Here is a 576,716-nt window from a genome sequence, read left to right as displayed (position 1 = left end):
ACTAATGAATAAAGTCGACTACATTCAGGAAATTAACATACAATTGAATGACACAGTGTGCTATGAATGCATTACTGAGAATCCAATGAAATCGCTTGGCGATTTCATTAATATGGAATTGGATGACTGGCGAGAGAGTGGCCTTATTTCAGACGGGAAATATAAATATTTGAAAGTACATGAACCACGTTTCCCATGTATCTATGTATTGCCCAAGATACATAAAGGAGATAGGTTTCCTCCTGGTAGACCCATTATCTCGGGGAATTCTTCCCCCACAGAAAGACTATCTGAATATGTGGACATATTTTTACAACCATTTGTACACAATTTACCTGCATACAGTATATACAAGATAGTAAAGACATATTAAATAAATTTGAGGATTTTGAGTGGTCTGATGACCTGATGTTTGTAACCATGGATGTTACTAGTCTTTACACTTGTATATATAAACAGTTCGGGATTAGAGCAGTTGAAGCTTTTCTATGTACTAGGACGGCAGACCATTAGCAAAATAATAACATGGTGATGGAAATGATTGATATCATTCTTTCAAATAATTTTTTCTTATATGATGGTCAGTGGTTCCATCAAATACAGGGGTCTGCGATGGGTTCCAGGTTTGCTCCTTCTTATGCCTGCCTTTTCATGGGTTGGTATGAGAGGGAGCATGCTTGGGGTAATCACCATCGTCCCAATGGACTGATATATTGTTTTTTTGGGGTAGATACATAGACGATATTATACTCATATGGAAAGGCTCTGTTGAGCAACTTGTGATGTATCATATGTTTCTTAATGATAACCCCTTTAATGTCAAACTCAGTCTACAATACAGCAAGGAACAGATTGACTTTCTTGACATTACATTCTATGTTGAAGTGAATAAGATACAGAGCACTCTCTTTAGAAAGCCTACCTCATGTAACAGTGTCCTACATGCCAGCAGTGCCCATCCTAAGTCTGTGATCAACAATATCCCCTTCGGAGAAATGGTCCGCATAAGACGCAATTGTAGCACCAATAAGACATTCACTGCACCTGTTGATAAAGTCAAACAAAGATTCAGAAATCGAGGCTATGGAGAACATATCCTGACAAAAGCGGAAAAGCGAGTAGGACAACTAATGAGACGCAATACGCTTGTAATGAATAATAGTAATAGTGACAAAAGAAGAAAGGAGCAGACCCTTGTGAGATTTGTTACCCAATTCTCTACATCAAGTAATGACAAATTTAAGATCATTATGAAGCATTGGCATTTACTATTGGAAATACCTAATATTCGTAACTGTATCTCCGAAAAACCTCAGATAATCTATCGAAGGGGTAGAACCCTTAGGGATCACTTGTGCCCTAGTTATATTGCTACAAATAAATCATACCTACGGGCCCACTAGGTTTCCTTATATGTCATAAGTGCAACATCTGTAGCTTGGGTATTGATAAGATCAAAAAGTTCTGCTACAATTCTCGTAAAAGCTATGAAATCAAACAGTTCATCAACTGTAAAACTAGATATGCTGTTTACATTGTAGGATGTGGATGTGGTAAAATCTATGTTGGCAGCACTATAAGGCCTCTCAAACTCCGTATACAAGAACATGTCTGTGCAATTAAGAATAAAGACATTAGATATCCTCTGTCACTGCATATGTTGGAACAACATACAGATGACAATAAGATCTGGTTTCATGGGATTAATACGGTACCACCAAACAAAAGAGGGGGTGACAGAAAATTGACCCTGCGGCGCAGAGAGGCAGCATGGATATGCCGCCTACGCACCGTACGTATGGGCCACAATACAGATGAAGAATTCCATTATTTCTTTTAAATAGGCATCGCTTGTTAGGTCTCTGTTCTCTCTTTTCTCCCCTGTTGGCTAATTTCTTTTTAGAATTTCACAATTTTAGGGTTTTCTGAATTGGATACTCACCCCCAATAGATGATGGGCCATAATTGTCATATAATCTATATACATTTAGTATAATTGACACAAGTTCAAAATGGCCGACGCCTTTATCCATTATGGCAACTATTTCAATGGTACTATGGTCGCTATAGCGACGGGTATGTTTCCTGTGTGTTATTCATCACAGATTATCAGTCTCTTCTTATCTTGTAGGGCTTTATTAAAATCGTTTTCAAGCCCCAACAATGTCTTATCTATATTCCTCCTTGTTTTGCCACCATCTACGTTATTGATTACATCCTTCCAAGATGGCTGACACTCCATTTTAAAACGATCAGTTTTTTTGTGGCTCTTCCTATGTCATGTCAATATAACATGGCATAGTCTGTAAGCTTTATACTTTAGGGCTTTATTATAAGAATGTCTTAGGCTCCGTTGGTTCTCAGTATAGTTGACACCAGTTCAAAATGGCCGACGTATTTATGCAATATGAAGAGTAATTTTATCGTATAATTGTCGCTATAGCAACTTAAATGCATCTTGGTTCCTGTTTAGTATAGAGTATCAGTTTCTTTTTACTTTTTAGGGCTTTATCAAAATTCCTGTTAAGCCCGTATAATGCTAGATGGATCCTATACATCTGTTTATAGAATGGATAACACCATTAAAAAATGGCCGATCTGTTTACCTAAGACTATTCTTATTCCAGAACGGTCACCATAGCAATGCGTATGCCACCTGTGTCAAATAATCTTGTTATCTAGATTGCCCAGGGTTTAAAAGCGGATGTCAAGCTGGGCTCAGTTTACTTTCTTTGCTGACCGGGATGGCTGATCCCTTATGTTATGGGGTAAGCGGTTACTAATTGATTGCAATTTCACATGCTTCACGGACCTTTCAGGCAGTATTATCGATGACTAGGCATTTAAATTTATATATCCCGCAAATGCCTTTTCTTTGTAAATGTCATCCTGTGGAACGCTGTTTTGTAGTATGTCTATTAATTTCCTCTCCCATTGGGATTGTTTTGTAGTAATAACACGAATTAATAGCATATTAGTACATGTGTGGTGTTAGAATTTATAAATGTATGTTTTTGTCTAAGCACTTGTAGGTTTGTGGGGTTATGGTTTATGAGCTGTGGTTTTTGTAAAATAGAAATAGCTATATTTATATATTTATTCTTAAAAGCTTTGGTTATTATCTTTAGAGTGCAATTTCTCGTGTTTTTTTAAAATTATATTATGGGCTCTTTTGGTGGTCTTTCTTTGTGGCATTTTTGGCCATTTATGTAGGGCTATTTGTTTATGGAGTTTGCTGACCTCTTTTTAAATTCTCCATCTTTTGAAAATTTTGAAAATATTAAATTTATGTGTGGGTAGTCGATAAATTTGGTTGTTACTCGTTTCTCAATCCGTGGGATATTACATAGTGTTGTCATTCTTTTTAGTAATAATAGGTTGGACATTTAATTCCAATAATATGGAAAAACAATCAATTTAAAGACCATGCAAATATAAGGTATGATGTGTTTGATATCATATTTATTTCTCTATATATAAAAAAATGTATTATTATTATTTTTTCTTTTCAATAAATATATTTTTAAAAATTACAGAATGATGGCGATATTATAAAAACCTTTAGAACTATGTAGATTATATCCTTTTTTTAAAACTGGTTTTATATTTTGTGTTTTGTATTTTGTCTTTGTAAATATTAGTAATATGTGTCATGTGATATACTACTAAATATGTCTTCATCGACTATATGTGTGAATAACATTCCTGGTAGCATGTGGCCCTTGTCTCTTATGATTATGAGTTCTTTATGACCATAAGTATGTGTATTAGAAGTAATTTTTTGTATATATTTTTTGTATGTTTTTGTACATTTTCTTTTTGTTGTTAAATTATTTTTATATTTATTGTGTCTTACCTGTCCTGGTGTGATACATACATTCTTTTTGTGTTACATTTCAGCCCTGAAGAAGTCCTTTTGTGTAGGACGAAACGCGTTGGCTGATTGGTCGTTTGTTCAAGAAAAAAGCAATAATAATAAATGAAGATTTTTAAAAGACAACGTTGTGTTACTGGACTTTACTGACTTTGCGCAGTGGTACACTATCCATATCTTTTTACTTATGATAGTACCTTTGCAAAACATGCATCATGAAAAGATCCCTGAGCTAATTACGCTGCAACAGATATCACCAAGCCTAAAAAGGAGCTCCTAAAGTGCATATAACATAAAGTACTATTTAAAAATGCAGTGCGCTGATACACTGACAAAGTGCATTTGTTATTGTTTCACAATGGTAGATCTGTCACCACCAAATGGTCGTCACGAAGTACCATAAAAGATCATGCTAAGAGAGTGCTTTCTTTTCCATGTGATACGATGTTCATCTTTTCATGCTGTCAAAATACTTCTAATATCTCAAAGCTGAATTGAGATGCAATACACGGATAAGTTGCTCGATAGCAGTCCATAAAGTGCATGTGCTCATAGGCCATCATTACAACATTGGCGGTTTCTCCCACTTACTGCCGTGCAGAATACCGCCAACACACCACTGCGGCGGCGGAATTCTGCTACAGCTATTACGACCCACAGCCCGGAATCTGCCAAAATCCAGACACCCACACAAGTCCGCCACACAAAAGGTCAGTGATAAACTGACGATAACAAAACCGACACCGTCAAGCCAACAAGATATGCCCACACTATCACGACCCACGAATACACGCGGCGGTCTTTCAACTGCGGTATTCCATTGGCGGTACACACCGCCGAGCTCAAAATACACACACATTTACAAAACACAACCACATTGGACAATTCGAAATACACACACCTGATACACATACACACACCACTCCCACACACCCAATCCAATATAAAACACACACCCACATCACCCACAAACCCTTACTACCAAAACTGAGAAAGAAGCCCAGAGAGAGACACCACCAGAAACAACACAAGCATCCACAGGCACATAACACCATCACACACACAACATCCACGCACCTCAGAACACACACACAAACACATCCCCACACACATCACAACCGACACCACCTCACACATCACCCACACCACATCATGGCACCTCAACGACACCCCAGGTTCTCTGAGGAGAAGCTCAGGGTCATGGTGGAGGAAATCGTCCGGGTAGAGCCACGGCTATTCAGATCACAGGTGCAGCACACCTCCATTGCAAGGAAGATGGAGCCAAGGCGCAGAATCGTAGACAGGGTCAACGCAGTGGGACAGCATCCAAGAACACTGGATGGCATCAGGAAGAGGTGGAACGACCTACAGGGGAAGGTGCGTTCCGTGGTCTCAAGACACCAGATTGTAGTAGAGAGGACTGGCGGCAGACCCCCACCTCCTCCCCCACAACTAACAACATGGGAGGAGTAAGTCTTGGCTATACTGCATACTGAGGGCCTCGCAGGAGTAGCAGGAGGAATGGACTCTGGTAAGTCAAATCTTAACTATTACATCCCCCACCCTACCTGCATGCTATCACATACCCCACCCTCACCGTCACCCCTATCCCTCCAACACCTCACAAATGTCCCACTATCACAACCCACACATCCCAACACCAAGCCCTGCCGACAACTCCAAAGCATGGACACCCATCACCAAAGCATGTCCACTACAGCTACCCACACAGACACCAAACCAAATATCACACAAGGTCCTAGACAAGAATGCAAGCACTGGAGTACAAGGTCACCCACCCATTGCACACGATGGCACACACAGATGCAATAATCATGCCTTTACACCCCTGCAGGACCCCTACCCAATGTCACCGGACAGGAGGTTCCAGACATGTCCACTCCCCCCACAGAAGAGGCCCACAGTGATGACAGCAGCTCTGTCCAACTGGATCAAGATGACCAGCCCAGCCCATCTGGGACCTTGGGACAGTCGGTTCCCCTAACACTAGCACATGCCACCACAGAGCCTCCCCCCTCAGGAAACACCAGCACAGCACCCACCCACCGGGCCCATCCCTATGTCCCCAGGACACGTCAAGCAGCAGTATGTCCACCACTACAGGGAACCCAGACAAACCCACCACCCCAAGAAAATCATGGACCTGGGGGCAGTGGCAGTGGGCACATGGTTCAGGGGACAGAGGCACAAGAAAACCGGGGAACTGGGAGGACTGCAGTGCGACAGGGGGAGGACAGGCCCAGGAAACCCCCTCTCCACGAGGCCCTCTCCAACATCATGGGAGAGTACCATCATTCCCAGGAGACGATGGCAACGGTACTGGCCGACTTTCAGGAGACCCAGCGGCTGCAGGAGGAACACTATCTGGGGATCAGGGAGGAACCTAAGTCCATCAACACCACCCTGGTCACCATTGTAGGGGTGGTGAAGGACCCTGTGAACACCAGGAGGGACACTGTGGCACAACAAGGGGCATCTGACACTAGCCTGGATGATGAACATCCCACCCCCTCCACCGGCGCTAGTGGACAGGAGGCACCGCCACAGGACCACAACACCAACACCCCAACCCCTGCAGATGGAGAACCACCCCGCAACCGGTCCCTGAGATCCAGGACAAAGACAGAGAACAATGCCAAGACCCCCGCCAGGAAATGAGACCCCCCTGAATGTCATCCTTCTGTCCCACTTTGTCACCCTGTCTACCCTTAAACTGCCATTGCTCCACTTCCTATGCGCCTTTGGACAATGCACCTGTGAAACAAATAGACTGGACTCTGCCATGGACATTCCTCCACCATCACCCCTGCCCATTTTACAACCCCCTCCACTAATTAGCACTGAAATAAACACCCTTGAATCACAAAACAATCTGAAGTCAGTCTGTGCTTTCACAAATGTGTATTTGCAATAACTATGGCATATAGGAATGTCAATTGTATTGTCAACATACCGATGTAACACAGCTGTAGTCCATGAGGTAATATAGAAGAGGTCACACAGTGGGACCCACATCTGTGAAATGGAAAGGCAAAGTGACAAGTCAGGGTCCATACACTGGGTGAAAGTGACAAACTTATGCTAGCTCCAACAATAGTATGAGATGTGGAAGGCAGTGACATCTTCTTACCTGTGTCTCACTGGAAGTATTTCTGGATAACGTTGTTTCTGTTGTCCATATCCTCTTCTTCTGCCTCCTTCACTGTCCACAGGCTCCACAGCTGCCACAAGACCTCCTTCTGGACCATCCTCCTGCAGAAAAGGCACCTGTCGTCGCAAAGCCAGGTTGTGCAGCATACAGCAGGCCACAATGGTCTGGTACACCTTCTTTGGTGAGTATTAGAGAGAACCACCTGTCATATGGAGGCACCGGAACCTGGCCTTCAGGAGGCCGAAGGTCCTTTCAATCACCCTCCTAGTTCGCTCATGTGCCTCATTGTAGCATTCCTCTGCCCTTGTCCTGGGATTTCTCACTGGGGTCAGTAGCCATGACAGGTTGGGAGAATATACGACGAAACAACGACTGCAAAAACAACTACTGCCTTAACAACGAGGTCGGAACACCGACCTCGTTGCTACTACTAATGATTTTACCACGAATGCCTTAACAACGATATTTCGTTGTAAAGGCATTCCTGATAAAATCATTAGCAATAGGCACCATTCACCCTACATCTCTCACCCCATCCCCCCAACCCCACCCCAAAACCTAAAACCCCCTGACCCCCCACCCACTCCCCAAAACGAAAAACGCCCCACCCCCCAAACCCACCCCAAAACCGAAAACCCCGTGACCCCCCACCCACTCCCCAAAACCAAAAACGCCCCACCCCCCAACCCCACCCTAAAACCTAAAACCCCCTGACCCCCCACCCACTCCCCAAAACCAAAAACGCCCCACCCCCTCAACCCCACACCAAAACCTAAAACCCCCTGACCCCCCACCCACTCCCCAAAACCAAAAACGCCCCACCCCCCAACCCCACCCTAAAACCTAAAACCCCCTGACCCCCCACCCACTCCCCAAAACCAAAAACGCCCCACCCCCCCAACCCCACCCCAAAACCTAAAACCCCCTGACCCCCCACCCCCTCCCCAAAACCTAAACCCACCACTTACCTTCGCCAAGTCCCTTCTTTGTACCTTAACCACGCATGTTCGTTGTTCAGAACATACGTAGTTAAGGCACAAAAAAACGAAGTCGTGGTTAAAAAAAGCGTTGTTGCGCTTTCGTTAACCACAACCTTCGTAAAAAATAAGTCATAAAAAAGGATGTTTCCCAGGTTGGGATACCCAGAGTCTCCTGCAAATGCCGAGGGACACCTGTTAGACACACACTAACCCTTAAGGACAACCCCAGAGCCAGACAATTATTCACAGGGTATGGGCTCCTTGTCCTCACCTATTGGCCACATACGGTGCCTCTGGAATTGCCCAATCACATAAGGGATGCTGCCATTACCCAGAATGTAAGTGTCATGCACTGATCCAGGAAACTTGGCATTCACATGGGAGATGTACTGGTCGGCCAAACACACCATCTGCACATTCATAGAATGGTAGCTCTCCCGGTTTCTGTACACCTGTTCACTCCTGCGGGGGGTACCAAGGCCACATGTGTCCCATCAATGGCAGCAATGATGTTGGGGATTTGTCCCAGGGCATAGAAGTCACCTTTCACTGTAGGCAAATCCTCCACCTGAGGGAACACAATGTAGCTGCGCATGTGTTTCCGCAGGGCAGACAACACTCTGGACAACACGTTTGAGAACATAGGCTGGGACATCCCTGATGCAATGGCCACTGTAGTTTGAAAAGACCCACTTGCCAGGAAATGGAGTACTGACAGGACCTGCATTAGAGGGGGGATCCCTGTGGGATGGCGGATTGCTGACATCAGGTCTGGCTCCAACTGGGCACACAGTTCCAGGATTGTTGCACAATCAAGTCTGTAGGTGACTCTTCCATTGTCGACAGGTCCACCATCGGTCTGTACACCGGAGGATGCCGCCATCTCATCACCTGCCCCAGCAGACGTGCACTATGGACAAGAACAGCGAGCAGAGAGTCAGCCAACACTGAGGTATTCAAAAAGCCTTTAGCACACATTTGTCATTCAGCAATGTGCCTGTTACTGTGTGTATGCAAGGCCTAGATAGGTGTGACGCATTTATTATTAATGCCATGTGGCACCCTGAAATGGCGGCTGACTGACCTGTAAAGTGGGACAAGGGGATATGATGTAACTGCGCTGGCGTTCTACACCGTCGCGGTAGGCGGTCGAAGACCGCAGCGCAATACTGCATTGGTTAACATTGGACCCTATGGGTCTGAGGAGCCAATGACGATGTACGCCGGCGGTGACGGTACGCACCGCCGCGGACGTGACCACCATTTTCTGTCTGTTCACTCACTTGATACCTGACCTTCGACAGGAGAGGACCTACACTGAAAGTGCTTCTATGACCTCAGTCTGGAAGCGACAATGGCTCATGTGTCTGGGGAAGGGGCCCCTACCTTCACTTCGGAGGAGTTGGAGAAGTTAGGGGATGGGGTCCTCCCCCAGTACACGCTACTCTACGGTCCTCCAGACAAACAGGTGAGTACACTGTGAGCATGCTGCATGGGCAATGTCTGTTTGGAGTAGTGTGGATGGAAGATACATGGGAGGGGTGGGGACTGAGCCCTGCATGAGCGGACGGTGAGTGTATGTGCATCAGGGCAACAGTGGGAACGTGGGCCAATGACTGTGACGATCCAGACGGTTAAAGTTTTTCCTTTTCCCTTGTACTATTCCTCTAGGTCAGCGCCCACCAGAAGAAGGATATTTGGCGTGCCCTCGCCAAGGGCGTCCGGACCCTGGGGGTCCACCACAGAGGGAGCACTCACCACCGGAAAAGATGGGAGGACCTTCGCCGCTGGAGCAAGAAGACGGAGGTGGCCCAGCTGGGGATGGCCTCCCAATGTGGGTGTGGTGCCCGTCACGCCATGACCCCCCTGATGTTCCGGATCCTGGCGGTGGCGTATAAGGAGTTGGATGGGTGCTTGAGGGCATCACAGCAGCCACAAGGGGGTGGGTACTGTCACATTCATCTGACTCTGCGCGTATTACGAGGTGTCTGGGTGGGGGAGGTGGGCAGTGGGTTCCCCTAGGACAGGGTGAGCTTTGTAGGCAAAGTCGCTTTGTGAGGCAGGCTATGTGGCACCCCAACCCCACCAGTGGTAAGAGCCATCTACACCTAGTCAGGCTCCTTTGACTTCCATGTGTGCAGCTATTGGGCATAGGCCTTGTACCCCATGGCCCTGTGAATAATCTAGGAACTATAAGTGCATGGCGTAGTGCAGAGGGCTGCTGTGTCTGTAGTGTCCGCCAACGGTAGTGGTATTGCATGCACTGAACATGTCTTTCTTTTGCCTCCCTCCCCTTTTTGTGACCAGCACCGCCCTCCCAGCAGCCCCTCAGCGTATGTCCGTGGCCGCTCACACAGGAGGGTGGGCATCTCCTTCGCCCCAGGCACCTCAGGCCCTGCCCCAGTCAGCCCTGCTGCCCTAAGTGAGGAGGCTATTGACCTCATTAGATCCCTCACTGTTGGGCAATCAACCATTGTGAATGCCATCCAGGGTGTCGAGAGGCATTTGCAACAAATGCATACCTGGAGGGCATTCAGTCTGGCGTGGCAGCCCAACAGAGAGCATTTCAGGCTCTGGCCTCAGCACTGATGGCAGCCATTGTCCCTGTGTCCAGCCTCTCCCTCCAACTTCCTCCACCCAGACCCAATCCCCTGTACCTCAGCCTATCCCAAGCACACCATCAGACCAGCATGCACACACGTCAACACACAAGGGTGGCTCAGGCAAACATAAGCACCACACATCCCACAGGCACTCACAGAAGCATCAGACCCATGCAGACATACCAACATCCACTGCCTCCACTGTGACCCCCTCCTCCACGTCCTCCTCCTCCCTCCCTGTCTCATCTCCACTCACACCTGCATGCACTACATCTTCAGTCACTACCTCATCACCAGCACGCCCATCACCACACAGCGCTCATGTGCACTCACCACCCCCACTACCATTCACACATCCCCTGTGTCCTCTCCCAGTGTGTCAGTGAGCCCTCCTCCCAAAGTACACAAACGCAGGCACACACCCACCCAACAGCCATCCACCTCACAACAGCCTCCAGCCCATACACCTTCACCCAAATTCAGCAAACGTACACCTCCTACAACCACTACATCTTCCTCCACTCCCAAACCCCCTCCATCTACCTGTCCCAGTGTGTCTAAAAAAAGTTTCCTGGCTATTACTGACCTCTTCCCTACACCTCCCCTCCCGTCCGTCCCCTAGGGCCAGGCTATCCAGGTCCCAACCCAGCACCTCAGCCACCACATCACCAGGCACAGTGGTGCCAGCAATTGCGGGCTATTTCAGTGTGCCAACCAACAGGGCTGCCAGTGTGCCACGGAGCGAGGGCAAGGACATTACACCACCTGCAAAAGTTAAGAAGTTGCCCACATCCCGGAGAGAGAAGCCGAAAACACCTGCCACCAAGGGCTCAGGGAAAACGAAAGGGGATGGTGGCAAGACAGCAGCGCCACCATCCAAGGTGGGGAAGGGCCAGAAAATAAAGGGCAGGTCAGGAGAGGGCATGGAGGCACCGACAATTGGACCAGTGTCACACCTTCAGTCCACGCCGATGCCAACCTGTACGGCGGAGAAGACCGCCACCAGCACCGCTGTCATTGAGCCCGCAACCCACCAGCACCAGTGTCACTGAGCCCACCACCAGCACCGCAGCCACTGAGGCCGCCACCAGCACCGCCGCCACAGAGCCCGCCACCAGCACCGCCGCCACAGAGCCCGCCGCCCTCAGTCCTTGGCAGGATGAAGCACTCTGGGCACAAAGCCTCCTCCAGAACCAGTGGAGTATCTCATCCACTACCTTAGTCCTTGGCAGGATGAAGCACTCTGGGCACAAAGCCGCCTCCAGAACCAGTGGAGTATCTCATCCACTACCTCAGTCCTTGGCAGAATTTAGCACTCTAGGCACAATGCCCCCTCCAGAACCAGTGGAGACTGTTATCCACTTGAGAGACTGTGGCTTTGCACTCCCCAGGATGCAGCAGTGGGCAAACCACCCACTGGAGAGACTTGAGAGACTGTGGCTTTGCACTCCCCAGGATAAAGCAGTGGGCAAACCACCCAATGGAGAGACTTGAGAGACTGTGGCTTTGCACTCCCCAGGATACAGCAGTGGGCATGGAGCCCCCTCGTGGAGCAGTGGCGTCGTGCATTCATCAGGCTGAGGTACCCCCCCGTCCCTCCCCCTGAGGTGCCGGTTTCATTTCGATCTAATGCCCCTGCAGTGTTCTCTCCGTTTGAAGTCTGGTGTCATGTGTGGGCCTCACCCATGCCTTTTGGGACTCTAATCCACGGACGATGTTTGAGTAATATCCGGACTTGTGTGCTTGGTGTACGTGTTTGTATTTACTGAATTTTGAAATTTCACTATCTGATTTTTATTGATTACATTTGTTCACATCAATTCCTTTTGTCCTTGCGTTAATGAAGGGGGGGTGGTGGTGATATGTAATGTTGCTGCATGTATTTGTGAGTATGGTGTTGTGGGTGAGGGTGGGGGTGTTGCATGTGTGTGTCACTCTCTTTTCCCTCCCCTCTCCCCTGTGTTGTAGATGCAGTACTCACCGTGGTTGTCGCCGCCGTCTTTGGTGCTCCTAATAGAGGAGCAGGAATACCATCGCAGGGAGTATCTGGAGTTCTGGCTCCATGGCGTCCTGGTTCCTCGTGGGGTGTGGAGAGGTGAGTTTTTTCCCTTCCAAGTCCTGTTTCCGCCGTGTTTTTGTTCGTGTTGGTTTCGCCCCGGAAAAGGTGGCGGATTGCCAGGTTGTGATAGGGTGGGCGGTACTTTGTCTTCCGCCTGTCTGTTGGCGGTGACCACCGCGCTGTTTGTTTGTACCGCCGTGGCAGTCGAGTATTAAAGTGGCTGTCTATGTTGGCGGTTTCCGCCATGGTCGTGAATCCATTTTTTTTCCGCCGGCCTGTTGGCGGTATTACTGCCACTTTAACACCGACCGCACGGGTTGTAATGAGGGCCATAGTCCTAACTCTCCTGTGTCTCATATTGCACTTTTCCACATTCTTTAATGCTATAATGTAGAAACATATCATGATATAGACCAGTCTATTAAGTGCATGTGCTCATAGCCCTAACTCCCCTGTGTATCATATTGCACTTTTGCCCATCATTGAATGCTATAACGCAGAAACATAGCATGATTTATACTCCTCCAACGTATTGTACAGAATACTCTAGTAAAGTGCATGTGCATAAGATATTGTTTCACAATGGTGTAAGTGGTATATGATACTTCTTATATCTTCAAGCGGAATTTAGATACCGTACACAGATAGTTCTATGCCAATTCATAAAGTGCATGTGCTCATAGTGCTAAATACCCTATGTGTAATGTTGCACTTTTCTGAATTTTAAATTTATTAACATGGCATGATTTATAAGAGGAAGCCAGCAATGCATCAGATTTACAAACCATAAAGTCCTAGTAATTATTCCGGTGCATGAGATAGCATCCTACAATCAGAGAGTCAATACTGATAAGCATGGAGCAAAACAACTGGTCACTATTGTCATCTAACAACAGTCTCTAAACTGTGTGTACTTTATAAGGAACAACCCCATGAATGCATTTAGTTAATAAGTCCCAGTAGTTGTTCCTGTGCATGGCATAGCTTCCTGCGACCAAAAAACCCCATAACTGGTGAGACTGGAGTAGATATTCAGGTCATTGTTACCGTTTTAACAGCAGATCCTAAAGTGCATGTGCTCTAGTCCAAAAATATGTCAAAGATGCACATGCAATTTTGCATCTATATTCAAACCCAATGGCTGCTCTGTTTCTAACAGTATTGTCCATCTAGATTCCATTCTCCGTAGCTCCTGTTCCCTGTCTCCACTGCGGGGTCTCCTCCTTAAATTCTGGATACCAAAAAAGTGCAAATGCTTTAAAACCCCATCATGGCCACTGAGTTTGTAAACTTCTTATTTTTGACTGCTCTGATATTTTGTAGGATTCATGCCTTCAGCTTATTCACTGTACTCCCAACATACCTTAGTCTGCAGGAGCACTCCAACACATAAATTACAAATGGTGTATCTCAAGTCATCCATTCTTTGATTTTCTATATTTCTCATTTTGTGCCTCAAACTGCATCTTGTTACAAGCAAAGGAACAGGCCTTGCGTTTTTTACATTTACGGAACCCCTTCTTTTCTTTGATAAGCCAGTCTGTAATGCTTGGCCCCGCCCTATTTTTCTCTGGCTGCATATAACTGCTGGTTAGTCTGTCGCCTAGGGAGGGAGTTTTTTTGTATGTAATGCTAGGATGTTCTGTTATTGCACCTCTCTCAGTCTCATCCGTCTTAAGGATCTGCCAGTTCTCTCTCAGAAGATCCCTTATTTCTCAATGGGATGTATTAAATTTCATGATGTATCTCACAGCTCCTTCTGCCTCCTGTTCACCCACGTTTTTTTGATTCTTTGATTTCGCTACCAATAGTTCCTCTCTTTTCCTATTCCTGGCTCTCAGCAATCCTTCATCCAGGACCTTTTCTGGGTACTCACTTACTTGGAAGCACTGATACATTTCTCTTGCTTTTACCTCAAAATCTTTTCACTCTGATCAGTTTCTCCAGAGAAGTTCCCCAAAGGGTATGCTCCACTTATGTGCACGTGGGTGCCCACTTTTGGCATTCAGAATTCTATTAGTACTGGTGGTTCACCAGCCACTTAGGCACCAGGGACAATTTCTAAGTTCTTGGTGGCGGGGTGTTTGTCAACTGGCGAAGTATTTGTATTTGTGATCATAACTGTTTATTTCTTCTTTTTGTTCTAGTTCAAAGCTTTTGCTTCCTTTGCTGTGGATCCTTGCGGTTTTGGCAGTAGTTGTCCTGCGGTTTTCATAGTTGCATGTTTTAGGTAAGTGAAAGCAATTTACTCCAAAGGAGTACTGTTGACATGCATGAATGACATGTTTGTAGGTGGTGTACTAAATGCAGTATTGTGTGTGAAATTGTCCTTAGATTTGAGCACAATGATATTTGTGTTGTCATATGTCTAATTTTCTTTTTTCTTTTTTCTTTTTAGTGGGATATCATTGGTGATTGCTGTGTCTGTGCAGAGTAGTTGCTGGTGAGTAGCTTGTTCAGGCAAGTGAGTGGTATAGTTTTTTAGTAGTACATAACTCTTTGTGATAAAGCTACACTTTGTTTATTACTTATTTTAGTGCTAGTTGTTGTTGGCAATCCATTTGTTGTTAGTAAGGATCATGGCTAGCCGCAGAGTGACTGCTCAGCAGGTTGTTGGCATGCTCTTTGAGTCGTCTTCAGACCATGATTACAAGACTGACTCTGCATCTGAGGCAGAGGATGAAGTGAGAGATTCTGGCATTGAGTTTTCTGTCCGAGAGTATTCTTTTGATGACGAAGTTACTCTCAGTGCAGATGAAGGGCCTGTATTAGAGGAGGACATTGATGTGCCAAGAGTGCAGCATCCTGGGGCTGAAGGGTTTCCCATTAGAAGACCTGACACCTGGATTTCCCCAAACATGGAGCAGCCACAGTTACCTGCATTTACTGGTCTCCCAGGGTATACAGTCAATATGGAAAACTTTTTGCCTGTCCATTTCTTTCATTTGTTTATGGACGATGTATTTTTGGAAGAGATTGTGGAGCAGACTAATTTGTATGCAGAGCAATATTTGAGGGACAACGCTGCCAGACCTAGGCCTCAGTCTAGAGCTACTCAGTGGGTTCCCACATATCTGGAAGAGATGAAAAAGTTTTTAGGTTTGACTTTTTTGATGGGGTTGATCAGGAAGCCGTCACTGGCTTCTTATTGGTCTACTAGTCCCTTGATGGCAACGGCTATATTTCCTGCAACTATGACACGTAATCGCTAATTGCTTCTTCTTCGTATGCTGCATTTTGTAGACAATGCTTTAGCCTTGCCACTAGATCACCTTGATTGTGACCGTCTTTTTAAGATTAGGCCTGTCCTTGATCATTTTGTAGATCGTCTATGTTCCAGGCAAAGAGATACGTGTGGACGAGTCTTTGGTCCTTTTCAAGGGGCGTTTAGTTTTTAAGCAGTACATTCCTAGTAAGAGGGCACGGTATGGGATAAAATTGTTTATGCTGTCAGAAAGCAGTACAGGATATGTGTATAATTTCCGGTCTCTACACTGTTAGGGATTCTAGTATTGACCCTCCTGGTTGTCCGGCCACTTTTGGAGTTAGCGAAAAAATTGTGTGGGAACTTGGTAGACGACTGTTTAACAAAGGTCACCATTTGTACGTAGATCATTTCTATACTGGAGTGCAGTTGTTCAAGGAGTTGTTTAGAGTGGACACTGTTGCTTGTGGCACAATCCGTTCTAACCGGAAAAGCTATCATAGGGAGCTTGTCTGTAAAAAACTTGAGAGGGGACAGTGCAGTGCCTATCGGAAATTTTCAGACAGGAGGGATGTGTACATGCTATCTACCATCCATGATGAGAGTACTTCCCCTGTGACTGTTTGGGGTCAGGTTGAGGAAGTGTGCAAACCTGCGTGCATTTTGGACTGCAATAGGCACATGGGTGGTGTTGATAGAGTAGATCAGAGGTTGGAACCTTACACTGCTCTTCGTAAGTCTTACGTGTGGTATAAAAAGTTAGCCCTACATTTATTTAATTTGGAAACTTTTAATGCTTTTATTGTGTTCAAGGATTGTTCACCTGAGTCAAGGATGACATTTGTTAAATTTCAGGAGTCAGTGATAGAGAGCCTTATTGTGGTGGAACGGGCAAGAGTTCCTAGAGCAGAAGTGGTGGAGGAAGTGGCTAGATTGAAAGATCGCCACTTTCCAGATCACATTCCTCCCACTCCCAGTATGTGCCCAGAGATCAATCAGGAGGGAGAGTCAGATGTACTGCCCCGAATGCCCTTCGAAGCGTGGGCTGTGTGTGCCCGGCTGTTTTAGAAGTTACCACACTAGGACAATTTTTTGGGAAATACCATGAGCGTAAACTACCTGTTTTATATTTTCATATGTTCAGTTTCACGGTTGGCATTACTGTCATGTATTTAGTTAGAGCTTTTGTGTTTGTAGTTTTGTACTTATTTTATAATTAGTTAGTGGTTTCTTTGTTGTTTATAAACAAAAAAAAGTGATGGCGGTGTGCGTGGGGTGGCGCTTGGCTGGCAGTGTGCGTGTGGTGGCGCTTGGCTGATGGTGTGCGGGGGTGGCGCTTGGCTGGCGGGTGTGCGTGGTTTAGCGCTTGGCTGGCAGTGTGCTTGGGGTGGAGGTATGCGTGGTGTGGCGCTGTGCTTGGGGTGGTGCTTGGCTGGCGGTGTGCATGTGGTGGCGCTTGGCTGGCAGTATGGTTGGTGTGGCGCTTGGCTGGCGGTGTGCTTGGGGTGGCGCTTGGCTGGCGGTGTGCTTGGGGTGGTGCTTGGCTGGCGGTATGGGTGGTGTGGCGCTTGGCTGGCGTTGTGCTTGGGGTGGTGCTTGGCTGGCAGTGTGCGTGGGGTGGCGCTTGGCTGGCGGTATGGGTGGTGTGGTGCTTGGCTGGCGGTGTGCTTGGGGTGGCGCTTGGCTGACGGTGTGCTCGGGGTGGCGCTTGACTGGCGGTATGGGTGGGGTGGCGCTTGGCTAGCGGTGCCAGCCAAACGCCAGTCCACACACTCATCAGCTGGTGTGATTGCTGTATCAGGCATGTGGGCGTATGAAAGTGATGGGCCCTTGACTGGCGCTGTCTGTCGATGCGAGTGTTGTAATGTGCTGGGCCCGTGGTTGGCGGCGTGAATGGTCTTGTGCATGTCATGTATGAAAGGTGTGTGAATGGACTGTAAAGCGGTTGGTGCCTTGCCCTGGCTTTACAGCTCACGAGCTGTGAGTCATTGGTTCAGTTTTTTGGCCTTTCAGTTATTACCAGTGCATTTCACTTTTGTGAAATCTCTTGTTAATAAAATTTGATCTACTGAACCATCACTCACCCTTGTGCCAAATCCAACCAGTATGTGTGATAAAAATTAAAAAACCTGCTCCACTGTAATTAGGCGTTGCAGCACACTTGTGACACACTAGGTGTCTCAGGTGGGACCCCGATGATGAAGCGTGCCACCAACTTGGTTGGTGGGTGAGGGGTCTTTTTCATATAACCTAAGTGCGTTTCTTTTCACAATTTTAGTGTTTGGCACATCACAGACGTATGTGGACACATCAAAATGATATATTACAAAACTACCTATGTTTGGGGGGAAGGAGCACCTATGTTTTTGGTCCTGGGTGCGGCCTTCATCTAGGGAAACCTACCAAGCCCAGACATTTTGTAAAACTAGACACCCCAAGGAGTCCAGGGAGGTGTGACTTGCGTGGATCCCCCAACATTTTCTTAGCCAGACTCCTCTGCAAACCTCAACATTTGCTTAAAAAAGCATGTTTTCCTGACTTTCTGTTGTACGATCACCGCTCCAGCACAAAATTCCTCCTCCCCAGCGTTCCCCTCAGTCTCCCAAGTAAAATAACACCTCACTTGTGTGGGTCCCCAAAGCAGAGTTAGCCTAAAGATGTATAAAAGAAGAATATGTGCTTATCAACTCGCTGTGGTATCCCCATAATCTCTACAAGTTTGTGGCCTTTATCTGTTGCAGGCACCTGGCCCACCCACACAAGTGAGGTATCATTTTTATCGGGAGACTTGGGGGAATGCTGGGTGGAAGGAAATTTGTGGCTCCTCTCAGATTCTAGAACTTTCTGTCACCAAAATGTGAGGAAAATGTGTTTTTTTAGCCAAATTTTGAGGTTTGCAAAGGATTCTAGGTAACAGAAGCTGGTCAGAGCCCCACAAGTCACCCCGTCTTGGATTCCCCTAGGTCGCTAGTTTTAAAAAATGCACAGGTTTGGTAGGTTTCCCTAGGTGCCGGCTGAGCTAGAGGCCAAAATCTACAGGTGGGCACTTTGCAAAAAACACCTCTGTTTTCTGTCAAAAAATGGGATGTGTCCACGTTGTGTTTTGGGGCATTTCCTGTTGCGGGCGCTAGGCCTACCCACACAAGTGAGGTATCATTTTTATCGGGAGACTTGGGGGAACGCTGGGTGGAAGGAAATTTGTGGCTCCTCTCAGATTCCAGAACTTTCTGTCACCGAAATGTGAGGAAAACGTGTTTTTTTTTGCCAAATTTTGAGGTTTGCAAAGGATTCTGGGTAACAGAACCTGGTCAGAGCCCCACAAGTCACTCCATCTTGGATTCCCCTTGGTCTCTAGTTTAAAAAAATGCACAAGTTTGGTAGGTTTCCCTAGGTGTCGGCTGAGCTAGAGGCCAAAATCTACAGGTAGGCACTTTGCAAAAAACACCTCTGTTTTCTGGCAAAAAATGGGATGTGTCTACGTTGTGTATTGGGGCATTTCATGTCGGGGCGCTAGTCCTACCCACACAAGTGAGGTATCATTTTTATCGGGAGACTTTGGGGAACATAGAATAGCAAAACAAGTGTTATTGCCCCTTGTCTTTCTCTACACTTTTTCCTTCCAAATAGAAGAGAGTGTGTAAAAAAGACGTCTATTTGAGAAATGCCCTGTAATTCACATGCTAGTATGGGCTCCCCCGAATTCAGAGATGTGCAAAGAACCACTGCTCCTCAACACCTTATCTTGTGCCCATTTTGGAAATACAAAGGTTTTCTTGATAGCTATTTTTCACTCTTCATATTTCAGCAAATGAATTGCTGTATACCCAGTATAGAATGAAAACCCACTGCAGGGTGCAGCTCATTTATTGGTTCTGGGTATCTAGGGTTCTTGATGAACCTACGAGCCCTATTTACCCCTGCAACCAGAAGAGTCCAGCAGACGTAACGGTATATTGCTTGCAAAAATCTGACATTGCAGGAAAAAGTTACAGAGTAAAACGTAGAGAAAAATTGCTGTTTTTTTACCTCAATTTCATTTTTTTTTTTTTTAGTTGTTATTTTCTGTAGGAAACCCTTTAAGGATCTACACAAATTACCCCTTGCTGAAATCAGACTTCTGTCTACTTTTCAGAAATGTTTAGGTTTCTGGGATCCAGCATTGGTTTCAGACCCATTTCTGTCACTGACTGGAAGGGGGCGGAAAGCACAAAAAATCGTAAAAATGGGGTATGTCCCAGTAAAATGCCAAAATTGTGTTGCAAATGTGGTTTTCTGATTCAAGTCTGCCTGTTCCTGAAAGCTGGGAAGCTGGTGATTTTAGCACCGCAAACCATTTGTTGATGCCATTTTCAGGGAAAAAAACCACAAGCCTTCTTCTGCATCCCCTTTTTCCCCCTTTTTTTTTTTAAAACAACGAAATCTTCACTGTATTTTGGCTAATTTCTTGGCCTCCTTCAGGGGAACCCACAAAGTCTGGGTACCTCAAGAATTCCTAGGATGTTGGAAAAAAAGGACTCATATTTGGCGTGGGTAGCTTATGTGGACAAAAAGTTATGAGGGCCTAAGCGAGAACTATTCCAAATAGGCAAAAAAAGGCCTTGCACAGGAGGGGGAAAAGGCCTGGCAGCGAAGGGGTTAATAGGGCTGTTGTTGCCACTTTACCCCTGGTAAAGTGGGCTTCAGGTTTGGCAGGTAAGTGTTTATTGGTAGGAAAACAGTATAAATGAACCTATCCACCTAGAGATGGTTGTTTGGAAGAAGCTATGCCTGTTCTCTTTGGATCATAGTTGACAAAGAGGTAGTCTGACTTTCTTCCATCTTCCATCTTACCTAAGTAAAACTTTAGTACACTTTTAATATCTAAAGAATTTAAGGCCCTTTCCGCTGGGGTGGAGGGATATTGGAAAAAAACAGTTGTGAAATTCTTTAATTAATGTGAAAATCAGTGACCACCTTGGGGAGAAAGCCAGGATGAGTTCCCATGACCACCCTACTAAAATGAAAAACCATGTATGGTTCTTGTGCACACAGAGACTGAATTTCAGTGACCATACGTGCTGCAGTAATGGCTACTAGAAAAGGGGCTTTCCATGTAAGATGTTGCAAAGATGCTTTGTGTATTGGTTCAAAAGGAGGGCCCATCAGTATTCAAAGGACAACATTAACTTCCCACAGAGGAGAGGGAGACCTAACCGGAAGTAATACCTTTTTGAGCCCTTCTGAGAAATCTTTGATCACTGGCATTTCAAAGAAAGAGATCTACGACAGAGACTTTCTGTAAGATCTAATGGCTGAAAAGTGTGCCTTTATGGAAGAGAACTGCACACCAGGTTTTGCTAAATGGAGAGAATAAGGTAGAATTACATTTTCTTTACCCAAAAGCTGACCGCTGACAACTTACTACCGCGCTGGCGGATACCCGTTCACCATATTATGACACACACACACTTAATCCGACAGAATACAGCCACATACACATATCAGCCAGAACAGAGGTCAGCGCTAAAGTGGCGGTCCTAAAACCCGCACCGTTACGCCAACAGAACAATGCCCATCACATTATGACCCATGAATCACCACGGCGGACATTCAACGGCGGTAAACCATTGGCAGTACATACCGTCACGCTCACAATGGACACCCACATACAAAACAACACCACATTGGACAATTCAAACAACACACACCTGACACCCATACACACACCACACCCACACCACTTTAAAACTCCCACCCACATTACCCACAACCCCGTATGAATACAAATCATTGGCACAAGACTGACACCAAGACCACTGCTACAACTAGAGCTACACACCACTCACACCCATACACCCCTCACGCACTCCACAATACAAACACCAACACATTACCCAACACACCCTCACCAACACACTTCACATAACAGTCATGGCACCACAAAGGTACCCCTTTTTCACTGAGGAGGAGTTAAGGGTCATGGTGGAGGAAATCATCAATGTAGAGCCACAGCTATTTGGAGCACAGATACAGCAAATATCAATAGCAAGGAAGATGGAGCTATGGCAGAGAATCGTGGACAGGGTCAACGCCATGGGACAGCACCCCAGAACAAGGGACGACATCAGGAAGAGGTGGAACGACCTACGGGGAAGGTACATTCCATTGCAGCAAGACACCAGCTCGCTATATAGAGGACTGGCGGTGGATCCCCACCTCCTCCCCCACAACTCACAGCATGGGAGGAGCAGGTACTGGCAATACTGCATCCTGAGGGCCTGGCCGGAGTTGGAGGAGGACTGGACTCTAATAAGTCAACTTTCAACAATTATCAACCCCATACCTGCATCCCATCACATACTCTCACCCTCAATCCTATCACTCCACTACATCCCACACACTCCACCATCACATCGCACTAATCCCAATGCCAAGCCCTGCAAGCTGTACCAATGCATGGACACCCCTCACATCACTAAAGCATGCACAGCATAGGGAAACTAACATAACCACTATACACCAACAAACACAAGTAAAAACTGGCAGGGCAACACCAACCATAGAGGGAAAGCCAGGGATGTACAATATGTCATACACATGAAGCATAATACATCATCTACATCCCCACAGGTACCCCTGCCAATGTTGCTGGAGAGGAGGTGCCATCACTATCCAATTCCCCAACAGGAGAAGCCCACAGTGATGACAGTAACTCTGGTCTTCAGTATCTGGACAATCTACCTGGCTCATCAGGGACCACTGGATAGCCGGTCCCCCAAGCCCAGTCACAGCCTCCCCCATCAGAAACCAAAATCACAGCACCCACCCAGCGTCCCCAAACCTCTGTTCCCAGGACACGTCAATCAGCAGTGTGCCAACCTGTACTGGGACCCCAGGCTACACCTCACACACAAGACAATCAGGGACCTGGGGTCAGTGGCAGTGGGCACACGGTTCAGGGGACAGAGGCACAGGCCAACAGGGACACTGGGAGGACTGCTGTGCGCCAGGAGGAGGACAGGTGAAGGGAATCGACTCTCCAAGAGGCACTCTTCGAGATCCTGGGAGCCTATCAACATTCCCAGGACATGATGGGCCAGATCCTAGACAACATACAGGAGAACAGGCGGCTGCAGGAGGGACAGTATCAGGGGATCAGGGGAGACTTGCAGGCCATCAACAACACCCTGATCTCCATAGCAGGGGTGCTGGCAGACATGACCAACATTATGAGGGAGGCAGTGTCAAACAAGTGGGTCCCTACCACTAGCCAGTCATATGAACAGCCCTCCACTTCTGCTGCTGCGATGGGCCAGGAGACCCGCCACAGGACCAACAGGCCACCAGCACCCCTGCAGAAGGTGAACCACCCCGCAAATGTTCCCTGCGAACCAGACAGAAGTCAAGACCACCGCCAGGAAATGAGACTCTCCTGACTGTCCCCCTTGTATCCCACTCAGTCACCTTGAACTGCCATTGCTCCCCTTCCTATGTCCCCATGGACAATGCACCTGTGCTACAAACAGACTGGAACAATACCCTGGACTTTCCTCCATCATCATCCCATCCCATTGCACTTTCACCTCTATATATTAGCACTACAGTAAACACCCCATTGATAAAAGTTGACTTCGAGTATGTCATATATTTCAAATATGTATTGATTGAAACAGCTACAACCATTGCAAATGAACTGTACATAGAATGAGCATAGAATTAATGACCTGCAGCTAGCTGTTGTGATCACACCAGGAGTATTTTTCAAATCACTAACATCTGCAAAATGAATATCCAGAGGTAACAGTAAGTGGGCAAAGAAGTGGGAAATACCAGCATGCCAATGCCACACAGAATACAACTAAAGTCATTGAAAATTGATACTGCAGTGTCTCACCTGTGTGTCACGGGAAGTACTGACGGATCACAGATGTTCTGTTGTCCACATCCTCATCCTCTGGCTCCTCATCCTCACTGTCCACAGGGTCCACTGCTGCCACAGGGGCATCTCCAGTCTCCTCCTCCTGCAGAAAAGGTACATGGCGTCTGGGGGCCAGGTTGTGCAACATGCAGCATGTCACTACTATCTGGCAGACGTTCTTAGGTGAGTAGCACAGGGATCCACCTGTCAGATGGAGGCACCGGAACCTGGCCTTCAGGAGGCCAAAGGTCCTTTTAATGATCCTTCTAGTTTGCCCATGTGCCTCATTATAACATTCTTCTGCTCTTGTCCGGGCATTCCTCACAGAGGTCGGCAGCCATGATAGGTTTGGATAACCAGAGTCACCTGCAAATATTGAGGGACAACATTTAACCACACACTATCCTATATGGCAACACCAGAGGCATACACCAACATATACTGGGTGGGAACCAGGGCTCACCTATTCGCCACACACTGTGCCTCTGTAGTTGGGCCATCACATTTGGGATGCTGCTCTTCCTCAGGACAAAGGCATCATGCACCGACCCAGGATACTTAGCATTAACGTGGGAGATGTACTGGTCCGCCAAGCACACCATCTGTACATTCATGGAGTGGAAACTCTTACGATTCTTCAACACCTGTTCATTCTGGTGGAGGGGTACAAATGCAATATGCGTTCCATCAATCGCACCAATTATATTGGGGATATGTCCCATTTCATAGAATCCGGCCTTCACAGTGGCCAAATCCTCAACCTGGGGAAATGCAGTGTAGCTGCACATGTATTTTATCAGGGCAGACAACACTCTTGTCAGCGCATTTGAGAACATTGGCTGTGACATTCCTGCTGCCAAGCCCACTGTCACTTGGAAAGAACCACTTGCCAGTAAATGGAGAACTGATAGCACTCGCACAAGAGGGGGGATCCCAGTGGGGTGACGGAGAGCAGATATCAGGTCAGGCTCCAATTGGGCACAACGCTCTGAGATTGTGGCCCTGTCCAGTCTCTAGGTGAGGATAATATGCCTGTCCTCTAGTGTAGCCAAGTCCACCAGGTGTCTGTACACGGGGGTATGTCTCCATCTCATATTCATACGCAATGGTAGGTATCTAAGGGACAAAAAAAGGAGGAACCTGTCACAAACTGAACAATGGAGCCACAACAGCAGTCCGCAATCTGCAAACATGTTATGGGACAGTGCCATTTGTGAAGTATGTGCCTATTTATCCTGAGACGCAGCATTAATCCATAGGCCTGTTTCCCCACCCCTGAAATGGCATCCACCTGTCCTGTGTGGAGGGACAGGTGGAAGTGAGGTAATGCTGCTGACGTTGTGCGCCATGGTGGTAGGCGGTCGGGAACTGCCATGCAATTCCTCACTGGCTGAAATTGGGCCCTATGGGGTACAATGGTGATGTACGCCGGCGGTGACGGTATACACCGCCGCAGACGTAACAGCCATTTTCTATCATATTCATCACTTGTTTCCTGACCTTCAATAGGAGAGGACCTACACTGCATGTGCTGCTGAGACCTGTGACTGGAATCTACCATGGCCCGTATGACCGGGGAAAGGGCCCCAGCCTTCACTTCGGAGGAGCTGGAGCGACTGGTGGATGGGGGTCCTACCCCAGTACGGACTGCTGTATGGGCCTCCAGACCAACAGGTGAGTACACTGTGTGCGAGATGCATGTGGCATGAATGCATGGAGTTTTGTGTGTGAAGGCCTCGTGTAAGGGGGTGGGTGGATGTCCTCTTTGTGGTGTACACGTATGCTGGGCTATGTGTGTCCCAATGGTGATGGAAACGGGTATGATGGGCCATTTGTGTTACTGGTTGGACTGTTTGTCTAATGGTGTTCTCCTGTCTGTATTGCCTCTGCAGGTCAGCGCCCATCAAAAGGATGGTATATGGCATGCCATTGTCAAGGACGTGCGAACCCTGAGGGGGTCTATGGCAGGTGGAGCACCCACTGTCACAAACGGTGAGAGGACCTGAGACGCTGGGCATAGAAGACCGTGGAGGCCCAGCTGGGGATGGCCTCCCAACGAGGAAGGGGTGCCCGTCTGACCCTGACCCCCCAATGGCTTGCAGTACAGTGGCCATCATTGAAGCTCATGGCTGGAGGGGTGGTATCTGGGTGGTGGTTGTGTGCCAGTGGGTGCCCCTAGGCCAGACAAGACATAGCAGTAGGTCCTCTGGGGGCTAAGGGTCTAAAGGGGAAATACTGCTTACTTAGCTTGTTAGTATTCACTACTGGTCAGGACTGCGTGGGTCCCAGGTGTGCTGCAGTTGGCGGTGTGTACCCCTCCTCATTCCTTGTTGAGTAGCCATTTCACTGGTAGTGCAATGCAGAGTGCGTAGGCCTGTTCCCTGTGTGTAAGGGTGCTGTGTACGCCAACAGTGGTGTTGGTGCATTCATTGACCCTGTGTATCCTTTGTCTCTCTCCACCCTCTCTTGTTATGTCATCCTATCCGTATGTGCACTAGTATCATCTGGTGGAGGAGCAGAGGCACCAGTGACAGAGGGAGCTGCACCCCACAGGACCATGAAGGAAGAGTCCACCGACGCTGAGGGCACCAGTGGGATGGAGGGTGAGGGGAGCACCATGGCGGAGACTGGAGGGGACAACACTGACTTTGATACCTCCTCCGATGGGAGCTCTCTGGCTGTGGGGGACACCTCTGTGACCACCCCAGCAGCCGCTACAGCCGCCATCCCCATACCAGCACCGCCCCCCTAGTAGCCCCTCAGCAAGTTGCTCATGCCTGCTCACCCAGGAGGGTGGGCATCTCCTTCGTCCCAGGCAGCTCAGGCCCTGCCCCAGTTAGCCCTGCTGCTCTGAGTGAGGAGGGTATTGACCTCTTGAGATCCACCTCGGTAGGGCAGTCAACCATTGTGAATGCCATCCAGTGGCTGGCAGCCCAGATGCAGCAATCTAATGCATTCCTGGAGGGCATTCACAGTGGATTGGTGGCCCAACAGAGATCGATTCATGTTCTGGCCTCCTCTCTGATGGCAGCCATTGTCCCTGTTTCTACAGTCCCCCCTCCAACTTCCACTTCCCAGTCCCATTCTCCTCAACCCCAACTCATCCCAAGCACCCAGCCAGAAGAGCATGCACACAAGACAACACCCAAGAGTGTCACAGGCAAACACAAGCACCACACTTCATCCCACAGGCACTCACACAAACAATGTTCATTTGCAAACACAACAACATCCACTATTTCCACTGTCTCCCCCTCCTCCTCCTCCACCTCACACCCAGTTGGGTCCACACTCACACCTGCATGCACTACATCAATATCCACTACCAGTATCATCACCACACCAAGCAGAACACACACCTCACTGGTAGACACCTCCACTACATCCATGCACATGTCCTCTGTGTCCTCCACCTCCGTGTCTGTCCACCCTCCTAAAGTACACAAACACAAGCACTCAGACACCCAACAGCCATCCATCTCACAACAGCATACAGCCCATGTACCTGCACCCAAATCCAGAAGACAAACACCTCCAACAACCACTCCCTCATCCTGCCCCAACGTCCCTAAACAGATTTTCCTTTCCCAGATTGACCTCTTCCCTGTCCCTCCACCCCCCCGTCCTGCACGTATGGGCAGGGTAGCAAGGATCCAGCCAAGCACCTCAGACAACCAGTGTACGGGCCCAGTGTTAGCAACACCTGCTCGTGGTGGAAAGGATTCCAGGCAAACAACACTGAAGGGGAAGGAGCCTGCACCAGCTGCAATGAAGGGGAAGGAGCCTGCACCAGCAGCTGTCACAGATCCCTCACTGTCAGCTGTGGTTGTGCAGCCATCAAAGAGTACAGTGGCTGAGCAGGAGCCTCCCACAACCACCACCAGAGTGCAGCCATCAGAGGGTGCAGGGGCTGAGCAGGAGCCTCCCACAACCACCACCACAGGGCAGCCATTGTAGGGTGCAGGGGATGAGCAGGAGCCTCCCACAACCACCAACACAGTGCAGCCATCAGAGGGTGGAGGGCCTGAGCAGGAGCCTCCCACAACCACTGCCACAGTGCAGCCGTCACCGCCGGCAGATGCCATATAGTCCAGCCTCCAAGGGCTGCTTTGCAGCCTGCCCCCTCCAGGACCAGTGGGCAAGCCACCCACAGCAGAGACTGTAGCCTTGCACTCCCCAGGACCAAGCACAGGGCATGTTGCCCCCTCCAGAACCAGTGGGCTTGTGTCCGCATCTGGCTGAGGTGACTCCCCCTCCCCCTGAGGTGCCTGCCTATTTGCCAACTGATGCCCCTGCAGTGTTCTTTCCAGATTGGGGCAGAATTCGAGTGGGGCCTTGAACTTTGCCCTGTGGCCATGTGGGCCCTGTGAACTATGGACTGGGCAGTGTCCCTTTTTTATACATGTGTACAGATCTGTTTAGTGTGTAAGTCGGATTGTTGGATTTATTGTTGGACTGATTACATTCATTTTTGTTAATTCCTCTTGCCTTTGCATTATTTTGCAGATTTTCGTGATCAAATTGGTTTTGTAATGCATATGGTTGTGTGTATGATGTGTGTGTCACTCTCATTTCCTCCGACCCTCCCTTGTGTGCTAGGCAGCTGTACTCACTTTCTTCGCCTTTGCCGGCGTTGGTGTTCCAGGTGGAGCATAACATAGAAGATCATTGGGAAAACTTACAGGTCTGGTTCCATTTCGGTGTGGTTCTGCCCTGTGTCTCCAATGGTGAGTCCTTTGACTTTTGTGCTGTTTCCGCCAGGCTTTTGATGGTGTTGGTACCACCCTGGAAAAGATGGCGGATTGCAGGGTCACAATATGGTGGGCGGTACTTTGTTTTCCGCTTGGCTGTAGGCGGCTACCGCCGTGGTGCCTGTTGTTTCTGCCCTGGCGGTCGAAGTGGTACATTGGCTGACTATCAGAGATATCACCACCATGGTCGTAATTTGGCAGTAGTTACCGCCAGCCTGTTGGCGGTATTACCACCACTTTATCACTGACTGCCAGGGTCGTAATAAGGGCCTAAATGTCCATAGTAAAGCAATTCAGGAGTCATGCTGTCAAGTTCAGTGAGGGAAGGTTGGGATGTAGAATCTGTCCTCTGAAATTGTACAGGAGATCCTGTCTGCACAGCAGCCTCTTGTGTGGCCTCTCTGAGAGGTGAAGAAGGTCCATCAACCACTACTGGTGAGTCCATTCCAGTGCTATGAGGATCATTCTGTTCCTGGACTTGCACAATTTGTTGATCACTGTTGGAATTAGTAGAGTTGGTGGAAATGATTAGAGAAATTTCTTGTATCAACTTATCGAACTGCCATTCCCCATCGACCCTGGTTGGCAAAACTTGGACGTGTAGTCACAGCATTTTTTGTTGTTTGCGTCTGCGAACAGGTGTATTTGTGGATGACTCCATTCTTGAAAGATGTCTTGCACAATGTAGCTGCTTGAATGTTCTGGGCTTCAGGTAGGTGAATGGCTGTTATTGTTAAGTTCCCAGCTATCAGCCATTTCCAAATAGCCTGAGTTTCCAGAGACAGAGGGCAAGAATGACTTCCTCCTTGTTTGTTCAGGTAGTACATGGTGGTCGTGTTGACAGTTTGGAAAAGGAGGGAGCATGTTGTTTTCAATGGAAAGAAGGACTTTAGCACTAGATGAACTGCTCTGAATCCTAGCATGTTGATGTGATAGTTGTTTTCCTTGTCAGACCATACTCCTTGAGTCTGAAGGGAACCAATGTGAGCGTTCCATCCCTGTAGAGAGGCATCTGTGATCAGTGTCTGTGTTGGAGTGTCCTGGTGAAAAGGAACCCTACCAGTAAGTTCTGCCATTGAAACCACCATGATAGTGATTGGATTGCAGCCTGTGATAGGATTAGTTTGTCTTAACAATGATTTGAAAACTGATTCCATTGATCCTCTGGACATTGTTGTAGAGGTCTCATGTGTTGTTTGTGTAGAGAACTATGAAAATGCAAGAGACCATTGATCCCAGTAGAGAGGTGGTCTGTCTCGCAGATGAATGTCAAGTGTACAGGAGACTGCAACACTTCAGACTGATGAGGATAGTCTGAACTCCTAAGGATTCACTCTTGCAGCTATTCTATCTAGTGTAGCATGCAGGTAGTGAAGATGGTGTACTGGACATTGTATAGAGTTCTTGAAGTTGATCTGCAGACCTAAATTTTACAGTGTCTCGATGCAAGTTTGATAATCATTTTTTGCTTGTGAATGGGGGGAACTCTTTATGAGCCAATCGTCTAAGTAGGGGTAGACACATATTGTTTTTCTCCTTAAGGATGCTGCTACCATGGCCATACATTTTGAGAATGTTTGAGGAGCCAATTTCAGGCCAAAGGGCAGTACTTTGTATTGATAGTATTGTGATCCCACCTTGAAGTGTAGAAGCTTGTGGTGTTTTGTTGTGATCGGGATGTGGAAGTAATGCATCCTGCAGGACTTTAGAGCACATTTGGTTCCCTTGATATAGTTGTGGGTAGATCTAGTGAAGAGCCAGCATTCTGAATTTCTCCATGCAGATGAAATTGTTAAATGCTCTCAGATCCAGAATGGGTCTCAATTCTTGCTTTGGAACTTTTTCCTCATCAGGAAATAGAGAGAGTAGATTCCAAATCCCCTTTGATGACGTGGAACTTCCTCTATGGCTTCTTTTTGCAGTAGGATGTTGACTTCTTTTTGTAAAAGGTCTTGTTGATAGTCTGATGTTTCTGCCAGTAGAACAGCAGGAGGAGGGGATTTGAAACAAAGCGAGTAACCATTCAGAACAATATTTGTCTCGTAACTGAATGCCACTCTTCCAGGTGCCTGGTAATATTTACCCCCACATGAGTGGGTAAAGGAGAAGGGAGAAGTGAGGACTCTGCTTGGCAGGAGGTTTGTTAGAGGTTTGCTAGAGGATGCTACAGGATACCAGTGGTTGTTGAGATCCTCTGCCTTTGGCTGGTCTTGGAGGATGATAGTGTGACCGGGCTTGTTGTTGGCAGTGTTGAGCCCAATGAGGGGTTTGAAATCTCTGCTGATAAAAACACCTGCTCTAAGGTATCTATCTACTCTGAAATTATTTTCTTTTCTCCAGACCTGCAGCCTTCAAAGTGTCCAGTTCAGATTTAATCTTGGACATGTCCTTCTCTCTGGGAGTACCAGATATTGCATTTCCAGTAGATTCATAATTCTGTATTGGGTCTCTGGTTTCAGACCTCTGAGAGGAAGCCAAGAAGATCTTCTCATGCAGAAGCCATGCAAGTTTCCATGCGCAGCAAGGTCTGCTGTATCCATGGCTGCACTTATTATTTGGTTGGATACTATTCCACCTACATTCAAAACTTCCTGAAAATCTTGCCTGTCTTCCTGGGGCAGTTTTTCTGTGATGCTACTGAGAGAGTCCCACATTGGCCTATCATATCTACCCAGTAAGGCAGAAGCACTCGCCTCTTTCATGAAAGAAGCAGATTTTCCACATATCATCTTTCTTATGGAATCTACCTGCTTGCTGTCCTTATTTGGAGGGACTGATGGGGAAGAGGCCAAAGAATGCGTCTTGTGTGCAGCAGCTATAATGACTGAATCTGGCATAGGATTAGTCCTGAGGAACAAAGGGTCCTGGTCTGGAGCCTTATATTATTTCAGAATGTGCAATAGAGGTGCCCTTAGCAATGCCACGAGACAAGAAAAGTTTCATTGCTGGCTCCAAAAATCCTGGAACATGAGGCAATAGAGGTATTGACACAGTTCTTTGATGTAAAGTTTCGAAGATGACTTACAATGAGGTTGTTGGTGTAAAAATATCACTATTCAGTTATTTTCAACATCAACTGGAGGTCTTATAACTGTTTTGATGTTGACCCTTGTGTTCTCAATGTCGATGAACGCCATGAATTCTTTGACGCTGATACATGCTTTGAAGTCGATAGATGCTTCTGCCTACCGGTGAGGCACTCAACATGTATGTATGTTTTAACATCAATATCTCTTCAACAAGGTCTTTGAGGGTGAAGTGTGCTTCAACGTCACTTGGCGAGTGTGTTGCGACACCACTCTCGACATTGACTTCGACGCCAACGGTATTTGCTCCACTGCCAACGTCCTACCTCTCAATGTCGACCGGGAGCATTGTTTCTGGTGTCTTTCATGAGGTCGCCCTCTGTAGAATGTTTTAGGATGAGAGCTCTTTGGAGGTCGATTGATACTCCCCAGGGCCTCTTGAAGATCCTGCAGTTCATCCCTCTTAGAGTCCACGTGGTCTTATTTTCTCTCTGTCCTTTAGGGTCTGTCTGGACAGCTTCTGGCAATAAGGAGAGGAGTCTGGAAGATGGGACTCTGGAAGACACACTATATAGACTGAGTGAGGATCAGTCTGAGACTTCTTCTTTCCACAAACGGGACAATTCACAAAGAGTGAAGGCAGAATTGACAGAAAAAATTCAGATTTTCTGTCACAAAACCAGCAATCTGTACTTTAGGTACTAAAATCTTTCAAAAGAATATGGTAGATGAAAAGATTGAAAAGATTTTTCTGACAAAAATGTCAAAAAAACAGAGCTCAGTGCTCCTGGATCCTAACAGTAGGAACCGGAAAAAACAGACCTAACTGCTACCTGTGAAGCATGATCGGATACATGAGGTTCCGTGACGTGTTAAAGGCATGATGCCAACTTTCTCTGTTATGTTTTGAATGGCAGCTTATTGGCTAAACAATTTTCATATTCCCTTTCATTTTGCTTTTAAATAAAGGCTGTTAAACAGTTCTATGGTCTTATTTCTGTTTATTACAGAAATAATTTGGTAATTGTTTACTGGTTTAAAATTAAAACTCAATGTAATTTGGACATTTTTAGTTTTTTTAAAGGTTATAGTTAGGCTCACATTTAAAAAATGTACAACCATAGAAATTCACCTGTTATACTTGGAGTAAACTCACACCCCCGCCATGCACAGTTTTTTCATAAAAAATTTGACTGCAAATGTTGCATTGATATCATCAATGATGTTATCAAAGATGTCATGAGTGCTGTAATTTGTGGGGTAATTAGTAGTGCATGACGAGGTCGCGAGTTATAGTTACCTTAGGAAACGAATTATAGTTACTTGAGATAACTCTAATTATAACAGGTGAATTTCTATGGTTTTGTACGTTAACAATTTGAGCCTAACTATAACAGCCCTGTAACCTTTGTTTTTTTCAGTAAATTGTATTTTTTTTAATGTAAAGTAATTCTAATTATTATACGTAAATCCAACTACCAAGATGCCTGGGTTTTGGCCGTGTGTGGCGGGGGTTAAACGCAGAATCTGGCCTGTGGCCAGGTCCTGCAATCAAGCCCCTATAACCATCCAACCCTGCGCCACGCACAGCCTTCATTTGTGTATGGCAGGGGTTGGCCACGGGGCCTGGCCTGTGGCTAGTCCCTGCAGTCAACCCCCTATAAGTACCAAACCCATCACCTTCAGCCATGTGCACAGGGCTTGGTCACAGGGACTGGCTGCCTATAATCACAAAAGCAGACATTGTGAACATGCACTGGCCATTCCCTGCGGCCAACCCAACCCCTGTCATGCACAGCTTTCAGCCTGGCACAGTGGGGATTGGCCACAGAGCCTGACCTGTGCACAGGCTCTGCGGCCAATCGCCTTTTACCAACCAGAGAGTTTTTCTAGACTTTGATGAATGGTATACTTAGAATGAGACAGTTTAGGACAAATTGAAAAGAACAATTTAATTGTCATGTAAAAAGAGTATGATTACATTTCGGTATATATCTTAAATATTTGAATGTGAAAAATGAATAAAGTAAGAATGTGACTACTGACACACTGAGACTGGAACCCTCAAGGTGAGGACCTGATAGCTTAACCTCTAGGCCATAGATAACTCTTTGCTATGTAGTTTTCAGACATACATATGACATTCAACCCAAAGATTTTGATGGAAAAAAAGACGTAAATGTTCGATCACTAGAAATATTTAATAGTCACAACCCTAGTAAATAAACAGACACACTGCATGAGATACCAGGATTTGAGCCTTCAACCTACTGAGTGACAGTCCAATAGCTTTACCTGGAGGCCAAAAGTGACTATTTTTTTAAAATTTCGTAAATGTAACTATAACATTTGAACCAAACATCTTGCTACTGTGACACTTTGAAGGTATTATACGGAGAGACCATTGCAATAACAATCTGGGGTGGAAGAGAGGGAGAGAGAGTGACAGGACTGCTCGGGGAGCCTGAAGGCTTCCACAGTCCTAGCCAGCTCCCCACGTCCTGGAAGCAAGCAAGCTTGAAATAGAAGCTCCCCTGCTTGAGGGAGCAATGTTTTCATCTGTTTCCCTGCATGCATTTTTGCATGCAGAGAAACAGATGAAAACTCTGTTTGTTTTCTGCAAGCAGGAGGTGTCTGACAGCTCCTGCTTGCAAAAAGTGGAGTTATGTTTGATTTTGGTTGGTGGGAGCTGTCAGCTACCGCCAAGCTAAAGCAAACAGCTTCCTCCTGAGGGTGGGCCCCTTGGGAGGAAGCAGGAGCTGGTCCTAGGGTGTGGAGGTCCCCAGTTCCATCTCTAGCTCCACGAAGGACGCCCCCCTCCATTGTTTAATTTTGCCTTAGAGAGGTGATGATCTTGCCATGGACCCCCCTTCAATATTTTATTTCAGCTCATCGCAGGCACCCCATAAATGGTTTGAATTGCCCCGAGTGGTGGTGGTCCCTGAGGCGTGGTGGGCCATGTTGGACCCCTGTATTCTTTTAAGATCCTTTACCCTGGGGAGGTGATGATCACTGGGGTGCGGGCGGGTCTGTTCGGCCCACCCGCATACATATTTGTCAGTGCCTTGGGGAGGTGGCAGTCTCTGGAGCTGTGAGCGGTGCACAGGCCCCCACAACAATTTAATAACTTTCCCCTCTCAGTGCCCCTGGGACGTGGCCCACCAGGGGGCAAATATAAAAAAAATGCTTTGCATCCCTGGCGGGTCTGTGGGTAACTCTGCACCTCAGCTGGGGGCTCAGGGTGCCCCTACACTGACCCTTTTGTTTTATTTATCTTTTTTTGGGAGACTTGTTTGAAGCTGAGTCCCAAAATAGCTGCCAATACTTCCTTGTTGAAGTGTTGGCAGCCAATCAGATATCAACAAAGGGACAGTTGGATCCGGGAGGATCCATGTCCCTAGATATCTCTATTTCTTTTTCCTTTAACATCTCTAAAACTACTGAACAGATTTACACCAAATCACAAGAAACACGCTTTCTGAATCAAGAGCTAGCTTTCTGCCCAATTTGGTGGAATTTAATCCAGCGGTTTGGGCTGTAGTGGTGTTCAAAATCCCTATGAGAAAATGCAAGGGGAAAATGTGTGTTTGGGACCCCTCTTTTTCTCTGTCTCGCTTGGCAGTTCACCCCGAAGCATTCAACACAGCAGCTGAACTGACTGAAGTATAAGTTTTGAAAATTTCATGAAGGTTTGTCAAGCAGCGCCAAAGTTATTGGCAAAACAAAAAATGTTTTTTTTTTCAGTGAATATATATATATACATACATATATATATATATATACACACATATATATATATATATATATATATAGAGAGAGAGAGAGAGAGAGAGATAGATAGATAGATAGATAGATAGATAGATAGATAGATAGATAGATAGATAGATAGATAGATCTTTATTCGGTTGTAAAACCATAAAAGCACACAATAGAGTACTTTAGATCCAAAATAAAATCACCATCAACAAAATAATATAAAAACAGATATGTATATGTAAAAACAGAACAAAAGAAAAGAAAAAGAAAAAAAAGAACAGTTTGCCAACTCTAAGATCAAGGTCCAAACATATTAGGGCTATACATGTGGAGGGCATACCACAATTGTGGACGACAGAGAAATAGTAGCAAAATATAAAGTACAGAAATACTGTTACAATTGATGCTGACAACCACTATGCACGACTGCGAGATAGCATCTAACCTGAGGGCTGTGTCATACAGATTCTATCAGTACAGTGGGCTTGTTCAACCTCCATACCGTACAGCCGCTTATGGCTTCAAAAATGGGTGACAAGATAAGAAAAAGCATTAAGTGCAGTTTAAAGAGACAATGCAAAACACAGTATAAAGCTGCAGTACGGCCAATGTTTAGATCATATACTTCAGATTCCACTATCGTTAAGGACAGATATGGGCCACAAACAGGACATTCTCAAGTAAAAGACAGTGACAAAAGCCTGACTCATCCAGGTAACACAGTGACAACAATAGGATGCAATGCAGCAGTCATCAGTTCATAATCAGGTTCACAGCATTCGCAATCAGTGAGAGGCAAGCACTCTTTTAAAGCACTACTAGAATACCCTTCATGATGGAAAGTCATAGGCTATAGTTATTATTATTATTATTACAGAGACTCTGATCAGCCTATATATTGTATGAGATACTAGTTCAGTTTATACTAGTTTTGAATCACAAGGGCAAACTGTGAGGCCTTTGTTGCAGTAAGTCTGTGATGGATAGGAGACCAGCAAGTATGCCATATTAAGGAGAAATCTTACTAAGTAATATTTCTGTGAGCTAGGAATGTGAAGCAAATATGGCTGTATGCAGATGGTGGTTTACAATGTGACATATGCCCCACCATCCTTTTGCACGTTCCAGCTCCTCTCTATTATTTGCCATAAGGGCCAGTAGTTCATTTTTGACAAGTGCTTTAGTGTGTTTTTCTATGGAATGAGAAAGTCCTCCTTTTGGCCCTGATCACCCACAGAATCTTTGACTGATGCTGGTGCCCTGGGCACTGCGAACCAGTCCTAGGGTCAGTGCTCTGTGTAAAATGGCATATGCAAATTAGGCCTAATTATAATTGGCTCTGACAACCTACCTATAAGTCCCTAGTAGATGATAAGCCATGAAGGTTCAGGGACCCGAGTATAATTAGGGCACCCCTGGGTGCATTGCTGAGGTCTCCGTTATCATTGTAAAAGCAGGCCTGCCTTGCTACCTGCTTTTAAATTAAAGTTAACCCCAAATTCGACTTTGAAATTTGGGGCCAGATGTAGGAAACTAGGAAACAAATGTGTCGCAGCGCTATTTGCGACCTCGCAAAAAACGAAATGGGATGTACAAATCCCAGTTCGGAGTACCAAATAGCGATGCAACCCATTACCGACTCACAAAAATTGTGACCTGATTTTGTGACTCGCAATTACGAAGTCACAAATTGCGAGTCGCAAACTGAATGCACAAGCCAGTCACAAATTGTGACTAGTCGCAAAAAGCCCGTTTTGCACACCCAGATTAGCACTGATTCCGAACAGGTGGTAACCAGAACCAAAGTATAAAAGGAGACCCAGAAGGCATCTGGGTTTCTCAAAAGGGCTGCACTATACATGATTGCATGGAGGAGGAGAGTCCAAGCTGCCCAGCAGAGGAGGAGGAGGCAGAGACAGGAGAGGATATACCGAACCAGGCAGACACTATTTCAACAAACTGAGGATGAGATTTATGATAAATACAGACTGAGCAGCGCAGTTATCCTAGAGATCATTGAACTGCTGAAACCTCAGCTAGAACGCCAGACAATGCACAGCTGCACCATCCCCACACATGTGCAACTGCTATGCTCACTGCACCTCTTGGCCTCGGGTAGCTATCAGGGGGTGATTGCAGTGGCAGGTGGGGTATCTCAAAGTGCCCTCTGAAGACGTTTCCTAGATGCCATACTGGCACACATGTCCAGATATATATACCTTCCCAGGAACAAGGCAGAAATTAATAGCACCGAGTTGGACTTCTACAGAATTGCCAACTTCCCCCATGTAATAGGGTGTGTGTAAGGAACACATATACCAATTTGCCCACCTGCAAATCTGGAATATGTGTTCCGCAGTAGGAAATGTACCTACTCACTAAACATCCAGGTGGTATGTGACGCCCATAATGTTATAACTGACATTGTGGCTAAATATCCAGGCAGTACACATGATGCATACATATTCAAGCACAGTGGGATACACCAATGCCTAGAACGTGGGGAGTCTGACGAAGGATATTCATTAGGTACTGGCGAGTACACTCTGATGCCTAAAATACATGTTACAGCGTAACCCTTTGATGCCCTGCTAATTTTGCCTCTTTTGTCACACAGGTGACAGTGCATATGCCCTGAGACCATGGATACTCACCCCATACCTAACACCTGGCAATCAGAATGAGAGGCGATACAACATTGGACATCGGCGGACCACTGGAGATCTCCTCGCTATTCTGCGGCGTATCGCCAATGTCCCTTGCTGCCTGGCTGGTCTCTGACAGGTCCACTGCATGGCTGATGCGCCCATGTCCTCTTGCCACATCACCTGCAAAATGGCCAAGCTCAACCTGCAGCTTCACTGTGCGCCTTGACAGTCAGGTTGCTGTGCTAGCAAGGCACCCAATTGAAACACTAGGTGGTCATTATGAACACGGCAGAAACAACCGCTGTGTTCATGCTGGCGGTCAAAACACTGACCGCCAGTGACCCCGGAACCCCGCCAGCCACATTATGAACTTTTCTGTGAGCCGGCGGGCGGAAACAAGGTTTCCGCCCGCCGGCTCACAGAAAGGCTCGGCCGGGACATTGACGGCGGCTCCACATGGAGCCGCTGTCAATGCCTCTGTGCAGCAGGTGCAGTTGCACCCGTCGCGCAGATCACTGCCTGCAAATCGGGCAGTGACCTGTGCGACGGGGCTCTGCACCGGGGCCCCTGCACTGCCCATGCAAAGTGCATGGGCAGTGCAGGGGCCCTCAGGGGTGCCCTGGTGCACCCCCCCCGCCAGCATCCTGCCAGAAAAGGCTGGCGGAAAATGAAACATAATCCGCAGGGTAGTGCAGGTACCCTGGTGGATGATGTTGCAACCCGCCGCCAGGCTGTCTGATGGTGGGAGCCTGGCGGTGGGTGACGGCTGCCGCTGGCGGCTGTCACCATGTGTATTATATGGCAGTTCGGCCCGCCATGCCGGCTGGCGGCTTGTTCATAATGAGGGCCTTAGTCTGTCCAAACGGGCTGCAGTGTTGTGCTCCCTGCGCCTTGCATGTGCCCTGTCTGCCACCATTTCCCTGACCAAGTTGTCTATTGAAGAGGTAAGGTTTTCCATGTTTGCGTTCATAGCAGTGAACTAGTTGTCCACATTAGCAAAACCCTGGGAGAGTGTGTTCTGCAGTCTGGTCAGGTTACGATTCATCAACCGGATGTGTCTGTTTTGCAGCCGGTGACTTTGCAGTAAGGATGCCTCCAGTCCCAACAATTGTTCGTCGGTAAAATCCTCCTCACTCGCTGACTGCATTGGGTGCTGCCATCCACGCACAGAGCCAGCTGACCTATGTGGTCGACTCTCCCTCATTATTGGCCCCGGTGTCACGTTGGCTGCCTCTAAACCCAGATCAGGATCATCCATGTCCTCTGGTGCATGTTGGACGGGTGGTGTTGTCATGCACTCCCCAGCAGTTTCTATGGTAGCCTCCACTTGTGTGTTTGTGGCTGGTTCCTCTCCCTGCCCAGTGGCACTGTTGGTGGGTCCTTGTGGGAGACCTGTGGGACACGGGAAACACTGTCAGTGCCTCACATATGTTTGATGCCTCAGAATAAAAATGTCTCTATATTTGGACTACTGTACTACATTGCCCATAATGCACTGTTCTATAGGTTGCAAAATGAGAATGGAGCTAATCTGGAGGTGCATGCATTTGTGTACTGTGGTTGTGTGCACGGTGCATAGAGTGGTGTAAATACGTTAATGTTGGTACTTACTTTTGGATGTTCCTTGAGCTGAACTGTCAAGGTCTCCAATGCCAAGTACTGCCTCCGGCTCCAAAGTGGTCTCCACCATGGTTTCGATGGCTGTAGGGGGTGGTACTGTAGATGGGCCTCCTCCAGTGCCATGCAAGGGGAGGGGGGAGGGGGTCACATCCCTAATCCTATTGGGGGAATCCTCCATCTGCAAGATGGAGGATTTCTAAAAGTTAGAGTCACTTCAGCTCAGGACACCTTAGGGGCTGTCCTGACTGGCCAGTGACTCCTCCTTGTTGTTTTCTTTGTTTCCTCCAGCCTTCCTGCCAAAAGTGGGGGCCGTGGCCGGAGGGGGCGGGCAACTCCACTAAGCTGGAGGGTCCTGCGGTGCTGTGACAAAGGGGTGAGCCTTTGAGGCTCACCGCCAGGTGTTACAGCTCCTGCCTGGGGGAGGTGTTAGCATCTCCACCCAGTGCAGGCTTTGTTACTGGCCTCAGAGTGACAAAGGCACTCTCCCCATGGGGCCAGCAACATGTCTCTAGTGTGGCAGGCTGCTGGAACCAGTCAGCCTACACAGATAGTCGGTTAAGTTTCAGGGGGCACCTCTAAGGTGCCCTCTGTGGTGTATTTTACAATAAAATGTACACTGGCATCAGTGTGCATTTATTGTGCTGAGAAGTTTGATACCAAACTTCCCAGTTTTCAGTGTAGCCATTATGGTGCTGTGGAGTTCGTGTAAAACAGACTCCCAGCCCATATACTCTTATAGCTACCCTACACTTACAATGTCTAAGGTTTTGCTTAGACACTGTAGGGGCACAGTGCTCGTGCACTGGTACCCTCACCTATGGTATAGTGCACCCTGCCTTAGGGCTGTAAGGCCAGCTAGAGGGGTGTCTTACCTATACTGCATAGGCAGTGAGAGGCTGGCATGGCACCCTGAGGGGAGTGCCATGTCGACTTACTCATTTTGTTCTCACTAGCACACACAAGCTGGTAAGCAGTGTGTCTGTGCTGAGTGAGGGGTCTCCAGGGTGGCATAAAACATGCTGCAGCCCTTAGAGACCTTCCCTGGCATCAGGTCCCTTGGTACCAGAGGTACCAGTTACAAGGGACTTATCTGGATGCCAGGGTGTGCCAATTGTGGAATCAAAAGTACAGGTTAGGGAAAGAACACTGGTGTTGGGGCCTGGTTAGCAGGCCTCAGCACACTTTCAATTCAAAACATAGCATCAGCAAAGGCAAAAAGTCAGGGGGTAACCATGCCAAGGAGGCATTTCCTTACACAACCCCCCCCCCAAACGAAAGAGGATGAGACTAACCTTTCCCAAGAGAGTCTTCATTTTCTAAGTGGAAGAACCTGGAAAGGCCATCTGCATTGGCATGGGCAGTCCCAGGTCTGTGTTCCACTACAAAGTCCATTCCCTGTAGGGAGATGGACCACCTCAACAGTTTTGGATTTTCACCTTTCATTTGCATCAGCCATCTGAGAGGTCTGTGGTCAGTTTGAACTAGGAAGTGAGTACCAAAGAGGTATGGTCTCAGCTTCTTCAGGGACCAAACCACAGCAAAGGCCTCCCTCTCAATGGCACTCCAACGCTGCTCCCTGGGGAGTAACCTCCTGCTAATGAAAGCAACAGGCTGGTCAAGGCCATCATCATTTGTTTGGGACAAAACTGCCCCTATCCCATGTTCAGAGGCATCTATTTGCACAATGAATTGCTTGGAGTAATCTGGAGCTTTTAGAACTGGTGCTGTGCACATAACTTGCTTCAGGGTGTCAAAGGCCTGTTGGCATTCTACAGTCTAGTTTACCTTCTTGGGCATTTTCTTGGAGGTCAATTCTGTGAGGGCTGTCACAATGGATCCATATCCCTTCACAAACCTCCTATAGTACCCAGTCAAGCCAAGGAATGCCCTGACTTGAGTCTGGGTTTTTGGAGCTACCCAGTCCAGAATAGTCTGGATCTTGGGTTGGAGTGGCTGAACTTGGCCTCCACCTACAAGGTGTCCCAAGTAAACCACAGTTCCCTGCCCTATCTGGCATTTGGATGCCTTGATAGAGAGGCCTGCAGATTGCAGAGCCTTCAAAACCTTCTTCAGGTGGACCAGGTGATCCTGCCAGGTGGAGCTGAAGACAGCAATATCATCAAGATAAGCTGCACTACAGGATTCCAACCCAGCAAGGACTTGATTCACCAACCTTTGGAAGGTGGCAGGGGCATTCTTTAAACCAAAGGGCATAACAGTGAACTGATAATGCCCATCAGGTGTGGAGAATGCTGTCTTTTCTTTTGCTCCAGGGGCCATTTTGATTTGCCAGTACCCTGCTGTTAAGTCAAAGGTACTTAAGAATTTGGCAGCCCCTAATTTGTCTATGAGCTCATCAGCTCTGGGAATGGGATGGGCATCTGTCTTAGTGACAGAGTTGAGACCTCTGTAGTCCACACAAAACCTCATCTCTCTCTTTCCATCTTTGGTGTGAGGTTTGGGGACTAAGACCACTGGGCTAGCCCAGGGGCTGTCAGAGTGCTCTATTACTCCCAATTCCAGCATCTTGTGGACTTCCAACTTGATGCTTTCCTTAACTTGGTCAGACTGTCTAAATATTTTGTTTTTGACAGGCATGCTGTCTCCTGTGTCCACATCATGGGTACACAGGTGTGTCTGACCAGGGGTTAGGGAAAAGAGTTCAGCAAACTGCTGCAGGACCTTCCTACAGTCAGACTGCTGTTGGATAGAGAGGGTGTCTGAGTAGATCACTCCGTCCACTGAGCCATCTTTAGGGTCTGATGAGAGGAGATCAGGGAGAGGTTCACTCTCAGCTTCCTGGTCCTCATCTGTCACCATCAACAGATTTACATCAGCCCTGTCATGGAAGAGCTTAAGGCGGTTTACATGGATCACCCTCTTGGGGCTCCAGCTTGTGCCCAGGTCTACCAGGTAGGTGACCTGACTCTTCCTTTCTAGTACTGGGTAAGGGCCACTCCATTTGTCCTGGAGTGCCCTGGGAGCCACAGGCTCCAGAACCCAGACTTTCTGCCCTGGTTGAAATTCAACCAGTGCAGCCTTTTGGTCATACCACAACTTCTGGAGTTGTTGGCTGGCCTCAAGGTTTTTACTTGCCTTTTCCATGTACTCTGCCATTCTTGAGCGAAGGCCAAGTACATAGTCCACTATGTCTTGTTTAGGCTCATGAAGAGGTCTCTCCCAGCCTTCTTTAACAAGAGCAAGTGGTCCCCTTACAGGGTGGCCAAACAGAAGTTCAAAGGGTGAGAATCCTACTCCCTTCTGAGGCACCTCTCTGTAAGCGAAAAGCAGACATGGCAGGAGGACATCCCATCTCCTTTTGAGTTTCTCTGGGAGCCCCATGATCATGCCCTTTAATGTCTTGTTGAATCTCTCAACAAGGCCATTAGTTTGTGGATGATATGGTGTAGTGAATTTATAAGTCACCCCACATTCATTCCACATGTGTTTTAGGTATGCTGACATGAAGTTGGTACCTCTGTCAGACACCACCTCCTTATGGAAGCCCACTCTGGTAAAGATACCAATGAGGGCCTTGGCTACTGCAGGGGCAGTAGTTGACCTAAGGGGAATAGCTTCAGGATACCTAGTAGCATGATCCACTACTACTAGGATGTACATATTTCCTGAGGCTGTGGGAGGTTCTAGTGGACCAACTATGTCCACACCCACTCTTTCAAAGGGGACCCCCACCACTGGAAGTGGAATGAGGGGGGCCTTTGGATGCCCACCTGTCTTACCACTGGCTTGACAGGTGGGGCAGGAGAGGCAAAACTCCTTAACCTTCTGGGACATATTGGGCCAGTAGAAGTGGTTGGCTACCCTCTCCCACGTCTTGGTTTGTCCCAAATGCCCAGCAAGGGGAATATCATGGGCTAAGGTCAGGATAAACTCTCTGAAACTCTGAGGCACTACCACTCTCCTAGTGGCACCAGGTTTGGGATCTCTTGCCTCAGTGTACAGGAGTCCATCTTCCCAATAGACCCTATGTGTTCCATTTTTCTTGCCTTTGGACTCTTCAGCAGCTTGCTGCCTAAGGCCTTCAAGAGAGGGACAGGTTTCTTGTCCCTTACACAACTCTTCCCTTGAGGGTCCCCCTGGGCCTAAGAGCTCAACCTGATAAGGTTCCAGTTCCATAGGCTCAGTTCCCTCAGAGGGCAGAACTTCTTCCTGAGAAGAGAGGTTCTCTTTTTGGTGTTGTGTTGCAGCTGGTTTCCCAGCTGACTTTCCTTTCCTCTTGGTAGGCTGGGCCATTTTTCCAGACTCCAGCTCTACTTTTTCACCCTGTGCCTTGCACTGTGCCCTAGTCTTGACACACACCAGTTCAGGGATACCCAGCATGGCTGCATGGGTTTTTAGTTCTACCTCAGCCCATTCTGAGGACTCCAGGTTGTTTCCAAGCAAACAGTCTACTGGGATATTTGAGGAGACCACCACCTGTTTCAGGCCATTGACCCCTCCCCACTCTAAAGTTACCATTGCCATGGGATGTACTTTAGTTTGATTGTCAGCATTGGTGACTGGATAAGTTTGTCCAGTCAGGTATTGGCCAGGGGAAACCAGTTTCTCTGTCACCATGGTGACACTGGCACCTGTATCCCTCAGGCCCTCTACACTTGTCCCATTAATTAAGAGCTGCTGCCTGTATTTTTGCATGTTAGGGGGCCAGGCAGCCAGTGTGGCTAAATCCACCCCACCCTCAGAGACTAATGTAGCTTCAGTGTGACACCTGATTTGCTCTGGGCACACTGTTGATCCCACTTGGAGACTGGCCATTCCAGTTTTATCTGGATTGGAGTTAGAAGTGGTATCTTTCTTGGGACAGGCCTTGTCTCCAGTTTGGTGTCCAGACTGACTACAGCTACGACACCAGGCCTTTTTGGGATCAAAGTTTTTACCCTTGTACCCAGAATTGTTTTGTGAAGAGGCTCTGGGCCCACCCTCCTGTGCAGGTTTTTGGGGGCCTGTAGAAGACTCTTTACTATTTTTGTTTTTGGCTGTCTCACCACCCTTCCCCTGGGGAGGTTTTGTGACCCCTTTCTTTTGGTCACCCCCTGTGGAAGTTTTGGACACCCTAGTCTTGACCCAATGGTCCGCCTTCTTTCCCAATTCTTGGGGAGAAATTGGTCCTAGGTCTACCAGATGCTGATGCAGTTTATCATTGAAACAATTACTTAATAGTTGTTCTTTCACAAATAAATTGTACAGCCCATCATAATTACTTACACCACTGCCTTGAATCCAACCATCTAGTGTTTTTACTGAGTAGTCTACAAAGTCAACCCAGGTCTGGCTCGAGGATTTTTGAGCCCCCCTGAATCTAATCCTATACTCCTCAGTGGAGACTCCAAAGCCCTCAATCAGGGTACCCTTCATGAGGTCATAAGATTCTGCATCTTTTCCAGAGAGTGTGAGGAGTCTATCCCTACACTTTCCTGTGAACATTTCCCAAAGGAGAGCACCCCAGTGAGATTTGTTCACTTTTCTGGTTACACAAGCCCTCTCAAAAGCTGTGAACCATTTGGTGATGTCATCACCATCTTCATATTTAGTTACAATCCCTTTAGGGATTTTCAACATGTCAGGAGAATCTCTGACCCTATTTACAGTATGTTGCTGCCACCATTGATGGGTCCTAGGCCCATCTCTTGTCTTTCCCTTTCTATGGCTAGGATCTGTTTTTCCAAAGCCAATCTTTTGGCCATCCTGGCTAACTGGATGTCCTCTTCACTGGAGTTATCCTCAGTGATTTCAGAGAGGCTGGACCCTCCTGTGAGGGAGCCAGCATCTCTGACTATTATTTTTGGAGTCAGGGCTTGAGAAGCCCTGTTCTCCCTAGATAGGACTGGTGGGGGGGAATCACCCTCCAAGTCACTATCATCATCCTCTGTGTTGCCATCTACAGAGGGGTTGGCTCTATCATACTCTGCCAACAGCTCCTGGAGCTGTAGTTTGGTAGGTCTGGAGCCCATTGTTATTTTTCTTATTGTACAGAGTGACCTTAGCTCTTTCATCTGTAGATGGAGGTAAGGTGTGGTGTCGAGTTCCACCACATTCATATCTGTACTAGACATTATGGGGGTCATTCTGACCCTGGCGGTAATTACCGCCATGGCGGAGGTCGGCGGTAGCACCGCCAACAGGCTGGCGGTGCACCGCTGGGCATTCTGACCGCGGCGGTTCAGCCGCGGCCAGAAACGGAAAGTCGGCGGTGTCCCGCCGACTTTCCGCTGCCCTTGAGAATCCTCCATGGCGGCGGAGCGCGCTCCGCCACCATGGGGATTTTGACACCCCCTACCGCCATCCAGTTACTGGCGGTTCTCCCGCCGGGAACAGGATGGCGGTAGGGGGTGCCGCAGGGGCCCCCGTAAGAGGGCCCCAAAAAGAATTTCAGTGTCTGCCTAGCAGACACTGAAATTCGCGACGGGTGCAACTGCACCCGTCGCACCTTCCCACACCGCCGGCTCAATTCTGAGCCGGCGTCCTCGTGGGAAGGGTGTTTCCCGCTGGGCTGGCGGGCGGACTTTCGGCGGTCGCCCGCCAGCCCAGTGGGAAAGCCAGAATGACCGCCGCGGTCTTTTGACCGCGGAGCGGTCTTTCGGCGGGAACCGCGTGGCGGGCGGCGACCGCCGTCCGCCGCGGTCAGAATGACCCCCTTTGTTTCTAAAAGTTGGAATACTTTTTAAGAAACTAACACTATTTCTAGAATCTAATTCAAACTTTTAACAAACTTTTAAACTCTAAAAGAAATGCTAACAGGGACTAACACAAGGCCCTAGCAGGACTTTAAAGAATTTAGAAAAATTTCAAATTGCAAAAATCAATTTCTAATGACAATTTTTGGAATTTGTCGTGTGATCAGGTATTGGCTGAGTAGTCCAGCAAATGCAAAGTCTTGTACCCCACCGCTGATCCACCAATGTAGGAAGTTGGCTCTGTATGTGCTATTTCAAAGTAAGGAATAGCATGCACAGAGTCCAAGGGTTCCCCTTAGAGGTAAAATAGTGATAAGAAGAGATAATACTAATGCTCTATTTTGTGGTAGTGTGGTCGAGCAGTAGGCTTATCCAAGGAGTAGTGTTAAGCATTTGTTGTACATACACATAGACAATAAATGAGGTACACACACTCAGAGACAAATCCAGCCAATAGGTTTTGTTATAGAAAAATATCTTTTCTTAGTTTATTTTAAGAACCACAGGTTCAAATTTTACATGTAATAGCTCTTTTGAAAGGTATTGCAGGTAAGTACTCTAGGAACTTTGAATCATTACTTTAGCATGTATACTTTTTACATAAAACACAATAAGCTGTTTTAAAAGTGGACACAGTGCAATTTTCACAGTTCCTGGGGGAGGTAAGTTATTGTTAGTTTCAACAGGTAAGTAAGGCACTTACAGGTTTCAGTTTTTGGTCCAAGGTAGCCCACCGTTGGGGGTTCAGAGCAACCCCAAAGTTATCACACCAGCAGCTCAGGGCCGGTCAGGTGCAAAGGTCAAAGAGGTGCCCAAAACACGTAGGCTATAATGGAGAGAAGGGGGTGCCCCGGTTCCAGTCTGCCAGCAGGTAAGTACCCGCGTCTTCGGAGGGCAGACCAGGGGGGTTTTGTAGGGCACCGGGGGGGACACAAAGTAGCACAGAAAGTACACCCTCAGCAGCGCGGGGGCGGCCGGGTGCAGTGTGCAAACACGCGTCGGGTTTCCTTCAGTTTTCAATGGGAGACCAAGGGGTCTCTTCAGCGATGCAGGCAGGCAAGGGGGGGGGGCTCCTCGGGGTAGCCACCACCTGGGCAAGGGAGAGGGCCTCCTGGGGGTCACTCCTGCACAGAAGTTCCGTTTCTTTAGGGGCTGGGGGCTGCGGGTGCAGGGTCTTTTCCAGCCGTCGGGAAATGGAGTTCAGACAGTCGCGGTCAGGGGGAGCCTGGGGATTCCCTCTGCAGGCGTCGCTGTGGGGGGTCAGGGGGGACAACTTTGGTTACTCACAGTCGCAGAGTCGCCGGAGGGTCCTCCCTGAGTTGGTTGTTCTCCAACAGTCGAGTCGGGGTCGCCGGGTGCAGTGTTGCAAGTCTCACGCTTCTTGCGGGGAGTTGCAGGGTTCTTTAAATCTGCTCCTTGTAACAAAGTTGCAGTTCTTTTGGAGCAGTGCCGCTGTCCTCGGGAGTTTCTTGTCTTTTTCGAAGCAGGGCAGTCCTCAGAGGATTCAGAGGTCGCTGGTCCCTTGGAAAGCGTCGCTGGAGCAGGTTTCTTTGGAAGGCAGGAGACAGGCCGGTAAGTCTGGGGCCAAGGCAGTTGGTGTCTTCTGTTCTTCCTCTGCAGGGGTTTGTCAGCTCAGCAGTCCTTCTTCTTGTAGTTGCAGGAATCTGATTTCTAGGTTCAGGGAAAGCCCTTAAATACTAAATTTAAGGGCGTGTTTAGGTCTGGGGGGTTAGTAGCCAATGGCTACTAGCCCTGAGGGTGAGTACACCCTCTTTGTGCCTCCTCCCAAGGGGAGGGGGTCACATCCCTAATCCTATTGGGGGAATCCTCCATCTGCAAGATGGAGGATTTCTAAAAGTTAGAGTCACTTCAGCTCAGGACACCTTAGGGGCTGTCCTGACTGGCCAGTGACTCCTCCTTGTTGTTTTCTTTGTTTCCTCCAGCCTTCCTGCCAAAAGTGGGGGCCGTGGCCGGAGGGGGCGGGCAACTCCACTAAGCTGGAGTGTCCTGCGGTGCTGTGACAAAGGGGTGAGCCTTTGAGGCTCACCGCCAGGTGTTACAGCTCCTGCCTCGGGAGGTGTTAGCATCTCCACCCAGTGCAGGCTTTGTTAGTGGCCTCAGAGTGACAAAGGCACTCTCCCCATGGGGCCAGCAACATGTCTCTAGTGTGGCAGGCTGCTGGAACCAGTCAGCCTACACAGATAGTCGGTTAAGTTTCAGGGGGCACCTCTAAGGTGCCCTCTCTGGTGTATTTTACAATAAAATGTACACTGGCATCAGTGTGCATTTATTGTGCTGAGAAGTTTGATACCAAACTTCCCAGTTTTCAGTGTAGCCATTATGGTGCTGTGGAGTTCGTGTAAAACAGACACCCAGACCATATACTCTTATGGCTACCCTGCACTTACAATGTCTAAGGTTTTGCTTAGACACTGTAGGGGCACAGTGCTCGTGCACTGGTACCCTCACCTATGGTATAGTGCACCCTGCCTTAGGGCTGTAAGGCCTGCTAGAGGGGTGTCTTACCTATACTGCATAGGCAGTGAGAGGCTGGCATGGCACCCTGAGGGGAGTGCCATGTCGACTTACTCATTTTGTTCTCACTAGCACACACAAGCTGGTAAGCAGTGTGTCTGTGCTGAGTGAGGGGTCTCCAGGGTGGCATAAAACATGCTGCAGCCCTTAGAGACCATCCCTGGCATCAGGGCCCTTGGTACCAGAGGTACCAGTTACAAGGGACTTATCTGGATGCCAGGGTGTGCCAATTGTGGAATCAAAAGTACAGGTTAGGGAAAGAACACTGGTGCTGGGGCCTGGTTAGCAGGCCTCAGCACACTTTCAATTCAAAACATAGCATCAGCAAAGGCAAACAGTCAGGGGGTAACCATGCCAAGGAGGCATTTCCTTACACAACCCCCCCCCCCAAACGAAAGAGGATGAGACTAACCTTTCCCAAGAGAGTCTTCATTTTCTAAGTGGAAGAACCTGGAAAGGCCATCTGCATTGGCATGGGCAGTCCCAGGTCTGTGTTCCACTACAAAGTCCATTCCCTGTAGGGAGATGGACCACCTCAACAGTTTTGGATTTTCACCTTTCATTTGCATCAGCCATCTGAGAGGTCTGTGGTCAGTTTGAACTAGGAAGTGAGTACCAAAGAGGTATGGTCTCAGCTTCTTCAGGGACCAAACCACAGCAAAGGCCTCCCTCTCAATTGCACTCCAACGCTGCTCCCTGGGGAGTAACCTCCTGCTAATGAAAGCAACAGGCTGGTCAAGGCCATCATCATTTGTTTGGGACAAAACTGCCCCTATCCCATGTTCAGAGGCATCTATTTGCACAATGAATTGCTTGGAGTAATCTGGAGCTTTTAGAACTGGTGCTGTGCACATAGCTTGCTTCAGGGTGTCAAAGGCCTGTTGGCATTCTACAGTCCAGTTTACCTTCTTGGGCATTTTCTTGGAGGTCAATTCTGTGAGGGCTGTCACAATGGATCCATATCCCTTCACAAACCTCCTATAGTACCCAGTCAAGCCAAGGAATGCCCTGACTTGAGTCTGGGTTTTTGGAGCTACCCAGTCCAGAATAGTCTGGATCTTGGGTTGGAGTGGCTGAACTTGGCCTCCACCTACAAGGTGTCCCAAGTAAACCACAGTTCCCTGCCCTATCTGGCATTTGGATGCCTTGATAGAGAGGCCTGCAGATTGCAGAGCCTTCAAAACCTTCTTCAGGTGGACCAGGTGATCCTGCCAGGTGGAGCTGAAGACAGCAATATCATCAAGATAAGCTGCACTACAGGATTCCAACCCAGCAAGGACTTGATTCACCAACCTTTGGAAGGTGGCAGGGGCATTCTTTAAACCAAAGGGCATAACAGTGAACTGATAATGCCCATCAGGTGTGGAGAATGCTGTCTTTTCTTTTGCTCCAGGGGCCATTTTGATTTGCCAGTACCCTGCTGTTAAGTCAAAGGTACTTAAGAATTTGGCAGCCCCTAATTTGTCTATGAGCTCATCAGCTCTGGGAATGGGATGGGCATCTTTCTTAGTGACAGAGTTGAGACCTCTGTAGTCCACACAAAACCTAATCTCTCTCTTTCCATCTTTGGTGTGAGGTTTGGGGACTAAGACCACTGGGCTAGCCCAGGGGCTGTCAGAGTGCTCTATTACTCCCAATTCCAGCATCTTGTGGACTTCCACCTTGATGCTTTCCTTAACTTGGTCAGACTGTCTAAATATTTTGTTTTTGACAGGCATGCTGTCTCCTGTGTCCACATCATGGGTACACAGGTGTGTCTGACCAGGGGTTAGGGAAAAGAGTTCAGCAAACTGCTGCAGGACCTTCCTACAGTCAGACTGCTGTTGGCTAGAGAGGGTGTCTGAGTAGATCACTCCGTCCACTGAGCCATCTTTAGGGTCTGATGAGAGGAGATCAGGGAGAGGTTCACTCTCAGCTTCCTGGTCCTCATCTGTCACCATCAACAGATTTACATCAGCCCTGTCATGGAAGAGCTTAAGGCGGTTTACATGGATCACCCTCTTGGGGCTCCTGCTTGTGCCCAGGTCTACCAGGTAGGTGTCCTGACTCTTCCTTTCTAGTACTGGGTAAGGGCCACTCCATTTGTCCTGGAGTGCCCTGGGAGCCACAGGCTCCAGAACCCAGACTTTCTGCCCTGGTTGAAATTCAACCAGTGCAGCCTTTTGGTCATACCACAACTTCTGGAGTTGTTGGCTGGCCTCAAGGTTTTTACCTGCCTTTTCCATGTACTCTGCCATTCTTGAGCGAAGGCCAAGTACATAGTCCACTATGTCTTGTTTAGGCTCATGAAGAGGTCTCTCCCAGCCTTCTTTAACAAGAGCAAGTGGTCCCCTTACAGGGTGGCCAAACAGAAGTTCAAAGGGTGAGAATCCTACTCCCTTCTGAGGCACCTCTCTGTAAGCGAAAAGCAGACATGGCAGGAGGACATCCCATCTCCTTTTGAGTTTCTCTGGGAGCCCCATGATCATGCCCTTTAATGTCTTGTTGAATCTCTCAACAAGGCCATTAGTTTGTGGATGATATGGTGTAGTGAATTTATAAGTCACCCCACATTCATTCCACATGTGTTTTAGGTATGCTGACATGAAGTTGGTACCTCTGTCAGACACCACCTCCTTATGGAAGCCCACTCTGGTAAAGATACCAATGAGGGCCTTGGCTACTGCAGGGGCAGTAGTTGACCTAAGGGGAATAGCTTCAGGATACCTAGTAGCATGATCCACTACTACTAGGATGTACATATTTCCTGAGGCTGTGGGAGGTTCTAGTGGACCAACTATGTCCACACCCACTCTTTCAAAGGGGACCCCCACCACTGGAAGTGGAATGAGGGGGGCCTTTGGATGCCCACCTGTCTTACCACTGGCTTGACAGGTGGGGCAGGAGAGGCAAAACTCCTTAACCTTCTGGGACATATTGGGCCAGTAGAAGTGGTTGACTACCCTCTCCCACGTCTTGGTTTGTCCCAAATGCCCAGCAAGGGGAATATCATGGGCTAAGGTCAGGATAAACTCTCTGAAACTCTGAGGCACTACCACTCTCCTAGTGGCACCAGGTTTGGGATCTCTTGCCTCTGTGTACAGGAGTCCATCTTCCCAATAGACCCTATGTGTTCCATTTTTCTTGCCTTTGGACTCTTCAGCAGCTTGCTGCCTAAGGCCTTCAAGAGAGGGACAGGTTTCTTGTCCCTTACACAACTCTTCCCTTGAGGGTCCCCCTGGGCCTAAGAGCTCAACCTGATAAGGTTCCAGTTCCATAGGCTCAGTTCCCTCAGAGGGCAGAACTTCTTCCTGAGAAGAGAGGTTCTCTTTTTGGTGTTGTGTTGCAGCTGGTTTCCCAGCTGACTTTCCTTTCCTCTTGGTAGGCTGGGCCATTTTTCCAGACTCCAGCTCTACTTTTTCACCCTGTGCCTTGCACTGTGCCCTAGTCTTGACACACACCAGTTCAGGGATACCCAGCATGGCTGCATGGGTTTTTAGTTCTACCTCAGCCCATGCTGAGGACTCCAGGTCGTTTCCAAGCAAACAGTCTACTGGGATATTTGAGGAGACCACCACCTGTTTCAGGCCATTGACCCCTCCCCACTCTAAAGTTACCATTGCCATGGGATGTACTTTAGTTTGATTGTCAGCATTGGTGACTGGATAAGTTTGTCCAGTCAGGTATTGGCCAGGGGAAACCAGTTTCTCTGTCACCATGGTGACACTGGCACCTGTATCCCTCAGGCCCTCTACACTTGTCCCATTAATTAAGAGCTGCTGCCTGTATTTTTGCATGTTAGGGGGCCAGGCAGCCAGTGTGGCTAAATCCACCCCACCCTCAGAGACTAATGTAGCTTTAGTGTGACACCTGATTTGCTCTGGGCACACTGTTGATCCCACTTGGAGACTGGCCATTCCAGTTTTAGCTGGATTGGAGTTAGAAGTGGTATCTTTCTTGGGACAGGCCTTGTCTCCAGTTTGGTGTCCAGACTGACTACAGCTACGACACCAGGCCTTTTTGGGATCAAAGTTTTTACCCTTGTACCCAGAATTGTTTTGTGAAGAGGCTCTGGGCCCACCCTCCTGTGCAGGTTTTTGGGGGCCTGTAGAAGACTCTTTACTATTTTTGTTTTTGGCTGTCTCACCACCCTTCCCCTGGGGAGGTTTTGTGACCCCTTTCTTTTGGTCACCCCCTGTGGAAGTTTTGGACACCCTAGTCTTGACCCAATGGTCCGCCTTCTTTCCCAATTCTTGGGGAGAAATTGGTCCTAGGTCTACCAGATGCTGATGCAGTTTATCATTGAAACAATTACTTAATAGTTGTTCTTTCACAAATAAATTGTACAGCCCATCATAATTACTTACACCACTGCCTTGAATCCAACCATCTAGTGTTTTTACTGAGTAGTCTACAAAGTCAACCCAGGTCTGGCTCGAGGATTTTTGAGCCCCCCTGAATCTAATCCTATACTCCTCAGTGGAGACTCCAAAGCCCTCAATCAGGGTACCCTTCATGAGGTCATAAGATTCTGCATCTTTTCCAGAGAGTGTGAGGAGTCTATCCCTACACTTTCCTGTGAACATTTCCCAAAGGAGAGCACCCCAGTGAGATTTGTTCACTTTTCTGGTTACACAAGCCCTCTCAAAAGCTGTGAACCATTTGGTGATGTCATCACCATCTTCATATTTAGTTACAATCCCTTTAGGGATTTTCAACATGTCAGGAGAATCTCTGACCCTATTTACAGTATGTTGCTGCCACCATTGATGGGTCCTAGGCCCATCTCTTGTCTTTCCCTTTCTATGGCTAGGATCTGTTTTTCCAAAGCCAATCTTTTGGCCATCCTGGCTAACTGGATGTCCTCTTCACTGGAGTTATCCTCAGTGATTTCAGAGAGGCTGGACCCTCCTGTGAGGGAGCCAGCATCTCTGACTATTATTTTTGGAGTCAGGGCTTGAGAAGCCCTGTTCTCCCTAGATAGGACTGGTGGGGGGGAATCACCCTCCAAGTCACTATCATCATCCTCTGTGTTGCCATCTACAGAGGGGTTGGCTCTATCATACTCTGCCAACAGCTCCTGGAGCTGTAGTTTGGTAGGTCTGGAGCCCATTGTTATTTTTCTTATTGTACAGAGTGACCTTAGCTCTTTCATCTGTAGATGGAGGTAAGGTGTGGTGTCGAGTTCCACCACATTCATATCTGTACTAGACATTATGTTTCTAAAAGTTGGAATACTTTTTAAGAAACTAACACTATTTCTAGAATCTAATTCAACCTTTTAACAAACTTTTAAACTCTAAAAGAAATGCTAACAGGGACTAACACAAGGCCCTAGCAAGACTTTAAAGAATTTAGAAAAATTTCAAATTGCAAAAATCAATTTCTAATGACAATTTTTGGAATTTGTCGTGTGATCAGGTATTGGCTGAGTAGTCCAGCAAATGCAAAGTCTTGTACCCCACCGCTGATCCACCAATGTAGGAAGTTGGCTCTGTATGTGCTATTTCAAAGTAAGGAATAGCATGCACAGAGTCCAAGGGTTCCCCTTAGAGGTAAAATAGTGATAAGAAGAGATAATACTAATGCTCTATTTTGTGGTAGTGTGGTCGAGCAGTAGGCTTATCCAAGGAGTTGTGTTAAGCATTTGTTGTACATACACATAGACAATAAATGAGGTACACACACTCAGAGACAAATCCAGCCAATAGGTTTTGTTATAGAAAAATATCTTTTCTTAGTTTATTTTAAGAACCACAGGTTCAAATTTTACATGTAATAGCTCTTTTGAAAGGTATTGCAGGTAAGTACTCTAGGAACTTTGAATCATTACTTTAGCATGTATACTTTTTACATAAAACACAATAAGCTGTTTTAAAAGTGGAAACAGTGCAATTTTCACAGTTCCTGGGGGAGGTAAGTTATTGTTAGTTTCAACAGGTAAGTAAGGCACTTACAGGTTTCAGGTTTTGGTCCAAGGTAGCCCACCGTTGGGGGTTCAGAGCAACCCCAAAGTTATCACACCAGCAGCTCAGGGCCGGTCAGGTGCAAAGGTCAAAGAGGTGCCCAAAACACATAGGCTATAATGGAGAGAAGGGGGTGCCCCGGTTCCAGTCTGCCAGCAGGTAAGTACCCGCGTCTTCGGAGGGCAGACCAGGGGGGTTTTGTAGGGCACCGGGGGGGACACAAAGTAGCACAGAAAGTACACCCTCAGCAGCGCGGGGGCGGCCGGGTGCAGTGTGCAAACACGCGTCGGGTTTCCTTCAGTTTTCAATGGGAGACCAAGGGGTCTCTTCAGCGATGCAGGCAGGCAAGGGGGGGGGCTCCTCGGGGTAGCCACCACCTGGGCAAGGGAGAGGGCCTCCTGGGGGTCACTCCTGCACAGAAGATCCGTTTCTTTAGGGGCTGGGGGCTGCGGGTGCAGGGTCTTTTCCAGCCGTCGGGAAATGGAGTTCAGACAGTCGCGGTCAGGGGGAGCCTGGGGATTCCCTCTGCAGGCGTCGCTGTGGGGGCTCAGGGGGGACAACTTTGGTTACTCACAGTCGCAGAGTCGCCGGAGGGTCCTCCCTGAGTTGGTTGTTCTCCACCAGTCGAGTCGGGGTCGCCGGGTGCAGTGTTGCAAGTCTCACGCTTCTTGCGGGGAGTTGCAGGGGTCTTTAAATCTGCTCCTTGTAACAAAGTTGCAGTTCTTTTGGAGCAGTGCCGCTGTCCTCGGGAGTTTCTTGTCTTTTTCGAAGCAGGGCAGTCCTCAGAGGATTCAGAGGTCGCTGGTCCCTTGGAAAGCGTCGCTGGAGCAGGTTTCTTTGGAAGGCAGGAGACAGGCCGGTAAGTCTGGGGCCAAGGCAGTTGGTGTCTTCTGTTCTTCCTCTGCAGGGGTTTGTCAGCTCAGCAGTCCTTCTTCTTGTAGTTGCAGGAATCTGATTTCTAGGTTCAGGGAAAGCCCTTAAATACTAAATTTAAGGGCGTGTTTAGGTCTGGGGGGTTAGTAGCCAATGGCTACTAGCCCTGAGGGTGAGTACACCCTCTTTGTGCCTCCTCCCAAGGGGAGGGGGTCACATCCCTAATCCTATTGGGGGAATCCTCCATCTGCAAGATGGAGGATTTCTAAAAGTTAGAGTCACTTCAGCTCAGGACACCTTAGGGGCTGTCCTGACTGGCCAGTGACTCCTCCTTGTTGTTTTCTTTGTTTCCTCCAGCCTTCCTGCCAAAAGTGGGGGCCGTGGCCGGAGGGGGCGGGCAACTCCACTAAGCTGGAGTGTCCTGCGGTGCTGTGACAAAGGGGTGAGCCTTTGAGGCTCACCGCCAGGTGTTACAGCTCCTGCCTGGGGGAGGTGTTAGCATCTCCACCCAGTGCAGGCTTTGTTAGTGGCCTCAGAGTGACAAAGGCACTCTCCCCATGGGGCCAGCAACATGTCTCTAGTGTGGCAGGCTGCTGGAACCAGTCAGCCTACACAGATAGTCGGTTAAGTTTCAGGGGGCACCTCTAAGGTGCCCTCTCTGGTGTATTTTACAATAAAATGTACACTGGCATCAGTGTGCATTTATTGTGCTGAGAAGTTTGATACCAAACTTCCCAGTTTTCAGTGTAGCCATTATGGTGCTGTGGAGTTCGTGTAAAACAGACTCCCAGACCATATACTCTTATGGCTACCCTGCACTTACAATGTCTAAGGTTTTGCTTAGACACTGTAGGGGCACAGTGCTCGTGCACTGGTACCCTCACCTATGGTATAGTGCACCCTGCCTTAGGGCTGTAAGGCCTGCTAGAGGGGTGTCTTACCTATACTGCATAGGCAGTGAGAGGCTGGCATGGCACCCTGAGGGGAGTGCCATGTCGACTTACTCATTTTGTTCTCACTAGCACACACAAGCTGGTAAGCAGTGTGTCTGTGCTGAGTGAGGGGTCTCCAGGGTGGCATAATACATGCTGCAGCCCTTAGAGACCTTCCCTGGCATCAGGGCCCTTGGTACCAGAGGTACCAGTTACAAGGGACTTATCTGGATGCCAGGGTGTGCCAATTGTGGAATCAAAAGTACAGGTTAGGGAAAGAACACTGGTGCTGGGGCCTGGTTAGCAGGCCTCAGCACACTTTCAATTCAAAACATAGCATCAGCAAAGGCAAAAAGTCAGGGGGTAACCATGCCAAGGAGGCATTTCCTTACACGTCTTAACTCTCAATTGAAGTGAACTCACCTGAGAGGATACTGTTTGTAAAGTGTGGGAAATAGAGGGAATGATCTGAATGCTAAGGCCAGGATGCCCTGTTCCTGTAACTCCAACTACCAGCACAGTGTTCACTTGCCCAATTACCCATGTATATTAACTGTCAATTGAAGTCTACTCACCTGTGAGTGAGCAATATACAGATCAAGCTCAACTCAGAGATGTGTCAGTCTACCTAGCTCCATTATGACTTGATACCCAAGACTACACTATTGAGGACAGGAATGGCTTCTTAATAGTTGTGTACACTATGGGGCATATTTATACTCCGTGTGCGCCGAATTTGCGTCGTTTTTTTCGACGCAAATTTGACGCAAAACTAACTCCATATTTATACTTTAGCGTTAGATGCGTCTAGCGCCAAGGTTCATGGAGTTAGCGTAATTTTTTTGCGTGAACACCTTCCTTGCGTTAATGATATGCAAGGTAGGCGTTCCCGTCTTAAAAAATGACTCCGATGCATATGCGTCGTATTTATACTCCCGGGCAAAAATGACGCCCGGGAGTGGGCGGGTCTAAAAAACCCGCATTAGCGCCGGATTTTAACGCCTGGGTCAGGGCAGGTGTTAAGGGACCTGTGGGCTCAGAATGAGCCCAGAGGTGCCCTCCCCTGCCCCCAGGGACACCCCCTGCCACCCTTGCCCACCCCAGGAGGACACCCAAGGATGGAGGGACCCACCCCAGGGACATTAAGGTAAGTTCAGGTAAGTATTATTATTTTTTTTTTTTTGTGGCATAGGGGGGCCTGATTTGTGCCCCCCTACATGCCACTATGCCCAATGACCATGCCCAGGGGACAGAAGTCCCCTGGGCATGGCCATTGGGCAAGAGGGCATGACTCCTGTCTTTGCTAAGACAGGAGTCATTTCAATGGGGGTTGGGCGTCGTAAAAAAATGGCGCAAATCGGGTTGAGGCGATTTTTTTGCCTCAGCCTGACTTGCACCATTTGTGGACGCCCATACTCCATTTTCCCCCTACGCCGGCGCTGCCTGGTGTACGTCGTTTTTTTTACGCACACCAGACAGCGCCGCCGGCTAACGCCGGCTAACGTCATTGAATAAATACGGCGCCCGCATGGTGCTTCAGAATGGCGTTAGCCGGCGCTAATTTTTTTGGCGCAAAACTGCGTTAGCGCAGTTTTGCGTCAAAAAGTAAAAATATGGCCCTAAGTGTTCCTAAGGCCTTAAACTGCATCACTAGATTGGTAGCGGCAGAAAACACATTGACACAGCACTGCACACATAATGACTGCAGTCACGCATACAAGTTCTGTGTGTGCCTATATCTCACTAAACTATGCCTCTAAATGGTCAAAGGCACATGTTGATTCTACACTGTGTTAGCTTCACTGTTGATAAGATGTCATTTACAGTCCATCATCCAAAGTGCAACTGATCTGCATATCTTATGAGATGCTTGAGTCTAATAGTTTAGGCAAGCTTTGCATATGTCATGTCAAATACTACAATACCATGGTACCATGGCACAAAAGCTTAACCTACAACTTATGAATGTTCAATGTCTCTGCTTACTGTAACACAAAAGCTGTGGAAGTGTTTGTCACACTTCAACCAGTAACAATGTACTTCCTTCATCAAAAGGTTTAGCTGCCACTGGGCAAACAGAGGCCACTCAACAGACTCCCACTCCCCCCTGGAAGAAGCTCTCAGAGATGACACTCCTGGACTTGTGGACATGGAGGAGGGTCCTGGCCATCGGAACCTGGTCAGGCGGCAACAGTGGGTCTCACTGTGCCCACAATGTCACCTCCCAGACCTGTTGCATCAACGTTCAAGGCAATTATGTGCCCCCCTACATCTGTACCTAGCACAGTTTCCACCATCTTGTGCCCCCTAGTCCTGCATCTTGAGGTTGAACTTGACACTCCTGACATTGAGGGTCCAGGAACCAGTTGGAGAGGGCACCCTGTGTCTAAGGCACAGATGTGTATGGTGCGTAGGAGGGATGTTGTGGGGTAGCGTAGTGAGCCCCTGGGGCTGCTGTCAGCCAGGACACCATCAGCCACGTCTTGGGGTTCTATCAGGAGTCCCAAGGTGTGATGGGCTAGGTGTTGACTGAACTCCGGGACATTAAGCAGCTTCAGAGAGTCATGATAGACAAAATGGATGTCTACAATGACATGAACATCCTAACAGGGTTGCTGAGGAAAATCAACACCACCCTGAGCAGGGCTTTCTTCCCACCATCTACCCCTTCCTGTGTGGTAACTACATCACAGCCAAATACATCTGTGGCACCCACAGTAAGGGAGGCCCTGCCAGAGGCACAACCATACTCAGACACCTCTGCCTCTGCAGCAGCTGCTCCCCCCTCACAAACGGGGACATCAGCAAATAATCCAGGAGGTGCAGATGGCAAGACACCACTGCCAGCAGTTTTCCTCTTCCTTAATGTCCTCCTTTATGTGCCACACATTCACTCTGTTAACTCATCCTGACCCACTTTCCATTTCCAGTGGGGGAGTACTCTGGAATTTCGACTTTCAATGGTGTTACATCTACTGCAATGATTTCATCCACCATGGCTGACCCCTTCGCTTCACTTTGATTTTCATTTATGTCCCAATTTTAGTTTGTTTGTGCACTGAAATAAATACACACATCATAAACTCATTGTCTGCTGTCTTTAATTTCACATTTAGCCATTGAGATATGTCAGACCATGTCAACCATACGATGATGACCCAAGGTACTTGTGCAAGCAGGGATATGTTGCATGTACACAGTGCCCATCTCTCAATTACAACCATTCCACATAAACACATATACGCAAGTGTCTTGTCAAAGAAGACATTTTATCACTTTGTTCAGGGCATAGGCTGTCAATATGTCTGAAACATAGCAAAGCATACATGATTGAATCATGCTGGGTAAATGTTCAAATTTACAGGTTCAGACCACCAGACCTTGAAAGGAAGGGATTTATCAGACACTGTCCTGTAGAATAGAACAAAATTAAAGTAGTTGATGTAATCACCTGGAGTCATATCGCCCATCACAGAAAAGTAATCCAACACAATATAATGCAAGACAAACAGATGGCAGTACAACAGTTTCTGATCACAGGGTTATTACAATCCAGGGTTCAGCATCTGGTGGTATGACACAAACAAATGTCAGTGATGTGGCACAGGCACTTTGGCCTACAATGATGAAACACATCAACAGCTACATACAATTCATACAAAAAGAGTGTTTAGCCAATGTGAAGGGAAACTAACATGAATTTGGTCTAGGACTACATATTTTCTGACCACATGATAATACACGTGATGCATCAGGGCCACAACACGACGAGGACCAAGTCCAATGGAGTCTTCTAAACTTCCATCCTATCACTGAACAAGCTATCTTGGCACAGATCTTATACACCCAAAGTCTGTGCCATACATTCTCTGGAACAATCCATGTCCAAATTGTATGTCTGAACAGCATCACATACCTGTCAATGTCACTACTCTGAAATGCCCACATGAAGATGTCACGGGAAGGTACCTGAACAAAGAACAAAACAACCCAGTGGCCCAGAGGGTAAGGACTGTGCCACGGAGAATATAGGATTGACCTTGTCATCTTCTGATTCTATCTCCAGTGGCCACTACCTAGTGGTGGTGGACCCATCAGGACCTGCTCTTGTCTGTTCCATCCTTGTCCACCACACCCAGTTCCATTGCCACGCTCCCTGTTGCTCCTCACCTAGTTGGCCATGCCCGCTCACCCAAAAGGGGGGTATCTCTATTGGTCAGACTGCCATTCTGAATGCCTTCCAGGTGCAGGGCAGCCAGCTCCAGCAGATTGTTGCATTAATAGTGCAATGTCTGGCTTACAAAATCTTTTCAGGCTCTGGCCTCCTCATTGACGGCAACCATCCCCCCCTACAATCCTCCCCCAACCACCTTCCTCTTCCCAATCTAAATACCCTATTCATGCTACCTGTCAAAAGCACCCAGACACAACCGCATACACACACCTCAACATACACAAGCAGAACACATAAACACAAGCACCGCATGACATACCGGCACGCAAGCACTCAACAGTCACTCATAGACACAACAACAACCACCATTCCCACAGACACCGCCACCACACCACCAACCCACACTCAAAAACCACCATACCCACAGACACCACCACAACGCCCAGTGATACAACTACCACACCCACCATACATCCAGATAATACCTCACAACCCACAGACCCACACCCCTCAGACACCATACCCCCGGAGACCACCCCAGGACACACAAACACAGCCATCACGTCCACCATACCCCCAGACACCACCCCGACACCCACAAACACAGACATCACATACACCATACCCCAGACACCCCCCCAACACCCACCCACACATCCACCACTCCAACATCACCCAGCACCTCCACCTCATAGCCCTCAAAGACATGCAAACACTCACACTCACACATGCAACAGACACCACCCAAATCCAAGCGTACCTCACACATGCACACACCAAAAGTATCAACACCCACAGGCAAGATGACCACTCCCTCAACCTCCCAAACCCCAATCCCATCTGAAGACTCTACCCGTTTTTCCCAAGAAAAGCTTCCTTTTTGAGCCAGCCCTTTCCCCTGTGACCTCCACACCCTCCTCCCAAGCCCAAGAAGACCCCACCCACATCACAACCATCCCTTCAACATCCAGGTCCTTTGCTGTCACACCTGCCCCTCCTGAAAGCAACCATACCCCTCCCCGCAAAGAAGAAGCACACCCCTCCTAAGAAAAAGCCCACCCTGCCCAAACCCAAACCCACCGTCCCAAATCCAACTCGACCCAAGCACGATCCCTGTGGTGCATGCATGCCCTCTTGATGCCCCATTCTGTGGAAGTTCTACGGCATTAATTGGAGTCAAGCTGGAGCACAATACTGTACATGGACTAACACTTGAACTGGCCAATGGCCTTTGCTCTTCAGCATTTACTATTAATAAACCAAAGTTGTTTTTCGGGTACACATTTGTCCTGCCATTGCGCTTCTCCCTTTTTGTTGTTCCACAGTTGTGTGTGTTTTGACTTTGTGGACAGTGCTGTTGTCACCCAGGACAAGGGTAGATGTACACTGTATGGATATGCGGGTGGTAATCCCATTGGGGTGTCAGTGCATTGTGTTTTGTTTGATACAGTAATTGTTTTCATAATGGCTTGGCCAATGTCAGCATGTGCTAGATTTGTCCCAATAATGTGGATTGGACATTGGTATCATGTGTGAAAGCTAGAGTTTTGTTTGTCCACACATGGGGGGTGTTCAATTGTGCTACCTTCCTTTACATTTGACTGACCATGTGTCTATTTTGATGTGTGTACCTTCCAGCTACTTCATCTAAATTTATGGCCAATGCTGTTGCTGTTGTATTTGCTTTCTTGACTTGCACTTACACATTTGGCAGATAGGCATGTAACTTGGCTCTACTATTTGTTGTCCCTGAGAAACATGAATAGCCAGTTCCTATGCAAATGGTGTTTTAGGGGTATGTGCATAATGAAATGTGTCCCAGGCAGTAGCCTTCCAGGAGTGCTCCTGGTGCCCCATCCCTATTGTGCAGGTGTTGTTTCCATTGTAAGCTTTGGATATTTGTCTCACAAAATATTGTGCATCCCATTGGCCTTCCATTGTGATGCAATGTGGATGATATGTGTGGGTCCATTACAGGGATGTTGCATGGAACGGGTGTTTGTGTTAAATGACGCATACATACATGTGTCTTTAATCTCACAACAGTCCATGGCATGTGAGTAATGTTAGGGTGTCAGTTTAATTATGTGTGGTGTTGCTGTTGTGTGACACAATGCTCTGTACCTGAAACTGTAATGAGCAGATGTGCGTTTTTGTGGAGTGTGGTGGTGCAGTGTCAGTGACTTGCCCAAAGGGGGTGTCATGTGGCTGTGAATGGGTCCCTTGTTGTGAACAGCCCCGACCCGGAAAAGTGTAGTTGGCCCACATAGAGTAACCTACATACCAGGTGGATGGTGGCGCGTCGGTCTTTTGGTGAGTTTCGGTACACAAGCAGGTGTGTGTGTTCTTACCGTTGGTTGCGTCCACGGAAGCGTGGATTTTGTGCTCCATCTATGAGCAGCAGGAGGACGTGTATGATCAGCTTCATTGTGGCACACGATGTGTTATGCTGCCTGCAGGTGAGTTCCTTCCTTTAATGTCTCCATTTCTACCAGGTGGGAGGTGGTTTGAACTGCCACAGTCACATCGGCGTAAAGCAACATCATAATGTGTTCGGCAGAAACACTGGTTCCAGTGGCCTCATTGGCCTATCTCATCACCGTTGCAGTCTGCGCTGCCTGGCGGCGCCAGTGGGACTGCAATGGTCTTTCCTCTAAGGAACCACATGCATCGTAATATGATGGTCTGACCACCAACCCAGCAGTGGTAGGACCTCTGCTGCTGCCATGGTGGTCCATGGCCCACCAAACTTGTAACTAAGCCTTAAATCATAAGGTAAAATTTTGACCGAGGCCTACCGCTCAGTGTATCAGACTTGGGCTCCATCATGGTTGGCCTAAAATTTTGACTTTGCCCCAGTCAAGCATGACCAGATGCCCCTGCTTGGTCCTTTTTGTTTTTAGGAGCTAGAAAGCACATTCTTACACTTAATCTTTAATAATGCATATCGTCGGTTCCCTACATTATATTTTTGTTGTTTTGGTGTCATTTTTAGGATAAAAATATTTCCTATTGTTATAAATTGGTCCTGGATTTTTATTGTGTGTTGTGTTTTACTTATTTACTGTTTTGTTGATAAAAAATGCTTTACACACTTGTCTCCTATGCCTAAGTGATCGTGGGCCAAGCTACTAAGGGTTGAGCAAGGATTAATTTATTGAGACCTTAACTGGACCTAGTGTAAGATTGTGGCCTGTTACTAAGCAGCAGTACCTACCTGCCCTTACTGATAATACACCTTTCAACATATGGTCTGTGGGTTGTCATAAAAAACATGACGACTAATTAAATACAGTTGTCATGCTGCATTGTATCTGAATATACCTGTAGACTATTAGGGAATGTAAGCCACTTGGGGGCAGTGGTATATATGTCTGAACTGGGTATTTGGTTTAATGCAGTACATGGAGTGTATTTGCATGAATACTTTTAGCATATATTTCTTGTGAGCAGTAGTTTATAAAATATGCTATGTCTTAATTTGTGGTTTGTTATAGAGGGCATGGCATACATTCCTCCCCCATATTCAAAATGCCAGAAACATACTACAAAATGGTCAGCTTGTATAGGATGAGGAAGAGGGTTTCAAATCTGCCCTTTATTTCACTCACCCTGAGGTATTTTTTAAAAAGGTGCAGGGAAAATTGCTGGCTCACCTGTGATCAAGGAGTTGTTACGCCAAAACACATTTGGTTGTTTTCTATTGCATGGATGCACTGGAATAAAACAAAATTTGTTGAAGTTATATGCACCGGAGTTCCTGTCTCCCTTATTGTTGGAGAGAGAGTGTGTGTGTATCACATTAAGGGTTCCTCACCCGAACATGCACTAATACCATTGGGTCTAGCTCAGAGGAACTGTGACCATTGAAAATATATGTATACTTGTACCCTGGGTAAGCGCATCATTGTGAGGTTGAATTTTGTGGTATTATGCCTGCGTGCTCGGCCGGTATTGTGCTCCATCCCCAAGGGTTCTTCGATCCATGCTGTTTAAGCAGAGTTGCATATCTGTGTGTGTGTGTGTATATGTGTATATATATATATATATATGTATATATATATATATATGTAAATAAAACCTAGTGGCGGGCACCACTTGGTAGTTATAGTTACAACCTAGTTTCTGTATAAAAAGCATTTCTTTACATGTCTATATCTTTGGCACCGCCTGGGAAATCTTCACAAAACTTTCCAAAACAAACTGCCACTTCTGTCACCTGTTACCTGGAAAGGGTGATCTATCCTGGGGGGACAAGAAAAAAGGGGGGTCCCAAAACACGTTTTCCCCATTCATTTTTCCATAGGGATTTGGAACAGCGATAGCACAAAAACTACTGGACGGAATTACACCAAATTTGGCAGGAAGGTAGGTCCTGGTCCAGAAAGAATGTTTTTCTTTTGTTTTGGTGTAATTCCATTCAGTATTTTTTGAGAAATTAAGGGGAAAACAAATTTGTATATCTAGGGACGCAAAGGATTTGTGACCCCTAACGATCTTGTGCTGAAATCTGATTGGCTGGTCCGCAAATTCGCCAATCCGCTCGTAAAAGAAAAATAAAAAAGCATGAGTTTGCCAAGTCCTGGGTGGGACTAGTCCCAGGGGCATTTTTGAAAAAAACAAAGCAGGGGACCGCCACCTCCTAGGGGCTTATTTTTTTAGATGTTGGGGGGCCTGTGCCCTCTCTGCTGCTCTAGGGACCCCCACTTCCCCAGAGCTTTTGTAGTATGGGGGGGGGCTTCTTTGGCCCCTTCCCATTTCCCCCGGGGCCCACCACCTCTCCAGGGCGATATCATAATTAATGCAGAGGGCCCACCACCCCCCGGAGCAACACGTTATTTGGAGTGGTGGGAGCGTGGCACCCCGCTGCTCCAGGGACCACCACCCCTGGGGCAAATGTTTACAAAGAGAAAGGAGGTCCCTATGGGACCCTCGCAGCCTGAGGACCACCACCCCCCGGGGCTAAGTTTTCGTGGGTGAGGGGCCACCAGTACCCACCCCCAGATATAGCTGTTTGCTGTGGCTTGACTGCAGCCAAGCCACAACAAACACTTCGAGTTTTGACAGCGGGTCCTTTAAAGCAAGCCCTGCTGTCAAAATCTGAAGCTTATGAAATGCTTCAGCAGCATTGATCTGCTGTCCAAGCAGCTCTGTGCTTGCTGAAGCATTGGCACTGCAAGGGAAGCCTTAAGGCTTCCCCCACAGTGCCAGGTAGCCCATAAGGGCTTTGTAGTAAAAACAAAAAAAGGGCTCCCCCGCGGTCCCACATAGCCCATAAAGGAATTGTAATAGAAATTTCAATTAAAATCAATAAATAAATAAATTACAAAAAGTAAGGACGCGGGGTAGCCCTTGAGGGCTCCCTTGCGGTCCAATATAGCCCACAAAGGGCTAAAAAAAAGGAAAAAAAAGAAAATCCCCATAGCTCAGTCTGAAGGGGGGTTCAAGTCCAGCTGGACCCATTTGCTTTTTTTTTTTTTTTTTATAATCTAAAATAATACTTTCCATATACATTTTTTGGTTAAGTCCAACAAAAATATCTCATTCTAAGTATATGAGATATTAAAGCCTAAAAAAACTCTTTCTCTCTCACTTTCTTTCTCTCTTTCAATCAATTTCCCCCACTCCCAGACCTTCGTAGACAGTCATGCACCCACTCACAGACCTACTCAGACACTCACGCATCCACTCACAGACCCACTCAAACACTCACACACCCATTTACAGACCCACTGACACCCTCATGCAGCCACTCACAGACCTGCGCACACACTGACGCTCCCACTAAACACTGATGTACGCACTCTCACACCCAGACAAACTGACTGCCATTCTCACCCCAGATACACTCTCTCACACCTTTTCCCGCCACCCCAAGAAGTGGTGGTTAACTACTGCCACGCATGGCGAAAGAGATGTCCACAGCGTGGGTTTGGGTGGTTAGGGGGTACTGGCTGCAGGCCAGGTCTTGCAGGTAACCTCCTCTGTGCATGGGTGAAGGAGATGCATGGTTGGGTGCTCATAGGGGTTGGCCTCACCGCCAAAGGCCATGCACACCGTTGGTTGGATTAACGTATAGTAATTAAAATTAGTATATCTTAAAAAAATCATAGAAACTCACTGAAAAAAACAAAGGTTACAGGGAAGTTATAGTTAGTAAAACAGAATTAAAAAAAAAAACATAGAAATACACTTAAAAAAAACAAAGATTACATGGAGGTTGTAGTTAGGCTTACATTTTAAATGTACAAAACCATCAAAATTTACCAGGTATGGTTAGAGTTACCTCAAGTAATTATAACTCGAGCCCTAAGGTAACTATAACTCGCGCCCTCGCCATGCACTACAACTTACCCCACAAATTGTGACAATCATGCAATGTTTCATAACATCATTGATTATATCAATGTAATATTTGTAGTAAGCTTTTTGATGAAAAAACTGTGAATGGCAGGGGTGTAAGTTATAGTTACCTTAAGGCACAAGTATATATACATTCAATTAAAAAAGCAAGGGCTACAGGGACGTTATAGTAGAATTTACTTGCACAAAACCAGAGAAATTCAATAGTTAGAGTTAGAGTTATTTCAAGTAGCTATAACTCGCGGCCTTAAGTAACTATAACCCGCACCCCTGCCATGCACATTTTTTCTTCAATAATTTGACTTATAATGTTTTATTGCCATTTTTATTGACATTATAAAAGTTGCCAAGAGTGTTATAATATCTGGGCTAATTAGCAGCGCATGGCGAGGGGCGTGAGTTACTGTCACCTTAGGCCATTTGTTATAGTTACATGAAACTACTCTAACTGCTCAATTTCTCTGGTTTTGTGCAAGTAAATTCAGAACCTAACTATAACGTCCCTGTAACCTTTGTTTTTTTTCAGTCAATTTCTATGATTTTTTTAACGTAAGATCATTTTCATTACTATACGTTAGTCCTTCGGTTGTGTGCAGAGAGGGCTGGCCGCAGGGCTTGGCCTGTAGCCAGTCCCTGTGGCCAACCCCCTAGCCACCCAACCCCACACAGTCTCTGGCCGTGTGCAGCAGGAGTGGGCCTGTCTCTCTTTGTGTGAGATTAGGTGTGAGAGGGTGTCTTTGGGTATGTGAGTGTCTGTCTGGGTGCGAGAGGGTCTATGTGGATGTGAGAGTGAGTGTGAGGATGTCTGTCTGGGTGGTTAGGTCTGGGTGGGTAGGTTTTAGGGTGTGATAGTGGGTGTTAGAGTGTCTGTGAGTGGGTGTGTGAGTGACTGTGTGGGTCTTTGAGTGTATGTGTGAGTCTGAGTGGGTCTGTGAGTGGGTGCATGCATGAGTTGATCTCTGAGAGGGTGCATGAGTATCTACGTGGGTCTGTGAGTGAGTCTGAGTGGGTCTGTGTGTGGCTGCGTGAGTGTCTGAGTGGGTCTGTGAATGGGTGCATAAGTCTCTGAGTGGGTCTGTGAGTGGGTGCATGAGCCTCTGAGCGGGTCTGTGAGTCGATGTGAGAGTCTTTGAGTGGGTCTCTGAGTGGGTGCATGAGTCTCTCAGTCGGTCTGTGAGTGGGTGCATGGGTGTGTTAATGGGTCTCTCAGTGGCTGCATGAGTGTCTCAGTGGGTCTGAGTGGGTGCATGAGCCTCTGAATGGGTCTGTGAGTGGGTGCATGAGTGTCTGAGTCTGTCTGTGTTGGTGTGTCAGTAGTGTAGTGTGTCAGTAGTGACTCTGCCGCAAAGCTTTGCGTGAAATATCTAACTAAGCGGAGTTCTTTCTGCCTCCTTGCATAAATGTCTAGTACATATTCTACACTAGAGCTGTGTAATGGAGCACAAGAAAATGTCACCAGTGACCTTGTTTGCATTTGGCAATGTGCTTGTTGTGCAAATTTTTACAGAATTCTGTGATAACATGAATCCTCATATAGAGAGGACAATGAGACTACAAAGACATAAACCTCCACCAAACCAGGGTCCTTCCCCTTATCTATATGAAGTCAGTGCTTCTATGTTTTGTGGAGATGTCCTCATATTCCTCTGCATCAAGAACGCACCATCAAAATTGATGGCAAACGCACTGGGGTCCCTTTGGGAACTTGTCCATCATCCTGGCAAAAGGTGACAATATATATGCATACTACTAAGGGAGTTGGTGTGGGGCCAAGAGGGTGCAGCTTCCATGTGATTTGCGGGTGAACCATGATGGAAGGGGGCTGCACCCCCTTCCTGGCTGATTTTGGCACTGGGGACCCCATCCCCCAGGGCCCACCTCTAATAAAATAGGGCAGGATGGCCCCACTCTCCAGGCCAATATTGGCCCCCATCTCCCGCTGCCTGGCCATCTGTCCTGAGTCCCACACAGGGCACCCAGTGTGCAATGGGATGTGGGGGAGCCTGCACTGCTTTTGCACTCAGGGAGCAACTGTCAGCTTCAGTTTTGAATATATGAGTCTCAGGAGCAGAATTGCTGCTAGCTCCCAATGCCCAACTCTGAACTCTCCAAGCCAGAAGAAAAGGTTACTCTGGGTTTTGAAGGTTTGAAAGGGGGGAAAGGGAATAGGATAAGAAGAGACTACCAAGTATTTGTTCTTCTAATAATTCTTCTTCTATCGTTCAGGAAACTGCAATAAATAAGGTCTCATAAATACATTCTTATCTTTTTGACTCATGGAAACAAGTAAATGTTTACATACATAGCATGCTACTACATACTCATATTTGACTTAGCTTGTGCCACTCTTCTTGACTGTTCTTTTGTAAAAATTCTTCAACCACCAATTTATAGTAAAATTAGAGAACAAGCATTTAAACCTTAAACTCTTGTTTTAGATTTTAAAACATTAAAGCCTTTTTTCTTTCTCTAGATACATGTGTGGACTGCTGCGGTTGAAGAGGAGCTGTTGGGCTGGAGATGACAGGAAGAATGAACTCTTACCTGTATTTGTGAAGCTACTATTCTTTGCATTGCTGGTTGTACTGCCATTGAATTCTTCTTTTTCTTTCTAAAGAAGTTTCTAATTATTCTCAATGACTATTTGATAACATTCCTAACGGTATGCTGTGCCCATCAACTACCCGGGGGGAAAAACTAATAAATACAACCATTATTTATAACTTGGTATCTTCTGAAAATGGATTTCCTCTCTATCCGAATGTTGTACAGAGATTACTCTCTCCTAAAAGTGCCCAAAACCGACTAATCTGCAATGTGCTTGAACTTGTGCTGAACTCTTCCACAAACTGCCTGAAGAACAAGTTACTTACCTTCGGTAATGCTTTTTCTGGTGGATACACTAGCTACCTGTGGATTCCTCACCTTATAAATTCGTCCTTGCGCCAGCATCCGGCGGAAAGTCTTCTTCCTAGCTGTCCACGTCGACGAGGACGTCATAATGGCACGGCTCCACGTGACTCTGTCTGACGTCACCGTGCCAATAAGAGGTCCTCGTCGGCGTGCTGACGTCAGTTTCACCCCATTTTTTACGTGCCTTTGAGGCGAACAGGTGAGAACTGACAAATAAAAAACGTAAAGAAAAATACATATACACAAGAACACTTCAAATAATTGCATATATTCACATGAAATATAAGTATCAGATTACACACATATATACATATATATACATAAATATATATAAACTATTGCAAGATATCTGTGCAATCAGGCACGCAACGGGGAGGCCGGAGGGACTGTGAGGAATCCACAGGTAGCTAGTGTATCCACCAGAAAACGTTACCGAAGGTAAGTAACTTGTTCTTCTGATGGATACAACTACCTGTGGATTTCTCACCTTATGAATAGAGTCCCAAAGCTGTACCGCACTCGGTGGTGGGTGCCCGTCTGATGACACCAAGAAATCCTGTAATACCGAGCGTGCAAAATGGCAGTCCCTCCTCACCTCAGAATCCGAACAGTAATGTTTTGCGAATCTGCAGGAATCCACAAAGTTCTACCACACAGCATTGTCGCATCTATACTGATAAAAAATCTGCGCACTTGTCAGCCTAAAAACTTTTTTTTCAAATTGCCGTTTTGGACCCGCTTTGGTTCCCACTAATTTTTAACAGATTTTTGGCTCTTCCCTGTCACAGGCACTTGGCACACCTATCAAGTGAGGTATCATTTTTACCGGGAGACTAAGGGGAACGATGGGTGGTAGGAAATTTGTGCCGGTCTGGTGATCCCACATAGAAATGTGGGGAAAATGTCATTTTTTTTGCCAAATTTGAGGTTTGCTGAGGATTCTGGGTAAGAAAACACTAGGTGATCCACGCAAGTCACACCTCCCTGGATTTCCTCGGGTGTCTAGTTTTCAGAAATGTTTGGGTTTTGTAGGTTTCCCTAGGTGGCTGCTGAGTCCAGGACCAAAAATGCAAGTGTCCCCTCCCCACAAAAACAGGTAGTTTTGTATTTGATCATTTTGATGTGTCCACATAATGTTTTGAGGCATTTCCTGTTGCAGGCACTAGGCCTGCCCACACAAGTAAGGTACTATTTTTATCAAGAGACTAGGGGGAACACTGGGTAGAAAGACGTTTTTGGCTCCCCTCAGATTCCAGAACTTTGTAGCATCGAAATGTGAGGAAAAAGTGTTTTGTTTGCCGAATTTTGAGGTTTGCTAAGGATTCTGGGTAACAGAACATGGCGAGAGCACAACATGTTACCCCATCCTGGGTTCCTCTAGGTGTCTAGTTTTCAGAAATGTCAAGGTTTGCTAGGTTTTCTTAAGTGCCGGCTGAGCTAGAGGCCAAAATCCACAGCTAGGCACTTTGCAAAAAACTGCTTTGGGAAAATGTGATGTGTCCACCTTGTGTTTTGGGGCATTTCCTGTCGTGGCCACTAGGCCTACCAACACAAGCAAGGTACCATTGTTCTTGGGAGACTTGGGGAAACACTGGGTGGAAGGTAGTTTGTGGCTCTTCTCAGATTCCAGAACTTTCTGTCACCAAAATGTGAGGAAAGAGTGTTTTTTTGCCATATTTTGAGGTTTGCAAAGGATTCTGGGCAACAGAACCTGGTGAAACCCCCACAAGTCACCCCATCCTGGATTCCCCTAGGTGTCTAGTTTTCAGAAATGCACAGGTTTGGTAGGTTTCCCTAGGTGCCGGCTGAGTTAGAGGCCGAAATCCACAGCTAGGCACTTTGCAAAAAGCACGTCAGATTTCAATGTAAAAATGTGATGTGTCCATGTTGCGTTTCCTGTCACAGGCACTACGCCTACCCACTCAAGTGAGGTACCATTTTTATTGAGAGACTTGGGGAAAAACAGAATAGAAGAACAAGTGTTATTGCCCCTTGTCTTTCTCAACATTTTTTCCTTCCAAATGTAAAACAGTGTATAAAAAAGACTACTATTTGAGAAATGCACTGTAACTCACATGCTAAAATGGGGACCCCGGAATCCAGAGATGTTCAAATAACAACTGCTTCTCAACACCCTATTCTGTGCCCATTTTGTATATGCAAAGGTTTTCTTGATATCTTTTTTTCTCTCTTTATATTTCAGCAAAGGAATTGCTGTATACCCGGTATAGAATGAAAACCCATTGCAAGGTGCAGCTCATTTATTGGCTCTGGGTACCTCGGGTTCTTGATGAACCTACAAGCCCTATATATCCCCACAACCAGAAGAGTTCAGCAGATGTCACGGTATATTGCTTTCAACAATCTGACATAGCAGAAAAAGTTACAGAGTAAAACGCATGAAAAATGGCTGTTTTTTTCACCTCAATTTCAATACTTTTTTAAAATATCAGCTGTTATTTTCTGTAGGAAAACCTTGTAGGATCTACACAAATGACCCCTTGGTAAAGTCATAATTTTTGCTACTTTTTGGAAATGTTTGGCTTTCCGGGAACCAGCATTGGTTTCACACCCATTTCTGTCACTAACTGGAAGGAGGATAAGAGCACACAAAATAGTAAAAATTGAGTATGCCCCAGTAAAATGCCATTTTTTTTTTAAAAATGTGGTTTTCTGATTCAAATCTGCCTGTTCATGAAGTCTGGGAAGGTGGTGACTTTAGCTTAGCAAACCCTTTGTTGATGCCATTTTCAGGGGAAAAAACACAAGCCTTCTTCTGCAGCCTTTTTTTTCCCAATTTCTGTTGTATTTTGGCTAATTTCTTGGTCTCCTTCAGGGGAACCCACAAACTCCGGGTACCCCTTGAATCCCTAAAATGATGGAAAAAAGGACGCACATTTGGCGTGGGTAGCTTATGTGGACAAAAAGTTATGAGGGCCTAAGCGTAAACTGCCCCAAATAGCCCAAAATAGGCTTGGCACCTGAGGGGGGAAAGGCCTAGCAGCAAAGGGGTTAAGTAGTGTCTCCATTCTCCAAAAGTGTCCTTCATAGCTAATGGCTCCTTATCTGTTATGGTGTAATTCAGTTCCGCCAGGGTTAATCGTCTGGAATGATAAGCTACTTGGTGAAGCTGTCTAGTATCGCAGTGCCTTTGAGAAAGCACTCCTCCAATGGCTTGATCTGAAGCATGTTTCCAGAAAAAATGGTTCAGAAGGGTCTGGATGGAACAAAATTGGTGCAGTAGTAAATTCCTTTTTCAAAGCCTTAAAGGCATCTTCTGCCTCAATTAACTAATCAAAAGACACTCCTTTTTTAAGTAACTTGGTAAGGGGAATTATTCTGTGAGAGGAAATCTTGATGAACCTTCAGTCGTCAAATCCTAAGAAGCTCTGGATCTCTTTCGCTAAGGAGGGTGATGGCCATTTGAAGGCTACATTTATTTTTTGCTTATCCATGATATCTCTTGCAGGGGGCAGAGTGAACCCAAGAATTCCAATGAGTGACCATTAAAGTTGCATTCCTCCAATTTGACATAAAGACTATTCTACTTGAGCTTCTGTAACACCTCTCTTACATTATCTCCATATTCATCTTCTGAGGTTGAACAGATTAGTATGTCGTCAATGTAGACAATAACACACTTATCTATGAATTTTCCTAGAACGCCTTTTATAAAATACTAAAAGGCTGCGGGTGCATTGCAGAGTCCATAGTGTATGACTTGATATTCAAACAGTCCATATCTGGTTCTATAGGCTGTCTTTCACTCATCAGCTTGTCTGACTCTGATTAAATGATAGGCCCCTTTTAGATCGAGTTTTGTATAGACCTTGCACCCTTAAGGTGGTCCAGCAACACTGAGATAAAAGGAAGTGGATACCAGTTCCTGATGGTACCTCGATTGATGGCCCTATAATCGATACAGACTCTTAATTCAATATTCTTCTTTGCGACAAAGAAAAGGGGGATGATACCTGAGACGACGATGGCCTAATGAAACCATTAGCCAAATACTTATGTAAATATTCTTTTGGATGTTGGTTTTCTCTTTTAGTCAAGTTGTAAATTCGACTACAGGGTAAATTGGCTTCTGCCTCTAGTTCTATCTTACAGTCATACGGACCATGTGAGGGAAGTTTCTCTGCCTTGGTCTCACTGAAGACCTCTTTGTGGTCTTTATATTCTGAAGGAATTTCAGTGGTTTGCATGGCACATACGACCAAAGCACTCCCATCACAAGATAAGGTTGCTGGTCCAAGTTCTGAGTTTGCAGGTCTCTTACCTAATCAGTTCTCCTTACAATAATCTGAGTTCAGGCTCACAGCCTTTTTTTCCCAATCTATAGTAGGTTTGTGTTCAGTAAGCAGTGGTAATCCCAATATATTTTGAAACTGGGGGGCATCAATAAGATTAAACTGAATCTACTCCTGATGACACTCTGAAATGATAATTTCCACCAATTCCGTGTGGCTAATGATGGGTCCAGAGGACAGATTAGTTCCATCGACCGCTCTCACAGCTTCACTCTTCTCCTTTTTGATAGACTTCAATCCAATCCTGGCTGCAAACTTTAGGTCACAGAAATTCCCGGTTGCTCCAGAATCAACCATTACTGATATCTCAGTCAGGGTTACATGTTGAAAATTGAGATCCCCGGATAAAGATAAATGTGGGGCTGATGACTGTAAGGTATTCGCCAATAGATGGGCTCTTGGAGTTGTGTCTTGTTTCGCACTCACCAGTCCATCTCCTCCTACTGGTGGTGCTGCAAGTTTTCCTTTGTCAAACCTTCCTCGGGAAAGCTCTTAGTTTTCTTGGGACACATCTTCACGAAATGACCACTGACCCTACAGTACATGCACAGGTTACTATGTCTTATTTTTTCTTTTTCTTCCTTTGATAAAGGCCTCTGATGGTTCTAATCTGCATGGGTTCCACCCGTTGGAGGTTAGGAGTCTTTAAAGCTTCAGTCTTAATACGATCAAATCTAGGAATATTTTGGCAAAATGCTCTATGCTTCTCTACTCTTCTCTTGGTCTGTCGGTAATCAATTTCTAAATATATTCATTCCGAGACGTCAGTAGGAGGATTGGGAATTTTGGACACTGCATCTTTTAGTTCATCCTTCAACCCACAATAAAAGAGTGCTTCTCTCTTGCTCTCCGGCCATTCTGTTTGTATGATTAATTTATTGAATTGCACCAAGTAGGCAACCAGGGCTCGGTTTCCCTGTCTTTATTCAAGTAACTCATTATCTGTAGCTTGTATACTTTTCTTTGATTAAAAATTCTAAGGAACTGCTTTATAAAACCTTCGTAGTTATAGAGGATAGGGTTGTCATGAGATACCAGTGGCATTGACAATACTGCAGCATCCCCACTAACATATGAGAAAATAAAGGCCACTCTAGATGCACTGGGGAATATCAATGCTCGGCACATAAAATGAAGGGAACACTGTCAGGAACATTTGGGCCTTTTGAGGATCACCACTGAATTGTTCTGGAGGAGCCAGGGGAATCACAGGAGATAAAGAGTGAACTACTTGGGTGGTGATCCTTTGTGAGGAATCTGGTGAGGAAGCTAAGGGGTCGTTACTTGAAAATGGTGGCCCTGGATTTTGTCCCATGATTAACCTTCCCATCTTGACTGTCAATTCTGAAGTTTCTCTCCTGAAAGCAATGATATTTTCCTTGAGACTATGATTTTCCTCCTACACGGCTACTAATTCATTTTGAATGGTGTCCAATATTTCTCATAGACTTTTAAACTAGACCCTCTGCTATTCTGCTCAGGAGCGTTTGTGAACTTGGGCACTTCAGTCTCAGGAGCAGAATTGCGGCTAACTCCCAATGCCCAACTCTGAACTCTCCAAACCAAAAGAAAAGGTTACTCTGGGTTTTGAGGGCTCAAAAGTGGGGAAAGGGGAATGGGATAAGAAGAGACTACCAAGTGTTTGTTCTTCTAAGAATTCTTCTTTTTCTATCGTTTAGGAAACTGCCATAAATAAGGTCTCATAAATACACTCTTTTATCTTTTAGACTCCTGGAAACAAGTACATATTTACATACATAGCATGCTACTACATACTCTTATTTGACTTGGCTTGTGCCACTCTTATTGACTATTCTTTTGTGAGACAAATTCAAACACCAATCTATAGTTAAATTAGAGGACAAGCATTTAAACCTTAATCTCTTGTTCTAGATTTTAAAACACTAAAGCCTTTTTTCTTTCTCTAGATACTTGTGTGGACTGCTGCAGTCGAAGAGGAGCTATTGGGCTGGAGATGACAGTAAGAATGAACTCTTACCTGTATTTGTGAAGCTATTTTTCTTTAAATTACTAGTTGTACTTCCATTGAATTCTTCTTTCCCTTTCTAAAGATTTTTGTAATTATTCATGGTGACTATTTGATAAGCTGCCTAGCAGTACACCATGCCCCATCAACTGCCCAGGTAAAACAAACCTAATAAATACACCTATTATTTATAACTTGGTACCTCATGAAAATGGATTTTCTCTCTCTACGAATGTTGTACGGAAATTACTCTCCTAAAAATGCCAAAAAACGACTAATCTGCAATGCGCTTGAATGTGTGCTGAACTCTTCCACAAACTGTCTGAACTGAGATGCTATGAAATTCCCTGCACATGGGCGAATGGATGAACGCTACCCACCTTTGACTGAAAACTGAATCTCTCTCTCACTCCCTCACTCTAAAATGCATTCGTGCATGTGCAAACAATGGATAGTCCTCAAGGAAGCTTCTCAGGGAATGAGACACTACCCAAGGAAAACGTGCATGTGCAAGCCTTCTGCTGCCCATGCTATGCGTCTAAATACCAACTAATTTTGGAGAAATTCCTGACTATGCCCTAAAGTGAGAGCGAGAGAAACCAGGTATGTATTCAGGAAAAGTCTAAGGGGAAATACGCTGTTTAGAATGCAATGCATTCTCAGAATTCTACAGTAAGCACCTACAGGAGACTCTAAAGAAAATAAAAAACAACTAGACTGCGAACCCTGCATATCTTCAATGGCAAAAAGAAGACCAACTAAATGCACATATACTGGCTAATCGTGTGGGACTTTTCATGACAGCAGCTCCCTGTCTGCAAAAGCAATTGTTTCCTCTGTTTCCCTGCTTGCTTCTCTGCAGGCAGGGAAACAGACAAAACCTCTGCTTCCAATGGGCGAGAACACTTTGACAGCCTTCGACTGCTGGAAGCGAAGTGTTTGCTCTGGCTATGTGGAAGCTGTCAAAGCTCCCGCCAAGTTAGAGCAAACAGCTATGTCCAGGGGTGGGGACCCCGGTACATAGCAGGAGCTGGCCACTAGTGACTCTAGGAGAGGGGCTGCTTGGACCCCCTTCCAATGTTAAACAGCCCCGGAGAAGTGGTAGTCCCGGGGGCTGTGGTTCAGCGACAGTCCCCTTTCATTATTGTTTTTTCAGTCCTGGGGAGGTGGCGGTCTCTGGGGCTGCAGGGGGCCACGTGCCCCCCCCCCCCCATATTAGTGCAAATTGCCCCAGGGAGGTGGCAGTCCACCGCCCGGCGGTGGAGGGGCGCTTAGGCCCCCACATTTATATCACATTTAGTACCAGGGAGGTGGTGCTCCCTGGGGCTCTGAAGGAGGCTATAAGGGCCTCTCCCCTATATCAAATTATTGCTTTCCCCCAGGGAGGTGGTGGTCCCCGGTGTGCAGGGGGGCATCCGGCCCTGCATATTTGCCAGTGATCGCCCCAGGGAGGTGGCGGTCCCCAGGCCTAACATAAGCACTAGGAGGGGAACCCTGTGCAAGTCCTCCTTTTTAAAGCCCCTAATGCCCTTGGGACCTTGCCCATCCGGGGGCACAATAAAAGAGAAGTGTGGGAGATTGCCATTCTTTAAAAAGAAAATGCTTTTTAGTCCTGGCAGGGTGTGTGGGAGAACCCTAGACCTAGGCTAGGGACTCAGTGTGACCCTACCCTCTTTTAAAAAAAAAATCTTTTTGAGTAAGACACAGCTGAAGCTGAGTCCCAAGATGGCTGCTAACACTTCCTTGTTGAGGTGTTGGCAGCCAATCAGCTATCAACACGGGACAGTTGGATCCACGGATTATCTGCGTGCCTAGATATCTATATTTTTGGAACTCTAATATCTCAAAAACTACTAAACGGATTCACACCAAATCATAAAAAGCACACTTTCTGGGCCAAGAGCTAGCTTTCTGTCAAGTTTAATTCTGTTAAATGGTTCAATCTGTAGTTGTGTTAAAAAATTTGAAAAATCCCATTAACATAGAATGGGGAAAAAGTGTTTTGGTACTCCCTTTTTACCCACCCACCCTGAAACTTTCAGCACAGCAACTGAACTGACAGAAGTATATGTTTTGAATTTTTTTTGAAAATTCATCAAATGGCGCTAAGTAATGGCAAAACAAAAAATGGTCTGTCTATAGAAAAAATTGTCATAACTATAACTATCTACTGGCGACTGCCATCGGACTGGTTATGATGGTACTATTAGTTACCAAAAATTCTTTTAAATGAATTAAACATTGAATGATGAAGTGCAAAGTGGCCAGATATCTTATATAAATACAAATACAATTATTTCAATTATTTAGCCCTAACCATAGCACAGAAATATATTTTATATTCAATTATGAATTTCTAAAATACATAGCAAATGTTGACAAAGACACATTGGTGTAGACAAACTTTGATCATAAATATAAAATGCAAAATATTCCAACCATAATTGGTATATATAAAATATAAAAAACGATAAAAATGATTGACAACACCAGTGTGTCCATAACTATATATACATTCCAATAACAGTTTATATCTGTTAAATAACAGGTACAATCGACCTAATATGTATCAAGATGTTGTAAAAAAAATGCCAATTCCTGTAAAGTGCCGGGTGCAAAAGTGCAAACCTACCTAAACATGAAATATCATGGACCAGTGTGTAAAAGACAAAAATATACAAATGGATATCTGGCTATTGTATTTTCAGCACCCTTGTATACAAGATTAACAAGTTTAAAATGATCATCAGCATAATGGTATACCTATGAAGACTGATAAGGACCAATTCTAATTAAAAATCATGATGAAGAGAAATATATAAATAAGTGAATAAATAACAAAACCCTTGGAGATCATTATTTCTATGCATGCCTAGAATCAACTGCATCGTGAGGGGTGTCACAAATGGACATATAATTCAGCATCTAAATTGTGTCCCCATGGGCTCTCTGAACCGAGCAATAATATCATTTTAGATTCCATCTGTCTTAACTCTGCCGTTCTATCACCTCCCCACAAACGTATTTTAATGGTTTTGATTCCATAAAATATTAAAGAACTACAGTCTCCTGCATGAACATCCCAAAAGTGTTTAGCTAAAGGATAGGATCTGTCATGATTTTTTACCGCTCTAAGATGTAGTAGTAATCTAACTTTAGGTTTGTAAAAGGTGCTGCCTATATATTTTTTTGGGCAGCCACATTCAATCACATAAATAGCATACTCTTTATCACGTGGTATGCGATTAATGATTTCACAATTTTTGCCCTCAAATGTGCTATAATTATGTGTATTCCAAGCAAACTTGCATGCTTTACATCAACCACATTTCCAAAAGCCTAAGCTTTTCTTCCATAACCATGACATATTTTCTTTAGATGAGAAAAAAACCCTAGTTGGTGGCCTCCTAAGGAGTGTGTCTTCCGATATGTGATTTGAGGGTGTTGTCCAATGCTATCCTTAATATGGGGATCTTGTTGTAAAATATGCCAATTTTTTAATGATATTTCTAAGTTCTGTATGTTGTTGCTTAAATTAAAAAAATAATCTCAGTGGGGATCTGTTTTCTTTTGAATTGTTCTCCCTAAATGCAGTCTTGAAGAGTAGTTCTTCTCGAGATATATTGATCACTCTATTCTGAGCATCAATCAAGATCTTCAAGGGATACCCTCTATTTAAGAATCTTTGAGTCATGATAGAAATTACAGTTTTGAATCCTGCATTGTCTGAGCATATCCTGCAAGCCCGCAGGAATTGACTGTATGGTATGCTCCATTTCAAAGCCTTAGGGTGACCACTATTACCATGCAATATAGAGTTGCATGCAGTTGGTTTACGATATATTGTGGTCTCCAATCTGTCATTTTTAACTGACAACAGAACATCTAAAAATTCAATAGTATGTCTACTGTAATTCAAATCTAAATGAATATTGAACTTGTTGTTATTGAGTGCATAGTGTATTCCAAAAGGGACAGATCATGACCATCCCATATAAGGAAAGGTTCATCAATATATCGCACCCATAATACAACTTTGTCCATATAACTTTTGTATGTCTCAGACAAAGCTATTTCTTTCTCCCACCAACCCATATAAAGAGTGGCATAAGTGGGAGCAAATGAAGCTCCCATAGCTGTCCCTTGTTTCTGAAGATAATTATTATTATTAAAGAGAAAGACATTATGTGTGAGACAAAACTGTAACATGGATAAGAGCATATTGGTGTGCTGTAAAAATTCAATCTGGCGTGTCCCTAAAAAATATCTGCAGGCTTGCATCCCATAATCATACATGATGGATGTATATAGGGAAGCTACATCCATGGTAACCAACAAATAATTATCCTGCCAAGGAATATTGTGTATTTTAGATAGAACATCATTAGTGTCTCTTAAATACGAAAGCAATTCAGTGACATAAGGGCATAAAAAAAAATCTAAATATCTCAAACTATTTTCCAATAGCGATTGATTCATGCTCACAATAGGTCGGCCAGGGGGATTGTGTCTATTTTTAGGTAGAAAATAAATACATGGGATTTTTGGAAACTCAATTTTCAAATAAGAATAATCTTCTTGATCAATAAGATGTTCAATAAGCCAACCATCTAACATCCCCCAATAGCTCTGTTGATACTGAGTAGTCGGATTCATATTTCATTTTTCATAGCGATCAGTGCTGGATAATTGGCGATAAGCTTCTTTGGTGTAATTCTGTGCATCCATGATCACAATATTACCGCCTTTATCAGAGGGCTTGATCACAATTGTGGTGTTAGATTTTAGGGAATTGAGGTCTTTCCAATCGGAGGCTGCAAAATTGGTGGGTCTGAACCTCTTGGATCGCCAATTCGTACAAAATGTATCAATATCCCCAACTGCCAGCTCATGAAATGTATCAATTAAATTGCCACTGGGTAGCTGGGGATTAAACCTGCTAGAGGGTTTCAAGGAGCTAGTTATAGCATAATTAGTTGTAAAACCCATGTTGGTTAAAGTGCCTGTGTCAATGCATGTATTCTCAATAGCTACAACATCCTCATTTGCTAAGTCACCAATCATATCCAAGTCTTGAATGTCATCAATATTGAACCCAAAAAGTTTGACCACATTTGTTGTACTGGATTGATATTTAACCCGGGATTTGCTAGAAAAATGTTTCATTAGATGTAATTTACTAACAAATTTGTATAGTTCAGTATGTGTATTCACATAATCCCAGTAAACTGTTGGACAAAAACTGAGTCCTAAATTTAGACTACATTCTTGGTTATGAGTCAAACTGATTTTAGAAATGTTGACAATAATGTTAGCATTGTTGGAGACAGACCCAACAACTATTCCTTGTGTTTGTTGTCTCTTCCTCTTCCCCCTCCTCATGTTGTGCATGGAAAGTTGTGGGATGATCCGTCAAGCGGGCGCCGAGAAAAGGGGGGGGGTAAAAAAGTTACCCATGTTAATTCCCGTAGGACCTTTGGACAAGTCTACATCCTAAATTGGAATAACACCAAATGCGGCAGAAAGCTAGCTTTCGGCACGCCGATTACGCTTCCGCTTATTTGGTGTAAATCCGTTCAGTAGTTTTGGAGATATTAAGGAAACATAAATTTCTAGGGCTGCGGATCCTTCACGATGAATTCGTGAAAAAAGACAAGTTCATGTGAGAAATGCTCAGCTCTGATTGGCTGCCAACACTTGAAACCAGGAAGTGTTGACAGCCATTTTGGGCCTCGGGTTCAGCCGAGTCCCAGAAAAAAAACAAAATGAAAAGGAAAAGAGGCCAGGGTCGAGACACCCTGATCCCTTAGCTCAGGTGCTGGGGTCCCAGAGGGACCACCCAGGCTAAAAAGCATTTTAATTTTTTTTACTGTGAATTTGTCAAATTCACTGCAACATTTTAAAAAGAAAAACAAGCACGGGCTCCCACACTTTTTTTTGTTAAGCCCCGGAGTGGGCCAGCTCCGGGTGGCAGTGTAAAAAATAAGGAGGGGGCACAAAGGGCCCCCTCCTGGGGGTTGCAGTGCCCCAGGGACCTCCACAGACATATTAGCACTTTTTCTCAGAAGGTAATTTGGTATCTTGGCTCCTTAAATGTGCCTCCTCATCATACGCAGTCTTGCACACAGTTACCCATGTCTCTCTGCAGGCATCTAGCTCATGCGTCACGTCGCTTCCGCTGAGTAAACACTTGCGACATTTTGCTGGAAGTTTTATAATAAATGAGGCCCCAGGACGGTGGGCGCAGAGTGTGAACTGTAATTTGGCCTTCCCACGGGTCTTGCAAGGGCCGTGTGTGTTGCACTGTGGTGCTGCCTGCAGGGGTGCATTTGAAAGCAGGCCCCCTTGCTGAGATCTGAACCCTTCCTCCTGTCCTGTGTAATGGGATTGGTGTGGTGGGGTAGGTACGAGGGAGGGGCAGAAACGCGGTGTCTCATTCCTACACTTTACGGATGAGGCCCAGTAAGGGATGCTTGTCTGGAGTTGTCTTCCCCTCTAGAGAAGAGCTGGCCCGGCATTTAGACCTAATTTGCATAAGACTGGCCTCTGCATGGAGTGGCACAGCAGGCAGCAGTGACACAGTGATAATGAGATGCAACCTTGAGCTCTTGCCAGTGGGCATGACCTTTGCATGAATTCCACCCATTGGCTTTGTGCTTGAGCATGGTGTGCTACAACCTGTCAAGAGGGCAGAGAACAGGGGTACAGAAGACGGTGGGGATGCCCTTGGCACTCCAGCTGTCCCTGGAGGCTGCAGCATTGTGGGCATTACATTGGAAGTAGTGTTACCTACACAGGCTAAGCTGTGGTGAGAGAAGGGGCCGTTAGATTGATGCTAGGGCCTCTCCACCTGTCCTTGGGATTACAGGGGAAGGACTTGTAAAAAGATATTACCATTCTTGCCATGGTGGGGTGAGGGAGAAGGCATGGTTTGCTGGGACTCTCCCAAGACCTACTGGATGAGGGGGCAGGGTCGGAGCGCTGCGAAGCCCTAATCAATTGTTGTGCACACATTGGTACTGCTGCCCCCACAAGATGTGGTAGAGGAGAGAGTAGGTGGCTGTGAAGAGAGCACTGCTGGGGCCTGTCTTTCTGACCTCCTGTTTTGCAGTGGATGCCTACATATTTTGATATTGGCAGCAGTGCTGCCGAGACTGCTGATGAGAGAAAAAAGGGCAGGACATAATGGTAGAGGGGCAGAGGCCTGCCATTCAGTCTTTTAGATGGATATTAGTGTGCCCAGACGTTTTGTGATGGAGTTCAGGACAGGGGAAGGTGGGAGCTGGCTGGGACCCAACACCTGAATCCCCCACTACCAACAACCTTCGGTTCCAGGTGTGGAGCTGCCATTGTTGCAACCAATGTGGATTGTGTTGAGCTATAGAGACAGCTTTCAGGTTTCTTGTAGTGCCATTTCAATTTCACTGAGACTTACATGCACTGCAGTAATGTGTGTATTTTATATCATGACAGGCGCTAAGCTTGTGCTCATTGTAGATTAAAGCAGGTTGGGTCATCTCTTCTTTAAGTAAGAATCATGATTCATTGGACCCCAAAAGTAAATCGTCTTCACTTCCCTAGAGAACTAGCTGTTCACTGTTTGCCATTATCTTCACATGGGTATCTCAGATTCCCTCTAAACTTGTAAACAACAGTGACAGAGAACACTTGCTGGATGGAGAGGCAGAGACAGGGAGACAGTGGGGCAGGCAATCCCCCATTCAGTAGCACACCCTTTGCGTCTTAATAGAAGGGTCTGCCTGGTCCACATGTCTGTCAGGCAGTGCCCAATAGGTTGTCTGACAGGCCATGGCGGGGGCGCGAGTTATAGTTACCTTAGGATGTGAGTTATAGTTACTTGAAGGAACTAACTGCTGAATTTTTTATGGTTATGTATGAGTAAATTCAGAACGTACCAATAATGTCCCTGTAACCTTTGTTTTTTTCAGTGAATATATATATATATATATATATATATATATATATATATATATATATATATATATATATATATATATAACCTACTGGCAGTCACCAGTAGGTAGCTATAGTTAGGACCATGTTTCCATAGAAAACACATTTTTTGACTTGCCTATATCTTTATCGCCATTTGACGAACCTTCACGAAATTTAGCAAAAAATGTGTTCCTGCGAATCTTGTTATGCACAGAATGTTTTGGGGTGATCCGTCAAGCGGAGGCTGAGAAAAAAGAGTGTTGGGGGGTAAAAAAAAAGGGGGATTTCCCATGTTAATGCCCATAGGGATTCAAGACACGACTGCAGCCCAAATCGCTGAATGGAAATACCCCAAATTTGGCACAAAGGTAGCTTTTGGTCCAGGAAGCACCCTTTTGTTATTTGATGTAAATCTGTTGAGTAGTTTTGGAAGTATTTAAAGAAAAACTAATTTGTATATCTGGGTGGAGCCTAAACACAGATTTTATGGTGAGATCTGATTGGCTGTCAGCAGTTTAACTAGAAAGCGAAGCTCAACAGAACACTCAGACTAGATAGGAGGGGCTGTGGCAGGTCCTTGGAACATGGTGTGCAAAAAGGAGAGAGCAGGGGAAAGCACACTGACATCCAAGGGCAAAGGGGAGGTGCAGCAAGCTAAGCACTGAGTCTAAGCAGGGGGTGTGAGAAAACAGGGCTGATTGCAGAGGCCCCATAACTTTTTGCCCCCATTTTCCACTTTATGCTGGTGTTTTCCTGACTCTGATGGTGCCCTGGGTACTGCTAACCAGTCCCAGGGCCTGTGCTCTGTATAAAATGGATATGCAAATTAGGCTAATTATAATTGGCTAAGTTAACCTACCTATAAGTCCCTAGTATATGGTAGGGCATGTAGGTTTAGGGACCACAGCATAGGTGGTGCACACCTAGGTGCATTGCTGAGGTGCCCAGTGTCATTTTAAAAGCAAGCCTGCCTTGCTGGCTGCTTTTAAATTAAAGTTATATGCAAATTCGACTTTGGAATTAAAGGTACTTCCAAAGTCTTAAACTACCTTATTTTTACATATAAGTCACCCCTAAGGTGTGCCCTATGTGCCCCTAGGGCTGGGTGCCATGTAACTATAAGCAGGGACTTTATAAAAATAGATTTATAAGCCCTGGTGAGGTAAAAACAGCCAAATTCGTTTTTCCCTCATTGAAGTAAATGGCCTTCATAGGCTAGAATGGGCAGACTTTATTTTACATTTTAAAGTCTCCTTAAATGTTACATACCAAGAATTTGGTATCAAATTGATTGTTGTAATAAATCCCACAACTTCCAGTTGTTGGATTTAATATAACTTGTCCAGGTAAAAAGTTTAGACTTTACCTAAAAAGTTGCCAATTTCAGCTCTGCATTGTTTTTGCTGCTGTGCTCTGATTGGCCAGCCTGCAGCAGCTTCTGCCAGGCTGCCTTGATTAGGTGTGAAGTGGCCTGACTTCACACAAAGGAATGTGCTTGGGGGAGAGAATCTCCCCTCAGCAGATGGTGAGGCAGGAAGGGGGAGGGCGGCCAAACTGGTCTTCAAAGGCAGAGAAGGACATTTGGAGCACCCAGCAACACCCCCACATCCTGCAACCCCAGACAACTAGGTGCCCCCTTGATTAGATTAGGAGAGGGCAGGAGAGGGGTGTGTTTATGATTTTTAGCCACTCCAGTGGGTGGGCTCAGCCAGATGTAACCTCCAAAAATCAGATTCAGCCATGTTGGATTTTTAGAGACTGTTGCCTTTTGGGATGGATTTTTGCCACACTTCCCAGGAAGTGGTCATCACAGGGGGACGACCCTGTACCTGATTGGAGGATCAGGACCCCCCTGCTTTTCACCCAGGAGCAAGGATAAAACTGGCAGACCTGACCCCACACCTCAGATCCCCTCCAGAATTCAACAAGAAAGGAACTAAGGAAGAAGAAGGACTGCCCTGCTGGACCCCTGGCCTGCACCTGGACCCTGCACTCAGAAGGACTGCACCAGCTGCACACTTGGGCTTCACCACAAGAAGGACTTTGCCTGGCTTCAACTGGTTCAAGGAGGGACTCCCTGTTTGCTACAGGTGAAAAATTGCTAACCAGAGTCCCCTGCACCAACTCCTGAAAGAAGCGACCAGCTGACCACTGTCCAGTGGCCAAAAAGGAGTTTGCGCCAGGTGCATTCTGGGAGTTGAAGTCCGCACCCCCCAAGGACCATCACAGAACTTCTGGACCCTTGGGGTGAGCTGTGGACCCCAAAAGAACCTTAAAAGAACATCTGGGTGAAGCCCCAGAAGTTTGGAAAAGATTGGAGAATTTTTGAAAAAAAGCTCCATAAAGTGACCGACCCGACGCGGAAATTCTACCCGGCTTGCCTCAACCGCGACCCGGCCTGACTTCGTGGTTCGTCCCGGTAAAGAAAAACATCCAAAAAAGAGACTAAGTCCGAAGGTAAAAAGTTGACCGGGACCTCCCAGCCATCGAATCCGAGAAGGGCTCCACGGACGTCGGATCAAGATCCAGGTTTACCCCGGTCGAAGGATTTTCATCTCGAAAAAACGACTAAGTCCGAAGGTAAAAATCACCACCGAGGAAACCGACTTCGCGTATCCGGACAAGGGCTCCAGGAGGTCGGATTCAACTGGCAGGTTCGTCCCGGGGAAGAAAAACATCAAAAAAGAGACTAAGTCAGAAGGTAACTTTTTAACCGAGGCCTCCCGCGACTTGTAGCCGAGCAGGGCTCCATCGCGGTCGGCCTGAAAGTTTGACTTTGCCCCGGTCCTGGTGCAACCAGATGACCCGATTGGCGCTTTTTGTTTCTAAGCGCTAGAAAATAATAATACTTTAAAAATTCATATCTCCGGTTCCCCTGAACCGATTTTAATCGTTTTTGTGTCATTTTAAAGATAAAAATATAAGCTATTTTTATAAATTGGTTTTGGATTTTTAAACTGTTTCCTGTGTTTTATTTAATTACTGTTTTGTGATATTTGAATGCTTTACACTTTGTCTCCTAAGTTAAGCCTTGACGCTCGATGCCAAGCTACCAAGGGTAGAGCTGGGATTAATTTACTGAGACCTAACTGTACCTATGTGGAGGTTAGTGGCTTGTTGCTAGGTGTAGGTACCTACCTGCCCTACTAATAACCCATTTTCCAACATAATTGGAAGCAGCGACGGGATCCTGTACTTGTGTTCAATATCACGTTACAGTTTTGGGTAAAACAAATTAAAAATCCTTTAAATTGTCCTAGTGCAAAAATTGTTTTTAATTTTTAATTTGGATTAATTTCAATTATTGAATTTTTGTAATTTTTCTAAATTCTTGTTTCCAATTTTTGCAAAAAGTTTTTGTTGACACAAAACTAGGGAACCATGGAGCTTGATCTGGCTAGCCTACCCACACTGACAGTAGTCCAGCTTAGGGGGTTGTGTATTGAAAGAGGGTTGCCTGCAACCACTGATCTCAGGAAGCAAATCCTGATCACATCCCTGACAGCATGGGCTGAGGCCCAAGAGGTAGAGTCAGAAGAAGCTCCAGAGGAGGGAGAAAGAAGGGAGGATGCAAGCTCTAACCACTCAGGGGAGGGAAGGCATCTGAGCCCAAGTGAGGATGAGGAAGAACGGTCCTCAGTAAACACAGTCACTAGGGGCAGATCCAAAGCTAGTGGTGGGAAGGGGGTCCTTTCAGGAGGAGAGAACCCATCCATCAGAGAAAGAGAGCTGGAGGCTCAGCTAGCATACATAGCTTTGGAAGCAGAGAAGCTGGCCCTAGAAAAGAAAAAGTGGGCATACAAAGAGAAAAGAGATGGAAGCAGCGATAAAGAAGCTGAGGTGTCCATGGGTGGGGGAGTTTGCCCCAGATTACCCAAGGGGGTAGTTCCTGCTTATGTAGAGGGGGATGACATAGATAAGTGGCTAGGGGCCTTTGAGAGGGCACTCCAAATGAGAAGGGTTAGGCCTCAATACTGGGGTTCCCTTTTGTGGGAGTTGGTCCCCAACTCAGGGAGGGATAGGCTTCTGACCTTAAGGGGGGAGGAGGCAGATTCATACCCTAGTATGAAGAGGTGCTTAGCCAAGAAGTTTGGTCTGACCCCAGAGCAATATAGAATGAAGTTCAGGGACACCCAGAAGGTCAGTACCCAGTCTTGGGTTGACTTTGTGGACATTTCACTAAAGGCACTAGAGGGCTGGATTATTGGCAACAAAGTAGATACTTATGAGGGGTTATACAATCTGATCATGAGAGAGCACATCTTGACCAATTGTATCCAAGAAAGGTTACGCCAGCATCTAGTGGACTCTAAGCAGACCAACCCTAGAGAGCTAGGGGAGGCAGCTGATGAGTGGTTGAGAACCAGGGTGGTTGTCAAGTCCCAGGGGGGAGACTCCAAGAAGGGGGGGACAGGTCCCCAAAAACCTAAGGAGGGAGGTGGTAAGCCCACCACAGAGACTCCCTCTGTACCCCAGAACCCTAAGAAGGAGGAGAGTAAATCCCACTCCCACTCTGACAAGCAGAGACAGGGAGACCCAGGGTTAAAAAAGCTCTTGGACAGTAGGGCTTGCTTTGACTGTCAGCAGACAGGTCACTTCAGAGGAGATGCAGCCTGTCCAAAGAAGGTGGTTAGCACTGGGCTGTCCAGTGTAGCCATAGAGGAGGATTCCTCAGATGATGAAGTCCTCCTAGCATTGTGCTGGGAGACAGGACCAGATGGTAAGCTGGTGATCCCTGAAGGTGGGAGTAGGCACTTCCACCACATTCAAGTGAATGGGATCCCTACCACTGGCCTGAGAGACACCTGTGCCAGTCACACTATAGTGAGTGACCGGTTAGTGACCCCAGACATGTATGTCCCAGGAAAGACAAAGAAAGTCAGGATAGCCACAGGGGAGGTCACCTCCAAACCTGTAGCCATAGTGCCCCTAGAGAGGGAGGGTATCCTTGACTGGATTAGGGTGGTAGTCAGTGCTGACCTTCCCCTAGATTGTATCCTGGGCAATGACCTCCCAGAGGTGAGTCTGGTCACAGATGGGGTGGTCGCCCAGGGCGCCCCCCCAATCCAAAGTCCTGGGGAGTCAGTCCCTACAGTTAGGAGACAGGGGTCCCCAAGAAAAGGAAAGAAGAAAAGGAAGGGTAGGCCACTCTTAAAGAGAGTTCCAGGGAGCCAAGGGCCCTCTGCCCCAGTAAGGGGGGAGCCCAGAGTTGGCACTGGTGAGGCCTCACCTGACCCCAAGGAAGTCCTGAGTAGTCAGGCAACTGTCCAGATGCAAGGTGTTGCCCCTGCACTGACAGAAGGGAGAGTGGAAGGAGGGTGTCTGCCACAGGAGGTGGTAGCCCCCACTCTAGACAGCAAGAGGGGTGCCAGGACCCCAAAGATGCCCCTAAAGCAGCTCAGCTACCTGTCAGTGGAGAGCTTAGGGTGTGGTTCTGGGTACTGACAGCTGTCAGTAGCCTCTGCTGGGTGCTAGCCTTCCTGCAGCACTGTACTTGGCCTGGGAGGCAGACCCCAGGGCCAATAGCAAAGTAGGCCCCCTGACCCTGTTGGTCATGGTGGGGTTGCTCAAGTGTTGGGTGACCTCTTTGGGTAAGCTAGGTGTTGCCCTAGCAAAGTTAGGAGTAGGGGAGGTGGGCACCTCACTACCCAAGTTGGCAGAGAGAGAGGAGGAAGACCCCCCTAGAGGGAAGTTTCAGTTTGAGTTGGGTCCTTTTACTGTTGGGATGGCTTCACTACCCAGAGGGAGTGACCCTGACAGGAGGATATAAGGCAGAGTAGGCCCTGCAAAGGGACAGCCAGTTTTCTTCACTGTCTTCCTCGCCTAACAAGCCAGGAAGACTCTCCCAGGGTTGGGCTGAGTCTCCTGGGCGTGTGGGCTGGGGGGGGGGGTTTGTGTGAGAAAACAGGGCTGATTGCAGAGGCCCCATAACTTTTTGCCCCCATTTTTCACTTTATGCTGGTGTTTTCCTGACTCTGATGGTGCCCTGGGTACTGCTAACCAGTCCCAGGGCCTGTGTTCTGTGTAAAATGGATATGCAAATTAGGCTAATTATAATTGGCTAAGTTAACCTACCTATAAGTCCCTAGTATATGGTAGGGCATGTAGGTTTAGGGACCACGGCATAGGTGGTGCACACCTAGGTGCATTGCTGAGGTGCCCAGTGTCATTTTAAAAGCAAACCTGCCTTGCTGGCTGCTTTTAAATTAAAGTTATATGCAAATTCGACTTTGGAATTAAAGGTACTTCCAAAGTCTTAAACTACCTTATTTTTACATATAAGTCACCCCTAAGGTGTGCCCTATGTGTCCCTAGGGCTGGGTGCCATGTAACTATAAGCAGGGACTTTATAAAAATAGATTTATAAGCCCTGGTGAGGTAAAAACAGCCAAATTTGTTTTTCCCTCATTGAAGTAAATGGCCTTCATAGGCTAGAATGGGCAGACTTTATTTTAAATTTTAAAGTCTCCTTAAATGTTACATACCAAGAATTTGGTATCAAATTGATTGTTGTAATAAATCCCACAACTTCCAGTTGTTGGATTTAATATAACTTGTCCAGGTAAAAAGTTTAGACTTTACCTAAAAAGTTGCCAATTTCAGCTCTGCATTGTTTTTGCTGCTGTGCTCTGATTGGCCAGCCTGCAGCAGCTTCTGCCAGGCTGCCTTGATTAGGTGTGAAGTGGCCTGACTTCACACAAAGGAATGTGCTTGGGGGAGAGAATCTCCCCTCAGCAGATGGTGAGGCAGGAAGGGGGAGGGCAGCCAAACTGGTCTTCAAAGGCATAGAAGGACATTTGGAGCACCCAGCAACACCCCCACATCCTGCAACCCCAGACAACTAGGTGCCCCCTTGATTAGATTAGGAGAGGGCAGGAGAGGGGTGTGTTTATGATTTTTAGCCACACCAGTGGGTGGGCTCAGCCAGATGTAACCTCCAAAAATCAGATTCAGCCATGTTGGATTTTTAGAGACTGTTGCCTTTTGGGATGGATTTTTGCCACACTTCCCAGGAAGTGGTCATCACAGGGGGACGACCCTGTACCTGATTGGAGGATCAGGACCCCCCTGCTTTTCACCCAGGAGCAAGGATAAAACTGGCAGACCTGACCCCACACCTCAGATCCCCTCCAGAATTCAACAAGAAAGGAACTAAGGAAGAAGAAGGACTGCCCTGCTGGACCCCTGGCCTGCACCTGGACCCTGCACTCAGAAGGACTGCACCAGCTGCACACTTGGGCTTCACCACAAGAAGGACTTTGCCTGGCTTCAACTGGTTCAAGGAGGGACTCCCTGTTTGCTACAGGTGAAAAATTGCTAACCAGAGTCCCCTGCACCAACTCCTGAAAGAAGCGACCAGCTGACCACTGTCCAGTGGCCAAAAAGGAGTTTGCGCCAGGTGCATTCTGGGAGTTGAAGTCCGCACCCCCCAAGGACCATCACAGAACTTCTGGACCCTCGGGGTGAGCTGTGGACCCCAAAAGAACCTTAAAAGAACATCTGGGTGAAGCCCCAGAAGTTTGGAAAAGATTGGAGAATTTTTGAAAAAAAAGCTCCATAAAGTGACCGACCCGACGCGGAAATTCTAGCGGGAGAGCCGCCATGAACAGGATGGCGGTAGGGGGTGTCTGAATCCCCATGGCGGCGGAGCGCGCTCCGCCGCCATGGAGGATTCAGACGGGCAGTGGAAAGTCGGCGGTAGCCCGCCGGCTTTCCGCTTCTGGCCGCGGCTGTACCGCCGCGGTCAGAATGCCCGGCGGAGCACCGCCAGCCTGTTGGCGGTGCTACTGCCGACCTCTGCCCTGGCAGTAATTACCGCCAGGGTGAGAATGAGGCCCTAAGTCCGAAGGTAAAAAGTTGACCGGGACCTCCCAGCCATCGAATCCGAGAAGGGCTCCACGGACGTCGGATCAAGATCCAGGTTTACCCCGGTCGAAGGATTTTCATCTCGAAAAAACGACTAAGTCCGAAGGTAAAAATCACCACCGAGGAAACCGACTTCGCGTATCCGGCCAAGGGCTCCAGGAGGTCGGATTCAACTGGCAGGTTCGTCCCGGGGAAGAAAAACATCAAAAAAGAGACTAAGTCAGAAGGTAACTTTTTAACCGAGGCCTCCCGCGACTTGTAGCCGAGCAGGGCTCCATCGCGGTCGGCCTGAAAGTTTGACTTTGCCCCGGTCCTGGTGCAACCAGATGACCCGATTGGCGCTTTTTGTTTCTAAGCGCTAGAAAATAATAATACTTTAAAAATTCATATCTCCGGTTCCCCTGAACCGATTTTAATCGTTTTTGTGTCATTTTAAAGATAAAAATATAAGCTATTTTTATAAATTGGTTTTGGATTTTTAAACTGTTTCCTGTGTTTTATTTAATTACTGTTTTGTGATATTTGAATGCTTTACACTTTGTCTCCTAAGTTAAGCCTTGACGCTCGATGCCAAGCTACCAAGGGTAGAGCTGGGATTAATTTACTGAGACCTAACTGTACCTATGTGGAGGTTAGTGGCTTGTTGCTAGGTGTAGGTACCTACCTGCCCTACCAATAACCCATTTTCCAACAGGGGGGAAATAGGATTGGGGCATAGAATTGGGCAACAGAGGGCAGGAGGAGTGGGCAGGGACATCAAACTAAATGGAGGGTAGTAGCAGCACATCAGACCATGCAGGGCAGGAGGGAGGGGGCTGGTGCTTTTACTCGGAGAACAGAGGGTAGGGAGGAGGTGGATGTGGCAGCAAGCTAACTGTTCAGGGTAGGTGGGGGGTGGCAGAACAACGGCCACACAGGGCTGTAATGAGGTAGCAGGCACATGGACTTGGACAATGGATGGCAAGGAGGAGGTGGAAAGGAGCAGCAAGCTGGGGTGGGGGCAGCACAATACCAAGATCATACTTTTGCTTCCAGCTAATCAACACAATTTACTGGTGAATGGCTTTGTTTTGTGCAGGCGTAACTATGTAAATGCCTAGCAGCACAGAAAAGCAAGCTGCAGATGATTCTGAATTACTTTGTCCCTCATCTATCAAAGCATCTACTAATTGTCTCATACTAAGGCCCTCATTACAACCCTGGCGGTCAGTGTTAAAGCAGTGGTAATACCGCAAACAGGCCTGCGGAAAAAAAAATGGGATTGCAACCGTGGCGGAAACAGCCTACATAGACAGCCACTTTAACACTCCGACCGCCATGGCGGTACAAACAAACAGCGCAGCAGACCCTATCACAACACGGCTATCCACCACCTTTTCCGGGGCGGAACCAACGCAAATAAAAACATGGCGGGAACAGTACACAGAAGGGAAAGCACTCACCTCTCCACACCCCACGAGGAACCAGGACGCCATGGAGCCAGAACTGCAGATCCTGCCGGCGACGGTCTTCCTGCTCCTCTTTCAGGAGCTCCAACGACGGCAGCGATGACCACGGTGAGTACTGCACCTACAACACAGGGGAGGGGCGGAGGGGGGAGGGAAAGAGAGTGACACACACACACGCAACACCCCCACCCTCACCCACAACACCATACACACAAATACATACTGCAACATTACATATACAATCCACCCCCCCATGAATAATGCAAGGACAAAAGGAAATTATTTGAACGATTGTAATAAAAAAAAATCCATCACTCAAAATCCAGTGTATACAATTATGTACACCAACTACACAAGTCCGGATAGTGCACCAATCATTGTCCGTGGACTACTGGGTCCAAAATGCATGGGCGAGGCCCACACTAGATACCTGACGGAGAAAACACTGGAGGGGCATCACATAGAAAATATACAGGCACCTAAGGGGGAGGGGGAGGTGGGTCACCTCAGCCTGATTAACGCCCAATGCCACTGCTCCACGAGGGGGCTCCATGCCCATTGATGTATCCTGGGGAGTGCAAAGCCACAGTCTCTCACGTCTCTCCAGTGGGTAGTTTGCCCACTGCATTATCGTGGGGAGTGCAAAGCCACAGTCTCTCAAGTCTCTCCAGTGGGTGGTCTGCCCACTGCGTTACCCTGGGGAGTGCAAAGCCACAGTTTCTCAAGTATCTCCAGTGGGTGGTTTGCCCACTGCTGCATCCTGGGGAGTGCAAAGCCACAGTCTTTCAAGTCTCTCCAGTGGGTGGTTTGCCCACTGCTTTATCCTGGGGAGTGCAAAGCCACAGTCTCTCAAGTCTCTCCAGTGGGTGGTTTGCCAACTGCATTATCCTGGGGAGTGCAAAGCCACAGTCTCTCAAGTCTCTCCAGTGGGTGGTTTGCCCACTGCATTATCCTAGGGAGTGCAACGCCACAGTCTCTCAAGACTCTCCAGTGGGTGGTTTGCCCACTGCTGCATCCTGGGGAGTGCAAAGCCACACTCTCTCAAGTGGATAACAGTCTCCACTGGTTCTGGAGGGGGCTTTGTGCACAGAGTGCTTCATACTGCCAAGGACTGAGGTAGTGGATGCATCTCTCCACTGGTTCTGGAGGGGGCTTGGTGCCCAGAGTGCTTCATCCTGCCAAGGACTGAGGTAGTGGATGCCTTTCTCCACTGAAAGTTATGATTCATGGAAGCTGCCCAGGCTCCTGGAACTTACCACCAGCCTCGGACGACTGACCACTGGGGATGGCAGCCATGTCTGAGGTGGTGCCACTGGCTCAGGATGTTGCGGGGCCGCTGGCGGTGCTGGCGGCGGTGTCAGTTGTGGCGGTGCTTGCAGCAGGCTCTGTGGTGGCGGTACTGGCGGCAGGCTCTGTGGAGTCGGTGCTTGCGGCATGCTCTGTGACGGCAGTTCTGGTGGCGGGCTCTGTCGCGGCGGTGCTTGTGGCGGCCTCTGTTGGGGCAGTGCTTGTGGCGGGCTCTGTGGCAGCGGTGCTTGCGGTGACCTCTGTGGCGGCGGTGCTTGCGGCGGGCTCTGTGGCAGCGGTGGTTGCAGCGGCCTCTGTGGCAGCGGTGCTTGCGGCAGGCTCTGTGGTGGCGGTGCTGGTTGCGTGCTCTGTGGCAGCGGTGCTGGCGGCGGGCTCTGTGGTGGCGGTGTCTGTGACAGCGGTGCTGGCGGCAGGCTCTGTGGTGGCGGTGCTGGTGGCGGGCTCTGTGGCAGCGGTGCTTGCGGCGGCCTCTGTGGCAGCGGTGCTTGCTGCGGGCTCTGTGGCAGCGGTGCTTACGGCGGGCTCTGTGGCGGCGGTGCTGGTTGCGGGCTCTGTGACAGCAGTGCTGGCGGCGGGCTCTGTGGCGGCGGTGCTGGCGGCGGGGTCTGTGGCAGCGGTGCTGGCGGCGGGCTCTGTGACAGTGGTGCTGGCAGCGGGCTCTGTGGCGGCGGTGCTGGCGGCGGGGTCGGTGGCAGTGCAGGTGGCGGTCTACTCTAGCGTACAGGTTGGCGAGGACGTGGAAAGAAGGTGTGACACGGGTCCCTCAGGCGGTGCCAACATGCCCTCTCCTGACCTGCCCTTCAGTTTCTGGCCCTTCCCCACCTTTGATGGTGGCTCAGCTGTCTTGCCACTATCTCCTTTAGTTTTCCCTGACCCCTTGGTGGCAGGTGTTTTCTGCTTCTCCCTTCGGGATGTGGGCAACTTTTTTAGCTTGGCAGGTGGCGGAATGTCCTTGCCCTCGCTCCGTGGCACACTGGCAGCCCTGATGGTTGGCGCACTCCAATAGCCCACAGTTGCTGGCACCACTGTGGCTGGGGATGTGGTTGCTGAGGTGCTGGGTTGGGACCTGGAAAGCCTGGCCCTGGGGGACGGATTGGGGGGAGGTGTAGGGAAGAGGTCAATATTAGCCAGGAAACGTTTTTTAGACACACTGGGACGGGTAGATGGAGGGGGTTTGGGAGTGGAGGAAGAGGTAGTGGTTGTAGGAGGTGTACGTCTGCTGAATTTGGGTGAAGGTGCATGGGCCAGAGGCTTTTGTGAGGTGGATGGCTGTTGGGTGGGTGGGTGCCTGCGTTTGTGTACTTTGGGAGGAGGGCTCACTGACACACTGGGAGAGGACACAGGGGATGTGTGAATGGTAGTGGGGTGGTGAGTGCACGTGAGTGGTGTGTGGTGATGGGCTTCCTGGTGATGGAGGTAGTGGCTGAAGATGTAGTGCATGCAGGTGTGAGTGGAGACGAGACTGGGAGGGAGGAGGGAGACCTGGATGAGGGAGACACAGTGGAGGCAGTGGATGTTGGTATGTCTGCATGGGTATGATGCTTGTGTGAGTGCCTGTGGGATGTGTGGTGCTTATGTTTGCCTGAGCCACTTTTGTATGTTGAGGTGTGTGCATGCTGGTCTGATGGTGTGCTTGGGATAGGCTGAGGTATAGGGGATTGGGTCTGGATGGAGGAAGTTGGAGGGGGAGGCTGGATACAGGGACAATGGCTGCCATCAGTGCTGAGGCCAGAGCCTGAAATGCTCTCTGTGGGCTGCCTGGCCAGAATGCATGCCCTCCAGGTATGCATTTGTTTGTTGCAAATGCCTCTCAACACCCTGGATGGCATTCACAATGGGAGACTGCCCAACAGTGAGGGATCTCAGGAGGTCAATAGCCTCCTCACTGAGGGCAGCAGGGCAGACTGGGGCAGGGCCTGAGGTGCTTGGGGTGAAGGAGATGCCCACCCTCCTGGGTGAGCGGGCACGGAACACACGCTGAGGGGCTGCTGGGAGGGCGGTGCTGGTGGGGGGGTGGCGGCTGTACCTGTTGATGCGAGGGGCACAGAGGTGCCCTCCACCACAAGGGAGCTCCCATCAGAGGAGGAGTCGCTGTCACTGCTGTCACCTCCTGTCCCCCCCGTGGAGCTCCCCTCACCCTCTGTTCCACTGGTGGCTTTAGACTCTGTTGTTTCGCCCTCCAGGGCCAAGTGGGATACAGCTCCCTCCTGCTCCGGTGCCACTGGTCCTCCGCCTGATGATGCTATTGCACACAAGAACAGGGAGACCACAAAAAGGGGGGGGGAGTCAGAAGAAAGACATGTTCAGTGCATGCAACACCACTACCGTTGGCGGACACTACAGACACAGCAGCCCTCTGCACTATACCATGCACTTATAGTTCCTAGATTATTCACATGCCCATGGGGTACAAGGCCTAAGCCCGATTGCTGCACACATGGAAGTCACAGGAGCCTGACTATGGGGGTTATTCCAACTTTGGAGGAAGTGGTAATCCGTCCCAAAAGTGACTGTAAAGTGACGGATATACCACCAGCCGTACTACGAGTCCATTATATCCTATGGAACTCGTAATACGGCTGGTGGTAAATCCGTCACATTTGGGATGGATTACCACCTCCTCCAAAGTTGGAATAACCCCCTATGTGTAGATGGCACTAATCACTAGTGGGGTTCCACTGAACCTGCCTCACAAGGGACCTTGCCTACCAACCTCGCCCTTGCCTAGGGGAACCCACTGCCCACCTCCCCCACCCAGACACCTCGTAATGCGTGCAGAGTCAGATGAATGTGACTGTACTCACCCCCTTGTGGCTGCTGTGATGCCCTCAAGCAAACATCCAACTCCGGATACAGTACCGCCAGGATTCGGAACATCAGGGGGGCCATGGTGCGACGGGCACCCCTCCCACATTGGGAGGCCATCCCCAGCTGGGCCTCCGCCATCTTCTTGCTCCAGCGGCGAAGGTCCTCCCATCTTTTCAAGGCAGTGGGTGCACCGTCTGTGGTGGACCCCCAGGGTCCGGACGTCCTTGGCAATGGCACGCCAAATATCCTTCTTCTGGTGGGAGCTGACCTAGAGGAATAATACAGGGGAAAAGGAAAATCTTTACCCGTCCGGACGATCATACTCATTGGCCCACGTTCCCACCCTTGCCCTGACGCACATACACTCACCGTCCGCACATGCAGGCCTCAGTCCCACCCCTATGTATCTTACATCCACACCACTCCAAACAGGCATTGCCCATGCAGCATGCTCACAGTGTACTCACCTGTTTGTCTGGAGGAACGTACAGTTGTGTGTACTGGGGAGGACCCCATCGACTAGTTTCGCCAACTCCTCCGAAGTGAAGGCAGGGGCTCTTTCCATAGACACATGAGCCATTGTTGCTTCCAGACTGAGGTCACAGCAGCACTTGCATTGTAGGTCCTCTCCTGTTGAAGGTCAGATATCAAGTGAGTGAACAGACAGAAAATGGCGGTCACTTCCGCGGCAGTGCGTACCGTCACCACCAGCGTACATCGTCATTGGCTCCTGGGACCCATAGGGTCCAATGTTAAACAATGCAGGATTGCGCTGCGGTCTTTGACCGCCTAGCGCGACAGTGTAGAACGGCAGCGCAGTTACCTCATATCCCCTTGTCCCTCCTTACAGGTGAGGCAGCCGCCATTTCAGGGGGCCACATGGCATTAATAATAACTGCAGCACACCTATCTAGGCCTTGCATACACACAGTAACAGGCACATTGCGGATTTAAAAATTTGTGCAAATGATATTTTGTGATACCTCAGTTTTGGCTGTCTCTCTGCTCGCTGTTCTCCTCCATAGGGCACGTCTGCTGGGGCAGGTGATCAGATGGCGGCATCCTCCGGTGTACAGACTGCTGGTGGACCTGTCGACAATGAAAAAGAGGCACGCAATAGACACCTACAGACGTGATCGTGCAACAATCCATGAACTGGGTGCCCAGTTGGAGCCAGACCTGATGTCAGCTATCCGCCATCCCGCGGGGATACCCCGTCTAGTGCAGGTCCTGTCAGTATTCCATTTCCTGGCAAGTGGGTCTTTTCAAACAACAGTGGCCATTGCATCAGGGATGTCCCAGCCAATGTTCTCTAGTGTGCTGTCCAGAGTGTTGTCTGCCCTGCTGAAACACATGCACAGCTACATTGTTTTCCTTCAGGTGGAGGATTTGCCTACAGTGAAAGGTGACGACTTCTATGCCCTGGGACATATCCCCAACATCATAGGTGCCATTGATGGGACACCTGTGGCCTTGGTACCCCCACGCAGGAGTGAACAGGTGTACAGAAACCGGAAGAGCTACCATTCGATGAATGTGCAGATGGTGTGTTTGGCCGACCAGTACATCTCCCATGTGAATGCCAAATTTCCTGGCTCAGTGCATGACGCTTACATTCTGAGGAATAGCAGCATCCCTTATGTGATGGGGCAACTCCAGAGGCACCGTGCGTGGCTAATAGGTGAGGACAAGGACCCTATACAGTGTGAATAGTTGTCTGGGTATGGGGTTGTCCCCACGGGTTAGTGTGTGTCTAACAGTTGTCCCTCGATATTTGCAGGTGACTCTGGGTACCCCAACCTGTCATGGCTACTGACCCCAGTGAGAAATCCCAGGACAAGGGCAGAGGAACATTACAATGAGGCACATGGGTGAACTAGGAGGGTGATTGAACTGACCTTCGGCCTCATGAAGGCCAGGTTCCGGTGCCTCCATATGACAGGTGGTTCTCTCTCCTACTCACCAAAGAAGGTGTTCCAGATCATCGTGGCCTGCTGTATGCTGCACAACCTGGCTTTGCGACGACAGGTGCCTTTTCTGCAGGAGGATGGTCCAGCTGGAGGTTTTGTGGCAGCTGTGGAGCCTGTGGACAGTGAAGAAGAGGATATCAACAACAGAAACAATGTTATCTAGCAATACTTCCAGTGAGACGCAGGTAAGAAGATGTCACTGCCTCACACATCTCATACTATTGTTTGAGCTATCATAAGTCTGTCATTTTCACTCAGTGTATGGACCCTGACTTGTCACTTTGCCTTTCCATTTAACAGATGTGGGTCCCACTTTGTGCCCTCTGCTATATTTCCTCCAGCCCTACAGCTGTGTTTCATCGGTATGTGGACAATTAAATTGACATTGCTATATTCCATAGTTATTGAAATTACACATTAGTGAAAGCACAGACTGACTCCAGATTGTTTTTTGATTGATGTGTGTTTATTTCTGTGCAAATAAGTGGAGGGGGTTGTAAAATGGGCAGTGGTGATGGTGGAGGAATGCCCATGGCAGAGTCCAGTCTATTTGTTTCACAGGTGCATTGTCCAAAGGGGCATCGGAAGTGGAGCAAGGGCAGTTGAAGGATGGACAGGGTCACAAAGTGGGACAGAAGGGTGACATTCAGGGGGGTCTCATTTCCTGGTGGGGTTCTGGGCAATGTTCTCTGTCTTGTTCCTGGTTCTCAGGGATTGTTTGCGGGGTGGCTCTCCATCTGCAGGGGGTGGGGTGCTGGTGTCGTGGTCCTGTTGCGGTGCCTCCTGTCCACTAGCGCCGGCAGAGGTGGAGGGCTGTTCATCATCCAGGCTAGTGTCAGGGGCCCCTTATTGTGCCACAGTGTTCTTCCTGGTGTTGACAAGGTCCTGCAGCACCCCTACAATGGTGACCAGGGTGGTGTTAATGGTCTTCAGTGCCTCCCTGATCCCCAGATAGTGTTCCTCCTGCAGCCATTGGGTGTCCTGAAAGATGGCCAGTACCGTTGCCATTGTCTCCTGGGAATGATGGTACGCTCCCATGATGTTGGAGAGGGCCTCGTGGAGAGTGGGTTACCTGGGCCTTTCCTCCCCCTGTCGCACAGCAGTCCTCCCAGTCCTCCCAGTTCCTCTGTTTTCCTGTTCCTCTGTACCCTGAACCGTGTGCCCACTGACACTGTCCCCAGGTCCCAGATTATCTTGGGTTTGTGGGTTTGGCTGTGTTCCCTGTAGTAGTGGACACACTGCTGCTTGACGTGTCCTGGGTACAGAGGGATGAGCCCACTGGGTGGGTGCTGTGCTGATGTTTCCTGAGGGGGGAGGCTCTGTGGTGGCTTGTGCCAGTGTCAGGGGAACTGACTGTCAAGAGGTCCCAGATAGGCCGGGCTGGTCTTATCGATCCAGTTGTGCAGTGCTGCTGTCATCACTTTGGGCCTCTTCTGTGGGGGACTGGATATGTCTGCTACCTCCTGTCCAGTGACGTTTGGTAGGGGTCCTGCAGGGGTGTAAAGGCATGATTATTGCATCTGTGAGTGCCATTGTGTGCAATGGGTGAGTGACCCTGTACTTCAGTGCTTGCATTCTTGTCTAGGTCCTTGTGTGATATTTGGTTTGGGGTCTGTGTGGGTATCTGTAGTGGACATGCTTTGGTGATGGGTGTCTATGCTTTGTGTTGCATGCAGGGCTTGGTGTTCGGATGGGTGGGTTGTGATAGTGGGACTTATGTGAGGTGTTGGAGTGATGGGGGTGAGGGTGGGGGTATGTGATGGCATGCAGGTAGGGTGGGAATATAATAGTTAAGAGTTAACTTACCAGAGTCCATTCCTCCTGCTGCTCCTGCAAGGCCCTCAGGATGCAGTATTGCCAAGACTTGTTCCTCCCATGTTGTTAGTTGTGGGGAAGGAGGTGGGGGTCTTCTGTACTGCAATCTGGTGTCTGGGGACCACGTAACGAACCTTCCCCCATAGGTCGTTCCACCTCTTTCAGATGTCATCCCTAGTTCTTGGATGCTGTCCCACTGCGTTGACCCTGTCGACGATTCTGCGCCATAGCTCCATCTTCCTAGCAATGGAGGTGTGCTGCACCTGTGATCCGAATAGCTGTGGCTCTACCCAGATGATTTTCTCCACCATGACCCTTAGCTCCTCCTCTGAGAACCTGGGGTGTCTTGGTGGTGCCATAGGTGTAGTGTGAGTGCTATGTGTGAGGGTGTGTGGGGTGATGTGTTGAGGTGTGTGCTGTGAGGTGCGTGGATGGTGTATGGGTGATGGTGTTTTGTGGCTCAGATTCAGTTGGTGCACCTGGCTTGTCTCTCTCACTTGCCAAATTCTTTGGGTTGTAAAGGGTTGTTGTTATTGTGAGTGTGTGTTTTATAATGTTGTGGGTGTGTGGGTGTGGTGTGTGTATGTGTATCAGGTGTGTGTATTTTGAATTGTCCAATGTGGTGTTGTTTTGTTAGTGTGTGTGTATTTTGAGTGTGGCGGTGTGTACCGCCAATGGATTACCACAGTTGAATGACCGCCACTGTGATTTGTGGGTCATGATGCTGTGGGAGTAATGGTGTGGGTTTTGGTACCGCCCGTTTATCACTGACCTTTCGGCTGGCGGACTTGTGTGTGTGTGTGTCTGTATGGTGGTGGATTTCTATGTGTGGGTCATAATACGGGTAGCGGTATACCGCTGCAGTATGTTGGCAGCAGTCAGCATGGCGGTAAACAGCACTTACCGCAAATGTTGTAATGAGGGCCTATATGTCTACGTCAGATCTTACCAAGGGTTACTGGCAGATTCCCCTATGCCCTTCTGATAAAAAAAAAAACAGCTTTTTCTACTCTGTCCGGGTTGTACTATTTTACAGTCCTTCCTTTCGGGTTGCACGGGCCCCTGCAACATTTCAGAGATTGATGGACAGACTGTTGCGAACACATTCAGAATATGCAGCCGCATGTCTTGATGACATCGTGATCTATAGTGAGTCCTGGAATGAACATGTACACCATTTAGGTAAAAACAAAATTGCACTAAGAGAGGCGGGACTCACCGCTAATCAAGAGAAGTGTAAGCAGGTGATACTATAGCTTATCTTAGGTATCACATAGGGAAAGGCCAGATCAGACCTCAGTTAAATAAAGTGGAAGCTATCCTCAAGGTACCAACCCCGACTTCAAACAAAGAAGTATGGCCTTTTTTGGGATTAGTGGGCTACTACAGACGATTTATCCCAAACTATTCCACATTAGCCGCCCCCTTAACAGACTTGTTAAAAAAGAAAAACCCTCAAAGATATCAGAGTTAAGTCCCATACAACACCATAATTAGGAAGCCCTCAAAAGAAGCCTAACCACCGAACCTGTATTATGTTGTCCTGATATCGCCCAAAAATTGTATTTACAGACAGACGCCTCCGACGTGGGGATAGGAGCCGTCTTATTTCAAAAGGATGAACAAAATACTAACCACCCCATTGTGTTCATCAGCAGGAAACTCTTACCTTGAGAACAACGATATCCTGTCATAGAAAGGGAATGTCTGGCAATCAAGTGGGCGATAGAAAGCCTCCAATACTATCTTCTGTGTCACCCTTTTGTGTTACATACTGATCATGCACCTCTTACTTGGCTGTCACGGCATAAGGATACGAATCCAAGAATATTGTGGTGGTTTATAGAACTCCAACCAGTTATCGTCCAGGTACAACATCTACCGAAGAACCAGTTGTTTACTGCTGACTACCTTTCCAGACATCCTATGGGCCAAGGTCTCGAACAGCCCTCTCCAAGGGGGAGTGTGTGTAACAGGGTCTGCACAACCCTGTTTTCTGACGATGCCTCGGGACCCTTAAAACGGTACCCCATGGCACCATCGAGAGCCCGGAAGTAGCACCGCCTTTCGGAGACATGGACATTTGGGTTAAAGGGGCGGGATAGTGACGACGGCACGTTACAGGAAGAAGAGGAGGAAGGGAGGAGAGGCGACGAAGGGACGGATGCCAGTAGCGAGACGCCGGAGACACGAGGAGTAGGATCAAGGAAACCCGAGAACTTGCTCCTGGAAACATCACCATAGAAGGTTGGGATGGAAAGCAACAGAGCCAGCCACATCACTGGAGGGGCGTGGCTTATGCAGGAACGTGCCTGCTTCACTTATCCATCAAGATACTGGTGGTAGGAGGGGGAAGAAAGGAAGGAAGGTAGAAGCGGGCAGAGAATTCACCTCCCTCTGCAAGAGGACAGAGGTTGCAAAGCATTTTTTTTTTTTTCTTTCTTTCTCTCTCTTAAATAATACATACTCTGGGCTCCACCTCAGTTTGTCGAAGTTACGGAGGGAAGATACAACTGTAGAACATTATTTGTTGTGCACAAGAAAGTCTTCCTACTTACTGTTTCAGCTCCCATATTCTTTCACAGGGACCTATCCTCACTCGCTTGGTGTTCCTTCCCCACACACCCTACCCCTTTTGTTATATGTGGAAAGAAAAGACCACTTACCTTTGTCTTTGGTTCTGTTCTTGTTTCCCTGGGCGCTACGATGGTGAATGGCTCCATGGAAAGACAACCCTAAAACAGAGAAGGAAAGGAAACAAAGGAAAGAAGTTCAATATACCTTAAGACAGAGAAACACAACAAGATAAGAAAGAAGAGAATGGAAAATGATGAAAAAACTGCTAAAGAGACTGAAAACATTATGGGGGTCATTACGACCCTGGCAGAAGGTGGAGAACCGGCGGTAAGACCGCCAACAGGCTGGTGGTCTTACTGCATGGAATTATGACCATGGCGGTTACCGTCATGGTCATCCGCCGGTTCTCCATTCCGCCCGCCGGGCTGGAGACCTGGGTCTCCAGCCCGGCGGCCGTCACTATACCGCCAGCGGTATTTTGACCCGGCTTACCGCCGTGGATTTCCAGCGGTTTGAACCGCCATGAAATCCATGGCGGTAAGCACTATCAGTGCCAGGGAATTCCTTCCCTGGCACTGATAGGGGTCTCCCCCACCCCTCACCCCCACCCTGACTCCCTCCCCTACCCCCCACCACCCCTGCCACCCCCCAAAGGTGGCAGGGCCCCCCTCCCCATCCCAACTCCAACTCCAACATCACATCACTCACTCACACACGACACGCACGCAGGCACCAACAAAACACATACACGCACACGCACACATACCGACATACATGCCAACATCCACACACACAGTCAGACACGCACACCCACATTCAAACATACACGCACACATCCATACAGACATACCCACAGACATACACGCACTCATTCCCATACACACAACACCCCCGCAAGTATACACGCACTCACACACACCCTCTACATACACAGACGCACACCCCCATGCACCCACACAACACACAACACCTCTCCACCCCCCTCCCCTCACGGACGATCGACTTACCTGGTCCGACGATCCTCCGGGAGGGGACGGGAGCCATGGGGGCAGCTCCACCGACACCACACCGCCAACAGAACACCGCCACGGCGAATCACAGGATGTGATTCGCTGGGTGGTGTTCTGTTGGCGTGGCGGTGGAGGTGGAGCAACCTCCACTGCCCCGCCGCCCGCCAGTATGGCTGTTGGCAGCTCCCCGTCCTAAAAAGGACGGAGAGCAGCCAACAGTCGTAATAGGCCGAGTGGCAAACCGCCTGCACTGGCGGTCTTCCGCACGGCGGTTCCTCAGCAGTCTTTTTTAAATGACCCCTTATATTTGGAAAAGAAACCCAATATATATAGAATCTTCAATAAAACCATATGAAAACATTGCAGTGACCCAGTTGCTATCTTTGTTTTCAGCCACCCGCCAAGGTTGTAATGACCCCCTATATGATTGAGAGCAACTAGCAAATAAAGGCCTTTGTTTATCAGCATCACAATTAAGAGAGGTTGGATTTCTTTATTACAATATGTACAGATGATAAGCTTTTAGGTTTTCTAAAGAGAACCAAAGTAAGATGATCACTCTTCTTTCAAAATGTAATTATATGATAGCCTATCATCCAGGCACCAGCCAAAACAAGGCAGATGTGTTATCAAGAGAAGGAGATGAAGATTAAAATATAATGAGCCCACCTCCAGCAATTCTGACAATCTATGCTCATTCAGAATAAACAGACCAAGTACTGTTAGATCAGATAAAAAGTGTCATGCAGAGAATCGATTGGGTAGAATAGATTCAGGAATATGTCACCAAGAGACAAGGGAATAAGAACTTTAATGCATGAAAGTAAGATATGTGTACTACATACGAATTACAGGAAACTATTTTGAAAGATTTGCAATGACACTCCATAGGCAGGACATTCAGGAATCAAAAAGTGTTACAAGATTGTAAATCAAATCTTTAGGAGTCCTAGGCTAAATGAGAGTGTAGCAGGTTATGTAGATAGATGTGCATTATATGTTCAAAATAAGAAAGTTCATGGAAAACAGAGGGATTGTTCCAACCTCTTCCCACACCAACTAAGATTTGACCTCAAATAGCAATAGGTTTCATTGTACGGTACCTCCTTCCGAGAGATGTACAGCGTTATGGGTGGTGGTGAATAATTTGACAAATTTTGTTCCTTTGCAAATACTACACATAGCCAAAGAAGTAGTAAAACATTATTGAAAGGAATAACTCACCTCCGTGGTCTCCTAGATGTTATGATACCTGAAATAGGGTTCCAGTTCATGGCTAATATCTGTAATACACTCTTAAAATCCTGGATATTATTTCTTTCAAAACCAAAAGTTACATCCCAAAAACAGATTGTCAGATAGAGGGAATCAATCTGAGTCTACAACAATATCATATGAATTTAATTTCAGAACAACAAAATAAATTAAAAGAGTGGATACAGCCAAATTTGAACACAGTTAGTTGCAGTTTTTTAGAATCTTCATCTTTGTATTTCACTTATGGTTATAACCCAAGAGTCTGAACTTCAATATTTCAATCCACAAATGTTCTTTCAGTAAATCCTTATTACAATCTCTGGAAGACATACACAAGATAAGAGTACAGAATCTATTAGTGGCCAAATCTGCATACAATAGATATGCAGACCGACAGAGGTCCAGCTCCAGATTAAACAGATTACAAGATAAAAGTTAAGGTCTGACTATTTACGGCTCACTCAAACATCCCAGGTTCACATCCCAAGCACAAGCCTTTGTGTGTGGGCTCTTCCTCCTTCCAAGAGCTAATCTCTGGAGGTTCATTATGACAACAGTTACTTGATAAATAGAAGCCACCCTCAGTTTTTCTTGTATCCAGGATCAAACTGGCAGTAGTATAACAAGGAACAACGCCTTCTACAGTAGTACAGGTGCAGGGACATCCAGAGTTTGAGCTGAACATGATTTTGGACTCCCATTACAGAAGGAATGTATTGCAGTATCTTAACTATTAAAAAGGTATTATGTCCCAGGCAGGTGCTGGGAGCTTGTGTCATTTGTACATGTGCCAAAATTAGTGAAGGTGGTCGGGGTCATACTGTCAATTGCACTGTTTGGAGTGGAAATAGTACATTTCACTTCTCCAAAATCCAACGCTTTCCCTACTGTTGCACAGACTGAAGTGGGACCAGTATATTTTACCCCTTCAAAGTCCAACACGTTTCCTACTGTTACGCTGTTTGGGGTGGGAATGCTACATTTTATCCCTCAGAAATCTAATGCTTTCTCTCATGTTGCCCCATTTGGGGTAAGAATAGTAAATGTAATCCCTCCAAAGCCAAACACATTCCCTACTGTTGTTGTGTTTGGAGTGGGAATAGTAAATTTAACCCCACCAATGTCCAAAGTTTTCCCGACTGTTGCACAGATTGTATTTAAGTTTAAATTGATTGGTTGGGTGTAGGCAACTTTGATTTTTTTTGTGCACAATTTAACGTAAACGCAAATTTGAATGTATATTTATTTTATTTTTACATTTTTATATGTGTGTATATATGTAATGCAATATTGTGTAGTTAGTGTCTTATTTAGAAATATGTAAATTTTCCATTGTTCTTTACTTTGGATTTTGTGATTGTTGTCATGTTTCTTTAGTTTGATGTGTGGGTTATATTTGGTCTTCCTTTACTTTTGTTCATGATAATGTTATATTTTACATAGTTTTTCAGTAATATTTTGTCATTGATATTTTTCTGTTCACTGTTTAAGTATAGTGTCACAATATTTGTATTTTTTTGTGGAGCTATTTGTGTATGCTAAAATCGTGTTTCTCAATGTAGTGTCATACATCCATGGTTAGACATGGTTACCTGGGGATCAGGGAGGACTTGAGGGACATCCACACCACCTTGGTCACCATTGCAGGGGTGCTGGCAGACATGGCCAACACCATGAGGGAGGCAGTGGCACACCAACGGGCCCCTGACACTAGCCACACAGAAGAACAGCCCTCCACTTCCGCTGATGCTAGTGGACAGGAAGCCCCATCACAGGACCAACAGGCCACCAGCACCCCACCCCCTGCAGAAGGAGGACCACCCCACAAACAGTCCCTGCGATCCAGGCAGAAGCCAGAGAACATTGCCAAGACCCCTGCCAGGAAATGAGACCCTCCTGATTGTCACCCTTCTGTCCCACTCTGTCACCCTGTCCACCTTCAACTGCCATTTCTTCCCTTCCTCTGCCCCCTTGGACAATGCCCCTGTGATACAAATGGACTGGACTCTACCCTGGACTTTCCTCCATCGGCAACCCAGCGCATTGCAATACCCACTCCACTTATTAGCATAAAAATAAACAAAATCAAATATGGAGTCTGTCAATTGTTTGACAAATGTATTAGTTTCACAAACTGTAAACATTGCAATTCAAATGCACTGTAATATTTACATAGGTATGACCTGTAGTGGGCAGCGGTAAATACACCAGGAGCCAGAGTGGGCACATAGATCTGAAAATAGAGATGCCAAAGGGTACAGTAAGTGGCCATTGAAAAAGGGAATTTAGGCTGCCATGTTCAATGTCAAACACAAAACTGCAATTGAAGGTGAAGTTACAGTGTTCTAACTGTGTGTCACTGGAAGTACTGTTGAATTAGTGTAGTTCTGTTGTCTGCATCTTCTTCCTCTGCCTCTTCTTCGTCACTATCCACAGGCTCCATACAACCATCCCCAGGCTCATCCTCCTGCAGAAAAGGCACCTGGCATCTCAAGGCCAGGTTGTGCAACATGCAACAATGATCTGGCACACCTTCTAGGGTGAGTAGTATAGGGATCCACGTGTCAGATGGAGGCACCGGAATCTGGCCTTCAGGAGGCCAAGGGTTCGCTCAATGATCCTCCTTGTTCGCCCATGTGCCTCATTGTAACGTTCCTCTGCCCTTGTCCTGGCGTTCCTCACTGGGGTCAGTAGCCATGAGAGGTTGGGGTAACCAGAGTCACCTGCAAATATCGAGGGATACCTGTTAGCCACAAAATCACCCTTAGGCCCAAACCCACACACCTACATCAACTGGGTGGCGACCATGGGCTCACCTATTAGCCACAGCCGGTGCCTCTGGAGTGGAGACATCACATATGGGATGCTGCAATTCCTCAGGATATATCCTCCAACTGGGGGAATACGATGTAGCTGCACATGTGTTTCAGCAGGGAAGATAACACTCTGGTCAGCACATTTGAGAACATAGGCTGTGACATCCCTGATGCCATGGCCACTGTCGCTTGGAAGGAACCACTTGCCAGGAAATGGAGCACTGAGAGCACCTACACTAAAGGGGGGATACCTGTGGGGTGAGATAGCTGAAATCAGGTCTGGCTCCAATTGGGCACACAGTTCTTGGCTTGTGGTCCTATCAAGTCTGTAGGTCAGGATAATGTGCCTGTCCTCCATTGTTGCCAGGTCCACCACGGGTCTGTACACAGGGGGATGTCTCAATTTCCTATTCATCCTCAGTGGTTGAACTCTAGGATCAAAAACGGTGAGCAATAAACACACATATTCCAACATTAATTTGCAATTTTTTCTTTACAGAAACAGTATGTGAAGTCGTAAGTCAGTTGATGTGCCAATGTCTGCTGTGACGCAGTTAGGTGCCATGGCTTGTGCCCCCCTGAAATGCCAGCTGCCTGACCTGTGAGGAGGGACAAGTGGAAATGAGGTAATTCCGCTGGCGTTGTGCGCCGTTGCGGTCGGCGGTCGACTACCGCCACGCACCACCGCATTGGTTATCATTGGGCCCTATGGGTTCCAGGAGCCAATGGCGATGTACACTGGCGGTGACGGTAGCACCGCCGCGGACGTGACCGTCATTTTCTATCTGTTTACTCACTTGCTACCTGACCTTCAACAGGAGAGGACCTACACTGCAAGTGATGCTGTGACCTGTGTCTGTAAGCGACAATGGCTCGAGTGTCTGGGGAAAGGGCCCCTGTCTTCACTTCGGAGGAGTTGGAGAGACTGGTGGATGGGGCCCTCCCTAAGTACACTTTACTCTATGGTCCTCCAGACAAACAGGTGAGTACACTGTGAGCATGATGCGTGGGCCATGAATGTATGAATTGCTGTGTGTGTAAGCCTCGTGTAGGGGGGGTCTGAGGGGCCCTGGGCAGAATGCTGCGTGTAAGGTGGGCAATATATGTACATAAGGGGATGGGGGGATATTTTGGGCCATTAGTATAACAATCCAGACGGTATGACTAATACCTTTTCTGCTGTTTTTTTCCTGCAGGTCAGCGCCCATCAGAAAAGGGGTATTTGGCGTGCCATTGCCAAGGCAGTGCGGGCCCTGGGGGTCTTTGACAGGCGGAGCACCCACTGCCATAAATGGTGGGATGACCTGTGCCGCTGGTCAAGGAAGATGGCAGAGGCCCAGCAGGGGCTGGCCTCCCACGAGGAAGGGGTGCCTGTCGTACCCTGATCCCCTGATGTTCGGCATCCTGGCGGTGGCCTGTCTGGAGTTGGATGGGCGTTTGAAGGCATCACAGCAGCCACAAGGGGGTGAGTACAGATTAGAATCATAACTTTGTGCGCATCAAGGTGGGGGATGTGGGCTGTGGGTGGGGGATGTGGGTGCCCCTAGGCCAGGGTGAACATGGCAGGGTATGTTCAATGATGGGCAAGCTCCCACCCCAATATTATTAGTGGGCATCTACTACTGGGCAGGGTCCTGTGGGTTTCAGGAGTGCATATAATGGCATTAGGCATTGTACCCCATGGGCTGGTGACTAGCATTGTAACAGGTAGTACATGGCCTAGTGCATAGGGCAGTTCCCTGTGAGTTGTGTACACAAATGGTAGTGTTGTTGCTGGCATTGACAAAGTGTATTCTCTGTCTCTCCCCCCCTTTTTGTTTTGTCACCCTGTCCTTGTGTGCATTAGCACCATCTGGCGGAGGAGCAGGGGTACCAGCGATGGAGGGAGCTGCATCCCACATGGGCCTGGAGTCTGAATCCACATACGGTGAGGGTACCAGTGGGACAGAGGGCGAGGGGAGCACCACGACGGAGACAGGAGGGGACACTACTGACAGCGACACTTCCTCCGATGGCAGCTCCCTGCCGGTGTCGGACACCTCTGTGGCCACCCCAACTACAGGTACATCCACCACCCCCGTACCAGCACCGCCTTCCCAGCAGCCCCTCAGCGAGTTTCCTGTGCCCGCTCACCCAGGAGGGTGGGCATCTCCTTTGCCCCAGGCACCTCAGGCCCTGCCCCTGTCAGCCCTGCTTCCCTGAGTGAGGAGGCTATTGACCTCCTGAGATCCCTATCCGCTGGGCAGTCAACCATACTGAATGCCATCCAAGGGGTAGCAGGGCATTTGCAACAAACAAATTCATACCTGGAGGGCATTCACTCTGGCATGGCGGCCCAACAGAGAGCATTCCAGGCTCTGGCCAATGCACTGATGGCAGCCATTGTCCCTGTCTCCAGCCTCCCCCCTCCAGCTTCCTCTATCCAGTCCCAATCCCCTCAACCCCTTCCTATCCCACTCCCACCTTCAGAACAGCAATCACCCAAATCAACACACAGAAGTGGCTCAGGCAAACACAGGCACCACACATCATCTCACAAGCACCATCCACATGCAGACACACCAACATACACTGCCTCCACTGTGTCCCCCTCCTCTTCCTTGTCCACCTCCCTCCCACTAGCATCTCCACTCACACCTGCATGCACTACATCCTCATCCACTACCTCCATCACCAGCACACCTATCACTACACGCCCCTCACTGGCAGTCAGTACCCCCACATCCATGCACACATCCCCTGTGCCCTCTCCCACTGTGTCTGTGACCCCTCCTCCCAAAGTACACAAACGCAAGCACTCAGACACCCAACTGCCATCCACCTCACGACAGCTTCCAGCCCATGCACCTGCACCCAAAGCAGACCGACACCTCCTACAACCATTCCCTCTTCCTCCACACCCAAACCTTCACCCTCTTCCTGCCCCAGTATCCCTAAGAAGCTTTTCCTTGCCACCCATGACCTATTCCCTACCCCTTGCCCCTTCCTTCACCTCTAGCCAGGGTGGCCAGAACCAGCCCAGCACCTCAGCCACCCAGTCCACGATCACTGTGGTTTCTGCAGCAACTGCAGGTGTGAGAGGCTCCAAGGAGTCACCCGTCAGCCCAGCTAGTGTGCTAGCACCACCTGCCAAGACCAAGAAGGGTCCACCCCCTAGCAAGGGCAAGAAGGGGACACCAGCCAGCAAGGGGAAGGAGGCATCACCATCCAGCAAGAAGAAGACACCAGCTGGCAGAGGCAAGGAGGCTCCACCATCTGCCAGGGACAGGAAGGGGCACACAACACCAGCCATGGCACTTCAGCCATCTGAGGCTGCAGGTGAAGGCCTGGAGGCTACCACCACCATTGTCAGCACCGTCACCTGCACCGCAGCCAGCACTGCCACATGCATCGCTGGCAGCAGCACCACTGCCAGCAGCAGCAGCCCCAGTGGGCAGCCATCCGAGGCTGCAGGTGAAGGCCTGGAGGCTTCTACCACCACTGCCAGCACCACCACCTGCACCACGGCCAGCACCGCCACCTGCATTGCATCCAGCACTGCCACATGCAACGCCGCCAGCAGCGCCACTGCTAGCAGCAGCAGCCCCAGTGTGAAGCTGTCCGAGGCTGCTGGTGAAGGCCTGGAGGCTTCCATCACCACTTGCAGCACCACCACCTGCAGCGCAACTGGCATCCACTGAGCACACGTCACCGACGGACAGCAGTGTGCAGTGGTGACTACATGGGCTGCAGTGCGTCCTGGCCCCTGCAACACATGTCGGTGTGACACACAGGTGAGAGACTGTGACCTTGCACCATCCAGGATGAAGCACACTTGGGACAAGGCCCCCTCCAGAACCAGTGGAAGAAGCCATCCACTCAGCCCCTCCTTGCCAGCATGAACCACACTGGGGGCAAGGCCCCCTCCAGAACCAGTGGAAGAAGCCATCCACTCAGCCCCTCCTTGCCAGGAAGAAGCACACTGGGCACGAGGCCCCCTCCAGAATCAGTGGAAGATAACATCCACTAGAGAGACTGTGGCTTTGCACTCCCTAGGACCAAGCAGTGGTCAAACCACCCACTAGAGGGACTGTGACTTTGCACTCCCCAGGACAAAGCAGTGGGCAACCCACCTACTTGAGAGACTTGAGAGACTGTGGCTTTGCACTCCCTAGGACCAGGCAGTCGGCAAACCACCCACTTGAGGGACTGTGGCTTTGCACTCCCAGGACAAAGCAGTGAGCAAACCACCCACTTGAGAGACTATGGCTTTGCACTCCCCAGGACCAAGCAGGGCAAACCAACCACTAGAGAGAATGTGGCTTTGCACTCCCCAGGACAAAGCAGTGGGCATGGAGCCCCCTCCAGGCCAGTGGTGTTGTACCATCTTCCGGCTGAGGTGCCCCCCCATTTCCCGTCCCCCTGAGGTGCCTATGTGTTTTCGACCGGATGCCCCTGCAGTGTTCTTTCCGTTTTGAGGCAAGAGTCAAGTGTGGCCTTTGCCTCTGTGTTTTGGCCCAGTGGGCGACGGACAATTTGGAGTGGGCATTGTCCCTCCTTTTGTACATATTGTACATACTGTTTGTTGCTTAAAGAATGTATTTTTCTATATTTATAATATTACACTCAATTTAATCCATTCCTTTTGTCCTTGCATTATTCCTGAGGGTTACAGGGTGTATATGTAATGTTGTTAGATCTGTTTGCGTGTATGTTGTTGGGGGTGGGGGTGTTGGTGTGTGTGTCACTCTCTTTTTCCTCCCCCCTCCTTTGTGTGCTAGGTGCAGTACTCACCGTGGTTGTCTTCGCCGGCGTTCATGCTCCTGGTGTATGAGAAGGTACACCAGCATTGGGAAAAAGTGAAGCTCGGGCTCCCTGGCATTGTGTTTCTTCCTTGGTTGTCGAGAGGTGAGTCGTTTCCCTTCAGAGTACTGTTTCCGTCGTGCTTTTGATGGCATTGGTACTGCCCTGGAAGAGCTGGCAGATATGCGTGTTGCTACCGCCGTGGCAGTCAGTGTGTTAAAGTAGCTGTTTGTGTTGGCAGTTTCCGCCGGGGTCATGATTCCAAATTTTTTACCGCCGGCCTGTTGGCGGTGTTAATGCCGCTTTATCACCGACCGACAGGGTTGTAATGAGGGCCATATTGTGCTTTGCCAAGTCTTTCAAGCAATTCGTTGACCCGTGGAATGGGATAAGTATCGAATTGAGATATATTGTTTAATTGTCTAAAGTTGATATAGAATCTGATGGACCAATTGGGTTTGGGTACCAAGACAACTGGGAAGCACCAAGGTCTAACTGAGGGTTCTCTAATTCCCAGTTGTAACAAAGTTTGGACTTCTTGTTCTAACAATCTTTTTCGTGCTTCCAGAATTCTGTAAGGACGGAGGCGAACTATTTTCCCTTCTTGAGTTCTGATATGGTGTTGGATCAATGGGGTTTTCCCAGGGGTTGCAGAAAAAAATTGTCTATGTTTATTCACCACATCTTGCAACTGTCTTTGTTGTTCACGAAGAAGAGAAGAATTTATGGAGGGAATATCATTTGTTTGTTCACTGGGTTGTGGACATAGGTTAATTTCTAAGGTTTTCAAATTGTTTATGAGGAATCCTGTTCGCGATGTATCAGGAAGGCCATCGGCTTCTTCCCATTTTTTAAATAAATTAATGTGATACATTTGTGTTTTTTTAATTTTCGGATAATTCAATTTCATATGTAACAGGACTTACTGCCTTTAGCACCTTTAATGGACCTTGCCATTTGGCTAGCAGTTTATTTTCAGAACTAGGTTATAGAATGAGTACTTTTTTGCCAGTTTGGAGCTGTCTAAGGGCAGTGTTTTTGTTGTAATATTTTTTTTTTCTTGGTCCCTCTTGAGATGGATCCTGATGTCTTCCTATACTGAATGTACTTGATCTTTTAATTGCTGAGTATATTCAATGAGGTCTTTATCATCACTTTCCTCTTCCTCCCACCTCTCTGCAGCCATGTCTAATAGTGTTCTAGGCTGGCGCCCAAAAACCACCTCAAATGGGCTATGACCAGTAGAGAACTGTACATGCGTTCTTATGGCTTAGAGGACTAAGGGCTTTAGCGGAATCAGTAAAGTATTTTTCAACAGCGTTTTTAGAGTGCGGTTGTACCTCTCTACAAATCCATCTATTTGGGGACGATAGACGGAAGTACGTATTTGGGTCACCCCTAATATCTGACATATTTGGGACATTAGATGAGACACAAACGGGGGGGGCGTGAAAAAAATCCTATCATAGCATGTGCCATGCTTTTGGTGGTCATGCTAGCTAGTGGGATGGCTTCCAGGTACCTCATTACCTAGTCAACCAAAATGAGAATGTACATATATCCTCTTGAGGAGGAAATGAGAAGTCCCACCAAATCCATATCCACCCTGGAGAAAGGAATATCAATAACGGGTAAGGGAAACAGAGGTGCTTTCTTTTGTGGGCCTGGATTCCCCAATTGCCACTTTGAACACTCTTGACAGAACCAGTGTATTTCAGAGAAGACCCCTGGCCAACAAAAGCGGCGTAAAAGGTATTCCTCCGTCTTCTTTCTTCCGAAAAGCCCCCCCCCCCAAACGGCTATGTGCCAGATGCAATGTCTGAGTTCGATAGGGTTGGGGCACCACTAACTGAGTTCTCTCTTGATTGTTATGTTTGGTCACTCTATATAATAACACTTTCTGGACCAGAAAATACGGACCCACCTATCCTGTTTTCTCTGTCACAGCGGTCTCCCACGCATGTAGTAGGGTAGGGTCTTCTCTTTGGCTGGTGCGAAACGGGGGTAGTGAAGCCAACACTACTTTATCAGGGACGACCACAGTAGTGGATATCTTCTGCGTTTGGTACAGTTTATTTTCTTCTCGTGTCAATTTCTTACTTAGTTTATGTTTTTACTTTCCTGGAGTAATGTGTACTTGGGAAAACGGAGCCTCCGCCCACCATAAGTCTACCTTCTCTCTATTCGGGACACTGTCCAACAGTTTGGGGAAATTAATGTAATTGGTGCCTATGATGCCTTCCTCAACTAGATGTGCAATAACCCCCATCATAATAGTCTCTGACTGACCATTCCATTCGATAGACACTGGGACTAACAGGTATTGCTTCATATCCCTGTGAATGCAACAAATAGATAAAAGCTCAACTGGTGATGATGCCCTTCTGTCTACTAGACTTGCTCTAATGACCGATTGGCTACACCCAGAGTCAATTAATACGCTGGTGGATTGTCCATTAATTTGCATTTCTTTCATATACAGGGAAGTGTCTTTCCCTGTATAAAACACTGTTCCGTGTATTACCCCAATTTCCAGGGGTTCTGGTTTTTCTACTTTATGGGACAATTGCTGGCAATGTGTCCCCATTCGGTGCAATTTTAACACTGGGGTAGCTGGTTAGGAGTTTTCTCAGTGGTCTGAGGGATAATTATCTCTTCGGGCCCTTTAAACAGTTTTGAACTATAGGATGGACCTGAGGGGCGGTTTCCCATAGACTGTCCCTTTTGCATTCCTAATTTAAATTCAGGTGCCCGATGATAAGCACAAGCCAAGTCTATTGCAGTGGTAGTGTCTATGTTGGGATGTTGTTTAATCCAATTCCGGGTTGCTGAGGGAAAGGCCTCCAGGAATTGTTTGAGTAGAATAATTCTGATTACTTCGTCCCGATCTGTGCCGGTGGGACTTAGCCATTTTAATCCAAAGTCTTTTATCCGAAAATAGAGGGCGTGATGATTTTCCATGCAATTCCATTTGGTCTTCCTGAACTTGATTCCATAGTATTCTGTAACGACCTCAACCCGCTCTAGTATACCTTTCTTTATTTCCAGATAAGGTGTGGTACCTCTGGGGTTTATAGCCTGGTATGCTGCCTGTAAAGTTCCTGTCAGGAGGGGAGCTATGTATTGGCCTCAGGCCAAGTAGTGGAAGCGGCTACACGCTCAAAGTTTGTAAAGAACGCAACTGGGTCCTCCCCTTCTTGGAATTTTTGTAGGACCGAACTAGGCATGTTGGGGTGTAGTCGGGTTGCAGCAATAGTATCCGTTAATTTTTGTAGGGCAAATTCGTGCACTAATTGGTTTTTGGCTATTATTGTAGCCTGACTTTTTAGAGCATTTTGAAGTGTCTCTCTGTCATTCTGAGCCTCTTTCTGTTGTTCTTTGCATACGACCTGTTAGTGACGCTGTCCTTCGGGCAACCTCTGAATCATATCTTCTAATGTGGGTTTATTTTCCATTCTCCTTATGTACTGATTGGTCTTCCCCGCAGTTTTAGTCACACGATCCCACTTCTGACACCACTGTAGGGGTTTTCTGTGGCTGGTTGAGGAAGACAAAGATACCAACTGGGTCACTGCAATGTTTTAAAATGGTTTTATTGAGGATTCTATATATTTTTGGGTTTCTTTTCCGAATATAATGTTTTCATTGAGGATAGGTCCCTGTGAAAGAATATGGGAGCTGAAACAGTAAGTAGGTAGACTTTGTTATGCACAAAAAAAACATTCTAAAGTTGTATCTTCCCTCCGTAACTTCGACAAACTGAGGTGAAGCCCAGCATGTGTATTATTTAAGAGAGAGAGAGAAAGTTTTAAAAAAAGTAAACGCCTCGCAACCTCCGTCCTCTTGCAGAGGGAGGTGAATTCTCTGCCTGCTTCTACCTTCCTTCCTTCCCCCTCCTACCACCAGTATCCTGATGGATTAGTGAAGCAGGCACGTACCTGCATAAGCCACGACCCTATTGCTTTCTGTCCCAACCTTCTGCGTTGATGTTTCCAGGAGCAGGGTCTTGGGTTTCCTTGATCAGACTCCTCGTGTCTCCGGTGTCCCGCTACTGACGTCTGTCCCATCGCCGCCTCGCCTCTTTTCCTCCTCTTCTTCCTGGCACACGCTGTCATCACTGTTCACCACCCCCTTAATCTGGATGTCGTTACTTCTGGGCTCTCGATGGTGCCCCCGGGATACCGTTTTACGGGTCCTGAGGCATCGTCACATAACAGGGTTGTGCAGACCCTGTTCCAGTTCCGTAATTGATTCGACAATACTAGAGAAGTCTTAAATAAAAAGTCGATAGAAAACTGGCAAATTTCCCAAAATGTTTTAACTGCTTGATCAACGTAGGTTGAGGCCATTCCAAAACTGTTTTTTAAGGCATCCACTTCTATTCCCTGATCTGATATAATGAACCCAAGAAAGACAAGTACAGTGCATAAAGTCTAAGCCTCCTCAGAACTTCTTTGACCTGTTGCTGCTGTTGTTTCAAAATATATAACAATATCAAAATATCATCCAAATAAATCCCTACAAATGTATCCAAAAGGTCTTCTGAGACATTATTTACAAAGTACGGACAGGGGTTGTGGCACTGCAAAATTTGAAAGTCATGACCAATTACTTGTAATGCCCATACTTAGGACCTGATTAGCATTTGACAGGCAGAGTAGTGTCCACTGGATTGACAAAGGACATTACCTCTGCCACCTTGATGGTACTCCGCACACCAAATTTATAGATGACACATTGGACATCTCTGCACATTGGAGAAAACCACAATAATGCTTTCAATATGATAACATTTTGGTGGACAGCCTGTGTTGGTTTTGACAGTCAGTCGTCCACCAAACTTTTAACATTTTTATATTTTTCAGAAACAAACTCTCAAAGTGGGAGCTTGCTTCTGAAAACTAATGTTATTTTTTTCTAGTCCTCAGCACTGGACTTTTCCTGGTGATAACGGACAGGAAAAAATGTATTAGCGCTATGTCCTCATACCTGTCATTAGTTAGAAGGTTGCTAACTCCTCCAGAAAGGAAACACTAACCAGGAAATGCTACAAAACCAAGCCCTGTCCATTCTCCCCTGGGTACCATATTTTGCTTGCACCTAGCAACCATGTGTTTTGTTTTTCCTGTCTCTTACGTTGTACAGAAAACACTATGAAATGTATGTAAAAGGCCCTAGCTGGCCTTGGGTCTCTTACAGAAATTATTTTCAGTTTGGAAGAGATTTACAGATCTGCTCCTGTTGGGCTTGGGTGTGTGTGGATCAAGTCTTTAATGCATACGTGATTGCAATCTCCCAAAAATAAATCCCCACTGGGCCTAGATTTATGGGGATTAAGAGTTTTTATAGCTTTTTGCACGACCTGAAGTGACTTAAAATGGGTGCAACTTCAAGCAAGAGGAAAGATCTTGGTATCTGTGAGAATTGTAATTGCTTTATTGTGTATTCCCTCATTTAAGAAAGTAGGGGCAAACAAAACCGAAAGGCTATTTTGTGGAGTCAGACTCCTCATCTTCAACATCTTCTTGTGTCTCCTCTCCTGTCAGGAACAGGGAAACAGAGAAAGAAAGGATTAAAGACTTTCCCCTCTTGTGAAACAGTGCTGAGGTAGTGGTTAAATTGGCAGACCTTGACAAAGGGAATGCCTCTTCAGCAAGGGCATCCTTGTATCATTACATCAGAGGCAAGGTTTTTAGGCTGGGGAGCAACATTGATGAGCTATTCAATTCAGGGCCATTTTGGTCCTTAGTTCGGTCTTTAGTCCTCCAACTGGAGGGAATTGAAGGTAGTGGAGAAAGCATTAAGGCATTTCCAAAATGCCTGGCTATGAAAATGTGGTAATACAATCACACAAATTAGTGAGTGTACTTTATGTGAATCACCAGGGCAATACATGGATGAGGTCTCTGGGGAAAATTGCTCAGAGCATTCAGTAATGGGCAGAAAGTATGCACCATCATTGAGTGCATTCGACACGGGGATGGACAATGTGGAGCCACGTTCATTTAGCTGCAAGTTTCCTTCCCAGGAAATGACCGCTTGCTTCAGTCTTTCAGGAGATACGGAGGAGGTTCGGTGTTCCATACCTAGATCTTGTTGCATCCAACAAGAACAAAAAAGTAGAGAAATTGGACTCCAGGTCAGATGGCCACATGAACTTCTATATTCCTTTCTTCATTTACTGTGATTCTGAAAGTGTTACAGAATATAAAAGATCAACCTCAGGAGGCGATTCTAGTTGTGCCATTCTGACTGAGGAGGTCAACGTTCTCAGTTTTTAAATCAATGGCAATAACATCTCCATGGATTCTACTTTATTGATGGTTTCTATTGGCAGTGAAGAACAGTTCTTGTCAATTTACAGACTGTCTACATCTGCTGGTTTAGAAATTCAATGGCAGTGGTCATGGAGGTATGAATCCAAGCTCATCAGGCAGAAATCACAAAAACATTCCACTTTAAAATATTATGCAAGACATTGGAAGAGTTTTCAGATCTGGTATGACAAACATTCAGTTTCAGCTCTTGAGAGTGTCAACTTTCTTCTATAATTCATTTTCTGTAGGAAGGTTTCAATAACAATATTTCACTGTTAACTTTGAGAGCTCATTGGGCAACTATTAAAGCTTTTATACGCCCATGGAGGAAATTGGGTTTCTTTAAAACACCCAAATAAAAGTTGAAAGCCTTGCAGGAACACCCCTTTGAGCCACCAGAAATCGTTGATATTCAATTTCTAACAATGGAGGTTCTATTTCTGGTAGCTATAATCTTTGCAAAAAGAACGATGAATTGGGGACTTGTGCTGTTCTCCGTTTTTGTCGATTTTGGAAGACAGAGTAATTTTGAGATGACATTTAGGTTTTCTCCCTAAAGTACTGTCAGCTGTAAACAAAGACCGTGAAGAAATTCCGAGTTTGCCTGTCTTCTTCCTTTCTTAAGGAAGAAAGATTGCCCTTACTGAATATAAAAGAGCACTGACTATCTACATCTGTAGATCGTCTTCATTCCTTATTAGTGATTCGTTTTACTTTTGGGGCCAGCGGTCAGGAAAAACAGTCTTCTTTATGGACTGTCAGTAGCTCGAATACATCTAGCTTTCCTTGGCTTATTAAACTGCTGATCAACCTCTCTCAGAAATTATTCAGGGGAGATCAACAAGGAGTGTTGCTGCTTCTCTGGGGGAGGGCAATAGGATAACAGTTGCAGAAATTCGAAGGATAGCAACTTGGGACATTCCTAATACCTTTGTTCATCACTGCAGACTATAGGGAATTAATGCTGATGATAATAATTGTACTGTAGGGTGTAATTCAGGTTTCTTGTAAGCTGTCAAGGAGTAATTTATTAGAGTTCTTTATTTAATGAAGACCTAACATGTCTTTAGTATTCCTCATAAGTTAGGACGAGGATGAGGACACATGATGCAAAGGTAATGTTCAGGATTACTTACCTGCAGTGCTTTAACTGGAAACAAATAAGTGCAGGCACTCACTAAATTCAGTTGTGGGTTAGGGGTGGAGCTTGGGGGGTCAAGGCTATGGGTGGTGCTAAGGGGCATGACCGGAAGTACACATTTAATTTGATTGAGATTTGCTTGGTGTGCAGATGTGCATAATTATACAGAAGCAATTTTTGTATCTCTTGAGAATTCCTTTTGCATACAAAACGGTGCATTCAATATTATCTTTCAAATTTTACATGTGGATAGATTGCTTCTGTGCTAGGCATATGAAGGATATTTTGAATTTTTACATTATGTAGAGTAATGTATAGTGTGGTCACTTTCAGGAGAGACACCTCCATGTGAGCGGAGGAATGTCACCCCGCTGTAAAAATGCACCAGAGCAGCTGAAAAATAAAATGTTAATGAAGATTATTTATTACCATTTTATTCTTCAGCAACCCATCCTGAACTGAGTTTCAGGGCGGGGCAGGGCAATCGCTACTGAGTGGCAGCAGGGAGCTCTGCACTTATGTTAAGTGTGTATGTCCCTTTGGCCGGCCGTCTTGCAACAGCCAGCTTGACATGGGCATTTTAAACTTCTCTAACCTAGCTGTCTTAAGATGCTGAGTTAGAGAAAGCACATGCATCTCAGTACTCTTAAGAGCGCCGAAAGAGGCCACTCCCTCCAATCCTGACACTTCTCTCATGCTGGTTAACAGCATGAAAGCAGCACCAGGACTGAGTAGTGCAGTTTCCTGGGTCCAGAGCTTCGAGGAGAGAAGACACCAGAGCGAGAAGAACGCTTGGCAAGTGAGGAAGGTAAGTGCCATTTCTTTTTTTAATTATTATTATTTGAATGCCACATGTATTTTGTCTGTCCCAACACTTTGAATACATGGCAGCTGCCACTAGTCACTTTTAAGAAAGAAGTCTTGAAAATTAGACTCCATAATCTCATTCTATTTAAAAACAGCCTTATCTGTTTAATAGCATTATAATAGATCTATAGTACTCAGTGCTCAAAAACCTCAAACCACCTTACACCAACCACGTTGTCATTAAGCATGTTAATCCACTCTATAACCCTAATATTAGCCAGTGGCATTGTATCTCTTTTGGCATTAAGATGAAATGTAATTTCATTATTGCACAACCACCAGCATCACACCCTTGACAAAGTATGGGAATGTATGTTTTTTCATAGAAGATGTAGATTCCAGTAAAGAGACCTTGGTTATAGTCAAACTTCTAGGGGACATTAAACAACAAAATGGACACTTAAAGGGATGCTTGATGAAAACTCCTATTACATTACTTCTAAATTGCAGATTGAAAAAGAAAACATGTTTGTGACTGAATTCACGCCTGACCTTCACTCTTGCGGGTTCCAGATCCCATGAGCCAACGTGTAGCCTTCAAAGATATGCCTACTCAGGACACTGTATGAATATAATCACATCCTAGCTTTGAAAGCTTGGCATAACCCAATGCTGGCATTCTTCATTTTGTTATTGAGGGAAAAAACCTTTAACGATATTCGCTGGGCAGGAAAATGAGGGCTACAATGAAAAGAAGCACGATCATCTTTTAAAAAAAGCCAAGCATACATGTTGGGAAATACATCCGCAACTCTGCAGGCAACAGAGGCTCTTAATATGGATCCTCCTTTGGATTTTCCAGATATTTTTCTTTCCTATGGCTGCATAGCAAATAGAAGTTGGCTTCCCATGGTACAACACTTACATTACATATGACTTTCACAAGTTATTTTCCATAACATTTTTTGGAAATGTTTATCTATGGTAAAACCTTTTGTTTTATTGCCACCTAGCAGACATCCCCGAGTTGCTCCTAGATGGTGCTGCTTTGCTTCAAAGGTCCTTACTTACTGTATAATCTGCCTGACACTCAAACTCAAATCTTACCTGTAAACTATAATAAAGACAAAACAGTGACCTTTGTTGTAAACCATGAGAGAAATTAAAATATAGCCATCTGGTTGCGGAGTTGCACAAAGTTAAACCAGAAATTCTGGGATCAATCCTACCTTCCGCACTTGACCAATTTGTGTTATCCTAGGTGTAGGAGGTTGGCTCTGTATATACTATTTCAAAGTAAGAAATAGTGTGAACAGAGTCAAAAGGTTCCCCTTAGAGGTAAGATAGTGGCAAAAATAGATAATTCTAATGCTCTATTTGGTGGTAGTGTGGTCGAGCAGTAGGCTTATCAGAGGGTAGTGTTAAGCATTTGTTGTACACACACAGGCAATAAATGAGGAACACACACTCAAAGACTTACTCCAGGCCAATAGGTTTTTATATTGAAACATATATTTTATTAGTTTATTTTAAGAACCACAGGTTCAAGATTTACAGTTAATACTTTAAATGTAAGGTAATTCACTTAGATACTTTAGGAACTTTGAATGAACACAATATCATGTACAGTCTTTGTAAAAATGGCAATAAGCTATTTAAAAAATGGACACTGCAAAAATCAGCAGTTCTTGGGGGAGGTAAGTAAAGGTTAGTTTTGAAGGTAAGTAAAACACTTACAAGTCTCAAAGTTGGGGCATAGGTAGCACACCGTTGGGGGTTCAAGGCAACCCCAAAGTTACTACACCAGCAGCTCATGGCCGGTCAGATGCAGAGGTCAAAGAGGTGCCCAAAACACATAAGCTTCTAGGGAGAACAGGGGGGCACCGGTTCCAGTCTGCTAGCAGGTAAGTACCTGCGTCCTCGAGGGGCAGACCAGGGGGATTTTGTAGGGCAACCGGGGGGACACAAGAAGGCACAGAAAGTACACCCTAAGCAGCACAGGGGCGGCCGGGTGCAGTGTGCAAATAGGTGTCGGATTTTGCATAGAAAGTAATGGAGAGACCCTGGGGTCACTTCAACGATGCAGGCAGGTAACGGGGGGGGCTCCTTGGGGCAGCCACCACCTGGGCTAGGCAGAGGGTCACCTGGGGGTCGCTCTTGCACTGGAGTTCGGTTCCTTCAGGTCCTGGGGGCTGCGGGTGCAGTGTTGGTTCCAGGCATCGGGTCACTTGTTACAGGCAGTCGCAGTCTGGGGGAGCCTATGGATTCTCTCTGCAGGCATCGCTGTGGGGGCTCAGGGGGGTCGTCTCTGGTTACTCACGGGCTCGCAGTCGTGGGGGAGTCCTCCCTGAGGTGTTGGTTTTCTGCAGGTCGAGCCGGAGGAGTTGGTGCACAGGGTGAAGTCTCATGCTTCCGGCGGAAAACGTGAAGTCTTTGGAAGTTGCTTTGTGTTGCCAAGAAGTAGCTGGTTTTGAACAGAGCCGCTGTTCATGGGAGTTTCTTGGTCCTTGGTGCAGGGCAGTCCTCTGAGGCTTCAGTGGTCGCTGGTCCCTGTTGGATGCATCGCTGTTTTCTTCGAAGTTGGGAGACAGGCTGGTAGGGCTGGGGCCAAGGCAGTTGTCGTCTTCGTCTTCTCTGCAGGGCTTCAGGTCAGCAGTCCTTCTTTGTTAAGGGTGCAGTAATCTAGCTTCCTAGGTTCTGGGGTGCCCCTAAATACTAGATTTAGGGGGGTGTTTAGGCCTGGGAGGGCAGTAGCCAATGGCTACACCCTCTTTGTGCCTCCTCCCTGTGGGGAGGGGGGCACATCCCTAATCCTATTGGGGGAATCCTCCACTCTCAAGATGGAGGATTTCTAAAAGCAGGAGTCACCTCAGCTCAGGACACCTTAGGGGGCTGTCCTGACTGGTGGGTGGCTCCTCCTTGTTTTTCTAATTATCTCCTCCAGCCTTGCCGCCAAAAGTGGGGGCAGTGGCCGGAGGGGCGGGCATCTCCACTAGCTGGGATGCTCTGTGGTGCTATAACAAAAGGGGTGAGCCTTTGAGGCTCACGCCAGGTGTTACAGTTCCTGCAGGGGGAGGTGAGAAGCACCTCCACCCAGTACAGGCTTTGTTCCTGGCCACAGAGTGACAAAGGCACTCTCCCCATGTGGCCAGCAACATGTCTGGTGTGTGGCCGGCTGGCAGAAACTAGTCAGCCTACACTGGAAGTCGGGTTGGTATTCAGGGGGCACCTCTAAGGTGCCCTCTGGGTGTATGTTACAATAAATTGCACACTGGCAAAAGTGATTCCAAACTTCCCAATTTTCAGTGTAGCCATCATGGAACTGTGGAGTTCGTGTTTGACAAACTCCCAGACCATATACTCTTATGGCTACCCTGCACTTACATTGTCTAAGGTTTTGCTTAGACACAGTAGGGGAATAGTGCTCACGCATATATATGCCCTCACCTGTGGTATAGTGCACCCTGCCTTAGGGCTGTAAGGCCTGCTTGAGCGGTGACTTACCTATGCCACAGGCATAGCACTCTGAGGGGAGTGCCATGTCGACTTAGTCATTTTCTCCCCACCGGCACACACAAGCTGTGAGGCAGTGTGCATGTGCTGAGTGAGGGGTCCCCAGGGTGGCATAAGACATGCTGCAGCCCTTAGAGACCTTCCCTGGCATCAGGGCCCTTGGTACTTGAGGTACCAGTTACAAGGGACTCACCTGAGTGCCAGGGTTGTGCCAATTGTGGAGACAAAGATACAGTTTAGAGAACACTGGTGCTTGGTTAGCAGGGTCCCAGCACACATTCAAATCATAACTTAGCATCAGCAAAGGCAAAATGTCAGGGGGTAACCATGCCAAGGAGGCATTTCCTTACACTAGGCAAATATTTTATGTCACCAAACTTTATTTTTCTTCATTATCACACATGCTAGTAGATTCAAATACGCGAACTCACGATGTATGCTGTACAATCACAATTTTTGTTAGATTTACAACACTATAATGTTGTTTCATTCATGAAAATAAAATAGGCCATATATAATGTACACATGAAAATTGAATTGCTTCTTATTTTAATAGTGGGATTGACATCATGATGGGAGCACAACCGTTTCTAACTTCACTATCACTTTTAATAAACTCCTGTCAATGGTACGATATAAGCTTATGTACCAAGATGAAATGCTCCCACAAGTTTAAAAATACAACTGTATTTCAAATTTTAATGTTTTCAAGGCTCGACTTCTGCACTGCTCTTAAAGTCTAACCAGACTGATTCGGCTCTGACCGGCTTTCCTTGTTGATTTGTTGGTTGCACACCTCTGCCTCTCCCAGCTACTCCATTAACCCAAGAGAAAACAGACTATTAAAAATAAAGTACAGTGGTGTTGAGACACGGCAGAAAAAAACATATTTGCATTGGAGAAAGAGAGAGAGTGACGTTGCACTTGCTACAATCAAACACTTTTACGTTCATTTCACAGCCAAACTGTGTTAATGCAGGGCTTGTCGGGCTGGCAGCTATAGAGTTGCTGTGCTGGACACTGCAGACAACACTCATGCATGCACAAAGGGCATTCAATAAGTGTGTTTTAAGAAATGCTTACATAAGCTGATGTCTGTCCACATTACTTAACCGTTATTCCCACACGCTCTGCCACAGAGTTACTATCACCTCCTCCTTCCTCACCATGGCACCAAACAAGTGCTGGCTTACTCTGCTGTATAGCAGGAAGCCTTCACTTACATTTCCCTCCTTCATGCTGTATGGCTGTTAGATGGCTCTGCTCACACACCAACAGTGCTATTGATCCCATGGAGCCTGACTGGACAGTGTGTTAATAGTCACAATGTGTCTTGGGCCCCTTCCAAGCTCCCTGGTAGCTCTGAATCCATGCATGGGGCCACTGCTTGATTACCACAGTCTAAGAGTAGATTAGCACTCAATTATCAGAGTGCTGCACGAAAAAGGGCTGACGTTGTCTGCTGTTTTATGCTTCTTTCTGAGACACCCATTTGATTGAGCTTGCCTTGTTGCCCCGTGAGTACCGGTACTCTCTTTGGCCACGGAGAAGTTCCGCTACTCAAGTGCAGAAAATTCAGAAGTGCACATACCTGGTACCGGTGAGTACCGGACCATTTAAAGCACTGTTTACCTGTAATCTTCATTGCTCCTAGTCCTAGAGACTTCATGCCAATCTTTGTGACCTTCCCTTCCCTCCCATTCTCAGGCCTTCGTTTTGTTCGGAGGAACAAGAGGATGTTGGGTAAACCAATGAAAATATGGTGCCCACGGATCATGGTTTTGCTGCGTTTGCTGGTTTGATTTTCCTGTCTGGAGGAGGTTATAACCACATAAGTAATGACTGGTATGAAAACACTAAACTAAGAGTAATTAAGAAAACTGGTAAGTAATGCTGAACATTACATAGTCCATGTTCTTTCTCCAATAGCCCCTACTCTGTTGGACATATAAGGAAGTATTCTGTCAATGGAGCTAATGAAGGAGGGGCAGTGTTCAATTGTCAGAATACTGAAGGTAGGCCAATATCTAAATGAGGCGGCGGGATTTAGAGATTGGAGAACAGGGTATTCCATCAGATTTGTGACAGAGTACCCTCTCTGTCAAACTCCAAATCAGGCACTTGGGCCCTCATTACAACCCTGGCGGTAAAGTCCGCTGACCGCCGTGCTGACGGCTGCCAACATACCGTGTCCCCCGCGGAAATCCGCTACGGGTATTATGACCTACACTTAGAAATCCTCCACAATACAGACACCCACACAAGTTCACACAAGTTCACCAAAGGTCAGTGATAAATTGGCGGTACCAAAACCCACACTGTTACACCAACAGGAATACGTCCACACTATCACGACCCACGAATCAATGCGACGGTCATTCAACCTCGGTAAACCATTGGCGGTACACACCGCCGCGCTCAAAATACACACACACCTACAAAACAAAACCACATTGGACAATTCAAAATACACACACCTGATACACATACACACACCACACCCACACACCCAATCCAATATAAAACACACACCGCATTATCCACAACCCCTTAGAACAAAAATTTTGGAAGAAGCAGAGAAAAGCAAAGACCACACCAGCATCCAGAGGCACACAACTCCATCACTCATACACCATCCACGCACAAAACACCACACACCCCAAAACATCACCCCACACATCACCTCACACATCACTCACACCACATCATGGCACCTCAAAGACACCCCAGGTTTTCTGAGGAGGAGCTCAGGGTCATGGTGGAGGAAATCATCCAGGTAGAGCCACAGCTATTCGGATCACAGGTGCAACAGACATTCATTGCTAGGAAGATGGAGCTATGGCGGAGAATTGTCGACAGGGTCAACGCAGTGGGACAGCACCCCAGAACATGGGATGACATCAGGAAGAGGTGGAATGACCTACAGGGGAAAGTACATTTCGTGGTATCCAGACACCAGGTAGCCATACAGAAGACTAGCAGTGGACCCCGACCTCCTCCCCCACAACTAACAACATGGGAGGAGCAAGTCTCGGCGATCATGCATCCTGAAGGCCTCACAGGAGTAGCAGGAGGACTGGACTCTGGTAAGGCAAATCTTTACTACTATATCCCCCACTCTACCTGCATGCCACCACAAACACCTACCCCTACCCTCACACCCATCACTCCACCACCTCACATAAACCCCACTATCACAACCCACCCATCCCAATACCAAGCCCTGCATGCAACAACAATCAGGGATGTGGAATTCCCATCGCCCGACGCCCGGGACATCTGGTTTGGGGTCAAGGGCAACAAGTTTTTATGTTTACTTTGTCCTTGGGGCAAGTAGGCCCAACCCTCTGCAGCACAAACCTTTTGGCTGCCTGTTTACAGAGACTGCAGTTGAGGTAATGTGTTTCCAAAAGATAATGCTGTTCGAACTTGTATTTATGGTTCATTATTTGAAATCCTTCATTATTAGGGTGAGTGCTGTAAATAAATGTTTTAAGGTCACACTTCACTACTGATGTTGGTTCCAGTACAAAAAAGAAAAACGTGTATACACGTTTGAAAAGTTTAGGCTATGAGGCTAAGTATAATGCTCCCAGAATGCTCTCTGATTAGATGCAAATGAAGTGTCATTTAGTAAAATGTGTTGGTGCATGCTAGTATTTCCCAAAAATATTTCTAATGGAAAATCAGTGTAACCATTTTCAACACGATTATGGCAAGCATGAAAATAAACAAACACTGACAAAGCCAACTAATCTGACATATTTTTATAAGTCTTTTTGTTTCATCAATTCGTGTCTTGTTTTGACATGGCTTTTGTAACACTTTATTGTTGTGGGAGCTATCAGGCCCTCAACACTGTAACAAACACTGGAAAAAAAAAAAAAAAAAACGTTTTTGAACTCTAAAAGCACACATTGCCACCAGTGGCATAACAAAGGCCCCGCAGCCGCCCTCCTGGGGGCCCCTTCAGCACAGCACCTGGCCTGAGTGAGTCTGGAGACGGGGCTCCTCCATGTTCTTTGCAAAGGGGCACCCTCCAGTTTCGTTACGTCAATGATTGCCACTGTAGTTCCTGACACTGAACAAAACTACTTTGTGTGCCAATTTGCTCCTTGTGGAAGAGCAGAATACGATCGCTCACAGTAAAGCCAGCCGAAAGAGAGAGAAATAGAAGTTTAATAAAAACAAAATGTTTTGTTAACACCACACCTAATTAGGGACCAAGACCCACATGTAGGTAGCTTTTTGCATAAATTCCACACCCCTGCCAATGCATGGACACCCATCACCAAAGCATGTCCAAGTGAGAGACTCACCCAGGGCACACAATCACCACTCACACAAGGACCAAGGCGATATTGCAAGCACAGTAGTAGAGGGAAACACACCCCTTGCACAAGATGGCACACACAGATACAACAACAATGCATTTACACCCCAACAGGACCTCTAAACAACCTCACCGGACAGGAGGTGGCAGCCATATCCAGTCCCCCCCACAGAAGAGGCCCACAGTGACAACAGCAGCTCTGCACGCCTGGATCAAGATGACCAGCCTGGCCCATCAGGGAGCTCTGGACAGTAAGTTCCCCTACCACATTCCCAAACCATCACAGAACCTAACCCCTCAGGAAACACCACCACAGCACCCACCCAGCGGGCTCATGCCACTGTCCCCAGGACACGTCAATCAGCAGTGTGTCCACCACTACAGGGACCCCAGGCAACCCCACAAACACAAGATAATCAGGGACCTGGGGTCAGTAGCAGTGGGCACACGGTTCAGGGGACAGAGGCAGAGGATAACAGGGAAGCTGGGAGGGTTGCTGTGCGACAGGGGGAGAACAGGCCCAGGGAACCGACCCTCCACGAGGCACTCTCCAACATCATGAGAGCTTACCATCATTCCCAGGAGACCAAGGGCACGGTACTGGCCAAGTTTCAGGAGACCCAGAGGCTACAGGAGGGACAGTACCTGGGGACCAGGGAGGACTTGAAGTCCATTAACACCACCCTGGTCACCATTGCAGGGGTGCTGGCAGACACGGTCAACACAATGAGGGAGACAGTGGCATACCACCGGGCCCCTGACACCAGCCGGAACGATGAACAGTGTTCCACGTCCGCCTGCGCTAGTGGACAGGAGGTCCCGCAACAGGACCAACAGGCCACCGGTACCCCACCCCCTGCAGAAGGAGAACCACCCCGCAAACGGTCCGTCCGGTCTAGGCAGAAGACAGAGAACATTGCCAAGACCCAAGCCAGGAAATAAGACTCTCCTGATTGTCACCCTTCTGTCCCACTCTGTCACCCTGTCCACCTTTAACTGACATTGCTCCACTTCCTATGCCCCATTGGACAATGCACCTGTGATACTGAGAGACTGGACTCTACTATGGACCTTCCTCCACCATCACCCCAGCCCCTTCCACATACCCCTATCCACATTAGCCCATAAATAAACACCCTTGAATCACAAACCAATCTGGAGTCAGTCTGTACTTTCACAAATGTATAATTTCAACTTCTTCCACAAATATCAATGTAAATGTTCATTTGCACATACCAATGTATGACAGATGTTGGGCAGCAGTAAATATAGCTGAAGGCAGAATGAGGTACCCAGATCTGTGAAATGGAAAGCAAAAGTGAACTGTCAGTGTCCATACACAGAGGTTAAGAGGCTGACTTATACAATGTCCTACAGTAGTCAGATATGAGATGAGCAGTGCCAGTCTCTTACCTGTGTCTCACTGGAAGTACTGCATGATTATGTTGTTTCTGTTGTCAATATCTCACTGTCCACAGGCTCCACAGCTGCCACAATACCATCATCAGGCCCATCCTCCTGCAGAAAAGGCACCTGGCATTGGAAAGCCAGGTTGTGCAACATGCAGCATGCCACAATTATCTGGCACACCTTCTTCGTTGAGTAGTATAGGGAGCCACCTGTTAGATGGAGGCACCGGAATCTGGCCTTCAGGAGGCCAAAAGTCCGCTCAGTACTACGCCTAGTTCGCCCATGTGCCTCATTTTAGCATTCCTCTGCCCTTGTCCTGGCATTCCTCACTGGGGACAGTAGCCATAAGAGGCTGGGGTAACCAACCTCACCTGCAAATGTTGAGGGAAATCTGTTAGACACACACTAACCCTTAGTGACTACCCCATACTCAGACACCTATTCATACTGTGTGGGGACCTTTGGCTCACCTATTAGCCACACCCGGTGCCTCTGGAGTTGGCCCATCACATAAGGGATGCTGCTATTCCTCAAAATGTAAGCGTCATGCACAGAGCCAGGATACTTGGTGTTCACATGAGATGTACTGGATGTACTGGTCTGCCAAACACACCATCTGCACATTCATAGAATGGTAGCTTTTTCGATTTCTGTACACCTGTTCATTTCTGCGGGGGGTGACAAATGCCACATGTGTACCATCAATAGCACCAATTATGTTGGGGATATGTCCCAGGGCATAGAAGTCAGCTTTCACTGTGGGCAAATCCTTCACCTGGGGAAATACGATGTAGCTGTTCATGTGTTTCAGCAGGGCAGACAACACTCTGGTCAACATGTTGGAGAACATTGGCTGAGACATCCCTGATGCCATGCCCACTGTAGTTTGAAAGGAGCCACTTGCCAGGAAATGGAGCACTGCACTAGAGGTGGTATTCCTGTGGGATGGCGGCTAGCTGACATCAGTTCTGGCTCCAATTGGGCACACAGTTCTTGGCTTGTGGCACGATCAAGTCTGTAGATGATAATGATGTGTCTGTCTTCCATTGTTCACAGGTCCATCAGGGGTCTGGACACCAGAGGATGACGGCATCTCATCATGTGCCCCAGCGGATGTGCCCTATGGAGTAGAATGGTGTGCAGAGGGTCATGTACCACATAGGTTGCACAAGTGTTTTTGCTGTAATGTGAGTAAATCCGTGTGTGGCGTTGTTTGTCCGTATTTCTGCCAAAATGTGCTATGGCGCAGTTAGATGGCATGCCATGTGCCCCCCTAAAACGGCGGCTACCTGACCTGTAAGGAGGGATAAGGGGAAATGAGGTAACTGCGCTGACGTTGTGCAGCATCGCGGTAGGTGGTCGAAGACCGCCGCGCAATTTAGCATTGGTTATCATTGGGCACTATGGGTTCCAGGAGCCAATGACAATGTACGTCGGCGGTGACGGTACGCACCGCCGCGGACGTGACCGCCATTTTCTATCTGTTCACTCACTTGATACCTGACCTTCAACAGGAGAGGACCTACACTACAAGTGCTGCTGTGACTTGTGTCTGGAAGCGACAATGGCTCATGTGTCTGCAGAAAGGGCCCCTGCCTTCACCGCGCAGGAGTTGGACAAACTGGTGGATGCGGTCCTCCCCCAGTACACGCTACTCTACGGTCCTCCAGACAAACAGGTGAGTACACTGTGAGCACGATGCGTGGGCAAAGAATGTATGGAGTGGTGTGGATGGAAGATACATGTGGGGGGGCTGAGGCCTGCATGTGAGAATGGTGAGTGTATGTGCGTCAGGGCATGGCTGGGAATTGGTGGGCAATGAGTATGATGGTCCGGATGGGAGAGTAATTTCCTTTCATCCTGTACCTTTTCTCTAGGTCAGCGCCCACCAGAAGAAGGGTATTTGGTGTGCCATCGCCAAGGAAGTGCGGACCCTGGGGGTCTATCATAGACTGAGCACCCACTGCCGCAAGAGATGGGCGGGCCTGCGCCGCTGGAGCAAGAAGATGTCAGAGGCCCAGCTGGGGATGGCCTCCCAACGTGGAAGGGGTGCCCGTCGCACCATGACCCCCCTGATGTTCTGGATCCTAGTGGTGGCATATCCGGAGTTTGATGGTTGCTTGAGGGCATCACAGCAGCCACAAGAGGTTGAGTACAGTCTCATTCAGCTGACTCTGCGCGCTTTACGAGGTGTCTGGGTGGGGGATGTGGGTTGTGGCTTCCCCTAGGCCAGGGTGAACTTGGTAGGGTAGGTCCCTTGTTAGGCAGGCTCTGAGGCACTCCAACCCCAATAGTGGTAGTGGGCATCTACAACTAGTCAGGCTCCTGTGGGTTCCAGGTGTGCAGCAAATGGTGTTAGGCATAGTCCCCCATGGGCAGGTGATTTTACTACTAACTGCTAGTGCATGGCCTAGTGAATGGGGCTGCTCCCTGTGTGTTCTGTCGGCCAACGGCAGTGGTGTTGCTGGCATTGCACCCTGTCCTTGTGTGCATTAGCATCATCTGGTGGAGGAGCAGAGGCACCAGAGACGCAGAGGGCTGCATCCCACATGGCCCAGGAGGGTGAATCCACGGAGGGTGAAGGCACCAGTGGGATGGAGGGTGAGGGGAGCTCCACGACGGGGACAGGAGGGGACACCAGCGACAGTGACTCCTTCTCTGATGGGAGCTCCCTTGCGGTGGCGGGCACCTCTGTGCCCCCGCAACAGGTACAGCTGCCACCCCCCTACCAGCACTGCCCTCCCAGCAGCCCCTCAGGGTGTTTCCCGTGCCCGCTAACCCAGGAGGGTGGGCATCTCCTTTGCCCCAGGCACCTCAGGCCCTGCCCCAGTCAGCCCTGCTGCCCTCAGTGAGGAGGCTACAGACCTCCTGAGATCCTTCACTGTTGGACAGTCAACAATTCTGGATGCCATCCAGAGTGTCGAGAGGCATTTGCAGCAAACAAATGCATACCTGGAGGGCATTCATTCTGGTGTGGCGGCTCAACAGAGAGCATTTCAGGCTCTGGCCTCTGCACTGATGGCAGCCATTGTCCCTTTGTCCAGCCATCCCCCTCCAACTTCCCCTACCCAGACCCTATCCCCTCTACCTCAGCCTATCCCAAGCACACCATCAGACCAGCATGCACACACATCAACATACAAAAGTGGCTCAGGCAAACATAAGCACCACACATCCCACAGGCACTCTCACAAGCACCATACCCATGCAGAAACACCAACATCCACTGCCTCCACTGTGTTCCCATTCTCCACGTCCTCCACCTCCCTCCCAGTCTCGTCTCCACTCACACCTGCATGCACTACATCCTCAGCCACTACCTCCATCACCAGCACGCCCATCATTACACACCGCTCACATGCAAACACCACCTGCACTACCATTCACACGTCCCCTGTGTCCTCTCCCAGTGTGTCTGTGAGCCCTCCTCCCAAAGTACACAAATGCAGGCACACACCCACTCAACAGCCATCCACCTCACAACCGCCTCCAACCCATGCACCTTCACTCAAACTCAGCAGACGTACACCTCCAACCACTACCTCTTCCTCCATCTTCCCGTCCCAGTGTGTCCAAAAAAAATTACCTACCTAACCTGGAGCTCTTCCCTACACCTCCCCCTGTCTTTCCCCTAGGGCCAGAATGTCTAGATCCCAGCCCAGCACCTAAGCCACCAAATCTGCATCCCCTGTGGTCCCTGCTACTCCAGCACGGTGAAAGGGGGCACCCGTTAGAGCTGCCAGTGTGCCACCGACAGAAAAGAATGACCACCCTATTCCACCACCTGCAAAGCTCAAAAAGGGACCGGCTTCAAGCAGGGGACAGTCACACCACCCACCCAGCAAGGCCTCGCACAAACACAGAGTGGACAGTGCCAAGGTCCCTGTAGCGGCTGTCAAGATGGGGAAGGGCCACAAGCCAAAGGGCACATCACCTCTGGGCACGATTTCACCTGAGGACGGGCTGGTGACCACCAAATCATCAGGGATGGCAGCCACATGCACCCCAGTCAACACTGCCACCTGCACCGCTGCTGCCACAAAGTCAGGCTGCAGCATCCTCCTCAAGGATCAGCCATCCGAGGCTGCTAGAGATGGTATGGTGTCTCCATCCACCCCAACAGTCACTTGCACCACAGCCAGCACTAGCAGCATCTCCATCGAGCACCGCCACGTGCACAGCTGATGCCACTCAGTCGAACGTCAGCCCCATCACCAGTGTGCAGCTGTCAAAGTCTGCAGGTGACGTCCTGGACCCTGGACACGCCACTTGAGACTCCACCTCCAGCACTGACACGAACCAGCAATTGGCAGCCTAAGTCGCCGCACGATGGCGTGTGGGTCTGAATCCATGGAGTATCATGCTACCTGTTCCGGGTACATCGCGTGGCTGTGACACCCATTTGAGACGAAGTCAACATGCCACACCCCAGGTGCAGCATCACTAGGCACAAAGCCCCCTCCAGAAACAGTGGAGAAAAACATCCACTCACTCTATCCTTGGCTAGATGAAGCACTCTGGGCAGAAAGCCCCCTCCAGAACCAGTGGAGAAAAACATCCACTCACCCTATCTTTGGCAGGATGAAGCACTCTGGGCACAAAGCCCCCTCCAGAACCAGTGGAGAAAAACATCCCAGTGGAGAAAAACATCTACTCAGCCTATCCTTGGCAGAATGAAGCACTCTGGGCACAAAGCCCACTCCAGAGCCAGTGGAGAAAAACATCCACTCACCCTATCCTTGGCAGGATGAAGCACTCTGGGCACAAAGCCCCCTCCAGAACCAGTGGAACATGTCACCAACTTGAGAGACTGTGGCTTTGCACTCCCCAGGACCAAGCAGTGGGCAACCACCCACTTGAGAGACATGAGAGACTGTGGCTTTGCACTCCCCAGGACCAAGCAGTGGGCAACCCACCCACTTGAGAGACTTGAGAAACTGTGGATTTGCACTCCCCAGGACCAGGCAGTGGGCAAACCACCCACTTGAGAGACTGTGGCTTTGCACTCCCCAGGACCAAGCAGTGGGCAACCCACCCACTTGAGAGACTGTGGCTTTGCACTCCCCAGGACCAAGCAGTGGGCAAACCACCCACTTGAGAGACTTGAGAGACTGTGGCTTTGCACTCCCCAGGAGCAAGCAGTGGGCATGGAGCCCCCTCAAGGAGCAGTGGTGTTGTACCATCATCCAGCTGATGTGACCCCCCCCCCTTCCCTCTGAGGTGCCTGTTTTTTTTCCGACCTGATGCCCCTACAGTGTTCTCTCCATTTTGAGGCAGGTGTCATGCGTGGGCTTCAACCATGCTTTTTGGGACCACTGGTCCAGGGACATTTCATGGGACAGTGTACGGACTTGTGTACTTGCTGAAAACATTTCTGTATAATGATTATTTGCTGTTCTCTTGGGCTATCTGATTGTTCGAATATTACACTAGTTAAACTCATTTAGTTTGCTCCCTGTGTTCTTCCAGGGGGTGACGGGGTGTATCTGTGATGTTATTGGATATGTGTGTGTGTGGTTGTGGGTGGGGGTGTTGCGTTTTGCGTGTGTGTGTCACTCTCTTTTCCCTCCTCCCCTCCCCTGTGTGCTAGGTGCAGTACTGACTGTGGTCGTCGCCGCTGCTGCCTTCTTTCCCCTTAGTGGTGTATTAAGAGATACAGCAACATGGGCAGGACCTGTAGTTCGGGCTCCATGGCGTCCTGGTTCTTTGTTGAGTGTTGTGAGGTGAGTGGTTTCCTTTCCAAAGACTGTTTCCGCTGTGCTTTTGATGCCGTTGGTACTGCCCCGGAAAAGCTGGCGGAGTGGGGCCTTGTAATAGTGTGGGCGGTAAACTGTGTTCCACCTGTCTGTTGGCGGTTACTGCTGTGATGTTTGTTGCTACTGCCGTGGCGGTCAGAGTGTTAAAGTGGCTGTCTGTGTTGGCGGTTTCCGCCATGGACGTGATTCCATTTTTTTGACCGACGGCCTGTTAGCGGTATTACCGCCGCTTTATCACCGACCGCCAGGGTTGTAATGAGGGCCTTAGTCTTAAAAGCTGTCTTCCATTTGTCATCTTCTTTTTTACAGACTAGTATGTATGCCCCACTTGGGTGCAATTTCAAAAAGATATTTTCCATCTTGATTCGATCCAACAGAACTGATAATAATGGTGGCTGATGACTGTTGCAGAGTGTTATAGTTTTTAATTCTTCATAGTCCACATAAGGCGTGCACCCCTCAACTGGTGCTGTAATGAAAAATATGTGTATCTGCCAGAGATACTAATAAAACCTTTAGCTACATTTTTCTCCAGATAACGTTTCATCTACAGGTCTTCCTTGAACATAACAAGTTATATTCTGCCATGTGGAATCTCTGCAATAATATTGATTGGACACTCATAAATCCTGATGGGGGGGGGGGATTTGTAGCTCCTCTTTTGCTGAGTGCTTTTTGGAAGGATTTGTGAGTCTCTGTGCTCAGACGTGATCCTGCTTATTCTGTGTGACAAAACACAGTAAACGTTGCTTGAGCTTCAAGTTGTTTTTTGGTAAACAATGATGTCTTTGACGATATTTGGATTAGGAAGTCATTATTTCTTCCAGCCAATTGCTCTTGAGATTGTAAAAACATAGCCAATTAATACCTAAACTATGAGAAACATCGGTGATGCAATGATAATGAAAGCTAATTAATCCACATGTTCATTGTCAAATGATAAAATGACAAGCTGGGTTTCCCAACACATATCTCCAGAAGTTAAGTAGTTCTAGTAAGAAGTAGTGATATATGAAAATGACTTCTCTTTGTGGCAAACAAGAAATGCAAGTGAATGCTTGTTGGGGTTGCCCAAGCAGAGGTAAGCTTTCTAGTTATCTATAACGAAAGGCATTGATGAACAAAATGTCATTTTTTTCACAGTACTGGTAAAACTCTTTTTTTCTTTGTCGTTCTGTTTCTTGTTGTTAATGTCTTTCTTAATATACCTATCAGCATTGGTCTCCTATGATAGTTTTCGTTTTACTTGTTTCTGCACTAAATGCAGATAGGAAGGGTCTATTCTTTCTTTGTAAAACGAGACCAGCTAGCAGGTCACGAGCTGTGGGCCAGTTGACTACTAGACATTTTGCATTTTTACTTTCCTCCTTTAAATCATTATAAAAGGCTGTGGTTGCTGATTTGTCAGTCCACCATACTTCTGATCGAAGCTATTGGCACCAGCTAATATATCGGGCTGATTGTAACCTCTGACTCAAAACACAACGGAGAAGCTCTTTAAAAACATCCCCCAATTTGCCAAAACCGGATTTTCATTGTTAAAGGTGTGGCCTTTAGAACAGTGTCCTTGATGTGGCAGGATAATAGAAACGCTATTGTCTTCATAATGGTTGAAAATACTTGCAGGCTATTTATAAACGGGAGTGTTACTCATTTTTCCTGCCGCCACCGGAAAGGATTGGTACACCAACCTCCATATCATCTTTGGTATTTTCTAACTCTGTTATCCTATTTAACAAAAGAATATGCTCTTGTCAAGCGATTTCTAAATACTCTCTTATTTTAGCAATTGCCTGGGCCCTGGATAGTGATAACGCATCTCTGGGACTCGTTTTAGGCCGATGAATCTTTTGACCCTGACTGAAGACACCTTAGGGCAAGATAACTTATCCACATGTCAATCAATGGATCAATAACCTCATCAATATTCACAATAGCAAATCAATCGAATTAATCAATAACATCGATAAGAATTTAAACACACCATGACCTTTCAGTCATGAATAACCACTCAGAATTTAGTAAGGTTTATGATATTTATTCCCTATTGATTACACTTCTACTAGTAAGTTTATTAGTCTCAATACCAGAAAACACATCAGCAATGTCACAATATGGCAATTCAAATAAGATTTCATCAAAGCAAAGATCATAAACATTAGAACAAAGCACGACGTCAACATGAGTTAATCATAGCAGAGTATCATTAGCGCCTTATTCAACAAAACATTGATTCAGTCATTTGTCTATTTGCGTCCGTTTAATTAATTCCTTAACTAACAGCGAATCAGCATTAGCATGTTGGGCTTCATGCAAAACAATTTAGCAACACCAATTTAGAAAAACATCAACTGGTCTCTGTCAAAAGAAGCAGTTGGTACCTAGAAAGGAAAGGCAAACAGACAATTACAATTTCATCATCATATAGTTACCCTCTGTAATGGGTCAGCATACAGAGTCAGTCTTCGTCCTCAGGACATCAGTTGATTCGCCATCAGCCAGGAAGTTCAGCAAAGTTCAGCAAGACTGGTAATAGGGGACACTTCCCTCATAAGGAGGAAAAGTATGAATCAGGCATGGCAAAGCAAGGATGGTTCAAAGATATAAACCACAAAGTCTTAAGACAGAGTGACAAAGTGTCCAGGCAATATCAAAGGCACGTAATGGCTAAGTCAAAAAGGGCAGCATAGAACGGCAAGGATAACGGCAAGAAATGGTTTCTAGTCACTGATTTCTCCCTGTATCATACGGTTATATCAAAGCTTGTTGTACAGTCCCCTACTTTCCAATTGGGCAAGTTTTGGCACACCATTATCGTCATCCAATAGTCCAACGGTCACCCCATTAGAGCTTTCCACTTTTGACAGTTCTCACGCAGATCATTGGTTCCTGGGTTTGACGCCTCCAACGGGTAGAATGTCAGGTGAGGAATAAGTGACATTTGTTACTCAAGTCAGTAGTCCCATTGTCTTCCCCAGTCTAAATGACCTTGTACCTGTTGCGAATGACACTGTTGCGCTCCACAAGAATGTCTCCTTGAGCAAGTCGGGTTCTCACGAGAAAGAATTTACTACAGTTACACACATCTTCTAGCTTCTGGAAAAGTATGACTACGTGTCCTTCAGCAAGTCAGCACATTGCACGTAAGAAAAACACATTTAATATGAAACTGGGCAGCTAGGCCCGACTCATGCTAAGGCCTAGTGATTAATTTTGCACAACTTTAACATATGACCCTTAATACCAATACAAATCATACATTAGTACATTAATAATTCATTATTAGTCAACTTCATTAATCATCGTATACATTGGTGGCCACTCCCCGTGGTCACATTTCAAACACACGTTTAGTAAAAGCACATTAATACATTTTCTATGCGGCATCATTATGCATTAATTCGTAAACATTTCATGTTAATTTTCATTATAAAACTACACTCCAACAATAGTATAAGGTTAACCTTGGAATACATGCCACAATAACTGCTGGGCCTCGTAATCCATCACGAGTTGACGCTTGGATTGACTTGTGATACCAATCCACCACTCCTCTGACTAAAGGCATAGAGTGTGCACACATAGATGAATGCTGCGTTTGCTCTCGCCTTAGATGACGATGGGGTTAAGGAGGACATGTTTCCATCGTTCTGGTCTTCTATAGGCAGACATCCCCCCCTAGGGCTTTACTGTGGCTTCTCATGAGTGCGAGTCTTAATAAAAAACACAGAATATATGTATGACAATATCGTCACAAATATTCAAGCTTACTGGAAATCACTCAGTAAAAATGCATGCTTACCTGATGCTCCAATTACCAGACGATTGAGGACATCGAAGAGTTCCAGGAAAACTCACCAGACTCCGAACCACCAGAGCACAAATGCAGAACACCAACGGAAAATACCAGGTAGATTATTATGAATGGGAACTTTGGATAACAGTGAAAAGGGACCTTAATGGTGAATGAACATTTTGGCAAAGGAAAGATCAACAATGAGAGAAATTGTGAGGCAACTTCTTCCATCCAACTGGCTATACTTAGCCTAACCTGGAAGTGCTGACCCTGCTCCTCCTGCACTCTTACTGGTCAGTCACCCACTAATGAACTGACCCCTCCTCCTGCTTTGCCTCCTCAACCCTCTTAGGTTCAATATCAACCTTTTCTATATGCTCCATTCTGGAATTCGTTGCCCTGCTGCCTGGTGCTGTTTGGTTAGCCTTGTCTTTTTTACCAGCCTCAAGGCTTGATTACATTTTTGACAGACGGCCTGCAGTTCCGCCATGGGATCGGGGTAAATTACTCTGTCACCATGGCGGAGGGACTACCGTCAAATTTATAAATGACCGCCAAGGAGGCAGTCATTATAATTCATTGACAGAAACCGCAGTCACAGTGGTTTCTCTCAGTGCATATCACTGTCTGTTGCATGGCTGCATCAGCATTACGCAACCCTACACCAAACAGTTCTTTTTTTATTCCAAAGAAAGTCCTGAAACTGGATTTTCTTTTTGAAAATTAAAAAAGTAATGCTCCCTCACCATGGGAGTCAGTGCCCACGATGGGGGAAGCATTATTTGCTTTCTACTGTCCCTCACCACCAGGGCTAGCTTCGCAGTGGCAGACGGAAAACAAATAGCTACTCGGCCGCCCAGCCTGCTTAGATGAGCGCACATGTAGCCATTTCTCTGACAACCATTACTCTGTTGGGCCGTCAGAAAGGTTTTTGCTGTGGCAGTGACAAAGTAGTCACTGCCGTAGCCAAAACTAAGGTCCGCCTTTAATTAAATTAAGCGGCCATATTGTTATGTTGGCAGTGTCTATACTCACCGTCGTTCCCAAAACATGTGCATTCTGCCAACATATAAATCAGGTCTTTAGCCTCAGGTTCTGGAAACAGATAGGATGTGCCCTACATATATCTCATCACTTACCTGGAGATAATTCATATCAGGTAACAATCAATCCTGTGAGAAACTAAAAGGGATGTATTTTATTTAGATGTGAGTTACTGAAATACCTTTTCCAGAAGGATGCAAACACAAGAAATCCACTCTTATTTTAAAAGGCTTTATTAATATGTTACAGCTCACTTTTAGTACACCTTGTATGAATAAGTGTAATTGTAAATTTAAACATTATGGTAAGAAAAATAAAGTATATATATTAGTAACACATTAGTATATTAGATGGCAATCTCTGGATTTAGGTTTGGACTTAGATTTTAGACTTTCTCAAAACTCTATAGGACAGCATAACCAAGGACATTAATAACTGTCAGTTTCATTAAGCTGGATAACTTCTTAAAATTTAATCCAACCAAAGCCAAGGTCCTTCTTGCTTGCAGAACCACTGTAAGCAGGGTTAAGAGTGCATGACTCAGGAGTGTGGAATCCCTATTGCCCCTTGCCCAGGATATGGTGTTGGGGGACAATATCAACAGGTTTTCAGGTTTATTTTGTCCTTGCGATAAGGAGGCCCAATACCCTGCACCACAAACCCCTTGGATGCCAATTTATAGTACTACATTACAGAACAGGGAAAGGAATTGTTTCAGTTGAGGTAATATTTATCTCTATATCTTAATTCTGTTCAAACATGGATTTATGGTTCAATAATGCAAAACCTTTACTATTAGGCTGAGTTTTCTAAATAAATGTTGTAAGCTTAGACTGCAGTACTGATAGTGCTTCCAGTAAAAAAAGTTTTGAAATGTAAGGCGACCTATTATGCTCCCAGAATGCTCTCAGATCAAATGCAGATATTTCCAGAAGCTTGAAAGCAAGATTGGTGATTTGTTTGCTTTCAAAATAAAATGTTCACAAAAATGCAACTAGGAAAAAAACTTTTTTGCTTAACTACTGTGAACTTTTAGGTACAATTTCTTTGAAGCATCATTTAATCAAAATGTGTTGATGCATGCTAGCATTTCCAAATAAATTTATAATGGAAAGCCAGTGTAACCAGTTTCAACAAGATTATGGGAAACATGAATATAAACAAGCATTGGCAAAGCCAATAAGTCTGACATTGGTGGTCAGTCTTTCGGTTTTGTTTTGACATGACTTTTGTAAACCTTTATTGTTGTGGGAGCTGCTGGGCCCTCACCATTGTAACAAATATTGGCAAAAATATGTTTGGTCACAAAAAGCACACAAATTGCCACACTAGTTCCTGGCACTGAACACAACTACTTTGTGTGCGAATATGCTGCTTGTGAAAGAGCAGAATGCGTTCATTGTAATGTAATGTAACATGGATTTGTAGAACAAGCTCCTGGCGAGGGTATCCAGGCGCTGAGTAGGAGGGGGTTCTGTCAGCAGGATTAGTCAGTTAAAGCCAAAGGATATATTGGTAGAGAGAGATAGAGAATTTTAATGAAACAAAAGGTCTTTGTTAATGCCAGACGTAATTATGGGTCCAATTCTTAAAGAAAGTCACAAAAATGCACCCTTGGTAAATGTCGTTCTAATCATGCAGATCTGCGTATTTCATGAATTCACAAGATATCACAGAAGCAGACAAAGAGATTGTACTCCTAGAAAATATTTGTGAACTGTATTTTAGCAAGAGCAAACAAGCAGGTGTAGAGTTGTTCATTCGAAAATCAGTTTAGCATTTTCAAGTTCACTTTTCCTATAACTACTTTTTGCCCAAACCTGGAAGAAGTTTTACTTCTGACTCTTGTCAGGAGTACATTTCCAACCGTTTCAGTAGGGGAAATGATTAGAGAAGAGCTGTTGAAAACCCTTAAAACATGCAAGTTAGAAAGTTTGCACAGATTCAAACGGCATTTCAGCTGTGAAACTATTGCTTACTGCTACTTCCCTCCCCAGTATGTATATCTGTGGAAAGGTGGAAAAGTAAGGACATTTCTAGTATCCTACCTCTACTATAGTAATAGCCCTGGCATAATCACAGAGGCTATAATCAGAGCTCTTATATAATAGTATTGCTGCCATGCTTTGTCGCTGCACTTCTTGGCACCAAAGGGACAAGTAGATTTATTTACAGGACAATTAGATTTATGAAGCAACCTGTCCCATGGACAAAAAGACATTTTAACAAATTTCACACCTCTGCTGCATGGGCAATTGTATGTGTCAATTCATATCTCCTACCAACTCAGTCCCTTACTTGGGCATCTACATTGACCAACATCTATCTTTGTTTTATTGCTGCACAAGCATCACCAGGAGTAGTAGTGGTACTGTTTCTTTTAACTGAAATTGAGAGAAGTGTACTGTAAGCAGAGCAATATTAACACATCACAGGAGTCCATTCTCTTGTTAAATCTCACTTCAACTTTGGCAATTTGGTCTACATGGTACTTTAGGAAAACGTTTTATATCAACAACAAATGGGGCAAAAATGTCGATGCCTGCCTGATAGCCAATCTTTCAAGAAAGTAGCATACTTCCTCCACTCTTCAACCACTTCCCTAGCTACCATAATCAGGTAACTTTAAAATTTCAGACAATTATTGCATAAACTGTGTACAGAATTCTCCGGACGACATAGCATTCAAGTTCATCTGGTACACTCATTCTGTCTGTTAATCTAGCCCATCTCTCCACGATATAAATTTAATATATGAGATGGTGAGAAGGCACTCTTGATGTCTGAAGCTAAAATCTGGAGCTCCGTTCCAGTCCAAAGACACAGCAAGATTTAGAAAACTCTTCAAAAGACTGGCTATTCACTCTCCGCTTTTGCCATTCACAAAATGTTTCACTTTGCTTTTCAAAGATATGTTTCTTTACTCTAGAGCATCAAGAACCCTAGACAAATGATGCGCTAAAAAAATAAGTTATAACATAGCATAACACAATACCAACATTTCAGTCTCTCCTCAGCCTACTATTAGCTGGGCATAGCCTCCCTAGGCTAGGGGTTCAGAATCACTCTGAGTGTACTCCTCAATCAGTAAAGCTTCTTTCTCTTTCTTTGCCTTTGAGCACTAGCAATATCATGAAGCACCTTCTGTGGAGGTTTTCAAATCTATCTGGAAGGAAACACTGCAAACCAGAAAAAGATGAAGCTGGGAAGCAGGAGTTATAGCTGTTAGTACCATTTACAAAAATAGCATTATGTGTGCCAATTAAGTTCAACCAGAAAACGACATAGAAGCTCCAATGTTCCATAAGCACTTAAGTAGACCTGAGCATCCATTTACTGTACACTGAGGAGCAAACCATCTCAGTGCTCAGGTCATACCATATTTGAGTGTGAGAAGCAGCAGGAGGAATGTAAAAGGTCTGGTCTGTGGACCCCTGGAAGACATTAGCTAAGGAAAAGTGCCTAATTTGAGTTAGCAGGGAAGAAAGTTTCTGAGTACATGTTCACTTGTGACCTGACTCATCACTCACTTTGCAAAGCATATATATTCTTTGTCTATTTAGTCACGCACCGTAGCTAATTCAGGGGAGGTTGCATACAACAGCTGCATCATTAGATTTTAAGTTTGCTGTTATATTGTGTCTAGATTTTTGTGAACTTCATCCATTATACTATTAGTCATCTTTTCACTGTTAGATAAGTGTGTGGTGTGCAAAATCATATACACGTCATATTGTTTAACCATCTGTTTATATTTTTTTTTGTATGCAGCTGCATGCCCCTGCACGCCATCCATACAGCTCAAGTGTACTTGATTCCGTGGAGCACTGGGTTATAGGAATCGCAGGAGGCAGCTCATGACTGCTTCTTGGCACAGATCAGCACCCTAAAGCTTGTTACCATTCTCAGTGACCTGGTCATTGTAACGTTCATCTAAATACGGGTAAAGAGCTACAGATATCCTGACAGACTTACACAACCCTCCAAGTGTGGGAAACACGACTATTTGCACGTATATTGCTTGGGGTTACAGCACCATCTAATGGATGGATAATGTCATGGATGTCCGTGTCTAAGAGCAGTGACTGTGTCATATTGAGGAGAATTTGTATTTCGGAGTTGCAAGATTGCTTTACTGTTAAATGCACTGTGCACTTCAGGACTCGATTCCATTTATGCACCTTTGGTGCACATCTGTTGGTGTGTTCCACAGACAAGAATAGAGATTAGATCCACCCAGTATGTGTTCCACTTGAGCTCAGTATGCTTTTAAGGTCTTGTCTCCAGTTTCGTTGCAAATTCTTACAGGCATGCTCTATAATCTAGAAAAAGTACAATTTGTGTATTCTACAAGTACAGAAAAAAAACTCTTAACACACTGTTTGCGTGAGAGCATTCAATGAGAAAGAGCACTGCCATTGTCTGCAATAATTATTCCACATTTTGCTTCATAAATTAGGGAGCACAATGCCTAGTTTGTGAATACTCATATGTGTCAATTCCCAAGGCCACGAGCAGTTCCTGTTGTTGAGTGCTCTGTGGTAGAGAGATTCAGGGCATTCTAAACTAGTTTGGTGTGATGTGCGGTAGGCCAGATCTTAATGCCCATTAGGAATTTGGTTGTTGAGTGCAGGTACAATATGCAAGCCATTACTCAACCACAGCCAGTTCTGGCTTTTGGTAGCCATTGATAGTTTAAGGCACAGGGTTAACAGAAAGAGTTTGTGAAAAATGGGGTTGTTAGTTGAAGGGGGTGAATCCCTACTCAAGCAACAGCCACAATCCTTGGGAGGGTGAACCACAAAAGTTACTAAATTAACCTGTGCTTAATCCGCTGGGAGCTTAGCACAAAAGCAGTCAGGCTTAACTTAGAGGCAATGTGTAAAGTATTCATGCAGCACTTGAACAGTAATAAGGTGAAAACACACCACAAGAGAAATCTAACACCAATTTAGAAAAAGAGTAAACTTTAATAAATCTTTTGACACCAAAACAACAATAATTCAGTCAGTAGAATCGGAGTTATCAGTACTGCCTAAAAGATCGAAGTGCCAAACGCAGAGTATCGAGTTGCGTGAGACCAGGGCCAACTAAGTTATGGCCAAACACAATGGATCGCAGTCTGGAAACACAAATTAGATTGGGCTTGGTCTCAACATAACACAAAAAAGTCCCACACCAATTTGGAAAAATAAAATAGCTATTAATAAACTATTTGACACCAAAATGACAAAAATTAAATCAGTAGGAGTTATTAATTTTGAAAGTTTAAAGTGAAAAATAGCACCTAAAAGATCAAAGTGGCAACTGTGGATATGTAGTCACTCAAGACTGGGGCACGTTGAAAGTTCTGGCCGACCGTGATGGGATGCGGTTCAGGTACACAAAATGGATTGAGTTAATTCGCCATGCCTTAGAAGAAATTTTGCAAAAGTGTCTGAGAAGGTACAGTTCAGCAGGGCAAGTGTCCGAGGAGGAAGCGTCGTTAGGAGCCACTGGACAAAGTCAAGGTGAAGATTTCTACATTTGCACCTAGTTACGTTTTTGGAAGTGAAAAGTCTCCAGCAGGACAATGCTGCCACTGGAGCCAATAAGGGTGCCACAAGACCAAATACCCCTTCTGCAAGAAGCTTCTGAACAGGATTTGCTGCTGCGGAGAACGTAGTGGAATATTCTGTGAAGTCAGGCCGACCGACAATGTACTTTGGGCAGATCGTTGAGCCCGAAGGTCCCAGTTTCCTCTCTGTTCTCAGGGCACTTTCAGGCTGAACATTTTCCAAGTCCCAAGTTTTGGATCTGGGCCCTTTTATCACCACTCCAAGGGTCCAGGAATGGAGGGGCATCACTTAGAGGGTTATGCCTCACGCAGGCTGAGTCCAGGTAGGGGTTAGAGATGGTTGAAGCCTTTTCTGTCCTTAAGGATCTGATAAGAAGGCCAGACAGCTAGCCCACAGAGTCACTCAGGAAGTCTTGGCTTCAAGCTGAAAAGAAGGTATAAAACAGCAAAGCAGTCGTCTGAGGGCACACAGCAGACCTCAAGTGGCAGGGCAGTCCTCTGAGGTACACAGCAGACCGCAGGCAGCAGGGCAGTGCTCTGACAGTCCTCCACAGGTCCAGGAGTGAACTGAAGAGTAGGTCTCAATGTCCTAATTATATACCTTGTGCCAGCTTTGAAGTGGAAGAAACATCTAGAGCTTCCTCACCACAGAAGTGTCTGGAATTGTCTGACTCCCTGCCCTGGTCCCAGGATGTCTGGAACCAGCGTGAAGTTCTTTGTGCGTGATCTGAGGCAGTTGCTTTGAAGTGCAAGTGGAGCTGTCCACAGCTCTGTCTATCCATCCTGACTGGATGACCCATCTTGCCAACACCCAGTCCCCCTATTGTATGGCTGTCTGGGAGGAATACACAAAGGCCAGCTGCCAGCTACAACTAGTCATGTGACCCAGGAAACACACTGCATACACCATGTGGAAGAAAATGCCAACTTTTTAAAAGGAGTAAGCCCAGTATTCCCCTAGGAACTTGGTACAGACAATGTCTCACTTAAAAATGCTCATAAAGGAACTGTTTAGATATAATTTGTGTATGTAAGATCTTCAAATAATAAATAAGACAACTCTGTACTGTTCAATTCCAATATATTATTCAATTGGATTCAGGAAGTTCAAAAATATGTACAACAAATACAAAGCATGCCCGTCCCATGGACAACAACACTGGATCTTATATACACACATTATATCTAGGCAATTCCTTTAGGAGCATTTTTAAGTGAAACATTTTATATGTAGCATTTTCAGAATTGTGACTTAAAATCCGTTTTGCCATTAATAATGATTGTAAATTACAATTTCTTAGATACCAAATGTGCCAAAGTTATCACTTGTTCCATCTAATAAGGTAACCCAATGTTTTCCTATGGGAGAGGTAGGCTGCACTGTAATGAAAAACAAATCATGTAAAACCTATAGTACATGTCCAAACTTTAAGGTACAATGCATGCTGACCTTGAGGCAGTTTAGGTCCAACCTCTGGGATGTCTTAGGCGTGGTAAGTAGCTTTTTTTGCCAGGTTGAATTGGAAGTTTAAAACTGCATTCAGGCTGCAAAGGCAGGCTGAGACATGTTTTACAGGGCTACTTAAGTGGATGGCACAAGTGCTGCAAGCCTAGTAGTAGCATGTATTTTAAAGACTGTGTGCAACCACTGTACTAGGGACTTGTAAGTAAATTAAATATGTCAATCAGGTGTAAAAAATATTACCATGTTTTAGGGAATGAGCAGAAGCACTTCGGCACTGGTTAACAATGGTAAAGTGCATGGAGTCCTACAGCCAACAAAACAAAGTCAGCAAAACAGAAGGGGAGAAGGCAAACGAGTTTGGGGATGACCTTGCAGAGGACCAAGTTTAACAGACATATTCACTTACACAGAATATAGGCTTACAGGGTCGGAATCTTTATCAACATTTACCTTTTCTATTGTGCAAGGTTGGAGTAATAAAGACAGTGCTTACTTTGTTTCAGTGGTTGCAGGTGGGGTCCACCAACACTCATTTTTGGGGACTAGCATTTATTTTTCTTCATCAGACTTTCAGCCAGAGCAAAAGAGAAACAAGGATTGGCAATGCCAATAGGTCTGGTATTAAAAGAATGCTATATAGTAAAGTGAAGCTTTACAAGTAGGTGGCATAGGAAAGGATATGTATTTGTGTGCAAGCAAAGATCAGACTAATATTGGTGTCGGTTTAAAGGTCAGATGACAGTTGCACTGAATAGCCACACCTTAACACCCATGTAGGCTAATGTCTACCCATCTCCCATCTGTGCTTCTGCCAGAGGAAAAACACCCTGAGTTATCTAGTGCACTTAAATAGCATTAGAAAGTCGTGTGTGCCCCAGAAAGTGTAAACAAAAATATCGGAGCTATGTGGAGAATAAGTACTTTTTGTGGAAGCACACAGTTCCTGGCCAATCAAAGCATGTATTACTGGCTCCCACCATGTGAACTGAACCAACCCTCCTCTCCTGGTGATTCTTACACAATTGTCTGGCTACAGCTGCCCTGTGAAGTGAGACCATAAAAACACACACATGAGAAAGAAGGAGGAAGAGAAAGTCTGAAAAACAGTGATGTGGAAGAAAGCAGGGATGAAAAGGAACCCGAGTGAGATAAAGCACAAGAGAGTGCCTGGTGGTGGATTAAAATGTCTTGGGGTATAATCAAGACTGCAGTCTTGGTATTCGGCACCCTGACCTTTGATAACAATGGCCTTGGGCTTCTAAACAAAGCTTTGGTCAACATCACTTATTGTATTACAAATTAAACACTGAATAAATAGTGATAAACATTTTATCGCACAACCTAGCATTTTGGTCAAGCGCTACAAGTTCATCACACAGGAATGGCAATCATGTGAACACCTTGATGAGCAAGTGTTCGTGCTTAGAATATTAGCATCCCCTTGCAAATTTGAAAAATTCACAGTGCAATTAAGAAGACCAAACTGTGACGCTTAGAAAGGTGCAAAAATACCTTGTGATTTATATCAACTCTCCACTTTATGAAACAGTAAACATAGCAAAAAGTACAGAACAGGCGTGCACGCCCATAAAGGAGTTACAATTCAAGTTTGAGTCTTGTATGTATGGTGACAAAAATGTGTCAGAAAAATGGCACATTATGAGTGACAAGTGGTGCTATTAACAAAACAGTGTATACACGAGTGACCAAACTTTTAAAAGTGCAAGTTATAAATGTGAGCTGGTTTCATCCAGTCAAAATAAAGCAATACCTGGTAACACAAACAATAAATAACAGGTATAGATTGGGCATTTGCTCACATTAAATTGCCCCAAGGGTTAATGCTGTTTGTGAAGAGGCACAGAAAGTAGAAAAATCAATACGTTGCACCAATGAGTGTGTAGATCTATATGTTTTTGATATGTAAGAGAGCAAAGTGGTTATATTATGAATACTTTTCAGGCTGACGAATGCAATAATTTCTTAAACAAAACAAAATGATGTATGGTGTCCTAGAAAAATGGATATGCCAGATTCTATAGTAGGAGCAATAAAGTCATGTTAAGTTATTTTTATAACTTTGCTTGAGTGCAAATATTGTTCTAGACAACAGATAGCACACGTGGCCAAGAACGTCATAAGTATTGTACAACAGTTATACCAAGGTGATTTTAAAATGGCCTGGTGCCAAGTCACAAATATTCTCCAACAAGATGGAGGGACATATTGAGTCAGTTATACAGGCACACAGGTGGGTTGTTCCCATTTTAGGAATTCCGATGGGTTTTCCCCAGACACATACAAAATTGCTATTCCTGGCAAGAACTGCTTTCATCACTTACCCTTCAGTCACACAGAAACAAGGTTCTTAAGTAAATGTGTGCGTACAGAATCTTTGGAACAATTATTTCCAATAATGATACCTCAAAGAACAATAGTGAGATCAGTTTGTGTGTTAACATACGTATTATCACTGGAGCATTATGTTTTGATTGCCAACTACTGGCTCTTACCACTTTAGATAAAGGGTGAGCCAAGTGTTTTTCAAAACGTGATCTGCTTGAAGAACTGGACACTATCAAGTGCAGCTTGCATTACAACCCCACCATGTTACTGTGACCCCTACATGGGACATAATGATTTCACAGAATGTCGTTCGCTTTGACTTAGAATGTGTTCCACTGTTGATGCCTCAATTAAGAAATACGTTGGAGTAATAGATTGGCAGGATTAAACTTCAGTGTTCTGGCTGAGAGAAAGGCAACATATAGTCATCCTGAATAAAGATTTGCCCATTTTGAATGAGGAAAGATACATAAGCGTTTCATAAGAATGAAGCAGAATACTTCTCAAGCAAGGGGGTGAAGTTGAAGCTAAGTTTGGAGAGAGCTATTGATGATGCACCTCCACCAAGGAACAGAGATCAATTGTTATAATTTTGAGACAGAGGGACTGATTTAGAATTATTATTATTTAGAATGATTTAGAAGCAAAATAGCAATCTCCCCACCAAACTGAAGGTCCACCTGCCTGATTTACCTTGAGTCGGACATGAGTCTAGTCCTACTCCGTAGCTGACAAACTCCTCAAATGGTTGGCCGAGTAAGGGCTGTTGGAGGATCCAAATAGAGTCCATTGTACGCACTTCTGGTTAAAGGGCATGATAGGAATGCCTTTCCTTTTTTGGAGCCACCGCACTCTGTTGTGATTATCCTGGTTGAGGTTTGGCCATTCGATCATCCACCAATATGGAGTGCCCGGCTGACTAGTCAGTTTTCAATATCTCTTACCACTGTGAAAAACCTGGCAGTAAAGGAGAGTAAAAAAGTTTAAATTACCCCAAACCATACGTGAAAACTCTCATAATGTGGGGGTCTTTAGTTTTTTTTTTTTTCCAAAAAGAACATCTACATTGGGAGGCAGATCAAGGCCCTATGTTTTCCACAGGAATTTATTTTCAATCTAATCAGCAGACTGGGAGAATTTTGTGCCGGGAGGAAAGGGGCTTGATAAAATAATCTCTCAGCCATACGTATAAAAAATTCAGTGTTCTCACCCAACTAGGCATTTGATCAAAATTACAGAAGTGCGCAGAATATTCTGTCTTTGCCAACGCCAACTAGTGAAAAATGTGACATTTATTCCTAAGCAGACTTAGCACTTTCGTGTTGATTCGGACATTATTCAGCAAGGACCTATGGGTTCCAAGGAACTTCCCAGGTTTGACCTAGCTAATGCGCAAGTAAGCTTCTCTGTATGCCAGAAACAGTTTCTTTTGACAAATAGTTGCTGCCTGAATGCTTTTAAGGTCACAAATGGGGATTGAAGGTCACACTGCTATCCACACTTGACGTCTGCTTTTATGTCACTGGTGGATTTTCTGTGGTTAACTCCAGACGCCATAATAAGCAGTAAGATTTGCACATTGGTATTACCCCTTTTGTATCATCTTTAGTGGTCAGAGGTCATGCAGTGGTGGCTGCTGAGCAACATCCCAGTCCTCAGGGTCACATTAGGCCAGTAAATCCAGTTATGTCAGAAGAGGGGTGATTAATCTTTGAGGGGGGCAACTCTACCAACTCAATTAACCCACTCTGGTTAAATGAGTTTTGGTTAAAACAGTTATATGAGAATCTCTGCTCAACCCCTTTTGCTCTGGCACAAGCAGCAGGCAATGTACTGAGAACTGCATGCTACGTTCAAGTAGTACCAACAATTTCAAAGTAAAGAACACAATACAATGACATTCGCAAACAAACTTAGAACACATACAAAATAATGAATAGGCAAAGACACCAAGATCATCAAAATAGTTTAGGTGGAACCAGAGTTATGGATTTTTTAAGTTTCAAGACAAAAGTGCTTAGAAAAAAAGGCAAGCACTGTGGAAAAACAACCATTCACCATAGACCTGGACATAGCAGTAATTTCAGGTCAACAGTGATTGTGCAGAGGTCAGATCAGCCTAGTGGGTTGTCCTTTAGACTGACGGCCTGATTCATAATTTGGAGTAAATTACATCACCTTGACTGAGTCCCCACCTGCCAAATTATAAAATGTCAGTCGACTGGGCAGACATTTTAAGTATTGACAAGAACTACTGTCACAGTGGTTCCTCCTAATGCATTGTAACGTTGTCAGGCGGCTTCAGTCAAACATGATAGAGTAGTACGGCAAGTTACATTATTTTTCTCATGTATAAAAAGAAAATCCCAAAGTGGATGCCCCCCCCACCCTTGCCATGGGAGTTACCTCCCATAGCAAGGGGAATTGAGATCTTTTCAGGGCCTATTATTAGCAGGGTTTTCCTGGCAATGATGGGCCCATCTAAATTAGGTGGACAGGCATATAGTCAAATCCCCAATGGCCTTTATGCTGCTGGGCCGTCAAAGGGTTTTGACCATGCCGGAGATGGCATTCACGCGTCGATCGAATCTGAATCAGGCGGGCAGACCATTATGATGAGGGGAAGGGCACTCTGCCACCATTGTGACAAAGTTCCCTCTCTACCAAAACAGAAATAAGGTTTTTACTCTTCAGCTGCTGGGAAAATTTCTTACCTTAAGTCCTGTAGTTACTAGCTCCTTAGGACAGGTTTCTGCGCACCGGGTCTCTCTCCAGCCAGTTCTCCTGCGAGATCTAAACCTATTTTCTCAGTTGGGCCTTCTTGGAATCAGGAGTCCTTCTGCTGCTTGTGTCCCTGAAGCAGGTAAACAAAAGGCCAACAACTTGTCACTTGGAATGCAGTTCCAGGCCCTAGCTGCTAGCAAGATTCAGGGGTTCTTGAGTGCTTGTGTAAGTCCTCTTCTTCTGACAGGAGTGAGGAGTCTTTTAGCAGAATCGTTTTTCAGACGGAGTCTTTCCAGGTGCAGGACTATTATGAGACGGTAGTTGTGGGGGTGCCAGATTTATCCTGTACACTAGCCAGTGATGCAGACATTCTACTGCCAAATCATTACAATCGTTTCATAGCCCCTACCTCCTTTTGAAGCACTTCCTCTTTGCTTTACTGAAAAATTACCCAGGAGCCTGTTTCGAGACATTGGGGCTCAGCTGCCACCATGTAGTCCTGTCTTCTACTTCTTGACCATTCCCCTACCTGGCATAGTCAAAACTGGTTTTCCCTCCTACTGTGATGATAGCCCTACTGTCTAATGGGGTCATGGGGATGAACTAGGGAATCCCTAGCTACAATATACAAGTAAAAAAAGGTAGTGCTAAAGCTGCCCTTTGTTTTGCCAATTGTTTGTCATCTCTCAGACAGCTAATTCCCGCTAACTGGTTAGCAGTTAATATTCATTTGACTTTCCTGAGTCCAGATGAGAATCACTGTCCTCTGAGCCTGAATGAAAATTAGTTACTTACCTGTAACTGTAGTTCTCCAGTATTGGAATCTGTCATAGATTCACATGCTTGAATCATTCCCCGTCGTCAAGATGGGAGCCCCCGGTACATCAAAACAGCAATATAGAAGCAACTGCAATGAAAAAAAGACCCAAAGGCTTTCAGTTTAGTAGCCTATCCTTCAATCTATGAGTAAAAAGGACCAAAGCAAGTCCCAGCCAATTAGGCTTCCCCTCCCTCTAGAACCCTCCTGTGAGAAGCTCCATTCCCTCATATTTTCCAAAGCACGAGTTCCAGTGTATCTGAAGAAGACAGGTAACAGTGAGCTTCCCAGGGGAGGAGGGAGGGTCGCATGTGAATCTATGAAAGATTCCAATACTGGAGAACTACAGTTACAGATAACAAATTTTCTTATTCCATTATTGGAACTTTCATAGATTCTGATGCGTGAATTAGAGTAGCAAGCAGAAATGAAGCACACTGTATAGTATATATCCACACATATACATATATATATGTATATATATATCCATATATATATATATATATATATATATATATATATGGAAAATATCACTTACCCAGTGTACATCTGTTGGTGGCATGTTCCGCTGCAGATTCACATGCTGTGCACTGTTCCTGCCATCTAGTGTTGGGCTCGGAGTGTTACAAGTTGTTTTTCTTCTAAGAAGTCTTTTCGAGTCACGGGACCGAGTGACTCCTCCCTTTTGGCTCCATTGCGCATGGGCATCGACTCCATCTTAGATTGTTTTCCCGCAGAGGGTAAGGTAGGAGTGGTAGAGTGAGAATAGTAAAGATGTCCATGCAATGGAATAGATATTTATGTACAAAGTTTGAGGTAAAGGAATGTTTATTTACATATATACAATTTCTAATTGCAACTTAAACGGCTATAGGCTCCCGGGGAGGTGGGAGGGCGTATGTGAATCTGCAGCGGAACATGCCACGAACAGATGTACACTGGGTAAGTGACATTTTCCGTTCGGTGGCATGTGTAGCTGCAGATACACGTGCTGTGAATACACTACAAAGCAGTAATCCTTCCAAAAGCAGTGGTCAGCCTGTAGGAGTTGAAGTTGTTTGAAATAATGTTCTAAGTACAGCCTGTCCTATTGTGGCTTGTTGTGTTGCCAACACATCTACACAGTAGTGTTTGGTAAAAGTATGAGGTGTGTACCAAGTGGCTGCCTTACAATTCTCTGTCATTGGTATGTTACCAAGAAAGGCCATTGTTGCTCCTTTCTTTCTAGTGGAGCGTGCCTTTGGTGTAATGGGTAGCTCTCTTTTAGCTTTTAGGTAACAAGTTTGGATACATTTAACTATCCATCTGGCTATGCCTTGTTTGGATATAGGGTTACCAGCATGTGGTTTCTGGAATGCGACAAACAACTGTTTAGTTTTACGAAATGTTTTTGTTCTGTCTATATAGTACATTAAAGCTGTTTTTATATCTAATGTATGAAGTGCTCCTTCTGCCACAGAGTCTGGCTGTGGGAAGAAGACTGGGAGTTCCACTGTTTGGTTTAAATGAAACGATGAGATGACTTTTGGTAGAAATTTTGGGTTTGTGCGGAGAACAACTTTATGTTTGTGTACCTGTATAAAGGGTTCCTCAATAGTGAAAGCCTGTATTTCACTAACTCTTCGCAATGCAGTCATAGCTACTAGAAATGCCACTTTCCAAGATAAGAATTGGATCTGACAAGAATGCATGGGTTCAAAAGGTGGACCCATGAGTCATGTAAGTACAATATTAAGATTCCACAAGGGTACCGGTGGAGTTCTTGGAGGTATGATCCGCCTTAGTTCTTCCATGAAGGCTTTAATGACTGGTATTCTAAATAGGAATTTTGTGTGTTTAATTTGCAAATAAGCCGAAATTGCCGTGAGGTGTATTTTGATGGATGAAAAGGCAAGATTTGCTTTTTGTAGGTGTAGTAAATAACCTACGATGTCCTGTATGGACGCATCCAACGGTGTGATGTGTTTTGCTTGGCAGTAGAAGACAAATCTTTTCCATTTGCTAGCATAACAATGTCTGGTGGTAGGTTTTCTTGCCTGTTTAATGACTTCCATACACTTGTTTGGAAGATTTAAATAGCCAAACTCTAAGACTTCAGGAGCCAGATTGCTAGATTGAGCATTGCTGGACTGGGGTGTCTGATTTGTTGTTTGTGTTGCGTTAACAGGTCTGGTCTGTTTGGAAGTTTGATGTGAGGTACTACTGAGAGGCCCAACAGTGTGGTGTACCACGGTTGGCGTGCCCACGTTGGTGCTATAAGTATTAGTTTGAGTTTGTTTTGACGCAGTTTGTTGACTAGAAAAGGAATGAGTGGGAGGGGGGAAAAGCGTAAGCAAATATCCCTGACCAATTGATCCATAGAGCATTGCCCTTGGACTAAAGGTGTGGGTACCTGGACGCGAAGTTTTGGCATTTTGCGTTTTGATTTGTGGCAAACAGATCTATGTCTGGTGTCCCCCACTGCCGAAAGTATTTTTGTAGTACCTGGGGATGTATTTCCCACTCGTGAGTTTGCTGGTGATCCCGACTGAGATTGTCCGCTAATTGATTCTGAATGCTTAGGATGTATTGCGCTATTAGCCGAATACTGTTGTGAATTGGCCAATGCCAATTTTTTTGTGCTAGGAGGCAAAGTTGTGATGAATGTGTTCCCCCCTGTTTGTTTAAGTAGTACATTGTTATCATATTGTCTGTTTTGACAAGAATGTGTTTGTGAACTAGAAGAGGTTGAAAAGCTTTTAGTGCTAGAAAGACTGCTAGCAGCTCTAAGTGATTTATGTGTAGCTGTTTTTACTCATTGTCCCACTGTCCTTGTATACTGTGATTGTTGAGTTGTGCTCCCCACCCAATCATTGATGCATCTGTTGTGAGAATGGCGTGAGGCACAGGGTCTTGAAAAGGCCGCCCTTTGTCTCAATATACAGGATCCCACCACTGAAGCGAATAGTGTGTTTGGAGGTCTATCAACACTAGATCTTGGAGGTGACCCTGTGCCTGCCACCATTGTTTTGCAAGGCACTGCTGTAAGGGCCGCATGTGTAGCCGTGCGTTTGGGACAATTGCGATGCATGATGCCAGCATGCCTAGGAGTTTCATCACAAATCTGACTCTGTAATGCTGATTTGGTTGTATTTTTGGTACCATGGTGTGGAATGATTGTACCCCTTGTGGGCTTGGACTTGCAATTGCTTTTTGAGTGTTGAGTGTAGCTCCAAAGTATTGCTGAATTTGGGATGGTTGCAAGTGTGATTTTTGGTAATTTATAGAAAACCCTAGTGTGTGTAGGGTATCTATTATGTAACGTGTGTGATTTTGACACTGCTGTTGAGTGTTGGCCTTTATTAGCCAATCGTCGAGATATGGGAATACATGCATGTGTTGTCTCCTAATGTATGCCGCTACCACGGCAAGACATTTTGTAAATACTCTGGGGGCTGTTGTTATCCCGAAGGGTAATAATTTGAATTGGTAATGTTTTCCTTGAATAACAAACATGAGGTATTTTCTGTGAGATGGATGGATGGTGTAGGAAGTTGGCTCTGTATGCACTATTTCAAAGTAAGAAATAGCATGCACAGAGTCCAAGGGTTCCCCTTAGAGGTAAGATAGTGGCAAAAAGAGATAATTCTAATGCTCTATTTTTTGGTAGTGTGGTCGAGCAGTAGGCTTATCAGAGGGTAGTGTTAAGCATTTGTTGTACACATACAGGCAATTAATGAGGAACACACAATCAAAGACAATTCCAGGCCAATAGGGTTTTATATAGAAACATATCTTTTCTTAGTTTATTTTAAGAACCACAGGTTCAAGATTTACAAACAATACTTTAAATGAAAGGTATTTCACTTAGGTACTTTAGGAACTTTGAATTATTACAATAGCATGTACAGATTTTGGCAAAAATGGCAATAAGCTATTTTAAAAGTGGACACAGTTCAAAAATCCTCAGTTCCTGGCGGAGGTAAGTAAATGTTAAGTTCACAGGTAAGTAAAACACTTACAGTGTTCAAAGTTGGGTCCAAGGTAGCCCACCGTTGGGGGTTCAAGGCAACCCCAAAGTTACCACACAGGGCCGGTCAGGTGCAGAGGTCAAAGTGGTGCCCAAAACACATAGGCCCTCATTCTGACCTTGGCGGTCTTTTCGCGAGACCGCCGAGTTACCGCCGCGGTGAAGACCGCCGACCGCGGCGGTATGCCGCTGTGCGCATTCTGACCGCTGGGAGCGTTCCGCCGGAAAACCGCCAGCAGCCACACTGGCGGTCGGCGGGAAAGTGGAGACTGGTCAACCTCCACCGCCACGCCAGCAGAACACCGCCCACAGAATTACGACCCACATTTCTGTGTGGCGGTCTTCTGTTGGCGGTCTTCTGTTGGCGGTCACCTCCCCATGGCTCCTGTCACCTCCCGGAGGACCAACGCACAAGGTAAGTTGTTTGTCCGTGAGGGGAGGGGGTGGGGGGGTGTTGTGTGATGTGTGCGTGCATGGGGGTGTGCGTGTGAGTGTGTAGAGGGGGTGTGTGAGTGCGTGCATGCGGGCGGGGAGTGCTGCTGTGCCTATGGGCAATGTGTGTAGTTCGGCGGGTGCGCATGTCGGCATGTATGTGTGCGGGTATGTGTCCCCGTTGTGTATGTGTGTGTGTAGGGGGTGTGTATATGTGCATGTTGGGGGTGTGTGCATGTCGGGGTGCGTGTATGTGCATGTCGGGGTGGGGTGGGGAGGGGGTTCGTACCACCTCTGGGGGGTGGCAGGGGGGTGGAGGGTGTGGGGGGAGGACTCGGGGGGGCAGTGGGGGGTGGGGGAGACCCCTATCAGTGCCAGGGAAGGAATTCCCTGGCCCCGATAGTGCCTACCGCCATGGTTCGCATGGCGGGTCCCGAACGCCAGAAACCGCGGCGGTAAGCAGGGTCATGATACCGTTGGCGGTCTTGGGTCGACCGCCGGACCGGAGTGCGCAGACTCCAGCCCCTCGGTCATGACCGCCGTGGCTGTCGGAGTGGGGAAGTGGCGGTCGGTCGCGGCGGTGACCGCCGCGGTCAGAATGCCATTTTTAATACCGCCGGTCTGTTCGCGGTCCGACCGCCGCCTCTCCGCCGACCGCCAAGGTCAGAATGAGGGCCATAGTCTTCAATGGAAATAGGGGTGCCCCGGGTCCAGTCTGCCAGCAGGTAAGTACCGCGACTTCGGAGGGCAGACCAGGGGGGTTTTGTAGGGCACTGGGGGGACACAAGCAGGCACAGAAAGTACACCCTCAGCGGCACAGGGGCGGCCGGGTGCAGAGTGCAAACAGGCGTCGGGTTTTAAATAGGAATCAATAGGGAGACCTAGGGGTCTCTTCAATGATGCAGGCAGGCACGGGGGGGCTCCTTGGGGTAGCCACCACCTGGGCTAGGCAGAGGGTCCCCTGGGGGTCGCTCCTGCACTGGAGTTCGGTTCCTTCAGGTCCTGGGGGCTGCGGGCGCAGTGTGGTTTCCAGGCGTCAGGTTCCTTGAAGCAGGCAGTCGCGGTCAGGGTGAGCCTCTGGATTTCCTCTGCAGGCGTCGCTGTGTGGCTCAGGGGGGTCAACTCTGGCTACTCATGGGCTTGCAGTCACCGGGGAGTCCTCCCTGTAGTGTTAGTTTTCCGCAGGTCTAGCTGGGGGTGTCGGGTGCAGAGTGGAAAGTCTCACGCTTCCAGCTGGAAACGTGTGGTCTTTAAAGTTGCTTCTTTGTTGCAAAGAGTTGCAGTTTCTTGAACAGGGCCACTGCTCTCAGGAGTTTCTTGGTCCTTTAGATGCAGGGTAGTCCTCTGAGGCTTCAGAGGTCGCTGAACCCTGTTGGATGCGTCGCTGTTGCAGTTTTCTTCGAAGTAGGGAGACAGGCCGGTGGGGCTGGGGCCAAATCAGTTGTCGTCTCCGTCTTCACTGTGGGGCTTCAGGTCAGCAGTCCTTCTTCTTCTTTAGGTTGCAGGAATCAATCTTCCTCGGTTCTGGGAGCCCCTAAATACTCAATTTAGGGGTGTCTTTAGGTCTGGGAGGGCAGTAGCTAATGGCTACTGGCCCTGAGGGTGGCTAAACCCTCTTTGTGCCTCCTCCCTGTGGGGAGGGGGGCACATCCCTAATCCTATTGGGGGAATCCTCCATCTGCAAGATGGAGGATTTCTAAAAGTAAGAGTCACTTCAGCTCAGGACACCTTAGGGGCCGTCCTGACTGGGGAGTGACTCCTCCGTATTTTCTCAATATCTCCCCCAAAAGTGGGGGCAGTGGCTAGAGGGGCGGGCATCTCCACTAGCTGGGATGCCCTGTGGTGCTGTAACAAAGGGGGTGAGCCTTTGATGCTCACCGCCAGGTGTTACAGTTCCTGCAGGGGGAGGTGAGAAGCACCTCCACCCAGTACAGGCTTTGTTCCTGGCCACAGAGTGACAAAGGCACTCTCCCCATGTAGCCAGCAACATGTCTGGTGTGTGGCAGGCTGGCAAAAAACGGTCAGCCCACACAGGATTCAGGTATGTTTTCAGGGGGCATCTCCAAGATGCCCTCTGGGTGTATTTTTACAATAAAGTGCACACTGGCATAATTTATTGTGCTGAGAATTTTGATACCAAACTTCACAGTTTTCAGTGTAGCCATTATGGTGCTGTGGAGTTCGTGTTTGACAGACTCCCAGACCGTATACTCTTATGGCTACCATGCTCTTACAATGTCTAAGGTTTTGCTTAGACACTGTAGGGGCATAGTGCTCATGCGACTATGCCCTCACCTGTGGTATAGTGCACCCTGCCTTAGGGCTGTAAGGCCTGCTAGGGGGTGACTTATCTATGCCATATGCAGTGTGAGGTTGGCATGGCACTCTGAGGGGAGTGCCATGTCGACTTAGTCATTTTCTCCCCACCAGCACACACAAGCTGGCAGGCAGTGTGCATGTGCTGAGTGAGGGGTCCACAGGGTGGCATAAGATATGCTGCAGCCCTTAGAGACCTTCCCTGGCATCAGGGCCCTTGGTACCAGGGGTACCAGTTACAAGGGACTTACCTGGGTGCCAGGGTTGTGCCCGTTGTGGAGACAAGGGTACAGTTTAGGGAAAGACACTGGTGCTGGGGCCTGGTTATCAGGTTCCCAGCACACTTTCAACTCATAACTTGGCATCAGCAAAGGCAAAAAGTCAGGGGGTAACCATGCCAAGGAGGCATTTCCTTACACAACACCCCCCCCCCCCCCCCAAATGAAAGAGGATGAGACTAACCTTTCCCAAGAGAGTCTTCATTTTCTAAGTGGAAGAACCTGGAAAGGGCATCAGCATTGGCATGGGCAGTCCCAGGGCTGTGTTCCACTATAAAGTCCATTCCCTGTAGGGAGATGGACCACCTCAACAGTTTTGGATTTTCACCTTTCATTTGCATAAGCCATCTAGGAGGTCTGTGGTCAGTTTGAACTACAAAGTGAGTACCAAAGAGGTATGGTCTCAGCTTCTTCAGGGACCAAACCACACCAAAGGCCTCCCTCTCAATGGCACTCCAACGCTGCTCCCTGGGGAGTAACCTCTTGCTAATGAAAGCAACAGGCTGGTCAAGGCCATCATCCATTGTTTGGGACAGAACTGCCCTTATCCCATGTTCGGAGGCATCAGTCTGCACAATGAACTGCTTGGACTAATCTGGAGCTTTGAGAACTGGTGCTGTGCACATAGCTTGTTTCAGGGTGTCAAAGGCCTGTTGGCATTCTATAGTCCAGTTTACCTTTGTGGGCATTTTCTTAGAGGTTCTGTGAGGGGTGTCACTATGGATCCATATCCCTTCACAAACCTCCTGTAGTAACCAGTCAAGCCAAGGAATGCCCTGACTTGAGTCTGGGTTTTTCGAGCTACCCAGTCCAGAATAGTCTGGATCTTGGGTTGGAATGGCTGAACTTGGCCTCCACCTACAAGGTGTCCCAAGTAAACCACAGTACCCTGCCCTATCTGACATTTGGATGCCTTGATAGAGAAGCCTGCTGCTTGCAGGGCCTCCAAAACCATCTTCAGGTGGACCAGGTGATCCTGCCAGCTGGAGCTAAAGACAGCAATTTCATCAAGATAAGCTGCACTAAAGGACTCCAAGCCAGCAAGGGCTTGATTCACCAACCGTTGGAAGGTGGCAGGGGCATTCTTTAAGCCAAAGGGCATCACAATAAACTGATAGTGCCCATCAGGTGTAGAGAATGCTATCTTTTCTTTTGCTCCTGGTGTCATTTTTATTTGCCAGTACCCTGCTGTCAAGTCAAACGTACTCAAGTATTTGGCAGCACCCAATTTATCAATGAACTAATCTGCCCTTGGAATGGGATGGGCATCTGTCTTGGTGACAGAATTAAGTCCTCTGTAGTCCACACAAAACCTCATCTCTCTCTTGCCATCTTTGGTGTGAGGTTTGGGGACTAAGACCACTGGGCTAGCACAGGGGCTGTCAGAGTGCTCAATGACTCCCAATTCCAGCATCTTGTGGACTTCCACTTTGATGCTTTCCTTAACTTGGTCAGACTGTCTAAAAATGTTGTTTTTGACAGACATTCTGTCTCCTGTGTCCACATCATGGGTACACAGGTGTGTCTGACCAGGGGTTAGGGAAAAGAGCTCAGAAAACTGTTGTAAGACTTTCCTACAGTCAGCTTGCTGTTGGCCAGAGAGGGTGTCTGAATAGATCACTCCATCTACTGAGCCATCTTTAGGGTCAGTGGAGAGGAGATCAGGGAGAGGTTCACTCTCAGCTTCCTGGTCCTCATCTGTAGCCATTAACATGTTTACATCTGCCCTGTCATGAAAGAGTTTGAGGCGGTTCACATGGATCACCCTTTTGGGGGTCCTGCTAGTGCCTAGGTCTACCAGGTAGGTGACCTGAATCTTTTTCTCTAGCACTGGGTAAGGCCCACTCCATCTGTCCTGAAGTGCCCTGGGAGCCACAGGGTCCAAAACCCAGACTTCCTGCCCTGGCTGAAACTCAACCATAGCAGCCTTTTGGTCATACCACATCTTCTGGAGTTGTTGGCTGGCCTCAAGGTTTTTACTTGCCTTTTCCATGTACTCTGCCATCCTGGAACGTAGGCCTAGTACATAGTCCACTATATCTTGCTTAGGCTCATGAAGAGGTCTCTCCCAGCCTTCTTTTACAAGAGCTAGTGGTCCCCTTACAGGATGGCCAAACAGAAGTTCAAAGGGGGAAAACCCTACTCCCTTCTGAGGCACCTCTCTGTAGGCGAAAAGCAGACATGGCAAGAGGACATCCCATCTTCTTTTGAGCTTTTCAGGGAGCCCCATGATCATGCCCTTCAATGTCTTGTTGAATCTTTCCACAAGGCCATTGGTTTGTGGATGGTATGGTGTGGTGAATTTGTAAGTCACCAAACACTCATTCCACATGTGTTTCAGGTATGCTGACATGAAGTTGGTACCTGTCAGAAACCACCTCCTTAGGAAATCCCACTCTGGTAAAGATACCAATGAGTGCTTTGGCTACTGCAGGGGCAGTAGTAGACCTAAGGGGAATTGCTTCAGGGTACGTAGTAGATAGATCCACTACTACTAGGATATACTGATTCCCTGAGGCTGTGGGAGGTTCAAGTGGACCCACTATGTCCACTCCCACTCTTTCAACGGGGAACCCCACCACTGGAAGTGGAATGAGGGGGGCCTTTGGGTGGCCACCCGTCTTACCACTGGCTTGACAGGTGGCACAAAACTCCTTTACTTTCTGGGACATGTTGGGCCAATAGAAATGGTTGACTAACCTCTCCCAAGTCTTGTTTGTCCCAAATGGCCAGCAAGTGGAATATCATGGGTTAAGGTCAGGATGAACTCTTTAAACTCCTGAGGCACTACCACTCTCCTAGTGGCACCAGGTTTGGGATCTCTTGCCTCAGTGTAAAGGAGTCCACTTTCCCAATAGACCCTATGTGTTCCACTGATTTTTCCTTTGGTCTCTTCAGCAGCTTGCTGCCTAAGGCCTTCAAGAGAGGGACAGGTTTCTTGCCCCTTACACAGCTGTTGCCTTGTGGGTCCCCCTGGGCCTAAGAGTTCAACCTGATAAGGTTCCAACTCCATGGGCTCAATTCCCTCAGAGGGCAGAACTTCTTCCTGGGAAGAGAGGTTCTTTTTCTTTTGCTGTGTTGAAGCTGGTTCCCCAGTCTTCTTTCCTTTTCTCTTGGAGGGTTGGGCCATTATTCCAGGCTCCAACACCTCTTTTTCACCCTGAGCCTTGCACTGTGCCCTTGTCTTAACACACACCAGTTCAGGGATACCCAGCATGGCTGCATGGGTTTTGAGTTCTACCTCAGCCCATGCTGAGGACTCCAGGTCGTTTCCAAGCAAACAGTCTACTGGGATAGCAGAGGAGACTACCACCTGTTTCAGGCCAGTGACCCCTCCCCATTTTAAAGTTACTATAGCCATGGGATGTACTTTAGTCTGATTGTCAGCGTTGGTGACTGTATACGTTTGTCCAGTCAGGTATTGTCCTGGGGAAACCAGTTTGTCTGTCACCATTGTGACATTGGCACCGGTATCCCTCAGGGCTTCTACACTAGTCCCATTAATTAAGAGTTGCTGCCTGTATTTTTGCATATTAGGGGGCCAGGCAGCCAGTGTGGCTAAGTCCACCCCACCCTCAGAAACTAATGTAGCATCAGTGTGAACCCTGATTTGCTCTGGGCACACTGTTGATCCCACCTGGAGACTGGCTATTCCAGTGCTAACTGGAGTAGTAGTGGAAGTGGAACATTTCTTGGGACAGGACTTGTCTCCAGTTTGGTGTCCCTGCTAATTACAGCTACGACACCAGGCCTTTTTAAGCATCAAAGTTTTTACCCTTGTACCCAAAATTGGATTGTGAAGAGGCTTTGGCCCCTCCCTCCTGAGCAGGTTTTTGGGGCCCTGTAGAAGACTCTTTACTTTTACCCTTGGATGTCTCAACACTCTTCCCCTGGGGAGTCTTTGTGACCCCTTTCTTTTGGTCACCCCCTGTGGAAGTCTTGGTCACCCTAGTCTTGACCCAATGGTCTGCCTTCTTTCCCAATTCTTGGGGAGAAATTGGACCTAGGTCTACCAGATGCTGATGCAGTTTATCATTGAAACAATTACTTAAAATGTGTTCTTTCATAAACAGATTGTACAGCCCATTATAATCATTTACACCACTGCCATTAATCCAACCATCAAGTGTTTTGACTAAGAAGTCAACAAAATCTATCCAGGTCTGGCTTGAGGATTTTTGAGCCCCCCCTTAACCTAATCCTGCACTCCTCAGTTGAGAATCCAAAGCCCTCAGTCAGGGTAGCCTTCATGAGGTCATAGGATTCTGCATCTTTTCCAGAGAGTGTGAGGAGTCTATCCCTACATTTTTCAGTGGACATTTCCCAAAGGAGAGCACCCCAGTGAGATTTGTTTACTTTTCTGATTGCACAAGCCTTCTCAAAAGCTGTGAACCATTTGGTGATGTCATCACCATCTTCATATTTTGTTACAATCCCTTTGGGGATTTTTAGCATGTCAGGAGTATCTCTGACCCTATTTAAGTTGCTGCCACCATTGATGGGAGCTAAGCCTATCTCTTGTCTTTCCCTTTCTATGGCTAGGAGCTGTCTCTCCAAAGCCAATCTTTTGGCCATCCTGGCTAGCAGGAGGTCATCTTCATTGAGGCTGCCCTCAATGCTTCTAGAGTTGCTGGACTCCCCTGCGGGAGAAGCAGCATCTCTGACTATCACTTGTGGAGTCAGGGTTGGAGGAACCCTGTTCTCCCTTACTAGGAGTGGAGGGGGGAAATTCTCCTCCACATCACTAGCTTCCCCCTCTGTAAGGGTATCTTTAGAGGGGTTGTCTCTAGCAAACTCTACCAAGAGCTCCTGAGCTGTACTTTAGTAGGGTTTGATCCAGTTTTTTTCTTTTTGATTTTACAGAGAGTCCTTAACTCTGACATCCTAAGATGCAGGTAAGGGGTGAGGTTGAGCTCCACCACCATCTCTTCTGCCGTACACATTATTTCTCTAAAAGTTGGGATACTTTTTAAGACTCTAAAACTATCTCTGGAACTAAATCCAAACTTTTACAAAACTTTTAAACTCAAAGAAATGCTAACAGGGACTAACACAAGGCCATAGCAGGACTTTTAAAAAATTTGAAAAATAGCTCAAATTAAAAAAATCAGTTTCTAATGACAATTTTTGGAATTTAGTTGTGTCATCAGGTATTGGCTGAGTAGTCCAGCAAATGCAAAGTCCTGTACCCCACCACTGACCCATTTCACTTCTTTAGTTGATCAACCAATTTTACATGCTTTACAACTATTGCACTTAATAAATCCAGATTGTTGTTCTGTCAACCAATTTTGTTGATTTTTTATAGTGAAGTAACTACTTATAAGATAGTCTTTTAATGATGGTGCTTTCCTATACGTTATCAATGGAGCTAAACCAATTTTAGGACCCAAATTTTGATCTTTACGTATAACATGCTAATGTTTACAAAAAATTCTTCTAATTAAACCACTTTCCTTTGTATAATCCAATATCATTCTGACTTTACTTTCACCAGAATTATCCTGTGTTGTCCTCACTTGTTTAGGAACTAATGTTTCATCCCGAGGGATAGTTCGTACTCTTTCTAAATTCTTTTGTAGAATTCTCTGATTATACCCTCTTTGTCTGAATCTTTGTATAGTATCTTGATATTTTAACTCAACTTCCCGATCATTAGAACAATTTCTGCGCATTCTAAGTAACTCCCCATACGGGATACTCTTTATAACAGGTTTGGGGTGAAAGCTTTTGCCATACAGAATACTGTTTGTTGAAGTTTTCTTACGGTATACTGTGGTTTCTAATTTATTATTTTCCACATAGATGTTAATATCCCAAAAATTAATTGATGACTTGCTCATTTCACATGTGAATTGTAAACCTAAATCATTGTTGTTCAATTTGTTAAAATACGATTGAAAATCCTCCTGTGATCCCTGCCAAATTATAAATAAGTCATCAATAAAACGAACCCAAAGTGCAATTTTATCCATAAATAAATCATTATCCTTGCCCCAAGCAATTTCCCTTTCCCACCAACCCATTGGAAGATTGGCTTAATTCGGAGAAAGGGAAATGCCCATTGCCGTTCCGCACATTTGTTGGTAAATTTCATGATTGAAAATAAAGATAGTATTTTTAAGACATAATTCTATCATAGATAGTAACATTTTTGAATGCTCATACTCCACAATACTTCTCTACCTTAAAAAATATTCACATGCTCTCAAGCCAATTTCATGATTAATAGAGGTATATAACGACACAACATCAATTGTGACCAATAAATATTCATCTGACCAATTTATATCCGATAAAATTCGCAATAAATCTCCTGAATCTTTAATATATGAACTTAAGGTCATCACGATGGGTGCTAAATAATAATCCACATAATCTAAAATTCTTTCATATAATGAATCACAAGCCAAAATATTGGCCTCCCTGGTAGTGTTGTTAAAGATTTGTGTCGCGGTTCTCAATGGTCTTACCCTCGCAGCGGAGAGGTGTAGGGGAACGGTCCTTGATCCGACGGGTTCTGCTCTGGCCGAGGTAGGGGCGACCCCTTCCGGTAGCCACGGTGCTGTTTGGTATGAGCGAACCACTACAGTCCGTGCCCTCCAGAAGGAGTCCCAGAGGAAAAACCCCAGTAGGGTAAAAAACCTCCACGGGAACTCCCTGAAACGAAAAGGAGGACACCAGGGTATTAGGACCGCAGTTCAGGAAGGCAGGAAAACAAGGCAAATCAGGAACAGACAGGATTCGCAGAAGGATATCAAATAGGAGCGTGACTATCACCAAGGAGTGTTGCAACGCAATGAACAGGCAGTTGAAATCCCCTTATATACCCCTAGACAGGAAGTAAAAAACAGGAAGTAGAAATGCCACCATCTTGAATTGGGGAAAAGAAAACAATAGTGAATCAGAAACATGCGTCTGACAATGCATGCTGGGCAGAGAGGAAGAGGTCAGCATGCTGGGAAGAAAAAGGGGAAGTATAAAGTGCTCCTTTTGTAATGGTTCGGGTTTGTTCCCAGGATATCGGTAAGTGAACATGCAGTAAATAAATGGTTAAGCGCATAAAGCGCTGTACGTTGCCAAGTAGCATCTGCCTTTATGGCAGAGCTTAAAATAAGGTAGGCGGCGAGTGCCGCAACCCGTAAACCGGCTCCTAGGAGCCTCCACGGCTCCTGCCTGAGCCTCAGTATCCCCCGCGACCCAGGCATCAGCCGCGGTGTCCCCTGTGGACCGAGCGCCGGTCGCGGCGCTCTCCGTGACCCGGGTGTCGGCCGCAGAGATATTGAGGCGCCGCGCCGCGCACCCTGAGCCCGCGGCCTCGGTGAGCGCCGCGGCGAGAGCCGCGGCGTAACAGTATGCCCCCTCCCCGAGGCCCCGGGTTTGTGAGGGAAAAGCCGAAAAAAGCGGCGGATCAAAAGAGGAGCATGAACTGAGGAGGCATCCTCCCAGGAACATTCACTCATAGGGTAGCCCTTCCAATGAATAAGATACTGGAGGTGCCCATGGAAAAACCGAGAGTCACAGATCTCTTGAACTTCGTACTCAGGCACGTTATCAACCAACAGAGGAGGGGGACAGGGCAACTGCCTATGAAAAAGATCAGGACGGTAAGGTTTCAGTTGCGAGACATGGAATACAGGGTGGATCTTCCACGTCCGAGGTAGGCGAAGACGCATAGATACTGGGTTGATTTTCCTGAGAATGAGAAAGGGACCATAAAAGCGGGGTTTGAATTTGTTTTGGGTGAGTCGGAGAGGTAGGAATCTAGAGGAGAGCCAGACTTTATCATGGACCTGATATAGAGGAGCTGCACAGCGTCTCCTATCTGCCATCTTCTTCATACGGGGCTTGGTGGACACAAGGTTGGAATGGATAATTCGCTGTATGCCCCGTAGCTGTCGAACGAAAGAGGAGATGGCGGGAAGATTGGAGATGTCCCTCAGGGGAGTTGGGAAGGCCCTGGGATGGAAACCATAAGAGCCATAGAAAGGAGAGTGTTTAGAGGCACTGTGTAGAGAGTTATTATAGGAGAATTCTGCAAGCGGTAAGTAGGGAGCCCAATTACTTTGTGTAGCGTTACAGAAGCTACGTAAGTACTGTTCGAGACCCTGATTAAGTCGTTCCGTTTGTCCATTGGTTTGAGGGTGGAACCCGGATGATAAGGCTACCTGGATCCCCAAGATCTTGCAGAATTGATTCCAGAAACGGGAGATATATTGAGGACCCCTGTCCGATATAATAACTTGGGGTAGCCCATGTAGCCTGAATATTTCTTGAGTAAAGACCTGACTTAATTCCTTTGCCGTAGGTAACTTTCTCAAGGCTGTGAAGTGGGCCATCTTGGTGAAGGAGTCCACAGTTACCATTATGACGTGGTTTCCCATTGAGGAAGGTAAAGCGCACATAAAATCGGTGGATATGGTATGCCATGGGCCTGGGGGAACAGGTAATGGGCGGAGTAACCCCACAGGTCTGGTTCGGGGTGTCTTGGCTTGAGCACATGTAGGACAGGATAACACATATGCCTCAGCGTCAGCCTTGAGAGTCGGCCACCAGAAAGAGCGAAGCAAAAGATCTTGAGTCGCTTTCATTCCTCGATGACCTGCAATGGGGGAATCATGGCACATGCGTAAAGCTTCGATTTGCACTGTTTTAGTGGGTAAAAACAGGGCCTTATCATGATAATAGTAGTCACGATCTATGTGCAACTGTGGACGTACCCTTTTTAGTTCTGTTTCGTGTAGACGGGCATATTCAGACTTGACTTGATCTAAAAAGGTCTGTGTTACCCCTATGATTTTATTGTTGTCAAATAAGTTTTGAACCGCAGAATCACCGCACCCAGGATAACGTCGGGACAGGGCATCCGCCAGAATGTTCTGAGAACCAGGGATGTAGGTGATATAGAAATCATATTGGCGGAAGAAGAAGGCCCATCGAGCCTGCCGGCTGTTTTGGCACTGGAAATTTCTTAAACACTGTAGATTTCTGTGATCGCTCCGGGCTTCGAAGGGCTCTTTGGATCCCATCAAAAAGTGTCTCCATTCGGTGCACGCGACCTTTAAGGCGAGTAATTCACGTTCTAGCACGGAATAGTTTCGCTCGGAATCAGATAGTATGTGTGACAGATAAAATACAGGGTGTTCTAGGTCATCATCGTCTTGTTTTTGTAACAAGGCAGCCCCAATGGCTCTTTCTGAGGCATCTGTGACAACAATGAATTGTTTGCTGGTGTCTGGGTGTCGAAGAATAGGGGCTTGAATAAAGGCTTTCTTTAAGTCCTGAAAAGCTGACTCAGCGCCTGGTGTCCAACAAAAACCTTTCTTTAGGTGTTCTTTTTTGAGGGTTTGGGTAATGAAGCTGGTTCTCTGGGCAAAGTCTGCTATGAACTGTCGGTAGAAGTTGGCTAGTCCCAGAAAACATTGAGTCTCCTTAATGGAAGAAGGAGATGGCCAATCCAATATTGCCTGTACTTTGTCTGAGTCCATGGCAACTCCGGTTTGGTCTATACAGTATCCCAAATATTTTACTTCTATCTGATCAAATTCACATTTTTCAGGCTTACAGAACAAATGATGTTGTCGGAGTCTCTCTAAGACTTGGCGGACGTGCTTGGAATGTTCCTCTGGATGGACCGAATAAATTAGAATATCGTCAAGATACACTACCACTGTTTGTTGCAAAAGATCAGAAAAGATAGAATCCATGAATCTTTGAAAGATGGACGGGGCATTAGTGAGTCCGAAGGGCATTACTCTATATTCAAAGTGACCAAAAGGTGTTCTAAAGGCGGTCTTCCATTCATCACCTTCTCTGATTCTTAGTAGATAATAGGCTCCTCGGAGATCCAGCTTAGTGAATCTCTTGGCTCCTCTGACTGCTTCTAAGATGTCTTTGATGAGGGGTAACGGATACCGGTCTTTGATAGTGATCCTGTTTAACCCTCTGAAATCGATACATGGACGCAGATCTTTGGTTTTCTTTGGTACAAAGAAAAGAGGAGCCCCGGCGGGTGAAGAGGAGGGAGTTATTAACCCACTTTGTAGATTCTCATCTAGGTACTCCTTCAAAATTTGTTTCTCTGGTTCGGTGAGGGAGTACATCCGCCCAAAAGGAACTACAGTGTCTGGCTCTAAAGAAATGGCACAGTCGTATTCTCTGTGGGGTGGCAATTCAGGTCTTTCTGGCTTCTGGAATACATTGATATATTCCTGATACTGTCTGGGAACTCCCTGTAGGACATTAATGGATCCTCCCACCTGAGAAGGTGTTGTTGAGAGATTTTTTGGGGACCAATAATCCCCGGCCGGATAGCAGTGGTGTTGACAAAAATGGGAGGATAACAAAATGGTTTTTGTTTCCCAGTTGATGTAAGGATTATGCCGGGTAAGCCATGGAATTCCCAGGATCATGACATGGTGTGGTGACGAGATTAAGTCAAACGAGAGAATCTCCTGATGTTTACCGAACTGTAAACAGAAGGTAGGGGTGGTGTATTGTACAGGCCCAGAGGCCAAGAGCGATCCATCAATGGTATGTACCTGTTCTGGTATTTCTTTGGGTATTTGCGCTATCTGTCGTTCTTTGGCCCAGGTTTCATCTAAATAAAGGCCACTGGCTCCGCAGTCCAATAAAGCCAAAGTTCTTGCTTCACGTCCATCAGTTAAATGGAGGGTAACTGGTAAGAGAAAAAGAGCAGTTCCTCCCTCCCTGGAAGAGCAAATAGAAGGTATATCACGATATCCCGTCCTCGCCCTTCTTACCGGGGACGGGAGTTGGCGTTTCCCAAGGGCTTGGTTGGACGAATGGGGCAGGCGCGAATTAAGTGACCAGCTGCACCACAATATAGGCAAAGCCCCTTCCTTCGTCGATGTTCCCTTTCACTGGCGGATAACGGTCCGCGAGCTGTGTCAATCTGCATGGGCTCTTCCTCGGTATTCCCTTTGGATTCAGGGTGGACTTCCTCGGAACGGTGGGTGAAGGGACGAGATGGTACTGAGTGAGAAGGCAACCGATTCTTCTTTTTCTCCATTCTTCGTTCACTCAACCGATACTCTATCGTTAGTGCCTGGTCCATCAACCCTTTGAGGTTTTCTATCCTGGCAGAATGTACTAGTTCATCTTTGATGTCCTCTCTTAGACCTCTACGGAAGAGTGTCACCAAGGTACGTTCACCCAAGGTTGATTCTGCAGCTAATTGTCTGAAATGGGTGATGTATTGTAATACATCTTGACTCCCTTGTTGGACTTCGCAAAGAGCCTCTTCTGCTGACGCCTCGAGTCCAGGGAGTTCGAACATCTGTTTAAAAGTAGTGATAAAGGTGGAATAATTAGATAGACAGGGATCGTTTCTGGTTACTAGAGGTGTGGCCCAGGCCAAGGCTGGTCCTGATAAGGCGCTAATCAAATACCCCACCTTGGTCTTATCTTGTACAAATTGCGAGGGACGAAAGGCAAAGTACACCGTTAAGGCATCCAGGAATTCTTTTAATGTGGTGGGATCCCCGGAAAATCGAGGTGTAGAGGCGGCTACTGCAGGGACATCTGTGGTCCGGGAGGCAAAGGCTTGCCGATAAACAGTATTCTCAGTACGTAGTTGCTGGAGTTCTTGAGCCTGTTGTTGTATCGTCGCCAGTAGGTCCTGGTTAGCAGGTTCTGTGCTTGCCACTGGGTTATCCATAGTTCCGGACTGCAACTGGAATTGTGGGCATTGCAATCTGTCGCGGTTCTCAATGGTCTTACCCTCGCAGCGGAGAGGTGTAGGGGAACGGTCCTTGTTCCGACGGGTTCTGCTCTGGCCGAGGTAGGGGCGACCCCTTCCGGTAGCCACGGTGCTGTTTGGTATGAGCGAACCACTACAGTCCGTGCCCTCCAGAAGGAGTCCCAGAGGAAAAACCCCAGTAGGGTAAAAAACCTCCACGGGAACTCCCTGAAACGAAAAGGAGGACACCAGGGTATTAGGACCGCAGTTCAGGAAGGCAGGAAAACAAGGCAAATCAGGAACAGACAGGATTCGCAGAAGGATATCAAATAGGAGCGTGACTATCACCAAGGAGTGTTGCAACGCAATGAACAGGCAGTTGAAATCCCCTTATACACCCCTAGACAGGAAGTAAAAAACAGGAAGTAGAAATGCCACCATCTTGAATTGGGGAAAAGAAAACAATAGTGAATCAGAAACATGCGTCTGACAATGCATGCTGGGCAGAGAGGAAGAGGTCAGCATGCTGGGAAGAAAAAGGGGAAGTATAAAGTGCTCCTTGTGTAATGGTTCGGGTTTGTTCCCAGGATATCGGTAAGTGAACATGCAGTAAATAAATGGTTAAGCGCATAAAGCGCTGTACGTTGCCAAGTAGCGTCTGCCTTTATGGCAGAGCTTAAAATAAGGTAGGCGGCGAGTGCCGCAACCCGTAAACCGGCTCCTAGGAGCCTCCACGGCTCCTGCCTGAGCCTCGGTATCCCCCGCGACCCAGGCATCAGCCGCGGTGTCCCCTGTGGACCGAGCACCGGTCGCGGCGCTCTCCGTGACCCGGGTGTCTGCCGCGGAGATATTGAGGCGCCGCGCTGTGGCACCCTGAGCCCGCGGCCTCGGTGAGCGCCGCGGCGTAACAATTTGTGTATGTTGGGTAAGAAGTAAATTGTGGGTATGGTTGGATTTTCTTTTTTCAAAAATTGATGTTCTTCCTTATTCAAAAGTGATTGTTCGTACCAATCATCAAGTCTTGAATGTAATTGATGGATCATTCGATTGATGGGATTATGATTACATTTTTTATAATTGGATTAATCATTCAACTGTCTGTATGCCTCAAACATATAACTCTGTGCATTAAGAATCACAATATTTCCACCTTTGTCCGCAGGTTTTATTATGATGTTATTATTATTAGTCAATCACTTTTGGATAAGGAAGAACATCAATTTTTGAAAAAAGAAAATCCAACCATACCCACAATTTACTTCTTACCTAAAATACACAAATCTTTAACAGCACCACCAGGGAGGCCAATAGTTTCGGCTTGTGATTCATTATATGAAAGAATTTCAGATTATGTGGATTATTATTTAGCACCCATCGTGATGACCTTAAATTCATATATTAAAGATTCAGGAGGTTTATTGCGAATTGTATCGGATATAAATTGGTCAGATGAATATTTATTGGTCACAATTGACGTTGTGTCGTTATATACATCTATTGATCATGAAATTGGCTTGAGAGCATGTGAATATGTTTTAAGGTAGAGAAGTATTGTGGAGTATGAGCATTCAAAAATGTTACTATCTATGATAGAATTATGTCTTAAAAATAATATCTTTATTTTCAATCATGAAATTTACCAACAAATGTGCGGAACGGCAATGGGCATTTCCCTTTCTCCGAATTATGCCAACCTTACAATGGGTTGGTGGGAAAGGGAAATTGCTTGGGGCAATGATAATGATTTATTTATGGATAAAATTGCACTTTGGGTTCGTTTTATTGATGACTTATTTATAATTTGGCAGGGATCACAGGAGGATTTTCAATCGTATTTTAACAAATTGAACAACAATGATTTAGGTTTACAATTCACATGTCAAATGAGCAAATCATCAATTAATTTTTTGGATATTAACATCTATGTGAAAAATAATAAATTAGAAACCACAGTATACCGTAAGAAAACTTCAACAAACAGTATTCTGCATGGCAAAAGCTTTCACCCCAAACCTCTTATAAAGAGTATCCTGTATGGGGAGTTACTTAGAATGCGCAGAAATTGTTCCAATGATCTGGAAGTTGAGTTAAAATATCAAGATACTATACAAAGATTCAGACAAAGAGGGTATAATCAGAGGATTTTACAAAAGAATTTAGAAAGAGTACGAACTATCTCTCGGGATGAAACATTAGTTCCTAAACAAGTGAGGACAACACAGAATAATTCTGGTGAAAATAAAGTCAGAATGATATTGGATTATACAAAGGAAAGTGGTTTAATTAGAAGAATTTTATGTAAACATTGGCATGTTGTACGTAAAGATCAAGATTTGGGTCCTAAAATTGGTTTAGCTCCATTGATAACGTATAGGAAAGCACCATCATTAAAAGATTATCTTATAAGTAGTTCACTTCAACAAAATTGGTTGACAGAACAACAATCTGGATTTATTAAGTGCAATAGTTGTAAAGCATGTAAAATCGGTAGATCAACTAAAGAAGTGAAATTATGGAATGACATGAAATTGAAGATAAAACATCGAATTACTTGTAATACAAAATTCACAGTTTATGTAATTGAGTGTCATTGTGGTTTAAAATACATAGGCAGCACAATTTGCATGCTAAAGAAAAGAATTTTAGAACACATCAGAGCGGTTTTGCACAAGGATTTATCATATGCTATTGCTAAACATTTTCAACAACATGAAGTGAATAGTTGGAAACTCTTACAGTATTATGGAATTGACCATACTCCTGAACACGAGAGGGGTGGAGATAGAGTAAAAAAACTGATGATGAGGAACTTTATGTTCATCTTTAAATATTTACATTTTTGAATACTGGTAATCACAATGTTAATGATGTCCTTATGGAATTTGAATACTTCAATTTAAGATAAATGTCAAAATGTGAATCAAAATTTTCCTTTGTGGGTAAAACATTCTTTGTGTAACAATGATTGTGGCTAATACTCAAAAGTATTTATAATTAGTCACGTATATATGCAGTTCATTATTTCTTGCAAAGCTTAAAAAATGACATAATGTGATAATTATTAATTTATGCAAGTGATTATTTGTTAATCCCAATGCATTCCTTAATTATAAAAAATGTCTTTTCAGGTTAATTATATGATAATATATATTTATAAAAAAAACTACTTAGACCATAATGCATTGTAATGACTTTGGGAATGAAGCACTATAAATAGTGAGAATGAAGAAAGGACTGTAAAACCAGGAAGAAGACTGTAAAGTCGAAACGCGTTGTTTTTTCCTTTTTCTGCATCGAATAAACCTGATTTATTTTTGGGGGGAGCTGAACGGAGTGCGTGGCATTTATTTTTTGTTTACAAAATCGAGGGTTCGGCCACCTTCTTTGCCTCGCACCAGCTAAGTGCGCGTCGTTTTCTCTTGGCGTGCTTTGTTTTGAACCATATATATATATATATATATATATATATATATATATATATATATATAAAAACACAAGAAACACTGAAGAAACATGATCATGCAGGAGACAAAATATTAGATAAGCAATAAATAGGATAAAAGAACAGCACCTTGACCAGAAAAATCACAACCTCAAAAGAAGAAACAATGCTATACAATGTGCACAAAGTATACTGTGCTGGCAGGAAGAAAGAATGAAGAAATACAACAGCTCACTGTTACTGGAATGGATGTTGTAACACCGCTTGTCCTACCACCACATCACCCTGATGTGTTTCTTCTAAACAGTAATGTTTCCCAAATGTATGCTTTGACTTCCAATTGCCCGCCCTGCAGATGTCCTGGATGGGCACTCCTGTAAAAAGCGCTGTGGATGCGGCCACCTTCCTTGCTGAATGTGCATGAGTTGGATTCTGTACAGGTTTCCAGCTGCTGTTTGAAAATAGTTAATCGCAGAGGCTATCCACCTTGCAATCCCCTGCTTGGACAACGATCGGCCTTTACGAGGAGCACTAAATGCTACAAAAAGTTGGTTTGATTTTCTAAATTGCTTAGTTCTATCGAGATAAAACTTCAGGCACCTCTGAGCGTCCAATAAATGCAGCGCTTGTTCCGCCAGTGTTGATTGATTTGGGAAATACGTCTTTAGTACCACCGGCTGGTTAATATGGAAATCTGAAGGGACTTTAGGTATAAACTTTGGGTCCGTTTGTAAGATTACCCTGTCTCTCTCGAACTGCAAGAAAGCGTCTCGGATGGTGAATGCTTGAATCTCACTCACTCTTCTGGCTGAGGTAAGAGCGAGAAGGAGAGTGACCTTACAGGGCAGAAATTTGAAATCTGCCTTATGAATTGGCTCAAACGGAGGCTTCATTAATTGGGAGAAGACCAAGTTAAGTTGCCACAATGGAGGATGAGGTCTGACTGGAGGGAAAGACCGGAACAGCCCCTTAAGAAATAGCTTTATGACTCTTGTGGACCACAAAGGAGCTACGTTATCTGTATGCCTATAGTGGGAAATTGCTGCTAAGTGGACTCTAATCGTAGAGATAGCCAAACTCGATCTGGCCAGATGGGGAAGATAAGGCAGTATTTTCTCCGGCGATCAATGGAAAGGATGTACCTAGCTTGTGTACACCGTGAGCAAAACCTTTTCCACTTCAGACGATACCATTTGCTGATACTCTCAACTGCAGCTCTGGCGAGGATGATTCTACAATCCGAAGGAATATTTAGGTGCGCAAACTCATGGTGTTCAGGAGCTAGGCTGTCAAGTGAAGGGAAGCCTTATCCGTGTGGAGAATTTGACCCTCACTCATTGTTAGCAAGGACAGCATCACTGGTAGAGGATGCTGCGGCTTTCTGAGAGGAGGAGGAGCTCTGTATACCAATACTGGCGAGGTCATGCCGGAACAATCAGAAGAAGCTTGCAGCGTTCGTTCTTGATCTTTGCCAGAACTCTCGGTATTAGGGGAATGGGAGGAAAAATGTAAGCATAAATTCCTGACCGTGCCATGGAAAACGCATTCCCCCAAGAGCCCGGGTGGTGATCCAGACTTGAAAAGAACCAGCATTTTGCATTCTGCGGGGTGGCGAAGAGATCCAGGCTTGGTGTTCCCCATAGGGAGAAGACTCGATTCAACACTCCTTGATCCAGCTTCCATTCGTGGTTGGATGATTGAGACCTGCTCAGAGAATCTGCTATAAGTTCTGCATGCACGGAACATGTTCTGCTCGAAGGTTTATCTTCTGTCTGATAGACCATTCCCAAATTCGCTGAGATTCTCTCGATAAGAGCAGAGATCTGGTCCCTTCCTGTTTGTTGATATAATGCATTGTTGTAGTGTTGTCCATCCGAATAAGTACTGATGAGCCTTTTATCTTTGGAAGAAAAGCGTGAAGCGCTAATCGAACTGCCTTCAATTCGAGGTAATTGATATGAAAAAACCTCTGATGTGGCTTCCATTTGCCCCTGACTCGTAAGTGCTGGAGGAAGGCTCCCCAACCTTCGAGAAAAGCATCGGTAGTGATCACCCACTGAGCTGGTTGGAGGAGAAAAGAAAGTCCCTTCGATAATTTAGACTCCTGAGTCCACCAAGTCAGAGGAGATATCATGGGTTTGGTTATTCTGATGACATCATCAAAAGATCCGTTTGACTGTGTCCAATGAAGGTCCAGCTGTTCCTGGAGGGTTCTCATTTTGAGTATACAGAATGTAACCAGTGGAATGCAGGAGGACATCATTCCCAACAGGGACTTGAAGAGGAGAACTGAAACATACTTTCTTTTTTTGCAGGCGCCCTGCAAGGGATACAAGCTTTTTCCGTCTCTGCTGTGTAGGAGTTGCCTTGTTGGTGGAAGTGTCCAATATTGCCCCTAGAAATGTTCTCCTTCTTAAGGGCTGGAAGGCTGACTTATCATGACTGACTGTTAGGCCGAGATTTGTGAACGGCTCCACACAGGCGCATGTGGACCTCAGTGCCTGAGATCTGGACCTGGCCTTGACCAACCAATCGTCCAAATACAGGAAGGCTTGATGGTTGTGACTTCTGAGGAAAGCTGCGACTGGTGCTAGACATTTGGGTAAAATTCTCGGGCTGATTTTAGACCGAAAGGTAGCACTCTGAACTGAAAATGGTCTCCGGCTACAACAAATCTGAGACATTTCCTGTGGGAAGGATGTATAGGGATATGGAAATATGCGTCCTGCAAATCAAGGGTGGACATGTAATCTCCTGGGTTGAGAAGGGACAGGATGTCTGTTAAGGTGATCATACAAAATGACTGTTTCTTGAGATAAGTATTGAGATACCTGACATCTAGGATTGGGCGTCATCTCTTCCATTTCTTTTGAACCAGGAACAACAGAGAGCAGAAACCCCTTCTCTTGTCTTGATGTGGAACTCTCTCTATAGCTCCCTTGAGGAGCATCGAGTCGACTTCCTGTTTGAGCAAATGTAAGTGCTTCACCCTCCAAGGGAGGGGGGGGGGTTCTTGAAGGAGGCCACTGTAAGAATTCCAAAGTATGGCCAAACTGAATCAGATTTAAGACCCATTGGTCTGATGTTATCTTTTGATAATTGCAAAAGTAGTCGGAAATCCTTCTCCCTAGTTTTGTATCCAAGGAAAGGTTTGTAGCTGGAGTCACCAGAAAGTCATTGTCTGCGTCCTGTGTCCTTCGCTTGTCTTCCTGCTTTTCCTCTTTGCGATGGTCTTGAATATGCCACTTGCGGAGGCATTCTCTGCTGGTACTGGGAACGAAAGGACTGAGAAGCCACGGAGACAGAGGGGTATCTATATTGTTGGAATCCTCCTCTATAAGATGAATACCCCCCACCTCTAGGCCCTGAAAGGGCTGTCTTCTAAACTGCAGCGTGCCAAGGGACCTGGCTGTGTCGGTGTCTGTCTTTATGGACTGAAGTGCATCATCAATGTGCTTTCCGAATAGGGCTTCTCCATCAAAATGTAGGTACAGAATCTTGTTTTGAACTTCAGGCCTAAACGAAGTTGAATGGAGCCAACCCTGCCTTCTTAGAACAGCCGCCCCTGCAATCTGCCGAAAAGACGCGGTAGTGATATCCATCGCACAGTCTATAACTTCCGCAGAAGACCTCTCACCCTACTGCAAGACTTTCTTCGCCTCTATCTTTGATTCCTCTGGCAGCTGATCCAGGTAGGGAGCAATGTCTGCCCATAGCTGCCTGTCATATTTGCCTATGATAGCTGAAGAATTATACACCCTGATCATAAGCAAAGCTATCAAAGAGAAACGCTTCCCAATATTATCGAACCTTCTACCCTCCTTGTCTGGTGGAGCATATACTGGCGCTGAAGGGTTTCTGGACCTACGTTGCACAACCTGGGCAATGACTGAGTCCGGTTTGGGGTCCCCGTGGGGCAATCCTGAGTCTTCCGGAGCCTTATACTTCTAGTCTAGACGAGGAAAACAGGGGTAACGGTCCCCGGGATCTTTATTACCTTGATGCCTTCATCCTATATATAGTCTAGTATTAGCATCGATTTTATACTTTTTTGGAAAGGTTCTTTAAAATAATAAAGGAAACAGTCCATTTGCTTTGTTGGCATGGGTAGCTCAAACTTCTTTGCAGCTCTTTCTAACAAATTGTGAAAACCCCAATGTCATCCAGGGGTGGAATCTATCGGAACCGGGGAGGGTGAGGACGGGGTAGGAATCTGATAATCATCCCATTCTGTTATAGCATCCGGCAATTCTCCCTCCTCTCTGTCATCCTCAGAAGAAGACAGATCTTGTGTTGGAACTGAAATTGGTGTCAGTGGTGGTACATGTAACGGCGGGGCCCCCAGATGAACCGAGTAGAAGGAAGAGGCACAGAAGGTGGTAAAGATGGTTGCTGCACTTCCGAGCCAGCTGGGGGAAACCGCCTTCTGTAGTCGTCCAACATCAGTTGTAAGTCAGCTATGAGTGATCCCGGCAAAGAGACTGTAGGAAGTTGGCTCTGTATATACTATTTCAAAGTAAGAAACAGTGTGCACAGAGTCCAAGGGTTCCCCTTAGAGGTAAGATAGTGGCAAAAAGAGATAATTCCAATGCTCTATTTTGTGGTAGTGTGGTCAAGCAGTAGGCTTATCAGAGGGTAGTGTTAAGCATTTGTTGTGCACACACAGGCAATAAATGAGGAACACACACTCAAAGACTTCCTCCAGGCCAATAGGTTTTTATATTGAAAAATATATTTTCTTAGTTTATTTTAAGAACCACAGGTTCAAGATTTACAGGTAATACTTTAAATGAAAGGTATTTCACTTAGGTACTCTAGGAACTTTGAATAATCACAATAGCATGTACAGTGTTGGTAAAAATGGCAATAAGCTATTTTAAAAGTGGACACTGAGCAAAAATCAACAGTTCCTTGGGGAGGTAAGTAAAGGTTAAGTTCACAGGTAAGTAAAACACTTACAAGTCTCAAAGTTGTGTCCAAGGTAACCCACTGATGGGGGTTCAAGGCAACCACAAAGTTACCACACCAGCAGCTCAGGGCCGGTCAAGTGCAGAGGTCAAAGAGGTGCCCAAAACACATAGGCTTCAATGGAGAACAGGGGTGCCCCGGTTCCAGTCTGCCAGCAGGTATGCACCCGCGTCCTCGGGGGGCAGACCAGGAGGGTTTTGTAAGGCACCGGGGGGGACACAAGCAGGCATAGAAAGTACAACCTCAGCGGCACAGGGGCGGTCGGGTGCAGAGTGCAAACAGGCATTGGGTTTCAGATAGGAAGTAATGGGGAGACCCGGGGGTCTCTTCAACGATGCAGGAAGGCACAGGGGGGGGCTCCTCGGGGAAGCCTGGTGGTCACTCCTGCACTGGAGTTCGGTTCCTTCAGGTCCTGGGGGATGCGGTTGCAGTGTTGGTTCCAGGCGTCGGCTCCTTTGTTACAGGCAGTCGCGGTCAGGGGGAGCCTCTGGATTTCCTCTGCAAGCGTCGCTGTGGGGTTCAGGGGGGTCGTCTCTGGCTACTCACGGGCTCGCAGTCGCTGGGGAGTCCTCCCTGTAGTGTTGGTTTTCCGCAGGTCGAGCTGGGGGGCGTCGGGTGCAGAGTGGAAAGTCTCATGCTTCCGGCGGGAAACGTGGAGTCTTTAAAGTTGTTTCTTTGTTGCAAGAAAGTTGCAGATTTTTTAACAGGGCCACTGTTCACAGGAGTTTCTTGGTCATTGGTTGCAGGGCAGTCCTCTGAGGCTTCAGAGGTCGCTGGTCCTTGTTGGATGCGGTGCTGTTGCAGTTTTCTTTGAAGTTGGGAGACAGGCCGGTAGGGCTGGGGCCAAACAGTTGTCGTCTCCTTCTTCACTGCAGGGCTTCAGGTCAGCAGTCCTTCTTCTGGTTAAGGTTGCAGGAATCTAGTTTCCTAGGTTCTGGGGAGCCCCTAAATACTGAATTTAGGGGTGTGTTTAGGTCTGGGAGGGCAGTAGCCAATGGCTACTGTCCTTGAGGGTGGCTACACCCTCTTTGTGCCTCCTCCCTGTGGGGAGGGGGACACATCCCTAATCCTATTGGGGGAATCCTCCAAACTCAAGATGGAGGATTTCTCAAGGCAGGGGTCACCTCAGCTCAGGACACCTTAGGGGCTGTCCTGACTGGTGTGTGACTCCTCCTTGTTTTTCTCATTATCTCCTCTGGACTTGCTGCCAAAAGTGGGGGCTGTGTCTAGAGGGGAGGGCATCTCCACTAGCTGGAGTGCCCTGGGGCATTGTAACACGAAGCCTTAGCCTTTGAAGCTCACTGCTAGGTGTTACAGTTCCTGCAGGGGGGAGGTGTGAAGCACCTCCACCCAGAGCAGGCTTTGTTTCTGGCCTCAGAGGGCACCAAGGACCTCACCCCAGGAGGTCAGAAACTCATCTCTCAGGAGCAAGCTAGCACAGACCAGTCAGTCCTGCATTGAAGGATTGGGTAAAATACAGGGGGCATCCCTAAGATGCCCTCTGTGTGCATTTTTTTAATAAATCCAACACTGGCATCAGTGTGGGTTTATTATTCTGAAGTTTTATACCAAACTTCCCAGTATTCAGTGTACCCATTATGGAGCTGTGGAGTTCGCTTTTGACAAACTCCCAGACCATATACTTAATATGGCCAAACTGTACTTACAATGTCTAAGAATAAACTTAGACACTGTAGGGGCATACTGCTCATGCAGCTATGCCCTCACCTGTGGTATAGTGCACCCTGCCTTGGGGCTGTAAGGCCTGCTAGAGGGGTGACTTACCTATGCCACATGCAGCATTTTGTGTGCCTGGCATCCTGAGGGGGATGCCATGTCGACTTTGCCTTTTTCTCCCCACCAACACACACAATCTGCAATGGCAGTGTGCATGTGTTAGGTGAGGGGTCCCTTAGGGTGGCACAACATATGCTGCAGCCCTTAGGGACCTTCCCTGGTCACAGGGCCCTTGGCACCACTGGTACCTTTTACAAGGGACCAGGGGTGTGCCAATTGTGGAAACAATGGTACATTTTAGGTGAAAGAACACTGGTGCTGGGGTCTGGTTAGCAGGGTCCCAGCACACTTCTCAGTCAAGTCAGCATCAGTATCAGGCAATAAAGTGGGGAGTAACCGCAACAGGGAGCCATTTCCTTACACATCTATTCCTGACAGGGATACTGCTGTGGTTGCGAATAAAATGAGTGGGGATCATGCTGAATGTCCTCCTCTAGATCCTGGCTCTTCACATGCAGTTCTGAAGGACTAAGCGTAATCCCAAGCAGACCCTCGTCCTCAGAATCCTCTTCTTCCAAAAGATGTGTAGGTACCAATGCTGATATCCTACTTGGTGATGTAACCAATGGCGAGAGCAAATTAGACTTCCCATGTCTTTTAACCATTTTTGTCGGCATCGTCGACGGCAGGATCATCGACGGAACCAGCACTGACGAAGGAGAAAGTCTTGTCGATGCGGCGGCTGATAACGGCAACACCATCGTCAACGGTCTCACTGACAGTTTCGTCGATGGAGGAGAAGCGATGGGCACACTAATTGTCGACGAAGTGACCGCAAAACCCGTCGACGAGGACGTCGTCGAGATGACCATCATTGAAGAAGCAGACGTCGTAGAGACAGTGGACATTGTTGTAGTCAACGACGAGGCTGTAAACACTCCTTTCGACGCTGCTGTAGACGATGCGGTCGTCATCATAGATTTCTCAGATGGTCTTTTGAAGACATGTTTTACCACATGAGGTGGTGTTGGAGGCTCGGAAAAGACTCTTTTGCTGCGTTCTGAGGAAACAGAACGCTCTTTAGAGTGTCTTTTAGAAGAAGCAGAACTCCTGTGTGGAGAACTGGAAGGGCTGCAAGCTTTAGAAGACACCCATTTTGTCTTTTAGTGAGCTTTTTAGGTGGATCCTCAGAATGCAGAGCCTGAGGAGATCTGCCTCTTTTTTGGTACTTTCTTCATGAGGAGGAGGATTCCTCATTGCCAGAACCAGACACAGGGTTTGATCTGGATTTCAATTTCTGCAGCCAAATCAGTAGCCTACCCTCCATATCCTTGAGGATTTTGTTAGAAAAAGTTCTGCATACCTTGCAGTCTTTGGCTACATGGTCAGGATAGAGGCAATAAATGCAGCCCTTTTGCGGATCTTCAAAATGAAGTCTCTTTTTTTTCCACAGGTTTTGCAGGGTCTAAAAAGGCTTTTCTTCTCCTTGTCTGACATGTCAAATTTTGATAAAATCTAACTCACTTAGGCCAGGGAAAAGATGACAGCTTACTTGCTGAAGAAATCTTCCTTCTTTTGAAGAAAAACTGTAGGGATAGACTTCTCTGGAGATTTGACAGAGCAGAGCTCGATGGAGACTCACTAGCACAACGTGCAATAGAAAATCTGAGGGAATGGAGCTTCTCACAGGGGGGTTCTAGAGGGAGGGGAAGCCTGATTGCCTGGGACTTGCTTTGGTCCTCTTTACTCATAGAGACAAGGATAGGCTACTAAAGTGAAAGCCTTTGGGTCTTTTTCCATTGCAGTGGCTTCTATATAGCTATTTTGGTGTACCGGGGGCTCTCATCTCGATGACGGGGAATGATTCAAGAATGTGAATCTATGAAAGTTATAATTCTGGAGTAATGTTAACTCTCCCAGTGAATGATGTGTATTCCAGCTCTGGAGGTTTGGCAGGTAGCAGATCTAGTTTTCTCTCCTGTGACTCTTTGTGAGGTTCCTGGAAATAAACTGCGGAAACCCTACTGGGCATTTCAAAGTCAAAAGAGGTAGTGCTACAGCTGCCCTTTGTTCTCACAATTGCTCCTGCCCACTCCCATGTAAATAACCCCTGCTAAATGGTCAGCAGTTAACAGCCATTAGCCTTTCCTGAGGTCAGAGTCAAGTTATTGCCCTTGAGTTGTTCACTATCAGAGCCAAGGATGTTCCAGATCTTGAGGTGTGTTAAATGGTAGAACTGGTTTTAAGATAACTCTGACTCGGACAGCCTAAAAAACATTTTACAAAGTTACTTTTGTGCTTCAGTTATCAAAAATTTGATTTCACCATTAAATCTGATTTTAAATACTACACAGGAAATAATGTTGAAGTACTTTTCAAATTCTTTCTTAAAAGGAGATGGAAAACAAAGATTTTAATCCCAAGACTTATTAGAGAAAAGTCAGAGAGAAATACCTTTTGGCTTCTAGTTTGCTGTGGGGGCACACTAACCCCGGAATACGTAGTGAAGCACCTTTTTATATATTAGTACCCCACCCTCTTAGCTGAAAAGGTGCACTTTAGGGCTGACATATTTATTAAAAACAAATGCTTTTTCTAATGGCAAAGGCAGTTTCACCTGCCATATGTCACTAAAGTTCATTTTAGCTCCAGTCTAGTCAGGCAACAGTGGTGCTCATGGCTGAAAAAAGTTTTTGTCACATGTATGTGGTACAAATATACATTGCAACCCACATCTGACATTTAACTTTCCATGACCTTTTATGTTATGAATATTCAACCACAAAGGTATCCTGGGACTTAGTAGACATGTATGCCTAGCCCTGCCTATGGAAGGTTGGTTAGTTAAAAAACCAGGTCTTCAGGTTCCTGTGGAATTCAAGAACAGAGGAGGAGATGCTAGTGTGGAGTTGGAGGCAGTTCCACACTTTAGGAGCAATGTAGGACAACACCTGTCTTCTGACCTGGTTCTTTGTATGCGTATAATATGTGCAAGTTGGAGTCCTGCGGAGCACAGGTGTCTGGGTGGTTGGTGGAAGGAAATGTGACTATTCAGGTAGGTGGGGCCTAGGTTCTGCAGTGCCTCATGTGAGGAGTTTGAGATGAGCACATTTGTACATCAGAAGTCAGCGGAGCTCCTTAAGGTGTGATGTGATGTGAGTTCTGTTTGGCAGGATAAGGATAAGTCTGGCGAAAAAGTAAACATAAGGGGTGGGGACATGGCGGGTGACAGCCAGGTCACGTGCTGAGGGCCTTACATGAGCTTCCTGGTGAGGCCTTGGAAACGCTGAGCGCAGTCTTCTTTCTTCTCCGGCGAAGTGGTAGCAATGAAGCCTTTTGCATAAGGCTGATGTGCAGGGGTATCAACCCCCCGAAGACGGATGGTGGCTCGACAGGAGTTGCGGTGTGGAAACGTGTCGCGCTGGAGCTCCAAAGGAGCTGCCAGGCAACAGCGCGCGTGCCCCTCCGGGGGAACGAGGGAAGAGCCAGCACTAGTTGGATTGTTGGGATGGTAGTTTCCTGCAAAGGAAATGAAGATTACGGCAAGAAAGTGATTGGGACAATACCAGGCATCATTCCTCCTCCAAAATGGTAAGAGGCTCCATTCTGGGCAAGGAAGGAGGCCAAAGGAAAAACGCTTCCATCAAAAATACAGTAAAACAAGGGTTAAATTGGGTGTTAGATGGGGAGGAGTACAGTTCACAGATTAAAGGCTGTGGCGATGAGGAGTTTGGATATAATTTGAGGAAAGCCAATTGGAGACAGGAAACAAGCATTGGTAAAGTTAAGGTGACCACCTCGGTGAGGGCATATTTTAAGGCTCCCCAATCGGTAACCTCTGATTCTAGTGCTCAGATGGAGCAGGCGGAGCAGATGGCTCAGGAGGGTCCAACCTTACGAGTTGAGGGGATGTTGAAGGAGGATGCTACGCCCCCTGGGTTTGAGATGATTCCTCAGCTTGAGCTTGCTTGTAATAGCCAGGGGGGAAGTATGGGGGTCACGGAAGATTCAGAGTTGGTTAACAGCCTTAGCCCTGGGAGACCTGGGGGGGGAGGGACCTCCCCCATCCCAGGGTAATCTGGAGCTAGCTGTGCGATTTGAGTCTGACAAACTGGAAAATGTGCTCCTGGCACTCACAGGAAACATAACCAAAGGGTTTGCAGTCTCAGAGGCAAACCAGTGACAAATTAGATCAGCTTGTGAGTCCTTAGAAAAGAAGGTTGATCTTCTGGAGCTCAGAACTCAAACCCTCGAAGAGTCAATGGAGTCGGTCAAAGGAGAAGTGAGTAAGAATAAGGAGGAAATTTAACTTTTAATGGAAAGTAAGCTTAATTTGCAGGATAAACTGGAACATTTGGAGAACTCTTCAAGGAGAAACAATTTTAGGATTTTGAAGGTGCCGGAGGGCGCGGAAGGAGAAGATCTAAAAAAAATACGTGGCTTCTCTTATAAAAAAATCAGTGCCTGTGGAGGAAAGTGAAGCAGAGATTATAAAAGATATTCAGAGGATCCATAGGGATCTGTTTAGGAGAGACTCTAATAGGAAGAAGCAACAGAAGATTTTGGTTAATTTTCACTCATCAGTTGAATGAAAAAGTATTGGTAAAGGCACTGGGGATGGGATCTTTGAAAGTTGAGGAGTTCTCATTCGAGACTAGGTTCGATTTATCTAGTAAAACATTGAATAGACAGTGGGAGCTGGGAAAACGATTGAAAGAATTTAAGAGGGTGGGTGCAACTGCTCAACTTAAATTCCCAGCAACTTTGCGAGTGATGTATAATAACAAAATTTATAATATTAGAGACCCAATCTCAGCAGATGAAATATTAGATGATAAAAAAAAGGGTGATACTGCTCGGGCTACACCGGGGAGCTCAAAGGAGCTCTAAATGAGACCTAAGGGTCTGCCAATAAGATGGAGGGTTCCCCTGGGTCGGGAGGGGGAGGAAGGTATGGGGCAGGGCATGGCAAGGGCTCGGTGGGAGGCGGTGTGTTGAGGGTGGGGTGGTTGGGAGGAAGTTACAAAAATGTCCTTATGCATCCTGGGTCACTTATGGTTAATTGTACAGGAGAATAGAGAGCCGGAGGGAGGGGGTGAATTGAATTCAAATAATGTCTTGGAATGTTAATGGGTTAAGGGTGAGGGCTAGGGCGAGGAAAATTCTGTTGCTGCTTAAGGAATGCCAAGCACATATAGGCCCTCATTACAACCCTGGTGGTCGGTGTTAAAGGGGCGGTAATACCGCCAACAGGCCGGTGGAAAAAAAAATGGGATTACGACAGCCACTTTAACACTTCGACTGCCACGGCGGTACAAACAAACAGCGCGGCGGACACCGCCAACAGACAGGCGGGAGCCAAAGTACCGCCCACCCTATCACAACACGGCTATCCGCCACCTTTTCCGGGGCGGATCCAACGTGAATAAAAACACGGCAGAAACAGTACACAGAAGGAAAAACACTCACCTCTCCACACCCCACGAGGAACCAGGACGCCATGGAGCCCGAATTGCAGATCCTGCCGGTGATGGTCTTCCTGCTCCTCTATCAGGAGCTCCAACGACGGTGGCGACCACCACGGTGAGTACTGCACCTACGAAACAGGGGAGGGGGGAGGGAAAAGAGAGTGACACACACACACACACGCAAAACCCCCACCCGACCCTCACCCACAACACCATGCACACAAATACATGCTGCAACATTACATATATACCCTCCCACCCCCCCCGGAAGAACGCATGGACAAAAGGAAATGATTGTAACAAGTGTAATCAATAAAAATCCATTAGTCAAAAGTAAAAATCAAGTATATACAAATTTGTACACCAACTACACAAGTCCGGATAGTGCACCAATCATTGTCCGTGGACCACTGGGCCCAAAATGCATGGGCGAGGCCCACACATGATACCTGACTCCAAATGGAGAGAACACTGGAGGGGCATCACATAGAAAATACACAGGCACCTCAGGGGGAGGGGGAGCACCTCAGTCTGATGAACGCGCAACACCACTGCTCCACGAGGGGGCTCCATGCCCATTGACATATCCTGGGGAGTGCAAAGCGACAGTCTCTCAAGTCTCTCAAGTGGGTGGTTTGCCCACTGCTTTATCCTGGGGACTGCCAAGCCACAGTCTCTCAAGTCTTTTCAGTGAGTGGGTTGCCCACTGCTTTATCCTGTGGAGTGAAAAGCCACAGTCTCTCAAGTGGGTGGTTTGCCCACTGCTTTATCCTGGGGAGTGCAAAGCCACAGTCTCTCAAGTCTTTTCAGTGGGTGGTTTACCCACTGCTTTATCCTGGGAAGTGCAAAGCCACAGTCTCTAAAGTGGATAACAGTCTCCACTGATTCCGGAGGGGGCTTGGTGCCCAGAGTGCTTCATCCTGCCAAGGACTGAGGTAGTGGATGTAATTCTCCACTGGTTCTAGAGGGGGCTTTGTGCCCAGAGTGCTTCATCCTGCCTAGGACTGAGGTAGTGGATGTCATTCTTCACTGGTTCTGGTGGATGCTTTGTGCCCAGAGTGCTTCATCCTGTCATGGAATGAGGTAGTGGATGCCTTTCTACACTGGATCTGGAGGGGGCTTTGTGCCCAGAGTGCTTCATCCTGCCAAGGACTGAGGTAGTGGATGTCATTCTCCACTGGTTCTGGAGGGGGCCTGGTGCCCAGAGTGCTCCAAGTGCAGTGTGGCCGGTACAATTCTCTCACATGGGTGTGTGTGCCACGAGATTGCCGAGGTAAAGGTAGCATGATACGCAATGGAGACAGCGACATACCCCACACTGCTGCGGCTTTGCATTCCATATGCAGATGACAACTGTGATGAGAGTGATGCCTCAAGGAAGCTGCCCAGGGTCCTGGAACTCACCACCAGCCTCGGACGACTGACCACTGGGGATGGTAGCCATGTCTGCGGTGGTGCCACTGGCTGATGATGTTGGGGGGCTGCTGGCAGTGCTTGCAGCGGTGGCAGTCACGGCGGTGCTTACGGCGATGGCATTCGCGGCGGTGCTGGCTGCGGGCTCTGTGACGGCGGTGCTGGCTGCAGGCTCTGTGGCAGCGGCCCTGGCTGCGGGCTCTGTGGCGGCAGTCCTGGCCGCAGGGTCTGTGGCGGCGGTGCTGGCTGCGGGCTCTGTGGCGGCGGGGTCTGTGGCGGTGCAGGTGCCAGTGTTCCCTGCCGTACAGGTTGGCATCGACGTGGACAGAAGGTGTAACACTGGTCCCTCAGTCAGTGCCACCATGCCCTCTCCTGACCTGCCCTTCAGTTTTTGGCCCTTCCCCACCTTTGATGGTGGCGCAGCTGTCTTGCCACTATCCCCTTTCGTTTTCCCTGACCCCTTGGTGGCAGGTGTTTTCAGCTTCTCCCTCCGGGATGTGGGCACCTTTTTCACCTTGGCAGGTGGCGGAATATTCTTGCCCTCACTCCGTGGCACACTGGCAGCCCTGATGGTTGGCACACTCCATGACCCCGCAGTTGCTGGCACCACTGTGCCTGGGGATGTGGTGGCTGAGGTGCTGGGCTGGGACCTGGGAAGCCTGGTCCTAGGGGAAGGACAGGGGGGGAGGAGGTGTAGGGAAGAGGTCAATATTAGCCAGGAAAAGTTTCACGCTGGGACGGGTAGATGGAGGGGGTTTGGGAGTGGAGGTAGAGGTAGTGGTTGTAGGAGGTGTACGTCTGCTGAATTTGGGTGAAGGTGCATGGGCTGGAGGCTGTTGCGAGGTGGATGGCTGTTGGGTGGATGTGTGCCTGCGTTTGTGTACTTTGGGAGGAGGGCTCACAGACACACTGGGAGAGGACACTGGGGATGTGTGAATGGTAGTGGGAGGGGTGAGTGCACGTGAGCGTGTGTAGTGATGGGCTTGCTGGTGATGGAGGTAGTGGCTGAGGATGTAGTGCATGCAGGTGTGAGTGGAGACGAGACAGGGAGGGAGGAGGGAGACGTGGAGGAGGGGGACACAGTGGATGTTGGTATGTGTGCATGGGTATGATGCTTGTGTGAGTGCCTGTGGGATGTGTGGCGCTTATGTTTGCCTGAGCCACCCTTGTGTGTTGAAGTGTGTGCATGCTGGTCTGATGGTGTGCCTGGGATAGGCTGAGGTACAAGGGATTGGGTCTGGGTGGAGGAAGTTGGAGGGGGGAGGCTGGACACAGGGACAACGGCTGCCATCAGTGCTGAGGCCAGAGCCTGAAATGCTCTGTGTTGGGCTGCCTGGCCAGAATGAATGCCCTCCAGGTATGCATTTCTTTGTTGCAAATGCCTCTCAACACCCTGGATGGAATTCAGAATGGTAGACTGCCCAACAGTGAGGGATCTCAGGAGGTCAATAGCCTCCTCACTGAGGGCAGCAGGGCTAACTGGGGTAGGGCCTGAGGTGCCTGGGGCGAAGGAGAGGCCCACCCTCCTGGGTGAGCGGGCACGGGACACACGCTGAAGGGTTGCTGGGAGGGCGGTGCTGTTAGGGTGGATGGTGGCTGTACCTGTTGATGCGGGGGGCACAGAGGGGCCTGCCACCGCAAGGCAGCTCCCATCAGAAGAGGAGTTGCTGTCACTGCTGTCACCTCCTGTCCCCGCCGTGGAGCTCCCCTCACCCTCCGTCCCACTGGTGGCTTCAGACTCTGTTGTTTCGCCCTCCAGGGCCAAGTGGGATGCAGCTCCCTCCTGCTCCGGTGCCAATGCTCCTCGGCCTGATGATGCTATTGCACACAAGAACAGGGAAACCACAAAAAGGGGGGAGGAGACAGAAGAAAGACATGTTCAGTGCATGCAACACCACTACCGTTGGCGGACACTCCAGACACAGCAGCCCTCTGCACTACGCCATGCACTTATAGTTCCTAGAATAATCAAATACCCATGGGGTACAACGCCTAAGCCCGATTGCTGCACACAAGGAAGTCACAGGAGCCTGACTAGGTGTAGAAGGCACTAACCACTAGTGGGGTTGGGGTGCCACTGAGTCTGCCTCACAAGGGATCTTGCCTACCAAGCTCGGCCTGGCCTATGGGAACCCACTGCCCAACTCCCCCACCCAGACACCTCGTAATGCGCGCAGTCAGCTGAATGAGAGTGTACTCATCCCCTTGTGGCTGCTGTGATGCCCTCAAGCGCCCATCCAACTCCGGTTACACCACCGCCAGGATCCGTAACATCAGGGGGGTCATGATGTGACAGGCACCCCTCCCACATTGGAGGCCATCCCCAGCTGGGACTCCGCCGTCTTCTTGCTCCAGTGGCGAAGGTCCTCCCATCTTTTCCAGCATTGAGTGCTCTGTCTGTGGTGGACCCCCAGGGTCAGGTCATCCTTGGTGATGGCACACCAAATAGCCTTCTTCTGGTGGGCGCTGACCTAGAAGAATAGTACAGGGGAAAAGGAAAATCTTGACCTGTCCAGACCGTCATACTCATTGGCCCACGTTCCCATCCTTGCCCTGATGCACATACACTCACTGTCCGCACATGCATGCCTCACTCCCCCCCCCCATTTATCTTCCATCCACACCACTCCAAACAGGCATTGCCCATGCACACAGTGTACTCAGCTGTTTGTCTGGAGGACCGTACAGTTGTGTGTACTGGGGGAGGAGCCCCATCCACTAGATTCTCCAACTTCTCCGAAGTGAAGGCAGGGGCCCTTTCCCCAGACACATGAGCCTTCGTTGCTTCCAGACTGAGGTCACAGCAGCATTTGCAGTGTAGGTCCTCTCCTATTGAAGGTCAGGTATCAAGTGAGGGAACAGATAGAAAATGGCGGTCACGTCCGCGGCGGTGCGTACCGTCACCGCCGGCGTACATCCTCATTGGATCCTCGGACCCATATGGTCCAATGTTAACCAATGCAGGATTGTCCCGCGGTCTTTGACCGCCTACCGCGACAGTGTACAACGCCAGTTCAGTTACCTCATATCCCCTTGTCCCACCTTACAGGTCAGGCAGCTGCCATTTCAGGGGGCCACATGGAATTAATCTAACTGCGTCACACCAATGTAGGCCTTGAATGCACACAGTAACTGGCACATTGCGGATTAATAAATGTGTGCAAATGACATTTGTGATACCTCAGTGTTGGCTGACTCTCTGCTCGCTGTTCTCCTTCATAGGGCATGTCCGCTGGGGCAGGTGATGAGATGGTGGCATCCTCCGGTGTACAGACAGCTGGTGGACCTGTCGACAATGGAAAAAAGACACGTAATAGTCACCTACAGACTTGATCGTGCAACAATCCATGAACTGTGTGCCCAGCTGGAGCCAGACCTGATGTCAGCTATCCGCCATCCCACAGGAATCCCCCCTCTAGTGCAGGTCCTGTCAGTATTCCATTTCCTGGCAAGTGGTTCCTTTCAAACTACAGTGGCCACTGCATCAGGGATGTCCCAGCCAATGTTCTCTAACGTGTTGTCCAGAGTGTTGTCTGCCATGCTGAAACACATGTGCAGCTACATCATGTTCCCTCAGGTGCAGGATTTGCCCACAGTGAAAGGTGACTTCTATGCCCTGGGACATATCCCCAACATCAGAGGTGCCATTGATGGGACACATGTGGCCCTGGTACCCCCCGCAGGAGTGAACAGGTGTACAGAAACCGGAAGAGCTACCATTCAATGACTGTGCAGATGACGTGTTTGGCCGACACACCATCTCCCATGTGAATGCCAAATTTCCTGATTAAGTGCATGACGCTTACATTCTGAGGAATAACAGCATCCCTTATGTGATGGGACAACTCCAGAGGCACTGTGTGTGGCTAATAGGTGAGGACAAGGACCCTATACAGTGTGAATAGTTTTCTGGGTATGGGGTTGTCCCTACGAGTTAGTATGTGTCTAACAGTTGTCCCTCGATATTTGCAGGTGACTCTGGTTACCCCAACCTGTCATGGCTACTGACCCCAGTGAGAAATCCCAGGACAAGGGCAGACGAACGCTACAATGAGGCACATGGGCGAACTAGGAGAGTGATTGAACGCACCTTAGGCCTCCTGAAGGCCAGGTTCTGGTGCCACCATATGACAGGTGGTTCTCTCTACTACTCACCAAAGAAGGTGTGCCAGATCATCGTTGCCTGCTGTATGCTGCACAACCTGGCTTTGCGACGGCAGGTGCCTTTTCTGTAGGAGGATGGTCCAGCTGGTGGTCTTGTGGCAGCTGTGGAGCCTGTGGACAGTAAGAAGAGGAGGCAGAAGAAGAGGAAATTGACAACAGAAGCAACATAATCATGCAATACTTCCAGTGAGTCACAGGTAAGAATATGTCACTGCCTCCCACATCTCATACTATTGTTGGAGCTAGCATAAGTCTCTTATTTTCACTCAGTGTATGGACCCTGACTTGTCACTTTGGCTTTCCATTTCACAGATGTGGGTCCCATTTTGTGCCCTATGCTATATTTCCTCCAGGCCTACAGCTGTGTTACATCGTTATGTGAACAATTAAATTGACATTGCTATATTCCATGGTTATTGCAATTACACATTTGTGAAAGCACAGACTAACTCCAGATTGTTTTGTGATTTAAATGTGTTTATTTCTGTGCAAATAAGTGGAGGGGGTTGTAAAATGGGCAGGGAGGATGGTAGAGGAATGTCCATGGCAGAGTCCAGGTTATTTGTTTCACAGGTGCATTGTCTAAAGGGACATAGGAAGTGGAGCAATGGCAGTTGAAGGAAGGACATGGTGACAAAGTGGGACAGAAGGGTGACATTCAGGGGGGTCTCATTTCCTGGCGGGGGTCTTGGCAATGTTCTCTGTCTTGTTCCTGGATCTCAGGGACCGTTTGCGGGGTGGTTCTCCATCTGCAGGGGATGGGGTGCTGGTGTCGTGTTCCTGTGGTGGTGGCTCCTGTCCACTAGCATCGGCGGAGGGCTGTTCATCGTCCAGGCTAGTGTCAGGGGCCCTTTGTTGGGCCACAGTGTCCCTCCTGGTGTTGACAAGGTCTTGCAGCACCCCTACAATGGTGACGGAGGTGAGGGTCCACTGCCAGTCCTCTGTACAGCAATCTGGTGTCAGGAGACCACGGAACGCACCTTCCCCCGTAGGTCATTCCACCTCTTCCTGATGCCATCCCGTGTTCTTGGATGCTGTCCCACTGCATTGACCCTGTTGACGATTCTGCGCCATAGCTCCATCTTCCTTGCAATGGAGGTGTGCTGCACCTGTGATCCGAATAGCTGTGGCTCTACCCAGACGATTTCCTCCACCATGACCCTGAGTTCCTCCTCAGAGAACCTGGGGGGTCGTTGAGGTGCCATGATGTGTTGTGTGTTGTTTGAGGTGCGTGGATGTTGTGTAAGTGTTGGTGTTGTGTGTCTGTGGATGCTGGTGTTGTTGATGGTGGTGTCTCTCTCGGGCGTGGTATCAGAATTCTGGTAGTAAGGGCTTGTGGGTGATGTGGGTGTGTGTTTTATATTGCATTGGGTGTGTGGGTGTGGTGTGTGTATGTGTATCAGGTGTGTGTATTTCGAATTGTCCAATGTGGTTGTGTTTTGTAAATGTGTGTGTATTTTGAGCGCAGCGGCGTGTACCGCCAATGGAATACCGCGGTTGAAAGACCGCCGCGTGGATTCATGGGTAGTGATAGTGTGGGCGTATTGCTGTTGGCATGACAGTGTTGGTTTTGTTATCGCCAGTTTATCACTGACCTTTGGTGTGGGGGACTTGTGTGGGTGTCTGTATTATGGCGATTCCGAGCTGTGGGTTGTAATAGCTGTAGCGGAATTCCACGGGCACATCGGTATGTTGGCGGTCTTCTGCACGGCGGTAAGCAGCATTTACCGCCAGGGTTGTAATGAGGGCCATAGTCTTGCAGGAGACACATCTAACCAAAGAAGAAGCATCTAGTCTGTTCTCTAGTCATAAATGGATTCGCAATTATAGTTGTACGGATCATAATTTTAATACCAGGCGGGTGGCGATCCTAATTAGGCGACACGTGAACGCACTATTGATAGCAGCTAAAACAGATAAGTTAGGTAGATGGCTTTTGGTCACTCTCCAATTGGAAGGCAGGAAATTTACATTGGTAGGTTTCTATGGTCCCAATTGTGATGATATAGAACCCTTGCAGAAAGTGTTTGAGAATCTTTTGGACTGTATCGATCCGGTCATTATGTTTGGGGATTTCAATGTAGTCTTAGACAATGAGTTAGATAGGTCAGTTAGCTCAAAATCAGCAGGAACACCAAAATCTCAATATCTTAAATTGACGATGAAAGAGTATCAATTATGTGACTTGTGGAGGTTAAGAGTAGGCAAGGTCAGGGAGTTTTCTTTTTATAGTGGAAAGTATGGGCTTGCATCACAAATTGATTACTTCTTAGTGGATAAATCCTTATGTGATTTAGTAAAGGATATCATCTATTCCCCTGCCCACTTGTCTGATCATGCTGCAGTGACTCTAAGTATTTATTGCTCTCAGGAGACGAGCCGGAGAAAGTGGACTTTGGATCAGACTTTATTAGTGGAAGAGGATGTATAGGTTGGCTTCGGAAAGTTACTGAGGAGTTTTTTAGAATTAATTATGGTTCAGCTTCCATGGGGATAGTGTGGGATACTTATAAGGCGGTAATGAGGGGGAGGATTATAAGTATTGCTAGTTATAAAATGAGACAGTATAGGGACCAGTTGGTGGATATTGAGAATCAGATAAGATTATGTGAGGTTGAGATGGTGAAGGGCAGCGACAAGGAATATTGGAATAATAAGAGAAGGAACCTGAGGCAGCAGTTGGAGGCAGCTCTACAAGCTAGAATAGAGAAGAGATGGGAGGTGAATAAGAAGATTCAGATTGAGATTGGAGACAACATGGGAAAGCTACTGGCCTGGAAAGTGAAGAAAGACCATGCTCAGAATAATATAGATGAGCTGGTGGATGGACATACAGGGGTTAGATTGATATCCCCAGAGGCTGTAAAAGAGGCCTTTCTGAAGGTTTTTGCAGCTTTATATAAGGAGGACGGGGAAGTGGGGGTTAATGTTGTTGAGATTTTGCTAGATATGGATGTTTTCCCCGTCTCACACAGGATAAGCAGGCATATTTAAGCAGACCGATTACGGAGGGAGAAATATGGGAAACACTTAAAAAGATTAGCAAGGGGAAGGCAGCGGGCCAGATGGTATACCAGTGGAATTTTATCAGATTTTAGGGGATTCTATAATCCCCTCGATGGCTCAATTGTTTTCAGAAGTTTTTGAGAAGGGCATATCCCCACCAGCTTCACGGCGGGAAGCCACTATTTCTCTCATTTTAAAACCAGGTAAATCCCCGGTAAGGTGTGAACCATATAGGCCAATATAATTGCAAAATCTATGCTAAGGTGTTAGCAAATAGATTGAGTGGGGTTATTGGTGATTTAATCCATCCAGACCAGAAGGGCCTTATACGGAATAGGTTTATGCAGAGCAAACATTCAACTTAATCAGTGCCATTGACTTAGCTATTACGTATCAGGATCCATTGGCAATTATAGCATTGGATGCTATGAAAGCATTTGATAGGGTCAATTGGAAGGATTTGAACCTGGTTCTAGAACGGAACAATTTAGGCAGCAAATTTTGTCGAGCAATTAATTTGATCTACCAGGCTCCAGAGGCAAGGGTTTTGGTGAATGGAGTACTTACAGATTCATTTAAGATCACTAGGGGTACAAGACAGGGCTGTCCTCTTTCCCCCCTACTGTTTGATCTGTACATAGAACCTTTTGCAAGAATAATTAGGCAAGAACCAAAAATCTCCGCTTTTAGTAGCAAAGGGTGGGTAAAGAAGGTTGCTTTATTTGCTGACGATCTTTTAGTTTATACCTCAAATTTAGTTGATTCTTATCCGGTATTAGTGAGTTTGGCAGAAGGTTTTGGGAGGGTTTCGGGCTATCATATTAATCCGGATAAGACAGAAATAATGGTATGGAACGTGGAGGCCAATAACTGGCATACAACAAAATCTATGAGGTATTTAGGCCTATTAATAGACCAGGAGGTTTAGCAAATTGCAGAAGTCAATGTCAGGTCTGTAGTGGCAGAATTTAGTAAGTTAATGTTAAGATGGACACACTTACCTCTTACATTGATTGGGAGGGTAAACTTGGTCAAGATGGTGATCCTGCCTAAGTTGAACTTTCTTTTTAATTCTATTCCTCTTTTAATGGATGGTGAACTCTTGAGCAAGTTTCAACAAAAGCTCAACTAGTTTATTTGGGCACAAAAAGGTCCTAGGATTGCATGGAAGAAATCGCGAAGGAGGAAGGAGAAAGGAGGCCTCTCTCTTCTGGATTTACAATACTATGCATGGGCATTTCATCTCATGAATGTCAGAATGCTATTTTCTAACTCAGATTGTTCAGCGGTGGGAGAAATGTTCCATTGTATGGTAACAACAGTGAAGGGTGCAGCAACACATTTTTTGTATAAATTTGGAGACCCCAAGTTCTTTAAGAAAGTGAGGTTGAAGATATTGCAAGATGCAGTTCAAGTATGGTTTAATGTATGGCGAGTGGCGGGAATTGATTATTACACCTTTTGGGCTCTGGTTTGGGATTCTCCAGGGACGCCTGAATGTCTTATGGATGTGCTAGCGTTACCTATTAAAAGAGCTGGGTTCCAACATTGGGGGAACTTAGTTGGTAATGGTGTATTACTTCCTTGGGAAGATCTTATAGAACAGACTGATGGGAAGTTGTCTAGATTGAAGCATATACAATTGAGGAACTGGTCCCAGAAGCTTTCAGCATGGTTGGGGACCAAAAATAAGTTTGTGGACAATATAATAAATAATCAGATGAGCGTAAGGAAGGTTTCTAGCTGGTACTGGGATTTGGTGGAGACGCAGGATGGGGATTTTAAGTTGCTATACTCTCTTTGGTGGGAGGATATGCCTGCGGATCAAATTCAAAGTTGGTGGGGTAACTCCATGTGTATGGTATATAAGGAAGTTAAGTTAGCATCTTTATTAAGGAATCACCTCTTTACTGTTCATAGGGTCTTTGTTACTCCAGCAAAGCTCTCAAAGATGAGCGGAGGGGACTTGGTCAAATGTGCAAAATGTGGGTTATCAAAAGCCACAGATGTTCATATGTTTTGGTAGTGCCTATTGGAACAAGGGTTTTGGGTTAAAATTTGCAAAGTTGTTACAAAAGCGGTGGAACAGCAGATTTTGCTGAGTCTTCCCTTGGTAGTTTTTGTCGTACCGAAAGAAGGGGAGGTTAGGGGTAGGGTCAACAATAGATTAATATGTTATGAAACAATTTTGGCTAGGAGGGAAATATGTTGCAAATGTGTATCTGTCACCCCCCCCTTCATTTAGGGATTGGATTGAAGCACTTAATGGGATCTCTAGGAGGGAGGTAATGGCTAAAGATTCAAATAGGCTAAGCAAGAGGGAGGTATGGTCACGACTATGGGACAATGATGTATAATATGGTATGTTAAAATCGTATTATGAATTTGAGTTTTTGTCTGATGATTAAGGTCAGGCCAATACAACTCTCAAATGGTCTAGTTTTGAGACCAGGGAGAGAGATACGCCCCCCCCAACCCGGACGATATATATATCTCCATATATGAAAATGACCATCTGCATGGTTGAATGATATGGAGTTGATTTAATCGGGGATGTATGAGGACAAAAAAAAAAACTAACAAAAAAAAGGATAAGTCTGGCTGTAGAGTTCTGGGTGGTTTGTAGTCCTCTCCTGTGCTTCTTGACGATCCCGGCATAGAGGGTGTTCCTGTAGTTCAACTTGCTGGTGACTATGCTACGAGTGATAGTTTTTCTAGAGTTGCCTGAGCGCCATTTGAAGATCTTGCTCAGAATCTTTAGGGTTTGGAAGCAGGATGCAGTGGCAGCATTTACTTGCGCGGTTATATCCAGTTTGCTGTTGATTATTATTCCAAGGTTCCTAGCGTGGGAGCTGGTTGTAGGTCAGAGTTTGGACGACTACCAGTTGGAGTCCCATTGTGAGTTGTTCTTGCTAAAGACCACTACTTCTGTCTTGGTGGCGTAGAGCTTGAGCTAGTTGTATTTCATCCAGGTATCAACTTTAGTCATGCAGTCTGTGAACTTGCTTCTTCTGTTAGGAGTCTTGTCTAAGAGGGAGAGTGTGAGTTGCGTGTTGTCTGCGTAGGAGAGGATTTTGATCTCTTGTGCACAGATGATGTAGGCGAGATGGATCTAAGTGATAAACCTGGAGGCACTCAGCAGATGAGTTTCGGTTTCCAAGGAGTAAGGTACCAGGCTGACAGGTTGTGTTCTATCCATTAAGAAGGAGCACATTAAGCAGAGATTGGGGCCTTGGATGCCAATCTTGTTAGGCGCCTGATGAGGATGGAGTGTGAGACCTCCTCGAATGCTGCAGAGAGGTTCAGTAGAATGAGTGCTGCTGTGTCTCCTCTGCCAATGGTCATGTGGATGTCATCTGTGGAAGCGGTGAGATTTGTTTCTGTACTATTGGTGGGCCAGAATCTGAACTACATAGCATTGAGGAGCTGGTGGCTGCTGAGGTGGTCTATGATGCATCAATTGATTAGTTCCTCTAAGACCTTTGCAGGGTTTTACTGGAGGAGACAGATCTGTCATTTGAAAGCACTGCTAGGTCAGTGGATGGTTTCTTTAGCAGGGGCATGACAGTGACATGTTTCCAGGTTTCCACAAATATGGCTGAGTCAATGGAAGCTTTGAGGACAAGTGTTAGTGCTTTGCTCATCGGCAGGAGTCCTTTGGTAAAGGCATAGTGGGGGCAAGGGTAAGATGCCTCTCCCTAACCATGAGGCAAGTTGGCTGCTGATTCTTTAGATCTGTATCATACTTTGTTTTAATAAGAGGTTTAGAATGGATTTAGTTGATTAGTACTCCAGGTGATGTGATGTATGCTTTGTGAGTTCGCTGGACATTAGCTATGTGGTGAAGTTTTTGATCGGTGTAATTAAGTGGAATCTGGTAATTGTGTGAAGTTTTTGTCTAAGGAAATGCAGTGTTTTTGAGGGAATTTGGCATTGAACACAAAAGTATGGCATTGTATCATTCACAAGTCAATGCCATGGCAGTGTCAAACAAATGGATTGTATGCAAGTGTTTGTAACAGTAAATTAAACTTTTTCCAGATCCCTCTGGTGGAAGCAGCCCGGTGTGATGATGTGGAAACATTATATCACTTCCCATTCTACCATGCAGAGAACATCTTCTCAGTGTTATAGGATGGAAGGGCCACCACTTTGTTATTATCTGTAGAGCTGACAAAGTGGATGAAAAAAGTTGTGGAACCTGTCACTTCTGATGGGGAGGTGAGAAATAACTGAGCAAGGGAAATGTAAGCTGTATTACAACAGAAATGTGAGTGAAATGGGGGTGAAAATAGTGGGCATTAAAGTGGATGATCTGGCTCACATCCAGTTTCGATGAAATAGTTCTAGGTTTGATGGTCCAAAATGAATCAAGGAGGTAAAAAAATGGTGTTTGACAGGATGGAAAGCGATAGTAGAAAAACATTCCAAAATTGTCATAAGATGATAATCAATTATTCACAAAACATAATACAGCAAAGTGATGATGGTATTTGAACGGCCCACTAAGATTTAGCCACAGGATCAGGAAGAAATCCTGGTTGCACCGATAAGTATAGAATCAAGAGGCAGATTTACTAACAATTTGTGCCAGGTTTGTGCAAACTGCTGATCTGTTATTTACTTTCCAACACAGAACTTTACTTGCAATGGAGAACAGCCCATATATGTAAGGAGGTGTCCCATGGGTGTTACATGTGTGTTCCAGGCAAGAACCCATGGCTTTTGATGCAAACTCCTATCAACTGAAAATAGCAGACAGGGCATTATGCCAAACAAATAACACTTCTTCGAAGCACGTTTTAAAAAGCATACTATTTTGAACTGTAATGGTACCCTTAGTGCAAGCATGTGTGCATGGCGCAAGGCAGGCTTGAAGAGTGCCGGGTTGGAGGGAGAGAGAAACAGCAGCATATCTTAGATGATATGGCACAAAACAGTTGTCTTACTCTCATGCAAAACAGACCAGCAACATTGGTTGCTACACGGTGATGGCTGAAATGTTAGTAAATCTACCGTCATGTGAGTATGAATGATCTCAGTGTGACACACTGGCACAACGGCATGTCTGATTTAAATTTTGTTCTTTCATTTCAATGCTGGTTTCCGGTGTAGCTTTGAATTGTATATGTTTTGGTTGGCTGAGCAAGGGCAAACTGACTCTCCAAGAAATAGATCTGGGTGACTGTAGGTTTTTAGATACAATTCAATGGATATTTTTTATTTGTCTATTTAAAAACGGTAGATATGCAATGTTTACCTACATAAATGCCTACGCTGTTTTCATGGGGCTAACATGTTTTATTTTTCATAGAATGTTGGGGTTTGAATCAGTGGTTTCACTTTATGTTTGTTCTTCTTCATGGATGTTTGCAGCCACCTGAAATGAATCTACACAAATGTATTTATGCTCTTGCGTTCCTCCCCACCCTACTGGGCATTACAATTGTTGTCTCAAAAGCTGTAGCTACTATGACATTTGTCGAACTCAAGTTTAAGTTTGCTTGGTTCTCATTTATTTTCTTATCCCTAAAAAACAAACACTGAAATGTTTCCGAATTTCCGAGGGAAGAAACATCAAAATACTCTCAGGTGCAAAAACACTTCAATATTAAGGCACAATGTAAATCAGAAATGCTTTATTGGTTAATGGATGGTATTATTTAACAATGTAGGTATACTAAAATGAGCTCAAGGGATTTGTTTTCTAAAACATTAAATGTAGACAGCACTATTTTAAATAGTATATCTGTTGCAATAAAAATGCAAAGACTTTGTAAACCAATACTACAGGTAAGACTTTTGAAAAACATGAACGTGTATCTTTTTAAAAGGACATTAAACAAGTCCAAAAGGCAAACATAACAACTGGTGAATCCCCTAAAAATGATGTGCAAAATTTCAACAAAGTAAACTGTTATCCATCTTTATAAATATAAAATAAAATAATAAAACTTTTGAAGCCGACAACCCTGTACTATATATTGCAAGACTGGCTAAACACATCTGAAGGGTATCAAGCAGTCAAGGTTTAATGGAAACCATCTGTGTACAGTGCCAGTAGAGTCGAAAAGGGAATGTGCGCACTGAAACAAGGTTATTTGAGCCAGCTCTAAGCCCCATGAATGAGTTACATTGTTTTTTTTTTTACCTCTTCTGTTATGGGGTTTTTTCATATTCTTTTTTTAGACTTGTGACTTTAACTTGTGATATATTTTTATGCGTTTTTAACAAGTATGGTAAAGAGAACAATGCTAACAAAAACGGTGATTAACAGTATTAATCTAGAACTGGAGTTCAGAACTTACTTCATGTATGTGGAGTGAATTGCCTCACAATATGGACCCTACTCTTACATGTTCTGTTCCAGCAAGTCTTTTCATGTTTTGTATCTATGGCATCGACATAACTGCCTATGTCCCTCATACCTCTGAGTCACAAAGCTCAGAGCATCCAACAGGAACGTTCTTGTCAGAGGATGAAGAAAACAACTGCATTTTTCAAAGGCCACAAGTGTTTTTTTTTCTTTTAATATAGTCACCCTTCGCTGTCTTGCCATCTGTCCAGCCACTCTAGAGAAAAATTTACTTGGACAGCTGCTGTGCTTTAAAACCTCACCAACCTCTGCACAGGCACTGAAATGCAACCAAAATGGCACAATGACAGATCTTCACAAATGTAAAAAGAAAAAGGAAGTTGCTTTAGTGACAAGAAGGAGGTACCTGTTTTTTGTCTCATGCCTAGGAAAATAATTAGGGCATGTTCTCGGACTCCCAGCAGCTATTTGGAATGCAATACTTGTCCTCCCACCCCCCACGCCACTTCGAAGAATAAGAACCAGAGCGTAATTCAAAATGGTAAACGATAAATGTGAAAACACGTAGTTGTTGTGTACTTGACTACGAGCTTTCATCAATATCAATGTTATCTAATCAGTACCTTCCCTAGAAAAGTGGTCCATTGTCTGAAAATACATCCAACAAACAAGGCTTAAGTGAAAACATCACCCTCACCTCAACACCCAATTTCACGTCTTTCATGATTTGTTAGACGAGTTTCACTTTCAGGAGTTCGCATTTTCTTTACTTCATACCAGGCACGTTTGAAACACATTTAATACATTATTTTGTCAGTGCAGAATTACAAAAAAAAGGTTCAAAAGCTACTTTACCTCTGAAGACAGATTAAAGTTGAAACCTGCCCTTGCATTTCGCTGCTACTTGAAGTCCTGGGTATGGTATGACTGTGATTATATATACACACCAACTTATCAGGCGCTTCAATGCTACAGCAACATTCTTCCATTGGAACCTGTCTTGTAGGTCACATAAGGTTCTTTAGTGTATGCCCCCACACTCAAGTATTAAACATACAGAAATGAGCATACACATGAAGAACTGCCCACACACTTGCTGCACGCTAATATTACATATTAGTTGCAGGCACATATTAAAGAGCTATAATAAAAAGATAAGTAAGTGCATCTTCAGGACAGTGACAACACATCTGTCTTCTCTTAAATTAAATGGTTTGGCTATCAATTACAGCTTAGTATGAGGCAGTCACTCCCCAATGTCTTCCACAGATGTATAGATATTTTCCAAATATTTTTTATACTCAGGATAATGAATCAACTAAAAAGCTGAAGCATTCTCTATTCTTCATTCTCTGGACTATATTGCAAGGACCTTTGTGACTGGCATGTAAAAAAAGGTGTTTAAGGCATGTGTGTCTAGCTACTGAGACTGTATCCTGCAAGTTACAGCTAAGTTACAAGAACAATGGCAAGTACGTACATATGAATTTTGGATTACAGTGTTTTCAAATCATTAATTACTATTAAGCACCAATCGGAATTACTAATAAGGCAACAGCAGTGTATTTTACTACAATAATACTTTCTTCCACAGTCTAAGGAGCGGGCTTCTATCATCCCATTGTTACAAAACATGAAATCTATTATTTGTGTAGCCTCAATTTTTAAACTTGTGTGCACTGGTTAAATCCTACATAAATCACGTTATTCTAGCTAGGGATAGTGACTGTAGCTGTAAAAGTATTGCGCACAACTTTATTGTGCTTACAATCGAATGTTTTTAATCATACAAGATAGCAAAATTGCATCTGTTCGGTTTTCAATCCCTTCTTTGTTTTCTTTGCTTCACATTGTTGTCCAGGGAAGAGAAAGGTTTGGTGTACCCATTCACAGAACTTGTGGACCCATTCTGGTAGTCTTTACTTTTCGAGGATGCCTTTTTCATGTATGTCTGGAACAGATAAAGGTACATGGAACTTTAAATAACATGTATCAGCATGATTTGCAAAGCGATGCAAATACATTAAGGATATTCGTCCAATCGTTTTCTCCATTCATATAGTGATATTTTGAGTGTGGCTAGAAACATTCTGCATTAAATTAATAATAATACAGTAGAGCCTGCAATGCCTGTACAAAACGCGTCCATACTTTTTTTTTATAATTACAGACTTCTAGTAGCCGTAATAAAGTAACTTTGCAGCTGAAAACTGTAATGAGTTATTCCATTTAAGTTCTGACGTCACAGTGCCTGCTGCCAGTCTGTTGCCATAATAAAAGGCAGATAATAGAGCATAATTATAGCCACAGTTTACACAAAGAAAAGGGGAACTACATTTTCCCCAGTTACAGTACGTTTTTGTAAAACAAAAATCGTTCAAGGGGAAAGTAGATATTTGTAGCAAAAATGCTCCCACACCCCCAAAAAAGCTATAGGTCATTACAGGAAAGATAAGATCTATGCATGCTTCAACATAGCATTTTTTTAAATTTGATATACATGAAACTAACTTCAATATCCTTTGGTAAAAAATTGCTAACTTCTTTTTAGTGTGTTTGATATGCAGCAAAGATTATGCCTTTATTCTTTGTGTTTACAATGAAAACGTAATAGCAAGACAATAAGGATTTAAGCAGTTTGTGGGAAGGGTGATCCATGTACTATAAGGAACAAAATACCCTCTATTGTACATTAAAAGGATACTGCAAGTCACCGTCAAGTTCCATGACCTAATAAAGGAATTTGGCCTTCAGTCGTGTTCCTCTTTACAGTCATGGAACTCTTCTGTGACTTCCAATAAATAGCCTTATAATGTACGGCAGAGCCTGTGACAACACTCACGGGGAGTTATTGACTGGAGTCAGAACTAATAGTTTTAAACTGTAGGTACACAACTACCCTATCCTCTAAACTAACTGCCATAGACAGTCTTATTCATGACCACAGACAGAAAGCAAGTAACAAAGTAATGTAGTTTGAGAGCAACTGCAGTTGATTAAAACATTTTTGCCCATGTTGCTGCCTGACAGATGTCCAAGACTAGAACTCTGCCTGCTTATGCAGTGGTAGCAGCTGTCGCTCTGGTAGAGTAAGCGTGCAAACCCACCAGGTGTTGCTTTTTAGCCAATGCGTAGCCCATTTTAATGCAGAGAATGACCCATCTGAAGATGGATCTCGTCTGCACTGCCCGACCTTTCTTCGCAAGCACATAACCAATAAATACTTGATCATCCACCCAAAACTCTTCGGTACAATCAAGGTTAAAGCTTTTTATGGATTCAGGCAGTGGAGTCTCTCCTCTTCCTTAGAAGGATGTGGGGGTGCGTGAAAAGTAGACAAGATGATGGATTGGCCTACATGAAAGAGCATGACCACTCTTGGCAAAAAGGAAGCCCTAGTGCAAAGCACCACTTTGTCAAGATAGATGGAAAGGTAGAACGGCTTAGATGATGATGATGCATGTAGCTCACTCACCGTGTGGCCAAAGGTAATGGTCATAAGGAAGCCTGTTTTGAATGTTAGAAGCTTGAGGGGACAAATGTGGAGAGGCTCAAAAGGAGCGCACATTAGGAATGTAAGAACCAAATTGAAATCCCACTGGGGCATGATGAATGGGGATGGGGGAAACATAAGGGTAACACCATTAAGGAACCTACTAACAATAGGAGACTTAAACAAAGAAGGTTGGTCAGGCAATCTCAGAAATGCAGAGGTGACACACAAATAACCTTTCAGGTTATGCTGGGCCAAAGAAACTATGAACAAGAGGACCTCAGAAAGAGGGAAAGAGGGGGTTAACAGACTTGTCTGTGCACCATGCCACAAATTTGTTCAAACTACAGGTGTATACTGTTTTGGTGGAGGGACACCCGGCTGCTAAGATAACGTTACAGAATTTAGGCAGAAGGTAGAAAGCTGTCAAATGCTGCCGCTCAATCTTCACACAAGAAGGTGGAGACTGGACATGTTTGGATGGAGTACCCTCCCCTGCTGCTGCGACAGAAGATCCTCCTGAAGGAGCAGTCTGGTTGGAGGATCGATGGCCATGCTGAACAGTTAGGAATACTAAACTGTTCATGCCCATTTCAGAGTCACAAGTATTACTTGGGCCCAGTCGTTCTTGATCTTCTTGAGAACTCTGGGAAGAAGTGGTATGGGCCCAAAGCCGTACAGGGGGTCTAAGCACCACTCTTGACGAAAAGTTCTGCAGAGCGAGTGCCACCTTGGAAACTCGTACACACAAAACTGCTGACATTGTGCATTCTCTGCTGAGGTGAACAGATCTAACCAAGGCTCCCCCCACTGCTGAAAGAGACCTTGCACCACCTCCGGATGGAGACACCATTCATGAACAACCAGGCATTGTCGGCTGAGTTTGTCAGCTTTGGCGTTCAGAGAGCCCGCCAAGTGTTGCACCACCAGGGAAATTCCCTGATGACAAAGGGTCCACAACCCCACCCCACCCTGCTTGTTGCAGTACCGCATGGCGGTGGGGTTGTACATGAGAACCTGCGCTACTTTGCCTTTTAGAGCGGGAAGAAATGTATTCAATGCCAGTCTGATCACCAGGAGCTCCAAAAGTTTGATGTGGAGTCTGAACTCTGCCAGAAATCAGATGCCTCTGATCTCTGCCTCTCCCAGGTGGCTGTCCCATCCCAGGAGTGACGCACCTGTCACTACTGTCAGATCTGGTTGATAAAGGGAGAGGGATCTGCCTCTTACCCAATTGCAATTTGTTAACTACCACTACATATCTTGCGAAATTCCATCCAAGATCTAGACCATGTCGGAGAGATTCTCCTGATGCTGCGCCCACTGGAACTTCAGGTCCCACTGCAGATCCCGCATATGCCATCTGACATGATTCACTAACAGGACGCAGGAGGCCATGAGGCCCAGCAGCCTCAGTGTCATTCTCACCAAAATCCAGGAAAGAGGGCGAAATATCGGTATCATAGCCTGAATATCCTGGACTCGCCGCTCAGGATAAGCCCGGAACTGCACTGTGTCCTGAATAACTCAGATGAATGAAGCGTCTGAGAGGGAGTCAGGTATGACTATGGCACATTTAAAGTGAACCTCAGCAAATGCAGGTGTTCCATAGTCTGAAGGTGAGAGATGACAGCATGGGGCAAGCCTCCCTTCAACACCCAGTCGTCAAGGTAGAGGAAAACTGAAACCCCTGACCTGCGCAGATGAGCTGTGACCACCGCCATCGCTTTGGTGAACACCTGAGAGCATTGATAAAGCCATAGGGGAGCACAGTGAACTGAAAGTGCTCGTGACCCACTGTAAACCGAAAGTAACGTCTGCGGGCAGGCAGGACTGGGATATGAAAATATGTGTCCTGCAAGTTCAATGCTACCATCCAGTCTCCTGGGGCAAGGGCAGATAAAACCTGAACCAGAGTGAGCATTTTGAGCTTCTCTTTTTTGAGGAAGAGATTGAGAGACCGAAGGTCTGGGGGGGTGCAGACCTTTGTCCTTTTTGGGAATCAGAACGTAGCAGGAATAACAGTCATGATCTACTGCTGGCACAGGGACCCTTTCTATGGCTCCTTTGGCAAAGACAGCCATAACCTCCTCGTGGAGAAGTGCCAAGTGATTTTCCACCATCTGATAGTAGGATGGTGGCTTGGATGGAGGGGTAGTCTTGAAAGGGAGGGAGTAGCCCGGACTAACTGCAAAACCCCCCTATCTGATGTGATAGACTGCCAGTGGAGCAGGCGATGGCGAATCTTGTCTCACCCTGGTGGGGAATCATCAGACTAGGAAGCTTTGGAGGCAGCAGCAGAGGGGGTGTGGGTAGGAGCGGTGGACTGGCCAGACCCCTGGCTCTCTAATTCACAACAACAGTGGATCCCACATTCCCGACAACACAGAGGCTGGACCGCATGAACGGCACAGTGGCTGGAGGGGAACGGACATGGTGGGGCACCCCTTCCGTAGCCACGAAAGGGGTCAAAGGCAGATTGAAGGGGGTGAGGAGCAGCTGCGAGGTGCATGGACCTGGTCGTAGCACGAGAACCCTTAAAGCACTTGACTGCTGAGTCTGCTTTGTCTCCGAAGAGACGAGTGCCATCAAAGGGCATGTCCATAAGGCTAGATTGGACATCCCCCGAAAAGCCAGACATCCTCAACCAGACGTGGCGCCTCAAGGCCACTGTCGATGCAAACGGGCTGCCCAGTGAGTCGGTAGTGTCCAGCCCACATCTGATTGTGAACTTCCCTGCGTCTCTCCCATCAGAAACCGCTTGGGAGAGAATGGTCTGGGACTCCTCTGGGACCTGTGGCAGCACTTGCGCAACTGTGTCCCATAGAGTATGGGTATAACAGACCAATAGGCATGTGGTGTTCACAGACCGCAATCCCAGCCTGGAGGAAGAAAACATCTTCTTCCCAAGCTGGTCCAGCTTTTTGGAATCCCTATCTGGGGGTGAGGAAGGAAGTGCACCCTGGGACGTAAAGGCTTGGATAACCAAGCTCTCAGGGGTTGAATAATGCATCAGTGCATTGTGCAACGGGTCATTCAGAGCATGTCTACGGCGCCAGACAATTTTCCAGTTCACAGGAGCCCCCTGTGCTGGGTTTGGACCAGGTATTCTGCAGGACATCATTAAGGGCTTCATTAAAGGGCAAAAGAGGTTCACAGAATGAAGCCCCAGGCTGAAGCCCCTCTGTCAGGAGGCTAGTCCTGACTGCCACCAAAGGTAGTGTGAGGTCCAGGTCCCCTTACGCTCTTCGCACCACCATTGAATAGGACGCTCCCTCCTCCATAGCCACAGTAGGGGAAGAAAGCTTGCCAGTGTCAGGGAGAAGTGTCCAAACGACTGGCCTCACCCAGATACGCCCGCCAGTCCATTGGGTCTTTGAAGTAGTATTCTAAAGGGTCCAGCGACCCCTCCCATAAGTCACCATACCCCAACCCGGGTCAAGATCCATCAAAGGAGGCAAGGCCCCTGGCAAAGTGGGAGTCTGTGCTGAGGGACGCCAATCCGGCTCTGTGTCAGAGTCGGCAACAAGGATGGGGTCTACGCCACTTGGGAGGCACAGGCGTCGTCGGGAGCGCTGACGTCAGAACTGGCATCGGGGAAGGTTGATGTGGTACGACTGATGACGGTTCAGATCTAAGAACGGATCCCTGGGTGCCCCCTGGGGCTGAGGACAACAGCACAGAACCCAAGGGAGCCCCTGACAACATAATGGGGCTTGAAGGCACTCCAGCAGAGTCGGACTGCCCAAAGATGAGGGACATGGCCTCATAAAACTCTCCCAGTTAGGCAGGGTCACTCTGGCTCCCGGAAACTCAGGGAGGTGCAGAGCTAACCCAGACGCAGGATCCCAAGATGGAGGCCTAGTGCGACAACACTCTCTTTCCCTCACCTCGTCAGCCAACGAATGGAGTGAAGTCAAAGAAAGCTTGTTCTTCTTTGACTTCTTCTTGTACCTCAACTTACTCAACCGTCCTGAGGACTTGGAGTGGAATGAAGGTGAAGGGGGGCTCCGCAACCCTTCTCAGGACCTTCCTCTCAACCGAGATCGGGATCGACGCAGAGCTGAGAGCCGGGCCGCATGGAGCTTTAAGGACCTCTCTCTCAAAGCTTTTGGATTTATGACTCAGCACTCAGAGGACGACTTCGACTTCAAGTCATGGTTGAGCTCCAGACACTACAAGCACACAATGTGCGGATCCGTCATGGACATCACTCGATGACAAGATCTGCAGGGCTTGGACCTGGTCTTACATGAAGACATCCTCGACGCACCAGGAGTGTAGACACTCAAAAACTTTGACAAAAAGTCAAAAAAGACCAGTTAAAAAGTGACTGAGGAGTAGCTCTTTCTCGGATCAGCGCTGACAGGCACGGAAAGAAAAGAACAGATGTCACTGTGCCGGGGTCGTGCCTATATAGAATTTGTGACGTCATGTCCATTGCGCTGACCCGAAGATGACCGATGCCACCTGATGGTATGCTGGGGTACTGTTCGAGAAAAATCTCTGGATTCAGACTGACGCCTGGGGGGAATTCTAAGGTAAGGAATCTGCAACTAGAAGTCTATATCAGATTGTCAATACACCATGAAAGCTTCTTTCCTTCCCACAATAAATCAGCTGTGGGATAATAGAAACAATGGCTATCCCAGCAGATCTCTACCTTCAACCATGCCAGTTCAGGAACACAACTATAAACAGAATTTTATAGTGGACAACCCAGTGCAATAACCAGGTAAGCAGCTTATAATCATAGGAAGTACCATAAATGGACCTATAGAACGGTTCAAAGCCCCCAGCGTACTGAAAACCATACACTGCATATCTGTCTCTCACACCTCATCATTCACCACACTGCTACACACTGGGCCCATAACACTATAACCGCACCTCAGTGGTCACCACACACAATATGGAAAGACTGCTGAAACAGGATCACAAAACAAAGACAACACCCTTCCAACCACACACCTTACAAGGCATAGGTTGCTTCCCATTTACCCAGGTGCTTCTATGTCTGACATAGGAGTAGTAAGTGATATATAAATGTCACAGTACAATACAAAGTAGTTTGTTCCACATCGCTAAAGCACAAATGTTCAGTTTACCAAGCCACCAACTGAAAATGGTGAAAGACTGGAACAACAGAGTGAAATTGGATGTCCCTCAATCCTCAGAAGTCACGGCTGCCAAAGACATTCATGAAATACACCACATCATAACTCTCTTCTACACACCAAAATCTATTAGTGTAACACCCACCAACTCTCAAATTAGCGCTTGCAACACACACACTAAACCAGAGAATATTGATAAAGCACACAATTATAAAACCAGACCAGTAAGTTGTGGACTCTATAACAACCACACCTTCTGTCTATTGTTCGGACCATCTCCTATCAACAGCTCTAAATATTCAACAGTAAACACTCTACTCAAGTCATCCTCCTTCTTCAATGCTCATTTCACAGCACTCCTTCATTTCTTCCAATCAATATTATCCTTTCTTTCATTCACAGCTACCCTCCCATTGTTACACTTTAGTCTATAAGATAATGTCACACAATGGAATCTTGAATGCCTTCTCTAACAACAGATCAAGATATTTGGATACAACATCCTTTCTCCAGCCCAGTCTGAGGTTGGGCATTCACAAGATTTCATATGTGAAACCTTTATTCATCTTCTGCCTCACACCAGCCAAAACGTTAGGTCTTTGTTTCAACCCGCTTGACACCATTCTGGACTAGCCTCAACAAACTCATTGCCTGAAACAATGCAACACCCGTGATGGTAAACGTAGTGAATTGGTGAGCTGAAATGGCAGCCATTGGCACTTTGAGCACTTTTGTCTTTATTACTGCTGTGTCTTCAACCTTCCATGGAGTGTGATGACAGACATGACAGGGTAAAATGTGAGGGCTCAGGAATTCCTGATGTGACAATTGGAGGAAGAAGGTAAGTGAGGACAGGCTGTGTTAATAAAGAAATCTTGCCTTTACAACCACGTTGGGTTTTCTCCCCTTACAATTTGGGGGAAAGCTGCAGCACAGCCAACAAACCCACAACCTTAATTCTGCCTGTAGGCATCTTTTGCGCCAGGTTGTGTGCATCCCTGTTACTGACTCACGTATCTCGACACCTACCAACATTTTGTGTTGGGTGGCCACAGTGCAAGTGTTAGAACGTTATCACACTGTGTGCCACCATTTTGAATCAGGAAAATCTCAATGCAGGGCTGACACACTGCATGCAGTGTTAATATGTCATCACGCTGCATGCCACTAAATTGGAACAGGCAATGATCGTAGCCTGAGGAATACTATACAGTGATTATAGATCATCACGCTGTGAGCTGCCATTTTGGATCAGGCGGTTTCAAGCATGACAGGTAAGCAACGTTAGTATGCTTCTGCGCTGATCTTCAATGAGAGTGTGCTGAACTGCTGTTTTTGTAAACAAAGAACATTCAATTAGAGGATGGAAATGAAGAAGGATTTACACCACCAAGGGACAAAAATACTGCTGCACACATTAGATCTCACAGATGTAGACATTTTTAATCAAATGGAAAAAAAGTTAGGTTAAGTGAGAAATCAGATGTGCAAGAGAATGCATTGGAGGATTTGGATGCTTATTTTTCTTCCATCATTTGTGTGGCAATAGATCGCTATCATTTTTTTCTACAGAGGAAGCAAAACAAAAAAGAATCCTTGAGGACACTGGCCAAAACATGCAAATTTGGCAACCTTCATGATCATCTTATTAGAGATCAAATAATAATACACAAACAATTTAAGCATTCAATAGAATTTGTGGGTTTATGGAGCTTCTCCTTTAAAAGATGTAATTGCTTTTGTCAAAAAAGCAGATTTACCTAAAAGGTGCACTCATGCAGCCAATATTAATCCTATGGAGCACGAACAAGTGTGTGAAGTGACAAACAAAAAAGTACAACCATATAAAAAAGACATGAAAAGTACCACCAGTTGTAGGAAGCTGGCCTGATGTGTGGTGGACACCTCTATGGTGTTGGCACCTTATACACGATCCAGGCAATCTCTATTAGTGAAGGAAGACAGTGTCTAGGAGGCCAGAGCTCTCTAGTGGTAGCTGTGGAGAGCAAACAAGACTTATCTAGGAGAGGTGTAAAGCACTTGTAATAACACAGCAGTCACACAGCAACTTATCACACCTACACACTATGGCCCTCATTATGACCTTGGTGGTCAGGTGACCGATACGCCAGCGATGGTACCGTCGCCAAGCGGGCATTAATGACCGCTGAAATGACCATGGTGATGATCCCTCCCATTGACAGCCAATGTACCACACTAACCGCCAGTGCAATATGAACACTAAACACGGCGGTAGCAATGTCCAGGCAGGTGGAAGACAAGGCTCTGCCCACCATATTATGATATAGCACACCGCCAGCATTAATGGGGCAGTAGCAAAGCCACCACAAGCTTGGCAGAAACACATCATATAAAAGGAGACACTCACCTCCAGGGACACAGAGGAGTCAGCGGCCGCCATGGAACCTGAACTGCAAGTCTTCCCGATGCTGCACCTGGCCATGGCTGTCCTGGAGCACGAACGCCAACGAAGACGATGACGGTGAGTACAGCCACCTAGAACACAAGGGAGGGAGGGAGACAGGAAGAGTAGAGTGACACACACACGCACAATACACACCATAAACACACACCCAGAACTATCTGCAGAGTAAATCAACAGTAACAGAGCCCAGGAGCAAAGAAAGCCAAGAGACATATCATTGTTCCAACCACTGTAATCCAGTAGGATGAACAGCCCAAATCCAAACAAAATAGAGAAAAAAATACGTACAGGCAGGGCCATTGGCCAGTCCAAAGTCTGTAATGTCCATAGGGCAAAGTCCAAGCCCCAACTTGACTCCTGACAACATCGTGACTCCACTGAGCAGGGGCATCATGTTCGAAATAGGCAGGCACCTCAGGGGGTGGGAGGAATAGGAGGGCTTCTTTTTGGGAGGGGGCTCTTGGGTTTTGGTTTGGGAGGGGGCTCTTTGGGTTTGGCTTTGGGAGGAGTCTCCTTGGTTTTGGCTTTTGGTTTGGGAGGGGGCGGAACTGTAGCCTTCTGCTTTGGGGCGGAGAGTGGGCTTGGGGCGGAGGGCCTGGAATCGCACTCATGTGCCCCTTAGTGGCAGCTGAAGTCTTTGGGGGTGGCACAGGGTCAGACTGGGTGCTGGAGGTACTGGGCTGTGGCGGGTGGGGAGGACCTTTCTCTCACAAGCAGGACGGGGGTGGAGGAGGGAAGAGGTCAAGGTGGGAAAGGAAAACATTCTTAGGGCCAATGGGGTGGGTTGTGGGAGGAGGGATGGGAGTGGAGTTAGAGGGAGTGGTTGTAGGAGGAGGTGTGCTGGACTTGGGTGCAGGTGCATGGACAGTGTGCGTCTGTGCGGTGGATGGCTGTTAGGGGTCTGAGTGCGAGCATTTGTGTGTTTTTGGAAGGGCGGGCAGACAGGGTGGGGGAGGTCAAAAAGGACATGTGGATGGATGTTGTTGTGGTGTCTGCAAGTGAGGTGTGTATGCTGCATGAGGTGGTGATGGTGGTGGTGGTCACTGCACATGTGGTGTGTGGGGTGCATGTCTGCAGGGTTGCTGTTGTGGTGACTGTGGGCAAGGCTGTGCAGGTTGCAGGTTTAGGGACTACTGATGCAGTGCATGAAGGTGTGAATGCGGATTCGACTGTGAGGGAGGAGGAGGAGGAGACACTGGAGGCAGTGAATGATGTTGTGTGTGCATCTGTTTGTTTGCTGTGTGAGTGCTTGTGGACTGAAGTGTGCTGCCTGTGTTTGTCTGTGCGAGTGTTGCCTGTTGTTTTGTGCGTATGCTTGTCAGCATGTGTGTGTGGGATAGGCTTAGGGCGAGGAGACTGGGACTCGGAAGTGGTAGTTGGAGGGGGATTGGAAGAAACAAGGACACTGGCGGCCGTCAGGGAGGAGGCCAGAGCCTGAAACAATCTCTGTAGGGCTGCTAAGCAACCGTGTATGGCCTCCAGGAAGGCACTGCATTGCTGCATCTGGGATGCCAACCCATAGATGGCATTCATTATGGTTGACTGACCTGCAGAGACGGATCTCATTAGGTCAATAGCCTCCTTAATGAAGGCAGCAGGGCTGACTGGGGCAGGGACTGAGGTGCCTGGGGCGAAGGAGACAACCACCCTCCTGGGAGAGCGGGCACAGGAAAATTGTGCGGGCTACTGGGAGGGCGGTGCTGGTACGGGGGTGGCGGCTGAACCTGTAGTTAGGGTGGTCCCAACATAGATGGTTGTCAAACACACTGTACTCACCCCCTTGTGGCTGCTGTGATGCCCTCAAGTGCCCATCCAGCTCTGGGTAGGCCACCGCCAGTATACGGGCCATCAAGGGGGGAGGGGTCAGGTTCCGACGGGCACCCCTCCCTCTTTGGGAGGCCATCTCCAGCTGGGCCTCTGTAGTCTTCTGGGCCCAGCATCTCGGGTCCTCCCACTGTTTCCTGCAGTGGGTGCTCTGACGGCTATGGACACCCAGGGTCCTCACGTCCTTGACGATGGCACGCCACAACCCCTTCTTCTGATGGGCGCTGACTTGCAGAGGAAACACAGACAGAAGGACACCATTGACCATACCATCCAGCCTGTCAAAGAAATGGCTCACATACTGTTTTTTCCCCTCATCAAGCACATACATGGCCCGTACCACTGCACAGGCACTGCCACCAGCCATACCCCACCAAATGACACACTGCCAGCACACACATCTCCATGCAGTCATGTTGTATGCAATGTACCCATGGTGTACTCACCTGTTGGTCTGGAGACCCATACAACTTCCCATACAGGGTAGGACCCCATCCACGAGCCTCTCCAACTCCTCTGACAGGAAAGCTGGGGCCCTTTCTCTTGTTGCAAGGGCCATGGAAGGTTCCAGACACAGGTCACAGCAGCACACGAGGTAGAGATGTTGTCCTGTGGAAAGTCAGGAATCAAGTGAAGTGATAGAAAGAAAATGGCGGTTACAGCCGCGGCAGTGAACACCGTCACCACTGGCGTTGATCATCATTGGTTCCTATACTCCACAGAGGCCCATGTTAGCTAGTGAGGTGTTGCACTGTGGTGCAGACTGCCTCCCGCCATGACACCTAACCCCAGCGGAGTAAGGTCACTTCAACCTGTCCCTGCATAGAGGACAGGCAGTTGCAATTTTCTACTGCTAATACACATGTACTGATTTAAAAGTGTGTCACTGTTGTCGAATGTACACAACTAGACAATTTCAGTGTCCAACATAAAAATATGCTCTGTGTACACTGATGTAGTGTGCCCATAGTTCCTGATGTCACTCCCTTCTTACTTTTGGGTCCCTTAGGTACCAACCACTGCAGAGGAACAGGAGGAGGCAAGCACCCGTGTACAGACCCCTTGTAGACTTGGCTACACTGGAGGATAGGCACATCATACTCACCTATCATCTGGACAGGGCCACAATCACAGAGCTGTGTGCACAATTGGAGCCTGATCTGCTACCTGCTAACCGTTGCACGACACTAATGCCACCTCTTTGTGCAGGTACTATCAATGCTCCATTTTCTGGCAACTGGCTCTTTCCAGGTGACAATGGGCTCAAACACATGTGCAGCTACATTGCATTCCCCCAGGTAGAAGAACTGCCCACTGTTAAGGCTGGATTCTATGCAATGGCACATATACCACATTTTATTGGGGCCATTGACTGGACCCATATTGCCTTAGTTTCCCCTCCTCTGCCCCCGGGCCAATGAACAAGTGTACAGGAATAGGAGAATTTCCACTCACTCAATGTCCAGATGGTGTGCCTTGCTGACCAGTACATCTCCCACGTCACTGCCAAGTATCCTGGGTCAGTGCATGACTGTGCATTTCCATATGACCTTATATGTATATAAGTCTTGCTTCTATAATTGTACCACCTTCTTTTAGCCCCTGCGTGGGTATAAAAGGACCATGCTCTCTTACTTCAGTGTGCTACTTCAAACATTACGGAAGGGTGCTGTTTGAACTGTGGTACCACCTCATGAGGTTTAATAAACTTTGTCTTTTATTTCAGTTTCTGTGCCAACTTCTTCCTATATGGTCTGAGGACTTTGTGCAGGGAAGGGCGAACCCCTTGCACTAGTAGGCCTTGCTGAGGCTTACCTCGACAGCACAGGGTCTTAAAAAGGCCGCCCTTTGTTTACATTTACAGGGTTCCACCACTGAAGCGAATAGTGTGTTTGGCGGTCTACCAACACTAGATCTTGGAGTTGACCCTGTGCCTGCGTCCATTGTTTTGCAAGGCACTGCTGTAAGAGCTGCATGTGTAGCCGAGCGTTTGGGACAATTGCGATGCATGATGCCATCATGCCTAGGAGTTTCATGACAAATCTGACTGTGTAGAGCTGATTTGGTTGTATGTTTAATACCATGGTTTGGAATGATGGAACTCTTTGTGGACTTGGAGTGGCAATTGCTCTTTGGGTGTTGAGTGTTGCTCCCAAGTATTGTTGTAGTTGGGATGGTTGTAAGTGAGATTTTTGGTACTTTTTAGAGAACCCTAGTTTGTGTAGGGTATCTATTACGTACTGTGTGTGATTTTGACACCGATGTTGAGGGTTGGCTTTTATTAGCCAATCGTCGAGATATGGGAATACGTGCATGTGATGTCTCCTTATATGAGCTGCTACTACAGCGAGGAATTTTGTAAATACTCTGGGTGCTGTTGTTATCCCAAAAGGCAATACCTTGAATTGGTAATGTTTGCCCTGTATGACAAACCTGAGGTATTTTCTGTGAGATGGATGGATGGGTATATGGAAATATGCATCTTTTAGATTCAGTGTTGACATGTATTCTCCGTGTTTTAGTAAGGGGACTACATCATGTAGTGTGACCATGTGGAAGTGTTCTGATTTGATGAACAGGTTTAGAGTTCTGAGATCTAAAATTGGTCTTAATGTTTTGTCCTTTTTGGGAATAAGGAAATATAGGGAATAAACCCCTGTTCCTTTTTGTTGGTGAGGTACTAGTTCTATGGCTTGTTTTGTTAATAGTGCTTGCACCTCTATTTGTAACATGTCTAGATGTTGCACCAACAGTTTGTGCACTCTTGGGGGAATATCGGGAGGGCAATGTGTGAATTCTATACAGTAACCATGTTGGATAATTGATAGGACCCATGTGTCCGTGGTTATGTCAGACCAATGTTTGTGGTAAAATGTTAGTCTTCCCCCCCACTGGTGATGTGTGTTGGGGAAGGGTGACAGTCAAGTCACTGTTTGTTATTAGTGGGCTGCTTGGTGGGCTGACACTTTCCCCTTGATCTTGAGAATTGTCCCCTGAAGGAGTCGCAAAACCCCCCTCTCTGATATTGGGATTGGTAGGTGGGTTTTGCTTGAGAGCTGGATGCCTCTGAAGGCTGTTGTCTGAAACCTCTCCTAAATTGCAGTTTCCTGAATGTCCCTCTATATTGGGAGGAGTAGAGCGCATCCATGGCTTTGGCCATGTCAGTGTCTTTATTCATCTTTTTGATGGCTGTGTCAACTTGTGGCCCAAACAGTTGTTGCTGGTTAAATGGCATGTTCAGTACTGCCTGTTGTATCTCAGGTTTGAACCCTGAGGACCTTAGCCAAGCGTGCAGTCTAATTGTGACTGCTGTGTTCACAGTTCTTGCGGCAGTATCAGCGGAATCCAATGGCGAAAAAATTTGATTGTTGGATATCGCTTGCCATTCCTCTACTACCTGTTGAGCCCGTTTTTGATATTCCTTGGGGAGATGCTGGATGATATCACTCATCTTGTTCCAGTGAGCTCGGTCATAACGTGCGAGAAGGGCTTGTGAATTTGCGATACGCCACTGGTTGGCAGCCTGTGACGCCACTCTCTTTCCCGCAGCGTCATATTTGCGACTCTCTTTATCTGGATGTAGTGCATCTCCCGATGATTGTGAGGTGGCTCTTTTTCTTCCAGCACCAACCACTACAGAGTCCGGTGGCAGCTGTTGCGTGATGAACACTGGCTCCGACGGGGGTGGTTTGTACTTTTTCTCCACCCACGGTGTGATGGCTCTTCCCTTTACCGTCTCTTGAAAAACTTGCTGAGCATGTTTAAGCATGTCTGGGAGCATAGGCCAGCTCTGGTATGAGGCATGCGTGGAGGCCAGGGTATTAAAGAGGAAGTCATCCTCCAATGGCTCTGAATGCATGTTAATATTATGGAATGCAGCAGCCCGGGCCAAGACTTGGGTGTACGAGGTGCTATCCTCTGGTGGAGACGGTTTTGAAGGGTAGCACTCAGGGCTACTGTCCGAGACAGGGGGATCGTAGAGGTCCCAGGGGTCTACATCATCTTGCTATTGCACAGTGTGTGTTGGTGACTGTGCAGTGGGTGTGGCAATAGGTGACCCTGTCCTTTGTGGCGAATGTGGGGGAGAAGGTTCTGGCGAAAAATGGCGAGTTGGTGATTTTTCCATGGCCACTTTAGCTCTTGGCTGATCAGTTTCGGATTGTGATTGGAAAGCCAGCTTTCTCTTGAATTTGAGAGGGGGGGCAGTTTGGATCTTTCCAGTATCTTTATGGATCTGAATCCGTGCCTGCGTTTGGTCAAACTCTTCAATTTGAAGCTTCTCTTCAAATCTGTGCCTCCCTTTGAGCTGTTTAGAGAGCCCATGTTCCTCGGTGTACGAGGTCTTTTTCGGCTCCGAAGCCGGTTTTCTCGGCACCGAAATGCCCATGCTGATGGAAGGCCTCAGCTCTGAAAGGCTCTTTCGAGGCTTAGTCGATTCGACAAGGCGATGTCGAGATTTTTCGACGCCGGATTCTTGGCTCGAATCCGAAGACTTTGGCACGATTTTGGCCTTTTTCGGTGCCGAAGGTGTTGCTTGGTCACCGCTTTATTTTTATGGGTCGAGCCATGGCCTTCAGGCAGTGGCGTCCCCGCGGCCTTATGTTTTTTTCGATTGACTGTGGGGTTGGGTCGGGGCAGGCGTACTCACTTCTTGGCCTGCTGTAGGCGGTCGGTCTCCGTCGGAGTCGTCAGAGTCCGATCCCTGGATGGAGATAGCAATCTCCTTCTCTTCGACGTCGAGGTGTTCCGAAGTTTTCGACGCCATCTGCATCTGCCTCGCCCTCCGATCCCTCAAGGCCTTTTTTGATCGAAAGGACTTGCAGGCCTCACAAGTATCTTCTCTGTGCTCTGGTGACAGACACAGACAACAGACCCGATGCTGGTCTGTATAGGGATACTTAGCGTGGCACTTCGGGCAGAAACGGAAAGGGGTCCCGTCCATTAGGCTTCGACGACGTCTGTGTTCGGGCCGACCAGGCCTTGGCTGGGCATGGAAGCCCCGAAGGGCCACCGAAACGGTTGTCTCGTCGGTGTCGATGGAAGATGTTTCCCGATCGCAAACAATACCGACGCTTTCGAGGATTTATAGTCTTTTTTCTGATCCAAATAACGGAGCGAAGAGGAACACGATCGAACCGGATGGCGGAAAGAAAACAATCTAAGATGGAGTCGATGCCCATGCGCAATGGAGCTGAAAGGGAGGAGTCACTCGGTCCCGTGACTCGAAAAGACTTCTCTGAAGAAAAACAACTTGTAACACTCCGAGCGCCACACAAGATGTATGGGGCGTAGACCAGGTGGCTGCTTTACAAATTTCTGTCATTGGTATATTCCCAAGAAAAGCCATTGTGGCGCCTTTCTTTCTAGTGGAGTGTGCCCTTGGAGTAATCGGTAATTCTCTTTTAGCTTTAAGGTAGCAAGTCTGAATGCATTTAACTATCCATCTGGCGATGCCTTATTTAGATATAGGGTTAGCTGCATGTGGTTTTTGAAAAGCTACAAACAATTGTTTTGTTTTACGAAATTGTTTTGTTCTGTCAATGCAATACATTAGTGCTCTTTTTATGTCTAATGTATGCAATGCCCTTTCTGCTACTGGTTCTGGCTGCGGAAAAAGACTGGGAGTTCTACCATTTTGTTTAGATGAAACGGTGATATGACTTTTGGTAAGAATTGTGGATTTGTCCTGAGAACCACTTTATGTTTATATATTTGTATAAATGGTTCTTGAATAGTAAACACCTGTATTTCGCTAACTCTTCGAAGTGAAGTGATAGCTATTAGAAAAGCTACTTTCCAAGTCAAAAATTGTATTTGACAAGAATGCATGTGTTCAAATGGTGGGCCCATGAGTTGTGTTAATACAATATTAAGATTCCATGAAGGTACTGGTGGTGTCCTTGGGGGTATGATTCTTTTTAGTCCTTCCATAAAGGCTTTAATAACTGGGATTCTAAAAAGTGATTTTCAATGTTTAATCTGCAAATAAGCAGATATTGCAGTGAGATGTATTTTAATGGAAGAGAAGGCCAAATTGGACTTTTGTAAGTGCAGTAAATAACTTACAATGTTTTGTGTGGAGGCGTTTAATGGCATAATTTGATTAGCCTGGCAATAGCAGACAAACCTTTTCCATTTGTTAGCGTAACAATGTCTTGTTGTGGGTTTTCTTGCTTGTTTAATGACTTCCATACACTCTTTGGAAAGGTTTAGGTATCCAAATTCTAAGACTTCAGCAGCCAGATTGCTAGGTTGAGCGATGCTGGATTCGGGTGTCTGATCTGTTGGTTGTGTTGAGGTAACAGATCTGGTCTGTTTTTTAGTTTGATGTGGGGTACCACAGATAGGTCCAACAGTGTTGTGTACCAAGGTTGGCGTGCCCAAGTTGGTGCTACAATTATTAGTTTGAGTTTGTTTTGACTCAGTTTGTTGACCAGATAAGGAATGAGCGGGAGAGGGGGATAAGCGTAAGCAAATATCCCTGACCAGCTGATCCATAGAGCATTGCCCTTAGACTGAGGGTGTGGGTATCTGGACGCGAAGTTTCGGCATTTTGCGTTTTCTTTTGTGGCAAACAGATCTATGTTTGTTGTCCCCCGGTGGTGGAAGTGATATTGTAGGATCTGGGGATGTATTTCCCACTCGTGAGCTTGTTGGTGATCTCAACTGAGATTGTCGGCTAACTGATTGTGAATGCCTGGTATATTTTGTGCTATTAGGCAAATGTTGTAAATTGCCCAATGCCAAATTTTTTGGGCTAAGAGACACAGCTGTGACAAGTGTGTCCCCCCCTGTTTGTTTAGATAATACATTGTTGTCATATTGTCTGTTTTGACAAGAATGTGTTTGTGGGCTAGAAGGTTGCTAGAAAGACTGCTAACAGTTCTAAGTGATTTATGTGCATTTGTTTTTGCTGATTGTCCCACTGACCTTGTATGCTCTGATTGTTGAGGTATGCTCCCCACCCAATCATGGATGCGTCTGTTGTGAGAATGACTTGAGGCACTGGGTTTTGGAAAGGCCGCCCTTTGTTTAAATTTACCTAGTTCCACCATTGAAGCGAAGAGTGTGTTTGGCGGTCTATCAACATTAGATCTTGGAGTTGACCCTGTGCCTGCGTCCCTTGTTTTGCTAGGCACTGTTGTAAGGGCCGCATGTGTAGCCTTGCGTTTGGGACAATAGATATGCATGAGGACATCATGCCTAATAGTTTCATCACAAACCTGACCGTGTATTGTTGGTTTGGTTTAATGTTTGATTTTATATTTTGAAACGACTGTACCCTTTGTGGACTTGGAGTGGAAGTTGTTCTTTGTGTGTTGAGTGTTGCTCCCAAATTTTGTTGTATTTGAGATGTCTGTAAAGGAGATTTTTGGTAATTGATAGTAAACCCTAGTTTGTGTAGAGTACCTATTACGTATTGCGTGTGAACCTGACGTTGTTGAGTGTTGGCTTTTATTAGCCAATCGTCCAGATATGGGAATACGTGCATGTGATGTCTTCTTATATGAGGTGCTACTACAGCTAGGCATTTTCTAAATACCCTGGGGGCTGTTGTTATTCCGAATGGCAACACTTTGAATTGGTAATGTTTGCCTTGTATTACAAACCTGAGGTATTTCCTGTGAGATGGATGGATGGGTATGTGAAAATATGCATCCTTGAGATCCAGTGTTGTCATGTATTCCCCTTGTTTTAGTAAGGGAACTACGTCCTGTAGTGTTACCACGTGGAAATGATCTGATGAAGAGATTCAGTGTTCTGAGATCTAAGATAGGCCGTAACGTTTTGTCTTTTTTTGGGATAAGGAAATACAGGGAGTAAACGCCTGTCCCTTTTTGGTGATAGGGTACTAGCTATATGGCTTGTTTTTGTAGCAGTGCCTGGACCTCTATTTGTAATAGGTCTAAGTTTTGTGGAGAAAATCTGTGCAGTTTTGGTGGAACATCTGGAGGGAATATTGTGAACTCTATGTAATAACCATGTTGGATAATTGATAGGACCCACATGTCTGTGGTAATGTGTGTCCAATTGTGGTTGTATTTGGTTAGCCTCCCGCCCACCGGTGATAAGTGTTGGGGAAGTGTGACACTGAAGTCACTGTTAGCTAGGGCTTGGTTTGGAGGGCTGGAATTTCCCTCTTCCTCTTGGGAATTGTCCTCTGTAGGAACCACAAATCCCCCCTGTCTGGTACTGAGATTGGTGGGTGGGTTTTGTTTGGGAGGTGGATGGTTCTGATGGCTGTTGTCTAAACCCCCCTCTAAACTGTGGTTTCCAAAATGTTCCCCTGTATTGTGAGGAGTAGAGCGCGCCCATGGCTTTGGCCATGTCCGTATCTTTTTTCGTTTTCTCGATCGCGGTATCCACTTCCGGCCCAAAGAACTGCTGTTGATTAAACGGCATATTCAATACCGCCTGTTGTATTTCTGGCTTGAATCCAGAACTTTGCAGCCATGCATGCCTTCGAATAGTCACTGCTGTGTTGACAGTCGGTGCTGCTGTATCAGCAGAGTCTAGGGCAGACCAGATTTGGTTATTTGATATGGCCTATCCCTCCTCAACCACTTATTGGGCACATTTTTGGTGTTCTTTGGGCAAATGCTGGATGATGTCTTGCATTTCGTCCCAGCGCGCCCTGTCATAGCGGGCAAGTAGGGCTTGTGAGTTTGCAATTCGCCACTGATTGGCTGCTTGCGATGCCACTCTTTTCCCGGCCGCGTCGAATTTTCGACTCTCCTTATCAGGGGGTGGCGCATCCCCTGATGTTTGTGAATTAGCCCTTTTTCTTGCACACAACCACTGAGTCCGGAGGGAGCTGCTGAGTAATAAACTCGGAGTGTTACAAGTTGTTTTTCTTCGAAGGAGTCTTTTCAGAGTCACGGGATCGAGTGACTCCTCCTCTCGGTTCCATTGCGCATGGGCATTGGCGCCATTGTTAGATTGTTTTACCGCAGAGGGTGAAGAAAGGAGTGACAGAGTATATAAGAGAAAATAGCTGTCCATGCAAATGTAAATGTATATACATATGTATAAATGTTAGTAACCTAAACGACTACAGGCTTCTGGGGAGGAGGGAGGGTTCATGTGACTCTGCAGCACTACATGCCATGAACAGATGTACACTGGGTAAGTGACATTTTCCGTTCAATGGCATGTGTAGCTGAAGATAAACATGCTATGCCTAGACTACAAAGCAGTTAGTCCTCCCAAAATGCGGTGGCTAACCTGTAGGAGTTGAAGTTGTATGAAATAATGTACTTAAGACAGCTTGTCCTACAGTGGCTTGTTGTTGTGAGAAAACATCAACACAGTAGTGTTTAGTAAATGTATGAGGGGTTGACCATGTTGCTGCTTTACATATATCAACCATTGGTATGTGTCCTAAAAAGCTATTGTTGCACCTTTCTTTCTTGTAGAATGTGCTTTAGGAGTGATTAAAAGTTGTATTTTTGCTTTGACATAACATGTTTGTATACATCTAACAATCCATCTTGCTAAACCTTGTTTTGATATAGGATTGCCTGTATGCGGTTGTTGGAAAGCAACAAAATGTTGCCTTGTTTTCCTAAACTGTTTAGTTTTGTCTATTTAGTACATAAGAGCTCTTTGTAGATCTAGGGTATGAAGAGCTCTTTCTGCCACGGAATCTGGCTGTGGAAAGAAGGCTGGCAATTCCAATGTTTGATTGATGTGAAAAGGAGATACTACTTTTGGTAGAAATGTTGGATTTGTTCTTAGTACAACCTTATGTTTGTGTACTTGGAAAAAAGGTTCTTCAAGAGTGAATGCTTGTATTTCACTAACTCTTCTTAAAGAAGTAATAATAGCCACAAGGAAGGCAACCTTCCATGTTAAAATTTGAATGCAAGCAAGAGTGCATGGGTTCAAAAGGTGGTCCCATGAGTCTCGTAAATACAATATTTAAATTCCATGATGGAACTGGTGGTGATCTGGGTGGAATGATGCGTTTTAATCCTTCCATGAAGGCTTTGATAACAGGAACTCTGAATAAAGAAGTATGTTGAATAGTTTGTAAGTATGCAGATATTGCAGTAAGGTGTATTTTTATGGACGAAAAAGCCAAATTTGATTTTTGTAAATGAAGTAAATAACATACAATATCTTGTATAGATGCTGTAAATGGATCTATGGTCTTAGATTGACAATAGTAGACAAATATTTTCCATTTGTTTCCGTAGCATTGTCTAGTAGTGGGTTTCCGTGCTTGATTAATGACTTCTATACATTCTGATGGAAGATTTAAGTATCCAAATTCTATGACTTTAGATTGACGCTTTGTTTTGTGTTAACAAATCTGGTCTGTTTGGGAGTCTGGAGTGAGGTACTACAGATAGGTCTACTAGTGTCGTGTGCCAAGGCTGACGTGCCCATGTTGGTGCTAAGAGTATCATGTTGAGTGACTTTTGACACAACTTGTTGACCAGAAATGGAAGGAGTGGGAGAGGGGGAAAAGTGTAAGCAAATATCCCTGACCAATTGATCCATAGAGCATTGCCCTTGGGTAGGGGATGTGGGTGTCTGGATGCAAAGTTTTGGCATTTTGGGGGTCATTCCTACCCTGGCGGTCCGAGACCGCCAGGGTAGGGGACCGCGGATGCACCGCCAACAGGCTGGCGGTGCATCCAGGCCCATTCTGACTGCGGCGGTAAAGCCGCGGTCAGAAAAGGGAAACCGGCGGTTTCCCGCCGGTTTTCCCCTGGGCTGCAGAATCCTTCATGGCGGCGCTGCAGGCAGCGCAGCCATGGGGATTCTGACCCCCTTCCCGCCAGCCTGGTTCTGGCGGTTTTGACCGCCAGAACCAGGCTGGCGGGAACGGGTGTCGTGGGGCCCCTGGGGGCCCCTGCAGTGCCCATGCCCCTAACAGGGCCCCACATTGATTTCCAGTGTCTGCATAGCAGACACTGGAAATCGCGACGGGTGCAACTGCACCCGTCGCACAAAAGCAACTCCGCCGGCTCCATTCGGAGCCGGCTTCATTGTTGCTGTGGCTTTCCCGCTGGGCGGGCGGGTGGCCTTTTGGCGGTCGCCCGCCCGCCCAGCGGGAAAGCCAGAATGACCGCCGCGGTCTTTTGACCGCGGTACGGTCTTCTGGCGGTTAATAGATCTAAGGCTGGTGTTCCCCACCTTTGAAAGTATTTTTGAAGTACTTTGGGTGAATCTCCCATTCGTGTGTTTGTTGGTGATTTCTGCTGAAGACATCTGCAAATTGATTGTCTATTCCTGGAATGTATTGTGCTATTAGGTGAATTTGATTGTGAATTGCCCATTTCCAAATTGTTTGGGCTAGAAGGGACAGTCGAGATGAATGTGTCCGTTCCTGTTTGTTGAGATAATACATGGTTGTCATGTTGTCTGTCTTTATAAGAACATTCTTCTGTTTGAGAAGAGTTTGAAATGCTTTTATGGCAAGGAATACAGCTAATAATTCCAAGTGGTTTATGTGTAGCTGTTTCTGATGGATGTCCCATTGCCCTTGAATGGTGTGATTGTTTAGGTGAGCTCCCCAACCAATCATTGATGCATCTGTTGTAATCATGGTCTGAGGCACAGGGTCTTGAAACGACCGCCCCTTCATTAAATTGCTGCGATTCCGCCACTGAAGGGACAGATGTGTTTGGCGGTCCATCACCACTAGATCTTGAAGTTGACTGTGTGCCTGTGACCATTGATGTGCAAGGCACTGTTGTAAAGGGCTCATGTTTAACCTTGCATGTGGGACTATTGCTATGCAAGATGCCATAATTCCTAAGATCTTCATGATAAATCTTACAGTGTATTGTTGATTTGGATGTATGAGTGGAATTAGATTTTGGAAAGTGTGTATCCTTTGGGTATTTGAACACGCTAGAGATAGTTGAGAATTTAGGATAGCACCTAGATACGGTTGTACATGTGCTGGTTGAAGGTGTGACTTTTGGTAGTTTATAGAAAATCCTAGTGTGTGCAGAGTTTCTATCACATAACTTGTATGTTTTTGGCATTCTGTACGATTGTTTGATTTTATTAGCTAATCGTCTAGATATGGAAAGACATGTATGTTTTATCTTCTTAAGTATGCTGCCACTACCGCTAGACACTTGGGGGGTCATTCTGACCCCGGCGGTCGGCGGGAGCACCGCCGACAGACCGGCGGTGCCCCGCAGGGCATTCTGACCGCGGCGGTTCGGCCGCGGTCAGACAAGGAAAACCGGCGGTCTCCCGACGGTTTTCCGCTGCCACTGTGAATCTTCCATGGCGGCGGAGCGTGCTCCGCCGCCATGGGGATTCTGACACCCCCTACCGCCATCCTGCTCCTGGCGGGTCTCCCGCCAGGAACAGGATGGCGGTAGGGGGTGCCGCGGGGCCCCTGGGGGCCCCTGCAGTGCCCATGCCAATGGCATGGGCACTGCAGGGGCCCCCGTAAGAGGGCCCCACTTTGTATTTCAGTGTCTGCTTTGCAGACACTGAAATACGCGACGGGTGCCACTGCACCCGTCGCACCTTCCCACTACGCCGGCTCAATTCTGAGCTGGCGTCATCGTGGGAAGGTTGATTTGCCCTGGGCTGGCTGGCGGCCTTTTGGCGGTCGCCCGCCAGCCCAGGGCAAATCCCAAAATACCCTCAGCGGTCTTTCGACCGCGGAGCGGTATTTTGGTGGGGGAAGTCTGGCGGGCGGCCTCTGCCGCCCGCCAGACTTAGAATCACCCCCTTTGTGAACACCCTTGGAGCTGTTGTTATGTCAAAAGGTAACACTTTGAACTGGTAGTGGTTTTCTTGTATGGCAAACCTGAGGTATTTTCTGTGAGCTGGGTGAATGGGTATGTGGAAATACGCATCTTTGAGGTCTAGAGCTGTCATAAAATCTTGTTTTTGTAGCAGTGGAATAACATCTTGCAGAATTACCATGTGAAAATGTTCTGACAAGATGTAAAAATTGAGAGGCCTGAGGTCTAATATTGGCCTGAGGGTGCCATCATTTTGGGGAATTAGGAAGTATACTGAGTATACCCCTGTTCCTTGTTGGGACTGTGGAACTAATTCTATTGCTTGTTTGAGTAGAGATTGAACCTCTTGTTGTAACACAACTGTATATTCTGGGGATAACTTGTGATATCTTGGTGGAATATTTGGAGGGGTGTTTATCAATTCTAGGCACTAGCCATTGCGGATAATTGACAATACACAGTTGTCTGTGGTGATATTTTGCTAATGAGAGTGGAACTGCTGAAATCCTTCTCCCACAGGAGATGTGCCGAGTGGAAGGGAGAGAAGGAAGTCACTGCTTTGGTTGTGTTGTTGGTTGTTCAGAGGTTTGGAATTTACCTCTATTTCTAGAGTATTGACCTCCGTATATGTTCCTCTAAACCCACCTCGTTGGTACTGGGTTTGATGTAGTTGCTTTGTTTGTGAGGTAGAAGCCTCGGAGGATTGTGCTCTAAAACCTCTTCAAAACTGAGGCCTACGAAATGACCCCCTATATGGTGTGGTGTACAAAGCACCCATTGCTTTTGCTGTATCAGAGTATTTACCTAATTTCTCAATTATAGTGTTCACTTCTGGGCCAAAGAGGTGCTTTTTATCAAAAGGCATGTTAAGCACAGCCTGTTGAATTTCTGCTTTAAAACCAGAGAAGTGTAGCCATTCATGATGATTGATAATGATGACTGTGATGGCTGTGTTAACACTCCTTCCAGCTGTATCAGCAGCATCAAGGGCAGATCTTATTTGATTGTTACTAGTGGCTTGCCATTCCTCTACTACTTGTTGTGCCCGCTTTTGGTGTACTTTTGAGAGATGATGTATAATATCCTGCATCTCATCCCAATGTGCTCTATCATAGCGGGCTAGCAGTGCTTGTGAATTAGCTATTCTCCATTAATTTGCTGCCTGGGAAGCAACTCTTTTTCCAGCAGTATCAAATTTTCAGCTCTCTTTATCCTCTTTTGTGCTGCACTAACCACCACTGAATCTGAAGGCACCTGATGAATAATATAATCTGGGTCAGAGGGTGCAGGCTTATATTTCTTTTCTATTCTAGGTGAGATGAGTCTAGATTTCACAGGCTCACTAAAAATTTGGTCTGCATGTTTTACCATGCCTGGTAACATTGGGAGGCACTGGTACCTAGAATGTGTTGAAGATAATGTATTAAATAAAAAATCTTCTTCCAATGGCACTGAATGCATTGTTACCCCATGATAAGCTGCAGCCCTGGCTATGAGCTGGTTGTATACTGTGGTATCCTCAGGTGGAGATGGTTTGGATGGGTAAGTATCTAGGTCATTATCTTGGATGGGATCAGGGTCATAAAGATCCCAGGGGTCTACTATGTCTTCTTGTGAATAAAAAGAGTGTGTTGGAGCAGGCACTGGTGGAGGGCTGGTGTGGGGGGAGACAGATAGTTGTGGAGAATGAGGAGAAGAATGAGGAGGTATTGGCTTCTCCTTTTGCACCTTTGATGGTGGCTGTACAGTATCCAGTTCCTCTTGGAAAGCCAGCTTTCTTTTTGTTTTTAAAGGCGGTGCAGTAACAATCCTTCCTGTCTCTTTATGGATGTGTATTCTAGATTGTCTCTCATGCATAATTTGTAGAATGGGCACAATGTCCGACTCTTCCTCAGAGGTTTTATGGCTTTCTCTTAATTTTTTGGGAAGTCCTTGCTCCTCTGTATATGATGTCTTTTTCGGTTCCGAAGTTTGTTGTTTTTTTGGTACCAAAAATGTTGTGGAAGGTCTCGGCTCCGAAGCTGACTTTTGAATTTTCGACTCTGAAACTTGGGGTTTCCTGCTGGAGTCCGAAATGGAGCCCTTCATAGTTTTACTTGACTCCGAAGTGGATGGAGGAGTGGCCTTTTTCGGCGCCGATCCCGAAAGTCGGTCGCCGACAGTCTTTTTTCAGGCCGAATCATGGCCTTCCAGCAGTGGTGTACCCAAGGCCTTAGGATGTTTTTTGTGTAGGGGTGCAGAAGGAGACATACTCACATGCTGGCCAGCTGTGATTGGTCTGTCGTCTTCGGATTCCTGTTCGGAGTCTGTGTCTCGGATGGAGACTACTGTCTGCGCCTGCTTTTCTTCAGTGACGTTGAGATGTTCACTGCTTTTCGTCATCATTTCAAGTCTTCAGGCTCTTCAATTTCTGAGAGTCTTTTTTGAACGAAACGATCGACAGGCCTCACAGTTTTCCCCCCGATGGTCTGGAGAAAGGCACAAGTTGCAAACCAAGTGCTGGTCTGTATAGGGGTACTTAGCGTGGCACCGAGGGCCGAATCGGAATGGAGTCAATCCATCATACTTTTCAAACGGTCGGCCCGAATAGGCCTGAGTTGGGCGCGCCCGTCCCCGAACGGCAAGCAAAAGTAATTTTCCGACGGTACTACCGGTTCGATGCTAGATGGAGAACGCGATCGAAACAATACCGACGAAAAGGAAGGTTTTCTGAAGTTTTCCGAAACTAAATCTCAGAGTGAGAGGAAACACGTCCGAACGGCGGAAAGAAAACAATCTAACAATGGAGTTGATGCCCATGCGCAATGGAACCGAGAGGAGGAGTCACTCGATCCCGTGACTCCGAAAAGACTTCTTCGAAGAAAAACAACTTGTAACACTCCGAGCCCAACACTAGATGTCAGAATGGATATGCATAGCATGTGTATCTGCAGCTACACATGCCATCGAACATATATATATATATATATATATACACACACACACAGACACACACAGTAATAGTTAGGAATTAGCATAAGAAACAACAAGCAATGGTAAAAATTTGTGAAAAATAGTTAGGGCCCTAGGGGAGGGCCAAACCATGTACTAAAATAGTGGAATGTGAAGTGAGGTCACCCACCCAACGACATGGAATAGTTAGAGGGGAGTTGAGAGAACTCGGGACCCCAAGAGGTGAGTACCTAGGTGATCCCCAGCGACCAGGAGAGCAGAGGTAAGTTACCTGGTCTTCCCAAAGACTGACAAGAGGACTTGGAAAGAGGAAGACTGCAAGACCAGGACCAGTTCGGTGGAACCCAACGGTGGATTCCCAAAGAGGAGGACCTGCAAAAGAAGGGGATAGAGTCCAGTCCCCACAGGAGTGTTCAGGTGGGGCAGGAGCCACTACCCACCCTTCTGTGGATGAAAATCTGGGTCGACGGGGGAAGATCAGCTGTGGAGCCCAGGAGCTGCAGGGAGGGGCTTGGAGTCGTGCAGATGATGTCACACATCGGTCGCTGGGTCGCAGATGAAAAGTGTTCAGGAGGACCACCAACAAGCCTTGGCAAATGCAAGTTGGAGCAAAAGATGATTTGCACTGAAAAAGAGGACCAGCAAAGTCCAGAGGACTTGACCTTTGGAGGGGAGTCCACTCTGACCCTCAGCAATCAGGAGAGCCAGCAGCAGCAGTCACAGCTCCCACAGGCAACCCACTGGCAGTAGGCACAGTAAGTTGCAATGAGGCCCAATCAGCACACTTGGAGAGCACATTGATGGAGCAGCAGAGGAGAGACTGTCCTTGCAAGGATGAAGTACTGGAGGCCGGGGCTACTTGGAGCCTGTAAATCCCTTAGAGCAAGAGTCAACAATCCTTGGTTGTTGTAAGAGTTGTGGTGTACAGGAATACTGTCCTGCAAGGAGAGGCAAGGACTCACTGTCTCCCAAGTCGGATAGAAGGTAAAGAGGACCAAGGGGACCACTCAGACCCACCACTCTTCCTTGAGCTGGATGGCAGAAGATCCCAGCAGCCATTGTTGTCTTAGGTGCCTGTGATTGCAGGGGAGTGACTCCTTCACTCCAAGGGAAATTCCATCTTGCTTCTTTGGTGCAGCTTTAGTCTTGCTGACCCCAAATGATGCACAGCCGTAGAAATGTTGCAAATGCTGAAGGAGCTGGTCAAACAATGTTGCAAGGAGAGGTCGTCTAGGCAGTTGCAAGCTTGTTTGGTTCCTGTGAAGTCCAGCAGCGGTTCCGGTGGCCAGGAGCAGAAGAGGTCGTTGCAGAGGATTCCTGGTGGTCTCTTGCACACCAAATCTGGAGACCCACCTGCAAAGGATTCCCTAAATAACCCCAACAGGGGACTTGGTCACTCTGTAGGGTGACCACCTACCAGAGGGGGTCACTGTCATCAGTCACCTGTCGTGGTCAACCAGATGCTCCCAGGTGCCTCTGCACATCTTGTTTTCACGATGGCAGAATCAAGTGGCCATCTGGAGGAGCTCTAGGTGCCGACCCTGGGTTGGTGCTTTCACACTAGAGCAGGGCCTGGAAAGGTGCAAACTGGATTATGCAAGAAGGGCACCAAATGTGCCTTCAAAGCAAGCCAGTGGTGCGGGGAGGCTACCCATCACCAGCCTTGTAATACCTATTTCCGAGAGAGAGGGTGTTGCCTCCCTCTCCCACAGGAAATCCTTTGTTCTGCCTTCCCCTGCTTGAGCTGGTTAAGCGGCAGGAGGGCAGAAACATGTCTGGGGGGGTGCAGCAGTGTGGGCTGCCCTCAAACCCTGGAAGACTGGTAGGAGCAATACTGGGAGCCCTCTAAGGAGCCCCCAGAGTGCAAGGAATCATGCCACCAATACTGGCATAAGTATTGGGGTATGATTCTGACATGTTTGACACCAAACATGCCTAGGTTCTGAGTTACCACTGTATAGATGGACCACAAGTAGTGGGTGATCTGTGGCCAGTACACGGGTAAAATGGCTTTACCCGCACTTCGAGTACATTGGAACTGGAGTTCGTAGAGGCACCTCTGCTAATGCAGGGGTGGCCTCACACAAAGGGATATGCACCCTGCCCTCTGGGCTAGGAGGATGTGCCATAGTGGTGACCTACAGTGACCTAGTGCAGTGACCAGCAGTGAAAGAGTGCATGCACCTTTTCACACAGGCTGCAGACACAGTTTGCATGGGCTCAAATGGGTGGCATAACACATCCTACAGCCCATGGGGCACCCCTGGTGTACCAATGCCCTGGGTACCTAAGTACCATATACTACGGACTTACAAAGGTACACCAGTATGCCAATTGTGGGATATAAAGTGTACCAAAGCAACCAAATTTGGAGGAGAGAGCACAATCACTGGGGTCCTGGCCAGCAGGATCCCAGTAAAACAGTATAAGCACATAAACAGGCGAGAAGTGGGGGTAACGTGCCAAAAAGTGATTTTCCTACAACCAGTAGGGACCTAACTCCAATTGTGTATGAAAAAGTACACAGAAGTCAACTTTATGAAGATTAATGTTTCCAAAAGCAAAGTCCTGATCTTTCACAAGAATGGGTCACGACTAAAGAGGAATTTTAACTGCCAGCTGGGTACCGCCAAACTTGAAATTGTGGACTGGTCTTCTCCAAAAATGGGTGGAACATTGATCACATGAAGCTTTGTGTGAGCAGGGCCCTTTCTCAGGACAATGCCTTGTACAGATTTTACAAAATTTGTGGGAGATGCCATCTTAGGCATGTTTTGTCAGTTTATAGGGCCAAAACCTTTCCTTCCTTGTGTTATGCATGTGAAGTGTTAGGCATGAGTTGCTGGCACTCTTTCAAGGGGATTGAAGGTAAAAATTTTCATCAGATGTACAATTTGAACACACTTGCAGCCCCTCATGCTTTGAGTCTGGAGTTTGGCTTTGTACCCTCTTTTTCCTTTTCTCTGGCTGCTGTTTTTAGGTGGGGAAACTCACTTCTATGTGTAGAGGAGGGAACACAATGGTCAGCCTTGAAGATTGAAATGTTCTCCCTGCATTTTTTTAGGTGTTTCGAACGGGCTAATGAAACTTTTGGGACTGATCTGTTAAATCCACGTAATCAAGCGGTGCAGGAGAGCAATCTAGGGCATAAACCTCAGCCCTTTTTAGTATGGAATCTGCCCCATGGTATCAGAAGGGTGATCTTACTGCTGAGACAGGACCTTCTCCATTTATGTGGATTAATGGCATTTGGGATAAAATCCCGAAAAAGGATAGAAGATGCGAGTTGCGCCAGTTACATATTCAGGATCTTAACCACATATTATTTGTGTGTCCTGTGTTACAGAATGTTTGTCACTTTTTAAGGCCTCTGTTTATAAAACATAATATACATTATGCCTTAAAGGCTCATAAATGTGTATTGTTTTCCATGAATGAAATTATATCTAATAAAATGTACCATTTTTTTAGATGCTTTTTGAATATCTATCAGGTCCCTGGGAAGGACTCGTGGACATTTAAAAAACATTCCAGATCCTCTTAGAACATCCATTTGGGTCCTTGTGTATTATTGGTCGGTGTTTAAAATGAATGTAATGTTTCTACCGAATGACTTGATTGGTAACAAAATCTATTAAATTTTTTTGATTCTTTTTGTACCATGATTAGGGCCGCGGCTCCTCATAGGTCAGTGTTTTTAATTAATGTCAATGTTCGCTTAGAATGCCTTGATGGAATGTACTGAAAGGTGTATTTTTGGTTATGTTTCTTACTAATTTTATGTATGTACGCTGCTTTTCTTCAAGGTTGTTCTTATAAGTATGTATTAGGCATTATTTATAGAATATTCCATGCTTCAAAGTTACATTTATAAGACTGTATTATGCATTATTAGCACTATGCATATTGCACTACGCATGTTGCACTTTATAAAGGCCTAAAAGTGATTTTTAACATGCTCTTTATATGTTATACCTGCATTTCTTATTTCCCTTGGTGTTCATTACCTCCTTAGTGAGGTTGGGAATAAGTCAAGCGCTTAAGGTGGCCTAGTGTATAGAGTGCTTTTATAGTTTTGTAAATTGTTATGTGGTGTTTATACATTTTTTATTACACTATGCATGATGATATCTTCTAAGCATTTGTACCCACAGAACTGCAGTTATATTATAAACTTTTTGTTGTGCTATGCATGTCGTCACTTTATAAAGGACAGATGTTGTTCCTAAATGATGAATGTATCAGAATGGAGGTTTTACACTTTTCATCTGTTGATTTTAGTATGGACTACGTATCGATGTTTTATTACTGGTTTATGTTATGTGTTCCTCCGTAGGAGTTCCCTGTCATAATTAAACTGAAACAGGAAACAAAACTCCACCCACTCCAAAACATAGTTTATCATAATCATCACAAATCTATTCTTGGTTTTCAGATAATTCATGAGAACAAGGTAATCAGAACCAATGAAATCAAAACCTACTGTCGCCCAAACAGTCCCTTGTGCATGCACTAATTCTAAAATGCAGATGTACCCCATCACTCAACAAACCATATATTTTATTACTTTGTTTCCCAGACGCACCACCTCTCCCAGAATATAATCTTGATGGAATGCTACTTTTATAATAGTTCACTTGTAAGTTCTCCACATCACACTTAATATTTTCATCACAATCGCTCTTGTCATCCAAGACTCAATGCCTCCTCGACCACCGACATCGCCACCGCAACGCCAAATGGCTACAAGACGATACACTGAGACTGCACAAAAAAACACGGGGAGGCATCGCCATCATCCACAAGGAAACTACCCAAAGTATTGCCAAAGAAGCCGACTCCACCCCAGCCCACCTTCTGCAACGCCATCTCCAACTTCATCACATGTCTAGCTATTGACTCTAAGCACTACATACTACTCCGCGACCTCAACTTCTACCTTGAGGACCCAGATGACACCAACTCCACCAATCTCCTGGAAAGCATGAGCAACAATGGCCTCACCCAAATGGTCACCGAACCCACACAGCGCAGTACACACACTTGACCCGATCTTCACATCCAGTGTCAGAGTCAAGTACAGCCACATCACCAAACTCATTTGGACCGACCACGCCATGGTCCACTTCAACGTCACAGGCTCCCACGGCACCTCCACCAAGCCCAGCAGCTTCTTTCACCGCAGCTTGAAGAAGGTGACAGAGACCCAGTGGACACAAGCCCTCAACACCATCCAACCCAAAGACGCATCAGATGTGGCACAGGCAGTCCAGAACGTTACCGAATGGATCACCAAATGCACCAACATAGTCGCCCCCATGAAGCCAGCCAAAACAAACAATGCCTCAAGACAATCCAGCTGCTATATAGCCCTGAACTCAGAACCACCAAGCACTCGTGCAAACGACTAGAAATGCAATGCCGCACCACCAAAAACCCCTCTAATGAACTGCCTACAAAGCAGTCCTCAAATAATACCACCAATGCTTCAAAGAAACCAAAAGAACAGCCCTCATAAACCTCACTGAATCAAGCCCCAACCACACAAAGGAACACTTCAACATACTCAGGGAATACTCCTGCCCATCAGCCACTGAGAACACTATTTGTCCTTTACAAGAGCTATGCAACACCCTGCCGAGCTGTTTCCACAGGAAGACATCGACCATCTACAAGAACTTTGACCCCAATCCCGGCTTCAATGTCAAAGCCTCTGACCCACCCACACACACCAGCCAGGTCATCACCACATGGAATTCATGCACCACACAGACCACATCAGGCATCATGTCCTTCACCCACTCTGAAGCACCCACTGCTCCCTGCTCCCACCAATTCTTCAACCTCGGATCCAAGGAAATCAACGTGAAACCCACAAACATCTTCAAAGTCTATATCACCTCGGGGCCTTCTCTGACAGATGGAAACACACCAAGGTCAGACCCCTCCTGAAGAAACCCTCCGCCAAACCTGGCAAACTCAAAACTTACCACCCCATCTCACTGCTCCTGTAACCCAACAAAGTCATTGAGAAGGCCATCAATCACCAGCTGACTGAACACCTGAAGAAAAACAACCTGCTTGACTCCTCACAAACAGGCTTCCGCTCCAACCACAGCACGGACACAGCCTTGATTGCAGCCTCTGATGACATCAGATCCCTCCTCAACCGCGGTGAAACCGCAGCCTTGATCCTTTTGGACTTTTCAGTTGTTTTTGACACCGTATCACACCACACCCTGATCAGCAGACTAAACAGCATCGGCATCCAGGGCAACACCCTCAAGTGGATTGCATCCTTCCTCATGGGATGGAAACAGAGAATCCACCTGCCACACTTCACTTCCGAACCAAAGAGCATTATCTGCAGTGTACCCCAAGAATCATCCCTCAGCCTCATCGTATTCAACATGTACATGATTTACCTCGTAGACATCTCCAGAACCCAAGGACTCAGCATCATATTGTTTGCAGATAACACAAAACTCATCCTCGCTCACTGAAGGCCCCTCCACCACCAGAACAAACTTCCACAACGCCATTACCTGTGTCGCCGATTGGATGAGAACCAACTGCCTCAGGCTCAACTCTGGCAAGATGGAAGTACTGATCTTCAGGAAGAACAACTCCCCCTGGGACAACAGTTGGTGGCTGTCCAAGCTCGGATAAACACACACACACCTACAGAACACAACCACAAACTCAGCATCATCCTTGAAGGCAGACTTACCACAGATCGCCATATCAACGCAGTCACCTCCTCTTGCTTCCACACCTTCTGCATGCTCCGCAGAATCTTCAGATGGTTCCTCATCAACACCAGAAAAATCATCACCTAGGCCCTCGTCACTAGCCGGCTAGACTACGGCAACATTATCTACGCTGGCATCTCCACCCAGCTCCTCAAAAGACCGCAGACCATACAGCACTCAGCAGCCAGACTCAAACTCAACAATCCCAAATGATCCCACATCATACCCCCCTCAACCTCAGGAACATCCACTGATTTCAAATTCAGATAAAATGGCAGTTTAATGCCTTCAAAGCCTTCCATGGCCAAGGACCGGCCTATTTTAACCACCACTTAAACTTCCATCAATCTACCAGACACCTCCGCTCCTCCGCCCTGAGCTCACCCCCACCCCCGGCATCGGCCGCACCCACAGTGAGGGTCGGTCTTTCTCCTACATTGCCACCAAGACCTGGAACAAATTACCCCTCCACCTGCAAACAACTCTCCCCCAGGTGGACTTCAGACGCAGACTCAAGACCTGGCCTTTTGACTGAGACCTGAGAATTCACCAGCGCCCTGATACCCTCAGGGGTGGGAGAGCGGCACTATACAAATAATGTTTGATTTGACTTATTTGATCAATTCTTTTGATACAAACATGCCACCTCAGTGGCAACCTCAGCAGGCAGTCATCCTGCTTGTTCTCCCCCCCAGGTAATTATTTCACTATATACTGCAAGCCCTCATTAAGTGATTGAGATCAGTACTTAAAAGGAATGAATGTCCCCATACATATAGTCTGAAATACTCAGTAACTCATGCTGCAGCACGTGACTGTCACGCTATACAGAATAATTCTGTACTGCCACATTTAATGACCAGAGGCTGCTGCCCGGAAAACACTTGCATGTTTCTGGGACAAAATAAACGCAACTCCTATAGTAATGGCATCAGGCATAATTTAAATCTTTTTAATGGCTTTACAGTCCGATACCTTCAACGCCATCATTTGAGCTCCGTACACACAAACCCCTTTCCTTTGGGTAACTGAAACAAGTTTTTTTCAAACATTTTTGCATAATACCCGGCTACAACCTTAAAGTACTAGAAGTGACCTCTATTAACAAGACAAGCTGTCATTTTGAACATCCTCACCAGATTTTTTTTCAGTTTGATCCCTTTCACTGTCAAAGTCGAGCTAAAAAAAAACGCTACTTCCTATAGCATAAAAGACTAGGAAGATAAGAAAGCCTCTCTCAAATTCTACAACACACAGGGGGTCATTACAACATTGGCGGGCGGCGGTAGTAACCACCGTGCGGCCCGCAATGCGGCTGCACTCCCGCAGTGCCCATTTGGACATCCCCGCTGGGCCGGTGGGCGGAAACCAAGTTTCTGCCCGCCGGCCCAGCGGGGATGTGGGCCGCAACATGGGAGCCGGCTCCAAATGGAGCCGGCGGTGTTGCGGCCGTGCGACGCGTGCAGTTGCACCCGTCGCGCTTTTCACTGTCTGCATAGCAGACAGTGAAAAGCCGCATGGGGCCTTGTCAGGGGGCCCCACGACTCCCCGTACCGCCAGCCTTTTCCTGGCGGTTCAGACCGCCAGAAAAAGGCTGGCGGTCGGGGACTCGTAATCCCCTGGGCAGCGCTGCCCTGGCGGATTACAACGGCTAGGGCCATTGTGGCGGAAAACCGCCAGTCCCGGCGGTGCGACCGCGGCGCTACTGCCGCGGTCGTAATATGCCAGGAAGCACCGCCAGCCTGTTGGCGGTGCTTCCGTCGAAACAGCCCTGGCGGTCTTGGACCGCCAGGGTTGTAATGACCCCCACAGTGTTCAGGAATATGTTCTTACTCTGAGGCTTCGAAGGAATGATGTTACTTACCCTGTAAGCATCTTTTCTTGGCATGTGGTACTGTAGATTCACATACTCTGAATAATCCTTTCATCTAGTGTTGAGTTCGGAGTTGTGCGAGTTGTTTTTCTTCGAAGAAGTCTTTCGAATCACAAGGTCAAGTGACTCATCCTCTGGGTTATATTGAGCATGGGCATCGACTCCATTGTCAAGATTTTTTCCCGCAGGCAGATGACAAAGGAGTGTAAAGGATGTGCAAGAAATGTGATGGTCATGCTAAATGTAGATGTACAATCTAACTGCAATGGTCACAGGCATCTGGGGAGGAGGGTGGGAGCATGTGAATCTGCAGCTCTAAATGCCAGAAACATATACTTACAGGGTAAGTAACATATTACATTTGATGCATGTGTCGCTGTAGATATGCATGCTCTGCACAGACTGTAAAGCAGTCCCTCCTTAGAAGCAGTGGCTAGTCTGTGGGGTTTGCAGTAGTTTGAAAAAGGATACGTAGCACTGCCTGTCCTACACTGGCTTGTTGGCATTCTAGAACATACACACGGCAGTGCTTGGTGAAGGCATGTGCTGTGGACCATGTAGCTGCCTTAAAAACAGGTAAAGATCTTTTGGCCGTAAGGTAGCAAGTTTGAATACATTTGGGTATCCATCTGGCTATGTCTGATTTGTTTATGGGGTTGCCTATATGAGGTGGTAAAAAGGTGACAAAGAGTTGTTTAGATTTTCAAAACGTTTTTGTTATATCTATGTGGAACATGAGTGCTCTTTTGACATCTAGTGTATGAAGAGCTCTTACTGCAATTGGTTGAGGGAAAAACTGGCAACTGAATGGATTGGTTGAGGAGAAATTGAGAGACTACTTTAGGTAGGAATTTGGATTTTGTAGGAAGAACCAATTTGTATCTACATATTTGGAAGAAGATTAAAGCATGGAGCTCACTATCACGTGTGAGTGAAGTAATGGCAACTAAGAATGCCACTTTCCCCGAAAGAAATTGAAGGGGGCATGAGTGTGGGGGCTCAAATGGGGGGTCCATGATTCTGGTGAGAATGATATTAAGGTTCCAGGAGAAGCTGGAGGAACCCTTGGTGGAATAAGTTGTTTGAGTCCTTCTATGAAGGCTTTGATTACTGGAATTTTGAAAAGTGAGAGGTAATGTCTATTTCGGAGGTAGGCAGCCACTGCACCTAGGTGTAACCATATGGAAGTGTATGCTAAACTTGCCTTTTGTAAGTTATTTAGGTAGCAGACAATATCTTGCACTGTGGCTTTAAGAGGTTAACTTTGTTTGGATTTACAATAGCATAGTGCTTCTATTTTGCTGCAAAACAGGCTCTAGTGGTGGGTCTGTGTTCTTCCTTGAGAATAGCTACACATTCTGGTGGTAAGCCAAGGTAGTCAAACTCTATGACCTAAGGAATCAAATTATTAGGTTCAGAGTTTTTTCTTCGTGGATGTGTTGCTGCATCCTGCTGAGGAGGTCTGCAAATTTGTTGCCTGTTCTCAGAAGGTATCCTGCCAGCAGATGAATGTTGTGGGGAAGAGCCCACTTTTATATGGTCTGAGACAGGTGTGATAGTTGTGAAGACCGTACCACCCTCCAACTGTTTTAGCAGATAATACATGGGTGTCATATAGTCCATCTAGACTAGGACAACCTTGTGAGCCAGGTGAGGAAGGAAAGCTTTCAGTGCTAGGTAGCTAATGTGTACAGAATGATGCCTGGCATCCCAAAGACCTTGTACTTTTAGGTCTTGTAGGTGAACACCTCAACACGCCTGTGAAGCGTTCGTGGTGAAAGAGATGAGGGGAACAGGATTCAAAAAAGGCTGCCCTTTTAACGGGTTGTTAGTGTTCCACCATTGCAGAGAACAGTAGTGAGTGTGAGTGTAGCGGTCTATCAACACTAGAACCGTCAATTGACACTGTGACTGAGACCACTGACGAGCTACGCATTGCTGCAGGGGACGCATGTGTAACCTTGCATGAGGAACAATGGCAATGTAGGATGCCATCATTTGTAACAGAGGCACAATAGCCTATACTGTGAGAGGTCGATTTATCTGGAATTGGGGCAAGGGTGCCAGAAAATTCTGAATTTGAGCAGGATTGGAGTAGGCAAATCTTAACTATGTGTTTTAGGATTGCTCCCAAGTTAGGTTGAACCTGTAGAGGTTGGAGGTGAGATTTGGGGATGTTGATAGTAAACCACAGGCTGTGAACGAGACCTATTGTAATTTAAGTGCATTGTTAACACTGGTGATGTGTACTGGCTTTATAAGCCAATTGTCTAGGTAGAGGAATTCGCAGATGTGCTGAGACGGACCACCAGGTTTTTTGTGAACACTCAAGGTGCAGTAGTCACTCCAAAGGGAAGAACTCTGAACTGATAGTGTTTGACTGCTATGACAAATCTTAGATATTGCGGTGAACAGGGTGTATTGGTATGTAGATCCACAGTTACCATAAAGTGGCCTTGCTGAAGAGGTGGAATGAAATCCTGTAAGGTGACCATGTGGAAGTGTTCTCATAGGATGTACTTGTTTAGAGGTCTCTGAGATCTAAGATTGGTCTAGGAGACCTGTCCTTTTTGGGAATTAGGAAGTATAGGGAGTATACTCTTGTGCCCTGCTGCTGAAGTGGAACAGGTTCTATGACCCCTTTGAGGAGAAGGGCTTGGACTTCCTACTAAGTAGTGTCTGATGTTCCTTTGATAACCTGTGAGTGCGAGGTGGAACATTGGTCAGTGTAGTAATGAGCTCCAGACAATAGCCATGCTGGATAATGACTAATACTCATGTGTTTTTGGTAATGATATCCCAGACTGTGTGAAAAAAAGTTGTAGTCTGCCCCTGACGGGTATTGTGTTGATGGGGCAGTGGCTACAGTGTAGTCACTGTTTTGCAGTGGGTGTTGTCCCATGAGCTGAGGCACCCTTGCCCCTACCCTTGTTATTATTTCTTCTGAAGGAGTCTCTATAATAGCCCTTGGTGTAGGAAGTCTGGGGAAGCCTCTGTTGTGATGTGGAAGCCTCTGTAAAAGAGGATTTATATGTACCCCTGTGGCTTGGGCAATGAAAGGAGTCTCTAGGAGTGGAAATTAGTAGGCCTCCCATTGTTTTGGCTGTGTCCATGTCTTTCTTAATTTTTTCCAAGGTAGTGTCTACTTATGGGCCATAGAGGTTTTCTTTATCAAAGGGCATGTTTATGACTGCCTGTTAGACCTCCTGTTTAAACCCTGAGCACCTCAACCAGACGTGTCGCTTAAGAAGATTACTAGTATGATCCTTCTTACTGCAGTATCCGCAGTATTGAGGTGCAGTAAATGGAATTATAAGTAATTGCCTTCCCCTGTGTGACAATGTCTTGGCCCCTATTACTATGTTCTTCTGGGAGGTACTGTAAAAGGTCCTCCATTTTGTGTCAATGGACTCTGTTATAACAGGCCAACAGGGCCTGTGATTAGGCAATGCACCAAAGGTTGGCAGCATGCACAGCAACCCTCTTCCAAGCAGCCTCTACATGCTTACTTTCTTCTTCTGGAGCTTGTCCCCAGTGGCCTGACTATTAGCACTTCTGCCTGCAGTGGTTGTCACAATGGATTCTGGTGATACTGGACTCTGAATCAATAAAGGATTTGATGGCGCTGCTTTATATTTTTGTCCACCCTAGAGATGAGAACTTGGACTATAACAGGGTACTTGAAGATGTCATCTGAATGCATCATCATGCCAAGTAACATTGGCAGATATTGTGTGTCGTTGTGTCTAGAGCCTACGGTGTCGAAAAGAAAGTCCTGTTCAAGGGATTTTTTTAATGTAATTCATCATTGTGAAAAGCTGTCGGTATCACAATTACCTCTTAGCAGGAGGCTGGATCTTCAGGAGGGGAGGGACAAGCTGGGTTCAAATCTGGGTCCTTTAGTGTAGTGGAGTCTGTATCATACACATCTCATGGGTCAGGATCTCCTAATGGCCCACCTAGCCCACCGGTGTTCGATTGTGGTGGCCCCTGAGGTTAGATATCCAGTGTATCATGTGCTGGTGATAATGGATGAGGAGAATGATGTGGGAATGGAGGTGGTGGTGTTGTTGTAGGAGGAGGATGACAGGCAGGGCTAGTAGCCTTGTTCTTTGTTTTCTTCCTGGGAGGAAGGGGTAGATTAAGTGCCTCCCCAAAAGTCAATTTCCTCTTTCGAGGTGGAGGAGAGGAAGGGGTAGCAATAATGCAGCAATCCCCATTTGTATCTGTATCTTTCACTAGTGAATGTCCAATTTCTTGCAAATGGGCTCTACAGGGGATGTGGAAGCCGAAGATGTTCTTGAGTCTTTTGGCTCTGAAGGTTTTAGCTCGGTGTTTTTTTTCGATTTCGTAAGTTGGGGCTTTGTTGGCACAGAGGGAGATGGAGTCAGCTGTCGGGTCAGCACCAAAGGTCTTGTCGGTGCCGAAACATGTTCTTGGTCCGAGGAACTCGTGGTCGATGCCGAAGGCTTGGCTTTGGTGGCAATCGCCAGTGCCAGACCTGAGGGCAGGAGTGTCCGAAGCAGCTTTTCGGATCTGACCACGGCCAGAAGGGTGTGGTGGTCCGACAATCTCTACTAGTGTAAGTGAGGAGACCACAGATTTCTTGGTCGGCTCGGGTGTCAGAGCAGGGGCAGAGGCAACAGTACTCACACACTGGGCAGAAGGAACTCCCTGCATCTCTATGTCTACCGCAACATCAGAGCCTGAGCTATCCTCGATCGAGAAGGCCTCTTCTTCCTCCACTGTTGGCTCTTCCTTGGCTTGTTCTTTGCCAAAGAGGTCGGGAGTGCAATCTGTGGCCTTCTGTGACATTTAGAGAAAACAAGCCTTGCGATCCTGAAGGGTCTTTTTCGATCCGAAAGATTTACAGGCATCGAAGTCAGCCTCTTTGTGGTCAGGTGAAAGGCACAAATTGCACACAAGGTGTAAGTCAGTGCATGAATATTTCGCATGACACAAGTAGAATCTGAAAGGTGTGCGTTCCATCACCAGAAATGCATTTTCAACAAAGCTGGTAATACGAAGAAGGGGAGGCCTGAATGGGCAGTGCCCAGAGGGGCAGTCAGTGGAAGGGACTCGAACCAACACATTTTCTGAAAAGCGCAAGTATGGAAAGGCACAATCAAAAACATTACTGTTGAGGACAGTAAAGAATTGAAGAAGCGTACCAAACGGAGTGGAAGCACGGAGCTAAGGCACACACGTCTGAACCCAAGGGCGAAGCACAAACAATCTAACAATGGAGTCGATGCCTATGCGCAATATCACCAGGAGGGAGGAGTCACTCAACCTTGTGACTTGAAAGACTTCTTGGAAGAAAAACAACTTGCACAACTCTGGACCCAACACTAGATGTCAGGAGTATGCAGACCATGTTTATCTATGCCACATATGCCATTGAACACTAATATTCTCATCCTGAAAGAAAAGGTTGCTGCTGAGAAAACAGAAAAACTCTGTCATCATTGGGTGAAAAAGTGAAGTGGCAAAAACTAATCAGAAAGGAAAATAGCCTCCATTGTGATGAAGGCATTTCAGTTTCTTTAAAATTGCATAACAATGGATCTGATGGTAATCAGGCTTCAAATACAGTTTAGAAAAAACTCTTTACTCCGTTGATTAACAGTAAAATGTTATTACTGTTAAGCAATGGGAGGCTGCCTACAAGCATCCACTCTTTTAAAAACCACAACACATAATTGAAATTTAACAAAGATCCTTCGTGATATTAACTACTGACAACAGCCACTCTGCGAACCCTCATCTGCTGCAGTATTCGTAGGCATAGCAGACATGTCTCAACCTACTGGAACTGAAACCTCTCTTCAGCAAACTCTTCCACAATTTCTGAGTACCTCGCCTGGGCCCCACAAAAAAATGATAATTCTTCCGCGGATGTAAAGAACAAGTTACTTAACTTTGGTAACCCATTATCTGGTACAGACTCTATCTAGCTGCAGATTCCTTACCTTTAGAATTTCCAGGCGTCAACTTGGAATCCAGAACTTTTGCTGAACAATACCCCTGCGCGCGCTGTTGGGTGGCATTGTTCTGATGTGCATGGCATTGTCTGCATCATTGGAGCCGCCTGTGATGTCACAGCTGCCTATAAAGCCACCACCCAGGCGTGCGCACGTCAGTACTTTTCCACAAACTTCCAAGCCAGAAAAGCAGAGCCATGGAACGAATGAACAATTTTGTCTGTGCGAAAAACGTGGGCCCTGAAAGGGACAATCCATAACTCTAGTAAATGAGTCTGCAGAGCGGGGAGGCATGGGTGTAAGAAATCTGCAGCTAGAGTCTCTACCAGAAAATGTGTTACTGAAGGTAAGTAACTTGGTTCTTCTGATAGAGACTGCTAGCTGCAAATTTCTTACCCTTAGAATTGATACCCAAGCCATAACCCCCTGGCGGTGGGCTGCGGACACACTCACCTCAAATTCACCGGCAGGACTGAGCGGGCAGAGTGCCCATCTCTGCAGACCTGACTGTCCAGGAAGAAGTGCTTGGCAAACGTGCAGAGACGCCCACTCTGCAGCCTGACAGATGTCCAGAACTGGTACACCTCTTGCTAACGAAGCAGTAGCAATTATCCCCTGGTGGAATGAGCTCTCAGGAGGCTGCTACTTGGCCACAGTGTAGAAGTCTTTATGTTGGTTTGTTTCTGCACTGCCCAACCCATCTTTGCTCCTACGTACCCCACAAAGAGTTGGTCATCCACCTGGAGCTCTTCAATGTGGTCAAGATGGAACGACAATGCTCTTTTTGGGTCTAGTAGTTAGAGTCGCTCCTCTTTCTTAGAGGGATGCGGGGAAGCAAAGGTGGGCAGGGTGATGTTCTGATCCAGGAGAACTGGGGTCACCACCTTAGGGAGAAAAGAGGCACGAGTGCGAAGCACTACTTTGTCCGAAAACATGGTGAGATACAGAGGTTTTGACGAGAGAGCCTCCATCTCACTCACCCTCCTGGCAGATGTTATTGGTACTAAGAAGGCTGTCTTGATGGTGAGCAGCTGGATTGGACAATTGTGCAAAGGCTCAAAGGGAGCACACATGAGAAAAGTGAGAACCAGATTTAAGTCTCACTGAGGCATGATAAAGGGCTTAGGAGGAAACATATGTACAAGCCCTTTAAGGAATCTATTTACAATAGGAGATTTGAATAAAGAAGGCTGATCGGGCAGCCGGAGAAAAGCCGACAAGGCAGAAAGATAACCCTTGAGTGTGCCCACAGCTGGGCAAGGGACAAAATAAAGAGAAGGATATCAGAGAGAGTAGCAAAAAGAGAATCAATAGATCTTTCTGTACAGTAATACACAAAGCTTTTCCAACGTCAGATGTATTCTGCCTGGCTGCCAGAATAACTTTACAGACTTTGGGAGAAAGGTTGAAGGGTGTCAACTGCCGCCACTTAATCTCCATGCATGAAGGTGCAGAGTTGACAGGTTTGGATGGACAGCCTTCCCCTGCTGCTGTGACAGAAGATCTTCCCGAATGGGCAGCCTGATTAGAGGATCAATGCCCATTTTCAGAAGCACAGGATACAAGACTCTCCGTGTCCAGTCCAGAGCCACCCGGATCACTTAGGCCCAGTCGTTCCTGATCTTCCTGTGAACTCTGGGCAGAAGTGGTATGGGCGGAGGCCTGAGCTCCACTCGCAATGAGAAGCATTGTTGAGCGAGTGCCGCCTTGAAAACTCCAACGTGCAATACCACTGACACTGAGTGTTCTCTTTGGATGCAAACAGATCCAACCATGGCTCTCCCCACTGCTGAAAGAGTACTTGTGCCACCTTTGGCTGGAGACGCCACTTGTGAACCGCTAGACATCGACAGCTGAGTTTGTCCGCTCTGGAATTCAGGTAACCTGACAGGTGTTAAACCTGCAGGGTTATGCCCTGCAGTTCCAGCCATGTCCAGAGTCGCAACGCCTCTAGATAAAGGGTCAACGACCCCACACTGCCCTGCTTGTTGCAGTACCACATTCCGGTGGTGTTGTCCTTGAACACCTGCACTATATTCCCTTTGACAACAGGAAGAAATGCCTCCAATGTTAGCCAAATCGCCCGGCGCTTCAGTAAGTTGATGAGGAGTCCGGATTCTGCTGGAGACCAGAGACCTCTGATCTCCACATCTCCCAGATGGCCACCCCAATTCAGAAGTGACACATCTGTCACTACTATGAAATCTGGTATAGGAAGGGAGAGTAGTCTGCCTATGACCCAATCACCACTGCAGGTCTTTTGCAGTTACCTCCGAGATCTGAACCGTGTCGGAGAGATTTTCCAGATGCTGCGCCCACTGGATCTTCAGGTCCCACTGTAGAGCCCTCATATGCCATCTGGCATGTTTCACTAATAGGATGCAGGAAACCATGAGGCCCAGCAGACTCAGGGGGTCATTCTGACTCACGCCGCCCGCGGTATCCGCAGGGCCGGCGGGAGCCGCCAGAATACCGCTGCGCGGTCACAAGACCGCCGCGGGTATTCTGGGTTTCCCGCTGGACTGGCGGGCGACCGCCAGAAGGCCGCCCGCCAGCCCAGCGGGAAACACCCTTCCACAAGGATGCCGGCTCCGAATGGAGCCGGCGGAGTGGAAGGGGTGCGACGGGTGCAGTTGCACCCGTCGCGATTTTCAGCAGACACTGAAAATCATGGTGGGGCCCTGTTATGGGGGCCCCTGCAGTGCCCATGCCATTGGCATGGGCACTGCAGGGGCCCCACGACACCCCATACCGCCATCCTTTTCCTGGCGGCCAAAGCCGCCAGGAACAGGATGGCGGTATGGGGGCGGTATGGGGGTCGGAATCGAGGATTCCCCAGGGCAGCGGAAAACCGGCGGTTTCCGTTTCTGACCGCGGCTGTACCGCCGCAGTCAGAATGCCCTTGGGAGCACCGCCAGCCTGTTGGCCGTGCTCCCGCGGTCCATGACCGCCAGGGTCGGAATGACCGCCTCAGTCTGTCTCACCGAAATCCAGGATAGAGGCCGAAACATTGGAATCATAACCTGAATATCCTAGAGCCGCTCCTTAAATTGCACTGTGTCCAGAACAACTCAGATGAAAGGGAATGTCTGAGAGGGACTCATGTGTGACTTCAGCACGTTTATAGTGGACCCCAGCGAATGCAGGTCTGCCGTACTCTGGAGTTGGGAGATGACAGCCGGGGGCAAATGCGCCTTCAACAGCCAGTCGTCGAGGTAGGGGAAGATGGAAACCCCTGACCTGTGCCGATGAGCTGCCACCACTGCCATCGCTTTGGTGAACACCCGAGGGTGCTGGTGAGGCCAAAGGCGAGCTCGTGGCCCACCCTGAACAGCAGGTAACTCCTGTGGGCAGGCAGGATGGGGATATGGAAATACGCATCCTGCAAGTCCAACTTTACCATCCAGACTCCTTGGTGTAGAGTAGACAAGACCTGAGCTAGAGTAAGCATTTTGAATTTCTACTTTTTGAGGAAGAGATTAACGTCCTGTAAATCCAGAAAAGGGCAAAGTCCCTTGTTCTTTTTGGGTATCAAAAAGTAGCGGGAATACCAACAGCAGGAATGCCTGCTCCTGATATTGGGACCCTTCTATAGCTCCCTTGGCCAAGAGAGACATGAACCAAGTGATCCTCCATCAGCCGTTCTTTTGTGGGAGTCATTGTGTGTGGTGGGGGGAGGTGGGTGGGGGGGGAGAATGGAAGTGGAGGGAATAGCTCTTCTGTTTGAACTGCAAGACCAATTTTTCCAATGTTATGGACAGCCAGTGAAGGAGATGATACTGAATCCTCCCTCCAACTGGACGTATGTGGTCTTGCAGAATCACACTAGGAGGGCTTGGACGCTGAAGAGGCAAGGGCTGGGTGGCGTACGACTTCTGGCCAGACCCTCGAGGTCTGAAGGCACCACAATTGCCTCCGCACAAAGGTTGTGGGCCTGGCGCCGGACGGTGACTAACTTGTGAATATCATGGCACCGTGCCCCTCCTAAAGCCACGAAGGAACAAAAAGCAGACCTTGGGCAAGGGCTGCTGAAAGGTCTAAGGACTTGGCTGTAGCCCGAAAGTCCTTAAAGCGCTCCAGTGCCGAGTCTGCCTTTTTTCGCCATTGAAGGGCATGCCCATATAGTGTGCCCGGGCATCCTCCGAAAAGTCAGATTTATGTAGCCAGGCGTGGCGTCAAAGGGCCACTGTCGATGAAATCACGCTACCCAGCAAGTCAGTCGTGTCCAAACCACACCTGATAGTAAACTTTGCACCTCTCCCGTCCTTAACTACTTGAGATAGAATGGCCTGCGCATCCTCCGGGACCTGAGGCAGAACCTTCGCCACCGTATCCCACAAAGTGGGGGAATAACGGACCAATAAGCATGAGATGTTTAACAACCTCAATGCCAGGCTGTTGGAAGATAACATTTTCTTCTCAAGCTGGTCCAGAGTTTTGGATTTCCAATCTGGAGGTGCAGAAGGAAAGACACCCTGGGAAGTGGATGCTTGGACTACTAAGCTCTCTGAGGTGGGATGTTGGGTGAGGAAACTAAGGTTGCACAGCGGCTAATTATCCTATTTACAGGATCCCCTGTGCTGGGTTTGGACCACGTCCCCAGCAGGACATCAGTGAGGGGTTCATTACAGGGCAACATCGGTTTAGGTGTGGAAGCCCCTGGCTGGAGCACCTGTGTCAAGAGGTTAGTCCTGACCTGCAATGAGGGCAGATCGAGGTCAAGGACCTCCGCTGCCCTATGCACCACCATTGAATATGATGCACCCTCCTCCACGGCCACAGTAGGAGGGGAGAGCAAACCAGTATCTGGAGACATGTCCAGCCCACTGGCCTCTCCCACTTTCTCATACCATTCCAAAGGTTCCTTATGAGTTTCTAGAGGGCCCAAAGACCCCTCCCATTCCTCACCAGTGCCTGGCTGATCACACAAATGCTCAATGATCTGGCACCGGAGGACGCCATAATAGGCATTGTGCGATGCAGTTCCGGCCCCAGAACATTGGTGATGAGAATGGGACTCACTCCACTAGTGGGCACAGGTGGCACCAAGATCGTCGATTTCAGGAGCAGCGCTGGAGAAGGTCGACTGTGTAAAGCTGGTGCCTTTTCGGATCAGGTATCAGATCCACGAAACCCCACTGAAGCCGGGGCCGAAGCCACTAGTGCGGAACCTGATGGGGTCTCTGCCGACTCCACGGGACTGAAGGCGCTCTGGCGGGTCCGGCCCGCTCAAATACAAGGTGCATGACCTCCTAAAACTCCTTTAATTGAGCAGGGGTCACTCCAGCTTCTAGAAAGGGGGAAGGCGCAGAGTCAGCCTTGGCAATGATTCCATGGAACTGTGCCTGGAACGTCGACGTTTGTGAGGAGGCTTGTCGGCCGATGGCCCAGCCAAAGTATGCTTCGACTTCTTCTTGTGCCTCTTCCCTGAATGCCCAGAGGACCTCAAGTGGGATGAAGAGGATTTGGGGCTCCTGGGGCAGTCCCCCAACGTTCTCCTCGACCGGGACCGGGACCTCCGAGGAGTCGCGGCCGCCGATGTTGGCTGCCGGGCCACCATTAGCTTTAGGAACCAATCCCACAAAGCTTTCGGAGACATGGCCCTGCAGTCCGGGCACAATTTCGAGTCATGCTTGCGATCAAGACTCCAAAGGCATACCTGATGGGGATCCGTCACCGACTAGGCGCGATGGCAGGTGCCACACAACTTAAATCCTGTCTTCCTCTAAATCATCCTTCGCACAGACGAAAATACTGGCCTAAAAGGTCAAAAAAGACATGTAAAAAAAGACAGAGGGGTAGCTCTATTCTGGATCTGCGCTTAACCAGCACAGAAGAAAAAGAACTGACGTATGCACGCCTGTGTCATGCCTTTATAGGTGACTGTGACGTCACAGACGGCTCCAACGACACCACGCGAATCCAAGCGATACCACCCAAAGGCGTGCACAGGGATATTGCTCTGCAAAAGTTCCGGATTCCAAGCTGAGGCCTGGAAATTCGAAAGGTAAGTAATCTGCAGCTAGAAGTCTCTATCAGATATAATGTATAAATTATGGAAGTGTACAATAATTGGTGGACTATCCCTGGCTTCATAGATTTTTCATCCAAAACTTCTCCCTTTAAATTCAGTTGCTGCCCACATTTAACCCAAAATATCTACATTATCTATTTCATACCGACTAGGATAAAACTATTGGGCTTCAATTTGCTCTGTAGCAAATTTTCCACATAATACGTTTGTCAGCATGAAGACCTCAAATCCACAACTCAATCAACATTCACCACATTCAGCCAAAAACTCCCCATTAGACTCACTTTAAACTCACCATTACCAGCTGGTTCACACACTACAAATATTGCCCTTTCCTTTGTTGTTTCCCTCAGCACTCCTATTCCATGTGCCCTTTTCTGCCTTCCATCATCACTCAGCACTCTAGCAAAGTGACATCTCCTTCAGCATCATCTACAAACCTGCCCTACAGCGAGTACGATTTACTATTAGCTACATAGAAATTAATGCCACACCTCTTGAACCACTTTTTTCGTTGCATCTTTTTCCCTTCCACTACAGTGACGTCACCCCCTGCTTTCACCTCCTTTCTTTTTGTTTCTTTCCAGCACCTATTGAAATACTTTGGCATTACCAATAAAATAGCCTTGTGTAAAAGTGATTTCTACTTGGCCAGTGTTCCTGAGATTTTTACTGAAACAATGCATGATAAGCTGATCTTAGATTAGACGATCTGCCATTTTCTTAAACTTACTCTTAAAGAGTCTAACTTTTAGGGCCTGATTTAGAGTTTGGTGGGTGGGTTACTCCGCCCCAAACATGCTGGATACCCCATCAGTTGTATTATGATCTCCATAGGCTATTATCGGATCGTAATATGACGGACAGGATATGCCTCACATTTGTGACGGAGTAACCCCCCGCTGAATAACTCTAAATCAGGCCCTTAGTCTTGTTAGGGTAACACTCTTTGTCTTGTTACAAATGTGCAATGGTTTATGTTGCTGTTTGACTCCGGGCGTGGAATTTGTGACATAAAAATGTGCATAAGCTTGACATAATGTATGTCTATTCTCTTCACTGCATCTCAATACATACCCCTATATGCACTGTCAGGATCATCCACAGTTACCAGTAAAAAGTTAAACACATGCTGTCCTTCTGACCCTAAGAGCTTTCTTGCAGCTGGTGTAGAAACAATGGCTGATCAAGGCTACAATGTCTTTATTAAGAATTTCTAACTGCTCATCTCTAGGTGGGGAAAACAAATAAGGACATGTTATTACACACTGTATGTTAAATGGAGCAGAGCACATCAAGAACAGTAGAAAATAATATAAAATCAGAAGAATGCAAACTACAAACACTGCCAAGAAATCCATAGGTTTGTATGCAGAGGACACTAAGATTACACAGAATAAACTTAGGTAGTGTGATTCTCCGCTAGAATTATGTGCCTTTAATGAGCAGAATAGTTGGCAAAGCAAGTTTCAATGCAAAGTAGACTTTGCTGTTGAGAGAACCTGAACATTCTGGTTGTCATTTATGTGATTCAGTGTGGGAACAGTCAAATGTCTGAGGAGCCAATAGGTTTCTGCTCTTTTGCAAACTGTGATGCAAGTTTCTTCAATGAGTGGCCCAGCAGTAGATTTGGGAAAAGCCTGCTTATATAACTACGCCTAACACTTTGTGGCCTGGCTCGAAAGTAGGAGCTGCCTGCTTCAACCAGTGTACTGCTTACAGGACTGGTGTTACTAGGCGTAGAAAGGTCTGGTTTAAACAAAGTTACCTGGCAGAATCAGCACAAACTAGCAGTCATACTGATTGATCTACGAGGTTCAAGGCTGGCTCAACATTGTACCAATCAGGAATGATTTGCATGTGTGTATTCAGAGGAGCACATTATGGGCCTGATTACAACTTTGGAGGAGGTTTTAATCCGTCCCAAATGTGACGGATATACCACCAGCCGTATTACGAGTTCCATAGGATATAATGGACTCGTAATAATTCTGGTGGTATATCCGTCACTTTACCGTCACTTTTGGGACGGATTAACACCTTCTCCAAAGTTGTAATCAGGCCCTATGTATTTTAAACTATGTAGAAGTAATCATCCATGTTCGACTCTGCAGAATCTACTAATAGAGAGAAAGATCTGAGAGCACGCCTAAGCCAATGTGGTGCCTAACTAAACGAGGCTGTCTGGATAAAAAGGGCACTTGCAAACAATGCTCAACTTTTCATTGCCATTCACTCTCCTTGCCCCACACCACTGAACGTGCACTCACTGACTGGTTGGCTCAGTACATGCCTGCTTCCATATATTTCCTAATGGATATCTGTGGCTTTTAGCACTTCACAAAGTGTAAAGGCTATCTTTGGTTTCTTCCTCTCTCATCCTCCATGGACAGACATTTGACTGCATTCAGTATACATTCAATTCTCTGTGCCTGATAATTTCCCACTTAGCCCATCCCTTCTTCTCATCTCCTATTCTTTAAATTACCAAATGGTCAACAGACATCTCCATTCACATTGGTGACTATCAGATAAGGTAAGACTTTCTTTTTTCTTCTTCCACGTTGACATGCATTATTGAAGGAAGGAATGGGTGTGACTATGACTATCTCTGCTAGTCTTAACTTTGTGGTGACAGTGAAGAAAACCACGATGTAGTACTAATTAGGACACCTCAGTATGTATGTATTCAAGGTGCATATATGTATTTGCAATTTCATTAAGTAATCTTTTTAGTTCAACTGTGCACAATGTGGTAATACATATTCAGAAATGGAATAAAATTCCTAAGCATGAGTTTGTTAGTTATGGAAATACACATTTTGCTAGGAAATAAGCTGTTGTTTTGAAAACACAAATTCAATTCTCAAAAAGTCTCAAAAACAAAATCTTATGATCTAATAACACTATTTTTGTATTTAAATGCATTTTATTTTGCAGTCATTACTTTTAGAGCTCAAACACCTGTTTGCCATTTTCATCAAGAACGTATGTGTCCTGCTGCTACACATAGCTAGGCTCTGACTTGCATGCAGGTGTATCGCCATCTTATGACAGTTATGCCAATCACTGCTAAGAAAATAAGTTACCGACCTTTAACTGTAGTTCTCCAGTATTGGTATCTTTCACAAATTCACATGCTTGAATCATTCTCCATCATCGAAGTAGGAGTCCCACGGTACCATAGAAGGCAGTAGAGAAAAACCTACAGAGAAGTCAATGTTACAGACATTCACCTTAATAGCATAATAACATAATTTAAAAAGCCCCAAAGTTCAGCCAGTCAGGTGATAGCATTCTTTAGAACCCACACCAGAGGCTCCAGTCCATCAGATTTTCCAGCACAAGTGAGACATCCTACTATACAAAAATAAGGGGATCCTCTAGGGGAAGAAGGATGGGTTGCACGTGAATCTATGAAAGATACCAATACTGAAGAACGACAGCTACAGGTAAGTAATGTACTTTCTTCTCCAGTATTGGATCTTTCATAGATTCAGATGCTTGAATCAGAATAGCTAGCAGTTAAAATCTGCAAATAATAACGTTATAATTACATTGCGGAGTGTGGGAAAGATAGGAGTGGCTTACCTTATTATAGGAGGTGGTGCAATACTGTATGTTCCACAGGTACATCTCTTTTGTCAGCAGAATCCAGGCAGTAATGCTGTGTAAAGGGTTGTCTGCTGGATCATGTTGCTGCTCAGCATGTCTGCTGAATAGGCACACCAGCAAAGATAGCCGTGGTTGTAGAGACTGCTTTAGCGGAATGAGCTTCAACTTTTCACGTTTAAAGGTTTTCCTGCTTGCCTGTGGACAAATTGGGTGGCGGTTGCGATCATCTTGCTATGCTTTATTTGGACACTGGGAACCCTTTCAGTAAACTTCCACAGGCCACAAATAACTCATCCGTTCGCGAAACTGTTTTGTTCTGTTTAAGCAAAATTTGATACACCTTTTAATGTCTAAGGCATGTAGAGATTTATCTGCCATTGTCTGAGTATTGGGAAAGAATGTCCTTAATACTATCGGTTCATAAAGGTGGAAATCTGAGGGGATATTTGGTATGAACTTGGGAATCATTCTTAATATGACACTGTCCTATTTAAACTAAATAAATGGCTCTTTTATGGTAAACGCTTGTATGTAACTCTTCTGGTTCTGCAGAGTCCACTTCCAAATTGTGTGCACCTTCTTCAATAGGGCTGATGATCTTTTTCCTCCCTGTTTGTTGATATAGAGAATGCTGCTGGTGGTGTTGTCCATGCTGATTAATACGGACAAGACTAAAACTCTGGGTAGGAATGATAAAGCAGGCGCTATGGCCTTGAGTCCCAGTAGATTTATGTGCATCTTCTTGCCAGATGTGTCCATTTTCCACTGACAGACAGAACCTGGAAATGAGTGCCCCATTCTTCTAAGGATGCGCCTGTCGTTATGACAGAGTCTGAAACCTGGGAGAGGAATTCTAGCCTCTTGGAAATGTTCCCATTCTGAGCCCACCAATGCATGGAGTTTACCATGTTCAGGGTGATCCGAATGATGTTGTCGAATAACCCTTGAACTTGTAGCCGCTGCTTGTCTAGTTCTTCCTGCAATGGGCGCATATGCAGTCTGCAATTAGGGATTAGTGGAAACCAAGTGGATAGTATTCTCAAGCGTCATTTTTACAGTTCAACTGAAACAGACTTTCTTTTGCAGAGCTTTTGGGATAGTTGTTGAATGCTGGATTGCCGTTCGGGTGAGGCAAATACTTTGTCTTAGTTGGTGTCTAAGACTGCACCTACAAAGGTTAGTTTTGTTGTTGGAATGAGAGATGGATTTCTGTGTGCTTATTGTGAGTGCCAGCTTTCTGAAGAGCATGAGATAGGTTGTTGTATCTGTTGAGTCTTGCCGAGACTTTGGAGCTTTTATTAACCAATTGTCCAAGTATGGGAATACCTGCAGTCTGTCCTGTCGTAGATGAACTGCCACTGGAGCCAGACTCTTGGTGAATACACATGGAGATGATTTTAGTAAAAAAGGGAGGACTTTGAATTGGGAGTGGTTGTCAGCTACCTTGAACCTGAGGTACTTTCAATGTTTGGGTGAATCAGGACAAGGACATTTTCATCCTGGTGGTCTAGAGCAGTCATGAGGTCGCCAAAACTGAGAAGATGTAAAATATCTTGGAGGGTGACCATGCTGAAGGACTGTTTTTTCAAGTATTTGTTGAGCTTCCAAAGGTCTAAGATAAGGAAAAAGTCAGGAGACTGGCACCCTATCAGGAAGTGTGGGAAAGTGGCACTGTTAGCATGGTTACCCCCCACTTTTTGCCTGATGTTGATGCCAACTTTGATTGAATGTGTGCTGAGATCCTGATAACCAGGCCCCAGCACCAGTGGGCTTTCCCAAAATCTGTACCTTTGTTTCTACAATTGGCACACCCCTGGCGTCCCATTTAAAAGACTACCAATGGTACAAAGGGCCCTGTGGCCACAGAAGGTCCCCCATGGTTGCAGCATGTATTATGCCACCCTGTGGGGACTCCTCACCAAGCACATGTGCACTGCCTTTGCAGTGTATGTGTGCTGGTGGGGACAAAAAGGCAAAGTCATCATGAACCCCCCCCCCCTCAGGTTGCCATGCTCATAAACCACTGCCTGTGGCACAGGTAAGTCACCCCCCTGTAGCAGGCCTTACAGCCCTAAGCCAGTGTGCACTATTCCACAGGTGAGGGCATAGCTGCATGAGCAATATGCCCCTACAGTGTCTAAGTCCATTTCTGGACATTGTAAGTGCAGTGTAGACATATTGAGTATATGGTCTGGGAGTTTGTCATTATGAACTCCACAGCTCCATAATGGCTTCACTGAATTCTGGGAAGTTTGGTATCAAACTTCTCCGAACAATAAACCCACATTGACGCCAGTGTGGGATTTATTGAAAAATACATCCAGAGGGCATCTTAGAGATGCCCCCTGTATGTTAGCCAAACTGCTAGTGCAGGACTGACTGGTCTGTGCCAACATACCACTTTCAACCACGTTTCTGACCACAAGGGGTGAGAGCCTTTGTGCTCTCTGTGGTCAGAAACAAAGCCTTTACTGGGTGAGGTGCTTTCCACCTCTCCCCTGCAGGATCTGTAACACCTGGTGGTGAGCCTCAATGGCTCAAGCTTCAGGTTACAGTGCCCCGGGGCACTCCAGCTAGTGAACCTGCCCGCCCCCCCGGACAAAGCCACACTTTTGGCAGCAAGGCTGGTGTGAAAATTAGGGAAAACAAGGAGGAGTGACCACCCCAGCTAGGACCACCCCTTAGGTGCCCAGAGCTGAGGCGAACCCTTCCCTGCAGAATCCTCCATCTTAGTTTGGAGGACAGGGACCAATAGGGTTAGGTTTGAGTCTTCTTCCCCGAAGGGAGTGGACACAAGGGTGTAGCCACCCTCAGGGACAGTAACCATTGGCTACTGCCCTCTGACCCCTGAAACGCCCCTAAATCCAGGATTTATGGGCCTCCCTGAACCCATCTCACCAGATTTCTGGCAGCATGACAAAAAAGAAGAAGGACTGCTTAGCTGAACCCCCAGCAGAGAAGATGACAACTGACTTATCCCCAGCCCTACCAGCCTGCATCCAGCTTCAAAGAACCTGCACAAGAACAGTGACGCATCCAGCGGGACCAGTGACCTCTGCCAAGCTCCGGAGGACTGCCTTGTACCCAAAAGGACCAAGAATTCCCGTGGACAGCCGCCCTGTCCAAGAAGAAACAACACCCAGGGATTCCAGCACCACTCCGAATGCATGGGTCCTGACCATGTCCAGGTGGTCCAACCGACTAGAGAGGTTCCCCAGGCGACTGCGAGCAAGTGCCCCCCCCTAAGCTGACCTCTCCACAACGACGCCTACAGAGGGAATCCTGAAGACCCCCCGACCACAAAATCTACTGACGCAAATATCCGATGCCTAAAGGCCACTGCAACCACAGCCCCCATCCTTGGAGAACCAGACCTATGGTGCAGCTACGTTCAGCAGGCAACCCTCCACCCTGTCCAGTCTGTGGTTTGCACAAGTCGACCCCCTGGACCTCGTCTCCAGCATCTGAATGACCTCTAGGGTCCCCTCATAGAGAATCATTGGAAAACCAACGCCTTGTTTGCACCCTGCACCCAGCCGCCCCAGTGCATCTGAGGGTGTATGTTTGGTGCCTACATGTCCCCCTCCCCCGGTGCTCCTCTGAACACTCCCCAGGTCTGCCCTCCGAAGTCGTGGGTACTTACCTGCAGGCAGGTCTGATTTCGAGAGCCCCCAGTCTCCATAGGAGCCCGAGATAATTTTGCCTCAACTTTGACCTTTGCACCCGGCCGGCCCCGTGTTGCTGGTGGTGGGTGTTTGGGATTAACTTGAACCCCGACCCGTGGATTTCCTAACCCATGGAGACTGGAACTGTAAGTCAAGTACTAACCTGTAAATCATATTAACTTTTCTTCCCCTAGGAACTGTTTCGGAAAAATGCAGTGTCAACTTTTAAAACAGGTAACTGTCGATATTTCAAAAACTGTATAACTTATTGACTTCAAACAAAGTACTATTGATATATGTGTGAAATCAAATTTAAAGAAGTACTTACCTGCAACTTGAATCTTGTGGTTCTAGAAATAAACTAAGAAAATATATTTTTGCTATAAAAATAAATTGGTCAGGAGTTAAGTCATCGAGTGTGTGCTTTTTCTATTGTCTGTGTGTGTACAACAAATGCTTTTTACTACCCTCTGATAAGCCTAACTCATCAACCACACTACCACAAAAGAGAGCGTTAGTATTATCTAATTAAACATCTGTTAAGCCTCTGGGGAACCCCTGGACTCTGTGCACACTATATCTCATTTTGATATAGTATAAACAGCTGGCTTCCTACAGGAAGAAACAGAAGTAGAAACAGTTTCCATTCTGAGTCTTTGGGACCTCTTCTATTGCACCCTTTGTCAGCATGATGGATATCTTCAGCAAATGTTGTTTTACATGGGGAGGTGGTGCCCTTCTTGAGGGAACATTCGGTGGTTTGCTCGTGATTTTGAGTGTTTGACCCTGAGCAATGATGTCCAGGACCCATTTGTCCATTGTTACAAGGGACCATTGATGAAGGTAGTGGGATATATGGCTCCCAAGTTGTTGTCGCAGAGTGTGTGGGGGCAACCAGCACCGATGAAAGATCACTGCTTTCTGACAGAGTCTGTCTCCCTCTGGGAGGTTGTATCCCTCTTGCAGGTTGCTTGTATGCCGCTGAAGGTGGTTATCGGTATTATTTGGGCATATTGGGAGTGATACTGACCCTGACAGGGCTGTAACTGTTGTTTATAGGATAGGACTGAAATCCTCCTCAATAAGAATATGAACTTCTGCCCTTAGCTCCCCAAAAGGGCTGTCTTCTCATTCGTAGAGGTCCTATGGACTTGGCCGTGTCTGTATCAGCCGTGACAGTCTGAAGAGCCTCATCAATATGCTTGTCAAACAATGCTTCACCGTTGTACGGCATATCGAAGAACTTGTTTTGGATTTCTGGTCTGAAAGATGTTGCTTTCAGCTAGTCTTGTCTTCTGAGTACTGCTACTCCGGCTAACTGCCTGAATCCCACTGAAGAGGTATCTCATGCACAGTCAATTATCGCCACAGAGAGGCCCTTTCTTCCTCTCTTAGAATTTTCTTAGCGTCCACCCTTGCATCTTCTGGCAGAAGGTCTATATATTATGTCAAAAAATTATGATACATTACTAGCCAAATACTGCGCAACCCTTTAAAGTTCCTGAGCAAGCATTTGCCACTGCCTAAGGCAACAAAACTGTGTTGCTCGAGCTCTTCAACTATTTAAGAAACCAGTCAGCCAAAAGGGGTAGAAAATACTTTTCTTAAATTAGCTTTTCGGTGCTCACTTGTATGATACAGCTATCCTCTCCAACTAATGCACAAGCACTCTAAACAACAGAAATTGTGCATCTGTGATGACTGAGCATGGACTGGTAGCCCTTCACAATACACAATTTCTCACACCTTCCAAGGGCTTGGTAGTTTAAGGAGCTGCAAACCGTAAAACCTTCAAAGTACCAAAGAATAAAACAAGACTGAAATATGAGGGCTGAGTATGGTTCAAGAAGAGGAGTGCAACCTTCAACCAGGATCGGCAGTCACAGTCAGTACTGATTCACTTGGCTTTTCAAAATCCAGGTCCATCTTGAGAGCTCTCATTTACTCAGTGTTAACCTCCAGGTGTCTGTCTGAGGGTTTAGCTCTTGAAGAGTTAGCATTAAAATCTAAAGGATTCTTAAATTGCCCTTGTCGTCCAGCAATCTTGTAGATCTGAAACTCTCAAAGTTTACTGTAGGCATAGGTGTTTTTTGTTTCCTGGTGTTAGAGGAACACTCTGCAACCTGCCTCTTGTACCCCTGTATAGTGTATACATTTCCTTCTGGATGGCTTTTTGACGGAGTAATCTGTTTTCACACTTTAAAGTCAGTGAGCAGAAATTAAAACTTTCAGAAGAATGGACGTCCTGTCCATCTCTGACCGAGCTTCTACGATGCTTCAAAAACGTCTTTCTGAAGAGGCCTTTTTTCTATTCTCCTGTCATTCAAGCACCTACTCCTAACTTTACAAGCCCTCCAGATGCCACCTTCAAGCCCCTTCAATATGTTTCGCTGAAATTTCTATCAGAAAAAGCACTTTTCTTAGTGGATATTTGCTTTGGGAATAGAGTTGGAGAACCAGGAGTGTATATGTGTTAAGGACCACACTTTTAATTTCTTACAGGTATGGTGTTTTTCCCCCATCCCCTTCTTTTTTCCTTTGTTGCACACAGGACCACGTTTTTTCCTGATTTTTGTTCTTTTGTTTCCTTGGAGGAGAAGGAAAAACTGCACACTTGGAATGTACACGGAGCTCTTTCTGTATATTCAGGAGGTCTACCTCTTTTTGGAAAACACTTTTATCTTTTTGTTGCATGTGGTATTTCAGTTCAGGGTAAATGGCCTTCCATGGCATCCTTAAGCAAATTGACATGGTTTACCATTACATCACCTTATTCAGCTAAAGATATTCATTTACGAGGCACTGTACAAGGACGTAAAACCAGGGGCATGGCCACTTCTTCGGTTGTTTTCGAAGGTGACTGCTTGAAAGACATTTGAATGGCAGCCACCTGGGCAATTCCTCACGCATTCACTTCTCATGATTATCAATTAAACGTAAATTGAGTTTTTCATCTAACTTTGCTTCACGTGTTAAGTGGAGCTATTTGTTCTTTTCATTTTCACTTGAATATGAGAGAAATCTGAATGTTTGTTGAAAATTAAGATTTTGTTTTTTCAAATACATCTGCAGCAGCAAAACAATATATTTTTGTGTTTTCTTCCTATATTATTTACCTATGACTAAATATGTTCCTAGCTTTCTAATTGGATATTGCTCACTGGATCACAACTGCGATGAGGAGTACGGACGAAGAGGTAATGTCTCGGCTAATTACAGGTAATCTTCATCACTCTGACATGTGCAAAATGGTTGGTAAAGCAACTGGTGGATAGCCCTAAGAAGATAAAAACCATAGTATTACTTTCATGACGGACCCAAGCGGCACAGACCAATTCAAGTCACCATTATAGCAACAGTCTGCGCTATCGCTGCCACAGTGTAGCGTGGGTGATGTACAGAGTACAGAAAGACGGAAAAGACGCCATACATCCAAATTGTAAATTCTTCTTTATTCTGGGATAAAGATCCACGACAGCAAGAAGAGTCCTGACAGGTCCAGAGCCAGAGTCAAACTGACCTTGGTTCTGGAATCTCGCCAGCACTCTCATGCAATGTGGAATAGAGAACATAGAATATGGAACACAGAACAAAGTACATGAGACACAAACCAAGTAACATATTACATCATTTCCCCCCTTTAAACTAAAACAAAACTGATAACAAAAATAATACTATTATCCTTTTCCTAAACAACACAATGTAACACAAAATCATTAAACTTGGATGGTATTTTGACAACTCTGTTGCTACGGGTACACTTCACATTAGAACAGTCACGTACAATAGCATTGCCTGTATTATTAGTAGAAACATTCATCTCACTAGAGAGTGAGATAGGTAAAGTGTCAGATTCAGCAGGATCAACTGCTTCATTAGTTTGCACTGTAATTTCCTTACCTCTTGAACAAGATGATGTAATTGGGTAAGCAGAACCAACATGATGAAACAGAACTCCTGAATCATCACTGTTTCTTTCTGAGTAAACAGCCTTAAAGATTTGAGCCTGCCTGTCTGTGATGGGGACAACACTATTTCTATTCCACCATCCATTACCCTCTAACAAAACAGAGGCTTTGGTCACCTTTAATACTTTAACTGGAAGAGAATATCTGGATTCTCCTTTAGCAACTCTTTGAGGTTTCTTGATAAGAACCCAATCGTGTACATTCAACTCTGTGACCTTGACATTGTTCCTCTTGTCATAATTATTTTTTTGAATTAATTGTTTTCCTATGACACGATCTCTCATCACACTCATGGCAAGATCAGACCCATCTGACTTTTCGCTAATAGAATTGGCTAACCATGCCGGCACAAGCTTGGACCTTGATTCCCTACCTCTTAGTAGTGTAAAAGGGGAAATGCGCGTAGTAGAATGTGTCATGTTTAAATAAGCCCATATTTTCTCTCTTAGAAAATCTCTAACATTACAATTACTAGCTAAAGCTGTCTGAATTCCTTCTTTCAATATTCTATTGGCCCTCTCTACCAATCTATTAGAAGCAGGACTATAAAAAGCAACTTGTAAATGTTGAATATAGAACCTTTCACAGAAAACAGACATTTTCCTTGAGGTAAAATGTACTCCATTATCAGAGACGATCACTGATGGACACCCTTCCAAAACAAATAAATCTGTCAAAAATCGAATCGCAGAATCTGTATCTGTACTATCTACGAAAGAATAATATATCCACTTAGAATAATAATCAATAGCAACAATCATATACTTCATATCTTTAGGTAATAGATCAAAAGGACCGGAGAAATCCAAAGCAATCTTCTCCCATGGTTTGTTTGGTAGAGCAACAGTATGCAAGGGCTTCACATTGTTTCTCCAATGTTTATCAGACACAATACACGATGGGCATTGATTGATGAATTCTGTAACCTGTTTATCCATGTTGGGCCACCAATATTTTCTCTTCAAAATTTTGCATGTGGCAGAGATACCCATATGACCCTGATGTGCTACTTCAACTAATCTAGGTCTTAATCCTTTAGGAGGCACGCACACAGATCCCCTCATGCAAAAAACATTCTCGCAAGACAGCTCCATCTCAAGTTGTTTAAAAGTACTTAACTCCCCAGAATATGACTTTTTGTTGGGCCAACCATGCTTGATATAATATAGTACTTGTGAAAGTAAAGTATCATTGACCATGGCCGACTCCCACTCTTCTTGTGAAAAAATGCCATCAGATGAAGAAATTAAATCTAAAACTCCTATTACACATTCTGTATCTTGATCATCTCCAACCTCTGTAGTGTAAGGCAGTGGTAGTCTGGATAAACAGTCCGTTCTCACATTTTTACCTCCATTAATATATTTGACCTCAAGATTGTACTCTTGCAGTTTAGATAAAAGTCGCACCAGCCGGGCAGATGCTTTACCTAGACCATTGCCGTTCAATAAAAATACCAAGGGTTTATGGTCCGTGAAAATTTCAAAATGAGTTCCCCAAATGTAAGTTTTAAACTTTTGAACAGCCCAAACACACGCTAAGGCCTCCCTTTCAATAGTGCTGTAATTACATTCAGCACTTGAAAGAGCTCTAGATGCAAACGCGACAGTATGTTCCTGCCCTTCTTGCCACTGTCCAAAAACTGCTCCCAGCCCCTTAAGACTGGCATCCACTGTTATGAAAGACTTGGCCGAAGGAATTATAGATTTCAAAGTAGGAGCAGATAAAACAACATGTTTGACATGCTCAAACGCATCATTAGTTTGCCTATCCCAAACAAATTTACAACCTTTTTTAAGTAGAGAGCGGAGGGGTTGTACAATCATTGCAAAGCCATTAACAAACCTAGAATAATACTCGCACAGCCATAAAAAAGAACGCAATTCATCTTTGTTAGACGGAACCAGAGCTTTTCTCACAGCCTCCAGATTGCACATTTTGGGTTCAATGCCCTCAGCAGATATGGAGTGACCGAGATATTCCACACTCCCAACTAAGAAATTACATTTTTAAGTTTTAATGGTTAACCCACACTTTTGAAGAATGGTAAAAACTTTACCCAACACTTGTTCATGTTCCTCTAAAGTCGCTGTATGGATTAAAATATCATCTTGGAAAGCGCAAACTTCCTTAAGATGCCCAAACAAAGTATCCATCATTTTCTGAAAAACACTCGCCGCTGAGGCAAGCCCAAAAGGTAGTCTGAGAAATTTGAAAGCACCAAAGGGTGTAATAAAGGTTGTTAGATCCTGAGAGTCTTCGCTAAGAGGAATCTGGTGATAAGCTGAATGTAAATCTATAGTAGAGAACATTTTTGAATTTCCCACTGTGGTGATCAATTCTTGTATGTGTGGCAGAGGGTGACAATCTACTAAGATATTTTTATTAAGGGATCTTAAATCAACACACAATCTGAGGTCCCCATTTTTTTTTTTTTTAATAACTATCCGAGAAACCCATTCTGATGCATTTGTCGCAGTGATAATTTTGTCCAACACTAATTTGTCAAGCAACACTTTAAGTTGATCTCTGATGGAGAGTGGAACTGGTCTGACTTTATGAGCAACAGGGACAGCTCTTTTTTTGAGTCTGATAGTGTGCTCGAACCCCTTCACATATCCAACTTTATCCACAAAAATATCAGGAAACTTTAGTGTATATTGCTCAGGAACTAAACTATTGGGTACGATTTGTAAACCAGATTCCCTGTCAACAATGTGTGGTCTCTCACCTAATCTAATGGGATTCTCCTGCCCTGGGTATAGTACAATACCCAAACGTGCTAAATCTTTCCACCCAACTATGTTCCTCCCTTTGAAAGCCACATAAATTTTAGTGACAATAGATCTGCTTAGTATTTCCAAAGTAGCATAGAAGAAACCCAAAAGATCAATGTCCTGATCTCCAAAAGCTTTCGGAGCAACATCAGCTTCAATTAGTTTTTTAGAGTTAGGCCATAATTGATAATAAGTATTGTCTGCCAATATAGTGATGGGAGCACCAGAGTCTGCCATAACGAATACTTTTCGAGAGTCTATAGTCGCCTCACATACAGGACCCTTAAATTGAACTTTAGGACACCCCCCTACTTTGATTAACCATATCCACAGTGAGGACTAGATTAGATACTCTTCCAGAACACCGATCCAGCTCCTCTACCTCTTCAGCATTCACATTGCTGATTCTCATTTTGGATCCAGAGTTTGTTTGTCTGCAAACTACCTGGAAATGGCCAAACTTGCGACATTTCAAGCACCTTTTCCCTGCAGCAGGACAACTTGGATTGTTACCTAAGTGATTGTTGGAACCACAACGGTAACAGGCCTTGCCCGTTTGGTTTTGCGCCTTCCTCGGTTTAATAGATTTCTCCCTTACAAAATTCACTTCGGTTCCCTCAGCTACATGATTGACACTACGCTCGCTATGATCGCATAACGCATGTGCAACACCTTGTCCACATACAACTCTAGATGTGACAATCAACCTCTCAATTGCCTTGGCTAAATCAATAACCTCATCCAAGGAGGGATTGCGACAAGCTAAGAGACGTTCTTGAACCTTCTTGGAGTAGCAATGAAAAACAAATTGGTCTCTAATATACGTATCAACCATGTTGCCAAAGTCACATTTAGATGCAAGCACACGCAAATTAGCCAAGTATTCATCTACAGATTCATCAGAAGACTGCTTGCACATAGCAAAGTTGAATCTTTCTAATGAAACATTTGAGTCATCTGAATACTGTTTTTTAATCCTCTCCTTTCCTTCGATGTAAACATCCCAAGTTGCATTGTCTCCTTGTGGCGGTTGGATCACGGGTAAATTGTCGAAAACACGCTGTCCAGCTATTCCTAGGTGGTTGAAAAGAAGGGCCAATTTCCTGGATGGTGAATAACCAATAGCATCTATTGCCGATAAATAATTTTCACAAATTCTCAGCCATTCATTCCATCTTATCTCCGGCTTACCTCCTTTTTGCAAAAAAGGAGGAGGCTGCATGACCAGTTGATTTGACGCCATGTCAACCCAGTGATTTGAGTCCCAGAAACACACAAAAAGAGATTGTCCTAAATTGGAAAACTAGCAAACGTAAGTCCCAAAAAAAAAAAAATAATATATATATATATATATATATATATATATATATATATATATATATATATATATATATATATATATATATATATATATATATATTGAAAATGTCACTTACCCAGTGTACATCTGTTCGTGGCATTAGTCGCTGCAGATTCACATGTTAAGCACAGTCCGCTGCCTGGTGTTGGGCTCGGAGTATTACAAGTTGTTTTTCTTCGAAGAAGTCTTTTTTTGGTCACGGGACCGAAGGACTCCTCCCTCTTCGGCTCCATTGCGCATGGGCGTCGACTCCATCTTAGATTGTTTTCCCCGCAGAGGGTGAGGCTGGAGTTGTTTGCTATAAATAGTGCCCATGCAATGGAGTGAATACGTATGTACATAAAAAGTTTATAATAATTATTTACAAATGTACAAATGTTTAAGATTTAAGATTTACTTCTAAACGGCTACAGGCTTCCCGGGGAGGCGGGAGGGCACATGTGAATCTGCAGCGACTAATGCCACAAACAGATGTACACTGGGTAAGTGACATTTTCAGTTCGATGGCATATGTTGCTGCAGATACACATGTTGAGCATAGACTATAAAGCAGTTACCTCCCCTAAAAGCGGTGGTTTAGCCTGTAGGAGTTGAAGTAGTTTGGAATAATGTTCTTAGTACAGCTTGGCCCACTGTAGCTTGTTGTGCATTTAGTACATCTACACAGTAGTGTTTAGTAAATGTATGAGGCGTAGACCAGGTTGCAGCCTTACATATTTCGCTCATAGGAATGTTTCCTAGAAAGGCCATTGTAGCACCTTTTTTTCTGGTTGAGTGTGCCTTTGGTGTAATAGGCAATTCTCTCTTGGCTTTAAGATAGCATGTTTGAATACATCTGACTATCCATCTAGCAATGCCTTGTTTAGAGATTGGATTTCCTATGTGTGGTTTTTGAAAAGCTATGAACAGTTGTTTTGTTTTCCTGATTAACTTTGTTCTGTCAATGTAGTACATTAGTGCTCTTTTGATGTCTAATGTATGTAGTGCCCTTTCAGCCACGGAATCTGGCTGTGGGAAGAACACTGGTAATTCTACTGTTTCATTTAAATGGAATGGTGAGATTACTTTTGGTAGAAATTTTGGATTTGTTCTTAGAACTATTTTATTTTTGTGTATTTGAATAAATGGTTCTTGTATGGTAAATGCCTGTATTTCACTTACTCTTCTGAGGGATGTGATTGCAATGAGAAATGCGACTTTCCACGTTAAATATTGCATTTCACAGGAATGCATGGGTTCAAAAGGTGGACCCATGAGTCTTGTTAAGACGATGTTAAGGTTCCATGAAGGAACTGGTGGTGTTCTTGGTGGTATAATTCTTTTTAGCCCTTCCATGAATGCTTTAATAACTGGTATTCTAAATAGAGACGATGAATGAGTAGTTTGTAGGTAAGCAGATATTGCTGCGAGGTGTATTTTTATAGATGAAAAAGCGAGGGTTGCTTTTTGCAAATGTAGTAAGTATCCCACTATGTCCTTTGTAGAGGCATGTAATGGTTGGATTTGATTGGTATGGCAGTAGCAAACAAATCTTTTCCACTTAGATGCATAGCAGTGTCTAGTGGAAGCTTTTCTAGCTTGTTTTATGACCTCCATACATTCTTGTGTGAGGTCTAAGTGTCCGAATTCTAGGATTTCAGGAGCCAAATTGCTAGATTCAATGATGCTGGGTTTGGATGCCTGATCTGTTGTTTGTGTTGTGTTAACAGATCTGGTCTGTTGGGTAGTCTGACATGCGGTACTAGTGAAAGGTCTAGTAGAGTTGTATACCAAGGTTGTCTTGCCCATGTGGGTGCTATCAGTATGAGTTTGAGTTGGTTTTGACTCAATTTGTTTACTAGATATGGAAGGAGAGGGAGAGGGGGAAAAGCGTATGCAAGTATCCCTGACCAACTCATCCATAGAGCATTGCCTTGTGATTCGCGATGTGGGTACCTGGATGCGAAGTTTTGGCATTTTGCATTTTCTTTTGTTGCGAACAAATCTATCTGGGGTGTTCCCCAAATTTGAAAGTAATTGTTCAGAACTTGTGGGTGAATTTCCCATTCGTGGACTTGTTGGTGATCTCGCGAAAGGTTGTCTGCTAGTTGGTTTTGTATCCCTGGAATAAATTGTGCTATTAGGCGAATGTGGTTGTGAATCGCCCACTGCCATATTTTTTGTGTTAGGAGACACAATTGTGTTGAGTGTGTTCCTCCTTGTTTGTTTAAATAATACATTGTTGTCATGTTGTCTGTTTTGACAAGAATGTATTTGTGTGTTATTATGGGTTGAAAGGCTTTTAACGCTAGAAATACTGCTAACAGTTCTAGGTAATTTATATGAAATTTTGTTTGGTGTACGTCCCATTGTCCTTGAATGCTGTGGTGATTGAGGTGTGCTCCCCACCCTGTCATGGAAGCATCTGTTGTTATAACGTATTGAGGCACTGGGTCCTGAAATGTCCGCCCTTTGTTTAAATTGTTGCTGTTCCACCATAGAAGCGAGAGGTATGTTTGGCGGTCTACCAACACCAGATCTAGAAGTTGACCCTGTGCTTGTGACCATTGTGATGCTAGGCACTGTTGTAAGGGTCGCATGTGTAGTCTTGCGTTTGGGACAATGGCTATGCATGATGACATCATGCCTAGAAGTTTTAGCACAAATTTTGCTTGTATCTTTTGGTTTGGAAACATAGCACTTATTACCTTGTGGAATGCTTGAACTCTTTGTGGACTTGGAGTGGCAATTCCTTTTGATGTGTTGATGGTTGCCCCTAGATATTGTTGTGTCTGACACGGTTCGAGGTGTGACTTTGTATAGTTGATGGAGAAACCCAGTTTGTGAAGGGTTTGTATGACATATGTGGTGTTGTTTGTGCACTTTCTTACTGTGTTGGTCTTGATTAGCCAATCGTCTAGGTAAGGAAACACATGTATTTGTTGTCTCCTGATATGTGCTGCTACTACTGCTAGACATTTTGTGAATACTCTTGGTGCAGTTGTTATTCCGAATGGCAACACCTTGAATTGGTAATGTATTCCTTTGAATACGAACCTTAGGTACTTTCTGTGAGAAGGATGTATCGGTATATGAAAGTACGCATCTTTTAGGTCTAATGTGGTCATGTAATCTTGCTGTTTGAGCAGTGGAATGATGTCTTGTAGTGTGACCATGTGAAAGTGGTCCGATATGATGTAGGTATTTAGTGTCCTGAGATCTAATATTGGTCTTAATGTTTTGTCTTTTTTTGGAATTAGAAAGTACAGGGAGTAAACTCCTGTGTTTTTTTGTTGTACTGGTACTAATTCTATTGCATCCTTTTGCAGTAGTGCTTGAACTTCTAGTCCTAAAAGTTCTAAATGTTGTAGTGACATTTTGCGTGTTTTTGGAGGGATGTTTGGTGGGAATTTGTGGAATTCTATGCAATAGCCATGTTGGATTATTGCTAGTACCCAATTGTCTGTTGTAATCTGCTGCCAAGATTGGTAGAATTGGCTTAGTCTTCCCCCCACTGGTGTTGAGTGAAGGGGTTGTGTGACTTGAAAGTCACTGTTTAGGTGGAGGTGTTTTTGGAGTTTGGAATTTTCCCCTACTCCTTGGGAATTGACCCCCTCTATATCCCCTGAAACCTCCCCTTTGGAATGAACCCTGATAGGGTGTGGTTCTTGTTTGTTGGCTGATGGTGTCTGTGGGTTGGCCACGAAACCCCCCTCTAAATGGAGTTTTTCTAAAAGAGCCTCTGCTCTGCGGGGAGTAGAGTGCGCCCATGGCTTTGGCCGTGTCTGTGTCCTTTTTAAGTTTTTCAATGGCTGTGTCCACTTCAAGGCCAAAAAGTTGTTTTTCGTTGAAGGGCATATTAAGGACAGCCTGCTGGATTTCAGGTTTGAACCCTGAAGTGCGGAGCCATGCGTGTCTCCTTATGGTGACAGCAGTGTTGACTGTTCTTGCTGCAGTATCGGCTGCGTCCATTGAAGAGCGGATTTGATTGTTCGAGATCGTTTGTCCCTCTTCAACTATTTTCTGCGCCCTTTTTTGGTATTCCTGGGGAAGATGGTCTATGAGAAGTTGCATCTCATCCCAGTGTGCGCGGTCATATCGGGCTAGCAGCGCTTGAGAATTTGCGATGCGCCATTGGTTGGCTGCCTGTGATGCGACTCTTTTTCCTGCCACATCAAATTTTCGGCTTTCTTTGTCCGTAGGTGGGGCGTCGCCAGATGTATGGGAATTTGCTCTTTTGCGAGCTGCCCCTACTACTACGGAGTCAGGTGGTAACTGCGAAGTAATAAACACTGGGTCTGTGGGTGGTGGTTTATATTTCTTATCCACCCTTGGGGTGATGGCTCTTGATTTTACGGGCTCTTCAAAAATTAGTTTTGCGTGCCGTAACATCCCTGGTAGCATTGGGAGACATTGATATTGGCTATGTGTAGCCGAGAGGGTGTTAAATAGAAAATCATCCTCTATAGGATCGGAATGCAGTTGGACATTGTGGAATTCTGCTGCCCTAGCCACCAGTTGCGAGTATGAGGTACTGTCCTCTGGCGGTGACGGCTTTGTGGGGTATGAATCGGGATCATTGTCCGGCACTGGGGTGTCGTATAAGTCCCAAGCGTCTTGATCCTGATTATCTTGACTTATAGTAGTTTGCGCTGGTGAGTGCATTTGTGGCGGAGTTTGTGCCGGCGATGCCTGTTGTGGTGGAGAGGGCGGAGGCGTGACTTTTTTAACCACTTTGGCTTGTGGTTGTGCGTCATCCTTGAGAAATCCGATCCTTCTTTTTCTCATTATTGGGGGAAGGGTTGATATCTTCCCTGTGTCTTGTTGGATGTACAGTCTCTTTTGTGTGTAGTCTGATTCTACACTTTGGAGCTCTTGTCCAAATCTGTGCATCTGGCCACTTATTCCTTGTTCCTCTGTGTAGGAAGGAGGTGTGGAACTTTTCGGCGCCGAGAGAGAATCTTTTTTCGGCTTCGGTACCGACTGAATTTTTGTGGCTTTCGGCAGTGTGTCTCGGTGCCGATGTTTTTCGGTGCCGGCATCTTGTTTTTGCTTCTCGGAGCCGCTATCTCGGCTCCGAGGTTGCTCCATGGCGGCCCCTCGACCGGAGTCGGGTGTCTTCGCTATGGGCGTGCCCTTTTTCGGCGCCTTCGACGGGTCGCCGGTTTTATGGGTCGAGCCATGGCCTGTTGGCAGTGGCGTCCCCTGGGCTTTTGTTTTTTCGATGGTCTTTATTTTCGACGTCTTACTCACTGTTTGTTGTTGTTGTTCGACGTCGGAGTCTCCGGATTCTGAGTCCGGAACCGAGAATGTTTCCTCTTCGTCGTCGAAACGTTGTTTTGTCGGCGTGGACGCCATTTGTAGACGCCTGGCTCTTCGGTCCCGGAGTGTTTTTCTGGACCGGAAGGCTCGACAGGCCTCACAGGTATCCTCCTTGTGCTCGGGGGACAAGCACAAGTTACAGACCAAGTGCTGATCTGTATAAGGATACTTAATGTGACATTTTGGGCAGAAACGGAACGGGGTCCGTTCCATCGGCTTCGGCGTCACACGCGGTCGGGCCGACCAGGCCCCGATGGGGGATCGAAGCTACCCCAAAGTCTTCCGATGATCGGTGTCGATGTACCTAACTATCCCGATACCGAACGGAACAATACCGACGCTTTCTTCCGAGATTCTGACTAACTTTCCGAACCGAAACACGGAGCGAAAAGGAACACGTCCGAACCCGACAGCGGAAAAAAACAATCTAAGATGGAGTCGACGCCCATGCACAATGGAGCCGAAGAGGGAGGAGTCCTTCGGTCCCGTGACCAAAAAAGACTTCTTCGAAGAAAAACAACTTGTAATACTCCGAGCCCAACACCAGGCAGCGGACTGTGCTCAACATGTGTATCTGCAGCAACATATGCCATCGAACACACATATATATATATATATATATATATTTTTTATAATTTATAAATCCGAAATTAGAATATTTCCATGAAGATGACAGAATTCACACTTCAATAATGTCTAAAATGAAGTGTATTACTGTGTTTCCCAGTTGTTTGAAGCATTAAGTTATTTTATGAAATGTAGCAAAGAGCGGTGGCGTTAGCGCGTCGTCCTAGCAACTAACGCGTGAAACAGGAAGTAGAAGAGGAGACGCGCGTTGCCCGGCAACCGTCAGCGTGCAGGACGTGCGTGAACACGCCCACGCATGCGCGCAGGACAGCTATGTGCGCGAGTCCACACGCAGCACTGTGCTCTCGAGTCCACACGCAGCACTGTGCGCTCGAGTGCTTAACAGCAAAAGTGGCTCGGGAGCTCTGGTGCCTTCAGGCAAGCTTCACCAGGGCTTACCTGGCCGTAGGAAAATCGCAGTAAGAAGGCGTTCCTTGTTTTTTTTTTTCTCTGGGAAAACAGCACCATTGAATATCCGCTTGTGGTCAGGCCGCGCAGTTTCACATCAAATAGCGGTCGGTGGATCACGAACAGTTTACCCCACTCCTGGTACCAAATTGTAGCGTGGGTGATGTATAGAGTACAGAAAGACGGGAAAGACGGAAAAGACGCCGTACATCCAAATTGTAAATTCTTCTTTATTCTGGGATAAAGACCACGACAGCAAGAAGAGTCCTGACAGGTCCAGAGCCAGAGTCAAACTGACCTTGGTTCTGGAACCTCACCAGCACTCTGATGCAATGTGGAATAGAGAACATAGAATATGGAACACAGAACAAAGTACATGAGACACAAGCCAAGTAACATATTACACACAGCCAGCATCTACTCTCACTACTGCAATATTAAAAGAGGCTCCGAAGTGAGGAATCAAGTCATTGCTTTAGCCCTCTGTGACATGTCTTATCCTAATTTTCTGCACATGTATTATTGTTTTTCAACATACATAAAGCGGAAACAATCACACATCATATTGTCGTGTATACATTACATTTCTGATACATGTTCTGGTGTTTTATAATAACTACCCACTAAGAATTTCGAATCGCTGATCAATGGCATATTCTAAAGAAATGATAAGGTGTTGGGGGATAGGGAAAATATGAGGGGTGTGCGTATGTGCTTGTTCTCGCAAGGGTAACAGTGACAGGCTGTATCACTTGGCAGGACAAAAATCTCTTGCTGGAAATCTCACGTTTCTTCACTACACCCTTGCACCATCTACCGGCCAGTCAGTTAAATATCAACTTGTTGCCTATATACCCCTTCTGTTTCAATTCTTAACTGGATTTAAGCGTAAATTACCTCCATCATAACAAAAAAAATCTCACCTACAAATTAAGTCAGTTTGGTTGTTTACGATTACTAATGAACAGAAAAGAAGATAATCCTAAAGACGGCACTACTGCTGCTTCTCTTTGAACAAAGTACGACTAGATAAAGCAAGTTTATATCCTCAAAAGACAAGACGCATGTTAAAACAAGACAGATTTTTATACAAGAAATCTATTATTGCCCAACCGCCTTTGGTCTCCCGAAAAAGAATGGCGCTTAACTAAGTTTGGTGCAAATGTATGAAAAGTACATAACATCAGTTTTAGGCTACTTATGGCACGAGATGATGAGTTCAGTGCCAAAAGTAGGCCCCCGGGGAACAAGTGCATTTGGTTAACTCGTGTCTTTTTATCTCTCAGTGCTGCTCTCTGCGCTCCAGCTCCTGGATAAGCTCAGTCGTCTTCTTTCTTTACAAGGTACTCCTGCGTTCTACATGAATTCTCTCTATTCACAGAGACCTACTGTAAATCTCCTACAAAGCTACAGCTCCTTACTATCCACTTCACCATCACATCAACCCAACTAGGTTCCGATTACGAGTACTGCGGAACGGAATTACCATGTGGAACTCTGCTTAGCACAATTATATGTTGGCCGGTGTTCCTTCGAATGTGTTTCATGGGTATGAAAACATTGAGCTTCATTTTTACTGGTCGGAAATTCCAACCGGCGAAATCGCTTTCGGACAGGACTGCATTGCAGACAGGACCCATTTCCTGGTCCCTGCCTGACCCTTAGCTACAGTTTCTCTCTCCTAAGCTCTTTTTCCCTTACCCCTCAGGCACGTAAGTCCTCACAGGCAGATCCTAACAGGTGGTAAATGTCTGCATTTAGCCTCCAAATCAGGCATTCTGTGGGGAATACCAGTCAGTACAAACGTGTATGCAGTTATTCGCCATTCAGGCGAGCTGAAACTCTTATTTGAAGTAATTTCACGGGGAGATTCTTACCAGAATCATAGATTCTTGCCATCCAAAATCTAGGCATTGAACTTTTTTGTTTCTTTACGTATGGCATTTTTGGGAATATTCTTCCACCTTCTCCTCACCGATCTTCTTATTCTGCTCAACAAAACAGATGGGGACTTTGTACTCCATACAACATACAGAGAAGTCCTTAATATGTAGGTTCACCTTCTCACTCTGACGGGCCACCTTCTTTTCCATCACGCTTGGTACAGTGTCTCTGTTCTTCACCTTAGCTTTGGACTGATCCTGCTGGCTCACCATGTGCTCTCTCTTGACCTTTGGTGTCTGCATGCTCTATGTCCCGGAGGAGTACCGTCCTCTGTGACGCCAGCCGGGCTTCTGTTCAGAGCCTGCAGATCTCCATCCAGGCATTCAGCTGTTTTTCACCTGGAGGACGGCTAAAGAACTCCCAAATTACGGAGTCCTTTAATGACTTCTACTGCTCCACTGTCCACCTGGTGCAGACCACCTCTTTATCTGTAAAAGCTGCTGCTTTAGATGGTCCTGCCTAGTCTTGTTGGGTGTCTGCCATTCTTAGTCATTGAAATGAGCACGCCCCAAACACAACAGCTCAGATCGCCTTCTCCTTCCTAAATAGTGGATTTCCTGTTGCCAAGAAGAATTTTATTTTGATAGGGTGTTAAGATACTTGAGCTATAAGTCAATAATAGGCTCAGCATGGCCTTTAAAATGTAATACAGTCCGCAATACAGACTGCAAAAGAAGTTTAGCACTCGTTGCAAGGTGAGCAGGGTCTGTTGTCTCTAAACAGACTTTGGGCCTGATTACAACTTTGGAGGAGGTGTTAATCCGTCCCAAATGTGACGGATATACCACCAGCCGTATTACGAGTTCCATAGGATATAATGGACTCGTAATACGGCTGGTGGTAAATCCGTCACTTTACCGTCACTTTTGGGACGGATTAACACCTCCTCCAAAGTTGTAATCAGGCCCTTTGTGTGCTAACAAAAAATTAATAAAGGTTGACTTCAGTATAAAAGACACCCTAAAATTCTAACACCCTCCAAATGTATTGGTAGTCAATGGGCTAGTTTTCGTGTGGTGGATTCGACATAACCAAGACAGAACTGGTACTCTCTAGACTCAACAGCTAAGCCATGACTTCGAAACACTGAAGATGGTGCCCAAGGTCTATGGTCTAGTTGTCAAAGCCATAGACTGTAGGCACTATATTAGGTGTATCGATACCACAGCCTAGTTGCAAGACTGCAACCCTCCCCCCACACAATTTCTCACTGGGGGTGGGGCAGACTTAATGACCCTCCCCTCCAGCCCCCATCAAGGCCTGTGTGTCCAGGAGTGCTTAACCTGCCGCCTTATGTGGCCTTTATTTTTTTCCTTTGGGATTCAAGGTTGTTCCCCACGTACAGTAACAGCGGCTGCAAGAGGGATTTTACTTTTGGGATCATCCAATCAGGACACAATAAAATCAAGTCGCAGACATATATGAACTGCCAATGAATGTGCATTTGGAGTCCAGATTCTGTTCCATACAAATCAGTGGGGTGCCCACTTGTGTTCTCAAGAAGGGTAAGTTACATACCTTCGGAGATGTTATTTTTTTCCTTCCGACATCTACATAATGTTCCTGCAGCGGATTCCTCATCTTAAGATATCTCATGCATAACTGCACCCAGAATATTTTCAGCAGTGCTCCTCAATAGTGCCCAGTAGTACAACAGATGCTTATGTTTTGAGACATAGCAAAAACCTCAACCTGCAGCTTAGCTGTCTCCTGCCTGATCCTCGCATTCAGTTTCAACTCTTGATTTGCTGAGGACAGTTTGCTCTCTGATATTCTCAATCTCTGCCACGTGAGCTATGGAAAGCTTCTCTTCTTTCTCTATCATCTAAATTCACAGAGCTATTGTTCCAATGCAGAGCAGTCTTGGATCCAACCCATCCCTCCTTAAAGATGTAGTGAACAGCTGATGTGTCAGCACGGATCTGTACACGTTAGTCTTGCATAAAACAGCCAGCCAGTAAGCCAACTTACTGTATAATTCTTACAACTATTAATTCCATTTTGTAAGCAACTTCCTGTTTGTGCTCGAAACAGTATTCCAAGTCGGTGGTAGCTGCCCATGAGCTAACACCACATGTGCTATTTGCCCATGCAAAAACCACATATTCCATAGTGCTTGGTCACAAGTAAAGCCTGAAGAGAATCGCAAGAATTTCTGATTTGCGTACACTCAAACATGTTCCAGGATAAGCATACTGGAATGTTAACCTCTGTAATGTTGCAGTGTGAGCAAATCCCATTTTCATGCTTTTTGTCATGAGATAGTTGTGAGGTTTTACCTGCTGTAAACTTGTGAACAAAGGCACATAATCTGTACACAGGCAAATAGAACATGTAAATACCATTTAACCTGGAATAAACCTTTGGTGCAAATGACAGTTTGTGCCAGTAACAGATTTAGCTCTACAGTTGTTGCCAGAAAAGGATTTAGCCCTATTATTGTTATTAGGGCCAGAAGTGTTCCATGAGATCCAATGTGGGATGTAAGGCCTAAGCTCGCTGGCAGACCAATTCATCAGCTGAGTGAAAGTAAACCAAGTTGAAAAAGCAGGATTCATTATAAGTTATTTTCAGTCAAAATGTAAGTTTTATTTACTTCAGGAATTTAATATCGGTTTATATCATTACATAGAAACCTGCAGAAAGGAAGGGTGAATAATTAAAGTACTTTATAGAAACGTGGATACTATAAATGGACTGTTTTGGACTGTTTTGTTATTAATAAAAAACAAATGTAACATATACCACATCTGAAATCCCACAAACAGTCACGGCAAACACTCTTAATCACTTCTTCATCAGGAAGATCACGAAGGCCAAACACCCCATCAACACGAAACACATCTACTCAGCCTCCGATCAACATTGTTTCATCCCTAAATGAGCAATCCTCAACTTCTTTTCAATTGACAAACTTATGTACCCTCTTCTTTTTGAAGGCCAAGTGCTAAAAAGAAGACACTCTACATTCATCCATACATCAACACCTCGACAACATTTTGCCTGGACAATCTATGACAGGAAAATCGCAGTTTCAAGCCAACTACAATAGCAAATCAACAATAAGAACGTGATATAACTTTCAATCCTGATTCAAACCTCTCTGTAGCATGGAGACAGATATGCTTTAAGTAGTCAATGACGTCTGCCTAATTAACAACAGGAATTGGCCTTGCCTCCTGATCCTGTTCAACCTCTATGTAGCTTCAAAAAAGTCGACCACCAAGCATTGATCCATACCCTAGAAACGGGTACTGGGCTTCTCTGTCGCAATCATGCATTGGTTCTAACTTTACCTCACCAACTGCCACCAGCTCATCCAGATGGGAATCTCAAGAATCTAGAAACTCACCGGCCCTTGAACATTACCTCAGTGTTCCATCCGCACCCACACTTCAGTTCCTACTAACTCTCTAACTCATAACTGACAAAAAGTGAATATGCACCAATAAGCTGAAAATGCACAACTCTATTACAAAATCTCTAGGACTCCCAAAAACAAAGACAGAATGAATCTGCTTTTCTAACAGCACCAAGCAACCACAGATCTCTGCTACATGACATGAACATAGACATCATCTCACCTCAGCTAACAATACAAAATCATTTGGGTTTACCTTTGACACAGACCCCTCCTTGAAGGAACATGTTGGCAGTAACCCAAGCGGCATGGTATCCGGCAACCCTCTGCAAATAAGTAAATAAACTCTTCCTACCTGACACTCTCATGTTGCGATTCATCCCCAACACATCAACGGCAGCCCTGGAATATATGTTCCACAGCATAGCACACATCTTCTTTAAGTGCTTAAGAAGTTTAACCACATCACACAACTATTAAGGAATTACGGGCCAGAAGCAGGAAAAACCCGCACTGCGACTCGCAAATTGCGAGTCTGAGCGACTCACAATTTGCGACTTGCAATGCCGGATGCAGGATGGTGTCCCTAACACCATCTGCGAGTCACTAGGGGGTCGCAAAGGCCCACCTCATTAATATTAATGAGGTGGGTCGCAATTTGTGACCCCCTTGCGAGTCGCAGCACTCACAGGGATGGTGGCCTGCTGGAGACAGCAGACCTCCATGTCTGACTGCTTTTAAATAAAGCAGGTTTTTTTTTTTGGTTTTTTTTTGTAATGCAGCCCGTTTTCCTTAAAGGAAAACGAGATGCATTACAAAATGAAAAAAATGAAACGTGTCAGTTTCATTTTTTTCAGAGCAGGCACTGCTCTGCCTGCTCTGAAAAAATGTTTTCAAGGCCATTCACAAAGGGGAAGGGCCCATCCCTTTTGCGAATGGGTTACCATCAGTGTGACACTGATGGTAACTGTGATTGCTTTGCGACCACGTTCGCGGTCACAAAGCAATCCTACATCGCGCTGCGGCTCGCAAATAGGAAGGGGAACACCCCTTCCTATTTGCGACTTCCAGTCCCATTTTGCAAATCTGTAACCAGGTTCCCATCTCGCAAAATGGGAATGGGCATCGCGATGTCGGTTTTGCGCCTCGCAAACAGCGATTTTCGCTGTTTGCGACGCGTTAAAGTCTTTCTACATCTGGCCCTATGTTTGCTCCCCTCCAAACTTGCATACTTTTCAAAACTAGCTGCATCACTTACACAACCATCATCCATGGCTCCTCTGCATGGCTGGGATCTAGGAACTAATCACCTCTTGCAGACAATGTCACACTAGGAGCCAGGACATTGTCAGATTGGAGCCAAAGAGTGTAAGCCTATGAAGGCCAGAAGACAGGCTTTCTCTAACCACACACCTAGGATGTGCAACAACATCCCCATCAACATCATGAATGCTCCAATTTTTGCATCCAAAAGTAAAATAAGATATACCCTTTCAAGGCGCATTATCAACCTACAGGTTAGGAGCCTATGGGGCCTGCCTCAATGCAGATAGTCTGAAATTGTCCCCTTGGTCTTTTGTCCTTGTTAATTTTTACCGTCGCTGCACAGATTACTTTTTGTTTCATACAATTACCATCACTAGCATACATCAGGTTTGGACGACGTTTGAGTTACAGCAAGGTAATGACATAGGATGAAGGTTAGAGACAAGGTACAGATAATAGTTATGGTTAGTATAGGGAAGGAATGTTTAACAGCATTTTCACCATGAATGTATTTGTTGCTGAGTTTTCATTACCGCTGAGCTTTTAGTGTTAATTTTAATTATTTAGGTTTCTTTGTAATGGTATTTCATCATTCCATTATTATTCATTTTCACAGATTCTTTTAAAAGCTGGTATATCTATAGCAAAATAGTCAGTCTCTAAACAGATTGCATGTGTATGGCCGGCCACTGTTAACTCCCTATCGCACATGTGTTCAGTGGGCAGTAGCTCAAGCAGTTTTATCACCATCACAAATGGAAAACACAGGGCGTTTATTTCTCTAGTGCAAAATTAATTTGAAAGGGGCTGGAATCTAAACGAGCCTAACCAGGCTTTTAAAATGTAATATTACCAAGTTAGTCACATTTTAACCAAAGTTTGGTTTACAAAGTGCCTAAAAATAAATACATAAATACATTTAGTTCCTGTGCATCCAATTAAATGCTTCTCTGTGTCAAAACTGACCATTTCTTCTTCAAGTCCCACATTTAGCCTGTAATATTAAATAACTAGTGTTTTTTCTCGCTACCTAGATCAGGCAGACCTTATCGTAATGGTATTCATTTTGCTGCGCATGAACTTCAGAATCTGCTTTTTGGGAATTGAAATATTTCAGATGCAGAATAAGCACGCATTTCTCCAGGGTGTGTTCTGATCACTGAACTAATCCTACACAGCTCAACTTTCTCACATGAAACAGCGAATAACTAACAATATCTCTACTTTTCAACAGTAGGCTGTACAGGCAAAAGGTTTAGCTGTGCTGCCTTATTAATAATGTAGAGCATGAGTCACACAATACTCAAATCACTCACTGAAAATAAACGACACGTTTTTCAAAACATACTTTTTTGCACAAGACAGATAAAGATTATCTACTAATTCATGGACTCTGGTACATAAGCGGGTCGGATGCCTCGCCACACACCTTCTCCTCCATGTCTGATGCCACCTGCGTCCCTGGCTTATTTCAGGCAATCGTCTGCATGTTGCCTGTTCCCTTGGAATCAGCTGACCTTGTTTTTCTTTAAAGTAAGCAATTTACACTGCGTGTGCTGTGTTCCCTGGACAGGAGATTAATGGCCCTTGTTTGTTTGTTTGGAGAAATGAACAAGGACATTAAAATGATCTGTCCATCCTGCACCACCACAGGAAGGCTTACTACAGCAATGCCTGATTGCTTACTCTAGGTTTTTTCAGTAAACATCAAACTTAAAGATGGAAAACTACACTACGTCCATACAGGACGCACTGGCAGGCATGACAGAGTCAAAAGTCAAGGCGAACTATGCTTGAACAGAAAAAAGCATGACCGAGGTTTCGAAAAGGTACTTACACCGTACAAAAGAAACCTCGGCACTCTGAACATCCTGGGCCGCACGGCAGCCACGTCAGGTCAATGAAGGAGAAACACAACCTAAAGTGACCACTGCTATCCGGAGACCAAGGATCCGACTCACTGCGCTTTTTCTGTGAGTAGGGTTGTTACTCACACCTAAGTCTGTAGTAAGAGACACGTATTCAATGAAAAAGCTTTGTGAATCAGGCCCTGTGACTGCTAGACACAAGCAACTTCTTCCACGCTCTCCAAAGGATATGGAAGAAATCCAAGTAGGAGGAGGCATACAGCATTCACAAAAGGGAATGCTGAGTGCTGAATGAACTCTAATCATCTGGTAGATATGATCACTGGATGGCCTTTGTTTGCTGGGCACATGAAAACGATTTTTCTCCTACCTAGTAATTCAGGCATTACAATCACGAAATATAGGAAATGTAAAGATTCTTTTTTGGTATTCTTTTGCGTGTATGTTCAATTTGAAGAAAATAGACACTGTTAATATGTTTCAAAAAACATTTTTTACCTGAATGTAGAAGTTTCCGAAGAGGATAATTAAGGTAATCATGTAGCAGTTCTGGAAATACAACCAGCCCATAGGGAATTTACAAGGCCACCACACCGCACAGCTTGTTTGAGTCATTGTCAGCACGAACTGAGTCTGAAAAATAAGTTGCAGAAGATCGTTAAAATGTAATTTAGCTGCCATTGGGCACGTGCAAGCTAACGTGCTAGCAGGCCATAGCTGCGAACCTTCTCCACCTGTGGTGTGTGTACTGTTTAGCACCCAGTACAGACTCACAATTTACTAAATCACAAGCGTTAAAGTCACTGCATCTGAATCGAATACTACACAAACGGAGGAGAGAAAAACATTTCAGCACCTGGGGCATTCACAAAATGGCTATGGTTCGGCACACTGCAGGTAAGAAAATACTGTTGTAGGTACACAATGCGTTAAAGAGCTGGAATTAGACCTAACCCCCTGCAGAAGAACTTTAAGCACTAGACAGAGTCATGAAACCTAATATGGATCTGGTATTGGGAATAAATAAGACAAATAGTGCTCAGTGGCATAATATCTATCATAAAACAGCTTAAATTAATTATTACCAACTCTGTTACAGGGTGGATATGAACATCGATATTGGTTTCGTGCTCAAGGAAGAGAGTTGAGTTTATATTGTACAAGGCTAGATTTACTCCCAGTGCAGAAGTACACTAAAGCACAATACGATCAAAAACAGATGCCCTGCAACCTATTGTTGGGGTGGCCTTTTGCTGCAAGCATCTGCTGGCTGTGTGGAGCAGTGATACAAACAAAAAGCTTTATGATTCGGTTTTATGGGTAGAACTGGCCATGTTCTTCAGGTCCTTATGTCCACCATCTGCAAAAACTTACACGAGATTATCAATGCTTTTATCTCCTTTGCTGATTGCAAAGATTTGTGTTAATTGTGCAATAAACATGTTGGTCTACAAGAGATTATTTTTTTCTTGTGGCTGGCAGCCTCCAGGGTCTCAATAAACTTAACAGAATCGAGCCTGCGATCTGTGATGCACATGAAAGGGTAACAAGAACTCCCTAATCTACACCTTATGCCGCAGAGATAGCAAAACAACTTGCATCACTACAGGTCTAGCAACTGGCTAATGTGCAGCTCCACTACTACTCTCACAATGCAGATCTGCCCAATCGGATGCCTTCTAGCTACTGCTACTGAAAAATGAAAACAGGGTCATTACTTGATTTGAGCTTAAGATGGTCCATGGACATGAGTCAGGAGTGGACCGTTACCTGGATTTGTATTAGTTCTGTAAACCTTCATAATATATTGAATCATTTAAATGATTGCTCCCCATAGTACCATTTCTTTGTTAAATAACTATTTACCCTTTCATTCGCTAAACAAAAACTTTGCATTTCAATGTTAATTATTTTTTCTCATAGTGGGCCTCACTTTTTATCGCTGAGCTTTTTTGTGTAGAAACCATTACTCCAGTATTGCATTTCTGTATTATTTGACTTGCCATCACGCCGATTTAGTTATCTTTTTACCTGATCTTGCAACCTTATCCTAATCACTCTGTTGAGGAAATAACTACAGAACACATACCTGCCCGGATATGATTCTAAGTCCAAGTCTAATCCTCACGCTTGCTTTTTATTATTTTCCCCTGTACATGCGAAATTGCTTCATACCCAAGGTGTGCTTTGTCTGCCTTATCCGCATTGCCTTTACAACCACTCCAGTGTGTGTTCTTGCCATGCTTGTGGTTTATAAGCTGCTAATAGCCTCATTCTGTTCACAGAGATCCGAGTGGCACCATTTATCGTGCTGCTTTCTAAGGCAGACTTTGAACTTTCTGGAGAAGGGATTCCTTGTTCTCTTCAGGTGGCCTTTCTTTTAACCCTTTGCTTGTATTACATTTAAAATTTCAGTAAGCCAAAATTCTCTCTCTGCTTGTATTCATTTCATTTCCCAGATCACCCCCTTTCCAGGATATTTCAAGAGTTGTGAATTGTGCATTTTCACTGACATTAGATTATTATATCATTATAGCAGACATGCAAATAGGATGTATCATTTTAAAGAGCCACAATGATTGAGGGACAAAAGGGAACACAAAATATGACACCAGAGCGTCTAAAAAAATATCTCTCTATGGTTATGTCTGAACAATTTTTACTCAAGAATTCCCTTTATCAAAGAGCTGCCTGTCAGGAGCAAGGCATATCTGCATAGGGCATTGCAAAGGAATAACTCACCAGTTGGCACAGAGTGATGTACTTCTTCCACCAGAGATATGGGCGAAGTGCAGGAATAGCAGACAGTCCATAGTACGAGTACATGAGGACATGAATAAAGCTATTAAGAGTGGAACCAAAGTAGGCTAAAAAAGAAGTGGGAAAATAAAAATTTAGTAAAGATAGCAGAATCAACATTAAAGTTAGGATATAATCAGATTATTTTCACACTAAACTCGCCTGGTATCCACATTTTAAATAAATGTATCATAAATTTGGCAGCCAAGGTAGTCATACATGAAATGACTGCCTACATTTTATTTACATATTTTCGTTTTGCCCATTATTTTTTTGTACTGGAGATCAGAAAACATGAAAACCGACACCTCTGCAAAGGCTTTTTTTAAACAGCTTTATTGGTACTTTATCGTTCACAAAAATCAAGCGTTTTTACTATGGTCTGCAGTTTTAGTTCGTATACTTAAAAGGAGATGCAAAAAAAAAACATCTACATCCTTCATATCCCTAAGAGGTGTGTTTTATTGGGTTAAAGTAGGAAGTTGGCTCTGTATGTACTATTTCAAAGTAAGAAATAGCATGCACATGGAATCCAAGGGTTCCCCTTAGAGGTAAGATAGTGGCAAAAAGAGATAATTCTAATGTTCTATTTTGTGGTAGTGTGGTCGAGCAGTAGGCTTATCAGAGGGTAGTGTTAACCATCTGTTGTACACACACAGGCAATAAATGAGGAACACACACTCAAAGACAATTCCAGGCCAATAGGTTTTTATATAGAAAAATATCTTTTCTTAGTTTATTTTAAGAACCACAGGTTCAAGATTTACAAACAATACTTTAAATGAAAGGTATTTCACTGAGGTATCTTAGGAACTTTGAATCATCACAATAGCATGTACAGTTTTGGCAAAAATGGCAATAAGCTATTTTAAAAATGGACACAGTGCAAAAATCAACAGTTCCTGGGGGAGGTAAGTATTTGTTAGGTTCACAGGTAAGTAAAGCACTTACACGGTTCAAAGTTGGGTCCAAGGTAGCCCACCGTTGGGGGTTCAAGGCAACCCCAAAGTTACCACACCAGCAGCTCAGGGCCGGTCAGGTGCAGAGGTCAAAGTGGTGCCCAAAAACACATAGGCGGTCATTATAACATTGGCAGTAAAAGCCGCTTACCGCCGTGCAGAAGACCGCCAACACACCGCCGCGGCCGCGGAATTCCACCACAGCTATTATGACCCACAGCACGGAATCCGCCAATATTCAGACACCCACACAAGTCCGCCACACCAAAGGTCAGTGATAAACTGGCGAAAACAAAACCGACACCGTCACGCCAACAGAAATACGCCAACACTATCACGACCCACGAATCCATGCGGCGATCTTTCAACCACGGTATTCCATTGGCGGTACACACCACCGCGCCCAAAATACACACACATATACAAAACACTACCACATTGGACAATTCGAAATACACACACCTGATACACATACACACACCACTCCCACACACCCAATACAATATATAACACACACCCACATCACCCACAAACCCCTACGACCACAATTGAGAAAGAAGCACAGAGAGGGACACCACCATCAACAATACTAGCATCCACAGGCACACAACACCATCACCCACATAACGTCCACGCACCTCACACAACACCCCACTACATATCAGCATACTTATCACCACACACACCACCCCACACATCACCCACACCACCCCATAGCACGGCAAAGGCACCCCAGGTTCTCGGAGGATGAGCTCAGGGTCATGGTGGAGGAAATCGTCCGGGTAGAGCCACAGCTATTCGGATCACAGGTGCAGCAGACCTCCATTGCAAGGAAGATGGAGCTATTGCGCAGAATAGTGGAAATCGGAATGGCATCAGGAAGAGGTGTAACAACCTATGGGGGAAGGTGCGTTCCGTGGTCTCAGGACACAAGCTTGCGGTTCATCGGACTGGAGTCGGACCCCCACCTCCTCCCCCACAACTAACAACATGGGAGGAGCAGGTCTTGGCAATTCTGCATCCTGAGGGCCTCGCAGGAGTAGCTGGAGGAATGGACTCTGGTAAGTCAAATCTTAACTATTACATCCCTCACCCTACCTGCATGCCATCACATAACCCCACCCTCACCCTCACCCCCATCACTCCAATTCCTCACAAATGTCCCAACATAACAAACCACACATCCCAACACCAAGCCCTCAATGCAACAACAAGGCATGGACACCCATCACTAAAGCATGCCCACTGCACATATCCATACACCCCCCTAAACCATCATCACACAAGGTCCCACACAGGAATGCATGCACTGGGGTACACGGTCACCCATCCATTGCACACCATGGCACACACAGATGTAATAAACATCCTTTTATACCCCTGCAGGACCCCTACCCAATGTCACCGGACAGGAGGGTCCACACATGTCCACACCACCAACAGAAGAGGCCCACAGTGATGACAGCACCTCTGTCCAACTGGATCTAGATGACCAGCCCGGCCTATCGGGGACCTCAGGACAGTCGGTTCCCATCACAGTCACAGGCCACTACAGAGCTTCCCCCCTTTGGAAACACCAGCACAGCACACACCCAGCGGGCCCATACCTCTGTCCCCAGGACATGTCAATCAGCAGTGTGTCCACCACTACAGGGAACCCAGGATAACCCACCACCCCAACAACAACAGGGACCTGGGGGCAGTGGCAGTGGGCACACAGTCCAGGGGATGGAGGCCCAGGAACACAGGGGAACTGGGAGGGCTGCTGAGCGACAGGGGGAGGACAGGCCAAGGGAACCCACTCTCCACGAGGCCCTCTCCAACATCAAGAGAGCCTACCACCACTCCCAGGAGACGATGGCAACGGTACTGACCAAGTTTCAGGAGACCCAGCACCTGCAGGAGGAACAGTATTTGGGCTTCAGGGAGGAACTCAGAGCCATCAATTCCACCCTGGGCACCATCGTAGGGGTGCTGAAGGAAGTACTCAACACCAGGAGGGACACTGTGGCACTACAAGGGGCCCCTGACACTAGCCTGGACGATGAACTGCCCACCACCTCCGCCGGCGCTGGTGGACAGGAGGCACTGCCACAGGACCACCACACCAGCACCCCACTCCCTGCAGAGGGAGAACCACCCCGCAAACGGTCCCTGAGATACTGGACAAAGACAGAGAACGATGCCAAGACCCCCGCAAGAAATGAGTCCACCCTGAATGTCATCCTTCTGTTCCACTTTGTCACCCTGTCCATCCTTAAACTGCCCCAGCTCCACTTCCTATGCCCATTTGGGCAATGCACCTGTGAGACTAATAGACTGGACTCTGCCATGGACATTCCTCCACCATCATCCCTCACTATTTTGCTACCCCCTCCAATATTGAGCACTAAAATAAACACCCTTAAAGCACAAAACAATCTGGAGTCAGTCTGTGATTTCAGAATAGTGTATTAGCAATTACAGTGTCAAAAAGCTCTTTCATTTGTAATGTCAACATACCTATGTCACACAGGTCTAGTCCATGAGGAATCAAAGCAGATGTCACACAGTGGGACCCACATCTGAGAAATCGTAAGGGAAAGTGACAACTCAATGACCATACACTGGGTGAAAACGACAGACAGTAGAGAGGTAGTAGTGTTAAAATACATGTAGTAGGCAGGTTTGTATTCTTACCTGTGTTTCACTGGAAATATTGCTGGATCACTGAGTCCCTGTTGTCCATGTCTTCTTCTTCTGCTTCCTTGTCTTCAATGTCCACAGGCTCCACAGCTGCAACAACACCGCCATCTGGACCATCCTCCTGCAGAAAGGGCACCTGGCGTCGCAAAGCTAAGTTGTGAAGCATACAGCAGGCCACGATGATCTGGCACTCCTTCTTTGGTGAGTAGAATAGGGATCCACCTGTCATATGGAGGCACCTGAACCTGGCCTTCAGGAGGCCAAAGGTGCGCTAGATTATCCGACCTGTTCGCCCATGGGCCTCATTGTAGCATTCCTCTGCCCTTGTCCTGGGATTCCTCACTGGGGTCAGTAGCCATGACAGGTTGGGGTAACCAGAGTCACCTGCAAATGGTGATGGGCAACTGTTAGACACACACTAACCTGTAGGGATATCCCCAGACCCAGACAACCATTCCCACTGTCTTGCTTCCAGGTACTCACCTAATAGCCACACATGGTGCCTCTGGAGTTGACCCATCACATAAGGGATGCAGCTATTCCGCAGGATGTAGGCGTCATGCACTGAGCCAGGGAACTTGGCATTAACATGGCAGATGTACTGGTCTGCCAAACATACCATCTGTACATTCATGGAATGGTAACTCTTCCGGTTTCTGTACACCTGTTCACTCTTGCTGGGGGGTTGGGGGGGATTGGGGGGGGGTTTGGGGGGGGACCAAAGCCACATGTGTCCCATCAGTGGCACCTATGATGTTGGGGATATGTCCCAGGGCATAGAAATCACCTTTCACTGTAGGCAAATCCTCCACCTTAGGGAAAACAATGTAGCTCCGCATGTATTTCAGCAGGGCAGACAACACTCTGGACAACACGTTGGAAAATATGGGCTAGGACATCCCTGATGCAATGGCCACAATTGTTTGAAATGACCCACTTGCAAGGAAATGGAGCACTGACAGCACCTGCACTTGAGGGGGGATTCCTGTGGGATGGCGGAGAGCTGACATCAGGTCTGGCTCCAGCTGGGTACTCAGTTCCTGGATTGTGGCACGGTCAAGCCTGTAGGTTATGATCACATGTCTTTCCTCCATTGTCGACGGGTCCACCAGCGGTTGGTACACCGGAGGATGCCGCCATCTCCTCACATGTCCCAGCGGATGGTGCCTATGAAGGACAACAGCTAACACAGAGTCAACCAACTCAGAGGTACGTACCCACAGCTTACACAGAACACGAATCATAATCCAAAAAGTGGCCTGTATGTGTGTTGAGTCTAGGCCTAGGTATGTGTGACGCAGTTAAAAATGAAGCCATGTGGGCCCCTGAAATGGCGGCTGCCTGACCTCTAAAGTGGGACAATGGGATGTGAGGTAACTGCGCTGGTGTTGTACACCGTTGCGGTAAGCGGGCGAAGACCGTGGCGCAATGCTGCATTAGTTAACATTGGACCCTATGGGTCCCATGAGCCAATGACGATGTACGCCGGCGGTGACGGTACGCACCGCCGCGGACGTGACCGCCATTTTCTATCTGTTCAATCACTCAATACCTGATCTTCGACAGGAGAGGACCTACACTGCAAGTGCTGCTGTGACCTCGGTCTGGAAGAGACAATGGCTCGAGTGTCTGGGGAAAGGGCCCCTGCCTTACACATCGGAGGAGTTGTAGAAACTCGTGGACGGGGTCCTCTCCCAATACACGCTACTCTGTGGTGGGGGGGAGATTGCGGTGTGCATGAAACAATGGTGAATAGATGTGCCACATGGCAATAGTAGGGATGGGGGCCAATGACTGTGACGGTGCAGTTGATAATAAGTTTCTGTTCCCCCGGTACAATTCATGTAGGTCAGCGCCCACCAGAAAAAAGATATTTGGCGTGCCATCGCCAAGGACGTCCAGACCCTGGGGGTCTACTACAGACGGAGCACCCACTGCCGGAAAAGATGGGAGGACATTCGCCGCTGGAGCAAGAAGACTGCGGAGGCTCAGCTGGGGATGGCCTCCCAACGTGGGAGGGGTGCCCGACGCACCATGACCCCCCTAATGTTCAGGATCCTGGCGGTGGCGTACCCGGAGTTGGATGGGTGCTTGAGGGCATCACAGCAGCCACAAGGGGGTGAGTAAACTCTCATCCTGCTGATTTTGCGCGCAGTGGAGGGGTCTGGGTGGGGAAGGTGGGCTGTGGGTTTCCCTGGGCCAGGGCGAGTTTCGTAGGCAAAGTCCCTCCGTAAGGCAGGCCATGTGGCACCCCACCCCACCTCTGTAGAGTGCCAAGTACACCTAGTCATTCCCCTGTGTCATCCATGTGTGCAGATGTCGTCCATAGCCTAGTAGGCCATTTCCCAGGGATTGAACAGTGGAGCCCAAGAGCGCGGCGTAGTGCAGGGGGCTTCTGTGTCTGTCGTGTCGGCCAACGGTAGCGGTAATGCATGCACTCAACATGTTTTTTTTCTGTCGTCCCCCCCCCTTTTGTGGTCTCCCTGTTCTTGTGTGCATTAGCATCATCAGGCGGAGGAGCAGTGGCACCGGAGCACGAGGGGGCTGCATCCCTAACGGCCATGGAGGGCCACACTACGGACTCGGACTTCACCAGTGGGACGGAGGCCGAGGGGAGCTCCACGGCGGGGACAGGAGCTGAGACCAGCGACACAGACTCGTCCTCTGATGGGAGCTCCCTTGTGGTGGAGGCAACATCTGTGCCCCCCCCCCCATCTACAGGAACAGCCGCCACCCCCCCTACCAGCACCGCCCTCCCAGCAGCCCCTCAGCCTTTGCCCCGTGCCCGCTCACACGTGAGGGTGGGCATCACCTTCGCCCCAGTCACCCCTGTTGCCCTCAGTGAGGAGGCCATTGACCTCCTCAGGTCCCTCACTGTTGGGCAGTCTACCATTTTGAATGCCATCCAGGGTGTAGAAAGGCAGTTGCAACAAACAAATGCATTCCTGGAGGGCATTCATTCTGGTCAGGCGGCCCTTCAGCGAGCTTTTCAGACTCTGGCCTCAGCACTGATGGCAGCCATTGTCCCCATCTCTAGCCTCCCCCCTCCAACTTCCTCTACCCAGACCCAGTCCCCTGTACCTATCCCAAGCACACCTTCAGACCAGCATGCACACACGTCAACACACAAGGGAAGCTCAGGCAAACATAAGCACCACACATCCCACAGGCAATCACGCAAGCATCACACACACGCAGACACACCAACATCCACTGCTTCCACTGTGTCCCCCTCCTCCTCGTCTCCCTCCTCCCTCCAAGTCTTGTCTACACTCACACCTGCATGCACTACATCTACAGCCACTACTGCCATCACCAGCACACCCACCACCACACCCCGCTCACGTGCAGTCACCACCCCCACTACCATTCACACATCCCGTGTCCTCTCCCAGTGTGTCTGTGACGCCACCTCCCAAGATACACAAACGCAGGCACACACCCACCCAACAGCCATCCACCTCACAACAGCCTCCAGCCCATGCACCTTCACCCAAAGTCAGCAAACGAACACCTCCTACAACCACAACCTCTTCCTCCACTCCCAAACCCACTCCAGCTACCCGTCCCAGTGTCTCCAAAAATCTTTTCCTGTCCAACCCTGACCTCTTTCCCACACCTCCCCCACCCCGTCCATCTCCTAGGTCCCGAACTTGCACCTCAGCCACAACATCTCCGGGACCAGTGGTCCCTGTAGTCACCGGAATCAGGAGTGCACTGGCCACCAGGGCAGCCAGTGTGGCACGAAGCCACAGCACAGACAGTCCCACACCTATGAAGCATCAAAAGTTGGACAGTGCCCGGCGGGAGAGGGGGAAGACTCCAGCCACCAAAGCCGCTCCCAGGGGTCCCGGTGGGAGTGTGGAGTCAGCTGCGACACCTTCTAAGGTGGGGAAGGGCCACAAGAAACCAGGAAAGTCTGGGAAGAGCGCTGCCCAGGAGGCCACCGCCATCATCCCCGCTGGGACAGAGAGGACCGCCAGCACAAGCCCCGCTGGGCTAGAGAGGACCGCCAGCACAAGCCCCGCTGGGACAGAGAGGACCGCCAGCACAAGTCCCGTTGGGCTAGAGAGGACCGCCAGCACAAGCCCCACTGGGCTAGAGAGGACCGCCAGCACAAGCCCCGCTGGGACAGAGAGGACCGCCAGCAGCTGAGTCACTGCAAAGGAGAACGCCGCCTCATGCACTGCTAAACAGGGCACCGCCGCCTCAAGCACCGCTGAACAGGGCACCGCCGCTCCAAGCACCGCTGAACAGGGCACCGCCGCCTCATGCACCACTGAACAGGGCACTGCCGCCTCAAGCACCGCTGAGCAGGGCACCGTCGCTCCAAGCACCGCTGAACAGGGCACCGCCGCCTCAAGCACCGCTGAACAGGGCACCGCCGCCTCAAGCACCGCTGAACAGGGCACCGCCGCCCCAAGCACCGCTGAAAAGGGCACCGCCGCTCCAAGCACCGTTGAACAGGGCACCGCCGCTTCAAGCACCGCTGAACAGGGCACCGCCGAACAGGGTACCGCCACCTCAAGCACCGCTGAACAGGATACCGCCGCCTCAAGCACCGCTGAACAGGGCACAGCCGCTCCAAACACCGCTGAACAGGGCACCGCCGCCACAAGCACCGCTGAACAGGGCACCGCCGCCTCAAGCACCGCTGAACTGGGCACCGCCGCTCCAAGTACCGCTGAACAGGGCACCTCCGCTCCAAGCACCGCTGAACAGGGCACCGCCCCCTCAAGCACCGCTGAACAGGGCACCGCCGCTCCAAGCACCGCTGGCGCATGAACACCAAGGGCACTGACGCTACTGAGTCCGTAACGAGCAGGATGAAGCACTCTGGGCACAGGGCCCCCTCCAGAATCAGTGGAGAGATACATCCACTACCTCTGTCCTTAGCAGGATGAAGCACTCTGGGCACAAGGCCCCCTCCAGAACCAGTGAAGAGATACATCCACTACCTCTGTCCTTAGCAGGATGAATCACTCTGGGCAGAATGCCCCCTCCAGAACCAGTGGAGAGATACATCCACTACCTCTGTCCTTAGCAGGATGAAGCACTCTGGGCACAAAGCCTCCTCCAGAACCAGTGGAGACTGTCATCCACTACCTCTGTCCTTAGCAGGATGAAGCACTCTGGGCACAAGGCCCCCTCCAGAACCAGTGGAGAGATACATCCACTACCTCTGTCCTTAGCAGGATGAAGCACTCTGGGCACAAAGCCCCCTCCAGAACCAGTGGAGACTGTCTTCCACTACCTCTGTCCTTAGCAGGATGAAGCACTCTGGGCACAAGGCCCCCTCTAGAACCAGTGGAGAGATACATCCACTACCTCTGTTTTTAGCAGGATGAAGCACTCTGGGCACAAGGCCCCCTCCAGAACCAGTGGAGAGATACATCCACTATCTCTGTTCTTAGCAGGATGAAGCACTCTAGGCACAAGGCCCCCTCCAGAACCAGTGGAGAGATACATCCACTACCTCTGTCCTTAACAGGATGAAGCACTCTGGGCACAGAGCCCCCTCCAGAACCAGTGGAGACTGTCATCCACTACCTGTGTCCGTAGCAGGATGAAGCACTCTGGGCACAAGGCCCCCTCCAGAACCAGTGGAGAGATACATCCACTACCTCTGTCCTTAGCAGGATGAAGCTCTCTGGGCACAGATCCCCCTCCAGAACCAGTGGAGACTGTCATCCACTTGAGAGACTGTAGCTTTGCACTCCCCAGGATGGAACAGTGGGCAAACCACCCACTGTAGAGACATGAGAGACAGTGGCTATGCACTCCCCAGGATGGAACAGTGGGCAACCCACCTACTGTAGAGACTTGAGAGATTGTGGCTTTGCACTCCCTAGGATGGAACAGTGGGCAAACTACCCACTGTAGAGACTTGAGAGACTGTGGCTTTGCGCTCCCCAGTATTGAACAGTGGGCATGTGGCCCCCTTGTGGATTTGGCGTTGTGCACTCAACCTGCTGAGGTGCCCCCTTTCCCTCCCCTGAGGTGCCTGTTTTCTTGCTCTCTGATGCCACTGCAGTGTTCTCTCCATCATGATTGGTTGAGGATCTTGTGTGGGCCTCAGAAAGTACACCCTCAGCGGCACAGGGGAGGCCGGGTGCAGAGTGCAAACAGGCGTCAGGTTTACAATAGGATTCAATGGGGAGACCCAGGGGTCTCTTCAGCGATGCAGGCAGGAAAAGGGGGGGCTCCTCGGGGTAGCCACCACCTGGGATAGGAAGAGGGCCGCCTGGGGGTCGCTCCTGCACTGGAATTCAGTTCCTTCAGGTCCTGGGGTCTGCAGGTGCAGTGTGTTTTCCAGGCGTCGGGTTCCTTGAAGCAGGCAGTCGCGGTCAGGGGGAGCCTCTGGATTTCCTCTGCAGGCGTCGCTGCAGGGCTTAGGGGGGGCTACTCACGGGCTTGCAGTCGCCGGGGAGTCCTTGCTGTAGAGTTAGTTTTCCGCAGGTCGAGCCGGAGGCGTCGGGTGCAGAGTGGAAAGTCTCACGCTTCCGGCGGGAAACGTGTGGTCTTTAAAAGTTGCTTCTTTGTTGCAAAGTTGTTGAACAGGGTTGCTGTCCTCGGGAGTTTCTTGGTCCTTTTAGATGCAGGGTAGTCCTCTGAGGCTTCAGAGGTCGCTGGACCCTGTAGGATGCGTCGCTGTTGCAGTATTTTTCGAAGTGGGGAGACAGGCCGGTAGGGCTGGGGCCAAAGCAGTTGGTGTCTCCGTCTTCTCTGCAGGGCTTCAGGTCAGCAGTCCTTCTTCGTCTTCAGGTTGCAGGAATCTGCTTTCCTAGGTTCTGGGGTGCCCCTAAATACTGAATTTAGGGGTGTGTTTAGGTCTGGGAGGGCAGTAGCCAATGGCTACTGTCCTTGAGGGTGGCTACACCCTCTTTGTGCCTCCTCCCTGAGGAGGGGGGCACATCCCTATTCCTATTGTGGGAATCCTTTCTAAAGGCAGGGGTCACCTCATCTCAGGACACCTTAGAGGCTGTCCTTACTGGTGGGTGACTCCTCCTTGTTTTTCTCATTATCTCCCCTGGACTTGACGCCAAAAGTGGGGGCTGTGTCCAGGGGGCGGGCATCTCCACTAGCTGGAGTGCCCTGGGGCATTGTAACACGAAGCCTGAGCCTTTGAAGCTCACTGCTGGGTGTTACAGTTCCTGCAGGGGGGAGGTGTGAAGCATCTCCACCCAGAGTAGGCTTTTGTTTCTGTCCTCAGAGAGCACAAAGGAACTCACCACATGGGGTCAGAAACTCGTCTCTCAGCAGCAGGCTGGCACAGACCAGTCAGTCCTGCACTGAACAATTGGGTAAAATACAGGGGGCATCTCTAAGATGCCCTCTGTGTGCATTTTGTAATAAATCCAACACTGGCATCAGTGTGGGTTTATTATTCTGAGAAGTTTGATACCAAACTTCCCAGTATTTAGTGTTGCCATTATGGAGCTGTGGAGTTCGTTTTTGACAAACTCCCAGACCATATACTTAGTATGGCCACACTGTACTTACAATGTCTAAGAATAGACTTAGACACAGTAGGGGCATATTGCTCTACAGCTATGCCCTCACCTGTGGTATAGTGCACCCTGCCTTAGGGCTGTAAGGCCTGCTAGAGGGGTGACTTACCTATGCCACAGGCAGCATTTTGCGCGCATGGCATCCTGAGGGGGATGCCATGTCGACTTTGCCTTTTTCTCCCTACCGGCACACATAATCTGCAATGGCAGTGTGCATGCGTTAGGTGAGGGGTCCCTTAGGGTGGCAAAACATATGCTGCAGCCCTTAGGGACCTTCCCTTGTCACAGGGCCCTTGGTACCACTGGTACCTTTTACAAGGGACTTATCTGTGTGCCAGGGGTGTGCCAACTGTGGAAACAATGGTACATTTTAGGTGAAAGAAAACTGGTGCTGGGGCCTGGTTAGCAGGGTCCCAGCACACTTCTCAAGTCAAGTCAGCATCAGTATCAGGCAAAAAGTGTGGGGGGGGGGGGGGGGGGGTAACAGCAACAGGGAGCCATTTCCTTACAGTTAACATCAAAGTTAATTACCGTAAGATCATGACAGGTTTCGCATATGCGTCACAGTTTAAAACGGCGTCTGTATTTCTCAGGATAAATCAACATATGACACAAACACCTTCATTGTTTTTTAGTATGCAGCCGAATATTACACAAAAAAGAAACCCATAATTCTGAGACAGACCAGGGCTCAAACGTCCACATGATCAGTGGCAGCTATCAGATTTACATGTTCTGCGCCACTTGTTAGCTCTCAACTAGTTTCAACTTATTCACCTTTGTTGGGAGGCTAGGGCTCAAGTTGCGAAAGGTATAAGGAGTGTAAATGACACACAGTAATGTAGCAGGACTGGTCTGACAGGAATGAGGGCAGCACCTCCTCCCACAAATGTGCTGTTGTTCTTTTACATACTTCCCTACTTTCCTCTCATTGTACGGCTATGTTTTTGGCCTCTGCCCATTTCCGTACACATGGATTCCATCAACCAGGAGGTGGAAATATTCTTGCCTGTACGGACCATTGTTCTGGGACTGGAATATAACAAGGCTCAACCTCCTCAATAGTCATGATAATAGGTGGTTCTGTGGGGGATTACCACGGCATTGACCTTTCTAGAAACATGGTCAGAATTTTAAATTTGGTGCCACTTTTCTTATGTTTCGATCGAGGGAAGAGCCCAAGCAGACAACTCAGTTAAGTACACAACCCCAATTTCTCCATGGATACCCTCAGGTTTTCGGTGACACCTTTCCAGAATAGGGTTAGCTCTGCACACTCCCACACCATATTGTAATACTCTGCTGAGCTTAGGGAACACCTCGGGCAAGAGGAAAAGACCAAGAGATTTTGAGAGCATCTTTGGCACAGACAAGTGTACCTTCTGCCATTCGGTGTGCCACAGATTCCTCCCCAGGTCTGTCTATCATTCTAGCTTCAATCAGACTGTTTTTCACAGAATTAAGTAAGGCAAGTTATCAGTTGTCTGTCACCCATTATTGTAAGAAGCAACCACAGGCCATTGCAGACTTAGGGTTCGTCCTCCTATTTACCCTATATCATATAGAAAGTACCCTTTAGCACCTCATACTGTAGGAACCCCCCTCTTTGGACACCATTTTCCTCCATCAACTCATGTACAGACGTAAAGGAGTGAGAAGAGTAACAGTGCCCCATGGTTTATATGCCCATTTCAATCCAGTCACTCCAATGTCTTGCTGTAAATTTTCAAGATGGCCCGGTCAGCCCTACCAGGGCTATGGCTGACATGAGGGTATCAGTGGGTAACTTCTGAAAACATGTCTTCCAGTATTTCAAATTCACCAGCAGCAAATGGGGCGGCATTGCTCAGGTTGTCCCTTCAATTACAAGGTTGTTCAGAATACCTCACCTCTGTGGAGTCCTGTTGGAATAGAGTCAACCAAGAGACACTTTTCAGCCACCTTGCTAACCACTGAAGCTGTGCAGCCAGGAAATGCAATTCGAAGTTCAGTGCAAAATGAATTCTCCTGACTATCCAGAGTTTCAACATAGTCAGCACTAACTAATGGCTTTCTGTGACCTCAGTTCTTAATTTGTAAATAAAAACTTTCATATGCTCAGAGCTATCCTCTGAAACACGCAGATGCTGCAATTAAATGTTGCAAGCACGGAATACTGAGGCAGCGTAATCCTGAAGCCATCTCGGGCCTCTTCAATACATTTAAAGCCACTACCTGCCCCTTCAGCTCACTCCTGCAGGTTTCTGCTCTCTCCCATTGTGACGCTTTTTCGTTTTTCCTCTTCCTCCGTCTTTCCCAAATGTGTCTTTAGCTCACAGCAAATGCTTGAGGCAGAAGAAAAAGCGCCGGTCCTCAAAAATGAGTGCCGGTGCTCAGCACTGGATACAACAAGCACAAATTAAGCACTGTGTGACCCAGATCAAAATGGACAGCAGTTTGCCTGAAACGCTAAAACAGGATCTCAGTATCCAATATGGTGAATTAATGAAGTAATTTAGTAAGTGAGGGAGAATTACATGTGTGGCAAGGATATGCAGGCCATGGCCAACAGATACAATTTTTTTCCAAATTTCTATATAGTCCTTCAGAGGTGTTAAGTAACGTGCCCAGATTCACTTCTAGTAAGTTGGAGTCTACGGGCTAAGCCTGGATTCCCTAAATACCTGAACAACTAGGGATCCCAAGTATTGTCTGATGCTCGTACTCCAGTGGGTGCTTTCCTTCTACTTGGGGCCATAGGAAACACACCGGCATGGACCCAGTTTACCTTGAGGTCTTACACCAGGCCAGAGCCATTGAGGATTTACACCATGTAATCGACTCTAGTGCATCCAATAATCAGGAATAAAAGATCATCTGCATATAATAAGACATGTATACCATCCGCAAGCACAATGCCCATGTCCCTACCTTCTGTCCTTATAATGAAGACCAAGGGTTCCATAGCTAGTTCAAACGTCAAAGAGGATTAAGGACACCACTGTTGAGTGACCTGTGTACACCAAACAACGTGTAAGTAATTGTTACCTGTGTGGATCTTCGTTCTGGAAGTGTAATACAAGGCCCACTCTCCTTAATACTAACAATAAATATTGGCAGCTAAGCATGCTGAATGCCTTCTCAAGGTCAATCCACAGGATTATTGAGGACTTCAAAGTTCTGAGCACCACCTCCAGAATACTAAATAGGTATCTTCAATTTGGCACTGTGTTATGTTTAGGATTAACCCCATTTTGAGCTGGATTAACCAACACTGGCAATAAGGGGTACAGTCTCACTGCTCGGAGTTTAGTTCAGTATCTTGGAATCTTGAAGTTTAACATGGAGAAGGGCTATATGAGAACCTGTTCAAGGGATTTCGTCCAGGTTTAGGGAGGCAAACAAGTAAAGTCATTTTACTTGTATAGGGAAGGGTTTCTTTCGCTAGGAAGACTATGGTAAGCAAAATTAAACACCTGCCTGGAAGAAGAACATTGGTAATTTATTTTAAAGGTACAACTGTCCCTGCATAGGTTTTGCAAAACATTGCAACTAGGAAATTAGGAACCAAAAAAGTCACCATAGGACAGGCTTCTGATAAAAAAAGAAAGAAAAACATCTATTACTCCCTTCAGTGGTTTGCCCAGGGGGCGGCATCCTTGGTGATCTGTAAGCCTTGAACATGCATAAGGCTCCCCTCCAGCCCTCACAGAGAATATAACATTTCCTAGGTCGTGAAGGTAAGTTTCAGGTCTGTTAAGGATTTGCAGGTGAGGATTATCCCACCCAGTTCTTTATCTTTACCACCTGAAAAGGTTAAACGTTAAGTCACTGGTTTGGTATATGTTCTTTAATTTGACAATAAACAGGATAAAGGGAATGGATAAAGTGATACAACATTAGATAATTGTTCTTCACTAGCTATGCTAAAAAGTTATGCTTATGAGTGTGCCTCAATTTGGTGCACGTATACAGGGGGGCTGGAACATCAGACCTTGACCTTGACCACATCAACAGCGGCGGTCATTGCAAATCCCAAGGGGAGGGGCGGGCAGGGTGAAGGGGTGAATAAAATAATATTATTTAAAAAAACATACATTTGCAGTTGCTGCCACCTCGCTCCTCTTCACTCGATTGTGCAGGTGCCCAGCAGTCCCTTGGACACCAGCACAGGCTCCCCCCTATGCAATCCTGGTGCTGCTCTCATGCTATAACTAGCATGAGAGCTGCACCAGGATTGGTCTGAGCGGCTTGGTCTGCTGCTCAGACAGGGAATAGGGTCTGTGCAGTTTTTTCCAACACAGCTGTGCAACACAGCCAGGTTGGAGAAACTTAAGTGCACATGTCAGCTTGGCCGGCCTAAAATGGCCAGCCAAACTAACATGCGCGCTTAGGTGCACTCCACTCCCCCTCCTCTCTGCCCCCTCCCATGGCCCAGCCCCGCCCTGCACATGCTGGCTGAGCTGAGTGTCCGAGCGCGGGCCATCCTTGAATCATACATGTCCTACTTGTATTAGCCGAGGGGAGGGGTTGAGTACTGATTTGACAGGTATTGGTCTGCTTGGGGCCTTCTAGAGAGGTCCATGTGTCCGTATCTGATATGGAACCATGGCTGACGGTTCTGTGTCCCCTTGTTTTTGTCTCCCCAGAGAAAGTTATACCGGTTTTGAATCATCTGGGGAAGGAGCCTGTGTCAGGAATTCTGCATCTCCACTATGTTTTCTTAGGGCTATGAATGACCCTTATATTTCTGCCTGAATATTGAAATAGAAGGTATTTGATACTGCCTATGACATTGTAAATGTAGAATAGTAGATTATCTTGACATTGAGTTGCATGTTGGTACAGTTTGATCTGGTTGTGCTGGTTCTTTGTTGGTTTTGATCTCTGCTTAGTATTGGACGTTGTGAAGGTGGTTGCATGTGTGTCTTTGGGACACAGCCTATGGGTCTACACTGAGTATTATCTATTTTACTTTCTTTTGGATGTTCTTTCTGTGCTTGCAAAATGTATACGCATCTGATTCTGGTGCACGTGCTCACTTTTCAGTGATGGTGGATGCTGAAACCATCTACCTGTGAAACCATTTTGTTTTTAATTACATGGTTTTATTTGAGCCCTGTTTTTTATTGATTTCGAAAGAGAATTTAAAACTTTTTTCTTTAAAACATTTTGAGTACTGGAATAACAACCCCCTCTTTTATGCAGTGAGCTGTGTTTCATCCAGATGCGCCCTGATGAAGGTGGTTTTTATGTCAGAGAGACACGAAACGTGCGTTGGCACTACTATTTTTTGTCATTATAGGTTCTTTATCAAGAAGAATGAGTATTCGATTTTTGAGGGGCAATTAATATCATTATGGAAAGACAATTCAATACACCGTTGTTATAGAAGGGGATGGATTTAAAGCGGATGGATGGTATGCTTGGTTGAATGAGCGTGAGTGACAGCTGAGTCTAATTATGGATGTGAGGTGTGATTGACTGATGTAGGGGGTACTTCTCTCTCTGTACTTCTCTTCCTCATTTGGTTTAATGTGTATTATGGGTTGTATATTATTGTAATTCTGAGAAAGGAATATCAATGTTTAGGATTATTTTGATGTAAATCTATATATAATAAAGAGCAATAGTCAAGTCTATTTATTGGCTCTATGTATATCATGTATATATTATGCAATGGTACAGATAATACACTAGGGTGGCCTCACTGTTTACTTATATTTTCATTTCCCTGGAGGGGCTGCCCTATACTCTATTCGGGGGCCATCCTTTTGCACTTGCATGTATTCCTGACATGTTGCTGTGAGGTTGGCTTTCTCAGACTTACAAGTACAGATTCCAGACAACACACCTGGGGTAAGGAAGGTCTTGTTGCACAATTTAATGGTATGTTGTGTCACATATGCATGGGAGTTAATGTGCTCTTTTGTTTGAATTGTCTACACGTGCTTTGTGACAATACCTAGTGTGTGAGAGGAACTGTATTCTGTATAGGGTATTCTACTCAGTGGTGTCCACAGGCATTGGGATAGTGTAGGGGATAGAGCTGTCAGACACATGGATAGTATTAAAACATTTGGTTTCAATGATGAGGACCTATCAAAGTTATTGGGTCAAACAAGGAAAGGGGATAGGAGGATAACAGTATCTGAGCGACACGTCATTTCCGGCTTCATGCCAGTGTGTGGCCCATTTTCTCCTTCTATCATGGTAGCAGGACACGCGCTGAGAAGAATCCTACTGTTCGCCCCTGCACCCTGCTTCCTCCATCCCAATACCAGGTGTGAGTATATGGGACCAGGGCTGTCCCAGGCCCAGTACTGTTTTACAACTTTTCTGTGTCTATGTGCATCTTATTAAGGGCGGGGGAGCAGCTATCCCAACCCTGTTCCCCAATCTATTTGTTATTGACTACTTATTGTTGTCGGATACAACTAGAAGGGAGGTACCTACCGCATGTAGATGAGTAAGTGCCACCATGGATGGTGGAAGGGTGTTTTCAGACATGGTCCGAAAACACAATTTTAAACGTTAGCTCCAGGGGAGTGCGGCAGATATTGGTAATATAAATTTCAATGTAAGTTTGCGTCTTGGGGATGCTCTCCCCTCCTTTTTTGTCAGCTTTAGTCGTGGTTACTGTTTAGTACCAGCCTTAGGGTAGACTTTGTGTATGCCAGTTGTACGGGGCAAGATCTTTTATCTACCTTTTGTCTATCCTATAGGTTGACTTGAGGGACAATACTGCTAGTGCCCGTTATATTAATAAGTAAGTTCTCGAACTCTGGCTGCTTATCATGCCTTTTCGGAGGCCTTCTGGCCTCATAAGGAGACAGATGTTATCCATCAGACCTACCTACATTAGATGGAGACAGAAGATACCTTCCTCTTTGAGTGCGCGGGCCCTCCTTGAATCATACTTGTCCTACTCGTATTAGTCGAGGGGAGTGTTTGAGTACTAAATTGACAGGTATTGTTCTGTTTGGGGCCTTCTAGAGAGGCCCATGTGTCCGGATCTGATATGGAACCATGGCTGATGGTTCTGTGTCCCCTTGTTTTTGCCTCCCCAGGGAAGGATATTGTGGTTTTAGATCATCTGGGAAAGGAGCCTGTGTCTGGGATTCAATGTCTCCACTATGCTCGTCGTAGGGCTATGTATGACCCTTATATGTCTGCCTGAATATTGAAATGGAAGGTATTTGATACTGCCTAGGACCCCGTAAATGTAGAATAGTAGATTATCTTTACATTGAGTTGCACGTTGGTACAGTTTGATCTGGCTGTGCTGGGTGCCACATGGGTGTGCTCTTAGTTGTTTTTTGTTAGCAATGGGGTCTTTGGTTGACAGTCAGGTTATCCCCTGTTCAAGCAAGGACCCTCACTCTAGTCAGGGTAAAAGAGAATCACCCTCAGCTAACCCCTGCTTACCTCCTTGGTAGCTTGGCAGAGCAGTAGGCTTAACTTCAGAGTGCTAGATGTAAAGTATTTGTACCAACACACACAGTAACTTGATGAAAACACTACAAAATGACACAACACCAGTTTAGAAAAATATGAAATATTTATCTAAACAAAACAAGGCCAAAACAACAAAAATCCGACATATACAAGTCAAGTTATGAATTTTTAAAGATTAAACTCAAAAACAGCGCTCAGAAACACAAAATGCTTCGATGAGGTGTTAACATGGCGTTGTGACGGAGTCGTTCCCAACAAGCCGACACCAGCGGCGCCTGACACAGGGTTGCGTAGACCCCCAAGTACAGTATCTTTGGTGAAGAGTGAAAACAAGCCGATGCGCGAAGTCGGGGTTTGCGGCATCTGTGCGCAGCATTGAATCCGCGCACTTCGAGCGGCGTCAGTCACGACGTGGTGCGGTGACTTCCACGGAGTCGCAGACTTCAGCGGGGCTGCAGAGGCTTCGGGCCTGCGAAGGTCGTCGCGTTCCAGCAAAGATCATGGAGTCAGTTGCAGGCGGAGTCACCGGATTCAACAGCGGCAGCGGTTCGCAGTCGTCTGAAGTTGATTTCCACCAGCTTTCCTTTCAAGGGCCCAGGGACTGGATAGGGCACCACTTGTCAGAGCAGGAGTCTCTCCAGAGACTCCAGGTGCTGGCAGAGAGAAGTCTTTGCTGTCCCTGAGACTTCAAACAACAGGAGGCAAGCTCTAAATCAAGCCCTTGGAGATTTCTTCACAAGATGGAAGGCACACAAAGTCCAGTCTTTGCCCTCTTTCTCTGGCAGAAGCAGCAACTGTAGGATAGCTCCACAAAGCACCATCACAGGCAGGGCAGCACTTCTCCTCAGCTCTTCAGCTCTTCTCCAGGCAGAGGTTCCTCTTGATGTCTAGAAGTGATCTAAAGTCTGTGGTTTTGGGTGCCCTTCTTAAGTAAAGTCTCTTTTGAATGTGAAATCCTGCCTTGCCCAGGCCAGGCCCCAGACACTCACCTGGGGGTCAGAGACTGCATAGTGTGAGGACAGGCACAGCCCTTTCAGGTTTAAGTGACCACTCCTCCCCTCCCTCCTAGCACAGATGGCTTATCAGGAAATGCAGACTACACACCAGGTCCTTTTGTGTCACTGTCTAGTGTGAAGGGCAACCGGCTCAACTGTCAAACTGACCCTGACAGGGAATCCACAAACAGGCAGAGTCACAGAAATGGTATAAGCAAGAAAATGCTCAGTTTCTAAAAGTGGCATTTTCAAACACGCAATCTCAAAATCAACTTTACTAAAAGATGTATTTTTAAATTGTGAGCTCAGAGACCCCAAACTCCACATGTCCATCCGCCCCCAAAGGGAATCTACACTTTAATCAGATTTAAAGGTAGCCCCCACGTTAACCTATGAGAGGGACAGGCCTTGCAACAGTGAAAAACGAATTTAGCAATATTTCACAGCCAGGACCTATAAAACACATTACTATATGTCCTACCTTAACCATACACTGCACCCTGCCCTTGGGGCTACCTAGGACCTACCTTAGGGGTCCCTTACATGTAAGAAAAGGGAAGGTTTAGGCCTGGCAAGTGGGTACACTTGAATTTACAGTTAAAAGTGCACACACAGACACTTCAATGGCAGGTCTGAGACATGATTACAGATCTACTTGTGTGGGTGGAAAAACCAGTGCTGCAGGCCCACTAGTAGCATTAGATTTACAGGCCCTGGCACCTCTAGTGCACTTTATTAGGGACTTACTAGTAAATCAAATATGCCAATCATGGATAAACCAATTGCATACAATTTTACACAGAGAGCATATGAACTTTAGCACTGGTTAGCAGTGGTAAAGTGCTCAGAGTTCAAAAGCCAACAGCAACAGGTCAGAAAAAATAGGAGGCAGGAGTTGGGGATGACCCTGCATAAGAAAAAAAGTCCAACAGTTTTGATCTCTGCTTAGTAGTGGATGTTGTGAAGGTAGCTGCATGTTTGTCTTTGGGACACGGTCTATGGGTCTACACTGGGTGTTATCTATTTTACTTTCTTTTGGATGTTCTTTTTGTGCTTCCAAAATGTATACACATCTGATTCTGCTGTGCTCACTTTTCAGTGATGATGGCTGCTGGAATCATCTACCTGTGAAACCCATTTGTTTTTAATTCCATGGTTTTACTTGAGCCCTGTTTTTTTATTGATTTCAGAGAGACTTTGAAATTTTCTGCTTCAAAACATTTTGAGTACTGGAATAACACCCCCTTCTTTTATGTAGTGTGCTGTATTTCATCCAGATGCGCCCTGATGAAGGTGGTTTCCATGTCAGAGAGATACTGAAACACGCATCTGTGCTGCTATTTTTTGTTTGATTTTTTATAGGATCTGTATCAAGAAGAATGAGCATTCGATTTTTGAGGGGCAGTTAATATTATTATGAATAGACAATTCAATACATTGAGGTAATAGAAGGTGATGGATTTAAACTGGATGGATGTATGCTTGATTCAGTGCAAGACTGGTTGAATGGGTGTGAGTGATAGCTGAGTCTAATTATGGATGTGAGGTGCGATTGACTGGTGTAGGGAGGTACTTTTCTTCATTTGGTTTAATTTTATTATGGTTTGTATATTATTGTAATTCTGAGCAAGGAATATTGATGTTTATGATTATTTTGATTAAAAAAAATATATACATAATAAAGACCAATAGTCAAGCCTATTTATGGGCTCTATGTATATCATGTATAGGTTGCCCTACACTCTGTTCAGAAGCCCCCTTTTTGCACTTTCACCCTGCCTGAGCCAGCAGCTGAAAAATATAACAATAGTAAAATATTGTTTTATTTTTTAGCTGCTGGCTCAGCCTGTAGGGTGACGCTCCTTCGCCACTGCGAAGGAGCCACCCCTGCACATCAATTTACGGCAATACAACATTTCTGCCTCAAATAGAGTCAATCGACACACCCATTATTACTGGGTCCTTTTCTAGGCATATTTCATCGTTTCTAAGAAGAAAACCATTGATATTTTTCTGCCTGCTCAGAACACATGAAATGTGCCAGCGGGAGAGCCTGTGAGTGGCAGAATGGCAGCATGGTGCTATGGTGGAGATAAAGAGGTGCTTCAGTCTCTTAGGGGGGAGCACTGCAGACTCACCCTACAGCTGCACTGTATGCACGTTGGCTGGCCTGTGCTGATGTCTGCAGGCCCTTCCCCTTGGAAAGTGTGCCATGGCTCTGGGACTGAAATAATTGGGTCCAGAATTTGGGGACTCGATAATTCCAGGCCTGAAAAGACACTTGGAAATTTAGGTGGCAATATTCACTCCAGATGAAATATCGGTCACTGATAAGGAGTGCCTTAAAGGTGCATATTATCCCCAGCTCAGATTATAGGGGTTTAGAGTGACTACAAGGTAATCTTACACTGCGAAAGCCTGGTACAACATGTGCAGTATCAGTGCAAGATTTCCTGCTTTTGGGAAAAAGCATTTCCTAATGTCACCCATGATCTATCTCGTCTGCATTTCACTCAAGTTTGTGACCATGCTTTCACTATACAAAAGCCAAAACCATTGTCATTACCAATGCTTGTATGCGCATGGTCCTGCATCAGCTGATTTAATATGCTTTACTGTGTGATACAGAGTCGGCACACAAGCATGTGAATGCTGCCTCAGTCATTCCCACCTTTGACATTGGGCTTCCAATTTCAATTTATGTGCTGTTCTAAAACAATGTATTATTCTGTTGTACAAGGAAGGATATTCTATCGGACCGCTGAAAGGGCTCTGGGAGGTAGGTGTACCATACTTTTGATCATAAATAAACTAGCAAAATAAATTTGTGTAAAAACCAGCATCTGCATCATTGCGTCATTATGTAATGTGACTCTAGCCTCTGTCAGTGATGTTCACTTGAAACTGAATTGCTGGTGTTAGACCTGACATTCGTGGCCTGGTACTCCTGTAAACCTCTTTTCTTCACTCCTCCTGTTTTGCTGAGTTTGTTTTTTGTTGGCATTATCACTTTACTACAGCTAAATAGTACTAAAGTGCTTGTGCTCTCTCCTCTAAACATGCCAAAAATATATGTAGGAAGTTGGCTCTGTATGTATTATTTCAAAGTAAGAAATAGTGTGCACAGAGTCCATGTGTTCCCTTTAGAGGTAAGATAGTGGCAAAATTAGATAATTCTAATGCTCTTATTTTGTGGTAGTGTGGTCGAGCAGCAGGCCTAACAGAGGGTAGTGTTAAGCATTTGTTGTACACACACAAACAGGTAATAAATGAGGAACACACACTCTAAGACTTACTCCAGGCCAATAGGTTTTTTATATAGAAAAATATATTTTCTTAGTTTATTTTAAGAACCACAGGTTCAAGATTTGAAGTAAATACATAAAATGCAAGGTACTTCACACAAGTAAGCTAGGAACTTTGAATTAGAGCAATATCATATACAGTCTTTGTTAAAATGGCAATAAGCTATTTTAAAAGTGGACACTGCAAAAATCAACAGTTCCTGGGGGAGGTAAGTAAAGGTTAGATTGTGAGATAAGTAAGACATTTACAAGTCTCAGTTCCAGGGCATAGGCAGCCCACTGTTGGGGGTTCAGGGCAACCCCAAAGTTACCACCCCAACAGCTCAGGGCCGGTCAGGTGCAGAGGTCAAATAGGCGCCTATGGAGAACAGGGGTGCTCCGGTTCCAGTCTGCTAGCAGATAAGTACCCGCGTCCTCTCGGGGCAGACCAGGGGGGTTTTATAGAGAACTGGGGGGGACACAAGTAGGCACACAAAACAAACCCTCAGCAGCACAGGGGCGGCCAGATGCCGTGTGCAAAGCAGGCGTCGGGTTTTAGAAAGGTTTCAATGGCGGGACCCGGGAGTCACTCTAGCGGTGCAGGCAGGCAGGCACATGGGGGGGGGGGGGGGGGGGGATTCTCGGGACAGCCACCATGTGGGCTAGGCAGAGGGTCACCTGGGGTTCACTCCTGCACTGAGGTTCGGTTCCTTCAGGTCCTGGGGGCTGCGGGTGCAGTACTTGGTCCAGGCTTCGGGTCCCTTGTTACAGGCAATCACAGTCAGTGGGAGCCTCTGGATTCTCTCTGCAGGCGTCGCTGTGGGGGTCCAGTGTGGGGTCGGGTGCAGAGTGTGAAGTCTCACGCTTCCGGCGGCAGTTGTTGTCTTCCATCTTCTCTGAAGGGCTTGTAGGTCAGCAGTCCTTCTTGTTTCTTCAGATTTCAGGAATCTGATTTCCTGGGTTCTGGGGTGCCCCTAAATTCTGAATTTAGGGGTGTGTTTAGGTCAGGGGGGCCGTAGCCCGTGGCTACTGTCCTGGAGGGTGGCTACATGCTCTTTGTGCCTCCTCCCTGAGGGGAGGAGGGCACATCCCTGACAGCTGTCAGTACCCAGAACCACACCTTTAGCTCTTCACCTACAAGGGAAGGGGCTAAGTTACAGGCTTCTTTGGGTTCAGGGTGTCTGTCTGCTGTGTTAGAGTGGGGGGTTACTACATCTTGTTGTAAACACCCTTCTTCCACTCTTTTTTCTGTTAACTGAGGAACCACCCACTCAGGTTTTAACAGTTGCCTGACTGGCCAGGACTTCTTGTGGGTCAGAATGGACTTTACCAGGGCCAATTTGGAGTTATCCCCTACTGGAGCAGAATCTCCTTGGCTTGCTGGAACCTTGGCTAAAGGTTGTCCACCTTTCCTACACTGTTTTCTTTTTTTCTTCTTCTGGGCCTACTTGCAGTAACTGCAGCGGCAGCACCTCCAGAGTCCCTGGGAGAGGACTGGCACTGGACCCGTTCCTCTCTTGGGCTCTGACTAACCTCTGGGTAGTAATTTCCAAGGAGACAATCAAGGGGGAGGTCTGTACTGACTACCACCCTTCTCCAGCTAAAAGTCCCACCCACTTCTATGGACACAAAAGCCACAGGCCTATCAGTGACCCTGTCTGGGCTAACTCTTGCTCTGGCAGTCTCACCTGGGATGTACTGGTTTGAGAACACCAGGCTGTCATGCACAATAGTGTGACTGGCACAAGTGTCTCTCAGAGCAGTGGCTGCGATTCCATTCCCCAGTAGGTGGTGGAAGTGTCTACTTCCCTCTGGAATCTCCCACTCACCTGTTGGGCCCTTTTTCCAGTTGAAGGCTATGAAGGCCTCCTCATCTAAGGAGTCAAACCCAATGGCTACAATGGTCACCCCTGGGATTTTGCTCGGGGGTTTGTTTTTGGGACAAGAAGTGTCCTTGGTGTGGTGCCCTGTCTGTCTACAGTTTTGGCACCATGCCTTAGTGGCATCCCAGTTCTTACCCTGGTACCCACCTTTGTTTTGGGTTGTGTCTTGGGGCCCACCCACCTGGTCTGGTTTTTGGGGCCTAAAGAGGACTTTTTTTCCTTTATTTCTAGTGTCACCCACTTTCTCCTGGGAATGTTTTGTAACCCCTTTCTTCTGCTCACCCTAGTCGTGACCCAGTGGACTGCCTTCTTTCCCAATTCTTGGGGAGAAATTGGACCTAGGTCTACCAGATACTGATGCAACTTTTCATTGAAGCAGTTACTTAAAATGTGTTCTTTCATAAACAAATTATAAAGCCCAACATAGTCATGCATTTCATTTCCAGTTACCCAACCATCCAGTGTTTTCACTGTAGTCCAGTGTAGTCTACAAAATCAACCCAGGTCTGGCTCAAGGTTTTCTGAGCCCCCTGAACCTAATCCTGTACTCCTCAGTGGAGAATCCAATGCCCTCACTCAGGGTAGCCTTCATGAGGTCATACGATTCTGCATCTTTACCAGAGAGTGTGAGGAGTCTATCCCTACACTTTCCAGTGAACATTTCCCAAAGGAGAGCTCCCCAGTGAGATCTCTTTACTTTTCTGGTTGCACAAGCCCTCTCAAAAGCCGTGAACCACTTGCTGATGTCATCACCATCTTCATATTTTGTTACAATCCCTTTGGGGATTTTGAGGATGTCAGTGTTTTCTCTGACCCTATTTAAGTTGCTGCCACCATTGATGGGAGCTAAACCCATCTCTTGTCTTTCCCTTTCTATGGCTAGGAGCTGCTTCTGCAAAGCCAATCTTTTGGCCATCCTGGCTAACAGGAGGTCATCTTCATTGAGGCTGCCCTCAATGATTTCAGAGGTACTGGTCTCCCCTGTGGAAAAAACTGTCTTTCTGACTATGATTTGTGAGTCAGGGTTTGAGGGACCCTGTTCTCCCTATTTAGGACAGGAGTGGGGAATTCATCCTCCTGTTCACTAACTTCCCCATCTGAAGGATTATCCTCAGAGGGGTGGTCCCTTTTGAACTCTGCCAAAAGCTCCTGGAGCTTTACTTTGGTAGGGATGGACCCAGTTTTTATCTTTTTTTAGCTTACAGAGAGTCCTTAACTCTGACATCCTTAGATGCAGGTAAGGGGTGAGGTTGAGTTCCACCACCATCTCATCTGTGCTAGACATTATCACTCTAAATGTTGGGATTACTTTTTAAGAATTTAAAAACTACTTCTAGAACTTAAATTCAAACTTTTACAAACTTTTAAACTCTAAAAGAAATGCTAACAGGGACTTACACAAGGCCCTAGCAGGAATTTGAAAAATTTAGAAAAATAGTTCAAATTGCAAAAATCTGTTTCTAATGACAATTTTTGGAATTTAGTCGTGTAATCGGGTACTGGTCGAGTAGTCCAGCAAATGCAAAGTCTTAGACCCCACCGCTGATCCATCAATGTAGGAAGTTGGCTCTGTATGTACTATTTCAAAGTAAGAACTAGTGTGCACAGAGTCCAAGGGTTCCCCTTAGAGGTAAGTTAGTGGCAAAATTAGATAATTCTAATGCTCTATTTTGTGGTAGTGTGGTTGAGCAGTATGCTTATCAGAGGGTAGGGTTAAGCATTTGTTGTACACACACAGGCAATAAATGAGGAACACACACTCAAATTATTCCAGGCCAATAGGTTTTTATATAGAAAAATATATTTTCTTAGTTTATTTTAAGAACCACAGGTTCAAGATTTGAAGTAAATACATAAAATGCAAGGTACTCCACACAGGTAAGTTAGGAACTTTGAATTAAAGCAATATCATATGCAGTCTTTGTTAAAATGACAATAAGCTATTTTAAAAGTGGTCACTGTGCAAAAATCAACAGTTCCTGGGGGAGGTAAGTAAAGGTTAGATTGGGAGGTAAGTAAGACACTTACAAGTCTCAGTTCCTGGGCATAGGCAGCCCACCGTTTGTGGCTCAGGGCAACCCCAAAGTTACCACACCAGCAGCTCAGGGCCGGTCAGGTGCAGAGGTCGAAGAGGTGCCCAAAACACATAGGCGCCTAAGGAGAACAAGGGTGCTCCGGTTCCAGTCTGCTAGGAGGTAAGTACCCGTGTCCTCGGGGGGCAGACCAGGGGAGTTTTGTAAGAGCACTGGGGGGACACAAGTTGGCACACAAAACACACCCTCAGCGGCACAGGGGCGGCCGGGTGCAGTGTGCAAAGCAGGCGTCGTGTTTTAGATAGATTTCAATAGAGGGACCCGGGGCTCACTCTAGCGGTGCAGGCAGGCACAGGGGGGTGGCTTCTCGGGACAGCCACCACCTGGGTTAGGCAGAGGGTCGCCTGGGGGTCACTCCTGCACTGAGGTTCGGTTCATTCAGGTCCTGGGGGCTGAGGGTGCAGTGCTTGGTGCAGTGCTTAGTCCCTTGTTACAGGCAGTCGCGGTCAGGGGGAGCTTTTGGATTCTCTCTGCAGGCATCGCTATGGAGGTCCAGGGGGGTCGTCTCGGCCTACTCCCGGGTTCGCGGTCGCCGGGGAGTCCTCCCTGTGGTGTTGGTTCTCTGGATCTTGAGCTGGAGGCGTCGGGTGCAGAGTGTGAAGTCTCACGCTTCCGGCGGGAAGAGTGAGTCCTTTGAAAGTTGCTTCTTTGTTGCAAAGATGTTCCTGTTTTTGAGCAGAGACGCTGCTCACGGGGGTTTCTTGGTCCTGGGGGTCAGGGCAGTCCTCTGAGGCTTCAGAGGTCGCTGGTCCCTGTTGGATACGTCACTGGTTGCAGGTTTTCGAGTCAGGAGACAGGCTGGTAGGGCTGGGGCCAAAGCAGTTGTTTTCTTCCATCTTCTCTGCAGGTCAGCAGTCCTTCTTTCTTCAGGTTGCAGGAATCTGATTTCCTGCGTTCTGGGGTGCCCCTAAATACTGAATTTAGGGGTGTGTTTAGGTCAGGAGGGCAGTAGCCAATGGCTACTGTCCTGGAGGGTGCCTACACCCTCTTTGTGCCTCCTCCCTGAGGGCAGGGGGGCACATCCCTAATCCTATTGGGGGAATCCTCCAAAACCAAGATGGAGGATTTCTAAAGGCAGGGGTCACCTCAGCTCAGGACACCTTAGGGGCTATCCTGACTGGTGGGTGACTCCTCCTTGTTTTTCTCATTATCTCCTCTGGACTTGCCGCCAAAAGTTGGGGCTGTGTCCAGAGGGGCGGGCATCTTCACTAGCTGGGATGCCCTGGGGTGCTGTAACAAAAGGCATGAGCCTTTGAGGCTCACCGCCAGGTGTTACAGTTCCTGCAGGGGGAGGTGAGATGCACCTCCACCCAGTGTAGGCTTTGTTTCTGTCCTCAGAGAGCACAAAGTCTATCACCCCAGGGGGGTAGAAATTTGTCTCAGTGGCAGGCTGGCACTGACCAGTCAGTCCTGCACTGAAGGATTGGTTAAAATACCTCTGTGTGCATTTTGTGATAAATACAACACTGGCATCAGTGTTGGTTTATTATTCTGTGAAGTTTGATACCAAACTTCCCAATATTCAGTGTAGCCATTATGGAACTGTGGAGTTTGTTTTTGACAAACTCCCAGACCATATACTTAATGTGGCCACACTGTAATTACAATGCCTAAGAATAGACTTAGACACTGTAGGGGCATATTGCTCATGCAGCAATGCCGTCACCTAAGGTATAGTGCACCCTGCCTTAGGGCTGTAAGGCCTGCTAGAGGGGTGACTTACCTATGCCACAGGCAGTATTTTGTATGCATGGCACCCTGAGGGGGATGCCATGTCTACTTTGCCTTTTTCTCCCCACCAACACACACAATCTGCAATGGCAGTGTGCATGTGTTAGGTGAGGGGTCCCTAAGGGTGCACAACACATGCTGCAGCCCTTAGAGTCCTTCCCTGGTCACAGGGCCCTTGGTACCACTGGTACCTTTTACAAGGGACTTATCTGTGTGCCAGGGGTGTGCCAATTGTGGAAACAATGGTACATTTTTAGTGAAAGAACACTGGTGCTGGGGCCTGGTTAGCAGAGTCCCAGGACACTTCTCAGTCAAGTCAGCATCAATATCAGGCAGAAAGTGTGGGGGGGGGGTAACTGCAAGAGGGCGCCATTTTCCTACAATATACTACACCTAACAGACACATTTAATTTATTTGTAAGCCCCTAGTAAAATGGTTCCACCTGTACCCGAGGGCTGTAAATGACTGGTGGTCCTGCAGTACTCACTGTGCCACCCACTACAGTAGCCTTTTAAAGCAAATCTCAGGCCTGGAACTGCAAGCCTGCAGTGCAGTTTAAAACAGCCATTTCGACCTGGCAATATTACCCTTCTGCCAGGCCTAAACCTTCAATTTTAATATGTTTAAGCCACGCGTAAGGTAGGCCCTAAAGGCTTGAAGGGCATTGTGCATTGTATTTAAAAAGTAGGACATGTGCTCCTAAATTTTACATGTCCTGGCAGTGAAGCCATGGGTTACCTTATTACATTTAGTAAGTGATAACCTTAGATTGGGAGCAGGTAGAGACATGGAGTTTACACTCAAATTATAATTTAAAAACTTATTAATGGTAAAGATTTTAGGTCACAATTCTGAAAATGCCACTCTTAGAAAGTTGGCATTTTCTGGTCCCAATCATTTGTGCCTTCTTTCAGGACCTGGGTCACATGATTGTGAATGGCTCTGTTGTTGGGGTTTGAGTATTCCTTTAAGATGGCGACACAAAGGAGGCTGAGGGGTGGACAGTATCTGCTATTCTGGCAGTATGACTGGGGAGAAGCTGTTCCCTGCCACACCTACATTTCAAAGGGCTTTGCCTCTAATCTGACACCAGTCCTGCCTGTAGTTTGTCACCCCAGACAGTTTGGAGACTTGACAGGGAAAGAACTTTCCAGAACTATTTGTGGGGGTAGAACAGGGAGTCTCCTGCACACACAAAAGCTGGCACTAGGTGTGAGAAACAGGGATACTACAAGCGCCAGAGGCCCCCTACAGCTGCCCAGCTGGACCTGCAACTGGACCTGCTTGAACCCTGCTGGCCTCTGGCAGAGTGGGTCCTTGATCCCCAAAAGGTGTCTCCCCAGGTCCTGAAGGCTTGGCTGGCATGACAGCATACTCCGCTGCAAGAATACCTGAAAATCCTGAATTTTGGTCTCCCTTTGAAAGCGAACGGGCCCGTCCATGATGACCTCCAATGAGAAGCTCAGGTGAGAGTCGCTCTTAGCATTGACAGCGACTGCCAGAAGCAGTCGGCAACGTAAGAGCTGCCTTTCGCGATACAGTAACTGACAACACAAAACCCCAGTAATGACCATCCGCGACGCCTGTCTTGCTCTTCGATCTACACCAACAAGCATTCATGATGTCACGTCTGCTCTTCGCCCAACACTGTCCCTTCTCGTTACGGCCTCCACCAACACAAATGTAACTCATTGCGCCGGACTCAGAAGTTAACTCCTCAGCGGGATTAACCTGATCCATGTATCCGACCCCTAACCCATCATGATCAGTCTGAACTTGTGACTTTCCCCTTGTCTAGCACGACCCGATGACCACAAGTGTCACTTTATGCTTTTAGGCTGTACTTTCACCAAGAGTGTTTACAATTTAATACCTTTGGTTCTACTGATTCCATTTTTGTCTTTCTAGTATCATTATAGTTACTAAACATTACTCTAGTTTTCTAAATTGGGTTGGGATTTTTCTTTCTGTTGTGTTTTCACTTTATTACTGTTTTTGAGCTGCATAAATACATTGCCTCCAAGCCTGACTGCATTGGCCAAGCCACCATAGAGTTAATCACAAGTTAATTTAGTGACTTTTGTGGTTCACTTTGATAAGGGTTGTGGTTGTTGCTGTTGCCTTAGTGAGGCTTCACCCCTCTCAACCAATATCTAAATTTTTTACCGGTGGCCTTTAAATTAGGCCACACGTGGAATTCTACAAATCAACAAACAAGCGTGTCAGGCTTATAAGAGTTTTGACTCCTGAATTAATCCACAAATAAGAGTTTCACCTCACCTTAGTATAAAACTCAACCTAAACCTTTGGCAGCAACTTTCAAACAAATATTTGTATTGATTTACAACAGTAAACGGAAGCTCAATGATCCATAGGTAGTAACTGCAATTGGAGATGACTCATATAATGTACATGGTTGCTCATTTAAAAAATGCTGTATAACATGAAGCATAACCAACTAGCTCCAATACATTACAAGGTACATCTCCCTCACGATGATGGTGAGATTGTAATGGTTTAATGGCGGGGGTTGGGGAGGTGAAGAGGTCCTTTGATAGCTAAATCTCGATATCGGTGGAGTCTTATACATCTGCAATCAAGTAATCAATAAGGAGAACCAGAACCTGTGTTATCTGAGCAGCTTGTAATCTTGTAAGCAATGTATATTATTCAGGGTGGACAAGTGTTGTTTTTGGCCTTAATGTTCACTATGTAGGCGTCCCAGTCCTTCTCCCCAACCAGAGCCATACCTTTCGCTCGTAGTTCACGCAGCACACTAGCTTCCACTTGTTCACACTGCACCAGCATGGTCAAGCATTTGTCCTTATAGGGGCATGGCCAATTTCCAATTCATTGCATTTGCCTCTTAAACAGGATGTGAGAAAACAGGGCTGATTGCTGAGGCCCCCTAACTTTTTGCCCCCATTTTCCACTTTTTGCTGGTGTTTTCCTGACTCTGATGGTGCCCTGGGTACTGCTAACCAGTCCCAGGGCCTGTGCTCTGTGTAAAATCAATATGCAAATTAGGCTAATTATAATTGGCTAAAGTTAACCTACCTATAAGTCCCTAGTATATGGTAGGGCATGTAGGTGTAGGGACCACAGCATAGGTAGTGCACCCATAGGTGCACTGCTGAGGTGCCCAGTGTCATTTTAAAGGCAGGCCTGCCTTTCTGGCTGCTTTTAAATTAAAGTTATATGCAAATTCGACTTTGGAATTAAAAGTAGTTCCAAAGTCTTAAACTACCTTATTTGTACATATAAGTCACCCCTAAGGTGTGCCCTATGTGCCCCTAGGGCTGGGTGCCATGTAACTATAAGCAGGGACTTTATAAAAATAGATTTATAAACCCTGGTGAGGTAAAAACGGCCAAATTTGTTTTTCCCTCATTGAAGTAAATGGCCTTCATAGGCTAGAATGGGGAGACTTTATTTTAAATTTTAAAGTCTCCTTAAATGTTGCATACCAAGAATTTGGTATCAAATTAATTGTTGTAATAAATCCCACAACTTCCAGTTGTTGGATTTAATATAACTTGTTCAGGTAAAGAGTTTTAGACTTTACCTAAAAAGTTGCCAATTTCAGCCCTGCATTGTTTTTGCTGCTGTGCTCAGATTGGCCAGCCTGCAGCAGCTTAGTCAAGCTGCCTTGATGAGGTGTGAAGTGGCCTGGCTTCAGGAAGGGGGAGGGCTGCCAAACTGGTCTTCAAAGGCAGAGAAGGACATTTGGAGCAACCAGAAACACCCCCACATCCTGCACCCCCAGACAACTAGGTGCCCCCTTGATTAGATTAGGAGAGGGCAGGAGAGGGGTGTGTTTATGATTTTTAGCCACACCAGTGGGTGGGCTCAGCCAGATGTAACCTCCAAAAATCAGATTCAGCCATGTTGGATTTTTGGAGAATATTGCCTTTTGGGATGGATTTTTGCCACACTTCCCAGGAAGTAGTCATCACAGGGGGACGACCCTGTACCTGATTGGAGAGCCAGGACCCCCCTGCTTTTCACCCAGGAGCAAGGATAAAACTGGCAGACCTGCACCCACACCTCAGATCCCCACCAGATTTCAAGAAGAAAAGAACTAAAAGAGAAGAAGGACTGCCCTGCTGGACCCCTGGCCTGCACCTGGAACCTGCACTCAGAAGGACTGCACCAGCTGCACACTTGGGCTTCACCACAAGAAGGACTTTGCCTGGCTTCAACTGGTTCAAGGAGGGACTCCCTGTTTGCTACAGGTGAAAAATTGCTATCCAGAGTCCCCTGCACCAACTCCTGAAAAAAGTGACCAGCTGACCACTGTCCAGTGGCCAAAAAGGAGTTTGCGCCAGGTGCATTCTGGGAGTTGAAGTCCGCACCCCCCAAGGACCATCTCAGAACTTCTGGACCCTTGGGGTGAGCTGTGGACCCCAAAAGAACCTTAAAAGAACATCTGGGTGAACCCCCAGAAGTTTGGAGAAGATTTGAGAATTTTTGTAAAAAAGCTCCAGAGAGGGACCGACCCGCCGCGGAGATTCTAGCCGGCTTGCCTCAACCGCGACCCGGCCTGACTTGGTGGTTCGTCCCGGAAAAGAAAAATCTCCGAAAAAGAGACTAAGTCCGAAGGTAAAAAGTTGACCGGGACCTCCCAGCCATCGTATCCGAGAAGGGCTCCACGGACGTCGGATCAAGATGCAGGTTTACCCCGGTCGAAGGATTTTCACCTCGAAAAAACGACTAAGTCCGAAGGTAAAAATCTCCACCGAGGAATCCAGCATCGCGTATCCGGACAAGGGCTCCAGGAGGTCGGATTCGACTGGCAGGTTCGTCCCGCTGAAGAAAATCTTCAAAATAAAGACTAAGTCAGAAGGTAACTTTTTAACCGAGGCCTCCCGCGACCTGTAGCCGAGCAGGGCTCCATCACGGTCGGCCTGAAACTTTGACTTTGCCCCGGTCGAGGTGCAACCAGATGACCCGATTGGCGCTTTTTGTTTCTAAGCACTAGAAAAATAATAATTCTTTAAAAATTCATATCTCCGGTTCCCTTTATCCGATTTTATTCGTTTTTGTGTCATTTTAAAGATAAAAATATAAACAATTTTTATAAATTGGTTTTGGATTTTTAAACTGTTTCCTGTGTTTTATTTAATTACTGTTTTGTGATATTTGAATGCTTTACACACTGTCTCCTAAGTTAAGCCTTGACGCTCGTTGCCAAGCTACCAAGGGTTGAGCTGGGGTTAATTTACTGAGATCTAACTGGACCTAAGTGGAGGTTAGTGGCTTGTTGCTAGGTGTAGGTACCTACCTGCCCTTACCAATAACCCATTTTCCAACACAGGACAAACGACAGGTCAATAAACCTGTGTAGATGTTTGTCGCATTTGGCTTTGGGTCAAATGCCCAGAAGAAAGGTCTCGGGAGTGGGCACCAGTGCATGATCAGTTACATCCGCAGTGATGATGGTAATCTCCGTCAAATTATTTTCAGGGGCAGACAACCCCAACCTATGTGGTGAAAAATGGCTTCCATCAGCCTCCATCTCGGGCATTCAGGAATTGTCAATAGGAATATGGGTTTAATTAATTGAGGGGAGAGGTACGTTTGGTGTGTAGTTAAATTGTGAAAAGCAGAATCTAAGGTTCGTAGAGACCTCTTTTAAATTTTAAGCCATTGTCCATGCCTTGTGTGTTAACGGATGCAGGAGAAACTGTGTTCTGTCTGGTTAGTGCTTTTTCTGTTTCCGGTGGTTCTGGAGTCATCAATGCGACATATAAGATCGTTAAAGCTCTGCGCATTCCGCCACCTATGAGAAGCGCATTCAAGAGACTAAGGAAGCACCATTTCCCCCTCTCCCACGTGGTTCCCACGGCATGTTGAATGGCGAGATAGGTAAAAAAGTGACTTGCGCCCAGATCATACTCATCCAGAATGCTAGCAAAAGACAAGGGGGTACCCTCTTGAAATAGGGTCCCCATAATGTCCAATCCTGCCATGTTCCACAGTATCAAGTCATGTTGGATGGCTACAACCCTCCTTGCCGGTAGCAGGTCCAGTGGAATCTGTGGGGAGACGGGAATATTGGGATTGCGCCATTGTACAAACGCCGCCAGCACACATGTCCTACAGTCATCAGGCCTGAGCTTTTTCTGGAAGGACAGGCGCAATCCATGAGCCAGGTATACACGCTCACGTCGCATGGATGAGCTCTAACTGCCTACCGTTCAGCACTTGGTGCAGTTCCTAACCAGCGCATTATACATTGAATCTGGGCCACTGCACAGTATCATTCAAAATTAGGCCCACCCATTTCACCCTCGACGACCAGTTCCCCAGATCAGAGTCAGCAATAGTCCATTTAGTTCACAAAAAAAACCTTTGTAAGTTAAATCAGCAGAGTGGAAAAGAAGTACAACCATCAAGGGAACACCAAAATCTTCACCACAGCTACCCGTCGCATTGGGGATAAGGGCAGTGATCCACAGAAGGAGAGCAACCCCCTCACTGATCGCACCGCATGGTCGATTTTGCCCTCTTTGATGGCTCTATCCGTGTGGTAGATTTGCACACCCAGATATTTAAATGTGTCATAGCACCATTTGAGTTGGTGTTCTGATAGGTGGTCCTCTGAGGCTCGAGAATCAGGGTTAGCAGATATGGACAAGACTTGGGCCAGTTCACTCTTAACACTAAGACAGTGCCAAAGTCATTGAGGAGTCGTATCAGTGTTGGCAATGAGGCACCCATGTCAAGCAGGAAAACCAGTGTGTCATCTGCATATAGAGACACAATGTGGTGGAATGAAAATGTCACTTACCCAGTGTACATCTGTTCGTGGCATCAGTCGCAGTAGATTCGCATGTTCTGCAATAGCTCGCCATCTGGTGTTGGGCCGGAGTGTTACAAGTTGTTTTTCTTCGAAGAAGTCTTTCGAGTCACGGGACCGAGTGACTCCTCCTTTTGTCTCCATTGCGCATGGGCGTCGACTCCATCCTCGATTGTTTTTCCCCGCAGAGGGTGAGGTAGGAGTTGAATTGTAGTAATAGTGCCCATGCAATGGAGTGACTAAGTATGCACTTATTTAAGGTTGAGATGATACATATATAAATAATTGAAGGTAACTTCCAAACTGCTACAGGCTCCCGGGGAGGCGGGTGGGCACATGCGAATCTACTGCGACTGATGCCACGAACAGATGTACACTGGGTAAGTGACATTTTCAGTTCGATGGCATCTGTCGCTGTAGATACGCATGTTCTGCAATAGACTAGTAAGCAGTTATTTCCCCAAAAGCGGTGGATCAGCCTGTAGGAGTGGAAGTAGTCTGAAATAATGTCCTTAATACAGCTTGACCTACTGTGGCTTGTTGTGCGGATAACACGTCTACACAGTAGTGCTTGGTGAATGTGTGAGGCGTAGACCATGTGGCTGCCTTACATATTTCTTGCATTGGGATGTTTCCTAGAAAGGCCATGGTAGCACCTTTCTTTCTGGTTGAGTGTGCCCTTGGTGTAATGGGCAGCTGTCGTTTAGCTTTAAGGTAGCAGATTTGGATGCATTTAACTATCCATCTGGCTATACCTTGTTTTGAAATTGGGTTTCCTGCATGAGGTTTTTGAAATGCAATAAAGAGTTGTTTAGTCTTTCTGATGTTCTTTGTTCTGTCGATGTAATACATTAATGCTCTTTTGACATCTAATGTATGTAGTGCCCTTTCAGCTACGGTATCTGGCTGTGGAAAGAACACCGGAAGTTCCACTGTTTGATTTAGATGGAACGGTGAAATAACCTTTGGCAAAAATTTAGGATTGGTCCTTAGGACGACTTTATTTTTGTGTAGTTGTATAAAAGGTTCCTGTATAGTAAACGCCTGAATCTCGCTTACTCTTCTCAGGGAAGTAATGGCGATGAGAAATGCCACCTTCCAGGTTAGGAACTGTATGTCGCAGGAGTGCATGGGTTCAAAAGGTGGACCCATAAGTCTAGTTAGGACAACATTTAGGTTCCATGAAGGAACAGGTAGTGTTCTTGGTGGTATAATTCTTCTAAGGCCCTCCATGAATGCTTTAATGACTGGTATTTTATATAGGGAAGTTGAATAGGTAGTCTGCAGGTATGCAGATATTGCTGCAAGGTGAATCTTAATGGAAGAGAAAGCTAGGTTAGATTTTTGTAAGTGAAGCAAGTAACCCACTACATGTTCTGGAGTTGTGTGTAATGGTTGTATTTGATTAATATGGCAGTAGCAAACAAACCTCTTCCATTTACTTGCATAGCAGTGCCTGGTGGATGGCCTTCTTGCTTGTTTTATGACTTCCATACATTCTTGGGTAAGTTGTAAGTGCCCGAATTCTAGGATTTCAGGAGCCAGATTGCTAGATTCAGCGATGCTGGATCTGGGTGTCTGATCTTTTGGTTGTGCTGTGTCAACAGATCTGGCCTGTTGGGCAATTTGATGCAGGGTACCACTGATAGGTCTAGCAGCGTTGTGTACCAGGGTTGCCTTGCCCAAGTTGGTGCTATCAATATGAGTTTGAGTTTGCTTTGACTGAGTTTGTTTACCAGGTAAGGAAGGAGAGGGAGAGGAGGAAAAGCGTAAGCAAATATCCCTGACCAGTTCATCCATAGGGCATTGCCTTGGGATTGCTTGTGTGGGTATCTGGATGCGAAGTTTTGGCATTTTGCGTTCTCCCTTGTCGCAAACAAGTCTATCTGAGGTGTTCCCCAGAGTTTGAAATAAGTGTTCAGTATTTGGGGGTGAATTTCCCATTCGTGGACCTGTTGGTGATCTCGAGAGAGATTGTCTGCGAGTTGATTTTGTATCCCTGGTATAAACTGTGCAATTAGGCGAATTTGGTTGTGAATTGCCCAATGCCAAATTTTTTGTGCTAACAGGCTTAACTGCGTGGAGTGCGTCCCTCCCTGCTTGTTTAGATAATACATTGTTGTCATGTTGTCTGTTTTGACGAGAATGTATTTGTGAACTATTATTGGTTGGAAAGCTTTTAGTGCTTGAAAAACTGCAAGAAGTTCTAGGTGATTGATATGCAGTTTTGTTTGATGTACGTTCCATTGTCCTTGTATGCTGTGTTGATCGAGGTGTGCTCCCCACCCTGTCATGGAAGCATCTGTTGTTATTACGTATTGTGGCACTGGGTCTTGGAAAGGCCGCCCCTTGTTTAAATTTATGTTGTTCCACCACAGAAGCGAGAGGTAAGTTTGGCGGTCTATTAACACCAGATCTAGAAGGTGACCCTGTGCTTGAGACCACTGTGATGCTAGGCATTGTTGTAAGGGCCTCATGTGCAGTCTTGCGTTTGGGACAATGGCTATGCATGATGACATCATGCCTAGGAGTTGTAATACCATCTTTGCTTGTATCTTTTGTGTTGGATACATGCGTTGTATGATGGTGTTGAAATTTTGAATTCTTTGTGGACTTGGAGTGGCTACTCCTTTTGATGTGTCTATTATGGCTCCCAGGTATTGTTGTACCTTGCGTGGCCGAATTTTGGATTTTGTGAAATTGACGGTGAACCCTAGTTTGAAGAGGGTTTGTATGATATGATTTGTGTGATTTGAGCACTCTATTAACGAATGGGCCTTGATTAGCCAGTCGTCTAGATATGGGAACACATGTATTTGCTGCCTTCTGATGTGTGCAGCGACTACCGCTAGACATTTGGTAAAGACTCTTGGTGCGGTTGTTAATCCGAAAGGCAGTACCTTGAATTGGTAATGTATTCCTTTGAATACAAACCTTAGGTATTTCCTGTGCGATGGGTGAATTGGTATATGGAAATAAGCATCCTTGAGGTCTAAAGTTGCCATGTAGTCGTGCAGCTTTAGCAATGGCAATACTTCTTGTAGTGTGACCATGTGGAAGTGGTCTGATTTGATGAAAGTGTTGACTACTCTGAGGTCTAGGATTGGTCTCAGTGTTTTGTCCTTCTTTGGTATCAGAAAGTACAGTGAGTAAACTCCTGTGTTTATTTGTGTGTTTGGCACTAATTCGATTGCATTCTTTTGCAATAGTGCCTGCACTTCTATCTCTAGGAGATTGGAATGGTGTGTTGTTAAATTTTGTGCTTTTGGTGGTATGTTTGGAGGGAACTGTAGAAATTCTATGCAGTAACCATGTTGGATAATTGCTAGAACCCAAGTGTCTGTAGTGATTTTCTCCCATGCTGTGTAATAATGACCTATTCGTCCCCCCACTGGTGTTGTGTGGAGGGGGTGAGTGACATGTGAGTCACTGTTTAGTAGTAGGGGTTTTGGGGCTTTGGAATCTTCCTCTATTTCTAGGGAATTGCCCTCCTCTATATTGTCCCCGAAAACCTCCTCTATACTGTCCTTGGTAACTGGACGGTGTGGCTTGTGAGGTGCTGGCTTGTGTGCTTTGACCCCGAAACCCCCCTCGAAAGGGCGTTTTACGGAATGAGCTGTAATTCCCTCTGCTCTGCGGGGAGTAGAGTGCGCCCATGGCTTTGGCAGTGTCCGTATCTTTTTTGAGTTTCTCAATCGCTGTGTCCACTTCTGGACCGAACAGTTCTTTTTCATTAAAAGGCATATTGAGAACTGCTTGTTGAATCTCTGGTTTAAATCCAGACGTTCGGAGCCATGCATGCCTTCTGATAGTTACAGATGTATTAATTGTCCGTGCAGCTGTATCTGCAGCGTCCATGGAGGAGCGGATCTGGTTGTTGGAGATGGCTTGTCCCTCCTCAACCACTTGTTTTGCCCTATTTTGGAAGTCTTTGGGCAGATGTTCGATGAGATGTTGCATCTCGTCCCAGTGGGCTCTGTCATAGCGCGCAAGTAGTGCCTGGGAGTTCGCGATGCGCCACTGGTTTGCAGCTTGTGCTGCGACTCTCTTACCAGCTGCATCAAACTTGCGGCTTTCTTTATCTGGGGGTGGTGCATCTCCAGATGTGTGAGAGTTGGCCCTTTTCCTAGCTGCTCCTACAACAACAGAGTCTGGTGGCAGCTGTGTTGTGATGAAAGCTGGGTCCGTAGGAGGCGCCTTGTACTTTTTTTCCACCCTTGGTGTGATTGCCCTACTTTTGACCGGGTCCTTAAATATGTCTTTTGCGTGCCGGAGCATACCAGGGAGCATAGGCAGGCTTTGGTAGGAGCTGTGGGTGGAGGAGAGTGTGTTGAACAAGAAATCATCCTCGACCTGTTCTGAGTGGAGGCTTACGTTGTGAAATTGTGCTGCTCTAGCCACCACCTGAGAGTACGCGGTGCTGTCTTCTGGTGGAGATGGTTTTGTAGGGTATGCCTCTGGGCTGTTATCTGACACTGGGGCGTCGTATAGGTCCCATGCGTACTGGTCTTGGTCACCCTGGCTCATGGTGGTGTGAGCTGGGGAGTGTGATGGCGTTTGTGCTGGTGAAACGTTAATCACGGGCGGAGGAGAGGGTGGTGGTGTAACTCTTTTCACCACTTTTGGTTGTGGTGCTTGTTCCGTCTGGAACTCCAACCTTCTCTTTCTCCTAATGGGGGGAAGGGTGCTTATTTTTCCTGTCCCCTGCTGAATGAAAATACGTTTTTGCGTATGGTCCGCATCAGTTGCTTGTAGCTCTTCCTCAAACCTATGCTTCTGCATTTGGGAGGTTAGCGAGTGCTCTTCTGTATAAGAGCCTGAAGCTGGGTCGCTTGCAGTTTGTTTCGGCATCGAAACTTTCTCTGCGTGTTTTTTCGGCTCCGAGGTGACTTTTTTCCTTTTCGGGGCCGAAACCTCTCGGCGTCGATCTGTTTCGGTGCCGCTGTCTCGGCGTCGAGCCGTGTCCACACCGGCATCTCGGTGTCGAGGCTTGTCTCCAGCACTTTCTCGGTCCCGAGAAGGCTGCGTGCCGGTGTCTCGACCGGAGTCGGACGATCTCGGCACTGTTTGGGCCTTTTTCGGTGCCGACGGTCGGTCACCGATTTTATGGGTTGAGCCATGGCCTGGTGGCAGTGGCGTCCCCTGGGCCTTGTAAATGTTTCTTTGTGTGGTTTTCGACGTCTTACTCACGGTTTGTGTATCGTCGAATCCTTCGGAGTCTGAGTCTTGGATCGAGAAGGTACCTTCCTCTTCCTGTTCCTCGAACTCCCGTCGGGCTGTCGGTGCGGACGCCATTTGAAGTCTTCTGGCTCGACGGTCTCGGAGTGTTTTTCGGGACCGGAACGCACGACAGGCCTCGCAGGTGTCTTCGCTGTGCTCAGGTGACAGGCACAGGTTGCAGACCAAGTGTTGGTCTGTGTAGGGGTATTTATTGTGGCATTTGGGGCAGAAACGGAACGGGGTCCGTTCCATCGGCGTTCTTCAGCACGCGGTCGGGCCGACCAGGCCCCGACGGAGGATCGAAAAACTACCCCGAAGGGCACCGGAGCTCTTCGATCTTCGATGCGGTGTTGAATCTAAGTATGCCGATCCCGAACGCAACAATACCGACGAAAATCTTCCGAAATTAACTATTTTTTCTGTTCCGAAACTCGGAGCGACAGGAACACGTCCGAACCCGATGGCGGAAAAAAAACAATCGAGGATGGAGTCGACGCCCATGCGCAATGGAGACAAAAGGAGGAGTCACTCGGTCCCGTGACTCGAAAGACTTCTTCGAAGAAAAACAACTTGTAACACTCCGGCCCAACACCAGATGGCGAGCTATTGCAGAACATGCGTATCTACAGCGACAGATGCCATCGAACATTAATTTCCAGAATGCGCCAGGTGGTTGCTTGTTGCCAGACTCGGTAAGTGAGTGGTTCCATGGGAATCGCAAAAAACAATAGTGACAGTGAACACCCTCGTCTGGTGGCCCATAATATGGGGAAACTATCTGATATTACCTGGTCTGTTTCAACTCTAGCCGTTGGGTTTGAATACAAAGTATGAACCAGCCCACAAACCCTGCCCTGAAACCCATGAGTTGTAGCGTTGTGACTAAAAACTACCAACTCAGGGCACTGAAGGCCTTCTCAATGTCAAGTGATACTGAAAACCTGTCTTGTGTTCCGGGAGAAGTGTTTTCTATGATCCATATGAGAAGGCTTATGTTGATAAAAGTACAGTGACCACTCCTCGTGGGCGTAATGGGGGCACCTTATTTTGAACTCTACTATGTGGTGGCTCAGCTTCAATGGGTAATGTGCTTGTTAGGAACTAAACCAAGTTCTGAACGGTTGACAGTTAGAGTCCGCCTCCGTGACATGAGCGTGTATACCTCGCTCACGGATCGCGTCTGTTCCCCCAAAAATGCTCACACCTGATGATGGTAGCATGTGTGTGCTAGCAGCATTTGTACAAGAGCGCAATCCCAATATTATCTACTCACCACAGATTCCACTGGACCAACAAACAGCAATGAGGGATGTAGCCATTCAAAATGACTTGACACAGCGAAAAGTGGCAAGATTGGACACCCTGGGGGCCCTGGTTCCAAGAAGGTCCCCTCTTGTCCTTTGCTAGCATTCTGGACGAGTATGATCTGGCGCAGGTAACTTTTTGACAGTATATTAATGATCTGAGGCAGCAGTCAAGTTTGCTCTACCTGTGCCGTTTCGAGTTCCTGAGGCAGCTGACTATAGAAACACACATCAGTTGACGTTGGCAGCCCGCTAAACTCCAGAAACGTCTTCAGCGAATACAAAATGCCTCCGCCCGCCTCATCCTCGACATACCCCGCAACAGCCACATCTCCGCCCACCTGAGACACCTGCACTGGCTTCCCGTCAACAAAAGGATCACCTTCCGGCTCCTCACCCACGCACACAAATCCCTCCACAACAAGGGACCCGAATACCTCAACCGTCGCCTCAGTTTCTACACACCCACTCGTCAACTTCGCTCCGCCAACCTCGCATCGGCCGCACTACGGCAGGTGGGAAATCCTTCTCCTACCTGGCGGCCAAGACATGGAACTCTCTCCCCGCCAACTACAGGACCACCCAGGACCACCCCGCATTCCGGAGGCAGCTCAAAACCTGGCTCTTCGAGCAGCAGTAACCCACCTCCCCATGCGCCTTGAGACCCTCACGGGTGAGTAGCGCGCTTTATAAATGTTTTTGATTTGATTTGATCTTATCAGTGAAAAGAATATGCATTTCAGCAGTGACAGTCTAATAATTGCATCTGCCATAGAAACAAGACATATTAGGCCAGTTTAGATTTGGGAAATTTCCCTCAGAGGACAACGCTGACCACTAATTCCATCTGCTACGTGTCACGTCAACAGACATTTTAGATTGGGGAAATTTTCCTGCAAGGCAAGGCTGAAAATACTACTTTTTTTTAGATTTTGTTGGTCATTTAATTACCTACTGGTGTAATTACTCCAGCTGAAACTCAGTTCCATAAGTAAAAGCATGCTTGCCTGTAATTGACAGGCACATCATTCAAAAATATAACTCAGGAAAAGTAGATTTCATCATTAAGTATATTTGATGATACAAGGTGTGGTCCAGCAACGTTTCACTAACATATATTCTGTATGCTATAAAGCATAATATTCATTTGCTTTTAAATTCCTTGAATCTACAAAATTGACTTATTTTCTTCTTTTGGAGTGTCAATTGGGTTTGATACGAATTGTGTATACTGCCATGCCAAGATGCAATCCATCAATCTGTCTCTTTTTTTTCTTTATTCTCCAGGAGGACCACCTATTCACTGCAAAGAATGGTTCAGAACCTTTAATGTTTATTTGGGTTCACTAGATATTTTTAGATCAAGATAGGACAGAAACAGTGGGTTTCAGAACACTCCTTAGGCTTAGAGGGTAAAGAGATTTTTGAACATCTTCCCATGTTTATTTCTAATGACGTCAATGACCAACTGAATGACTATGAATAACCAGTTAAAAGACTTGAATTTTTTTTTTTTAAACCACTTAACCTTGTTGTCAGAAGACATTTTGTTCGACTTATCAAGGGCCAGTTTGTTACCAAATGTTAAACTACAAAAAATCAAGAATATCTTTTGCACTGCAAACATCAGTCATTGGAAGAAGCAATAGAAATTGCTAGCAGTATCTGGGAATCTAAAGACTGCTAAAGTTCTGAATAACCCTTTTGAATACTCAATATGTGCTGTTACCGGTTTATGATCATTCTGTTAAAAACATTACTTTCAGGAAAAAAAATAGGGTATTTGAAAGTGTTTGTTTCTGATATGGTTCAAAGGGCATGCTGCTTTTTTTCAAGTCATGTCCAGTCAAGAAAGAAAAGTGTATGAAATGTGGCACAGTTAGACATTTTTCAAGGGTGTGTTGCTGATCAAGATTTTCTACCAGGGTTAATCTTATGGATGATAGTCAGGGAATTCAGAGTGTGCCTTACAACATGAACAAACTGGTTGTATGTGTAAATATTCATGAAAATAATATACCCATTTCCAAGGACTTCCTTGAAGATCTCAGTGTTGGTGGGGTGACTGTTCATTTGATGGCAGGTTATGGTTCCAAAGTTACCTTCATCTTGTGTAGTACTGATGATTGCAAAAGATGAACTTAGAATCTCACTCCCCCTGACATATGTCCTTGAGGGTATAATGGTTCAAAGATTGATTTGGGAGGATATATGGAAACCACAACTGAATTCAGGAGGAAAATTGTACAAGGCAAATGCTATGTGTCTGTAGAAGGACCTGATGTTCTTGGCTGAAACCATCAACAATGCTTAGAGATAATTTGATGTTGAGGAAACTCTTCAAGTAGACAACAGAGCTATCATTAATATTTTGAATTCTTACACAGAGATTTTTAAGGAAGAATTGGGGGAATAAAGGACTTTGAACATGTAATCAAGGTCAAAGAACAAGCTAAACACAAGTTGAGGTGTGTTCTGTTAAGTGACAGAGAACAGTTGTCACCTCTTTTGAAATGGATGTGTAAGGATGGGATTAAAGAACCCATCAAATCACCTTCGTGGCTTTCGTCTACTGCAGTAGCTTGCAAAAAATGTAATGTAATGTAAAAGACATTTATAGAGGGCACGGCTTCTCCCAACGGAGCGCCCTGGCACCAAATAACAGGAGTGCCAAGAAGCACAAAGGACAGAAGTAGAACCATCAGGTTAGCTATTAAATAGGTGGGTCTTCAGACCTTTCTTAAATATCCTTTCTGATAGAGGCAAAGTGAAGGCTAACTGGAAGAGAATTCCATAGCTTAGCCGTAAGAAAGGAGAAGGATCTCCCACCGTGCCTAGTACTGTAAACGCTCAGAATATGTAGTAGCCTCTGGGAGTAAGACCTAAGGGATCTAGTATGACCGTAGGCCTTGAGCCTGCATCTTAAATACTGAGGACCCTTGTTCTCTAGTGCCCTAAAAGCAAAGGCTAGCGTCTTCAGTTTGACTCGATTGCGTATAGGAAGCCAGTGCAGCTGGCAGAGACCTACTGACGAAGCAGGACCTTATGAATGAGACGGGCTACAGCATTTTGAATAATCTGCAATCAATGAAGAAAGAAATCTGGCAAGCCCAGGTAGCGACTATTAACGTAGTCTAGTCCGGCAGTGACTAGAGCATGGAAAATTGTCTTCCGGGAGGGTCACTGGAACCAGATGTGCCATCCTTCTAAGGGACTTCAGTGTAGCAAACCAACTGGCAGAAACAGCTTTGATCTGGTGTTCAAATGACAGAGCTGAGTCAATTTGACACCCCAAATTTCTGACACAGGAGGAGGGTGCAGGGGAATCTCCCAACTTCGAAGGCCACCAACTAAGAGAATAAGAGATTGTGCTGGTGCCGGAGAAGCACATTTTTGATTTATCAGAATTAAGTCTAAGACAGCTTTTGCTCATCCAGTCTCCAACAGCTTTGCAGCCCTCCTTAAAGGCCTCGAGGACAATTGGAGCCGTATCCTCGAAGGAGAGCATAAGCTGACTGTCGTCAGCATATGAAAAAACTTTCAGGCCACAGGTTTCAACCAGCTTGTCCAGGGGTTCCAAGTAGATATTAAAAAGCATAGGAGTCACGGCCGAGCCCAGAGGTACTCCGTACATGAGAGGTTTGGGGTCAGAAACAAAGGGGGAGAGAAACACGGCCTGAGATCTGTCCTCCAAAGAAAATTCAGGTAAGTGCATTTCCCTGAATTCCAGTTTTCCATAGTCTATCCAGCAGGATGGGATGCAAAATATTGTCGAAAGATGAAGACAAGTCTAAAAGGACGACAATAACTGATGTACCCCGATCCAGATAGAGCATGACAAACTCCGAAACCTCCAGTAAGGCAGACTCAACACATAGGCCCTGATTCCAACCCTGGCGGTCATGGACCGCCAGGACCGGGGTTGGAGGAAGCACCGCCAACAGGCTGGCGGTGCTTCCGTGGGCATTCCGCTGCCCCAGGGAATCCTCCACGGCGGCGCTGCTTGCAGCGCCGCCATGGGGATTCCGACTCCCTTACCGCCATCCTGTTCCTGGCGGTTTTCACTGCCAGGAACAGGATGGCGGTAACGGGTGTCGTGGGGCCCCTGGGGGCCCCTGCAGTGCCCATGCCAATGGCATGGGCACTGCAGGGGCCCCCTAACAGGGCCCCACATTGATTTTCAGTGTCTGCCAAGCAGACACTGAAAATCGCGACGGGTGCCACTGCACCCGTCGCACGCCTTCAACTCCGCCGGCTCCATTCGGAGCCGGCTTCCTCGTTGAAGGCGCTTTCCCGCTGGGCCGGCGGGCGGCCTTCTGGCGGTCGCCCGCCGGCCCTGCGGGAAAGCCAGAATGGCCGCCGCAGTCATTTGACCGCGGTGCGGTCATTCGGCGGCTCCCGCCGGGCGTGCGGTTACCGCCGGCGGCGGGAGTCAGAATGACCCCCATAGCCTGGTCGGAAGTCTCACTGAGTATCAAGCAGGAGGACATTAGATTCCAGGAATAGAAAGATCTGTTTATTGACCGCCTTCTTCAGCATCTTCGTAGGTAGAGAAAGGAGGGAGATTGGTCTAAAATGACAAAGTATTAAGGGATCTGCATTCATTTTTTTAGTAATGGAAGAAGGAGGGCATCACAGAGTCATTCAGTAGTCTGTTAACATTAGGATTCAGAATTGGCAAGACTAACTTAAGAATGTCAGGGGGAGCTGGACTTACAGTTAGCCAGTAACCTGACTGACTCTTCCAGTGGAATTAGCTCGAAATTACTCGGCACTGGGCCAGTAGAAGGCATCATCTCTAGGGTAGCTTCCTCTATACCCTGATTGGGACATTGATCATAGATTGTTTTGATCCTGTTAGCGATGAACTTAGCCAGCTCCTCCACAGGGGTGCAGAAGGTGTTAACGAATTTCGCATAGCCGTTGGAGAGAGAGAAGAAATTATGCTGAATAGGGCTTCCTTTGTTTATAGTAGCAGCAATAGAGGATGTAATATACTCATTCTGAGCTCTGTGGGCACATTTCCAAAAGCAGACCAATGCCTTTTTATACACCAGTTTTGCATCCCTATCATAAGCAGACCGCCAAGCACATTCCAATAGCTAATAGTGTGCCGTCTCCTCGCCTAAGGCTTCCGAGAATCAAGGGGCAGAAAGCCAAGAATGGTTCTGGAACATCGCTCTTACCAGGGCAACATGGTCTAGAGCGTCCAGGAACCAACTGTCTACAAGTTCCAGGTCCCAATCAACAGGACCAGTAAGAGTTAAAGGGATCTCCATTAAAGCTTCTCCAAGCCATGGGAGGTTGGAGGCCATGGTCTGACAAACTTCAGATGAGGGGTCGCCTGTTCAAGGAATATGTTATAGGCAATCATAAACTGAAGTAAGAAATGGTCAGACTAAGCTAATTTGATGGCAGGCCTCACATGGATAGTCAGTGAATGAAAGAAAATGAGGTTCAAAGTGTGGCCTACTGTGCGAGTTGGACCACTTACATGCTGTTCTAAGTTAAAGCCCTCAAGGGGGTTTACAAACTGTGAAGCGCTAGGACAGTTTGGGTCGTCAATGTGAAGAATAAAATCTCGCAGACCCAAAAAGTTTGAATGCAAAGTAGAGATTTGGTCGAAAGAGTCTGCAAGCCGACCCAGAGACTCAGCAGAGCCACTGGGGGGTCCATAAATCAAAACTCCGGAGAAGGTAAAGGTTGAACTGAGGGAAATGGAGATGGTTAGTCATTTGCTGGGATCACAGCCTAACAGCTTTGTTTTGGTATATTTCAGCCTATCCCTGCACACCACTGCAATTCTCCTACCCAACTGATCACTTCTATTGCTAAATTGAATAGAAAAACCCTGGGGAATGCTAGAGCAATGTCTGGTAAAGAAGACTCAAAAAGCCATGTCTCCATCAAAAAGAGAAGATCAAGTTTATGCTCCACAAGTTAGCATATCTAGTGAATGTTTTGGAAGAGACCGGCAGTTTAGTAGACCTGTAGAAACATTTTAGGCTTGACCTAGAGGAGATGTTTTGGCTCTAGACAATGAGGGCTGGGTCGCGACTGGCTGGGGCATGCAGGCCATATTAGGAAAATCAAAACCACAGGTAGCACATTTAAAAAGAAAGGGGCCATACGTCTCAGTTGTGGCACCCAAAAAAGTCTCACATGTGGGGGAGAGAGCGAGGAAGTTGAGATTTACTGGCTCATCTCTGGAAAACGCCAGCAAGGAGTTGAGAATGTGTATTGATTTGTGCAGCCTTAACAAAGCCATCTGGGTTGATGGGCAGCTCTTGCCTAAAATTGATGACATGGTAACAATGTTGTTTGGCGCAAATGTCTTTTCAAAGTAGGATTTGCAATCAGCTTATCATCAAGTAGTGCTTGCAGAGAATTACAGATATTTGGCAGCATTTGTGACTCCTGATGGGGTTTTCTTGTTCCACACAATGACATTTGGTTGCGCATCAGCGGTGGCTATGTTTCAATGAACCATGAGGCAAATTTTGCATGGGAAGAGTGGAATTTTGGCATTCCAGGATGATGTTTTCATATTTGGTAAGGATGACAAGGAACGTATGGAGAGATTAGGAAGCAGTCTTAATGCTTTTGCAAATAGGGGTGTAAGACTCAGAGAAAATAAGTGTCTGTGTGAAATCTGTCAAGTATCTTGGGCATGTAATAACTGATTGTGGAATTAAACTCAGACTTGATTTGCTAGATGCTGTTAAGGATGTACCACTATCAGCATCGTGAACAGATGTTGGTGTTTAAGGGTACGTGAGTGTTATGCAAAACTCCTTGACAACCTTGCTACCGTTGCTGAACCTGCTACTATCTTCTAAAAAAAATAGTCCAATTCATATGGAATGACAAGCATCAATGTGCCTTTTTGTTGATCAAGTCCCTACTTGCTCATGCTCCCACTCTGAGGCTTTATATTCATGGGAAAAATCTTTGCATTACTGTTGATGCCAGCGGTGTAGGTGTGGGGGCTGTGTTATCCCAAGGGAAAGTAAGCAATGATCACACCATAGCTTTTGTTTCATGCACGGTAAAGCCACATGAACAGCAACACAGTGCGATCAAAAAAGAGATGGGGGTCTGCACCTGGGCTGTTAAAAAATTCAAACCGTATGTTTAGGGCACAAAGTTCCTATTGCGTACAGATCACAAGACTTTGGTATCTATTTTGAGCTGTAGTAATGTTAGATCTTCGAAAGCAACTGCTAGGTTGGTACTTTTAACCTCAAAGTTGTTGGAACATCGTGCTGATTGTTGAACGTTTGCCAGGGAGAAGAACAGTAAGCAGAATTTTTCTCATGACTTCTCATCAGTGATAATCCTAATGACATTCAAGATGATGATGAAGACACAGAGGGCCTGATTACAACTTTGGAGGAGGTGTTAATCCGTCCCAAATGTGACGGATATACCACCAGCCGTATTACGAGTTCCATCGGATATAATGGACTCGTAATACGGCTGGTGGTATATCCGTCACTTTTGGGACGGATTAACACCTCCTCCAAAGTTGTAATCAGGCCCAGAGTGTTTAGTTGCAAGTGTTTAATGAATCGCTATCAAGCATGTGAGTGGAACTGAGTGCAGAGATGATTTTAACTTATAAAAATCATAAGTCATGTGTGAAGGGATAGCAATGTGAGCACTCAATAGTTCCTCATCTTCAAGTTTATGGCAAAGTCAAAGAAAAACTTTTTTGGGAGAAGGGGTTGTCATTTTTTAATGACAGGTTAGTTCCCCCGTGCACAGTCAGAAGAAGATTACTGGAAATTTCTCATGCTGGAAATCTGAGCACAACAGCAAATAAACAAGTTTTTGTGGCCCAACATGGATAAAGACCTAGAGTGAACTGAGTCGAAAAATGTGTAGATTGTAAAACTAATGACAAGGGTTTGCAGTGCAGAAACCCTCCTATTGGAAATATTAGATGTCCGAAAGATGTGTAGGAGAGGTTGAATATCGATTTTCTTGTTCCATTTCAAATATTAACACAACTGATGAGGTATGCAATAGTTTTGGTGGATTACGTGTCCAAATGGTTAGGGGTAAGAAATGCAAGAGAAATTGACATCAGATGCATGATACATTTTTTCACTGATATTTTCTAAACAGAAGGCTTTTCTTTGGAAATGCTTATCTGACAATGGTGCACAACTTACTTCTCATCAAATGAACACATTTTTGGATGATCGTGCAATCAAACATAAGAGGTCTAGTATGCATCAGTCCTACAGCAATAGTCTGTGGAGAGGGTGAACATGATGGTGAGTGAATGCATCAGGGGAGTGATGTCTTTCAGTGTTGATGATTCTGTGAGCGCTATGTTGCCATCTTCTTGCAATACCCCGAGCAGTGTCACAGGGATAATACTGTTCATGGCACTGAGAAGAAGGAAAGCTTGTGGAATGCGGATGGTTGCTGAGGATTAAAAATGAGGAAAGTGGGTTGGTGGAAAGTCATTCTGATATGTTGCTTGCTGATCTCACAAACAAAATTGTTGAGTCACTTGAAAAACTAAGACAGTCATGAAGGTTATAAAAGTACCAAGAATAGGTTGTTGGTACCTGGTGATTACATGTAGGTTAAAATACCAAAAACACTAGTCAAAAAAGGCATCAAAAATTCAGTCCTATAGACAGTGTTGTTGAACTAAGTAGTGAAGACTGTACAGTAAAACCACAAAACGGACAGTGGAGAAACAGTGAATGAGTTGTCAAAGTAAAGGATGTATGTTATGTCGATGTAAAGAGTAAACAAGCGGGCACTCTTGTCAGTACGACAAACATATCTTTGCTGAGTAACAAGAGGTTGTTTTGTCTTGAAAATCACTCTGTTATTTGCAATGATTAATTGATTATATTGTACATGGACGGATTGGAATCTTTTTCCTGCTTTTTCTATTACATTCCTGTGGTAACGTGTATTTAACCCGAAGAATTATAATGTGGAATAGAATGAGAATGTAGAATATTGTAATGCGCGAGGGGGAATGCGGAACGGAATCGCGGCGGTTGGGGAGGGCGGTTCGCACTGCCCACTCGGTGCCGCTCTCTCCGTATTTGCTGAATAAACTTCACTACCAGCTTCATGATTTTGCCTCACCTTATTGGAACTTAACATTGGCGACGAGTGGGAACATTTTCTACTTTCAAGCGGCACTGAGTACAGTGGTTGACGGTCGGAAAGGAAGAAAGCTGTTTCGACGACCGGATCGACGACGGATTCACACGGAAGAACGCTGTCTCGACATCCTGTTCGACAACAGATCTGCACTGTGGGGATTCATTCCACTTTTGGAAATTGTGAAAAACATCTCCTACGACGTTCATTGATATGTATCCTGACGCTCATTGGGCAACTGTAGTTGGCGTGATCCTACGTGTTTTTTAACCTCTAGAACGCGTTTTGTGAAACGGCGGCCATCTTGAAGTATATTTAGCCCATTGAACAAGTGCCTAACATCTAGTACATGTCCAGGGAAGCAGGGGCATCTTGAAGTATTTCTTCAGTTTAATACGATTATACTGCAATTGTATGGTAACTCATACTGGATATTAGCTGGGCACGTGCATTTTTAGATGGATTCTTTGTCATAATACATCACTGTCCCTACTTGCTATAGATATTTAGCAACTTTACTCTAACCTTAAATTATTATTTTTTTATACTGACATTTAATTCTTTGTCATTTTGGAATTTTAGTAGAATTAATTGCTATTTAGTACAATATATAACGTCAGTATGTCGAACATTCAACCACCACAATTTCTTCTTGCTGAACCTGGTGAACCTCCTATTCAATGGGAACTATGGATAGACTTATTCGAGGCTTACGTGGAGGTTTTTGAAGATCAGGAATGTTCTCCTGAAAGACAATTGGTGTTATTGAAACATAGATTGGGCGCTATCAGATTGATCGAATTTAAGAACATGCCACCAATTGAGAACGCTGGAAATGTCGACGTTTATGAACTTGCTAAGAAGCAGTTTAGGATGGCCACACATAAAGGAATTAGGGATTAAGATTGATCCTACTAAATCTTATCCCATGTATGCAGTGTTGGAGCGTGATTCCCTGGGAGAGCTGCAGTACGACAAATTAGATGAGTGGTTTCCTACAGTATTTTCAAAATCTTTAGGTAAATTGGAAGGATTTAAACACAAAATTATACTACAAGAAAACGCAACCCAGTGAGGCATAGATTACGCAATGTTCTGGTAAATTATAGAGCTAATTTAAAAGAATTGTTGAAGGATTTGTGCGACAAAAATATCATCGAGCCGATTGTAAGCTCTGATTGGATATCTCTGGTAGTTTTATTTCTTAAGAGAAATGGAGATCTCAGATTGTGCGTTGACTTAAGATTCTTGAATGAGGTGATCTGGGTTGATACCTTTCCATTACCAAATTTGCACGAATTGGTTTCATCTGCGTGCCAAGCCTCAATTTTTTCCACCATTGATTTATCTAGCGCATACCACCAGATAGAACTGGATGAATGTTCAAAGCATTACACAGCATTTGTAACGACGGAAGGTGTGTTCCAATACAAAAGAATGCCCTTTGGCCTTGCCAGCGCATATGCGGTCTTCCAAAGAGAGATGAGTACATTTTCTGTGACGTGAGTAATGCCAGGGTGTTCCAGGACGACATATTGATATATGGTAAGAATAAGCTGTAACACAACAAAGTTCTCAAGCATGTTTTAATGTTGCTAGGCAAAAATGGCTTAACCATAAGGAAAGATAAGTGCATATTTGGCCAGCCTCAGTTGGAATATTTAGGACATGTTATTTCCTCTGAAGGTATTCGTCTCAAAGTTAGTCATGTAAAAGCTATAGTAGACGCTCCTACACCAGAATGTAAGGAACAATTGATGTCATTTTTGGGTCTCACCAAATTGTATTCACGGTTCATAGAAAATTATGCAACCAAAGTGGAGAATTTGAGAACATTTTTAAAGAAAAATGTTCAATTTGTGTGGGAGCAAGAACAATCAGAATGCTTTGATTGCATCAAACGAGAAATTGTGAACTCCCCGTGTTTGAAACCATTTGTAACAAATGCTGATTGTGTGATTGCGGTTGACGCAAGTAATTATGGCATTAGGCTGTTTTATCGCAGAAAAATAATTGTGAGAAGTGGATTGTAGCTTATGTCTCGCGCACTTTGTCACTATCTGAGAGAAATTACTCAGTGATTGAGAAAGAACTGTTAGCAGCTTCATGGGCTGTAGAACGATTCTGAATGTACGTGTGGGGAAGAAAATGTAAATTGCGCACAGACCATAAACCTTTAGTAAATATTTTACAACCAGGCGGTGGGCACAATTTGTCTCCAAGATTGGCAAGACTTGCTTCCAAATTGCAAATGTATTTCTTTGAAATAGAATATATACCCGGTAGAGACAACGTTATTGCTGATGGATTGTCTAGATTACCTATACAAGACGCACATGAGGACATGGAATGCGATATTGCATATACGTATGCTGATGTAGTTTCTGGTTCCGAGATGAATAGTGAGACAGAACGGGGGGCGTGGCCAAGCAGCCAAAGATGGCGTGCGCATAATTCCCTGGCTCCAGAGGGACCAGCAAATTATCCGGAGTATCAAGCCTGACCTCGGGGCCTCCCATGAGATTATTGCGGGCGGGGCCTTGGGGGCTTGGGGGCTGGCGGGGAGCGGCGGAGCCCGTTTCCGGGCTCTTGGAGGTGATTCCTGGTGGTGTCAGTGGGTGTCTGCGGCCTGGTGTGCAGCCCAGAGACCGTGGACTGATGTATTCTGACACACCCGCACGCGGCCGCCTCGGGCCGCCGGGCACGACGAAGGAAGTGGAGACGGCGCCGGACCTGCACGGGTCTGCCGCAGGGTGCCCAGTGCGTTGTCCTGGACATTGTGGGTGCTGTGGGCCACCCTGTCTCAGCGGCGCGGGAGAGAGAGCTTGGGTCTTCCCCGCGTACGGCATTTCTGGAGGACCGGAGCCGGAGGCCGAGGCCCGGGGACGCGGGCGGTGCGGCGCCTGGATGCACTGAGTTGAGTTGCATCGGACGCGGAGCGAGGAGCTCCGGTGGACTCCCCATCCCCTCTGGAGTAACGTGGGTGCCGCAGCAGTGCGAAGTGGAACACTCCTCTGCCCTGAGTGGTGTTGGCAGGCCGGTGCCCATACAGAGCACGGCAGGTGGAGCGCGCCACCGCTGCCTGTACCATACTGTGAAGCGCACTGCAGCCCTTGGGGGAGTGCTAAGAGGGGTTAGCTGATGGGCCTGAAGAACTGTGGTCAATGAGGTGCTGCGGACAGCCCCAGTGCATCAGAGGGAGATCCTGGTGGGCACTGTTCCGTGCCCCGTAGAAGTGAAGGTGCTGTCACGTTGGCCTCTTGGCTGGCCCTGGTGGATGGACGCAGCCAGCCTCAGGTAGACTCTTCATCCCCGACGGGCACACAGAAAGGCTGCTAATAATGTCTGAGGGTGCGGTATATTTGTAAACTAGGATATCAGCGCCTAGACGCCGTAACACAGGTTGGAGCGCGCTTGCTTCTGAGGCACCGGATGAAAGTGAAACCGCAGTAATAGACCGCCCGCCACTCTGACAATACTAGTACAAAACCCTATACTTTCGATGTCTTCCAAGAGCCGGCACAAAAGTAAAGCCATGGATCGTACAATGTCCACTGATCGTAAGGGAGGGGACCTACAGGACCTTTCGCAATCTAAAGTGCAGGACACTCTGGACAAAATCCTGGGCGCAATTGAAGATACAAAAACAACTTTACAGCACAATATCAATCAAGTCGCAGTTGAAGTAGGACTCCTGAGGGCAGACCACCAAAAGTTGGCAGACAGAGTTAAAAAGGCGGAGACCACCTTAGCGGATTTAACACCAAAACAAAAAGATCTAGCAGCCACGGTAATTAATCTAACTGACAGACAAACGCGGCTGGAGCAGAGAGCGGAGGATGCAGAAGTGAGTAACCGAAGGGACAATGTGTGGGTGGTTGGCCTCCCGGAAGGGGCGGAGGGCACGAATATGGTGGAATTTCTTGAGGAATGGTTGCGTAAAGTTGTGGCACCGGACCAACTGACCCAGTTTTTCACACTGGAACGAGCACACCGAGTGTCCTGGAGGCCCCTTGCGCCAGGTAGGCCACCCCGTGTAGTGGTTGCCAGGTTACTGCACTACAAGGACAGAGATATCCTGCTCCAGAGGGCCAGAGAGACGGGCCCCTTTAAGGTGGCGAATGGGGAAGTGACATTATTCCCGGACTTTACATTCGATGTCCAGATCAAGCGAGCTTCATTTCTGGCAGTTAAGAGGGCTCTTAGAGGAGAGGGGATCCAGTACTCGCTTCTCTTCCCGGCTAGGCTGAAAGTGATCCTGGAGGGTAAGACTACATTCTTCCAGACCCCCGAGGAGGCGTGGGAGTGGTTGGAGGCCCATGGAGGTCAGGCAGGGCGGCATACGAGAGAAAGCCTAGTTGAGAGCGGATACCGCAGGGGCCCGGGGAGATGGCGGAACAGGAACCCCCTCCGCACGGCACCAACCCAGACGCAGAAGGAATTGGGAAAGAAAGCGGCTCTGGAAGCAGCGGCCTCCATGAGCAGAGAGGCGTCTCCTCCGGAGGGTTCTGGGGGAGAATCGGATGGCACAACTGTGTCCTCCGCGGGGGGGCTTGGGATGCTCTGCGCGGGCCCGGAGGGTAACCCCGCCGACAGTGGATGAACTTAGCTAACTGAGTATATACGCTGGTCTTGAAGTGAGGAGCATTGTATGAACATGAGGCCCCTCCAAGCACGGTCCTCCCCCAATCGGATTCTCGTCCATTCCGTCAGACTGGCGAGAACTATATTTAAACTGTTGAGTAAGTTGCACTGTTGCACAGTTTTCTGGGCAAACTACCGTTCGAGAGGCGCCCTGGGGAGGGGGAGTTGGGTTTTACAATTACAAGTTTTGATGGTGCTTTGCGAGATGTGGATTGCTCGTATAAGGTATTCGATAAGGTCCAAGTGGAGACCGGTCACTGGGCGGGGATGAGACGACTGTAATGCTTATGATATATCTACATGGCAGAGTATAACCTCCTAACATGGAACATACGGGGGTGGGGTCACCAGCTAAAAGGCATAGAATATTGTCCTACTTAAAGAGGAAAGGTATTCAGGTGGCGATGCTACAGGAGACCCATTTAGCTGCAGGTGAAGCAGAGAAGCTAAAACGCAGGTAGAGAGGGCAGGTGTTTGCCAAGGGATACTCTGCGTATGCAAGGGGTGTACTGATCTGGGTCCGTGCTGGTGTCCCTTTTGAGGTAGTGTCTACTGATATAGATCGGGAGGGCAGGTTTGTGATAGTGGAAGGGAAGCTTCATGGCAACCCGATTCTCCTGGGTAGTATCTACGCTCCTAATCAGGATCAGATCCCCTTCATGACGCTTTTATCGAGCCACCTTACCCATCAGCAGACTGGAGAATTGTTAATTGGGGGAGACTTCAACAGCATACTAGATGTAGACCTGGACCGCTCCACTCCACCAATATCAGGGGCAGTGACACATAAGGTAGCTAAAAGATTGAGAGAGTGGGTGGGTTCCTGGCGCCCAGTGGATGTTTGGCGTGAACAGCACCCTACCGATAAAGATTACTCATTTTACTCAGGTCTCCACCGAGTACACACTAAGATAGACAGAGTGGTGTGAACAGCTAACCTAGTGCAGGAAATTACCCATTCTGAATACCTGGGACACACCTTATCTGACCATAATCCTTTACTGCTTACCTAGAGGGTGACTGAAGACAGGCCCCCCCATTCCGACGTGGAGACTGACCCCTGCTACACTAGAATATCAGGCATATAGAGATGCCCTCCGCTTATATTTGACTGACCATATTAAAATTAATAAGGGATCTGCCTCCTCTAGATCCATGGAGTGGGAAACACTCAAAGTAGCAACAAGAGGTTACTGTCTAGGACAAACAGCTGGGGTGAGACGTACACTAGAGCAGGAGCTAATTAGACTAGAGAAGATTATACACAAGGGGGAACGGAGACGGGGAGGTGAGGCACCAGAGCAGGAGGAGTATGACCAGGCACGGAGATCCCACTCCCAGTTTGAAGAACAACTCAGTTGCCATAATATGCAGAAATATTTAGCTTCGTTGCAATCTGAGGAGGGCAGAACAGGTAGGATGCTGGCATGGTTTGTGCAGCCAGGAGGGGATAGTGAGCCCATCACAAGTGTACGTGATAAGGAGGGGGAACGAAGATGCAGGCTGGGCCCTATAAATTACGCTTTCAAAGATTATTACACTTTCCTGTATAGAAGCCCAGACAAGCTTAGGACATATGATCTTGACTACTCACGAGGAGCGGGACAGTCTGGTTGGACCACTGACAGTGGAGGAAGTTCAGGATGCCATCTTGCAGCTGGCCCCTGGGAAGACACCGGTAACGGACGGTCTCCCAATGGACTTTTACAAAAAGCATGTGACGCTGTTGGCCCCCCAGTTGGTGGAAATGTACACAGAGGCATTGCACCGCGGCTTGTTACCAGACTCACTTAGGGAGGCACTGGTGGTCCCTCTACCCAAGTTGAAATCAAGGGAGGCCTCGGTAGCTGATTTCTGCCCATTATCAATGCTGAACAGTGATTTTAAAATTCTTAGTAAGATCCTGTCCAATCGCTTGCTTCACTACATACCCACATTAGTGCACGCAGACCAGAATGGATTCGTCCTGAACCGCAGTACCTCCCTGAATCTCAGGCGCCTCTTTGCTATCTTACATATGCCTAGAGAGGAGAGACCCCCATCGGGAGTGTTACTTGCAGTGGACTTTGAGAAAGCCTTTGATTCGGTTAGGTGGGACTACCTGAGGACAGTGATGCTTCGGATGGGCTTGGGAGAGGGATGGGTAAAATGGGTGGACCTATTGTATGCAGCCCCGCTGGCAAGGGTGAGAACGGTATCTGAAACTTATCCCATATATAGGGGAACTAGGCAAGGATGCCCGTTGTCACCATTATTATTCGCCCTGGCCATTGAGCCCCTGGCGGCTCAGTTGCGGAGTGACGGAGTGGGTAGGGGAGTGGAATGGGGACAGTCTGAGCAAGTTATTTCGTTATACGCCGACGATATTCTCATCTGTCTCAGGGACGGGGAGTCTGGACTCCCCTGGGCCCTGCAGAGTTTAGACCATTTCGGAGGCCTTTCAGGACTACACCTCAATAGGGGCAAAACATTTGCTTTCCCCAGGATATTGAGTTGTGAACGCCCCTCCTCGTGCCCGGAAGACGTGGTTTGGGCCCAACGCACCTTTAAGTACTTGGGTATACAGGTGTTCCATGAAATGGGGGACCTCCGTGACGGAAACATCGGTAGGGCACTTCGCTCCCTGCGGACGTCTGTTGGGTTTTGGCGGTCCTTGAAGTTATCTATAATGGCCAGAATATCATTATCTAAAATGATTATGTTACCCCGCCTCCTTTATTACTTTGCTAACTTGCCGTTGTTAATCCCCTCGGCATGGTTCCGTGAATTGAATACTCTGCTCAGGGAACTTATCTGGGATGATGGCCACAGATGCACAGCGCTCTCGACCCTTTGTAGGCCGACTCTCTCAGGAGGTCTGGGAGCTCCAGATTTTGAATCCTATTATTTAGCATGTCAGTTGCAATGGGCTTCCAGGTGGTTCGCCGGAAGGGGACATCTGGACAGATGTATTGTCAATGGCGAGAAGGGCATAGATCGGATTATAGCACGCATGATAAAGCGGAGGGTGGCTCGCCAAGCAGACAGCCTGATGACCAGGGTAGCATTGTTGTGTTGGAAGAGATGCTAGAGATGGGTAGGAGTGTGCCCACCCTACTCCCCTGCTCTGCCACTGTCAGCACTAATATTAGATGTGGGGGAGAAGAGCCTGGTGGATACCGGATTGGGAGCCTGGAAGAATGCGGGGTGGAGACAATTGGAGGCCTATTTCGGAACGGGGTGCTGAGATCCTTTGCTGACCTGGTGGACAGTAGTGGAGTCCCGCATGGACAGTTCCTTTTATACCAGAAGTTGACACACACTTTAAGAGAACATTGGGACACGGTTAATGCGGAACCTGCTACCCACTGGGAATTACATCTTCTATTAACGTTGGGGGATGATGCCCACCTAATCACTAAACTGTAGCCCAAAATGAAGATGCATTGGCCCCATTGCAGTCTCAGAGGGAGAAATGGGAAAGGACTTTGGGCGGGGACTTGTCGGACGCAGAGTGGCGTAGGGTGCTAGCATACCGGGGGGTGGTCTCTCGAAATACACGACTAAGATATATCCAGTACAATTACATTCACAGGACGTACCTTACCCCACACCGCTTATCTTTAATATATGGCGGTGCCCCCAGGACATGTCCCAGATGTGACGACATAAACGCAGATTTCGATCACATGATGTGGTGCTGCCCCGAACTCCAGCAGGTTTGGGGTGCGGTATTAGCTGACCTGACGGGCCTTTTTGATGTGGAACTGACTCTGGCCCCGTCTGTATGTTTGCTGGGTCTTAGAACAGGATTCCTTCATGGGAAAACTAAAGGTCGCTTTCTGGATCTGGCCCTAGTGCTTTACAGGAGGTTGATCACATTGGGTTGGAGATCCCCCAGGTGTCCCCCCTTGAATGAATGGAGACGGGATGTGGCGAGATCGGCTAGGGCAGAGCTACAAGTCCTGAAGAGTGAGGAAGCACAGGGCCTCCTTCTGACCCCTATCGCCCCAGTGTGGGAGGAAGTGCTGACAAAATGGGAACGTATGGTGAGGGGAGGGGGAGCATCCTTAGAGGGGACTGCATGAATAGCAGGACGAGGAATGGGAACGCAGGAAGGGGAACTAAATTATGTTTGTCGTCGTATACTGCATGGAAAGGACCAGGATCCACACCTGATGAGTGGAAAGGAAGTGGCTATAGGCCTGGACTGAGAGCATTAAGAAAGTAGAACACGGAAGGGTGGGATAGAGACAGGCATTGAATTGGGTGACCCCTAACTCACCAATGAGCTGGTGGGGGTTGTGCAGAGAACCAGACCATGCTTCGGTGAAGATATAAAGAGGTTTACCCCAGCAATTAGAAATTACCTGCTCTCATTTGTACCATCATGTAAATATGTTGTTTAGTATTAGTTAAAGTCTTTTATGAGGACATAAAAACAAAAATGATAACATCGCTCACACATGGAGTGAATACATCTATATGAAGCACTAACAAGTCTAGTATTGAGAAATTGCAAACTCGAAATATAGACACAGGAACAATATGATGTAATTTCTAGTTCGTGTAACATGTCGAGATGTTGTGAATGACGATGATTAAGGATTGGACGGGAGCCAGTTTTTGCCATAACTTGATTTGCACTTGTATGACAGCAAAATGTTAATAAAATTATATTATAAAAAAATTATAATTGTGAGACAGAACAAGCAGTGTTAACTGAACAAGTATGGGAAGGAGAAATGATGAAAGATAAAGAAATGCAATTGATAAAAAAATACAAAGAGAAAGTTAGCTATTGATTTCAGTGGTCCGTTCTCCACTTTGCCAGCAAGAGAAGCTTATGCAGTTGTTTTGATGGATTATTTTTCCAAATGGCCAGAGGTTGAGTTTGTAAGCAAAATTTCCACTGAAGTTGTCATAGAGTTTTTGGAAAATGTCTTTGCTAGAGAAGGGGTCCCAGAGACAGTGGTATCTGACAATGGTGTGCAGTTTACTTCTGCAAAAATGGCAGCATTTTTTTTAAATAAATGGTATTAAGCATGTCAGGGTAGCTTTGTATAATCCTTCCTCAAATGGATTGATTGAACGATTTAACAGAGTTGTTAAAGAAACTATACAACTAGCTTTAATGCCCGGAATTCCGTGGAAGGAAACAGTAAGAAAGATGCTTTCTTCCTACAGGGTATCTCCGCTTCTGTGACGGGGAAAATGCCTTTTGAGCTGTTAAGGGGAAGGAAGCCTTCTACCGGTTTGGTTCCTTGGTGGTTGATGGAAAGGAATCGTGGAAAATGTAAGGTAGTTTGTGATGAGGAGATGAGGAACAAGGTGCTGGATTTTCAATCCCAGGTTAAGTTGTGCCATAATGTCAGATCCAGTATTGGTGGATTGAAAGTGGGACAAAGTGTCCGAGTCAAGATACCTGGATTTGTGAAAAAAGGGAAATCCCAATGGTCTGAACCAGGGAAGATTGTAAGGGTCTTGAAGAAGGCTGTAAAACTGGATGATGGTAAAGTATGGAATGTAAGGCGTGTGTCAATATGTAGGCGAGATCCGAATGTTGTGATGCGAAATGCGGAGTGCATGGAGGAATGCAGCGGATATCTATTTGGAAGTGATTCTGTCAGTGTGGACGTGACAGGTTGTCATGATGCTTATGCGGGTGTGAGTGAAGCGCCACGCCGCAGCGAGAGGGACAGAAAGATGCCTACATATTTAAAGGACTATGTAATCCACAAGTGAGATTTTGTTCTTTGTATGTTCCATTTTTACTTATTGCGCATTATCTATTGTATGGTTTAATATTCCAAATGTATTAGGATTTATGTGCACTGTTAGGGTTAGCTCTGTTATACATTTATATTTATTTTTGTTATTGTATTTTTTTTTTGGTGGGGGAGAGATGTGTGGTAACGTGTATTTAACACAAAGAATTAGAATGTGGAATAGAATGAGAATGTAAAATATTGTAATGCGCGAGGGGGAACGCGGAACGGAATCGTGGCTGTTGGGGAGGGCAGTTCGCTCTGCCCAGTCGGTGCCGCTTTCTCCGTATTCGCTGAATAAACTTCACTACCAGCTCCATGATTGTGTCTCACCTTATTGGAACTTAACAACTCCCTTAGCATTTAGTTTGTTATAAACATTTATGTAATTTATTGTAGGTTGTTTCTTGCTTGTTTGATTTTTTATGTATTATGTTTATGGGATGCAGGAGGTGTCTTAGGGCCTGATTTAGATTTCGGCGGACAGGATATCTGTCACTGTGTCACTGTTGTGACAGAGTGACCCCTCTGCCAAAATCTAAATCAGACTATAAATCAGCCTGCACTGGTCATTTTAGTATGCTTGTCTAGTGTGGGTCAGATTTTCCTAAAATGAGTAGCCGCAGCTGAGGGCTGGCGAGAAGGAAATTGTGATCAGTGAATGGCTTCCCTTGTCTGCTGTTGCCCCATATAACTTCACTACTAAATAAATTGAGGCAATCACCTCCACTCCGCAGCGACAATTCATCATCTATCTGCTGTTAGAATCTTTTTCTTTTTTTAAATGGGTCAAATAGTGCATTTTAAAACACTATTTTGACACAGGTTTCCTAAAATGTTGTAGGCTTTAAAATGGCAGTTATTAAATATTCAAGTTCTCTCGTATTATACCTAGTCAATGAAGGCACCCCCAGCTGGTGCCTCTATGTGTTAAAAATTACACCCTTTGTGCCAGGAGCAGGATTTTATCATGAGTGCTCCTCATCTGGCATGGATGCCCCAATATACCAAAAAGTACATGCAATATGCCAGTGTCAGAATTTTGCCGTTGATGCTGCCCATAAAAAATGGGAGACCCTTATCTCAAAAGTTACCTCAGCAACAGCCATATCACAAGCCATAAAAGAGGCACACAAGGCACAGGAAGGGTGTATTGAAGGAGTCGCCAGTTAAGTCTCCCTCCTGAGACACAACCTCAGTAAAGTATCAGAACGCATTGAGGGGATGGAGATGAGAGAGATGAAGTACGCGCTCTCAGACAAGACTTTCGGAAGCTGAGAGAAGTGACTAAGCAGCTTGAAAAACAGGCAGAGGGAAAATCCCGGGAGAACAACCTGCTGCTAGTGGATGTCCCCGGAGGTCTTGTGGGCCCAAACATGGAACATTACTTCATGAAAGGGTTTAAATCCTGGGTCCCATCTCAAGAACGAACTTTGTGTTTTCTACAAGAGAGGGTCCACAGAGCTCTTACCCCCACCCCTTGGGAGTGTCACCCAGATTGGTGATCCTGCATTTACTTAATTACTCAGACAGAGACACCATCCTTAGGATGGCAAGCCCACACAGTCTCATTGGAGTCTGTGCGAAGTATGATATTTCTGGACTATACTCTCAGAGTCCAGCAGCAAGAGCGCACATTTATGGAGGTGAAAGCTAAGCTCCAAGCACTGCAAATCAAATACATGCTTCACTAACCGGCATGACTCAATAAGGTAATGCAAAAGAACCTGGACCGATACCACGTCGGCACAGCTGGGCTCCCTGCGGAGACCCGCCTGATGCCCTTCTACCGAGCACTAGGCTTCCAAGATGCACAGAGGGCCACACACCCGAAAGTCAGACAATATTCCTTTTATCTGATGACCATACGATTTTCTCTTGACTAGACAATGTCTTTGTCCTGGCAGGTTAGTGCCCGGCCCACCTTTCAACGGACTACTTGACAATGGCACCTCAGACCACACTCTCCTGGTGGAAGTGTTTGGGACATGAATGGACACCAAGAAAGAGGAGGGTGGCACCTTAGCAGCCGGGAACTCAAGGACATGGAAGTGGTGAAAGATCTGTGATCCCCATCCACCCAATACTTTGAGGAAAAAAGTGTGTCAGTGCCCTCCACAGTGACTCTGTGGGGGCGTACAAGACGGTCAGGACATGGCTCAAAACATAATAGCCAGGAAGAAAGCACAGAGACAGGCCCAATTGACACAGCTGGATGTTGCCATAGGAGAGGCAGAACAAATGAACCATAAAGCTGGAGAGCATGCAACGTTGTTTCACCTGGATATGTTACGAAAGGCACTTTAGCTTGTTAAGGTCATATCCCTCTTAATCTACAGGAACCATATGGGCTTTATGCCCTCAAGTGTGACTAGTCAGATTATTTGTCTACACAGCTGGCTGACGTGTATGAAGAATAAAGAAGTGGTATATAATGGGGATCAATTCCGAATAATTCAATATGACCTCTGATTCTCATTAAAACCTTGATTTAATGAAGCACGTTTATTATAGTTAATGAAAAACAAATTGTGGTGTCAACATTCGTTATATCAAAAGGACCCAATTGTCTCTAAAGACAAATATACGTACAAGTTTTCACAGTACAAACACTTAACACATGTATTATATACATCATTAAAAATGATCCACGTTCTCCTGTCTCTTCTGGATAATTTCCAATACAGGTGTCCAAATACTGAGTTCATATAATAATCCAACAGAGAGGTAGTTACTAGAGCCAGGAGAAACAGAGAAAATGCCCTTTATACTTTTCTCCTTGTCATTCAAACACATTCATCAACTTATTTCTTTTGTTGAAGACTCAACAGTAAACAGTTTACGTGTTTCAGCCTTGCCAATTGTTGGCCTCCTCAGGACAAATTAGAAAAGACAAGAGGCTTATTGGCTGCAGGAAAACATAAAAATACAGAAATGTGTGATATTTCTCACAGATATTTGCACCTAGAGTACACAAAGGACAGTCGGGAAACCAGGGCTCTACTTTCACTAGGTGCTGAGAAAGCGTTTGACTCCATTGACTGGGTCTACTTGTTTCAGATAGTATGGAGACGGGGCTTTGGCTCAAAGTTTTGCCATTTGGTACAACTGCTCTACTGACAGCCACGCACAAGGGTGAAGGTAAATGGAGTGTTGTCTCAGATGTTCTTGCTGCATAGGGGGACCTGGTAGTGGTTCCCTGTCTCCTTTGTTGTTTGCCCTCTGTATGCCATCTTGGGTGAGAATAAAAGAAGATGTAGTGGGCTCCCCAGAGGTGGTAGGAGAATCAGCGAAGGTATCTATATAAGCAGATAGTGTGTTCTATATTTGTCTCCCTGGTCACGTCACTGCAGGGGGTCCTGTCAACCTACATCAACTTTGAGCGATGTGCAGGCTATAAAATGAACTGCTATGAGTCAACCCTATCCTGTCTGGGTGAGTGGAACGACACCATACCAGCCGAGGATTCCACTACCTAGGAATAGAGGTGGTGAAAGATAGCCACCTGTTCCTGCAGAAGAATCTAGGCTCACACCAGTTCCAAACTGAAGTAGATAGCTGGAGATGCCTACCCATTTTGCTAATGGGAAGGACGTCCTTGTCAAGTTGACCCCACTCCCAGCATTCATGAATGTCCTCTCCAGAACACGTCATGGCTCAACTTCGAGGCCCTCTTTGATTAAATCAATGTCACATTGTGCAAGCTCCTATAGAACAAAGGCACCCTGCAAACTGCACAACATACCTTGCTATGCAATGTATATAATGGGGAACTGTTACTTCCCAACTTCCTAGCCTACCTGTTGGGCAGCTCAGTTGCAGCTCATACACAAGTGGTGCTTCTCCCCATGGGTTAATCCGGCAACGAGACTGAAGAGGGCCATGATGGACCCCGCATCTACCTCTATTATACTTATGGGAGTAAACACAGGCAGACATTCCCGACCCCGATGAGGGCTACCTTAAAGGAATTGAATAGGACGACAGCATATGTGGGTTGGAGAGAAAAAATAACACAGGCTACCCCCTGTGAGTGGGGAGTGCCTGCAAGAGGTGAAGAATCTAGTGGGGTACACAAAATGGGACTTAATAGGCATCTCCCCCTTGGGAGATGTGGTGGTCGCAGTAGGCCTATACTCCTTCCACAGGTTACAGGAGGAATACGACCTTGACCCCGCCAAGAGTTTCCCTACTACCAACTACGACATGCCCTACAAGCAGAATCAATAATCTGGAAAGGTGTGGGCTGCAGTATCCTCGTAAAGAGCAGTATACTGAGGGAAAATATGATAGTAAAGGAGTTGTTTCACAGAATCACACATTCCTGAACCATGCATGACTTAACATTGCTGTCAGAACCATGACCGCGTCTATACCACGCATGCCTTTACAACAAATTTTGTTGTAAAACATGCTTAATAAAGATATATGTGGTGAACACTTGTGTGGTTCTGTCATACAATCCACGCTTAACATAAAAAACTACCCTGATCCTCCACCCACCCTCAGATCTAAAACTACCCTGCACCCTTAAAAACCTCCAAAGGATGTAAAGGATGTTCCCCTAGTAAAGGTGATCTTGCTAATGTACCAGATGCTCATAAATACTAGGCCAGACACTCTACAGCAGAGGTCTTCAAACGTTTGGATGCCGGGACCCCTTGTCAAAGTTTTCAGGTGTGAGGACCCCTTCCTGTCAAAATTTGTTCTAGAACTTGATACTCCTCATCAGCGACAAGTATAAACGCCCCCAATATCCATGGCAAATCATTTTTATGGTAAGGGAATATTAGTAGACAGTATTTAGCAAATCAAAGGTTTGTGGGTGACTGTGGTTTGGAGTCAGAGACTTACTACACAGTTCAAACAAAAAATCTACCAAAAGAAGTGCCCAAAAATATGCAATGGTACTTTATTTTTCTCAATCAAAACATAACTTAACAAAACTTATTTGGATGATAACACATTTCTGAACTAGTGTGATGGGTGTGCCTGTTTTTCTCCAGAGAGACGGTCAATTTGTGGATGTATGCTTGCTACTGCTATCCTCAAGTTGTGCTCCACCTCTAGTCTTGAACGGTACTTCGTCTTTAATACTGCCAATGATGAGAACCCAATCTCACATAAATATGATGAGCTAAAAGGCAGAAGAACCTTGACTGCAATTTTTGACAAACCTGAATGTTCTTCAGACATTGCCAGCCAAAATTCTCCCAATGAGATTTTGTTGAACTGCATCTGGAGAATACGGTCACTCTGGACCTCAATTAGGTCTTCCTGAAGGTGCACTGGAAGACAAGTACCTGCACCCACTAGGAAAGGTTGAAAGACCCAGTCATTGACATGATCAGTTTCCTCAGGAAAGTACTTTTCTAAACTGTCCCTGAGGGAAGTCAAGTGATTTATTATAACCTCAGCAGCACTTTCAAGTTCATATCCTGTGTCCTCAAGAGCTTCTGCTAAACAGGGGAATGACTCAAGCAGGCCATCTTGAATTAGTCTTCTCCACAACTCCAGTTTCTTCTTGAAGGCAGATATTTTTTGTACATGGTGAAAGACGTACTTTCAGCTCCTTGCAAAGACAAATTCAAGGAATTTAATTTATCAAAGATGTCTGCAAGGTATGCTAAAAGCACAAGCCAACGGGGATTACATAGCTGTTCTGCTTTGTAGGGGTCCACATCCAGAAGGAACTGTCGTACTTCGTTTCTTAATTCAAAAATACGATTCAGAACCTTCCCTCTGGATAACCATCAGACTTCTGTATGGAAAAGCAAACCATCATGTTCGGCTCCCATTTCGGCACATACAATTGCAAACAGACGAGCTCTAGTTGGGTGTGCCTTTATGAAATTAACAATTTTCACAGCAGAATTCAACACTTCCCCAAGTTCTCTATCCATGTTTCAGACTGCAAGGGCTTCCCGGTGTATCATACAGTGGGTCCATAGAATATGAGGAGCCACTTTCAACACTTTAGCTTTTAGGCCTGCCCTAGCCCCACACATGGAAGGAGCACCATCAGTACAGATCCCAACACAGTTCTCCCAATTTAAGTCATTGGAGCACAGGAAGTCATTGAGAATATCAAACAGGGCTGCTGATGTTGCATGTCCCTTGATTGGTTTACAGAATAAAAAATCTTCCAATATTACAGTTTTGTGGCAGTATCGGACATAAGCAATTAAATGAGCTTCCTTGGATAAGTCAGTTGCTTCATCCAATTGCAAAGCAAACAAACCGGATTTCAAGCGTGCTATGAGCTGTCTGTGGATGTCCTCTGACATGTCAGAGATGCGACGGCAAACTGTTGTGTCTGAGATGGGTACCATTTTAAACTTCTGCACTGCTTTTTCACCAAGCATTGTCCTGGCCATGTCAAGAATTGCTGGAAGAATCACTTTTTCCCCATCTGTAAAAGGCTTTTTGTTTTTGGCAATGTGGTATGCCACTTGGTAAGATGCTTTCAAGGCATTTGTTGGTGTGGAGACCAGATTTTTCACAGTGTCTTTTTGGTGGATGATGTCTTCCAGCTTTCTGGCAAACAAATCTGTATTTTTTCCTACCAGTAACCCTTGTGTAGTTTCCAAGTGACGCTTTAATTTGTTTGGTTTCAGACTTTCGTTAGCCAAGGTCATGCCACAAACCACACACTGTGGCCTGATTTTGCCATTTATGGTGATGCAGGTGAATCCAAAATTCAGGTAGGAGGTATCATATGACCTAATTTTTCCAGGTCTTTTCTCACCGTCTGTTTCAGCCTTTCGTTTGAATGCCCTACCATCTTTTTGCAGCAGGAAACGATCCATGGCAAATGTATGTTTGACCTACGATACAAAATTCCAAAGTTCAATATTACTGAATAGCTCAGACTTGCTGCTACATGCGGAATAGCTGTCTTTTTTCAAAAAACTCTTTGCAGTTCTCAGAATGTCTCAAAAAATCTTCTTCTTCTTATAGTCAGTTCCTTCCACGTGATTAAAACAGAAATTGCAGCAGCCGCATGTTGAAGAGGAGGACTTTGGGCACCGACACGTTTTTATTTACAAATTAAGCACTGCATAAGCAGGTTATCTGGAGCAGAGGTGGATGGGTAGCTGCATGCAGGTGATGTCCAGGGGCAAGAGGTCTAGATTTTGAATGTAAAGAGCCAACCCAAAAGAGAACTACCAATCTATGCTGGTACTCTGTGACCTCCATAGGCAGGGCACTGGAATTAGGCAATTTTGTTTTTCTACTTTTCCACATAATTAAGAATTTTACACATTTGCAGGACAAATAATTATCTGCTGCATAATCTACAAATGTTAACAAAAAATGCTTCCTCTTGCCCCTGGACAAGCTGTTCAAAAGTTACTAAAAAATACAGCCAGAGATCTCACTTTCTCAGTATGTATTTCCCTTTCTTGGAATACCCCCTCCTCCCAACAACCAGGTGAGGACTCAGGCTGTCAGCAATATTTGTCAATGTACAAGCTGTCCCCTGGTTTTCAGCACAGCGTTACACATGATTTATTAGGCGCTGTCAGTTCTGTGGTTACCTTGTGAAAGCCACATCTGACTCCCAAACCGAGGCAGGATCAAACGGAGAGACGGCAAATGTACACAGAAGGGGCAGATAGACACCTGCATCGACACTCGGAAGACTCTCGAGCGCAGTCCTATGACTCATCTATGCCTTATTATGAGACAAATCAGTTGGGAAAGGAAAAACGAATATATGTACAACTGAAAGCAAAACCAAAATGCAGTTAACAGTAAGATGCCGCCTGTTTGTGTTTTCTAGCACGCCTTTGTTAAACTGCAGCTCCTTTCAATTGGAACAGGCATACTCAGGCTCGGCAGGCTAACAGTTAGTTATTGGCCACTTACGATATGATAAACTTGTTTCTGCTTGACGGCTTTAGGCCAACTCTACACATTTGGAATGACTTTCACTCCCGATCGAAGCAGCACACATCAGATCGAACCTAGGCCCATATTTATACATTTTTAGCGCCGCATTTGCGTCATTTTTTGACGCAAAAGCAGCGCAAACTTACAAAATACAATTGTATTTTGTAAGTTTGCGCCGATTTTGCATCGAAAAACAACGCAAATGCGCCACTAAAAAAGTATAAATATGGGCCCTAATCTTTTTATTAAAGGGAAATACATTACTAATATTTACATTGCTATGAAAGTGCCATCCATACAAATGAACTGATTAATACTGTTTGTAAATACCGGTCTCTGTTAAGTTTTTAAAAGTGTGTCCATGCTGAAAGAATCGAAGGAGGGCTTTCACACCTTCCCTGCTTCGAATTATGAAATCTCATAGAATAACGCCGATTTGGTTATCAGCAGATCGTGAAGGAGAGATGTGCTACTTACCAGTTCTGCAGGGATGAAGTCCAGGAAGGGCAGCAGGAAGGAGTGCAAGGCAGCAGAAAAAAAATAATGTCTCCTCTACAAAGCATTGCACAGCTTCGTATTTATGGCCCCAGTTCCCGGCATTTCCTTGTTTTCATTCTCCATTCTCTCCGATTGGAGGACAGTTGTCAATGAAGTTTCATTATTTTCCAACGTCCTCCAATCAGAGAGAATTCAGAATGAAATGCCACTCTCTGGAATCCAAAACGAAGAGCAAATGTTTTGGATTCCAGTTCAAGGCAGTTCCAGGCAGCAAAAGTGCGGGATGCGCGACCCCCTTTGACTGACTTCACGACCCCCGTGGGGGCCGCGACCCACACTTTGAAGACCACTGCTCTACAGTCTCAGAGGTAACATCGGGAACAAGACATTTGAAAGATGGAAGATGCAGATTGGGTGAGGTGGCGATCAAGGCAAATCTAAGGCTTGTTCAGTTAAAAATATTCCATGGAGTGTACTATAGCAGAAGCAGGCTCCACAAAATGGTTAAAGCCCCCTCCCTCAATTGTTTGAGATGTGGGGCACAAGACGGTACATTCACACCTGACCTCACACAGAGATGTATCAGAACAGGATAACTGCTCTTCTGTCTGAAATTCTGGGATTGACCGTCCCACAGACCTCACAAATCCCCTATAGGGTATACCAGGCGATTTGGACATGCTGAGGAGGCAGTTGTTCTGCCCTCTTGGATTTGCCTTGGCTAAGGGAGACATAGCTAGGCTCTGGGAAAACCCACTGTCCCCCACAAGGGAAATTTGGGAAGTGGGAATGACTCACTGCACTGAGGATGTGAGAGTCTTTGAAACGCTGCTCCAAAAAGTTATATTATAGTAACTAGTAAAGTATATTTATTAAAGTATAATTTTAGCACAGTATGCTAGTAGCGTATATTTTTTCAGGTTGGGTTTAATCAGGCATTGGGTGGGATTTCTTTTAATCATATATTACATTTAATTGATTCATTTGAAAGCTTTTATTTGTTCTTTGTTTACGTTTAATACATTTTTTATATAACTTTTTATTAATTTTAAAACATACAAAACCATATTGCAGCCTCCCGCCACCGCTGACAACTTTTGCATGTATGTAAAAACACAGGTGGGCAGTGAAAATCAACAGTCAACAGTCAATTTCCAGTTAACATAAATGACAGCACTTACATCCATGACGTCAGGTGGTTAAACCAAAAACATTAAAAGAAACAAGAAAACACCCACTGAATATAGCACATCTTAGGTGCACAGTGGTCCACTTACTCCCTCGCCCTCCAGACCCTGCCCCCTAATCAATACAGTTTTGCAGTAAAATTTCTGAATTCCCCCTCGGGTGACACCTGTGATTAGGGGCATGGTTCCAATAGAACCCCTCCCATATTTTATAGTATTTTCGAGGGCATTCTGTGGCAATGTAAACCGAGCATTTTAAACCCATGCAGTGGTCTAGACCTCTCTTCCACTGCTCCAGCGAGGGGGCAATAACGTCCTTTCAGGCCTGGGCAATGTCCCGCTTCGCCACAACCAGACCCAGCCATAGTAGGGTTTGTGTATATCTGTTCCCCTCAATGTCATCAGAAATGTGGAGCAGTGCGCATCACGGATTCCTCCAAACAATCAAAAACTTCTTCAGGATAGGGCAGTTCCAGGTTGTATGCAAGAAGTCTCAGTGGACCACTTGGCATCGCAGGTAGGCCACAGCGCAACCAACCTCCTTGTCCACAGTCTCTCCCTTATATAGTGTACCCAGTGTAAGTAGCGTAGTTCAATGAGGAGGTACTGGAATGTGATGGCTGTTTACCTAGGAGAGGCCAGCGCCTCTCTCTAGGCCATGTCCACCATGGGGCCTAAATTCTGGGTCCATGACTCTAGGAGCGATCCAAAGGTGTCCCGGGCATTGTTAATTAGGGATTGATATATAGCGGAGATCTTATAATCAGGGATGTATGTCAGGAGTAACTTGCCCTCCAGGGGAGTTAATTCCAGAATCTCCTCTAGGAAGGACAGGTACGGTGTAAGATCATGGTGGAGTTGAAGGTATTCATAGAATTGAGCTATATGAAGCTGAAACTTCTTCTGCAGATCCACAAAGGTCTTCAGAGAGATCCCCATGAGCACATCTCCTAATCAGGAGATGCCAATATGGTCCCATCTTCGAAACCCCTGCAGGCCATCCACCTGGTGCAGGGTCGTGCCAGCCCAAAGGGGCATCTCCTGGGTGACTCGGCCTCTGCCCCCCTTGGGGGACCCTCCTCCCATACAACAGGTGGGGAGCATCTGCATCCCCATCACCCATCCCTCGGCCACTCGGGCCGGGTCAGAGAAATCCTGAAACCTCCAGTCATTCAGAAGAGTCAGTTGAGCGGCCCTCTAATAACAGCGTACATCCAGAGTGGCGATGCCCCCATCGTAAGTCGATTTGCAACATCTGGAGAGGGCGTTCCGGGGTAGACCACGTTCAACAAGATGTTCCACAGCAATGACTCCATGTGTGAGAAGAGAGACTCTGGAAGAGGAAAGAGGAAATTTTGAAGTTGGTATATCAAACGTAGTAGTGTCACCATTGTAAAAATAGCGGACCTGCCGAGGAGGGGCAGGGGAAATGACTTCCAGAGCCTAAAGTCCGATGTCAGCCTGTCCAGCTGGGGCTTTAAGCCCAGGCCTCAAGCATATATAGTCCACAACAAATTTTAGAACCCTTGCCTACTAGCCTACTACGTACACCTAGGGTTTGTCAGAGTGCAGCTGCAGTCCCGTGATGTCTCCCAAGATCCGCAATATCTATTGTGCTTGTGGTCCTGAGCATGGGAGGTCTGTAAGAAAGATCACTACATCACATGCGTTCAGGGCTAGTTCCCACCCTCACCCGGGCAAAGAGGTTGGTGTAGAGGAACCTCACATAATCAATGGATCGAGGTCTGAAGTTTAATTGTTCCAGGAGGGAGAATAGAAACGACTAACTGACCGAGTCAAAGACCTTGCAGAAATCGACCTGTAACAGAGCACCATCCCCGTGGAAGTATTTGGACAAGGAAATTGCATTACCCACCCTTCTGATATTGTGCAGCGTATCACTGCCTGGCATGAAATTGGACTGGTCTGGGTCGACCAATTTAGCAATGGCCCCAAGTAAACCCACAAGCAAGGCACACAAGTAAGGCCACACCTTAACTTCGATATTCAAAAGAGATACTGGCCAGTATGTCTCACATCTTTCCAGTGGTTGCCAGGGCTTCAGGATAACCACAATGTGCGCCATTCATAGATTCAAAGGTAGAGCTTCCTGGAACACTTTCAACACATGGGGATCCGTAAAGGCCCATGTGGCCTTGTGGAGCTCCACCGGCACCCCATTTAGGCCTGAGGATTTGCCCGGGTGGAGCATCCAGAGCACTGCCCCAATTAGTCCACCATTATATCGAGGTCTAAGGCCAATCTGTCTTTGTCTGAAAGGGGAAAGACGGATAGGTCCCACACAAACAGCTCCATCTCCTGGGGGCTCTCCTCCGCCTGAAGGGCATATAATACACTGTAATAGTTCCCAAAGGCATGGGGAATATGGCGGTATCCCATAATTTGTTCCCAGCCGTCGATCAAGATGTAAAGAATGGGGTCTCGGGAGGCTGACCTCGAGCATAGCCAATACAGGGCTTTGCTGAACTTATCCCCCAATTGATAGATGCAGCTTTGGGTGGCCGGCCAAGCTTTGTCGAGCATGGTCTGGCACACCTGCAGTATTGTGCCTCAAGTGCCAGAAGCCATGTCTCCATCTCTGCCACTGCGATGTCCACCCGGTTACAGTGAAGTGCGCAATAGTGTTCTTGGGCCCCGGGAAAGAAGAAGTAATCCAGTCTGGAGAAGGTCTTGTGCACTCTAGAAAAGAAGGTATACCATCGCTCCAGAGGATGGTGATGGCGCCATGCAGGTCCATTGTTTGCAAGAAACAGGCCAGGGTTGTGTCGTGCAACATCAGCCCTGAACTCCTGGAGGAGGGGTCCACTGGAGTGGAGTTCACGCAGTTGATATCATTCCCCCCCACCAAAAGCCATGGCCTTCAGGGAATTTTAAATTCACGCCATGCAAGACATGCAAGAACGTTTCTGTCAAGGGAGGAGGGGGGCAGGATTTAAGTTAAGAAATGAGAGCAGCTTCCTATCCATAGTGTTGTGCCAGGTCTAGATGTGGTGAAACGGTATGTTCCCTCTCAGACGCTAAGCTACTCCTCATGACCCCCTGTGGAACCCAAAGTGGAACCCACTTGTGAACCCCATTCGGGCAAGGAAGGGACATTTGGTGCCAGTAAGGTGGGTTTCTTGAAGAAAAGGAATATCAAGGCCTGCCCTGCAAGCAGCTTTCAGGATGGCTTCTCGCTTCACCTTATCAAGTAACCCATTAATGGTCCAGATGGGGAATTTCAGGGACCACGGAGCCCCCCCGGGGCCTGGTCCAGTGGTCATGAGGGTCATAGGACAATGCACATGAGGGTGAGCCAGCGATCGTAGCAAAGGGACCAGTGTGTGGTGACATGTGAAGTAGGAGAGACAAAGAACAATGCAAACAGCAAAAATGAAAACCATATTGTCTGAACCTGAAAAACAAATCCTTACTCCCACCCACCATCCTATACTTCTAAAATGGAAGTACCTGTCATGGTTCCGGCATCTGGGTGTTGCCAGCATGGATACCTCTCACAGACTGCCGGTCCAATATTCCCAAGCAGTCAGAGGGTCATCGGTGACTCTATGGTGCTAGCCCCACTGAAAATGAGGCACTGATAGCAGGTCCATCAACATAAGTCACAGTGATACACAGAAGTCTGTTGTAAGCATCGGTTCTAGAAGCCATAGGAAGAGCTGCAAAATGTCGTTCACAGTCAGATTGAGTCGTGGTGGGTGGGGTGGGGGGGCCAATGCAGGACACTGGAGAGGACCCTTCCTTTAGAAGCCACCCTGTGGTCAGGTGCTCCTCCACCCATTCTCGAGCCGCCTCTGCAGTGTCAAAGAACAAGGACCTACCTCCAAACAGAACCTTGAGGCGGGTGGGGAAAGGAATCATATATTGAATGCTCAGACTCCACAGTTGTTGTTTGATGCCCTAGAAATGTCACGTAGGCTCTCATTATTCTAATGAGACTACTGGATTTGGGTAGCAGAATCACTTGCACTGTGGGGGACTGAGTCTAAACCCACTACAGGTGACACCTGTCGGCCTAATCTGGGTTTTGCACCAGCTAACTAGCAGCGTCTCATCTCCACCCAAGAGCAGGGATGATTTTGCGGCCGAGCGCATGACACAATTAATTCCTCAGGGAAATCATGGTCACTCAGATCGCATCCATTTCTCTCAGTTACATTAGTCTCACATATACAAGGACAATCAGAGGCAGTATATAAGACATCATCCCTCATTTCTGAGCAAGAGGCCTGTAGTCTACATAAGCAGCTGTAGCGAAGCACTCAGCAATCAGCATACAGTTGTGGTTATCTGGCTGGAATCGTCCTATAATGTACATGGGTCAAAGTAGTGTTTTTATAATAACGCAGCTGATGTTCCAAGAAAGGAACCCTACGTAAGACTGTGTTTGTTTCTATGAACATTAGAGACAAAGCGTTACCACGTTTGCCGGCAACCTATCTTACTGCAGCCTTGAGAAAAGGACAGAGTGAAAGAAATTTCTTGTTTAAGAACGCAGTGCTGACCTAGGCAAAGAACAGCTAGATAGGGAGAAATAAAACAAGACCACAAACCTGGCTATTATTAAAATAATTACAAAGCTGAATAAAATATATCTAGGTTAAAGTGCACAGCGGCAGGCCTAGTTTGCTAAAATTATGTGTATGAAGGTATAACTAAAATGGTTACAAAACACCCTCCTCTTGCCGGTTCAAAGCCTAATTACATATAAAAGCTACTAAAACTCAACCTAAGACATAGTTATATAAGAATGTCGATAATGACAATTTAAAAAGACACTTGAGCATGTGTAAAAAGGACAACTTAAAATTGTAACTGTGGCGTAAAAAAGGCTGAATTTAAAGAATCAGTCATTTTAGAAGTTCGGGATAATAACTAAAGACAGGAAATCTTCCACTTCGGCAGGTTGTAAAGTAGGAGGTTTATCGCCAAGGAAAACCAAGGAGCATTTGTGTACCAAAGCCTGAGCTCCAGCCAAGGTGGCAGCATTCGGTGGTGTGCCCAACAATATGTTTAGAGCTGCATCATCCACAAAGGGCAACTCATAAGCAGCTTCCCGTAGCAAACGCCCTCTCAATGCGCATGTCTGGTAATGAGCCCTCAGCGTCCAGTGAAAGCAAGCACTGCGTTGGAAGACAAACTTTCAGTGCATGTTCGAACGAGCACCAGAGGCACAGAAACACAGGCTGCACACAATGCAAAAACTGGTATGAATGACCGAGACCAGTCACACTCCAGGAGTGTTGCTCCAAAGTACTGCATCATGCGTTCACGATACAGCTGCGCTGATGGGAGCGCTTTCAGTCCTTCTTGTTGCGGTGGGACAACCATTGTACAGAAAACATAGCAATAGCAAGATGCCACCTATCATAGCCAAAGTTATCAGAAATCCCCCCAAAATACTTGAGAATATTGAGTGGATGGCTGATGGAATTAAACCGAACATAGAGGAGAAGGTGTGAACGAAACCAGAACCAACAGCCTTACAGATTACAGAAATTTGCGATTCCAGTAGTACTGGACGCATTAAATATTCATCCCACGAGCTCAACAAAGTGTCTAGGAAAGTTGGTATTTAAAAGGGACTGTATTTCTGCTGATGACCTTGCCACCTGAAGTGCGTAGGTCTCACGTGCAGATGTGAGCGCCCCATGTCTTTTAAACAATAAAGCTTTGAGTCTGCTCAACTTTAAAATCTCAAGTAGCGATATGGGGCCAAATCTCAGCTACTTCCTTCTGTCTTGTGGGAGGAAAATCCCGCAGCATGTAACAATCTTAGAGACCGAAACAACAAACTATTCCAGCTTGCATCCCACAACAGTTTTCAATAATGAGGAGGACATAGCTGCCATTTGAGAGCACCTGGAATGCAGGTCTAATCAAGGGGACTGGAACTCCCTTCACATAACAAGGCAACTTTTCTAACTTTTCAATATTTAACATGACATACGTCGCTTCCTTCTTAGCCATTAGTTGTTGTTGTTGTCGCGTTAAATTAGATGTGGAAAATATATCCCTTGCACTAGCTTGTTGCCAGGGAACACAACCTGCCTTCAGTGTTTGTTGTGTCCAACCCAACTGCATAATGGACCTTAGTTGACTCTGTCCATGGTGTAGAGAAGACATGTCACTTTGTATTATGCCTATTGCAGCAGAAGAAACAATGTTGAAGTGTTATCCGGTTGGACAGGGTATTAATCCCATTATCTACAACAGCTAATGCCACCTGTAAGTTTTCCTGATCTATTTGCCTTAACTGGGCAGCAGAATCTTGTTGAGAACGCTTACAAATTTCATTATGAAACTGCATATAAGAAGCACTTTCTGCATTTTTTTTCTGGGCCTAACAGCAAATCCTGGAAGTCAGTGTTATTAGACAGGAGACTGAGGTGATCTCTAACAGCATCTAGTGAGGAACTCTTCAACCATTGCTGGCTAGTTTCCCAACTCTGTATCTTGTTACTATACCCACATGTTGGGATGACACATAGCGAGGGTCTGGCCTACTTATTCTAAAACCCCAGTGGAGTTTATAAAACGTTTATGACACCCATTTGTATCTCCTGGCCACAATAACACCCGCCAGGACGTGAGAGTGGAGCTTTAAATGTGCCATTCTGGACCCATTCATCGAGCTGATCTTCAGTTATATTTATAAACTTTTGCCATTTGTAAAATTTTGCAGGGGCAGGAATACTGGCCGCATTCAATTTCTTAATCTTTGCTGAGCCTAAACAACTTGTCTGTTGTACAGTTTCATTTAAAAATATCATTGGAACAGGTATGAGGCATGCTCTAAATAAAGCTTCCTTGCCCCTTAATTGCCAATTTCTTGTTCCCCACACACTTTTTAAGTCAATCAACTTCAACCAATATTCATAGCCTTCTATAACAAACCGAGAAACAAAGGAATCCGAATAAATGAATTTCGTATCTGTCAATAATATATATACATTTTCCATCAATGGCAATCTGAAATAATATGACTCAGCATTTGTAACACTGTGCCCAGAAAAATATGCAAATGTTTCAGAATATGTTTTAGAACTCCCTTGTGGAGGAGTTGGACAATGTTCCCATTGTGTGTAATTAAAAATAGTTTTTGGGGCACTTGCGCTGTGAACAAAATGCTGTCCATAATAATTATAGCAATACATATCACCATAATTTTCTTTAGATTGATAAATATCCTCACTTTCAAATACAGTAAAATACTGCAATTGAGTCATCACAGAATCAACTGCTTTTACGTCTCAGTCATCAGAAACAACTCCGGGAATTATTACATTGTTCATTTAAAGTTTAAACACATATGGTATTTGAATGACCTCCGTGGAGCCGTATATATCAAATGTGACTTTATCCCTAACAATCCCATCAGGAATTGGTATAGCGGAAATGTTCACGAAAGACAAGTCTCTGCTGACCTTGTGAGAAGAAAAATTGGGTTTTTGGACCTCATCCACCAGTTCAACTGTTAATCTTTCAGGAAGAAAACGACCATGTATTAATAGAAAGAACGATATGACAAAGCCAATCTAAAGGAAGAAAGCTAATACAGCCAAAGAAAGCCACAGATAGTTCCATGGGAAAATAAAGTAATTTGTGTTAAGCCAGTTTATCAGCTTATGTGTTTTTGGCAGTTCAGATGTAGAAGAGGCAAATGAGTCAGAAAAAGTGTTGTTGATGTCGGCAAAGTATCCAGAAAGCAGTTCTTGCAAAAGCTGGAGCAGTATTTGTAGGAGGAGAACTGGTAGGGGTCTCTTGCGGTGGTTCACAGTAAATAACGCCAGCCGTCTGTGTTGAAGTTGTATCAAATCGATCAGTAATTTCTGTATTGTTTGTTGTAACTGATGTTAGTGGAGCTAATGCAAGATCATTTTCCAGAGGTGTCAGCTTTGCTGCTCAAAACTTGTAGAGGGACGTCTTGACCAGTGGTGAGAGGGATTCAGGAACTACTGGCTGCTCCTCTTGGTCAGCAGTGTAGGATCGGCCACATGGTGTAACTTGACATTGTTGATAGATACAAAACGATTATCTTTAGCACCAGGAAATGGTGGTAGAATGACAGTTCTGGTACCGTGTATTCACAAGACTAGACCGGTGCACGATAAGAAGGACTGAACTCCTTTTTCACAGCAACCTGCAACCTTTTCACGTACTAGATCCCCAACTTTTGGAATCCAGCCGGTGGATGTTATTGGTACATCCTTAATTCCTGCGGAAGCAGCACTAGCAGAAGTATTGTCATTACAGAACTGTTGTAATTCCTGCAAGACAGTGTGACAAGTTAATTTATGTCAAATAGTGTTTCTGCCGCGTCCTTGCCAGGACCATCAAGATCTGGAACATACATTTGAGTTCCAAACTGGCACTCGTGTGAAGTACGACCTCCCCAGGGACCTTCTACACAGATTGTTAAGTGCTCTTTGGACTCAATACAGGTGACTAAGCCAACTACGACCTGTACCTAATACTCTGGTGGTTAAGGACTGCTTTAAATCACGGTTTTGCCGCTCCACAACACTATTTCCCTCTGGTTGAAATGGAGACGAGTAATGGAGTTGAACCCCTAACGAAGCCACGGCGTCCCTGTATGCCCTTAAGGCAAAATCAGGGCCCTGGTCCGAGTGGAAAGCCGCAACTGCATATGTGTTGATTAAGACTTGCAATTCTTTAATAACAGTCCGAGCATCAGCCGAGCGTTGTGGCCACACCCATAGAAATCTGGAGCAAGAGTCAACAGCAACTAAGATGTATTTGTATGCACTGTCCGGTGTTAGGGGACCGCAATAGTCCAAGTATACACACTGTGATGGTTTGTTTGAAATTAGGAGGGGTGTCTGCGGTAGACGTCTGTTTGTATAGACCTGACCTCTAATAACGTGCTTGCAATAATGATATTGTAGCCGCCACACCAGCATGGGCAGATGCCACCCCCTCATGTGCTGCTTTAATCAACTCTGGTCTTATGTCTTTATTGGGAATTACTCAAACTCCCACGCTTGGTATTTTAACTTCTGCATCAAGGAAGCCTCCCATTTGGTAGGAATATTTAACGGGAAATGCTTTTGGATAGGGCGTGCCTTCAACCGTGGCTTTCACAGCAGCCTATATGTCATCATCCGGTTTCATTCCAGAAAGAGTTACTGAAGCAAGAGAAGCCGTAGCTACTGCTAATTCGGCTGCTTCATCAGCCAGTGTATTTCTAGCAACGTGTATTCCAATTCGCTGGTGTCCAAGTTTATGTACAACATGGACGTTTGGTAGCGTTTCCTTCAGATTCGCTACTTTCCCCCACAGAAGTCTGTGTTTGATGGTGTTGCATTTAGAATCTCTGAACCCATTCTGGTGCCAGTGATGCAGGCGTTCTTTGAAGGACGGGGAACAATAATACGAATCACAGAAGATCTGTGTTAGTTGTGCAGGATCCGTGTGTTCCACCAGCGTTTCTTAGTACCCTCAGGAGCCTGCGTGGTAGAATCTTTATTGGATTTACCCTGAAGTCGTGGTTTTGTGGGTATGGCCCACTGACTATCTCGACCAGTGCTGGAGTAGGTCTCCGCTATAATCTTTGGCAGCTCATGTTCTTAATCCTGTGGAGGAACGTCCCGGAGCTGCATGCACACTGCTAGTGCAACTGCTTCCCCTTTAAGGTTACTTAATATAATTGAGGATACTGTGGCAAAATTGCCCCTTAGTTGCATCCCCAAATCTAGGGCCGGGGCAGCCCTGTATTCATCTTGAATTTGTTTTAACACTTACGGTAAGTTGGCAAGTGTTGGTCTACAGCATAGAGCGTGCCAAATACCGTGCCCCAAGTATTGCAGTTATCCACTGTGGGAACCATTCCGAATGGCAAGCACATAGTTAATATCCTATGCTTATCCTGATGTCCCATATGGGGAAATACTGCTTCCACTGCATTTATTTTTTGAGCTAACCAAAACGGAATCGCTTCTCGTTTGGCGGGTACTTTACCCACGATCGAATGTACAGTCGCCGGATTAATGCCTGGCGTTACTGCATGTGGTTGCGCTGGAGCAGCACGTGCTGTGTTTGTATATAATGTTTGCATCACAAACTGTACTAATCGTCTTTATATTGCCGTAAGCTCAGCATATAAGCGACGGTCTTCAACTACCATTAGATTCGCTACAGCAGGGTGAGGTGTATATGTGACCAATAAAAATCAGGTAAGACCATCATTAATTAGAGGACCTAACATGTAGAATTGTAAAGGGTAGAGCACCATCAAGCCAATTATTATGTTCTTGATAAGATAAAGGTATTTCAAGATATACATATGCTATGTATTGAGCAGGTGCGTTTGCAGCTGTATAATGATGAAATGTGTTTGTGTTCCCATCAGCTGCTGGAAATGTGACCCAAGAATACAAAAATGCTGTTCTATAGACTGGATGAGCCTCAACAAAACATGTGACTGGACACCCCCCCCGGGATGTTAGGCCATGTGCCAATAAACGTGCAGTTAGGGGTGATCACATATTAACTGCAATTGCTACCTGTTGCGGATTCGCCATGACGAATGGTTAATTTTGTTCAGAGATAAGCACACCAAATGGGGAATATCCTTTTAGGGTTCAAGCTTGAACAACCTACAACACTAGTTAGGTACTCCCTACTGAGGAGGAAAATCCTCAATAACACAAACGTCTCCGTATATAGTACTGAGGTGTCATTGTAAGTAGTGAGACAGAGATACTCAGGAGTACCCGAAAATTAGAGCCTGACCAAACTTTGGTGGCGCCATGTCGTGTAGGCTCTCATTATTCTAATGAGACTACTGGATTTGGGCGGCAGAATCACTTGCACTGTGGGGACTGAGTCTAAACCCACTACAGGTGACACCTGTCGGCCTAATCCAGCAGTGCCTCATCTCCAAGCAATGGGCAGCCGAGCGCATGACACAATTGATTCCTCAGGGAATCAATTCCGTTTCTCTCAGTTACATTAGTCTCACATATACAAGGACAATCAAATCCAGTATATATTTCAATAAGGTTTTAATGAAGCAACCGCATCTTAGATAATAAAGCATGTACTACAATAGCTATGATGATGAAGAATGACAGGATTAAAATTGTGACAAGAGTAAAGCATAACAATAACGCTACTATATTGTCACTAGAATCATTCAAATAATTCCTACCTAGGCTATGTTAGAGAACAGCATGTTAAGCTCTAGTTTTGCCCTTCAGGTTTCCTCTGGAAGACATCATCCCTCATACCTGAGCAAGAGGCCTGTAGTCTACATAAGCAGCTGTAGCAAAGCACTCAGCAATCAGCATACAGTCGTGGTCATCTGGCTGGACTCTCCCTCTAACATACATGGGTCAAAGTAGTGTTTTTATAATAACACAGCTGATGTTCCAAGAAAGGATCCCTACATAAAAGTGTGTATGTTTCTATGAACAATAGAGAGAAAGTGTTACCACATTTGCCAGCAACCTATCTTACTGTGGCCTTGAGAAAAGCACAGAGTGAAAGAAACGTCATGTTTAAGAACGCAGTGCTTACCTAGGCAAAGAACAGCTAGATAGAGAGAAATAAAACAAGATCGCAAATGTGGCTATTGTTAAAATAATAAACAAAGCTGAATAAAATATATCTAGGTTAAAGTGCACAGCGGCAGGCTTAGTTCGCTAAAATAACGTGTAGGAAGCTATAACTAAAATGGCTACACAAAAGAATGAGCGTTGCTGTTGCTGGACCCTCAAAGGAAGTCGGGAAAAATTGTGACCCAAGGGGCCTCAGACTGTAAAGAGTCCTGGATGTGAGCAGTTCGCAGTATGGTATCCAGATCAGCAAAGTTCAGTATATGGGCAACGATGGGCCTCAGGGAAGCACCAGGAGGGTGCTGCACATCCAGGGAGCAATGAGCATGCTCCACTACGAAACGTGCCGGGTGGCAGCCAAGAATGGAACCAGACAGTGATGAAAGCTGTGGTATTCGAATCCTCTGCTCCCTCAGGAACTCCAACAACTCTGACATTGTTCTTCCGGGAGCGGACGTGCCAGGCGGTATCCCTGCCTGGCACGTCTTTAAGGAGTCCTCCACTTCGGAAAGTCTAGTTTAATTACTTGTGACCCTTTCAGCAGTGTCACAGAAATCGTGGCGATTTAGGGACAGGTCAGTATGGAGCTTCCCCATCTTCCCCTCTACAGAGGAGCGGAGGTCTTAAATATCCCGGAGGATGGGGGATACCAATGGCAGGGGGAATCACCTGCTGTTGGTTTTTGCTCCCCTGGGCGGGAGCTCTGCCATTGCAGTGGGTTTAGGGAATTTGTCTATTTTGCCCTGCAACAAGGCGGGGTTGCTTGTCCTTCACCTTGGCAGGCAATGCTTTGGGAGGCACTGGTGGCCCCCGGGTCTGTGCTGGAGTCCAGGAAGGGGCAACCAGCCCCCCACTGCTACAGGTCAGGGCCATGGGTGGTGAGATCTTCCAGTCAGGCACAGTACCAATGTGGTTCGTGCGTGAAGCCACCAAAGAAGGCCACAAAAGTCACCTCAAAATGGAGCTTGATATTCCTGCTTCACAGGGGGGCCCATGGTCAGGGGCCATGAGGGCACATCGTACTCACGGCACACCTCCAACAATGTCCCCCACCAGGCACACCACTCGATTGAGCTAAGAGTCCAGGGGTGCCCTCCACCATGGGTGGGTCATCAGACGTGGGTCTGGTGTTAAGAGGGGTATAGGTGATGAAGCCCAGTGGCGCCCCTCTCTCCTGACTGGAGCGCGGAGGAGGCAGAGGCCCGTGGAAGTATCCCAGTCTCTAACAGTGCACGGGGTAAGACAGGTGAGATGAGCCGCCCCCAGCCTGCGGTGGTGCGCCCTGGTACTGGTCTGGCAGAAAGGCCCAGAGATGGGCCCCAGCAGAGTAGCTCTAGGCGGGTACGCCCCAGGCCCCCGTCTATGTCCTCAGGGCTGCAGCGGTTATGTGTCCCTGGGATCCAGGCTAAGGTGCAGTGTCACCTGCGCCTCCAGCCCCTCTCACTCACGCAGCATGACACAGCAACCGATCCCTCCAATTATGGGGGATGCCTCCGTCCTTCCCTCAAAGGAATTAGAGTCTGCACTCAGCAGGGACCCACGCAATGAGAGGCCCGTTCCCGTCCACAACCACTCCTTTGGAGATCCACGCAGGTCGTAGCTCATTCCAGCAGAGAGGAGCCTCGCAGGGCAGAACAACATTGCTCACTGACCTTCTGATCGTCGGATCTGGATAATTAATTTCGAGGCTGCGTGAGCTCAAGCCATAGTAACCACCATCTGTGGTGGCTGAACCATGCTCTCTACAGTTAATACATTTAAAATTGTTTTAAATTGTTCATTGAATTTTTATTTCAGGTTGTGGGGTTTATTGGTGTTCTTAGGTTGGAAGTGGATGCTAATGTTAAGTGATTATTTTTAACATTTCTAGCTGTGCACATGTTTAACAGAGTTTTAAATTATTTAATGAATGTGAATTTCAAGTTGTGGAGTATACTCGGGATTTGGGTGGATAGTGTTTAAGTAAAATACATTTTACTGAATAGTCTACTAATCACACAAGTTATTTATGTCTTTTTTGCAACATTCCTTTATTGATTTATGTTTTGAACAATTCAAATTTCCTATGAAACAATCAAATCTACCATGTTTTTAAATACAAAATAATGGCTGTGAAGTGAAGGAAGAAACACTGAAGAGAGAGATATCAGTATACATCAACGTATTGTTCTTGGCTACTAACATACCAAGCTATTGAGCTATGTCCATTTCTGTCAAACGTCACTATCCAAAATTTAGTACATATGTTTTCTTCTATCTCACACTTGACCCCCCACCCCTTCCTCTCTATGACTTCAAATGTCCTTTTCATGTCAAAAACTCTTCCAAATATTAGTCTTTTTCCATTTATAGCTTAATGAACCTCCATCTATTTCTCTGTGCCTCAGCTCACCTAACTTTATAAGTATATATCGGTACTTCATGTTTTTTAAGTGTAGACAATTTTATTTAAACTACAATGTGGTTGTGGTGTCAATACTGAGCTGTTTTTGTTTGAAATATATACCTTCCGGGTCTAGTGATTTGTTTATCTTCTCACTGGGTAGCCTCAGATTCAGTTTTAAGTTGACCTCTGGGCTCTGTGTTGGAGTTTGCCTTTTCTGTCTAGTTTTGCCTTGTTGTAAGGTGGTATTCTTATTACATGGATTATGTACTTTACTACTGTCTGCTTTATTCGTGCTTCTTATATTTTCATATCTTTTGCATTTGTTAGACCTGACATCCTTGGTGTGGTCTTCACCCAAACTTTTTGCCTTCACCCATCCTGTTTTTCTGAATTTGTTACTGTTGACATTAGGACACTGTGCACTTTATCACTGCTGACGAGTGCTAAAGTGCTTGTGTACTCTCTCTAAAGTTGGTGTACAAGTTACTTACCTTCGGTAACGACATAACTTGTAGAGACATATTCTAGTTGCAGATTACTTACCTTAGAATTTCCCCCAGACGTCAGACTCGATCCAGAGATTTTTCTTCGAGCAATACCCTTGCGCATCGGTAGCTGGCACTGGTCAACTCCCCGGGCGTTGTTGGCGTTGTTGTCGCCGTGATAAAGTCAGGAGTAGTACATAGATGCCGCCCTCGCGCAGTGACATCAGTTTCTTTTAACGACTTTCCACGCCAAAGCGCAGAGCCGTTAAGAACACTGAGATTGGTGCGCCAGAGCTAAGGACCTGAAAGGGGGAATCCCTGTCCCTAGAAATCAGTTTGCAAGTGGGGAGGATGGGTGGGCGGTAAGGAATCTGCAACTAGAATATGTCTCTACCAGATATGTCGTCACCGAGGGTAAGTAAGTTGTACATCTGATAGATACTTCTAGTCACAGATTCCTTACCTTAGAATAGATACCCAAGCAATGCCATCATCGGTGGGCTGCGAACCAAGATCATACTAGGAAGTCCTGCAGGACCGAATGACCAAAGCAGCAGTCCCGACGGACCTGACTGTCCAGACTGTAGTGCTTATCAAACGTGTGCTGGGACGCCCACTTGGCTGCCTGGCAGATATCCAGGAAAGGAACTGCACGTGCGATGCAGTGGAAGCAGCAGTTGCTCTGGTGGAATGAGCACGCAAGCCCTCAGGAGGTTGCTTTTTGGCCAGAGAGTAGCACATTTTGATGCAAAGAAGCACCCATCGTGAGATGGTACGCTTTTGCACCACCTTCCCTTTTTTTCGCACCCTTATACCCAACGAAGAATTGATCCTCCACCCGGAAATCTTTAGTACGATTGAGGCAGAATGCCAGCGCTCTTTTTGGGTCCAGACGGTGGAGTCTCTCCTCCTCATGGGAAGGATGTGGGGGTGCGTAAAACGTAGTCAGTGTGATAGACTGGCCTACATGAAAGGGTGTAACAACCTTAGGAAGGAAAGAAACCTGAGTGCGCAACACTACTTTGTCAGGGTGCACAGACCAGTATGTACGCTTTGAAGAAAGGGCCTGAAGCTCACTCACCCTGCGAACAGAGGTGACTGCAACAAGAAAGACAGTTTTGAAGGTGAGGAGCTGCAAGGGACAATTATGCATTGGCTCAAAGGGTGTACACATCAAAAAGTAAGTACAAGATTGAGGTCCCACTAATGCATGATAAATGGAGTGGGAAGAAATAAAAGGGTGAGTCCCTTTAGGAATCTACTCACAATAGGAGATTTAAAGACTGAGGGCTGATCAGGTAGCCTAAGAAAGGCCGAAATGGTAGACAAATACCCTTTAAGGGTGCCCAAAGCAGAGCCCTGCTGGGCCAAGAAAGAATGAACAGGAGAACCTCGGACAGAGGGGCAGAAAGGGAATCAACAGTTGGTACACCATGCCACAAATTTATTCCAATGACAGGCGTATACAGTTTTGGTTGATGGACGCCTGGCTGCCAAGGTAACATCGCAGACTTCGGGATGAAGGGCGAAAGCCGTCAACTGTCGCCGCTCAATCTCCACGCATGAAGGATGAAGTATGACAGGTTCGGGTGAAGAACCATCCCCTGTTGCTCCGACAGAAGATCCACCCAAATAGGCAGTCTGTGGAGGATCAATGGACATGCTCAATAGCTCTGGTTACCATATCCTCCATGCCCAGTCCGGAGCCACCAAGATGACTTGGGCCCGGTCGTTCCTGATTTTCTTGAGAACTCTGGGCAGAAGAGGTATAGGTGGAAAGGCGGAAAGGAGGCTGGAGTTCCGCTCGAGACAAAAAGCATCTCCGAGCGAGTGCCGCCTTCGAAACTCCAACGTGCAAAACAGCTGACATTGTGCGTTCTCTGCAAAGGCAAACAGATCTAACCAAGGCTCTCCCCACTGCTGAAAGAGACCTTGCGCCACCTCCGGTTGGAGACGCCATTGGTGATGGGCTGTGCATCGACGGCTGAGTTTGTCCGCTCTGGCCTTAAGGGAGCCCGCCAGATGTTGAACCATCTGGGTAATGCCCTGATGTTCCAGCCATGTCCAGAGGCGTAGTGCCCCCTGACAAAGGGTAAAGCACCCTACTCAGCCCTGTTTGTTCAAGTACCACATGGCGGTAATATTTTCCGTGAACACCTGCACCACTTTCCCTTTGAGAGAGGGAAGGAATGCTTTTAATGCAAGCCTGATCACCTGGAGCGCCAGAAGATTGACATGGAGTCCAGACTCCGCCGGAGACCAGAGTCCTCTGATCTCCACCTCCCCCATGTGGCAGCCTCAACCCAGAAGTGACGCATCTGTCACTATAGAGAGATCTGGTTGGGGAAGGGAGAGGGATCTGCTGTGGACCCAATGCAGATTCGAAAGCCACCACTGCAGGTCTTTTGCAGTCCCCTCCGAGATCTGGACCATGTCGGAGAGATTCCCCTGATGCTGCGTCCACTGGAACTTCAGGTCCCACTGCAGAGCCCGCAAATGCCATCTGGCATGTGTTACTAGCAGGATGCAGGAGGCCATGAGTCCCAGCAGCCTCAAATTCAGTCTCACCTAAACCCAAGACCGAGGCTGAAAGATCAGAATCATAGCCTGAATCTCTTTTTTCGGAAGGATAAGCCAGAAACTGCACTGTGCCCAGAACCGCTCTGATGAAAGGGAGCATCTGAGAGCGAGTCAGCTGTGACTTCAGCATGTTTATAGTGAACCCCAGCGTGTGCAGGAGGTTCGCCGTAGTCTGAAGGTGGGAGACGACTTTCTGGGGCGAGTCCACCTTTAATAGCCAGTCGTCGAGGTAGGGGAAGACTGAGACCCCTAACCTGCGCAGATGAGCTGCAACCACCGCCATCACTTTCGTGAACACTCGAGGGGCGCTGCTCAGGCCGAAGGGGAGCACAGTAAACTGAAAGTACTTGTGACCTACCACAAATCGTAGGTAACGTCTGTGGGCAGCGAGGATGGGGACGTGGAAATAAGTGTTCTGCAAGTCCAACGCTACCATCCTGTCTCCTGGGTCCAAGGCAGACAGAACCCGGGCCAGGGTGAGCATTTTGAATTTCTCCTGCTTGAGGAAGTAGTTTTAGGTCCCAAAGGTCTAGGATGGGATGTAAGCCCTTGTCCCTTTTTGGTATCAGAAAGTAGCAGGAATAACAACCACAACCTACTTCTGGCACAGGGACCTTTTCTATAGCTCCCTTGGCCAAGAGAGCTGCGACTTCCTGGCGGAGAAGCGCCAATGGATAACAAGACTCTCAGGCATGGGGTGTTGGTGCAGGAATTTAGGGTCGTTCGGAGCAGGCCGATGGCGGCGTGCAATAGTCCTATTCACAGGCGCCCCTGTGTTGGGTTTGGACCAGGGACCCAAAAGGACATCGGTGAGGGCTTAATTAAACGGTAAAAGGGGTTTTGAAGTAGAAGCCCCAGGCTGAAGCACCTCCGTCAGGAGATTAGACCTGACCTCAAAAGTGGAAAGCTCAAGACCAAGGACCTCAGCTGCCCTACTGACCACCATACATAAGTTGCTCCCTAGCCACGGTAGGAGGAGACAGCATGCCAGCGTCAGTAGAAGTATCCAGACCACTGGCTTCTCCCAATTCCTGAGCCCAGTCCATAGAAGGGTCATCCTGGTATTCATAAGGGTCCAGGGACCCCTCCAATGGCTCCCCATATTCGTACCCATAATAAAAAGGGTCCGAATCCGACCTGGGGCGAATAGGCCCCATCGAAGTCGAAGGTGGCGTCATCCGATAACACTCCGACTCGTCGGGGATGAGAATTGGATCGACGTTGATAGTGGGCACTACCGACATCGGGAGCGTTAACAAACGACCCGGCGCCGGCGAAGGTTTCAAGGGGGCGACCGTCGCAGATCCGTGCATGGATCCAGAGGTGACTTCGGTGGCCGGAACTGAAGCCACCGACGCGGGACCCGAAGGCCCCTCAGCCGAACCCCTTGGGCCCGAAGGCACCGTATCGGGGGCAGACCGCCCAAAGATGAGGCGCATGGCCTCATACAACTCTTTAAGAAGGGTGAGGGTCGTTCCGGCTCCGGGAAACTTGGGGAATTGTGGATCTGACCCAGATGTAGGCTTTGAGGCCTTGTGCGTAGACGGTCCTCCGGCGTCGCGTCAGCAGAGCGACGGGCGAAGTCGAAGAGCTATGGGACTTCTTCGACTTCTTCTTACCTTGACCCGAGGATTTGGAAAAAGACGAGTGGTGGTGACTCCACGACCCATCTCGAGGCCTTCCTCTCGAGCGAGACCGGGACTTACGCGGAGTTGAGTGCCGGGCTGCCAGGAGCTCCCTCAAAGCCTTTGGATGCATGGCCCAGCCCTCGGAGCACGACTTTGGGTCGTGGTCGCGTTCGAGACACCACAGACAAACCCGATGAGGATCCGTCACCGACATTGTACGATGACAATCCTGCACGGCTTGAAACCGGTCTTCGGGAACATCCTGAACGCACCAAATTTCACCAGAAAGACTCAACAAAACGGTTTAATTCGGCAAAAAAATAGCTAGGGTAGCTCTTCTCTGGATCAGCGCATGGCAAGGAAAGAAAAAAACTGACATCACTGCGCGAGGGTGGCATCTATGTACTACTCCCAATGTCATCACGGCGACTATGACTACCCGCAGGGTCGACCGACGCCACCTACCGACGCACAAGGGTATTGCTCAAAGAAAAATCTCCGGATCCAGTCTGACGCCTGGGGGAAATTGTAAGGTAAGAAATCTGCAACTAGAAGTCTCTGTCAGATAAATTGGGCCTACACCTGATTGGCACATTTAATGTAATTTGTTTACATGTTCTTGTCTTAACTAATTGGTGCCTGTGTCCTGGGTCACATGACTAGGTGTAGTTGGTAGCTGGCCTTTATGTATTCCTCCCAGACAGTGAGGCAAAGGAGGGCTAGTGCTGGCAGGATTGGCCATTCTGCGAGAATGGTTGAGAGCTGAGCGGTTCCCTGACTCTATTACACTTCAAAGGGCTGCAAGAGCACACACTCAAAGTGACTTGCCACCAGCCTATTGTGACCCCAGACAACTCAGAGCCTGGACAGAGGGAAAAGAGAAGTTACCAGAACCAAATGTGGAGGTGGTACAGGTGCTTCCCCTACAAAAGCAGGCATCAGGTATAAATATTCAACCTCTTAAACCACTCATCAGATCACTTTTGATCTGTGGAAGACTCAGAATACGGACAGCCCTCCTACCTGCTGCAAGAAGAACTGCTCTGCTGCCTGAGGACGGAAGACTAGACCTGCTCTTTGAACCCAGAACCACCAGAGTGACTCCAATGACTAATTGACTGGCCTCCTGTTCTGAAATACGGAGACATAAGCTCCAGACCAGACCTGCAGCTACCCAGCTGACCAGACACAACTGGACCTCCCTGTGCCCTGCTGCTGACCTCTGCTGGAATGAATCCAGATCCCCAAGAGGTGTTCCCAAGTCCTGGACCTTTGGTTGGCATCAGAGAGTACTCCTCCTGGTCTGTCTGTTGTTTTCCTCAGAACCAACAAAGCACAACGCATCTCGATGCAGGACCTTGCATCGCAGTACTTCGCAGTTCATGACTGGCAGCCTCATTGGATGCGACACAGCGAGACGCAACTCGACGTGTCTCCACTCATCTCTCAATCGGTGGCCTCATCGGAACTGACGCAGCATTACACAACTCAATGCATCATCTTGCAGCTCCCAATCAGCAGCCTCATTATAACCGACGCAACCTGATGCGATGCGACACAGGACCTCACACCTCAGCCCAAGTACTAACAGATATTTTGCCCAACAGTTGTAAAATAATCATGTACACAACCCAGGCTCTATCGCAGTTGGCTTAAAAGTTTGTCCAGGTTCAGCCTGACCAGATAACCACATTTGGTACGTTATGTTTTTTGGCACTATTTCTACATAAACTTTGAAATTACATATCTCCAATTCTATTGACTGGATTTTTGTTGTTCTGGCAGCTTTTTATTTATTACAACGTATTATTTTTTTCTAGATTGGTGTGGGATTGTTCTTGTGTTGTGTTTGCACTTTATTACTGCCTGAGTGCTGCATAAATATTTCATATATTGCCTCTAAATTAAGCCTGACTGCTTTTGTGGCAAGCTATCAGAAGGTTACGCATAGGTTAATTTAGGGACTTTTTGTGGTTCACCCTGATGAGGATTGTAGTTGTTGCTTAAAAACAGTTTCAACCCTTCAACTAACAACCCAATTTCTCACATAGGGTATATGTTGGGGGACTGAGTGGATAGTGTTTTATTGAAAAAGACAGGTGAATTGTAATTAAATACAAATTGGAATTTTGTCGTAAAACAGATGTTTATTAGTTTTCTTTTATATTTATGAGTTTTGTTAACATGGCCGAGTAACACTGTTTATTTTTATTGTTATTCATTTAAAATGCTTTTGGGCAATTCAGATGTATGCAAGTTATTCAATGTTTGTCAGACCAAAGTCAGAATACTAAATCTGACCTGCCACTGTATACACATCTGCATTGTCTGTGAGATTAGATTTAGGAAAGTAAATTTGCAACCTCCCACAATGTATGCACAAGTATGCACCTGCAATAGTAAATATGATCCTCATTCCTTATTAGTAAATGCAAAATTACTTGTTTCTTAGACCAGAGTTTGAACAGTCAATCTGGCCACCCAATGTCTGCACTTTCAACACTGTTTGTTAGGCTGGTGCCAGAATGGTAAATCTGCTTCCTTGTGTATGCACTTCCCCCACTAATGTTACAATGAGTAAGAATAAATAAATGCCTTCCGCCATATACACATTTACCCACTTTTCCCAATGTTTCGTAGATTGGAGGAAGAACAGTAAATCTGACCTCCATATGTAATAATATCCCCCGTACTTGTTACGTTGCAGTTAGGACAATAAATCAGGCCCATCCACACACATACATGCACTTTCCTCAATGTTTATTACAGTGGAGTATGAACAGTGAGTATAATCACCCCCCACCCGAATGTATACACTTGCCCCAATGTTTCTTAGACTGAAGTTAGAAGAGTAAATCTGACCCAACCCCACCCCTCAACACTAAGGTATTCACATTTCCCAATCTTTGCTAGGCTGGAGTTAGAATAACCGCCCGCCTCCCTGTTTGTGTAGGTATTGAGTTAGATTAGTGGACTTGTACTGTTTTGTATTTTATTATTTTCATTCATTATTTTGGATTGGAGGTAGGGTACTATGTATTATTTTACGTGCAATTTGTTAAAATATTTTGAGAATAATTAAATTAACTATTTTTAAATATTTTTTAGATTATTTTTCTATTTTTTTTTTATTCTCTACTTTCATTTGAATTTTTTTATTATTTTAAAAATTCAATTTCTTATATATTTTTAAGAATTATTACAGTGACTGAATAGAGTTAAATGAATAATACTAATATGTTAATGTGTGTCTTTATTCTTTTATATAAATGACATTCATTATACATGTGTATTTAGTAGGTATTTTAGGTGTACAGCTAATTTATTGTAATGCACAGTTCACAAATATCATTTTAATAAGTTAATTTGCATATGTTGTTTTTTCTGTAAGGCTATTTTTTATTTATTTTATTCTCATAAAAAAGTAATTTACTTTTATTTTAGATTGTGGTAATATTAATAACAATTAATTATAAATAATCCCCATTATAACATCGATATTTTGGACAACAATATTTTTTGGTCAGAACTCTTATATTTTATATTATATAAGTACATAATGTCGAATATTTTTGTCTTTTGGTGTTTTTACCACAATATTTTGCCACTGCTATATTTTTGTGCTCAATATTTAATCGAAGAGCCATTTACAGAAGTGCAAAATGTGTGTAATGCAAGTTTTGCTGGTGAATTTTAAGGTATTATTCACTTGGTAAGGGGAATGTGAATTTAAAATGGGCGCTTACTAGTGCTCATAGCGTGTTTTTTGTTCATCTAAGTGAAAATCGCATTGCATTTTGAAGATCTGCTGCATTTCTTTGTGTATCAGGGTTTGTGGATCTTGTGTGTTAGGGTGCAGGTACAGACTCTGGTGTAACTGAAGGCTGCTGCTGCATTCATGACATAGTCAGTTTGCATGGGCTATATGCAGATGTACAGGCTGTTTATTTAAGATGACGAAGACTGTGTGCTGATTAAGTTAGAAGACACCCATTTTGTGGGCTGCATGCGTGCACACATGTATAGGCACCACAATAGCTGAATACAATAGGCTGAGCAGATAATATATTGCAAAATACGATCCCAGTGAATGTCCTGCTTAAATGCTGAAGAATATAAAGGGGCATGGATTTTTTCAGACACCTATGCCTGTAGAACACAAAGTGCAAAGATTTTCCAGAAACCTATGATGCGAGATACATGAAGTCTAAGGGTTGCCAGACACCCACGTACAGGACAGAAGGCAAGATGTTCATGTAGCAAGTTACAAAAGGTCTAGTGGTTTGCAAACTTCCACGTTGCGGGATACAAGGGAACCACTTACCGCCAGATACCCATGTGCATAATATAAGGGACAGTAGTTTAAGATCCTTTAGGTGACCGTGTGCAGAAATGATGCTAGCTGGTCTGAGTTTTTTGGGACATTGCACTTTCAGTGGCTGTTGTTTTGGCACTGCATTGTTGTTGTGTCTACTTTGGAAGGTGCACTGTGTTGTGTGTTGTCACTGTTTTGCACTTGTGTTGTTGCTTTGGTGCTCAAGGTAAAATTAAGTAGTATTATATCTTGTTATGGCCATTGCTTATGGCTGTTTGAGTGCTGGCTGAATGTCTGTGGGTTACTATGTACTGGTATGATATTTGAGTATTCAATGTCACTTGATATCAGAGTTCCATGTCTCTGTGCTCTCAGCTATTGACAGCTGAAGTAGCTCCTTGAGATGAGCTGTACTATCATCACTGCTCCTGTTGGCTTGTTGTTCTACAGATTTGCACCCTGAAATAACTCGTAGCAAAGAACTTATGAGGTTTGTACCTAAACAGCTTCAATCGCATCCAGAGAGTGCAGACTTCAGTGATATCCTCGCATCCCAAGTGTTTATCTCTGTTGCTAGTCACAAATCCTGCTATTTAATCTCTGGGTTTTACATAATTACGCTAATTTGATTTTCTATTGGCCAGTCTTCACCAATAGACACACCTGATGCAGCTTGGATATGTACAGAGAATTTCACAGAGGAGGTGATTCTCTCCCATGTCAAACCATTTTTTTTTTTGCCTAGTTATTTTTCTTTGAAACTTTTTTACATGTGGTCCTTAAGCTTAATTCCAATTTACAGCACGATAAATCAGCTCCATAGATATCCACTTTTGGATAATTCCCCTGTTGCTTTTTGGCCTGTTAATAACAACAGCCCTTTTAGAACCTTTCCTCTCCGTAACATTCCCCTGCCCTATCAACTTCTTCTTGAAGTGCCAGTTGGGTTCAATGTCTGATAGAGAATGCTTCAAGGAGTTTGTGCATGAAGCAATCTGATTTCTCCGGTTCTTATTAGTCAAACAAATGAAGAGTTTCTAGCGTCGGTGTGCATGATACCTTCCCACACTCTGCACTTAAATAATTCAAAGTTGGAGGCCAGAGCTTTGAAAATGATCTTTGATTATTTAGTGGAACATATTTTTAAAATGGAAATAGTATCCTATATTGTTATACTGAGGGTGGAATTTACTGCTTCCACATTCTTGCCAGCATTATTTTAGTTGTCACTGGGAGTGGGGACAGCCCTTACCATTTTCCAAAGCTTCCAAGCCGTTTGGGACAAGACCCAATATTATTATGTGGTGGGTGGCATGGAGAACACCCGCACCCACCACCAACTGGAATGTCTTCTTTATGGAAAATGAGACCCACAAACATGTATGGGTGTTCATGATTTGCCATCACAAAGAAACAGACTACATGCCCTGCCTGCATGTCTCCCAAATACTTTTTCTTCACGTTTTTAAGATCATCAAGGAGTAAACAAATAGCCTAAGTTGGCAGCAAATCCCTACCACACTCTGACATCTGTGTTCCTTTGGCCCTTCCTCCTAGCTAACTCGTCTTGGCGAGTAAAGTAGCAAATGTTGCCCATCTGATCACCTAAATCCTGTTTTGGAACTGTGAAAGTTCAGGTTTGTATTAAACAGCAGCCCAAAAAGCATATGCTGTTTCAATAGGATTTGACTACCGAGGAATTTTGAGGCTCTTTCTCCATTTTCGTCCTGAAATGCAACATATTGTAGGGAACCCTTGAATACGCCATTAAACAGCCCTGATAGCTCCTCATTACTTGTTAATGCACTCTAAATCTCAATCAGATAACATACCAAAGGTTGCACAGGCCTGGTCTTCACTGGCCTGGAACAATTGTCTCATTGCTTAATGCATGCAAAAAGTCCACTTGTGTGGTAGAAATAAAGTAACACAGAAAAAACAAATCTTTCAAATGATTTGCAAATTTAGCAGCTTTAGGCACAATACAGCAGTTCTCAGAGATCCGCACTGGAACCTGCAAGTCTACGGATGCAATAATTTGCTATTTGTGAGCTGATTGTTTCTAAAAGCAATCAGTAAGCTGAAAGCAAAATTCAAGGTGCTTCCAGACCAGATTGGTTACACTAATCAACGATGTTCCATACATTCTCGAGTTGCTACATATTCTTTAGGATCTGTACGAAGATTTTGACCTCCTTGTTTTAAAGGCGTTACATTCATCTCGTGGTAACTTGTTTATGTCTTAATATAAAACCTGTTTCAGTTTTTGTTCCACAGGTCCTCAGTTATGTTAGGGTGGTAGCACTACCTCCACCCATGCAAGAAGAAATCATGGCACACCGTTTTTGTGAGTCACGTCATACTGTGACCTATAAACTAGCTATAACCAGTGCCACACTTTGGCTACCTTCCTTTTGTGGCTGCCAATGTCTGAATCGGCAGTAAGTACTGTTACCACATTTAGGCTTTACAGGTGTCCATAGACCCATGGGCAGGGTCAATGATGGATTAGGTCAAGAGTTTGGTAGGATACCCATATGCCCGCCTTAGAATTAAGAAGCATGGCAGTGAGTGGCAAGACTATTTTACTGTTTCATGAAAACAATCCCTCTAGTGGGAACAATGCTATCTTAATCTAAAGTGATGATGATAATAATAAATGTATCTTGGTGTTAAACGTGCACTGTAAAAACATATGCCTTGTCATTTCAGATCATAACTTAATAACAAGTAAATACTTTTCCAGAAAAGCTCATTGTCAGATTATACAACTTTATAACAAAACAACATCAGTAATAATGCGATGTACGAGTCTCGATAGTACTTACAGTGGCCACAAGGTACCCAGTTCATAACAAACCACCAGATGTTCAGCATGGATGCATGGTGGTAGACATGGAGAACAGTGATCTGATGGTTATTTTTGCGCAGAATGAAGAAGAACGTATCCATGAATTCGATGAGCTTGGAAAAGTAGTACCACCACAAAACACGAATGATCTATGTGGGAGAAAATATACAGTTGAGGATGATAACAGTACAGTGAATGGTTACTAGGAAGTACAATTAACCACTGATGCTATAATATTTGTAGCCTGAGCACAATAAAAATATACAGATCGTCTACGGGTGGGGGTAAGAGATCTGTTATGTCCTTTTCAAATTAACATGTTATAGGTGTGTGGCTTGTTTTAAGAATACTGCAATTTTAAACAGCAGTCTAACCTTTCAAAAAACATTACACAGTGGTAGCAGTGCAGGTGCTGCCCAGAGACATGTTATTATTCTAATTCTCAGTGCCTCTCCGTAAGTGGAAGCTGCAGTCCGTTTAGGTCCACAGGTTGGTGCACCTAGAAACAATCGGTGTACTTCATTATTGAGGCCGAGGTGCATCTGTAAGTGATTGGACTCCAAGGCTGATTGAGCGTTAAATAGCAGGATGAGCTGGACCGCTTATTCGGATCTGAACTGATTAAGATTAGCATAAGGGTGCCCCTATTCTATTGTGGCTGATAAGCTGGCAATGCTAAAATGGCATCTTACACTATGGAAGAGCTAAAGCACTGGCCTGTACTTCTCTACTCATTGTTTTTCATTGCCTGAGGGAAGTGCATGCCTATAGGCAGTTCCCAAGCGTGCTGGGCTTATGGATTCAAACTGCACCTCACCAATGAGGCCTCAACTTGCCTGTGGTTCCTTGTTCTCTATTTGAGAGGGTTCGTGGTTGCGCAGTTTGTGCTCGGTTGATGGTATCCAATAGGTAAGAAAAATAGACAAACAATTCCACCAATCATTTTTTTTTTACTACAGATATCATTTGTATGGCATGGTATTGTTTTCAAGGACCGGTGTAGGGTGAAAATAAACAAACTCGGGAGAAAAGAACAGAGACACCTCCACAAAGAAAGTGCCTGACTGAAGAAACAAAGTACATTCCATGAGCATTTTGTATATAGCTCACTTACCCCCACACATCCATTATAAAGTAGGGAACAAACCCAAAATTAGAGTGGACCACAGACTGAATGACACGAGTTATGAAGCAGAGCTACTTTGGTGTGACACACCGCAAATGGAGTAGTTTCAGTCTCCCTATGTTCACACAATAGGACTTGTTTTTTCTTACTAATCTGAACTCCATATCAGAATATTAAGATATCAGTGCTACTACCTTACATTTTGATACGGAAAACAGAACAATCCCTTGCATTATGACGACCATTCACTCACAGTTGAAGGTGAATTAGTCACATATTTAGTCTAATTTCTTACAATCACAAAAGTTATTCCTGATCAGTACATCGGGCAGGCACAGTTTCCTAATTTATTCAATTGAGGTATTTTTACTTTAGTAAGGAGCACCGGCTGAGATTTCCTGTAAGAATACCTTTCTGGCTCCCCTTAATGTGTTTCACACAAATATAAGAATCTCCCCATAAATACATAAACCTCCCTCGAGCAGTGACTAGATTACATCAATACACATTATTAATCAGTCTGATCTGCCTATGAGGCTACAGTCTCAAATTGTTTGCGAGGGAAATCATGAGCATGGAAGTGTGCGGAGCTTGCATTGGGGTACTCATCATGGTTCATTTAAGAATAAAGTATCGAATGCCGCAGCTCCTCAGCAATACACATAACCTCTTTTATAGACGGCCTTTGCTATGATAGCGCCCTGGGCATGGGCGGAGAAAAACGTGGCGCCCTTGCTGATGGTAGTGAATTAAATGAGGCAGCAGGGGTCCCTTTGTTGTTCACTCTTCAGTACCTGGATGAGCAGGGTCTGGCCCCTGAACACAAATATCCCTGGACCTCCCCCAGCTCACTTAAGTGCTTAATTTGTGCTAGTGGTTTCCGGTGCGGGTTACCGCCACCAGGGTCAGATTGGGACTCGAAATTGGCCTGGGTACCCAAAAGAAAGTGGCCCGTATTTGTGAATCACCACCTTTCATGAATCAGTGTGTCATTAACATCAGGGACTTGTTTAGGGGAGAAATGTGTAGTAAATTATTATTTTTAAAGTTTTGAAGGCCAGTAGCATCATCCAAGACTGGGAACACTGTTATTCCAGTATATAGCACCCTCCAAGGCTGGCCTTTGCTCAAAAAGCACCCTGGACGAAATCAAATTTCGGGCTTCTCCCTCCTCGATTTCCACCCTCCCCTCACAATTCAATTTCTACCTTTTCTTAGTGGTGTATTTAACACTACCTTTATCCAAAGATCCCTAGCAGTGTATGTTGTGGACAAAGACCAAGGGTAGGAAAGGGAACATTATTGGGTTATGAAAAGCCTATGCACCTGACCTTGTCTTTAACATTATTGCTGCCGATTATTTTAATATGGGGCGTTTTGTGTTCACTAGTCAGTCAAATCCTAGCTGATTACCTTAGCAGTGGGCAGCCTCTAAACACACATTTTCCAACACCTGTCACCTGAATCACCTGTTTATTTGCTAAATTGGAGGTGAGAAGTTTTGGGGGTGGGGCGAGAGTGAGAAGGGAGGGGGAGGGAGAGGAGGAAATGGAGGAAGACAACTTAAGAGAATGTTAAGTTTTACATAGCTAATGAACAGGAGCTGCCGGCTGAAATATCAAAAATAATTATAATAAAAATAATTAGGTGAGCTCATTGTATGCCTCTCTAAACGTGGGCGCCCTGGGGCTGAGCTCAGCTCACCCATGCCCTAGGCCAGCCCTGTCTCCATCCACCCTTTGTTTCATCATTCACTGTATCATAAGTTTGTCCCTTTGCATCTCCTTTTCTCTTCACTTTTGTTTCCCATTTTTCACTCTGTGCATGTACCAATCTATTGTTCATATCTTTTATCCACACAAACTTTCCTCTTCCCCACTCTGTCTCTCCGCTCCCGGTCTCACATTTCCTTTTTCTCTCCCCTTTCCCTTTTCACTTCAGGACAGAGGGTGAATGAGATTTTTTTTTTATAACAGCAACACTGCCAAAACGGTGTTTTATTTTTATCTGTTTCTATTCAGATTTGTTTTAATTTAGTTATTTTAAACGTCTGCAGTTCTTGGTGTGTTTTTCTCTCACTCCGTTGCACAGTATTTGGATGAACCTGCCAATCTCAAGCAGAGAAAAGTGGCAGCAGGCACCTTTGGCTTGTTTAGCCAATCGTTGTCACCTTCTGTGGGGGGTTGAAGCCTCCCTCCCACACCAAATCCGTAAATTGTGCTTCTCAAAGGCTCACTGTCACCTTTTGATCTCGGTAATGGAAGAAGGCTCCACATGATGTGCGTCCTACCCAATTGTCATTCTGCAAATAACAATTAATGGGCGTAATATGCAGTTTGCTCAGACTACCTCTCACTGTTAGCTGTAGCAGTCTATTTGTTAGAGAAATCAGCCTTAGTATGTGGTGCTGCTTTATCCACAGACAGAAAAAAACGGCCGACTAGGTGGCCTCCGCCACTGGCCCCTTGACCAGTGCCCGATTGCCCCACCCTGAATCCAACCCTGACCGCCACTTATTTTTTAGGCCCGACACTTCATCTTATGCCTCAAGCATTTCCTACGAGCAAAAGACACATATGGAAAAGAGGGGAGGAAGAGAAAAACAAAAAAGTGTTGCAAAGTGAGAAAACAGAAAGCTGCAAGATTGAGCTGATTAATGAGTTAAAGAGCCCGAGATGGCTTCAGGATTACGCTGCCTCAGCTGCTAGTTTCAGAGGAGGTTTTCGGTACCAGCACGTTTTTATTTACGAGTTAAGCACTGGAATCACCTATAGCTTAGCTGCTTCAGGAAGGTGATGGTTATGTTGGTGTGTGTCAGCAGGGTCAGAGGGTGAAGGGAGGGCAAGGAGAGGGGCTAATGGGGTGATAAAAACATGGCCCACGGTATGATAATGAAGGACTAAAATCACTTTAAACTGGCACATCAGACAAAAACGTACAGACAAGCCAGGAGCAAGATGAGAAGGGCGCTGCTGTTGGCATAACAGTCACGCACACAGCTCCATGCGCCCCTCAGAATATTGGCGCCCTGAGCCTGGGCCCAGCTCGCCCATGGTAAAAGCTGACCCTGACCTATACTCTCCGGTTATCTGATCCTTCAAATTGGTTTCTTAGCTTTAAGCAGCTTTATGTACCCAGAGGCAATTGATGCCAAGTGGACTCGTACGCATTAAATTCTAGCTGGCTCTGGGACTATAAGAAAGCCAGGGCTTAGTACGTCCTTATCAGTGCTCTCTCTTAAATGTCTGATCCAGTTAGGAGGCTAGAAAAGCCACATTAGTTTATATCGCACAAGACCAACAATCTGACACTTCGCTTCTGCAGTTACAACTGCCATTTCATGCAGGGCATGGTAATAGACCAAGGAGGCACAAGTGAAGTCATCCCATTCACTCAACCTCAACTCACAGAAAAGCACTAACAATTGGTCACCTACTGAGGACCATGGATAAGGGGTGGTGTAGGCACAGCAAATAAGTCAAAACACCTGCGACGACATCTGCAAATATCAAAATGTAATTTAAGAGCAGCACAACTGCATGCACTGGACTACCCAGCAGAATGTCAACTGAGCTAATTCCTGTAGAGTATGTATAGTGGCGCCACATTGCTTGATAATATCTTATCTGCCAGAAACAGTGGCAGTAATAGTGAGGCAGTAGAACTATTTGTATCATAAAAACACAAAACGAAATGTGTCAATGGACCATAAAAACACAAAGGAACAAGCAGTAAGGGTCGCTAAGTGAAATAGACTCAATCCACTATAGAGTCCATATGAAAGTATCTCCATATTTTAAATGGGCTTTTCATTTTACTAAAGCACACACGTGGAAATAACTATTAATATTTGGTCGCAACAAAGAACCATTATAAGTGCTGCACACATTGCCATTAATCATCAAAGCAATTGACATGAAAGACAAAAATCAGTCAGTGAATGATGAAAACAACAACTCCACTCTGCAAACCTGTGCCCACTACTCGTATAATCTGGACAATCGAACACTGAACAAGGTATCTAATAATCCATGTATAAGTGATAGGCCTACCCTTCCCCACAACCTGCCCCTTCCACCACACCTTCCAGAAACTGCCACCATGCCTAAATGCTGGTCGGAGGGGTTGCCAATGTTTCAGTGCAGAAAATCTGACAGTTCAGGATGGTGTTACAACAAAGGAGATTGTTAGAAGCGTCAGCACTTATGTCGACGGTCAGTTATGACGTCATACGGAGAAGTCACACTAGTATCACTAGTATAGGGAGCTGCTGAAGCAGACATATTAAATTGAAAATATTAATGAGTGTTTATGCATTTGAATAATAATAATAAGATGTAGAGGAAAATTAATAAAGAGACATAATGTGCACGTTTGAAAATGTGCCCACGGAGAGTGGTAACCAACATTCACGAGCTGTTCTAAAAATGACTAAAATATATGTAAAATACTGAAAATGTGCAATAATGATGTAATGTAGCAATATGCCATATTGCGATGTATAAATTAAGATTTGCATTATATTGTAGAGTTAACTTAGCCGAAGTTGTGGCCTAGTTTTGCCAGGCCTCATGCAGAAGCTGAATAATCGTGCAATGTAGAAAAGCTGATGTGTTGAACTGACCATGAACCACTTATGTTAATAAAATCTGCTTAGCTATAATTTTCTGCAATGAACCGGCGGACAGGAGAGGGGGGAATCACATTTTTATCAAACCTGGTGAAAAGCAGATGAAATGTTTTTCCCAGGACTCGAACAATAGAGACACTGACTGGAGAGGAATATGTAACATTTTTGATACCTGATGAGCCGGATGATGAGGACATCATACAGTGAACCAATCGACATCCTGAGAGCGACAAAATATTAGAACTCATAGATTTGTAAAATAAAAGACACTAGCTAGCGTCAGATATGGTGAATAATTGACCAATTAGGTTTTGGGGGATAGTCTGGGCACCTTTAATATAATGCTGTAACGGAGGGAAAAATCTTCAGAACTTATTCCGAAATTGATGCGATATTGAAGGAGAAGACATTTGAGATTCTGTCTCCTGATGCGTTGCTGATCGATTGATGACCTGAAGATGATGACTGACTTTGTTGCTGATCCACACAGTGGATAGGTAGCTATGACAATGTGACTGATTGACTTTATGTGCCTTTTCTTCTAGGTACCAACTGTGCTGTTTTATAGTTTTTCTTCTAGCTAGATGTTTTTCTAAATTCATGTTCTAAACTGTTTTTGCATGAAGTCCCACATACCAATGCTAATCTTGGTTAGGTAGGGTTCCTATTCTGAGACGTTGAGGTATACTGTGACAAATGATTGATGGACTGATTTGCTGAACTCTGCTATTCATGTTAATAAATTCTTCTTTATTGGCTTATGTTGAGGCATTAGAATGAAAATGTCACTTACCCAGTGTACATCTGTTCGTGGCATTAGTCGCTGCAGATTCACATGTTTAGCACAGTCCGCTGCCTGGTGTTGGGCTCGGAGTATTACAAGTTGTTTTTCTTCGAAGAAGTCTTTTTTGGTCACGGGACCGAAGGACTCCTCCTTCTTCGGCTCCATTGCGCATGGGCGTCGACTCCATCTTAGATTGTTTTCCCCGCAGAGGGTGAGGATGGAGTTGTTTGCTATAAATAGTGCCCATGCAATGGAGTGAATACGTATGTACATAAAAGGTTTATAATAATTATTTACAAATGTACAAATATTTAAGATTTAAGATTTACTTCTAAACGGCTACAGGCTTCCCGGGGAGGCGGGAGGGCACATGTGAATCTGCAGCGACTAATGCCACGAACAGATGTACACTGGGTAAGTGACATTTTCAGTTCGATGGCATATGTTGCTGCAGATACACATGTTTAGCATAGACTATAAAGCAGTTACCTCCCCTAAAAGCGGTGGTTTAGCCTGTAGGAGTTGAAGTAGTTTGGAATAATGTTCTTAGTACAGCTTGGCCCACTGTAGCTTGTTGTGCATTTAGTACGTCTACACAGTAGTGTTTAGTAAATGTATGAGGCGTAGACCAGGTTGCAGCCTTACATATTTCGCTCATAGGAATGTTTCCTAGAAAGGCCATTGTAGCACCTTTCTTTCTGGTTGAGTGTGCCTTTGGTGTAATAGGCAATTCTCTCTTGGCTTTAAGATAGCATGTTTGAATACATCTGACTATCCATCTAGCAATGCCTTGTTTAGAGATTGGATTTCCTATGTGTGGTTTTTGAAAAGCTATGAACAGTTGTTTTGTTTTCCTGATTAGCTTTGTTCTGTCAATGTAGTACATTATTGCTCTTTTGATGTCTAATGTATGTAGTGCCCTTTCAGCCACGGAATCTGGCTGTGGGAAGAACACTGGTAATTCTACTGTTTGATTTAAATGGAATGGTGAGATGACTTTTGGTAGAAATTTTGGATTTGTTCTTAGAACTATTTTATTTTTGTGTATTTGAATAAATGGTTCTTGTATGGTAAATGCCTGTATTTCACTTACTCTTCTGAGGGATGTGATTGCAATGAGAAATGCGACTTTCCACGTTAGATATTGCATTTCACAGGAATGCATGGGTTCGAAAGGTGGACCCATGAGTCTTGTTAAGACGATGTTAAGGTTCCATGAAGGAACTGGTGGTGTTCTTGGTGGTATAATTCTTTTTAGTCCTTCCATGAATGCTTTAGTAACTGGTATTCTAAATAGAGACGATGAATGAGTAGTTTGTAGGTAAGCAGATATTGCTGCGAGGTGTATTTTTATAGATGAAAAAGCGAGGTTTGCTTTTTGCAAATGTAGTAAGTATCCCACTATGTCCTTTGTAGAGGCATGCAATGGTTGGATTTGATTGGTATGGCAGTAGCAAACAAATCTTTTCCACTTAGATGCATAGCAGTGTCTAGTGGAAGCTTTTCTAGCTTGTTTTATGACCTCCATACATTCTTGTGTGAGGTCTAAGTGTCCGAATTCTAGGATTTCAGGAGCCAAATTGCTAGGTTCAATGATGCTGGGTTTGGATGCCTGATCTGTTGTTTGTGTTGTGTTAACAGATCTGGTCTGTTGGGTAGTTTGACATGCGGTACTAGTGAAAAGTCTAGTAGAGTTGTGTACCAAGGTTGTCTTGCCCATGTGGGTGCTATTAGTATGACTTTGAGTTGGTTTTGACTCAACTTGTTTACTAGATATGGAAGAAGAGGGAGAGGGGGAAAAGCGTATGCAAATATCCCTGACCAACTCATCCATAGAGCATTGCCTTGTGATTCGCGGTGTGGGTACCTGGATGCGAAGTTTTGGCATTTTGCGTTTTCTTTTGTTGCGAACAAATCTATCTGGGGTGTTCCCCAAATTTGAAAGTATTTGTTCAGAATTTGGGGGTGAATTTCCCATTCGTGGACTTGTTGGTGGTCTCGCGAAAGGTTGTCTGCTAGTTGGTTTTGGATCCCTGGAATAAATTGTGCTATTAGGCGAATGTTGTTGTGAATCGCCCACTGCCATATTTTTTGTGTTAGGAGGCACAATTGTGTTGAGTGTGTTCCTCCTTGTTTGTTTAAATAATACATTGTTGTCATGTTGTCTGTTTTGACAAGAATGTATTTGTGTGTTATTATGGGTTGAAAGGCTTTTAACGCTAGAAATACTGCTAACAGTTCTAGGTAATTGATATGAAATTTTGTTTGGTGTACATCCCATTGTCCTTGAATGCTGTGGTGATTGAGGTGTGCTCCCCACCCTGTCATGGAAGCATCTGTTGTTATAACGTATTGAGGCACTGGGTCCTGAAATGTCCGCCCTTTGTTTAAATTGTTGCTGTTCCACCATAGAAGCGAGAGGTATGTTTGGCGGTCTACCAACACCAGATCTTGAAGTTGACCCTGTGCCTGTGACCATTGTGATGCTAGGCACTGTTGTAAGGGGCGCATGTGTAGTCTTGCGTTTGGGACAATGGCTATGCATGATGACATCATGCCTAGAAGTTTTAGCACCAATTTTGCTTGTATTTTTTGGTTTGGAAACATAGCACTTATTACTTTTTTGGTCTTGATTAGCCAATCGTCCAGGTAGGGAAACACGTGTATCTGTTGTCTTCTGATATGTGCTGCTACTACTGCTAGACATTTTGTGAACACTCTTGGTGCAGTTGTTATTCCGAATGGTAAGACTTTGAATTGGTAATGTATTCCTTTGAATACGAACCTTAGGTACTTTCTGTGAGAAGGGTGTATCGGTATATGAAAGTACGCATCTTTTAGGTCTAATGTGGTCATGTAATCCTGCTGTTTGAGCAGTGGAATGATGTCTTGTAGTGTGACCATGTGGAAGTGGTCTGATATGATGTAGGTATTTAGTGTCCTGAGATCTAATATTGGTCTTAATGTTTTGTCTTTTTTTGGAATTAGAAAGTACAGGGAGTAAACTCCTGTGTTTTTTTGTTGTACTGGTACTAGCTCTATTGCATCCTTTTGCAGTAGTGCTTGAACTTCTAGTCCTAAAAGTTCTAAATGTTGTAGTGACATTTTGCGTGTTTTTGGAGGGATGTTTGGTGGGAATGTGTGGAATTTTATGCAATATCCATGTTGGATTATTGCTAATACCCAATTGTCTGTTGTAATCTGTTGCCAAGATTGGTAGAATTGGCTTAGTCTTCCCCCCACTGGTGTTGAGTGAAGGGGTTGTGTGACTTGAAAGTCACTGTTTAGGTGGAGGTGTTTTTGGAGTTTGGAATCTTCCCCTACTCCTTGGGAATTGACCCCCTCTATATCCCCTGAAACCTCCCCTTTGGAATGAACCCTGATATGGTGTGGTTCTTGTTTGTTGGCTGGTGGTGTCTGTGGGTTGGCCACGAAACCCCCCTCTAAATGGTGTTTTTCTAAAAGAGCCTCTGCTCTGCGGGGAGTAGAGTGCGCCCATGGCTTTGGCCGTGTCTGTGTCCTTTTTAAGTTTTTCAATGGCTGTGTCCACTTCAGGGCCAAAAAGTTGTTTCTCGTTGAAGGGCATATTAAGGACAGCCTGCTGGATTTCAGGTTTGAAGCCTGAAGTGCGTAGCCAAGCGTGTCTCCTTATGGTGACAGCAGTGTTGACTGTTCTTGCTGCAGTATCGGCTGCGTCTAGTGAAGAGCGGATTTGATTGTTTGAGATCGTTTGTCCCTCTTCAACTATTTGCTGCGCCCTTTTTTGGTATTCCTGGGGAAGATGGTCTACGAGAAGTTGCATCTCGTCCCAGTGTGCGCGGTCATATCTGGCCAGCAGCGCTTGTGAATATGCGATGCGCCACTGGTTGGCTGCCTGTGATGCTACTCTTTTTCCTGCCGCATCAAATTTTCGGCTTTCTTTGTCCGGAGGTGGGGCGTCGCCAGATGTATGGGAATTTGCTCTCTTGCGAGCTGCCCCTACTACCACGGAGTCAGGTGGTAACTGCGAAGTAATAAACACTGGGTCTGTGGGTGGTGGTTTGTATTTCTTACCCACCCTTGGGGTGATGGCTCTTGATTTTACGGGCTCTTCAAAAATTTGTTTTGCGTGCCGTAACATCCCTGGTAGCATTGGGAGACATTGATATTGGCTGTGTGTAGCCGAGAGGGTGTTAAATAAAAAATCATCCTCTATAGGATCGGAATGCAGTTGGACATTGTGGAATTCTGCTGCCCTAGCCACCAGTTGCGAGTATGAGGTACTGTCCTCTGGCGGTGACGGCTTTGTGGGGTATGAATCGGGATCATTGTCCGGCACTGGGGTGTCATACAGGTCCCAAGCGTCTTGATCCTGATCGTCATGACTTATGGTAGTTTGCGCTGGTGAGTGCATTTGTGGCGGTGTTTGTGCCGGCGATGCCTGTGGTGGAGAGGGCGGAGGCGTGACTTTTTTAACCACTTTGGCTTGTGGTTGTGCGTCATCCTTTGGAAGTCCGATCCTTCTTTTCCTCATTATTGGGGGAAGGGTTGATATCTTCCCTGTGTCTTGCTGGATGTACAGTCTCTTTTGTGTGTAGTCCGATTCTACACTTTGGAGCTCTTGTCCAAATTTGTGCATCTGGCCACTTATTCCTTGTTCCTCTGTGTAGGATGAAGGTGTGGAACTTTTCGGCGCCGAGAGATCTTTTTTCGGCTTCGGTGCCGACATGATTTTTGTGGCTTTCGGCAGTGTGTCTCGATGCCGATGTTTTTCGGTGCCGGCATCTTGCTTTTGCCTCTTGGCGCCGCTATCTCGGCTCCGAGGTTGCTCCATGGCGGTCCCTCGACCGGAGTCGGGTGTCTTCGCTATGGGCGTGCCCTTTTTCGGCGCCTTCGACGGTTCGCCGGTTTTATGGGTCGAGCCATGGCCTGTTGGCAGTGGCGTCCCCTGGGCTTTTGTCTTCTCAATGGTTTTACTTTTCGACGTCTTACTCACTGTTTGTAGCTGTTCTTCGACGTCGGAGTCTCTGGATTCTGATTCCGGAACCGAGAATGTTTCCTCTTCCTCGTCGAAACGTTGTTTTGTCGGCGTAGAAGCCATTTGAAGACGCCTGGCTCTTCGGTCCCGGAGTGTTTTTCTGGACCGGAAGGCTCGACAGGCCTCACAGGTATCCTCCTTGTGCTCGGGGGACAAGCACAAGTTACAGACCAAGTGCTGATCTGTATAAGGATACTTACTGTGACATTTTGGGCAGAAACGAAACGGGGTCCGTTCCATCGGCTTCGATGTCGCACGCGGTCGGGCCGACCAGGCCCCGATGGGGGATCGAAACTACCCCAAAGTCTTCCGATGATCGGTGTCGATGTACCTAACTATCCCGATACCGAACGGAACAATACCGACGCTTTCTTCCGAGATTCTGACTAACTTTCCGAACCGAAACACGGAGCGAAAAGGAATACGTCCGAACCCGACAGCGGAAAAAAACAATCTAAGATGGAGTCGACGCCCATGCGCAATGGAGCCGAAGAAGGAGGAGTCCTTCGGTCCTGTGACCAAAAAAGACTTCTTCGAAGAAAAACAACTTGTAATACTCCGAGCCCAACACCAGGCAGCGGACTGTGCTAAACATGTGTATCTGCAGCAACATATGCCATCGAACCGTATGTTTTCTCAAGTACTGATTAGGTTATGTTATTGGTGGTCACTAATGAATTAATCTTGAGTGAATTGAATAAAGTTTGAATTAACCTTATAACTTGGAATTGTAACAAATAGGGAAATAAAACTGATAAAACATATAATTGAATTGTGGTTATTAAGGAGATGTTAGTGCTATTCACTGATGATTAATGTTTTGCTTATTGATTAATGATTGTGTATTGTTTATTGATGGTCATTGGTTACACCACAGCTAGGATACTTCATGCCATCCAAAAGGTTCTTCGACCTATATGCGTCCCCTTGTAAGTTTACTTACTAAGGACCAGGTGCTCTAACACAGTTCTTTCAGCCGTTCAAGGGGGCGTGGTGCCTTTGATCGGTAGGGGCTTCTATCCAAATAAATAGGGGTTATGCAAATTCTACACTTACATACTAACATGCCTGACCTGTGTTACCAATGTGATACATGCTATCATGAAGGTATGATCCACAACACACAAAACACATTTCTGTACCATTAAGATAAGTGTGTATAAATGTTTTCCTCTTCACAATCAACTGACTACTTTATTCGGGTCAGAGAAATATATGACTAACCCAGAGGAGTGAGCTATTTTCAGGCCTGTAACACAATATTATGCTGGAAATCACTGCACACTAAAACCTTTACATACAGGATGTCACATCTCATACTCAAGGCCCTAGTTTTTATTGTTGGTAAAAATAAGAACGCTTTCTACACCATCCAGACGACTGCTTGAAAAGATTGAGGGGTCAACGATTTTCAGCATAATATTGGAATACAAATGTGTCAAAAACATGCCACATTGATTTAAAATCTTTCTGAAGACTCTCATGTGCACAGGGAAGCAGGGAGCTCATTGAACTTGATGCAAGCAATGCGTGGCTCCCTAGAAATATAAAATGAGACAGGAGTATCATAATGCATGTGCCGGAACAAAAAACAAAACAGAACTGTACTCATGAAAAGGTTGCAGCTTTAAAAACTCTGACTACTGTGACCTGATTTGAGAAATGCATTTTCATTAAATAGCCTCTGGTCTATGCACACTAGAATATAAATTATAATTCACTTAAAAAAATTATCCATCCAAATTTCATTTGTTCAAGCGTACGTTGAAGAATACTCAAAAGGGTGTGCCATAAATGTTATGAAAAGTTATAGGCCGGTAATATTCTTAAATTACTTTAGAGATTATTTTCCCACGAGTAAGAAAAATATTGGTACAAAATGGAACACTTGAAAGGTACGCATCCATTGAGCACAGAACAGAGGTTAAGTTGGGAAGGTATCCGATTCCTAAATCCGTCTTTGTAAACACCACATGAAACGAGGCGCTGCAAACAATCCAGGTGTATCCTCTGGAGCCTGTGGTGCCAAACGCTTTCAAGAATTTTGTTATTTAGCTTTTAGCACGCGATTTGATCTTTTCTTTGCTGCGAGGAGAAAACCGATGATGGAAATATACACACAGACCCTGAAGGACACCTACCTGTAAGTCAAACCGTTTTAGAGGTAAGCAGATCATTTCTGCTTGAATTCCTAACTTTTATACGTGTTGCAGTTAGCAGGCTAGAAGTCGCAGGTGCTGGAAATACATTTTTACATAATTTTATTTGGGGGTTTTAAAGAGTGTTTGGTCCGCTTCAAATTAGGCCCTAATGTTTTCTGGATGACAATATATATACAAATACATATATATGCATATATATGTATATATTTTTTAAATGTGTCTATATTCCACACACGACGGACATTTTACCAAGGACTAGGCTTGTGTATACAGTTAAAAACTGCGCACATTGTTGTCTTCACACGTTATTTTCTTACTACACCCTCGGTGGTCAGCACTTTTGCTACTCTCATCTGCTGTTTGGTAGCATAGTTTGATATACAGCTATTTTTGAAGGGCACAACTACCTGAAACCGACGTACCTCTATATTCCTTTTACGACTTTCAGGCTGTTCCTAATATAAACATTCTATAGTTGGCACTGCTTTTCCTTGTAAGGGTTTCCAAGTGAAAACTTATTGCAGCGTGCGGTTTGTGCAACCTAAATGTAATAAAACCTACTCCCAAAGGCATTCTCTAGTAGGTAAAGTAGTACTCCTGTAGTACTCATATGCCTTTGTGAATTTGCCCCAAAACATCAATAAGCATTGGCAAAGCCAATAGGTTTACCTACGCAAGAGCTATTGGCTTTGCCAATGTCTTTTCGTCATGTTGTACAGCAGCGTGGGGCGAGGTAGAGTAGAAGTGGGGTAGAGTGGCATGGAGTGGAGTTGTGTAGTGTATAGTGGAGTGGCATAGAGTAGATTGGCGTGGAGTAGAGTGGAGTGAATTTGTATAGAGCAGAATGTGGTAGGGGGCAGAGGTGTAGAGTGGATTGACAGAGCAGAGTGGTGTAGGGTGGACTACACTGTAGTGGAGTGGCATGGTGTAGAGTGGTGTGGACCGGCACAGAGTGGAGTAGCGACTTAGAGTGGCATAAAGTAGCACAAAATAGAGTACTGTGAGGAGTGAGGTAGAGTGGCGTGGTGCATAGTAGATTTGCATAGAGTGGCAGAGAGTGGAGTGCTATAGAGTAAAGGGGTAGAGTGACATTCAGTGGCGTAGAGTGCTGTGCCATAGAGTGCAGCGGTATAAGGGTGTAGTGGCGTAGAGTGCAGTGGTGCGGAGCATAGCAGGGTGGTGTATAGTGTACTGGTACAGAGCATAGTGGAGTGTAGTGGTGTAGTTGTGCAATGGCATAGAGTGCAGTGGCGTACAGTACAGTAGCTCAGAGTAGAGTGGCATACAGTGCAGTGGTACAGACTGTAGTGGCACAGAGTGGAGTGGTAAAGAGTAGATTAGATTGGTGTAGAATGCAGTGGCATAGAGTGCGGTGGCACTGAGTAGAAAGGTATAGAGTATAATGCAGTGGTGCAGAGTGGAGTGGCACAGAGTAGAATAGTGCAGAGGTGCAGAGTAGAGTGGCATAGAGTGCAGTGGTGTAGCACAGAGTGGTATACAGTAGTGCTGAATAGAGTGCAGTGGCACAGAGTTCAGTGGTATAGAGTACAGTGGTGCAGAGTAGATCAGAGTGGCATACAGCAATGCGGTGGCATAGAGTGCAGAGGCATAAACCACAAAGGTGAGGAGTAGAGCACAGTGGCATAGATCTGTGCAGAGTAGAGTGGCGTAGGATGGTGTAGGGAGCAGTGGACTATAATGCAGTTGCGTAGAGTGGTGCAAAGCAGACAGCAGTAGCATAGAACGGAGTGGTGTAGAGTAGAGTGTCAGTGGCGTAGAGTGCAGTGACACAGAATAGAGTAGATTAGAGTGGCATAAAGTGCAGTGGTTCAGAGTAGAACGAGTGGCAAAGAGTAGAGTGGTGCAGAGTTAAGTGCAGTGGCACTGGGTAGATTGATGCAGAGTCGACTAATGCAATGGTGTAGAGTGCAGTGGCATAGAGTAGTGCAGAGTACAGGGGAGCAGAGTACACTGGCATAGAGTAAAGTGGTGCAGAGTAGATCGGAGTGGCACAGAGTGTAGTGGTGCAGAGTAGATTGGACTGGCACAGAGTGTAGTGGTGTAGAGTGGAGTACGGTGGCATAAAATATAGAGCAGTGGCGTAGAGTGCAGAGGCATAAAGTGAAGTGGTACAGAGAAGATTAGAGTGGCATAGTGTGCAGTGGCGTAGATTTCAGTGACATAAAGCACAGTGGTGTGGTGTGCAGTGGCATAAGAGTGCAGTGACGTAGAGTGGTGCAGAGAAGAGTGCAGTGGCATAAAATAGTGCAGTGGTGTACAGCGCTGTGAAATAGATTTGAGTGTAGTGATGCAGAGTAGAGTGCAGTGGCATAAAGAAGAGTGGTGCACAGTTAGTAGTGGTCCTGAGTAGAGTGGTATAGAGAGCAGTGATGTAGAGTAGAGTGGTGTAAATTGCAGTGAAGCAGTGTGGTGCAGAGTAGTATGCAGTTGCACAAAGTGGTGCATATTAGAGTACAGTGGTGTGTGGTGCAGCGGTGTAGAAAAGAGTGTGGTGGTGTAGAGTGCAGTGGCGCAGAGTGCCCTGGCATAAAGTAGATTGACATGGTGTAGCGTATGGAAAGAAGTCCATGCTTCAGGGGAAGGACACAAGAAGAAGCGACAAAGCTTGAATACCATGACAAATGGGGGCAAAGGAAATTAAAGTGAAGCTGAAGCTAATAAATGGTAAGGTATTAGTGAGCTCTTCACACTGTGTGTAAAAAACATGTCTCGCAGAGAAAGCGCATGCACTGTCTAGGTGAAACCTAAAAATGGGAATAGAATGGGAATATTAAGGGAATATACAGTACCGTTAAGAGTCTCCTGTAGCACTGCTTTCGGTACTCACAAATGTTTTTATGAATCAGCACCTATAAATTATAAGCATTTTTTTCCCTATACTAACTAATGTTTCTGTGAATTACTGGGCGTGGTAGGAGCCGTTTTAAAACTATTGTTTTAGTATTTTTGTGTGTGGGCTTGATCTCGGTTGAAAGCTTTTTAAAGCACATTTGGCTGTTTGAGCTGCAGAACAACAACTGCTCTCGAGGTGTGATCCAGGAAAAATGGGTTTCGTCCTCGTTAAACCCGAGCTCGAAGTCTCATTATGTTTATTCAATAGATGCCAGTGTGGTGCAAAAACCTTGATTACAGGCAAAATACTGCATGCGTCTATTCAGCTACTTTGAGCTATGCTAAAAATTAATATAGCAAAAATACATATTTAGATGTATTTCCAATACAGAAAGGTAAAACTGATCCACCTGATAACAACCGGAATAGTGTACACCCACCCAGATGCACCCTTTGTAGCATCACTGAGCCTGATTTTACCAGCTGGAAAATTCAGCCGATGGAATCCATATGCTAATTTGGACCAGTTATTCCAGGTCCTCATGGGTGTGCGACATTGTAGGGACTAAATCTGAGAAGGGGAGCAATTACTGCCTGGAATCAGTAATTGAGAACACTGTAATTTCCTGTGCAGTACAGTTCACAATCTGTGCCTAACTGACATAACCACTTAACTAGGTTTCTTGAAAGACAGTAGCCCATCATTCAGTTTGAATTACTCTATTCACCAGCGGGGTCAAGCATACCCCTTCGTTACTTGGTGGAGATTCAAGAGATGTCAGATGCTTTTCCACAGAAGACAAATGTCAGAACTTTGGCCTCATCACAGGTACGAATCTACATACAAATAATACAATACAATAAAAATAGTGCCTCTTCCTCTGAAGATTTCGCTCACTGAAACCTCTGGGTTTTTTGCTGCTTGCTAAGCAAACTGCGGTTTTTGTTTTAGTAATATGAGCTACTTTCAGTTAGGGATGAAAGAATGTTTTAAAAGCATCACTTGGTTCTTACATCAAATGTCATGAACTACATTCGGTAAGTGTCTCTGCTGAACAAACTGCTGTATGTGTACTGAGCAAATACTCATGACCTCACGAACATTCCACTTATTTTATCATGCAGGCCTTGCCAATTGTGTGTAATGACAAACTCTCACCCGCTTTCTAAGCCTTTTGTTTCAATGCTCTTAGAGGTTAATTTTAGGAAAAATACCAACATCTATTCTTCCGAAAAACAGTATTTGTTGAAATGCAAATGAAGAATTTGACAGTTGAAGTTCAAGTAACTTTCTTGGTTTTGCTGTGGTATACTTTCATAACTGTGTGGTCAGCTTCTAAATGAAACATGATTCACTACCTCTAGCTGATTCACATTAGAAATGCATGACTTCTCTCAGTCCAAATCATCAATGGTCCTATTATCCTGTTGGTTAGAGAAAACAAGGATACAGCTGCACCATGGTCCCATCCATGGACTGCACTTTAAAGGGAGTGGACACTTGTGATGAGTACGATATCAATTTGTGCTCGGCTCTGTTCAAGTCCAACCTATTCCAGCATGCATGGTCATTGCACTTGTGGTACGCTACAGTTCAAGCATCCTCGTCAAGGCACAGGTGCACAGATTCTCAGATAGCAGCTCTGGCAAAAGCAGAACCACTAGTACATGAAGAGAATGTCAGCAGAGCGTGCTCTGATACCTGAGAAAGACGTCTGTGTTCGCCTAGCTGTCCCAGGAAGGACACATGGTTTATGTAATTTTATCTGCGGTTCCCTCTGATGAGAATGCTTGACCTCTAGAGGATTTTTGATGTGATGCTTCAAAGTGTCGCTTTGTCCAGTTGCTGATGCCAGCGAGAGACTCTTCATATCTTGTGGCCCAAGGTGCAGCTATCACAGGCGGTGCTCGCTATTTTAGTATGTCGCACTAACACTTCCTTCCCTGCAACCACTTGCCCCAATATGTCTTCCCTTGAAAGAAAATATATTGTCTCTGTAAAGACATTAAACTGCATTTAAAGACATGATTATACATCTTCCTTAACTCATCACAATTTTGGATCTACTGCAGAGCCTTTTCAATTTCCAGTAGGCAATCCTCTCTTTAGTAAAAGTTAAAAGCTCATTTTACCATTATATTTGGCTCATGTGACAAGGCTAATTTATAGCTCTACTGATGAGGTTTCAACTTAAGAATTCTCATTGGTTTCTTTATTTTCTTGAACAAGTGCATGTTGTTTTATACAGAACATTACCTTTTTTTATGGGTCGACTACTATAGATCATTTAAAAGTTTCATCACCTCTCACAAATATAGCTCCTGCCCTCCTTTGGTTTTACAGAGTTTGCTGATGAGCTGAACTTTCTGTGTCTCACGGTATACCTCTCCCTTCAAACATGTCTACAAATAATGGTCCTCTACTTTCCGCCACTGATAAAGCTTCCGCTAAGTGACTTAAGAAAGACCTAGCTTTGCCTACCAAAACTCTTACTCCAGTATCATTGGATTTCTAATTCGGGCCTTATGTCAGTATATGGATTAGACAAATACACAACTGCACGGACGTGATGACTGATGGTCTAGGATGGAACAGCAGAGTTTGACAGCTCAGCACAAATTTCCATCTTTACAGATACCACTCTCCATGTGAAACACCTACAAACACAAGTTTCTTTACTTCAGAAACAAGTTGAAGATCTTGAAAATAGAAATAGTAGAAACATCTACATATGTATGGCTTGCTGGAGGGTACAGTCAATCGCATTCTTCAAATCATTCCTCCCTAGACTGCTGAACTTCCCGGAGACACTTTTGCTCAATATATGAGCCCATCGAATGGGCCATTAACCTGCCACGGCATCAACTTCCAATAAACCTAGAGGTATTTTTTTAATATTTTGTGAAATATACAGATTTATTTAAAGTATTTTCTATCGTCAACAGGAAGAAACACATCTCATGGTAGGTAACAGCATTTATTTTTTTCACGGCTATGCTAAAAATAATACAGATAAACATAAAGAAATTCTGAATATGAGACCAGTACTTCACACTCTTGGCACCTGCTTCAGAGTTTTTCATTCTTGCCTCTTTAATGTTACTTATAAGAACAGAACTACGTACGTAGACACAGCATGATTGAAAGCTTTTCTTGAAGAATGTAAATTTAAAGCCACAGAAACTTCAAGATCCACCAATGAGTGAAACTTGTTTCTTGATCTGCATTTTTTTCTTTCTGGATGTTTTATTCCCTATGATATGCCTGTATCTGTTACAAGAATCTTGTTTCAAACGCTTCTTGTCATGCACTCACATACGGGCTTACTCACATGTAACTTACCTTTCTTTTACAGGTGATCTTTCCTGTTACGTAACTGTGCTTGTTCCTCATTCCTTCTCTGAAATACCCCTTTTGCCTTACCCTGCAATCCGGACCAATCATCCTCTCCATGTGGCCTCAATTCCCCCATTTCTTTTAAAAAGTTTTTAAGTATGTTACTCCCCCTTATGGTGTATATTTTATTGCTTTTATTTGTATGTGCTCAGGTTGTTCTTTCTCTCCCCTTCTTTCCTGACTTCTCTTTTTCTCTATCCTTTCTCTCTTTTTCCTACATTCTCTTCCCTCATCAGATATGCTTTCCATCTTTTATCTTCCTACTTCACCACCCAGTATCTTTCACCCGGTTTTCGCCTTTTCTCGCAAATAATCAGTCTTAGCTCTTCCTTATTCCTTTTTTCAATTCCCCTGAAAATTGTATCTTGGAAAGTCAAAGGTTTAGGCTCACCGATTACAACGCAAGATGTTTTGATCTCATTTATCCAATCGTACTGCGGATATTGCACTGTTGCAAGAATCACATCTTTGAGAAACGGAATCTTTGAAATTGGAGAGGGTGGGTTGGTGATGTTATCTTTTCTCCAAGGAATGGTGAAAAATGGTGTTGTAACCCTATGTCATAAATCTCTTAAGGAATCACAAGTGATACTGACTGTAGGAGGTTACTTACAAGATTTTTCATTGATACAGTTCCAGTTTCTATTTTCAATATTTATGGGCCTATTGCAAAAGATCATTAATTTTAGCAGGAGGTTGTAATCTGATTGTCTGTTCTTTTATTGATAGGAATTCTACTTCTCCATTTGTGCCAAATAGATCACAAAAACTATTTGTCTGTGCCCTTAGACAAAGAACATCAACACTTGCTTTGGAGTTTATGCAGCCCTGCTTTGCGAGAATATACATATTTCTATCCAGCACATCACACACAATCAAGAATTGATCACATCTTCATTTCTTATGATTTTACCTACATTCTGCATAAATAAGGTCAATTTTAATATCTGATCATGTTTCTATCTTTATTCAGTTAGATATATTACCTAAAAATAATCACCAAATATTCTGGAAAATCAATATTTCATTGTTACTCGATACTTCATTTCTCACATCTTTCTCTGTATTTTTTCATTAATATTCTCAATTTAATCAATCAGATGATCTCACCTTTTCCACCATTTTCGATGCTTTTAAAGCCTGTGCCCATGATTTTATTATCAACTATGTTTCTAGGTAAAAAGAGATCGGCTATTCCTAACCTAAAGTAATCCTTGCAAATATTAAACACTTACAACACACTTTTTGTACGTTGTAATTCAAAGATTGTTTACAAGTACTCATAAATGCCAAATTTAAATTCAATTCACTATTGACTGAAATTGACTCTGCATACATACTTCAATCCAATGCCAAATATTACATAGGTCAAAATTGGTCTAATAAAAGTACTGGCCAATCAACTTAAAAGTTTAAAAAAATTAGACCTTTACGGATATTTATCACGTTTTACAATATAATGATTTGGATAGCCTTAACAAATTTGTAAATTTTTACAAACCACCCAATGTCCTGGTAAAGAAAGAACTGGCTTCATTAAGAATATATATATACAGTATATATATATATATATATATATATATATATATATATATATATATATATATATATATATATATATATATATATATATATATATATATATATAAAATGTCACTTACCCAGTGTCTGTTCGTGGCATTAGTCGCTGCAGATTCACATGCTGTGCACATCCCGCCATCTGGTGTTGGGCTCAGAGTGTTACAAGTTGTTTTTCTTCGAAGAAGTCTTTTCGAGTCACGAGATCGAGGGACTCCTCCCATTTCGGCTCCATTGCGCATGGGCGTCGACTCAATCTTAGATTGTTTTCCCCGAAGAGGGTGAGGTAGGAGTTGTGTATGCTGGTAATAGTGCCCATGCAATGGAGTGAATACGTATGTACATAATGTAGTTTAAAGTAATATATTTACAAATTTACAAATGTTCAAGATCAACTTCGAAACGGCTACAGGCTCCCGGGGACGCGGGTGGGCGCATGTGAATCTGCAGCGACTAATGCCACGAACAGATGTACACTGGGTAAGTGACATTTTCCGTTCGATGGCATGTGTAGCTGCAGATACACATGCTGTGCATAGACTAGTAAGCAGTTATCTCCCCAAAAGCGGTGGTTCAGCCTGTAGGAGTTGAAGTTGTTTGAAACAATGTTCGTAGTACTGCTTGACCTACTGTGGCTTGTTGTGCCGTTAACACATCTACACAGTAGTGTTTGGTAAATGTATGAGGCGTAGACCATGTAGCTGCCTTACATATTTCGGTCATTGGAATATTTCCTAGAAAGGCCATAGAAAGGCCATGGTAGCACATTTCTTTCTAGTTGAGTGTGCCGTTGGTGTAATAGGCAGTTCTCTTTTTGCTTTAAGATAACAGGTATAAGATAACAGGTGTGAATGCACTTAACTATCCATCTAGCAATGCCTTGTTTAGAAATTGGATTTCCTGTATGAGGTTTTTAGAAAGCAATAAATAATTGTTTTGTTTTTCGAATTAGTTTTGTTCTGTCAATGTAGTACATTAAAGCTCTTTTGATGTCTAATGTATGTAGTGCTCTTTCAGCTTCAGAATCTGGCTGTGGGAAGAACAATGGTAATTCTACTGTTTGATTCAAGTGGAACGGTGATATGACTTTTGGTAAAAATTTAGGATTTGTCTGTAGAACTACTTTATGCTTGTGTATTTGAATAAATGGTTCTTGTATGGTAAATGCTTGAATCTCATTTACTCTTCTTAGAGATGTGATGGCAATAAAAAATGCAACTTTCCATGTTAAGTATTGCATTTCACAAGAGTGCATGGGCTCAAAAGGTGGACCCATGAGCTGTGTTAAGACAATGTTGAGGTTCCATGAAGGAACTGGTGGTGTTCTTGGTGGTATAATTCTCTTTAGGCCTTCCATAAACGCTTTTATGACTGGTATCCTAAATAGTGAAGTTGAGTGAGTAATTTGCAGGTAAGCTGAAATTGCGCTCAGATGTATCTTAATGGAAGAAAAAGCTAGCTTTGACTTTTGCAAATGTAGTAAGTATCTTACGATGTCTTTGGCAGATGCGTTTAAGGGTTGAATTTGATTATTATGGCAGTAATAAACAAATCTTTTCCACTTATTTGCATAGCAATGTCTAGTGGTAGGTTTTATAGCTTGTTTTATGACCTCCATACATTCCTGTGTAAGGTCTAAGGGGGTCATTCTGACCCCGGCGGTCAGAGACCGCCGGGGCCAGGGTCGGCGGGAGCACCGCCGACAGGCCGGCGGTGCGCTGCAGGGCATTCTGACCGCGGCGGTTCGGCCGCGGTCAGATGCGGAAAACCGGCGGTGTCCCGCCGGTTTTCCGCTGCCCATGTGAATCCTCCATGGCGGCGGAGCGCGCTCCGCCGCCATGGGGATTCTGACACCCCATACCGCCATCCTGTTCCTGGCGGGTCTCCCGCCAGGAACAGGATGGCGGTATGGGGTGCCGTGGGGCCCCCGTAAGAGGGCCCCACTTTGTATTTCAGTGTCTGCTTTGCAGACACTGAAATACGCGACGGGTGCCACTGCACCCGTCGCACCTTCCCACTCCGCCGGCTCAATTCTGAGCCGGAGTCCTCGTGGGAAGGATGATTTGCCCTGGGCTGGCGGGCGGCCTTTTGGCAGTCGCCCGCCAGCCCAGGGCAAATCCCCAAATACCCTCAGCGGTCTTTCGACCGCGGAGCGGTATTTTGGAGGGGGAAGTCTGGCGGGCGGCCTCCGCCGCCCGCCAGACTTAGAATGACCCCCTAAGTGTCTGAACTCTAGGACTTCAAGAGCCAAATTGCTAGATTCAGCGATGCTGGATTTGGGTGTCTGATCTGTTGTTTGTGTTGCGTTAACAGATCTGGTCTGTTTGGTAGTTTGACATGAGGCACTACTGAGAGGTCTAGTAGTGTTGTGTACCAAGGTTGTCTTGCCCATGTTGGCGCTATTAGTATGAGTCTGAGTTTGTTTTGACTCAACTTGTTTACCAGATATGGGAGGAGTGGGAGAGGGGGAAAAGCGTAAGCAAATATCCTTGACCAACTCATCCAGAACGCATTGCCCTGAGACTGATCTTGTGGGTACCTGGATGCGAAGTTTCGGCATTTTGCGTTTTCCTTTGTTGCAAATAGATCTATTTGTGGTGTTCCCCAACTCTGGAAGTAAGTGTTCAGTATTTGGGGGTGAATCTCCCATTCGTGGATCTGTTGGTGATCCCGAGAGAGATTGGCTGCTAACTGATTCTGAATTCCTGGAATAAATTGTGCTATTAGGCGAATGTGGTTGTGAATCGCCCAATGCCATATTCTCTGTGCCAGGAGACACAACTGTGTTGAGTGTGTCCCTCCCTCTTTGTTTAGGTAATACATCATTGTCATGTTGTCTGTTTTGACAAGAATGTGTTTGTGGCTTATTATGGGTTGAAATGCTTTCAGCGCTAGAAATACTGCCAATAGTTCTAAGTGATTTATGTGAAACTGTTTTTGCTGAGTGTCCCATTGTCCTTGGATGCTGTGTTGATTGAGGTGTGCTCCCCACCCTATCATGGAGGCATCTGTCGTTATTACATATTGTGGCACTGGGTCTTGGAAAGGCCGCCCTTGGTTTAAATTTATACTGTTCCACCATTGAAGCGAGGTGTATGTTTGGCGGTCTACCAACACCAGATCTAGAAGTTGACCCTGTGCCTGTGACCATTGTGATGCTAGGCACTGTTGTAAGGGCCGCATGTGCAACCTTGCGTTTGGGACAATGGCTATGCATGAGGACATCATGCCTAGGAGTTTCATCACCATTTTGACTTGTATTTTTTTTTTGGGATATATGGCCTGTATTACATTGTGAAATGCCTGAACCCTTTGTGGACTTGGATTGGCAATCCCTTTTGCTGTGTTGATTGTCGCCCCTAAGTATTGCTGTGTTTGACACGATAGAAGGTGTGACTTTGTGTAGTTGATTGAGAAACCTAGTTTGTGGAGGGTTTCTATGACATACTTTGTGTGTTGTGAACACCGTTCTAGCGTGTTGGTTTTGATTAACCAATCGTCTAGGTACGGGAACACATGTATTTGCTGCCTTCTGATATGTGCAGCTACGACTGCCAGGCACTTTGTAAAAACTCTTGGCGCAGTTGTTATTCCGAATGGCAACACCTTGAATTGGTAATGTACCCCTTGGAATACAAACCTTAAGTATTTTCTGTGTGAAGGATGTATCGGTATATGGAAATATGCATCCTTTAGGTATAGTGTTGTCATGTAGTCTTGTTGTTTGAGCCGTGGGATTACGTCCTGTAATGTCACCATGTGAAAGTGATCTGATTTGATGTAGGTATTTAATGTTCTGAGATCTAATATAGGTCTCAGACTCTTGTCTTTTTTGGGTATGAGAAAGTACAGAGAGTAAACTCCTGTTCCTTTCTGTTGGTTTGGTACTAATTCTATTGCTTCTTTCTGTAGCAATGCCTGAACTTCTAGTCCTAGAAGATCTATATGTTGTTTTGACATATTGTGTGTTTTCGGTGGGACGTTTGGAGGGAATTTGAGAAATTCTATGCAATAACCATGCTGGATAATTGCCAGTACCCAAGTGTCTGTTGTTATCTCCTCCCAATGTTTGTAAAATTTGCTTAGTCTCCCCCCCACAGGTGTTATGTGTTGGGGATGTGTGACTTGGAAGTCACTGCTTGTTTTGAGGAGTTTTGGGGCTTTGGAACTTCCCTCTACTTTTTGGGAACTGTCCCCCTCTATATTGTCCCCGAAACCTTCCCCGCAGATATTGGCTCTGATAAGTGGGCCTTGTTTGTGAGGTCGTGGGTTCTGTACTTTGCCCTCGAAACCCCCCTCGAAACTGTGTTTTTCGAAATGTGCCTCTGCTCTGTGGGGAGTAGAGTGCGCCCATGGCTTTGGCCGTATCAGTGTCTTTCTTAAGTTTTTCGATAGCAGTGTCCACCTCCGGCCCAAACAACTGCTGTCTGTTAAATGGCATATTCAGCACAGCTTGCTGTATTTCTGGTTTAAATCTTGATGTACGCAGCCATGCATGTCTCCTTATTGTCACTGCTGTGTTGACAGTTCTAGCAGTTGTGTCTGCTGCATCCATTGCTGACCGTATCTGATTGTTGGAGATACTCTGTCCTTCTTCTACTACTTGCTGTGCTCTCTTCTGGAACTCCTTGGGCAAATGTTCTATAAAGTGTTGCATTTCGTCCCAATGAGCCCTATCGTATCTGGCCAACAAAGCCTGTGAGTTTGCAATACGCCACTGGTTTGCTGCCTGTGCCGCCACCCTTTTGCCTGCTGCGTCGAATTTTCGACTTTCTTTATCTGGAGGTGGTGCATCTCCTGAAGTATGTGAGTTCGCTCTTTTGCGAGCTGCCCCTACTACAACTGAGTCCGGTGTTAGCTGTTGTGTGATGTACACGGGGTCTGTTGGTGGCGGTTTATATTTTTTCTCCACTCTTGGAGTAATGGCCCTTCCTTTTACAGGCTCCTCAAACACTTGTTTTGAGTGTTTTAGCATTCCGGGTAGCACGGAAAGACTCTGGTACTGGCTGTGTGTGGGTGACAGTGTATTAAATAGAAAGTCGTCTTCAATGGGCTCTGCATGCAGGCTGACATTATGAAATTCCGCTGCCCTCAACACCACCTGTGCGTAGGCTGTACTATCTTCTGGTGGCGACGGTCTAGCTGGATAACAGTCAGGACTATTATCTGACACTGGCGCATCATAAAGGTCCCATGCGTCAGGGTCATCTTGACTCATCCCTGTATGAGTCGGGGATTGCATCATAGGTGGAGTGGCTACCGGTGATGTTTGCGGCGAGCGTTGTGGAGACGGTGGCGGGCTTACTTGTTTAGCCACCTTTGCCTGTGGTTGCTTGTCTTTCTCCTGGAAGGCAAGTTTGCGTTTCATTCTAATAGGAGGGAGAGTGCTGATCTTCCCTGTTTCTTTTTGGATGTGGAGCCTTCTTTGGGTGTAGTCTGGCTCCATTGTCTCCAATTCCTGTCCAAATCTATGTATTTTCATTTGTGAGGACAGTCCTTGTTCCTCTGTGTAGGAACTTGATTTCGGTTCCGAGGCCGGATGTTTCGGTATCGAAACCTTTTCGGCTACTTTTTTCGGTTCCGACGAAACCTTTTTTATTTTCGGCGCTGTTGTCTCTCGGTGCCGACTCATTTTGGTGCCGCTGTCTCGGTGCCGCACTTGCTCGGAGCCAGTATCTCAGGCCTGAGATTGCTGTGTGGCGGTATCTCGGCCGGAGTCGGATGACTTCGACACAAGCGTGCCCTTTTTCGGTGCCGATGATCGGTCACCTATTTTTCGGGTTAAGCCATGGCCTGTTGGCGGTGGCGTCCCCTGGGCTTTTGTGGTCTTCTCGTGAGTTTTATGTTTCGACGTCTTGCTCACGGTTTTCGACGTTTCTTCGGGATCGATCTCATCCGAGTCCGATTCCTGGATGGAGAAGGTTTCTTCTTCCTCCACGAAACGCCCTTGTCCTGTCGGCGCCTACGCCATTTGCAGTCTTCTTGCTCTTCGGTCTCGTAGTGTCTTCCTGGACCAAAACGCTCGACAGGCTTCACAAGTATCTTCCTTGTGTTATGGCGACAAACACAAATTACAGACCAGATGCTGATCTGTATATGGATACTTGTTATGGCATTTTGGGCAGAAGCGGAATGGGGTCCGTTCCATCAGCCTTGAAGAGACACGTGGCCGGGCCGACCAGGCCCCGACGGGGGATCGAAAAAACCCCGAAGGGCCACCGGAGCTCTTCAAAAGTCGGCGTCGATCTGTTATAACTAACCCGATACCGAACGCAAACAATACAGACGATTTTTCAGAGATTCTAACTAACTTTCCGAACCGAAACCCGGAGCGAAAAGGAACACGTCCGAACCCGATGGCGGAAAAAAAACAATCTAAGATGGAGTCGATGCCCATGCGCAATGGAGCCGAAATGGGAGGAGTCCCTCGATCTCGTGACTCGAAAAGACTTCTTCGAAGAAAAACAACTTGTAACACTCCGAGCCCAACACCAGATGGCGGGATGTGCACAGCATGTGTATCTGCAGCTACACATTCCATCGAACATATATATATATGGAAAATGTCACTTACCCAGTGTACATCTGTTCGTGGCATTAGTCGCTGCACATTCACATGCTGTGCACAGTCCGCCATCTGGTGTTGGGCTCGGAGTGTTACAAGTTGTTTTTCTTCGAAGAAGTCTTTTCGAGTCACGAGACCGAGGGACTCCTCCCATTTCGACTCCATTGCGCATGGGCGTCAACTCCATCTTAGATTGTTTTCCCCGCAGAGGGTGAGGTAGGAGTTGTGTATGCTAGTAATAGTGCCCATGCAATGGAGTGAATACGTATGTACATAATGAAGCTTAAAGTAATATATTTACAAATGTACAAATGTTCAAGATCTACTTCTAAACGGCTACAGGCTGCCGGGGAGGCGGGTGGACGCATGTGAATCTGCAGCGACTAATGCCACGAACAGATGTACACTGGGTAAGTGACATTTTCCGTTCGATGGCATGTGTAGCTGCAGATACACATGCTGTGCATAGACTAGTAAGCAGTTATCTCCCCAAAAGGGGTGGTTCAGCCTGTAGGAGTTGAAGTTGTTTGAAATAATGTTCTTAGTACAGCTTGACCTACTGTGGCCTGTTGTGCAGTTAACACATCCACACAGCAGTGCTTGGTAAATGTATGAGGCGTAGACCATGTTGCTGCCTTACATATTTCGTTCATTGGAATATTTCCTAGAAAGGCCATGGTAGCACCTTTCTTTCTGGTTGAGTGTGCCTTTGGTGTAATAGGCAGCTCTCTCTTTGCTTTAATATAGCAGGTTTGAATGCACTTAACTATCCATCTAGCAATGCCTTGTTTAGAAATTGGATTTCCTGTATGAGGTTTTTGAAAAGCAATAAATAGTTGTTTTGTTTTTCGAATTAGTTTTGTTCTGTCAATGTAGTACATTAGCGCTCTTTTGATGTCTAATGTATGTAGTGCTCTTTCAGCTATAGAATCTGGCTGTGGGAAGAACACTGGTAATTCTACCGTTTGATTCAAGTGGAACGGTAATATTACCTTTGGTAAAACTTTTGGATTTGTTCGTAGGACTATTTTATTTTTGTGTATTTGAATAAATAGTTCTTGTATGGTAAAAGCTTGAATTTCACTCACTCTTCTTAGAGATTTGATGGCAATTAAAAACGTAACTTTCCACGTTAAGTATTGCATTTCACAAGAATGCATGGGTTCAAATGGTGGACCCATGAGTCGTGTTAAGACAATGTTGAGGTTCCATGAAGGAACAGGTGGTGTTCTTGGTGGTATAATTCTCTTTAGGCCTTCCATAAACACTTTTATGACTGGTATTCTAAATAATGAAGTTAAATGAGTAATTTGCAGGTAAGCTGATATTGCGGTAAGATGTATCTTTATGGAAGAGAAAGCTAGATTTGACTTTTGTAAATGTAGTAAATATCCTACTATGGGGGTCATTCCGACCCTGGCGGTCATAGACCGCCAGGGCCGGGAACCGCGGATGCACCGGCAACAGGCTGGCGGTGCATCCAGGCCAATTCTGACCGCGGCGGTAAAGCCGCGGTCAGAAAAGGGAAACCGGCGGTTTCCCGCCGGTTTTCCCCTGGCCTGAAGAATCCTCCATGGCGGCGCTGCAGGCAGCACTGCCATGGGGATTCCGACCCCCTTCCCGCCAGCCTGGTTCTGGCGGTTTTGACCGCCAGAACCTGGCTGGTGGGAACGGGTGTTGTGGGGCCCCCTAACAGGGCCCACAAAGATTTTCAGTGTCTGCATAGCAGACACTGAAAATCGCAACGGGTGCAACTGCACCCGTCGCACCCTTTCCACTGCGCCGGCTCCATTTGGAGTCGGCATCCTCGTGGAAGGGGGTTTCCCGCTGGGCGGCGGGCAGCCTTCTGGCGGTCGCCCGCCCGCCCAGCGGGAAACTCAGAATTACTGCGGCGGTCTTTTGACCGCGCTGCGGTATTCTGGCGGGGGAACTTTGGCGGGCGGCCTCCGCCACCCGCCAAAGTCAGAATCACCCCCTATATCTTTTGGAGATGCGTGTAATGGCTGAATTTGATTATTATGGCAGTAATAAACAAATCTTTTCCACTTATTTGCATAGCAGTGTCTAGTGGTAGGTTTCCTAGCTTGTCTTATGACCTCCATACATTCTTGTGTGACGTATAAGTGTCCGAATTCTAGGATTTCAGGAGCCAAATTGCTAGATTCAGAGATGCTGGATTTGGATGTCTAATCTGTTGTTTGTGTTGTGTTAACAGATCTGGTCTGTTGGGTAGTTTGACATGAGGTACTACTGAAAGGTCTAGTAGTGTTGTGTACCAAGGTTGCCTCGCCCATGTTGGTGCTATTAGTATGAGTTTGAGTTTGTTTTGACTCAACCTGTTTACTAGATATGGAAGGAGCGGGAGAGGGGGAAAAGCGTACGCAAATATCCCTGACCTGTTCATCCATAGAGCATTGCCTTGGGATTGATCCTGTGGGTACCTGGATGCGAAGTTTTGGCATTTTGAGTTTTCCTTTGTTGCAAATAGATCTATTTGAGGTGTTCCCCAAATTTGAAAGTAAGTGTTTAGTATTTGGGGGTGAATCTCCCATTCGTGGATTTGTTGGTGATCCCGAGAGAGATTGTCTGCTAACTGGTTCTGAATCCCTGGAATAAATTGTGCTATTAGGCGAATGTGGTTGTGAATCGCCCAATGCCATATTTTTTGTGTAAGGAGACATAACTGTGTCGAGTGCGTCCCTCCCTGTTTGTTTAAGTAATACATTGTTGTCATGTTGTCTGTTTTGACCAGAATGTATTTGTGGGTTATTATGGGCTGAAATGCTTTCAGCGCTAGAAATACTGCTAACAGTTCTAAGTGATTTATGTGAAACTGTCTTTGATGTATGTCCCATTGTCCTTGGATGCTGTGTTGATTGAGGTGTGCTCCCTACCCTGTCATGGAAGCATCTGTCGTTATGACGTATTGTGGCACAGGGTCTTGGAAAGGCCGCCCTTGGTTTAAATTTATACTGTTCCACCATAGAAGCGAGATGTATGTTTGGCGGTCTATCAACACCAGATCTAGAAGCTGACCCTGTGCTTGTGACCATTGTGATGCTAGGCACTGTTGTAAGGGCCGCATGTGCAACCTTGCGTTTGGGACAATGGCTATGCATGAAGACATCATGCCTAGCAGTTTCATTACCATTTTGACTTGTATCCTTTGTTTTGGATACATGGCCTGTATTACATTGTGAAATGTTTGAACCCTTTGAGGACTTGGAGTGGCAATCCCTTTTGCTGTGTTGATTGTCGCTCCTAAGTATTGCTGTGTTTGACACGGCATAAGGTGTGACTTTGCGTAGTTGATCGAGAAACCTAGTTTGTGGAGGATTTGTATGACATATTTTGTGTGCTGTGAACACTGTCTTAGCGTGTTGGTTTTGATTAACCAGTCGTCTAAGTACGGGAACACATGTATTTGCTGCCTTCTGATATGTGCAGCTACTACTGCCAGGCATTTTGTAAAAACTCTTGGCGCAGTTGTTATTCCGAATGGCAACACTTTGAATTGGTAATGTATTCCTTGGAATACGAACCTTAGGTATTTTCTGTGTGAAGGATGTATTGGTATATGGAAATACGCATCCTTTAGGTCTAGTGTTGTCATGTAGTCTTGTTGTTTGAGCAGTGGGATTACGTCTTGTAATGTAACCATGTGAAAGTGGTCTGATTTGATGTAGGTATTTAGTGTTCTGAGATCTAGTATTGGTCTCAGACTGTCGTCCTTTTTGGGTATTAGAAAGTACAGTAAGTAAACTCCTGTGTTTATCTGTAGTTTTGGTACTAATTCTATTGCTTCTTTTTGTAGCAATGCTTGAACTTCTAGTCCTAGAAGGTCTATATGTTGTTTTGACATACTGTGTGTTTTCGGTGGGACGTTTGGAGGGAATTTGAGAAATTCTATGCAATAACCATGCTGGATAATTGCTAAGACCCAAGTGTCTGTTGTTATTTCCTCCCAATGTTTGTAAAATTGGCTTAGTCTCCCCCCCACAGGTGTTATGTGATGGGGTTGTGTGACTTGTAAGTCACTGTTTATTTTGAGGAGTTTTGGGGCTTTGGAACTTTCCCCTATTCTTCTGGAATTGGCCCCCTCTATATTGCCCCCGAAAACCTCCCCGCTGATATTGGCTCTGCTAAGTGGGCCTTGCTTGTGATGTTGTGGTTTCTGTTGGTTGACCTCGAAACCCTCCCCTAAAAGGTGTTTTGCGAAAAGTGCCTCTGCTCTGCGGGGAGTAGAGTGCGCCCATGGCTTTGGCTGTATCAGTGTCTTTCTTGAGTTTCTCAATAGCAGTGTCGACTTCCGGCCCAAACAACTGCTGTTCATTAAAGGGCATATTTAGCACAGCTTGTTGAATTTCCGGCTTGAACCCCGAAGTACGCAGCCATGCGTGCCTTCTTATTGTTATTGCAGTGTTTACTGTCCTTGCAGCCGTATCTGCTGCATCCATTGAAGACCGTATCTGATTATTTAAGATACTTTGTCCTTCTTCCACCACCTGTTGCGCCCTTTTCTGGAACTCTTTGGGTAAATGTTCTATGAAATGCTGCATCTCATCCCAATGAGCTCTATCATATCTTGCCAAAAGTGCTTGTGAATTGGCAATGCGCCATTGGTTTGCTGCTTGTGCTGCCACCCTTTTGCCCGCAGCATCAAATTTGCGACTCTCCTTGTCTGGAGGTGGTGCGTCCCCTGAGGTATGAGAGTTCGCTCTCTTACGAGCTGCCCCGACAACTACTGAGTCCGGTGTCAATTGCGTTGTAATATAAACTGGATCTGTTGGCGGTGGATTGTATTTTTTCTCCACCCTTGGAGTTATGGCTCTGCCTTTAACAGGATCTTGAAAGATTTGTTTTGAATGTTTTAGCATTCCTGGGAGCATAGGTAGGCTTTGGTACTGGCTATGGGTGGAGGATAGGGTGTTAAACAAAAAGTCATCCTCAACTGGTTCGGAATGCAAGGTGACATTGTGAAAAGCAGCTGCCCTTGCGACCACCTGTGTGTAAGATGTACTGTCCTCAGGTGGCGACGGCCTTGCAGGGTACGAGTCTGGGCTGTTGTCTGATATTGGCGCGTCGTAAAGGTCCCATGCATCGGGATCATCCTGACTCATTGTAGTATGAGCTGGGGAGTGCATCAGTGGTGGAGTTATTACTGGTGATGCGTGTATTGATGGTGGTGGAGACGGTGGTGGAGTTGTTTTCCTTGCCACTTTTGCCTGTGGCTGCTTGTCCTTTTGTTGAAAGGCAAGTTTTCTTTTTATTTTAATTGGGGGAAGAGTGGTTATCTTCCCTGTGTCCATATGAATGTGGAGCCTTCTTTGTGTATAGTCTGGCTCTACAGCTTCAAGTTCCTCTCCGAATTTATGCTTTTGCATTTGGGAGGTTAATTCTTGTTCCTCTGTGTAGGAACCTGTTTTCGGCTCCGAGGCTGGATGTTTCGGAACCAAAACTTTTTCGGACGTCTTTTTAGGCTCTGAAGAAACCTTTTTTATTTTCGGCGTGGTGTCTCGGTGCCGAACTTCTTCGGAGCCGCTGTCTCGGGTCCGAGGTTGCTGTGTGGCGGTATCTCGACCTGAGTCGGATGACTTCGCCACAAGCGTGGCCTTTTTCGGTGCCGATGATCGGTCACCTATTTTTTCGGGTGAAGCCATGGCCTGCTGGCGGTGGCGTCCCCTGGGCTTTTGTTGACTTCTCGTGAGTCTTATGTTTCGACGTCTTACTCACGGTTTTTGGCGTTTCTTCGGCCTCGAGCTCTTCCGAGTCCGACTCGTGGATGAAGAAAGCTTCTTCTTCCTCCTCGAAACGCTCTTTTCCTGTCGGCGTCAACGCCATTTGCAGTCTTCTGGCTCTTCGGTCTCTTAATGTCTTTCTCGACCGAAACGCTCGACAAGCTTCACAAGTATCTTCCTTGTGCTCGGGAGACAAGCACAAGTTACAGACCAGATGCTGATCCGTATACGGATACTTGTTATGGCATTTTGGGCAGAAGCGGAATGGGGTCCGTTCCATCAGCCTTGAAGTCACGTGTGGCCGGGCCGAACAGGCCCCGACGGGGGATCGAAAAAAAACCCGAAGGGCCACCGGAGCTCTTCAGAATTCTGTGTCGATTTGTTGTAACTAACCCGATACCGAACGCAAACAATACCGACGTTTTTTTCCGAGATTCTAACTAACTTTCCGACCCAAAACACGGAGCGAAAAGGAACACGTCCGAACCCGATGGCGGAAAAAAAACAATCTAAGATGGAGTCGACGTCCATGCGCAATGGAGTCGAAATGGGAGGAGTACCTCGGTTTCGTGACTCGAAAAGACTTCTTCGAAGAAAAACAACTTGTAACACTCCGAGCCCAACACCAGATGGCGGACTGTGCACAGCATGTGTATCTGCAGCTACACATGCCATCGAACATATATATATATATATATATATATATATATATATGGAAAATGTCACTTACCCAGTGTACATCTGTTCGTGGCATGTTCTACTGTAGATTCACATGCCGCCCATTAGTCCACCGTCTAGTGTTGGGGCCGGACTGTTAGAAGTTGTTTTTCTTCTAAGAAGTCTTTTTGGAGTCACAGGATCGAGTGTGACTCCTCCTCTTCAGTTCTACTGCGCATGGGCATTGACTCCATTGTTAAGACTGTTTTCCCACAGAGGGTAAAGGAAGGAGTGATAGAGTCTATAGGTATAAAGTAAGAGATGTCCATGCAAATGTAAATGTATATACAAATGTGTTAACTTAAACAACTACAGGCTTCTGGGGAAGAGGGAGGGTGCATGTGAATCTGCAGCAGAACATGCCACGAACAGATGTACACTAGGTAAGTGACATTTTCCATTTGATGGCATGTGTAGCTGCAAATACACATGCTGTGCATAGGCTACAAAGCAATTTGTCCTCCCATAAAGAAGCAGTGGTTAGCCTGTAGGAGTTGAAGTTGTTTGAAATAATGTTCTTAGAACAGCTTGACCTACTGTGGCTTGTTGTTGTGATAATACGTATACACAGTAGTGTTTAGTGAATGTATGTGGTGTTGACCATGTAGCTGCTTTACATATTTCAGCCATTGGTATATTCCCTAAATAAAACATTGCTGTACCTTTCTTTCGTGTAGAATGTGCTTTGGGAGTAACTAAAAGCTCTTTTTGCTTTGATATAGCATGTTTGGATGCACCTTACAATCCATCGTGCTAAACCTTGTTTTGATATAGGATTGCCTGTTTGTGGTTTTTGGAAAGCTACAAAAAGTTGTTTAATCTTTCTAAATGGTTTAGTTCTGTCTATATAGTACATAAAAGCTATTTTGATGTCTAATGCATGTAGAGCTTTCTCCCACAGAATCTGGCTGTGGAAAGAAGACTGGCAGTTCCACTGTTTGATTAATATGAAATGGTGATACAACTTTTGGTAGAAACTTTGGATTTATTGTTAGTACAACTTTATGTTTGTGTACTGGGAAGAAAGGTTCCTCAAGAGTAAAGTCTTGGATTTAAGTTATTCTTCTTAAATTAGTAATTGCCACTAGGAAGGCAATTTTCCATGTTAGAAATTGAATTTGACACAAGTGCATAGGCTCAAATGGTGGTCCCATAAGTCTTGTAAGCACTATATTTAGATTCCAAGATGGAACTGGTTGTGTTCTGGGTGGAATGATGCGTTTCAAGCCTTCCATGAAAGCTTTAATGACAGGAACTCTAAATAAAGAGCTATGTTGCATATTTTGTAAATATGCAGAAACTGCAGTAAGATATATTTTTACTGAAGAAAATGCTAAATCTGATTTTTGTAAATGAAGTAAATAACATACAATATCTTGTATTGATGCTGTAAGAGGGTCTATATTTTTAGATTGACAGTAATATACAAATCTTTTCCATTTGTTTGCATAGCACTGTCTAGTAGTGGGTTTTCTTGCTTGTTTAATAATGTCCATACATTCTGATGGGAGTTGTAAATATCCAAACTCTATGACCTCAGGAGCCAAATTGCTAGATTGAGTGTCTTGGGATTTGGATGTCTGATTTGACCTCTGTTTTGTGTCAAAAGATCTGGTCTACATGGGAGTTTGGAGTGTGGTACTACCGACAGATCTAGTAATGTTGTGTACCACGGCTGACATGCCCATGTTGGTGCTGTGAGTATCATGTTGAGTGAAGTTTGACGCAACTTGTTGACTAGAAACAGAAGGAGTGGGAGAGGGGGAAAAGCGTACGCAAATATCCCTGACCAATTGATCCATAGAGCATTGCCTTTGGATAGGGGATGTGGGTGTCTGGATGCAAAGTTTTGGCATTTTGTGTTTTCGCTTGTTGCGAACAGATCTATGTTTGGTGTTCCCCACTTTTGAAAGTATTTTTGAAGTACTTGAGGATGAATCTCCCATTCGTGAGTTTGTTGGTGATTTCTCCTGATGATATCTGCCAACTGATTGTCTATCCCTGGGATATACTATGCCAATAGATGCATTTGGTTGCCCATTTCCAAATCTTTTGGGCTAGAAGGGACAGTTGGGATGAATGTGTCCCTCCCTGTTTGTTGAGATAATACATGGTTGTCATGTTGTCTGTTTTGATAAGAACATTCTTCTGTGTGAGAAGAGGTTGAAAAGCTTTGAGTGCTAGAAAGACAGCTAATAACTCTGGATGGTTTATGTGTAGCTGTTTCTGTTTGACATCCCATTGTCCTTGAATGTTGTGATTGTTTAGCTGAGCTCCCCAACCAATCATTGATGCATCTGTTGTAATTATGCTCTGAGGCACAGGGTCCTGAAATGACCGCCCTTTGATCAGATTGGTAGAATTCTACCACTGAAGGGACATATATGTTTGGCGGTCTATCAACAATAGATCTTGGAGTTGACCGTGTGCCTGGGACCATTGTTGTGCAAGGCACTGTTGTAAGGGCCGCATGTTTAATCTTGCGTGTGGAACAATTGCAATTGGAACAGTTTCACAACTACATGAAGGCCACTCTTAACCGGGGTTGTATGGTATCAAGAAACTCAGAACAACAAACCCAAGCTGGTACAAGTATTGGATTTACTGCAGAATGTACCCAGAGGCCACCTTAGAGGTGACCCCTGCAACGCTAACTAGTCCTGACATGGTTGCTGGCCGGTCCCAACCAGCCTGCCACCACCAGACAAGATTCTGGAGCCCTGGGCTGAGGGCCTTTACTCTCTGGGACCAGAAAACAAAGCCCTTCCTAGGCAGAGCAGTTACACCTCCTCCCCCAGGAATGTGCATTGCCCTGCCTGCGAGCTTCAAAGGGCTTGCCGCCCTTGAAACTCGACCCCCAGCCCTGCTGCTAGCAGCAGATGGATGCTTCCACTGCAAATCACCATTTTTGGTGGGAGCAACAGTGGAAAATGCACAAAGACTAGGAGAAGTGACCACCCTCTGCCTGCACCACCCCTCAGGTGCAGGCGGCAGGGGGGCCTCTCCATTTCATTTTCCTCCATCTTGCAATGTGTGAAAAGAGCTAATCATGGTTAGGGATGTGACCTCTCCCTTCAGTAAGTCGTCAAATAGTGGGTGTAGCCAACCTAAAGGTAGATGGCAGATTGGCCACTACCAGGTACTCCCCTAAAAGCCCCCTAGATGCAGTATTTAGTGGGTATCCATATACCTGCAAATCAGATTTGACAGACACAAGAAGACCAGTGACAATAGACCCAAGAATCAAGAACGGAAGTCCTGATGCAAGAAGAAAAAGACACAAAACCCTGCCTGCTGCACCCAGGCCTCAAAAATAGCTGCTGAGGGGCCGACTGGACATCGGCTGGACTCAAAAAACTCCAGAGGACTTCCAACCTTCTAGAAATTTCCACGAACACCCCTGCAGAGTGAAGGCCTCCCTCTCTGCAACCAGCAAACAATATCCAGTGAAGGCCAGTTTACTGACCAGCTGCTGACAAGGAACCGGAAAAAGCACCCGGACCAAATTCCCCCTGACAGACCTGGAGGACAAACCCTACAAGTATGCCAAGGTTGGTAACACTGCGACCTCCAGTGGCTGAACCGTGCAATAGTAAGGGATACTGGGCTCCCAATGTTAAACAACCAGAAGAAAAGTCTACTCCGTACTCTTCGAGGACCAGAAGTAAGCACCTGGGACTTCAGGACACCCAAGAACCACCTCCCATATTGTCCCTGCTGTCCTGCTATACACCCTCCAAATGACCTGCCCCTGGTTCCAAAAGCTCCTTTGCGCACAGCTCTTGGCTGACCTATCTGCTCTGCACCCAGCCTCCCTGTCCCTTGCATCGGAGAACCAGCTGTTCTCTATGAGTCCCCAACCCTTTGCAACTTCTACACTCCAAGGGGATCCACTGGACTCACCTTTAAGTCTGCCTGTGCAGTACATTTCCAAGTGGTCCTCCTTGCTGGTCCTGCACCAACTCCAAGACTTTCAGCCGCTGCTCCTGCTCGAACCAGGAACCACCCAAACTTCTCTGGCTGGCCCACCCACAGGACATCTGAATGACCTCGACCTAAACCCAGAAGGTGACATTTGTGAAAGCACTGCCTGATTTTATATGCATTTAAAAAAATATCTTCCACTGATTCCTATGTTGCGTAATTACGCACAAAAAGACTATGGGCCTGATTACAACTTTGGAGGAGGTGTTAATCCGTCCCAAATGTGACGGATATACCACCAGCCGTATTACGAGTTCCATAGGATATAATGGACTCGTAATACGGCTGGTAGTATATCCGTCACTTTACCGTCACTTTTAGGACGGATTAACACCTCCTCCAAAGTTGTAATCAGGCCCTATTTTTGCTAAAGTTTGAAAAATCATAACTTAAAAAGTACGTACCCGATTTTGATGATCTCGGTCTTAAAAATGTTATAAAAATCTGAAGTATTTTTGTAAATTTAGTCTTGAGTTATTCTTTAGAGTTTGTGTCCAGATTTATTGATACTGTGAGTACAACAAATGCTTAGCACTACTCCAAGGTTGGCCTAATTGTCGACCCAGCTACCACAAAAAGTAGAGCATTAGGTGGTTTACGTTTTACCTCTGTGAAACAACATGGGGTTGCTCGGGTTCTCTACACAGTGTACATCTTTTTTTTTACACTTTATAAAAAGCAAGATCTTTAGCACAGTGTTATAGCAGTTTTTTGAAAAAGCTGCAGATTTCAGTACAAATCAGTCTACTCAAGGCACTCTTTATCGCTTGAAAATATCTTACTTACTATACTCAAAACCCTTAGGGGCTTCACCCGGGGGTGTGGAGGTGCAATAATTCATTAAAAATTTGATCTGTACTAACAAACTAAATCACCATGATCTTCACCCACTGTCTCTAACACTGTGATTAATACCATCACACTTTAAACAGTGTGATGGTATTGAGCACAAAGTTAGTGGTTGTAACATCACATCCAGGGAGGCAGAGGGTCTTAAAGAAATGAATAACATTATTCAAACCACTTTGGGTGATTTCTGATTTGCTTTTCACCAATGGCAGAAGAAACGTTTAGGTATAAGTTTACTATACTGGATTTAGGGCTGCAGAAAGCTCTTTCTTTTTCAATGCTGTTCATTCCACAACACTGAAGAAGCTAAAAAACAAGTCTTTTCAAAGGACATGTTCATAAATATTAAAACCAGAGAGTTTTTCCTGTTGAAACACCCCAATATGCATTATAATGTTGGAAGAAAGCTCTTAGATTCTATATGGAATGAAAGATAACTTTATCAATGTAAGATTCAGGATTCAATTATGCCTTTACCTAAATCAGAATGAATGAAGAACTATTTCACGTCTCAGAAAGGTTTTTAATGAATTAGGATAAACATTAGTCTCCTGAGGCCTGTCATTGCCAGATGGTGTGTTCTCTTGCTTGCCGCACCCAGACCTTTAGAATTTCTTATCAGGAATGGGAAAGGCAGCAGTTGATATGACACAACTGATGATATATGCCAGAAGTAAATCTGCAAGGATGAGAAAGGCTGTGAGTTGGATATCTTTAAGATCCTAAAGCGCTGTTTGAAAGCTCTGCTCCATAATGTAGGTGGGACTAAATAAAGAGGTTGCAGTAATTAAATGCTGTTATTATCCAGGGAAATGGTTGCTCCATCTGTGGACTCTTAGATGCAAGGATATCTTCTATAACATTTTTCCCCGGCGAGTGGAATAGATTATTCAAGAGTGTGAACTTTTCACTTGCAAAAGCAGCACAATAATATCTTTATGCCACATGAGACAACATCACCTTCTGAAAGCTCAACTCCAGAGATGAAACATTCGTTGGACAAGGAATAAATGTGGCATTGACAAAAGATTTCGCAAGAGGCATTGACATGTTCTTAAAACAGTGTTCATGCAAGATCTTTTTACAAATGTACTATCATTTCGGTTGATATCAGTTGAGAATTACCATGCGTGTAGACTGCACCAATGAGTTAGCCTCATTAGATAAGTTGGACTCTCAAAGGAGCAGGAGTCTTTTTGTTGAGTTCCAAACTGGGCAGCTCAACAGAAGACCATAAGCCACAAGACATCTGGGCAACAACACAAATACTATGTTGGTCATTACAAGTTTGGTATACGATTTTTACTGTCTGCAGAACTTCTGACAGGGAGGCTACCTCCACACAGGCTACCTCTCCACCGGCACCATTAAGAGTTTTCCACTAGGCTGGCAGGCAGAACTGCCTGCCTAGCGGGAAACAGGCTACAACCTTGTCACCGGCTCATAATCGAGCCGGCAGCAATGCTGTAGCCCGCAGGGTGCACCAACACCCTTACAATGTTCACTGTCTGTAAAGCAGACAGTAAACTCTGCAATGGTGCTGGGTGGGGGAGCCCTGCACTGTCTATGCCAGATGCATGGGCCCCCTGCACCTGTTCTCTGCCTGCCTTTTCATGGCAGTGTGACCGCCATGAAAAGGCTGCCAGAAAACAAGGTTGTAGTGCCCTGGTGGATTAGGATCTCCGCCATATCCAGACGGCCCTGATCCAAGATTTTGGCAGAGCTGGCGGTTCCCTGTCAGTCGGACCACTAGGGTTTTAATGTGGTGGTCAGACCGCCGCACTGGCGGCAGTCCAGACTGCCACCGCGAGTGTGGCGGTCTATAGATCACCACACTTGTAATGATCCCCAGAATCAGTACAGTGTAACACAGCATAATACTTCCCTTCAAGGGTATTGGTAATGTCTGTATCCTGCACTGCTGATGTATACTTGACCCCTATGACATCCAGAATCTGGTCGCCTTAGTGCCATTTCTTGTCAAACCTATTGAGAAAATTATGGCTACTCAACTACAATACCACCTTGCAAAAATCCTCTTTTATTGCCACAAATATGGCTGAACAGAGGCAGCAGTACTCAAGCCTTTGCATGTAAATTACATGGAGGGGATTTGTCTAATGGGGATGGAAGGGATCACTGGCCCTTGTTGACATGTAAATAACACAAGAGGAAAACGTCAAATGACCATGAATTATGGGGAGCTTTGTCACCAGGAGCATAGGTTAGCAGTGACCTGCTGTTTGAACTAATTTAAAATTTTGATAAACAATTTGGTATTGAAAGTACACACATGACGGGCTTGTGACAGACCAACAACAATTTTTATATGGACATCAATGGAAAAAACTCAAATTGAGTTAGACAAATGTACTGAATGAGAGTATTGGACCCATGAAATGCGTGAACCCCTTGTGAGCAGATTATACAATTTTACATAAAAGTTTCTGATGGGATATAACGCTTGAGTAGTTCAAGAAGGGTGAACATTTGGAAGAGACAGTAGGGCTTTTGATTTTCTAACATTTCCATCAAGATGGGCTCCAGCAATACTGCTCTGAACTAGGTTTCCTCTTTAAGTAACATATACTAATTTGTGATGATTGAAACCACCAGATGCATTGTGCTTCAACTCTCCTGCGGGGTAGCAGAAAGAATTTGTCTTTCGTTCATTCTCTTTATCTTCACATGGAACCACGGGTATCATTTCTATGCAATTAGAATATCTAATTTTGCTAAACGGCTGATAACCGCTTTACATGAAGGAGCTGTCTTGTGACTGCAGTTTTAATCTGGATGCCTTTCCTGACATGCTAGAAAACGTGATGGCTTGCATGCCTGGTAAATGTAATTGTCTAATGGAAGAATTACACCTAATACACTATAGCCACCCAATCCTACTGAGTCAATTTCGTTAAGCTGTCTGGTGCTTTAACAGAATTATCGCCCAGACAGATTCCTAGGATGTGTGCTACTAATGCAAATGTATATTGAGGAATTATGAAATGAAATTTATCTAGCTATCTCCTTCACAATGACAGACCACTGATGTTGGTGGAGGATTTTAGGACAGTAGTGCAGTCTCTAGTAAGATCTCTTATTGCTAGTCTGGTCAGCCTTTTCAAATGAGCTCTACTTTCAATCATATTTTCCCTTCATACAGCAGTCTGTCATGTCTTGCTTCTGGAGCAAAGAGATTACTTCATATTACCACAACATTCAATGACTATCACAGATTCCATATGGAGGCCTGGGTTGCATCCGAACATGGTAATACCATCTCTGAAGCCCTTCATTTACAACCCACCAAACTCACAAGTGGAATACCATGTTTATTGGAAGACACGTGGAAATTCGGAATAGTGTTTTTAGTAATTGGATTGCACTGCATTTTTGACTTCCAAATAGAAGCCAATTTTCAAGAAATAACACATTTTGCAATACACCCTCTGAACCACATGAAATTATGGGTAATCCCAAATTCAGATGTGTACAAATACTTTACATCCCTGCAACCAGAATGTCTAATGGATGTAAAGGTATATTGCTTTTGTTAATCTGCCACAGTGACAAAATGTTACAAATGAAAACATTGCCACTAGTGGCTATTTTGTCCTACTTACTTTTCATTCTTTTTTATTTCAACAGTTATTTTCTTTAGGAAAACCTTGAGGGATCTACACATATGACTCCTTGCGGAACTTGCAATTTTGTCTACTTTACAGAAATGTGTAGCTTTCAGGGATCACACAAGGATTTCACACTTGATTCCACCACAAACTGCAAGCAGGTTGGAACCACAACAATTAAGAACAAGCATTTGGAGTGCAATGGGTCTCGCGTTTGCTCATGTTAGAGCTGATCGCTTTGTAAACTCCTACCCCGACTTTTCATCTATCGGCAAAAGTGCTTTTATGTACGTAACCCGAAAAAGTGAAATTAAATGTGTAAAGCGCTCGACTTCTGCCAAGCGAAATCGCGCTAGGAAAATAGAGAAAAAGTAGTCCACGATCCGACAGAAAACAGCGAGCCTCGCATGTTTTCTGTACTTGGTCGCTGCGCTCGAGTAGGGCTAACCACCAGAAAAGGCATGACGTGTGCATGCCTTCCACTAATGAAAGCAAGCAGATTTTACTAGGCAAGCCTACAAACCAATCAAACACACTGACATGACGTCGACAAGGCTCCGAGCCCTTTTCTAATAGCTAAAGCGTCTCGCTGTGATACGCATGCGCGAGCGCATGCAACGCAGGCTCGACCCTAAAAATGATTGACTACCTCTTAAAAACTGTAAAAACTGTTCTATAAAAACATTTTTTACAACTCCGTTTGCTCCTGAAAGCTGAAAAGGTGGCAATTCTAGCATCACAAACCCTTCCTTGATACCATTTTCAGAAAATGCAACACTTCCTCCAATTTTTCCCTAACCCCTGAAATTTAGCTATAGTTTGGATGTTTTCTCGGTGCCCTCCAGGGCAATGACCAAGCCCTGGGTACCTTTAGAATCCCCAGGTTGTGTGGACAAAAATACATAAATTTGGTGTGGATTTCTTTTGTAAAAAAAAGTAATAAATATGTATACAGAAAGTATTCCAAATATCAAACAAATAGCTAAACACTGGTGTCTAGAAAAGTCTCAGCAGCTATAGGTTAATTACACCATAACTAAGCAAGCACTCTCCAAGCCAATACGTCTGGTTTGCATTTTCTATTGTAAGTTAGAGCTTGTGGCTTTGCCTATTCCCAATGTGGTGCTGGATTTGCATTTAAGCTGCACCCAGTGGCAGAAGCAAAGGAGCTTCAGGGCATACTGAATTTTATCGTGACCTGGTAGCTGAAGGTGGTTGGTAGGGACAAGGGTGTGTTCCTCTTATGGAAATCATAAGACGGAGAGCTTTGGTATCCTTAACAATTTATTTGTTTTCTACAGAGCTTATCAATATGTCTTCCATGAAATACATAACAGAAAATAATTGCTCTTTGTATACAACATATGTTTGAGATAAAGAATTCAATACAACAAAAATGTAATGATAGAGTGTACTTTTTCTATGCAAAATAGCCCTGTGTACATTAGTCAGAAGGATATACCCAAATATGTAATAGCATGACTGAGACTAAACAACTCTTATGAGCTGATTCAACATGTGCTTGAAAATGTCAAAACCTAGTGGAAAAAGGGGGCTCACCCAAACCCTGTCAGTGGTTTGGCCTAAAGTCCATTCTCTCTGTGGATTCAAAACAAGAAGTTCACGGCCTAAAACAAACTGGTCTTCAATGTCGAAATATACTACAGAATTATGTATATTTTTTCTGTAATGTTAAACGTTTGGAATCCTCAATAACATTAAGGCTTCTCTTGAGAGGAAGAACACACTGTGCTTCTGAAAATAAAGGATACATTTCTAAAAATGTTATTGGTCTGGAAATCACATCTGCTGACACCATGATGACATAATCTTTACCTTCATATCTGCGTCCCCTCCACTGTGAGTGTCCTGACAGAAAAAGTTGTATCCACCTTCCCATACTCCTGTGACTAACTGTGGGATGATAAAAGAGAAAAAGAGAATCGATCAATGAAAATAATGTGCCTTCATTGACATTAAATTATAGTCAATGAAAATAAACCTTCTTCAAAAAACTGAAAGCAGGACTACAGTTGACATCAGTGGTACACAACAACGAATAAATAAAATATAATTTATTACATGCAAATCTGCATTTAACTGATAACGAACTGAATGCTCAGTGGGAATTTTGAAATATCAAACACGTGTTCCAGCCATATAGTAATATCCAATGATTACTTTGCTTCTAACTTCCAGAAAGGGCAAATGCATGTCTGATCTCGCAGGGCAGTAAGATAGCAAAAAAGAAATATATAGAGCACTCACAGAATGAAGGGCTCTAATCCAATTTACAAATGTTTTTACAAAAGTAAAACCCACATCCTTGTACACAGAATCACCTACAATTACGCTTTGGTAAGTGCAGAAGCAGAGGCAGAAATGTTGGCCATTCCCTCAACATGACTGCTCCCTCAAAACCAAGGGCCAATCATAAAATGGCATTTTATCATTCTAGAACATCAGTTGTTACAACACACACCGTTTAAGATGCATGCCTTTTCCACTGATTTTTACAACTCACTATTTCACAATATGGTATTTTACAACACAATTATGCGTTGTAAAAAATGATATATGTGTGTGTGTGTGTGTGTGTGTGTATATATATATATATATATATATATATATATAAATATATATATACACACATATAATCTGTGTATTGTTTTTGTGTACATATACACACACATATATATAGCATTTCAATATTATATAAATATATGTGCAATTTTGAGACATAGTTACAGCCCGAACCACTGAACGGAATGACACCAAATTTGGCAGAGAGCTAGATCTTGATCTAGAAAGAGCCCGGTTTGCAATTTGGTATAATTGTCTGTTCAGTTATACTTATAGCTATACTTATCTGATTAAACTATAACTCGTGCCTTTAAGTAACTTTAGGCCACGAAGTATGTTTTTTTTAACATAAGTATAACTGTGAGTACATCTGTAACTGTATGGTTTTGTATTGGTAAAATGTTAAAATGTGAACCTAACTATAATGTCCCCGTAATCTTTGTTTTTTGAGTGTATGATATATACATATATATACATATATATATACCTATATATATATATATATATTCCCACACATGCAAATGTATGTGTGTGTTATTATATATATATATATATTTATACATATATATACATATATATATTTCTTTCGGGGTTAGTTTTGTTTGATCGGGTGTGGGGGGGGACAACAGTCCTTACTTGAACCATAAAAAACCTCTGCCCATCCCTGAATCCTAAAGAATCCTCTTAGCACCATTTACGCCTACCTGTTACTGAATCCTAACAAAAACCCTTACCTCCTTTCACGTCTGTCTGTTTACCCTAAAAACATCTTACCACTATTTAGCTCTACCTGTCCCTGTACTATTAAAAAACGAAACTTACCTCCCTTTCCCTCTACCTGCCCTTGAACACTATAAACCTTTACCATTACCTTTTGCCCTCTTGTGAGCTCCCCACAAAATCTGACCTCCCTTTACCTATAAAAAATCCTAGATCTCTTTACGTCTACCTGCTCCTTAACCCTAAAAACTCACCATTAATCCTTAAATAACTTTTTTTAAGTGGCATTAGAAATATGTCATAAATAATACTTCCCAGTTTTGTAAAGCTACACATGTTAAAAAGGCCAAAAAGGGTCAGTGTGGTACTTACCAGCATTGTATTGGACTAGATTGTAATGGCCTTCGTAGTATAATTTGTCTGGTAAAGTTCACATACCACCATTCTGAGAAGGGTAACACAATGGTTTTAAATATGGCGACCTTGGTGGAACTTTACCATATTGATACACCTGCTGCTACGCGTAGGGCCTCATTACGAACCTGGCAGTCTAATGACGCCAATACAGCGGTCCGAGTGCCATATTACAACCGCGGTGGTAGTCAGACCGCCAGCAGTGCCAGATTACAGCTTCACGTCAGTCTGGCGGTGCTAGTGGTCCTAATCCGCGACCCCCTTCTCTGCCACCAGTTTCTTGACGGTAACCCCGCCATGAAAAGGCTGGCAGAGACGGGATGCAGGGTGCCCCAGGTGGGCCCCTGCACTTGCCATGGGCAGTGACGGGATGTATGTATGTATGTATGTATTGGGTATTTCTAGAGCGCACTCCAGCAGATGCATCAAGGATCCCCCTGGCCAGCCCCGTCGCAAAGTTCACTGTCTGCTACACACTGCAGCTTTGCCTGCGGCTCTATTATGAGCCAGAGACAATGCAGTAGCACATTTTTCTGCTGGGCCAGCGGGCGGAAACTGTGTTTCCACCTGCTGACCCAGTGGGAAACTCTTAATGGACCCAGTGGGGGGCTGCCACACTGGTGGCAACCTACCCGTCGGGACCTGAAGTCATAATAAGCCCCTTAGACTTATTTGTAAATGCAAGGATATGTCTGCCATGTTTTCTATTTTTTACTTTTATTCCTTTACTTTATCTTCCATTTGTTATTGAGATTGAATGACTGTTTTATTGTGGTTGTGTGAGTGGGTTAATGCAAGGATGAGTCAATGGCTGAATAAATGGATGCAGAGTAAGTGAAGGAGTGACTGTATGATGACGTATTGCACACTTAAACCCATCAGAGACCGAAGAAGCACTTTTATTTATAGACAGGAATTGTTGCATTGCCAATGGTCATGTAGACGCTTAGTATGACTCAGCTACTTCTGAGAATTTTGTAAGACCACTGCCTGCAGTTGTACATTTTCAATGAGGCCACTACTGCCTGCCTGGCAAAATGTGGAAAGTCTGACTGTAAATACCTTGTAGTTAGGACTGGAATATGAATCTACGTTTAGTTTGGCAAAATCTGTGATAATTGTGCATTTCATGGATGAGAAACCTTAAATGTGGTGTTTGGGGATATGTTTTTAATGACAGCGAATACAAATGAAAGCTATGCAGAAAATAATTGTATCTAGTTTAAAAAGAAACACTGTCTTACCGAAAATAATAATAAGAATAATAATAATAATTTCTTGCACTGGACATGGGGCTAGCACTAGTTGAGTGCTGTATTCCATGCAGCAATGAAGTTCTCTGACATCAGGCACATTGGGGTATTCATGAGCAGAACTGATGATGGGAAGACTGGGGAGAGCTCCTCTACCTGTCAGACAGATCTGCGGGCAGCAGTGTTAACTGGAACTTAAACATTTTGACTCAGCCTAGGAACGTAAGAGATTTTAAAATTCATTATGAGGTTGAGTGGCTTTGATTAGAAATATTCTGCATTCAATACTTATAAATTTATGATATTCTGTAATCTGTAAGAAGATGTGTGCATAGACTCAGAAGTAGAACAAGAACCACTATACTTGGACCTGGACACTACTGCAGTGATTCGATGTTAAGCAGCCTAACTTCAGACTTGATTGTTATCACCTGGTGGAATATTTTGTTGATGTCCCAGGCAAGAAACATGTGAGAATATAGATTGCTTACTGCTATTACTGAGAGATATTAAGGGGGTCATTTCAACCTCAGTGGTCTTTTCACAAGACCGCTGAGGGACCGCCGTGCTGAAGACCGCCAGTGGTAGCGGTTTTCCGCTTGGCGAATTATGACTGCTGGCAGCCCTCCGTCCTTTTCTGGACGGAGAGCCGCCGGCAGCCATACTGGCGGTCGGCGGGGAAGTGGAGGTTGCTCCACCTCCACCGCCCCGTCAACAGAACACCGCCCACCGAATCACGTTACGTGATTCGGCGTGGCGGTGTTCTGTTGACGGGGTGCTGGCGGCAGAGCAGCCCCCATGGATCCCCGCCCCTCCCGGAGGATCAACGGACCAGGTAAGTTGATCGTCTGTTAGGGGTGGGGGAAGGGGGGTGTTTTGTGTATTCATGGGGGTGTGCGTGTGAGTATGAAGAGGGGGTGTGTGAGTGCGTGTATGCATGCGGAGGGTGTAGTGTGTTTGGAAATGTGTGCGTGTCTGCCTGTATGTATGTATGTATGGATGTGTGCGTGTATGTCTGAATGTGGGTATGCGTGTATGACTGTGTGTGTGTCTGTTGGCATGTTTGTTCGTGTGCGTGCGGGTATGTGTATTGGTGTCTGCATGCGTGTGAGGTGTGTGTGTCTGTGTAGTGATGTGGGGGGTAGGGGTGGGGAGTGGGGTCCTGCCACCTTTGGGGGGTGGCAGGCGGTTGGGGGGTGTCGGGGAAGGACTCAGTGGTGGGGGAGACCCCTATCAGTCCCAGGGAAGGGATTCCCTGGCACTGATAGCGCTTACCGCCATGGATTTCCTGGCGGTGCCCAACCCCATGAAATCCATGGCAGTCAGCAGGGGCATGATACCTCCGGCGGTCTTGTGACGGCTGCCGGGCTGGAGACCCAAGTCTCCAGCCCAGCGGTCGTCTCCGCCCTGGTAGTTGGTTCGGAGAAGTGGCGGATGACCATGGGGGTAACCGCCATGGTCATGATTCCAATTTTTTTACCGCCAGCCTGTTGGCGGTAAGTCCGCCACTTCTCCACCAACCGCCAGGGTCGTAAGGAGGGCCTAAAAGTTTTATGGGTCTTCACTGATTTCCACAAAGCAGGACTGTTGGAAATGGTCCTTTTTGCAGGGTTATCCCCAAACTTTTTGCTTTCTTCCTCCTATTTTTTGAGGTCTGTTTTTTGCTGGTTTATTGTCTCTGTGCACTCTACCACTTCTAAGCAGTGCGAAAGTGCGAGTGCTTCCCATAGAAATTGTACTGTTGATTGGTTTATCCATGACTGGCATATTTGATTTACTAGTAAAGTGCACTAGAGGTGCCCAGGGCATGTAAATCAAATGCTACTAGTAGGCCTGCAGCACTGGTTATGCCACCCACATTAGCAGCCCTGCAAACATGGCTCATACCTGCCACTGCAATGTCTCTGTGTGCAGTTTTAAACTGCCAATTCGACTTGGCAAGTGTACTCACTTGCCAGGCCTCAACCTTCCCTTTTACTACATGTAAGGCACCCCTAAGTTAGGCCCTAGGTAGCCACATGGGCAGGGTGCAGTGTATGTTTAAGGTAGGACATATATGAGTGTGTTTTATATGTCCTAACAGTGAAATACTGCCAAATTCGGTTTTCACTGTGCAAGGCCCATCTCTCTCATCGGTTAACATGGAGGCTGCCTTTAAATATCCTTAAAGCACAGATTCCCTTCGAGAGCAGATACAAATTTGGAGTTTAGGGTCTCTGAACTCACAATTTAAAAATACATCTTTTAGTGAAGTTGTTTTTTAAATTCTCTGTTTGAAAATGCCACTTTTAGAAAGTAGCCATTTTCTTGCTTTTACCATTCTGTGACTTTGCTTGTTTGTGGATTGTCTGTCTGGGTAAGTTTGACAGTTGGGCTGTTCACACCTCTCCTCTAGACAGTGACACAAAGGGGGCTGGGGTGCAGTAGCATATCTTGATTAGCCAACTGTGCTGGAAGGGAGGGGAGGAGTGGTCACTCACACCTGAAAGGACTGTGCCTGCCCTCACACAATGCTGTCTCCAACCCCCTGGTGAGTGTCTGGGGCCTGGCCTAGACAAGGAAGGATCTTGCAAACACTTGAGACTTTGATTTAAAGTTTGCCAACTTCAAAGGCAGAACTGGTTATAAGAAGAAGACCCAAAACCCCAGACTGGTAGAATCTTTCTGGAATTAAGAGGAACCTCTGCCCAGGAGAAGAGCTGAAGAGCTGAAGGAGGAGTACTGTCCCTTTGCTGTGCTGCTTTGCTGGACTGGCATTCAGTTGCTGCTTCTGCCTGAAAAGAGTGCAAAGGGTGAACTTTGTTGTGTGTCCTGCTTGAGAAAATTCTCCAAGGGCTTGGAGGAGAGTTTGCCTGTTAGAAGTGTCAGGGACACCAAAGACTTCAGTTTCCTCGACCTGCAGCTCTGGGAACTGTGTGTTTTGTGCTGTTCAAGAGGAGAAACCACTGCGATGCCGCCAACGACGCCGCTGGCCTGCACCGTGACCTGCCAACGTCACATAGAGTTGCATTGCCCCACTTCACACTGCGATCCTGGTCTCACCGACGCCACCATCGGACGACTTTACCGAGCCACTGCTCGCACCGTGACCTGTAGGCCCCGCACTCCGGCTTTGCCTGCTCACATCGCAGCCTGGGCATCACCGACGACGCTGCTCCTGCTGACGCCGGCGCCGCTGCCTGCTCCATGGCCTGTGGACACCGCTCGTACGGTACACAAAGCACCATCCCATCCTGCACCGCAGCCCCGGTCCACCGACACCAGCACCATTGCCTCCTGTGTCGTCACCAGGCATCCTGCCTGCACCGTGGCCTGTGGACACCGCTCGTGAGGGTCACGAAGCTCCGTCCCGCACCGCTGGCTTGGGCCTACTGACGACAGCTCTTCAGCAACAACGCCGCCGCTGCCTGCACTGTGACCTGTGGACACTGCATGTCGCACCGCCCTGCTTTGCACAGCAGTCCCAACGCCATCCACGCCGCGCACCTGACTTCATCAGCCTGGAGTTCGATCCGCAACGCTTGTGAACTTCAAGGGCCCGGCGACTCACGCACCGACTCCAGAACTGACACCGCGACGTCAGCGACGCTGCTCCCCGGAGCTCACCGCAAGGATAACGACACCCTGCAAATCTAGCCTGAACCGTTGGTTTTGTTGATCACAACGCCGTGATAGCCCCAGGAGGAGCTATCGACTTCAAGGAACTGTAGTTTTGAGTAAATCTTGCAGAATTCATATTTTTCTTACTATATGTTGGATTTTTATCGTATTTGGTCTTGTTTTATATAGAAAAATATTGGCTATTTTTCTAAAACTGGTGTGGTGTCCTTTTGTAGTGTTTTCACTTATTACTGTATGTTATGTGCAAATGCTTTAAACATTGCTTCTGAGATAATCCTGACTGCTTGTGCCGAGCTACCAAGGGGGTGAGCAGAGGTTATCTGAGCGGGTAACTACCTTATCCTGACTAGAGTGAGGGTCCCTACTTGGACAGGGTGCAAACCGACTGCCAGCTAGAGACCCCTTTTCTAACAAGGACCCTTAAAAAGCAACTCACTTTCAGTTCATTCATGAATATGCAGAAAGATTTGGAACCTCAAATTTGTTAGCTGAAATCCAGACTTCCGATGTTTTCACACTTATGGGACTACAGTGTTCTGAGTTTAGTACAAAGGCCTTTAATGTCTAATACACTTGTTATTGTGTGCAGAGACAGGTACAGAAGACCAGCCATGGCACTTACATTAGCCATGATAACACCCCAGGACAATACAGCACCATATATCAGGTTGTGCTTCTTACTTATGATATTTAATTAAATTCAAGGGTTTAAGTTCATAGGTTCCAGAACATGTAATGCAACTCCATGCACAAGAATCAAAATTGTTATTTACACTAAACATTCTTCATATGTTATATCTGAGTTCAGACATGTAGTTGGCCGCCTTTACTGTGATCGCCGCTACCGAGGAGAACTTTTTTCGATGTTATCCAACCTCCTCCCATCCTTGTCTGGAGGCGCTGCGATAGGTGCCGAAGGGTTCTTCGACCTACATTGTGCAGCCTGGAATATTACAGAGTCCGCCGGTTTCCCTTTTCTGACCGCGGCTTTACCGCCGCGGTCAGAATTGGCCTGGAAGCACCGCCAGCCTGTTGGCGGTGCTTCCGTGGTCGTTGGCCCTGGCGGTCAATGACCGCCAGGGTCAGAATGACCCCCTTAATCTTGATTATAATAAGAAAACTGTTGTTCACCTTACCTTGGTTGTGGAGGTGGGATAATTCAAGAGGTTCACATTAGCGAAACAAATGCCTCAAAACTGCTTGACCCACTGCTGTGTCCATGTTATTCGCTTCATCAAGACAGTAGTGTTTCGTGAACCTATGCTGGCTGGACCATGTGGCCGCTCTACAGATCTGCCGTAGGGGTACTCCTGCGAAGAGGGCAGCCGATGCGGCTACCGCCCTTGTTGTGTGGGCTCTCACCCTGTTGTAGAGAGGCTAACCAGCCTGAATATGACACAATTGGATTGCCAGGCCAATCCACCTAGTTACAGTCTGTTTGGATACTGCAAAGCCCTTCCTTGCGTTTCCAAAGGCCACGGACAACTGGTCTGACTGGTGTATGCTCTGAGTCTTTTGTAGGTAAAACTTCAGACATCTTTTAGCGTCCAGGGAATGCAGTGCTTTTTCTGCCACTGTCTGCGGATTAGGAAAAAAGGTTTTCAAAACAACCGGTTCATTCAGATGGAAAGTTGAGGGCACTTTCGGAATGTACTTAGGATTCGTTCTCAGAATCACACTAGTAGTGGCTCTTTAATGGTGAATGCCTGTATGTCACTCACTCTCTTAGTAGAGGTAAGAGCCAGCAACAACGCCGTCTTCCATGAAATGAACTTTAACTCCGCTCTATGAATGGGCTCAAAAGGAGGCTTCATGAGCTGCCCCAGGACCACGTTTAGAGACCACAACGGTGGAGGCTTCTGCACTGGTGGAAAAGTACGAAACAGGCCTTTAAGGAACTGCTTTACAATTCTGGTGAAATACAATGAAACCGCATTTTGAGACCTGCGGTATCTTGTAATTGCCACCACGTGCACACGGATCGAAGCGTATGAGTCCAGACTTTGCCAGGTGTAACAAGTACGGTAATACCTGTTCTGGAGGGGAGGAGATCGGGTGGATCCCTTCAGCTGCGCACCACAGGCAAAAACGCTTCCATTTCAGCCTGTAGGTTCTGTTGGTAGTATCCGCTCTAGCTCTGGCAAGAACCTCCCTGCATTCAGAAGAGATGTTTACGTTGGAGTACTCATGGAACTCAGGAGCCAGGCCGATAAGTGGAGAGATGACGGATCCGGATGTCTGACTTGGCCACCGTGCATCGTTAATAGGGCTGGTTTCCGTTTGAGTAGCATATGTGGTTGTTCCGAGAGCATGAGGAGCTCCGTGAACCACACCTGTCTGGGCCATCTCGGTGCTATTAATAGGAGGCAACAACCCTCCGCCTTCATCTTGCTGATGACTCTCGGTATCAGTGGGATCGGAGGAAAGGCATAGGCATAAATGCCGGATCATCTCATCGAAAACTCATTCCCCCACGATCCTCTTTGGGGAAGCCAGCTTTCGTAGTAGGGGCATTTTTTGTTCTCGAACGTGGCAAACAGATCGATGTTTGGTTTGCCCCATAACTGGAAGAGCTGATCCAGAATCTCCTGGTCCAGTTCCCACTCGTGGTCGGGGATAAGTGTCTGCCAGCACGTTGGTGTGTCCTGAGACATGCTCTGCTTTCAGAGAAATGTTGTGCTTTATGGCCCATTTCCAGATGTTTTGAGCATGTTGCGAGAGCTGTAGAGACCTTGTGCCACCCTGTTTGTTTAGGTAAAACATGCTTGTGGTATTGTCCGTTCTGATCAAGACATCTGAGCCCTGAAGTCTTGGCAAGAAAGCTTTTAGAGTGAAATCTATTGCTTTGAGCTCCAGGTGATTGCTGTGGAGCTGTCTGTCCTTTGGAGTCCAAGACCCACTGATGCGAAGATCCTGAAGGTGGGCACCCCTCCCTTCGAGGGAAGCATCCGTCGTCACAAAATAGCGAGGCACCTGATGAAGAAACGTGAGACCTCTGGACAAATTTGCCGGTGTTGCCCACCAATCATTGGCAGCTCTTATCTCCGGTGTGATGAGAATTTTGTCCTCGAAAGATCCCTGAACCTGGCGCCATTGTAAATCCAAAGCTGGTATGGCTAGCTGGTCATTTGTTCCTGCTGGTATCTCTTCCCCGTGGCGCAGGTGTTCCCTTCGCCGGGTGCCGGTATGCAGCGGTAGGTGGTAACCGGTAATGTTGTTGATGTTGACCGTATTGCTGTCTGGGTCCTGCTGTAGAGGACTGATACTGGGGTCTGTGTTGTTGAAAACCCCCTCGAAAGGAGTAATTTCCTCTGCCTCTTGCCCCCCGAAAGGGCTGCCTGCGGTACTGCAAGGTACCAAGCGATCTCGCAGTGTCAGTATCTGTCTTGATGGATTGTAGCATGTCGTCAATATGCTTCCCAAATAGACTTTCCGGATCATATGCCATATCTAGAATGCGGCTCTGGACTTCTGGGCAGAAAGATGTAGACTTGAGCCATCCCTGTCTACGCAAGACCGCTGCTCCTGCGAGTTGGCGGAATCCTGTTAAGGAAATGTCTATCGTGCGGTCAATGATTTCCGCTGCGATCCGCTCACCCTCTTGCAACACTTTCCTTGCTTCCACCTTGACATCCCCAGGTAACAAATCCACGTAAGCTGAAATGTCCGCCCACATCAGTCAATCGTACCTCCCTAGTATGGCCAAGGAGTTGGCCGCCTTTACTGTGATCGCCGCTACCGAGGAGAACTTTTTTGCGATGTTATCCAACCTCCTCCCATCCTTGTCTGGAGGCGCTGCAATATGTGCCGAAGGGTTCTTCGACCTACGTTGTGCAGCCTGGGATATTACAGAGTCCAGCTTTGGTTGCGATTTTAAACATGCTGGAGTGTTGTCAGGGACCTTGCATTTCTTCTCCAGCTTTGGCATCTGTGAAGGCACTGTGGCTGGGTTCTTCATTGTCTTCAATCCCTCCTGCCATAGGAAGTCCACTACTGGGATTGCCCTTACAGATTTCCTTGATGGCTCTTTGAAATCATATAAGAAACAATCTGTTTCTTGGGAAACAATAGGCAAGTCGAATCTCTTGGCTGTCCTTTCCATTAAATTGTGGAAACCTCCGATGTCCTCAGGAGGCGAATCAACTGGTCCTGCCGGTAGCGGCAACGGCATGGGAATGAGTTAGTCATCCCACTCACTAGGGGCTGCCTCAGAAATCTCTCCTTCTTCCCTCTCTTCATCTGTCGAGATGTGGTCATCCTATGGCGGTGGTACCAATGGGACACTTCTGTGCAGTGTTCTTGGAAGGCTAGTAAAAGGGGCTTGTATAGGTGTCCGTTGACTGTACGGCCTAGATGGAGTTACCGGCGTTGACGGTGGGAACCGTCTATAGCAGTCCTTGAGCATACCCTGCAGATTTGTCACCAGAGACCTGGGCATGAGAAAGAAGGTTCCTGCTCCTCTGTTGGGTATGAAGAGCCCTCCTGATATACAGTTGAGGAATAATAGAGCTGCTGCTGTTCTTCCTCCAAGTCTTGGCACTTTACATGCAGCTGAGATGGGCTACTGGCTGCACCGAACATTCCCTCATCCTGGGAATAATTGTCTTCATCATCATCTAGGAGATGCTGTGGGAGATATGGCAAGACTGCTTGGAGATGTATGCCTTGGAAGGATTTATGATGGCCTTTCTCCCATGGAGATAAAAGAAAGAAGGAGGAATCTTGTGGACTCCTGCTGTGCTTCGAAATCTCCAGAGAGGGGCATGATGGTCGACGATTGAGTGGACAAAACTTCCATCCCTGCTGCTGACATTGCAGTGTTCGTCGTCGACAGTCCCCTCGTCGACGGTGTTGCCGCAGACGGGACTCTCGTCGACGATGGTGGTATCGTCGACGGGTCTCTCGCCGACTGATCTCTCGTCAGCGGTTATCTCGTCGACGACGCAGTTGTGCTTGTCGATGTACTTTTCCTCATTCTCGAGGACAGGTGCTTCGTCGACGGTGGACCACTTCAGCTTCCGCTGTCGACGATGTCTTCGTCGACAATGCCTTTTTGAATATTTTGGCCGTTAAGATCGTCATCGATGAAAGCGGTGATGATGATATAATCATTGGAGATACTGCCGTCGTAAACGTCAATGTCATCGTCGTCGCTGTGACCGTCGACGAATGTTTTTTGATGACATCAGAGGGAGGCCTTACTGGATCACTCGTCGGCGACAGTGACAGAGAGGCACTTTTTGCGGCGGCCTTTTTTCCCACAGGTGTCGTAGGCTCTGAACAAACCTTTTTTAAGAGTTTCGCCTGGGTCTCTGATCTGGCAGTAATTGGCTCTTGGTGCCCCTGTTTCTCCATAGATTTATGCTTCGTTTTTTTCATCATCTTCCTTAGGGGTTCCTCAGATAGCTTTCCCTTTTCTCCATGACGTTTGAGGGAGCGAGATGATGCTTCACTCTCATCTGAGGATGGGTTTTCCATGGCTTTCTGTCTCTGGAGCCACAACAGAAGCCTAGCCTCACGGTCCTTGAGGGTTTTCTGACTAAAAGTGTGTAAGGAAATGCCTCCTTGGAATGGTTACCCCCTGACTTTTTGCCTTTGCTGATGCCGAGTTATGATTTGAAAGTGTGCTGAGGCCTGCTAACCAGGCCTCAGCACCAGTGTTCTTTCCCTAAACCTGTACCTTTGTCTCCACAATTGGCACCCCCTTACATCCCGGTAAGACCCTTGTAACCGGTACCCCTGGTACGAAGGGCCCTGATGCCAAGGAAGGTCTCCAAGGGCTGCAGCATGTCTTATGCCACCCTGGGGACCCCTCACTCAGCACAGACACACTGCTTCCCAGCTTGTGTGTGCTGGTGGGGAGAAAACGACTAAGTTGACATGGCACTCCCCTCAGGGTGCCATGCCAACCTCACGCTGCCCATGGCATAGATAAGTCACCCCTCTAGCAGGCCTTACAGCCCTAAGGCAGGGTGCACTATACCATAGGTGAGGGCATAGGTGCATGAGCTCTATGCCCCAACAGTGTCTAAGCAAAACCTTAGACATTGTAAGTGCAGGGTAGCCATAAGAGTATATGGTCTGGGAGTCTGTCATACACGAACTCAACAGCACCATAATGGCTACACTTAAAACTGGGAAGTTTGGTATCAAACTTCTCAGCACAATAAATGCACACTGATGCCAGTGTACATTTTATTGTAAAATACACCCAGAGGGCATCTTAGAGATGCCCCCTAAAAACATACCCAACTTCCAGTGTGGGCTGACTAGTTTTGGCAGCCTGCCACACACCAGACATGTTGCTGGCCACATGGGGAGAGTGCCTTTGTCACTCTGTGGCTAGTAACAAAGCCTGTACTGGGTGGAGGTGCTTCTCACCTCCCCCTGCAGGAACTGTAATACCTGGCGGTGAGCCTCAAAGGCTCACCCCTTTTGTTACAGCACCACAGGGCATCCCAGCTAGTGGAGATGCCCGCCCCCTCCGGCCACGGCCTCACTTTTGGCGGCAAGGCCGGAGGAGATAATGAGAAAAACAAGGAGAAGTCACTGGCCAGTCAGGATCACCCCTAAGGTGTCCTGAGCTGAGGTGACTCTGACTTTTAGAAATCCCCCAATAGGATTAGGGATGTGCCCCCCTCCTCTCAGGGAGGAGGCACAAAGAGGGTGTAGCCACCCTCAGGGCTAGTAGCCATTGGTTACTAACCTCCCAGACCTAAACACACCCCTAAATTGAGTATTTAGGGGCCCCCAGAACCTAGGAAGACAGATTCTTGCAACCTGAAGACGAAGAAGGACTGCTGACCTGAAGCCCTGCAGACAAGACAGAGACACCAACTGCTTTGGCCCTAGCCCTACCGGCCTGTCTCCCCACTTCGAGAGAAACTGCAACAGCAACGCGTCCCCCCGGGTCCAGCGACCTCTGAAGCCTCAGAGGACTACCCTGCATCTAAAAGGACCAAGAACTCCCGAGGACAGCGGCCCTGTTCCACAAACACAGAAACTTGCAACAAAGAAACAACTTTTAAAGGACTCCACGTTTCCCGCCGGGAGCATGAGACTTTCCACTCTGCACCCGATGCCCCCGGCTCGACCTGCGGAGAAACAACACTACAGGGAGGACTCTCCGGTGACTGCGAGCCTGTGAGTAGCCAGAGTTGACCCCCCTGAACCCCCCCAGCGACGCCTGCAGAGGGAATCCAGAGGCTCCCCCTGACCGCGACTGCCTGCTTCAAAGAACCCGACACCTGGGAAACACACTGCACCCGCAGCCCCCAGGACCTGAAGGATCTGACCTCCAGTGCAGGAGCGACCCCCAGGTGGCCCTCTCCCTAGCCCAGGTGGTGGCTACCCCGAGTAGCCCCCCCCTTGCCTGCCTGCATCGCTGAAGAGACCCCCGGGTCTCCCATTGAAACCAATTGCAAACCCGACACCTGTTTGCACTCTGCACCCGGCCGCCCCTGTGCCGCTGAGGGTATACTTTTTGTGCTGACTTGTGTCCCCCCCCCCCGGTGCCCTACAAAACCCCCCTGGTCTGCCCTCTGAAGTCGCGGGTACTTACCTGCTGGCTGACTGGAACCGGGGCACCCTCTTCTACATTGGAGCCTATGCGTTTTGGGCACCACTTTGACCTCTGCACCTGACCGGCCCTGAGCTGCTGGTGTGGTAACTTTGGGGTTGCCCTGAACCCCCAACGGTGGGCTACCTTGGACCCAACTTTGAACCCTGTAAGTGCTTTACTTACCTGCAAAACTAACCAGTACTTACCTCCCCCAGGAACTGTTGAATTTTGCACTGTGTCCAATTTTAAAATAGCTTATTGCCATTTTTGCAAAAACTGTACATGCTATTGTGATGATTCAAAGTTCCTAAGATACCTGAATGAAATACCTTTCATTTAAAGTATTGTTTGTAAATCCTGAACCTGTGGTTCTTAAAATAAACTAATAAAAGATATTTTTCTATATAAAAACCTATTGGCCGGGAATTGTCTTTGAGTGCGTGTTCCTCATTTATTGCCTGTGTGTGTACAACAAATGCTTAACACTACCCTCTGATAAGCCTACTGCTCGACCACACTACTACAAAATAGAGCGTTAGAATTATCTCTTTTTGCCACTATCTTACCTCTAAGGGGAACCCTTGGACTATGTGCACGCAATTTCTTACTTTGAAATAGTACATACAGAGCCAACTTCCTACATCCTCTATCTTTACAATTTTTGGCCTTATTCTGTTGCAGGCACCTGGCCCACCCACACAAGTGAGGTATCATTTTTATCAGGAGACTTGGGGGAACGCTGGGTGGAAGGAAATGTGTGGCTCCTCTCAGATTCCAGAACTTTCTGTCACCGAAATGTGAGGAAAAAGTGTTTTGTAGCCAAATTATGAGGTTTGCAAAGGATTCTGGGTAACAGAACCTGGTGAGAGCCCCACAAGTCACCCTGTCTTAGATTCCCCTAGGTCTCTAGTTTTCAAAAATGCCCAGGTTTGGTAGGTTTCCGTAGGTGCCAGCTGAGCTAGAGGCCAAAATTTCACAGGTAGGCACTTTGCAAAAAACACCTCTGTTTTCTTTGAGAAAATGTGACGTGTCAACTTTGTGTTTTGGGGCATTTCCTGTCGCGGGCACTAGGCCTACCTACACAAGTCAGGTACCATTTTTATCGGGAGACTTGGGGGGACGCTGGGTGGAAGGAAATTTGTGGCTCCTCTCAGATTCCAGAACTTTCTGTCACCGAAATGTGAGGAAAAAGTGTTTTTTTTAGCCAAAGTTTGAGGTTTGCAAAGGATTCTGGGTAACAGAACCTGATGAGAGCCCCACAAGTCACCCCGTCTTGGATTCCCCTAGGTCTCTAGTTTTCAAAAATGCCCAGGTTTGGTAGGTTTCCCTAGGTGCCAGCTGAGCTAGAGGCCAAAATCCACAGGTAGGCACTTTGCAAAAAAGACCTCTGTTTTCTTTGAGAAAATGTGACGTGTCCACTTTGTGTTTTGGGGCATTTCCTGTTGCGGGCACTAGGCCTACCCACACAAGTGAGGTACCATTTTTATCGGGAGACTTGGGGGAACATAGAATAGCAAAACAAGTGTTATTGCCCCTTGCCATTCTCTAAATTTGTTCCTTCCAAATATAAGAAAGTGTGTAAAAAGATGTCTATTTGAGAAATGCCCTGTAATTCTTATGCTGCTATGAGCACCCCAGAATTCAGAGATGTGCAAATAACCACTGCTTCTCAACACCTTATCTTGTGCCCACTTTGGAAATACAAAGGTTTTCCTGATAACTATTTTTGACTCTTTATATTTCAGCAAATGAATTGCTGTATACCCGGTATGGAATGAAAACCCACTGCAGGGTGCAGCTCATTTATTGGCTCTGGGTACCTAGGGTTCTTGATGAACCTATAAGCCCTATATATCCCCGCAACCAGAAGAGTCCAGCGGACGTAGCAGTATATTGCTTTAAAAAATCTGACATTGCAGGAAAAAGTTACAGAGTAAAACGTAGAGAAAAATTGCTGTTTTTTTCACCTCAATTTCAATATTTGTTTATTCCAGTTGTGATTTTCTGTAGGAAACCCTTATAGGATCTACACAAATTACCCATTGATGAATTAAGAATTTTGTCTACTTTTCAGAAATGTTTAGGTTTCTGGGATCCAGCATTGCTTTCACACCCATTTCTGTCACTGACTGGAAGGAGACTGAAAGCACAAAAAAATCGTAAAATGGCGTATGTCCCAGTAAAATGCCAAAATTGTGTTGAAAAATTGGGTTTTCTGAATTAAGTCTGCCTGTTCCTGAAAGCTGGGAAGCTGGTGATTTTAGCACTGCAAACCCTTTGTTGATGCCATTTTCAGGGGAAAAACCACAAGCCTTCTTCTGCAGCCCTTTTGTTCCCATTATTTTGAAAAAAACAAAATTTTCACTGTATTTTGGCTAATTTCTTGGCCTCCTTCAGGGGAACCCACAATGTCTGGTTACCTCTAGAATCTCTAGGATGATGGAAAAAAGGACGCAAATTTGGCGTGAGTAGCTTATGTGGACAAAACGTTCTGAGGGCCTAAGCGTGAACTGCCCCAAATAGCCAGAAAAAGGCTTGGCACTGGAGGGGGAAAGGCCTGGCAGCGAAGGGGCTAATATTGCCTATAATATTGTCTGTAATGCTTAGCAGATTGCCATCAAAACATAACGTAAAGGCATCACTACAGTTCTACTAACAACAATAAAATTTATGTGTAATACAGAATATAGAGGCTAAGGTAGACTCTAAAAGCCTACAAGGTGGGGTGAATTGTATTTTAAAAGTTGGACATGAACTTTTTAGTTTTACATGGCCTGGTAGTGAAAAACTCTCAAATTCTTTTTATACTACTACAATGCCTATCAGTCCCATAAAATAAAATTGTGTTACCTTATTACATTTTAGAAGTGATAACTTTTGTTGGAGATCAGGAAGGAAAGTCATGTTTGGTGTCTGAGGAATTGTAATTTAAGCCCCTCTTTAAAGGTTAAGTCAGATTGTAAGTCACTATCCTGAAGATTCCACATTTAGAAAGTTAGGATTTTCTTGTTCTAACCATTTGGTAACTGCTGCCTGTATCTTGGGTCACATGACTAATGTTCTGCTTACGATCTCGGGGGGATTGCTGCTGAGACCACCAATACGGCAGGGGTGAGGCTGTCTTCAAGGTGGAGGTCTCACCCCGTCGTATTATAATGTTTCCATGGAAAACTTGACGTTTCAGCCGGTCAGCATGGTGGAAACAGAGCGTGGCATTGGCATCGGCTCCCATAGGGAGCCAAGGCCAATTCCACTGCACACAGCACCCTCGGAATGCACACTGTCTGCATAGTAGACAGTGCGCATTTCAAGGGTGCTAACAGTGGGGCCCTCGCACTTCACACAACATGGTCCTGGGAAGTGCAGGGACCCTCCTGTGTCCCCAAAACACTGGCATTCAGACAGCCTTTTCATTGCAGGGACCCCACCATGCAAAGACTGCCAGAAAATGAAATTGTGATCAGCACCGCAGCACCAAACTTTGCACCGCCATGGCTGACTACCACTTCGACCGCCACCAACCAGTCAGGATCCCTGATCCTTGCGGAGGTGGCGGTCTTCATCATCTGGCGATGAGACCGCCAGGAGTGCGGCGGTTCGACCACCACCGTAAGTTTAGCAGTCCATGGACCGCCAAACTTGTAATCAGGGCCTAAGTGCAGTTGGCATTTGGCCTTTGTGTATGCATCCAAGACAGCCACATTATAGAGGGTCTGAGTGTTGGCAGGATAAGTCATCATGACTTCATGAGAAGGTTTGGGCTGTCACCTATCACACTTGCATTTCAAAAAGAACTGCCCAGTTCACACACAAAGTACTTCACACTAGCCTATTGTGCCCCAGACGGACTGCGAGCAGGGCAGGAAGGCAAGAAATTTCAGACACTTCTCTGGGGGGAAACACCAGAAGCTTCCTCCACTTGAAAGGTAGCACTAGGAAAAAAGGGCCCCACACCCAAACTTCAGATTACTTCTGGACCTGTGTAAGACCTACAAAGAGGGCTGTTCTCCTGACCTACTGCTGGAAGGAATGAACTGCTGCAAGGAGGACTGCCCTGCTGCCTGAGGAAGGAAGACTTGACCCTCTCCTTGAACCCAGAACAACCACAGGGGCTCCAAGGATTAGCTGAATGGCCTGTTTTGAGCTACAGGGACTAAACAAGCTCCAGAGACCTCTTCTGCATCTGTCCAGCTGGCCAGACTCATCTGGACCTGCCTGTGCCCTACTGCTGGCCTCTGCTAGTTTGAGTCCTGAGCCCCAAGATGAAACTCCCAGGTTCTGGACCTTTGGCTGGCATCAAAGTGTACTCCTCCGGACCCAACTATAGTTCCTGTCAGAACCGAGGCAGCGCAACACATTTCGATGCAGTGCTACACAACCTCACTCAGGAACTCACATCAAAGTTCTTGCTCCTCAGTGGAACCAATGCAGTGCGGTGCACATTGACACAGGACCCCACACAGCACTCACAGCTCCTCATCATAACTGACGCAGAGCAATGCAATGCCCCACATGAAGGACATCAAGTACACTCTTCAGTGGGACTAAATAACTTGGTCCATGTATCCTACCATCAGGCCATTGCAGTCATCATGAACTTGTGTCTTTGTCCTGGTTTGGCGCAACCAGAAAGCCACTCTGGGCACTTTGTACTTTTAGGTGCTATACTTACCATAAAACTTAAAAATTGCAAACCTAGAGTTCTATGGATTAGATTTTTGTTGTTTTTGTGTCAAATAAGTGATTAGGTTCTACTCTATTTTTTCTAAATTGGTGTGGGATTTTTCTTATGTTGTGTTCTCAATGTATTACTGTTTGTGTGATAGATAAATACTTTATGCATTACCTCTAAATTAAACCTGACTGCTTTTATACCAAGCTACCAGAGGATTAAGCACATGTTAATTTAATGACTTTTGTGGTTCACCCTGATGAGAATTGTGGTTATTGCTTGAAAAGGGCTCACAACCCCTCAACCAACAACCCAATTTCTTACAATGAGCAATAAGGTTAGGGTTTAGTATTAGTGATGAGAAAATCTAACAATGAAAAGAAGGCCTTGAGGTAATGTTAAAATCAATAACAAATAGAAAGAGACAATGTAAAGGAAGAGACTGAGCCATCTGACTTAATAGCATGGTAGGTAATTGTATGCATCAATATGGGATGGATTAGGATCGTGGCATAACTGAGTGAGCGAGAGAAAGCTCAATCAGGTATGTGCAGGACTTTGGCTCTGTTCCTCGGCCCCTAAAAACCAACAGCAGCTGAGTATGGATGTTTAGAAAGCTTCTGTTTCCACAGTACTGCTGGACAAGATTGCAGGAAGTACCTGAAAGTAACCTAACAGGTACTCACTTATCAGAGACGCTAACGGACACTGACACAACTCCTCTGTGCTACACTGTAAAGGAAACAAGCAAAAGCAGTCGCAAGGAGTGCCAGGAAGGGTGGGTAGTGTAGGAAGGGCTGTCATGCAGAGCTCTTTATACAAGTTTGGCCGTTCTCTCCCTCTAAAAACCACTGTAGTGCTGACTGAATACAGTGACATTTGTGCAGTTGTAGAGAGCTGATTCTGAATGAGAGGGCTTTATGATAGGGTAAGGTTGCATATAAACAGAAACAAATGTTGGTCTTACTAGACATATTCTAACAAAATGAAAAACAGGCCATACAATGGCCTCACAATACTTTTTTCCAAAACATAACACCTAATAGCTTAAAGACATTATATATAAACTCATAGGTATGCAAATATATTTTTGTTCTTTCACAGTGGTTTCACTGCTGGTGTTAATAGCAATGTGATTAGTAATATGACCTCTGAGACAATGTATATTTCTAATTGCATTTGCCACAAAGTGTGTGATTATAAGTATTGCATTGGGTGTGCAAGTAATTATTTGTATTGCTAGTCGTGTGAGGTATATATTGCTGAGGCAATCATAATTGCATAGTATTATGCAAGTGGCAACACAAGTCATACTTGAATTATTTCCCACAATCTTACCACCAACAACTATTACTATTTCATAATCCAAAAGGCAAACACAGCTCAATTCTCTGTTCCAAACGCCTGAAGGTACTAATCTATTGCAACCCTATGGGGAAAAATCCATAATTGAATGGTACCTGTGGGGCTCTGATGACACGTCCTGCTCAACAGGGCCTAAATATAGTACATATTATAATGATTTAAAAACACAGATAGCACAATTGCAGCACTTTACAGCTGCTCAGTGTCATTTTGTCCAGCGTGTGGAAGTAGAGATTTGTCTAGCAAAGTGGAACCAGACACTGAGCCTATGGTTGCAAGCAATTTGGCAACTCTGTCAATAATTTAGCATCCCGTTAACAGCTGAGAAACGAAATAAGAAGCATCTACTAAGCGCATGTTAAGTAAAGAGAGGGTGGAGGTACATAAAGTGCAGCAAATGGGGAAGAACTGCATTACATAAACAGGTGAGTAGAGAAAGCATATGGTAGACCAAAAGAGAAGGCTAAAAAGCTTGCAACTGCACATGTAGTGTATACATCAGGAAGTAACAGTAAAAACATAAGAACATGTCAAACTTGAACAAACTGGGTACATTTTAACAAGGGAACTAAAAACTTGTGACAAGGAATTTCATAAAAACTACAGAAAAAAACAAAAAGCAATAAATTATATGGTGAAAGGTTGTCATACATACAAGGTCCCAAATCATTACTCCATACAGCAGGTTTTGGGTGTGGTAATAAAAAAATTATACTGATGAAACCTGAACCTAGTTAAAAGCCAACAATGATGGAGATTTAAGGAATAGGTCAAAAAAGGTTCAATAAGAGGACTGGTCGCAAGCAGAAAGAGGGGGTGGACCGTAGTTTTCTTCAGCTCAAGAGCTTCCCTTTCCAATTTTCTCCACTAAACAAAATGTACCTTGTTCCAAGCAATGCCAGCCTTTATTTTAGAGGCAGGTGATTCAAACAAGGATGGTCTACATAGTTTCAGAAAAATATCCCTAATATATTCTAACCAGCCAATCAACCTCTAACCATCTAAGGGCAAAGAATCTATAAGAATCTCCTTAACCAAGGTATTTTCTACGTGCACCCAAAAAGTCAGCCACCTAATTAAGGGGCGCATTGCAATTAGGTTCAAAATATATGATAAACCTAGTTCGTCGTAGACCATAAATGCTGGAGTGGATGTCGGGACTGCTAGTAAAAGCCTACAAAAACTATTTTTGGCGACTTGTAAATCAATGACATTGGCATAACCTCAAATATCACTGCTGTAGGTGGCTACAGAGACAGATTTGGCTTGATAAACCTTCACAAGAGCTCTCTGTGGCTTATTGCCTATTCTCGCTGAAAAGGAAAACAGAGCACCAACAGTTTTTAAAAGCGCAGGCTTCTTTGCTTTCACAAGGGGACCCCACATGGTATGAGCATCAAACTCCATGCACAAATAGGAATAGCTTTAAACTCTCAACAGCTTATTGTTCTGTAAATGAAAAGATTTTAGCTCAGTCGACCTTGGTCCCACCGCCATCACCTGGGATTTGCTATAATTTGTGGAAAGAGGCAAGTTATTCATATAGTCCTCAAAGCCAAGTGGTGTCTGCAACCCCTGTGCGGTCCTAGTCAACAATACAGTGTCATCCCCTAACAATAATGTGGGGATCGTCCGTACATCTACAGGGAGTGCAGAATTATTAGGCAAATGAGTATTTTGACCACATCATCCTCTTTATGCATGTTGTCTTACTCCAAGCTGTATAGGCTCGAAAGCCTACTACCAATTAAGCATATTAGGTGATGTGCATCTCTGTAATGAGAAGGGGTGTGGTCTAATGACATCAACACCCTATATCAGGTGTGCATAATTATTAGGCAACTTCCTTTCCTTTGGCAAAATGGGTCAAAAGAAGGACTTGACAGGCTCAGAAAAGTCAAAAATAGTGAGATATCTTGCAGAGGGATGCAGCACTCTTAAAATTGCAAAGCTTCTGAAGCGTGATCATCGAACAATCAAGCGTTTCATTCAAAATAGTCAACAGGGTCGCAAGAAGCGTGTGGAAAAACCAAGGCGCAAAATAACTGCCCATGAACTGAGAAAAGTCAAGCGTGCAGCTGCCACGATGCCACTTGCCACCAGTTTGGCCATATTTCAGAGCTGCAACATCACTGGAGTGCCCAAAAGCACAAGGTGTGCAATACTCAGAGACATGGCCAAGGTAAGAAAGGCTGAAAGACGACCACCACTGAACAAGACACACAAGCTGAAACGTCAAGACTGGGCCAAGAAATATCTCAAGACTGATTTTTCTAAGGTTTTATGGACTGATGAAATGAGAGTGAGTCTTGATGGGCCAGTAGATGGGCCCGTGGCTGGATTGGTAAAGGGCAGAGAGCTCCAGTCCGACTCAGACGCCAGCAAGGTGGAGGTGGAGTACTGGTTTGGGCTGGTATCATCAAAGATGAGCTTGTGGGGCCTTTTCGGGTTGAGGATGGAGTCAAGCTCAACTCCCAGTCCTACTGCCAGTTCCTGGAAGACACCTCCTTCAAGCAGTGGTACAGGAAGAAGTCTGCATCCTTCAAGAAAAACATGATTTTCATGCAGGACAATGCTCCATCACACGCGCCAAGTACTCCACAGCGTGGCTGGCAAGAAAGGGTATAAAAGAAGGAAATCTAATGACATGGCCTCCTTGTTCACCTGATCTGAACCCCATTGAGAACCTGTGGTCCATCATCAAATGTGAGATTTACAAGGAGGGAAAACAGTACACCTCTCTGAACAGTGTCTGGGAGGCTGTGGTTGCTGCTGCACGCAATGTTGATGGTGAACAGATCAAAACACTGACAGAATCCATGGATGGCAGGCTTTTGAGTGTCCTTGCAAAGAAAGGTGGCTATATTGGTCACTGATTTGTTTTTGTTTTGTTTTTGAATGTCAGAAATGTATATTTGTGAATGTTGAGATGTTATATTGGTTTCACTGGTAATAATAAATAATTGAAATGGGTATATATTTTTTTGTTGTTAAGTTGCCTAATAATTATGCACAGTAATAGTCACCTGCACACACAGATATCCCCCTAACATAGCTAAAACTAAAAACAAACTAAAAACTACTTCCAAAAATATTCAGCTTTGATATTAATGAGTTTTTTGGGTTCATTGAGAACATGGTTGTTGTTCAATAATAAAATTAATCCTCAAAAATACAACTTGCCTAATCATTCTGCACTCCCTGTATAAGGCAACAATCCACAGGCTTATCAAGCAACCTGAACCCGAGGTCATTCACGTACAACGTGAACGAAAACAGTGCCAGTATGCAACCTTGTTGAACGCCCACCCTTATGTCCCTGTGCAAGTCAACTAAAATGCCAACAAAATCTGGGTCCAGACCCTTTTCCAATAATATCTGCAATAGCTTGGACCTATTTACCTTGTCAAAGGCAGAGGAGAGATTCATGTATGGTATAAAAAGTGACCCTGATTTAGCTACAGTATATTTATTAATCAGCATATGAAAATTGAGGCACTGATCACAGGTGCCAAGACTGGGCTGGAAACCATAATGCAAATCTGCCAAAACTGACCCCTCCCCTGCCCAAGCCAAAGCCCTCTTAAGAATCACCCTGCCCATCTCTTTAAAAACAAAATCTATCAAAGAGATGTGCCTGTAAAAACCAGAGTGGTGCCAAGAACCCTTTGTATGAAAGGGAATAATGATAGACTCAGACCAAGAACGCAGTAAGCCCATCTGCACAGCTAAGTTAAAAACTCAAGTTAAAATCAGGGCCCAGAGACCTGGTACAGCATTAAATAATTCGGCAGGTATTCTGTCCGGGACAGGGGCCTTGTGACTGGATAAACCCTCGAAAGCACACTGAACCTCAGTAACTTCAAAGAATAGACGGATCTTAACACCTACAGGGGCCCCAACAGGAGCTGTGATTAGGCCAGCCTTGGCCCACCCCCGTAAATGCCTTTAAAATGCTTAATTCAGTCTTCTGGGGCGATATGAGTGGAACTACCATGTATATTATCTCCTTTAAACAAAGGGCAATTGACTACCTCCCAAAACTTGTCACTGTAGGATTTATTGGATGCCTCCAATAGATCATACCATGCTGCCTCTCTAAGATCTCTCTGCCTGTCCACAATTGTCTGTTTATAAGCTCTATGTCTGACACAAATTACGCCATAATCCTTAGGAGAAGTCTTAAGGGCACACAATAGAAACTTGTGACAATTACAACAATTACTGTCAAACCATCTTGGATTGTTATTGGCGCACTGCACAGAGGGAAGAGACAAATTAACATTAACTTCCTACAGTATAGCCCGATAGGCACCCCAAAATGACCCACACATTTATTACTAAGCACTCTATTCCCTGCATGAGAAATATCATGAGCATCAGGCAACAAATTACCCAATCTAAAATACTCAGCTGGGCATACACTAGGTACAAGCTCAGGATGACCCTTGGTGAGTGTTCTTTTATCCCAAAAAGAAGGGAGTCAGTCCACACTATCTAAACCCAAATCCTCAAACCTGTTGTTGGTTGATAATACAAACTTGTTTCCGACAGATTGTCTTACCCTGGATACCTGCTTGTGTCTAAAATTATCATCCTGCTGGGATACAAGTGGAACAAAGGACGGTCTATTAAAAAAAAGCCTAAGGGCAGAGCCTTGATGGAAGATTATCAGTATAAACCAGGGCACACCAAAGTAGCACAGAAGTATTTAAGCGTGTCCCGTGCCCAGTGGCAGATTTCTGCCACTGGGCACGGAACACGTTTCAATCAGGCTTATCATGGCCATACTCTTTTCAGAGGTCCTCTTGGACAAAACTGCTACCACTACGTATCAGTAATTACTCACATCAAACCTCTGAATTATGTTTTCCCACTACTTGTGGGTACACGTACATCGTTCATCACTTTTGGATTTTCTCTTACATCAATGTCATTTTTAGCCTTGAAAAAGTCAGTATGACGAAACACATGTCGGCTGTACTTGGATGTACTACTGTCTAACAGCAAAAAACTGTGATCTACTACAGTAGCGTGTTTGCTTGGACTTTGAACTTATTTGTCCACTTGGATCAATACTTCTGGACTACTTTGGTGTGCCCTGGTTTATACTGATAAACTCCCTATTTCTGATTGGTCCCCGATCAGTTTTGGACACCCGTGGTGGGCAGGTGTCACACCAGGCTGGCAACCTTTCTCTACTTGTTTGTGCGGAATTCAAGTATTCTCGTTTTTACTATCTGTAACATTGGCTCATCAGATGTGCGGACATTTTAGCATTAACCACCTCTTTTTGTATTGCCGGGATGGAATATGTAGGAACTATCAGAGGGACAAGGGTTAAGACCAGTGGGACACTGTCCCGTCTATCAATGTTAATCACATTACAATCCCCAGGACAGTTCTTGGGTAAAGGCCCAACTCACTCAACATTCCTAATCATAATAATCCTTTTAGCCAAAAGGCGGCCTTCCAGATCCAAAATCCTTCACTAGTCTCCTTCCTCAACTTCAGTAAGAATGTCAAGATAAGGAGCCGAAGTAGGGGGGAGATGCAGTGTTACTTGCGCGGTTGGAGTATTATCATATATAAGCCTGTGATGTACCCCACCCTCCTGCTCCAAAGAAGGCCTCTCTGCAACCTCCTCCTTTACATGCCTTGTCTCCCTAGTAGATACTAAAGGTATAGAAATATTTCTGCTGGTACGTTGGGGAGAACCAGAGCCTGGGGGTAAAACGCTACATTGACCCTGTGTACTTTCTGTAGCATTTGCTTCAGGGAAGGACAAAGAAGTAACAGCACAGTGACCGCCCTCTGGCGACAGCGCCAGGTTTATATTTACTTCAAAAGAATTATTTTCATGGGCAACAGGGCCAATACCTGTAGCGTTCGCACTGAGACCTGCTCCAGAGGTACCGACATTACAAGGAAGCAGTAAGTTCTTTAAGCTCACCTCAATGACTAATAATTTATCCTTACATTTGGCTAAACATCTATTAACCGCTGCTTCAATCAAAGGTTGCAATAATGGAGTAAGAGCATTAATATTAATATCTGTGCTATGTGACTTCTGATCGTCACAAATGTGCACAGTAGGCACCAAAGACACTGCCTTTCCCCTATGGTTAGCCCCAAAACAATTAGATAAGACGTCCCCTTTCTTTCCGTTTTTTATGCGTGCCACAAACTGTGGGTGAGATCTTAGACCCTTCCTGTAACAGGGGTTGATGGACATCAGCAACAGTGGTAAAGGTGTTACTTGAGGATGGACCAACCCTGTCCTCTCCAGCCCTCAGCCCAATAGGAGTCAATGAGGAAACAATGTCACAGGCAACCTTAGGAGAACCCACATTATCAACAGATGTGTTAGGTTGCATACCCAACCTCTCCTCACAGTTACTAATTTCATTATTAATTGCCTTAGCCACAGTAGTTAAATAGGAAAGTATGGAAGTCCTAGATAATCCATTACCAGCAGCGCCCTTAGAAATATCCCCTTGGCACAGGCAACCTGTGTCTAAAGAGGTTGCTTTCCGATTGCCCATCTTACCGCAAGTCAAATAGTCTTGGACACCGCAACCAAACCCTTTTGCACACCTCTATAGAACAAGGAAATCCTAAATGAAAGAAAACAAAAGCAGTAGTCCTCTAAGTAAAATTGATTGCAATTCAAGAACAAATGGATTAAAAAATATATTTTTTTCTAAATTCTCGTCTTTTTATCTGATGATTGCCGAAGAAAAACATAGGCCCTCATTATGACATTGGCGGTAAATCCCGCTTACTGCCACGCTGACAGCCGCCAACTTACCACTGCGCTGGCGAATATCCGTTCACCATATTATGACACACACACACACCACTCTGACAGAATACAGCCACATTCACAAATCCGCCAGACCAAATGTCAGTGATAAACTTGTGGTCCCAAAACCCACACCGTTACGCCAACAGAACAACGCCCATATCATTATGACCCACGAATCACCACGGCGGACATTCAACAGCGGTAAACCATGGGCGGTACATTCCACTTCGCACACAATGGACACCCACAAACAAAACAACACTACATTGGCAAATTCAAACAACAAACACCCGACACCCATACACACACCACACCACTATAAACACTCACCCACAGTACCCACAACCCTTTGACAACAACTACTGCTACCACAAGGCTGAGAAGAGCACAGAAACAACTAGACACACACACCACTCACACCCATGCACCCTTCATGCATTCCACACACCCCACCCCATTACTCAACACACCCTCACCAACACACATCACACAACACCCATGGCACCACAAGGGCACCCCCGTTTCACTGAAGAGGTAGAGCCACAGCTCTCTGGAGCAGTGGTGCAGCAGATATCAATAGCAAGAAAGATGGAGCTATGGCGAAAATCGTGGACAGGGTCAACGCCGTGGGACAGCATTCAAGATCAAGGCACAACATCAGGAAGAGGTGGAACGACCTACAGGAGAAGGTACGTTCCATTGCAGCAAGATACTAGCTTGCCATACAGAGGACTGGCGGTGGACACCCACCTGCTCCCCCCAACTCACAGCATGGGAGGAGAAGTCTTGCCATTACTGCATCCTGAGGTACTCGCCGGAGTTAGGAGGAGGACTGGACAATGGTAAGACTACTTTTAACAATTCTCATCCCCCATGCCTTCATGCCATCACACACCCTCACCCTCAGTCCCATCACGCCACTGCATCCCACACACTCCTCCATCACATCTCACTAATCCCAATGCCAAGCCCTGCATGCTGTACCAATGCCTAGACACCCCTCTCAGCCCTGCATGGACACTCATCACCAAAGCATGCTATGCATAGGGAAACTAACATAACCACAATACACCAACATACACAAGCAAAAGCTGGCAGGGGTACAACAACCACAGAGGGGAAGCTACAAAGTACAATTATCAGACACCTGAAGCATAATATATCATTTACATCCCTACAGGTACCCCAGCCAATGTCACTGGAGAGGAGGTGCCACCACTAAAAAGTCCCCCAACAGAAGAGGCCCACAGTGATGACAGTAACTCTGGACTTCAGGATCTGGAAGATCTACCTGGCCCACCAGGGACCACTGGACAGCCGGCCACCCAAACCCACTCACAGTCCACCACAGAGCCTCCCACATCAGGATCCAACACCACTGCACCCACCCAGTGTACACACACACACACCTCTGTCCTCAGGACACGTCAATCAGCGAGTGTGCCCACCTGTACAGGGACTCAGGCCACACCTCGCCCACAAGACATTCAGGGACGTGGAGTCAGTGGCAGTGTGCACACCGTTCAGGGGACAGAAGCACAGGCCAACAGGGACACTGGAAGGACTGCTGTGTGCCAGGGGAGGACAGGAAAAGGGAACCGACTCTCCAGGAGGCACTCTCCGAGATTCTAGGAGCCTATCAACATTCCCAGGACACGATGGGCCAGATCCTAGACAACTGCCAGGAGAACAGGTGGCTCCAGGAGGACCAGTATCAGGGGATCACGGAGGACTTGCAGGCCATTAACAACACCCTGATCTACATAGCAAGGGTGCTAGTAGACATTGCTAATATTATGAGGGAGGCAGTCACACAACAGCGGGCCCCTGCCACTAGCCATTCATTTGAACAGCCCTCGGTTATTGGCCAGGAGGCCCCGCCACAGGACCAACAGGCCACCAGCACCCCTACCCCCGCAGAAGTTGAACCACCCCGCAAAAGTTCCATGCGAACCAGACAGAAGCCAGAGACACTTGTCAAGACCACTGGCAAGAAATGAGACTCTCCCTTGTGACCCCACTCAGTCACCTTGTCCACTTTGAACTGCCATTGCTCCCCTTCTTACGCCCCATGGACAATGCACCTGTGCTACAAACAGACTGGAACAATACCCTGGACTTTCCTCCATCATCACCCCATTCCAATGCACTTTCCCCTCTATATATTAGCACAACAATAAACACCCTTGGATAAAATGTGACTACTAGTATTTCATGTATTGCAAACTTGTATTGATTGAAACAGCTACAACCATTGCAAATGAATTGTAAGTAGTACAAACACAGAATGAATGACCTGTAGCTGGCTGTTTTGATCACACCAGGAGAATGTTGCCATATCACAAACATCTGCAAAATTAATATCCATAGGTAACAGTAAGTAGGAGAAATAAGTGGGTAATATCAGCATGTCAATGCCACACAGAATACACCAATACTCATAGAAATGTGAAGTTGCACTGTCTCACCTGTGTGTCATTGGAAGTACTGAAGTATCTCTGATGTTCTGTTGTCCTCATCCTCTGCATCCTCATCCTCACTGTCCTCAGGGTCCACTGCTGCACGGGCATTTCCAGTCTCCTCCTCCTGCAGAAAAGGTGCATGGCGTCTGAGGGCCAGGTTGTGCAACATGTACCATGCCACTACTATCTGGCAGACCTTTTTGGGTGAGTAGCACAGGGATCCACCTATCAGTTGGAGGCACCTGAACCTGGCCTTCAGGAGGCCAAATGTCCTTTCAATGATCCTTCTGGTTCGCCCATGTGCCTCATTATAACGTTATTTAGCCCTTGTCCTGGCATTCTTCACCGGGGTCAGCATCCATGATAGGTTTGGGTGACCAGAGTCATCTGTAAATATTGAGGGACAACATTTAGCCACACACTATCCTATATGGCCAACAGCATAGGCATACACCAACATATACCGGGTGGGAACCAAGGCTCACCTATTAGCCATCCCCTGTGCCTCTGTAGTTGGGACATCACATTTGGGATGCTGCTATTCCTCAGGACAAAGGCATCATGCACCGACCCTGGATACTTAGCATTGGTGTGGGAGATGTACTGGTCCACCAAGCACACCATCTGCACATTCATGGAGTGGAAACTCTTATGATTCCTGAACACCTGTTCATTCTGGCGGGGGGTACAAATGCAATATGTGTTCCGTCAATCGCCCCAATTATTTTGGGGATATGACACATTGCATAATACCCAGCCTTCACAGTGGCCAAATCCTCAACCTGGGGGAAAGCAATGTAGCTAAACATGTGTTTTATCAGGGCAGAGAAGACTCTTGCTAGCACGACTGAGAACATTGGCTGTGACATGCCTGCTGCCAAGCCCACTGTCACTTGGAAAGAACCAGTTGCCAGGAAAGGGAGCACTGACAGAACCTGCACAAGAGTGGGGATCCCAGTGGGATGAGGGATAGCTGATATCAGGTCAGATTCCAATTGGGCACACACCTCTATGATTGTGGCCCTGTCCAGTCTATAGGTGAGTATTATGTGCCTGTCCTCCAGTGTAGCCAAGTCCACCAGGGGTCTGTACATGGGGGTATGTCTCCATCTCCTATTCATCCATAGCAGTAGGTATCCAAGGGACACAAGAGTGAGTAGGCTGTCACAAACTTAACAATGGAGCCACAACAGCAGTCCACATTGTGCAGACATGTTATGGGATAGTGTAATTTATAAAGTATGTGCCTATCGATCCTGTGATGCAGCAATTATCGATAGACCTGTTACCCCCCGCCTGTCTTGTGTGAAGGGACAGGTGAAAGTGAGGTAATGCCGCTGACGTTGTGCGTCATGGCGGTAGGCGGTCGTGAACCGCTGTGCAATTCCTTATTGGTTAATATTGGGCCCTATGGGGTACAGTGGCCAATGGGGATCTACGCCGGCGGTGACGGTATGCACCGCCGCGGACATGACTGATTCGTCACTTGTTTCCTGACTTTCCATAGGAGAGGACCAACACTGCATGTGCTGCTGTGACCTGTGTCTGGAACCTACCATAGCATGTGGCATGAATGCATGGAGTTGTGTGTGAAAGCATCGTGTAAGGGGGGTGGGTGGATGTCATCTTGGCGGTGTACATGTTGTGGGCTTGGCTATGTGTGTGTAATGGTGATGGAAACGGGTATAGTGGGCCATTTGTGTGACAGGCTGGAGTGTTTGTCTAATCGTGTTCTCCTGTGTGTATTGCCTCTGCAGATCAGCGCCCATCAAAAGAAGGGAATATGGCGTGCCATCGCCAAGGAGATGCGGACCCTCGGGGTCTATGGCAGGCGGGACACCCACTGTTGGAAACGGTGAGAGGACCTGAGACGCTGGGCACCGAAGACCGCGGAGGCCCAGCTGAGGATAGCCTCCCAACGAGGAAGGGGTGCCCGTTGGACCATGACCCCCCTGAGCTGGATGGGCGCTTGAGGGCATCATAGCAGCCACAAGGGGGTGAGTACATGGCTATCATTACAACTTACAGCTGGTGGGCTGGTATCCGGGTAGTGGTTGTGTGTCACTGGGTGCCCCTAGTCCAGGCCAGACATAGCAGCATAGGTCTTCTGGTGGCTAAGGGTTTAAATGTAAAATAATGCTTAACTAGCTAGTTAGTATTCACTTCTGAAGTGGGTCCCAGGTGTGCTGCAGTTGGCAGTGTGCCCTTTCTCATTCCTTGGTGACTAGCCATTTCACTGGTAGTGCTATGCATAGTGCGTAGGCCAGTTCCCTGTGTGTGAGGGTGCTGTGTTTGCCAACGGTGGTGCTGGTGCAGTCACTGACCCAGTGTATCCTTTGTCTCTCTCCCCCCCTTTCTTGTTATGTCATCCTGCTCTTATGTGCATTAGCATCATCTGGCGGAGGAGCAGAGGCAACGGCGACAGAGGGGGCTGCATCCCACAGGACCCTGGAGGCAGAGTCCACCGATGCTGAGGGGATGAAGGATGAGAGGAGCACCACGGCGGAGACTGAAGAGGACAACACAGACTCTGATACCTCCTCCGATGGGAGCTCCTTGGTGGTGGCGGACATCTCTGTGACCACCCCAGCTGTAGATACAGCTGCCACCCCGTACCTGCACCACCCTCCCAGTAGCCCCTCAGTGAGTTGGCCGTGCCCGTTCACCCAGGAGGGTGGGCATCTCCTTCGCCCCAGGCACCTCAAGCCCTGCCCCAGTGAGCCCTGCTGTCCTGAGTGAGGAGGCTATTGACCTCCTGAGATCAATCTCTGTAGGGCAATCAACCATTGTGAATGCCATCCAGAGGCTGGCATCCCAGATGCAACAATGCAATGCATTCCTGGAGGGCATTCACAGTGGATTGGCGGCCCAAACAGATATCAATTCAGGCTCTGGCCTCCTCTCTGATGGCAGCCATTGTCCCTGTTTCAGCCATCCCTCCTCCAAATTCCCAGTCCCATTCTCCTCAACTCCAATCCACCTCAAGCACACAGACAGGCACCCATGCACATAAGACAACACCTAAGAGTGTCACAGGTAAACACAAGCACCACAATTCATCCCACAGGCACCCACACAAACACCATTCAGTTGCAGACACGACAACATTGACTGTCTCCACTGTCTCCCCTCCTCCATCTCCCAACCAGTTACGTCCACACTCACACCTGCATGCACTACATCAAAATCCACTACCATCATCATCACCACACAAAGCAGAACACACACCACACTGGCAGACACCTCCACAACATCCATGCAGCGTCCCCTGTGTCCTCTCCCACCATATCTGCCCCCCCACCCCCTAAAGGACACAAACGCAAGCACCCAGACACCCAACAGCCATCCACCTCACAACAGCGTACAGCCCGTGCACCTGCACCCAAATCCAGCAGACATACACCTCCAACGACCACTCCCTCATCCTCCACTCCCAATACTCTTCCCTCTTCTCACCCCAACGGGCCCAAAAAGCTTTTCCTTTCCACAATTGACCTCTCCCTCCCCCAGTCCTGCAAGTATGAGCAGGGTAGCAAGGGCCCAACCCAGCACCTCAGCCAAACAGTCCACAGGGACAGTGGTAGCACCACCTACTCGTGTTAGTAGGGATACCAGACCAACAATACTGAAGGGGAAGGAGGCAGCACAACCTGGTATGAAAGGGAAGAGTCCGGCACCAGCTGTGAAGAACGGGAAGGAGCCTGCACCAGCTGCGAAGAAGGGGAAGGAGCCTGCACCAGCTGCGAAGAAGGGGAAGGTGCCTGCACCAGCTGTGAGGAAAGGGAAGGACCGTGCACCAGCTGGAAAGAAGGGGAAGGAGCCTGCACCACCGGGCAGGGGGGGGAGGCCATCCCCCCCTGCCAGGAAGGGTAAGAAATCCCCAACCCATGACCAGGAGTAGGGGAGGCAATCTACGCCAGCGAAAGCTGTCGGCAAAAACCCACCAACACCACCAGCTGTCACAGGGCCCCCACCAACAGCTGTGGTTGTGCAGCCATCCCAGAGTGCAGGGGGTGGCCAGGAGCCTCTCGCAACAACCACCACAGTGCAGCTATCACAAAGTGCAGGGGCTGACCAGGATCCTTCCCCTACCACCGCCACAGTGCAGCCAGCACAGAGTGTAGTGGCTGACCAGGAGCCTCCCCCAACCACCCCCACAGTGCAGACATCACCGCCGGCAGACGCCATGTAATCCACCCTTCAGGGGCTACTGTGCGGGCTACCCCCTCCAGAAACAGTGGGCAAAACACCCACTTGAGAGACTGTGGCCTTGCACTACCCAGGACAAAGCAATGGCCATGTTTCCCCCTCCATACCCAGTGGGCAAGTCACCCACTCGAGAGACTGTGGTCTTGAACTCCCCAGGACAAAGCACAGGGCATGTTGCCCCCTCCAGAACCAGTGGGTAAGTCACCCACTCAAGAGACTGTGGCCTTGCACTCCCCAGGACAAAGCACAGTGCATGTTGCCCCCTCCAGAACCAGTGGGCGTGTTCCCGCATCTGGCTGAGGTGCCATCCCTTCCCCTGAGGTGCCTGCCTATTTGACAACTGATGCCCCTGCAGTGTTCTATACGGATTGGTGCAGGATTCAAGTAGGGCCTTGGATTGTGCCCTGTGGCCATGTGGGCACTTTGAACTATGGACTGAGCAGTGTCCCTTTTTTAAACAACTGTATATATCTGTTTCATTGCCAAATCGGAACACTGACTTTTTTTTGTTGGGCTGATTACAATCACTTTCGTCAATTCCTGTTGTCCTTGTACCTTGTATTATTCTGCAAATTTTCCAGGTCTAATTGTTTTTGTAATGCAGCTGGTTGTGTGTATGCTGTGTGTGTGTGTGTGTGTCAGGTTTGTTTTGTGCATGTGTGTCACTCTCGTTTTCCTCCCATCCTCCCTTGTGTGCTAGGTGGCTGTACTTACCGTTGTCGTCTTCACCGGCGTTGGTGTTCAAGGTGGAGCATAATGTAGAAGATCATCAGGGAAACATGCAGTTAGGGTTCCATGGCTGCGTGGTTCTTCCCTGGGTCTCCAATGGTGAGTCCTTTGACTTTTGTGCTCTGTTTCTGCCAGGCTTTTGATGGCGTTGGTACCGCCCCAGAAAAGGTAGCGGTTTACTTTGTCAAAATATGGTGGGCGATACTTTGTCTTCCGTCTGGCTGTAGGCGGCTACCGCCTTTATGACTTGTTTCTGCCCTGGTGGCAGGTGTGGTGCATTGGCTGTCGATGGGAGATATCAACACCATGGTCATAATTTGGCAGTAATTACAGCCACTTTATCACCCACTACCAAGGGTTGTAATGAGTGCCATAATGTCTTATACAGTAACAGTCCATGTTATTTGTGACAAATACTGAATTATCCTTCAGTCTGTAATCATATTAAGACATGGTACTGAGTGAGGTGATTTCAGACACTCCCTTTTACAATTCTCTCTATTAAAGAATATCCCAGTTCACACATTGTTCTACGGCAGCATTTAACTGCAGCCCAAACATTCAGCAAGAGGACACACCTGAAGCTGGCAGCCATTCTGCATATTTATTACATTTTAACATCCCGTGTAGAGTGTTTGTTTTCCGACACACAAGCAACAGCTTATTTCCCAAAGCAGAGTAATACAATTGAAATCTAATTTAAAAGGTAGCAGTAGTGTGATGCAGTTTCAATTGTTGCAGATGCTGTTTATCTTTGGGCTAGAATGTTTTTTCAGTGGCCTAGTATTTTCTTGAATGTGGAGGATTGGCGACAACACGAAGGGTGTCAAATGCCTTATTAACCACTTGCCTTCTTCAAAAAAGGAATGCTGGGACGTTTCAAGTGTGTGTGTGTGTTACTTGAATCCTGGAGCAGTAGACACTGCACTTTGATATTATCAACATATTCCATGGGTGTATTAGGTATATGACCTCCTCAATTAGTTTGGCATTGCCCCTGCTCAGGTTACTGGCAGGGAAGAGGTGGAAACCAACTTCTGCAAATGTATGAAAATTAGTTACTTACCTGTAACTGCAGTTCTCCAGTATTGGTATCTTTCATAGATTCACATGCTTGAATCATCCCCGTCGTCGAGGTGGGAGCCTCACGGTAAACTTAAATAATAAAAAGCAGTAAGTCAGTAAAAATAAAACCAGTAGGCCCAAGTAGGCCTCATAAGGTATTTTACAGTCTATCCACTTTGTTTTGTGAAAAGACCCAAACTTGAGTATCAACCAATCAGGATTCAGCCCCTCCCAAACACTCCCAACAGAGGCTGAATTCCCTCAGATTTTCTATTAGGGGTGTGAAGTTTAATATCTGTATAATAGGGGAGCCTCTGAGGGGAGGAGGGTGGGTCGCATGTGAATCTATGAAAGATACCAATACTGGAGAACTGCAGTTACAGGTAAGTAACTAATTTTCTTCTCCAGCATTGGATCTTTCATAGATTCACATGCTTGAATCCGAGTAACGAGCAGTAATGTTTTCTTACTTACTGAATTACATTGACTGTAATTCCATCGTAATTCTATACGTGATGTGATTCACATTAGTTCAGTTTTAAATATGCACTTACATATAATTATATTTATATTCACAAACATACGAATATAAAAGCAATAAAATGTGTGTGGTAAGAAATCCTGACACAGTTTATGCTATTATTATGGAGAATACGACACGTTAAACAGTAGAAGAAAATGAACCATTAATGACCATACCTCGAGTGTGGTGGTGGGATGTGTAAGAGGCTCACCTTAACGAAATAGATGCCTCAGCACTGCTTGTCCCACTGCTGTATCGACCTGGTTTGTCTCCTCTAGACAGTAATGTCTTGTAAATGTGTGTTGGCTGGACCATGTTGCTGCTCTACAGATGCTATGTAGTGGTACACCTGCAAAGAGTGCCGCTGAAGTGGCTACCGATCTTGTAGAGTGGGCTCTCACCTTGGTGTGGAGCGGCTTTCCTGCTTTTGAATGGCAGAATTGAATCGCCAGGCCAATCCATCTTGCCAAAGTCTGTTTGGACACCGCGTGTCCCTTCTTTGTTCCGCCGAATGCTACAAATAATTGATCCGACTGGCGGATGGCCTGAGTTTTCTGTAGATAAAACTTTAAACATCTTTTAATATCGAGAGAATGTAATGTTTTTTCCGCCACTGTTTGCGGATTTGGAAAAAAGGTTTTTAAGATGACTGGTTCATTTAAATGAAATGTTGAGGGAACTTTCGGAATGAATTTAGGATTTGTCCGCAGGATGACACCTGAGTTTGTAAACTGGAGGAACGGCTGTTTGATGGTGAAAGCCTGAATGTCACTGACTCTTTTTGCCGAAGTAAGAGCTAACAGTAACGCTGTTTTCCATGCGAGGAATTTTAGGTCAGCTTTGTGGATCGGCTCAAAAGGAGCTTTCATGAGTTGCATCAACACAACATTCAATGACCATAGAGGCGGGGGTTTCCTAATTGGCGGGAAGACCCGAAAAAGGCCCTTCATAAATTGTTTGACAATTCTTGTGGAACACAAAGAGAGTCTATCTGGTGATCTGCGGTATCTGGAGATTGCTGCCAGATGTACCCGTATGGAAGAATATGCAAGTCCTGATTTTGCCAGGAGCAGGAGATATGGAAGTATCTGTTCCGGAGTAGAAGATAAAGGATGTATATTTTCCGCTGCACACCAAACACAAAACCGTTTCCATTTAAGTCTATAGGTTTTGTTGGTAGTGTCAGCTCTAGCTTTTGCTAAGATGTCTCTACACTCTGGGGAGATTTTGAGATTTAAGTATTCATTGTGTTCAGGAGCCAAGCCGACAAATGAAGAGACGACGGATGTGGGTGTGTGACTTGTCCCTGGTGCATCGTTAAAAGAGTCGGACTCTGTCTGAGTGGTAGATGTGGTCGTTCGGAGAGCATGAGGAGCTCCGTATACCATATTTGTCTGGGCCATCTGGGAGCTATGAGTAGAAGTCGACACCCCTCCGTCTTCATTTTCCTGATGACTCTCGGAATGAGCGGGATCGGAGGAAAAGCGTAGGCATAAACTCCTGACCATCTCATCGAAAACGCATTCCCCCACGAATCTTTTTGGGGAAGCCAACTTGCGTAGAACTGGCATTTCTTGTTCTCGAGAGTGGCAAATAGGTCTAAGTTTGGTTTGCCCCATAATAGAAACAGGCCATTGAGAGTTTTCTGGTCTAGCTCCCACTCGTGATAAGGAATTACTGTCCTGCTCAAGGTGTCTGCTAGAACATTGATCTGTCCTGGCACATGCTCCGCTTTTAGTGAAATATTGTGTTTGATGGCCCATGTCCAAATTTGTTGGGCTAGCTGCGAGAGTTGTAGGGACCTTGTGCCTCCTTGCTTGTTTAGATAAAACATGCTGGTCATGTTGTCCGTCCGGATTAAGACGCTTGAACATTGTATCTTTGGCAAGAAAGCTTTTAGAGCTAAGTGTATTGCTTTGAGTTCTAGATAATTGATGTGGAGCTGGCTCTCTTGCTGATTCCAGATTCCGCTGATTTGCAGGTCCTGGCAATGTGCACCCCATCCTTCGAGAGAGGCATCCGTTGTTACTATATAACTTGGTGTTTGAAGAAGAAAAGACAGCCCTTTTGAGAAATTGGTTGGAGTCGCCCACCACCTCATAGTGTTCTTCATTAGAGGCGTTATGCGAATCTTGTCTTCGAAGGAGCCGAGGACCTGTGTCCATTGTATGTCCAATTGCTCTTGCAGGGGTCGCATATGGAGCCTGCAATCTGGGACTAGCGGAATGCACGATGATATCATTCCGAGCAATGATTTGTAGATGCGGACTGAAACGAACTTTTTTCTGGATAGGTTGTCTGCCAACGAGGTTAACTTTTGTTTCCTCTCGTGTGATGGGTACGCTTTGCTGCGTACTGTGTCCAAAATTGCTCCCAAGAAACTCAATTCTTGTTTGGGGTATATCTGAGATTTCTGGTAGTTGACTACAAACCCCAGGCTGTGTAACAAATGAAGGCAATAGGAAATATGATTTGTTACTTGGAATTTTGAGGGTGCCTTTATAAGCCAGTCGTCCAGGTAAGGGAAGACCTGGATACCTGCCTGGCGAAGATGTGCTGCTACTGGAGCTAGCATTTTTGTGAAGATTCTGGGGGCTGATTTGAGACCGAATGGTAGAACCCGGAATTGGAGGTGCATACTTCCTACCCTGAACCTTAAAAATTTGCGATGGTTGCGATATATGGGGATATGAAAATAAGCATCCTGGAGGTCTAGGGATGCCATCCAATCGCCCGTGTTTAAGAGACGCAGGACATCCTGCAACGTTACCATCCTGAACGATTGTTTCTTTAGAAACTTGTTTAGTGTTCTCAAGTCCAGGATGGGGCGCCAGTCTCCTGAGGGTTTCTTGAGAAGGAAAAACCGGGAATAGAATCCCTTGTTCCTTTGAGATAAAGGGACTGGTTCTATTGCTCCTTTTGTTAGCATTATCCTTACTTCCCTGAGAAGTTGGCTCAACCTCAGAGGCGGTGTACCCGATGGAGGGACACTCGGTGGTGTTTGGATAAATTCCAGAGTATGACCTCTGGTCACCACATCTAGTACCCATCTGTCCGATGTTATAGCCTTCCACTTGGGGAAATAAGAATTGATGCGACCTCCGACCTTCAATATTGATTGGGGAGGTGTTGAGATTATCCGCTGGTCATTGCTTTCTGCCTGTATCTCTTGCTCGGGCAGCTCCTCTTCCTCTAGCCGGATGTTTGTAAGCTGCGGCTGGTGGTAATCGATAATGCTGCTGTTGTTGATGGTGCTGATGTCCTGGTCCTGTGGAGGAAGATGTATATTGTGACCTGTATTGTTGGTATCCACCTCGAAAGGAGTAATTACCTCTACCCCTTGCTCCACGAAAAGGTAGTTTTTTATATTGCAGGGTACCTAGGGATTTTGCCGTATCGGTATCCGTCTTGATAGCCTGCAGCATATCATCGACATGTTTGCCAAACAAACTCTCTCCATCGAAGGGCATGTCGAGAACACGAGTCTGGACTTCTGGTCTGAATGAAGTAGCTTTAAGCCACCCTTGTCTGCGCAGGACTGCTGCTCCAGCTAATTGTCGAAAGCCAGTGAGGGAAATATCTATTGCACTGTCTATTATCTCTGCGGAAACCCTTTCTCCCTCCTGCAAGACCTTTTTAGCCTCCACTTTGAGATCTTCTGGCAGTGAATCTACAAAAACGGACATGTCTGCCCACATCTGCCGATCGTATCTTCCCAGGATGGCGAGGGAATTTGCCGCCTTGACCGTTACTGCAGCAACCGAGGAGAATTTCTTACCGATATTGTCTAGTCTCCTTCCCTCTTTGTCTGGGGGAGACGCAATAGGTGTAGAGGGGTTTTTGGATCGTCGTTGAGCCGCCTGTGATATAACCGAGTCAGGTTTCGGTTGTGAGACTAAACAGGCCGGAGAATCATCTGGGGCCTTGTATTTTTTCTCTAGCCTTGGCATTTGTGAAGGCACTGTTGCCGGGTTTTTCATTGCCTTCAAACCCTCCTGCCATAAGAAATCCACAATAGGTATGGCTCTTACAGATCTCTTTGATGGCTCTTTAAAGTCATACAAAAAACACTCAGTTTCATGGGAAACAATTTCCAGGCCAAAACGTTTCGCCGCTCTCTCTATGATATTATGGAAACCTCCTATGTCTTCTGGAGGAGAATCCACTGGAGCTGCTGGAGGTGGAGATGGTGTGGGAACGAGATAGTCGTCCCATTCACTAGCCGCTGAATCTGCTAGCTCGCCCTCTTCCCTTTCGTCGTCCGACGAGAGGTAAGTTTCCGGAGCTTGGCTAGTTACAGGTCTACTAGCCTGTGGCGTTTCGGAAACATTAGTAGTTTGAGCTTGCTGGTAACTCTGAGGTCTAGGTGGCGTGGACTGAGTTGACGGTGGGAACCTTTTATAGTAGTCCTTCAACATATGTTGTAAATCTGTCACTAATGTGCTAGGCATAGCTAGAGGCGATGGTTGGTTTGCCTGTGGATAAGATGTTGAAGCATAACTATGCTGGTAATGTTGATCCTCTTCTTCATCAAACTCTTGACATTTGACATTTAGTTGGGACGGGCTACTAGCTACCCCAAACATTCCTTGAACGTCATCATCCTCATCGTCTAAAAGATGTTGCGGTGGGTATGGCAGCACCTTACTTGGTGATGTATGCATCGGCAAAATGTCAGATGGCTTGTCCCCTATATTAATAAGGGAAAGGGGTAAGAATCTGGTGGAGTCCTCATGATGGTATGAGGAATGAGCTGGTGAAATGTCCAAAGGTTTGTAAACTGTTAATGCTGTGGTGATCGTCGGATCCATCGTCGACGGTTCCCTCGTCGACGGTTCCCTCGTCGACGGTTCCTCGTCGACGGCTCCCTCGTCGACGGTACTGTCGTCAACTGTACTCTCGTCGACGGGTCTCTCGTCGACGGGTCTCTCGTCGACACTTCCGTCCATGACTGCGTCTTTTCCTTAGTCGACGGTCCCTTCGTCGACGGGTATTTTAGCGACGACGGTCGCTTCGCCGACGTAGTTTGCGTAGATGGGAGTGCCCTGGATGATTTGTGAACCCAGGAGGCCTCCGCTGTCGACGATGTGGTTGCCGACGAAGCTCTTTTGAAGATTTTTGCAGTAATAATCGTCGTCGATGACAAAGGCGACGACGTCATAATCATCGGTGAGGATGGTGTTGTGAACGTCGACGATACCGTGGTCGCTGTTACCGTCGACACTGTCGTCGACGGGGCGGTCGTCGACGGTTGTTTTTTCACCAAAAAGAGTTTTTCTGACTCTTTTTGTGGTGACAGAGACAGGGATGGTTTCTTTGAGGTGCTTTTCCGGTGTAACGGCGTAGTAGGTTCTGAATGAACCTTTTTTGGTCCATGTTTAACTGCCTCTTCAGTTAAGACTTGTTTAGTCTTTTTGTGCATTTTTCTTGGTGGTTCATCCGCACCTCTTGGTGACTCTTCGCTGTCTGATGAAGGATGCTCTAAGGCTTTCTGTTTTTGCAGCCATAAGAGAAGTCTACCCTCTCGGTCTTTGAGGGTTTTTTGACTAAAGGTGCGACAGATTTTGCAGTCTCTCACCTTATGGTCTGGATGAAGGCAGTAAATACACTTCTTGTGGGGGTCATCAATATGTAGTCTCTTCTTCCCACAGTTGTCACAGTCTCTGAACAGACCCTTCTTTGCCTTTTCAGACATAGTAAAGTTGTACTAGTTTCCTGAGAGAAAAAACAATCTTCAGTCAGAAAATAGGAAAAAAACTGAGCAGAGCTCAGGGAGACTCCCTTCACACGACGTGCGGTAGAAAATCTGAGGGAATTCAGCCTCTGTTGGGAGTGTTTGGGAGGGGCTGAATCCTGATTGGTTGATACTCAAGTTTGGGTCTTTTCACAAAACAAAGTGGATAGACTGTAAAATACCTTATGAGGCCTACTTGGGCCTACTGGTTTTATTTTTACTGACTTACTGCTTTTTATATATTTAAGTTTACCGTGAGGCTCCCACCTCGACGACGGGGATGATTCAAGCATGTGAATCTATGAAAGATCCAATGCTGGAGAAAAGGCATTACCACAAACAGACCTAAAGACGCTGCATGTAAATGTGAACTTGACTCATTAAGTTCAGCCATCTTATGACTGAGTTTGTATACATTGGAGCACCTATCTCTGCACTTGTACGAACTAGATACTGGCAGGATAAAACAAAAGCCCTGTTGAGCATGAACCACTATTTAGGGAAGGAGGTTCTATACACACACACACACACACACACGCACGCACATACACACAGTTGAGACCTTTTTTGGCTATTCAGGGTAGTTTGTGCTTAGGTCTCCATTACTTTTTGTCCATATCAATGCTGAATTTGCATCCTTCCCCCCCAAATGCCCTGGGGATTCTAAAGGTATCCAGGGTTTGTGGATTCCCTTGCAGGGGACTAAGAAATTAGCCAAAATATAGCTACAGTTTTTTTGGGGGGGGGGAAGGGGGGGAAAGTGCTGCAGAAGAAAGTGTCTGTTTTTTTTCCTGCAAATGGCATCAACAAAAGGTTTGGTTGCTAAAACCCCCACCTTCCCAGCTTTCAGAACAGGCAGACTTGATTGAGAAAAAAAAAATGTTAACACATTTTTGCCATTTTACTGGGAGACAGCCCATGTTTCAGATTTTTTGTGGTTGAAACAAGTGTGAAAGGGTGGATCCTGGAAAGTTACACATTTCTGAAAACTAGACAAAATTTAGAATTCAGCAAGGGGGTAATTTGTGTAGAAGCTTCAAGATTTTCCTTGAAAAAACTAAGGGCCTGATTTCGAGTTTGGCGGATGGGGATATGGGTCAATCCGTCACAAACGTGACGGATATCCCATCTGTTGTATTACGATCTCCAAAAGCTATAATGTGATGGTAATATGGCAGACAGGACATCCATCACTTTTGTGATGATGTAACCCCTTCCACCAAAATCTAAATCAAGCCCTAAGTGTTAAATTCAACAAATATTGAAAACTAGTAGAAAAACACAACCATTTGTAACTTCTCACCATTCTGGTTGTGGGATGTATAGGATTTCTGGGTTTTCTAAGAACTCAATGTACTCACAGCCAATAAATGAGCTTCACCTTCCAATGATTTTTCATGGTATACTGGGTATACAGCAATTCATATTGTAAGATATAAAGCTCTTCCCATGCAGCCTCATATGAAATAAATACAGGACTCCCTCTGGTGCCAAGCACCAGAGGAACCTTTAAGTGCCTCCCCGGTCTCAGCCAATGGGAAACAGACGCACCAGTGTGGGTGTCGACCATTGGCCAATAGCCGCATCTAAGGGGTTAATGCAGGCGTGAGCCTTTAATGGCCGGTATAATCTCATTAAATTCCAAATGGATCTAAAGATGCCATCTCACCATGCTTTCGATGATCATGAATTATTTGTACAAAATATGAGTCATTATAATGTATTTGAGGGTCTTTGAGACCATCCCTTGTGGGGCCTCTGTATTTATCTGCTCAAATATATGTGGGCCTAAGGCGGTTATTAATCATCAAGCCCAAACAAAGATAAGTGAGGAGCCAAAATGATTTTATCTTTCCTCTTGCCAACTGGACTTCTGGGAAGCTTATTGTTGTGATGGGAATCGGAGATAGCTAGATCTCGGGGACAGAAGTAATGGGGTAATACAGGACATAGTCTTGCATTATGTTGAGCTCTACCTCAAAGGAAACTGTTGTACAGCTATTTTAGCCATGTTTTAGACACGTTGGTTTTAAGATAACTAGGCTTGCCGTTGTGCACTTTAACCCTGTTACATTTTATTTAGCATTGCTTTATTTTTCTAGTAATAGCAATATTTGAAGTGTTGTTTAATTCTCTTTATCTCATTGTACTTTTGCCTACGAAAGCATTATGTTCTCTGTAGGACATTTATTTTACTTTGTGCTTTCTCCAAGGCTACAGTCAGATAGGGTTGCCGACAAACGATGTATATCGTGTCTACAACATTCATGGAAAATGCACACTCATACGTGGGAACCTTTTCTTAGAATGTCAGCTGTTTTATTATAAAAACACCCCCTTGTCCCAGACACAGTTGAGGGAGATTCCAGCCAGATGACCATGACTGTATGCTGATTGCTTTGCTGCAGCTATTTGCCTAGACGGCCGTACCCCTGATCCACGTGGGGACAGTGTCTCTATAAACTATAGGCTTCTTCCTCCTGGTATGAGGGATGGGTTACCCCCAGGGGGGAAACACAAAGGGCAGATTGGTCTTATTATGCTGTGCTCAGACATAGTGTAGGTAGGAGAAATATATGCATCACTCCTAGTATAGGTAGGATTATTCTTGTGTTTTACTCTGTTAGTTACCTGCTTGCCTTTATTGTGTTTCATCATCCTAGTTATTGCAATACACGCATTTCTATCCAAGATGCAGTTACTTCAATAAATTCTTATTGAACTATATTCTGCCTCTGTCATCTTTGGCGGCATGAGGCTTTTGGTAACTGAGAGAAAGGGATGAGATCTGATGGACCACGATTCCCCTGAGGAGTCATCTTGTCATGTGCCCAGTTGCCACAATCATCTCGGCTCAAGATGAGGAGCTGCTAGTTAGTCAGAGAACTTGGATTCAGCCGACAGGCATCATGTGGTGTGGAATTCTACTTAGTAGCCACAATCCATGTGATCCTGTTTCCCAAACCTGTAGCCTCATTAGCCTAATGAGACCTTACGTGACAAAAGGAGTTAAGTGTGTCTGGGTGAAAGGTTTTCCTAGTTAATTCCAATGCAGTCACTTCTCTGAGGTTATTGAGAATTTTACTGATTTGGTTTGATACTTCATGAATTTGTGTCATAATGGGCAACCCCGGTCCTCTGCACCATCTTGCTGTATCCCCTCATACAATGTGCACTGGGTTTAGTCAACAGCGTCCAATGATTTTCTTTCTAGCTCTATTCCGAGTGGTGCATACATTTTCATCCAGATAGTTCTGGGACCAAAGACGTTTTGGCCACTGTGTCTAGTTCTACATTTCTCAGAGTGCACCTGCTGATTTGCAAAGTAAACATGATTAGCTCAGTCAGAGGCATTTTAAAATGAGGAAGTTCATCAACAGACTAAGGTGAAACTCCCATGAAAACCAAAATCCTTCCCCGCTCTGCTCCATCTCCATGTTCTTTTTAAAACATTCTCAAATCTAACAGAAGAAAATGTAATGTCTATACTTGTAGTTCGACACAGCATCATAGGTGCAATGCTCCCATGTCAGCAGGTTCTCAGCTATGCTAACTGATTGCACAATCAACGAAAAATGTCTGGTGTTGGTATGATGTAAAGGAGATGTTTTACCTTCTTCTGACATCAATAAAGGTACTTTTGAGTTGGAATGGTAGTAATACCCATGGAAGAAGATGGTAGATACAACAATGTACTATGATTTATAGTAGAGATGTCACTCAGTGAATAGATTATGCTCACCCTTACAGCCTAAGATACCCTTCATCTTGTGCAAATAATTATCTGCATGCATAATCAGAAACCAAGTGGAAGCTGAGAGGAAAGTCATAAAGATCAACAACAGATGTCTTCAGTATAATCTGAACAAATAAGGCACTGTCTCTATCCCCAACACCCAAAGCTCTGTGTTAATTTAATGTATGTGCAGTTGTTAAAGTGGATGCAATGTAGATGACGTTTTCAGCAGTATGCCTTTTGAAGGTCATTGACACTGCTTCTGCCCTAATAGCATGAGCATGCCTCAGATGAGAAGGAAGCAGTCCAGGGTAACATTATGGCATGTATGACAGTAGACATTTAGGCCCCCATTACGAGTCTGGCGGTCCTAGGACCGTCGTCCCACTGCCAATGCAAGAGTCCGTCCTCCACATTACGACAGTGGCGAACGCGGCACGATCGGACCGCAGGCACCACCATGTAAAAGGTGGCAGAGATGGGGTGCCAGGGGCCCCATGGACAGCCCGCTTAGCAGACAGTGAAAAGCGTAACGGGTGCTGTTGCACCCGATACACCACAACATTGCCGCCAGCTCAATTACGAGCCAGAGTCAATGTTGGGGGCTGTTTCCAGCGGGGCCAGCGGAAAACTCGTAATAGGGACCGCAGAAGGGCTGCTGCATAGGCGGTAACCTGACCACTGGAGTTTGGAGGGTGGGCTTTTCTGCCCGCCAAACTCATAATCAGGGTCTGAGTAACTGGAAGCCAGTGCAAAAGACCACTACAGTAGCAGTTGTCAGAGGTACACCTTACTTTGCTCGAACTAGAACGGAACTACTTATGAAAAATGAAAATGTGAATGGTTCTTTCCTCCTCTGATGAAAACTCCAAAGGAAGATCAGGAGAAAGCTCTTGACTTATACCAGAATCTATTCTGACTGTAGAAAAAAATCATTGTAAGATTGAAAATCCTTATGAAACACTGCATAACATCTCTTAAGAGGTAACACTTGTAATTCTACATGTGGCTAGCTGTAACAGCTGACAAGAATAACAGTTAAATGTCACTACAAGCCAAGGTTCAAATGGATTAGGAGCCACTGCTTAAAAACATATTTTCAAATGCTGTATAGAAACGGGTCTTTGTCATTTCTTCAAGTATCCATCGCAGACTATTGTGACCTACTGGAATACACTGAGTGCCTGACTTGTTAAATTTGAAGGACAACAGGAAAACCAGACTAGGGTCCATATTCTAATCTACATCCTAGTATCAACAGTGCAGCCACATAGTCTTGTACTGGTTCCTTAGGTAAGGCTTCTCGCAGCATCAAACACTGTTATGTTTTCATCTGAAATGCCAAGTATCAGTGGATCATGACCTCTGGCACTAATCTGCCAAACTCAATGCTTGGAGGCAAGTATTATACACAAAGCTCCTCTACTGAGAAAGAAGGTCTAGATGGTTAGGAAGCACAATGGAGACCTAGGCTGCCGAATCACTGTGATCAGGTTATCTGAATTTTGTAGCCATATGAAAGCACTCAGGATTGTTGAAAGCTGTTCTGTCACTTGTGGATCACTGCCGGGATTAGAAGAGTCGAAGGAAATTCACAAATAATTTGCCCAACTATTTCCTGAAGGAAGGCATTTCTCTGAGATAATTCCCCAATTCCTTTTTGCTCCATTATTTTTCCCATTTCCTTCAAAGATGAAGAGAATCACTGCAGAGGAATTGTAGCACTGAAAGAACTACTCTGCCACCTTCCACTAAAGCTTCCAGCCACAGGATTGAAAATTATTTCTGTTCAACTTGTGTGAGTGTTTTACACTCCTGTCAGAGGGGTAGAACACAGAAACACATTCTAATATAAAACTTAAACCCTAATCTACGTGGCCAGCTTGCACAAGGTCCTGCTCTATTTGTAGATATAAAAGCAGGCTTCTTCATGAAACATGTTCAAGATTGGTTTAGCATGAATGAGTGCTTTGTCAACTTGTTTCGTAAAGTACACCTTTTTGGCAACTGCTCTTTAGTAGCCTCTCTGGTGTATCTTGTAACTGGTTTATATTCTTCAGTCTAGAACTTACACTACTGCCCTATTTCAATTCATGCAACCACTAATTAGAAGCCTTGATAACCTGCTTGTTTTTTCAAGTTTGGCTTCACTTACATGATTAAGGCAGATAGTCTGTTGTGGCAGGGTCTTTTTCACAGTATTGTAAGTGGCTTAAGGTTTCTAGATGTAACCTTCCTAAACTGCCATAGAAGGACAGTAATGGTTTGAAATATTGTTTTTAGTGCTGGGTTTGTACTCTGGCGTGGTCACATTGACAGAGAGGAAGCAGGTATCAAACTATTACTGCGGACACAACACTACATTGGACGTTTCAAAGTTGTATGGGAACAAGAGGTCAAGATTGTGCCTGGCACAATGCATTGGGCCATTCACTAGAGACAATAAACTTTGGGCCTGCTTACTGTTGAGGAGATCTGCTTCATGTTTAAAATCAGGCTTGGAGATCCATTGGTTGAAGTAATTCATTATCAAAATTTCTTTTGTTTTTATTGTGTACATGAACTGTCAGTTCAAAGAATTCTTCAACAAAGTAAGTGTGCACCAAGTGAGAATGGCAGACAACTGGAGGAGCTAGGATTGATGGAGCAGAGGGCAGCTGTGACCTCGAATGATAAACGGGAATTATCAGGATGACCATACAGCTTAATTTATTAGAATACATGATTTAACTATGCTTCTTCAGAGACATTCAGTTGGAATTGGTTAGTTAGTTAACAAGGGGCATTGGTTATGATTCAATGTGGCAGACAAGTAAAGGGAGTGGGCTTGGAACTTCAATTTGTTCCTTTTATAGTCCCTCGCTGTGAAGTTTTCCAATAAAAAGATTAGAACTTCGGTAAAAGGGTGCCTGTCTGATGGGCTGCACAGTGATGACTGAGACTTGATAGTCAATGAGTTGATCATGATCCTTAAAAATATTCCCAGACGTCTTCACACGCTTATAAGGTAGTTGAAACCTCAAAAACAAAATGTAAACAGTTTTGTAACGGTAAAACGTTGCAGTCAATCCTTGTGCTAGACGAGTATAAATACTTGCTTTATTTCATTAGACTCCTAAAATCTCTAACGATTTTGAAAGTCTGAGCTCAGCACAGCAACAAGATTATGTGGCTGTGGTCCCAGACCTGTAGAAACTATGCACTAACTGTTTGTAAGCTTAACTTCTCAATTGCCACTTCCGCACTGGGCTCATGGCTCCCTGTCAGAAATCCTACATTTTGTTGAGTCCATTGCAAATGTGCAAGTGTATTAACAGATTTAGGAGTCTATTTCTTTAGGTTACATTCTGTAAATACTTTATTTCTGTTAGCACCAACAGGACTCTTGCCTTTCATAACTTTGCGTTATCCCTGATGTTTAGACAACAGAAGTGAAAAGCTTCAGAAAATTGGTATATTACATCATACATTACTTAGCAGTGTTTCCACAGAGCTGTAAAACTTAACACAAACTGCCGCAGAGCCTTACAAAAAATATTCTATTGTAAGATTATTATGACTATTGCTTGACATTTCCACGAATTCCACTTCTCTCTAATTTTCGAGAAATTTACACAATTCGCCCTCATATTTTTAAGAAGCTACGTTTGCTGTTTCCATTTTTCTGCAGTTCCTGAAATGCAGTTTTTAGCGAAACATTTATTACATATTCAGAATACACACCAAGAGAGCGATTCACAAACATTCTGGAGCCTAAGATGCAAAAAGTGTTGTCTGTCCCTACTCATGACAGTGCCTGATTCCGAGAATGAAACTCACTGGTATTAACCATTGCAGTGCAGCACCTCTTTATAGGTAAATAGTTCATGAGTCTTCCGCAAACAGAGTACACCTTAAGCACGTACAACTTATCATGCATGGACAATTTTGGATTATTTCTCTAAACTAACGTCTAATAATACCGCCGAACAATCTTGAAATGTTGTACACATCTATAGTAAAGTGAATGGAACAAAAAGATCACCTCTCAACAATGAAAGGGAAACCTTTACGTCTGAAAACAATGGTGCTGAATGCAGGTGGGTTTCCTTTTGACATTGGGGTGGGCTAATCTCAGGAAGGCAACTCTGGAGAACTGTTGTTGATCTCACGAGGCTTTGTGGTTGTTTTCTTGGGGAAACCAATGAGGCAGCCATTTTAAGGTGAGATTTGAACTTGGAGACCTAAACTATACATGAAAAATGAGAATGCTGATGTTTAAAAGCTACCTTGCAATAATATTGATAAGCAAACTATATTACTCAATAATGCACCTGGATGTTTCTAACGGCATCTAATTAATTGCAAGAAAAAGCTAGGAAAATTGTTGTTCCTTTGTCAACATTCATTTAATTTTTTCTTCGAAAAGAATAAAATTTAATTTAGCAACACTTTTGTAAAATATTATGTATAAACTAATGAAGAACACCTTTCAGATTTAGCAGGAACTTCGGAGTGCACGGTATATATGAAAAAAGAAGAATTACAATCCTCACATTCCAGGTTTAGTAGGTGTTGCCACACAATCTTTAAATTCAGTAAAGAGGAGAACAGTAAGTTATGAAAGACAGGTCACTGGAGGTTTTTCCACGAGTCAGAGTTCGCAAGGAAGCACTTCTTTGTTACTAGGGCACGACTTCTGGGGCAAGAGGAGACGCAATAGTACACAACTTCCTTCTACACTTATTTAGGAACCTGACAAGAACCCACATTGTTTTGGTTTCTTTGCTGCTGATTAGTTTGTCAACGGCTTTCTTGTTCATGCACTTTTGTTGTGTTTTTTCTTCTAGGTTCCTCTCTCCATTGCTCCTGTGTTTACCTTGATTTTCTAGGACCTGGTTTCCCTTGTGCATTTGAATAAAACACTGTCAATCCTTTCTTGCCATCCTGGGGCTCTAGTCTCGTTCTACGTCAGACACGGATCTTACAACTGATTGCATTTTATTAGTGGATGCATATTGTACACACTTTGTATTTCTTATGGTTATACTAAGTATATGAGTTGTGTTCTTTTTTCAAACAGTATCAAAAGATGGTCCTGATATGATATCCAGTGCCTGTCATTAACCAGTAGCCCTGGTGTTATTCATGTTCCCATTTTCCCATGGTTCCTCATTGAGACATGTACAAGTGTTGGCTTGATTGGAATTGGTGGACGGGTGGGTTTTTGAGTGTGCCCATTCTGATGGATACAACTACCTGTGGATTCCTCACCTTATGAATTCACCCTTGCGCCGGCATCCAACGGAAAATCTTCAGCCCAGCTCTCCACATCGACGAGGACGTCAAAACTGCATGCTCCACGCGACTCCGTCTGACGTCACTGTGCCAATAAGAGGTCCTCGCCTGCGTGCTGACATCAGTTCCCTTTTTTCCATGCCTTCGACGCTAATGGTTTTCTCCTAGCTCTCGCTACTGTTGGCAGTGTTCCATCTTGTTGCTAGTTTCTATCTGACTTTTAGTTACAATGTCTCTTCCTAGGAAGTCCGGTTTCAAGCCATGTCGAGAGTGTGGGGGTCGCATGTCGGTTAATTGACCCTCATGACGATTTGTCTTTGGTGTCTGAGCTCTGAGCATGACGTCGAGGAGTGTGTTTCTTGCCAGAGCATGAATCCAAAGGCTTTGAAGGAAAGAGAGGCCAAACTCTTTTTGGCCAAGACGAAGAAGGGTCATAAGAGCCATCGTAGATCCTCTTCCAATGCTTCTTCGAAGAAGCATAAGAAATGGCGTTGTCATGACTCTCTGCATCGTTCGGCTCGGAGCCGATCAAGAGCAAGGTCTCCATCTCATCGGCATCGTGGGAGGTGAGTCCGACGGTGACTCCACAACCTCTGAGCCCTGAGGCTTCTCCGACACAGTCAGTCTTCAAGGTAGCGGCACCTAGGGACAGTCTTCGATTTTCATCTGCTGCTCTTGAGTCCGATGATCAGCATGCACAGGTGCAACAGGGAGATCAGCGGTTTTTGAATGCCATGTTCTTTATGTTCAATGCGATGACCCCTGCTGGTCCCACGGGCCGTTGACATTTTCGTTGGGCTCGCCTGCTCCATACAAGGCGGCGCCGATTATGCCATTCTATTCGGCTGAGGGTGCCGGACCGGCGCCGATGACGTTGCCTCGAGGCCCTGTGGTTCCCATGACGTCGGCTTCCAGGCCTATGGCACCGATTTCATTGCCCCGTTAGCCAGCGCCAATGGTGGAGCCCCAAGTGTCCTCTGTGCCATTGGGATCTGAGCCAGCGCCGGGTCAAAGTGATGGATTCGACCGAAGTCAACCTTCCTCTCCTGTTCCACGTCAAGTATTGAAGCCGGTGTCTTCGATGTCGGCCAATTCTATGTAGACGCCGAGGTTGGAGGCTAGACCAAGGTCACGTAGAAAGGCCTTGAGACTCTTAGAAGAGGAAGAGTACCACAGGCAGTTGATGGAGGAGGGGGAGATTTTTGAGCCCTTGGGAGAATATCAAGGGCTGGATTCGGCCAGTGGGCTTGACACTTCCCCGGAATAGGACTTGTTTTCACCGGGGGAGTTCACGGAGGAGGCAGCCTTTTTTCACACAGTGATTAGGAAAGCAGCAAAGTTTTTAGATCCTCCATTGCCTGCTGCAGAGGTTGAGACTAACATTTTAACCTAGGTCCTGCATCCTTCTTCGAATTCTGCGGATCCTTTGCTTCCATTCAACAATGCTCTTAGGGAACCCATATTAGAGCTTTGGAGGAAGCCTGTGTCGTCGCCTGCTATGAATAAATTTGTAGCACGAAGATACAGAGTGGCACCTGGTGATCTGGGGTTTTTATCGAGACATCCTACCCCGGAGAGTCTGGTAGTTCAGGCCTCTTACTCTACACAGTCTGCTCCAGGCTCTTTCCCTGTGATTCCCTCAGACAGGGGATCCAAAAGGATGGAGCAATCCTCAAAGAAGAATTTCTCGTCTTGCAGCATGGCCTCAAGGCTGCGAACGCTACCTGTGTGCTGGGTAGATACACCCACGCCCTGATGGACTCTGCGAAGGCTATGGTTCCTGACCTGCCGCAGGATGTACAGAGACCATTTGGTGAACTTCTATCTGATGCGCAGGCTGCTGCAAAGCAAAGTCTGGTCTGGATGCCACGGACTCGGTGGCCAGGGCAATGGTACATCTTTCGCTACCAGGAGGCACGCTTTGTTGAGATCCTCTGTGTTTGCTTCGGATGTACAGACCACTTTATTGGATTTGCCCTTTGATGGGGAAAAGCTGTTTGGTGATAAAGCGGGCTCTGCCCTAGAGCGCTTTAAAGATAGTCGGTCCACGGCGAAGTCTTTGGGTCTGCAAGCCTCTTCTGTTACCCCTTTGAGGTCCTTTCGGAGATTCAGGGGGTTTGGGCGTGGAGCAGTTTACTGTGGGAGACCCCAGTCCACGGTCCAGCAGTCTACCAGCCTCCCATATCGATCCTTTAGAGGGCGGGGGAGGGTTAGGACAAGAGGAGCCACCCAGCAGCACCCTGCATCATCCTCTTCCTCTGGAGGACAACAGCAAGGGAAGCAGCCCTAGTTTTCTCCCCTTTATCAACCATGCTTCTCCTGTAGGGGAAAATTACGTCTTTTTCTACACAAGTGGGAGTTAGTTACATCAGACTCATGGGTTCTAAACATTGTGAGAAAAGGAGATGCTCTCCCTTTTCAGGAGTTTCCTCCTCCCATCCCTCCCCGTTCCTCGTTTTGCTCAGAAGACCATCTCCTGTTGTTGCAGCAGGAGGTTCAGATCATATTGTCAAAAGGTGCGGTGGAGTTGGTTCCAGAGCAGGAAAGGGGTCAGGGTTGTTATTCAAGATACTTCCTGATCCTCAAGAAGGACTCTCGTTTGAGACCCATTCTAGACCTGAGGATTTAGAATTTTTTCCTCAAACAGGAAAAATTCAAGATGCTGACTCTGGCACAGGTAAATCTGGCGTTGGACAGAGAGGATTGGATGGTGTCTGTCAACTTGCAGGATGCTTACTTTTATATCTCTATACTCTAGTCGCACAGGAAGTATCTCTGGTTTGTGGTAGGGTCGCAACACTACCACTTGGTGGTCCTTACGTTTGGTCTTCAGCACCTCGAGTCTTCACGAAGGTGATGGCACTGGTGGCAGCAAGTCTCAGAAGGAAGGGGACAACGGTATTCCCTTACCTGGACGATTGGGAGATAAAAGCCTTGTCTCCAGAGCTTGAGTTGGTCACTTGCAGATGACAACTTAGTTGTTGTTCAGTCTGGGCTTTTCGATAAATGTACCCAAATCTCACCTGGAGCCCTCTCAACGCCTACTGTTTATAGGGGCAGTACTGGATACAACATTGAATCAGGCCTAACCTCCGCCTCAGCGCATTCAGGACATTCAGGCGTTGATTCCAATGTTTCAAAATGGAGCGGTTGTTTCAGTCCTCAAGGTCTTATGCCTGCTCAGTCTGTTCGCTTCTTGCTTTCTGTTGGTCACTCATGCATGTTGGCACATGAGGGCTCTTCAATGGTGCCTCCGCAGGCAGTGGTTTCAGCACAAAGGGGATCTCGAGGAGTCGATACGATCTCCAGAGATGCTGCAGTGGAGTTACGATGGTGGGCTGTGGACGGCAACCGCTCTCAGGGAAGGCCGTTTTCACTGCCGCCTCCCGTGGCCACAGTCATGACAGATGCTTCCACTCTAGGGTGGGGGGCTCAGCTGGGGGACCTGGAGATCAAGGGTCATTGGTCTCCAGTGGAACAGACTTTTCACATAAATCTGTTAGAGTTGCAGGCGATACATTTGGCTCTCAAGGCCTCCTGCCGTCCCTTCGCGGTGAGACAGTTCAGGTCCTGACGGACAACACTACTGCGATGTGGTATATAAACAAGCAGGGAGGAGTAGGGTCGTATCTTCTCTGCAGAGAAGCTCTGTGTCTCTGGTCCTGGCCTCAGGACCATCGGATTTGCTTGATAGCAAATCATCTGGCCGGGGTGCTCAACATGCGTGCGGACTCTCTCAGTCGGCATCTTTTGGCCGATCACAAGTGGCGTCTCCATCCGGATCTTGTCCTGCAAATTTTTCAGATGTGGGGTTCTCCAGTGATAGATCTGTTTGCCACTCAGGAGAACATGCACTGCCCGTCATTTTGCAGCCTCCAGTATCCAGTGCAAGGAGCTTTGGGAGATGCGTTTCAGATCTCTTGGGTCAACCAGTTGCTTTACGCATTTCCCCCCATACCCTTGATTCCTCGGGTTCTGAGGAAGATTCGCCAAGATCGAGCTCAGGTCATTTTAATAGCCCCAGATTGGCCAAGAAGGGTGTGGTACACGGACCTTCTCCAACTCTCGCTGTGCCCTCCGCTCTGTCTCCCTCTCAGGGCAGACCTCCTCTCGCAGTTGCCGGTTCTACACCCCCACCTCCAGAGCCTGCACCTTCATGCCTGAAGATTGAATGGGGCAACCTGAGTTCCTTTTCTCTCCCACCAGATGTAGTGGATGTTATTTTATCGGTCAGGCGACACTCCACTAAGACCATTTATGCCAGTAGGTGGGCAAAATTCGTGGCTTGGTGTGGAGAAAGACAAATTGATCCTTTGAAGGCCCACCTTTCTGATATTTTATTATATGCTTTAGATTTAGCAAAGAAGGGTTGTGCTGTGGCTAAGGTTAAGGGTTATTTAGCTGCTCTGTCAGCCTTTCTTTGCCTCCTGGATCAGCCCTCATTGTTTAAATCACCTATTGTGGTTAGGTTTCTTAAGGGTTTAGTTAATAGGTTTCCTCCCACTCCTTTTCATGTGCCTCAGTGGGACCTAAATCTGGTTTGAACCTTTTTAATGGGGTCACCTTTTGAGCCCATGCACTCTTGCCCATTAAGGTTTTTGGTTCTTAAAACTGTTTTTCTCGTTGCTATAACCTCGGCTATACGGGTTAGTGAGCTTCAAGCTCTTTCTGTTAAACCCCCCTTAACTTGTTTTTTCTGGATAAAGTGGTGTTGAAAACCAGGGAGGCTTTCCTGCCAAAAGTTGTCACTCCTTTTCATATAGGGCAGACCATTACCCTTCCACCTTTCTACCCTCCTCCTCACCCCTCGAAGGAGAAAGAAAGGCTCCACCGTTTGGACCCTAAAAGGCCGCTTAGTTTTTATATTGAAAGGACGAAAGACTTTCGCCTGGAGAATCAGCTGTTCGTGGGGTATATTGGACAGAAGAAGGGCAGAGCAGTCCATAAAAGAACAATCTCCAGGTGGGTCATTCTTTGTATCAAGATCTGCTACTCGTTGGCAAAACAAGTTCCACCTGAGGGTATCAGAGCCCATTCCACCAGGGCTAAGTCCGCTACTTCGGCCCTGGCAAGGGGGGTTCCGGTGGTGGATATTTTCAAGGCAGCAACTTGGGTGTCCCTCCACACCTTCACTAAGCATTATTGCTTGGACTCTGAGGTTAGGAGGGACGGCCATTTTGCTCAATCTGTGTTGCAGGATTTCTTGGTGTAATCAGGCAGGCACCCACCTCCGAGTGCGATACTGCTTTGGGACTCTACTCATAAGGTGAGGAATCCACAGGTAGTTGTATCCATCAGAAGAACAAGTTACTTACCTTCGGTAATGCTTTTTCTGGTGCATACAATAGCTACCTGCGGATTTCTCACAGTCCCATCCGCCTCCCCGTTGCCTGTCTAATTACATTAAGATATGTGTTTGTATAGGTGTATGTATATATTGATGTTTTTCCTGTATATATAAATGATGGTTTTGATTATATATATTGCATCATGGAAGTTTTATGTATATATGTATTTATTGGAGTCATTGTGGGGTCGGTTCTCACCTGTTCGCCTCAAAGGCACGTAAAAAATGGGTGAAACTGACATCAGCACACCGGCGAGGACCTCTTATTGGAATGGTGACGTCAGATGGAGTCGCGTGGAGCATTGCAATTGTGACATCCTCGCCGACGTGGAGAGCTGGGAAGAAGATTTTACGTTGGATGCTGGCGCAAGGGTGAATTCATAAGGTGAGGAATCCACAGGTAGCTATTGTATCCACCAGAAAAAGCATTACCGAAGGTAAGTAACTTGTTCTTTTCGTTTCATAGAGCTTTCTTTTAATTCCTGACAACATCACAAGCGTTGAGTTAGGAAAGTTGTACTTTAATATGAAGGAGAGAGATATCCTTAACAAATCTGCATGCATAATATATGTTGCTTTCAGTGGGGGAAGCCTTGTTTCTAAAATGGCTTCTTTATTCAGCAAACACTCACTGCCAGATGGCCCTGACAACAATGCACCTTATGCACTGCAAAGGAAACATTCCCTAACAAGTAGAATGATGCATCAAAATGCCAGTAGCAAGATGATGATAGAGAAATACTCATTTGAAGCCTAAGTATATGTATTTGACTAGGAAAATGTGGATTTTCCAATTCGTATGATTACAATGGGGATGATGTGTAATTTTCATGGATCTCCCAATGTATTTCTTGGGACTTTACGACTTCTTGGAAACACATAAAATCTATTCAAGTTATATACATAATACAATGATGCTTAGACCCGCTAACTCCTTTAAAGAATCAGCCATATTAAAAGATGACTATATCAATAAAGAATGCTTACCCACAAAAGGGTCCTTCAGAATAAGACTCTCATGGGTCCCTATCTAGTAAGATACAGTCTATGTCTCATATGTGATTCATCTGTTACCACAACCCAGACACATGTTATTTGGGTGTTGATGCCACACCTGCGGACCCGTAGACTTTCAACCATGCCAAAGAGGAACTGTCTAGGTCCTACGCTGAAGGGTGTGGATAAACATGGTAGGAAGAAACGTCACAACGAGAAATGAGGAAGTGAGAAAACACAGCCGCTCAGCAGGTTCTCGTTATTGGAGACATCCTCTTGTGTGTAATGGCATTCTTTAGGTAAGTCTACAAAGTAAAGGAGCAAAATCACTTCGGAACGCCCTCCAATGAGACAATGATGATACCGGAGGAAGACCGGGAGACATTCCAAGCAACTAGATGGGAACAAAGCCTATAGTAACCAGTGTGACCTGCAAAGGAGGTAAAGAATGCAGCAGAATGCAAAAAAAGGCCTCAACTGGTCGGGAAAGTGGAGTGAGAAACCAGGAAACTGGAGGAGGGTAAACACAATAATAAAAAAGACTCCCAAAAAGCCACAACAAAGCACATAGTTGTCAGGCACCGAACAAATGAGTATCACCCCTTCTTGTGCAAATGATCCTACACCAACCAAGAATGAAAAACTAAAGAGAAAGAAAGCATTGTCTACAATAGTTAGAATGCTAGACTGCTAGCTCACTGACATAGCCACCATTCTGCTATACTCCATAGTCTCCAGTCTGGAATTCTGTGACTTCTTGCCAGTAGCCTTCCTCTGTGTCAAAGTAGGGTTGAAACTGCATGACCCTGGACCTGCATATAAGAAATAGGTCAGACCACGAGAACTACTTTGATGAAACCTTAACTCTCTTAGACAAATTTTGAGTCATAGTCTATCTGGTAGACAATTTATATTAGTTGAAATGTAGTACACATTATTCTGTGATGATAGATGACTATTCAGACTGCAAGTAGCAGCTGTGGGTGGCTATATTTAATCATAGCATCCTGCCCGTACCTTAAAAACATTAATAAGATGTTTGCAGCCTGTCAAAGCAGGGATTATTCATTTTGACCAGCGTGTGTTCTGGATTCATATATCTATTTTTCTTTGTTGAAGAGATTAGGAGGTAAGAACACACCTGTTCTTCACCTAATGTGAAGACTCGAAGCTTAGCATCAAGTCACAGGGTGGCTACGATATATACTCAGTGAAAGTTGCGAAACTAATATTAGCATTATTTCATTTAGGAAAACATTTGGGGACACTAATATTCATAACACTTTAGGATATGAAGGTTCTGTGCATGACTAATTCCACATGTCCTTTTGCTTCAATACATCACTTTCATGAACATGAGAATTCACAGGAAAATTCTTTTTGGGGGTTGAGCATAATAAAGAAATGGTCTCAATGAACGAGGAGTACCTTAGTGATCAATTTGAAACTACTCTTCTATTTTTAACAGAACAATGCATTTTTATCTATATACGTAGGAGAACGGCAAAGCGCTACATGTCTTCTTTTGGCTACTTTAGAGCACTGATAAAAGGAAAAAATACAGGAAGGAGAATTTGAAGTTCAACTGTGTGTGTTTCATACGCACCCCCAACAGTCTTCAATTACGGCCCGTAATATGCTCTGAGTTCAGCTGAAAGCAGGCATGGTATTCTTTTAAGTTTTCTGATCAGTACATTTGAAAGTAAGTATCTGTATTTCTGTTTTACAAGGTTTCCTGACCTGATTCTGCATACTTTTTAAGCATCTTACTATCAATTGGTGCAAAGTAAGGCTGACCACCCTCTAATCGTATGTCATATGCCTATAGTGATTCACAAACAATGACATCCGTCATATGCCTGCAGTGATTCACAAACAATGACATCTGTCATATGCCTACAAAGGAATGGTTTCTTACCTGTAACTCCAGTTCTCTCGTAGGGGTATTTCCATGATAGTCATAAGCACTGAATAGTTCCGCGCGCCTGCGGGGACCCCGGAGCACTGTTGTGAAGTATATTCTTAAGTGCAATTATCAGCCCTTTGAAAAAAAAGGTCTGTGAAAAAACACTTAAGAATAACAATGTGCAGCCTATGTGAACAGCTACACAGGCCAAATTGTTAAAAGAAAAAACAGTTGTAGTGTAAATTCACGTTTAAACATCTATTCTATAAATATATTAACAAATACATTCTCATATTTTATTTACACCTATCATGAGAATAAAACAATGCAGGGCAGTGTAGCCCATAGGCTGCCATTATACAGAATGAAAATAGAGCTGTGTCTTTAAGAAAGTAAAGTCTTCCTGTTTCCCATCATGCACAGCAAAAGGCAGCTGCCTCAGTTCTTTTTTGGAGGCTTGTAACCTGACATGAAGAAACAAAACATTTGTTGGAGTACCAACCTCGATAATATTCATGGCAACTTGTTCTATGTCAACTCCACCGGGGAGGAGGGAGGGTTGCTTATGACTATCATGGAAATACCCCTACGAGAGAACTGGAGTTACAGGTAAGAAACCATTCCTTCTCTCGTAGAGGATTTCCATGTATAGTCATAAGCACTGAATAGAGTAGCAAGCCCATCCCCATAACCGCGGTGGAGTAGACAGAAGAATACTGACAAAACATGAATCATGCAAATAAATTCTTGAGCAAGGCCTGTCCAACCTGCGCATCTGCCCTAGCGTCTGTATCAAGGCAGTAATGCTTAGTAAAGGTATGGACCGACTTCCAAGTGGCAGCCTTGCATATTTCTGCCAAAGGGACATTTCTCATCAAGGCTGCAGTAGCTGCCTTCCCTCTAGTAGAGTGGGCTTTTGGCCTACCACCAAGGGATTTGTTTGCTAACTGATAACATAACATTATACATGAAACAATCCACCTGGATAAAGAGTGTTTAGACGGGCCCAACCCTGTTCTAACTGGGCCATAGTTAATAAAAAGCTGTTGTGATTTCCGTAAGCTTTTTGTCCTGTCCAAGTAAAATTTCAAGACTCTCTTTACATCCAGAGAGTGCAGAGTTCTCTCAGCAGGAGTAGTTGGATTTTGAAAGAAAGTCGGTAATGAAATTGTTTGGTTCACATGAAAGTCAGAGACTACCGTAGGTAAAAATTTTGGATGAGTTCTCATTACCACTTTCGCAGAATGAAAAACCGTGTAGGGTTCTTGAGCGCAAAGGGCCTGGATTTCGCTAACCCTACGCGCTGAAGTGATTGCCACCAGAAAAGCAGCTTTCCATGTGAGATGTTGAAGCAATGCCTTATGTATCGGCTCGAATGGAGGCAGCATCAGACGTGATAGGACAACATTCAGTTCCCATGGAGGAGAAGGCTTTCTAATGGGGGGAAAAACCTTTTTTAAACCTTCCAGGAAGTCCTTAATAATCGAAATCCGAAAAAAGGAAGTTTGTGAAGGACTCTTTCTGTATGCCGTTACAGCCGCCAAGTGAACTTTTATTGATGACAGTTGTAAGCCCGATTTTGCCAAACTTAACAAGTATGGCAGGATAGATTGCTCTCCACAGGAAACCGGGTCAATGTTGTTGTCTAAGCACCAGATGCAGAATCTTTTCCACTTGCTTGCATAAGCTGATCTTGTGGAAGGGCGCTTTGCTTCTTTCAGAATTTCCATACAGTCCTGAGGTAGGTTCAAGTGTCCATATTGCGCTAGCTCAGGAGCCATGCTGCCAAACTCAACGATGAGAGGTTGGGATGAGATATCTGCCCTCTGAACTTCGTGAGCAGGTCCGGACGATAAGGCAGCCTGATGTGTGGTTTGAGTGACCGGTGAAGAAGGTCTGGGAACCACCATTGGCGTGGCCACTCCGGAGCAATTAGGATCATTTTGGTCTGAGCATTGGACAACTTCTGGAGGACCGCCGGAATCAGGGGAAGCGGTGGAAAGGCGTAAAGAAATGCTCCTGGGGACCAGCTTATCCACAGGGCATTCCCCAGTGTCCCTGGATGGTAATATCTGGAGGCGAAGTTTTGGCATTTTTTGTTTTCTGGGGTTGCGAATAGGTCTATAGAGGGGGTACCCCATAGTGCGAAAATGGAATGAACGACGTCGTCGTGTAGCACCCATTCGTGGTTCTCGTCCATTACCCGACTGAGGTCATCCGCTTGAACATTCTGGATGCCGGGCAGGTGAGTTGCCACTAGCGACAGGTTCCTGGCTAGAAGCCAATACCAGATTGTCTGAGCCTCTCTGGATAAAATTCTGGACCTGGTGCCTCCTTGTTTGTTCACGTAGTACATAGTGGCCACGTTGTCTGTCTGGAGAAGGAGAGTTTCTGTTCTCAGAGAGGGAAGGAAGGCTTTAAGCGCAAGGTGGACTGCGCGAAGTTCCAGCAGGTTGATGTGATCGAGACTCTCTCTCTGTGACCACTTGCCTTGGACTCGAAGATGTTTCATGTGCACCCCCCATCCGAGCAGTGACGCATCTGTTACGATGGTTTGAGCTGGAGACTGTTGTTGGAACGGAATCCCCACCAAGAGATTGCTGGGTAAACACCACAACTTGAGGGCTTGTAGGGCGTGAGGAGAAAGAAGGACTTTGTTCTCCCAATCGTCCCTCAGTTGACACCACTGATCCTCCAGGATTTCCTGTAATGGTCTCAGATGGAGGCGAGCATTGGGAACAAGATGGATACAAGACGCCATCGAGCCCAGTAGAGAAGCTATTAGTCTTGCAGTGGCCTGAGGACTTTCCTGCAGTTGTTTGCACTTTTGGAGAATCGATAATCGTCGTTCCTCCGAAGGAAACACCTTTCCTAGCTTGGTATCTATAATGGCCCCTAAGTAATGCAACCTCTGAACAGGCGTTGCTGTGGATTTCAGAAGACCGAGCTTCTGCAACAGCTGTAGAGTCCATTTGAAATGTTGTTGCGCCTCGAGATAACTGGAGGCCTTTGTGAGCCAATCGTCTAGATAGGGGTAGACAAATATTCATTGTTTTCTCAAGTGGGCGGCTACCACCGCCATGCATTTGGAAAAAGTTCTCGGCGCTGATTTGAGGCCGAAAGGTAGAACTGCAAATTGGTAATGACGTTTTCCGACGGTGAACCTTAGGAATTTTAGATGTTTCTTGGTCACCGGAATATGAAAGTAAGCGTCGCAAAGGTCTATTGCACAGAGCCAGTCGCCCTGACGTAGATGTGGGTAAATTTGGTGCAAGGATAGCATCCTGAATTTCTCTTTGCGAATCCACTTGTTTGCTGTCCTTAGATCTAAAATGGGACGAAACTCTTGTTTGTCTTTTTTCGGTACAAGGAAATATCTCGAATAAATCCCCTTCCCTTGCTGGCTGATCGGGACGGGTTCTATGGCTCTTTTTTGCAATAGGATAGTGACTTCTAACTGAAGAGCTTCGAGATGGCGGTTGGCTGTCTTGGGTGGAACAGATGCTGGAGGACTGGTGAATCTGAGAGCGTAACCATGTCTCACAATATTCAATACCCAGGCGTCTGATGTGATGCGTAGCCACTCGTCCAGATGATTTGAGATACTTCCCCCTACCGGAGTGGATAACGGAAGAGGGGAAAGCGAAGATTCAGGGCTTAGACGTGGGAGCCTGTCGAGTTGTCTGAGTTTGGGGTGTTGAACGACCCCTTGTCGACCTTCGCTGTGTGGAAAAACCCCTTTGATGCTGCTGTTGTTGCTGCTGCTGGGGGCGTGAAGACATCCAGTGTGGTGACTGATACCGGTGAGTGAAAAGTCATCCTTGATATGGCCGGAATACCTTTTGTTGTTCTTTCGGTCTTTCCATGCCTACCGCTTTCAGGGTATCTAGTTCAGCCTTCATTCTGGCCATCTCGTCATCGCCATGAGAACCGAACAAGGTGGAGCCCGAGAAAGGTAAATTTTGTATTCTCTGTTGTGCTTCCGGTTTGAGTGATGTAAGTCTCAACCATGCATGCCTTCTGAGTGCTATTCCGTGAGCATAATTGTGTGCGGATAGCACCGAAAAGTCAGCTACAGCACTTATAATTTGGTTAGAAACCATGGCTCCCTCACCAACGACCTCCAGGAAATCTTCCCTTTTGTCCTTTTGTCCTTAGGAAGATGTTCCACAAACTGCATTATAGAGTCCCAGAGGGCCCGATCATATCGCCCTAATAACGCAGTAGCGCTGGCTGCTTTCATCGTGATGGCTGCAGTAGAACATACTTTTCGTCCTGCAGAATCTATCTTTCTGCTCTCTTTATCTGGAGGTGAGGAGGAAGACGGTGATGTCGAATGCAATTTCTTTGCCGCTACTATGACCACCGAATCCGGTACTGGGTCCGACCTCAAGAATAGAGGATCTTGTTCTGGTGGACGATATTTTTTAATAAGTCTGGAAGGAGCAGACTTCGTTGCGGCCGGTGCAAGGAAAATATCCATTGCTGGTTCAAGGAGACTGGAACCAGTGGAAGCAAAGGTCTGGAAGATGTCCTGTTATGTAAGGTCTCGAAGATTACTGACGTCGATGGGGCAGGTACCGCCAGCGGGATGTTCAGTTTGGTCGCCCCTCGTACTAAGACCTCCTGGAACGTATTCACATCATCTATGGGGGACATTCTCGGGGACGGTGAGTCGGATAGGGTTGGAGAGTAGTCCCGTGTAGACGAAGAAGAACGCCTGTGATGTGAATGTTGAGATCTCTGTCGTGATTCATGACGGTGGTGCCGAGAGGAAGATGAGTGTCTAGAGGAATGTCCAGAACATCTTACAGATCGCATTGGAGTCCTCAAAACAGACTCTGAAGGAGGAGCCGGAAGAGGAGACGTAGGTGTTACCGGCGTCTGCGGCAACGGCGATTGTCGAGGAGAGAGTTGTGGAGACGCTGGAAGCAGGATGAGTGAGGCCGAGGATTCTGACGTTGTATAAACCCTTCTAGGCCTTTTTGATTGTCGTCTCGACGTCGACACACTCCTCGACGTCGAAGTACGGTGACGGCGAGTGCCCCTCGACGTCGATTCTTCTCGCCGTTGAGAACCTCTCGACGACGACCCTCGACGTCGCTGTGGTGACGGCGAACGCCTCCGACGGTGAGCCGGACTCAGATCTCCTCGACGTGGAACGTCCTCGCCGTGTCGACGGCGACCCAGATCTCGACGGCGAGTGTCCACGCCCTCTCGACGGCAAAATAGCTGTCGGCGGCGAACGATGTCTCTTTCTCGCCGGTGAACCACTCCTCGACGGCGAGCATGTTGGCGCCGTTCCCTGTCCCGACGTCAACGCCCTCGACGTCGTCGGAGACCTGTGACGTTTTTGAGCAGGTCTCGTCGGAGTTATAGAGGAAACAGGGTGAGCCCTGGTAGAAGACTGACCTTCTCCTCGCTCTGTGGTAGAATGACCACTTTTTCTCCTGTCCTCATTCGCCTGGAGTCGGATTTTCTACCTGTCACGAAGAGTCCTTCTGGAGAAAGTTTTACAGATGTCACACAACTCCAGTTTGTGGCTGGATGGAAGGCAAATTATACAGACCCGATGTGGATCTGTTTTAGCCTTGTTTCTGCCACAAGAAGGGCATTTGTCAAAAAGTGAAGGCATTTCTGAAGTAGAAAAACCTCAAAATTCTGTCAGAATTTAACAGAAAAAAATAGGAAATGATCACTCAATGTTAAAAACGTAGAGTGAAATTGAAATTCAAAAGATTTTTAATGAATTTCTGTCACAAAAAGATTTTGTGAGGTAGAGCTCAATGCTTCAGGGTCCTGTCAGAAAGGAGCCGGAAAAAAGAACTGAGGCAGCTGCCTTTTGCTGTGCATGATGGGAAACAGGAAGATTTTACTTTCTTAAAGACACAGCTCTATTTTCATTCTGTATAATGGCTGCCTATGGGCTACACTGCCCTGCATTGTTTTATTCTCATGATAGGTGTAAATAAAATATGAGAATGTATTTGTTAATATATTTATAGAATAAATAGATGTTTAAATGTGAATTTACACTACAAATGTTTTTTCTTTTAACAATTTGGCCTGTGTAGCTGTTCACATAGGCTGCACATTGTTATTCTTAAGTGTTTTTTCACAGACCTTTTTTTTCAAAGGGCTGATAATTGCACTTAAGAATATACTTCACAACAGTGCTGCGGGGTCCCCGCAGGCGCGCAGAACTATTCAGTGCTTATGACTATACATGGAAATCCCCTACGAGAGAACAATAATGTCTTGTCATTTAAATACATTTTTTGAAAATGCTTTTCGTATCTTTCTTGTGTTTACCTTTGGAATACAAAGGTAACTAACAAAAGGGTTAGATCTGTTTCCACTGATTTCTTGGGAATCAGAGTGTCATGTTTGAGGTTGCCAACAACATCTTTCCCTTGTCTGTTTAGGGGCTGGATGTGGTACTGTGAGCTAGCTGAGATACACTTACTGATGGTATATGTAAACTGAGTCTCTAAATTGTGATGTTCGTGTTGGTCTAATACACAGTCCTGCTATATCTGTCTGAACCATATAACATGGCGCCCATTGTGATAAGTCAGGTATTTATTTAATTGGCTAAAGTAGCTTTATACAGGTGCCCAAGGCTCCTTTTCACCTCTACACAGATGTATATGGTGAATGGGGCTTACACTTCCCAGCTTAATAGGAAGCACATATTTATGTCTGTAGGTTGTTCAAGCTTGAACTTTAAAAAGGATTACTCCACTATAGTTTGCCTTTCTTTGAATATCATTCATCAAATATAGTGCAAGTAAATGTTATTCCTGTTAACTGTAGGTAGGCAGTAACTCCGCATATAGCTGCACATGGGCTTGTCCCTGGTGGGGAGGATGCTACCTTCATGACTGAGGCACACACAGCTTATAAATGCAAAACCTTTTTACACACAGGTTAATTTTCCTGCAGTCAATGCTAATACACAAACATACATACACATACACTAAAGCTGCATTACCAGGACAATATAGAGGTTATGGATATTTAGAAATATCATTGACATCCCAGGAACATCAGAATTGATTCCAAGGCGCCCTTCCACATGCATTGCAAAATGTAAGACTGGGTCCCCTCAGCAATGATGGGGCAACCAGACCAGTTTTAGCTGGCTACACACCATATCCTAAAATGTAGCACTATTAAAATATATTGAACTTTGATGCCTTTACACAAGCTAAACTGTATAGACATGTAATGCAGTTTGTTATGCATACAATAACAACTTCCCCAGCAAGGGCTGTTCAAGCTATGCAGCCACAGTTAGCTGTGCTTGCAATTAGTCTAGTTGCTATTAATGCCATTATGAGTAAATTACCTACAACATGGAAGGAAATTCTGTTTTGGATTGCACAAAAAACAAGCACATGGGGCCCCGTGCCACATATAGAAATCTCATTATGTGCCTACCACTTGGTATGGTTCTTCCAGTCAAAGACTGTGCTACCTGAGACATGGGAAAGCCCCCGCCCTGGATTTGGGGATGAAATGAATTGGCAATTTTGCCACAGTATCCCCAATTATTTTAAGTAATATTAAAGGCGAGGTCATATTCTTGGCAATACGCCGTTTCACTGCAGTCCTTCCTGTAGATCAGAAACGCGAGCCACCTGAAATAATTTGCGAGACCTATGCTATGAACAAGGCCTGGGAAGCCACAAAATAAAACAAAATGGAACAACTTAAAACAAAATCTGATTCAGATACCATCAAGCAGACACCTGAGTCTTTTAAAAAATGGTAGGATAAAACAAATAAAAAACAAAAAACAGAAAACACAGAGCACATCTCCGCAACCAGAGTCCACCTAGAAATGCCACAATTTAGGTAACTATGATACAATTAAACAGCCTAATAGGCATCAGTATTCTGGCACACATCCTTCTTGTTACTTTCAGTACTCATCAGACAGAAAGTCAACGATGTGAGCAGACAGAAAGAGTAGGAGAAACTGAAAAGAAAACTCACCACACTCTTCTCACATCATTATAAAAAAGAAGAGAAACTTCCACAACAAAAACTTAAATTCAAAAGAATTAAGTAGCAGGAACTTCCCCTAAATAGGCCACAAATACTGAGGATGCTTCTTCTGAACAAGACATGGGTGAGAACACTGCTAGACAGCACAGCAGAGGTCACATTAGTTCAGACTCTTAAAGTTTCTGACAGCGAGACCTACTACTGATTTCATTCAAGTTGAAACTCCTCATCAGCGGCTCAGCCCTCTAGACAGACTTTTGGTTTGGATATCCAAATTGATGGCACTATTCCATATACTATTAAAGTGATATTCTGGTCACACTTCTCTAATGCTTATGACATTCTCTTGGCTGAGGTAGATGAGCCGCCAGAGTTTGTAATTTTACAGTCCATTTCTAGTTTTGTTCCTGGGGAAGTTAAAAAAGTGCATGCCACAGAATGGGCTCTTGTGAAAGCCCCTGCATTATATCGCAATCAAGCAGGCTGGGATAAAGACTAACCTTATTCATCAAACCTTTACAGACCAGCCCCCGGGTACAGCCACAATGCCCTATTAAATATGAAGCTAAGCACCCTGTTAAGAAAATTCAACATAATTAGAATATCCAGGGGTCACTGAAACTTGTACTTCTCCTATGAATAATCCTTTATTTCCTCTAGTGAAACCAGATCATTCCTGTTACATAGTCTTCGACTACAGACAATAAAACAATCATACACGCACCTTTGCAATATAAAATGCACATAGTACAGATTTGATGAACAACATTATTTGTAAAGAAAATACAAAACAAAACTAAACATCTCCAATGGATTTTTCTGACAAAACAGCACCTGAAAGCAGAGATTTGATGGCCTTTACCACCCTAGAGTCATACCGAAAATTCTATCGACTCCCACAAGGGTAGGGTATAAGAACAGTCCAGGACTATCTGCTGCCCATGTAACGGTAATCTTACAAGAAATTGACTCAGAAGCATTGTCATATGTTGGTGACACTAACCTCACAAATGATAATGATTTAAACATACATTTGGCCAGAGTGGCTCACATAATCATGTGATTTGCAGACCACGGCTATAAATTCAAATTTTGAAAAATCAAAAATTGCCTCTTTTAGTAGCTTTTTTTTTTAGGATATGACCTACTGAATAAAGGCAGAAGCTTTACACCACACTTCTTTAAAAGGTGTCCTCATCTACAACTTCCACAACAAATACATTAAAAAAGCTACAATCACTGTCAGGCTTTCAAAACTTTGGTAGAACATACATACCAGATTATGCACTACCGGTTACATTGTTGTAATATTTAATTTGTCCATATTTGTCAGACAAACATAGGACTATAGAACACACCAATATTCTCAGACATTGCAAACTGACATGCTTGCATCCAAACACTTACAGATTAGTGTTAACAAAACTAATTTGGTAATCCGCATCATTATAGGTTCTACTGGCTATACATAAAACACCTTTAATATAGGTGAAACAGTACAGATTGCATATACATTGTATTTATATTCTAATGCAGATGTGTTACACACCAACAGAAACATTCTGACTGCAGTTCAAACAGCTGTCCTAAAGGAACATCCATTGACTCAGGGGAAGCACATAATTGTGGTTTCTCCCATTCATGGTTCAGCCCAGCCCGTTGTCCGTACTAAGCATAAATACTTGGCAGCATGTGCTGCAGTGAATGGTGTCATGAAGGATGGAGAAAAGCAGGCACAAAAAGCATACACAGAAACTGCGTAAATAGCTGTGATTACTTGTTCCCATACTAGAATTGACGATATCATGGCAGCTGTGATTGCTTCAGCTAGTGTAAGGCCACTATCAAAATAATTTCCAGCAAAATGCTCCTAACTGTTGAGTAGAGTGCCCAAAACATTCATTTTGCTCGCATTCCCGGGGTGGCTAATCAAGCGATATCCAACCAGGACCGCAGGCTACAGCTAATAATTGCTGCTCATGAAGGACTAGCGTCTGTCCATGCTGGTGTGGCAGCTAGTTTCCTTGTTACAGAAACAATATTGGTGGCAGGATCTCTATAAATATGCAAAAAAATATGTCCTTGACATTTGTCAACAGTCTAAAAGCTCAACTGTTGCACGCCTGCTGCAGACACCCCTTTTAGTTTCTAATAAACAACTACAATATATCTATTTGGATCATTGCGGACCTCTCCATTCAAATTGTCCCTTTATATTTATATTATTGCTATTGATTCATGTTCTCGGCTTCTATGGGTGTGGCCACAGCGATCAGCTAACGCTCAAACTGTTATCAAAGACTTGCAAGTCTTCACCGATACATATGCAGTGGCAGCATTCCACAAGGACCAGGGAATGACATCTGCCTTTAAGGCTTACCAGGACAATATGGCGACTTTGGGTGTTGCTCTGCATTATTCCTCTCCATATCATCCTGAAGGCAATTCAACAGTGGAAAGGAAGGCCGTGACTTAAAGCAATACCAACAACTAGACTCAGAGCCAGCTTTAGGGCGGTGTAAGCAGTGCAGCCGCACCGAGTGTTCACCTGGATTGGGGGGTGAAGGCCTCAGGGTTGCAATGTCTTTAGCAATGACTTACGAAACCTGCGATTTAAAAGCACCCCCTGAAAAGTTCCTTGTTCCAGTCTTCAGGAAACAAATAAAATGTCAAAATACCTCTTGTGATTAATGTTCCTGCTAGCGAGAGAGATGAGAGTTTTGTCGAGCAACAGATTTGACTCGCCAAGGGTTAAAATGCCTGCTACAAAGAACAGAAATATATTTTATGTGGATAGCTGAGTGGATTAGTAAAGCCAGCCTTTACAAGCGTTTTAAAACAAATGTATGCATGTGAAAGGGGAGCTATGAAGAGAAGAGGGGCACATTTGCTGGGTGGTAGTGGTAGTGAGGGAGTCCGCGGAGGTGGTCCTGGGGTCGGGAGGTGCCAAAAAAGTCTGTCGCACAGGGCGCCTCTAGCGCTAAAGCCTGCCTTTTCTAGAGTATTAGGTTCATGTCATAGTTGGATCCATCACCTGCCACCAACCACGTTCTGCCACTGACAAAGTGAAGGAGCAACCAGCAACTTCTAGGTAGATTCCTAAAGTCGAGAATCTGGTTCGTAAGAATCTGGTCTGTTAGAATATTACAGACAGGTAAGAGTTGGGCCCATTGTACAGAGGTCCGGTGCTTGTTCTTGCTCTTCAAGGTAATAGAACTGTGATTTTGCCACTGCTTGCTAATTGTAAACAGAAACAAGTTTCCATTGTTTTAATTAAGTTCCTTCATGTGGATGGCCCAACACAATAAGCCACAAGGGTATCAGGGTGGTTACTTCTCTCATCTCCCTACCCTCCAAGAGATCCATCTACATGCATTAAGGAGTCCAAATATTTTCATTCCCTAGAGGAGGTCTTCTGATATTCACTTGTGCCTGTTTATTCTGCCAACACAGGGTATGTTTCAGATATGGATGTACAATTCTCCACTGCTACTCCTGGCAACAAAATTATATATCAACCACCCTTGGATGCACCTATAGACTCTCCTTTGCCTTATACTGCTCCTGTTTTTGCACAGACTGCTTCTGGTTGTTTTGCCGACAATGATTATTTTTCTTAATATTCTTCACACACTTCCTTGCATGATTTTGGTTGAAAAAAACATTTTATTCTTCCATGGTATTATCTTTGGATTGATCTTTCTTTGTTTTTACTCTTGTTCTGGACCGGATTTGTTACAGTCTTTATTCTGCTGCTGAATGGACACCATCTCCCAAAACGTTCTTCTCCAGAACTGGTAACTGAAGTACTTAAGCCCCATTCCTCCTCACAAGGACCTCCTCATAAGGTCCGAAGAGACTTATGCCTTGTGAAGAACACTGCATTTCCTTTCCATGATGGTACTGTTCGGGATAAGGTCCCATATGACATTTCTGGTCCCACAGAAACTTTACGAATTCCATATTGTTTTTAAAACTGCTTTGGATTACTTTGTTGTATCTTATGAGTGGGATGTCAAAACTTTCTCAAATATTATCTGAACTAGAATCTTATACAGTATTTGAAAATTAGAATTTATATTTAAACTCTGCTAACTATGGTGAAATGGTCTGCACCATCATTATTCTCATCATTATTTACACAAAGCAAGTTCACCACATGCTGTTTTTAACTATACACAATGGGAACACTGCTCAACACCACCTGCAGGGAATCCCCAATATTTGAAAATACTTCCTAATTTTTTTAGTCATGTCCCTACAGATCCGGTTTTGTTTTATTATAAGTTAACACCATCATCAGCAAAGAAAAATATGGTGAGACAAATTAAATTAATTTATTCTGATCTTGGCATGCAGCATGATCCCTGAAACCCCTCCTCCTGACTCCCATGCAACGTACTGTGCTGAGCGCACGTGCCCACCTGCCTGGTCGCCGATCTAAAGTTCAGAGCTGATCCGCCATCTTTTGTGGGATTGTGTGGTCAGCGGGTTTTGAGCCTGAATTTGAGACTGAATTGGAGCAGAAATGCTGAATGCTGCATCAGACATGGAGGGGGGTTGGGCGGGAGGCTTGTTGTGAGATCAAGGGGATTGGGGGGGGCTCCCACTTAGGTCCTATTATAAAACTTACAAATTGGTGGCGGCAATTAAATTGTTTCTTGTGCTCCATGCTGGCAGGGGTTGTCAGGAGACTTCCCCTAGGAGCAGGGTACCCTGCTATACCACCAATTTGCTAAATGCCCAGAACTGGCAATAATCTGAAGGGGCTCTGGGTGCCCACTGGCATTGGCGACACCAGCCTATAGCTCCCAACGTTGGTGAGGGAACTTGAAGGAGCTTAGTGGCAAACAGCTGCAATTGTTTGTTCACGGTGGAGGCAACGACATAGACTCTTTTTGGGTGTGGCAGGAGGAGGTAAGTGAAGCCAGTTTATTTTATTTTGTTGTTGGCTGGAAAACCTTGTTGTATTGTGTGCCAAGGCCGGCCAGTGATGCATCCACCAAGAAAAAGGATGTCAAGTTCTTAGTGGCTAGAAAAAGTTTAAGAAATGGTGGAGCAACAGTTAACATATCAGAAACGAGGGACTTGCAAGGCCCAGAGTCTACTGTATCTCTTTCCCACGATGAAGTATCCCAGGTGTATGGGGAACGCTCTGTGGCAGCTAGAAATGTGAACTCTTCGTCCAAAGTTTTGGCTGACTCAATAAAGGATTTTGTGGGAAAGCATTTCAAGACGTCTGTTTTGCACGGCTCTGAAAAAGAGGGACATGCAGCTTCCTTGGTAGAAGGGCCGTTTAAGACTTTTGATACCCAGGAAAAGGAATCTTTGAATTTCAGTGGAAATGTTGGAACAACATACGCATGTCTTTCTTCCTATCCCTGTTTGATCTGAGCCTCTGAACTGAGCTTTGCGAACTCTATAGAGGGGACCTGTGTAGTCGGGGTCTAGAGGAGAGTACAAGTAATAGGGGAGGACCCATTAATGGTCAGCCCCAGAGTGTGTTGACGGTTATGCCTGACATGGCCGGTGGGTTGCCTTATGGTGGGGCTAAAGGGACACTGGCCTCTTCAGAGGCGAACACTGATTCTTGAGTAATTGTTAATTCACCATTGTTAGATGTGCTCCTACCAATACAGAAAACATTATATGACTTTCAAGTAGCCTCCCTAGCCACATATGAGTGTCTGAAATTGGAGGCCGGTATGTTTAAGGAGATTCTGTCTGAACTAAAATCCATAAATTCCTGTATGCCTTCTCTGGTGAGGCCACTAGTCTTGAACACTTTGAAGTTTGATGAGGAGGTGCTGGTGCAAGGGGGAGGACATGGTAACTCTACTGAGCATGTTTCAAAAATACCTATGTTAGTGAGAAGATGGAATCATAGGTGGCCCAGTGATTGGCGCTTAGAGCATTTCTATGTGAAGAAACATTGGGGTAAGAGGAAAAAGCCAAGATATCTCCCTCAGAAGTGGATGCTAGTGGTAGATCAGGCGATCCACTCTCAATCTGCAAAGAATCAATGAGACAAAAAAGGAGCAAAGGGGGTCCAAAAGGGCAGTTGGCAAAAAAACATTTTTAAGCAAGTGCAGCAGAGTTGTTATCGGTATAGATGAGACAATGCTGGGTGGTACGAATTTTGTGGATTCCTGCAGATTCCGGAAGGTTCCATCAAAAAAACGTGGGAAAAATGTGTGATTTCCAGCTAAGTTAGAGGTTTGCAGGGGATTGTGGGTTCAAAAATGGTGCGGGTGCATGTGAAACACACCACCCTGGAATCGCCCAGATGTTTAGTTTTCAGATGTGTCTAGGTCTTGTGGATTTTTCTACATGGCAGTGTCTCAAAGTCCATAAAGTGCAGCCCTCATCATTCCAAGTGGGACGATTTTGAGAGTAAGCCAAGCTCTCATGGCCCAAACGTAAAACTAAAACCCAAAATAATCAAATGTCTTTTTGCTTGCTGTGGGATAAGATGTTTTAGAGTGCGGGGGAGAGCTGAAAGACTGTCACCCCCTTCAGTCGAGGTGGGGTCGTAACCAGGCCCATACTGGTTGGTAGCCACCACCCCAATAATCAACATGTTTTTGGCTCTTCCCTTTCACAAGCACTGGGCCCACCTACACAAATGAGGTATAATTTTTACTAGGAGACTGAGGGGAACATTGGGTGGTATGAAATATGTCCCAGTGTGGTGATTCCACACAGAAATGTGGGAAAAATGTGATTTATTTGCTACATTTTAAGTTTGCTGAGGATTCTTGGTAAGAAAACATTGGAGGATCCACGCAAGTCACACCTCATTGGACTCCCTCGGGTGTCTAGTTTTCAGAAATTTCTGGGTTTGGTAGGTTTCCCTAGAAGTTTGCTGAGACCAGGACCAAAAACGCAGGTGCACCCCTGCAAAAACAGGTAGGATTGTATTTGATAATTTCGATGTGTCCAGATAGTGTTTTCAGGCATTTCCTTTCGCGGGCAGTAGGCCCACCCACAAAAGTGAGGTACCATTTTTATCAGGAGACTTGGCAGAACGCTGAGTGGAAGGAAATTTGTGGCTCCTCTCTGATTCCAGAACTTTCTGTCACCGAAATGAGAGGAAAAAGTGTTTTTTGGGCCAAATATTGAGGTTTGCAAAGGATTCTGGGTAACAGAACCTGGTCAGAGTCCCACAAGTCACCCCATCTTGGATTCCCCTAGGTGTCTAGTTTTCAAAAATGCGCTGGTTTGCTAGGTTTCCCGAGGTGCCGGCTGAGCTAGAGGCCACAATCCACAGGTAGGCACTTTGTAAAAAACACCTCTATTTTCTGTGAAAAAATGTGATGTGTCCACGTTGTGCTTTGGGCCATTTCCTTTCGGGGGCGCTAGGCCTACCCACACAAGTGAGGTACCATTTTATCGGGAGACTTGGGGGAACGCTGGGTGGAAGGAAATTTGTGGCTCTCCTCAGATTCCAGAACTTTCTGTCACCGAAATTAGAGGAAAAAGTGTTTTCTTGGCCAAATTTTGAGGTTTGCAAAGGATTCTGGGTAACAGAACCTGGTCAGAACCCCACAAGCCACCCCATTTTGGATTCCCCTGGGTGTCTAGTTTTCAAAAATTTGCTGGTTTGCTAGGTTTCCCCAGGTGCCGGCTGAGCTAGAGGCCACAATCCACAGGTAGGCACTTTGTAAAAAGCACCTCTGTTTTCTGTGAAAAAATGTGATGTGTCCACGTTGTGTTTTGGGCCATTTCCTTTCGGGGGCGCTAGGCCTACCCACACAAGTGAGGTACCATTTTTATCGGGAGACTTGGGGAAACGCTGGGTGGAAGGAATTTTGTGGCTCCTCTCAGATTCCAGAACTTTCTGTCACCGAAATGAGAGGGAAAAGTGTTTTCTTGGCCATATTTTGAGGTTTGCAAAGGATTCTGGGTGACAGAACCTGGTCAAAGCCCCACAAGTCACCACATTTTTGATTCCTCTAGGTGTCTAGTTTTCAAAAATGCGCTGGTTTGCTAGGTTTCCCCAGGTGCCGGCTGAGCTAGAGGCCAAAACCCACAGGTAGGCACTTTGTAAAAAACACCTCTGTTTTCTGTGAGAAAATGTGATGTGTCCACGTTGTGTTTTGGGCCATTTCCTTTCGTGGGCGCTAGGCCTACCCACACAAGTGAGGTACCATTTTTATCGGGAGACTTGGGGGAACGCTGGGTGGAAGGAAATTTGTGGCTCCTCTCAAATTCCTGAGTTTTCTGTCACCGAAATGAGAGAAAAAATGTTTTTTGGGCCAAATTGAGGTTTGCAAAGGATTCTGGGTAACAGAACCTGGTCAGAGCCCCACTAGTCACCCCATTTCCGACTCCCCTAGGTGTCTAGTTTTCAAAAATATGCTGGTTTCCTAGGTTTCCCCAGGTGCCGGCTGAGCTAGAGGCCACAATCCACAGGTAGGCACTTTGTAAAAAACACCTGTTTTCTGTGGAAAAATGTGATGTGTCCACGTTGTGTTTTGGGGCATTTCCTGTCTCGGGTTCTAGGCCTATCCACGCAAGTGAGGTACCATTTTTATCGGGAGACGTGGGGGAACAAAGAATAGCAAAACAAGTGTTATTGCCTCTTGTCTCTCTCTACATTTTTTCCTTCCAAATGTAAGACAGTGTGTAAAAAAGACATCTATTTCAGAAATGCCCTGTAATTCACATGCTAGTATGGGCACTCCGGAATTCAGAGATGTGCAAAAAACCACTGCTTTTCAACACCTTATCTTGTGGCCATTTTGGAAATACAAATGTTTTCTTGATACCTATTTTTCACTTTTTATATTTCAGCAAATGAATTGCTGTATACCAGGTATAGGATAAAAACCCATTGCAAGGTGCAGCTCATTTATTGGCTCTGGGTACCTAGGGTTCTTGATGAACCTGCAAGCCCTATATATCCCCGCAACCAGAAGAGTCCAGCGGACATAACTGTATATTGCTTTAAAAAATCTGACATCGCAGGAAAAAGTTACAGAGTAAAACGTGGAGACAAATGGCTGTTTTTTTACCTCAATTTCAATATTTTTTTATTTCAGCTGTTATTTTCTGTAGGAAACACTTGTAGGATCTACACAAATGACCCCTTGCTGAATTCAGATTTTTGTTTAATTTTCAGAAATGTTTAGCTTAATGGGATCGAGCATTGGTTTCTCACCCATTTCGGTCACTAACTGGAATTAGGCTGAAAGCACAAAAATAGTCAAAATGGGGTAAGTCCCAGTAAAATGTCAAACTTGTATTGAAAAATTGGGTTTTCTTATTCAAGTCTGTCTGTTCCTGAAAGCTGAAAAGATGGTGATCTTGCCACCGCAAACCCTTTGTTGATGCCATTTTCAGGGAAAAAACTACGAGCCGCCCTCTGCAGCCCTTTTTTCCCATTTAAAAAAAACATTTTCACTGTATTTTGGCTAATTTCTTGGTCTCCTTCTGGGGAACCCACAAAGTCTGGGTACCTCTAGAATTCCTAGGATGTTGGAAAAAAGGACGCAAATTTGGCGTGGGTAGCTTATGTGAACAAAAAGTTATGAGGGCCTAAGCGCAAACTGCCCCAAATAGCCAAAAAAAGGCTCGGCACAGGAGGGGAAAAGGTCTGGCAGCGAAGGGGTTAACAAGGCTTCTCAATGTGGGTGCAAATTTGTACTCAAAGGCAATCCTTATTTCTCTAAAGAATTGGATTGAGTGCAATGATATGGTCACCAAAAAACAAGGCAGCTACATGCAAGGGCACTCTACGATCGATCATTGTTTCAGCTTGTGGGCCCTGCAGCATAAGGTGATGGAAACATCAGGGAATTTGTACTGCTGTTCTGTTGACTTTAGGTTGGCCTTTGACCTAGTGGATCAAAGTACCCTATGGGACAACCTGCGTCAACTTAAAATACCCTCCAGCTTAAAGGTAGTCATTCAGGAATTTCACTCACAGAATTTGGCTTAGGTACAACTTGATTTAAATGGGGCCCTGTTGAAAAGAAAACCTTTTAAAAAAGGGCTAAGCAGGGATGTTTTTTTGGCACCTGTGCTGTTTTTCCTGTTCCTAGCTGACCTCCCTGGAGCTCCTGCTTATATCAACTCCTGTTCTCTGAAAATTGGGGTTAGGCACATTTTATGCCTCCTTTACGCATATGATCTGGCTATTTTGGATCTGACCCCAGTAGGCTTACCGAAAAAATTGACTAGATTTAATAGTTATTGCAAAGGTAACAAACGTAAGGTAAATATGGAGAGAAAAAAACAATAGGCTTTGGGAAAAATTTTAAACCGTTCAAATTGAATCTGGGGAGTAGGATGGTGAAGGTGATAACCTCTTTTAGATAATTTAGGCATGATGTTTACTAACAGCTTGAACTGGACTCTAAACAAAGAGTCAGTGGAGAGGCAGTTGGCCTCAATAGTAGGATTAATATGGTTTAAGAATAGCTTTGGCAGCCCCTCATGAAATCCCCTCCTTACAATGCCATAGTACCTGCTCAATGCTTATATGGGGCTCAGTTACTGACCCTAAGAATCGAGGTAAACGGGGGGAAGTGCAAGGCCAAATGTTTGAAGAAATCAAAAGCCCTCCCAAAAATTGCGTAGGCTCTGGCAATAATAGTGGGATGAGGTCTGCAGGCCTGAAATTACTTAGCCTACATATCTACCCTGTGATTTTGGGATAAACTTTGGACCTCGAAGGTCCTGAAGGTATCAGCCTTCTGTGCAAAGAAAATTGTTGTAAGTGAACTTAAATGGGCAGAGCAAGTTATAAACAGAGTAAGGAAAATCTCTGCAGCCCTAAACTTCTCATTTTTTTGAAAGGTGATTTAAAAGAGGCATGTAGAAGAGAGTCTAGGCTCCAGGATGTGGAGTATGTAAGGGGAAAGGCCTCAGCCAAATATATGTTGAAATCCTGGGAAAATCAGAGGGTGTTCTGGTACATATCCACTTTCCCAGATGCGCAGCTTTGGTTCCTACTATTCAAGTTCAGGATTGCACTGAATTTCCGGTACCAAAGGCTGGATAAATTTGATGTACTTTTAGACAGAGAATATTTGAAGTTTTCAAAATTTGAATGTCCACTTTTTTGCTAGATTGCCTTCACTTTTATAAGGCTCGTTGACTGATTTTAAAACCTCTTTTTATAAAATACAATATAAGTCATCAGAATGAACCACTTGCACTTTGGATAAATATTGAATTTTTAGTTCCCTAGCAACATTTTTTGAATTAAGCTTGGGATAATATGGAGATGTCTGCAGTTTTAAGACATGATGAGATCTTGTTGACATGGGTAAAGGCTGAGGGCAAGTAGTGGTGGTGTATAGTGTCTCTACTGCTTGTAAAACCAATGTGTATGGCAGATTTTATGGTTTGCGGAACTGAATTGTTTAGGGGGTGGGGACTAAGGGCCTGATTTAGTTCTTGGCAGTACTAGCCCAGCTGCTGTTTTTTCATCAAAAACATGTCCGCTGGCTTGGCGGTCTGCACTTCCGATTTAGATGCTGGTAGTCCCATAGGTGATAGACTGCCCAAATCCTGCCAACTTCGCCAGGAATCTCCACCCAAATTGACTGCACTACTAGAAATAGTGGCTGGTGGCGGTACTCCAGCAACCCTTTCGTCAATGCTCCTTACCGCCAAGCCAACTGTGGCAGTCTGGCCTCCACACCCTAGTTGGCAGGGAAATTAGATGAAAATGAAAATGTCACTTACCCAGTGTACATCTGTTCGTGGCATCAGTCGCAGTAGATTCGCATGTTCTGCAATAGCTCGCCATCTGGTGTTGGGCCGGAGTGTTACAAGTTGTTTTTCTTCGAAGAAGTCTTTCGAGTCACGGGACCGAGTGACTCCTCCTTTTGTCTCCATTGCGCATGGGCGTCGACTCCATCTTCGATTGTTTTTCCCCGCAGAGGGTGAGGTAGGAGTTGAATTGTAGTAATAGTGCCCATGCAATGGAGTGACTAAGTATGCACCTGTTTAAGGTTGAGATGATACATATATAAATAATTGAAGGTAACTTCCAAACTGCTACAGGCTCCCGGGGAGGCGGGTGGGCACATGCGAATCTACTGCGACTGATGCCACGAACAGATGTACACTGGGTAAGTGACATTTTCAGTTCGATGGCATCTGTCGCTGTAGATACGCATGTTCTGCATAGACTAGTAAGCAGTTATTTCCCCAAAAGCGGTGGATCAGCCTGTAGGAGTGGAAGTAGTCTGAAATAATGTCCTTAATACAGCTTGACCTACTGTGGCTTGTTGTGCGGATAACACGTCTACACAGTAGTGCTTGGTGAATGTGTGAGGCGTAGACCATGTGGCTGCCTTACATATTTCTTGCATTGGGATGTTTCCTAGAAAGGCCATGGTAGCACCTTTCTTTCTGGTTGAGTGTGCCCTTGGTGTAATGGGCAGCTGTCGTTTAGCTTTAAGGTAGCAGATTTGGATGCATTTAACTATCCATCTGGCTATACCTTGTTTTGAAATTGGGTTTCCTGCATGAGGTTTTTGAAATGCAATAAAGAGTTGTTTAGTCTTTCTGATGTTCTTTGTTCTGTCAATGTAATACATCAATGCTCTTTTGACATCTAATGTATGTAGTGCCCTTTCAGCTACGGTATCTGGCTGTGGAAAGAACACTGGAAGTTCCACTGTTTGATTTAGATGGAACGGTGAAATAACCTTTGGCAAAAATTTAGGATTGGTCCTTAGGACGACTTTATTTTTGTGTAGTTGTATGAAAGGTTCCTGTATAGTAAACGTCTGAATCTCGCTTACTCTTCTCAGGGAAGTAATGGCGATGAGAAATGCCACCTTCCAGGTTAGGAACTGTATGTCGCAGGAGTGCATGGGTTCAAAAGGTGGACCCATAAGTCTAGTTAGGACAACATTTAGGTTCCATGAAGGAACAGGTAGTGTTCTTGGTGGTATAATTCTCCTAAGGCCCTCCATGAATGCTTTAATGACTGGTATTTTATATAGGGAAGTTGAATAGGTAGTCTGCATGTATGCAGATATTGCTGCAAGGTGAATCTTAATGGAAGAGAAAGCTAGGTTAGATTTTTGTAAGTGAAGCAAGTAACCCACTACATGTTCTGGAGTTGTGTGTAATGGTTGTATTTGATTAATATGGCAGTAGCAAACAAACCTCTTCCATTTACTTGCATAGCAGTGCCTGGTGGATGGCCTTCTTGCTTGTTTTATGACTTCCATACATTCTTGGGTAAGTTGTAAGTGCCCGAATTCTAGGATTTCAGGAGCCAGATTGCTAGATTCAGCGATGCTGGATCTGGGTGTCTGATCTTTTGGTTGTGCTGTGTCAACAGATCTGGCCTGTTGGGCAATTTGATGCAGGGTACCACTGATAGGTCTAGCAGCGTTGTGTACCAGGGTTGCCTTGCCCAAGTTGGTGCTATCAATATGAGTTTGAGTTTGCTTTGACTGAGTTTGTTTACCAGGTAAGGAAGGAGAGGGAGAGGAGGAAAAGCGTAAGCAAATATCCCTGACCAGTTCATCCATAGGGCATTGCCTTGGGATTGTTTGTGTGGGTATCTGGATGCGAAGTTTTGGCATTTTGCGTTCTCCCTTGTCGCAAACAAGTCTATTTGAGGTGTTCCCCAGAGTTTGAAATAAGTGTTCAGAATTTGGGGGTGAATTTCCCATTCGTGGACCTGTTGGTGATCTCGAGAGAGATTGTCTGCGAGTTGATTTTGTATCCCTGGTATAAACTGTGCAATTAGGCGAATTTGGTTGTGAATTGCCCAATGCCAAATTTTTTGTGCTAGCAGGCTTAACTGCGTGGAGTGCGTCCCTCCCTGCTTGTTTAGATAATACATTGTTGTCATGTTGTCTGTTTTGACGAGAATGTATTTGTGAACTATTATTGGTTGGAAAGCTTTTAGTGCTTGAAAAACTGCTAGAAGTTCTAGGTGATTGATATGCAGTTTTGTTTGATGTACGTTCCATTGTCCTTGTATGCTGTGTTGATCGAGGTGTGCTCCCCACCCTGTCATGGAAGCATCTGTTGTTATTACGTATTGTGGCACTGGGTCTTGGAAAGGCCGCCCCTTGTTTAAATTTATGTTGTTCCACCACAGAAGCGAGAGGTAAGTTTGGCGGTCTATTAACACCAGATCTAGAAGGTGACCCTGTGCTTGAGACCACTGTGATGCTAGGCATTGTTGTAAGGGCCTCATGTGCAGTCTTGCGTTTGGGACAATGGCTATGCATGATGACATCATGCCTAGGAGTTGTAATACCATCTTTGCCTGTATCTTTTGTGTTGGATACATGCGTTGTATGATGGTGTTGAAATTTTGAATTCTTTGTGGACTTGGAGTGGCTACTCCTTTTGATGTGTCTATTATGGCTCCCAGGTATTGTTGTACCTTGCGTGGCAGAATTTTGGATTTTGTGAAATTGACGGTGAACCCTAGTTTGAAGAGGGTTTGTATGATATGATTTGTGTGATTTGAGCACTCTATTAACGAATGGGCCTTGATTAGCCAGTCGTCTAGATATGGGAACACATGTATTTGCTGCCTTCTTATGTGTGCTGCGACTACTGCTAGACATTTGGTAAAGACTCTTGGTGCGGTTGTTAATCCGAAAGGCAGTACCTTGAATTGGTAATGTATTCCTTTGAATACAAACCTTAGGTATTTCCTGTGCGATGGGTGTATTGGTATATGGAAATAAGCATCCTTGAGGTCTAAAGTTGCCATGTAGTCGTGCAGTTTTAGCAATGGCAATACTTCTTGTAGTGTGACCATGTGGAAGTGGTCTGATCTGATGAAAGTGTTCACTACTCTGAGGTCTAGGATTGGTCTCAGCGTTTTGTCCTTCTTTGGTATCAGAAAGTACAGTGAGTAAACTCCTGTGTTTATTTGTGTGTTTGGCACTAATTCGATTGCATTCTTTTGCAATAGTGCCTGCACTTCTATCTCCAGGAGATTGGAATGGTGTGTTGTTAAATTTTGTGCTTTTGGTGGTATGTTTGGAGGGAATTGTTGAAATTCTATGCAATAACCATGTTGGATAATTGCTAGAACCCAAGTGTCTGTAGTGATTTCCTCCCATGCTTTGTAATAATGACCTATTCTTCCCCCCACTGGTGTTGTGTGGAGGGGGTGAGTGACATGTGAGTCATTGTTTAGTAGTAGGGGTTTTGGGGCTTTGAAATCTCCCTCTATTTCTAGGGAATTGCCCTCCTCTATATTGTCCCCGAAAACCTCCTCTATACTGTCCCTGGTAAGTGGCCGGTGTTGCTTGTGAGGTGCTGGCTTGTGTGCTTTGACCCCGAAACCCCCCTCGAAAGGGCGTTTTACGGAATGTGCTGTAATTCTCTCTGCTCTGCGGGGAGTAGAGTGCGCCCATGGCTTTGGCAGTGTCCGTATCTTTTTTGAGTTTCTCAATCGCTGTGTCCACTTCTGGACCGAACAGTTCTTTTTCATTAAAAGGCATATTGAGAACTGCTTGTTGAATCTCTGGTTTAAATCCAGACGTTCGGAGCCATGCATGCCTTCTGATAGTTACAGATGTATTAGTTGTCCGTGCAGCTGTATCTGCAGCGTCCATGGAGGAACGTATCTGGTTGTTGGAGATGGTCTGTCCCTCCTCAACCACTTGTTTTGCCCTGTTTTGGAAGTCCTTGGGCAGATGTTCAATGAGATGTTGCATCTCGTCCCAGTGGGCTCTGTCATAGCGCGCAAGTAGTGCCTGGGAGTTCGCGATGCGCCACTGGTTTGCAGCTTGTGCTGCGACTCTCTTACCAGCTGCATCGAACTTGCGGCTTTCCTTATCTGGGGGTGGTGCATCTCCAGATGTGTGAGAGTTGGCCCTTTTCCTAGCTGCTCCTACAACAACAGAGTCTGGTGGCAGCTGTGTAGTGATGAAAACCGGGTCCGTAGGAGGCGGCTTATACTTTTTTTCCACCCTTGGTGTGATTGCCCTACTTTTGACCGGCTCCTTAAATATGTCTTTTGCGTGCCGGAGCATACCAGGGAGCATAGGCAGGCTTTGGTAGGAGCTGTGGGTGGAGGAGAGTGTGTTGAACAAGAAATCATCCTCGACCTGTTCTGAGTGGAGGCTTACGTTGTGAAATTGTGCTGCTCTAGCCACCACCTGAGAGTACGCGGTGCTGTCTTCTGGTGGAGATGGCTTTGTAGGGTATGCCTCCGGGCTGTTATCTGACACTGGGGCGTCGTATAGGTCCCATGCGTCCTGATCTTGGTCACCCTGGCTCATGGTGGTGTGAGCTGGGGAGTGTGATGGAGTTTGTGCTGGTGAAACGTTAATCACGGGCGGAGGAGAGGGTGGTGGTGTAACTCTTTTCACCACTTTTGGTTGTGGTGCTTGTTCCGTCTGGAACTCCAACCTTCTCTTTCTCCTAATGGGGGGAAGGGTGCTTATTTTTCCTGTCCCCTGCTGAATGAAGATACGCTTGTAGCTCTTCCTCAAACCTATGCTTTTGCATTTGGGAGGTTAGCGAGTGCTCTTCTGTATAAGAGCCTGAAGCTGGGTCGCTTGCAGTTTGTTTCGGCATCGAAACTTTGTCTGCGTGTTTTTTCGGCTCCGAGGTGACTTTTTTCCTTTTCGGGGCCGAAACCTCTCGGCGTCGATCTGTTTCGGTGCCGCTGTCTCGGCGTCGAGCCGTGTCCACACCGGCATCTCGGTGTCGAGGCTTGTTTCCAGCACTTTCTCGGTCCCGAGAAGGCTGCGTGCCGGTGTCTCGACCGGAGTCGGACGATCTCGGCACTGTTTGGGCCTTTTTCGGTGCCGACGGTCGGTCACCGAATTTATGGGTGGAGCCATGGCCTGGTGGCAGTGGCGTCCCCTGGGCCTTGTAAATGTTTCTTTGTGTGGTTTTCGACGTCTTACTCACGGTTTGTGTATCGTCGAATCCTTCGGAGTCTGAGTCTTGGATCGAGAAGGTACCTTCTTCTTCCTGTTCCTCGAACTCCCGTTGGGCTGTCGGTGCGGACGCCATCTGAAGTCTTCTGGCTCGACGGTCTCGGAGTGTTTTTCGGGACCGGAACGCACGACAGGCCTCGCAGGTGTCTTCGCTGTGCTCAGGTGACAGGCACAGGTTGCAGACCAAGTGTTGGTCTGTGTAGGGGTATTTATTGTGGCATTTGGGGCAGAAAAGGAACGGGGTCCGTTCCATCGGCGTTCTTCAGCACGTGGTCGGGCCGACCAGGCCCCGACGGAGGATCGAAAAACTACCCCGAAGGGCACCGGAGCTCTTCGATCTTCGATGCGGTGTGGAATCTAAGTACGCCGATCCCGAACGCAACAATACCGACGAAAATCTTCCGAAATTAGCTAATTTTCCGTTCCGAAACTCGGAGCGACAGGAACACGTCCGAACCCGATGGCGGAAAAAAAACAATCGAAGATGGAGTCGACGCCCATGCGCAATGGAGACAAAAGGAGGAGTCACTCGGTCCCGTGACTCGAAAGACTTCTTCGAAGAAAAACAACTTGTAACACTCCGGCCCAACACCAGATGGCGAGCTATTGCAGAACATGCGTATCTACAGCGAAAGATGCCATCGAACCTTATCTTTTCCCCAATTCCACTTCCGTTTTTTGACTGGACAAGACTTTCTGTTGCTGCTACTACTGGATCACATAGATAACACAAACCCGTCCCCATCTCTGGACTTAAAGATAGGGAATCCACATTGTCTTGGTATGTTGTATGGTCACTGCACATGAGATCAGGATCACTGCTGTCATGTCCATATGACAGTAAATTTGTAAAATGACTGACATGCAAATGTCAGGAAAATAATTGTGTCAGACATAGATGGGAACACACTGGTACAAGACACATATTGCACACATACACAAATGTCATTTTGGTGTAAGTATTCGTTGCCAAACAAATGCTGGCACCACAATTTAATGTTACAATCACACTTGCCAACTATGTCCATGTGTCCACATTGCAGGGGGACCTGCACCTGTAATGTTGTGCTGACAGTTATGTGAGTCTGTACGTGTATGTGTGTGTGAGACTGGATTGGATGGATGAGATGGAGGAAGCTGGAGTGTGTCATGTGGTTGTATCAGTGTGTGTGCCACTTGCATATGGGTCTGATGTTTGTTGTGTATGTTTGGCTGTATGTTGTGATGCTGTGTGCAACATTCAGGTGAGTTTGTTGTGTGGTGGTCGGTGTTGTGAGGTGCGTAGGTGTGCCTTTGTGTGAGGTTGTGTAGATGAGTGTGTAGTTGTGTTTGGCTGTTGTGTTTGTGTCATGTGTGGGTGCAGTGTCTATAGTGTGTGTGTGTTGTGTCATGGATGTATGACAATGTGTGTTTTCGGCATGTACATGTTGTGTTGTGGTGGAATGGCAATAGATAGTGTGTACGTAGTGTGTTGTGCAGGTGGACACATATGGTCAAGGTACTGTGTGTGTGTGTGTTCGTACAGGTGTTTGTTTGCATGTGTGTGTGGGCATGGCTTCCCGTGTCCTGTGTGTATTGTGTGTGTGGGTATTAACGTTGTTCCCTCTAGTGTGTGCTAGGCTGGTGTACTTACAGTTGGTGTCGTGGTCGCCGGTCCGGGGGTTGCAGGGCCATGTAGAGGATTGGAAGGGGTTGCATTTTGCATGCCATGGCGCCTACTGACGTGCCTGTGTTCCTAAAGGTGGGTGTTCCCTTTATGTTGTTAGTTTCCGCCAGGGCTTTGGTGGCGGTGGTACCGCCCTGGAAGTCCTGGCAGTGTGCAACCTCATAATATGGTCATTGGATGCTGCCTGACCGCTAGGCTGGAGATGGCTGCTGTCTGGCACGCAAGCACTTGCGCTGTGGTGGCCTGGACGATAACTTGCCTGTGTTCTGCAGTTACCTTTCCGGGACTTGTAATATGGCGGTCTTCACCGCTGGACCTGCAGCGGTGTGGCCACCAGCTCCACCGCGGTGAGACACTGACCTCCAGACTCAAAATGAGGGCCTGCATGTTCAAAAGACAAACATGTATATATTGACTAATGCTGTGTATAATATACATTGGACAAAGGGGGATATGTTTGTGAATCATGCCAAAAGTAGAAACCCCACCTGGTCATCACTGCGGACAACACAGGAACTGTGTGACAGTTAAGGTGGGATGGAAAGGTTGTAATATGAGATTGTAGCTCTGAAAGTGCTGCATCTACAAAACAAAAACCAACTGTGACGTGGGTTAATGTCACATTATGGTGAATTTAGAATCCTGCACCACGATGACAACCACAATAACAATCCATGCATGATGAATGTATGAGAGATTTCCACTGAAACTAAATAGTAAAAGGGTGACATTCCAGTTCTAGCTGACCTAATTCTGTGGGAGACCATCTCTCAAGACCACTAAGGACCACAGTTACATAGTTTTCCCTAGTCATCCGACCAACAATAACAGGTAAAAATGCATCATAACTCTGTGGGTACAGCAACAAATATTACTAAAAGTAATGTATCTGCCTGTAACATATACGTAGTAATATAAGCTGTTTTGTGTGCGTACAGAAGGGAAAATTACCTTGAGTAAATTTAGTAATCATATGCTTCATGGAAACTGCACAGAATGAATAGTAAAACTAGACAGCCAAATTGCTTCATTACAAGACTAAGGGGCACCTTTGATTTGCGTTATGCATTCATGAGGCAGTCAGATGAACGCAACTGGGCAGTGAAAAATCTCTTGCTCACCAGGGAAGTGTTCTCTTCAGTAGGGATTGGAGGGAAACTCACTTGCAAAGTTGCCATCCTCCTCACATTGTCCAACACGTCAATCCTGTCCTCTAGTTTAAACTTCACTTCTGAGACACCAGACTTAAGGTCAACCAATGCCACAACTTCAGGGTCAGTCACCACCACCTAACTTGCTTTAGTCTTTGTAAAGGCTGGCGCCCATTGTAACTGCTGAAGCCTCCATCCCAGCTAACCTGCCTTCTAGTTCTCCATCCTTACATCCATGGCAAATAACATTTCCAGACAGTGCAGCAATAATTCCTCAGTGCCACCAGCATTTGCTTCAGCCATTTCACTAACTAAGCAACCACCCATTAATGAGACTCATCATCATCAATTCTATTTACTTTTGGGAGTGAGATGTCAAGAGTCCTGTTGACCTCCTAAAGCTGCCCTCCAGTCCTAACCCAAAGAGCCACAGTTTGTCTCACTTTAGGCAGCAGCACAAGGTCAGAGCAAGGGGCACCACTAACTCCATGGAATGTAATCCTCTTGTCGTCCTTCCTTCCAGCAACCAGTCTCCAAGTACCACTGCAGATCAATGGAGTCACAGCACAGCTTGCCGCTTGCTAACCCACTGTGGCTCCACCTGTCTGTTGGGATACACCCCACATATGCCGTTCCAGCAAGCAAATGTGCTCCTTCCAGAAGCCACAACATGGCTGCATACTCTGACCAGTAAGCACCATTTTGAAAATGGCCAAGGTGGTCTTTCATCATTCCTTAGTATATGGTCACAGGGACAAACATTTAAATTCACAGCACTAGCTGCCATACTTTTGCTCTGCAGATTCTCTGCCCCACAACCCTTAGTAGCCTGTGGGCAGACTCATCATGACATATTTGCGAGCAGCACGAGCTTCCAAGAAAGCTACCATCACAGGTGTCAAACTGTGTCATTTATTTAATAATGCATTTCTTCAGTGAAAAGGACTATTTTTTTCTCAAAGCCCACCACACATGCAATAACATTTGCTTCTCAAATGAAATACTATATAATACCTCAACACTGAGGCCAAGCAGCGTGCTACTGGACACCCCCTTTACAAAAAAGTGATTTTCAGACCAGGTTTCTAGGCTCCAGAACACTGCATTGCTGATTTCTGGAGTCTGTGCTCTGCTAAAAGCTTAGACATTATCGTATCTTTGCATTTTATTTTAAGTTAATTCAATAAAATATATTACTACTTTGAGAGTTTTAATGACAAGTGCAAATAGAGAGGGCTGAAGACAAGTTTGTCCATGTTTTTGATGAAAAAAAGACCTTGAAAAGTGTTCTTTGTTTAACATTTTTAGTTATGCATGCATATATAGCTAGCTGTCAGAAAAGTATTTCCCAGTAAAATATAGTTGCAAAATATCTACCCAAAAAAGCAAACATAGAAAAGTACATCTTCTGATTAAGGACCGAAGAGGGGAGGGAGGGAGGTTTAGCAAAGAGACTTTTTTAGCAAAGAGTAATTTTTAAGAAAGGTGTGAGGCCACAGTCACATTTATAGTCAATGGAGCATTAAATAATGTTTGTGAAGTGCACAGATAAGATCTATAGACAGTATGGTTCATATCATGAGTAGGCAGTTGTTGTTGCATAGTACAATTGTGACCTAAAAATATGAAAGGTTGACATTCTTTTTCAGGAAGCAGATTACAGAAGGTGTAAACAGGAACAGTGACTTAGCAGCGGAATCACATAGAAACTTTAAGCGTGCAAAGAGAATGTCCTATAAATAGGATTCATTCAACGGGGTAAAAGATTTAGTTTGAGATTATCTGATAACCGTTCTAGGTTAGCCATGCAAAATACTTAGGGTTACAAAGTATGTCAGCCTGACCTGAACAGTTACGATCTGGTATAATTACTTATTATCAGTGAGAACACCTGTCCAATAGTAAGCTATACTGTTTTGGGTTGTAGTAAACATTTGTTTGGATAAGAGAACACACATGATCTACTGGATTGAAGTCTCAATTAAGGTAAAAACAGCAATCATTGGGCCAGGGTTGAAGTAAAGGTGCTGATTCTAAATATACACATTTTACCTGAGATTTATCATCTTGCAAGTAGAAGAGCTGGCGTCTCATACTGGCACACAATATGCATCATATTGTCTACTTGTGCACAGCACCTTGGCCACCCTACTAGCACTGCACCAATTTTGTTCTTAGTTTCAAGGTTATGGTATTGGTAAGAGGGGTAAGGCAAAATGTGTTTCAGTAAACTGCAGCACCAAAAGGTTTCAGACTATAACTCACCATTAATTAACAATATCATGCAACGTGGCTTAACTGTACTTAACTTGTGTACAATGTGGGACTACAAAGTTTACTTGATTCGCAAATACATGTGTGCAGGTATGGAGGCATAGTTCTGCATCAACCTCTTTATCTAGTTATAGGTGATGTTCTGATTGGCCCCTTCCCATGTATGTGTGTACGCATTTGTAGTGCTGACAGTTTGCTAGTAGGAAAGTGTGTAGTAATATGTAGGAGTATTTAGCATGAAAGGAGGCAAGTGTGTTGTATTGCGCGTGTGTGTGTGTGTGTGTGTCTCTCTGTCCGTCTCTGTTAGGGAAGGGTGATGTCACTGAGTACAATGTTTACTGTGTGTGCAATGTTTAATTCAATGCTAGTTTTCCCAGGCCATCAGGGTTGGCCTGGGAAAACCAGCAGAGAATAACAAAGCTCCTGATTGGGGATGGGAACGTACGGGGGAGGGTCAAGGGGAAAGTGGCGAATGGTTCAACTAAGTATGTTTTGCTAACCTGTTTCACTTAGAAATAAATAACATCTAAAGAAGACCTCTGTATCTTATGAATCACTCACTATTTTACAAATTAGTTAAAATGGGAACTTGACTTTCTTTCCCTATTCGGACCTCTAGGAACAAGAAGCACAGATACCCCATCAGTGTAATACAACATGTAATGGTTTCTGAGGTAAGGTTATTAAGAGTACTGCTCTGCTCCTGCCCAGAAGCAAGGAGTAAGCAAAAGGTAGGAATCTGTCCTACTGTCAAGGACTGAAGGATTTCCTTATGAAGTGTAAATCTGGGGCTTCGAAACTCAAGGCCAGCGTGGTGATTTGTGTGAAATGTTGTTCGAAATGACGTGTGATAGAATCCTCCTCTGTAGGGATGAAATCCACTGGAGTGTGGATTAAAGTTGGGAGCAGAGAACAGTCAGAGGGGGTAAAGTTTACTGAGTGCCTCGTCTTTTCCTGGAACTCCTGTAAGGAACCTCTTTACTTAAAATATATAGTTGGAGACATTTTCTTGGCTTGTTTTTCTTTGTGCCCGCTGCAACACTGGAGACAACATGGAGAAGAAGTTCCGAGGGAGCATCACTGGCAATATGAAGTGTATTGAAATGGTCAAATTGATTGGGATTGTTGGAAAGAAAATCTAAGGTACTGCTGCTGCACGGAAACACTGAGACATTGGCCAACAAAGCCTTGAAATGTGTTTACCTACTTGTATAGTAGCTGCTGCTGATATGTAACACTGTGTCCTGGATGCATGTAGCATAATGCGTGCACTGCTTTGCCCATCGAACCATTAGCTCATTTGGCTTTGGCTAGCACTAGGCTGCAATCTGCCACATTAGAAGTAGAAAGTGGAGTATCAGGGCAGCAATTTCATTTGTTGATAATTGCTTAAATCTCCAGGAACCCCAGAATTGAAACAATGATTTGTGTGAGAAATCTGGGCTACTGAAACTTCCAGAAGTCTGTTTTTTACTTGAAATATTGAAATAGATGTCTATGTTCTAAATTGACTTATCTGGTGCTAAACCTGTGGTTTGTTTCATTTTGCCATGCCTGAAATGTTCTTCAAAAGGCAAAACAGAAATATAGCCTTGACAATGGTGGCCACATTTATTGTTTTAGATCTCCATTGAGCCAGAGGGGACAATGATGGCGACTTTATTTATTTTGGTTTGCTTTCTTAGTTGATGTACAATGTCTAGAATCTTTCCACCTTCTCCTTCCCTATCACTGTCAAAGAACCACCAGAGAATTGAGAGCTATGGCAAGATTAGGTGGAGGCACTAGAGGGGAAAAATTGCACTCCTGACTGGGCGTTCTCACATTTAAAACACTATCTTTAGGGATCTGGATTAAAGTAATTTTTAAAAAGTACCAGTTATTGACAGGCCAGGGATCACTGATGCCGATCATTATGCCTCCAAACAGACAGAATTACACCATGAGAAGAAAACAAGTACACATATGGAGAGGTATACATTTTACTCCTGGAAGCAGGGTTCTGAGGAAACTATAGACGGTTCTACTTTTAGGGCATTAGCTGTGACCTGTGACTTTGAGCACAAAACTATGAGCAGGTTTTATGTCTTTAATCTTTAATGAAAACAAATATTTTTAAAAAACGATCAGCAGTGTTAGTGCCAATGTGACTGATTGCTGCTAATGAAAGCAAAGAAGATTAAACACTTTTCGTACAGGAAATTAAGGATGAAAATAAAGAGGTATAGTTATGACATTTCCAGGAAGAATAGTAATGACTGCTTTAGGAAGTTAGTCAATATCAAGGAGAAGAGCAGGAAAGAAGTGCCAATACTATTACAGATGTGGAAGACAATTTCATTTGGGAAACTCAAAAACGTGTCCTCTTTTTTATAAAATGTCTTTCAAGTGCAATAAAAAATAAAATTTTGCTAAGATCTGTAAAATCGTGGGTTCGAGGAAGGCGAGTCTGGTAGTGGAAAATGCAGATGAGGGTGATTTTGAACAGGATCCCAATGTAAGTAATTTAAGTGTAGGTGTCCCTGGTGCAAGGAAGAGATGTCCTACATCTTCTGAAATATGCACTGATGGTAAACCAGTCACAGTCTTAAATGTCAGTAAAGAAGGTTAAGCTCTCCTGGTGTATAAGAACACAAAGGCCAGGGCACACCCAACGTAAAGTATTCATGTAGTATATCACAGTGGAGATTCAATGGTTGAGTCGTAGTCCAGGTAACCCGGTAACACAGGATATTTATTGTAGGTGGAAGCAAAAGGTCAGGCTTCCAGTTAGATGACCAAATGATATAAGTCCAAAACAGCAAAACAGCCGACACGTGTTTCGTCTTCAAGACTTTGTCGAGGCTTTAGCTATGTGGATTTATGAGGCTGAAGAGAAATAAATTGGAGTCCCGAAGGTTCATATAAGAGGTGTGAAGCAGAAATGTAGCTCAAAATGAGCCAATCCGTTTCACTTAACGATCGGCACGGTATGATTTCCATCTTCTATAAGGCTTATCATAGCCCGCGTTGTGCCTTACTGCACTGGATTGGCTCATTGGCCCACTCTGATATACTACATGAATACTTTACATTGGGTGTGCCCTGGCCTTTGTGTTCTTATGGTTTAGGTCTTCACTCACTTTTCTAGTGGGTGAGCCTTGTTACACCTGAGGTGGCAGGTGTTTGGCTAGTCTGGCACCCATTACTAACATTTTCACTAGTAACAGGACTACTACTGATGGACATTTGTTTAAACCTTTGTTGATGTGCAAGCACCTTTGGCATTCTCCACCTGTTTTTGCTTTCAGCTCGCTGGTGTATGTCGGGGAGCTACAGAGGCTGGATATGCTGGAGTATTTTTGGGTAGATTTAGATTTTGGTTGAAGTTTCACTAGGAGCAAAGTGTATGTGGCTGAACTTAAACAATTGTTGTTGGAATGGTTACACCAAGAAGAGATGAAGATCAAGTTTTACTCCAGAGCGGGTCTTTAGAAGTACATTGTGGAGAATGTGAACGGTGATTATGGGACTGGTGATAAGCAGAGTGTTGATGAGCTCATGATTGGATTAAAAAAGCTACTAGGAGACTGTTTTCAAACATGACGGAGGAGAACACAAAGGATTTAACCGATCATTTTAAAAAATAATGCAATTCCTGTCTGCAAACATGTTCGAATTACATATTGAGATAAACTCAAAAATCTTCTCAATGACATCTGCAAGAAGGACATTATCAGGCCTATGGAATCCTCTCCATGGGTATTACCGATGGTGATATCAATGAAGAATTCTAGGGAATTCATGCTATGTATTGACTAATGCAGCTTAAATGAGGCCATGATAATGGACAGACACTTCACTTTACTTGCATGAAATAGAATTTTCACTTTTTAGCACAATTGTCTTGTCAATCCTAGCCTTGGCACTGTGTACCATCTGGTAGCACTTAAAGAAGACTCTAAGTATCTTAAAACGTTTGTGACTTCAGAGGTATATTTTGTTATCTTAGTATGCGGTTTGGTTTGGCCAGCACCCAATGAAGGAAACACTTTAAGGTGTACAAGGGGCATTGGCATTTCAAGACCATAGCCTCATTTTTGGGAAGACAACGGAAAAACATGATCAAAATTTGCATTATTTGTATAGAGCTCTAAAAGGTAAAGGATTAGCATTGAAACTGAATAAGTAGAAACTGTGCGCCTATGAAATTTAGTATCTATGGTATTTGATTAGTACTTTAGGTTTTAAACCCAAAACGACGTCACATTACATTATACAGCAACCAAACTATAATAGCGTTAACATCCCCCTGAAATCTTGTGATGTTTATGCGGGCATCCCCTGGCTTTATCAATGGATCCTTCAAACTTTGCACACCAGTCCATTGCTTGCTGCCATTCTGCAGTAAGAGGAGGGCCAGGAGACTTTCGAGCAATGTCTTGTTACCAAAGGAGAAATTACGTGTTTTTGAGGCTTAATGAATGTTATTCCAAATTTCTGGAGCACTATTTATGGAGGTTGAGCCCCAGAGCTTTAGCTGTTACACAAACAGAAGCATGAAGAATCATTTAAGCCTCCTAATGACTAATTGGTTAATACCTCAGATCTAAAACCTTTTGTTGTTAACAGAGAGTTCATCACAAGAGGGTATGTGAGTAATTGTGGGTTTGGTGTAGCTTTGATGTAGTTTGATGGCAAGAAAATGTGGATAGTGGTGTATGATTCTTGCACGTTAAGAGAAGCTGAAACAAACTAGTGCATACCTGGGGCAGAAAGTTTTTATGTGTGTGGAGAGCTGAACATTACAGAATGTTTCTGTGGAAGGTAAGAAATACTAGATAAATAGACCATATTTTTTTATCACCAGTGGCTGGTAGGACAATGACTGCCAAATTATTGAGATTACATCCAACTTACTGACTTTTCAGTACAAGGTGGAATTTGTTATAGTGAAAAATAATGTTCATGCAGATTGTATGTCCAGACTACCTTTGGAACAGGATGGTAGTGAAATAGATGGAGACCATCAATGCAAGACTGCTTTTACTACGAATTATATCATGAAGGTGGGCGGTAAGGTTGGCACTTTTGATGAAGTGGACAGGACAATGTAAATGAAGAATAACGAGTCTTGTTGGAGGATGGGCTGAAGAATGGATGGTTATTGGAAAAATAAATGCCTATTGTAAGTTGCATAAGGAGCTGGTTATTTAAAATTACATTTTGACAAGAGGTGATAAAACTGTAACTCCACAATATTCTCAAGCGTGGTCACATTTGGAATATCAGAATTAGTAGACAGGTATGGACAGCACAATAGACAAGGGGGTAAGAAAGGAGTAGGAAGGAAAGTAGGGACTGAGGTTACTGGCCCTTTTGCTGCTGTGCCTAGGCAAAAGGCTTTGGGAATAGCCATGGTCGTCTACTTTTCTAAATTGCCAGAAATCTTAATGGTACAACAAGTGACATCTGAAGCGGTAATAGAGTTCATGGATGAGGAGTTTTGAAGGGAAGATATTCCTGATTTGACTGAGCAGTAAAAGAATCCATTCAGTTAGTCACTAAAGGAGGTACAAGTTGTAGGAAAGCTTTTCAAGCCACATTGTTTACTAATAGTACAACTTGTAATGCTATGAAAAGGAATCTCAAGCACTCCAAAAGCGACTGGTAGTCTTCTTATGTTCTTTAGTTGAAAACAGTAGTCAGTGAATCTTTCTTGGTTCCACAACACACTAGCCAACACATGTTTACACCAACAGACTTCTTCAGGGCTATAATAAGGTAGATATCACAAACTAATATTCTGTGTTTGGTTGTGCATCAATTTAAGGATCCGGCTAGGAGAGTACTCAACACTTGCGGCATGAAGTAGGAGCAATTTCCTAGCTGGATCCTAGTGTGTGGTGGACGTAACAAAGATTCACTGACTACTGTTTTTTAATAAAGATCATAAGAAGACTAGTGATTGTTGTCAGAGTGCTTGATATTCTTTTCCATAACTTGGACTCTGTCCTTGTTGGGCAAGAATTGGTGGCTCTCCCCTATCTCCAAACACTTGTATACTTTGAAAAGGACTACTTGAACTGTGTTGCTTGATATTATATACTAAGTGTGTGCGCCTGGAAACCCAGTCACCATATTCTTTTTTTTAATAACTCCTCATTCTATGTCTACTGTGTCTCCGCTTGAACGTCTGAGGGTCCACAAACCAGAGTCAAAATGAGTGCATTGCTGGCTGAACAGATCTAGTAACTGTTTGTATTCAAATTCTTGCAAGGCAAGAAGACTAGTTGAAGCATTTAAAATTATGGTGACGGAGATCCTGGATCGTAAGGGAGGCAAGTGCTGCTGTAAGAACATAAGAAGGGCTGTTTGGGTAGGGCTCAGATTCATGACACATTCTGTCAAGAAAACACCTAGAATATCAGACACTGTTTGAGACATTGATGGTTTCTAGAATGCGGCAAGAGTAGAGCGTGGAGTTGTGTACAATTTGAGCAACGTTATTGTTAACCATGGAGAAAACGTGAGGGTCAAGAGCATCAAGGAGGGGAGATTGTATTCTTGGATGAGACAGAGAAGAAGATGTTTTTGTATGTGTCTAAAGTTTTCACTGAGGCATACTCTAATGAAATAAATTTTTGTGTTGGTGGTGCTGCTGGTCTTGGTACCTCCATTAGTGATGCTGGACTTCCCCCTCCCCTTATTTGCAGCAGCAAGAGTGAAGTTCTTCCAGACTGGGGTGTAGGGGGTGGGGAGGGGGCAAACGGTGCTATAACAGACCCAATTTAAAAAAAGAGAAGGTCAGCGTAGCAGACTCATGCCAAACAAGTTCAGGGATCACTTGCTGGAGTCGTTTCTTGCCCTTATTTTTATCAAATGATCATTCTCTAATTTTTTTATTCTTCTTTGTATATAGTAATTTTGTTATTTTTCTATTTTGTCATTGTTTACATTTGACAAAACAATGTGCTGTTTCAATGAAATTCCTGGGAATGGAATGCATTGGAGTTTGGATAGATTTTGGAAGCGGAGAGCACTCAGAGCGGATGAGGTTTCATATGTTCCTTATTGTGTCCTCCATCTCTGGTAAAGAAACTCCTTACTTGGAAAAAAACAGTTGTACTCATTATCTTGGCTCGTCTGTCTTTTTTCTCCGCTGCAAAAGACAGGTGATTTCTCACTTTAGTAAGGAATCTCTTCATGGCAAGGTACCTTCTTTTACATGTTGTTTATCTAGATTTTACATACAGTGAGAATGAAAGTCATAGTAACTAGATACAATCAAGTGCTATTTTGCTGCCTATACAATGGGGTGTGGTGGAGTTAAGGTGTCATTCGTAAGTGCTCCCGATGCACCCATCTCTTGTGTGCTGCATGTCTGCGCGAAGTAGTTCTGTGCACTTGCTGTGTTTGCTGCAGACTCTCTCTGTAATGACGTGCACAAATACAGGCTGCGAATCGTTATCGTAACGCATTGACATATTAGCACTGCCTTAAAGTGCTCTGACGTCCTCCTGCACGCTCTGTACTTGCAGCAACTTGCAGCACAAGAACAAGCATAAGCATGTGCTTGTTCGAAAGCAGAAGAGCTTTTTTTTTACCCTATGTTTGCACCCCCTCTTTAAAGGGGGCCCAAACTGTAAAAGTACTTCTTACTTATTTTTTAATCTTCAGTTCTTTTCATAATTTCTCTTTGTAGGTCACCTTTGCTTTTTCCGCTGACATCACTCATGTTAGTTAATATTTAAAAAAATGTAAATGTCTATGACTCACAGCTTAGTTGAGTGATAGCTCAGACTGTGTTGAGGCACTGTTTTCACTCTGTGCCATTTGTGAAAGATGCACATAAATAAGAACTTTATTGCAACAGTGTTTTTTGGGGATAGCCAAGGTGCAGATGAAGACACAGAAAGCCTGAGTGGGTAAAATTAGATTTATGTTGAAATGTAGATGAGCACAAAGGTCTGTTTGCAAACAATTAAATTGCCACTAGTAAAAGTCTACTTACAATCATTACTGGAACTAAAGAACACAGAACTTTCAGAAGAGGATGACTCTTCACTCAGGACTTTCGAGAAAACAGCAGGAGGTCCGCCATGAATAAAACATACACAATATTTTATATATACAAACACAAACCCATAAACACAACCAGTGTCCCTTTGCTTGATCACTGCAACTGCCTTTATTGCAGAATCTACTGACATCACAAAAGAATGTGACATCCACGGCATTCCTAAGAAACATAAGGGTGTTTTTTTGCTGCGGTTGTTAGAAACATAGGAACCAGACACTACTGTGAGCAAACTGAACTGCTAAGTACATCCTTTTAACGTTATAACATCCGGGGGAGCAAAGCCAAGCCGTCTACGGTTATTATTGTAAATCAGGGTGGGGTAGAATGTATAGTTCAGAAAGCACAAGTTATCAATCAAAATAAATATAATGCCCAAGTAGCTGCCATTATATGAAATATAAGAACTTTTATTATTAATATTATTATTAAGGTAAAAGGTTCATGAACCTTAAGAGCTTGCATAGCATTAACAGTTCCTATAAATGTGTAGCTCTGTTACACTGTAAAATCTATGTGTTACACCAACATGCAGTTAACAGACAATGAAACCATAGGGTTAATCCCAATGTTGTGCCCAAGTATGGTGGCTACTTTGAGAACATTTCTGTCGCAGAGGTCGATAAAATATTCAGTTCCAGGGAAACAAGCCACTGGTATTATGTTTGATGTTTGTGGCACTTGTGCTGTTTACAGCAAACATACTCAATTCAATATGTATTTAAAGGGGATATGGGTCAGTCACTTTCTGTCATTGGCTTATTTTACTCTGTAACCTTCAGCCCTTGACCTGAGGCACTGAAAATGACATCTCAGATCAACCCACTGGAGAATTTCAGTCTGTTTTCCACTAGCTGTTTGGGTGTGTCTTTCCACCTCCAATGGAGTGAATGAGTGACTATGTTACAGTCAGCAAGTAGTCTGGCGGCACTATTGTGAAGGCAATCAGTTATATCTGTATGTCTATACACATGCTACTTTATGTTATGTATGGTGTTCCACATTCCATTGAGTAATTAGCAGTGGAATGCAGGAGACCAATCAGTTTAAGCTGTGTACCATTGAAGACAGTCGCTGTACTGCTACAAATAAACTAATTTTACCATTTACCCCGGAAAATACATTTCTTACAATGGTGACGAGCTGAAAAAAGATGATCCAGTCACACACAGCGACACAGAAACTGATTCACCTTTTAATAATTGTTCGTTTTCCTGCTGACTTCCCAGAATTTTACTGAACTGTGGATGCCAATGATTACCGCTGGATTATAATTTGTTTACCAGAGTCTTTGTTGTACCGTGGAGAAAGTAGCAAGTGATTATCACTGATTATCACTATATCTGCAAGTTGGCACCTATTACTGCACTGAGATTCAGGTGAGAGCCTCCTCCACGTTGGTATATACTGGACGTTCAATCAATCAATCAATCATTAAATTTATAAAGCGCGCTATGTACCCGTTAGGGTTTCGAGACGCTGGGGGGCAGGGGTTGGGGGGGGTAACTGCTATCGTTCGAAGAGCCATGTCTTGAGGAGTCTCCCGAGGGTGAGGAGGTCCTGGGTCTGGCGTAGTGAGGTCGGGAGTGAGTTCCAGGTCTTGGCGGCGAGGTAGGAGAAGGATCTGCCGCCGGAGGTCTTGCGCTGGATTTGGGGGACGATGGCGAGGGCAAGGTTGGCAGAGCGTAGTTGGCGTGAGGGAACGTAGAAGTTAACTAGTTTGTTGCACTTGGGGTGACAACTTCACGTTCCTTCTGACTCCGGTTGCGAGGAGTGTTTCGGGCCACTTGGTATAATTAGCGAGAATATATGGGTGTGGAAGGTAAATGTATTCCCGGGCTGTCAATTTAAAAGTATATGCAGCTTACCACTTACACGTGCCAGCTGCTTGGCTCGCTCACGCTACATCATTCATCTCAACGGACTATGCTTAGCTCCTACCCCACCACCACGTATCTGTCAGTGGTGTTACACCATAACGTTGCACCATCATCACGCAGCACGTAGTGGCCATTTTTAAACAAGTCATTTTGCTGGAGGTGCATATCCTCAGTCTCTGCATCTACGCTGCACCACAGGAATACCCAGGAATTATATCTTTCTGGTCTCGAATTACTTCACCTTTGTTGGCAGTAGGTAATTTTGAATATCCTCCGTCTTATAGGACATTTTTTTAATAAGATAAAAAGTCCAGCACTTTGTAACAACCTTCTGTTTCATTCATTTACTTGGATACTCACAATGCAATTTGACCCACCAGCTAAATTTCTACAAAGTAAAGGGGAAATACCCATACAGTGGATAAGATGGAAAGAGGAGTTTATTACACATGAAAGCTATCAATGGCAAGCGCATGGGGGCAGAGAGCGAAACAAAATATAAACTGTTACATTGTCTGGGGTTAGAAGGACAACTGATATTTAGAACACCGCCCCAAGTTATGGCTATGGAAGGTCAATGTGACATTGATGTATATAAAGAGGCACTTCTACGGATAGAAGTGAGATTTAAGTCCACCACCAACATTGCACTAAACAGGTTTAAGTTCTATACCACGGCACAAAGGAAAGAGAAAACTTTGAAGAACTTTTAACACAGTTAAGAGCATTATCGTTGAATTGCAATTTTGGCGATATTAGAGACGAAATGATAAGGGACCAAATTATAGTGCATGTAAGAAAAAAAAAAACAAGAACAGTTATGGGAAATGGGTGACCCTAAGCTGCAGGATGCTATTGCCTCTGCTAAGGTACTAGAACAATCTGTAAAGTGGATGGTGACTGTGAAAAACTCCACTATGCATATGGAATCCGCTGTATGTAATAAAATGTGGTGAAGACGATCACAGAGATGGGTCAAAATCCTATAATGCTCAGGGTGGTAGAAGGTCTGAAAGAAGTGAGAAGAGTGGTGCATGCTACAGATGTGGAGGCATGGCGCACTTTGCTTCATATGCATGGTGTCCAGCCACTAATAAAGGATGCAAGAAGTGAGTGAACCTAAGAGTACGTGTAACAATGGTCAAAGTGATGACACCAAGAGAGGATTTGTTGTATCCGTTCTAGAGGGAAGACAGGGAGGAGTTGAACAAGAGGTGAAAAGTACTCCCAGACGCAAGGTAGATATTGCAGGAATTGAGTTAGATCTAATGGCAGACTCAGGATCTCCCTGGAGTATTGTCACCAGGAATTATTTACATGCAAAATTCAGAGGAATTTTGGATGTTGAATATTTACAACCTTCTGATATTATTGCGGAGAGTTTTGCTGGGTCAACCATGACACCGATGGGTACGTAGATGTGAAAACTGAATTCAAAGGGAGAAGTGCTATGATAAAATGATATGTAGCGGTAAAAGGAGTATATGCGCGAGGGTGGAGGGACTAATGGAAATTAGGCATAATTTTAAATCCCAGAGGAAAGGAACAAGTGTTCATACAGAACAAGTGATGTACGTTGATGAAAGTCAGGGAGAATACTTGATAAAAAGACATTTCCCTACGGTGTTCACTGATAGTGTGGGGAAATTGACAGATTTTGTGCATCAAATTAAGATAATAAAGAATGCTATACCAGTGAAGCAGACATTACGAGGTGTACCCATCAATATTCGGAACAAGATAAAGATGGCATTATTGAAGAGAATGAGTCAGTAGAATGAGTCTCTCTCATTATTTTAGCACACAAACCTGACAGGAAATTGAGGTTATGTGTTGGTACATGTGCATTGAATTCCAACAAACTGGTAGATTTTCACCCATTACCCAACATCAAAAAAGTTGTATCCATGTTAGAGGGAGCTATGGTATTCTCTACCCTGGACCTCAGGTCGGTTTACCATCAGATCGTGCTAGTCGAAGAGTCTCAACATTTGACGGCATTCATCACACCCCAAGGACTATACCAGTTTACCAGGATGCTGTTTGGTTTAGCCTCGGCAGCCTCTGTTTTTCAGAGAGTGATGGTTCATATTTTCAGGGATATTGATTTTTATGTAAAATGCTACCAGCATGACATCCTAATATACTTGAAAAATGAAGAAGAACACTTACATGAGATAATTGAAGTCTGCAAAAGATTAGAAAACCATGGCCTTACTCTTAGGGGACACAAATGCAAAATATTTAGAAAATCAGTGGAATATTTGGAGCACATATTATTGGGTGATGAGATGGTACCGAAGAAATCTAATGTTGAGGAAATCACTAATGCACCAGCATCTGAAAACAAGGAACAATTACTTTACTTTGCTGGTATGTGTGAGTACTATTGCAAATTCATTGAACATTTTGCTGATAAGATGGAACCGCTAAGAAAACTGCTGAGGAATAATGTTACATATGTGTGGTCAGAAAAGCAACAGAGAGCATTCGAGAATATAAAACAAGAGATTGTGAAGGCACCCACGTTAAAGGCCTTTCTGCATAAAAAAAAGTATGTGTGATCACTGTTGATGCTAGTATGTATGGAGTCTGTGCTGTATTACCTCCAAAAAGGGGGAAGGAAGAGTGGAACACTGCATTTAGATCTCACACGTTGAACAAAATTGAGTGCAGGTATGCTGCTATTGAAAAATAACTTGTAGCATGTTTGTGGGACTTAGAACACTTTAGGAATTATGTGTGCGGAAGTACATTCGTACCGAGGACAGACTACAAACCTATTGTTTTAGGGTGGAGTTTGTGCCAGTAAAAAAAAATGTCAAGGCTGATTTCTTGTTACACTTACCTTGCCATTATAAGAAGGGTTAAAGTGTCACTGGAGAGAGTGACAAGATTGCCACTATAAAAGATGTGGTAAAGAAAGTGTTTGAAGATGTTTCAGAAGAACTCTGAAGGAAAAGAAAAGAAATGGATGAAGTGCTGCAAACCACTAAAAGATGCATGTTAGAGGGGTGGCCAAAACAGAGAAAATTTAAGCCAGAATGGTTAAGTATGTATAAAGTGGCAGATGAGTTAAAAGTAGGGGGGACTTGTTTTTTAATGGAGGAAAGGGTGTACCCCTGAAAGGAATACAAGAAACAATCCTCATGTTGGCCCACAAAGAACATCCAGGTATGTCAGTCATGAAACGCCTTGTGCACATGTATTTTTGGTGGCCTGGCATGGATAGAATGGTAGAAAGGCTGTCAGGGTGTCGGAGGTATGTGCTGGAGGTGAGAAAATGCTGAAAGTTACCTCAGCATCTTTACAAAGTGTGGCGTGGCTGAAACACTCCTGGCAAAAAGTAGCACTTGACATGTCTGGCCCTTTCAAAAGTAGCACGTGCATGTCTGGCCCTTTCAATTGCCTACCAGGGACATTAGATTTGCTTTGGTTCTTGAAGATTATGAGTCCAAATGGCCTGAAGTGCAGATTGCTTCACAAACCACTAATAACAACTTGATTGCGTTTTTCAAAGAGGGTTAGCTAGGGAGGGTTGTCCATCTGTATTAGTAACTGATAATGGGGTGCAGTTGACTTCAACAGAGATGAGGAACTTTCTCAAACATTGTAAGGTCAAACATGTAACCACAGCATTATGTGGCTCAAGTGCAAATGTTTAGGTAGAGAGATTCACAAATGCTTTAAAGGGTGATGTCACAGAAGCACATAAACAGGGTGGTGAATGGAAACATATTTTGAGGGAAAGGTTGTGGATGTACCGAATAATACCCTGTGCACCTACTGAGATCAGTCCCTTTAAATTATTGAAGGGGAGAGAGACAACTTCAGAATTGTGTCCATGGTTGTTCAATGAAAATGGGGAACTGTGGAGGAGAAATGTGATGCAAAATAAATTGCTAAAATAGTGAAAGGAAGCAAGATAAATCCAAGGAGTGGTATGATGCCAAATGGAAAACTAAAGCACATGGATTTAAGGTTGGGGATTGGGTAAGGATCCTAAAAACAGGTTCTTTAGACAGAGTTTTCAAAGTTTGGTAAACCCATGAAAGAAGTCAAGGTGTTTACAATTTGTGTTGCTACCCAAGATTGTAAAGTGTGGGATGTAAGGAGAGTTGCCAAATGCAGGATGGAAGGAGATAAGACACAAAAGGTAATGAGAAACCTAATGCAAGAAACGATGATGACAATTTTATGGTGAGATTGTGAAACAGGGAACAATTCATGAGCCAAAGCGGAAGGTGCAATGTGGAGCAGGACACAATGGAGATGCAGACAGAAACAGTGATTTGGTTGCATCAAGGGTCAAAAGAATAAACAGGATTCTCAATATTCCTAGAAGGAATGTCTAATAAATGTATACCAATTTTTTTAGGGTTTTAATTTAGCAATGTCATACCTACCTTAATTAGTACTGCTGCCTCTCATTCTCCCGACAGACCCCCAGGCCACCCTGCACTGTTCTTCTGATTTGCACTTGCCTTTAGAATTCATTGTAAAGCTAAGTGCATCTCTTTGACTTTGTTAACACATAGAGGAGGAAATAAGTTTTGTTTATGATTGTGCCTGGTCCAAGCCAGTTTTATCAGTTCAGCCTCTGGCCTGACATGAGCAACACCTGAAAAAATGACGCTAGAAAAAGAATAGCCATTTCTCTGTCACCTGTAGCCCTACCTCCATGGTTTTCGTAGCGATGGTACTGCTGCGAAAACCATGGCAGTAGGCTGGCTCATTATACTGCTGGCACTGATGTGTGGGCCGCCGGGTCAGAGATGCACATCTCCGTCCCAGATGTTCATACCGTCACGGCGGTATGAGTGGTGATGTGGTGGGTTGGCCGCAGCCAACCCACCACACTCATAATGTGGCAGCATGGCGGTCAAAAGACCACCAGGGTTAAAATGAGGGCCTTAACCATGGCAGAATAATTCACCAGTGCAAGCCAGTATGCAAAGAAGTCTGCACTCCACTACTCTAATCAACTCCTAGAAAGCATTAGTAGTGGCATAGCCTGGTCATGTGTTAGGTAGGAACCCATTTCAAGACAAATACCATTATTCAGTGTATCTTTGTCACTCATCAGAGTCCTTCACTCTATTGGTGATCAACATACAAAATCTTTGTAGAGTACTTGTCAGGATTCTCATGATACAGGTCTCCTTTAAAAAGAAACTCATTGGGTCCCCTGCAATGGTAAATGAAGAGAATGTTGTTGCATGTACACAACACCAGGGATTTTCATCCTGCAGGAAGAAACTAGGGATCTCCTGGTGAGGCATGATCAAGCAGCCAGAGGAAGGGCATTACGAGAAAGACATGTAGACAGTCTTTAGAATGACTAGACAGGGAGGGGTAATTTTCGTAAGTGGCAAACTGCACGGGAGCAATTTCTCCTGTCTCATCAGCACTGCTGGTCCTTGAACAAAGAGAAAGGGCAGGGGCTGGGTGAGACAATATCACCTGTGGCAGTCTAAGTGGCGTGGGGCTTCTATATATTGAGCATGCTCAATATACAAAGAATATGCCGAAAGTGTTCATGAATGCATGGCTGTGAGATCGATAGGTTAGGAGTCATATTTGGAGCGCATTCATTGGTCCTAAGCAGAGTGGTGTCATGGTCATTACATTCCTACACAAGTTGGTTGAGCTATACATGTGCCCATGGACAGACGACTCTTATGCAGTTGCTACTCTATAACAACCTGACATGCAAGACATCACCTAAACATGTTGCCTGAGTATTGAGGGTTTGAGTACTATATCACAAGATAGTCATCTGTGGAGTCAGCACCGGTCATGAGATAGTGAAAGGACTGCAGAAGGATAACGCATTACGTTCATTGTTTTGGAGGTGGGCCAAACCTTGTTCTGGCCCGGTACAGGAAAAGAACCTTCTGTTTGGTTGGCATTCTATCCCTCTTTCTGAATAAGAGATAAACGAAGCCGAGACATCACTATCATAGTTTATGTTGTCCTATATATCGGCACCTCGATCAGTTTGAGTGCCATAATGTATTATGACACCAATGAAACAAACTGTAAGGAGGATATTGGTATTTAAGCTAAGCATGTTTTGACACAGGACAGAGGTGAAGGAATAGGAAGAAAACTAAGGCATTTAATGGATGAGAACAGTGGAAGGACATGTAGTGTTGGGTGTTGTTGGTACACTGTCTCCAAAAAAGTTGCAGTTTCAGATGCAAATTGTCAATTAATGTGCGTACAAATTATTTTGATGGGGAACTGCATGGTAGTGCTGTACACCATCAGATGTTTGGCAAGTAAGGTGAAATTCACCTTAATACAAAAACTGTTGTTTGGATTTGTTCTCCCTCTACTATTAACCAATCATACAATGTTGATAACTATGTGAGATAGGAAGTGAAATGTGCATTTACAGAATGGTGAATGGAGAAGAGCGTGCATTACAATGTGTAAGTGTAATGTTGACATGTAAATGGGGTCTGGATATGACTCCAAAGTAATAGTAGTGTAGTGTAATATGGGTATATATGTAGTGAGCTTGTATACTTGAAGTATTGGTATGACTGTGGTGTGCCCTGTTTAAGCAAAGTACCTGTATGTGATATTAACACCTGAATGGTGGCATATGAATGGAGTGTACCTGTGGAAGTGAAGTATGGTTAAGGCTGCTGTGTACCCTGAAGACGTGAGGTCTTCCAGGTGACATGATGACTTCAGCACGTGAATGACTGTAGGGGTGAATACTAATGAATTTAGGCAGCTTCAGTCTGAGAATCTCCTTTTTCAGATGTCTCTTCTGTGAAACAGTGTATTGTGGAGAAAAAGTTGCTTTGTGTATTGTCTATATACTGCTTGTGTATGTGTGCATGGCTGTATTGCGGATTTTGAAAATGTACGACGTCTAAATGTAGGGGTGCACAAGACTAGTTCCCTTTGTACATGTGTGAGCGTGTGTTGCTGAGAGACAGGAACGTGTGGTGTCTCTGTAATGTGCTTAAGTAGAGTGTACCACTGTCCGCTGGGGCCTAAGAGCTAACACTATTAGCTGTGAGTATGTTAGCTCCGGGTGGGTTTGTGCGCATCCCTCTCACTCACCCACAGATACATATTTTAATTATGTACATCAGGACAACCATTTTAGGCAGTAGATTGACAAATATATGTAGAAAGAAAAAGAGTGAGGGAAAAAAAGATCGAGTCACTTCTAATTTCAAGGAATGACACTTTTCATACCTCATAGAACATGTAGAGTGACAGCAGTGTTAGGCCAGTGTTATACACCACTAGAACGCCCCTGCAAGAAACTGGCTGTTTATTCTTCATGTACTGTGGTCCGATCCAGACGATTAACAGGTACAAGACAGTGAAGAGAAGTGTGGGGATGTAGTCCTCCAAAAGTAGCCATCCTTTCACCCTCGGATCTGAAAACACAATAAAGATTGTATACAGCCCATGCTTAACTTGGGGCAGATTAAAACGGTAAACCAGTGGTTCCCAACCTGTGGTCCAGAGACCCCTGGGGGTCCGCAAGGTTGGAAAACCACTGCCGTGAACAATAAACGAGGCATCTTTTGAGATACTCTAATAATGACACCGTGATTAAAACATTGCGTTCTTCTTATCTTATCGCTTTGTCTTCTATTCAAAAACTTCAGAAAAATGCTACATTACTTAGCAAATAAAACGAAACAACTGAACATTTCCTAAACATACGATAAGCACATTTTTGAATTGTGGAATAATGCTGTAGTGTGCCGGATTTAGTTCACTGGCCCCCGATTCACAAAAGTCCGGAAAGGCACATCTGATCAATCATGAAATCTCAGTACACTGTTAAGTCTGATAAACTGCTAGCGGACGATGCATTCATTATCAGTAATAATATTGTCTGTTCGTGCACTCATTTCTCAAACTTATTCCGGGAGCACGAGTGAAAGAAAAAGTACGTGTGGTGCAAGCAAACTCAAACTCAAGGATTTTTGAAAGGCAAGCCCATGAACAAATGAAAGTGATGGCCATGGTTAAAAGCACACAATAATACTTAAAAACAGGTCAAAGCGCTTACGCGCTTGACCTAAGAAGCGCACAGTCCTTTCACTCACAAAAACAGGTTCAGTAAAAGAAGGCAAAAATTAAAGAGGGGGGCTAGGATGTCACACGAAAGATGATAATTACCAACATTATATAAAAGACACTACTCCACCCCCCCACCAAGTCCCGAAACCTACAAAGGTGCAGATCAGCTTATGTGCTTGTGGGATGTGCATGCCCACACAATACAAAAAGCAGAACAGACAAAATTCTTGGTGGGTACCACTGCCATGATGATTTCCCATAGCTTGTATCATATCAGCGTTCATAATTGTGGTAGTTTATAGGATACTGTGGTCAACAATTAAATCTATCCTTCGTTGGCAGTAGCACATGTGAGCGCTCGATAAAAGGACAACCTGATGTTTGAGACCTAACCATGTACTAAAAAATAAAAAATATACTTTTTCCAAATAAAAAGATTGTATTTGATAATACATTGTTTATTTTTCACGACCTGAAAAGCTGAAGCTGCATTTTGAAATGCAAATTTAAAGCGAATATTTGAGTTATCATTATAGCGGTCAGAGGCTGAGCCAGTAATTTGTCTGCTGTCCGAAACTGTAATATTGAAGTGACTCCTGCAACAGTTCTTTGATGGCATCTGTAAAAGCCATCTAAGCCTGGCCGTCTGAGGACGAACTGTGAAATTTCCTTGGAAGCGGCAGCATAAAAAAATGTAAAGACGTGCAATATAAAAGTGACAAAACATGGTATGAAGAATGACCGGTTTATGAAAATACATTTTCCTAGCTCCCTGCATCAGCTAGACAAAACATAACGAGAAGATGAGGTGTTTTTAGTATGCGTACAAATAGTGGAATAGTTTTAGAAATGTAAATTTCCCAACCTGAAGCTATGGTGTTTCAGTAAACCTATGTGAAAATTATACTATTTGCTATAAAAAAAAAACTAAAAAAAAACACACACACAACCGTAGAACGATACATAGTGCTCTCTCCAAATCGTCCTGGAATAGGACAGACCGGCTTCCTACTGCAACATGACATTCCACCTATCGGAAGGAACATTGTCAAAATACCTTAATATGAACAGTTTGTTTGCTAAAGTATTCAAGTAAAGGGATGCTTTAAAACAGCAGAGCGTTAACGTGCTCAAGAGGTTTCTGCTGTTAGCATTTTATTGGAAATGTGTGTTCCTAGTCCTTGATTTGTTCCTGAATGCTTTTATTATAATTTATTTTAGTTCTGAGTATCACTGCAACTCAAAGAGAAAGCAGCACTTTCAAAAACGAGTTAGAGCTATTAGCAGTTGTAAACTCCCAAACTGACTTTTCTTGCCACATTAAATGGAAAAAAAGAGTGCGATCGTGCTGCTACAGTTCACTCGTAGTGAAACCTATCAGCAAAAGTGCAATTAACTATGTAACAGGGTTTATGTTGTGGAAAGCGCTCGACTTCTGCCAGGCGAGATCGCGCTGCACTGCAAAATAAGATAAAAAGTAGTCCATAAACCGGACAGAAAACAGCGAGCCTCTCATGTTTTCAGTACTTGGGTGCTGCGCTCGAGGAGGGCTAACCACGGGAAAAGGCATGACATATGCATGCCTTCCACTAATGAAAGCAAGCAGATTTTAACATGCAAGCCCACAATCCAATGAAAGACACTGATGTGACATGTGCGGGGCTCCGAGTACTTTTCTAGCTACTAAAGCGCCTCGCAAGCGAAACGCATGCGCAAGCACATGCGATACAGGCTCGACCCTAAAAAGCAAGTGCCTCATAATATTTGGGTTTCCGAGAGACACATGCCCCAAGGTAATGCATACCAAAAACGTAAATGTAAACGTCCTCTCTGCCAAAGTTCCATCCCACCAGTCGATATCTTATCTGCCAGCTTGCAAAAAGCAAAGCTGGAGCCAGCTGCAGAAAAGCACTCTAAGGAAAATGAAGTGGCAATGGCAGTGTCATTTGTATCCAGGCGAGCAGAGCATGTTCTCATCCAGGGCGCTGATAAGGACAGTAAGAGACAGCACAACGTTGAGGTGTGTACAGTCTTCACTCAGCACACCGTTGAAGAGATTCCATATGCTCACATTACACACATTCTGGTGAACAGTATGACTACTCATGTAGTTCTTTAATTACTCATTGTTTTAAAAGAGGGACATGGATGTTTGCTTCCACAAACTCGACTGTGTGTATATCTTATACACTAATTCCTGAACCCTGGGTAATTCTGTTGCACGGCCAAGATTTTGTGTCGCTGAGCCCTGGAAACACTTGATTTTGAGGAAAAAATACAAATTGGATAAGGCCGATTTAGTACTATAGAATGGCCAATGTAAAGTTAATTAAAGTTCTGGCCATAAATATAACTAATTTTGCCAAGAACATGCACCAGACCTAGTATCAAACAATAAAGCTGATGACAAACAAAAAAATAAACGTAACGTAATTCCCAAAAGAGGAGCTAGAAAAGATAAACGTTTAAAAAAAAGCCACATCAAGGAAAACATGATGTATAAAAAAGGGCTACAGTAATCTTTCTATCGTTTCTGCCACGGCTAGGTCAACAGAGATGGTAGAGATCACTGAGCCACGAAAGAAAAGAAGCTATGAGGTGTGGACAAGGGATCGAGAAATGTGAGAGAAGACACATGGGGATTAGTAGTAGCTGACAATAGTAAATAAAACAGTAGGGAATATGAAAAGAGAATCTTGAGAGTTAAGTCAAAAGAGGATGTCGAAGCACAAGGGGCAAACATGAGCTACAGTTTGAAAGACATGGTAGTGTGATGTTTAGCTAAAGTTACAAAGGCAGGATAAAAACAAGGATACTGAGGGAGGGAGAGAGGAGAAAATCGACAGGTGGAGTGAGAAAAAGGGAGTGCAGAGGGAGGCAAAGTGAAAAGGGAAACTCCACCATACATGAACATAAAAAGTAGTGTTTCGGTCGATACAACTAGAAAGATAACTTAGTGATAAAAAATGTATGTGGTCCTGAAAAAGTCTATTAAACCAATTTCGAAATAAAAGACATTGAATAGGTTGAATTAACAATTTGGTATCTGTCATACATTTTGAAAAAATGAGAAAACTTTTGGATAGAAGGGTATCCCTACGATAGTTTTCAACTAGTGAGATTTTCACCCGGATTAAATATATTCAAACTGTTCTAATATTACATTGAACAAAATGAGTAAAGCAGCCTCACATAGTATTGAAATTGAAGCATTAAAGCAGAGCAAGTGAAGCGCTGATCCCAGGCCATCTTTATTTTATACCCATAAATTTAGCAGCTCACCCTATCACCTTTCTGAAGAACAAATGAGGATACTCCGTATGTGCAAGTCACGCAAGTTTACAATGTCATCATTCCCAAGTGACGTGCACTACATAGTAGCGACCACGTAGCGTTCCTGACTTTTACACCCCTAATCATTATAGCATGTGAAGGTGTGGCAAGAAGGTGAATGTGTTTGTAGGTACAAGGGGGCCATGAAGTTTTTTTGGGAAACAGTGCTTGGCCGGGATTCTACTACAAATGTTCAGTTGCTGTCCCAATAAACGGCATTTCTTATGTATGGGAATTGCGTGCTGAAGAGAAAGATTATGCTTGAAAGCACTAAAAGTTTTGGAGTAAAAGTACAGAATCATGTATCTCCAATAGAATCTGTAGAGATAATATGCAGTATGAGCTGCAGAAGTAAACGCTGCCCAAACCTAGCCCCTCCCCCCGCATACCCTTTCTTCTGAAGCAGGGACCACCTGTACATGGCAAAAAAGGTCAGGTTCCATTCTCATTCAGTCCAGGTTTATCCACTAGGACTGACAACACTTTCACCATTTACTATCATTAGTGATACAATAAAGTTGACTCTCGGCTAAGAGTTAACTGGCCTAGGATCATCATTTCATTTCACGAAGACTATGCACCATCTGCAAAATGGCAATGACTCTGGCCTGGACCATGGTTACGGTACAGTATTGCTTAGTGTTTCTCTGGCCCTGTGCCAGCTCATGACAGTCAAACTATGACCATGAATATGCTGAAGACATCGGCGCGCCCTCAAGCAGTGAAGTTTGTAAAGTTTTCAGACATAATAGAGTCAAAAAGTCTCAGATTCTAAACAGATCATTGTTACATGTCTGCTTCTACTACGTTTATGTCAAGGTTAGACCAGAGAATAACATGGGTCCTCTACGTCAGCCTGCAGTCACAGGTACATGTGTGCTCTTGGTGAAGGGATGGTGGCCTGAAAAGCTGCCCTGCACATCACTGAACTGCAATTCTTTACACTTCTTTGCGGAAAAGCTGGATACGTTCTTATTTATTTGTATAGTATTCTGCTGAGTTTTATTCAACAATGCTGTTGCTAGGTAAAAAATGTTAATCATTATTAACGTGCAAACACACATTGAAAAGACGACTGCTACTTCACTTTCTTTTACAAAACACCACAGCGCCTTCTTCGACATGGGTAGATGGGCTTCATGTGTTCTGAACTGAGCATAAACTAAAGCTCTGTAGATGAAACTACGGCAGGCTGCAAGGGCCCGGTGACTGCACTGTGTGTACCTTTAACCTAATTTCCATGTTACTATTTGAAGAGCCAGCGTTGTTTTGCATCACATTATTCTAGTTCCCCAACAAGCAGTCTCACATAGAAACAACAGGGCCACTGATGCAGAAGGCACACTTCAGTGCCTAAATTCCATACTGACTCAGTGGTGAGGTGTTTCAAAAAAGTGTGAGTTAAAGTAAGCAGAACTAATGGTGAACGTTTCTACTGTTTGCAGATGCATACGTGCTTTGAAAATAAAGCCCCATGCTACGTGTTATTGTATGCATGTTTGTCTACAATATAGGTGGATGCGCTGAGACAAAATCTGGATACGTATATTCATAAACAGCTGGTTCAACATCCTGAATACAGTCGGTGAGTTGAGAATTACAATAACCACATTTAATTAATAGCCAGTGAGGGGACTTTAATTCATGAGCTCAACGTAAAAGTCGACAAGACTGATAACCCAAACGATGACCCACTTGATTCATTAACGTTGAATATATAGCTTGAAAAAACAATTACCTCGTGGTCCAAGCAAATCGTCTATGTAATTGTTCACTAATTTATTCAGGCCCTCCATAACTGAAACCTGTGAAAAGAAGGAGAAACGGTAAACAAAGGAGTCATTAAAAGCTAGAACACCGCAAAAATGCCAAGTCTCAAACAAACTTTCTCTAAACGCAAACAAATTAAGAGTGTTGGAGACGCCAGGCTTCATTATGAAACCAGCATATTCAATTTGAGAGGTCAAATTTGATCTTGTCATTCATATTTTAATGACCAAGGCACGGACTTGTGCTGTTGCGTTTACTTGGTCAACATCAAGACATGAACCTGCTTAGGAGCCCGTGTGTCAGTCACCAGACTGCATACCCCTGTTCCTTACAAAAAGGACTGTTGAGAGGATGATAGCTGTGGGGTGTACCCGCCTCTGATCATCTTTCTTCCTGTCAACCCCGGCCTCCACGCAGAGGGGTGCACCATTGACGGCTCCACGACCCACGCACAAGTAACTGTGCAACGGAAGGACACTTTTGCCAGCAATAACACGTCCACTCCAGCATAATAATGGAAAGTCTAGACTTTATTTTAAAGAAGAATGCTAACTCAGCTATGGAGGAACCAGGATACAGGCATATTAATTCCAGCGTTACCACTTGCGCGCCCAGGGTGACCTTTGGCAAACCATTTCACTACTACAAAAAGAGGTACTGATCCTAAACAGAATAACCAAAACAGGTAGGAATGGTGAGCTGAGTCCAAAAGCAAGGCAGTCCTATAAATAGTCTTGTGGTGCCACCACACATCCCATAGGGATGTCATGCTTCATCAATGGGCTGCTCCTTATAGAACTGGTGCTTTTACACTCCATTTATGTGTGTATTTAGTTGGGCCACTAGGCAAAAAACTTGTTGACCTTGTGTTTTAGTCTTTTGTCTGTGCTTTTAACCCTGCCAAGGGCCCCACAACATTACAAGCCATAGGTGGACTCTCTTAGACTGTTTTAACCACTTTTCTTTTTTCACTCATCTACACGCAAAACACTTGACCCCGCACTGTTAGGTCACCCTCCATCAAACGGCAAAAAATAAAATATCTCCTCTAAAGTGACACGTCAAGGCGACCGCAGGACACTACTGAACCAGTCCTACGAGGAGCAGCCCGATGATTAAGGCAGGCATCCCCATGGGATGCGTGAGGGCATCACAAGGCTATTTCTAGGATTTCCTTGCTTTAGGACTCAGCTTACCTTTCCTACCTGGTTTAGTTATTCCGTTTAGGAACAGCACCTCTGTTTGTAGTGCAGTGAGATTTCAGGAACCTAGGTACTGGACCTTTATGGGGTCCTAGTCCCCTTCTCTCTAGTGATTTGTGCAAACCATTTTACTACTCATGATACTGATTATTATATCAAAGAAACGTAAGTGTGCTCGAAAGTACTATATGGAAAAAAACTGGAAAACTGGACAAGTACATCTTAACAATGCTGCTTATCATTGCTCCAACAAAGAAACCGAAAGAGTGCGAATTATTATTTACTAGCAAAATAGGGGCGTATATCTGGAAAAGGGCTTTTAAGGGTGAGGGTCAGGAAATGACAATCATGCTTTCCTCAGCAGGTCGTACACAAAATGTAATGAGTGAAATGTTGACGTCGATTACAAAAATATCATATTAGCATCCGAGAGCGTTAAATGAGGCTGATCCGACTAATCTCATTAGAGGGCAAGGCTTTTCATAATTTATGGAACTAGCAAAGAAAAATTTGTAGTCGGGGCAGTCAATTTGTACAGCAACTTTCGACAAGCTATGGGAACACTAAGTTATTGGCATCGCCACAAATAACATCACGAGCCGTGCAGGGGTCGAAGGGTAATGTAAGCGCCGAGCACCAAGAGCTGGAAGCGTGGGAACAAGTGACAAAATCAGATTTCATAAAATGATATCTTCAAGGTAAACCGTAGGGAGCATGAAGGGAAAGTGGCGGTAACAATTTTGCACTCTCAGGATGCCTGACTTGTGCAGGCAGAACATACACCGGTCTCAACGGAGGCGAATTTTTGATGCGGTTTACAGTGTCCACGCCCTTGGGCTCGAGTTTCCCACTTGTTACTGAGGAAATGCCTCGATCACACAAGGGCCCAAATAGATGTGTGCTATGCGCTCTGCAATGTTCACGCCCTTTATTGACACCCATCAACAGGGCGCTACTGACATCCTTTCCCAGGGGGAGTACAGTATCACTAGGGCCCGAGTCCTCCCCATTCCCTTCAAATAAAAAAATCTGTCACCTACCAGACAGCAGCACCAGCAGCAGGAAAGAAAGAAAGAAGGAGACACGAGGAGTGGGAGGAGGTAAAAAAAAATAGAAAAAAGCACGGCCCAGGGGCGGAGAGGAGAGAGCGGTCCCGTTAGAGCAGCGCACTGCTAACCGCCCTTCTGAACGCAGCTCTTCCTCCTCTCAGAAAGCTGCCGGACGCTGCAAGCAAAAGCTGCCGGTGCGCCTGTCAATCTCTCGCAGGACCCCTCCCACCATCTTCGCCTTTTGTCCAATAGGAGGCGCAGTAGCCAGGCCGCGTGACTCGCGGGGTGAGTGCTGGCCCTCGAGTTGATTGGCTGAGGTCAGGTGGAGTGTTCGGAGTGTGGAGGAGGTGGGGGGTCGGAACTCTAGAGGGAGGTGAAGGAAGGTTTATAAGCTTAACGGAACTAGTTAGTTAGCTTTCAAGATGCCCGCTGTTCCTGTTACCGCGGTGGCCGTGACGTTCATTAGAAACTGGGGCTGTAGTACCTGAGCAGGATTCAGGTTTTTATGGGTAGACAACGGAAGGCACGGCTGTCAACAGAGTACCAGACAGCGGAGAGATGCTAACGTCCCCGCCTTTGCCCTTGCAGGTGGATAGAGAGTGTCCGGAGTAGGCACCGTCACAGGGGTTGTCATCTCGGGTGATTTTTAGCGGCCTGCCAGTGCCTTTTTATGAAGGCCATCAAAACTACTTACCACAGCCCTTTTTTCAGACGGATCGAGTCTCTTTGCGAACGGTGAACGGGCAAGTCTTCTGCAGTGACCTCTGTTCTGGCTTCTTTATTGCAGGCCAGGCTCCCTGATCACTGCTGGATACCTCGTGTTTGCACCATAGAGGGAGACACCACTGAATCACACACACAGTACATACGTATGTAAACACTTTGAAGGGCTCTTTGGATATATTTTTATTTTCAACTTGCGTTGGAGCGGAGAAAATGTAATGCCAGTGTAAACTTAAATTAGCTGAAAAAATCGGGTTACCTTAAAAGCTGGCGTATTTCTGTGTCGACATCTTATTATCTCTTGCAGACTGGCATCTGTGTGCGCCAATCCGCTTCTGTTGTCACTGGCCAACTGAAAGGCTCTGTGGTGTGTAGTTCTGTTGAGCCATGGTTTAGTTCTGATGGCAGGCATAGTAGTGCATAACATCCATGCATTATGGTTCCTCGAAACCCCAGTGTTAGCATAAGTGGTATATGGCCTTTAATCTTAACGGTATCACCTAAAGTGATACATGAGCTCATTTTTTTAAAATTCTTTTTTGATGCCTTAATTTGCTATGGGCATACCCAGGGGTGAGTCCCATGCTCACTATATAAGTGGAACCAAGCTGGACCCCCCTGAAGAGGTCCAACTAGGTGTCGTAACAGGTTCCTTCCAATACATAAAGAAGTACGAGGCAGCAGTTATGAATATACTTCCCTTTATTCTAAAGTTACGGTTATACAGGAAACAGGTCCACCGCGCTCCACAGCCCTGACCCAACTGCAATAACAGTCGAGCATCGCTATTTCACTCACTGGAGCGTGGAACCTGACCATGTCAAATACAATATACCATATATTCCTAAATAAACACACAACACATCCTCCCCTTTCTATTTGAAAAACAATTGCAAGTTCAGCAATACACCTACCTATGTATAAGATATTTAGAAGAAACATAACCATGTCATATAGAATACAGCATAACTTCCCAAGTAAACACGTATCCCTCCCCTTTCGTTAAAAAACAAATTGCAGGTTCAACACTACCCTGTGTATGTATAAGGTAAGAACTTTAGAAGAACGAAGGAACAACGTAAAAAAAAATAAAGAAAAAACAAATAACTGGTGATTAATGTATGAAAATATATAACCCCTACTAACTATACTGAACCTTGAATTCCTGCAGTGTACCCCACAACAATATCCTTCAACCATCCAAGAGGTGTTATTTTCCTCTTCCCACCGTTCAATTCCACCCCCTCAATTACAGGTTCTTGCACCCTTTCCTTTGACCTACCATAACTTTTATTAATGCTACCCTCATGAGTAGCATGAGATATGCTACTTGCACCATTACTCTCATTTACTGCAGACATCTAATGTCCATTCACAGGTTCTACTTCATCTTCTAACCAATCCGAGTCCCCACCTTCACTCACCATTTCTCTCAAATGTACTTTATTGCATTTTTCTGCCCATTGGGACACTAAGCAACACTTTCGAGATTCATACTTTGCCATTTTTCTGTCTTACAGCATTATGTAGAATTTCTATTAGCTGTTCTGGTTCAAAATATTGACCCCCCCCCCCCCCTTTTATTACTTTGTAAGGTTTTTTTCACCCGAACTCAATCACCCACTTAAATACTGACAGGTTTAGCACCGTGTGTTTTATCATAGTAAGATTTAGTTTTTTCCTGTATCCTTTCCAAATTATTGCTCAGTAAGTCAGGAGACCAATGTTCAACTTCAGAATTCAGCAACCATGCAGGACAAAATTTACATTTCAGTTTCTCTCCTTTCATTATTACAAAAGGGCTCAACCCTGTTGCATCATTCTCTGTTACCCTGTATGCCCATACCGTTTTTTGTACAGCAGTGTGCCAGTCATCACTTCCTCTTTGCACTCTGAATAACTCCCTTGATAACTCCGTTAAATCTTTCTATGGTGCCGTTCCCACTGGGATTTTACAAGGACGTAGCTTTATGTTTTACACCCACTCTCTCAAAGTATGTCTTAGCTGCATTAAAAAAACAAATTGCACACACTGTCACTGTAGGAAGCTGGCCTGGTGTGTGGTGGGTACCTAAGGTGTTTACGCCTTATTCCAGGTCCAGGTATCCCCTATTAGTGTGGTGTAGGCAGTGTCTAGAAGCCAGGCTTTCTAGAGATAGCTGTGGATGAGCAGCCAAGGCTTATGTAGGAGACATGCAATACCACTGTAGTCACACAGGACTTACACACATGAAAGAAAACACTCAGTGTTACAAAAATAAAGGTATTTTATTTTAGTGACACAAAACGTACTAGAGAGGCAACCCTCCAATTGGAGGTAAGTAACACACTAAGGGCCTCATTACAACCCTGGCAGGCAACGACCGCCAGAGTTTAAGTGGCGATCATACCGCCAACAGGCTGGCGGTACAAATTGCCAGTCTCACCGCCACGACCGGCGGTCTGAATCCGCCAGGGCAGCACTGCTTGCAGCGCTGCCCTGGGGATTTTGACTCCCCTTCCCGCCAGCCTTTCCATGGCGGTAGACATGGGAGTCGCTGGGCCCCTGCACTGCCCATGCACTTTGCATGGGCAGTGCAGGGGCCCCCAGGCACAGCCTCGTTGCGATTTTCACTGTCTGCCTGGCAGACAGTGAAAAGCGCAACGGGTGCTGCTGCACCCGCTGCACCGCCACATTGCCGCCAGCTCCATTAGGAGCCGGCTGTAATGTTACGGCAGACATCCCCAGTGGGCCGAGGGGCGGAAACTCTGTTTTCACCCGCCGGCCCAGCGGGGATGTCCAAATGCGTCCGGCGGGTTTCCGGCTGCATGGGCAGCCTACTGGCAGTACAGCCTTGGCGGTCGGCCTCGTCCGACCACTCAGGTTGTAATGAGGGCCTAAATGTATACACTTGTTATCAGCAATAGACATAGAAAACAGTGCAAATAAAGTTAGACAATAGTGACCCTAGGGGGAGCCCAAATAATATACTAAATAATGGAATGCGAACACAGGACCCCACCTAGGTAAGTGGAATGTGTAGAGGGAAGCTGGGGGTACAGGGAAACCCCAAAGGTAGGTACCACAGTGCCCCTTAGTTACTAGGAGGAAAGGAGTAAACTAGTAGATTTTCCCCAGACCGCGCAAAAGGAAGAAAATGCAACACCCAGACAAGACTGCAAGAAACCAGCGGCGGATTCCTGAAGAGGAAGTCCTGTGGAAGAAGGGGACCAAGTCCAGAAGTCACAGAAGAGTCCAGGAGGAGTATGAGCTACTACACATCCAGCTGTCGATGCAGGAGCTGGTGAGACAAAGACGATCAGGAATGCAGCCCTGGAGCAGGTGAAAAGTTCCTAGAGGATGCAGTCGACGGCCCATGCTGGATGGAAGATCGCAGTCGGTCAGTGGAGTAGAAAAGCCACCAACAAGCCTTGGCAAAGCAGATGTCGCAGTGAAGCAAAAGTGGAGCTGCCGGGGACCAGCAAGGTCCAGGAGGACCGTACTCACAGAGGCAGTCCAAGAGGCACCCTCAGAAAGGCAGAGAGTCTGCAGAAGAAGAGGCAGCCCCCACAGGAGGCCCACTGGATGAGGAACCAGAAGTTACAGAGGAGCCCACGCAGCACAACTGGAGAAGGTTCCCACGCTGCAGAAGAAGCACGCAGAGGGCTATGCATCGCAGAAGGGAAGGCTGGGGCTACACAGAGGCTGAAGTTCCCTTGGAGGAGATGCAAACAAGCGTTGGCAGCAGCAAGGGAAGGCAAGGGCTCACTTCCATCAAAGTTGGACAGCTGGCAGAGAGGACCAAGAGGACTACTCCAGATCACCACCCGTGATACAGAATCCATGCAGCTCAGGATGAGAGGAGATCTATTCAGCCGATCGTCGTTGCAGTTTGTGCCTGCGGATGCAAGGAAGTGACTCCTTCACTCCAAGGGAGATTCCTTCTTCCTTGTGTAGGCTGAAGACTTGCCGCCCTCAGAGGATGCGCAGCCGGGGAAATGTTGCCGAAGCTGGAAGGAGCCTTGGAAACAGTGTTGCAAGCAGAGGCTTCCTTGTGGATGTAGATTGTCGGTTCCTGGAGGGTCCAGTTGCGGTTCCAGTGGCTAGAAGATGAAGTAAGGTTGCAGAAGAGTCCTGATGGAATCTCGCAAGCCAAATCTGAGGACCCATCCAAGCGAGAGACCCTAAAAAGCCCTGAAAGGGAGATTGGTCACCTTGCCATGTGAACACCTATGGTGGAGGGGCTCTGACATCACCTGCCTGGTCTGGGCACTCAGATGCTCCCAGAGGTCCCTGCCAACCTTGGATTCAAGATGGCAAAACCCAGAGACCCTCTGGAGGAGCTCTGGGCACCATCTCTGGGGTGGTGATGGACAGGGAAGTGGTCACTCCCCATTCCATTGTCCAGTTTCGCACCAGAGCGGTGACTTGAGGTCTCTTAAATGGTGTAGACTGGTTTATGCGCAGAGGGCACCATATGTGCCCTTCAAAGCATACCAGTGGGTTGGGGAGGCTACCCTTCCCAAGCCATGTAATTCCTATTTCCAAAGGGAGAGAGTGTTATCCCCCTCTTCCAAAGGAAATCCTTTGTTCTGCCTTCCTGGGCTTGTTCTGTTCAAGCAGCAGGAGGGCAGAAACCTGTCTGAGGGGTGGCAGCAGCTTGGGCTCACCGGAAAACCCTTGAAGGCTAGTAGGAGCTAAGGATCCCCCAGCGTGCATGGAATTATACTTCCAATACTGGCAACAGTATTGGGATATGATTGCGACATGTTTGATACCAAACATGCCTAGGTTCAGAGTCACCATTATGTAGTTGGACATAAATAATGACCTATGTCCAGTACATGCATACATTGGCTTCCCCACACTCACGAAGTCAATAAAAATGGCACTGGAGTTCGTGGTGCCACCTCTGCTAGTGCAGGGGTGCCCTTACACACATGTACTTGCACCCTGCCCTCTGGGCTAAGAGGCCCTGCCTTAGGGGTGACTTATAGTGACCTAGTGCAGTGACCTATGGTGAAAAAGGGTGCAAGCACCCTTGCACGCAGGCTACAATGGCAGGTCTGCAGAACACTCTGTATGGGCTCCCTATAGGTGGCATAATACATGCTGCAGCCCATGGGGATCCCCTGGTGCCCCAATGCCCTGGGTCCTGTGTACCATATACTGGTGACTTACATGGGGGCACCAGTATCAATCAATCAATCAAAGCATCTGTAAAGTGCACTACTCACCCGTGTCTCAAGGCGGTGGGGGGCATGGGGGCTGCTACTGCTAGAACAGCTAAGTCTTGAGGAGTCTCCTGAAGGTAAGTAGGTTCTATGTCTGTCGCAGGTGGGTGGGAAGAGTGTTCCACGTCTTGGCGGTGAAGTGGGAGAACGATCTGCCACCGGCGGTCGTTCCGTGGATGCGTGGGACGGTGGCGACGACAAGGTCAGCGGAGCAAAGCTGTCAGGTCGGGGTGTAGAAGGAGAGCCGTCTGTTGAGGTATTCTGGTTCGGTGTTCTGCAGTGCCGTGGGAGTGTGGGTGAGGAGTTTGAACGTGATTCTCTTGTTGATGGGGAGCCAGTGCAGGTCTCACAGGTGGGCTGTGATGTGGCTGTGACTGCGGATGTCCAGGATGAGGCGTGCAGAGGCATTCTGTATGCATTGCAGTCTTTTCTGGAGCTTGGCCGTGGTTCCTGTGTAGAGGGTGTGGCCGAAGTCCAGTTTGCTGCTTGGGTTCTGGTGACCATCCTTCTGGTTTCAGTGGGGATCCATTTGTAGATCTTCCAAAGCATGCGGAGGGTGCTGAAGCAGGAGGAAGAGATGGCGTTGACTTGCTGGGTCATTGATAGCGATGAGTCCAGGATGAATCCCAGGTTGCATGCATGGTCGGTGGGTGTCAGTGCGGTTCCCAGTGTGGCAGGCCACCAGGAGTCATCCCATGTGGAGGGGTGGAGCTGAGGATGAGCATCTCAGTTTTGTCAGAATTCAGTTTCAGGCAGCTGTTCTTCATCCATTTGGCGATGGCATTCATTCCTTCATGGAGATTGGTTTTGGCGGTGGCGGGGTCCTTGGTAAGTGAGAGGATCAGCTGGGTGTCATCAGCGTATGAGACGATGTTGAGGTTGTGAGATCAGGGGCTGTTTGCGAGCGGAGCCATGTAGACGTTAAAAAGTGTGGAGCTGAGGGACGACCCTTGGGGTACGCCACAGATGATTTTGGTGGCTTCTGAGCGGAATGGAGAGAGGCGGACTCTGAGTTCTGTCATTGAGGAAGGAGGTGATCCAGTCCAGGGCTCTGACGCGGATCCTTGCATCATTGAGGCATGTGCGTAGGGTGTGGTGGCAGATGGTGTAGAACGCGGCAGAGGAGGACAGGAGGATGAGGGCCGCGGTTTCGCCGTTGTCGAGTATGGTCCTGATATCGTCGGTGGTGGCGATGAGGGTAGTTTCGGTGCATTGGTTGCTTCAAAATCCGGATTGGGACGGGTCCAGAGTGTTGTTCTCTTTGAGGAAACGGGTCAGTTGTTTGTTGACAATTTTCTCGATTACTTTTGCCGGGAAGGGGAGCAGGGAGATGGGCCTGAAGTTCTTGAGTTCCTTTGGGTCCACCTTGGGTTTCTTGAGGAGGGCATTGATCCCAATTTTTTTTCCAGCTCAACGGGAAGGTGGCGGTCTCGAAGGAACTGTTGATGATCTTCCGGAGTTGAGGTGTGATGACGGAGCTCGCTTTGTTGAAGATGTGGTGAGGGCAGGGGTCGGATGGTGAGCCGGAGTGGATGGTGTTCATGATTTTGATGGTGTCGTTGTCAATGACGTGGGTCCAGGAAAGCAGGAGGCTGGTGGGCGGTGAATCTGTGGTGTCAGTGGTTGACGGGGTGTGGGTATTGAAGCTGTCATGGATGTCTGCGATCTTGCGGTAGAAGAAGGTGGATACGGAGTCGCAGAGGTCTTGTGATGGCAGGATGTCGTTGATGTTGGAGCCAGGTTGGAGAGTTCCTTCACGATGTTGAAGGGTTCCTTGTAGGTGTGTGTGTGTTGTTGATGCGTTCTATGAAGGCGGTTCTTTCGGCAGTTCGGATGAGATGGTGGTGTCTGTAGATGGTGTTCTTGAAGGCTGTGTGGGTGTCTGGTGTCTGTTCTTGGTGCCACTTTTTCTCGAGTCTTCAGCATGTTTGCTTGGATTCTTGGAGTTCGGTGGTGAACCAGAAGGCCCTTCTGTCGGTGTGTCTGTTAGAAGGTTTCTTGATCGAGACAAGAGTGTTGGCACAGTCATCGATCCATTGCCTGAGGTTGCGTGATGCTGTGTCGGTGGTGTTGATAGGTGGGTTCCGGGAGAGAGTGGTGATTGGCTGGTCTTCAGTGACCTTGTTTCATCTGCGGTGGGGAATACGTTGCGGGTGATGGGGTGTTGTGGGTTTCTTGAAGGAGAAGTGGATGAAGCAGTGGTCGGTCCAGTGGAGTTTGGTGGTGTGGCTGAAGGAGACTGCTGGAGGAGAAAATGGGGTTGATCATGTGTACTGCGGAGTGGGTGGGTGTTGTGACGAGCTGCTTGAGGCCGAGGTTACTGAAATTGTCAAGCATGGTGGTGGAGTTGTTGTCAATGGTGTTTTCGAGGTTGAAGTTCAGGTCCCCTAGGAGTATGTCAAATGTGGGGTGAAAATGGTACAAGATACCAAGTTAGAAGGGAGAGAGCATAATCACTGGGGTCCTGGTTAGCAGGATCCCAGTGAACACAGTCAAACACACTGACAACAGGCAAAAAAATGTCGGTAACCTTGCCAAGAAAGAGGTTACTTTCCAACAGTCACTCAATAGAACTAGTGGAATTCCTTCCAACCAGAACGTCCTATCCAAAAGCTCCAGGACTGTAGTAGAGTCTGCCTTCTTCACTATGTTTAATACTGGCCACTTAGAAAAAAGATCCAGTAATACAATCACATATTCTTGCGAATACCCTACAGCAGTGGTTCCCAACCTTTTGACTTCTGTGGACCCCCACTTTATCATTACTGGAACCAGGGGACCCCCACTGAATCATTTTTGGAATCCGGGAACCCCGCCACTGAGTCATTACTGAAAGCTGGGGACTGAATCTGTTAATATTATTTAATTTTCTAAGCAGTCGCGGACCCCCTGAAGAGGCTTTACGGACCCCCAGGGGTCTCCGGACAAAAGGTTGGGAACCGCTGCCCTACAGGACCCAACAAATCCATTGCAACATACTCCCAAGGCTGCTTAGGCATTAGTTTTTGGTCAATGGGGGGGCGGGAGGGGAGTCTTAGAGTATGCAAACTTGTCAGCATAGGAACATATTTCACAAGACCTAACAAACTTCTCTACTACCTTTTCAATCCCCAGCCACCAAAATACATCTTTGACAACAGATTTGGGGGGTCATTCCTACCCTGGCAGTCATGGACCGCCAGGGCAGGGGACGGAGGAAGCACCGCCAACAGGCTGGCGGTGCTTCTGGGGCCATTCTGACCGCGGCGGTAAAGCCGCGGTCAGAAAAGGGAAACCGGCGATTTTCCGCCGGTTTTCCCCTGCCCCAAAGAATCCTCCATGGTGGCGCTGCTCGCAGCTCCGCCATGAGGATTCCGACCCCCTTCCCGCCATCCTGGTCCTGGCGGTAAAAACCGCCAGGAACAGGATGGCGGGAACGGGTGTCGTGGGGCCCCTGGGGGCCCCTGCACTGCCCATGCTACAGGCATGGGCAGTGCAGGGGCCCCCTAACAGGGCCCCATAATGATTTTCAGTGTCTGCTTTGCAGACACTGAAAATCGCGACGCGTGCCACTGCACCCGTCGCACCCCTTCGACTCCGTTCATTCGGAGCCGGCTTCATCGTAGAAGGGGGTTTCCGCTGGGCCGGCGGGGGGCCTTCTGGCGGTCACCCGCCGGCCCAGCGGGAAAGCCAGAATGGCCGGTGCGGTCATTCGGCGGCGACCGCCGCCCGCCGAAGTAGGAATGACCGCCTTGGTCTTAACAATACCAAAATGTCCCTTGTGGCAGAATTCCAAAATTGCTTCCCGCAACCCACAAGGAGGAATAATCTTATTTCCTCTAACAATGACATTTCTATCAACTGAAAGTTCTCATCTAACATCTCAAAAGAGTCTACACAACTCTGATAACTGATCCTTCTTGGGCCATCCTTTCAGTACATACTTAAAAACTAACTGCAATGCTGCATCTTCTTTTATCTCTTTCTCCCAGTACTACTTCTTGATAGCAGATTTGCCTTGCAATTCGTGCAGAAGCAGTCACACTTCCTTCATAGGTAGCTAATTTGATTATAGGTTTATGATCACATTGGATAGTGACTGCCTTACCCCACACAAATGCACGGAAATGCTCTAAAGCCCATGCATAGGCTAATGCCTCCTTTTCTTTAATGGGATATTTTTCCTCTGATGGTGACAATGATCTGGAAGCAAACAAAATAATGCTTTCTTTACCTTTGATATCTTTCTGTGACAGTACAGCACTTAGACCCTTGTTACTAACATCAGTTGTCAAGAAACTGTCTAATTTAGTATCAAAACTTCTTTCATAGCAAACAAAATAATGCTTTCATTACCTTTGCTATATTTCTGTGACAGAACAGCACCTAGACCCTTGTTACTAAAATCAGTTGTCAAGAAACTGTCTAATTTAGGATCGAAACTTCCTAAGTTAGGTACTTTACTTAATTCTTCTTTAATTTTAATGAATTCCGTCTCACACTGTGAGTCCCATACAAATTTCACATTCTTCTTGAGCAGTAGTCTTATGTTGTAAACTTTTTCCGCAAAATTTGAAATTAGTTTTGAGCAAAATTCTGCCACCCTCAGAAATGACCTCGCCTTGCCTTTACTTGTAGATGCTGGTGCATTAATAATGGCATTGATCGGTGATGATTTGGGTTTTACCCATTCTTTGCTGATTACATGTCCTAAGTAATTCATACTCCTTTCAGTGGATTTACATTTGCCCAATTCTACTGTTAGACCTTTGCTTTTTAACATTCCTAAAACATTCTGTAATCTTTCATCCTATACCTCTCTGTTCTCCCCAAACACTAATATATAATCCTGGAAGAACATCACACCCTTCAGTTTTCCAAATAACTTATAGATAAAATACCGAAAAACAGCTGCGGCTGACGTCAATCCAAACAACATCCTTTTAAATTGAAAGCACCCAAAAGGTGTGATGAATCAGTTTCTTAGATATAGGAGATAGCAAGACTTGATGATAAGCTGCTGATAAGTCTGTTGTCGAAAACCATGTTGCACCTTTAAGACATGATACCATTTCTGTAATCTTTGGCAATGGAAATCGATCAATAATGATGTTATTGTTTAAATGTCGTCAGTCTATACACAGACAAATTTTCCCGTTACTGTGTTGTGCTATTACCACTAGTGAAATCCATTCGGAGCTTTCTATAGGTTCAGTAACAACCACTTATACCAGCTTGTCTAATTCCTTTGATGCATAGTCCCTTCTCATTATCAACACAGTCCTTAACTTGTGTATTTTTGGAGTGGCATTGCCTTTCAATACAATGTCATGTTCAAATTCATTCAACTTTCCGAACTGTTTGCTGAATACCTTTTAAAATTTCCTCTCCATTGCACGCCCAGAGAACCCCCTTCGCTCATCACCAATGCTTTCTCTTCCCTATTTGGATCCAGTACAATGTGTAAGTTCCCTTGATTCTTCAATCCAAGAACTGATGGTTCATTTTTTAGCCACGTAACGTTTCCCTCTAGCATGTCTGCCCCTAAATCAAAATGATAACCATCTGAAACCCAATACGTCGATCTTCTTGCCAGTATAACTTTCAGGATTTATGTCAGATAGCAACAAATGTGTACCAATTTTCTCTACAGAATTTCAAACTCACAACGCTTTCTGACATTTTGTTCTTCTTTTCCGCGTCACTCTCACTTTGGCTTTTGCCATCATATATGCATTTTTCACTTTTGTTTTTCCTTTCACATACTCTTGCAAAGTGCTCGCTGATGCCACAATTGCTACACCTTTGTTTCATGGAAGGACACATTTTAGCATACGCTAAATGTTCCTTGTTATCCCATCAATAACATATTCTCTAATTTTTACCATGTTTTTCCTTGTGACTAATTCTTTGTCCTTTCACTTGTTTACAGTTTATCACTTTGCAGATACATTCAGTTTCTTTATCAGATTGCTTTAGTTCTGTGGCACACCTCTCTGCTATTTCTGCCTTCCGTACTATCGCTAAGACTTCTACAAGTGCTGAATCACCATTAATCCACAACTGTTCTTGTATGGTCTGGAGTATGCATGACAAGTTGGTCCCTTATCAGATCATCATGGATTTCACCAAATTTACAGTCAATTGCTAGTTTCTTAAAATCCGCTTCATAATCATCTACTGACTCTCCCTTTCCTTGTTTTCACTGGAAGAATTAGTATCTGGTAATACCTTTGGTGCAAAATATTTATCATGTTCTTGTAGTGCAGCAGTAAAACACTTAAATCCCCACTTTCAGTGATTTTTGGCATTTTATTCTAAGTTTTCAATCCTATTGGACCCAATGAGTGCAAAATAATTCTTTTTTTAATTTGATGTCATTTTGTTCTCTTCGTCAGTGGCATTTATATAATTTTAAAAATAGCCTTTCCATTTCACTCATTCTAAAATAGGTTAATTTCAAGCAGCCCAAAATGCTTGTGGTGGATTAATAGTAAAATCTAGTTGAGCCATAATGTCTGGAACGCAATGGTACAACATGAGCTGCACTTGAAACTCTTAGACAAGAGAATTACATGCAGACAATAGAGATAGACTCCTTATATTTTCTTTTACTGTGAAAAATGTAAGTATACAAATAAACAATAAGTTTCCTTTGTTTCATTAATTCCCTTATAGTGGTGTGTTCTCACCTTTTTTCCTGTAGTTCCTTGTAGTATTCCTTCCTTGGGCGCTACACAGAGCAAAGCGTCTATGCTGTCCTAGCAATACGTCTGTACTTGCTAGATTTGACAAGAGACAAAAAATGGCTGCCATGCTGATGACATAATGTAGGCAGCGTAGTGTGACCTTTTCTACATAGTGTGGTGTGACCTACACACTACGTGACATCACTCAGACGAATGTCGAGCCTGGCTTGCAGCACACAGACAATGTCTCACGAGGTACCAGCAGTAGAATGGTGAGTCAACTCCCCTTGCTTTAACTGTCCTTCATTTAGTTAATGTGAATACTCACTTATTTTTTTCCTTACCCATAGCAGGTTCCTTACAATACATAAGGAAGAACGAGGCAGCAGTAATGAATATACTTTCCTTTATTCTAAAGTTACGGTGATACAAGAAACAGATCCACTGCGCTTCTCAGCCACAGACCAGTCCCAACTGCAATAACAGTCGAGCGTCGCTGTTTCCCTCATTGGAACGTGGAACTTGACCATGTCATCTACAGTACATCATATATTCCTAAGTAAACACACAAAACTAGGCCAAACTGATCTTTGGCTGGTTATGTTCCGGTCCACAGGCCTCGAAAAATCTACTCGCTTGATTGCTATGGTGAGTCAGATTTTGTCAGGGCGAGTTACTTTTAGGGCCTTCTGGCCCATTCTTTGGAGAGCTGGCAAGAACAGGTGATCATTCAGAAAGTGAATGAGCAATAAAGATTGTTTAAAATCTTGTTTTTGTCTTGTTACGTTTGTTGTATGATAAAAGGTTGGGGGAAAATGTCAGCCTATATTTTCCTACAAATTGCTGCTTATTTTATCACAGAGGTTGGTGTTTTCTTTTCCTTCTCCGACTGCAAAGTTATAGACGATTGTAAAGTGAATTGTCTGACAATTGTGCTGGGATACAGGGAGTAAGACGTGAAAGGCTGTAAAATGTAATTTTTTTCCTACACATTTAAAAGAGTTATTAATTAACGGCACAAATATTTCAAGCTTCTGAATCGTGATGGAAGCAAAGATATGAATGGGATCAAACCAAAGCAGAACACTTTACGTGGTAATGTGCAAATGATAATTATTTGCTGAAACCTGATTTCCACACGTTAATATTAGTACACTATATAGTTTAATCAGTAAAACCACAGGTCAGTGGGAAGGTTTGCAGCCTTTTCAATGGAAAATGTGCTGTCTGTAAACAACAGACTGCTACTGCATCATGCTTTAGAAATATATTTATTAAAAGTGAGAGTTTTTAAACATTAACTGAGAAACATTCCTGCCCCACCCTGATGACCATGCTATTAGTGGAGTAAGAGGCAAGTCTAGTGTTACATGACCTTGCATGCAGGCTAGATCAGTATTACACAAAGCAAAAGTTAGTCTATTAAATAGACAAAAAAGTTTGTTTGTACAGCAAGCATGCTGAACTCACATATAGTGAAGAAAAAGCTGACTGAGTGAAATAAAATATTTGCCTAGGATGACACAATTTTTGAGACAAGTTTATGGGTCAACAACATTACAGTTTGGTCCAGTAGATTAGTAAAGTCACTTGATCTGCAGGTTTGGTAAAATTTATATGATTTTTCAATGCCTGGTTTTAGAGAGTACCTTGTTTGACAGTTTGGGCTGGATGGTTTGTACTGGAGCAGGTCCAATGCTGATTTGCATATGGCTGAGCCTAATCTGAGGTGGCACGGTGAGCAAAAAATAAAATGGATTGGGATGCCCCCAAATAGTTATCAATACTTACTTATGCCTACTCCTCCTCCTGGGGTATAGGCATCAACCAGGAATCTCCCACCATCTCTGTCTTGGGCTTTTTTTTCAAACTGACTTGAGTTGTAGGCTATCTTTTGGCAGTCAGCCTCAAGGTCTCTGTGCCAGATGTTTCTCTTCCTTCCTCTTTTTATTTACCCTCAAGGATTCCAGGTCAGGGCTTGCCTGGGGATGTTCAACACAGTCTTGCAAAGGGTATGACCTATCACGCCCCAACATCTTTTCATGATTTCTGCATAGACAGGGAGTTGGGAAGTCTGCTGCCATAGAACATTGTTGATGATGGTGAGCAGCCAGCAGATTTGGATGAATTTCCTCAGACAGGTTTTAATGAATGTCTGGACATGGTGGTGGTGGTCACTGTTGTCTTCCAAGTTTCTGATCCATACAGAAGGATCGATTTTACATTGGTGCTAAAAAGCCTGATGTTGGTTTGCTGTGTTAAGTCCTTGGAACTCCATGCTTGCAGGCAGCCTCTGTTTGCTTAGGTAGCAGTATCAGAGATTCATTCTAGACTTCTATGCATCAATTCTTTGTTTTCTTCCACAGAGCAGCACTGGGTACCTTAATTATTTATTCCATATAATGTCATAAGTTATTCGTTGCCTCTTGTGTATACTGCAACTAGAAATATATTTTTAAATTAGAGCCAGAGGACAAAAATGATCTAAAAAAAAGTGGTAATTAACTAGTTGTGAGGTACAAAGGTGAAGATTTTATTCAAACACAGAAATGTTCATGTATTTAAAATAATGAAACATGGCAATTGCTTGTTTAAAAATGCATTTCTTAAATGTTTTTAAATATTTAGAAGGGTGCACATTGCACTGCTAAATTTATTTATTTTACAAAACCTAAAACATAATGTCCGGGATCCAGTGGAAGATGCTGAAAGTGAACAGTGCTCCATAAGACACTGCTTACCTTTTTTTTATAACGGTGGTAGCTGATGATTTTTGAAAGGGGTAGGGCATAATACTTGCCCTACACATCTTCTATGGTGAAGTCAAGGTTGAGTTCTCCCCAAGAGAAAATGTGGAAAAAATTGGGTCAAATAATGCAGTGTTTTCACTTAAATTTGATTAAAAAAAAGCTATAGGCTCTGAAAGATAACTCATTAAATATTCAAGCCATTTCATCATGTGCCAAGCCAATGAAATTGGATGCTCCCCAGGAGTTGATCTAATTTTCTTTTTCAAAATGTGCTGTAGGTGCTCACATATGTCAAAAATAACTTCCATTGTGCCAGGGCTAGCATGTTTTCATGGGTATCCCTAAATGCCATGGGTGCATTCCTAGGCAAACAATTACATACAGTATGTCAGTGGTAGAATTTTGCCATTACTATTAGTGCTGTTCATATAGCATGGGTGACCCTATTGTTACAAATTACCTCCAATATATTCAGGCTTGCATTTTTCGATGTTCACCTCCTCCTATATGCCACAGTTGTCTTTGCTTGCACAGAGAATTACCTTCAATATGCCAGTGCCAGCATTTTGCCATGGGTGCCCATTATACCAAGAATTATCTCCAGGATACCAGCACCAACATTTTTTCATTGGTACCCCATGCCAAGAATTACCTCCAGAATGCCAGGGTGAGCATTTTGAAAGGGGTGTCTCAAGTGCTTAGTATGACTTCCAGCATTTCAGTGTCAGTATTTTGTCACAAGTGCCTGCCCTATAACATTTTTCCAGGGCCAACGACACACAAGTTCAACAACCATTCTCACTCACCTTCACATTCACTCTTATTCTCACTCTGATTCATTCACCAGTGCTTATTCATTCACATTCACTCATAATCTCACGAAGTTTGTCTCCTTTGTTGTCATTCATTTGGACTAATTCATTTGCACTCCCATCTTTTCACTCACTCATACTTCTCCCTCACATTCACTTGAACTCTCAATAACATATTATTACTTTTACTGACACACCCATTGTCAGTTACACTCATTGTCAGTCACACTCATTAATGTTTAGACTTCCTCACATTTCTTCTCTCTCATTCACACTTACTGACACTCAATCACAGTCATTCTCACTACCTGTCATACAGTCTTATTCACTTTCACTCACTAACATTCTCAATCATGTGGACAGATACACTCACACATGTACACAATTTCTATCACTCATAAAGCCTTCACCTTCATGCATGCACACAACATACATTTAAAAGCATTTTGTTTTTCTTACTAGAGAATACCACATCCCAGCTCCTAGTGCCTTCTTTTTGTATTACACTAATAGTGAATAATGGGCTATGTCTCCCTTTTAGTGTAATAAAAGGCGTATAATGGAGCCCTGATGACCATTAGAGCAAGTCACCCTTGGCTCTCATTTTGCCACCTCTGAGGTTGCAAAAGATGTACAAGAGGGTTCCAAAGGGCGAGCAGGGGTAATAGTTGCAACCCCTTAATGTCATTAATGAAACCATACTGTCCAAAAGTAAAATCAAAATACCTGCAGTATACTGTGCTTAGTGTCCCCTTCCTTGGTGGTCAGTGGGCTGCTGTCTTTGAGGGGGGTTTGTCAGTTTCTTTGACATCACAAGGTCAGATAGGTCAAGTGTGTCCTAGGTCTCAACATGGTCAGTTTCAGTCTCTGGCAGAATAGGTGAACAAGGCTTTGCCAGTAGTGTCCGGTGTCTTTCACAGAATTAAACATAGACACTTTTCTTGTTACCCTTTCCTCACCCTTTCTGTGACCATAGTTCCTTTCTGAGCAAGAACAGTTCAGGAAGTGCACTTTCAGGTCATCCAAAACATTTCTCTTGGGTAGTTGTCCTATTCTAGTGCTTGGTCACTCATGCTGGTTATGGAGGGCCAAGCCGCTGTTTGCGCACTGGATATCTAGTTTTGCCTTCTCCTCTCACTCGGTTCTGCAATGATGGATGTCAGTGACTATTTGAGCACAGTTAGGATAGGATCTGTCATAGCCAATGTGAGAAATTGGGTTGTTGGTGACTAGGGTGTGAGCGCTGGTCAAGCTGCAACCACAATTCTTGTCAGGGTAAGGCACAATCCAACCCCAAATTAACTTGTGCTCACCCTCAGGTAGCTTGACACAGAGCAGACAGGCTTAACCTGAAGGCAAAGAGTGAAGTATTTGTGCGAAACTTCAAATGGTAAAACAGTGAAACATCACACAAAAAGGATCCCAGATCATGTTAGCACAATAGGACTTAATTTAATAAATAAAACAAGATCAAAATTACAAAAATCCAGTAAGTAGAACTTGGGTTATCACTTTTCAAAGAATAAACTGTAAAACAATGCTTAGAAGCAAGAAACACCAACTAGGGTTATCTGGTCGTGCCAGACAAGGACAAAGTCAAAATTTCAGTCCAACAGCGATGGAGCGTGAGCCAGCTACAGGGACCCAGTTCGGCCCACTGAACCAGAGTACCTTAAATCCCAGTTGGTGAGCGTTGTGTGGGTCCAAAACACAGATTTATTGTGCAGTGCCGGTTCCGAAGGTGATGCACTGGTCCCAGGACGTGGCAATGCAATCCTGTTGCATCTGTTCTGACCCACACAGAAGTGGTGATGCACTGTTTTTGCTCCACGCAGCAGCAGCGATGCATCGGTTCTGCTACCGCAGCAGAGGCTGCCTTGTTTCTGCTGGAACAAGAACCTTAGAGCCACTTCCAAGGCTCCAGGACTGGGAGGACACCACTTGGCAGGGTAGACTCACAGATGGCAGAGTTCAGGTACAGGAACAGTCTGGTTGGAAGTTTTTTATGTCCCTGAGACTTCAGATCAAGAGGCCAGTCAGCTAGCCCTTGGAGTCACTCTGGCTTCTGAGTTGGAGAGATTCACATCCAGTCCTTCTCAATACCAGGCAAAAGGGCAGCAGGTCAGCACAGCAAGACAGGAATCCAGCAGAAAAGCAGTTCAGCAGAGTGCAGTCCTTCAGAAGCACATCAGTACTTCCTCTTGGCAGAGTATCCACAGGCCCAGAAGTGTACTGAAGTTGTGGTGTCACAGGTCCTGTACTTATACCAAGTTGGGCCTTTTGTGTCAGGAAGACTTCAAAAACATGCCTTTGAAGTGCACAGAGTCCCTGCCCTAGCTTCAGACTCATGATGGGGGTTATGTAGTCCTTTGTGTGTGAACAGGACACAGCCTGTTCAGATGTATGTGAAGCTGGGCCCAGCTCCTCCCTCCGATCCTGCCCAAGATGGCCCATCTGGTAAGACTTAAGCTCCCATTGTGCGTGGCAGTCTAGGAGGAATACACAGCGCCCAGCTGTCTCCCACCCCAGACAAGTGATCAGAGACAGGCAGCAAACAGCAAATGGCTAAAGTAATAAAATGGCGACTTTCTAAATCTGGCATTTTCAAAATTGCACTTTAAAATCAGACTTCACTATAAGTTGTGATTTTAAATTGTGATTCCAGAGACACAAACTCGAAAAAAAGTTAATCTCTTCCACATTGTATATTACACTTATAACGTGTTATAAGGTAATACCAATGTTATCCTACGGGAGAGAGAAGCCTTGCTGTAGTGAAAAACAAACTTAAGAATTTTCACACCCAGGACATGTAAAACATGAATATACATGTCCAGCTTTTTAAATACACTTCACCCTTCAGGCTTCTTAGGGCCTAACTTAGGGGTGGCATATATGTATTAAAAAGGAAGACTTAGGCATGGCAAAGTGTTCACTTTGCCTGGTCAAAATTTCAGTTTAATACTACACAAACAGGCTGTGCAGTGGCAGGCCTGAGACACATTTAGACGGCTACTGTAGTGGGTGGCACAATCAGTGCTGCAGGCCCACTAGTGGGATTTAATTTTCAGGCCTTGGGCACATATAGTGCACTTTACTAGGGACTTAAAGCTAAATTAAATAAATATGCCAATTGGGTATATGCCAAGGATACCACGTGTTAACATGCACTTTAGCACAGGTTAGCAGTGGTAAAGGGCTCAGTGTCCTAAGTCCAACAAAAACAAATTCACCAATAAGGGGAGGAGGAAGGCAAAAGGGTTGGGGATGACCCTGCAGAAAGGTCTATTTTCAACAGCTCGCATGAATCACATTGGGGTGGTGGTGCATTGGGTCATTGTGAGAAACCGAGTTGCTGGTTGACTAGGGTGTGAGTCCTGGTCATGCAGCAACCACAATCCTTGTGAGGGTAAGACCCAAGCCAAACCCAAATTTACCTGTGCTCAACCTTCCAGTAGTTTGGCACAGAGCAGTCAGGCTTAACTTAGAGGCAATGTGGAAAGTATTTATGTGACATTTCAAACAATAATAAAGTGAAAACACCACACAAAAATGTTCTTACACAAAGTTAGAAAAATTTAACTTTCATTAATAAACAAAACAAGACCAAAATGACAAAACTTCAATTAGAAGAACCGGAGATATACAATTTTAAAGATTTTAGTTAAAATAGAGTTAAAAAGCGCAAAGTGCAAACTGTGAATATGTGGGTGCACCAGGCAGGGACAAAGTCACAAGTTCAGGCCGACTACTATTGAGTGCGGGCGGGCGGGCTCCAGGGACCTAGTAAGGCCCAATGAACAAAGTACCTGCAATCCTAGTTTTCATAGTGTTGCGACGATCCGCATTGGAGATGTGTTGCCCAGCCAATGCGCTGGGTCCTAGATACAGCGAGGCTGTGATGCGGGGTCTGCATCATCGTTGAGGATCCCATCAAAAGGGCTTGCGATGTGAAGTCTGGCATCGAGGATATGGTGCACAGTCAGAGCGATGTGTCTATTCAGAAGAGCTGTGAGGCTGTGTTGCGAAGTCTGGTGTCATCATCGAGGAATGTGAGGACAGGTGCCGAGGAGGCCTCGTACAGTTATGACAATGTGGCAGTTCCGAAGAGCTGTGATGCGGGTCATTGCGAAGTGTCCAATCCATGTAGCAGCAGCTATGCGTTGGTTCTGCTCAGGTTTGCGCCGCATAGCAGAGGGGATGCATCAGTTCAATTAGATTCACAGAGGCTGGCAGAGGACCTTGAACCCACTTCCAAGGGCCCAGGAGTGGGGTGACACCTCTTGGCAGGGTAGACTCACAGATGCCAGAGTCCAGGTGCAGATGTAAGGTTGTTGTAAGCCTGTTCAGCACTTCTGCTGTAAAAGCAACCTGTTTTGTTGAATCAAGTAGACTAATTTGCTCCATGTATAATACATTTAGCCCACATATAGGGTACACATGATCCTTCACTTGCCTCTTAGTTTAGCTTTGCCATCAGAGCAAGAGTGTTTCTCAGTTTAAGTTTAAACACTTACTTTTAATAATTATATAATTAAAGCATGATGTGGTAGAGCACTGTAATTTACAGGCAGTAAATTTCCAAGAAGTGTCCAAACACTTTTCCCCTAACTTGCAGCTTAAATAATCTGTGAAAGTTGGGTTTCAGAAAATATATTTATCATTTGCACACCATCAAGTAAAGTGTTCTGATTTTTTTTTTACTCTTCCTATTAAAATACTTTTTCACACAGAAGGGAAAAAAAAGGTCTTTCATAGCTACTGAAGTAAATTTTGAAATGTTTGTAAAGTTGGCTTAGTTATTAAAATGATGTGTGTTAGGAAAGACCTGATACCCTAGAGCCTTTCTTTTCACACAGGTCAGGCAGTTCATCTTACAAAATCCTGGAACTCTGCAGTCAGAAGGAAAATCAATTGTAAGAAGAGAAAGTGAATTTTGACCTCTGTCTCTGAACACAACAAATGTGACAAAAATAAGATTTGGAAGCATCTTAATTTCTCCTTCAGTTTCTGACTGAACAGAATCTCAACTCACCAGTAGGGTTGAGTAGGCTCTAAAAATAGCTCGACCTGATAAAATATGAGTGGGTGAATAGATTTTTCGAGGTCTGGTGTTGAATGAAAGACACCTTCTACAACAATATTTCCGAAGAGTTATCTGCTAACCAGTCTCACTGAGCCAAGACACTGGCGAGGGTGTGGGACTGGATTTGGGGTAGCAATAGTGTGTGGTGAGCAATATATTCACTTTCTGGTGCCTCCTGCAGATGCCTTTCCCAATAAGGAGGGTGATAATGTGGTGTAATGCCCAGAGTTTCCGACTTCGGAGAGGCAGAGACACACATGTTTCGGGGCACTCATACGCTGCCTATTTTCTTGTTGTTGTGGTGGGGGAAGGGTGGACTAAACAGGAACAGAATACACGTGCTTCATAATTATTCAGAAATATGATGCCTCAATGTGCTGCTTCCGGTAGATCCAGAAATGCAGAAAAAATACAAAAAGTGAAAGAGTAATTGGGCTGCGAAGTGAGAGGTGACAAATTCCTAGTTGGGAAAGGGTTTCCTGTAAAAGGGCTTGATTTTTTCTGAAAGTAATATTTATATTGTGATATTGACAAGTGGATGCTGGAAAAACACATACAGATAATACATTCAGTAGTTGGAGGATAAACATAGTTTATTATGGCTTTATTGTAAAGGTTTTGCTGCTGCTGCTGGTGGGGTGGGGGAGCAACGCTGCTCCACCATAATGTAGGAGCCACCCCTGAAGGAGAGTGCTAGAAATGGGGTTTTTGGTTGGCAGTCAGGTTACCCCCCTGTCCATGCAAGGACCCTCACTCTAGCCAAACTATCCTGTGCCCACCCTCTGGTCACGTGGCACTGAGCAGTCAGGCCTAACTTAGAAGGCAATGTGCAAAGTATTTGTGCAGTACATCATACAATAACACAATATAGCACCACAAAAATACACCACACAGTGTTTAGAACAATATATATTATGTATCTGATAAGATGCAGGTCAAAACAATTAAAATGCAATAAGTATATGTTGAGATATCACTGAAAAGTGATACAAAGTGTTTTAAGTCTTTTAAAAGCAAAACAAAGTCTTTTTCAAGGACAAAGTACCTGGTTCGCGTGAAAAATCTCTGCAAAGAATCGCAGAGGAGGAGATGCGTAGAAACAAAGGGGTGTGCATTGATTTCCTGGGCCACACATGGCGATGCGTCATTTAGTTTTCACGCAGGGACGGCTTTGCGTTGATTTCCGGCGCTTGGTCGTGGATCCTCTTCGGGTTGCAGGGTTTTCAGATGCACCGGGGACGATGTGTGGATTTCCGCCGCTGGCAGGATGAAGTCACAGAGCTACGTCGATCTGGTAGGCGTTGCATCACATTTTCTACCGCACAGAAGGCGATGCGTTGATTCCTCTCTGGAAGTCGGGCTGCATCGTTCTGACTCAGCTGTGCGTCGGTCCAGTGAGGCCTTGCGCCGAATTTCCGGTTGCTACGCTGGCACTGTGTCGATCTTCTCATTGCGAAGTCGGGCTGCGTCGTTCCGGTTCGGCGTGTGGTGAAATTTTCACTGCGGTGCAGGCTGTGTGTTGTTTCAGGGCATCACCCGGAATTGATAATGCCCCTCAGGTGTGGAAAATGCAGATCTCTCTTTAGCCCCCTCAGTCAAGGCGATCTGCCAGTACCCTGATGTGAGATCATAAATATTGAGGAATTTGGCAGCACCTAGTCTGTCTACGAGCTCATCAGCGCCTCAGCACGGAGGATGGGGTGAGCGTCAGTCCATGTGACTGAGTTGAGACCCGGTAGTCCACGCAGAACTGGAGTTCTGGCTTGACACCGGATGCAGCAGCCTTGGGTACCAGCACCACAGGGCTGGCCCAGGGACTCCTAGATTTCTCAATAACCCCTAGAGCCAGCATCTTGGAGACTTCTTCCTTGATGATGGCCTTCACCTTATCTGACAACCTGTACATTTTGTTCTTTACAGGTGGACTGTCTCCCGTGTCAATATTATGGACACACAGGTGTGTGAGTCCAGGGGTGAGGGAAAACAGGGAGGAGTACTATTCCAGTAACTGATAGCAGTCCCCTCTCTGGTCTAGGGTCAGGGAGTCAGAGAAAATGACACCCTCCACTGACCCATCACCTTCCTTGGCAGAGAGGAGGTCGGGGAGAGGTTCACTCTCTTCCTCCACACCCTCATCTGTCACCAAAACCATGTTGACCTCCATCCTCTCAAAGTGAGGCTTCAGTCAGTTGACATGGAGCACCCTTACGGGGCTTCTAGGGGATTGGAGGTCCACTAGGTAAGTGGCCTCCCCTTTCCGCCCCTTCCCTTCAAATGGGCCAGACCAGCGGTCCTGGAGAGCTCTAGGTTCTACTGGCTCAAACACCCACACTTTGTCTCCAGGTTGAAACTCCACCAGGGTGGCCTTCTGGTCATACCAGCGTTTCATCACCTCTTGACTGGCCTCAAGGTTACTTTTGGCCGTTTTCCAGAAGCGGTGCATCTGGAAGCAGAGGGCCAGCATGTAGCTGACCACATCCTGAGGGGGTGCCTTGGGAGCTTTCTCCCACCCCTTCTTGACAATGCTTAAGGGTCCCCTGACAGGGTACCCATAGAGAGGCTCAACGGGACTGAACTCCACCCCCTTCTGGGGTACTTCTCTGTAAGCAAAGAGAAGGCATGGTAAGAAGACGTCCCACTTACGCCTCAGGGCCTCAGGGAGGCCTGTGATCATGCCTTTCAAGGTCTTGTTGAATCTCTCCACAAGACCATTAGATTGGAGGTGATAAGGTGTGGTGAACTTGTAGGTTACACCACACGCATCCCACATGGACTTTATGAATGCAGACATGAAGTTAGTGCCTCTGTCAGGCACAATCTCCCTTGAGAATCCTACACGGGTAAATATCCCCATTAGAGTTCTGGCCACCACCGGTGCAGTTACAGTCCTCAGAGGGATTGCTTCTGGGTAATGGGTGGCAAGGGCCACCAAAACCAGGATGAACCTGTTGCCTAGGGCAATTTTGGGGTCCAATGGACCAACAATGTCAATGCCCACCCTTTCAAAGGGGGTACCAACGATAAGGAGTGGGATCAGGGGGGCTTTTAGCTTTTTTCCTGTTTTCCCACTGGCCTGGCAGGTAGGACAGGACCTACAGAACACATCTGAATTTGTCCTCATCTGGGGCCAATAGCAGTGGGTGACAAGCCTGGCAAAGTCTTGTTTTTCCCCAAATGTGCTGCCAGGGGAATGTCGTGAGCCAGTCCCAGGAGGAAGGTCCGGAAATACTGGGGGACCACCAGCGCATGCGCTGCCCCAATGGCTGGAACCTTAGGCTCACTGTAAAGGAGATCATTCTCCCAATATATATGGTGATCGCCAGAGGCTTCACCTGCTGCCTGGGCTGAGGCCTGTTGCCTCAAGCCCTCAAGAGTGGGACACTCTTTCTGCGCCTTGCAGAATTCCTCCCTGGTGGGCCCACCCTCAACTTGCCAGCCAGCAAGAACAGGTAGGTCACCTAGGGTGGCAATGTCTTCCCTAGTTGGCTTGAGGCCTCCTCCTCAGGAACCCCGTCAACCACCGCGGGAACTTCTGGGCCAAGTTTCCCGTGCCCCTTGCCCCTCTTCCTGGCAGATGTCTGGGCCATTGTTCCAGGCTCCAGACGCCCTTGACTTCCCTCCCGGCCACCCATTTACTGTGTGGTCATGCAGACCCATTCAGGCAATCACAACATCTCCAAGTGAGACCTTAGCTCTACCTCCTTCCAGGTAGTGTGCTCAAGGTCGTACCTAACAGACAATCTACAGGCATGGCAGGACTCACAGCTACTTTTAGAGTACCAGAGACCCTCCCATGAAGGGAACCAGAGCTACCGGTAGGTGGCTCTCACGATTGTCGGCGATTATGACTTGGTGGAATGTATTTGGGAGGACCTGCTCTGCTGACACCAGCTGACCCCTGACAGTGGTCAGGCTGGCTCCTGTGTCATGCAGAGCCTCCACCCTTTGCCCATTGATGGTGACCCACTGCCTATACTTGGAAGTATTGGCAGGCATGTGGGCTTTTGCCACCATCTCTGCATCCCCCAGGGACACTAGGATTACCTCTATCTGCTCCCCAAAACTATCTGGGACCACCTTCTCCCCAAGCACTACACTAGCCAACCCAGGTGTCTGCCCTTCTTCAGTGGGCTGTGCCCTCTTGGGACACTTGGAGTCGCCCTCAAAGTGTCCATACTTATTGCACTTTGCACATTGGGGTACAAACCTCCCTGTCTTATGGTCAATGAACCCTTTCCTTTTGGAATCAGACCGGGACTGGTTACCACTAGTCCCCTGGGAACTGTTTTGGGGGCCTTTTGAGAACACCTTGTTCCCCCCCTCTTTCTTCTGATGGGAACCCTGACCACCTTTGTGGGTGTCCCACCAGAACACTTTCTGGACACTCTGGTGCTAGTCCAGAGGTCTGCCTCCTCAGCAAGCTGCCTGGGATCAGTCAGTTTACTATATACTAGGTGCTAGTGCAACTCTGTAAAACAAGTACTGAGCATATGCTCTCTCAGAATCAAACTCTACAATCCTGTGTAATCATTTACTTTGCAGCCCGCACCCATCCATTCAGTGCCTAACTGGAAAAGTCAAAGAAATCTAACCATGTTAGTGTGGACTGTTTGGTGCTGTCCCTGAACTTCTGACTGTATTTCTCAGGGGTCAGCCCAAACTTGGAAAGTAATGGGTAGTATGTGTTTTGATCCTTTGGGTCCAGTGTGGGGAGTGTGTCCCTCCCAATTGCTGGCACATACCCCCACATAGCTGTACCCCATTGCTCTTCAGGAACCCCATGAGCCCTTAGTGCAACTTCATAAGCAGCTAGTCATTTATCAATGTCATCTCCCACCACAAAACTGGGCACCACATTTTTGGGTATACAGACCTTCTTTTCTCTAGCAGGTCCTGCCTGTATGCTGCCACCATTACTGCTGGACTCAGACTGTTTCGCCTTAAGATCCAGCTCCTTGAGACTCAGTTCATGAGCCAACAAAAGTTTCTTCTCAGCCAAGGCTCTCTCAGCTGCATCCTCAGCCCTCCTCTCCTCTGCCACTCTCTGAGCTTTCCTTTCCTCTGCCTTCATGCTTAACTTTGCCATTTGTAGTTGAAATTCTCTCTCCTCCCTCCTTTCCTCTGCGGTCAGGCCACGGTCAGAGACACTGCTCCCTGGTGTACCAGAAGGCACAATTCCAGGGGGAACAACCCCCATTACTGACAAGAAATCCTCTGAGGGGCCGTTCTCTGGACCCTCTATGTCAACATCCTCCTCTGAATGGGCTTCTGCCCAGGCCCTCAGCGCTTTTGAAATTCCTCATTTCTGGAGGCACCCTGAATGGGTACTCCCATCTCCTTGCAGAATCCCTTCAACTGCTTGACAGTATATGTCTTCAGCTGGGCTAGGTCAAAATCTTCAGCTCCTGCTTGAGACCCAGCCATAGCCATGTTAAGTTGAGAATTTAGTTAAAACTCAGGCAGAAAAAAAAAATGCAGAAAAAGGAAAAAAAATCAAGTTGACCTTCAACTGTGGGTAAGTAGTGAATACTTAGCTACTGTTTGTCACTGCACAAATACAAGTCATATCCTCACCGCTGATCACCAGTGTTAGAAATGGGGTCTTTGGTTGGCAGTCAGGTTAACCCCTGTCCAAGCAAGAACCCTTAATCTAGTCATGATAACTCACACACAGTCCTGTGCCCACCCTCTGGTAGCTTGACACTGAGCAGTCAGGCTTAACTTAGAAGGCAATGTGTAAAGTATTTGTGCAATAAATCATACAATATCACAATATAGCACCACAAAAATACACCACACAGTGTTTAGAAAAACATATAGGGGGTCATTACAACATTGGCGGTAAAAGCCGCTTACCGCCGTGCAGAATACACCGCCGCGGCAGTGGAAATCCGCCACAGCTATTATGACCCACATCTCGGAATCGCAGAAAGTCAGACACCCACACAAGTCCGCCACACCGAATAAGTGATAAACTGGCGAAAACAAATCATCCACAGTCACGCCAACAGAAACACGCCCATGCTATCACGACCCACGAATCCACGCGGCGGTCTTTTAACCGCGGTATTCCATTGGCGGTACACACCGCCGCGCTCAAAATACACACACATCTCCAAAACACCGCCACATTGGACAATTCGAAATACACACACCTGATACACATACAAACACCACTCCCACACACCCAACACAATATAAAACACGCACCCACGTCACCCACAAACCCCCACGACCCAAATTTATTGACGAAGGCCAGAGAGACTGCACAGCATAGACAACCCCATCACACAGAGGCGCACAACACCATCACCCACACAACATCCACGCACAAAACATCACACACCACTACACATCACCACACTCATCACCACATACACCACCCCACACATCACCTACACCTCCCCATGGCACGGCAAAGACACCCCAGGTTCTCGGAGGAGGAGCTCAGGGTCATGGTGGAGGAAATCGTACGGGTAGAGCCACAGCTATTTGGAGCACAGGTGCAGCACACCTTCATAGCTAGGAAGATGGAGCTATGGCGAAGAATAGTCGACAGGGTCAATTCAGTGGGACAGCACCCAAGAAATCGGGAGGACATCAGGAAGAGGTGGAACGACCTAAGGGGGAAGGTGCGTTCCGTGGTCTCCAGGCACAACATCGCGGTACAGCAGACTGGCGGCGGACCCCCACCTCCTCCCCCACAACTAACAACATGGGAGGAGCAGGTCTTGACCATTATGCATCCTGAGAGCCTCGGAGGAGTCGGTGGAGGAATGGACTCTGGTAAGTCAAATGTTAACTATCATATCCCCCACCCTACCTGCATGCTATCACAGACCCCCACCCTCACCCCCTCCCCTATCACTCCAACTCCTCACTAATGTACTAATAACACAAACCACACATCCCAACACCAAGCCCTACATGACACAACAAAGCATGGACACCCATCACTAAAGCATGCCCACTGCACATACCCAGAACACCCCCACAACCATCATCACACAAGCCCCCACACAGGAATGCTAGCACTGGGGTACACGCTCACCCACCCATTGCACACCATGACACACACAGATGCAATAATCATGCTTTTACACCCCTGCAGGACCACTACCCAACGTCACCAGACAGGAGGGTCCAGACATCTCTACCCCACCCACAGAAGAGGCCCACAGTGATGACAGCAGCTCTGGCCAACTGGATCCAGATGACCAGCCCGGACCATCTTGGGCCTCAGGACAGTCGGTTCCCCTCGCACAGGCACAGCCCAACACAGACCTTCCACCCTCTGGAAACACCAGCACAGCACCCACCCAGCGGGCCCATACCTCCGTACCCAGGACAGGTCAATCAGCTGTGTGTCCACCACTATAGGGAACCCAGGATAACCCACCACCCCAACAACAACAGGGACCTGGGGGCAGTGGTAGTGGGCACACAGTCCAGGGGACGGAGGCACAGGAACACAGGGGAACTGGGAGGGCTGCTGTGCGACAGGGGACGGACAGGCCAAGGGAACCCACTCTCCTCGAGGCCCTCTCCTCCATCATGGAAGCATACCACCACTCCCAGGAGACGATGGCTACGGTCCTGGCCAAGTTTCAGGAGACCCAGCGCCTGTAGGAGGACCAGTATTTGGGGTTCAGGGAGGAACTCAGAACCATCAGCTCCACCCTGGGCACCATCGTAGGGGTGCTGAAGGACATACAGAACACCATGAGGGACAACGTGGCACTCCAAGGGGCCCCTGACACTAGCATGGACGATGAACTTCCCACCACCTCCGCCGGCGCTAGTGGACAGGACGCCCCGCCACAGGACCACCACACCAGCACCCCACCCCCTGCAGACAGAGAACCACCCCGCAAGCGGTCCCTGAGATCCAGGAACAGGACAGAGCACGATGCCAAGACCCCCGCCAAGAAATGAGACCACCCTGATTGTCATCCCACTGTCCCACTTTGTAACCCTGTCCATATTGGAACTGCCCCAGCTCCACTTCCTATGCCCATATGGGCAGTGCACCTGTGAGACTAATAGACTGGACTCTGCCATGGACATTCCTCCACCATCACCCCTCACCATTTTACCACCCCCTCCAATAATTAGCACGTCAATAAACACCCTTGAAGCACAAAACAATCTGGAGTCAGTCTGTGATTTTAAAAATGTGTATTAGCTATGACAGTGACAAAATCCGTTCACAAATGTAATGTCAGACCTATGTCTACCTATGTCAGACATCACAAGTCCATGAAGAATGCAAGCAGATGACACATATTGGTAACCACACCTGTGAAACCGTAATGGAAATGTACAACTCAGTTACCAAATACTGCTTGAAATTGATGGACAGGATAGAGGTAGAAGTGTGAAAGTACTTGTAGTAGGCAAGAAAGTGTTCTCACCTGTGTGTCACTGGAAATATTGCTGGATGACTGAGTCCCTGTTGTCAATGTCTTCTTCCTCTGCTTCCTCCTCATCACAGTCCACAGGCTCCACAGCTGCCACAACACCGTCATCTGGACCATCCTCCTGCAGAAAAGGCACCTGGCGTCGCAAAGCAAGATTGTGAAGCATACAGCAGGCAATGATGATCTGGCACACCTTCCTTGGTGAGTAGAATAGGGAACCACCTGTCATATGGAGGCACCTGAACCTGGCCTTCAGGAGGCCGAAGGTGCGTTCGATCACCCTCCTAGTCCGCCCATGGGCCTCATTGTAGCGGTCCTCTGCCCTGGGATTCCTCACTGGGGTCAGTAGCCAGGACAAGTTGGGGTACCAGAGTCCCCTAATAGCCATACCCTGTGCCTCTGGAGTTGACCCATCACATAAGGGATGCTGCTATTCCGCAGGATGTAGGCGTCATGCACTGAGCCAGGGAACATAGCATTTACCTGGGAGATGTACTGATCTGCCAAACATACCATCTGTACATTCATCGAATGATAACTCTTCCGGTTCCTGTACATCTGTTCAGTCCTGTGGGGGGGGACCAAAGCCACATGGGTCCCATCAATGGCACCTATGATGTTGGGGATATGTCCAAGGGCATAGAAGTCACCTTTAACAGTAGCCAAATCCTCCACCTGAGGGAAAACGATGAAGCTCCCCATGTGTTTCAGCAGGGCAGACAACACTCTGGACAACACGTTGGAAAACATAGGCTGGGACATCCCTGATGCCATGGCCACTGTTGTTTGAAATGACCCACTTGCAAGGAAATGAAGCACTGATAGCACCTGCACTTGAGGGGGGATCCCTGTGGGATGGCGGATAGCTGACATCACGTCAGGCTCCAACTGGGTACACAGTTCCTGGATTGTGGCACGGTCAAACCTGTAGGTGATAATTAAATGTCGCTCCTCCATTGTCAACAGGTCCACCAGCGGTCGGTACACCAGAGGATTCCGCCATCTCCTCACATGTCCCAGCGGACGGTGCCTAGGAAGGACAACAGCGACCACAGAGTCAAGCAACTCAGAGGTATGTACCCACAGCTACACAGAACACGAAACATAATCCAAAAAGTTGTCTGTATGTGTGTTGAGTCCAGGCCTAGGTATGTGTGACGCAGTTGAAAATGAAGCCATGTGGGCCCCTGAAATGGCGGCTGCCTGACCTCTAAACTGGGACAATGGGATGTGAGGTAACTGCGCTGGCGTTGTACACCGTCGCGGTAGGCGGTCGAAGACCGTAGCGCAAAGCTGAATTGGTTAACATTGGACCCTATGGGTCCCAGGAGCCAATGACGAAGTGCGCCGGCGGTGATGATACGTACCGCCGCGGATGTCACCGCCATTTTCTATCTGTTGAATCACTTGATACCTGATCTTCGATAGGAGAGGACCTACACTGCAAGTGCTGCTGTGACCTCGGTCTGGAAGAGACAATGGCTCGTGCGTCTGGGGAAAGGGCCCCTGCCTTCACTGCACAGGAGTTGGAAAAGCTCGTGGACGGGGTCCTCCCCCAGTACACGCTCCTCTACGGTCCTCCAGACCAACAGGTAAGTACACAGGGAGCAAGTTGTATGGGATATGCCTGGGTGGAGAGGGCTGGTTGTAAGAAGGAAGGGGGCAGAGTTCTACGAGCAGGAAGGACTGTGAATGCATGTGCCACATGGCAAGGGTAGAGATGTGGGCCACTCACTTCGACGGTGCAGTTGCTAATGACTTCTCTTCTTCCCCTGTATATTTCATGTAGGTCAGCGCCCACCAGAAGAAGGATATTTGGCGTGCCATCGCTAAGGACGTCCGGACCCTGGGAGTCTACCACAGACGGAGCACCCACTGCCGTAAAAGATGGGAGGACATTCGCCGCTGGAGCAAGAAGACGGCGGAGGCTCAGCTGGGGATGGCCTCCCAACGTAGGAGGGGTGCACGTCGCACCATGACCCCCCTGATGTTCCGGATCCTGGCGGTGGCCTACCCTGAGTTGGATGGGCGCTTGAGGGCATCACAGCAGACACAAGGGGGTGAGCACACTATCATTCAGCGGACTTTGTGCGCAGTGAAGGTGTCTGGGTGGGGGAGGAGGGCTGTGGGTTTCTCTAGGCCAGGGCGAGTTCCGTAGGCTATGCCCCTCTGTAATGCAGGTCATGTGGCACTCCACCCCACCTCTGTAGAGTGCCAAGTACAGGTATACATGCCCCTGTGTCATCTATGTGTGCTGATGTCCACCATAGCCATGTAGGCCATATCCCAGGAACTGCATCAGTAGAGCCCAACAGCGCGGCGTAGTGCAGGGGGCTGCTGTGTCTGTATTGTCCACCAACGTTAGCGGTAAGCCGTGCACTCAACCTGTCTTTCTTCTGTCGTCCCCTCCCCCTTTTTGTGCTCTCCCTGTTTCCCTGTTCTTTTGTGCATCAGCATCATCAGCCAGAGGTACAGTGGCACTGGAGCACGAAGGAGCTGCATCCCACATGGCCATGGAGGGCCACACCACGGACTCTGAATACACCAGTGGGACGGAGGGCGAGGGGAGCTTCACGGCGGTCACAGGATCAGCAACCAGCGACACGGACTCGTCCTCCGATGGGAGCTCCCTTGTGGAGGAAAATCTGTGCCCCCCACTTCTACAGGTATAGCCGCCACCACCCCTACCAGCACCGCCCTCCCAGCAGCCCCTCAGTCTTTGCCCCGTGCCCGCTCACCCAGGAGGGTGGGCATCACCTTCGCCCCAGGCACCTCAGTCCCTGCCCCTGTCACCTCTGCTGACCCAGTGAGGAGGCCATTGACCGCCTCAGGTCACTCACTGTTGGGCAGTCTACCATTGTGAATGCCATCCAGGGTGTAGAAAGGGAGTTGCAACACACTAATGCATTCCTGGAGGGCATTTATACTGGTCAGGCTGCCCATCATCGAACCCTGCAATCTCTGGCCTCAGCACTGATGGCAGCCATTGTCCCTGTCTCTAGCCTCCCCCCTCCAACTTCCTCCACCCAGACCCAATCCCCCGTACCCCAGCCTATCCCAAGCACACCATCAGACTAGCCTGCACACACGTCAACACACAAGGGAAGCTCAGGCAAACATAAGCACCACACATCCCACAGGCACTCATGCAAGCATCACCCACATACAGACACAGCAACATCCACTGCCTCCACTGTGTCCCCCTCCTCGTCGTCTCCCTCCTCCCTCCCAGTCTCGTCTACACTCTCACCTGCATGCACTACCACTACAGCCACTAGGTCCCGCACCAACACACCCACCAGCACACCCCGCTCACCTGCACTCACCACCCCCACTACCATTTACACATCCCCTGTGTCCTCTCCCAGTTTGTCTGTGACACCCCCTCCCAAAGTACACAAACGCAGGCACACACCCACCCAACAGCCATCCACCTCACGACAGCCTCCAGCGCTTGCACCTGCACCCAAATCAACAAAAGTTACACCTCCTACAACCACCTCCTCTTCCTCCACTCCCAGACCCCCTCCCGCTACCTGTCCCAGTGTTCGTCAGAAACTTTTCCTCAGCAACCTTGACCTCTTTCCCCCACCCCCCCTCCAATTCATAGGTCCCGTACTAGCACCTCAGCCAAAAAATCGCCGGTACCAGTGGTGCCTGTTAGAGGTATGTGGAGTGCACCGGCCACCAGGGCAGCCAGTGTGACACGGAGCCACAGCACAGCCAGTCCCCCCCTGTGAAGCACCAGAAGTTGGACAGTGCCCGACGGGATAGGGGGAAGACTCCAGCCAGCAAAGCCGTTCACAAGGGTCCCGGGGGACTGTCCACTCAGCTGTGACTCCTTCCAAGGTGGGGAAGGGGCAGAAGACAGCGCCAAAGTCTGGGAAGAGCAGCATGGCAGAGAAGCCCGCCATCATCCACGCTGCCCAGGAGGCCACCGCCAGCCCCATCGTCACTGGCCAGGAGGCCACCGCCAGAGTCAGTGCCCAGGAGGGCAGTCCCATCATCACTGGCCAGGAGGCCACCGCCAGAGTCAGTGCCCAGGAGGGCCCCGGCAGCCACAGCCCAGCTGGGCAATGAGGGACCGCCATGGCAAACACCGCTGCACAGGTCAGAAACAGCAAAGTCAAGCACCGCTGAACAGGGCAAAGACCGCAATGGCATGCACTGCTGAACAGGTCAGATACAGCCAAGTCAAGCACCGCTGAACAGGGCAAGCACCGCTAAACATGGCAAAGACCGCCATGGCAAGCACCGCTGAACAGGTCAGATACAGCCAAGTCAAGCACCGCTGAACAGGGCAAGCACCGCTGAACAGGGCAAAGACCGCCATGGCAAGCACCGCTGAACAGGTCAGAGACAGCAAAGTCAAGCACCACTGAACAGGGCAAATACCGCCATGGCATGCACCACTGAACAGGTAAGATACAGCCAAGTCAAGCACC

The 576,716-nt window shown here is 45.8% G+C and overlaps 1 protein-coding gene across 1 annotated transcript; it reads right to left on the bottom strand.

Annotated features, from left to right (window-relative positions):
- Window positions 1-203,516: 203,516 nt before the first annotated feature.
- Window positions 203,517-542,803, bottom strand: ELOVL5 (ELOVL fatty acid elongase 5). Its single transcript, XM_069235797.1, has 8 exons — window positions 542,590-542,803; window positions 540,316-540,382; window positions 534,402-534,589; window positions 428,095-428,172; window positions 383,207-383,378; window positions 286,313-286,437; window positions 284,069-284,203; window positions 203,517-206,161 (listed from the first exon to the last, which is right to left on the bottom strand). The coding sequence occupies exons 2-8, from the start codon at window positions 540,371-540,373 to the stop codon at window positions 206,030-206,032; spliced, it is 888 nt and encodes a 295-aa protein (XP_069091898.1). The 5' UTR covers window positions 540,374-540,382; window positions 542,590-542,803; the 3' UTR covers window positions 203,517-206,029.
- Window positions 542,804-576,716: the final 33,913 nt, after the last annotated feature.

The sequence above is a fragment of the Pleurodeles waltl genome, chromosome 5 (assembly GCF_031143425.1).
Source record: "Pleurodeles waltl isolate 20211129_DDA chromosome 5, aPleWal1.hap1.20221129, whole genome shotgun sequence".
Taxonomy (NCBI): domain Eukaryota; kingdom Metazoa; phylum Chordata; class Amphibia; order Caudata; family Salamandridae; genus Pleurodeles; species Pleurodeles waltl.
Note: the sequence above shows the minus strand (reverse complement) of the source record. Positions and strands in the feature narration are given on the sequence as shown.

Coding starts and splice junctions, on each gene's coding strand:
- ELOVL5 (XM_069235797.1), bottom strand. CDS start 540,373: ATGGAGGGCCTGAATAAATTAGTGAACAATTACATAGACGATTTGCTT. Junction 383,379..428,094: donor GAGGGGACGCAGATATGAAG/GTAAAGATTATG, acceptor TCTCCCACATAG/ATCATTCGTGTTTTGTGGTG. Junction 286,438..383,206: donor CTGGGTACCTTGTGGCCACT/GTAAGTACTATC, acceptor CTTCTTTTTTAG/CCTACTTTGGTTCCACTCTT.